General features: G+C 52.0%; 20 protein-coding genes and 1 non-coding gene across 39 annotated transcripts; 15 read left to right on the top strand and 6 right to left on the bottom strand.

The window, feature by feature from the left end:
- Positions 1–5,174: 5,174 nt before the first annotated feature.
- Positions 5,175–83,145, bottom strand: RGS3 (regulator of G protein signaling 3). Of its 4 annotated transcripts, XM_064727417.1 has the most exons (23): positions 82,981–83,145; positions 78,923–78,973; positions 77,548–77,606; positions 76,854–76,948; positions 75,991–76,059; positions 75,312–75,372; positions 73,793–73,883; positions 73,170–73,237; positions 67,844–67,925; positions 67,008–67,113; positions 66,009–66,342; positions 65,073–65,112; positions 61,073–61,260; positions 59,214–59,297; positions 51,488–51,599; positions 45,132–45,172; positions 31,902–32,024; positions 16,016–16,660; positions 11,930–12,003; positions 8,195–8,296; positions 7,287–7,348; positions 6,490–6,656; positions 5,175–6,400 (listed from the first exon to the last, which is right to left on the bottom strand). In XM_064727417.1, exons 1-23 carry the CDS (start codon positions 83,066–83,068, stop codon positions 6,215–6,217), a joined length of 2,928 nt encoding a protein of 975 aa, XP_064583487.1. In that variant the 5' UTR covers positions 83,069–83,145; the 3' UTR covers positions 5,175–6,214. The 4 variants fall into 4 exon arrangements, with proteins under 4 accessions (XP_064583487.1, XP_064583489.1, XP_064583490.1 ...); XM_064727419.1 differs by lacking the exons at positions 73,170–73,237; positions 73,793–73,883; positions 75,312–75,372; ... (3 more) ...; positions 78,923–78,973; positions 82,981–83,145 and adding an exon at positions 71,146–71,234; XM_064727420.1 differs by lacking the exons at positions 11,930–12,003; positions 16,016–16,660; positions 31,902–32,024; ... (14 more) ...; positions 78,923–78,973; positions 82,981–83,145 and adding an exon at positions 10,796–11,054.
- Positions 83,146–103,309: 20,164 nt separating this feature from the next.
- On the top strand, positions 103,310–107,142 carry POLE3 (DNA polymerase epsilon 3, accessory subunit). The gene is made up of 5 exons (XM_064727929.1): positions 103,310–103,414; positions 103,573–103,648; positions 104,212–104,297; positions 104,981–105,099; positions 105,570–107,142. Exons 2-5 carry the CDS (start codon positions 103,583–103,585, stop codon positions 105,728–105,730), a joined length of 432 nt encoding a protein of 143 aa, XP_064583999.1. The 5' UTR covers positions 103,310–103,414; positions 103,573–103,582; the 3' UTR covers positions 105,731–107,142.
- A 993-nt stretch (positions 107,143–108,135) lies between these two features.
- ALAD (aminolevulinate dehydratase) lies at positions 108,136–115,850 on the top strand. Of its 2 annotated transcripts, none has more exons than XM_064727699.1 (12): positions 108,136–108,236; positions 111,368–111,507; positions 111,670–111,720; positions 112,407–112,503; positions 112,823–112,958; positions 113,380–113,463; positions 113,615–113,703; positions 113,991–114,046; positions 114,686–114,773; positions 115,293–115,379; positions 115,505–115,634; positions 115,714–115,850. In XM_064727699.1, the coding sequence occupies exons 1-12, from the start codon at positions 108,168–108,170 to the stop codon at positions 115,785–115,787; spliced, it is 1,101 nt and encodes a 366-aa protein (XP_064583769.1). In that variant the 5' UTR covers positions 108,136–108,167; the 3' UTR covers positions 115,788–115,850. The 2 variants fall into 2 exon arrangements, with proteins under 2 accessions (XP_064583769.1, XP_064583771.1); XM_064727701.1 differs by lacking the exon at positions 108,136–108,236 and adding an exon at positions 108,271–108,429.
- A 508-nt stretch (positions 115,851–116,358) lies between these two features.
- On the top strand, positions 116,359–117,649 carry HDHD3 (haloacid dehalogenase like hydrolase domain containing 3). The gene has a single exon (XM_064727703.1). The coding sequence runs from the start codon at positions 116,369–116,371 to the stop codon at positions 117,083–117,085; it is 717 nt and encodes a 238-aa protein (XP_064583773.1). The 5' UTR covers positions 116,359–116,368; the 3' UTR covers positions 117,086–117,649.
- An 860-nt stretch (positions 117,650–118,509) lies between these two features.
- Positions 118,510–127,658, bottom strand: BSPRY (B-box and SPRY domain containing). The gene is made up of 6 exons (XM_064727702.1): positions 127,601–127,658; positions 126,734–126,832; positions 125,617–125,847; positions 124,012–124,037; positions 122,837–122,961; positions 118,510–119,123 (listed from the first exon to the last, which is right to left on the bottom strand). Exons 1-6 carry the CDS (start codon positions 127,622–127,624, stop codon positions 118,591–118,593), a joined length of 1,038 nt encoding a protein of 345 aa, XP_064583772.1. The 5' UTR covers positions 127,625–127,658; the 3' UTR covers positions 118,510–118,590.
- Positions 127,659–127,717: 59 nt separating this feature from the next.
- WDR31 (WD repeat domain 31) lies at positions 127,718–138,278 on the top strand. The gene is made up of 11 exons (XM_064727740.1): positions 127,718–127,765; positions 128,584–128,682; positions 129,956–130,050; positions 130,732–130,861; positions 131,250–131,324; positions 132,187–132,331; positions 132,414–132,514; positions 133,426–133,493; positions 133,852–133,993; positions 134,967–135,129; positions 136,404–138,278. The coding sequence occupies exons 3-11, from the start codon at positions 130,004–130,006 to the stop codon at positions 136,562–136,564; spliced, it is 1,032 nt and encodes a 343-aa protein (XP_064583810.1). The 5' UTR covers positions 127,718–127,765; positions 128,584–128,682; positions 129,956–130,003; the 3' UTR covers positions 136,565–138,278.
- PRPF4 (pre-mRNA splicing tri-snRNP complex factor PRPF4) lies at positions 137,544–148,442 on the bottom strand. Its single transcript, XM_064727738.1, has 14 exons — positions 148,121–148,442; positions 147,237–147,414; positions 146,116–146,302; positions 145,241–145,328; positions 144,441–144,520; positions 144,061–144,154; positions 143,149–143,243; positions 142,897–142,955; positions 142,223–142,346; positions 140,629–140,718; positions 139,547–139,669; positions 138,863–138,970; positions 138,660–138,778; positions 137,544–138,539 (listed from the first exon to the last, which is right to left on the bottom strand). Exons 1-14 carry the CDS (start codon positions 148,337–148,339, stop codon positions 138,346–138,348), a joined length of 1,758 nt encoding a protein of 585 aa, XP_064583808.1. The 5' UTR covers positions 148,340–148,442; the 3' UTR covers positions 137,544–138,345.
- Positions 148,443–148,496: 54 nt separating this feature from the next.
- Positions 148,497–149,100, top strand: CDC26 (cell division cycle 26). Its single transcript, XM_064727741.1, has 2 exons — positions 148,497–148,666; positions 148,734–149,100. Exons 1-2 carry the CDS (start codon positions 148,586–148,588, stop codon positions 148,911–148,913), a joined length of 261 nt encoding a protein of 86 aa, XP_064583811.1. The 5' UTR covers positions 148,497–148,585; the 3' UTR covers positions 148,914–149,100.
- A 4,889-nt stretch (positions 149,101–153,989) lies between these two features.
- Positions 153,990–179,821, bottom strand: SLC31A1 (solute carrier family 31 member 1). 5 transcript variants are annotated; one of them, XM_064727816.1, is made up of 5 exons: positions 179,780–179,821; positions 158,353–158,505; positions 156,083–156,155; positions 155,537–155,705; positions 153,990–154,957 (listed from the first exon to the last, which is right to left on the bottom strand). In XM_064727816.1, the coding sequence occupies exons 2-5, from the start codon at positions 158,458–158,460 to the stop codon at positions 154,756–154,758; spliced, it is 552 nt and encodes a 183-aa protein (XP_064583886.1). In that variant the 5' UTR covers positions 158,461–158,505; positions 179,780–179,821; the 3' UTR covers positions 153,990–154,755. The 5 variants fall into 5 exon arrangements, with proteins under 5 accessions (XP_064583886.1, XP_064583885.1, XP_064583884.1 ...); XM_064727815.1 differs by lacking the exon at positions 179,780–179,821 and adding an exon at positions 176,068–176,087; XM_064727814.1 differs by lacking the exon at positions 179,780–179,821 and adding an exon at positions 174,246–174,525.
- A 180-nt stretch (positions 179,822–180,001) lies between these two features.
- FKBP15 (FKBP prolyl isomerase family member 15) lies at positions 180,002–205,458 on the top strand. 3 transcript variants are annotated; one of them, XM_064727640.1, is made up of 31 exons: positions 180,002–180,153; positions 181,341–181,450; positions 181,721–181,796; positions 182,315–182,384; positions 183,817–183,891; positions 184,955–185,053; positions 185,438–185,587; positions 186,286–186,354; positions 187,259–187,402; positions 187,824–187,969; positions 188,958–189,006; positions 189,668–189,787; positions 190,004–190,097; positions 190,772–190,875; positions 191,506–191,599; positions 192,266–192,375; positions 193,141–193,251; positions 193,856–193,950; positions 194,523–194,625; positions 196,333–196,365; positions 197,855–198,026; positions 198,811–198,947; positions 199,521–199,676; positions 200,067–200,219; positions 200,501–200,593; positions 200,988–201,098; positions 201,895–202,002; positions 202,187–202,890; positions 203,296–203,392; positions 204,044–204,140; positions 204,298–205,458. In XM_064727640.1, the coding sequence occupies exons 1-31, from the start codon at positions 180,101–180,103 to the stop codon at positions 204,306–204,308; spliced, it is 3,744 nt and encodes a 1,247-aa protein (XP_064583710.1). In that variant the 5' UTR covers positions 180,002–180,100; the 3' UTR covers positions 204,309–205,458. The 3 variants fall into 3 exon arrangements, with proteins under 3 accessions (XP_064583710.1, XP_064583708.1, XP_064583709.1); XM_064727638.1 differs by having other exon boundaries at positions 204,044–205,458; XM_064727639.1 differs by lacking the exon at positions 196,333–196,365 and having other exon boundaries at positions 204,044–205,458.
- A 3,278-nt stretch (positions 205,459–208,736) lies between these two features.
- LRSAM1 (leucine rich repeat and sterile alpha motif containing 1) lies at positions 208,737–234,160 on the bottom strand. 3 transcript variants are annotated; one of them, XM_064727643.1, is made up of 25 exons: positions 234,090–234,160; positions 230,754–230,924; positions 229,029–229,085; positions 227,602–227,646; positions 227,062–227,139; positions 226,414–226,482; positions 225,762–225,846; positions 224,533–224,654; positions 222,804–222,894; positions 221,816–221,946; positions 221,210–221,239; positions 220,511–220,633; positions 220,286–220,425; positions 219,720–219,764; positions 218,682–218,752; positions 217,838–217,937; positions 217,090–217,177; positions 216,399–216,473; positions 214,791–214,871; positions 212,613–212,708; positions 212,024–212,122; positions 210,904–211,035; positions 210,441–210,522; positions 210,139–210,278; positions 208,737–209,624 (listed from the first exon to the last, which is right to left on the bottom strand). In XM_064727643.1, the coding sequence occupies exons 2-25, from the start codon at positions 230,823–230,825 to the stop codon at positions 209,499–209,501; spliced, it is 2,178 nt and encodes a 725-aa protein (XP_064583713.1). In that variant the 5' UTR covers positions 230,826–230,924; positions 234,090–234,160; the 3' UTR covers positions 208,737–209,498. The 3 variants fall into 3 exon arrangements, with proteins under 3 accessions (XP_064583713.1, XP_064583711.1, XP_064583712.1); XM_064727641.1 differs by lacking the exon at positions 234,090–234,160 and adding an exon at positions 233,762–233,960; XM_064727642.1 differs by lacking the exons at positions 214,791–214,871; positions 234,090–234,160 and adding an exon at positions 233,762–233,961.
- A 544-nt stretch (positions 234,161–234,704) lies between these two features.
- RPL12 (ribosomal protein L12) lies at positions 234,705–237,676 on the top strand. The gene is made up of 7 exons (XM_064727645.1): positions 234,705–234,846; positions 234,932–235,005; positions 235,333–235,431; positions 236,072–236,153; positions 236,731–236,817; positions 237,376–237,488; positions 237,577–237,676. Exons 1-7 carry the CDS (start codon positions 234,810–234,812, stop codon positions 237,580–237,582), a joined length of 498 nt encoding a protein of 165 aa, XP_064583715.1. The 5' UTR covers positions 234,705–234,809; the 3' UTR covers positions 237,583–237,676.
- LOC135455178 (small nucleolar RNA SNORA65) lies at positions 235,807–235,934 on the top strand. The gene has a single exon (XR_010442273.1). It is a non-coding gene; the product is annotated as a small nucleolar RNA SNORA65 (small nucleolar RNA).
- A 2,798-nt stretch (positions 237,677–240,474) lies between the features above and the next one.
- On the top strand, positions 240,475–251,444 carry ZMYND19 (zinc finger MYND-type containing 19). The gene is made up of 6 exons (XM_064727630.1): positions 240,475–240,603; positions 240,792–240,851; positions 242,191–242,297; positions 246,945–247,085; positions 248,517–248,697; positions 250,727–251,444. The coding sequence occupies exons 1-6, from the start codon at positions 240,553–240,555 to the stop codon at positions 250,868–250,870; spliced, it is 684 nt and encodes a 227-aa protein (XP_064583700.1). The 5' UTR covers positions 240,475–240,552; the 3' UTR covers positions 250,871–251,444.
- Positions 251,445–255,430: 3,986 nt separating this feature from the next.
- Positions 255,431–265,067, top strand: DPH7 (diphthamide biosynthesis 7). 2 transcript variants are annotated; one of them, XM_064728111.1, is made up of 9 exons: positions 255,431–255,643; positions 256,081–256,217; positions 256,646–256,733; positions 257,409–257,503; positions 259,068–259,234; positions 260,014–260,086; positions 260,876–260,941; positions 261,097–261,269; positions 265,026–265,067. In XM_064728111.1, exons 1-9 carry the CDS (start codon positions 255,506–255,508, stop codon positions 265,031–265,033), a joined length of 945 nt encoding a protein of 314 aa, XP_064584181.1. In that variant the 5' UTR covers positions 255,431–255,505; the 3' UTR covers positions 265,034–265,067. The 2 variants fall into 2 exon arrangements, with proteins under 2 accessions (XP_064584181.1, XP_064584180.1); XM_064728110.1 differs by lacking the exon at positions 265,026–265,067 and adding an exon at positions 262,282–264,191 and having other exon boundaries at positions 255,432–255,643.
- Positions 264,984–265,899, bottom strand: MRPL41 (mitochondrial ribosomal protein L41). The gene has a single exon (XM_064728112.1). The coding sequence runs from the start codon at positions 265,591–265,593 to the stop codon at positions 265,186–265,188; it is 408 nt and encodes a 135-aa protein (XP_064584182.1). The 5' UTR covers positions 265,594–265,899; the 3' UTR covers positions 264,984–265,185.
- Positions 265,900–266,036: 137 nt separating this feature from the next.
- On the top strand, positions 266,037–403,250 carry PNPLA7 (patatin like phospholipase domain containing 7). Of its 2 annotated transcripts, none has more exons than XM_064728109.1 (36): positions 266,037–266,179; positions 266,876–266,910; positions 269,748–269,813; positions 270,037–270,124; positions 270,676–270,758; positions 272,850–272,938; positions 273,280–273,420; positions 274,928–275,087; positions 276,684–276,764; positions 284,404–284,532; positions 285,818–285,898; positions 286,653–286,788; positions 287,704–287,796; positions 292,155–292,255; positions 295,317–295,463; positions 300,241–300,318; positions 301,129–301,334; positions 308,123–308,254; positions 311,453–311,576; positions 325,003–325,116; positions 337,865–337,925; positions 340,839–340,988; positions 351,780–351,843; positions 352,282–352,450; positions 353,524–353,706; positions 355,293–355,411; positions 372,877–373,033; positions 379,686–379,802; positions 383,679–383,748; positions 385,633–385,749; positions 387,684–387,832; positions 390,090–390,242; positions 392,696–392,803; positions 396,737–396,824; positions 401,419–401,522; positions 402,485–403,250. In XM_064728109.1, exons 1-36 carry the CDS (start codon positions 266,161–266,163, stop codon positions 402,560–402,562), a joined length of 3,990 nt encoding a protein of 1,329 aa, XP_064584179.1. In that variant the 5' UTR covers positions 266,037–266,160; the 3' UTR covers positions 402,563–403,250. The 2 variants fall into 2 exon arrangements, with proteins under 2 accessions (XP_064584179.1, XP_064584177.1); XM_064728107.1 differs by having other exon boundaries at positions 286,650–286,788.
- A 21,118-nt stretch (positions 403,251–424,368) lies between these two features.
- Positions 424,369–471,358, top strand: NSMF (NMDA receptor synaptonuclear signaling and neuronal migration factor). Of its 4 annotated transcripts, XM_064728138.1 has the most exons (16): positions 424,369–424,590; positions 432,747–432,808; positions 444,488–444,964; positions 449,936–450,011; positions 451,722–451,727; positions 452,782–452,850; positions 456,743–456,795; positions 458,681–458,770; positions 460,383–460,504; positions 461,976–462,059; positions 463,036–463,069; positions 463,611–463,681; positions 464,674–464,753; positions 466,291–466,393; positions 466,732–466,807; positions 468,678–471,358. In XM_064728138.1, the coding sequence occupies exons 1-16, from the start codon at positions 424,484–424,486 to the stop codon at positions 468,773–468,775; spliced, it is 1,608 nt and encodes a 535-aa protein (XP_064584208.1). In that variant the 5' UTR covers positions 424,369–424,483; the 3' UTR covers positions 468,776–471,358. The 4 variants fall into 4 exon arrangements, with proteins under 4 accessions (XP_064584208.1, XP_064584209.1, XP_064584205.1 ...); XM_064728139.1 differs by lacking the exon at positions 458,681–458,770; XM_064728135.1 differs by lacking the exons at positions 451,722–451,727; positions 452,782–452,850.
- Positions 471,359–480,339: 8,981 nt separating this feature from the next.
- Positions 480,340–498,501, top strand: TPRN (taperin). 2 transcript variants are annotated; one of them, XM_064727923.1, is made up of 4 exons: positions 480,340–482,540; positions 496,109–496,286; positions 496,489–496,613; positions 497,429–498,501. In XM_064727923.1, exons 1-4 carry the CDS (start codon positions 480,342–480,344, stop codon positions 497,489–497,491), a joined length of 2,565 nt encoding a protein of 854 aa, XP_064583993.1. In that variant the 5' UTR covers positions 480,340–480,341; the 3' UTR covers positions 497,492–498,501. The 2 variants fall into 2 exon arrangements, with proteins under 2 accessions (XP_064583993.1, XP_064583992.1); XM_064727922.1 differs by having other exon boundaries at positions 496,486–496,613.
- Positions 498,502–502,039: 3,538 nt separating this feature from the next.
- On the top strand, positions 502,040–513,604 carry ANAPC2 (anaphase promoting complex subunit 2). The gene is made up of 13 exons (XM_064727921.1): positions 502,040–502,581; positions 503,309–503,931; positions 505,028–505,160; positions 508,094–508,268; positions 508,383–508,502; positions 508,974–509,091; positions 509,172–509,353; positions 509,478–509,619; positions 510,500–510,575; positions 511,426–511,629; positions 511,774–511,903; positions 512,183–512,418; positions 513,123–513,604. The coding sequence occupies exons 1-13, from the start codon at positions 502,072–502,074 to the stop codon at positions 513,333–513,335; spliced, it is 2,862 nt and encodes a 953-aa protein (XP_064583991.1). The 5' UTR covers positions 502,040–502,071; the 3' UTR covers positions 513,336–513,604.
- Positions 513,605–521,013: 7,409 nt separating this feature from the next.
- On the top strand, positions 521,014–529,465 carry TOR4A (torsin family 4 member A). Its single transcript, XM_064727993.1, has 2 exons — positions 521,014–521,178; positions 526,170–529,465. The coding sequence occupies exon 2, from the start codon at positions 526,209–526,211 to the stop codon at positions 528,333–528,335; it is 2,127 nt and encodes a 708-aa protein (XP_064584063.1). The 5' UTR covers positions 521,014–521,178; positions 526,170–526,208; the 3' UTR covers positions 528,336–529,465.
- The last annotated feature ends 24,254 nt before the right edge of the window (positions 529,466–553,719 follow it).

Genomic DNA, 553,719 nt, shown 5'->3' with positions numbered 1-553,719 from the left:
TCCTTCTCTTGGGGTTTTTCCTGCTGAGCCATGAGGGCACTGTCCTGCTGTCCGAGGATGAGGGAAGAGACTCCGTGTTTCAGAAGGCTGATTTATCATTTTATGATATATATTACATTGAAACTATACTAAAAGAATAGAAGAAAAGGTTTCATCAGAAGACTAGCTAAGCTAAGAATAGAATCAGAAAGAATGATAATAAAGGCTCTGTCTCAGACTCTCTGTCCGAGCCAGCTGACTGTGATTGGCCATTAATTAGAAACAACCACATGAGACCAATCACAGATGCACCTGTTGCATTCCACAGCAGCAGATAATCATTGTTTACATTTTGGTCCTGAGGCCTCTCAGCTTCTCAGGAGGAAAAATCCTGAGGAAAGGATTTTCCATAAAAGATGCCTGTGACAGTCCCCAGCTCTGTGAGCTGTCACACGCTGTGCTGCTGTCCCTTATTGTGTCACCTGGTGCTACCCTGAGAACTTTGGCACTGAACCTTTCCTGCTGTCCTTCCCAAAGCTGTGGATGCTGCTACATCCCACCCTCTCCTCCCTGCACCCCAGCAGCCTCTGCAGGATCCCCCTGGTTTCTCTCACCCCTCCTGAGCTGGCTGGAGGGCACAGAACCCACAGTCAGAGGGACACATCCAAAAGCTCCATGCCAAGCCCAGCAGCTCCATCCCAGAGCTTGTTTGGCCCTGGGATCAGCTTTCAGCCCCTTCTGCCCTGGGAGCTTTGTTTGGTGCTCTCTGACCCATCCCAGCTGTCCCCAGGAGCAGGAGCAGGAGTTTCACCTGCTTGTCTTTGTCTAGAAAATCACGTCAGGGCCAGCAGGGCTGCTCCCCTGAGGAGATGACGCAAGGCCAGTGTGGAACTTTCCATGAGAAACACGTGTGGCCCCAAGTAATTGTCCCATTAGTTCAGGAAGGGACAAGAAATTACTTGCAAATGGCTCCTGTGCAAACACTGCATCCACAGCCCCCTCCTGCTCCTGCTTGGCTCTTCTTCCTCCCTGCCAAGGGAGGGGGGCAGGGAAATGGGGGATCCCAGATTTCCCCAAGGTGGGAATCCCAAAATCAGCTTCATCCTTGCCTGTGGAAGATGGAGATTTTGGGATTTTCACCTTGCTGATTTTGGGATTCTCACCACACAAAGAGGTTGCAGGTGCTGGCAGGGGTCACCCTGAGGATCAGGTGCCCCTTGTCCCCTCCCTGTGTCCCAGCCCTGCTCAGTCACAAATAAAAGCATTTTCCACCATCCTTTGCTCCATCCTCCCCAGGCTCAGGGCTGGCTGCACTCAGCATTGTCTGCTTTCCTCCCCAGCTCCAGGACATGTGTGAGCTGCATGGGCTGAGTAAAAATGACCTCATGCAGGGAAGAATCAGAAAATGAGCCATGAGAGGGCCACAACAATGCCTCCCCACTGAGCTGGAGGCACCCAGGGGACTCCAGCACCGCTGCATTTCCTGCCCTGGCCCCGGCCCAGCCAAGCTGGGTTTGTATCCTGGACAGAAACCTCTGACTCTGGTGTTATTTTTACCTCAGAAGCCTTTTACTTTCTCTGTATTTGCTCCCTTGCATTGTTTGGGGGTGACATCGTTGATGCCACCTGCAGGGGTTGGTGGCACTGATCCTGCCAGCCCCAGTGCAGGGATGCTCTGGAAGGGCACCTGTGGCATCTGGGCAGGACAATGAGCTGAGCACCCCCTCCCCAGCCCAGCCCAGCCCCAGCAGGAAGGACAAACAGACTCTGCACCCTTATCACACCCAGGGCATGCCAAAGGCCCCAGACAAAGCCAGAGCAGGGCTGACCTCCATCCCCACCCTGCAGACAGCTGGGGGCTCCTGTGGTGGGGCTGCAGACAGATCCTGGGCACCTCAGCACCCAAATTAGAGCTCAGGCTGCTCCTGATAAGCCCGAAGGGACTGTCACAGCAGCTCAGCTGTTTACTCCAGGCAGGGAATTCTTGTGTCAGTGGTTTCAGTATCAAACTGCTGAGCTGTGTTTAGTCTGTGGCTGGAAAGCAGCCTTGCTTCTATTCTGAGAACATTTGTCTAATCAGGGGTCCGAGGAATGATTTTGCTCAGTAGAAAGTTCTGTTTATTTGGGTAGGTTTGTCCTCCAGGATGGTGCCCTGGAAAAGTAAAGGCTGGGCAGTGCTGGGGTGTCTTGGGGCACAGGACATGCCTGCAAAAAAAGGCAAAGTTCTGTTTCTGTAGAAATAAGAGAAAAGCTTTGTGCTCCTGGCTCAGCCAGCTCTGCAATGAGGCTCCTTGCAGCCCAGGTGCTCACCTGCATGGCCACATTCCCTTCTCTCCCTCCTCATTCCCTTCTCCCAATAAATCTTCATGCCAGAGGTGCTCAGCAGCTTGAGCTGCATTTGCAGCTGCCACATTCAGAGCTTCCTTTGCTTCTGTGACTCACAGGGGCTGCCAGCCTCGTCAGACAGCTGATGCAGCACTGACCTGAGGGACACCTGCAGGGTCAAGGCCATCACCTGGGACAGGTGACACATTTTCCCACCTCTCCAAGTGCTTTTTGTTCATCCCAACCTCCTCATCCCTGAAGTTGAGGGAACCATGATGTTAAACCCAGGACCTTAGGACATTTTACCTCTTTCAGAAATGTCAGTTTTTGAAGCTTTCAGCTCTGTCTGGTGATAATTGCCATTTTCCCACATAAATTCCTTCCCTGAGAGCTTTGCCTTCAGCTGGGTGAGCTTTGTGCCATGGATGAACAAGGAGCACCTGGCTGGACTTTGCCCTGTTTGCACACAACAAACACGGCTGAGCTGCTGCTATTTGCAACTCAGCAACCACTAATTTTTAGCCCAGAGATAAATCCTCGTTATCTGCTGAGATAAGATGCTCCCTGTTTTGGAAGGCACCAGTTTCCACACTGGGAAATTCCCTTTGGCTACAGCACCAGTGGTGTCCACAGGCAGCTCTTCCCCACATCCCTGATCCTCGGGATGAGCCCAGGACAGGCAGCAGCTCTTGTGTCACCATTCTTGGGTGGCTTCAGTGCAGGAAATGTCCCCTCTCCTCTCCCAGGGCCATCCCAGCCAGGTGACCCCCTGATCCCAGCATTGCTGCCTACCCTGCAGCAGGGTCAGTTGGGTTGTGGCTCAAATTAGGAATTAGGGATATACCTAATTCCCATTCCCTTCATGCAGGCTTGTGGCATTGATGAGTCAGGAATTTCTTCTCTTGGCATGACTGGATTTTGTCCTGGATATTTGATTTTGTGCTTCAGAAGGACATTTCTCTTCCCCTTCTGTGCTGTAGGCTCAGTGTCCCTGAAAGAGCTCCTGTGTCCCCTCAGGGCAGTGGGGCTGGATCTCCTTCCCAGCACAAACCTGGGCTGGATCTCCATCCCAGCCAATGTCCCAGAACAAATCTGGGCTCAATCTCCACCCCAACCAATGTCCCCAGCACAATCCCCCTCCCTGGGCTCACTTCCCTCAGCTGTTCCCATGCAGATGCTCCAAGCTCCTCACACCTTCTGCTCTGCAGCACAAAGTCTTGGAGAAGCTGTCACAGCCCCTCTCCCACAGCACAGAGAGGACAAAGCTGTGGCTTCAGTGTCACCACAGAATCCAAGAGGAGACCTGGGTTCATGTTGAGACCTGTCCTGTGCAGGGGGCACTAGCCATCCCAGGAAAACAAGGGAAAAGCACGTGGCCCTCCCAGCTTTGCCCCAGCCTGTCCTTCCAGGGAATTGTGTCCGCAGGCACGTGGGGATGGCGTGTGCCAAGTGACTCAGGCCAGCCTGGAACCAGCAATAAATTCTCTTACAGCAATAACCCAGCTCCTGCCACTCACCCAGGGCTATTTCATCTTTCCAGGGAGTCAGCCCAGGTCCTCATTCCCCGACCCCACGGGGCCTTTGTCCCCACAGGGATCAAAGCCAAACACCAAATTCCCACCCCACACACCCCACGGCAGCCCCAGCCCTCCCTGCCTCTCTGGGCTGGGATAATTCCTGGAGGGAAGGAGGTTTTAGGCTCAAAATCCGGCATTGTTATGGGGTGGGGATGCTCCTGGGCATCAGCAGCACCACGGGATGCACCAGGGCTGCTGGGGCTGTGCTCAGGGCTGGGAGAAGGGGACAGCAGGGACTGAGCTGCCCAGTGCCCACAGAGCCCCCGAGCCCAGAGCCTCTGGGGGTGTCCCAGTGAGCCTGGGGACATGGAAAAATGGGACAATGAAGGGAGCCTGCTGTGAGTTTCCAACACTGACAGTTTGGGATGGAGTGAGGAGCTCAGAAGGGTGCAGATGGAGAGAGGGGCAGGTGCAAGAAAGTCTGTGTTGAGTCCAGACACAGAGGGAAACCCTCCCAGCTGGGAAGGAGAGGAGATGAAAGCTCTGGGCAGTGCCAGGAGAAAGAGGAGGGGCTGGCCTGGAGGAGCAGCTGGGAGGGTGCCAGCAGCTCCTGGGGCACCACTGGGACCCCATCCATGGACCCTGTGCTGCCAACAGCATCTCCAGGAGAGGCACCAGGAGAGCAACCAGGACGGCCACATCACCAACCCTGCTGGCCCAGCCAAGCCCTGAGCAGAGCCCTCAGCTCTGCCTCACCTGGCAGCACCTGCTGGTGGTTTGGAGAGGGAAAACAGGCAGCTCCCCAGGGCTGGTACCTGCTGGGGACAGCTGTGCTCAGGTGGGGCAGCCACACAGCCCTGGGACACCACTGTCACACCCCTGAGCCATCCAAGGCCCACCACAACCAGGTGGCACTTCAGGTACCACACACACCCTGAACAGCCTTTACAAAATGTTTGCATCCCACACCAGAGCACTGCCCTTGCTGGGGAGGAGCAGCCCTGCCAAGCTGTGCACAGACCTGGAACAGCTTTATGTTGCTGCTTTTGGTGTGTGCCCAGAGGGACCTGGTGCTGCAGGAGATCACTGGTGTGTTTGGGCATTTCCCTGCTTTGTGCCCTGCTGTGTTTAACAGCAACCACTGGCCTTGGGAACGGTCTCACTTTGGGCAGAACTCTGCTCCTACACCCAGACCTGGCCTCAGGAGCATCTGGCAGCTCCTCCATCATAAAAAACAGCTCAGAAATTCATGGAATCAGATTTTCCCTTCTTTAGGCACACAGCAACAGGATTTTACACTCCTCAGCACTGGCTCCACCGGTGCTGACAAACACGGCACGAACAAAAGCCAGCTACAAGAAATGATATTCTCCTTTTATTTACCTATGACCATGACAATGTAGGTTTGTTTCTAGCTGCAGAGATGCTTTGCACTGTAAACTGGGAGGCAGGCAGTGCACCCTGCCCTGCCAGGGCCAGCAGGAACCCCTGCTTCCCAACACAGCATTGTTATCCAGAGTCAGGAGAGCGGCTGCTGCTCAGAGTTGCTTTTCTGCTTTTCTCCACCACCAAACCCTCCGTCGTCAGGGCATCAGTAATTGATATTTACACCAGGCTCCCCCAGCGGCCCGCTGCCAGGGAATGGGTCTGGCACACAAAACCTGCTACCTTACAAAATCTACACACCTGCAAAAAGAAAAAGGCATCCACTCCGCCGGAGACTCGGCCGCGACACACACAAATATTGCACTTGTAACTTGGGGACGGGGAGGACACGGGGCTTTCCTAGCACACAGCAACGTGTCCAGCTACAGGAGGGCAATAAATAAACCAGGGGTGAGGGCAGGAGGGGGTGCTTGGCACCCTCCAGCACGGGGCAAGGGCCCGGCTCTCGCTGCTCCAGGGGGACCCACCACGAGCCAAGGAAGCGCCGGGCTCCTGCCAGAGGCCCCAGGAGGGAAGGAGGAGGCCCACAGGGAAGCACAGCAGCATCCTGGGGCTGCTCCAGTTCACCAGGCTTTAATCCAGGACCACATCTGTGTCGGTGCTGCTGTCCCCTTGCCAGAGCCCTGCACGAGATCCCCTCCTTGCCGAGCTGGGCTCACTCTCCACCTTCCAGCAACGCTCCTGGCTGGGGCAGGTGCTTCACAGTATCTTGTGGGAGCTTCCCTCCAGGCTAAATCCACGCCGGGGCCACCCCGAAGGCGTCGTACCAGCGATGGTGGGGCTGCAGCAGTGCCAGCCTGCCCGGCTCAGTTCCTTCAGCTGCCCCCTGTCCGTACGGCCTGGGGCACGAGCAGCACAGCGAGCTCCCACCAGCTCCTGGGAAGGCCTCCACTGCCCAATTCCATGTAAACACACAGCTCCCAGCCTGCCCCAGACAGTCCTTGGGCCTACAGCGGGGAGCTGCCCTTCTTCTGGTTGATTATGTCCAAGTAGAGGTCAGAGCGGAGGAAGCGGGGGTACGAGTCCTTCTCCATGAGCCCGTAAATCCTCTTCTGTGCCAGGTCGAAGCAGCTGCGGGTGATGTTCTGCAGGTTCTCCTTGGTGTGCTCCCGTGTGTAGGAGTCCAGGTTGACCTGTGGGCAGAGGAACCAGGGTTGGTGAGCAGCTCCCCAGGCAGGCACCGTGCCAGGAGCCGCACACCAGCGTGGGAGCCAGCCCTCACCTCCTTGCAGGACTGGATGGCAATGTACTCAGCAAAGATCTTCTTGGCCTTGGACACCATCTTGGACTGGGATTTGATCTTCTTGAACTCCTCACAGGCCAGCCAGAACTCCAGGTTCTCCTCGCTGAACTCGGTGCGCAGGAAGGCCCTGAAGGCAGCGAGCCCGTCTGTGGGAGAAGGGACACGGTTCTATCCCTGCTCACAGCCAGGGAGCAGCCCCACAGGAGCCTCAGCCCCACAGGAGCCTCAGCTCTGGCACAGCTGCAGCCCAAACCCCCTCCCTGCACTGCCCAAAAAGCCCCTTGTGCAAACAGGCAGCGATGGCACTGCCAGGGCAGCACAGCCCATCCAGGAGCTGGATCCACATCTCCAGCCTGGCTGCAGCACCCAGAGCAGAAGGGAGGCTGGGCTGGCGTGGGGACAGGGCCCCCATGCCATGCCCTGGGCTGGGTGTAGGATGGGGTGCCTGAGAAGGGCTGTCCTCCCATGCTCAGATGTTCTAAAGCTGCTCCACGGTCCCTCAGCACAGCCCCAAACTGGGCACAGCCATGGATCCCTGCCCCCTCCTCCCCAAGCTGGGGCTGCACCCCGACCTGAAGCTCTCCCTGGCCCTGTCCCCAGGATCCCCCCTGGGCCAGGCAGGAGCAGGAGGGGGGCACACCAGGGAGAGGCTAATTTGGCTTTGTGCATCCCCAAACACCGGAAGGGATTAAAGAGGAAATCCCAGCTTTATCCAGGCACGTGTCTGGATATTCCCCTGGCAGCAAACACAAGGGAAGGGATGGACACACACTCACATTTGTGCAGCAGCAGCTTCTCCAGGGAATCCCCCCATTTGAGGGCTTCCTCGGGAGTGGGCCTGTGGAGAGAGGACAGAGGTTGGCAAAGCTCAGCAGCAAAAGCTGCTTGTGCTGCCTGCTAAACATTTCCAGTGGATTAAAAGCCAGGCTGTGAGCCCAGCACAGCTGCTCCCAGCTCCCAGATCAGCTCCTGCTAAATGTTTCCAGAGGATAAAGCCACGCTGTGTGCCCGAGGGGCTGGCCCTGGCTCCCACCTTGGTACTGGACTGGCAGAGCAGCTGAAGGCAGAGCCAGGCTCTGCACAGGCAGCACCACCCAAAGGAAACCGCTGCCTTTAGGCTGGCAGGAAGAAAATCCACCCCCAGAGGGTCTGTGCCACCAGCTGTGGCACTTGGGGTGTCTGAGGAAGAATTGAAGAAGACCTGGCTGATGCAGAGCTGTGGAAAAGTGGGATTTCAGCTGCCCCATTCAGGCAGCCAGAGAAGCTGCCAGGAGCAAGAGCAGGGACGGCTTGTCTCCAGCTGCTGGAGCATCTCCAGAGCAAAGTGGTTTTTCAAACCATCCACTGGCCAGTTAAAGTTCCATAGGCAGGCACTGGGAGAACGCTGCTGTCAGGTAAATTTCCAGCCCGAGCTGCTGCGGTGCCACTGTGCAGGCAGCGCCTCTCACCCTCCAACAGGAGATTTTCATCCAAAAAAATATTTCAAATGTTCCTCCAGACACAAAAACTTTGTGCACAGCTTCCCCAAACGGGGTGAACGCAGCTTCCCTGGAGGTGAGGAGCTCCAGACCACAGCTTGTCCGCAAGTCTGCAAGGTCCCCAAACCCCAATGGTCCCCATCCCCACGGTCCCCATCCCCATCCCCGCGCTCCCCGAGCCCGCACCGCCGGCTCGCAGCACCTACTTGAGCGATTTGAGCACTTTGTCCAGCTTGCCGGAGGGGTTGGCTCCGGGGGACTCGTTCCGCCGCCGAAAAATCCCCAGGCGGTTCTTCATGTCCTTGGCTCTAGGGAGAAGAGCGAGTGTGAGCGGAACGGGCGAGGGGACCCGCGGCTCCCTGCGGCCCCTCGCCCACCAGCACCTACTCCTTCATGGTGTGCCGGCGCTGCAGGCTGCCCGTGTGCGGCCGCTGCACCGCCAGCAGCATCTCGGCGTGGAACTCCAGCGGCTGCGGCTTGGACAGGTCGCGAAAGAAGGGCATGGCCGCGGGGATGGCAGCGGGGATGGCAGCGGGGACGGCAGCGGGGACGGCAGCGGGGACGGCAGCGGGGACGCTGTGCCGGCCCGAGCCGCGCTCCTGCCGCGCTCCAGCGCGAACGGGAAGTGGGAGGGCGCAGCTCGGGGAGCTTTAAATGCGCCGTGGGGCGGCCCGGGAGTGCGAGTGAGTGAGTGAGTAAAGGCTGTGTCAGCCCCGCCGCTGGCTGGGACGGCTCTGCCGTTGCTGGGGAAACTTGAGGAAAGGTGGAAAAATCAGCGCCGAGGCGGATAGTGGGGCCTTTCAAGAGACGGCGGGGAAAAATAATCACGGCGAGGATTTACGAGGGTTATTTATAGAGCGCGGGGAAGGCAGCGGGGCCGGCGGCGGGGCGGAGCGGGCTGAGAGCACTGGGGACCTCGCTGCCCCGTGTGCCCCTGCGTGGGCACCCACACACGCACACCCCACGGTGTTCACACCGTGCGGTGCCAGCCCGTGCGGGACACGGCCTGGGGACATTTCCCTAAGGGGTGGCCGGGATTGGCAGCGCAGGGCATTGGGGCAAAGACACCCCGCTCTGTCACCCGCGCAGCTCCGGCATCCCTGGACAGACAGACTGAGGGACACAGGGCCGCGGGGTCGCGGTTGCCCCCGGGAGCTGCGGGCACACAAAGCTGTGCGGATTTCGGATTTTTGGGAAGCGCCGTGGGAAAAGGAGCCCCCCCCCAATTCAGGAGCAGGGATGGGACGGGCGGTGCTGCCCCCGCGTGGCATCGCGCGGTCACTGCACCCGGACACCGCGGGGACCAAACACCCCCAAACACCCCCAAAACCCCAAAAATGCAGCAAGGACAATTCTAGCGCTTGGGCCTCGCTTCTCACTCCCTTTTCTGGCAGTCTTCTCCCAATGGCACTGATCTGTCACTCGTAAAAAAACAAGTATATTGCTATCTTAATTACATGTGGCTGGAACGCTTATAACTAGAAAGAATTATAGCTTCCATCTGTGTTTTTAATTTCTTCCATTTAAAATACCTCTCCTCGATCTCATCATAAAGTGCTCATAGACAGTGTTTCACTGCTTGTGGGTATAATGTATTTATCAAAACTTAAGAGCATCAGTCTTTTCTCAACACACATGGACTCTGCCCCCTAAATCTGAAGCTCCTTATCTGACAACATCTCATCAGGCAAGCAGCTTCAGTTTTCACTTCTTGCTCTTTCTGATTCTGCAAATTTAACGTTACAGGATCTGCCACAGGTGGCACAGCAAGGATGCTCAGAGAAGCCACCTCTACCTGGCCAAGCCATGCCCAGGGACACGAGGGGGACAGGAGGGATTCAGGGCACGGATGCACCACCCCAGGTGATGTTCTCCAGACCCACAGCTCTCCCCAGTCCCAGGAGAGTAAAATAAAAGGTGCAACAACCCCAGGGCTCAGTCCAATGAGCCACAGAATGATTGTAGAGGGCAATCACTCCCCCCAGTCCCTGGTGGCGTCCATACCCTCAAGGACCCAGTTTCACTGCCTTCACACCCCCTGGGCTGTGATCCCAGCAGGACGCACGTCAGGCACCCGCTAATGTGGGAAAAGCAGATCCAAACACGGAGCCTCACGCTCCAAACCCCATCTGCCTCCCATCCCTGCGCCGCCAGCGCCGCCGGCAGCCGGGAAGCCGCCAGGACACGGGACCAGCCATCCACAGCCCCGAGCAGCGATCCCAGCTGTGCTCCCAGTTCAGCGGGGCAGCAGCTCCCAGTTGTTCCCAGCAGTGCTCCCAGTTTAGCAGGGCAGCAGTGGGCACCTGGCAGGGCTGGCAGAGCACTGAACACCCCTTGTGTGACACCCCCACAACACAACCCTCGGCACTGGGCCAGCTGGCACACACCAGGCAGGTGATTCTGGCCCCTGGGTGGATTTCCCAGCTGGAACACACCAGGCAGGTGATCCTGGCCCCTGGGTGGATTTCCCAGCTGGAACACACCAGGCAAACACCTCCCAAAGAAGCTCCCCAACTTCCACATGCTGCTCCTCTTGCACACCCTTGCACAGAAGGGGTGGCACTGACCCAGGCTGTGACAGCCACGGGCAGCACAGCCCCCAGCTGCGGCCACACTGCACAATAAATGCCCCAGCAAAAGTAATTCCACAAAATAATTGCTGATTTCACCACGGAGTTGCCTCTATAAATCGATCTGCCCCAGCACCCCAGCATGACCACGAGGCCCAGCACCATCACCCCGCGCTGCTTCCAAACCATCCCCGGGGCAGCACACCCCCGTTCCTCGCAGGACGCTGGCTGTCCTACCTTTCCAGGTATTTTTCCGAGAAGTCCACCATGGCGTGGCACATGGAGGCCGGCAGCGAGTGCCGGGAGAGGAGCAGTGCGGACCGCGGCCCCCGCCCCATAAATAGTCCCGGGGCCGGCGGGGACGGGCGGCGCAGCCAATGGCGCTGCCAGCGCTCCCCGGAGCATCCCCCGAGCATCCCCCGCCGCTCAAGGTGAGCGGAGCCCTCTCCTGACCAGGGGGGCCCAGCCTCCCCCCGCGGCCGCGGGGACGTCCCTGCTCCAAGGGCTTTGCTTTCATTTCCAGTGCTGGGAGGGGGGGAAATAATAAAAAGAGCTAAAAATAGGCGGCAGCGCTGCGGCAGCGCGGGCCCACAGTGCCGCTCGCTGGCACAGCGGCGTGCGCAGCCCCCTCGCAGCCCGGGCCGCTCCGAGCACGTGTGGCTGCTCCGTTTGCCCGGCACAGGGCGCGGGGTGATTGAGCAGGGAGCAGGGCAGCGGGCACACGTGGCACGGGGCAGCCCCGGCACCGGGAGTTCCCTCCCGCACATCCTCACCCGGATTCGCTCCCGCACATCCTCACCCGTGCCTCTGCCCCCCGCAGCTGCAGCTGCGTTTGAGGGCAGCAAAGGCCACGGCTGCCTTGTCCTTGCTCGCACCCACATTTTGGCACCCCGAAGCCTTACCGGGGGCAGCAGAGAGCTGCCGGTGTCCCTGGGGGTCCCCGCGGTCCCCGCTCCCACCGCGCTGCCGCGGATGTGCGGCGAGGGCTGAGCCTGACCCTCCCCATCCCACCTCCCCATTCCCCTCCCGGCATGGGGCCAGCGGGAAGGAGGCCCCCAGCTCAGATTTCAGCGTTTCCATGTCCTCTCCCTGAACCCGGGCACGCTGCTTTTCCCCAGAGCCGGTGTCCTCGCCCTGCCTGGGCTCGGTGGGATTTGGGCTCCCGGCTGGGCTGGGCAGTGCCCCCAGCACACCCCGCACCCTCCCTGGAAACAATTCCATCTGAAGTGGGACCCCAGTGTGTGGCTTTGCTGCTGGAAAAAGTCAGGGGGGAGACAGGGATCCTGAGGGCTCCAGCAGGGCGAGGCTGAGGTGTCTGACCCCACAAACAGCCCTGGCACCCCCTGGTGCCACCCCCAGTGTGACACTTACAGGCTCTTGCTGCGTTTCTTGCGGGAGGTCTCGTCCCCTTCGTCACAGCTGCACTCGGGGTCTGCTCCACTCAGCTGGGGGAACAGAAGAACAGTGTCTGTCATCACACCAGGACGTGCCCACAGTGTCACTCTGTGTCACCAGCCAGCAGGGCCAGCATGCCCACAGCACCCACCCAGACCCACAGCACTCACAGGGCCCCTTCCCCAGGATGGCAGTGACACAGGACAAGCTCCTGACACAGGAACCTCCCTGCCCTTGCTCATCCTCTGCCATCTTCAGCTCATGATGCTCCTGGAGCATCCAAGGAGACCCCAGGGCCACAGCCCAGGTACCCTCCAGGTTCAAGGTGCTGACACTGGAACCTCCTACAGGGAGGACATTCAATCCCCACTCCTGATGCTCCTACTCCTGAGTGGGCACAGGGATTCTGCCACTGCCCACAGAGCCCCCCAGAACCAGGCTGGGCACCCAAAATCAATCAGGAGTTTCCAGCAGTCCCCAGGCAGGACAAATTAGAGCAGTTCACTTATAATTGAATCATACCATTGCAGTTTACAAGTCTGCTCTCTGACGGCTGCTCCAGGGCAGCCTGGACAAACCAGGGGGATCTGGGATGTGCCATGAGCTCAGGGCAGCACCAGCAGAGCCACAAAGGCTGGCACCAGGCGGGGAGACCCCCGGGATCACCATGGCCTGGGGGCTTCAGCATTCCATCCATCCCTGCACGCTGCAGACGCTCACAGCCAGCCCCAAATCCCGACCCTGCTTCCCTACCCCCGGGGGGAACCATGTTGGGGCAACTGGGATGTACTGGGAATGAGTGAGGTCCTCCTGAGGACAACTGGGATATACTGGGAATGAGTGAGGTCCTCCTGAGGGCAACTGTAACCATACTGGGGAAACTGGGGTGACTGGGAATGAGCATGCTGGGGGCAACTGGGATGTACTGGGAGTGTCTGTAACCAAACAGGAGGGGACAACACTTGGAACAGCTGGGACCATATTGGGGGCAACTTGGAGCAACTGGGAGTGACTGTGTCTATACTGGGAGCCACTGAGATCATACTGGCATTGAGTGGGACTGTACTAGTGGTAGTGACTGGGTGCAACTGGGATGACACTGAGGGGGACTGGGATCGTACAGGGAGTGACCAGGAACATGCTGAGGGCAGTTTGGACCATTTTGGGGAAAACTGGGATATACTGGGAGCAACTGGAACTGCACTGATGGTGACTCTGAGTAGCTGTGGGCAACTGGAATCATGCTGGAAGCAACTGGGAGGAAGTGGGAGTGACTGGGAGCATGCTGGGGGCAACTGGGATATACTGAGTGAGACTGGGGGTCACTGGGATCATACTGGGAGTGACTGGAAGCAGGGCAATGGCCTGGGCTGGGTGATGCGGGGCCTCAGGGAGCGCAGGGAGCACTGTGACACTGCAGGGCCCGATGGAACCAAGGGGACATGGTGGCACTCGGGGCCCGCCCTGGCCGTGGGGTGTTTCAGAGCCCCGGGGGCTGTGTGTCCCTGCCGGGCACTTTCCAGGCTCATCCCCCGCGGCCGGGCCGTGGGAACCCAGCGCTCAGCCCCGCAGCCCCGGGCCCGGGGTTCCGGACATTTCCTTCCATTCTGGCCCCGCTTTCCGGAGTTTATCGGCCCGAACAATGCGGCCCCGGCCGCTGCGGCCCCGGCAGACGGGCTGGCCGCGCCTTCCTGCCATTGTCCGCACAGGCTCCGGCCTCGGGGACAAAAGGCAGCGGCAGAGCTCTCCCGAGGAGCCCCAGGCTCCCCACCGTGCCCATAAAACATCCAGCTCCAAACCCCACCGCGGGAAGGGGGGACGGGGAGGCACAGCGGGCACGATGGGGTTAAAAGAGGCTGTGGGATGAGCCCCTCTGACACACTTCCAGATGGGAAAATAACCAAGGCTGATGGAGGTGATGGCCCTGCAGCAAGGCCCTGCAGCTGGGTGCAGGTGTTGCCAGTGTTTGATAGCTTGGTGGGGAATTCCCTGTGGGAATTGTGCATCAGTGTCCTGCTCCAAAAAGCTGGGAGGTTTCATTGAACTAATCAAGGGCACAGAGCAATGGAAGTGTTCCCAAAGTGTAGGCAGGGGCTGCAATCCCACAGTGGCTCAGCCCCGTGTCTGCCTTCCCTGACTGCTGCACTCCCTCCACTGGCAGCTGGAGAGGCAGAGCAAGGGGAACAGTGGGAGCACGGCGGGAATGGGGCAGTGGGAATAGGGCAATGGGAACAGGAATAGGGCAATGGGAACAGGGCAGTGAGAATGGGGCAGTGGGAATGGGGTGGTGGAAGCAGAGCAGTGGGAATGGGGTAGTGGGAACAGGGGAATGGGAGCAGGACAGTGGGAATGGGGCAGGGGGAATAGGGCAATGGGAATGGGGTGGTGGAAGCAGAGCAGTGGGAATAAGACAATGAGAGCAGGGCAGTGGGATCAGAGCAGTGAGAACAGAGCAGTGGGAATGGGGGAGTGTGAGCAGGGTGATGTGAGCAGGGAGCAGGGCAGCAGGAACAGGCAGGGATGCCTAGAAGAACACATGGGCAGGGATTTAGGCTCCAGGCAGCCAGAGCTCCTGCAAGGAGGTGCAGCCACCACACTGCCCTCTCCGCCAGCACAGGCTGCCATTCCCTGCCCCAAAAATCCCAGTCTAATGTGCACCTTCAGAACAGTTTAACGCAGGAGGAGCTCTGTTCACCTCTCGGGAAAACATCTCCCCAGGTGAGAGCAGGAAGAAGAGAGGGCGCTCCCCGGGGCAGGGACACACAGCCCACCCGGCTCGGGCAGTGCTGCAGGGATGCAGGATTGCAGGGATGCAGGGATGCAGGGTTTCAGGGCTGCAGGCTCGGGGCTGCACACACAGCGGCACTGTGAGCTCTCCTTCAGGGCACCGCTCACGGGACGCTCCCAGCCGGCGCTGGCGCTGTCGCTGTCGCTGTCACCGCCTCCCTCGCACGTGTGACAGGCAGCGACCGCGTCCCTGACACAAGGGTGGCTTTTCTTTATCGGGGATAGGGCGGGTCTGAACCCTCCATCTCCTCCGGCACACAATTAATTGTTGGCCTCAGTCTCCAGGAAAATTTGGACTCCCCTGCAGGCAGCAGTCCCATCCCTGCAGTCTGTAGCCCTGGGAAGGGCTCTCACCAGCTGAGCCCAAAAATTCCTCCAGGAAACAGCATCAGGGTGGCTTTTCAAGCAGCGTGGCAGGAAAAGGGTTAACCCAGCCTGGGTTTAACCCCAGGATCTGTAGCAGCCTCTCCTGCCAAGGAGCCATTGCTCTGGAGCAGAATGTGCCTCTGCAAGGTGCTCCCAAGCAGCAGGGATGGTCCTGAGCTGTAAACGAGGTCCTGAGCTGGGAGCACACCCTGAGCACTGCACTGCAGCCTGTGCTGAGCACCAGAGCCCCGAGCAGCACCCAGAGCTGGGGATGGGGCACAGCAGGGTTTGGGGCCACTCCCAGAACCCTGCCAGTGCCACCTGGGGAGGATGGGGACAGCAGCACTGCCATGAATGGTCTCTGCACTGGCAGCTCATTCCTGCACCATGCAGCCAGGGCCAGCTCTGCTCTGGGGGCTCAGGAGCACCCCAGACCCTGGGACTGCACAGGCCAGTCCTGGGCAGAGCTGCCTCAGCACGGCCTCTGCTGCCCCTCCTGCAGCACAGGGGGTCACACATCCCTGCTGAGCACAGCTGCTCCACGAGATGGACCCACAGTGGCCAAAGCCCTGCAGAAGGCTGCTGGGGCAGAGGGTCCCACTGCTCCTGCACCCCCTGCACACTGGGGACTGTCACCAGGGACTCTCCCAGTGCATTCCCAGATCCCCAGGGACACTCAGCCACCAGCATCCCAGCAGACAGCGCTGCCCAGGCCATGGGTGCAGCAGTGGCAGTGCCACCCACGGCCCCAGCACGCTGCTGTGTGTGCCATGCCTGGGTGCTGGCACCTCCAGAGCTGCTGCCAGGGGCAGGGACCCTCAGAAGGGGGCTTTGCCATGGCCATGGAGACAGGGCCCATATGGCAGGACACCTCCAGCCCAGGAGCTGTCCCTGCACCACGTCTCGTACCTTCCTGTGGCCCGAGAAGAGCATGGTCAGCTGGTGGATGGAGCCGCCGTTCTTGACCAGCTCCTTCTTGAGGGTCCTGGGGGAGGGCAGGGCCCAGCGTGCGGCGGTGCCCTGGCTGTCGGGGCAGTGCAGGGTGGTGTCGGAGGTGAAGCAGTGGCCCTTGCTCTCCTGCAGGAGGCTGCCCTCGCTGTGCGTGCGGCGCCGCAGCGAGCCCTGCACGCTCAGGGTGTAGCCGGCCTGCCCGCCCGTCTCGATCATGCTGCTGCGCTTCAGCTCGTTCCTCTCCAGGTACTGCTCGTCGCTGTCCTCCTCCTCCTCCTCGTCCTCCTCGTCCTCATCTTCCTCCTCATCCTCCTCCTCGTCCTCGCCGTCCGTGGCGCCGCCCGTGCCCGCGGCGCTCTGGCTGAAGGTGCTGTCCAGCCGCAGCTCGGGGATCACAAAGGCGGGCAGGGGGCCGGGCTGCTCCTCTCCCTTTGCCGTGGCCACCGGCTGCTTCTCCGCCGGGAGAGGAGCCTGGGTGGCCCCCAGAGCGTCCCAGGGCTCGGCCAGAGCCACCGCCTTGGCAGCCAGAGGGGCATCACCCACTGCTGCCTTCCCATCCTCCGAGGGCATCTGCCCCGGCTTCTCGGCGTCCGTCTCCAGCATCTGCCAGAGGAGAAGATAGAGAAGGATGAAACCAGAAGCACCCCAAATCCCCAGATCTCTCTGGCACCTTCCTGAGGAGCCTTTCACCTCCTCACACCCCACCTACAAGGCTGGCACCGATTTGTACAACGCTAGCAGTGCTCTGGTGGGGTGGGATGGCATCGTCCCCAGGTGGTGCCAAGTCACCCATTGCTGTCAGCAGCCAGCCCTGCTCCCGAGCCCTGGAACACCAGGTCCCCCGGCTGGCAGGAGCGGGATGGTGGCACTCAGCTCCCACTGAGGGGGATTCTGAGGAATCCCAGGGCACCAGCTGGGCTCCAGCCACAGAGGCAGAGCCGTGGCAGCATCCTCACCCCGATGTTTGCTGGAGCTGCTGCCCTGCCGGGATCCCCCAGGGCTGCAGAGAAACCCAGCAGCTCCTCGGCAGCTCTGGCCCCTCCTGCACCGCGTTATCATCAAAGGCCGAGGGGAAGCGCCGGGCTCTGCCCATCCCTGCCTTGCCCCAGCTCAGCCCGAGCTCTGGGCTACAAAACCACAGCCGCTCCTGCCAGCCCCTGCCGGGGTTTGTGCCTTTGGGGATGGTTTTTCCAGGTCTCTTTGCCTTTTGGAGAAGGCCTGAGCAAGCTCTGTCCTTTCAAAGGGAAAAGCCCAAGGGAAAGAAGCTCCAAGGTTGTTTTTGTGAGCAGGGGGAGCCTCTGATGAGCCCTCCCTTGCCAGAGCAGGGTCCTGTGTGATTTTTGTGTCTAAGCCAAAGGGGCAAAACCAGCCCAGCAAGGGAAAAAAGACCAAAGGAGAGAAAATCCTCTCTTTAAGAAGCAATTCCCTCCTTCACAGGTCCTGGGGCAGGGACTGTTCCACAGGACCACCCCCAGCTAACAAATCACCCAGAAAAGAAGTCGTATCCCAGCTGAGATCCACGCATTTTCACAAACCCAGTGACACCAGCAAGTTGGAGCTAACAAAGACAGCCCTGACTTCAGCTTCAAAAGGAGCAGCAGCCCAGGAGTCAGCTCATCCAGCCACACATCCCTTTGGGAAGAGGCACACACAGAATGGACAGAGGTTCCATCCCCGTGGAGGTCCCAGCCTGTGACAGCAACCCAGGGACAGCCACCCTGCAGGGGACACCCCTCATCCCCCAGAGCACAGAGGGGATATCCAGGACATCCCCAGCAGCTGTGTGCAGATGTTGGGCTGCAGAACTGCTGTCACCTCCAGGAAACACCGGGGGTGGGGGGTGTGAGCCCCCTGTGCACAGAGGGGACAGCACAGACACCCCCCAGCCTGAGCTCAGGGGGCAAAGAGCTGGGCAGGTTTCCAGGAAGATGCTGGAGCTCAGTGCCACAGCCCACACGTGTCCAGCTGTGCCCTGTCCTGGTCTATCACACCCAAAGGGTCCCTGTGGCACCTGTAGCACAGAGAGCAGCAGCTCTGTCCCACCCAGCCTGGCTCACCCAGCAGTGATTCAGCATCACCTGAACTCCCCCAGAGAGTCAGAACGCAAATTCAGAGACCACGTTGTGCTTGGTTCCTTCATGGCATCACTCTACAGCTGGATTTGGTGTCAGGCACAAAGCAAATGCTCCCTCACCCACCCTTGGGGTGAAATTACACATTAATTCCCTGTAAGAAGGGAATGTTCCAGCCCTGCCCTGCCAGGCTGCCCATTTGCACCAGAGCTGCCTCAATGATGCTGCTGATGTTTTATTTGTCTTGCAATCACTGTCATCATTATCTCATGAAATAATTAGAGGAAAAACCCACACAGCCCTGGAGTCAGTGCCCACAAAGCCCTCCCCCAACACTGCCTCCCTGCCCAGTCCTGTTCACAGTGCTGGGTGCCTGCATCTGATAAGGTCCTAGAAGGAAATGAACAGGCTCCTTTAAAATGAGAGACATTTGGGGATTAAATTAAATCCTTGCACTAATTCAATCAGAGCCTCTGCTGCTCTTCTCTGGCATGGAGGGGATGAGCAGCAGCCTCACCATGAGCCAGGGCCGGTTCCATCTCGGGCTGAGAGCATCACCAGGGCTGTGAAATGCTGTCTGCACAGGGCTGAGCTCTGCTCAGCATCACCTGGGCTGGGGAGAGGCAGCAATGCCATCACTGCCAGCCCACGGAGCTGCTCCTGGCTGGGACTGCATCAGCACCAGGGATTTCATCAGCTCTTCATCAGCCAAGGCCACCTTGCTGCCCAAAGCTGATTGAGACCTCAGGAATGGGGATGTGACCAGGTTACACAAGCTCACCAGGATGGTTTGGGTTGAAAGGGACCTAAAACCCATCTTAGCCCAGCCCCTTCCATGGGGTTCACTGTCCCAGGCTGCTCCAAGCCACAGCCAACCTGGCCTTGGGCACTGCCAGGGATCCAGGGGCAGCCACAGCTGCTCTGGGTACCCTGTGCCAGGAATTCCTCCCAAGTGTCCCATCCATCCCTGCCTTCTGGCAGTGGAAGCCATTCCCTGTGTCCTGGCACTCCAGCCCCTTGCCCAAATTCCCTCCCCAGCTCTCCTGGAGCCCTTTTAGGCCCTGGAGCCACTGAGCAGCTTCTCCAGTACCTGAGGGGGGCTGGCACCTTCTCACCCCTTCACATGGCCCAGGGGCTGCTGGAGGAGCAGCAGTGGAGGCAGAGCTGGTGCTGTCTGAGGGAGCTGCTGTCCTTCCACTCTCCCCAAACATCCCCTGCTCTCACTGCAGCAGCTCAGGAGCCAGCAGCCAACATCTGGATTTCTCCATTCCCAACGCCTTGGTCTCACTGCTCTCAGCATCTGGCTGTCCCTGAGGTCCATGTGCAAATTTCCCTTTTTTCACCACCTGAATCCTCCCCTGCACCCAACAAAGTGGTTTTGCCATTCCCAGCCTCTGGGTTTCCCTGTCTGCATCAGGGCAGGGCTGAGGGGATTTACTCCATCCTCCCTGGAGCATCTCACACTTCACTCCTCCAGTTTCTGTCTCAGACTCAGAGGCCAAGGCAGCATTTCCTGAGAAGGGGAAGAGAAAGCAGAAGCAAGAGCTGCCTCCAAAGCCCAGGATGGCTCTCTGAGGTCATTTTAGGGAAGGAGGATGAGAGGACTGAGACCAGAGAAACAGCAAGAGAGTTCCTGAGAATTATCTCCTCATTGAGCAAATATCAACACACTCCAAAAAAAAGGCAACACTGCCCTGCCTGCTCCAACATCCTCAAACCTTGCACCTGTTACCCACTCCCTGGGTTCTCTTTGCCATCAAGGATCACTCACTATCTCAAAAATTAGGTTTTTTTCAAGTTTTTAAAGTTTTCTTGAAACCAAGGCAGGGCAGAAGAACTGCAAACCCTCTGCTCCTTGGTCTGTACTTCAAACTCAGGTTTTTCTGAGCTGCTGCTCACATCCAGGACTGTTCCAGCTCACCAGCAGAGAAAATTTCAATAAGTGCCATCACAACCTTGACTTCTCCAGCATTTCTTTTAATATGTGGCCTTGCTGCTGGCCCACAGCTGGGGCTTCCAGCTGGGGAAACCCCAACCACAGAGACAGCACACTGAGAGCTGGAGCCTGCCCTGCCCTTGCCCTGGTGCTGCTGCCAGCTCTCCCACTGCCAGAAGTGCTGGCACAGGTGGCATTACCTGGAATCCCCAGCAAGGGGAGGTCAGGGATTTTTGGGTTTTGAGGCTTTCAGCTTCTCATTTCAAAGTCTCTGCTCCTCTCAGTTATGAAGCCACTGTGGCTCAAGGAATGCCTGGCCACAGGGATATTTAATTGAGCCTTTCCTGGCTCCTGATGGGGATGCTCAGGTTTTCTCTTTCTTTTGTGGAGGCAAAACCCAGCTCAGAGAGCTGCTCTGCACCCAGGTACCTCCTCAGCCAAAAGCAGGGATTGGGAAAAGCAGGGAAGTCCCTGCAGCTGTTGGACATGGATGTAGCAGGAGAGCAAGGGATGTGCTGCTCCAGCTGTGCTCTCACCAGGAGGGTGGATGGACCTCCTGGGACTCTGCAGGAGGAGCCAATCTTGTGGCTGTCCCCAACCATGGCAGCTCCATCCTCCCTGTGTCCCTCTCTGGCTCCTGCTGCCCTTCAAGGACCTTTGCTCTGAGATGCCTCACCTGTCCCCAGAAGCTTTAACTCCATGGGAATGAGACCAAGGTTATTTTGGGAGAGATGCAGACAGCAGTGGGTTCCCTGTGCTGGAACTCCACACCAGCTGGATTGCAGCTGATGCAAAAAAGAGCACCCACATCATCCAGGAAAACCAATCTTTCCAAAGTAGATCTTTCCTAAAGCAGAAGGAAAATATTTTTCAATTTGGGTTCTTAACATGGGACAAACTGTGCCCCATGATCCACCAGATTGGAAACTTCTGTGAAAGGCCGTTGAGCAGCTCAGGATTTAAAAGTGACTTCTAAGAACCAAGGAAGCTCCCAGCTACAGGGAGCAGCATCTGAAGCACACACGGGGCTGAGGGGAAGAAAGCAAAGCCAGAAATGCAAAGCAGAACTACCAAAACTTGAGAAAGTCTTCGTGGCAGTCATTGTGAAAGTGCTCACAAGGAACATTCCCCGAGCTGTGCTCCTCACCCAGCGAGGCCGGCCAGAGCCCAGGGCTCACTGCTCAGCCGGGTTTTCTACCCTCGCCCGGCTTCATTACTGCACAATGAATAATTGATCCCGGGCAATTAGCGGAACAGCAAAAGGGCGCGGGTGTCTGAGCCCGAGCAGCAATGCCTGCGGCAGGGCAGGGAGGGTGGAGGCGCAGATGGGAGATGGGGGGGGATGTTTGTACCGCGAAGCCTGGCAGGAGAAGCCCTCGGGGGGAAGCACGGGGGGATCCCTGCCTGTAGGAGCGTCGGGACAGGCAGAGACGAGAGATCTCTGGAGCCAGGTCTGGAACTTGGGGTTTATTGCAAAGGTGCAGGGCCCTGCTGGGAGCTGCCAAACACAGCTCAGAGCAGGAATGAGAGAAGAGAGGGGGAGAGAGGATGAGAGGGTGAGAGAGTGAGAGGGCAAGAGAGCAAAAGCGTAATAGAGCAAGTTTCCTGTTACAATACAATAAATCTTCTTCTGTGTTGAATATTCTCATTCTCACTAACCAATCTAGTACAAGATACAAATCCTATAGCATTTACACACAGCCTATAAGAATCATTACATTACCATACTCTGTTACATTTTAAACCCTAAAAACTCCTCTTTGGCCCCTTCTGCCAAGCTGTAGGGTCTGCTCTGAGCCTTGGGCCTGTCTGCAAGCAGAGGGTGTTGTTCCATCAAAAGGGGATCACCTTCAGCTGGCCACACCATTGTTTTCCAGTTGTTCAGTATTAAGGTATCTCAAAGCTTGCTGTCAGTTCATAGTTTTGCTTATAGTTTCCATATTCTCAAAATATTTTGCCAGACAATCATATTAGAAGACTTTCCTGTTTCATCTTCCCCAACACCTGCCCAAATCCCGATCCCCATCCCTGCATTCCCGGGGGTCTCTGCTCACAGGGCTCTGCCCAGCCCCAGCCCTGCGGCCCCGGAGCGCAGCGGGAAGCGGAGCCCACCCGAGGGCAACAGCTCCGTGCCCGGGGAGAGGAGCTCGGCTGCAGGCTCGGCTCGCACCCCGCATCTCGGTGTCAGCACCTGCTCACGGTGCCAGCCCCAACTCGAGACCGACCCTCCCCACGCCGCCACCAGGGGCTCGGCACCGCCCCGAGCTGCCAGCCCCGACCCGCAGCTGCCCCGCAGCCCCAGCTCCGCATCCCAGCCCATCCATCCCCAGCGAGACTCCGAGCATGCCACGGCTGCAATTCCAGCCTGAACCTGCTGGTTGGTCCCCAGTGCCAGTCCAGAGACGGTATCTAAAGGCTGCAAAAGTCCCGGAGCAGAAAATCCACATTGTGGGCACATTGCAATGCTGATCCCACAGTAAGAGCCAGCTGGTGCCGACGGCACAGGCGAGCACAGCCCAAATTTTAGGGGAAACCTCAAAACATCCCCGCAGTACAAATGCCCGTTCGCTCTCCCTGGATGCCCCTTACCAACCCTCAAGCCCAGCCTGGTGGCAGATGAGCCGTGCAGGAGCCACAGTTCCCCAGGAGAGAGCGGGGCAGGGAGCGGAGCTTGGATCCCCAAGGACACCAGCGCTCCTGGCACCCCGTGCGGCTCCCTCAGCCTGAGCCGGGTCCTGCCCAGCCCCGGGTCCGGCCCTCAGCTGCATCCTTGGCTTATAGCACCTACCAACCGCGGCCCCTGAGCTGCATCCTTGGCTTATAGCACCTACCAACCGCGGCCCCCGAGCTGCATCCCCCGGGCCGGGCGAGCGGCTCCTCCGCCGGCTGCAGCCCCCATGTGCCCGCGGCGGCGCTCGGCTGCTGCTGCTGGCTCCGGCTCTGCCCCGCTGTTATTAATGGCCGTGTCAAGCGGCGGCTGAAACCGCCCCAGCCTCCCCCAGACGCGGCTCACTCGTGCCCCCCGTGCTATTTCTGGCTCTGCCGGCTGTCCCCGGAGGTGCTGGTACCTGCTGACAGCAGCGCACGGCCGCTGTGCCCTGAGGAAGGGCCATGCATCACCCTCTGCTCCTCCTGCCCTGTCCTGCCCCCGGCGACACCGAGCAGAGATCCCGGTGCTTCCTGCTTAAGGAAATTCTGCTGCAAGTTCGCTGATCGTGGGGTTTTTTTCCCAGACTGTTTCTGTGGCAAAGTGACGGCTCGGGAGTGGGGGATGCTCTGCAATGGGGAGCTCTGCCCTTGGCATCTCAACCTCTGTGAGCAGCTCGATCCCAACAGGCAGGGACAGGGAGAGTAAACAGGCAGGATGGTGGATGGTGGATGGTGTCCATCCAGGGGACAGCCCACAGTGACCATCTGCCCCCCCCTCTGCTCCTGCAAGGCCAGGGCCTCTTGTGGCACCCCCAATGCACACCAGGCTGGGGACCCGATCCAAGTCTGGGCATTTCTCCTGCTGGGATTCCACTTCACTGACTGAGACAGTCAAGTGTTCTAATGGTTCCAGAGAGACAGCAGAGTGAGGGCTGTGTGCACAGCCACTCCCAGACACATGCTGGTTTTATCTGCCCCACAGCCACCCCTCACTGGCAGGTCCTCACCGCTTCCTGCCTAGGGAAATTCTGCTGCAAGTTCGCTGTTCGTGGGGGTTTTTTTCCCAGACTGTTTTCTGTGGCAAAGTGACAGCTCGGGAGTGGGGGATGCTCTGCAATGGGGAGCTCTGCCCTTGGCATCTCAACCTCTGTGAGCAGCTCGATCCACATGGGCAGGTACAGGGAGAGTAAACAGGCAGGATGGTGGATGGTGGATGGTGGATGGTGTCCATCCAGGGGACAGCCCACAGTGACCATCTGCCCCCCCCTCTGCTCCTACAAGGCCAGTCCCTCTCGTGCCACCCCCATGCACACGGGCTGGGAACCCGACCCCAGGCTGGGCATTCCACCTCACTGACAGAGACAGGCGAGTGTCCTGATGGTTCCAGTGAGAGCACAGCGAGGGCTGTGTGCACAGCCACTCCCAGACACGGGCTGGTTTTATCTGCCCCACAGCCACCCCTCACTGCTGCAGTGACAGCCTGAGCTCAGCTCTGCTCCAGCCGGACCTTGGGCACACACACGTCCCCTGCTCAGCCAGCTGCAGCCACATGAATGCTCCTGGGATGAGCAGGACTGTGCTGCCTCCTCTGCCTCACAGGCAGCCACAGCTTTGCAGTGGCACAGGAAATGTGGAAGCTCCCTGGTGTCACTGGACACAGAGCTGAGCTCAGCTACACGTGGCCACCATGGACAGCAGTGACTTGGCACAGCCACCCCCACAGCTGTGCCCAGCTCCCATCCTGCCTGCACTGCTGAAGGGAGCTGGGCCAGGGGGGGTTTGTGCCTGTTCCCTCTCTGAGGCCACCTGGCTGGCTGCAGGTGTGTGGGACACAGGATGTCACCACACTGGGGGGTCTGGATGTCCCTGAGACTTTGAGCACCCCAGTCCCCAGGGCTTCTCAGTGAGAAATGACCCAGCCACCAGCCCAGCCTGCCCACACCCACTGCTCTGTGCCCACTGTGAGGGGGAAACAGCTCCTGAGCAGGCTCCAGCTGCTGCCTGCAGCCTCATCACTGCAGGGCAGGTGCCGGGGGACCCAGAGCTGTGAGATGATGTCTGGGTCATAAATATCCCTGGCAGTAAAAATCCTGAGTGGTGGGAAAGGGGGAGGAAGGAGCAGATCCTGTCACTGCCATCAGCCCACAGAACCCTTTCCCTTCGGTGCTGCTCAGCAGGAGAATCTGCAGCTCTGTGGGCAGGGCAGAGCTCTGTCCCCTGGGCAGGATGAGGGGGAGTGACAACCAGAGCCTGGTGCATTTAGCCATAGCAGATCCACTGGGAAGGACTCACCCCAACACCACGTACACAGGACCACGAGGCTGGGGCTGGAAGCTGTTCCTGTGCTAGCAGAGACCACTGGAAGGAAACATCCACCAGGAGGAGAGGACCTGGCAGAGCCGCTCTGCTGTGACTGCCTCCAACAGGACCATGGCCAGAGCCACACACAGGAGGGAGGAATCCCAAATGGTCCCAAACCCTACACTGGTGGCTCCAAAGGCACACACAGCCCTCCTGCAATGCTGCTGGCAGGCCTTGCCCTGCTGCTGCATGGGAAGGTGCTCGTTCAGGGCAGGACACCAAGCCTGGTGGAGGGCCAGGGTGCCACAGGGACAGGATGAAGCTGTGCCTACCAGTCCCACACCACTCTGGGCATCACCACCCAAAGCCCCCTGGAATTTTGAATAAATCCTTTAACTCTGCAGAGATATCAGGGTTTGGATAACTTTTGCATGAAGTTATTTCAACTTGGCTTCAGAGGCTGCACAGTCACACACTCACAGTACTCTGCCATGCCAGGGGGGAAGAGATGGACCAGCCACCCGAGGCAGGAGGTGTTTGGGCACAGGCAGGAGGGGTTTGGGCACAGGCAGGAGGGGTTTGGGCACAGAAGAACAGGGCTCCAGCCTGGCAGGCTGCAAGAAGCACTTGCAGCACCTCCATTAAATCACAGCAGCGCTGGCTCAGAGCACTCAGCTCTGCCCACCCTTGCAGATGATCTCACCCTGCTCAGGCGCCGCTGCTGCCAGCGCTTTCCCCTTCCCAGCCCTTCTGGGGATGGCCAGGAGCAGCCCTTCAGGGTTTAACACTGCCTCTGGCCATGATGGAAGCGCTGGCAGCTGCTCCTGCCCGGCTCCCTCCAGCCTTGTGCTGCTGCTAGGGGTGAGGGGGTGAGGGCTGGCAGGGAGAGATCTGCTCCAGAAACCTCTGGGAGAGGGGACAGCTCTGCCCTGCTCATGGCTCAGGAGCACAGCCAAGCAAAGGAACGATCCCAGGGGAGCTGTGGCTCTGGGCCCCTCTGCTCCCCTCCTCCTGCCCCTGCCTTGGGCACTGGGAGTCCCTCAGTGCCACCAGAATGCCACCAGGGCTGGCAGCGAGGCCAGGGGAGCCAGGGTGCAGTGACCCAGGGCTCAGGGGAGGTGACAAACAGATCAGCACCCAGCCCAGCATCCCATCCAACCCACAGGCACAGCCCAGCTCCCTGGGGCCTTGGGACGTGTCCTTGCTATGGAGGCTGGAAGCCAACTGATGTGCAGCTGCTCAGCCTGGAGAAGAGAAGGTTCTGGGGAGAACTTAGAGCCCCTTCCTGTGTTTAAAGGGGTTCCAGGAGAGCTGGAGAGGGACTTTGGACAAGGGCCTGAAGTGACAGGACAAAGGGAATGGCCTTAAGCTGAAGGACGGCAGGGTTAGGTCAGATATTAGGAAAAAATTCTTTACTATAGAGGTGGGCAGGCCCAGCCACAGCTGTGGCTGCCCCTGGATCCCTGGCAGTGCCCAAGGCCAGGCTGGATATTGGGGCTGGGAGTAACCTGGGATAGTGGAAGGTGTCTCTGTCCCTGGCAGAGGGGTAGAACGGGACGATTTTAAAGGTTCCTTCCAACCCAAACCAGTCTGTAGCTCCATGACTGTTCAAGGAGGGACAGCTTCCTCCAGATTTTAAGTGGACAGAGCTGCACTGGAGCCTGACTCAGAGAGGAAGAGCATCTCTGGTCCCACAGCCTCACAGATCTATGGAGCCTTTGGCTGTCCTCAGCAATGAGTTTCCCCAGTCCAGGATGAGAGCTGCTGGTGGAACAGTGGAACACGACTTTGTTCTGGTTTTGTGACCTGGCTGCATGTGCTGCCATCTGATGCTTTATCCCTCACTGGGGCAGAATCACCCTCAAGGTTTCTCCCTTCTTTGAGCCTCCTGACAGCACAGTTAGGGGCTCAGAGGGTATGGCCAGGTTCAGGTTGGCCCTCCAGATGCTGCTGTGCTGTGCTCAGCCTTGGCCAGCCTCTCGTGTTGGTGTGTGGCAGGAAAGGCTCTGGTGAAGCTCCAGGCTTCCTGCACCCTTGGCCATGTCCTGCCCCACAGCAGCAGATGAGCAGAACCCTCTGGAGCAGATGGCACCCATGGGGCAGCAGGTTTCCAGCCCAAAATGGCAAGACTTTGGCCAGAAACAAAATGAGAAGGTACCAAATCCTCCCCTCCTTCCCCATCAAAGAGCTGATCACACTCTGGTTAAACTGCTCAGAGACACAGGGAGGAACGGGGCTGTCCACAGCCTTGTGCCCAAATGTTTGTCACAGCCACCCCAGAGCCTGGTGCTGGACTGTGCACTGAGGGCCAGGAGATGCCCCAGTGCAAGGAGAAGGGATTTACTGGGACAGGGGGTGCCAAGGAGCAGGGATTGTGGGGGGACAGCAAGGTGGGTGCCTGGGGTGCTCGGGATGAGGAGGAGGAGGCAGGGGGTGGGACAGGAGAGGGATGACCCCCACTGAAGCAGCTGCAGGTGCCCTCCCAGCCCTGGTTTCAATCAGCCCTCCATCACACACTGTTTGCTTTTGCCGACAGCTCATTTACTCGCACTTGTCAAGCACGTTGTAAATAAGTGAGAGAAACAGCCCTGCCCTTCCTGAGCAAGGCACGGCCAGGAAGGGGCCGGTCCCCCCGCCGCTCATTCCCAGCACCGGAGCCAGCGCTGCCAGAAGGGGCCGGGTCATCCACGCTGCTCCCAGCAGGGCTGGGAAAGCGCTGAGCATCCACCACCGCCCTCGGGAAACAAGGGGAGCACCCGTCCTGGACTCCCAAAGTCCACGCCACCGAGTGTCCGTAATTATTTAGCTTAAGGATAATCTGCATCTCTCAGATACAGCCAGCCATCATCTCCGAGGTAATCTCAGGTCACGGAGCCAGAAGGGAAGAGTAATCAGCCGTTCTGAGTGTGGAAGACACAAAGAAACAAGCAGTGAGAATCAGACGGTGGCAGCAGGTCTGTCACACACAGGGGTTGTGCCGTGTGTGGAGCTTTACTATCACACACAGGGGCTTGGTGTGTGTGGAGCTTTTCCATCACACACAGAGGGGGTTGTGCTGTGTGTGGAGCTTTTCCCTGGCAGCCACAGCAGCTGGAGCAGTCCCAGCCCAGTGCCTGCCCTGTCCCTGCTCTCTGCATTTGCCCTCTCTCCCTTCAGCCAGGCTGAATTTGCCCCGCTGGTGCAGCAATGTGAGGGGAGCCCAGCACTGATGGTCAGCACCGGAGCCGGGGTTGGCTCAGTCAAAGCACAAAGCTGCTCCTCTCTAATCACATTGCCGAGGCTGTGGTTCCTGGCAGCCCCAGCCAGCCTCCAGGCTCCTCACAGCCCCAGAGGGGAAGGTTTGCTCCAAGATGGGGATGTGTTTTAGAGGGACTTGCTCAGCACAGTCACAGGGCAGGGGCAGCATCCCAGAGCAGACCTGGGCACAAGGATGAGAGGGGGAAGGCTCTGCAGGTGCAGAAAATACCCACAGGGTAATTCCTGAGCTGCTGCAGGTGCCTGGGTGGGTTTGCAGCTCAGCGGAGTTCAGCCAAGTCTTACAGTGGCAGCAGAGCCCCATTTGCAGCACATCCCTGACACTGACATCTGACACTGGGGACAGACAGCTGGACCACAACAACAGCCTCGCTGTCCCCAGAGCTCCTCCCGCCCTGACTCTGGCAGGAAAAGCCCACTGGGAGCAGGGCTGGGCTATCACAGCTGCATCCCTCATGGATGTCTCTTCCTCCATCTCCAGAAGAAGATGCTGCATTTGCTCAAGTCCCCCAGCAGAATCCAACAGCTTTGCTCCAAAAGCAGCTCAGAGAGCAGCAGTGCCAACACAGCCCCTGCAGGGCTCATCCTCCTGGCCTGACACCATCCTCCCTGGGGACACTGCCAGGGGCACTGCCAGAGGCACTGACAGCTCTGCAGAGCCTGGCCCTGAGCCACCTTCCCGCCCTTAGTGCTGCCCTGCCCAGGAGAGCTCAGGGGGGCCTTGAAAAACAGGAGGCACCACCCAAAGCCCCAAATCTGTCTGATATCTGCACAGCTTGAAGGTTGTAGCCATGGAGGCTCCTGAGGAGCTGCTCTGTGCTCGGACAGTGTCCCTTTTCCTGGCTCCAGCACACGGCTGGCACATGGCACAGCTCTGCTGGCACCAAGGCTGTTCTGGCCCTTCATCCCCACCCCACAGCAAAGCCCACATCCCCTTGGCCAGACTGTGGCCACAGCAAAACGAGCTGCCTCTTGCTGAGCTGCAGCAGTTTTGAAGGCTTTGCAAATCAGATTCATGGCCAGGCTGATATTTCCAGCTTAATTTGTCTGTTCACAGAGCACAGACACTGAGTTTTTTCCCTAAATAGCCCTAGTATCAAATCACTGGTAAGCCAAGCTAATGGATCAGTTCTCCCTTGCAAGAAGCAGCTGATTTTCCCAGCTCCTGCCTCACACTGCTCTGGCATCCCCAGAGAGGTCTGGACACAGCCCCAGCTGCAGCTCTCCCAGGTCAGGCTCCTGCCCAGCCCCGTGTGCCCACCCTGCCCCAAGCACCCTCCCTGTCCCCTCAGGATCTCCTTCCTGCATTTCACTGCTCCTTCTTTCATTTTACACCAGGTTTGCTTTAAAATTGCATCCTGGGCTCTTTACACCTTGCTGGGACGGAAATGATGCTATAAACTCAGTTTACAGTGCCTGGTAGTTGCTGTCACACTCCTTTTCTCCCTCCTGGCCCCACACCCCAGCAGTGGGATTTCCATCAGTTTTGGCAAGCCAAGACAAACCCCCCTTTGTCACGACTTTGGAGAGCCCGTGATGGCTCTCCACAGCACCCAAAGTACACCCTCTTGGCTACTGAGGCACAGAAAAGCTTTTGAAAGAGATGCGATGTCCTCTGGAGCACTTTTTCACCTGTCCTGTGGCCAGGCTCCTTCTAGAGCTGAGAGCAGAGGCTGCAGCCCCACGCCTGTCATGGGCTGGGGAGGACAAACAGCCCCATGCCCTGAAAGCCCCAGAGCCCAGAACTCCTGCCATGACAGAGTCCCATCGAGATGTCCCTTTGAGACACTCCGATTGGAAATGTCCCTGAGCAGCTCCACCCTGGATGGTCCCCAGCCCATGGCAGGATCACAGCCAGCCCAGCACAGAGCTGCAATCAGTGGGTTCCAGCAGGGCTCCGTGCCCGGGTAGTGCCAGCCGGGTGCCCAGGGCCAGCAGAGGTGGCCGAGCTGTCACATGTGTGCATCAGTGGCCCGGGGCCGCCCGCAGAACGGGAGCTTGGGTTGGTAACGAGGTTCTCAGGCTTTGTACGCTGCTGTTGCTATTTTAGTCCGCCTGAAACGTGCAGCAAAAGGAATCCGGAGGCTGTGTCTCCTGCGGAGCTGTTTGTGCTGACCCACTTTGGGAGCCTGCGGAGCCGCAGCCACAGCGCCGGGAGCGGGGCCGGGCAGCGCAGGCCGGGCTGGGCCGGGCCGCAGCTGCGGGAGGAGCCACCGGCCTGGGCCTGAGGGGACAGGGACCCACACGGGGACAGAGACCCGCCCTGGGCCTGCAGGGGACAGACACCAACACGGGGAGGGGACAGGCACCCACCCACACGGGGACAGCCACCCGCCCTGGGCCGGCAGGGGACAGGCACCCACACGGGGACAGCCACCCGCCCCCCCGGCAGGGGACGGCCACCAACACGGTGATACCCACACGGGGACAGCCTCCACACGGTGACAGGGCCCACACGGGGACAGCCACCAACACAAGGACAGGCACCCGCCCTGGGCCAGCAGGGGACAGGCATCCACTCGGGGACAGCCACCCACCCACACAGAGACAGGGCCCACAAGGGAACTGCCACCCACATGGGGACAGGGACCCCCACAGGGACAGCCACCCACACAGGGACAGGCACACACATGGGGACAGGGCCCACAAGGGGACAGGCACCCACCCACATGGGGACTGGCACCCACATGGGGCAGGAACATGGGCCAGAAGCTGCTCCACCACCCTGCCCAAGCCAAGGGAGGGATCCGGGCGTTTTACCCCCAAAATCCCCATCTGCAGCACTTAAAGCTCCTCAAACACCCCACACAGGGGTTTCTCCTCTCTCAGGGCAGTGTCACCCTCCAGGGGTTTCTCCTCTCCCACAGCAGTGCCACTCTCCAGCAATCCAAACCCAGCCCCCAGGACACAACAGGACCCAGCAGAGAGTGCCACTGTCCCACACAGCTCCGTGGGGCAGCCCCAGAGGAAGTGGTTTAGGGTGTTCACTGCACCCACAGAGGGCAGGCAGAGCCTCAGAGCCCTGCTCACACACATTTCTGCGCCAGAGCTGCTGAGACAGCGCTCCCGGGCCAGGCTGGAGCTCCTCAGTGTGGGGAAAGTGCTGGGGCTGCCTTGCTGGGCATGAAAAACAGCACTGCCCAAACAAGCCCTCTGTGCTTTGAGCACATCTGTGGGGTCAGAATCAAACACCTGAGCCCACCCAAGGGCACAGAAGGGACAAATCTCTGCCCCACTACTCCCATCATCACCTCAGCCTTTTAATCAGCACCCAGAGATCCTAGCTTGAACCTCTCCCTCTGCTCTCCATCCTGCCCCAGAGGCAGGCTCTCAGAGCAGGCTGGCCACGGGGTTGTGGAGCCTCAGCTGTCCAAATATCCAAATGCAGATGCTGGGAGGTGTCAGTCCAGCCTGCCTCAGCTCCAGCCAGCAGATGCAAATGCAGCCACTGCTCCCCAGGCAGGGCAGGAAGCTGCAGACACAGCAGTGCCTGAACACAAACTCCCTGCTCACCTGGCAAACAAAGAGCCTCCTGCACACCCTCCTGGCAGGAGCATCCCTGACAAAGCCCCCCAGAGGCAGAGCCCGCCGTGCTCCAGGCAGGAATCCCCAGCTCCCGTGGCTCTCTTACCTTGCTCTCCGTAGGAGCCGCTGCCGGATGTTGCTGCTTGGTGATGTTCTCAGCCAGACACCAGCAGATCCTCTTCTTCTGCTCCTGGGAGTAAGCCTCCAAACTTAATAAGCACTCCGACTTCTGACGTAAAGGAAACACAGGCAGGGAGAAGGTCATTAGCTGTGTGTCACAGGCCCTGCAAACTCCTCTGTCCCCACACAGCACAGCAGAGCAGGGGACAGCCCTCAGCCCTGTCCTGCACCCTGGGCACAGGAGAGGCAAAGGCACTGGAGATCAGCTCCCTCCAGGGACAAGGAGAGTGCTGCAGGGGAGCTTCCATGGGGAGGGGAGCAGCACAGGCAGAGCACAGGCAGTCCTGCACCCTGTGCCACTGCAGGGGAAACCGAGGGTGGAAATTGCTCTTTGCCATATGCAAACATTAATGAGGCACCAGAGCATGAACTGGTGAGAATGAGAGCCTTTGGGCTGGGTGGGGCTGGGAGGAAGAGCTCAGGGAAGCTCCAGAGCAGCCTCACTGTCCTGCTGCTCACTGAACACCAGGATAAATCTGGGGATAAAATTCAGAGCAGCCCCCATCCTATTCCTCGTTTAACATCTGGATGAATTTGGGGATAAACTTCACTGCATCCTCCCCATTCTGCTCCTCAGTGAACACCAGGATTAATCTGGGGATAAACTCCAGAGCAGCCTCCCCATCCTGCTCCTCACTGAACACCAGGGTGAATTTGGGGATAAACCCCAGCCTCCCTGTCCTGTTCCTCACTTAACATCGGGATGAATCTGGGGATAAACTCCACAGCAGCCTCCCCATCCTGTTCCTCAACACCAGGATGAATTTGGGGATAAACTCCAGCCTCCCTGTCCTGTTCCTCACTTTACATCAGGATGAATTTGGGGATAAACTCCAGAGCAGCTTCCCTATCCTGCTCCTCACTGAACACCAGGACCAGAATTTAGGGATAAACTTCACAGCAGCCTCCCCATCCTGCTCCTCACTGAACACCAGGATGAATCTGGGGGTAAACTCCAGCCTCCCTGTCCTGTTCCTCACCAGGATGAATGTGGGGATAAAGCTCCAGCTCTGGTCACACACTGTCTGTTAGCAACATGCAGCAAGGAACTAATTAAGAAAAATGATGAGAAGTCATCCCAGCTGAGCCCACCTCCTCTTGTGCCCTTCCCTGCACACACCTTCTGGTCCTCCTGGACAGGTTTTCTTTGGGTCAAATCTCACTCACTTAAGGAACTTTCTGACCAAGTCCCCTCAGCAGCTGTGTCCCAGCCCTTCAACTGCTTATCTCTCATGCTAAAAATTAAGCATTATAACATCTGCTGCCTGCTGGGATTTTGCACGTTTCACTTTATAAAGGGTCCAGAAATGCCCAAGGTTGGATCATCTTCTTAAGTGGCCAGAGGGGAAAAGAAAAAAAAAATCAAAGCACAACTTTAGGACAGACTGCAAATAAAGGAAAAAGAGTCGTTCACTGAGGGCCATAAAAAAGACCTTTTCTTTCCCCCAGAATTTCCTTCCAGAAGGGCAGGTCCCCAGTAGCTGGTTTTTCCCAGAAAGGTCAGAGAGAACCTGCAGCTTTGTGACTCCAGAGACATAACACAGCCAGAAGGGGAAATGCTCTTTAGTCACACCATTTAAATCAGTGTTTGCATTGGATGGGAATTCATTCATGTTCCATCCAAAATCCCCTGAAGTGGTAAATAAACCAAGCTCCCACATCACCTCCTGGGAAAGAGGGCTCTGGCTCAGTCCTTTGCCCCTGCAAGGAGACTTCCATGAAGGAGAAAGTTTGAGCTTTCTTATGCCTGGACATCCCCACACTTATTCCTACAGGTTTTAACACTGAAAATTCCTTCTCAGGCTTCCTGAGCACAATCAGAATAAGCAGAGGTTTGGGATTCAGGGACAGGAAGTGGTGGGGCTCCCCCTTGCCCCCAGATCCTGGGTGGCAGTGATGCTCAGAGCATCCCTGGAGTGTCACAGTGAGTTTTTCCCATCCTGGATGTCCCAGTCTGTCCCAGTCCCACACCAGCAGGTCACCAGGCTGCACCACTGTGACACCCACTCATCCCTAGGAATCATTCCCACTTTAGAGGGGAGGATGGCATCATTTGCTGGGATGGAATCCAGGCTGGCACTTCCCTGCCCCACACCTGTGATGAGAAGAGAACAAAGCAGGAGCTCAGCAGAGCCCCAAAGCTGCGAGGAGCTGTGAGGAGCCCACCCTGATGCTGGAATTGCTGCACACTCCCAGCCTGCCAAGCTCCCGTGGCTCCCCTGCAGCCAGGCTCAAAGCAGCTCCAAGGACATCTCTGTGCCCTGGCTGTGACAGACACAGAGCTCACCTAGCCCAGCCCTGAGCCCCTCCCTGATTCAATTACAGCCCATCTCTTTGATTGAATTTAGCACTCAGCCACGCTCAGCTCCTGCAGGCTGCTGAGAGCAAAGTGTCCCCTGCTCCTTCTGCTCCCCCTGAGCTGCTGCAGGCTCCCCAGCCTCGGCCACCCAGGAGTGGCACAGCCAGGAGAGCACAATTCCCTCTGCTCCAGAGCTCAGGGAAGGGCAGCCAGCCCAAAGTGTGTGCCAGGTATTGTGGGCAAGACTGAGGAGGGACATGAACAGCCAAAATTGCATTTATCCAACATAAATGCACCACAGTGACATTTAACCTCTCCAATGTGCATTCCCCAAGGAGAGAGCTCTGGTTTTCCCTCTCCCATTAACCTGCTCTCCCAAAAACTTTCACCTGGACTGAGGAAAGCCCAACCTGCATGGGCTGAGCACCCACAGCTGCCTCCAAACCCAGGCAAATCCCTTTGGGATGCAGCCAGGTGAAGGGTTGGGTGTTATTTGGGATAAAACTCGTGTTCCTGGAGCCTGGTCCAGGCTGGGTGCTGAGCTGCCCACCCAGGGGAGGCTGGGGAGGGCTCAGGGAGCTGTGTCTGCACACGCTGCCCTGCGAGCTGGGAACGGCCCCCCCTGATTGTTTTCCTTCAGGGAGGCTGCTGCTGGCCTGCCAATATTTACAGAGAGAAAACAGGGTTTGATCTCCAGGGCTGGGAAAGGAGGATGCAGATGGTGTGAAGGGGGCCTTTGCCACCAGATAAAGGCAGCGACTGGAGTGGCTGCCAGTGGCTTTGTGCCTGCCTTCTCACAGTGACAAACATGTTATTGCAGGTGCTGTGTGCTCAGGGCAGTCCCAGCACCCCACACTGCCCAAGGGAGAGCAGCAGAACACAGCAGGTACTGCAGAGAATGGCCCAAGCCAGCATCAGCCCCAGCCAGGCCCTGCCACAGCCAAGGATGCTCTGCAGGAAAAGTTCCTCCTGCTCCATGGGAACAGCTCCCCCCAGGCTGGGACCCAACCCCACAGCAGCCAGGGACAGGTCTGGCCATGCAGAGCTCCTGCCTTGCCCAGCAGACAGCACACAAAGAGGGGCTGTGCACTCTGCAGCCCATAAATCAAGAGAGGAGCTCTCAGAGAATGGCAGCATCACAGGAGGAGCCCCCAGACCCTACAAACTGAGCCCCTGACTGCAGACACCCCTCTGTGCAGGCCCAGCACACACTGGGGCTCTGTGTGGCACTGCAAAGCTGAGACAGCACAGGAATGAGGAGCCAGACTCAGTCTGACACCTCTGGTGCCCTGAGCTCAGTGCCCAGCAGAGCCCAGGGCTGTTCTCTCACCACTGTCTGTCCTGGCTGAGTGAGTGACACATTCCCAGGCTGGGAGGGAGGGGACATGTCACACATTCACAGATTGATTTGAGGTGCAAGGGGCCCTAAAGCCCATCCAGTGCCGCCCCTGTGCCATGGCAGGGACACCTCCCACTGTCCCAGGCTGCTCCCAGCCCTGCCCAGCCTGGCCTTGGGCACTGCCAGGGATCCAGGGGCAGCCACAGCTGCTCTGGACAATTCCTCCCACAGATGCAGGGATGCTCTGGTGCTCCTTCCCCAGGCTCTGTCCCCAGGCTGGTGGCAGGGTGCTTTGGGGACAGGCTCCCAGCCCAGCCCTGCCCTCCAAGGCTCAGGGTTGGGTCCTGGCCAAGGGCAGCAGAGATCCCAGAGGGGAAGTACCTCGGAAACTGCTCCAGACTACAATGGCTTCAAATCACAGAGCAAACCTTCCCAGGGAGAAACAGCCAGCCCTGGGAATATCCTGTGCACAAAACAGGGCACTGCTGCCTGCTGACTTCATGCTCCACCAACCAAGGGCTGCTGAGAAAGTTCTGTTTGCTCCCTGCTGGGGGAGTGGGGGGGACCAGGGCTCTTCCTGTGCGTTTTGGACTGCTAGGCACACTGGTGAGGCCCAAAAAACAAACCCTGGCACTAACAGCAGGGGCCCTGCTAGAGCTGGGATGCCCAAAAGGTGCCAGGGGTGCTGCAGGAGAGGATGTGCATGGAGATAACACTGGCAGGACACAGCAGTCCCTGCAGTCTCAGCAGCCTCCCCATGCATCTCATGCTCTGGGTCTTGTTTTTGGGAGCACAGATGGTGGCATGGCCTGGGGGATGCCCAGAGGGTGTAGATGCCACATCCCTGGAAGTGTCCAAGGCCAGGCTGGACAGGACCCCAAACAACCTGACCCAGGGAGAGGCATCCTGGCCATGGCATGGCTGGAACAAGATGAGCTTTAAGGTCCAACTCAAACCATTCTGCTATTCTGTGGTTCTCTGTTAAACCTCCAGGAGGAAAATCAACCTGGAAAACCTTTTCCACCCCCTGTGGAGCAGCCAGTGAGGACACAGGGCTGTTTTCCAGGCCTGGCAATTGTCTTTACCTGGCTCATGAAGTAAAAGCCTTCCCAGGAACCCCTGAGAGGAGCCAGGCACGGAGCTCCCACTGCAAACACAGCAGAGAGCAGGGCCAGCACCTTCCTGCTCTGCAGACATCCTTTCCTCTCAGAGCTGAGTGGCCCCAGCAGCACCAAGCTCACCCACCCAGGGCCAGCACAGCCCCAGAGCTTCCCCAGAGCTTTCCCTGCCTCTTCCCTGGCACAGCCCCATGGGCAGAGAGCTCCAGCCTCAGTGAAAACAGCCCAGGGCCCTCTGGAATCCACACCCCGTGCTGTCTGGGCCTTTTTAAAATCTCTCTGCCACTGTAAATGCACCATATCTACTCTACTTTTTGCCAACACCTGGGAAATGACCCCAAAATTAAAGTGGGGGGAGAAAACGAATGATTTTTGGTTATCTCAACACTCAGGGTCAGGCTGAGCTGTGTGAAGATGCACAAAACCAGGAGAGCAGAGTGTCCCTGTTTATGTGCTCCTCCAGCTGGGACAGGAGCACTCCCTGCTCTGCTGAAGAGCCCTGAGCTGGGAGCTGGCAGTGCCCAGGAGCTGGCAGTGCCCAGCCTCTGGGTTGTGCCAGCCTGGGGTTTCTGCCACTGGTGTCACCCAACATCTGACCCAGGGAAAGCCCCCAGGCCAAGAGGTGAAGCCCAGGGTCTGTCTGCACAGAGCAGCAGCCTGGGCCCAGCTCCAGAGCCACTGCCTTGGGTGTCCCAGCTCCAGAGCCACTGCCATGGTGTCCCAGCTCCAGAGCCACTGCTATGGTGTCCCAGCTCCACAGTCACTGCCTTGGTGTCCCAGCTCCAGGGACATCCCAGGAGACAGCAGGGCCAGGGGGACATTGCACTGGGGCTGCCATGGGATGCTGGGTTGGGCACTTCTGGAACACCTCAGCATCTGGGGCCATCTGCACATGGGCTCATGTCACAGCATCCCCCAGACGGGCTTCTCCACAGGCTGGCATTGCTCTGACTTTGCCTCCCTGCAGCTGCAGCTGGGACTGCTCAGCACCACCCAGACAAATGCAGGGGCTGGGACCTGAGGGCCTTTGGAGGGGGAAATGGAAAGCTCAGTTCAGGAATGAGTTAAGCTGCTGCTGTGGGTGTGGCATGGCACAGGGACTCAGTGTCCAGCTCTCAGGGGTGACTCAAGGCTTGGGGAATCTCTCCAGCATCCCAGAAAGGAGCCATGGAGAAAACAAAGGCAGTGCCAGAGGGCAGGAAAGGATTTTTCATTGGGTAACATCTCCTGGCCACCAGCAGCAGAATGGAGCAAAGGGAGTCCCCCTTTCCCTGAACAGGATGGGAACAGAGGTGCCCAGTTCTGTTCTCTCACAATATTCATGTCACAAAAGGGGTGAGAGCCAGGAGTCTCCAGGCTGCCTCTGCCCTGGGACTGATCCCAGCCCTGCCTGCAGTGCCTCCCCCACAGCCCAGGGGATCCTTCCCCTGTGCAGGACAAACCCATCACACAAATTACAGCCACAAACCTGACAAGCACCTTCTCCTGTCCTCTTGAGAATGAGAGGAAACTGAGATACAATTCCAGCAGAGCACACAGCCCATTTCCCACACAAAGGCTCATCTCCACTCCCTTCTCACTGAACAAATTCCCCTCAGCTGTTCACTTGGGCACATAGCTTTGATGTCTCCCCCAGCCCTGCCCTTTTGCCCTCTCCCTATCACCAAACCATCTGCCCAAGTGCTCTCTAGGTCTGCCCAGACAGTGCCCAAAATGCTCCTTGCAAACTCTGCTGATGATATGTCCAGAACAGCCAGCTCCAAATTACCCAGGTGTTTAAAATCTGCCAGAGTGTCCCTGAGACTCGTCCTTGGTGCCATCAGTAAATTGCTTTTCCCAGCATTCAGATTTGCTGTTTGGGGACAGAACCTGGGCTCTCCCTGGCTCCTCCCTTTGGGCCAATGCCACATCCCAAAGGGCACCCAGTGAGCAGGGAACACCTTGGGACAGGAATGCTGCTGTGTAATGAGCTGGGCCATGGGTGGAGAGAGGCACAGTACACAGGCTACAGCATTCTGTGATCCATTTGTCCAAAGCATCCCCTGGGCACAGCTGAGGGGGGGAACAGGAGCAGGGATGTGCCCACACAGAGCCAGGCTGCCAGAGCAGCTGCCCCTGGATCCCTGGCAGTGTCCAAGCCTGTCCAGCGAGTGCCATCCCTGGCCATGGCAGGGCTGGGACAAAATGATCTTTAAAGTCCCTCCCAAGCCAAACCAGTGTGGGATTCTCTGATGGCCAAGGTGAGGGACAGTGGCATTTCAGAGGCTCTCCCATGCAGGATGGGCATGTCCAAGGCAAAGCCAGCCCAGGCACAGTCACAGCATCAATTTGCTCAGCTCTGAACGAGTGCTCACCACAGCAGCACAAGGATTTGCTGCTGGAAGGATTTTCTGTTTCCCAAGACAAACTCCTGTGTCTGCAGATGAAAACTTCTAGAGGAAAAAGAAAAGATCAAACTTGGCAGTGCTTTTCAAAGGAAAAACTTACTGAGCTGTTTGGTTTTAAGTCGATTTGGTCTGAATGTGTTGGGCTGGAATCAAACACTTGTAACAATGCATTAAACCCCTGACCTGCAGTTTCCTCTCAGCAGGATATTTCCGGAGCAGGGAAGGGTGTGAATGCAGCCCTGGAGCACACTCACAGCTCCACACAGCTCCCTCTGAGGCTGCCCATTCCCAGCAGGCAGCAAACATTCCCTGCTGACAGCTTGTACACATCCCATGAGGTGTGTGTGTCCTGCAGGGAGTGGGGAATGGGGAAAATGCAGACAAACTCCCACACCCCAAATCTTGTGGGGTGCAGAAATGTGGGTCCACACTGAATCACAGAATCACAGAAATTCTAGGTTGGAAGAGACCTTTAAGATCATCGAGTCCAACCCATGTTCTAACACCTCAACTAGATCATGGCACCAAGTGCCACATCCAGTCCCAGAAACCCAGACTGGTTTGGGTTGGAAAGGACCTTAAAGCTCATCCCATCCCACCCCCTGCCATGGCAGGGACACCTCCCACTGTCCCAGGTTGTTCCAAGCCCTGTCCAACACTTGGGCACTGCCAGGGATGCAGGGGCAGCCACAGCTGCTCTGGGCACCCTGTGCCAGCTCCACCTATTGCAATGCTCAAATCAGGATTTAAAATCCCAAAAGGAAAGATGGCCCAGGCAGGGTCTCAGTGCACTGCCAGGAGTTTTTAACATATCAGCTGGCAAACATAAAAAACAGAGGAGCTGTAATGGCCATAAACTGAAACACCAGGAGTTCCACCCAACATGAGGAAGAACATTTCTCCACGAGGGTGGCAGAGCCCTGGAACAGCTGCCCAGGGAGGGTGTGGGGTGTCCCTCTTTGGAGACACCTGGACACCTTCCTGTGCCACCTGCTCCAGGTGACCCTGCCTTGGCTCTTCTGGGACTCTGTGATCCCAGGTACACACTCAGGCATTCCTGAGATGTAAAGGTGCCACCTTCACCTCCAAAATCCTGGCTCATGTCTGTGCTGGGGCTATCACAGCCACCAGAAGGAACAAAACCCCCACAGGGGACAATCCCATTTTACAATTCATTCTAATGCCATTCTACATTCAGCCTTTCCAGGATGCCAAGTGCCCCTCTAGAACCGGGTCCATGTTCACTCAGGATCTCCAAACCCTACAGTTCTCACCTTGCAGAGGCTGAAAAACAAACACCCTTCTGCTGGAACCCACAGCAGGCTCTGCAGCTCCTGCTTAGCTCTGCCTGCAAACAGCCACACTGCCCAGGGTTCCAACTCTGTGCAGTGATTTATTACACACAATTAGACAGGATGAACAGCAGTATCTTTTTTTGTGACACTTCCTGAAGGTTGGAATTTTCTCTCTTGTTTATAATAAATTAAGGAACTCACAGGTATAAGAACATACTTTCGTTTTGTAATGTGTCAGATCCAAATGCAAATCTGTGACCTTATGGGTCAGAACATTACTCAGAAACCTTCAAGATGAGCAATAGCAGGAGGCTGCAGCTCAAGGCTTCAGCAGAGAGCTCTTCCTGCAGCAAAGGCAGTGGCAGCCTGGCCCCGTGGGCTCCTCTCAGCTCTCAGCAGCACTAAACACATTAGTGCTCATTGCAGATGATTTGTGGGCAACAAACAGCAGCTCAAGAGCTTCCTCCGACCTCCCAGCCCATCACAGCAGCACAATGGATGTGTCTGCCCAGCCCAGGGCGACAGGAGCCCAGCTGAGAGTGGCCACAAACCCCCCTGGGCCACCAGCAGCAGGGACAGAGCCAGGAGAGGCTCAGGGCACACAGAGCCAGGGATGGAGCAGGTCACGATGGGGAGAGACCCCTGAGGGTGACACGGGGCCAAAATGCCATGAGAGCTCACACATCCTGCCCCTATCCATCCTCATCCCTTCCAGCTGCCACGGGCTGGGCAGCCAGGCAGTCCTGACCCCCCTCAGGAACCTGAACATGTCCCCAGGGCACAGCCAGCCCCTCTGCAGGGCAATCCCTGTCCCCAGGGCACAGCCAGCCCCTCTGCAGGGCAATCCCTGTCCCCAGGGCACAGCCAGACCCTCCCAAAGGGCAATCCCTGTCCCCAGGGCACAGCCAGCCCCTCTCCAGAGGAATCCCTGTCCCCAGAGCACAACCAGACCCTCTCAAAGGGCAATCCCTGTCCCCAGGGCACAGCCAGCCCCTCTCCAGAGGGATTTCTGTCCCCAGGGCACAGCCAGCCCCTCTCCAGAGGAATCCCTGTCCCCAGGGCACAGCCAGCCCCTCAGGGCAATCCCTGTCCCCAGGGCACAGCCAGCCCCTCTCCAGGGCAATCCCTGTCCCCAGGGCACAGCCAGCCCCTCTCCAGAGGGATTTCTGTCCCCAGGGCACAGCCAGCCCCTCTCCAGGGCAATCCCTGTCCCCAGGGCACAGCCAGCCCCTCTCCAGAGGGATTTCTGTCCCCAGGGCACAGACTGCCCCTCAGGGCAATCCCTGTCCCCAGGGCAGAGCCAGACCCTCAGGGCAATCCCTGTCCCCAGGGCACAGCCAGCCCCTCTCCAGAGGGATTTCTGTCCCCAGGGCACAGCCAGCCCCTCTCCAGGGTAATCTCTGTCCCCATGGCACAGCCAGCCCCTCAGGGCTATCCCTGTCCCCAGGGCACAGCCAGCCCCTCTCAAAGGGCAATCCCTGCCCTCATGGCACAGCCAGCCCCTCTGCAAGGGAATCCCTGTCCCCAGGGCACAGCCAGCCCCTCTCCAGGGCAATCCCTGTCCCCAGGGCACAGCCAGCCCCTCTCCAGGGCAATCCCTGTCCCCAGGGCACAGCCAGCCCCTCAGGGGAGCCCATCCTTGCAGAGCCCATCCTTGCAGAGGCTGTTCCCACAGCCAGGAAGGAGGCTGAGCTTTTCAGCAGGGCAGAAGAAGGTGCCACAAGCAGAGTGTGGCACCCACTGGACACCAGAGCTGCCAGGTGCTGGGGAGAGCTGCACTGAGATGACCCAACGACTGCTGCAAGTGCCACTTCCCAGTGCCCAGCCCCAGCCCTCATCTGAGAGCAGGCCCACTGCAAAAATCACCTTATCACACAAACCCAGCCTCCCACCAGGCCAGAGAGGGACCCACAGCCTCCCCAGTGACCCCTGCAGTGTTTCTGTGAGAGCCAGCCTGCAGGGACACCTCTGAGGGGACTGTCCCCTCCCAGCCTCCTGGTGACACCCCACAGGCCTGTAAGCAAAGATCTGCTCCCAAAATGTGAATGCCAAAAAGAAAAGAGAGATAACCTGAAGGAGATGTTCCTGTTGTCTTCCCTGCAGGAATCAGATGTTGGAATGCTCCCAGGCTGGCTCCCAGAACATCCCATCCCTTCTGAAGAGCCCATCTCTCCACATGGGACCAAGGGCACAGCCCCTGCACTGCACATCTGGGGGGTTCCTGCTCTCCTGCCCCATCCCCAGCCCTGCAGCCCTGTCCCCCCTCCCTGTGGCTCCTGGGGAGGTGACCTGCAGGTCACAGGTCACTGCTTCCCAGAAGAGACGTCTGAGAGAAGTGTGCTGGGAGAGCCCCATGCTGCCCTGGCTCACTGCTGACTCACAGGCACATCCCCACCTTGTTCCCCTTTCAAACCCCAATTTCCCACTGCTGGGTACCCACAGCTGGCAGGTTCCTGTCCCCTCCACCTTGGAGCCAGCTGAGGACAGAGCAGCAGCCTTGTGTTGGGAAGGATGAAAGTTTGACAATAAGGTCTCACAGATGCTTAGCAGAAAGATTTTTAAATGTAGAATCTGAAGAAGGAATAGAGATGGAAGCAAGTTTTGATACAGAAGAAAAGAATTGCTGAGCCAGTCTTACTGGATAACCAAGGAGGCGTTAGGTGTGTTAACAAAGTGTGTTAACACAACCTAACAAAGGTGTGTGTTAGTTAGAAGGGGTTTTTATGGCTTAGAGCAAAGGATAAACCCATCCCAAACAAGAAGATGTTTTTACCAAGCAGAAAGAGAGCTCAGGCAAACAAGGCAGCAAAGTTGCAAGTAGAAAAAAAGTCTCAGAATTTTTCACTGCAAAAAAACTGAAAAACAACTTCTAGCTTAAACTGCAATGTACTAACTTTTAGTGATTGGAGAACAGTGACATGAATATGGTAATTACAGTAGTTATGATAGGCTATAGATAATAGTTAAGGTATAGATTGGTTCTACTGTATTCAGGTGCTCAGCAAAGAAAAGTCTATAATGCATTGTAACCAAAACCAAAGGGTCTCCAGGCCTGCCTGCAGCTGGAGCTGACAGCTGTGGCACAGCTCTGTCACCCACCCTGGACTGCTGTAACCTCTTGGATACAATAAACTGCATTTTGTATACAATAAATTGCATTTTGGATACAATAAACTGCATTTTGGAGAGCTCCTGGAGTTCCACATCTCTCATTTCAGCTCTTACAGCCATGGGGATGGGAGGGAAGGGTGGCACAGGGCACACCCTGCTTGGCCAGGTCTGTCCCCAAGCCAGGGCTGCCCAGTGTCACCTCAGAGCTGGGCTGGCAGTGCAGGGGGGATCACCCAGCCCTGGGGTCCAGCACGTGGCAGAGCTGCTGGGAAGCTCCACTGCCCTTGTGAGTGCCCCAAAGCAGCCCAGGAGGAGCAGCCAGGGTTTGCAGAGTCCCACAGCGTGGCCAGTCCAGAACTGTTGAAATCCATGGGGGAACAGGAGGTGGGAAAGCAAAAATCTCACATTTTCTATCCAAGTGCTCCACTCCAGCTACAGCAATGCCAGGGATCTCCATCAGCAGAGCTCTCACAGCCAATTAGGCCCCTCAGAAGAAAGCCCAGCCCTTCATTACAGCCTGACAAAGACACTCTTCACATCTCAGGATCTCATGAAACACAGCCAGCTCTGTTTTGGTCACTTCTACTTAGGGGCACTGAGCTTCCAAACCAAACATCAGACTCTGAGTGCATTTTTCCAAGTGCCTGAGAAATGCTGGAGAGGCTCATCCAAGCACCCAGCCCAGCCTGGCTGAGTCACAGCGCAGCTGTCCCCAGCCCAGGGTGACATTGCCTGGGACACACAGTGAGCAAAGCCAGGGGAGGCTCAGCCCCTGCCACAGAGCACACAGCAGACAAGGAAGGAAGGAACAGGAGAGGAGTGCAGGATTCTGCAGTGAGTCGTGCCCTGGCCCAGCTCCAGCCTCTCAAGGTGAACAACTTCCACCCTGAGCATTAGCACCCAGCCCTCACAATGGCTCATTATTGCACAGGGCTGCTCAGCAGTGTTTGCCTTTCTCCTCTGTGCCCTGGGGAGCTTTCCCAGACCCACCTTCCCACCTCAGAGAGTGCAAGGCCTTGAAAGCAGGAACACAGCAAAGTCACTGCGAAAGCAAAAAAACCCCAAGGCCTTCAATGGTTAGGGAGGTGCAGTGAGAACCAACTCTGCAGAGTCCTTGACTTGACAAAAGGGACTGTGCCACAGTCTGGGTGACTCCAAAGCTGCTTAGAGCACTCAGCCACATGTGGGTTTACAGCTGTGATTTTGCTTTCACACTGGGCTTCCTTATTTTATTTGAGGGCTCCAAACCTGGATGTTTGAATACAAGAAAAGCAAGGTGCCTAAAAATAATGACAAAACACTTGGCAAAGAAATCTGCCCCCAGGGGTAAGAATCCTAAGAGAAAACAAAAGTGAGATGTCTCAAGGAAGATCCACAGGGAGAAGGGGAAAAGAAACCTGTCCTAGTGCTACCCAAGCTCCTTTTAGCAGCTTCTTATTCACAGATTCTACAGCCATTGCATTTCTTTTCCAGGCTTCTGGCAAATTCATTTAAAGAGAAGTTCAAATTAATTTTTTCAGTGCTCCTTGCCCCAGAAAAAGGATCAGAGCTGTCAGGACCTGCCCAGCTCTCACTGGAAGGTTAAAGTGGAAATCAGCAGCACTCACCTCCGCCAGGTAAAGGATGCAGAACTTGCGATCTTCTGAACCTGCAGGGAAGAGAAACCGGGGTCAGGGTGAAGCTGCAGCTGCATTTCTGCAAGAGGAGCCACTGGCAGAGGAACTGGCTGAGAGACAGCCCTGAATGAGTGTTTGTTGTTGTCCCCAGTACCAGGCTGTGAGCTGGGTGATGTATGTGGCATCTGCCAGGGCCGGGCACGGCGGGGCCCTGCAGGGACTCAGTGCCCTGGCAGGGATCCTCCCGAGGTTCCTCCTTTGGAAAGGGTTTGCTGCATTCAGAGGCACTGCAGGCCCTGCTGCCCAGCCTGCCCTGGCACCTGCAGCCTGTGGGAGAGTCCCAGGGGCTGCACAGGACCTGCAGCACCCACAGAGCCATCCTGGGAATCAGGGATGGGTGTCTCCATCCTATCCCTGGGGGCACTTTGCTCCCAGGAGGACTCACAGAGAAACTCCTGGTCCTGCATCTCATTCCCAGCTTCTTGCCCCAAGTCCTGGCTGCTCCTGGTGGTCCTGGTGGTCCTGCTGTCTGTCCCAGCCTCCCCCAGTGCCAGCAGCTGGGGCCCTGCCTCTGCAAAGGGATGGAGCCAAATCCCAGAGCAATGGGAAGCAGCAGGATGGGGCAGGGGCAGGAGCTCATCCTGCTCCTTTGGGCTGAGGACAAACTGCCCAGCATGGGGACACCAAGGAGACCCAGCCAGGGAACTTCCACAGCTTTGTGCAAGGAGATGGTGCTGGGGACAACACAATCACCAACTCTGCCATCCAGCTCCTGCTGAATGATGGAGCAGCCCAGAGCAGCTCCTCAGCTGCTGCCAGACACCCCAGGAGATGTGTCTGACCCCAGCTGTGTGCCAGGCTGGTCCCTGCAGGCCCAGACTTCCCTGCACCCAACCAAAAGGCATTCCTGAGGATCTGCCCTGGCCCTGGTGTCTCCCCAGCCTCGAGGGAAGCCAGCTCCAGGCATACACCAACCCACAGGAGGACATGGAACTGCCCCAGGACAGGGTCACCTCAGCTCTGGAGCAGGACAGCACAGCTCTGGAGCAGGACATCCCATTTCCAGAACAGGACATCCCATCTCTAGGACAGGACATCCCATCTCCAGAGCAGGACGTCCCATCTCCAGGGCAGAACATCCCATCTCCAGGGCAGAACATCCCATCTCCAGAGCAAACATCCATCTCCAGAGCAGGACGTCCCATCTCCAGGGCAGAACATCCCATCTCCAGGGCAGAACATCCCATCTCCAGAGCAGAACATCCCATCTCCAGAGCAGAACATCCCATCTCCAGAGCAGAACATCCCTTCTCCAGGAGCTGGCTGGCCCCTTCACAGCCCCTTGGCAGCACTGTGGGGCTGCTGCTTCCCTGACCCTCCTAATGCCATTATCTGTGCCAGGAGCCCAGGGCTGCAGCCTGGCCATGGATGCAGATCCCACTGCCAGTGGTGTCAGCACAAGCTCTGCTTCATTTCAGCAGCCTGAGCTGCTGGATGGGAACAGGCTCTGCACAGGGCTGGAAACACCCTGTTCCCTGGAGGAAAACAATTCTCCTGCTGCAGGCAGCAGCCCAAATGTCCAGATAAGAGCTGTGACCCACCGAGGGACTCGGGTGCCTCTTGAGTCACTCCCTGGGCCACGTGAAACCAGGAAGAACTGGCCTGGAGCCCTTTGCTGGGTGTCTATTCCAGCTGTCCTTTGTGGGGTCACAGCTCTGCCTCCACTGCCAGCTTCAGTCTTAATGCATTTTGCAGGATTTGGGCTGGAAAATCCCTGCAGGGACACCAGGACACTGTGTGACAGTGGCTGCTGGAGCCCAGCACCACTGGGACTGCTGCTGTGGCCCTCTCAGGTGTTCCCAAAATCTTCCCTGTGCTCCCCCAGGGCTGCCCCTCCACATCCTCATTCCCAGGAGGGGAGGGAGCTGGATCCTGGCAGCAGGAGGAGCTGGGCCTGGCTGGGAGCCCATCCCTCACCTCAGCACACAGAGAAACACCCACTGCCCCCATGGCAGTGCCTGAGTGCTCCCAGCCCTCTCCCATCACTCCCAGCAGGACCACCAGCAGCATTTCCCTGTGGAGCCCATTGGACCCCCTCACCCCGTGCTTTTCCCCTCAGAAAAGGCTGGCACACCACGAGTCCTGCTGCTCCTGAGCTGGGCCCTGCTCTGCCCTGCCCCAGGACCCCTCCAGGCTGACTGGCACAGCAGGTCACAGCACATCCCAGCTGGGTTTCCTTAGGAGCTTTAACCAGGTTTTCCCTGATGATGTTGTTATAGATACATATTATAATATTGGCTTTTCACAAATATAAAAATGGATTTTATATGAGTAGTGTAAAAGTAACTTTGTTACAAATATATATTTTTTATTTCTTTTGTTAATTAAGCTTAGACATACTAGTGAAATAGCTATACTTGCATTAAACTGCCTTCTTAGATGAGATAACATTCAATAAACATATGAAGAAGACACCTACTACAGATGTGCCAACTATCAGCACTCACCATGGAGTGTCACAGTGTGGACCAAGGCCCAAAAACTAGAAATAATAAAAATAGACTAAAACCACGACCAAAAATACACATACTCTAAAAAAACAGATTCAAGGAGCAGATATGCTAAACAATTCTTAGAATATGTAAACTAATTTAAGGAAAAGTTTACTATGCAAAAGGGTCTGTGAATGTGCAATAGGCTGATGTAATTAAAAGGTATTTAAAGGGTATCCCCAAAGATAACACTTAGGTGCCAAGATGCACCCAGCCCTAATAACCTTTGCCCCATGGTCCTTGTCTCCTATTGTTCTTTATTAAACTTTTTACATTTTCACAGAAGAGTGAACGTGCTTTTCATAGTGTGAGGATCCTCATAAAGAAAGGTCCTGTTGGAGTGTGCCAGCCCAGGGAATGACCCTGCTCCCCTTGGGCCTCTGTGGATTCCTTCTGCAGTAACAGCTGATCCTGACAAGGTGCAAACCCACCAGAATTAAGTTCCCTTTCAAATTCCTCTCCCCTGAGCTGTGAATCCTGGCACCAGCAGCCTCCAGAGCCAGCAGCTGCTGTTCCTGTCCCTCCAGGACTCACTGCCACTCACGGCCCAGCAGGACACACAAAGCAGGGGGCCAGTCTGGGCTAAGGAATGGCTTAAATCCCATTTTCTACCAGCCTTTAGGGAGAACTTCAGTAATGCACTGGCTGCCCATCCCAGCAGCTGGGCTGAGGCAGGGCTGATCCCTGGCAGGGCACAGGGGGAGGCTGGAGGGCAATGGCAGAGCCAGGCAGGGCTGACCTGGGTGCAGATTTCACCACAAACCAGGTTTGCTAGGATTCCTTCCATGTCTTCAGGGTGGAGCAGCAGAGCCTGATGTGCCCAGAGCCCAGAAATACACAGGAGAGGCACAGGCTGGCACTGAAGAGGTGGCAGATCCCAGGATGATCCCCAGCTCTGCTCCCCACAGCTCTCGTGACAGCAGCACAGCACATTCCCTCAACCAAAGTCAGGGAAATGCTAAGAAGAAATAAGCAGGAGGAAAAAGCTCACTTGGAGGTATTTCCTTCTCTTCCTGATGTGCTGAGCTGGGGCTGGTTTGCCTTCCAGAGTGACGTGAGCTGAGCCTGTGCCAGGCTGGGCACGAGGCTCAGTGGGAGCTCTGCAGGGACACGTCCCCTGTTCAGCAAAGCCCTGTCCTGCACACCCACACTGCCTGAGCCAGCACAGCAGCTCCTCTCTGCCTCTGCCACTTCCCTGTGCAGCCATGGACAGCACCTGCTGCTCTCAGGATCTGGGGGTGCATGGCTGGTGTTGGGTCAGAAAGATGGGCAAAGAGGGCAGCTGGTGCTGCGGCTGTGGCAGTGCCCTGCTGAGGGCAGGCACCCCGAGGCCAAACCCTCAGCTCTGCTCAGCCAGGCTGGGACTGCACCCAGCAGCCAGGACAAGGTGCTGCCAGGCCCTGGTGCGTGGGATATGCTGCTGGGCACATCCAAACCCAGCTGCAGGAGGGGACAAGCTCATCCCACTGGGGGAGTGTGGCAGGGCAAACCCTGGGTGCTCCTCAGCACTCCAAGGAAGCACAGAAGGCTCATAAACCCCACTGCTGCCCCTTGAGCATCTTGGGGCTGCACAACACAGCAGGATGGGATGTGGAGAAGCCCCTGTTTGCAGGATCCCAGCTGGGGATGGGCTCCCAGAGTGGGGATTAAGGAAAGCTCCTCTCTGTCCCAAAGCTGAGCACACCCATGGGGGGGAACCAGGATCCCGTGTGTGGAAATTCCCACAGTGGCTGCTGAGGAAGCCAGCCCTGTGTCACTGCAGCCAGCTCATCAGCCCGTGCTGGGCTGTAAAGCAGGAAGAGGCAGCATTGTGAGGCAGATCAGACTGATTTGCTTTCGCACAGAGCAGCGAGCGCAGGAACAGGAAACAGCACAATGGCCCTGAGCGCACCGGAGATGTCTCAATTGTTGGAGGCAGCCACACGCCTGTTCCTATTCATGGGCCTCTCAGTCATTCAGGAGAGCAGCAGCAAACCCCTGCCAAGAGGGACAGACAGCTCCCAGCTCCCTCCAGCCGCCTTTGAAGCAGCCCTGCCCCAAGCAGGAGGGTCTGAGCTGCCTGAACAGCAGCTGGGCTGGATTCCCAGTGCACGGGGGATGGCTCAGTGCTGCAGGGACCACATCTCCTTTGGAGAGCCTTGGGAAGCTATTCCAGACAGGATCCAGCCGAGTTATTATTGCAACAAGGAAAGAAGTGGCAGAAAACTGCCCATGAATCCCCCATGCCCGAGGTGAGGAGGCACAGTCCTGTGCAGAGCCAGGAGCAGCAGCAGGGATGCTGATTTCTCCAAGCAGAGCTATTCCTCAGTCTTTGGGAGCAGCCAGGAGCAGCACACACACAGCCCAGGAGCTGACCAAAAGCACTTTAACGAGGAACAATTTCTTTTGTCCCTTTCTTAGAAATAAGCAGTGCTGAGAACACACTCAACAAAGCCCAGGGAGGCTTCAATGGCTTTTCTCAGTGGCTCGTGGCCGTGGTGCCCCATCTCCCTCCCCCGTGCTTCTGCTCCCACCAAATAGGTCAGGGAATTCATCTGGAAACAGAAACGTTGCTGGAAATGGGAAATAACAAGTGACAGGCAGCCTGTGGTGTCCAGCACTGAGCTCAGAACAACGTGATGCATGTGGAGAGACACAGCTCATCCATAGGGCTCGTGGCTCAGCTGGGGAAAGTCATGAGAAGCAGCAAAATTCACCCAGAAAAGGATCCCTTTGGAGAAGCAGCCCAGATCTGGATTCATTCCTTTTGGTCAGGGCCATAGGACTGCATAAAGACATTGCTCATCACTTCCAGAGTAATTTGGGGTGGAAGGGGCCTCTCTGGTGGGCTCTGGAGTCCAATCCCTGACCAAGCACCCAGAGCAGGGCACTCAGGAGTCCTGAATGCCTCCAGGACTGGAGATCCCACAGCCTCTCTGGGTCACTCAATATCTGACCAACCTCATGACAGGAAAGTTTCTCCTTCAATTTCATCCTGATTTCCCCTGTCCCAGGGGTCCCAGGGCAGCTGCCTGGGCTGCAGGAGGAGCTGTGGCACACTCAGGTAACTGTACATAAAACAAGCCCATACCCAAAAGCAACCACAGCACACAAGGAACAAGGTGAAACTGGGCCCAGGGCCAACAAGTGGCTCCACCATAGCAAATAGGATGTGGTAGAGAAATTCCCTTATTCCTCTTTAGACCACGAGGAGCTAAAGGCAGTCTTTTGTACAGCCTGAATTAACCCATTTCCAGTCATCCCAGCCCTCTCTGAGCCCTCAGCTGGACACAAAAGGTGTCAGCCAAAGTGCAGGGTGAGGGCAAGGTCCCCAGGCCTGCTCTGAGGGTTTGCTCTTTCCTCCCCAGAGGCGTGAGCGGGGGATGGATGTGAGCAACAGGGAAACCGTGGGCAGCTCAAGAGAGAAGTAGCAAAGTCAAGGTCATCAGAGCTTGGCCAGCCATGCTTGGAGCCAATCTCTGAACTCCCTCGAGGCACCATGGGGGAAACCTCAAGGCTTCAGTTCCCTTTCCCAGCCTTGGCCAGTCCCTGCTGTCACAGTGTGACACCACTTGGGCAATGCCAGCCCAGATCCTGAGCCATGCACCCAGAAAGGCTGGAAAGGGCCTGGGTGCTCCTGAGGTGTGCCAGGAGATGGAGCTCCCAGGTAAATGCAGCGACAGCAGGGGTGGTGCTGGCACCCAGCAAGGATGACCTGGAAGCACCAGGAGAGCAGGGTGCTGCTGGCCAGAAACATCTGCAGCCAGCAGCCAGAAAACCCCCAAAATGCCTCCAGCTGCTGCTGCAAACACTCACCCTCCTGGAGCTTGACACTGTGCAGGTACAGAGGGTTCCTCAGCACGTTGCAGCGCCCGGGCTCGTCCTCCTTGGTGAAGAGCAGCAGGTCGGAGTAGACAAAGAGAGTCACCTGGAAGCACAGGAGCAGCACAGGAGGAGCTATAGGGAGCTCATCTCTTGGCACTGAGTGTCCTGGAAATGTCCCCTGCCCTGGGGAGAGGCACCAGGGAGCCCGGAGAGCCCTTCCCAAGGGGCTGCTGCACCCAGCGAGCTTTGGATGAGGCTCCCCTCACTTGGCAGCCGCTTCCTGAGGCTGGTGAGTCCTGTGACAGGAGGGATAAACCTGCCTGGCAGTTCCACACCACACAAACACACCCTCTGCTCCCTCCTGTCACTTCCCACTTACACCAGTCACAAATCACAGCAGGAGGAGGGAAGAAGTTGCCGACTAATCCCAGCACTCTGCAGAAGTTGCAGCCTGAAAGCAAATCTGATCCCTCTGATCGCCCTCGCTGCTCTCAGTGAGAAAGTAAAGTTTGGTTTTTACAAGAGCAGGACCACAGAGAGCAGCTGCAGGGGACAAACCTGACACCTCAAACCACTGTGGGGGTGGACAGGAAACACCACCCAAGAGTCTCCCAGAGCTGTGCTCCAGCAGAGCCTCGGGTGTCCCAGGGGCTGGGGGCTCCTCCAGGCCAGGGACAGTAAATGCTGTCCCTGCATTTACTTGCCTGAGGTCCTCAGTCCAATCAGTTCAGATTAATGGGACCTTGAAAATAAGAATGGGTTTCTCCAGTGCCCTGGAGATCCTGGACCCAGAAGCCCCCCAGGGATGAGAGGCTTGGTGTGAGCCTGTCTGGGCTCCAGGAGCTGGGGCACACAGAGAGCCTCAAAGATCACAGAGCCATGGGATCACAGAATGTCCTGAGCTGGAGGGACCCACCAGGATCCCCCAGCCCAGCCCCTGTCCCTGCCCAGCCCCCCCAGCAGCCCCACCCTGGGCACCCCTGGCAGCGCTGCCCAAAGGCTCCTGGAGCTCTGGCAGCCTCGGGGCTGTGCCCATTCCCTGGGCAGCCTGGGCAGTGCCAGCACCCTCTGGGGGCAGAGCCTTGCCCTGAGCTCCAGCCTGAGCTGCCCTGGCCCAGCCCCAGCTGTGCCCTGGTCACCAGAGATGCCAGGCAGCAGCTGCAAGGTGGCACTGGCACAGTGGCACAGTGGGTGCCAGACCTGCTCAGGGTGAGGCACTTGCAGTGCCCCCCAAAACCTCCCACAACAAAGGGAAAGTTTTGCAACACTGAGCCACAGCAAGGAAAGGTTTGTGGTCTTTTAGCAAAAGGAGACAACACCCAGAATCCCAGAGAGGTGGGAGGGGGCACAGACAGGTGACTCTGCTCAGCTGACAGCACAGTTTGTGTCTGTGGCTCATGGACACATCCTGAGGAGGACAAGCAGGGTAACAGTTGTCACATGCTGGGCAGTCTCACATCAGGGAACAGCATCTGGCTCCAAATCCAAAACCAAGCCCTTGCCACAAGATTTCTCCTTGCAGTGCAAGTTCATTTTTGTGGGATTCTCAGTAAGTACAAAGCTGCTGGTGGAGCTTTAATTGACAGTGAAACCAGGGAGGGGATGTTCTTGTCTGTGTTATTTGGAAAATCCCTTCCTCTGCTCTCAACACTCTGCTGGCCTTGTGCCCACATCCACCCTCTTCATTCCTTCTTGCTGGTAACACAAGGAATAACCAGGCAGAAACTGCACTACAACCCTCATCCCATGCCCACCTTGTGCCAAAGGTGTGCCATTTTCTGGGACCTGTCTGGTGCCATCTCAGGCCCCTCAACCCCAAAGAACAGATGCTGAAGGGATTTTGGGAACAGCAACCCAAAGTGAAGGAGATAAAAACATGATCAGCTAACAGTCACACAGAAAAGGAGGAAAGAAACTGAAAACCTACTGCCTCTGGAAGTTTAAAGGGTAGAAAAAAGAGTGGGAGCAGCAGGAAAATCACTTCAAAGCCAAGCAAGTTTCAATAGGGATTCTTGGAAATGGAATTACATGGCTAAGAATTTACAGGTATTGAACTTTTACAGGAAAATTGGACGGATTGTATTCAGGATGTAGAAGGTAAAAGCACAAAAGTGCGGGTTCTATAGGAGCATCTCTGTCAGATGCTGCTTCCAGGAAGACAATTGATCTGAGAGCAGTTGATAGAGGTGCCTCTGCTCCTCCAGGCTGTTGGGAGGAAAACCAGAAGTGCCCCTTCCACCCACAGAGGCAGAGACAGGGGCAGGGACAGGGGCACAGGCAGGGGCAGCTCAGCACTGTGGGCCTGGGGCTCTGGCAGACCCAGAGATTAGACCTGGACACCTGAGAGCCGAGGAGGGGCCTCAGGGATCACCCCAGGGCAGCAGGGACAAGGGGAGACTGGAGGAGTAACGTGGAGCTCTGCCCTGGGCTGCCATCCCACACTCACAGGCCGTGACCTGTCTGTAACAGCCCTTGGCAAACAGATCTACCCTGAGAAACCACAGGGCTCCTAAAAGTCAAGAGCAAACAAACAACAAACACAACGTCTGGGCTCACCCAGGCAAGTCACAGAATTCACCAGAGTTGACCCCTGGAGGGTGAAAGTAGCTTTGCTATTTAACAGAAATAATTTCGTAGCCCACAGTCAGAAATCCAGGAGCTGCCAGGACAGAAGGACTCTCTGAAGACAGGGATGGGCACCCTGGGTCATTGCTGCAGTGACTGAGGCCAATGGCCATTGTCACATGGACTTTTTAGGAGTCTGAACAGATTTTACAGGGGGGAAAGGTTGTTCATAGAGCTGAGCCTGATGTCTCCACACTGCTCATCCGGGTGTGCTCTGTACCACAAACAGCAAAGCTCTTCTGCTGAGAGACCTGAGCAGCTACAGGACATGACTGGCAAAGCACTGGCACAGGAGACAGGGACACATTGAAAGAGGGAAATGAGGAGAAACTGAAAGCCAAGAGGGAAGGCAGGAGCAATGGGCCAGTGTCCCCAAGGGGGGATAACCCTGGGACTGCCACTGAGCCCTGCCCGGGGCATGAGGGAGCCAATGTCACACCTTGGGAAGAAATATGTGGCAACAAAATCACTGTGAAAAGGTGCCCAGAAATGCAGCCTTGAAGAGAGAAAGAGGAGAAAGAGGAGAAAGAGGAGAAAGAGGAGAAAGAGGAGAAAGAGGAGAAAGAGGAGAAAGAGGAGAAAGAGGAGAAAGAGGAGAAAGAGGAGAAAGAGGAGAAAGAGGAGAAAGAGGAGAAAGCCTCCTGCTCTAGAGAGGAGCATAAACCCAGCCAAGCCCATCCATGAGGCTGCAGGACTCAGAAGGAAAGGCTTCTAGACAGTTAATCCATCCATCCTGACCTGCAGACCCTGCCAGAGTGGCAGAAAGGAGGGATGAGGAGGCAGGAGCATGGCCCACACTGAGCAGACACCTCAGGGCTTTGGGAGAACTCCAGGTCCACTGGAGATGGATGGACAAGGCCAGAGGCCACCTTGGACACCCCGTGGGCCATCGCCCGCTGGCTCCTCTGGCACTCCAGGGGCTGGAGGGATTTCAGGAGGCCAGAAAATGGGAATTGCAGCAAAGTCTAGACAGGATGTGATTAAGGCCTGAATAAGGATTGCCCCAGAGGTAAGGTCAGGGAAAGGACAGACCCTGGCTAGCCTCCAGTGAGATAGGTTGACTCCTTCAGGAGATGGGAGAGAGTTTGCTCAGGGACAAGGATGCAGTGCCTGATGTGGAAACTGCCACAGGGAAAAGATTCTGGGGGTTTGGGAAAGAAAGAAAGAGAAGAGAGAAGAGAAAGAAAAGAAGAAAGAGAGAGAAGAGAAAGAAAAGAAAGAGAAAAGAAAGAAAGAAAAGAAAAGAAAGAAAAGAAAGAAAGAGAAGAGAGAGAAGAAAAGAAAGAAAGGAAAGAAGAGAAAAGAAAGAGAAGAAGAAGAGAAGAAAGAAAGAAAGAAAAGAAAGAAAAGAGAGAAAGAGAGAGAGAAAGAAAGAAAGAAAAGAAAGAAGAGAAAGAAAAGAAAAAAAAGAGAGAAAGAAAGAGAAAAGAGAGAAAAGAGAAAGAGAGAGAAGAGAAAGAGAGAGAAAGAGAGAAAAGAAAGAAAAGAGAGAAGAAAAGAAAAGAAAGAAAGAAAGAAAGAAAGAAAAGAAGAGAGAGAAAAGAAGAGAGAAAGAAGAGAAGAAAAGAGAAAAGAAAAAGAGAAGAAGAAAAGAAAAAGAAGAAAGAGAGAAAAGAGAGAAAGAGAGAAAGAGAAAAGAAGAAAGAAAGAAAGAGAAAGAGAAGAAAGAAAAGAGAAGAAGAAGAAAAGAAGAGAAAGAGAGAAAAGAAAAGAAAGAAAGAAGAAAGAGAGAAAGAGAGAAAGAAGAAAGAAAAGAGAAGAAAGAAGAAAGAAGAGAAAGAAAAGAAAGAGAGAAAAGAAAGAGAGAAAAGAAAGAAAAGAGAAGAAAAGAAAGAGAAAGAGAGAAAGAAAGAAAAGAAGAAAGAAGAAAGAAAGAAAGAAAGAAAGAAAGAAAGAAAGAAGAAGAAAAGAAAGAAGAAGGAAAGAAGAAAGAAAAGAAAGAAAGAAAGAAAGAAGAAAGAAAGGAGCAGGAGTTGCAGCTCCAGCCCCTGTACCCAGGCCCTCCTCTCTTGAGCCTCTCAGGCAAAGCAGATGAATAACACACAGAGAACAATCCTGCAAACCACAAGAGTCCAGCTGTGTGGGAAGAGCAGTGGGAAAACAGAAAGCCTCATGGAGCAAGGAAGGAAGGACTGGTTGGACACAAGACAGCCTCTGCCCAGGCATCAGAGGAGGCAGAGAGGGAGAGAATTCAAGTCCAGCAAAGAGAGGAGGCAGAGCCCTCCTGCACCTGTGGTGTCCAGGCTGTTTTAGGCCTTGCTGGCTGCAGAGGTTCAGGTTCTCTCCCCTCACAGCCCAGCAGGACCAAAGCAGAGCCTGGCACTCCAGAGAGACCTGCACAAACTCCACAAAGCCTTCCATGGCTGTGCCACACACGCAGACAGGACAGAGCCCTTCCCAAGGGCCACAGGTGACATCCCAGCCTTGCTCTCTCCACTGTCCCTGCCAGCCTGGGCTCGGCACCATGGGCTGTTCCCTTCAGCACTGCTCATTCCTCACCCCACTGACTCAGCCCTGCTGCCCTGCCCCTGTGCCAGCTCACCCAGACAGCACAGCCCCAGGGCAGCAGCATTCCCAAACACTGCCTCACACCCCTGGCCTGCACCCTGCCCTTCCCTGGCACCAGCTCCAGCTGGGAAATCCTCTCCTGTAGGAACTCAGTGCATCCCTCTGGGTGTCCAGAGTTACTGAGGACCCCGTCAGGGGGCTCAGAGACTGCCCAGAGCACCTGGGGATTTGATTTTGACCCTTGGAGCAAGTTACCAGCTTTGTACGAGGACCTGAAAGTCACACAAGTTTGAATGGTGTAATAACAAAATGATCACAGGGTGAAAATGTCGATTTTAGGATTTTTGGTATGGGGGTTATGGGGACAAGATGGAGGAATCTGGGTGTGTCCAGCCTTCTTTCTTCTCCTTCTTGTTGTCCATTTTCTGCAGTGATCCTGGCACTTTGGGATTGGTTTAGAGTAGAAGTGCACTGTCTAACATAGGTGATAGGTATTGGGAATTAAGTGTAAATATGTTATAGGTAGTTTGTAGTATAAAAGGACAACACAGAGTGCCTGTGGCTGCCCTGCTGAGCAGATCTCGGCTGGGCAGAAAGAAAATTTTATAGATAAGAATTAATAAACAACCTCAAGACCGAAAAGTGAAGAGTCCAGACTCGTTCTTCAGCTGCGTGGGCTGAAGCAGAGACACCCTGCACATCTGGGGCAGCAATTATCAACAGCAACCTGAGACTCTCCCAGCTCCAGCTCATCCCAAGAGCATCATAAGCACAGTCCTTTCCCTGAGACATTTTCCTCCTCACCCTGCCCACAGTGGGGTCTCTGCTCCTCCAAACACACCTGCCCTGGGGTTCTTCATCACCCCCACATGCACAAATACCCCACCCAGACTGCAAACAGCATTAATTATCCATAAATATTCCAGATGTGGCTGCTGCTCCAAATAGCTGAGTCTGGCCTGAAGGAAGGTCAACCAACCCAGCCAGGAGGAGCTCCCTGCCTTCAGCTGCACCCCCAAGCCACCCAGCACAGCTGTGCCACACAACCAGCAGTTCACCTGGGTTTCAGTCCTGCAGGTGCCCACAAGACCCTGAGCAGCACAGGGCAGAGAGGGAAAGGGGTTTAGTTAAAAGTTAGTGCCACGTTTTCTAATCAATCATGGAATTTTTCGTGTACTTTGATGTATTTTCATGTACTTTTTGGCAGAAAAAAAAGGAAAAGTGATTCAAGTCAAAGCAAGGGATGAATTACACAATGAAAACCAGAAAGAGAGAGGAGTCACTTAGCACAACCCTCTGCTGGTTTGTACTGGCCAGTGGTGGGACTTGGCTCAGGCCTTCTGCTGTTGGTCACCCAGAAACTAAAACCAGTGAAGCAGAACCTTCTCTAAGATCTGTGGAGATGACACATTGTTCACTCCTACTGAATTCAACCCCAAATTACTCTGTGAGAGCCTCTGAAATTACCCCAGAATAAATGTTTCTGGTTAGCAGTGCACAAATGGGCTCTGCCTCCCTCCCACATTCCAAGGCTTTGCAGACTTTGCAGTTGGATGCAAGTGAAGCCAGCAGCAAATGTGATCAACACATCCAAACCCTGCCAGTTTGGTAAGAGTTGTCTCATCCCCCGGGTGCCAAAGTCCTGTTGTGCCCCCAGAGTTCCACCAGCTCTCCAACAACATGGCGGGAAAGTTGAAGTAAGAAGAACGAGAGGAATTTGGGCAGGACATGTGAGCTGTTTCAGGAACTGAAATTCTGAGAACATCAGCAGCAAGTTCTCTGTCTGCTTCTAGTTCTAGTGGATTCTCCTTCCCTAGAGATGCTGCAAAGCCATGTGGACACAACCCTGAGTGACTTCAGGGGATCCCTGAACAAGGGGATGGGGCTGGATGACCTCCAGTGGTGCCTTTCAGCCTGAACCACTCTGTGCTCCTCTAACCTGGCACAAAACATCCTCAAACCCCCTCCTCCTGAGCCTCAGGGCTGTCACTGATGTGCATTTGCCACCCACAGTTTCCTCTCTCTGAGCCCAAAAGCAACAGGAACAACAGTTGATTTCTAGCACAAAAGAGTTTTGATATTTAGTTTTTCCCACAATAAACTGTCCAGAATTCTTTCCAAATATCATATCAATACAATCACTGCACAATGAAACATTTCCCTTCTCCATGTAATGAGGAATCCCTTCCAGTCCCTTCAGTGCCTAAAGGGGCTCCAGGAGAGCTGGAGAGGGACTGGGGACAGGGGATGGAGGGACAGGACACAGGGAATGGCTCCCACTGCCAGAGGGCAGGGCTGGATGGGATATTGGGAATTGGGAATTGTTCCCTGTGAGGGTGGGCAGGCCCTGGCACAGGGTGCCCAGAGCAGCTGGGGCTGCCCCTGGATCCCTGGCAGTGCCCAAGGCCAGGCTGGACAGGGCTGGGAGCACCTGGGACAGTGGGAGGTGTCCCTGCCCAAGGAATGGGACAGGATGAGCTTAAGGTCCCTTCCAGCCCAAAGCAGGTGATTCTACAATTCAATCCTCTATATAAGACAGCAGAGCAGAAGGTTTGGAGAGCCCAGACAAAGTGGAGAGTTTTACCTGTGTGGTTCTGTTCCTGCTCTCGAGAAGGAGCAGCTCCTCCGACAGCAGCAGAGTCCGGGCTGGGTTGCAAAGATCCAGGGGCTACATTTGGATGGGAAAATAAAAATTCAAAAAAAAAGGAAACAAAAGAAACAGTCACACCTTCCAGTAGCAGTGTGGTTAGTGAGATACACTTTCCACCCACCAAACCCTCTTTTTTGAGCTGTAACTCACACGGGGAGACGCCACCCCTCACTGTGCTCAGAAGGACACAGAGTCTGCAATCCAGTGAGGGGAGAAAACAGAGCTTTACACTCACACCTCCAGCAGCCCAGCTGTGAAAGAGCAGCAGCTGACAGGGGCTGCTCTCAGGGGGGTGATGGGTGTTTGTCAGCAGGAAGCACAACCACAGGGCTGGCAGGGCAGGTTCCCACGTCCCTCAGGCACCAGCGCTGTACCTGATGGTGTGCATCACTCCTAAAGCAACTCTTAGGAATTCCTGTCCCTTTCTGTGCCACACCCAGCTCAGTGCTGGAGAATGGGACAGGTTCAGGTGTCCTGAGTGCACAACAAACCCTGCAGCAGCAGCAGAGTGGGAACAGGAGGGATCTGCACAGGACCCTGCAGGGTGACAGTGCCCGGGGGAAAATCAGCTCCTGCAGCAGCAGCACAGTGGGAACAGGAGGGATCTCTACACTCTGAAGAGGGAAAAAGCAGCTCCTGAAGGGGCAGCACAGTGGGAACAGGAGGGATCTGCACAGGGCCCTGCAGAGGGAAAAAGCAGCTCCTGAAGGGGCAGATTCCCAGGCACAACCCAGGTTGAGCTTTGGGACTAAGGAGGCAGAAAGTTCCAGTTGTGTTCCTGCCAACACAAGCTGAGGGCTCAGCCAGGGGCCATAGGAAGCAGGGGGTGATCAAACACCAGCCCCAGCTCCAGCCCAGCCCAGGGCTCAGGCAGGAGAGACAGGGAATGGGGACCATGGCTTCAGGCTGGGCTGAGGTGGCAGTGACACTGCCACAGGCACAGGAGGACAAAGGGCTCCCCACAGGCTCAGGAAGGAAGGGATTCATCAGCAATGTGCTAAAATACATGGAGCAGATGAGATTTTTGGGGTTCTGGCCACATGAAAGACAAAGTGAAGGACACAGAGGGAGTTAGAGCTACCACCACCAAATTCAGGGTTGTTCTTTTAAAACAGCTCATGGACCTGCAGAGGCAGAACATCCCCTGTGGAGCCATTACTGCTCTGAATCCTTGTCCTCTGCTCTGAGCCAGGCTGGGAGAGCTGGGGGTACTCACCTGGAGAGGAGAAGCTCCAGGGAGAGCTCAGAGCCCCTGCCAGGGCCTGAAGGGGCTCCAGGAGAGCTGGAGAGGGACTGGGGACAGGGGATGGAGGGACAGGACACAGGGAATGGCTCCCACTGCCAGAGGGCAGGGATGGATGGGATATTGGGGAGAAACCCTTCCCTGTGAGGATGGTGAGGCCCTGGCTGCCCAAAATTTAGTGTGACCACAGCTAAATTAAAACCCCTTTGCACACACTGACAGCACAAGAACCATCAAGAAGAACCACACTGATCTGCAATTCCAAAGTCATCTCTGAAACCCAAAAGCTGGGACACCTCCTCTTGACCCAAACAATTACCAAGGGCCACATTTGAAAGCTGAAAAGGAGAAAAAAAAAATCCAACAGAGAATTGCTTGGGCAGGACACAATTCCCTTTGAGACAGCCCCAGCACTGTGCCAAGTGCAGCCAGCTCCAGAGGAGAGCTGAGCATGGCAGGGATCCTGCTGGGAGGGAGATCCTGGCATGGATGGGCACTCCCTGGAGCTGGGATTGGGCACTGAGCACATCCACCCTGTGACTGCACTGACCTGCACAAAGATGGGGAACACCAGCACTTTGGGGGCCAGGGTCACGTAGGTGCCATAGGAATGGGGGATGTGAGGCCTCACAATGGTGCAGTTCTGGTAGTTCCCATAGCTCTTCATGCTCTGCACAGTCTTCATCAGCCTGGATTTCCTCCCAGAGCCCGTGTGGGATTTCCCTTTGGAGCCATTCCCTGGATGGACACAGGAGGCAGAAGGAAACGCAGGATGAGGAGGGAGCTCCAGCTCTGTCACTCCAGCTCAGTCCTGCTCTCCCAGGCTGGAGCAGGGCTTGGGAACCCTGGGGAGCTGCTGGGGCCAGGAGCTGCAGGGACAGGCAGCACTCAGCTACCCAGGAGTCCCAGGGATTCAAGGAATAACAGCACTGATCCATTGTTTCTAATGGCAAACTGTCGCAGACAACTTTTATAAAAAATCCTTTCCTTAAGATTTTTCCTCCTGAGAAGCTGAGAGGCCTCAGGGACAAAATGTAAACAATTATTATCTGCTGCTGTGGAATGCAACAGGTGCATCTGGGATTGGTCTCATGTGCTGGCTTGTAATTAATGGCCAATCACAGTCAGCTGGCTTGGACACAGAGCCCGAGCCACAAACCTTTGTTATCATTCTTTTCTACTCTTAGCCAGCCTTCTGATGAAATCCCTTCTTCTATTCTTTTAGTATAGTTTTAAGGTAATATATATCATAAAATAATAAATCAGCCTCCTGAATCATGGAGTCAGATCCTCATCTCTTCCCTCATCCCACAACCCCTGTGAACACAGTCACATCAAACAAGAGGCCCCTGGGTGGGTTTGCTCCAGGGCTGTTTGCTTGGTGGCTTGAGGACTCCAGTGGGTGCCACCAGCAGCACAGACACGGCTGGGAAGGTACAAACAGGACCCCAGGGAGGGCACAGCAAGCTCTGCTTCAGGCCAGCACATCCCACCAGTGCCCTGCCCTCTGAGTCTGCCCCTGCAGGGCTCTGTCCCACCCTGGGGTCCCAGCACAGGAGGGACCTGGAGCTGCTGGATGAGTCCAGAGGAGACACCAGAGATGCTCCCAGGGCTGCAGCCAGGCTGGGAGAGCTGGGGGTGCTCACCTGGAGAGGAGAAGCTCCAGGGAGAGCTCAGAGCCCCTGCCAGGGCCTGAAGGGACTCCAAGAGAGGAACTTCAACATTTTTATCCACACAAGTCCTGCCTGCTCTGGATTCTGGGCATGGAATTAGCAAAGTGCAGGAATGCCATGCCATGGGCAGTGGGTTAATGACAGCTCTCAGGAGATGCTGGGATTGGAGGTGTCAGAGAAGCAGGCAGGAGCCACAAACACTCATGGCTGGATCAATCCCTGCTGCTGCCAGCAGTGGTTCCTCAGACATTGGGTGTATTTATAAAGGATGAGCTCACTGTTCATGAGGCTGGCATCACATCATCCTCTGTTTGTCAGCATTACACTCTGGGCTGGAAAAGGCCCAAGCAGCCTGACTGGCTTTCAGTCTGACCCTCTCCCTGAGGAGAGTTATCCTCACTCCAAGGAGGGATTACAGGAGCCTTCCTCCTGCACCCTCCCACCCCAGACCACGTCCTGCTGGAACTCAGCAACCTAAAACTGCCCTAAATCTCACAGGCAACAGATCCAACATGACTGCATGGCTGTCTAATCAAAATTCACACCTTCAGGAGAAGCCCCACTGAAAAATCAACATATTCCCTTCCTCTCCTCCTGTAGCTGATGAACTGAGCCAGCCTGGGGCTGCAGGCAGAGCTCTCCCCTGGGATTGAACACATCCAGGTGAGGAGCTGGAGCATTCTCCTTCAACCCCACAGGGATGTCCCAGGAACAGGAACGAGCATCCCTCCTGCAGCTTCCTGGGGACCCCCAGCATCTCCCCTTCCCTCCTGCAGCCACCCCAGAGCTCCTGCTCCCACCACAGAGCTTCTGGAGCTCCTGCTCCCACCACAGAGCCTTTGGAGCTCCTGCTCCCACCCCAGAGCTCCTGCTCCCACCACAGAGATTTTGGAGCTCCTGCTCCCACCCAGAGCTTTTTGGAACTGTTGCTCCCACCCAGAGCTTTTTGGAGCTCCTGCTCCCACCACAGAGCTTCTGGAGCTCCTGCTCCCACCACAGAGCTCCTGCTCCCACCACAGAGCTTCTGGAGCTCCTGCTCCCACCACAGAGCTCCTGCTCCCACCACAGAGCTTCTGGAGCTCCTGCTCCCACCACAGAGCTTCTGGAGCTCCCGCTCCCACCACAGAGCTTCTGGAGCTCCCGCTCCCACCACAGATCCTTTGGAGCTCCTGCTCCCACCACAGAGCTTCTGGAGCTCCTGCTCCCACCACAGAGCCTTTACCCTGGCACTGTGAGGGATGCCCAGCACCTTCCCAGGCAGAAATGAGCCAAAACACTCCTGACCGTGGCCCAGGGCAGATAAGGTCTGGTCCAAAGCAAACACACAGAGCTGCCCAGCATTACATATTCCATTAAGCATTAGGAAATAGCACATTTACTCCCAGATAAAGGCAGCACAGCAGCCAGCCTGGGCTGGGAAGCCAGCTTGGCTGTTTACTGCTGGCTGGAGCAGCTGCCTCTGCTGGGGGCACCCTCATGACCTCAGAGCTTGTTTCCACCTCTAAGTGCATTAATCCTGACATTTTCCCTTTTCCCTTTTTCCTGGTTGCACTGGCAGATAACATCAAAGCTCAAGAGACAGCTCAGCACAGGCCAGATAAGATCTGTCTGGGCTGTTCAGGATTTGCTTTTGCTCTTATCCCTAAATCACCTCGTTGTATCAGAGGAAACAATCACCTGCACAGGTCCTGGCACAGAAACACACCCAAATGTCAGCTCTGTGCTGCCACACTTCATCCCTGCTCAGGCTAACTGATACCTCCCTCCCTCTAAACATTAAATAATTAAAAACAAATCCATAAAAATCCAAAATTTGCTACAGGAAGAAGCCCAAGCCTTTCAAATCCCACCCCACTGTAAGAACAAGTCCCCCTGGTCCAGCTCATCTTTTCACAGGACCCACAAACAGCAGGAAAGAGCTGCAATTATCCACAGAACAAAACATCCCCTGCAGCTGAGAGTGGAAAATTCTCCTGGTGCAGAGCTCCAGGGCTGGGAGCTCCCAAGGCAGGGGGGCCTGGCCCTCAGTGCTCCCTCCTGCCCCCCAGCACTGTCCCATGGCTTGCCAGCCCACTCTGGGCTGTCTCTGGACACAGCCCCACCTCAGAGCCAGCACCAAGTTTGCCAGACAGGGAATGCTGAGGGGTTCACATCCTCTGGGAGCTCAGCTCATCCTCAGGGCATCCAGCCAGGCCAGGGCAAGCACAGCCTCCCAAAGCTCCCAAATCCATCAGCAGACAGGAGGGATTTCCACATGGACCTGGATTCCTGCAGGGCCCAGCCCTGCCACCACCTCAGCCCACTCTTCCCACAGTCCAGCCATCCCCAGGGAGCTCCAGGCACCCCACACACACCTCTCACAGCTGTGGTTTGTGTTATGAGCTTATGTTTCAAAGGTTTTTTGAGGAGAGCTGGCCCAGAGACTTTGCAGCAGCCCAGGTCTTGAATATTCCCCAAGTGTGGCACAGCTGCTGGCACTGATGTGAGGCACAGCCAGCCTCACTCTTGGGGCAGTGCAGGAGCCTCAGAGCAGGGAGCAGCTCCCCAGCAAGGCCTCGTGGGTGAGGAGAACAGAGAGTTCTCCTCTGAGAAAATGGATGGGCCCAGGGACAGTGGGAAGCAGGATGCTCAGAGCTCTCACCCTGCCCTGGGAGCTCCCCACCATCAGAGCCCTCTCAGAGCTCCCCAGACTCCTCATGTGAGGCTCACCCTGTTCCCAGCTCCCCTCTGCCTTTGGGTTCAATGATCCCAAAGCCCCTGGGCTGTTCCTGCCCTCAAACCCAGCTGTGCAGGGCTGGCACAGGGAGCTGGTGGTGCCAGGAGGCCCAGACTGGATCTGGGTGCCCTGAGCAGCTGCCCCAGCCCAGGCACACTCACCCACAGCGGTGCTGTCCTCCTGGTACACGGGCCTCAGCAGCTGTGGGGACAGAGACAGCGACACAGTCAGGCCCCAGGGACAGTGAAACAACAACTACAGAGGGTAACGTGCCAAACCCAGCCAGCCAAAGCACTTCAGAAAGGGGAAAAAATCATTTTTGCAGCAGAAAATGAGAGCAATGACCGACAGTGTGGTCTTGTGCAGTGGGGACACAGTCACCTGCAGCAGGCCCAGGGACAGTGACACAGCTACTGAGGGTAAATGCCAAACCCAGCCAAGCCAAAGCAATTCAGAGAAGGGAAAAAGCACATTTTTGCAGCAGAAAATGAGAGCAATGACCAACAGTGTGGTCTTGTGCAGTGGGGACACGGTCACCTGCAGCAGGCCTCAGGGACAGTGACACAGCTACAGAGGGTAACATGCCAAACTCAGCCAAGCCAAAGCACTTCAGAGAGGGGAAAAACACATTTTTGCAGCAGAAAATGAGAGCAGTGACCGACAGCATGGTCTTATACAGTGGGAGCACGGTCACCTGCAGCAGGCCTCAGGGACAGTGACACAACCAGAACAGAAGGTAAAGGCCAAACCCAGCCAAGCCAAAGCACTTCAGAGAGGGGAAAAAAACCCACATTTTTGCAGCAGAAAATGAGAGCAGTGACCAACAGTGTGGTTTGTGAAGTGGGAACAAGGCTGTGACTGTGACCCCCACGGGTAATGGGTGGAAGGGGTGCTAAAGGCAGTGCCAGCTGGAGCCGAAGCTCTCTGGAGCGCTCCCCACACCCCTGGGTGAGCCCTGAGGGGAGGCAGCAGGGAAATGCTTTAGGAAAACAGTGAAAGGGGACAGAGGTGTGGCTTGTAAAACGGGCAAATATTTAGAGCTGATGCTGGATAAGGCTGAAGCAGGGCCGGGAGAGGGAGAGCAGGCCCAGCCGTACCTGGCTGCCGGGGTTCAGCGGCGCCAGGATGATGTAGTTCTGGTCGGCAGCCGAGGGCACCCGGGACAGGGCGGGCAGGGTGTTCGGGCCCCGCTTGCCCAGCTCCGTGTACCGGTCCCAGGAGTGCAGCCCCAGCCCCTCGGTGCCGTCGTACAGGATGTGGCAGCTGCGGCGCTGCTCGGCCTGCGCGGGGCCGCTCTTCTCCCGCTTCTGCGGCGGGGACTGCAGGTCGTAGGTGGATTTGCAGGAGGACCGGCGGGGCATGGCCTCGTGGGCCGGCTTCACCTGCGGCACCAGCCGCCACACCAGCAGGATGATCTCCGAGGGACAGTTCCTGGCACACATGGGTGGGGAAATCAGGGCTGGAGCTCCGTGTGCTGCACCCAGCCCTGCAGCTTCCTCCCTCCCAAGCCTCTGCCCCTCTCCCGTGCTCTCCAGCCCCTCCATCCTTCCTTCCCCTCCAGGGAATCCTTTACTGCATCCTTCCTTCCTTCTCCAGGGAATCCTTTCCTGCATCCTTCCTTCTCCAGGGAATCCTTTCCTGCATCCTTCCTTCTCCAGGGAATCCTTTCCTGCATCCTTCCTTTCCCAGGGAATCCTGTCCTGCATCCTTCCTTCTCCAGGGAATCCTTTCCTGCATCCTTCCTTCCCCAGGGAATCTTTCCTGCATCCTTCCTTCCCCAGGGAATCCTTTCCTGCATCCTTCCCTCTCCAGGGAATCCTTTCCTGCATCCTTCCTTTCCAAGGAATCCTTTCCTGCATCCTTCCTTCTCCAGGGAATCCTTTCCTGCATCCTTCCTTCTCCAGGGAATCCTTTCCTGCATCCTTCCTTCTCCAGGGAATCCTTTCCTGCATCCTTCCCCTCCAGGGAATCCTGTCCCAGTGTCCTGCACCCCTCAGAGCTTTCCCCTTCCCAGTCCCTCAGTGCTCTCCCTGCCCTGGGGTTTGGGCTCCCCCAGACCATCTCTCTCTGCCCTGGGGTTTTTAGGGAGCACTCACCGGATTTCGTGGGCCAGCTCCACACATTTCCAGTGCTCCACAGGCTGCTCATTCAGCTGCAGCACCGTGTCCAGCTGCTGCAGCCCTGCCTTCTCTGCTGGGCCACCTGAGGGGGACAAATTCATCACCTGCCAGGCAGGAGGGTGATGGGAGGGGAAGGAGAAGCCCTGGAGACCCCCAGAGAGCTCCTCCCTCCCCCAAACCCCATCTGACACCCACACCCAAAAATGAAATGGGGTCAGCCAGCCTGGAGCTTCACCTTGCAGCACACCCACACACACAGAGCACCAGGACAGAGCCAGCAGTGCTCCCTCAGAGCTACTGCATGCAATCCCCATGTTTCCTGAGGTGCAGTGGGAGCAGCAGGGCACACTGGAGACACCAGTCCATCCCACAGGTCCACAGCAAGAGGTTCTACTCAGGGAACTGAGGATTTCCACAATCCTGCTCCCCTCTGACCTGTTTTCCCTCCAAATGATTTCTGAAGGTCACCCAACCAGACAGTTCTCAGGTTGGAGAGGGAAGGGAACAAAATCTCTGCAAATTACTGTAAAACACTGCCACAACAGTGACAGTGCTAACCCGGGGGCTCTGGCCTCATTAGAGGCAACAGAGAATTCATCTAATGAACTTTCTTGGAGGTACCCAGAGTCCTGCGAGGCGTGGGAGCTCCAGAATCACACCCAGCTCTGGGAAGCAAAAAATGAGCAAGAATTGATTCAAATCTAGAGGGATGGAAAGGATCCCGTCTCTTACCAGAGTCCACAGCCTGGGAAGCAAAAAAGGAGCAAGAATTCATTCAAATCAAGAGGGATGGAAAGGATCCAGTCTCTTACCAGAGTCCACAGCCTGCACACGGACTGGGGCATCGCAGCAGATGGTGAAGCCAAAGCCGTCAGTGCCCCGAGGGATGGTGATCTGCAGGGAGACACCTGTCAGGTGGGAGAGCAGCCACTGGGTGTGATCATCCCCCCTCACTGCCCCACAGCCCTGGCAGTGCTGGCACATGGCATTGGAGACGGGGAAGGGCTGTCCCTGACACCCCCACAGGTGGAATGGGGGCTAAAGGCAGTGCCAGGTGGAGCCAAGGCTCTCTGGAACACCACAGGAGTGTTGGTTTAGCACACACTCTGCTCCCAGCCCTCCCAAGTGTAAGGAAAGGTCTGAGAAGCCATTGGAAAGGAAAACCTGGCAGTCTGGCCCTGACACTGACTTCTCTAAGCAAATCACTTAAACATTTCATTTCCTGTTGGAGAATACAGAAATAGCAGCACTCCCCTGCTCCGGAGGGAGCTCAGCACGCTCCTGTCCTCCAGACATCTGTGTGCATCACCCCCTTCCCTGGGCTGAGAGTCTTTTCCCTCACTGAGTTTGGAGAGGATGGATGCTGGGTTGATTTAGGCTCATTTCTCCTCCTGATTCGAGGAGCATTGAGCTTATTAACAAAATTATCCTTATTTTTTGATGTTGGCTTCCAGCAGCAGCTCAGCGTGACAGATCCTGTAAATACCTGATTAGCCCCCAAGACATCAGTCAAGATGCTTGTTTTACTGACAGAGCAAAGAAAATTACAAATCCTACATCTGACCTGTATTATTTTGAGAACAAACAGGCAGAAGGAAGATGAGGAATTCAGCAGAAGTTGCCAAGGAGGTGATATGGTTCCTCACTCCTTTCATTTCCCTGCACCTTGTCCCTGTGTGATTGCTCAGCATAAAATCAGGCTTCAAAAGAGAAACTGGCTTGCTCTGGCAGACTCAAACACAGATCCAGTCCCAATGCACTATTTTTCTCTCTGGAGTTTGCTGGTTCCTCAAAGAGGTGACTCTGCACCTTTGAATGAACCAGGATTCCATGGTCCCTGTGAGTCCCTTCCAGCTTAGGATATTCCAGATCCTACAACTTCATCTCCAACACCAAGCACTGGCACCAGGAGCCAGCCCAGCATCTCTCCCACCATGGAGACTCCACAGCATTTCCCAAGGTTTCCCTGTGTCAGATCTCCCACTCCTCCCTGAGGTGGCTGACCTTGCCCCACACCTGCCCTGTGCCAATGAAGAGCAGCTTCTCCCTGCTGATGCTCCTCACCTCCCACCACCATGGCTATCACAAGCAGTCATTGCCCATTTTTTGCCCATTTTTGTTGCCACGCACAGAGTTAAAGAACCATGAACATCAGCCGTGAGCTGGGAGGTGGGTGGGGAGGCTTGATGTACCCAAACTTTACCAGAAAACACAAAGGAAATTTTCAAAATAAAGACTTGAGGAGCTCTAAGAGACAAAGCAGAGTCAGTTATTATCCAGCCAAGGCAGAGCAGCTTTCCTGCATGAGATGGTCACCACAGCCCTGGCAAGGAGGGGGCAGTTGGGTTTGGAATTCTGCAGCTTTTGTAATTCCCAGTGTTTGCTGTCCCCCACGGCAGCTTTGGAATAACCTGAACCGTGAGCTCAGGAGCACAGGGAGAAGATGACCCTGAGCTGGGAGTCTCAGTCCAGACCACAAAGAGAATATTTATTTGAAATGCAGGAGAATGGGACCTGCACATGGAAAAGCAGCAGCTGGCATTGTGCACTGGGAGAACTGGAACCAGTGAGCTACTCACAGGAAACAAGTGCTGGTGGCTCCCAAAAACACTAAAATAATTTTAAAAGAGCTTCTGCTTCTTCTCTAATAAGGGGGAAATTAAGACAACACCTTGCAGCTTAACACTGTTACCATCAGCATGCTACCTGCAAGTTGTACAGTAAATATATTTTTTATATTTGCATATATTTTTATATATTAATAATATATATATATTTAGAAAACACCCCTCTCTGCCCATTTCTCCACTGCAGCAACAAGCAGAGACCAGCCACAGGCACCCATGTGAAGATGCTTTGCTTTTACCCTTATTGTTATTTACAAATTGTAACAATATCAAGTCAATGCCTTGCAAACAGCACCCACAGAGTCCATTTGTTGGGTTATGTCCTTTTCTGGCTCAGAGATGGGGCAACTGAGAGGCCTTTTAAAAACTTTTACTCCATTTTCAGTCTCATGTGAATGGTGAGACAATATAGATGTTATAATGCACACCATCACAATCAGAAGCTAATTATTTCCTAATTACAATACATTATAAGTGTTTCTTGGCCTATCAACTTTTTGCCACACTATGCTGTAAATGCCTTAAAGTCAATTATCTAAAATTACCCCTCATGGGTCCCACTACAATGCATCTTTCATAGTTTTATTTCTCCAAAGTATCCAGTCTTATTTACAAGGCCATGCTTTGAAACTTATTTCTAGCTCCATTCCTCTCACAACAATGTCTGTCCTATTCGATGACATTTCTACACCAGCATTTCTTATCTCAAAATTTATATTCTATGTGAGCTTTCTGTCAAGCTTTAAGAATCCTCTACAAATCCATTCCCCACATCCAGCCCTACGAATCCATTCCACACATCCAGCTCTACAAATACACTCCCCACATCCAGCCATAGAAATCCATTCCCCATATCCAGCCCTACAAATCCATTCCCCATATCCAGCCCTACAAATCCATTCCCCACATCCAGCCCTACAAATCCATTCCCCACATCCAGCCCTACAAATCCATTCCTCACATCCAGCCCTACAAATCCATTCCCCACATCCAGCCATAGAAATCCATTCCCTATATCCAGCCCTACAAATGCATTCACCACATCCAGCCCTACAAATCCATTCCCCATATCCAGCCCTACAAATCCATTCCCCACATCCAGCCATAGAAATGCATTCCCCACATCCAGCCCTACAAAACCATTCCCCACATCCAGTCCTACAAATCCATTCTTCACATGCAGCCCTACAGATCCATTCACCACATCCAGCCCAACAAATCCATTCCTTATATCCAATCCTACAAATCCATTCCCCACATCCAGCCCTACAAATCCATTCCCCACATCCAGCCTTACAAATCCATTGCCCGCATTCAGCCATGGCAAGAGAGCTGCCAGGCTCTCAGGGATCTCCCAGGCTCTCAGGAATCTCCCAGGCTCTCAGGAATCTGTCAGGCTCTCATGGATCTCTCAGGGATCTCCCAGGCACTCAGGGACCTGCCAGGCTCTCAGGGATGTGCCCCAGGGTCGGTGCAGGGATACAGACCTGCCGGTACCGCGGCTCCGAGCACACCTTGCAGAGCCCATGGAAGCGGTTCATGGCTGTGCCCCCCGAGCCCATGAAAACCCCGCAGCTCCCGCGGCTCTCCCGGACTGCTGGCTCTGGAAGGAGCCCCAGTCACGCTGGCATGACCGCCCATGGGAACCCAGCTCCCGAGAAGAATGGCAGGAAGCCACCTTTCACCTCCCCGGCCCCTGCGAGCGCTGTATGCCGCTCCACGATAAGCCAGAGGCTTCCTGAAAGCCCTCACTGACGAGGAAGGGAGAGAGTTTTATATTAAAATTCCTGTCAACTCTTTAGTATTCCCCAGTCCCAGCTCTGTTGATGTGGCTTTTGTTCCCGTGGCATTCTTGGGGCGCACGGAGCGCTTTGTTATTGCGACGTTCTCACAAACACTTGGAGGATGTTTGAGCGGCGTTTCACAGGACTGGCTGTGAGAGCCTCGCTCCGTGAGGGACATGACTCCACACTCATAAAAAAATCAGAGGTTTGGGTTTGTAGAAGCAAAAATAAAAACAAGAAAAAGTTTGTTTTTGAAAGCACAGACCCAGAGGATATGCACGTCCCCGTGCTTTGTGCTCATAAAGTCACCGAGGGGGAAGCACCGAGGTCAGCTGAGCTGCATCCATGGTGGAATTTGGGAATTAAAGGCCAAGAGGAGCTCTGAGCACAGGCAGCAGCAGGGCTCAGCTGCCCCTCTGCCAGAGTTGGGAGATGGGGTTCCAACAGGAGAGAACACCTTCCACACTCCTACAGGGGGATGATAAAGAGGGAAGGCTGGAGGGAACCCAGGCTCCAGGTTCTCCTGCACAGTAACCAGGGTGGCAGGGCCAGGGAGGCCAGGCAGGGAGCTGAGGAGCCTCAGCACTGCCAGGGCAGCTGTGGTGGCAGAGCCATCAGAGCATTGTCAGGGCAGCCACGCTGCCAGGCTGGGGCTGGGGCTGGAGGAGGAGCAGCTTTCCTTCCCAGCCAGCTCTGCTCAAGCCAGTGGCGACTGCCGGAGAGGAAGGGAGGAGAGGGGCGCTGGCTTTGTTTGTCTTGCTCAGCCCTGTGCTGTAAAACAAATAACTGCAAATGCAGCTGAGGGAAGCGCGGGGAAGGGCGGAATTCGGCACAGATAAATCACGGGGCCGCCCGAGCCCCGTTTCCGATGCAAACCATGTGTTTGTGTTCCCATTTCCCATCCTTGCCTCTCCTATAAATCACCCAGGCTCCACCGTGGGCCTTTCCCTTCCCAGAGCACACGGTCCTGGAAGGAGGAGAGGAGCAGACGTGTCCAAGGAGCCACAGAACCGGGCAGGGCCCGTGGGGTGGGGCAGGAGCCTGCCAGCCCAGCCCTGCCAGCCCAGGCACTGCTGGGGCTTTGGCTGGAGTGGGAATACTCTGGAAAACAGGAGATCCCTGGGGCAATGGGGGTCAGCACCCAAATCACCAGCTGGGGCCTGGCTGGGGTAACAAAGTGCCTGTGACAGCCATGATGTGACAGGGAGGTGACAGAGCTCCATCACCCCAGCATCACTCCCTCTAAAACACTGTCTCTTGGTGTAGCCATGATGTTTTCTGAAAAACCCTTTCCTTAGGATTTTTTCTCCTGAGAAGCTGGGAGGCTTCAGGAACAAAATGTAAACAATGGTTTACATTGCTGCTGTGGAATGCAACAGGTGCATCTGGGATTGGTCTCATGTGCTGGTTTGTAATTAATGGCCAATCACAGTCCTGCTGTCCGGACTGTCTTGGTCAGTCACAAGCCTTTGTTATCCTTCCTATTCTATCCTTAGCTAGCCTTCTGATGAAATCCTTTCTTCTATTCTTTTAGTATAGCTTTAATATAATATATATCATAAAATAATAAATCAAGCCTTCTGAAACATGAAGTCAACATTCTCATCTCTTCCCTCATCCAAGAACCCCTGTGAACACCACCACACCCTGGCTCTCTGGAAACCCCTCAGGCAGGCACTGACCCCACATGTTCCCCGTGCTGTGGGTCACAGCCCTGTCACACCCACCTTCAGCTGCTGCAGGCTCACAGCATCCTGGCTCTCCTGGGCTGCACCTTGACTTCCTGGCTTGACTTCTGAAATGATTTTTAAAACATTTTTTAAAAAGGAAAAGTCCCCATGAGTGTGACAGCACATCTGACAAGCCCACACTGCACATGGACCTTTACATGGCATGGGCACATCCCCCCAGGCACACCTGGGACAGGCACTGCTGCCCCACCCTGACCTGTGCCAGCCTCTGCTCCTCCTCTCCCTGCAGCACTGTGAGACCCAGGCAGCAGAAAAAGCCCCCAAACATCCAGCCCAGACCCCAGGGACAAAGAGAGAGCGGCCACAGCAATGAGCCCCAAGTCTGAGAGACGGGAGGCAGCGTGAGGACAAACCAAGCAAGAGGGGTCCCCAAAGAGCCCAGAATTGAGGCTGAAGGGGAGAGCAGGGACTTCTGAACCAGCCAAAATCCCCAACCCACAAGATTTTGGGATGCCAGAGCCCACTGAGCACCACAGGGCCCAGCAGTGCCCACAGGGTGAATGGGGCTGGGGCTGCTCCACCCACGGGCTCAGACACAGCAGTGACTGCTCCTGCCAGCCTTGCCAACACCCCTGGGACATTCCCATGCTGGGACACACCTGAGCTCTGCTTCAGCCTCCTCATGGCCACCTTCAGGTGCTTGGTCCTGCCCAGGTCCTCCCCGAGGAGATAATACCAGCCACTGATCTCCTGTGGGGAGGGAAGCAGCTGTGCATCAGGGCAGATGTGCATCAGGGCAGATGTGCATGCAGGGCAGCTGCTCAGCCCCCTGCACCCATCCAGGGCAGGAGCTGCCCCAGCTACAGCCCCAGAAGTGCCCAGACCTGCTCACACACACACACACACACAGAGCCCACAGTCCTGCTCTCAGTAACAGTTAAAATTCCATCCTCTCTGCAAGGGGGAATGAGCAACACTGAAGCACCAAGATTCCAGGTTTTTAGAGGGATATCCAGCAGATTCCAGGTTTTTAGAGGGATATCCAGCAGGATCATGCAGCAGCCAGGGGATAGGACCTCATCTCAGCGTTGCTGAGGTCCTGTGAGCACCAAACTGTTTAAAAAAGCTGCACCTCACTTGTTCAAATTTCAGAGGAGGCCATGCTTCACCCATCTCTCAGGCCACCACCACCAACAGCTCCTTTTTATCTCCTGCTATGCTGAAAACATCCACACCTCAGCTGTGAAACTTTAAAAAATCAAGGAGCTTTTGGACAACGCTCTCAGGCACTGGGTGGGATTGTCTGTGCAGGAGTTGGACTTAATGCTCCCTGTGGAGATAATCTGTGAGTCTGTGAGCTCAGGGGATGTATTAACACTTCCATGAAACCTCTCCAGCCTGCTGAGACATTCTGCTGTCCAGGGACAGAACCCCTTCCCTCTGGGCACTGGGATGAAGCATTCCCTTGGGATGGAGCATTTCCTTGGGATGAAGAGCTCCCATAGGATGAAGAGTTCCCCTGGGATGGAGCATTCCCATGGGATGAAGGGTTCCCCTGGGATGGAGCACTCCCATGGGATGAAGAGTTCCCTTAAGATGGAGCATTCCCCCGGGATGGAGCGTTCCCAGGCTTTGGTGCTCGCTGTGAGCCCTGCCCGGGAAGCAGAGCCGGCTGTACTGACCAGCAGCAGCCAGGCTGGGGCAGCAGCACTGTGACCAAACCCTCGGCAGCGGGGACAGGGATTCTGGCACAGAACTCCTGCAGGAACAGCCAAAAAAACCTCTGTGGCTGCCCTGTGCCCATCAGCACACTGCTGGGAATCGGGCAGACTCCTGAATGTGTCCCACGTGTCAGATGTGACCCGTGCCAGCCTGGCCCCATGTCCTGTGTCCCCCCCTGCAAACTGGGGGGGAGGGACAGCTCTGTGCACCCCCAATCGCTGCCACTCTGTGCCCCTGCCAAAGGGAGTGACACCCCCTGTGCCAGGATCCCTGCTTGAACAGCCTCCCCATCACCTCCAGCACCCACACCAGCCCCAGCCTCTCACTGCCCACCCACACTGGGAATGGAAGCAGGGAAAAAAACCTGTTTTCATCCACCCAGAGAGCCCAGAGAGCCCTGCCCCAGCCCCACAGCCCTGCCCCAGCCCCACAGCCTGCACTGGGACACGGAGGTACCTTGTCCAGGGACAGGAGGGACTTCACACCAAAGCTCATGCAGCCAATGAGTTCACTCTGCCTGCAGGACAAACCAGAGTTCAGGCACTGTCAGCACCAGATCCCCCCTGGCACCCCATTTCACCCCAACCATCCCTGCCCATGCTGGGTGCCAGGCAGTGCCCAGGACGTGCCCCTGGTGTGAGCACACCTGCAGGGCAAGGAGGAGCTGGGCTGGAGCCCCCTGGTCACCTCCAGCCCACCTGGTGCTGGCAGGAGCTTGGCCAAGGTGGCATTGCTGGGCTGGCAGCACAGCCTGCAAGGTGCCAGCCCCCTGTGCCCTCCCTGCACTGTCCCCACAGGGAGGGCAGGTCCCAGCCCACCCCAGCCCCACCTGCCTTTGGCCAACAGTGCAGGCACGAGTGGCCACAGGGGTTTAAATGCTGGAGGCCACCAGGCAGGACCAGCAGAGTGCCAAGGGCAGGGTTTGCTGCCCATGGTACTCCCCAGCACTGGCTGCCCACGAGTGTGACCCAGCTGGGACATCCCTGGCCCAAGGCCTTGAGCAGAGCAGCCCTGAGGTCAGGGCCAGCCCTCAGGCCCTGGAAGAGCTCACACGGGGTGACCAGAGCAGGGGACAGGGTCTCTGCCACAGCAGCCCCACCTGAAAAGGATCCTCTGACAGCTGGCAGCCCCTTACCTGGAATTCCTCTCTCTGTTCCAGACTGTGACCAGGAGCCGCTTCTGCTCATCCTCCTCCTTCACGGGGCTGTAACAGGGGGGAACAGCCCATCAGCCCCCCAGGAGCACCCAGCAAGGGCTGCCCTCACAGCCACAGCCTCCTCAGCCTCCTCAGAGCCAGCTGTTCTCCCCCAGTCCCTGCACAGAGCCCTGCAGCACCTCCCCAAGGAGCAAACTGCTCACCCTGACCGCTGCAAGGGGATGGGACCCCTCCTGGCCAGGTCTGGGGACACCACTCATGTGGCTTCAGGGGGAAATAATCTTGAAGGAAGACACATCCAGCACCAAAGGGTAAATAAATGCAAGGAACAAGCCCCAGTTCATGCTCTGAAAGCAGCACCCTGTGCCAAACCCAGCCCTGCATGGGTCAGAGGGCTGGCACAGCCCCTGCCACCAGCAGGGACAAGCTCTATACTCAAACACTAAGCCATGCAGCTCCTTCCCCATGTAGGAAACCCCTTTACCTTCCTCAGTCACACCACTGCAGGTGCCAGGTGTAGGAAATGCAGTGTGTTTGTCCAACTCCTGCCCAGCAAGAAGGTCTGAGCATGCAGGAGCAGCAGTGCCATGCTGGGTGTGCTGAGAGCTCTGCCCAAAAGTTCAAGGCACTCCAGCCACAAAAAGCAGCAGAATAATGTCTGTCACTCCTCATCTCAGCAGCAGAGCTGCTCAGGCGTGCTCAGTGTTTATTAGAGATCACAAAGCAAAAGCAAACACAGGGCTGTGGTGTGGGGAGGGAGCCCTGGGACAGTGGCACAGGGTCCCCAGGGCTCTGTGTGACACGGGGATGGCCCAGAGCTGCCCCTGCCCTGCCATACTCACAACACAAAGTGCTCATGGAACACAGGGTTTTTGCTGTCTGGCACTGTCTTCGTCTTCTGCCTGCACTTGCAGCCAGCATCTGGCACAATGGACATCTTTGGGAGGAAAACAAGCAGTGTGTTAACATTCCCAGAGCACATCCCAGCTGCCCTGGCAGGACACTGGCACAGGCACTGGTACGGATGGCTGAGCTCAGAGATCCTGCTGAGCCCATGCTAAGGCTGGCTGGGATCACCCCACCCTTCTCCTGCCAGGTAATTGCATTTCAAACCCCTCGGGGCAGGGGAGGGAGGGAACAGAGCAGAAAAATCAGGAGTGATGCACACGAGTGTGGCTGGCTGGGTCTGACCCACAGCCCTCTCAGGGGAGCTGCCTCCTGCACTGTGCCCATCCCAGCAGTGCCCACCCTGTGCCAGCAAACACCCCCAGCAGGCCTGGGGCACCCTCTGGGGGGTTCTTGCAAGGAATGGTTGGCACAGCCCTCAGCAGGGTCCTGCCCTCCCCTTTTCTGCTTCACCCAGACACTGCCAACAAAACCCATCAGCTGTCCCTGCATTCTGGGGATGCTCTTCCAGAGCAGGATGGAGAAGGGAGGGGAAGGGAAAAACAGTGAAGAGCAAACTTGAAGTAGCCAACCCCAAAATTGTCCCCAAAAAACAGAAAGGTCCCTGAGCAAAGCCCCAGGAGCACCCACCTTCACATAGGAGTTGCACACACGGCACTCTGCTCCCATCAGAGCTTTGGCTTCCATGACTGGAAAGGAAATGAAATTATCACATCCCAGAGCAGCAGGGGAGGCATCTCCCTACCCCACAGCCCTCTGCTCCCCAGGCTGATCCCTCACACAGGGGCAGGGGTTGATGGTTTCCCTTTAACACACCGTGCTATAAATGCACCTGGACTGAGCTGGGCCAGAGCAGTTCAGCATCCGGGTGGCACAAACTGCAATTCCCTGTGCCCGACCTCCCCAGCCCTGCCCTCCCTCCCCTGCAGCTAAACACCAATGGCCCTTCCTGGCACTGCCCTGGCACTGCTGTGACACTGACACTGCCCTGGCACTGCTGTGACACTGACACTGCCCTGGCACTGCCCCACGCTGCTTGGCCCTGCTGCCTCAGCCCCACTCCCAGGACCCTGAGGCTGCCTGGGGCAAGGGGTGTGCCAGGGATGTGCCAGGATGTGCCAGGAGTGTGTTAGGGCTGTGCCAGGGATGTACCAGGGATGTGCCAGGATATGCTAGGGATGTTTCAGGATGTGCCAACTGTGTGCCATGGATGTGCCAGGATGGACCAGGATGTGCCAAGGGCATGCCAGGGATGTGTTAGGGCTGTGCCAGGGATGTGCCAGAGATTTGTCAGGATATGGCAGGGATGTGTTGGGATGTGCCAGACATGTGCCAGGATGGGCCAGAGATGTGCCAGGAATGTTGCCAGGGATGTGCCAGGCAGGGGCATGCCCAGGATGTGTCAGGGATACACCAGGGATGTGCCAGGATATGCCAGGGATGTGCAAGGGATGTACCAGGGGTATGCCAGGGATGTGTCAGGATGTGCCAGGACAAGACCCCACCACTCACACCCAGCTCACGCTGGGGCTGCTCCAGATGGAGGGATTTGGGGTAAAGCCAGTGCCAGCCCCTCAGACAGGTTTCCCAAAAAAAAAAAAGAGAGATAATTCTGACACTCCCATTGGCCTCTCTGACAATCACCATCAAAACACCTTCATTGAAGAAATACTGCTGGTGTTAAAAATGCAGCATTTGGAGGTAACAGAACAGTTTGGAAATCCTGGCAAATATGGCAAAAGGGTTTTGGCAGAGATAAAGCATTCCAGACTTTCCAAATTGTATTTGCCTTTTTTCTCTTCACGTGGAATAAAAGTAATTTATACACATGGGTGCAAACACATGAAGGCCTCTGGAAATTTCACTTTGGTCTCTTAACCAAAGAGCTCCCAATTGTGCCAATGCACCACAGGGCTGCTCCCAACAGGACCAAGAGGGAGGAGCATGCAGTGCTGTCCCACCCCAGCCCAGGGTGGCTCATTGGGGATGCCCAGGGCACACTCACCGTGCAGCGCCAGCGTCCGGCCCCGCGCCTCGATGGACAGCTTCAGCTGGCCTGGGGACACAGGGGACACAGGGGACAGGGTGAGGGATGGACAGCTTCAGCTGGCCTGGGGACACAGGGGACACAGGGGACAGGCTGAGGGATGGACAGCTTCAGCTGGCCTGGGGACACAGGGGACAGGCTGAGGGATGGACAGCTTCAGCTGGCCTGGGGACACAGGGGACACAGGGGACACAGGGGACAGGCTGAGGGATGGACAGCTTCAGCTGGCCTGGGGACACAGGGGACACAGGGGACAGGCTGAGGGACAGGGTGAGGGATGGACAGCTTCAGCTGGCCTGGGGACACAGGGGATACAGGGGACACAGGGGACAGGCTGAGGGATGGACAGCTTCAGCTGGCCTGGGGACACAGGGGACACAGGGGACAGGCTGAGGGACCCAGCCACCCCTCAGCTGCAGGGCTCACACAGGGCCAGGCACATCCTGCCCTCCCCCAGCTCACAGAAGCTCAGGCTGGAGATCAGCACTGCCAGCACTGCCAGCCCTGGTGCCAGCCCCGGGCAGGAGAGCAGAGTGTGCCCTGCTGGGTGAGGGCACAGCATCCCGGGCAGCAGCACTGCTCTGCCAGCCTGCTCACGCCCATCCCCTCGCTTTTGCAAGCACTGGCAGCTCTGCATCAGCCCAGAAATCCCCCCAAAGGCCCAGACTGACAGAGGGCTCAGCCCAGGGTGATTTCAGTGTCGGGGTGTGATGGTTATGGGGTGCAGGGTGAGCTGCCTCCCCTCTGGGTGTGATGGTTACGGGGTGTGATGGTTATGGGGTGTGATGGTTATGGGGCGCAGGATAAGCTGCTTCCCCTCTGGGTGTCCTCCCTAAAGGTTCCCCAGGAGCTGGGCCTGCCAGCCTCAATAGGATGTGCAGATTTTAATGGCAGTGAAGGGTCTCTAATCATGTAACTGTTCTGGATCGACCCAAAATTAAACATTTCCCAACACCCCTGGAGAATCCAAGGACTGAAACCATCACTGCCACAATGTTTCCCTTAGTCCAAAGCAAAGATTCCCTTTTCGTCTCTCCCCCAGTTTACAAAACACAGCAAACAAATGAGTAAACATTATTTACAGGTGAGTAAACATAATGTACAGACACATAAACACCTTGCAAGTTAAAACCCAACATTTCATTTTGCCAAAGACACACCCAAGGGCTTGGACTTGCTTGGGAGGGGATATCTGATGGGATTGTTTAACCTGAAACAATTCAGAGAACACATTTTTCACTCAAAATAAAAAAAAAGGTCCAAGCTCTGAGCAGCTCACGTGTGCATGGACACGTGGAAATGGTGTCTGTGCATTTGCACAAGGGAAAGGTGAGGGAGCAAAGGCAGGAGTGGAACCCCTCTGCCACCTGCACGTCTCTGGGGCTGTGGGAACCCTCTGGGGACAGCTCTGTGCACCCCCAGTCGCTGCCACTCTGTGTCCCTACCAAAGGCAGTGACATTCCCTGTGCCAGGATCCCTCCTGTGACAGCCTCCCCAGCACCCACACCAGCCCAGCCTCACACTGCCCATGCACACTGGGAATGGGAGCAGGGAACTCCCCAGGCACCTTCTCCCACCATGGGAAAAGCCTTTTCATCCACCCAGAGAGCCCAGAGAGCCCAGAGAGCCCAGAGAGCCCTGCCCCAGCCCCACAGCCCTCCTGCTCTGCTGTCAGCACACCACAGATGTCACAGCACAAAGGAAACTGCCCCAGTGTGGGCCAGCATGAGGAGGAGTCAGGGAGATGAAGGGAAAGGGGAAGAAGGGAAGTTTTTGTGCTGGGTGATTTGGGGGGTGCCAGTCTGGGGACTGTCCTGCCTTGGGGCTGCTCCTGGGGAGCTCAGGGCCAAGGGTTTGCACAGTGAGGGATGGGGCCACCCCTGCCCCGTGTGTGTCACTGCTGCCCCAGCACCAAGGACAGGAGAGCAGGGAGAAGAGGGGCAGCTCTTTTTGGGGAGAAACACAAATTGGCCATAGTAGGGTTTGGGATTTTAGGTGCTCCCCCCACTATGAGGAGCAGAGGATGTTTCTCTCTTAATGCATTTGTTCCTGAGTGTCTCCCAAGCACATGAAGGGACAAATCAGAGCCCCCAGCACACCCCAGCCCCTGCCTGACCCCAGGCACTCAGGACCAGAGAGGGAAGCTGCTCTGGGAGCAATGATCCAGCCAAAGCTGGTGTCAGGGATGTGCTGTGCCAGGGCCTGTGCTCAGACAGAGCTGGGCACTCTGCCAGAGGAGCAGAGCAGGGACCTGGTGCCACACCTGGGTGGGCAGGAGCACAAACCCTGCCAAGGCAGGTCCATGGGCTGCATTCCCACCTCAATACAATGCAGAGGGTCAGAGAAACCTTTCCCCCTGATTTATCTCCTGATACATCCTCAACAAGAACTGAGGGAAACAAGCCCCAGCAGAGAGGCCCTGACACAGCTTGCCCAGGCCCTCTCTGTGAAAAAAAAGGTTAAATAAATTAAAATAAGTGCAGAAGAAGGACAGAGGGAGAAGCCACATGCAGGCCCTGGGTGAGCATCCCATCACAGAGCTCAGCCAGGCTTGCAGAGCACAGAGAGCTCCCAGCCCCATCCACCTGCACCCACAGGGCCAGGAGAGGCAATGCCTGCCAAGGAACAAAGCTGGCACAAGGAGAACAGCGCAAAATGGGCATGAACAAGCACAAGATGGTAATCAAACAGGTTCCCACCCAGGAGAGAAGTTTGCCAGGCTAAGGGAGGGGACAGGGCAACCTTCTATGGGAGCAGAAAAGCAGGGAAACCTGTTCCTTACTGATGGTCTCTGACAAATGGAAAATTTGGGGTTCTTCTTAAATGCTTTTCTGCTTTACTGTGGGAAAAGCACAGTGTTGGGCCTGGCTGGGACAGCCAAGAACATCTATCAAATGGCAGTGGGGATCCTGCCTGGGTGGGAGGTCCCCATGGGCACAAGGCACCCCAAAATCACCATCTGCAGTCTCTGCCCTGCCACCAGCCCTTTGGGAGACTCTCTCCTGGTCACCCTCAGTGAGAGGGCAGTGCTGGCCCTGCCCTGCCAGGCTCTGCAGCTCAGAACGGAGCTCCACATCTCACCAGTGATGCTCAGCCCATGAGGGGAGCTGTGGCTGCAGACATGATGTTTGGCCTGCACTTGGTGCCAGAGCCAGGAGGCACCACAGAACCCACATTATTTGGCCTTTATCCTACAGACAGAGACAGGAGGATTTCAGCTTCCAGGCTGTCCTGGGCACTTTGGCACTCAGAAGGCCTAAAGGGGAAGGAGCAGCATCCCTGGGAATGGGCAACATCCCTAGGAAGGAGCTCAGTGCGTGGTCACCTCACGAGAGCAGGAGAAGCTTTGAAAGAAAACAAATCTGCTGCATTGAAAGGGGCACCCAGAAGGGGCACCCAGCTCCCTGTGTGTGACACTGCTGCCAGGACAGTCCTGACACAGAGTGACCGTGTTCACAGGGGTCTGAGGATGAGGGAAGAGACGAGGATCTGACTCCATGTTTCAGAAGGCTTGATTTATTATTTTATGATATATATTATATTAAAACTATACTCAAAGAATAGAAGAAAGGATTTCATCAGAAGGCTAGCTAAGAATAGAAAAAGAAAGAATGATAACAAAGGTTTGTGGCTCAGACAAGGAGTCCAAGCCAGCTGACTGTGATTGGCCATTAATTAGCAGCAACCACATGAGACCAATCACAGATGCACCTGTTGCATTCCACAGCAGATAACCATTGTTTACATTTTGTTCCTGAGGCCTCTCAGCTTCTCAGGAGAAAAAATCCTATGGAAAGGATTCTATTCTTAGCCAGCCTTCTGATGAAACCTTTTCTTCTATTCTTTGAGTATAGTTTTAATGTAATATATATCATTAAATAATAAATCAAGCCTTCTGAAACATGGAACCAACATTCTCGTCTCTTCCCTCATCCAAGAACCCCTGTGAACACGATCACAAGCAGCTCCCGCTCCCCGGCCCGGATGGCATCCCCGGGTCGGGGCTCCGCGCTTACCGAACGTGCTGAGGCAGAAGGACGAGCCCGGGACGGGACCGGCCCGGCGGGAGCAGAGCGAGACCCTGCGCTCACCGCTGGTATCCATGGCATGGAATGGCCCGGCACGGCCCGGCAGCGCTAATCGGGAGCCGCGGTGATTGGAGCCGGGCCCGCCGAGCCGGGCTTGCCGCGGGACACGGAACAACCGCCGCGGTTTGAACGGAGCGGCTCCCATCGGCCCCGGGAACGGGAGCGCACCTGGGACACTGCCAGGGCGGGGACAGTGCCAGGGACGGGGCGGGACAGTGCCGGGATCGGGACAGTGCCCTTCCCCACCTGTGGCAGCGTGGGGACAGTGCCAGGGAGGGCACAGTGCCGGGCTGGGGACAGTGCCTGGATCGGGACAGTGCCAGGGAGGGCACAGTGCCAGAGTGGGACAGTGCCTGGAAGGGGATAGTGCTACGGTGGGGACAGTGCCAGTGCCAAGGCGGGGACAGTGCCGGGATCGGGACAGTGCCAGGACAGGGACAGTGCCCTGCCCCACCTGTGGCAGCACGGCAACAGTGCCAGGAAGAGGAGGGTGCCAGGGAGGGAACAGTGCCGGGGGGGACAGTGCCTGGATGGGGACAGTGCCAGGTTGGGGACAGTCCTGGGTGGGGACAGTGCTACGGTGGGGACAGTGCCAGGGCAGGTTCAGTGCCGGGGGGACAGTGCCCTTCCCCACCTGTGGCAGCATGGGGGCAGTGCCACGGTGGGGACAATGCCAGGGTGGGGAGACAGTGCCAGGATGGGGACAGTGCCTGGATGGGGATGGTGCCACAGTGGGGACAGTGCCAGGGTGGAGACAATGCCACGATGGGGACAGCGCCAAAGTGGGGACTGTGCCCTTCCCCACCTGTGGCAGTGCAGGGACAGTGCCAGGACAGGGACAGTGCCAGGACTGGGACAGTGCCAGGACTGGGACAGTGCCAGGACAGGGACAGTGCCACAATGGGGACAACGCCATAGTGGGTTCAGTGCCCTGCCTGCCCCCGCAGACCCCGGAGCCACCCTGCCAATGGTGCCCCAGGAATGAGCTGCAGTGCAAAGAGAAGACCCTCGCTGGTGTCAGCAGCCCCTGGGCCTGCCTGTGCTGGCACATCTCAGCTGCTCAGCATGGGCAGGAGCAGGCACAGCGCCCTGGGGACATTGCTGCAGCAGAACTGCTCTGGGAGGGTGAGCCAGAGCAGGGGATGGCAGGGCATGGGTGACGTGCTTGGCTCTCATGTGGCAGGGAAAGAGCCCCACAGCCCCCCCAGGCTTATGGGGTCACCCTGCAAGAGCCCAGAGCAGCCCACCCCATCACCCAGGAGCTGAGTGCACCCACTGGCTCTGGGTGCTGCAGCACAGCTCACCGGGGGCACCAGGGCTGAGCTCCAGCTCCAGAGGGTGTGGAGGAATGGTGGAGATGGTTCCTGGGGGAAAAACCCTCCCTAAGGGCTGGGCTGTGCCAGATCTCTCTGGGATGGAAAAGAACAAGATCTCTGTGCAGCCCAGGCTGCTGAGCACACACACACCCACCCTGCCCATGGTGACCCCTCAGCCCAGGGCTGAGCCCAGAGCCCCCCTGCAGGAGTGACAGGGGTTAGGACAGTTGGGATGGATGGAGATGAGAGATTTCTGAAGTCTGGGTTTGGAACTGTGGTTTATTGCAAAGGGCCTGGGTGCAGGGCCCTGCTGGGAGCTGCCAAACACAGCTCAGAGCAGGCCCCAGAGAGGGAGAGAGGGGTAAAGAGAGTGGGAAAGAGAAAGAAGGCAAGAGTGTGGTAAAGAGGATGAGAGAGAGTGAGGTTCCCATTACAATACCATAAATCTTCTTCTGTGCTGAATATTCTGATTCTCACTAACCAATCTAGTACAAGATACAAATCCTATAGCATTTACATATAGCCTATAAGAATCATTACATTACCATTTGTGTTACATGTTAAACCCTAAAAACTCCTCTTTGGGCCCCTTCTGCCAAGCTGTAGGGTCTGCTCTGACCCTTGGGCCTGTCTGCAGGCAGAGGGTGTTGTTCCATCAAAAGGAGATCACCTTCAGCTGGCCACACCATTGTTTTCCAGTTGTTCAGTAACTGAGGTATCTTAAAGCTGCTTTCATTCCAATCTCACTTATAGTTTCCATATTCTCAAAATCTTTTGCCAGACAATCACATTTATAAGGTTTTCCTGTTTTATCTTCCCCAACACCCCCCACCCCTCTCTCACCTTTCCCTCTCACTCGGGCACGGCTGATCCTCCTCCTGCTCCCCGGGGCTCCGGGCAGCCCGGCCCGCTGTGGCCCCCTGGGCGATGGGAGCGGCTCCAGCACCGCGGGGCTCTGCCTTGAACCTGCCGGGGAGAGAGGAGATGAGAGCAGGACCGGGACAGGGACAGCAGGGACCTGTACCCTCAGTTTTATCTGCCCCAGGGGTTTGTGCCCGCCTTGGCCCAGCCTTCCCCATGAGCACAGAGGAGAGGAACGATGGCAATGCACTCGATGCAGTGGCACAGAGGGGACAGAGCCACCTTCAGAGGGACTCACCCCGGCAGGAGCCCCAGCTGCAGCCTTGGCCATGGCCCTTCCCATCCCACACTCCAAGTGCATCCCAAGGCTCTGCTCAGCACAGTTTCATTTTATTTAGAACAGATGACCAGCCCTGTCAGGGCTTTGTTAATGTGTAAGGAGCTGTCCAGGACACTGGAGATGCTGCCCTGAACTGAGTGTTCAGGACAGGCTGAGAATCACAGAATGGCCTGGGATGGAAGAGACCTTAAAGACCATCCAGTTCCATGCCTGCTTCAACTGTCCCAGGCTGCTCCCAGCCCTGTCCAGCCTGGCCTTGGGCACTGCCAGGGATCCAGGGGCAGCCACAGCTGCTCTGGGCACCCTGTGCCAGGGCCTGCCCATCCTCACAGGGAACAATTCCCAATTTCCAATCTCCCATCCATCCCTGCCCTCTGGCAGTGGGAGCCATTCCCTGGGTCCTGTCCCTCCATCCCTTGTCCCCAGTCCCTCTGCAGCTCTCCTGGAGCCCCTCCAGGCCCTGGCAGGGGCTCTGAGCTCTCCCTGGAGCTTCTCCTCTCCAAGTGAGCACCCCCAGCTCTCCCAGCCTGGCTGCAGCCCTGGAGCATCTCCATGGCCTCCTCTGGACTCATCCAGCAGCTCCAGGTCCTGCTGTGGGTGGCCCCAGAGTTGGACACTCCTGCAGGACTCTGGCTCAGAGCCACCTCCAGCCCGGCCCTGCTGATGTGCTGGGGCTCAGAGGAGGCTCCACAAGGAGGAATTGGATGCTTTCCTCATGTCAAGCACCCTGACAAAGCCTCAGCAGCCCCAGCCTGGCCCTCCTCACTCACAGCCATCCCAACCTGCCACAGGATCTGATGCTGAGACAGACAAAAGTGCTCAGACCCAGAACTGGGGGCCTTGGAGGAGAGATCTCCCAGCCCAGCACAGCCCAGGAACCCTGCAGGACCAGGAACATCTGCCCAGGCTTGTCCACAGGGATGAGCAGGGTGGCACTGGTGAGGCTGAGCTGTTTTACACTGCCCTTAGCACAGGGCAGCTGTGGAGCCCCACATGGGGGTCCCCAGTTCTGAACCCCAGAACTCCCTGGCAGGGCAGCGGGGCAGAGCAGTCCCTCAGCCCTGATGGAGCCACTCTCACAGCAGCTGTAAAGGCAAAAGAGCCTCAGCTGGGATTTTGGTGTCCCTCAGCCCCGTGCCAGTGTGCACCAGGATGGACAGATGGACAGCACCCACCACACCCTGCCCAGTGCCTCAGGTACCACAAAATATCTCCAGCTCCATCTCCACAGCCCCTGGGCAGAGGCAGCAGCTTGGAGAGGCTCTTTGCTCACTGGAAAAGCTGTTTTTTTCCCCCAAAGGCTGTCAGGGGCACTGCTTTGATTCAGCTGAACTTTCACCAGCAAAACTGCCTGAAACTGAAGGAAAAGCAACAGGAGGGAGACACAGAGCAAACAAGGGAGGGAAGGAGGGAGGAATGCTCTGCACAGCCCAATGCATCACTGCCACGGACACCTATTGTACCACTGCCATAAATCCAGGCCCCTTTGGGCACTGCTGGGGACAAAAACCACCCCAAAGCCTGGACAAAGAGCAGAGCTCTGCTGGGGCTGCCTGTGCCCGCAGTGCCAGCCTGGCCCTGGCCCCTGCAGGAGCTCCCAGAGCCAGCACTGCCCAGGGCTGGGGGTGCTCACAGCTGGGAGGGCCTGGCAGGGATTCTGCTGCACCTCCCACACCGAGCTCCTGCTTTCCTGGAGCCTCCTCTTCCCTCCTTCCCACAGCACAGCAATGAGGCACCAGCCAGGATGGGAGCAGGGCAGTGTGCAGGGACCAGTGGGGTGGGAAAGGCCCAGAGCTGGGTCCCCTTGGGCTGTGAGAGTCCCTCTGCAGCCCTGGGAAGCACCCAGAACTGCTGGGGAAGGTGAAACAGGAAAGCTTTATCAATATGATTGCCTGGCAAAAGATTTTGAGAATATAGAAACTATAAGTGAGATTGAAATGAAAGCAAGCTTTGAGATCCCTCAGTTACTGAACAACTGGAAAACAATGGCATGGCCAGCTGAAGGTGATCCCCTTTTGATGGAACAACACCCTCTGCTTGCAGACAGGCCCAAGGGTCAGAGCAGACCCTACAGCTTGGCAGAAGGGGCCCAAAGAGGAGTTTTTAGGGTTTAAAATGTAACACAGTATGGTAATGTAATGATTCTTATAGGCTGTATGTAAATGCTGTAGGATTTATATCTTGTACTAGATTGGTTAGTGAGAATCAGAATACTCAACACAGAAGAAGATTTATTGTATTGTAACGGGAACCTCACTCTCTTGCCTCTTAGCTCTTATGCCTTGTACTCTCTCGCCCTCTCATCCTCTCTCCCCCTCTCTTCTCTCATTCCTGCTCTGAGCTGTGCCTGGCAGCTCCCAGCAGGGCCCTTTGCAATAAACCCCAAGTTCCAGACCTGGCTCCAGAGATCTCTCGTTTCCATCCATCCCAACCATCCTACCCCCGACACTCCTACACAGAACCATGGCCATGGATGCTGTGCTGTCCCCTGCACACACAGCCCAAGGGCAGAGCACATCTGGGGGCACAGCTGGGCTGCTCAGCACTCCTCAGCTCCCCATCCCCTCCTGTGCCTCCAGCCTCGGGATCCAGGGCTCAGGGAGGGCTGAGGAACAGAAATGTGATTTATTCTGTAATTGCTGATTTATAAATGTGATTTATTCTGTAATTGCTGAGTGTCTGTGCAGCACAGCAGGGCCTTTGCTGCCCTCATCACAGTGCAGGAGGTGCACAGGCAGGGCAGAGAGCAGGAGCAGCTGTGAGGCAGCACCAGGAGCTCCTCAGCAGCCCCAGCACATCTGGCTGCCCTCACAGCACATCTGGCTGCCCTCACAGCACATCTGGCTGGAGCAAGCTGGATCCCCTTTCCCAGCTGGCAGTGTCAGAGGTGTGGGAGGTGAGCAGATCCCTGGTCACACTGATCCCTGCAAGCCTGAGCCTCCACCTACATTCTCCTGTCTGCCTGGCATCCCCAAAGCCCCCAGAGGTGCCCTGCAGCCTCTGGAACCCTTCAGGAGCCAGGAACCCCCGGGGCAGCCACAGCTGCTGCCTCCCCACCAGCAAGCCCAGGGTGAGCTCTGGTGGAATGAGGGGACACAGGAGGGGAGAGGCTGCTCCAGCTGCTCTGCCCAGAACAAAACCTGCTCCCCACATCTGGCACAGCTGCTTTGCAGGTCCTTGAGGAAAGGATTCATGCAGTCATCTGTGGGAACTCAGTGCATCCCTCCGGGTGTCCAGAGTTGCTGAGGACCCCGTTGGGGGGCTCAGAGACCCTGGCATGCTGCTCAGAACACCTGGGGATTTGATTTTGATCCCTCTAACGAATTGCCAGCTTGGCATGGGGATGTGAAAGCCACACAGGGTTGAATGGTGTTGTAATAAAGTATTCACAGGGTGAAAATGTAAATTTTAGGATTTTTGGTATGGGGGTTATGGGGACAAGATGGAGGAATCAAGGTGTGTCTAGTCCTTCTTTTTTCTTCTTCTTGTTCTCCATTTTCTGCAGTGATGTTGGCACTTTGGGATTGGTTTAGAGTAGAAGTGCACTGTCTAACATAGGTGATAGGTATTAGGAATTCTATGTAAATATGTTATATGTAGTTTGTTATATAAAAGGACAACACAGAGTGCCTGTGGCTGCCCTGCTGAGCAGATCTTGGCTGGGCAGAAAGAAAATTTTATAGATAAGAATTAATAAACAACCTCAAGACCGAAAAGTGAAGAGTCCAGACTCGTTCTTAAAAGCACGGGCTGCCGCAGAACCACCATCCCACGCATCTTAGGACAGAGAACAGACAGCCAACCCAAGAGTCATCAAAACCCAGAAGCACAAGGAGGGGAGCACAGAGAGGGAGGAGTCCTTTTCCAGCGGGCAGGAGCAATCCCTGCATCCCAGGCAGCTCTGCAGCCAGGAGCCAGCCTGGCCAGGCACACAGCCAGTGCCACAGCATCCCCAGGGATGTCCCAGCTGCCCAGGTTGATATTTGCACCCTGGCATTCCCAAACACATCCCATGGCTGCTCCAGGCTCTCCCTGCAGATGGGCACAGCCAAGGGAACAGCTCTGGCTCTCCCAGGAGCAAACCCAGAGCTCCAGCACAGCTCCAACATCAGAGCTGCTCCCAAATATGACACTGGAGGTGTCACATCCTCTGCACATCTTGCTGAAAAGCAAGAGAGCCCAGGATACAGAGCTGGGGTGGGGATAATTCCACCTTTAATCCCACCTTCCTTTTCATCCCATCCTCAACAGGCGAGGGAGAGGAACTGAAGTGTGTTTTTGTTACAGAATATTCCAAGAGCTCTCCTGTCCTGCCCACAGGGAGGGTCTGGGGACCCCTCATCATCCCAGCCCTGGGGTCTGCACAGAAACCCCACAAAGGCTCCAAGTCCCTCTCTCATGGGTGTGTTTGTAATGCAGAGGAGAGGCCCTGGGGTCACAGTCAGTGCTGCTGTCACCTCCTGCACAGGAGGGCTGAAGGACAGCCCTGCCACTGTCCCCTCTGTCCCCTCCATGTGCCCCAGGAGCTCTGCTGATGCCAGAGCCCCAGACACAGACAAATGGCACCAAAGCTCTGTCCTGGACAGGCAGGAGCCAGCACACAGCTGGGGTGGCTCTGCTCAGGGATCCAGGCCATTCCTAAGGCACTTCTGAGTGTTCTTCCTTTCAGGATTATCAAAACTCTACATTTGTTCAGCTGAATCCATTTGCTGACATTCCCAGTGATCTCCATCTGCCACCCAGCAAAATTAAAGCTTTTTCCCAGCAAATTTATTTGCACCTGGGAAATACCAAACCAGTCTGGGATTGCACCTGGGAGAAACCAAACCAAACCAAACCAAACCAAACCAATCTGGGATTGCACTTGGGAGAAAGCAAACCAAACTGATGGAAGTGAAGGGAGACGAGCACATCCTGTTGATGATCATTGGTCTCAAATTTATTGATCCAGCTTACATACTTTTATAGTGGTGTTAATTAAGCTCATACATATTGCAAAAGCTAAGCTCATCATTGGCTACAGATTAAATTTCAACTCCTCCTTTGTGGCTACATTCTCAAAATACTTGTGATTTTCTTGTTGAGGCTAATACTTGTTTTTACATCCTGCTGTTGACTACAGTTATCCATTCAAGGGCACCATGTTGTTTTCTTGTTATTTGCTCAAGGATGCAGTGTTGTTGTTTTCTCATAAGGAAAAGGCTGAGAACTTACTGCTTACAGCTGCTTTTTACTGCTTAACCAGCTGTATGTGATCATGGCCTTTTTCCTCAAGCCACGTCTGCACAAAACTCTCCACACCAAACCAATCTGGGATTGCACCTGGGAAAAACCAAACCAAACCAAACCAAACCAATCTGGGATTGCACCTGGGAAAAACCAAACCAAACCAAACCAAACCAAACCAAACCAAACCAAACCAAACCAAACCAATCTGGGATTGCACCTGGGAAAAACCAAACCAAACCAAACCAATCTGGGGTTGCACCTGGAAAAAACCAAACCAAACCAATGTGGGACTGCACCTGGGAAAAGCCAAACCAATACGGATTTTTCACTGCACAGTTCAGCCCACGGGACAGCCAACACCAAGCAGCTTCCTGAGCGAGCATCAAACAATTCCCTCCACAATCCCAGGCATCCTGAACCTCTGGATGGGGCAGGGTTTGTACCTGCCCAGCCCCAGCACCGTGGTTTGTGTGGCTCCTCTCAGCAGCTCTCCCAGCACTCAGAGCTGTTTATTTACCCTCCCTCTGTCTCCCAGGAGCTCCCCAGGCTCACACAAACCTCCTCTCTCTCACTCTCATTGCAAAAAGCTTTTAAGAGGCAAACAGGGCAGTAATAAATGCTGTCTGTCCAGCTAAAGCACAGCTTGGGGGGAAAGAGTCCCAGGGGACAGGGCTTTCAAACTAATAATAAATAAATTATAGTAAAGGGTCTCTGTGGGGCTCCCAGGCCCAGAGCTCTCCCTGCCCTGCTCCCAGAGGGTTTGAGGCTCTCTGGCTGCAGGAATCACTCCTAACACACAAATCCAGGAGATTCAAATCCCCTCTGTCCTGCAGCACAGAGAGCCCTGAGATCAAACACGATCCCACGGAGAGCTGGGCATCTCCAGCCCCCCACAGCAGGAACAGGGGAGACACAGACCCTCATCTCCTCCAGGCTCCAGATCTGGCTGCCATGAGCAGCCACCACAGAGCCACCACCCACCTGTGACAGCGCTCACAGGGGTCTGAGGATGAGGGAAGAGATGAGGATCTGACTCCATGCTTCAGAAGGCTGATTTATTACTTTATGATATATATTACATTAAAACTATACTAAAAGAATAGAAGAAAGGATTTCATCAGAAGGCTGGCTAAGAATAGAAAAAGAAGGAAATGATAACAAAGGTTTGTGTCTCAGACTCTCTGTCCAAGCCAGCTGACTGTGATTGGCCATTAATTACAAACACCCAACATGGGGCAATCACAGATGCACCTGTTACATTCCACAGCAGCAGATAACCATTGCTTACATTTTGTTCCTGAGGCCTCCCAGCTTCTCAGAAGGAAAACTCCTAAAGAAAGGATTTTCCATAAAAGATGTCTGCAGACCCATCCATCCCCATCCTCCCCAGGGAATGAGCAGTGCTCAAAGGCAGAGGAACCCCCAGCACTCACAGGTGAGCCCCAGCTGCTCCATGGCTCCCTCGCAGGTCAGATCCTCTCCAGGGGAGATTCAGCTCCCAGAGCCTCTGCTCGTGGTACCACTGCAAGGGAAGGGGCAAATCCCAATCCAAACCAGTATAAAAATGTCCCAAGGGAGCAGAGATCCAGCTGGGGAGGTACAAATTAAACTGTGAGCTGGGGGAGATGGTGGTCCTGCAACAGCTCTGTTCTCTCCTGGCTCCCAACAGCAAAAATCAACTCCTCCTGACTTCCCCCCTCACATTCCAGCCTGGGACTGACCTTAACCTGCAGTTCTCTTGGAGTCTCCAGCAAACTGCCCATTCAGCTGGTTGGCCTGGGAGTTAATGACTTTCTTTTAAAATTTAACACCGTTCTCCATCACAGATTCCAGCCTGCCAGCACCAGGGTCTGCCTTTGGCTGGATATTCAAATCCAAACACGTGCTCAGACAGTTATTCCAGGCAAAAGGGCAACATATGCACACAGAAAACCCACAGGGTTGGGGCTGACTTTGGAACTAGAGAAACTAAATCAGGCTGGGAAAAATTATCTGGCTGCCCAGATGCTAAGAGGATTGCAGGAAGGAGGGTTTGGGCTATTTCAGGGCAATCCTGAGGGCAGATTTCTGGGATTAGCACAGCCTGGCATTTAGGGCAGGCACAGAAACCATTCCAGCAGTGGGAACAGTGCAGCCCCTCTTCCCCAGGGCCCAGCTGAGGTGCTGCTGTCCCTGGCACCACCTCTGCAGCAGGCACAGCTCAGCTTCTCCCTGGAAAACTCCAGTTAGGAGCCCAACAAAGAGGCAGACTGGCACATTGCAAATCCTTTTGCAATCTGAGGCCCAAAAATGGTTTCTTCTCCTTCCAGGGTATTTTAGGTACACCACCCCTTCTCTGCCCACATCCCAGGGTGTGAGCATCCTGTTGGAGCCCAGACCTGAGCCAGAGCAGCAGAACCATCCCCAGCAAGGTCTCTGCTGCTGCCTTTGCCACCCTGCAGCTCCCTTGTCTCCTCCTTTCCAGGCTGATGCACTCAGGATCCACACTCCTGGAAAATGGAGCTGGGAGAGGACAGAGGCCCTGGGTGCCAAACCAGCACTGCCCCGAACTCATGGGCTGATCCCACACTGCACAAAACCATCCTTCCCCTTCCACAGGGTCCCCACAGCCAGCGCAGGATCCCAGCACAGCACTCAGCTCAGCTGCTGCAAAATATCAGAGTTTTGGCAACATCCAGAGTCTGCCACAAACTGTGTCTCTGCCTCTCCACAGGACTTCATGTGCTTGGCCTTTTGCACCCATCATTTGGGGTAACAAATTTATGCTTTGGCTGATCTCTTTTCTAAACCTCCCTCTGTGCCCCTTCCCCACGAAATGCAGACTCTGAACCTGCAAAGGGAGCAGCCACAGCCCTGCCTGGGCCCTGAGGGGGGGCTGCAAGAGCTCAGGATGGGAGCACAGAGCATTTCTAGGGCAGAGAGGCTCTGTGACAAACCCCACGTGAGCAGGAGCTGGCGCAGCCCCTGGTGCCTCACCAGGGATGCAGAGCACAGAACAGTCTCCGTGCACAACCACTTGTGCTGTGCCCATCCTCCAGCAGGGCCAGGCTTGCTGGAAACAGTTCATCTTGTCCTTTGGGATTGCCAAACTGGCTGAAACCAAGGCAGCTGTGAGCACAGCATGGTTTGTGTAAGAGCTGCTCCATAAACCAGCTCCTGTCCAGGAGGAGAGCAGCAGGGAAAAGATGGGAGAGCAAGAAGCTCTTGTTTTATTTCAGTTCAGATTTTCACCCATCTGAACACTGTAAACCTGCAGAAACTGCCTGGCTGCTTCCCCTGCTGCCCTGGGGCTGGGCAGGGAGACAGCCAGGGTGAATTCAGGAGAGGAATCCCTTTGAACACGGGGATGGCCCCTGATCCCTCCAGAAATATCCTGTACAGAGCAACTCCTCTGGGCTGGAGGAGCCTCCACAGGGAGGAGCAGCAATCAGAGAGAGCAGCAGCCACCAGAGCACCACGGGCTGCCTGTGTGGGGTGGATTCCCCATCCCAGGCCAGGCTGGGCAGGGCTGGGAGCCCCTGGGACAGTGGGAGGTGTCCCTGCCATGGCAGGGGTGGCACTGGATGGGATTTAGGGTCCCTTCCACCCCAAACCAGGCTGGGGTTCCATGATTCTCTCCCCATTAAAGGCACACAGCTCAGTCTGATTGCAGGCTGAGAGGATGCTGACCCCAAAGCACTAATGGGGCATAATAAACTATTTTTTCTTCCATTTTTTTCATCCTTTTTCCCTTTTGCCATGCCTAGCCTGCAGGATAACAGTGGGTTGGGCCCACAGCTGACAATTTTCCCAGCTCAAGGCTTTGTCCTTGCATTTGCATTTCCCTGGGGCAGTGGGAATTTCTCATGCCAGGTGTTTAACACACACCTGTCTTACACCTTAACCTGATTAAAAACCCAGTGAATTACAGCAGCACATCAGCTCACAGCACCATTCTCCTGCACTCTGAACCCTCAGTGACACACAAGAGCAGCACCATGAGGCATTCCAGGTCTCCTAGAGGATGTCTGATCTGAGCATCCAGTCCTGCTGCAGCATTTTGACAAATGCTGAGTATTAATCCATTGTTGATTTATTTTAATGCAATAAAAACAATGTAATAACCAAGCTGGGTCTTTAGTGACCCTTCTCATAAAAGAGATCAGTTTCAATATAGCAAAAGGTCTCTTGGGAATTATGCTTTTGGCCTTAGAATGGTCAAATGGATCAAAGTAATGAAGTTAAAACAGCTTAGGAAGTTATTGCCTGTCACCTGAGCTGAACTGCAGTCTGGAGCTGCAGGAAATAGCTGAGCTCTCCTCTCAGGTACCTCTGCTCCCCAGCTCTGACACTGCTCTGCCTCCCAGTGAGCCAGGTTAGCTCACTGATTTCACAGAAAATAAAATATTTCTGGCATTTGGCACCCAAACAGATTTGATCAGGGCATGTGATGGGGGAGACAGATCAAATGCCAGAAATCTTAGACTGGTTTGGGACGGAAGGGACCTTAAATCCCACCCAGTGCCACCCCTGCCATGGCAGGGACACCTCCCACTGTCCCAGGTGCTCCCAGCCCTGCCCAGCCTGGCCTTGGGCACTGCCAGGGATCCAGGGGCAGCCACAGCTGCTCTGGGCACCCTGTGCCAGGGCCTGCCCACCCTCACAGGGAACAATTCCCAATTCCCAATATCTAACTAAGTGTATCCTCCTGCAGTTTAAAGCCATTGTCCTTAGTCCTGGGGCACAACAGAAGGGGAAAGTTGCCCTTTCTCCTGACAGAGATCTCCTTTGTCATCTGGATCATCTTTGTCATCCCCATTGCCAGGCTGGACAGAGTAAACCAAGGTTCTCTGACATTTTTATGTTCAGTTAAGCTGGTGTTAGAGTGAAGCTGCTGCTCCAAGGGCAGCTGCCTCATTTCTTCCCCAGAACTCTGATCCTGACTCCCCCCTTCAGCCCGGGCATGGGAACAGGCACACAGAGTCTCTCCAGCTGCAAGGCACCAGAGGGATCATAAGCCCCACTCCCCTGCAGGACTAGAATGAAATCCTGTCACTGATCACATCCTCCAGATGTCCCAGGAGCTCTGGCAGCCTTGGTGCCACGACCACTTCCCCAGGGAGCTTGTGCCAGTGACCCCCACCCTCTCAGTGAGGAGTCTTTACAGAATATTTAAGGAGAAAGCATATTTAAGAATATTGAAGAAAATAAAAGCAGGGTCAGACAAAGCTCCTGTTTCATGTCAGAAGGTGATGACCAGGGGAGAACACAATAGAGCAAGCACAAGACATTTTCTAAAATAGCTGCCCAGCCCCAAACCACTTTCAATTCAAGGACCTTCCACTCCTGTAGGGTCAACTTCAATGTACATTTGGCAGACATAGGAGAAGCTGGATCCCATTTTGTAGTGGCACACTACACCATCAGCCCACCTTACTGGGGCACCTTTAAGCCACTCTGTGGATTAATTGTTATGCTGGATCAATTAGCTGAGCACAGCCTGATTATTACCCATATTGTTTTAGCATGATCCCATTACCCATAATCAGGAAGGCATTCCCTTCCCTGGTCTCAGGTTTTTGGTTGATAATTGCTGCCCCAGATGTGCAGGGTGTCTCTGCTTCAGCCCACACAACTGAAGAACGAGTCCGGACTCTTCACTTTTCACTCTTGACGTTGTTTATTAATTCTTATCTATAAAATTTTCTTTCTGCCCAGCTGAGATCTGCTCAGCAGGGCAGCCACAGGCACTCTGTGTTGTCCTTTTATACTACAAACTGCATATAACATATTTACACTTAATTCCCAATACCTATCACCTGTGTTAGACAGTGCACTTCTACTCTAAACCAATCCCAAAGTGCCAACATCACTGCAGAAAATGGAGAACAAGGAGAAGGAGAAGGAGAAGGAGAAGGAGAAGGAGAAGGAGAAGGAGAAGGAGAAGGAGAAGAAGAGGAAGAAGAAGAAGAAGAAGAAGAAGAAGAAGAAGAAGAAGAAGAAGAAGAAGAAGAAGAAGAAGAAGAGGAAGAAGAAAGGCTGGACATGCCCAAGTTCCTCCATCTTGTCCCCATAACCCCCATACCAAAAATCCTAAAATCTACATTTTCACCCTGTGATCATTTTGTTATTACACCATTCAAACTTGTGTGACTTTCATGTCCTCATACAAAGCTGGTAACTTGCTCCAAGGGTCAAAATCAAATCCCCAGGTGCTCTGGGCTGTGTGCCAGGGTCTCTGAGCCCCCAGCAGGTTCCTCAGTAACTCTGGACACCCAGAGGGATGCACTGAGCTCTGACACCCTGGGAGCTGGGCACTCACTGTCCCCGTGTTACTGCAGAGCACCAGGAGGATCTGTGCAGGTGAGAGATGTCTGACCCTGCTGCAGAGCCCTGGCTGGAGCAGGGCACAAACAGAGCAAGATTCATGGCGCCACAAACCCGAGTGAACACCACCAGAGGTGACACAGAGGTCACCCTACAGCTTCCCTTCCCAAAGCACTTTCCAAAGGGAGTAACAAAGTTACAGTTAATGCAATAGTCCATCCACGCAGCTGAAAATAGCTCCTGACCTGGAACACAGGATTTGTCCAAGTCTCTGGCTTAGGTCACATAGGAAGGCCCACTCAATCAGCAGAATTTCAGGCTGGCGCTTTTTTGACAGTTGAAACTGCTGAATTAGTTTATGGCTAAAAAAAGGATGCCAGGAAGATATTTTGAAAAGTGCTGCCCTCAGAGGCCTTCATCAGAGGTGAGCTAAACTTAGAGGGGCTGAGGTAGGAAGAGAAGGGTGTGAGTGACACCTCTGAGGGACAGCTCCATCCTCTGGGGACCGCGCTCCTGCCTGCAGTGCCTGGCCTGTCCTGAGGGGAAGGAAAAATGGAATCATTCCAGGCACCAGCTCTGTTAGAGCCCTGATGCCCTTAAACATTTAGAGATTATAATGACCAAGCAAAATCTTGTTTCCTTTTAAAAAGGATACTGCCAAGTGTTTCACATTCATTCTTCTTCCACAGCCAAAAGGAAAATGAATTTTAAAAACGGAGCAGTTGTAGACAGTCTCCCAAGGAAATTTAAATTGGGAAGTGCAAATCATCCAACACCAGTTTGGGATGTGTCCCTGTGTCCCTGTGTCATCCAACACCAGTTTGGGATGTGTCCCTGTGTCCCTGCATCATCCAACACCAGTTTGGGATGTGTCCCTGTGTCCCTGGGTTATCCAACACCAGTCTAGGATGAGTCCCTGTGTCTCCTCCTTCATCCAACACCAGTTTGGGATGAATCCCTGTGTCCCTGAGTTATCCAACACCAGTTTGGGATGTGTCCCTGTGTCCCTGCATCATCCAACACCAATTTGAGATCCAACACCAGTTTGGGATCTGTCCCTGTGTCCCTGCATCATCCAACACCAGTTTGGGATGAATCCCTGTGTCCCTGAATCATCCAACATCAGTTTAGGATGTGTCCCTGCGTTATCCAACACCAGTTTGGGATGAGTCCCTGTTCTCCTCCTTCATCCAACACCAGTTTGGGATGTGTCCCTGTGTCCCTGGGTTATCCAACACCATTTTGGGACATGTCCCTGTGTCCCTGCCCTCATCCAACACCAGTTTGGGATCCAACACCAGTTTGGGATGTGTCCCTGTGTCCCTGTGTTATCCAACACCATTTTGGGATGTGTCCCTGTGTCCCTGCATCATCCAACACCAGTTTGGGATCAACACGAGTTTGGATCTGCCCCTGTGGTCCCTGCATCATCCAACACCAGTCTGGGATGAGTCCCTGCCTTCATCCAACACCAGTCTGGGATGAGTCCCTGCCTTCATCCAACACCAGTTTGGGATGTGTCCCTGTGTCCCTGCATCATCCAACACCAGTCTGGGATGTGTCCCCGTGTCCCTGCCGTGTGTCCCCTGTGTCCCCTGCTGTTTGCTGTGCCTCCTGGGCGCTGTCCTGTCCCCCTGAGTCACCCGAGCCCCGGCTCCGCTCAGCGCTAACGAGGGCAGAGGTGTGAAGTGACTCAGGGCACAGGAACGCTCTGAACGCTTCTCAAGCCCTCACAGTGAATCCTGCAGCCCCAAAACATTCTGAGCAGAGCAGGGAGAGCCCAGAGGGAGGGATTTGCAGTTCAGAACTCTTCTGGGCACCATGTCCTGGCACACCTCATCCCTGATTCTACAAGAGGAAGAGTTATCTGTTACTGCATCAACAGCCTCTTATTTACAGGGCTTGGATGGCACCCATCCAAACAGGGCTTCAGGAGTGCTGGAAACAATTCAGCTGCTCCACAATGACTGTTCTACATTGGAATAATCCGTATTTTTGTAGTAATATTTTTTCTTTGGCCAAGATGATACTGAAGTGTCATTTTCACAGAAGTCAAGTGAGATTCGAGCCCCTCTGTGCTAACAGTGGGTTCTGAGGAGTTACAAACACTGCTGGGTCAGTTCTGTGCCTGCAGCTAAACCATAAATGTCACATTTTGGTGCAATTTTGTGAAAAACAAGCAGGATGAAGGAGTGCCCACCCTCACTGCAGGCTTAAAACTCACAGAGTTCATCTCCTGACATCAGTGCAGAGGCATTGAACAGAATCACAGAACATGGAAGGGACCTTAAAGATCCTCTCATCCCACCCCTGCCATGGCAGGGACACCTCCCACTGTCCCAGGCTGCTCCCAGCCCTGCCCAGCCTGGCCTTGGGCACTGCCAGGGATCCAGGGGCAGCCACAGCTGCTCTGGGCACCCTGTGCCAGGGCCTGCCCACCCTCACAGGGTGTTTTCTTAATATCTAACTCAAAGCATTTAAATCTAAATCTGTTATAGCCTTTCCCTGAGGTACAGAAGGACAATATTGATTGTCCCGTGGTTTTGCTTTCCCTCTCAGGCTGAGCTGAGCTGCTGCTCCTCTGTCACTGTATTTATACCTGTGCTACATGCAACAACATTTTTGTTCCAGTGTAAAATGTGACTCACAGCAGTAAACTGAGCATTGCCTGCTCAACATCTTCTGTGTTTTACACATGGCAGTGAAACAAGACTGGAAAGCTGATTTAATATAAAGGCTCTGGACCTACAGGATATAAGGCCAGGATGGATGGCTGCCCCTGGATCCCTGGAAATGTCCCAGGCCAGGCTGGACAGGGCTGGGAGCAGCCTGGGACAGTGGGAGGTGTCCCTGCCATGGAATGGGCTTCAATGTCCCTTCCTGGGACTCAATGTACCAACCTGCAGACATTGTCATTAAAAACAAACAGAGACTCACACCAGGGGCCAGGGAGGAGAGCCTGCTGTGTCCAGAGGACACACAGAGCTGGATGGTCCCAGCCCAGGCTTTGCTGGTGTGTGGGGCAGCTTTGGGCTGAATCCCTGGATTTGAGCAGCCCCCATTCCTGGCTCTGCTCCATCCCACACCACCACCTCACTTTGTTCTCAGTTCATGGACAAAAACACCTCATGCTCTAAATAACAGAAACCAAAATGAGCAGCAGTGGCTCCCAAGGGCTCCAACAGCTCTGAGCCACCCCCCTGTGTGGCGTTCACAGTCTCTGGAAAAATCCCTTCATCCAGGATTTTTCTCCTGGAAAGCTGAGGAGTCTCAGAGAAAAGGAAAACAATTCTTATCCCATTTGCTTCTCCTGTGTTGTGCTCATGTGGAATGTGTTTGGAGATTGTTTACCCACAGGTGATTGTTCCATTGCATTCTGCTGGGAGTTGTTTTCACTCTTTGGCCAATCAGGGCCAAGCTGTGTCAGGGCTCTGGAAAGAGTCAGGAGTTTTCATTATTATCTTCTTAGCATTCTGTAAGAATCCTTTCTGTATTCTTTGGTATAGTATTCTTTAATAGAATATAGTATATTCTTTAATAGAATATAGTATTATAGATTGTATAATTAATATAAAAGTATATTAATATATTATATTAAATATATTAAATATATCCTTTAATATATATTATATTATATAACTATATAAATACTTAGATATAAGTATAATTAGCATCATTCTGCCTCATTGGGATTCCAACAAATACAATTCCTGCCAGGATCAATCTGCATGGGCACTGTCACAGCAGCTCAAAGTGCCACAGTCACTGTCACAACAGGACACAAAATGAACACTCACATGCTGAGATGTCCAAGGCAAAAAAAGTGCATTTATTTCTGGACCTCGATATTTCTAGAATTCCAAAAGTGACCATGGATTGGAGGATGAGATTGCCACCTCTCCAACCATACTGGTCAAACCAACAGTGCAATTCTCTCCTCCTCCAGAAAGGAATGCAAAACAATCATTATTTACATGAAAAGTGAGTGAGAAACTCCACTACAAAATGTAAACATCAGAAGGCTTAGAAGAACTTTAGAAGAACAGGGCGACAGTGACTGTCACAGCAGCTCAGTGTGCCATGGTCACAGCTTCAGTGTGCCACTGTCACAGCAGCTCAGTGTGCCCCCTGTGAATGTCCCTCCCCAGTGCCAGCACTGCCACACCAAACAGGTGGGGAACAACAGAGCACATGGAAAGGAGCTAAAACCAAAATTTACACACCATTTGTACAGCAGGGATAGAGTTTATTAATCCGGTTGAACTGGAATAGTTATGCTCGGTGTGTGCTTCCCTCAGCACAGTGTTGTGTCCATCACTGTTGCCTTCACCTGGGCTCACAAGCTTCTGTCAGCTCTCCCTGCAACAGAAACACTGCCCTTGATAACAGGAATTTCCCATTCCCCATGGAAAAGAGCTCTGCTGTCAATCACTGCTCACAATTTCAAGTATCACCCCAACACAGCACCTAATTAATCTGCTTTCTTGCACTCTGAGCTTATTTAATTACCTGGTCAGGTTATCAACAGGGATAAAGTCTCGTGGAATTACAGGGTTTAGGCCAGGTTTGGGGTCAGTGGGGCAGGGATGGAGGAGCTCACAGCCCTGTGCCCTCACACAGCAACAAGGGGAGAGGCCAGACACCAGTGTGGGGTAAAACAGCTGCTATTTCCCATTGGAAATGATGCAACTTTCCTAATTGTTTTAATTAATTTCAACCAGCGCTCACTTTCAGCTAGCACTATTTAAGTTTCTTCACAGGCTCTTACAATTTCTTTGATCACTAAATAACCAAAACCTCAAGTTTGCTAAAAGTAACCCTGCCAAGCTTCAATAAACAAATCCAAAGGGAGTTGGAGATTGGACATCTGGGATCTTAAATTTATGACCCTTTAAGGGTGTTGAAGCAAGCAGAAAATGCAGAGGAGATTAAGGCCTGGAAAGCTGGAGATTCCCTGACTGAGAAAAAGATTATAAAAGTAATAAAGTATGTGGACCAGATTAGCGTGAAGTGTGAGAAATTAACAACCAAGAGTAGACAGAACGGTAAGTAATGAAGAGAATTATGTAACCTAGAGCCAATGAACATGGATTTGTTTGCCAAAAATGTATCAATAAGTGAAAAACATTTGTATCAGTGTTGGTGCAGAGGCTGGAGCTTCGTCAGCCGCACACAAGGATACAGTCATGCCTTCCTAACAGTGTCACACAGCCTTGGAGTGAGCCTTACTGATCCCGGAGACTTTGGGGGACCTTGGGAACAATCCCAGAGGCACCAGCTCTGCCCCAGCTCTGCCCAGGGCTGCCCCAGCTCCGCCCCAGCTCTGCCCAGGGCTGCCCCAGCTCTGCCCCAGGGCTGCCCCAGCTCTGCCCCAGCTCTGCCCAGCTCTGCCCCAGCTCTGCCCAGGGCTGCACCAGCTCTGCCCCAGCTCTGCCCCAGCTCTGCCCAGGGCTGCACCAGGCTGCACCAGCTCTGCCCCAGCTCCGCCCCAGGCTGCCCCAGCTCTGCCCCAGGGCTGCACCAGCTCTGCCCCAGCTCTGCCCAGCTCTGCCCCAGCTCTGCCCCAGGGCTGCACCAGCTCTGCCCCAGCGCTGCCCCAGGGCTGCCCCAGCTCTGCCCAGCTCTGCCCCAGCTCTGCCCCAGGGCTGCCCCAGCTCTGCCCCAGCTCTGCCCCAGCTCTGCCCAGCTCTGCCCCAGGGCTGCCCCAGCTCTGCCCAGGGCTGCCCCAGCTCTGCCCAGGGCTGCCCCAGCTCTGCCCCAGGGCTGCCCCAGCTCTGCCCAGGGCTGCCCCAGCTCTGCCCCAGGGCTGCCCCAGCTCTGCCCCAGCTCTGCCCCAGGGCTGCACCAGCTCCCCCTCCCCAGGCTGTGCCTGTGCCTGGCCCTGTTCCCAGCCCTGACAGCCCCTCAGTGACAGCAGTGTGACCACCTGAACCTGTCCCTGCACCTGGACTTGTCCCTACACCTATAGCTGAACCTGTCCCTGCACCTGAGCCTGTCCCTGTCCCTTCACCTATAGCTGAACCTGCCCCTACACCTGAACTTGTCCCTGCACCTGTCCCTGTCCCCTCACCATCACCTGGCCTTACACCTACACTTGTACCTACACCTATAGCTATGCCTGTCCCTATCCCTGCCCTTATCCTGTTCCTATTCCTGCTTCTCCTCCTTGTCCTGCTCCCTCTCTTTCTTTCCCTCTCCTTTCCCGTCCCGCTGCCCGTCCCTCAGGCGCCGCCGCCGCCATTTCCCGCCGTGTGGGCAGGGCCGTGGTGCGCGCCGGGAGCGGGCGGGGCGGCGGCGGAGCGCGGGCTGGGTACGGCCGGGCCGGGAGCGCCGAGTCCTGAGGGGATCCCCCTGTCCTGAGGGGATCCCGCCTGTCCCACCGCCATCCCCCTGTTCTGAGGGGATCCCGCCGTGTCCCGCCGGGATCCCGCCCATCCCCGCGCCCCTGACGCCGCGTTTGCCTTGCAGGAGGCCCAGGATGGCGGAGAGACCGGAGGACCTGAACCTGCCCAACGCCGTCATCACCCGCATCATCAAGGAGGCGGTGGGTGCCGGGCCCCGCGGCCCAGCGGAGCCCCGGGAGATCCCGGCCCTGGAGGCCCCGGCCCGTGCTGTGTCCCCGCCCGCGGGGCTCTGCCCTGGGCTGTCCCCCTGGGGTACCGGGGCTGCGGCCCCCTCACTGCAGCTGTACCCGTGCAGCTCCCGCAGTGGCACTGTGCGAACCAGGCCCCCTAAAACTTCAGCACACAAGTCCATGTCTATATAAAAACCCAGTGGTTAATTTAGTTCGTTTGGTCTGGAGCTGTGAGGTGTTGCTGGGTGGGTCTGGGCCTGGCAGGTACGTCAGGAGCTGGGCAGTCACAGGATGAGTTACCTGCAGACAGTGGCCAGACCCCAAATTCCAGTCACTGGGCTTCTGCTCAGCTCTGTGCCTTTGGGGGACACATTTCTACTGCCCTGGGCTTCCACTGGGAGCAGAGCTCTTGTGATAGCACTCCAGAGCAGTTCCCAGTTCTTCTGAGCCCTCTGAGTGCCTTAACACACTGGCACTTCAGTTTTGGAGTTTGTTTTTAGCAGCTGCTGATAAAAGTTGTATTTGTTTTTCAGCTTCCTGATGGAGTCAATATTTCCAAAGAAGCCCGGAGCGCGATCTCCCGAGCAGCGAGTGTGTTTGTGCTGTATGCAACATCATGGTAAGGACATATGCAACTACCTGGTAAAGTGCAGCAGTCACTGGGGCACTTGATTGATAATTCATCTCTGCTGCCCTGGGGACTTTCCCAGTGTTGGTTTTCTGTATTTTCTGTTTATATAAGTAAACCAGTCTGCCAGGCTGCAGCAAGTGGGTTTGGACTCTCCAAAGCAGCCCATGGGAAGGTAGCTCGGCTCTGGACACAGCTGTGTCCCAAAAAGAGGAGTCCCAAACTGCCATTAGCCTTAGAACGTGGCTGCACAGCCTTCCTGGCAAAGGCAGGGGCACTTCACTCACTGTCAGGCTCTTCATCATGAAGCTGTGTTAGGGCAAGAGCTGCCACAGAGGGCACAGTCACATTTTGGGTTGGTTTGGCATAATCTCTGCAGGCAGTCACTTCTCTCGTGTCAGGTGCATCTAGGGCTATGTGGAACTGTTACAGCCAAGGTTCAGGCTTTCACCTTCTCCTGCTCATAGAAAAGGTCTGTGCAAGCAGGAACTAACGCTGTGGGAAAGCACAGACAGCCAGTGTAAACAAAAATGTCTCAAACCTCCTTTAGTAAATGATAAAAAAACCCTAAATGTTTTGGGGATGGCTTTTTTAAGTTGCTTATGACTTGATTATTAAAGTCAAGACGGAATTGCTAACAGTTCCCAATTACCTCTCTTTTTGGTTCTGCCTAGTGCAAATAACTTTGCCATGAAGGGGAAGAGGAAAACCCTGAATGCTGGGGACGTGCTCTCTGCCATGGAGGAGATGGAGTTCCAGAGATTCGTGGCCCCTCTGAAGGAATCCCTGGAAGGTACCGTGCTCCATGGGTGCCCAGGGACTCTGAGGCACTGAGTCCTGTTTTCTTCCAACGCTGGACAAGCAACACTTATTGCCTGTCTTGTTTCTCTTCTCTTTGCCCAGCATCCTACACTGCAGTTTGCCTGGGGAGTAACTAATGTGCACCTTAACGGGACTGGGATAACATTATTGCACAACTGATGAGGATTGAGAAAGTCTCATCTGCTCTCACTCCCCTATTATGTTATCTAAGGAAAGCCGTAGGTGCTGCCTGTAAATGTGACCTCCTGCATCCTTTTCAGCATTTTTCTGCTGAAATTTAACCTGATTTCCTATGGAGCTGCTCAGCACAGCTCAGCTCGTAGGGTGAGTTGTGCTCTGAGTTCCCTGCTCCCCTCCAAAGCCAGGAGAGCAAGTGGATGTTGGACCTCAGCCACTGACCTGTCTGTGCTGTGCCAAGCCCTCACTGTTCCCTCTCCTCAGTTTACAGGCGGGAGCAGAAAGGAAAGAAAGAGGCCAGGAAAGATAAAGACAAGAAGGCAGACTCGGAGGAGCAAGATAAGAGCCGAGAGGAGGACAATGATGACGATGATGAAAGGATGGAGGAGGAAGAACCAAACGATGAGGAAGAGGTGGACAACTGAGCTGGCTCGTGGGCAGGGGCTGGGGTGTGCTCAGAGGGATGTAAAGGCTGTAAACCGACCTTGCTGCATCCCCTGGAGTGTCCTTTAGAGCTTTGTGCTGCCCCTCTGTGGCCTGTCCCTTTTGGCTGGAATTTGTACATAAAGGACTGTGCTGAAGCTTTCCCATGGCAGGGGGGCTCCTCCCTGTGCCTGGGGGGCTTTGGCCCTCCCCAGGCTCTGGGCAGGCACTTCCTGGGCTTTTGATGCTGGGCTGGCTCTGAAAGAGAGGAAAAAAGCACTGGTGGGTGCTCAGTGCAGAAACTGGCCAGGAGAACATGAGAGTCTTGAAGATGAGGGGCTGAATCCATTCACAGATCACTTCTGGGGTGTAGAATGTAGGTGATGATGTCCAGAGGCTTGGGAGCTGCACATTGAAGCTTTTGATCCAGTTGAGTTGTTTTTTCCCCTTTGTTTCCTTGCATCCTGGCTGTGCCTTCTCTGCCTGCTGTGCTGTGACAGTGACACTGTGTCCTCCAGCCTCAGCAGCAGCACAGGGACCACGAGTTCACTCACTGACTCACCCAAACTAACCCAAATCTGAAAAACACGGGGTAAACTGTACACTGACAGTGCATTGAGAGACAAAGAGGAGATGATTCAAAATCTGGAGCACAAGGAGGGCTAAAATGAGGAGCAGGGCTGAAAACAGGTGGCTTTGTGCCATGCTGGGGGTGTGGCAGCTCAGTGTCACACTGAGGTCTGGTGGTCTCACCTGCAGCCAGCTGAGATGTGCTAGAGCAGAGTGGGGAATTGTGGTTGTCTTTTCCCCTTTTCCCAGTTGGGATGGGCCAATTCCATCCCAGGGGTGCCTCAGGGAGGGCAGCAGGGCAGGGTGTGCCCACCCAGGGGCCCTTGTGGTTTCACAAAAGGCCCCTGCAGGAAGGAAGGGTTGAGAGAAGCTCTTGGTATCCCTTGTGCTGCTGTAGGTTTGTGCTTTTCCATTTCCACTCTTAGTTCTGATGCCTTTCTCCCTCAGGAAGTTTTAGATACATTTAAAACCCCCAGGTTTTGATGATGTGCAGTTTTAAAATAGCACTTGTGAGGAATCCTGGATCCTTTCCACCAAAAAATGGTGGCAGCTGCCCACAAGAACCACCCTGCCCTCCTGCTCTTCTGGCTCGCTGGATTTTCACACGCACACAAGCCCAGCTTCTGAAAAGAACTGAACCAACACAGATTTTCTGCTGTCTAGTTTCTGCTGGCATTCAGTCAGGCTGTGCAAAGCCTGAGCTGATGATGTGTTCCCACATTTCTGATAAACACCCACCTTCCAGCTCTTTTCCTCTCTTTTTTTTTTCTCTTCAGCACATATCTGGGGTGCATATTCTGGAAGGGAATGAGATCTAAATAAAACCAGCTTTTTTTTACAGAAATGGGTGTCGTAGTTTGGTCAGTTATAAAATGAGCAGGTTGTGGTTGCATAAGTGGGATGGGAGCAGGAAATGCTGTGGTTTCTGGAGCAGCTGACATGGAGGAGGATGAGGGGAGGATGAAGGCTGCTGCAGCCTGGCCTGTGTGAGAGGAGGGGGGACTGTGGAAAGGAGGAGGGGATTTCCAGGTCACTGATGTTTGCTGGGGGAAGGAGCTGTCAGCTCCAGGGAGAGGCTCCAGCCTGGGGGGAAGATCCAGGATCTGTCCAGGGCTTCTGCACTGGAGCGAGCCAGGGAATGCTGCTTTGGTGGGGGAGCTGCAGAATTCCTGCACTAAACCTGATCCTGGCATCTCCCCTGCTCTGAGGGACCAAGGCAGGGCTCTGGGCTTCCCCCAGCACCCCAAACCCTGCTCCAGGTGCTTCTGCTGTACCCCAAACCCTGCTCCAACCACCACAGCCTCTCAGCCATGTTCCTTAAACCAAACCGTGACAGCAGCCCAATGCCCTGCACCAGCCACTCCAGAATCCTAAAACCTGGCTCCTGGTTCTCCCACAGCACCCTAGAATTGGACTGCATAGCCCTCCAGCACCCCAAAACCCTGCTCCATGTCCCCCTCAGCACTCAAAACCTGGCTCTGAGTCCTGCAGCACCCCAGAGCTTTGCTACAGCCCCCATGAACCCCCAAAACCTGCCTTCATCCCCCCCATCATCCCAAAAGCCCTGTTCTGTGTCCTCCAGAACCCCAAAACCTGGCTGTGAGTCCCCCTGCAGCACCCCCAAACCTGGCTCCAGGTGCCCCTATAGCGCCCCGTAACTGGATTGCTTGTCCCCAGCAACCAGAGCTGCCCCCGCAGCACCCCGAGGCCGTGCCCCGTGCCCCCCCTCCGGTCCCATCCCTGCCCCAGACCCCAAATCCCGGCCGCAGACCCCAAATCCCGGCTCCGCCGCCGCCCCCGTCCCCCCGCACCGCCTTTCCCGCGCTCCGCCGCGAGACTTCCCGCCAGCCCCTCCGCGGGGGCGGGGCTATGCTGATTGTGGGCGTGGTTATGCAAATCACGGACACTGTCGCACGGCCGGAACGGACGCGTTCATCGGTGAGTGCCGGGACCGGGACCGGGAACCGGACCGGGAGCGGGGCTGGGAGCGGGCACCGGAGCTGGGGCCGCGGCGTCCGCGTCTCCTTCACTCCCTGACCTCGGCCCCTTGCAGGGCTGCCGGAAAATGACTGCTGGGACGGGGCCCGGCCGCGCTTGGGTGCAGGCAGGAAGAGCAGCCCCGGGTAACGCAGTAAGGACAGCCCAGGTTTTGCTCAGTTTTGCTCGGTTTTTGCTCCGTTTTTGCTCCGTAACCGTGGCAACGGCGGCGGACGCACCGAGCAGCGTGTGATGCTGCGAGCTGGCGTCGGTCCTGAGCTCCCGTTTGTCCTGGGGTGTGATTCCAGACCCCTGAGTATCCCCGTTCCCATCCTGGAGCGAGAAACCTGCCCTAACACCTTGACCTTCGTAGGTAGCTCTTAATTAACCCTGTAATAGCTTGGCCTTCATTAGTGGCTGTTAATTAACCCACAGCTCCGTTGTCTGCCTGGGGAGCTCCACTTTCCTAGAACACCCTGGTCCGTCCCCAGCTGGGATTTTGGGATCCTGCATGTCCCTGGGATTTAGCTAAATTATTGTGCTCACGTCTGAGGCCACGTGTGCTTGTGTGTCCTGAAATGCTGGGACACCTCTCGCTGCCAGGATGAGGCGAGACGAGGGAGCGAACCCTGCCAGCTCCTGGGAGCCGGAGCAGCGCCGGGTCTGCCTCCAGCCCGTCCCGAGCATTGTCCGGCCGGTGCCGGTGCTGAGGGCCGGCGTGTGCCGGGTTCTCCCGCTGGGAAGGCGCTTCCCGTCCCTGGAGAGCAGCGAGGCACCGGGGCAGTGCCGCGGGCACGGGCTGGGCACAGCTGCGGGTTCGGCTGCTGCGGCTTTGGACCGGCCCCAGTGGAAGGAGCAAAGGTGAAGCCGCTCTGCTGCCGACCTGTCCCTGAACTCCTCCGGTGTGCACGGAGCAAAGAGCTTTAGAAAGTCCGGTTTGAGGCCTGGATGTTGGGGAAAGGTTAATTTGCTCTGCCGGGATCTCGGGAGGAGCAGCCCCAGCCCAGGGCGGCGCAATGTCGCCATGGCCGTGCCCTCCTTCCCCGCCGTCCCCGGCTGTGCCACCCCGATGCCCCGGTCCTGCCGGGTGCCCTGGGTGGGCAGCAGCTCGTCCTGGACGTGGGGCTGGGACGGAGACCCACCCGTGCCGCTCTTATCTCGGCCCTGCAATCCCGGCCGGCGCCGTCTCCTCCTCCTCCCGAGCGCGGTTTCGGGAGCTGTGGCCTCTATCTGTCCCATGCAGTCAGGTGCCGCTGGTCCCACCCGGCCCCCTCCCCTCCCTCGGGTGGGATTAACGGTTTAAAGCATTTTTTGGATTCTCGAGGTGGGTTTTGTTCACTGAGCCCTTTGTTTGCCATTGCCGGGAGCCCTGCCTGGAGCCAGGCGCCTGCTGGAGCTGCCAGCTCCGGTTCACTCGAGGGCTGTCCCCTTCCCTGGAGCAAGCAGCGTTCCAAGGGCTAAAAATGGCTTGCCAAGGGATGCCATGACGCTGCCAGGTTCCTGTCAGCTGCTCTGCATCCCCCACGAGCACCACCTGATGTTTTTATTGGGGTTTTTATATGTGTAAGCCTCTAACCAAGAGGGGCCTTTCCTCATCCCCAAGCAGAAGCGATTCCCTGGGGTATGAGAGGCTCGATTCCAGCCCTGGACTGAACACAATTCCCCTTTGTTCAAAGTGTCCTGTGCACTGGGCTGCTCTGACAGAGTTTGGCTCCGTATTAGAACATCTTAAGGGTCTTGAATATGTAAAATAGGTGAAACACTTCATACTAAAGGTTTTCCAGAACTGAGCCATCTCCCAGCTCTGTTACTGGCTGGTGTTGTAAGTGCTGGTGTAAAACTTTGTGTCGTGGATTCTGTGCTGGGAGCTGGAGCTGTGCCTCCAGGGACACTCTGATCCCACTCTGTTCTCCAGGGAGAGTTTGGACACAGGCTGAGGGTCAGAGAGGTTTACTGACCCCTCCTGGGATGGACCAAGGCTGCTCCATCTCCCTAGGGAAGCCCTGCCCTGCCCAGGACCCTCACAGGAATCCACCTGCTCTTTCAGAATCCCATCTCAGCTCCCTCAGGCTCAGCTCCCAAAACCCCAAAACCTCTCCAGCAGGCACTTTGCTTTGTCTCCCAGGGCACCCCAGCTCCTCTGCACAGGGCATTCAGGGGATGTGGCCCTGTGTGAGCAGCCAGCAGTCCCTGGAGCTGCTCTGCACAAACAATCCCTTGTTGGGGTCGTGCAGCTGCTGCTCTGCACTGCAGCCAAACACCTCGTCCCAGGAGAGCTCCCTTCCCACGGCCCTTCCATCACATCCACCAGCAGCAGGGTGGGGGGAATTGAGCCCTCATGGAAATGTAATCCTTAATGGGCTGATCACAGAGTTATTACTAGATCTGCTGGAGAGTAAAACATTGCTACAGAAGACGCTTCAGCCATGGGATAGCAAATGATTGATTTATGTGTGAGTTTTGTTATCTCTGAAATGAGTTTTGCCCAACTCCAGCAGTAAGTGGCCACTGGAGTTGTTTAACTGTGAGAGTTGTGTGAGAGCTTTAGAGCCCTGGATGGTCCCGTGCCTCCAGTGCCCCTACTCTTCTGTAGCTGCACCTTCACACTGCAGCCATAAATACGTGGTGCTGCACAGAATCATGGAATGGTTTGGGTTGGAAGAGACCTTAAAGATCACACAGAGCAGCTCTGTATCCTCTCCATACAAAACCACAATTTCTCAGCACTAAGGAAAAGTGAAATGAATGAAGAATGACCCTCTTGGGGCTCAGGGAGAGGAACCTGCAGAGGGTGAAGGTGGTTCTGCTAGGGGGGTTGTCAGTGGCTGGAAATGGGGGTTTCACACACAGAACTGGGGGGTTTGTGGGGAGGAGTCACTGACAGCCCTGTTAATGGGAAGGGCTGTGACTGCTGAAGGGGGTCCTGCAGCACCCAGGGTGCCTGGGGTAGGTGGGGTGGAGCTGCCTGGGCTGCAGCTCACGGCCTGGCATGGGACAGGGTCAGTCCTGCAGGGCTGCCTGGATCCAGCCCCTCCTCATGTGTGCCAAGAGCAGCAGCTCACCAGGGCCTCTCTGTTTGTTTGGTGTTTCAGTCTCCCTCCCTGACAGCAGAGCCCACCATGCAGGCAGACTCTGTTCTCCACAGTGGTTACTTCCACCCCGTGCTGCGCTCCTGGCAGTGCACGGCCACCACCTTCGATGCCTCCAACCTCATCTACCCCATCTTTGTCACGTGAGTGAGCCCCAGCTCTGGGGCAGGGATGGACCTGGTTCAGGGGGTCTGGCTGGGCCCATCCCTGCACCCTCTGAGCTCCTAAATAGGTGCAGAGCTCCTGTGGACAAGTCTGGGGGAGAGGCTTCCTTCTCACATCTCTGTCCCATCCACCTCTCACAGTGACAGCCCTGATGCCGTGGAGCAAATTCCCAGCCTTCCTGGACAAGCCAGGTATGAATCCAGCCCCCCAGTCACTGCTGTGTCTGGGGAGGGTTCATTTATACCATGAGCATGAGCCAGGGGGAGGCTCCCAACCCTCTGGTTCCTGCTTTGGAGATCCCCACATCAGGCAAGGTGGGAATGTTCATCCACTGAGGGAGTGGAGGGAATCATGCAGGGAATGCTGGCAAAGTGTCAGTGCTGCGAGGGACAGCACCAGGGGCTGGCTGTGTCCCAGAGCACTCCCAGGCTGTGTGGGCTGGGCGCACAGGGAGGCTGGAAGGGTTTCCAGCAGCAGCCAGAAAACCTCTGCAAGGATGTGGGGTCTGGGCCTGCACTGGATCCCGCTGGACTGGCAGCTCCCTCTGCATCTGCTGCACGTTAGCAGGGCTTTGGGCAGGGGAGCTGGGATGGGAAAGGGGCCTGGAGCTGCACCAGGGCCACCAAGATAAGGGATCCAAGGGCAGGGTATGCCCATCCCTCCAGAGCAGTGTCCCTGCCGGGCTGATAGCGCTCCTGGAGCCCCAGATAAGGGCTCAGATTGTTCCTCCCAGTGTTCAGGCAATACCTCCCCTGTAGCTGCAGGCACTGCCTGGTGACACTGGATGGCTCCCAGGGCAGCAGCATCCCAGTGCCAGGGCAGCTGTCCCCACGGGGCAGCTCTGGGTGCCTGGCAGCTGCTGCCCTCTGCCCTGCAGGTATGGGGTGAACAAGCTGGAGGCGATGCTGCGGCCGCTGGTCGAAGACGGCCTCAAGTGTGTGCTCATCTTTGGGGTGCCCAGCAAGGTGCACAAGGTCAGTGCATGGTGTGGGGGTGCTGGGGGAGCCACAGAGCAATGGGGGCTGGGTGGGGAGGGTCTCCTGATCAAACAGGAGCAGTTCAGGGTCTCTGGCTGTGATAGGACATTGCAGTGACACCCAGAGTCCCCAGAGCTCTGCAGACAGCCCCAAAAGCTGCCCTAGCTGCCCATCACCCTTTTCCCTCAGTGGAGTCCCACCATCCAGCCTTACAGGGTCCCACAGTTCAGGAAATGCTTCCTGGGCAGAGCTGCTGCCTCAGAGGAGCCGGTGGGAAGTGTCAGCTGTGCATGCTGAGGTGTTTGTGTCCTCACAGGATGAGAGAGGCTCTGCTGCTGATGCCGAGGGCACTCCTGCCATCCAGGCCATCAGGAAGATCCACTCCACCTTCCCAGAGCTGCTGATTGCCTGTGATGTCTGCCTGTGCCCTTACACCTCACATGGGCACTGTGGTGAGCAGGGGCTCCAGACTGGGCTGTGCTCTGGGCCTTCTCCTGCCTCTGGGAGCCTCTGGGATTTGCCATTTTCTGCTGAGGGTCTGGCCAGCTCCTGCTCCAAGACTTGGCTTCCCCGTACTGCTGTAGTTGAGTCTGGGTGACCTCTCCTGGGTTTTGACCACAGCATGGGTGGTTCAGACCCTCCCTCAGGTCCCTGAGTCTGAGCATCTCTCCGTGCTCCCCATCTCTGCCTTCCCTTCCCTGGAGCACCCACATGCTGTGTCCAGTCCCAGCAGGCTCCTGGTCCTTATCCACCTCCCTGAACACACCAGGTTCCCCACTGCTGCTCTGAGCACCTCCTCAGCTTGTCCCCAGAGCCACACTGCCCTGGGGACTGAGCTGTCCCTGCACTGTGTAACCCAGGCTTGTCTCCCAGGCATCCTGCGTGAGGATGGCACCATCCAGAACGAGCTCAGCTGCCAGCGCCTGGCCGAGGTGGCGCTGGCTTATGCCAAAGCAGGTGGGGAGCCCTGGCAGTGACACCCCAGACTGGCTCTCAGAGCTGCCCCTCTCCGCTTTGGGCAGACCTAAAAGCAGCCTGGGCCTGGCTCCAGCTGGGGGTGGAGGCAGCACCTGAGCCTCCAACAGCCCTGTGCTGTCTGTCCCTGCAGGCTGCCACATCGTGGCCCCCTCGGACATGATGGACGGGCGCATTGCAGCCATAAAGCAGGCACTGATCTCCAACGACCTGGGCAACAAGGTGAGCCAGGGCCTGTGTGTGCCACAGGCACAAACCTCCCCCATGGAGGCTGCAGCACAGCGGGACAGGGCAAGGGGCAGGAGGAGCAAACCCCCCTTGGTGCCACGGGCACTGCCCTGGCACACACAGGAGGGGAATGTCCTTGGCTGAGGGAATATGCCCAGGCGTGCTGAGGTGCCAGACGTGTGGCAGGGGGAGGGTGAAGCTGTGGGAGGGAATCTCTCCTGTCCCAGCACTGGGATGTGGCCCTGAGCTCCCAGCCCTCACAGCCGCTCTCTGCCCTGCAGGTCTCGGTGATGAGCTACAGTGCCAAGTTTGCTTCGTGCTTCTACGGCCCCTTCAGGTGGGTCTGTCCCCCAGCCAGGTGTGCCCAGGCTGGCTGGGAGAGCATTCCCAGGCAGTTATTTGGGAAAGGGCTTGCCCAGAGCCTGGGCTGTACTTGGGGCACACTGGTCACTTTGCTGCACCCTACTCCTACTTCTCCATGCAAAAAGGACTTGCCCAGAAGAGGCTGGCTGGCAGCAAGGTCACTGAAGGGTGATCTTCCATCCCAATGCTTCACCTGCTCAGGTGCTGGTGGCAAGGCAGGCACAGGGAGCTGCCTGCAGCTTCCAGGAGCAGTCAGCAGTCAGTGCTGCCCCACAGGGTGACTTCAGGGACAAGCCTCAGCTGAGTCAGCTGTTAGACCTTGTCCCAAGAACAGCCTGACCCTGGCCGGGTATCCCAAGGATTCTACCTTGGAAAAGAGCCTGGCATAATTTTACCCAGACTCTGGGCATGAGGGGGGCAGTGGGTGTTGAAACAGCTCCCAGGGCCAGCCTGGGCCTGCAGGACCTCCCAGAGCAATCCCTGGGTGCTGAGCTGCGTTGGGAGTGCCCCTTGCTCTGGCTCAGTGGCTCACAGCTTGTCCTGGCCTGTCCTCGTGGTTCTGGAGCTGCAGGCGGTGGGAGCCAGGGGTTCCTCACCCTCTGTCCCTCTGCAGGGACGCGGCGCTGTCCAAACCGGCCTTTGGGGACCGGCGCTGTTACCAACTGCCCCCGGGCGCCCGCGGGCTGGCCCTGCGCGCTGTGGTGAGTGTGGGGTGAGACACCTTCAGTGGGGTGAGTGTGGGGTTATGGCTGTGGGGTGGGACCCTCAGTGGGGTGACTGTGGGCTGTGGGGTGGGACCCTCAGTGGGGTGACTGTGGGCTGTGGGGTTATGCCTGTGGGGTGGGATACCCTCACATAGGGCCTGGGTGATCGCACCCCACACAGCTTGGGGCGAGCAAGAGGTTGGGAGGCAAATGGTCAATGGTGTTCCCCTTCCATAAGCCAGAGAAACATGAGGCCCACCAGCCTGGCAGAGCTGGTCCCACTGTGTGCCCAAGGGCTGAGTTGCTGTCCCCATACCCTGCTTGGCTGGGGCTGTCAGGTGCAGGGACACAAAGCCACCAGCTCTCCCCAGGCACCACGGGTGTGGTGAGGGGAGCACCAGCCACCTTGGCCATGAGGGGCTCACAGCCTCCTGTGATCCCTCCTGGGAAAAGCCACCACGGCTCCAAACTCCTGGGCAAAACCAAGCTGTTCTTGTCCCCACGCCGCCGTGGCAGGACCGGGACGTGCGGGAGGGCGCGGACACGCTGATGGTGAAGCCGGGGATGCCCTACCTGGACCTCGTGAGGGACGTCAAGGCTCGGGTGAGGCCCTGCGGGCAGGGAGGGCTCTGGCTGGGGCTGTGGGTTCTGTGTGGGGACGGGCGCTGGAGCACCGGGGTGTGCGGAGGGCAGTTCGGGCTGTCCCCGGCACTGACCCGCTCCCGCAGCACCCCACGCACCCGCTGGCCGTGTACCACGTCTCGGGGGAGTTCGCCATGCTGTGGCACGGGGCGCAGGCGGGCGCCTTCAGCCTGGAGGCGGCGGTGCAGGAGGCGATCACGGCCTTCAGGCGCGCAGGTGAGGCTGCGACCCCCGTGTCCCCCTCTCTAACCCCTGTGTGCCCCCGGGCTGGCTCCAGCGTCTCGTCTCTCCGCAGGGGCCGACATCATCATCACCTACTTCACACCGCAGCTGCTGCGCTGGCTGCGGGAGGCGGCGGGCCGGCACTGAGCGCGGCCATTGCGGCTGGGGCGGGAATTCCGGTAGGGGCGGGTTATCCGGGATGGGAGGGAATTCCGGTAGGGGCCGGTTCCCCGCTAGGGGCGGCCCTTCCGGGCAGCGGCGCAGGTGGGTCCCGGCACTGCGCGCACCCCCAGCCCGCAGCCCCCGCGCACCGGGAGCTCGGCCCCGCCCCGCACCTCCGGGACCCGCGGGGACACCGCGATCCTGCACCGGCGTTCCAGCGGTGCTCCCGCCCCCGACTCCCCGACTGTGCCCCGCACACCCTCCCTAGACAGCCCGGCCGTGCCCCTGACCCCCAGCCCCGGTCCAGCCCCAGTGCCCCAGCTCGCCCCGTCTGCGGCACCCACGTGGCGAGTGTCGCTGTCCCGGCCTGGCAGGCTTTGCCCCTGGCACTCGGAGCAGGGTTTGCCCTCCCTGCCGTGTCTCCGTGCTGACCCCAGACTGCCCCTGAGCCCCGCCGGAGGGACACCGACGCTCGTCCTGGGGCGGACAGAAGGCCGGGGTGCCCGCAGCCCTCGGATGTGAGTGGCACCGCGGGCTCGGCGGTGTCGCCGGGCGCTGCTGAGGCCATGCTCAGGCTCCGCCTGCTGACCTGGGACGTGAAGGACACGCTGCTGCGGCTGCGGCAGCCCGTGGGCCAGAGCTACGCGGCCGAGGCCCGGGCCCAGGGGCTGCAGGTGCAGCCCGAGGCTCTGGGGCGCTCCTTCCGCGAGGTGTACGGAGCCCAGAGCCGGCGCTTCCCCAACTACGGCCACGGCCAGGGGCTCAGCTCCCGGCAGTGGTGGCTGGACGTTGTCAAACAGAGCTTCAGGCTCTCGGGCGTGCAGGACGAGGCAGCCCTGACGAAGCTGGCAGAGAAGCTCTACCGCGACTACTGCAGCTCCAACAACTGGGAGCTGCTGCCGGGAGCCGCCGAGACCCTGAGCCGGTGCCGCCAGCTCGGCTTCCGCATGGGAGTGGTGTCCAACTTCGACGGGCGGCTGGAAGCCATCCTCTCGAACTGCAACCTGCGGCACCACTTCGAGTTCGTGCTCACCTCCGAGGCCGCGGGCTTCGCCAAGCCCGACGGGAGGATCTTCGAGCAGGCGCTGCGGCTCGGCGGGGCGCGGCCCGAGCAGGCGGCTCACATCGGCGATGACTACAGCCGGGATTACCGGGCGGCCCGGGCCGCGGGCATGCACAGCTTCCTGCTGCGGGCGGCCGGGCACGCCGAGGGGCCCGAGGTGCCCCCCGAGCACGTCCTGCCCACGCTCAGCCACCTCCTGGCTCGCATCGAGAAGGAGTAGCTGCGGTTCGGAGGGGGCCGGTGCTGCTGCCAGTGCTGAACTGTCCTGACAGGAGATTTCTTGCTACCAGGTGGGCAGGGAAGAGCAGCAAGTCTGAGCTGCCTATGGAGCAGGAGGAGTGTCCATGCAATAAAACATTTCTGATCCCCAGCAGCAGAGCAGATGTGTTTCATGGCTCTAACAACACCACAGGTCAGCTGTGGTGTCTTCCCCTAACAGGTTGGGACTGGGTCACTGCAGAGGTTCATTCTGGCAGATACTGAGGTTTATCAGGGACAGGCCTAAACATCCCCCAGTGCAAGTGGTGGCCCTGTCCCAGGGAAGCTTTGCCCACACAGAGCACCCAGGACACCCCTGCCCAGGCCCTGCACCCTCAGTGTACCCCAGCTTTGCCACCTCACCAACATCCTCCCCTTCCCAACAACGGTGGGCAGGCAGGAGGTGCCTGCAGCTCTCCTGCTATGGGCAAAACAGCCAGGAGCTGGGCAATTTCACTTAATGAATTGCTAATTAACAAACTTTACTGATTCAGGTAATGAAATAAAGATGACCCTTTAAAGATGATTTTAAACCCCTTTCTCTGACTCAGCTCCAGACTTACATCTCTCCTTCCTCCCTGCCTGCTGCCATCAGCTCCCCATGTTTGCACCATGTTACACTCAAACCCCACTGCCTTGGGACACTCAGTTTTGGTTTCTTTCTGCTGGTCTTTGCTCGTTCCTCTGCCTGGACAGGGCCACAGCCCCTGAGCAATGGCCCTGTCCCAGACTGGTCCCCCCCTCAGGGGGAGCCCCTGTGCTGTCCCTGCTCTGCAGTGGGGTAGCTCCTCCCAAAAGCGTCTCCAGCTGTGTCCCAGTCAGGGAATCACAGAATCATTTAGGCTGGAAAAGACTTTGAGGATTGAGTCCAGTTGTTCCCCCATCACTGCCAAGGCCACCATTAAACCATGTCCTCAAGTGTCACATCTGCAACACCTTTTAAACTCCTCCAGGGTTGGTGACTCCATCACTGCCTTGGGCAGCCTGTGCCAGGGCCTGACCACCCTTCCAGAGAAGGAATTTTCTCCACGATCCAACCTAAACCCTCTCCTGGCACAACTTGAAGTTGTTTCCTCTTGTCCTTTCGCCGTTGCTTGGGAGCAGAGCTTGACCCTCCCTTGCCCCACCCTCCTGCCAAGGAGTTGTAGAGCACACTATGTCCCTTTCCATGGGCCTCCTCCCTGCCACTTCTCCACACATATCTCTCACTATTTCTCCTCTTTTTTCCAGCCCACCAGTAGACTGGAAAGCTCCCTTTGGTGGGGTAGAAACCACACAATTCACCTGGGAGCAGCTGGCCAGGCAGGCATTGCCAGACCCCTCACCCCAGCACAGGGTGTAGGCTGTGGGACGAGAGGAAAGCTGCAGAGAACACAGGAGGACGGGTGTAGTGTGAAGGCAGGTGTTGTCTGAAGGGCCCTGGCCACAGCCCCCAGCCCTGCCCGGGCTCCCTTCCCCCACACACAGTCACACACGGGGGCCCAGCGAGATGCTCTGGTGTGCCACGGCAAAGACAGGGAACACGGGCTCCAGGAAGGGCTGCCGGTGGGAGAAGAGGATGGCGCAGGAATCGGGGTCGTAGAAGAGCAGCTCCCCCCCTGCAAAGTCCAGCAGGACCCCGATCTCTGTGGGGGCCTTGATCAGCTCCACGGGCTGGGGCTGCCCCGCGTGCAGGAACCGGAATTCTTTGTCGTAGCGCGAGAACACCCAGGAGGCGGCGTTGAAGCCCAGGCGGCCTTCGTTGGCAGAGCCCTTCCTGGGCACGGAGCTGTAGCACACCCCCAGCTTGTAGGCACAGCTCTGCTCCACTCTGACCTTCCAGGCACACACCCCCGAGTGGAAAGGGGCAGTGGCCAAAGCGTTGGGCCAGTGGTCAAACCGCTCGGGGCAGCCCGAGTCCACCTTTGCTTTCTTGGGGCTGAAGGTCAGGGTTCTCTTGTCTTCTGACAGGCTGAGGTGGGGGCTCAGGGTTTTCTCATCGATGTGAATCTCCTGTGAGTCTGCAAGAAAAGCCATGTGATGAGCTCAGATGCAGTGGCCACCACCTGAATCACCTGAGGTGGTCATGGCTGTGAGAAACACAAGCACAAGCACCCTCTCGTCACACACCACTCCTGGGGCCCCTCTGCTCCCCAGGGTGACAGTGCTGGGCTCAGGCTGGGTGCCACAGCTTCTCCTCTCAGCCAGGGCCAGAACAAGGCAGGGACTCACCAAAGCCCAGACTCACCAGACACCTCTCCAGCTTGCTCATCTTCCTCTGACCCTGGCCTGACTCCCACAGAACAGAACTTAGCAGCTTTGGCTCACCCCACTTTTGGGAGAGATCCAAACCTAGCTCCTGTCCTTTCCCACCCCCACAGTGGGTGAGCAGGACCTGGCTGCTCCTCCCCCAGCCAGGAAAGCTGAGAGCCTGGCAAGCCTGGGAGGGCTGTGTGCAGAAAACCTGCAAAGCTGGAAAAACAGGACTGGAGAGGGCCGGCAGGGAAATCTCTTTCCTGCTACAAAGCCCCAGGTGTTGATCAACCCGCCCTGAGGTGCAGGGAGCTGGCACCAGGCTTAGAGCTGAGCATGGCTGTGACTGGGTCTGGCTTAGCTGTGAAAGAAGAGGGTGCCCAGCTGCACAAACCCAGCCAGAAGCAGCACAGGCTGGCTGCACCACTTCAAAGTCATGGAATCACAGGACTGTCAAGGTTGGAAAAGATCTCTAAGGTCATGGTGTCCTGCCCTGGCTGCAAGCTTCCCCCTGAGACCCCTCTGTGGGTGTGCAGCTGTGGAACTGCAGAATTGTGTCCCTCAGTCCCTAAAGTGGTGAAGCAGGGGTGAGGCTGATGCCCAGCAGACTCACCTGCTCCTGAGGAAACCCAGTTCCTGCCAGCAGGTGCCCTTCCTTGCCCTGCCTTCTCCCACCTCACTTTATTCATTTTAGGTCTTAAACCACCATGGGAAGAGGGCTGGAGGGGTGACTCAGTGGCTCTGCCATCCCTGCCAGCAGCTCTACCCCATCCTGCCAGTGCCAGCCATTGCCCAACACCCTCTGCTCAGCATCCAGAGCACAGCACGATGAGAACCTTAAAGAACCAAAGGATGAGCTCAACAGGGTCATCCCAGAGCCCAGCCTGCTCCAGGAGCCAGGTCAGCATCCCTCTAGCAGCAAACAGCACCAGCAATGCTCCAGGGTTTCCTCAGGCTGCACCTGCCCAGGTGCTCCCTGGCAGATGAACAGAGGCTGAATAATCCCTTTGCAAATCAGTGCCATGCACCTGTGCACGTTGGGTAGGAGTTATTGCAAGCAAGAGTGAGCCCAAAGAGGAGCTGAAGCCAGCACTTCCTTCAGCAGGAGCTGCCAGCCTCATTCATCTGATGATTTATTTCCCCACACAGCAGCCAAAGCTGAGCTCTCCACAGGGCTCTGGGCTGCCCACGCTGCTGCTGCTGTGCAGGGCAGCTTTCCAGGAAGCCAGAGCTGCTCTGAATTCATAGAAAACACAGCAGCACCAGACTTTGTGTTCCTGTGGCAGAAGGAGGGCACTAAACCTGCTGTGGTGCCACACACAGCTGACCTGGGGCTGCATCCTGGTGGTCCATGTGGGGAAACACCACCCCAGTGACACCCACCCTGCTCTGCTGTGGAAATGCAGTTCCAGGGCAGCATCTCAGGGAGGGGATGTGCTGGCAAAGTAACAGCACAGGAATTCAGATCAGCAAATTTTGCCCCTCACACAAGTCTTCTGTCATGATTAAATCTGGATTTTCACATATAATTCTGATGAATGATTCCACTGGGAATTTATCTCGCCCCCAAGTCTATTTTGTCTGTGTCCTGTATCCATCAGGACATGAGGAACACTGGGACAATAAATTCCCATGGTTAGCAGCTCTGGGAAGCACATTTGTGTGAGCTGCAGCACATCTGGCTGCTGTTAAAAATCCAACTTCCCATGAACTGAGATCCCTCCCAAAACAGTGCCAGGAGATTTACATCACCCTGTGGTGCAAGGAGGAAGCTGCCAACCCCAAACAGAAGTGATGCAGAAGGCTGGATGCCAGGTGAAGGCATCAAAGGAATGATGTTTATTTTTGAGAGTGACATAGAGGCCCTTTTGCAGCTGCTTTCCAAGTATTTTAGAGGTTATGGAGTGAGCCATCAAGGCCTGGAATTTTCTGTTTTCAAGCAAATAAACAAGACAGCCACCTGCTCACCTGCTTTTGGGAGAAGGCACAGAGTGACACTTCACATTACTGTGTCTAAAGGCAAGCTCAGACCACTGCTGTTAATATTAAATCTCTAAAACTTGGTCCAGGGTGGCCTGGGGACTGATGAGATCCACAAGGATACACCAGGCATCCTCAGCATGCAGTAATGACATGTGAAATGTAACCACACAATCAAAAACCCCCAAAGAGAATGAAATTCCTGTGTAATAAGTGCATCAGCACACCCACCACAAGAATCAAATGCCCTAAAGTCATTACATTTCACAAGGATTGGGAGAGGAATCCTGACAAAAATTCTGTACCAGCAAAGGAAATTAGGGAAAGGCTTCCTGTTTGAAGAGTGATTTTGGCTGGAAGGGACCCTAAAGATCACCGAGTCCCAACCCTCTGCAGGGACACTTTCCTCAACTGCCAGAACTCACAGATCCCAAAGAGGGAAATTATTCACAAAGGGAGAACACCAGAGTTTGGAGCAGATAAACAAGATGATGGTAGTGCTTGATAGGCACAGGCTCTCAAGCTAATACTTAAAACCACAAGAGCAATAAAAGCCTGAAGTGCAAACTTTGGAGATGGGCCTGGAAACAGGGAAACTGAAAACAGCTCATCAGAATCACAGCAAGATGAGCAGAAATCAGAAGTTTTACAGCAGCTTTGGAAAAACTCACTAGGGATTGTTCACAAGGCAAATTATGAAGGATATTGCCATCTCTGAGAAACAAAAAATGCATTGGAAATACTGTAACAGACTGAAACCAGAGTAAAAGCAAACATTTCACAACCAGCCATTCAAGCACATCACAGCCAGAGGAAAAATGTCTTTCCCTGCTTACCACAGCCAGCACCAACCAGGTAAACCAGCCCCAGAGCCTGTCAGTGGCCTGGCCAATGCCTCCAGTGCAGCCTCAGCTGCACACAGGGGCTGAGCCAGAGCACAAACACCTCCAGAACCAGCAGCTCGTGCACAGCCACAACCTCAGCCTGTGATCAGAACACTGCTCCATCTGCTCACTGCCCCTGCCCTGGGCAGCATCACAGACACCCCCCAGATGAAATCACCCTCTCCAAGTCCCCAGCAGCCCAGTGTTAAACGTTGTGAACAGAGATTTCTGTGCCACAGATTCCCACAGCAGCATCAGCTTCACTGCTGTCACCCAGAGACTCAGGAAACAGCAAAAGAAACCACACAATGTTAAAGCCACAGAGCTGATAGTACACACAATCTTTTCAAACTCCAGTTCTTCCCTGAGCCACAAGTGCTTGGAGCCACCCCCTACATCTCCCACAGCTGCTGCTGCCTCCCTGAATGGGCTCCAAGAAACAAGGGCTGGGAGAGCAGAGGGGCAGGACACAGTGTGAGGAAGTTTGGACACAGGGTGAGCAAGTTTGGACACAGGGTGAGGAAGTTTGGACACAGCACCAGGGAGTTTCTCTGGGCACAACACAAGAGAGGGTGCAGGAATCCCTGGAGCATGAGAGATCTGAGCAAGGCACTGACCTGTGAGGCAGCAGAGCACAGCACAGGCCCACAGTCGATGCAGCAGTGGACTCTGAACACAGCTCTGATTAAAGTTTAACTTCAGGGACTCCTGGGGCTCCAAGATTCCCTCTGCCACCTCCGTCCTAGCAAAGGAAAAGAGGAGCTGTTTCAAAATACAATGATTTATTGTGCTGGGAGGTGTGTAAAAGATTACAAGGAGGTATGGCAGAGGTGAAAGAGGAGCTCTGGCTGCAGAGACCACAGCAGGGGTGTCTGGGCCAGCTCTCACCCCCAGTGATACTTTGGGTTGGCTCTGCCCACAGTTCCTGGTGAAAGGGCTGCAGTATTGTAAAACACATCCCAGCAGCCCGAGCCAACAGCTCCTCACTCAGCAGACACAGGGTAAATAAATGTGTCTGAGAGCAGCCATCAGGGTACAGGGGAGCACAATGAACAGGCAGAGAATCAGATTTCCCTCCATTGCCACAGCCCCACAGTCTGGGCACAGAGCAAGCCAGGACAGCAGGTTTCACCCAGCACAGAGCCAGGGCTTTGCTGGCTCCTGTGGCCTGCAGAACTCCTGGTTGTGAGGACACAGCTGCTGGGGATGTGCTGGGGCACATTCCATATTCTCCACAGGCACAAATACCCCCAGCAGGTCCTCTGGGCAGTACACTCACAGCAGCCACAGAAATAAATGGCTCAAATAAAATGAAATAGATTAAATAAAAACACAGCCACCAAGGTGCTTCCTAAGGGCAGCCCAGTGTCACTGATAGGGCTGTTGGGGACACTGGGACCTGCAGCTGGCTCTCCCTGCCCATGCAGAGCTGGGCAGATGCTGTGCCAGCCACCCCCTACATGGAGCACAGACCATCCCAGCTGCTGCCAACAGCCTGGCACAGCCCTGCTCCATCCCCCAGCAAGCCCTGGGGTTTTCTGAGGAGCTGCAGAAGTTCTCCCATAAGCAAGGGCTGCTGCAAGCACATGGAGCATCCCCAGGTGCAGCACAGCACAAGGAGCAGAGACAAGAGGCCACGCTGACATCTCTGTGCTTTTATCCACAACAAAAGCAGCACAGGGACAAAGGAGGTGCCATGGGGTGCCTGAGTCAGGGCACACAGCACAGGAGCTGTGGGGATGCAGGTGTGGAGCAGGAGCAGGGAAAGGAGCAGGAGCAGCCAGGTACTGACCTCTCGAAGATCTCTTGTTCTGCACGCTGGGGACAAGGAGAGAAAGAGTCATCAGAGCTTAAACCCCCACAGAAGACACCCCAAACACAGCAAATCCATGACCTGGGGAGCAGTGTTCCCCTTCCTGACCCAGAGAAGCCACCCCTCACCCCAACCCCAGCCCTGGGCAGCAGCAGGAGCATCCAACATCCATTTTCTTCACCTGCAGCATTCTCAACTCTGAAAATGAGTGGGAATGGCTGAAGGCAACACATTGCACGTGTGGCTGGGACACTGCCTGCTGTTCCCTCTCTGTCCCCACCCCACCAGGGCAGGCTGCAGGAACAGCCTGTGCTCCCAGCAAACAACCCCAGGGCTTCCAGCAAAGGAGGGAGGCTGCAGAGGGACTAAGCCAAGAGCCAGGTGACCTCATGGTCAGTCCCACTTGTTTCTGTACCTGCTGGGCATGAGGCACTCTCAAGGTACAGCAAAGTGATAAGGAAATACCTGATCCCTGCTCAAACCCAAGCAGTGCACTCTGCATGCCTTCAGCTCTCCTGTGGCATGCCATGTGTTGGTTCCAGATAGGCACAAGTACCAACACTGACAGCCCAGGGTGGAGAACACATGAACCCCTAATTCCCTTCCAAAGGAGAAACTGAGGGTGTGGCTGCTCTCTGCCACAGGCAGTGATGGATCCAGGTCTGCAACCTCTGCACTTTATGGTGCAGCTACAAGATAGGAACTGCCTTTCCCACCAAAGGAGCATCTGCCCTCTTTCCATGGGATTGGCTCTGTTTTCCAAGCCAAACTGCTGCTCCTCTCCTGACAAATTTACATGTGGGAAGCAGAGGCTGAGCATGGTGGTGGCAAGGCAGAGGGTCCTGCTCACATCTAAAATGAGAGGAATCACTTGGGTGAACCCAGATGATTCAATAACCAGAGAAGGAACTGAGCAAGGGGAAGCACAGGCTGCTTTGCACAGCAAATATCCCTAACAGGGCTAAGCCAGGCAACACAGGGGACTTTCCAGAAGAGCTGCAGGTGCTCCCAAGGGTCAGTTTTGATTAAACCAGACACTAGAAAACTGATGGCACAACTGTTGTAAGAGCAGCTCAGAACCCAGAGCTGTCCTGGCTGTCCAGCCTAAGGGCAACTACAAGCCCAGAATTTGGAGACCTGAACATGGGTGGTTCTGGACCTCACTGCAAGCAAGAGCAGAATCAGGCAGAGCAGATGCTCTAGGAACCACCAGAAACCACAGGGGCTTATCAGGATCAGGTCAAGGAGGTTTCATGAGCCAGACCTGAAAAATGTCTGCAAATTGCCTGCCTGGGGACGTGGTGGAGTCACCATCCCTGGATGTGTTTAACAAAGCCTGGATGTGGCACTGGGTGCCAGGGTTTAGTTGAGGTGTTAGGGCATGGGTTGGACTCAATGATCTTTAAGGTCTCTTCCAACCCAGTGATTCTTTGTGTGATCCTTCACCTGTGAATTCTGTGAATTCTTGATGTCCTGCCCACCTCTGCCTCCCTGCTGGCAGCACAGCAGCTGCTGAACTCTGCATTCAAGTCCCAGAACAAGATGTGCAGGTCAGCTCTGGGCTGCCTGACTCACAGCACTCACCAGCAGGCCCTGGTCATCCAGGCTGGTGATCATGTCCACCAGGTAGGTGCGGAGGGCACCCAGCTTGTGCAGAGCCTCTGTCCAGTGCACCTGCTGGGTGAGGATGCTCTGGTGCGCCCTCTCCTCCTCAGCGTGCACCCTCTCCAGCAGCCGCTGCTCCTCGTTCTCGCAGGCCTTGCCCACCAGGAGCAGCCTCTGCACCACCAGCTCCCGCGCCGCGCTGGCCGCGCTCTGCCGGGCAAGGACACGGCGGGACATCAGCCCTGCCCCAGCCCCGGGGGCATCAGCCCTGCCCCAGCCCCGAGAGCAGCCCCAGCAGCTCTGCCCGTGCCCCTGAGGCTCAGCCATTGGTGCTACCCTGAAAACTGAGCCCATGGCACCATATCAGCCCAAACCTGCCCACTGCCTCCTCAGCCAGCCCCGGTACCCAAGTGACAACAGGCACAGAGTTCTGTCCTCAGCAAATCTCCAGAGATTCACTCTGGGTGAGAAACAGAACAGGCTGAGACAGCTGAGGTGCTCAGACACCAGGGAGAACTTACAGCCCCTTCCAGTGCCTAAAGGGGCTCCAGGACAGCTGGAGAGGGACTCGGGACAAGAGCCTGGAGCGGTAGGACAAGAGGGATTGGCTTCCCACAGCCAGAGGATATTGGGAAGCAATTTTCCTTGCAAGGGTGGTGAGGTGCACATGGTGCCCAGAGAAGCTGTGGCTGCCCCTGCAACTGTCCAAAGCCAGGCTGGATGGAACTTGGAGCAACCTGGCATAGTGGGATGTGTCCCTGCCTATAGTAGAGGGTTGAAACAGAGTAGTTTTTAAGGTTTCTTCCAACCCAAACCAGTCCGGGATTCTATGATTCTATAACTGTCCTTTGTCCTCATCCTCAATGACAACAAGGAACAAATAAAATAAACCTAGGAATTCTAAGGCACTGATCCTAGTAGGATGTTTGATTGTTGTACCCTCACACCATTGTCTGTGCACATTTTCTAGGCAAATGAAGCAGGAATTCCAGGCACACCCTGGCATTCCATTTCCACAGCCGCATTCCCTCGGGAGCTGAGCATCCCTTCCGGGAATGGCGAGCAGGGAGCAGGCAGGGCCAGCCCCGGGACTCACCTGGACGTCCTGGTCTTTGGCGGGCAGCACCTCGTCCACGTGCCGGGCGATGGCCGCGCTCTGCAGCTGGATCCGCTCGCAGCGCTCCACGAGCTTGTTCTGGGGCGCGGAGCAGCGCGGGGATGGCTGCGGGGCCGGACGGGGCCCCGAGCCCACACCCACACCCGCCCGGTGCCCTGCACCGCCCCACAGAGAGCCCCCATCGCCACGGGGGACCCCCAACAGCCCCACACCCGCCAGGGCCACACAGCTCCCACACTGCCGGGAGCCCCTCGCAGAGCGCCCGTTCCCATCCCTGGGTGGTTCCACACCCGCCAGGGGCTCCTTCAGAGCACCCAGATCCCCGTGGGAACCACCGGCATGATCCCACACCCGGCCAGGGACCCCACACCCTGCCAGGGACCCCCGCGGCCCCACACACCCCCAGAGACCCCACACAGCCCCAGGGACCCCACACCCTGCCAGGGACCCCCGCGGCCTCACACCACCCCAGGGACCTCACATCCTGCCAGGGACCCCACACGCCCCGAGGGACCCCACACCCGGTCTGGGACCTCCACGCCCTGCCAGGGAGCCCCGCGGCCCCACACACCCTCAGGGAGCCCACATCCCGTCCGGCACCTCCCACCCCGTCAGGGATCCCTGTGGCCCCATACCCCCAGTGGGACCCCCCCACACACCCAGTGAGCCCCATATCCCCCCAGGGAGCCCCATATTCCCCCAGGAACGCTCGTACCCACCCAGGAGCCCTTACACTCCCCGCAGCCCTCCCGGACCCCCCGTCCCGCCGGAACTCCCCAGCCCCGCCCAGCCCAGCCCCGCGCTCCCCTCAGCCGGCCCGGCCCGGCCCGGGGTCCCGGCGCTCACCCGCAGCCGCTCGGCCCGGGCCATGCTGTGCCCGCACCTGCCGCGGGGGCGGCGGCCCCGCCCGGCCGCGCTCGGCGCTCCCGGCTCGGCTCCGCCCCGGCCCGGCCCCGCCGGGAGCTGGCAGCGGGCGGCGGCACGGGCGGGACGGCGCCGGGGCTGCGGAGGGTGAGTGAGGGTGAGGGTGAGTGCGCGGCGGGGCCGGGCCGGGCCGGGCCGGGCCGCGGGGCTGCCCCAGCGCAGGGACGCGGCTCTTCACAAACCTTTCCTCACAAACCTTTCCCGAGGGCTGCCCCGCCTCGCCCCTGCCAGCGGCACATGGCACTTGAGGGGCTCCCTCGGGATGCTCCCATCGAACCCCACAGGGACACCCCCATCCCAAGGGACCCAGGATGCTCCCACTGTCCCTCAAAAGGCCACCCTCATCCATAAAAACCCAGAATGCTCCTATTTAATCCCACAGGGTCACCCCCATCCACAGAGACCTGCCAGCACTACTGTGGGTCACACCCAGCTCCAGGAACCCAGGATGTGCCCCATTCTCCCCAGAGCCAAACCCCTCCTCGAAGGGATGCTTATTCCCCCATGAGGATGGGGCAGCTTCTCTGGGGTCCCTGTGCTGCTGCTGTGGTTGTTGACGTTCCTTATCCCAGGGCACAGGTTTCACTGCAGAGCCTGGACAGGTGGAGGCAGCAGCATGGCTTATTTTTCTAAAGCAATTCAGTAAAAAATGCGTTTGATTTCTGTCAAGTGATGGATTTGGGGGGAAGGGAGTATAAGGGCATCCTCCAGCATGAAACTCAGGCTGCTGGAGGTGAAGCTTGGTGTGGATCAGTTGTTGTAGGATCCCCGAGTTTTTAGAGCTTTGTGGTGGAGCAGCTGATGGATAAACACGTGTGGGGATACAGACAGCAAAACCTTGAATTAACATCCTGCCTGAGCTCTGTTCTCATCCTGGATGCAGAAAAATCTGCTCTTTCTTGCAGTGAGGAAGAGGCAGGAGAAGAGTGAGACACAGGACAAAGCTCCCACCTTCCCTGCAGCCTCCCCTGGCCTCGGGCAGCTCCCTGTGAGCAGATGTGCAGGTAGGGATGAACATGAACTAGCTGCTGGTTGGAAACAGTAACCATCATTAAAAACTCAGAATTTCCCCTCAGCTTTTGCTAGAGTCTTGTTTTGCAACTTCCAGAGTTCTCCCACTGTCAGAGAAAAATCACATTCCTGGTGGACTGAAATGATTGGGGCACTCAGTCTGATTGAAAGAATAAATTGCCAAATTAGCACAGCCCCTCAGCTGTGAGATTGATCATTCCTCACATCTTTGGAACATGCAAACTCATGGATAGAACAGCAGGAGATTAACTGGGTATTACTAATTGCTAATCACAAAGGATGTCAGGGTAAAATTAGAAAGGGAATTTTGTAGAAACCTTTTGCTCAGTGCTTCCAGGATTTGGTTTTCACTTTTTTTTTGTTGTTGTGGGCAGAACCTTCAAGCAGTTTTTTTTTGCTGAAAAAGCAGATTGGGATTTTTTTCCCCTGATTTTGATTAGCAAAATGCTGCAGCGTGGAAGATGGGCATGCCAGCAGACTAAATCCAATTAGTGTGCCTTGAGCTAAGCTGCAGGCAGTTATTGTCTGTGACAATTCACTGTCACTGAGACTGCTTTCTGCTGGCTCTGTGGGGACCTGGGGGAGGAGCTGCTCCTCACCTGGCTGGGTCTGCAGGCTCTGCCTGTGCTGTCCCCTCTGGCAGGGACCAGCCTGGCCCCAGCCTGGCCAGCAGCTGTTTCTGAATGCACCTGGGTTATCCACATGCTCTTGCTCTGCCTGGAACTGGTGTATGGACATGGAAGCTCTTCCCAAAGTGTTCCCCAGCTCATGGAAGGATCACTTCAAGCATTGCCAGGCTGCCTCACTTGAGCTGGGGCTGCCTGTGCCTGCACTTGGTCCCACCAGTTGCTGCACAGCTTCAGTCTGAAGGTGTTTGCCTTCACCAAGCCAAACACTGGGATCTCCAGGATGTGTGGAAGTCCAGACCAGATCCAGGAGCAACAGTCAGTGTAAAGAGTGCCAGGCAGCAGCTCCAGCTCTGTTGTGGCCTCACCAAGCTTGGGCATTTTTAAGCTCAGTGTGAGGTCCCAGTGAGCTCACCCTGCTGCTGGCTCTGCTCTAAGCTAAAGGTTCCACTCAGGACCTCCAGATGTCCCCTCCTCTGAGGTTTTCTCCTTACTCTGAATGGAGTTAGGATGTAGATAATACATTACCAGCACCTTATCCTGTGTGTGTGACAAACAGAAACCCCTCTGGATCCCTGGTGGTGCCGTGTCCCCTCACCCACAGGTCCTGTCCCCACAGCAGGTGCCCGAGGTGCTGATGTGACACCCACCACTGGTGGCCAGGACCATGGGGAAACTGCAGAGTAAAATCAGCTTCCACACCACCAAATACAGGTAAAGCAATGCTGGGAGATCAGGTCTTGTTAATAAACCAGGGTTGAGAGGGAAGAGAGCACAAAGTTTTATTATTGGATGTTTGAACCAGATTTTCATTTCTAACCCTCACTTTTAAAGTCTGTTCAGCTTCTTTTTGGGGGGCTGAAATCCCAAGTGTGACTCCCAGGAATGGCCAAGCACAAAACCATGGCAGTGGTTGTGCTCTGTGATGGCTGAGGCAGAGCTCTGAAGGGGAACTCTCCAGGAGTGGCTCTGTGGCCCAAATACCCAAACTGATTTATGTCCTCAGAGCCTGTCACCAACCTTCATGGCCAAGATGAAATAATTCAGTCCCTGACAGCAGGGAGAGGGTTCTGTGCCTGGAGAGCAGCACGGGGTGGCAGAGGGGGGACTCGTGGCCAGGGAGGTGTCACAGCAAAGAGCAGCAGAGCCTGACCCATGTGAGGACATTGGAGGCCGGTGAGGTCAAAATCTCTTTTCTTCTTTGCTCCAGCACAGAGTGAGGGACAATTCAGCAGCTCTGGAGCTGGGATAGGTCTGCTCCATCTCACTCACAGCCTCTCTCTGGCTTTCCAAGACAGATGTTGTCATGTCAGAAGATGCCAGAGGTGCCAGGGGATGGCACCTGGCCTCTCCTCCAGCCCCTGCACTCCCACTGCTGTCCCTGTTCCTCTGCAGGGCCGAGGGCTCCGTGGGACAGACGGGACCTGCTGGTGCCTCCTGGCAGCACAGCCCTGCTCACACTGATGCTGTCACCTCTGTGGCTGCCCTCAAACCAGACCTGTGTGTGTCAGGAGGAAGGGATAAGGTGAGGTATCCCCTGGGACAGGATAATACATCAACAGCTTCACAAGTAAGGTTGGAATGTGAGCTTTGAACATTTCTGTGGATGGTGGCTGTGTCAGGGCCTGGATTTAGAAAGGAAAAATGAGCTTAGGGTGAGGGCACACCCTGAAGCACATGGAATCAAATTCTGTAACCTCTCCAGAGCTCGTATCACATCAAATGCTCCCACCCAGGCTTGGGATCACCAGCTGACTCTGACATCACCTGTCTTTAAGGACAGCTGTACATGCTGTAGGAGCTGAAAACCAGAGGAACCTGTTCCCTGTGCTGGGGACTGTGCACAAGCCTTGGTGTGACACCCTCCCTGCCCTGCTCTGTGCTGACCCCTGCCCCTGTCCCTGTCCCTGCAGAGCGTGGCTGTGTCCAGCTGGAGCTCTGGGGCTGCCCTGCGCCGCTTCACCGGCCACGAGCGCGAGGTCACCAAGGTGAGAGCTGGGCAGCCAGGGGTGATGGAGCCCTGGTTTGTGCTCCACAAGAAGGGTGGGATCAGGGTGTTCCTGACATCCAGCTGGGGATGGTTGGGCTGGATGACCTTAAGGGTCTTTTCCAAACTTAATAATTCATGATTCTGTGATCAGAACACATTAGGTTTTTCCCAAGGTCCCAACAGATACTTTTAGAAGCAGCATGGAGTGTTGCATTCAGACTAAACAGGGCTGCAGGAGGTCTGGATGTGAGCTTGTCTTCCCCTCCAAGAGACTGTATAGCAGAAGCTCAGGATGAATTATGAGGTCAAGCTTTTGATGCAGAGATGCCATCCACTTTTCTTCAAGCCTCATTCTGCTAGACCTGACATTATTCCACAAATCAGCCATGCCTGGCTGAGACATTCTGGGAATACCCATGCCATGTGCCATAGCTGGAATATTCTGGGAATAGCAGGGCTTTAATTTCCTTTCTGGAATTGGGATGATAAAGCCAAGCAGGTTTCTGGAGAGGAGAGGAGCTGTAGCTGTGTGTGGTGTGGCCAGTGCACCTCCACAGGGGACAGCCCCAGTGGGTACTGCAAAGACAAAGGGGGCTTTTTGTTCACCTCAGTGCTCAAAACAGCTGTGCACTGGGCTCATTTGGGTTTGTAAGGATGTCTTTCCTATAAAAGGAATGGTTCCTAAGAACAAGACCTGAGAGCACCCATGCACCATCCCTGGCTCTGAGGGGATACGGGACAGAGCTGGGAGGCCAGACTTTGGGAGTCATGTTCCTGCATGTGGCAGGACAGCAGCAGAGCTGTGCTCTCCCTGTGAGCTGGGTGTGAGGATGAGCAGCTTCTCCTTCTGTCCTTGGCAGGTCACCTCAGCCCTCGACTCCAGCAGAGTCTTCAGCGCGTCCCGGGACAAGACAGTGATGATGTGGGAGCTTCAGGGGGCTGCGGGGCCAAGGCAGCACTTCCCAGGACATGACCTGGTTGTTACTGGGCTGGCTGTGAGCCCAGGTGAGGGACAGTACACCCCCAGTCCCCAGGGACTGACTGACAGTGTTTCCTGCCCTGTTTTTGATGTTAATTGTGGTTGCAGACGCCTCCCAGCTGTGCACGGGCTCCAGGGACAACACCGTGTGCAAGTGGGACACTGAGACTGGGGAGTGTCTGGGCAGAGCTGCCATCTCCAGGAACCTGGTAGGATCTGCTGGTTCCTCCAATCCCATCCCATCATCCATCTCCCTGCCTACATTGTTATTTCACACATGGGGCTGTGCAGAGAGGATTTTCTGGGAGCTTGGTGCCAAAGGGAGCCCTTGGGACACTGTGCAGGCTCAGCTTGAGGCTGGTTATTCTTCTCCAGGTAACAACAAACCCAGGAGCACAAAGGTACCATGGGACTCATGGCAATTTATCAATGCTCTAACTCAGAGCTGTTTGGATGCACAGAGTCATGGAATCACTGAGGTTGGAAAAGACCTCTAAGACAGAGTCCAGCCATTCCCCCAGCACTGCCACAGCCACCACTAACTCAGGCCCCCAAGTGCCACATTTATATGGCTTTTCAATCCCTCCAGGGATGGTCACTCCACCACTGCTCTGGGCAGCCTGTGCCAATTCCTGACCACCCTTTCAGCAAAGAAATTTTCTCCAGTATCCAACCTAAACCTCCCTTGGCACAACTTGAGGCAATTTCTTGTAATTGCTTGTTCCCTGAGAGCAGAACCTGACCCCCACCTTCTGCACCCCCTGTCAGGGAGTTGTGGAGAGCCAGAAGATCCCCCTGGGTCTCCTTTTCTCCTGGCTGAACAAGGCCTGTGCAGTGGGGCTGCATTCCCTCCTGTCCCAGCCCAGAGCTGGGGAGGGTGCCAGCCCTGGTGCCTGTGCTGTCCCTGCTCCCATGGCTCTGTGTCCTGCTGCTGCCACCTCCCAGCCTCCATCACCACTGGGACTAGACCTGGCAGAGGAGCAGAAAATATCTTCAACATTTCCAGCTCCCAACCCAGCAGGAGGAGGGACAGGATGGGAGCTCAGTGGTTCCATCCTCAGGCAGGCACAGCCTGGGCTGCACACAGAGGTGGCTCCTGCTCATCCTTCCCTTTCCACAGGTCACACACCTGTGCTGGGTTCCTGGGGAGCCTTATGTCATCCAGACCTCCGAGGATAAAACCACCAGGTAAATTGAAAACCACCAGGTAAATTCTCCCTGTGGCCAGAGAGCAGGGAGGCTCAGCCCGAGGCTGTTGTGGGGTTGGTTGTCATGACCCCTGCTGGTGTGGCTAAAAGTCACCTGCCAGCTCACCTGGGCCTGGGAGTGTGACCTGCAGCCAGGGACAGGGGCTGGGAGCAGCACTGGGTGGTGGCTGCAGGTGAAAAGGAGAATCTGTGAGAAAGAGAGCTGGAGAGTGATCCAGCACAGATAAATGCAGGGAGAGCTTGGGAGCAGCTGCGGGCACGGCCAGGGTGTGCAGGAGGGCTCAGAGGGAAGCCGCGGTGGTGATGATGCCTCAGGGTCCCTCTGCTGTTCCCTGCAGGGTGTGGGACAGCCGGGAGCTGCAGGTGGCCCACACGTTCCCAGCCAAGCAGCACATCCAGACGTGCTGTGACGTGAGCCAGGACGGGCGGTACTGCCTCAGCAGCAGCAGCGGCTCCGGCGGCCACGGCGCCGAGGCCACCGTGAGTGCCCCGGGCAGCCCTGGGCTCCTCCTCCATCCCCTCCCACCCCATGGCACACATGGGGAGAGCAGCACAGCGCTGCTCTAGGGAACCAGCCCTGGGCTCCTCCTCCATCCCCTCCCACCCCATGGCACACATGGGGAGAGCAGCACAGCGCTGCTCTAGGGAACCAGCCCTGGGCTCTGCTCCCTCCCAGACAGGGAGAGCAGCACAGCACTCTCTAGCCAGCCAGCCCTGGGCTCTGCTCTCTCCCAGACAGGGAGAGCAGCACAGCCCTGCTCGAGGCTCTGAGTGCTCCCACTGCCATGGCCTTGGTGTCCTCCTGCCTGTCCCTTTGGGAAGTTTTGCTCAGGGAATAGCAGCAGTTGTTCCTCCTGATTAAACCACTGGGATTTGCCCCATCCCTGGAAGTGTCCAAGGCCAGGTTGGATGGGGCTTGGAGCATCCTGATCTAGTGAGTGGCATCTGTGAGTTGAAACTCTTTAAGCTTCTTTAAGGTTCCTTCCACCACAAATCAGTCTGGAATTTCATTTCAGTAAAAAACACAGGGAAAAAAACAATGGATGCCATTGAGGAGCACAAGGTTCTTGCAGAAATCTTGTAAGGGATCCTTTGCTCCAGGGGTTTCCAAACCAGGAATTCAATCCTGTAGGTTTTCATCCCTGTGTGTGAGGGATCAAGAGGATGAAACTATCCCATCCCAGGGTGGGCAGGGCTGAGGATGGGAGCAGGCTGGACACTTCTTATCTGCCTGCACAGTCTTAGCTTGTTGGCTCTAATGGGTGTGGCCATGTCCTCAGTCACCTGTTGGAAATCCTTTGGGCTTTGATGTTGTCCAGACTGTGAGCACGAGCAGGGACAAGGGCAGTAGCCATGGCACTCTGAGGAGTGGTGAGGAGTTCTTTTATCCCAACCCACCTTCCTGTCTCGGTAAAACAACTCCCTGGGGCTCTACCACTGCCTGTTTCTGCAGCTCTGGGACCTGAGGCAGACCAGGGGCCGGGTGTGTGAGTACAGAGGGCATTTCCAGACCACCACCTCGTGTGTGTTCCTGCCCCGGGGCCCCACGCTCGCCCCCAGCATTGCCACATCCTCCAGCGACAGCACAGTGAAGCTCTGGGACCAAGGCACTGCAGGTAGGGGAGGCTCCTGCCCACTCTGCTCCTTTCTCCTGGATAACAAACCCACTTCCCCCAGTTGTGTCTCCTCGTGGTGCTGGGCAGGGTGACTCTGCAATCTCTGGAGTTCACTCCGAGCCTGCAGGGCAGGGTGGAGAAATGCCCGGAGCAAACCCAGGGCTCAACAAACACGAAGGAGCTGCATGTCTCAGATTACAGGGATCTTCTCTCGTCTAAAAGAATTACCAGGGAACTTTTAAAGGTACATCAGAGTTAAGCCATGAAAGGACAAATTATAAAAAGAAAAAAAGAGCAGGGGAACACCAGAGATTTCTGCAGGTACAAGTAGAAAGTTGTAAGGAACAGAATTTGTACTGGCTGGTCAGCCAACACCCTCATTTTGGCTGTCCTCCTGAAGGGGAATCGTGGGCATTTTGGGGTTAAACCTGGTGGTGAGGGTGAGTCCCTCCCGAGTTGGACACAAAGGGGTTTGTTTGCCTGCCAAGCCCTGCCATGGCAGCAGGTTCTCAGTAACCCTTGTGCTGCAGGCAGAGACCTTTGGGAGCTGTTCAGCTTCACAGCATTAGACACTCCCCAGGGCTAAGCCCCTCTCCAAGGGAACTCATTTAAGATGGGATGAAAATAGAAACCTGAGGCTTTCCTGCAGAGAAGGACCTTCTGTTCTCTTACCTGTTCCTTTCCTGTGCACCCAGGGTGGCTGTGGGGTGGCAGCAGCTTTGATCCTCTTGCCTGCCCAGCTGGGTGAGCCATGATCCAGCTGCTCTGGAAGGGTGCAGGTCACAGGAGAGGCTCCAGGCCGAGGGCAGCTCTGTTTGCAGCTCAGCCTGGCCCTGGGGTCTCTGCACAAACTCTCTCAGGGGGTTTGATAACAAACAGAAAGGCTCCTGTGTAAATCTTATTTCTCTTTCCCTCTTGGAGATTCATCAAAACTGTGTGGCGAGTGTAGCACAGTCCTTAGGAAAACTGTCAGAAATTTGGGAGAAAAAGGGGTGTTGGAAATGGCTCCAGGCACAACCTGCAGCTCTGCCCAGTGGGGGCTGTAGGTCCATCCAGCCCTGCTTCCCCTCCCAGGCAGGGGCAGAGCCTGAGCCCAGTGTGGATCCCTGTCAGCCTGGGCAGAGCACAGGGGTGATTCTCTGTACCAGGGGCACACCCCAGGGTGTTCAGGTGTGGATCCAGGCAGCACTCACCCACCTGAGGCGAGCAGAGCCTGGAGCTGGGAGGTTGGTGGGGCCCTGCCCCAGCCTCCCTGCCTTGTCCCTCCCTTGCAGCCTGCCTGGCCACGCTGTGCCTCGAGGGCTCGGGCCCGCTGGCCTCGCTGGCCGCCTGCGACAGCAGCACCCTGCTCTGCGCCAGCTCCAACTCCGGCATCCACGTGCTGCGGGTGAGGGGCGGAGCGGAGCTGGCCCTGGAGGAGGTGGCGGCGTTCTGAGCACAGAAACCCCGTCAGACACTGTCCCTGGAGGAGATGGTGGCGTTCTGAGCACCGGGACCCCGTCAGACACCGTCCCTGGAGGAATGGCGGCGTTCTGAGCACTGAAACCCCGTCAGACACCGTCCCTGGAGGAATGGCGGCGTTCTGAGCACCGGAAGCCCCCAGGATTGTCACAGATTGTCCCAGGAGGGGATGTGACCCCCAAGAGCTGCCCTGACGGTGGGCAGCAGGGACTCTGTGCCTGTGGGGCACGGCAGCAGGGCTGGGGAGTTGCTGGTTGGTTTGTGGGTGCCAGGGAGGCATCAGAGCTGTCCAGGAGAAAAGCCAAACCCTGGCAGCCCTCAGGCCAAGGCCTTGCTCCTGACTGAGCCTCCCTGCAGCCAGAGAGGCACAGGCTGGGCAGAGGGAGGAGATGAAACACCAGGACCAAGGGACAGATAACTGGAGCACCAGGCTGAGCACACACAGCTGGACCTGGGCTTGGACCAGAGGAGACTGCAATGAAATAATTCTGTGTTAGTTGCTGGCCTCTCATTCCATTGTATTTTCCCTGGAAGGAACTGCTCACATTCCCAAGGAACAGACAGCTGCTCTCCAGCTGACAGCAGGGAGGTGAATCTGTCTTCTCTTTACTCCTGAAGGTTTCCATCCAAATCACAGAACCTCCTGAGCTGGGAGGGACCCACCAGGATCCCCCAGCCCAGCCCCCCCACCCTGGGCACCCCTGGCAGCGCTGCCCAAAGGCTCCTGGAGCTCTGGCAGCCTCGGGGCCGTGCCCATTCCCTGGGCAGCCTGGGCAGTGCCAGCACCCTCTGGGGGCAGAGCCTTGCCCTGAGCTCCAGCCATGCCCTGGCTCCTGTCCCAGGGATCAGAGCTGTCCCTCAGAGGAAGCTGCAGACCCTGAGCCTCCCCTGCTCCAGACTGAACAAACCCAATACCCTCACCCCTCCTTCTTACACCATCAGAAATCAAACTGTGCATTGTGAAATTCCTGTAATTTCTCCATTCCTTGTGAGACCCAGAGCCCAGGATAAACATTCAAAACCCGTTTAGATCTTCCAGGGCACATTATTTGCAAAAAACTCAATTTAAACAACAAACAAGTATGAAAGGTCTCCCCAGGGCAGGGCAGAACAAGACAATCCTACACTGAGTGACCTCACACAGCAAACCCCAAACAGGAGATGCTGAAATGGATTTGCAACACCCAGTCCATGGGACAACTCATGGAGGAGGACACAAGGTGGTACCTGGAAGAGATTCCCTTGGACATCTACTGTAAGTGAATCCAGGGGGATGCAGATCTCCATCCAGTGTGGAGGCAGGGGAAGGAGGGCACCCACTCCTCTCCCTCTGGGCTCTTTCTCTAAATGCAAATCAAATCTGAAGTCACACTCCTACCAAAAAGGAAGGTGAGAAGGGCAGTAACAGAAGCTGAACCACACCCCAAACCTGAGATGCTCTGTGGTTACTGCAAATGTTTGGAGGACACCTGGGAGATGAACTTGGAAGGGAGGGTAGAAGCACATGGATCAAAAATACAGCAGAAAGTGGTACCTGCAGTATAAAACCAGTCCAAAATGTGGGAAAACTCCCAAGACTTGACAACAACCAAGCCTGGGCCAACAGTGGTGCTTCAAACACACCCAAACTCCAGAGCAGCCATGACTACAGCTGCTGTAACACACTGGATTCCTGTTTTTTTTTTTTTTTTAATATAAAAAAGCAGTCTAAAGTCATGAATGTCCCTGTCCCAGTCCATAACCTGTCCCTCTGAGCTACTCAGCTGTCCAGAGCTTGAAGGTTCTGTCGTAGGAGCAGGTGGCAATGAGCTGCCCATCCAGGGAGATGTCCAGGCCCATCACCTTCCCCTCGTGCCCTGCCAGTGTCTTCAGGGGGGACCAGCCGGGGTGGGTCCAGATCTTGGCCGTGTTGTCGTAGGCGCCCGTGAGCAGGAAATTCCCGTGGTTGGCTGCACGGGAGGAGAAAGGGGAGAAGTGAGGCTTGCAAGGAAAACAGGACATCCCTGCTCACAAACAGGCCTTGCATGGGAGCAGCCAGAGGGGAGGCACAGGGAGCAGCAGGGACTCACGTTCAAACCTGACGCCGGTGACCAGGTTCTGGTGGGCAGGGATGGTGTAGATGCATTTCCTCTGCCGCAGGTCCCACACCTTGCAGGTGTTGTCCCCACTGCCCGTGGCCACGTGGTACCTGCCAAGGAGGGGAGGCAGAGCAGTGTTCAGGGAGTGCAGTTTACACTCAGAGCTCCCCCATCAGTGCCAGCTCCCTCCTTACCCGTTTGGGGAGAAGTTGATGCCATAGATCTCCTTCAGGTGCCCTTCCAGGAACATGATACAGCGGCCCGTGCGCAGGTCCCACACCCGGCCAAAGGCATCCAGGCCTCTGCAAGCACAGCATTGTTGTGTTCATATTTCTCAAGTCCCCTCCTGTACCAAGCTGTTCTTCTCTGCAGCACAGTTCTTCATGTGTCTTCTCAGGGGCTCCTCCTCGGCTCTCGACCCACCTTTATTTGTTCCAGTTACCTTCACAAGTTACAGCTGCTGCCCAACACAGGACTTCACAGCTGTGCCTCGTTTGGAGTAACCAGGACCCACAGAGATCTTACAGGGACTCTCTCCATAAGGACCCACTTATTTAATACATAGATCTTAACAGGGACTCTCTCCATAACAATACATATATTCAGGCCCCCACACAGCATCACACACTGGGCTGGGCTGGGAGGGACCCTACAGATCACCCTGGCCATGGCAGGGACACCTCCCACTGTCCCAGGCTGCTCCCAGCCCTGCCCAGCCTGGCCTTGGGCACTGCCAGGGATCCAGGGGCAGCCACAGCTGCTCTGGGCCTCCCCTCCTCCCAGGGAACAATTCCTAATTCCCAATATCCCATCCAGCCCTGCCCTCTGGCAGTGGGAGCCCCTCCCCAGCAGGGGTCCCTGGTGCAGGGGGCACTCACCCGGTGCCAGCCAGGGAGCCGTCGGTGTGGAAGGCGATGTCGTAGACGCCCTTGCTGTGCCCCTCCTGGTGCAGGATCTCCTCCTGCGCCTCCAGGTCCCACAGGCGCCACGAGTGGTCGTAGCTGAGGAACAAACTCTCCTCAGTCACAGTCACTGAGGCTGGAAAAGCCCTCCAGGCCCATGGAGTCCAGCTGTTAACCCAGCACCACCACATTCACCACTAACCCACGTCCCCAGGTGCCACCTCTGGGTGTTTTGTGAACACTTCCAGCATGGTGACTCCACCCCTGGGCAGCCTGTGCCAGTGCCTGGCCACCCTTTCTGTGAGGATGTTTTTTCCCCAATATCCAACCTAAACCTTCCCTGGTGTAACTTGAGGCCGTTTCTCCTGGTCCCCATGTAACTCCAGGGAGAATAACAGGATATTTCACCAACCCTGGGAGCATTTTATTCCCAGGGTCTCACACAGGGGCAGGGAAAGGAATCCCAACGACCTGCTGTCCCTGACACTGCAGGTCAGCTGTGCTCACAGTGGCCAAGCCCTGCCCTGCTGTGCACAAGCCCTGACACCACAGGGCCACCAGCTGGGCAGCCCATGGTCACTTCTGGAAGCCATGGTCACCAGCCCATGGTCACTTCTGGAAGCCATGGTCACTGGAAGCCATGGTCACCAGCCCATGGTCACTTCTGGAAGCCATGGTCACCTCTGGAAGCCATGGTCACCAGCCCATGGTCACCTCTGGAAGCCATGGCCACCAGCCCATGGTCATTTCTGGAAGCCATGGTCACTGGAAGCCATGGTCACCAGCCCATGGTCATTTCTGGAAGCCAGGGTCACTGGAAGCCATGGTCACCAGCCCATGGTCATTTCTGGAAGCCAGGGTCACCTCTGGAAGCCATGGTCACCAGCCCATGGTCACTTCTGGAAGCCATGGTCACCTCTGGAAGCCATGGTCACCAGCCCATGGTCACCTCTGGAAGCCATGGTCACCTCTGGAAGCCATGGTCACCAGCCCATGGTCACCTCTGGAAGCCATGGTCACAGGCCCATGGTCACCTCTGGATGCCCAGGTGTCCGTACCAGGTGGTGCCCAGGAACCTCCCTGAGGGGTGCCACATCACTCGGGCCACTCTCATGCTGTGTCCCTCGATGTCAGCCACGGGCTCATCACTGAAACACAGAACAAACACAGAACAAACCATTGGCCACTGGGGTCAGGCTCGAGCCAGGCCTTGCTCACACACTGTGATGGCAGCAAAGCTCTGCTGAGGAAATCAAACCAGGCAGGAACAGCAGAGCTGTAGCCAATGACTCTGAACTCTGCCACATTCCCAGCTCTGAGTGAAACCCTTTCTCCACACCTCCTGTGGGCTGTAAAGCTCTCCTGGGATGATGATGATGATTAATGAAATAGCACTTCTGGAATTACAGAAGTACAGAAACAAACCATGACCTACCTGAACTGCAGGGAGTTCTGAGAACACAACATCCTGAACTGCAGCAGCTCCTGCTGTTCTGCAGGATGCAGGGGACATTTATTCTCCCAGAATGACAGGCAGCAGGTCAGGAGCACTCCCACAGCCACTGAACAGCACTTTCTTTCCAACAGATTAATTAAGAGCTGTGTCACATGAGCCTAACAAGCCCCCTGTCCCTTTGCACAGGGGCACTTTTGCTGTCACAAACTGTGATTTCAGCTGAGAATAAAGAGCTGTGCCTCTGGAGCTGCCTGCCCTTCCCAGGAGCCCTGAGGCTCCAGTTCTCAAGCAGGGATGCTGAGGCTCAGTACCTGAACCCTTCTCCTCTCCCAGGCCTGAGGGAGGTGCTGCCCAACTGCCAGAGCTCCTCTGTGCACTGACAGCCACTTGTTTGCAGCACAGGCAGAACATTTGTGCCTGGTTGTGTCGCAGACATTTTTTCATAGAAATCTTTTCTTTGAGATTTGTCCATCTTCTGGGAAGCAGAGCCCCAGAAGAAGAATGTAAACAATTGTTATCAGCTGCTGTGAAATGTAGCAGGTGTCCCTGTGATTGGCTCATCTTCTACGTGTACTATTAAAGGCCAATCACAAGAGCAGCTCAGGGACAGATTCCCTGGACACAGAACTTTGTTATTCATTCCTTCTATTCTATTCTTAGCTTAGCAGCTCTCTGCAACTTCTCTTCTTATTCTTTTTAGTATAGTTATAATGTATTATATATCATATATGAATAAATCAAGCCTTCTGATCAAGAAACAAGATTCTCGTCCTTCTCTCACCACAGTGACCGTCTACAGTCACTGTAATATGGTTGTGCATTTGGTCAATCCCTCTCCAAATCCTGGTGCTTTCCAACCACTCAAAAATTCATTTCTTAATATCCAAGAGGGGCAATTTTCTCCTAAGTGAGCTGTTAGAATGAAACAGTCCCCAGACCTTCCATCCATCACCCCCAGCAGTTGAGCAATGCCCAGCAGCAATTCTGCCTCAGTCCCTTTCAGACCATCTCCCTCACCTGGGCTCCCTAATCAGGGTGAGATCTCTTCCTGCTGAACAGGGTGGCACATACTGAGGCCAGGGAGAGCACTGGGGCAGCTACAAGAAAAGGTCACATTGGCAGGAATGTCTGCAGGAACATGGAATGAACCCCAGCACAGCAGTGCTGCAGCTGTGCACATCTGGAACAGTTCTGACCTTTCCAGGTTCCAGAGTTTGACAGAGCCATCAGCTGCACACGAGGCCAGGCTCACGTCCTTCTTCTCCAGGGACACCGTGGCCTTGGGGTGGAACACGATGGCCCCCACGTTGGTGCTGTGTCCTGAAGGGAAAGAAAAGCAAAATTCAGAATCTGCCACAAGATCTTGGCCAGTTCTTCAGAAAAGCAGCATTTCCTTGGCACTGGGGAGGGAGGTGGCATTGCCCTGTCACCCCCAGCCAAACTGCACTTCCAGGAGCACCCAAGGCAGAGCATCCAAAATGAAGGTTTGGAACCCTCAAAAATTCAATATATGAATCAAAGGATTTGTCCTCATATCTGTATTTAGTCCAAGTTGTGACCACTACTCGAAGAACCTCACTGTTGTCAAGTGCCCAAAACTGCAGCTGTTTGTAACTCAAACCAGGTTTGGAAACCAAACCAAACTGTTCAAAAACAGAAACAGCAAATTTGGAGCTGAGGTTTGAGCTGAAGGCCAGGTCTCCCTTTTCATTATATGACACATTCCCATGCTCCCAAGCCAAGGGATGCTCTCAGTAAGACAGAAATCTGCCTGAACACCACATTTTAAACCACAAAGTAATTCAGATGTGGGAGCTCAGCAGAGAAAGGAACTAAAGAAGCAGAAGCCTCAGTGAGAGCCCCTGAGTACCTCGTAAGGTGTGAACCAGGTTGCAGTCGGGCACAGACCAGAGCTTGCACAGCCCACTCCTGTGAACACAAGGAATGGATGTCAGTGGAGAAGGACAGCAAGGAACACATCAATGTTCTTGATCAATCAATCTCTGCTCAGCTCTAAATGAGGTGATGAGAGCTCAGAGCAGCCTCTCACAACTCCCAAGGCTCCAAAACCATTCCTTTGCTCCCCCAGCCCCCAGGGCAGGTGCTGCCAAGGCAGGCTCACCAGCAGGCTGTGGCCAGCAGTTTGGAGTTGGGGCTGAAGTGGCAGTAGGACAGCGGGCGATCGTCCCCAATCTGGCTGCAGAAGTTATTCAAGGACTGTAAGAAATACAAAGAAAATCATCAATAAATGACTGAAATACAACCAGCCCAGAGCTATCCCCTGCCAAAGCTTGAGGTGAGGGAGGCAAACGTGCACAGGAGGAGGCAGAGGCCCTTGGGAAGTCACTTTCAAGGGGAGATGGTGCCTCAGAGCCACTGCAGCTGCAGGCAGGAGGGCCAGGGCAAGCCTGGCCCAGCACAGCCCCCCAGGAACACCCCTGGTATGTGCCCCAGCCCCAGAGCTCTGCAGCTGCAGCTCTGACACAGAGCTGGCTGGAGTTTGGCATCTGCCCACAGATCATCCAAAGAATCCAACCAGACAGACAGGGCAGAGGGGAGAACAAATCCTCTGGAGTAAACAGGATTAGGGGGGCAGCACACTCTGCCTGAGCCTCTCTGGTTGGTTAAGCTGGGAATCTGGCTTAGCACGCTCACAAAGGGCATCTCAGAGTCATCCCAACCATGCTCAGCACCCAGAGTTGGTATTGCCCTGGCATTCCTGGGCTCCCCAGCCAGAGGCAGGAATGCATTCCTTTAGCCTCACAGGTGAGTGGCAAGGCAGGACAGGGACATCTCTGCACCCTCTGCCATGCCCAGGGACAAATTACATCTCCTCCTTCCTTCTCTGAAAGGGTCAGAATGTTCTTGATCAATCAGAGACACAGGGAAAGAGGAAAAGCAGAACTTCCCAAGACTGCACAGACTGATGTGCATGTGGACAGCACCTCAGGCAGCTCAATTCCTGCTGGGCTCTCGGAGGATCAGCCAAACCTTGTGAGCACAGCAGTGGAGCAGCTGCCAAAGCCAAACCTACCCTCAGGGATTTGTGCAGCTCCTGCCTCTGGGATGTCCTGGTGGCCTCGGGGATCTCCTTGAGCAGCCGAGCCTCCTCCAGCCTCTTTGCTGCCCTGGGGAGAGCAAAGGTGGGGTGGGAGCCCTCAGAACTGCCCCTTCCCTGGCCTGGAAATGCCCAAACTTCCACTCCTGCCCCTGGAAATGCCTTTTCTCTGCTCTTCCCCCAAACTTCCCTCCTGCCCCTGGAAATGCCTTTTCCCTGCCATTCCCAGGATCAGTTCCTGAGAGCTCCAGCTCTGGGCTCACTGGACCTGCCCCCCACTCCCTGCATTTCCAGTGCTCCCCCCAGCAGGATCTGCCCCTGTATTTATTTGACAAATGTTTTGTGTTTTCTCTCACCTGGGCAGGGAGTAGTTGGCCAGCCACAGCCTGGCTGTTTTCAGACTGCGTGGGCCCTCGTGGTACCAGGTTTGCTGATACTGTAAAAAAGGAATAAAAGTGATGGAAAAGCCCTGGTGCTGCTGCCCCTGTGTTCATTCCCCTCAGCTCCTCCCAGCAGCACCTGCCCCCAAACCCTGCTGTGCTCTGGCCTCTTTTTAAGGGCTTTCTGCACAATTAAGCCCCAGGAAAAGGGATTTGGAGAGATAAATCAAATTCTCTGCCCTACAGATCCAATCCTGACATGCTGCCACTTCACTCAACACTCCAGCTGAACCCTGGCTCATCTGCATTTACTGACATGTAACTCCCTCCTTGTTTACACATCACCCAGTAAAGAAAAAGTCCAATTCTTTCCTACAGTACAGCTCAAAAATAATAAGGCAGAAGAGACTCAGAAGAGAGACAGAAGCAGAAAGAGTAATCAAAGGCACAGACAGATGCAGCAGCAGGAACATATTTTTTTTCTTCCCAAGTGTGAAGGAAAGTAAGGGACTTGCTGCAGTAGGTAAGAGCCCACACAGCTGCTCTCCTGTCTGCACACTGAGTGCAGCACAGAGCAGGGTCTGTGAGTAAAACCCACACTTGGTGCTCCTCACTGTGACCAAACATTGCCACGGATTTGCTGAAATGGGCAACACAGAAAAAGCCTGAAAGGATGGCATGAGAATGCAGAGGCTGGCCAAAGGCAGAGTCCTGGATATAGCACAGCTGGATACACCATCCCTCCCTCAGCACTGAGGGACAGGAGACACCCTCACCTCTTCTTTGGACTTTTTGGACCTGTCATCATCTTTCCTGGTCTTCTTTAATGCATCTGTGCCGACCACTGAGAGGATGTTCCTTAACCTGGGAGGGAAATCATGAAGCTCCATTTAGTCAGGAAATTCTCAGCTGTCCTAACAAATATCACTGTGAGATTCCTTCTGCCTTGGGGTCCTTAGAACAGAAATCCCAGACTGGTTTGGAGTGGAAGGGACCTTAAAGCCATCCAGTGCCACCCCTGCCATGGCAGGGACACCTCCCACTGTCCCAGGCTGCTCCCAGCCCTGTCCAACTTGGCCTTGGGCACTGCCAGGGATGGAGCAGCCACTGGACACTGAGGTTTTTGCCTGAAGGCCAAAGCACAAAAGTAAAATGCCACATTAAATTCCTGCAATCAGGCAATGTTGGGTCCCTTTTATTTATATATAAATTTTATATAAATAATAATTAATAATAAATAAATATATTTACTTAATTAATTAATTAAATTATTAGTAAATAAATAATTAATTAAATATATATATTTATATTTTAAAAAAGCTTTAGAACACAGAGCTTTTCCTGGGCACTGCCAGGGATCCAGGGTGGGCACCCTGTGCCAGGGCCTGCCCACCCTCACAGGGAACAATTCCCAATTCCCAATATCCCATCCAGCCCTGCCCTCTGGCAGTGGGAGCCATTCCCTGGGTCCTGTCCCTCCATCCCTTCAGGCCCTGGCAAGGGCTCTGAGCTCTCTCTGGAGCTTCCCCTTCCCCAGACTGAGCCCCCCCAGCTCTCACAGCTGCCCTGTGGCACAGGGCTCTGTGCAGCCCAGCTGCCAGCAGGAGCTCTGTGCTTTTCCAGCTGTCCCCTCCCCGTGCAGGCCCAGCACCTCTCCCTGCGCTCCGCAGGGCCCTCTCCGAAGAGCGTGATGGGCTCCCCCAGGGCCCTCAGGCACGCCTTGACCTCGCAGTCGTCCGTGGACACGTTGATCTGCCGCGCGCGCTTGCGCCGCTCGAACTCCGCCAGCACCTCGGCCTGCCGCTCGCTCATGTGGTCCTCGAGGTCAAACACCTCCCCTGGGCACACACAGAGCCTCAGCACACACAGCCAGCACGGCCCAGGGCACACCTGGGGCTGCCAGGGCCTCTGCAGGGCACCCAGAGCGTCCCCTGCCCTGGCAGGGCCACCCCCAGCGGGGACACGGGAGGGTTTGGGATGTGTGCAGAGAGGGACACGGCACACCTGCCTCAGCTCTCCCAGAGCCCTGGATCCCTCCCAGAGCCCTGGATCCCTCCTTCAGCTCTCCCAGAGCCCTGGATCCCTCCTTCAGCTCTCCCAGAGCTCCTCAGCCCCTGGACCCCTCCCTCAGGTCTCCCAAAGCCCCTCTGCCCTTGGATCCCTCCCTCAGCTCTCCCAGAGTCCCTGGACCCTTCCCTCAGCTGTCCCTCAGCCCCTGGATGCCTCTCTCAGCTGTCCCAGAGCCCTGGACCCCAGAGCCTCCCTCAGCTCTCCCAGTGTCCCTGGATCCCTCCCTCAGCTCTCCCAGAGTCCCTGGATCCCTCCCTCAGCTCTCCCAGAGCTCCTCAACCCCTGGATCCCTCCCTCAGTGGTCCCAGAGCCCCTCTGCCCTTGGATCCCTCACTCAACTGTCCCAGAGCCCCTGGACCCCTCCCTCAGCTCTCCCAAAGCCCCTCTGCCCCTGAATCCCTCCCTCAGCTCTCCCAGAGCCTGTCAGCAGCTGGATCCCTCCCCCAGAGCCCTTGGATCCCTCTCCCTCAGTTCCTGGATCTCTCCCTCAGCTCTCTCAAAGCCCCTCTGCCCATGGATCCCTCCCTCAGCCCTCCCAGAGCCCCTGGATCCCTCTCTCAGCTGTCCCAGATCCCCCTGCCCTGGATCCCTCTGGAATAGGAAGATCCAAGCACGGAGCTGCCCACCCCTGAGTGCTCTGAGGTGATGTCCACAGAGACATTTGGAAGGGAGGGATAACAAAGGGTGTTTGCACGTGCTCACCAGTGCTGATGTTGATGTTGCCAGCCTCCATGGCTGCCTTCATGCCCTCCTTGCCCAGCAGCCCGGCCTCGCCCTTGGCCAGGCGCTCGCGCTCCTTCTCCTCCAGGCTCCCGTAGAAAATGGGCGCCCGCTTGGCCGGGGGAGCCTCGGCCTCCTCGGCTGCCTTGGCCTTGGGGGGCTGAGGGGAGAAACAGGGGCACAGAGTGAGGGACAGAGTGCACAGGGTGTGGGGGGACAGACACACAGCAAACAGCCTGCCTGTGCCAGGAGAATGGGGCTGGACACTGCAAAGACCTCTCAGAATCCCAGCCTGGTTTGGGTTGAAGGGCACTGAAGCCCATCCAGTGCCACCCCTGCCATGGCAGGGACACCTCCCACTGTCCCAGGCTGCTCCCAGTCCTGTCCAGCCTGGCCTTGGGCACTGCCAGGGATGGAGCAGCCACTGGACATTGAGGTTTTTGCCTGAAGGCCAAAGCACAAATGTAAAACCCAAAATTAAATCCCTGAAATCAGGCAATGTTGGGCCCCTTTTATTTATTATCTGCAGAGGTATTTTTTGAGCAAGCTTTAGAACACGGAGCTTTTCCTCCTCCTGCACCTGCACAGCCAGGAGCGATGCCATGCCCCAGCTAGAGCTCCCTCCCCGGAATGCTGAGGAGTGAGCGGTGCCCGGCTCCGTCCCCCCGGAGAGGCCTCACACGAACCGCCCGGGAGAGCAACCAGCACTGGGTACGAGTGCAGGGAAACACAGGAGTGCGCGGGCTCCTTTAGAGCTCCGCTGTCACCGGGGCACCGTAAACCCCGCACAGCCACAACAGCCGCGACCGCCGCGGCCTCTCCCGCTCCTGCGGGCCCGGAGCCGCCCCCATCTCCCGGACACTCACCTCAGGGGGCCGGGCCCCGCCACGAGCCGCCGGTGCCCGCGCGGTGGCCATGGCGGGAACGGGACCGGGAAGCGACAAGAAGACGGCAAGGGGAGCGGGAACGGGAACCAGAGAGCGGGAACGGGAATCAGTGAGTGGGAACGGGCCGGACTCGCCGCGCTCAGGCTCCGGCGCCTCACGGCCACTTCCGGGTCGCGCAGGGTAGGCCGGGAACTGCATCGCCCTTTAAGGGAGGACCACGCGGGGCACGCCGGGAGTTGTAGTACCCGCTGAGGGCGGGACGCGCGGGGCGCGCCGGGAGATGCAGTGCCCGCTGAGGGCAGGACGCGCGGGGCGCGCCGGGAGATGTAGTGCCCGCTGAGGGCGGTTCGCGCGGGGCACGCTGGGAGTTGTGGCGGGCCGGGCGGGGCCCGCTGAGGGCGGGAGCGCTCGGTCGTGCCGCGGGTGGCGGTGCCGCTGGTCGCGATGCTTCGTCGGAAGCCGACGCGGCTGGAGCTGAAGCTGGACGACATCGAGGAGTTCGAGAGCGTCCGGAAGGAGCTGGAGGTGCGCGCGGGGCCGGGCGCGGGGGGCTCGGCCCGCCCCCGGCCCTGACCGGCCCGTTCGCCCGCAGAGCCGCAGGAAGCAGCGCGACGAGGCGGAGGCGGCGGCGGGCGGAGAGGAGGCGGCGGCGATCGGAGCGCTGGGCACGGAGCACAAGAGCCGCGAGCAGCTCATCCATGAACGCATCGGGTACAAACCGCAGCCCAAGGCCGGCGGCCGCACCGCGCACTTCGGCACCTTCGAGTTCTGAGCGGGCCGCCCCGGGAACCGCCGGCAGCCCCGGCCCCCTCAGCCGGGCGGGCCTCGCTATCTCCTCTCCGAGCTGTTACATTTTTGTTTTTTAAGTTTGGTTAACACGGCCGTGAACGCCCCTTTGCCGAGTGTTTTGTTTTAAATAAACACTTATTTTTTATAATAAAGTGATGATAATCCCATGAGCTGCTGTAAACGGCTGCAGTGACCGGTGGGGGTGGAACACCCGGACCACCCATTCCCTGCTGTGAGCAAGGAGATAAAACACCGCGGGAGGATCCTCAGGGAAAGTGATCTGGTGATCTTAAACCAGACTGAAGTGGCCACCTGAACCTCCTGAGAGCATCAATCTTAAAATTATTTAATGTTAGATCTAGGCAAATCTGCAGGTTTCTCTTGCTTTTCTTTCTCCCCCTCCATTTTTCTAGTAATTTGTATTTCACAGAGCTCACCTATAGCTGGTTCATAGAATTGTTTGCAACAGCATTTGGTGTTAAAATCAGAAATGTCGGAAAGGAGATCTCGATTTTAGAACTCATTTCTTCTCCTTTTCCTTTCCTTTTGTTCTTTCCTCTCTGTTCTGTTAAATGCATCAGAAAAATGTAAAGAACTCTTGAAAACACAAATCTTTAAATGATAACAAACACCAGTTTTTCACGTTGCTTTCAGTTTCATCAACATGTCTGCTCACATTAGGCTCATGTGGATAGCACACACATACACATAATCCCCCTTAATAGCACACACATACACATAATCCCCCTTAATAGCACACACATACACATAATCCCCCTTAATAATTATTAATCTTTTGAATCATCTCTGCATCTTATCATTTTGGGAAGTTTGTCAAATCTGTTTTGGCTCAAAGGTGCTTGTATTTACATGGCAATCTAGCTGTTGCAATTTGTATTTTTTTTACTATTTTTGGGGAAAATCCTTTTGCTGTAACATCAAAAGTACTGGGGTGTGACAGTGTTCACAGGGGTCCAAGGATGAGGGAAGAGATGAGGATCTGACTCCATGGTTCAGAAGGCTGATTCATTATTTTATGATATATATTACATTAAAACTCTACTAAAAGAATAGAAGAAAGGATTTCATCAGAAGAATAGAAAAAGAAGGAATGATAACAAAGGCTTGTGGCTCTGACAGAGAGTCCCAGCCAGTGATTGGCCATTAATTAGAAACAACCACATGAGACCAATCCCAGATGCACCTGTTGCATTCCACAGCAGCAGATAACCATTGTTTACATTTTGTTCCTGAGGCCTCCCAGCTTCTCAGGAGGACAAATCCTAAGGAAAGGATTTTTCAGAAAATATCATGGCTACACTGGGGTTGAAATAGTTATTGGTCCATAACCAGCAAGCTTTATTTCAGTCAAATCCTAAGGGAAATAGACACAACAGCCACCCTACCCTGGTGGCCCCAGTGAGGAGAAGGTGCTGAAGTGTCTGCTGAGTGTTTTGGGATAAAGGTGCCACAGCTCTGGGTGCCAGACCCCAAATACATCCCAGAGCTGCTTCATTCAGTCAGTGTCCCCTGGGCCCTGGGCAGGGAGTGCCTGCAGGCCTGGATCGTGGCCTGGCCTCATGGATGGGGAGGGATAGCCCATTCTCTGAGCAGCTTTTCCTTTACACTTCCCTGCTCCACCTCCATCCAGCTCTGCCCAGTGTCCCCCAGCTGCCCTGGTTTGTCACCCCTGGATTGGAGCTCAGAGCTCTTTGCTGCTTGGAGCAAAGGCCACCAAACAGTTCCTTGTGGCTGGTGGCACCTGGAAACACCAAGGGCACGTGGATTTCTTCAGCTGGTGCCTGGATTTACCCTCCTCAGGTGCTGGGCAGTGTGAGGTCAGATTTGATTTAGGTTTTGATTTGATTTAGGTGAGGTTTGGGGCAGAGCCCACACAGGTGGGGTTTGGCACACACTGGGGTGAGCTGAAGGAAGCAATTTAAAATCCTGAGCAGTTTCTTGGTGCTCAGGAAATTCTGCTCCCTGCAGCCTGGGCCAGGAGCAGGGCAGGCTGCCACAGCCCTGGGCCTGAATTCAGGAGCTGGAGGCTCCCCTGCTCCTGGCCAGGGCTGTTTCCAACCATCACAATGACCAGGGCTGGTTTTTCAGCATTCCTCCAAAGCAGACTTCAGTTAAATTCAGGCTTCCTGTGTTGTAGGTGCATCAAATTCCAGGTCAGGCTGGGGAAATGTACAGAACTTCAAACTTTTCCAACTGGAAGGAGCCCCAGGCTGGCCTAGCAAAGAGCTGCATTTCTGTCCAACATCACATACACTGATCAGGGGCTGCCATGCCAGCTCTGAGAGGACACCTCAGAGGTTGTTACAGCTCCATACAACCCCTCTCCAGGGCAGGCAGATCTGGGAGGCACCAATTCCTCTTCCCATCCTTCCCCACAAAGTGTGACTGAGCTGGAACAAAGAGATTTCTCAGTGAATCCCCATTGCAGCAGCTCCAGGGAGCCCAGGGGATGCTGCTCCTCACCCACCCCCAGCACCTGAACAGGAATTCTGGACCCTGCTGCTCCCTCCCAGGGTTGCACCAAGGACTGTTCCCAAAACACAGCCCCACCAGAGTAAAATGCAATCTATTTTATTGGTTAATTATGTACAGGAGATTCTTGATATTCACAGTAACATCAGACAAGTTACCGCCACAAAGAGCAAGAATAAAAACAAAACTGACAGTCCACTGTAAACAAAACTAGAAATCCTGCTGGATTGGGTGGGACTGGCTCCAGACAAACTCAAAAGGCACTCAAAGAAAAGCAACAAAAGCCCTCTGAGGGACAGGCGCGGCTGCTCTGAGCTCCCTCCTCGGTGACAGTGCGGAGGCACAGCGTGTGCAGGGCACAGAGACGGGCACAGGGTGTCACCCCCGAGCAGGACGCGTGTGCCACCCTCGGAGCCCTCCCCGTGCTGCCAGGACCAACCTGGACTCGGCAGAGGGGCTGGGGCTGCCCCAGAGCTGCCGATCCCGCCAGAGGGAGCTCAGGCTTTGCTCAGGCTGTGCCGCAGCACGCAGCGGCCCGGCTGAGGACACACCGCGCTGCCATGGCGGCAGGGGAGGCCGATGGCTGCTCTGGATTGTCACACTGAACTGGGAGAGCACAGCCACGGCAGGAGGAGCAGCCCTTCCCCAGCTGAGCCCCAGGAGCTGAGAGCAGAGGGGACACAGCACAGGGGACACAGCCTCACCTGCCCTCCTCAGCCACCTCCCCTCTCACCTTCCCAAACCTCCCCCCGTGCCGGCTGTGGGAGCAGCTGGGGCACCTGAGAGCCTCGTGTCCCCTCCCTGTGCCTGCTGCAGAAAGCTCTGTGCCCTCTCTGGGGACAGCACGGGCACAGAGAAGCTCATTCTGGGGGAAACAATTCCAGGGCACAGGTGGTACAAACAGAAAAGCTTAACAAGAACCAGACTGACACTGATGAGCCACAGCCTGATCTCCAAATCATCCCTCAGAGAATTCAAGTCTGGCCACTTGGATGCACAGAAAAGTGGCTAAAAGGTGACAGCAAGATCAGGCCAAGCAGCTTCTGTTCCAAAGAAAGACACAGCAAGAGGTATATGAGGTGACCAGTGCCACCACACAGCCACTCCTCACTCCAGCCTGTCATTGTGATGGCAACAATTGCAGCCCCTTCCAGCAAAAACAATGGCAACCCTGAGCTCCTCCAGGGGTGCAAACCTCCCCCATCAACCACCACCTCCAGCTTTTAACAGCTCCAGTTCTCTCTGACCAACACTCAGGTTTCCTCTCAGCTCCAGCAGCAGTGGGAAGGGATTGTCCATTTTCTCTGTCCAACACTAACGTTCCTCCCAGCTCTCCAGGGATGGGGAGGGTGAGGTTTCCCCTCCCATGATTACCTGGAGGGCACAGCAAAGTTTCACCTTTGTGACAGGTGCAGAGAGGGCACAGGAGGCTCTGTCACAGACAGAACTCCCTTCAAAGATCAGACTGGGGAAGGAAGCACTTTAGCACTTTTCCTGTCTCTCAGCAGGAGGTGGCTAGAACTTTTCCATGAAAAGAACTTTGCCTCTCTCACCCAGATGTGAATTTGCTACAGAAAGCAGCTACATAGGAACCTAAGCCTGCTTTTAACTCAGTTCCTTTTATTCTCTAGTTGCACTGTCCAGAGAAAACAAGATGTCCAAACAAACACTTGGCATCAGCCCAGGAGGGCTCTCGGGAGGTGCAGGTCAAGCCCTGGCAGCAGCAGTTGGGATTTCCTTACAGAGGGTGGGCTCTGGGCAGGGACAGCAGCACCAGCACCACGGAGCACCAGGTACTCAGGGATGGCCTCACCCCCTTCCAAAGATCAGCTTTCCTCACCCAGCTGCTGCCTCAAGTCACCAGCAGCATCTTCAGGGGAAAAAACCCTTCCTGTGTGTGCCCAGAGGCTTTATCCAGCAGGATTCCCTGTTCTCATGGCCTGTCCCAGACACCAGCCCCAGCCTGAAAGTGCTGTCTGTTCTCAGTGCCCTTCCCAAATTCCCACTCTTCCCTTCCAGCCAGTTCCAGGCACAAACTGGGCAATCTGGGCAGAGGGAAGACTCCAGCTTTGCACCACCTTTGCAGCACCACCTCCAGCTCTGCACAAGCTTTTTAACATCCAGGTGCTAAACCAGGGCTGCTCCCCAAGCCTGGCCTGGCAGGAGGGTGGTTCTGCCCCCTCACAGCCTGGGCACTGGGCACAGCACTGAGTTCCCTCAGTGCACTGAGATCCTGCACCTCCAGCATGGGCACACTGTGATTGTCCAGACCAAGAGGAGCCATCTGGGTCAGGAATAGTTTTTGATTAGCCCATGCTGCTCCAAATTTCACCTGAGAAGACACTGAAGGCTGCTCTAGTCCTGTATTTTCCTTCTCCTCTTCCCCAAATCTCTCCTTTACAGGAATGTGGTTGTTTTCCCTCTTCACCTCCAGCCAGGAATACCCTCCAGCCATTTTCACTTTAGTGTCATGAAATCATTATTTAGCTCTTGCCCCATTTACAGAACCAGTTCTAGTAACCCAAAGCTTAGCTCTAGTTGCATCCAGGTGCAGCTCCACATGAAGTACCTGTGGGATCAATGGTTTATTGGGAATCTTTCTGCCCTGTAAATACAGAACCATTATCTGCTCCATAATTGGCAAGGGAAAGCAGCCCAACTCAAGTGTTCTCCCTGGGGGCTGAGTAAAGCTGCTGGATACATCAGACTGACAACACTCATCATCTCTGGGGGGCTTGGAGGGCAATTTCATCCAGTCCCTGAAGCACACAGCTCACATCCTTGGGTCAAAGTCCTCCCTTGCCAGGACACACCTGAGCGTGTCTGATGTGCAGCACCAAATCTTCCTCTGAGGCTGAGTCCTACAGCAAAAGGTGTCATTGGCCCCAAAAGCCACAATGCCAGGGCAATCTCCTCCCCTGGCATTATGTACACATGGAAAAAAAAAAATTAAAACAGCCATTCACACATTATTGGCAACTGATCTTTTCCTACTGTTCATTAAACCCTCACTGATGAGCATTTACAATTTAAAAATAAAATGGTTTTGTTTTCCTTTTAAAATAATTTCTACAGTTCTGTCAGCCAACTAATTTCAATCACAGCATAATCTAAGAATAAAGCAAATCCTGGCCAGGAATGGCTGCCATGGACTCTCAGGAGTCAAGGGGAGCAGCGTGTCCCAGCTCCTCACATCCCTGCACCCCTCCAGGAACCTGTAGTGAACTCCAGTTGATTTTCTTTATCATGATTCTCTTGGCAGCTTAGGAATGCTCCAGTCCTCGTGTGGCTGCGCTGGCAGGGAGCAGAGGGGTGGAGAGGCACCCCCAGTGCTAGTGGCAGTGCTCTGTGATGTCCACCACCACTGCCTTCTTCCAGCTGAAGAAGAAGTACCCGGTGCCCGCTCCGGCGGCCACGGCGATGCACAGGTACCCGTTGTAGGTCATGAAGATGAGCATGAGGAAGTAGCTGACCACCACCTGGATGATGTGCAGCACAGTCTGCAGCAGGTGGGGCAAGCTCAGCATCTGCTGCCTGGGAACACAAACCCAAACAAGTCAGCTAAAGGAAAAGGTGGGAAATGCTCATCCCCAAAGAGAAAGCGGCCAGGGCAGCAAGGTGGGTATGGGGCGGCACAGAAGGTGACACCAGCCTGGGCAGGGACTCCTGGCACCTGGAGCTGTGGTTTTGCATGCAGCTTGCTGGGAGGACACAACTTTTAGCTGAGAAACACACTTTGCCAAGCTTCTTTTACCCCACCCCCCATTCAAAAGCTGACTGGCTCCTGTGCTGCACACAGGCCTTGACTACCTGTCCACAAAAAGACTCTGAGTGTTTTCTGTCAGGGTCACTGGATGTAACATCCAAGCTCTGTTCCTCAGAACTCCCCCAGATGTGTTCATTACAAAAACCCCAAGCCCATCTGGCTCCTTGCTGCTTTCCTCCTTTTTCCCCCATCCCTGAGGGTGCCCTGGTGTCCCCCATCCTCCAGAGCCACGCAGCCCCCTAGTCTGGAGCCAGGACGCTCTCCAGAGATCAAAACTGGCTGCACAAAGTTCCTTCTGTGCCAGTTCCAGCTGCAGAGCTCTGCTTTAGGATGAAGGGAGTCCTTACCCCACAGTTTTGTGTGTCTCCATCAGGATGGTGCCGTTGGGGCCGGGCACTGGCATGGAGTTGTAGCGGATGCTGACTTGGGATTTCCGGAGCAGACACTCCCGGGCGATCTTCAGCCCTTCATAGAACATGGCCAGGAAGAAGACAGCCACAAAAGCACCAGCCATCTCTGACAAGAGAGGAAACACCATTGTCTCTGGGCAGGAGAATGCCAGCAGAGCCACTGTGTGATTGAACTGGGCTGCACAGGCCACAGCCAGGCTCCGTGTGCAGGCACAGATGGGTGGGAAATGGGAATTTCATCCACACTCTCACTGCAATTCCACCCATAAAGCAAAAGCAGCAATCATTTTTGCTAATAAAACCAAATTCTTGAACTCTAAAAATATCTCAATTTTTCCTTCACCCCACAGATGCCATTTAAACCAGACTCAACACAGCATATCCACAGATTTTTAGCATAAGTAACAAAGTAATTCCTGAAACATTGATCCTGAAATACCAACTGCAAACCTTTTGTTGGCTGCACAAGACAGTGTTACTAACCTCCAGGAGAATTGATTGTAAGTCCAGAGAACAGCAATGGCACATTCTCACAGCTGAAGTGGAAAGTCATGGCCTGCCCAAAACACAAAGAACACCAAGATGAGCGTGAAGAGCTCATCCCAAGGAGCTCAAGCAAGGTGTGACAGTGGGGTTTGTATCAGAACAAGAACTCAGATTTGTTTGGTCAGCACCTAAACTCCAAGGAACTCTGCAGCAGATCTGGTGTGACACACACCAGTGAGGCAGGCATGAGATGCTCCAGGCTCCAGTTCCAGCTCCTCAGGCAGCCCTGGGCAGGGGGCCCTGTCCTTCACAGGACTCCAGGGCAGAGCCTTCTCCTTGCCTTTGCAGCTCCTTTTCCCCAGCATCAGCAGTGCTCAGGGACTGGGGATGTCTCCATGGAGCTCCTCCTTGGCTCCCCATCCCCTCAGGAATTGGGCACAGGGCACTTTTCCCTCCCCACTTGGACTTTGTCTGCATGACACAGGTAAGGGTTGCACAGGTGAGTCCTCTGGTCCCCTCCTGCACTGTGCCAGCTGTTGTCTCCCTATGGAATTCCCAATATCCTGAGGCAAACAGAGGCCTAAGCAGCTACACAAGGAGCTAAAGCCACTTCACAGCTGCCCCTGGGTGAAAACAAGGGCTCCTGAGCTGCACAGTGAATGCTGTGGGAAGGGGAAACAGCAAAAATGCCCAGAGCAGCTGGAGGTGATACAAACTAGGTAAAAACAGCTTGGCATTTCTTGGGCACAGCTGCACACAGGGTTTTCACATGGGAAGTCCTGACCAAGCAAGAGGAACTTCTCTTTGAACTTCCCTCATTGCTTAATTAAGGTTATTTGCTGAAGCTCAGAATTATGATTCATTTCAGCATCTGTAAGAATCAGCTCATTTTCCCCAGAGCAGAATTTACTGTAAAACACCTTTTAGAGAGTACTTTCATCTCTTCAATGAATTGAACATATTTACATTTAAAACAAAACCCACATAAAGCAAAGAACTTCAGGTGAACCTGAGCCTGTTACTTGGTACCAGTGAGGATTGGGAAAACACACATTAAATGTGCTCAGTCTGTTATCTAAGATGCTCCACCTATGCACTGCCTTCCCTGACAGATTTATTTGCAATATGAATGCAAAATCTGGTGCAATTACTCACAGTTTTCAGCTGCAGGGCAGGGCAGGGGCCTGCAACTATCCAGTGAACACTTGACATTTGTAAAGAAATGACATTTACATGGAAAGTAATGGCCCAGGGATGCCAAAACTGAGCTGAGATGATGGGAAGAGCTCACAAGGAGAGCAGTGGCAGTGCTGGACTGAGAGCCCCACGTGGGCCATGCCCACCAAGGCTGTTCTGGTGCTCTGACACTGGTTGCAATAGAAATAGAAGCAGAGATTCTTGGTTCTCTCCTCAGGCACAGAGCTGGCAAACAAACTCCAACTGATGGTTTGCAAAATCCACTCCTGAGAACACTCACATGAAATAGAAATGTGTCCTCTCTCCCCTCCTTTTGAAATTTCATCATAAACAGGCATGTTTTAATAATCTGAAACTCACTCCAAATGTATTTAGGAAAAGGAGAAAAAGCTGAAAAAGCTCCTAGAACTGGCTACACACAAACACTGACCCTCCAGCCACCTCCATGGAAACTCTGCCAGAATGCACAAGTCTGAACCTGCTGCAATCAAAGTCAGCTGGAGCAGCAGGAGTCAGACCAATGCAGCCTTAATGCCAGCATGGCCAATGCCCTGGCACTGCTGTGCTCCCAGCAGAGGGTGCTCTGAGGGTTCAGGAGGGAAGGGGGCTCAGCACAGCCCCTCACACTGCTGGGCAACCCCTCAGGGCAGCCTGGGGCTCCCCCTGCCAGCCTGGAGAAATCCATCCATCCATCATCCCTCATCCATCCACATCCACCATCTCCATCACATCATCCATCTCCATCCTCGCTCCTGGGAAAATCTTGCTTTGCACTTCTGCCCTTAGCTGGCTGCAGAGCAGACACCAGGCTGGCTGCTGGAAAGGTTTTTTTCAAGAAAAGATAATTTTGCCAAAGGATCTCCAGCTGTGAAATCCATTCCTGCTCTGTATCCTTCATCCAGAAGACCCACAATGGCATCTGGGGTTGAGCTGGATGAATTCCTGCCTTCCAAAGCTCAGCTTCATTTCCAGCTCAGCTTCATTTCCAGCTCTCCAGAGCACAGTGTTTAAGAGGACAGGTCACTCTGCACACAGACAAGGAGAAGCTCCCTGGTGAATTCCCCACTCACCATCATCATCATGTCGTGGCCCCCATGGCCTGAGGCTGTGCTGGTGGGGTGCTGGTGCTCAGGGGGATGTGAGGTTGGCAGTGTGGAGCTGTTCATGTGGTGAGACATCTTGAGCACAGAGAGATTCACAAAGGCACATAGAAAAGTGGGACCCTGAAAAACAAACAAACAATGAAGCCTTTTTCTAAACAGAATGTGGTTTCTCTACTGCTGCTGCATGAGAAAATATTGCAAGGCACTGAGAGCTGCTGCCTCTGGACAACTCCTGGAGCTCCCTCAGGGTCCTGCTCTGGCTACAGAGAGCACACAGCAGGACACTTCAGAGGAGGTTTGTCCCTCTGCAGCCTCATTTGATTGAGATCAGCATAAAGGAACATTTCTTATCTACACGAGGAAAAAACCAGAGCCCCTTCCCAAGTGCAGTCTTGCAAGAGGCAAAAACATCACAAGCACCACTTTAAATTGCATATACTAAAGGATCAGATTACAGGATTTCTCTTAATTGACAGTTAAGCATTTTATTGGGAACATGTTTAACACAGAAATTGTGTTAGTTGGAACAAGAGCTACTGTCAGGCAAAGGTCTGCAACAGCTACAGGCAATCCAATTTCATTTCCATGAGCTTCACATTGCCACATCTCCCCTGTAATCACATTACCCACAGTGAGAGAAACACTCAAGAGGCTGCCAGTCCCAATCCTTAATCTGGTTACCACAAATCAGGGATGTCTGGACACACTAAAAATAAATAAATAAAAATACCCTCTCTGGTCACCTGTGGGCATGGCTGCTGCAGCCTGGCCCAGCACTGCCTGGGCTGGCAATTGCTGTGGGAAATGAAAATCATCAGGTTCAAACAGCAACAGGAGAGAAAATAACCTGGGAATACCAGTCAGTCCTGAAAGCACAGCATCTGTCCTACTGGAGTAAAACCAAGGGAAATAAAAAGCAAAGCTTGGACACTTTATCAAATTAAAGTTTAAAAAGAAATGAGATACAGACTTCTTTCCACATAAATCATCAGGAGAGTTTATAAGTGTGGTTTTTCAGTTTTTAAGCTAAAATGAGCACTGTGTTTGAACAGGTAGGCATGGCTATATTTAGACTGAAGAGAGGAAATGAGACTCTAGAAGAGCTTTCTGAACTGGAAATAAATAAAGCCCTGAAAGGCACCTGGTGGTGGAGCTGGCTCAGTGTGTGACAGTGACACTGTGCAGGAGCCACTGGTGGCCCAGAACAGCAGGGCCAGGGCAGCCCCATGACAGGGACAACCAAGGGCTTTGGGGTTCAACTAGAGTGAGCAATGAGAGAAATTAAAGATTTGGGGAAGGTAAGGAAACTAAGTCAGCAGTGCTGGGGGTGAAGTTAAGAAAGACAGAGGTAATACCCTGCAAAGACAAATTAAATCATGCAGGGAAGCACCAAGAAGGGACACCAGGTACCCACAGCTCAGGTATGTTCTCCATCTCTGTGCATTAGTTTGTAGCCCATCTCTTATTTCATCAAACAACCTCACAATACTCCCCTGGATGGTAACTTGGAATCATGGAATCCAATGGCACTGGCTAAAGCAGAATGAATTCCCTGTCCAGAGTTCTGCTAATATTTGTTAGCTCACTTTGTCCCTGATTTGTGCTTAAATATTGAGACCAGAAAAAAGTTCACTGGGAGATAAATAGGAGAGAGAATAATGCAAGCAGGAGCTCAGCTGCCACAGAAAAACTTCACCCATGGAATGGAATGCCCATGGAACACCAGTGCAGAATGCCCAGTGTGATTTCCACATGGCACAGCTTGGAAGATTAGCCTGAAATGTTCAGGCTCTAGAACTGCAGTCCCAAAACACTTGGGGAAAAGAATCCTCTGCCAAAACACACAAACTTCAAATTGTCTGTTGCATCAGGGAAGGAAGAAGAATGGCCCAAGTGCTTTACCCACAGGATCAAAGGTAAATGTGCTGGGAGAGGAAAGACGTAACACAAGAACTTCCCCTCTCCTGCAGCCAAAATCTCCTGGAATCACAGAGCCATGGAATGTCCTGAGCTGGGATGGACCCACAGGATCCCCCAGCCCAGCCCCTGTCCCTGCCCAGCCCCCCCAGCAGCCCCAGCCTGGGCACCCCTGGCAGCGCTGCCCAAAGGCTCCTGGAGCTCTGGCAGCCTCGGGGCCGTGCCCATTCCCTGGGCAGCCTGGGCAGTGCCAGCACCCTCTGGGGGCAGAGCCTTGCCCTGAGCTCCAGCCTGAGCTGCCCTGGCCCAGCCCCAGCCGTGCCCTGGCTCCTGTCCCTGGCCCAGAGCAGAGATGGAGCTGTTCCTGTCTCCTCCCTCTTCTCTCAGTTGACTGATCCATTGCTTTTCCTTTGAATACAACATCCTCACCAGCTTCTGTCCAATGATTATTTATTCCTTTTAGGATTTCACACTCCTGCCAAGCTCAGCAGGTTCCAAAATGCTCCACAGAAGCCCTGGCTGGTTACCAGGTAAAACTGCCTTTGTGGCTGGGCTGTGTCCAGCTTTCCACTCCTTTCCTTCTCACTAATCATCATTTGTCTGCAGAAAGGGAGAAACAGTGGATGTGTTTCAGGATATTTACTCTGTAGGAACAAAGAACATGCTCAGGTGTTCAGGAGTGGCTGCCTGTGCCTTGGTACAGGTTACAAAGGGCAAACCTGACCCTAACCCAGGTATCTCCTTCCCACTCTGCCATCCCAGTGCTCCAACACCAAATCCAAGCCCTTGCTGCAGACACCCAACACTGAAGGACACTTTATGAGATCCTGAAAGGATGGGGTATTAAGTAGCTCAAGAGGAAATAACCTCACCTGAGCCACTGCAGCTGTGTTTTGTGTCACTGAAGGTAACAGTGGATAAATTTCTGTTTAAAAATAAATCAGTTCCAGTGGACAATCAGACTCTCATTTACAACTTGAGAGATCCCTACCTAAGTCTCAAGGTAAAAAACAATGTATAGGGCAGCAGCAGCAGCAGGTTAATGGGTGTGTAATATTCCAAGCTGCAAATCCCTGGTTGGTTTGCACAGCTCTGAGGAACAAGCTGACAGATGTGGGGCTCTGTGTGTCACAAGAAGGTGGTGCTTTAACAAGGCTGACTCCATACCTGAGGGAAAAAAAATCCACCCCCCAGAAGTTTCTATTATTGTAAATTCTTTAAATAGGCTTAGCCTTGGACAAGGCAGCCTTTCAGCAGGTATTTCTGTCTGAATGGGTGACTGATCTCTGGCTGCTGCCTGCTCCATATGTGTGCCCTGAGAGGGAGAGGCACTGGAGCAGATTCCTGAGCACGGAGCCCTGGAGAGGGACCAGCCCTGGCTGCAGCAGGCTCAGGTACCCTGAACACCTGAAGGGGACAGACCCCAGGGTGTGCCTACCACGAGGGACACACACACACAGTGATTTCTGTGCTCTGCAGTAACCTCCTGCCTAAGAAAACAAACAGGGTGGAACAGGAATGAGGAAATTCTCCTCCAGGGCTTCTTTCTTTCCCTCTCAGTGCTGTTACCCCAGGTGAGAGAAGCCACAGCCTCCATTTCACAACCCCTCAGATTCTGAGGGAAAACTGCAGGACTCAGAGCTACTCACAGGACACTTCTCTTTCTTTAAGCAGGAGCTCAGGCAGGCTCTGCTCACCCTGAGGTTTCTGTGCCAGCCCTGCCACCGTGGCAGCTCCGCACACCAGGCTGGCTCAGCACAGGTGCAGCAGGACCTGACAGCAGCAAAATGGCAGCACCAGGACTCACCCTCACCCTCACCCTCACCCCAGCCAACACCAAAGCAGGGCTGCCTCACCTCACCCACACAGGAGCCACAGAGAAGGGGAGGACAGGCAGGAGGTGCCAGGGCACACCGAGTGCAGGTGAAGGTGCTGGATCAGATGAGATGCCAAAGCCAGAGCAGTCCTTCAAGCAGGTCTCAGCCAAAGATCACTGCCATTACACATAACCCCCTCCACAGCTGCCCAATCTACTCCTTCTGCTGTGTTCATCCAGAGTCCCACAAAATTCACAGCAAATCACAGTTTTTCCTGTGCAAACCCCAAGGAAAATACACTTTCCAATGCAGAAACAGGACACACTATAGGAAGGATCCAGTAAGCTCCTAGGAAGTACTTTACAATCAGCTCAGTGTCAAACAGATCTCCCTTATAGTCCCAAAAGGAATGAAGCCCCTTCCCAAATCAGAAATCCAACAGGATTAACACTGGAGCCCTAAATCAATGCCCATTACAGCATCAACTCTTCCCTTCTGAACACTGCCTCACATTTCCCAAACCAGATCAGAAAACCCAAGGAATAAAATCCCACTGGCTCTGCCCAAAAGGACCAGAGCCTTAAAAACTCCCTCTGCAGTCTCCTTTGGAGCAGTTATTGTCCCACAGAGAGGGTGGGACAATGTAACATATATTATAAAATGTTTAATGTAACATATATTATAAAATAATAAATCAGCCTTCTGAAACACGGAGTCAGACCCTCATTTGCAGTGGCCAGCACAGGATGGCTCCTGCTCAGAACCCTCCTGACTCCTCTCAGAACAGCTGGAGTGATTCATACCCAAAGTCTCTCCACCAACACTTCTGATAGCAAGAACAGGTCAGGAGCTCCCTCTCTCCTGAACAAGTGAGAAACACTTGGCAATATTTACTAAGAATTAAAATCAAAGTTCCTGAGAGAAAGCCAAGGGAAAAATATTAAAAATAGCAAGCTGGAAAAGCAAAGACTTGTTGCTTACAGTATCCCATATGGCTCAGTGCTGCATGACACAAAGGAATGCTACAGAAAAAGCCCAGAAGGAATGGAAAAGGCACCCAGGAGTTGCTCTACTTACAGCAGTGCTGCTGGCAGCCCCAGCTCCTCTGGCTCGTGGTCCCCTGCCCAATCCCTTTTTTGTTCAGCAGTGCTGTCAATGGAGTGGGAGGGAAGCAGCAGCCTGCAGACACTGCAGCTCTGTTCACTGCTCTGGGCTCCACTGAGCTCCTCATCAGGAGACCTGAGCACTGCTTTGAGTTTATTCAATTTCCTGGCCAACTTTTCCACTTTAACTGCTTCCTTTCCAAATGGGTGGACTTGTGATTCTTCCAGGATGCCAGGCAGAGCTGCAGGGCTGCTTAAAGGCACAGCTGAGGGACACAGCAATGCCACCTGCTCATGCTGTGGCAGCAGGCTGTAAAGACACACTTGAAAGACCCAGGGAACAAACACCACATTCCTCAGTAATGCAGCACAACACGTGTTACAGATACACTTTGCTGTTTCCCAGTGGGAAAATTCTCCTTGGAACCCTCCCAGGCAGCTCCAGCAACCCCAGGCTGGCACTGGGACACAGGGAGGGACTGTGCTGGGCCCAGCACATTTAATTGCACACCTCTGCTTTTCCCTTGCACAATTCCTGAAGAAGGAGCTCTTAGAGCTATTTTAAGAACTCAAGGAATGTTTGTGAGCTCACAGCAGAACTGTGGCTTGCCCTGGTACTGCCTCACCACCTTGGAGTCTCATCCTAAAGCTTCTTCCAGAAGTTTCAGGCTTCACAAAAGCTCAACACACCAGAAGGGGTTTATATAATAAATAGAATAAATCAATAGAATAATATAATATATTATATATATACATAATAAATATAATATAATATAATATAATATAATATAATATAATATAATATATCTATACATATAATATAATATATAATAAATATAATAAAATAAATAATGTATAATGTAATGTATAATATAATGTACAATATAAGTAATATAACGTGTAATATAACTTGTAATATAACGTGTAATATAATGTGTGTGTAATATAATGTGTAATATAATATATAGAATAAATAATTTTTATTCTCTTTATAGAATAAAGGGAAAGAGAAGGGCACAGCTCCAGAGCTCCCATACACACTGAGGGTGAGGCTGTACAAATCTGGATTTCCTGGGGTTTGTCCCTGATCATGGAAGGTTGCTGGATGCAAACTGGATCAGCAGAGCCCAGCAGGAACCCACAGTGTGACACAGTGTGATTCTCCCTGTCTACCTGAGAGCAGGCTGAGCCATTCCCACCCACAGGTTTCAGAAGTTCTGAAGGATGACAGGCACTCTGGAGAATGTCCAGCCAGAGATGCCACAGGCTGCAGTGCAGGGAGTGGAGAATAATGGGCAAAGAAAGAGCTGAGCAGGGCTGCAGACAACATCTTGTGTTCAGGTTCAAAAGGAGACAATGGCTGGGCAGCCTCTGAGGAAGGAATGCCAGGATGGAAGCAGTGAGCAGGGACAGGCAGCCAAGCTGGGAGCAGCCAGAGCACAGCTCTGCCAGCACAGGCAAAGAACGGGCTTTGAAATGATGTGCAGGGCTTCCATGTTCTGTGAGGGAAGAAACCCTCCCAGATCCTTCACCTCCACTGAGGATCCCAGCTGGAACCATTCCAGCACTGTTGTGGATGCTGGAGATAAGGACAAAGTTTTGGCACCTCAAAACCACTCTGCAGTCCATGAGCCATGCCCACAGCTGATGGGATTTGCCCAGGCTGAGACACACCCTTATTAAGGAGATCCTGACAAACCCCACAGGCAGGATGTGGGAGGAGAATGAAGCAAACCCACATCAGGCACCCAGGGAGGTTTGGGGGTGATGCTTTATTTAAGGCAGAGTTGAGCTCAGGTTCTCTGCAGCACAGGCAGATCTCAGGGCTGGGGCCACCAATCACTCCCTGCAGTTCCTCCAAACACCCATCCCCAGGACTCCTGCTGCCGTCATTTGCTTCTTTTATTATTACCAAATCCTTGTGTTTCTTGTACCAATGTGTTTGTCCCTCTCTTTACCAGGTTGCTGTGTCCCCAAGGCTCAGGCTGCCCCTTCCATATGGAGCCATCACACTGTCACAGACATCTTTTTATGAAAAATCCTTTCCTTAGGATTTTTCCTCCTGAGAAGCTGAGAGGCCTCAGGAACAAAATGTAAACAATGATTATCTGCTGCTGTGGAATGCAACAGGTGCATCTGGGATTGGTCTCATGTGCTTGTTTCTAATTAATGGCCAATCACAGTCAGCTGGCTCAGACAGAGAGACTGAGACAGAGCCTTTGTTATCATTCTTTCCTTTTCCATTCTTAGCCAGCCTTCTGATAAAACCTTTTCTTCTATTCTTTTAGTATGGTTTTAAAGTAACATATATCATAAAATAATAAATCAGCCTTCTGAAACACGGAGTCAGATCCTCATCTCTCCCTTCAGCCTGAGACCCCTGTGAGCTGTCACATCACACAGCACCCACAGACATGGCAAACACCCCAAACAGTGCCCCAGCTCCACACCATGGATTCCAGCTGGGATGATGGCTCACACAAACTTCCTGACTCTGCACCACATCATTTGGCAGCTTGATGCAGTTCTATGCATTAATAAATGTTTAATTAAAGTGAAGATTAAAACAAGATGATGAAGTAGCAGCATATGTTCAATGCTTAAAGTCCTGTCCTCTGCTTTGAATCAAAGCATTCCTCAGCTGTACAACTCCAGCAAAGCTGGTCACAGGCACTCAGCACAGCCCCCATTACTTGAGGAGGGGCCAGAGCTTTTCCTCTCAGCATGGCTACAATAATGGCCCTTTGATGGAGTTTGTTTTCATAGCAAACCTGTCTGATCACCCTCTGTTAGAGGCTTTGCTAGAAGGGGATGGTCATTCCTAATCTCCCAGCTTCTGCAGACGCCTCAGGAAATCTGTAATCTTTGAACAAGAAGTAAAAATAACCCAGGACAGATTGTTCTTTACAGGACAATATACTGAACTTCATTAAGTGAAGCACGCACCATGTCGTTAACCACAGGCCCAGTGGAGTGAAAGGCAGCTGAAAACAACCCTGCAGAGCACAAAACCTCAGACTCTAAGCCTGGTAACATCACAGGAAAGGCTGAGAAATGCTGGCAAGAGCTGTGTAAAGGTGACAAAATAATGGGGAGTCAGGCTGAGCCTCTCCTGTGGTCAAGCCCTCTCCTCAGCCATGCTGAAACTGCAGGAGACAGCAGAGCAGTCAAAGGATCCTTTGCATCCTTGTGAGAAGCAAAAGTGAGGAGTCCTTGCCAACCCCTCCTGGCTGTGGACTCATTTCTGCAGAGAAGTCTGACCCAGCCCAGGAACAAACACCTGGAGTGCACACAGAGCCCTGCACGGAGATCCAACAGTGATCCTCTGCTGCCTCCATCGAGCTGAGACCAGGCAGCTACACCAGATGAACACTGAAGGTACCTTCCAGCTCAGCATTCCTATCCTATTCCTACTCTACCCTCCAACACCCCTCTGCTTGTGCTGGCCACCTCTCAAGCCCTGCCCTGGCACCACAGCTAAGATTCCTTCCACAAGGGATCTTTAGCAAGAGGTGACAGAACCAGCACTGTCACACCTCAGTCTGTCCCTCACAAACCCAGCAATGCAGGGGGTAGGAACTCCCCTCATCTGCACAGGAATCCCACACACATCCCCACACACCCCAGTGAATGTTTTCCTTTGAAAGAAGCACTGCAATCTCAAACTGATCCGTGCCTCCCACTGTTGGGCAAAATCTTGGGATCCCCATGTGCAGGTGCTCCCCAGGGCACCCCACTCTTGGCAGGACATGGGACAGCAGCCAGCAGCACAGCTCCCTGCCCTCTGCTGTGGGGACAGTGCTTTGGGGCTCAGAGTCCAGCACTGGGTACATGTGACTGCATCATTCCCATGCCTCTGCAAATGCAGCACACTCCTTGCCCTGCCCAGTGCACAGCAGAAGGAAGGACATGACACCAGGAATTCCACTGGGATTGGGTCTGGCAGCTGCTGTGGATGCCATGGGGTGCAGGATTACAGAACTGTCTGCTTGGCAGATGTTGCTCAGGGCACATCTGTCACACAGGCCTGGCTCAAGCTCACAGAGGGAGCTCTGGGTGCCAGACAGATGCTGGGGGCTGTCACAGGGCTGAGGACACTTATCCACAAAGGGACACTTATCCACACAAGGGACTCTCATCCACACAAGGGACTCTCATCCACACAAGGGACAACCAGGCAGGGCACAGCAAAATCATTTTGGAGAAGTTGACATCAAGAATGCCCTGACCTGAAGTTTTCAGCAAAAACCTGCTCCCATTCTGATAAAACACATTTGTGTTTCAACCTGCATGAGCCCAAATTAACCTCAAGTCCCCAGTGGGACACTTTCCAAGGATCAGAGCACATTCCAGCCTTGGCTGTGTTAAGAACCCCAGCCATGGACTGTAACAAACCAAGCAAACCCAAAGTGGAGCTCAGGGAAGAAAGCAGAGCTCAGGGAAGAAAGCCTGGAGTCACCTGTGCACTGACCAGGAACAGACATGTCAACCACAAGTTGTTTTTATTGCCAATAAATGCCAATCAGGATTGTATTCATAAAGGGAACTGCTGTATCAGCAGGCACTGAAGAGGAATAGAGACAAGGTGCCAATTAAAAGGTGATTGGATCTCTTACACACTCCAGTTTCCCTGTTCATCTGCCACAAAACTTCCCCCTTTTCCATGTTACTGCTCCAAGAGAACAGCCCCAGCCAGCTCTGCCCTCTGGGCAAAACCAGCAAGGACACCAATGTCCAGTGGGATGCCAAAGCCAGAGCACATCCATTCTGCCTTGTCCTGCTCAAGCCCACCAAGAGCACAATGTCCTCCATTCTGGACATGGACAGTGGTTTTCCACCCCATTTTCATTTCCTCCACCACCAGCCTTTTGGATCCTTATTTGCCCCACGCTGTCCTTTGTTCCCCTTTCTGTCTGGGTGGATGAGGCAGCTGTCCCCATTTCTGGCACACCAGAGCTCAGACATTTCTGGAAAGTGGCAGAATTGAGGCACTTCAGGACATGCAAAAGCTGAGGAGTGGCTGCCATTCCCACAGCTGCCAAAGCAGAGATGCTGTACCACAGTGATTCTGTGCACAGCACAGCACCAGAGACACCAAAACTGGCACAGGATGCCACACTGTGGTGTTACATTTTAGCCCAAACAAACTGCTCCACCACATTACAATTTCTTTATGAAACATCCGGGATAGAAGGCATGGCAAACATCAAAATTCCTTACAGCATGGATTCAGAGCTAGGACTGACAAGTTTCCATCAAAGGGAATCCCCAGGAGCATCTACAGGAGCACTTCAGAGCCTTCAGAAGCTGCCAGCCCAGGTCTGCAGAGCAGCAGGGCACACCAGCAGAGCTTCACCTCCCTTCCTCACATCATCAGGGGCACAGCAACACAAATGCAGGTCACAAATGCCCAGGATTCAGCACCCAGGGAGCAGAAATCCGGCAGGAAGGGAGGGAGTTCAGGCAGAGATAAGGCAGAACGGCTCAAAGGCCAGGGCAGTGAGAGCTGTGCTGAGGTGGAGGAGCAGGAGGGTGGGTGAGGCTCAGTCAGGAGCCACCTGGGAACCTCCTGCTGAAAACTCTGCACTCACTCCTCAGCTGAGGACAACCGAGGATCCTGAGCAGGGAGGAGACACAGGACAGCAGCAGGAAGTGGAGACAGAAAAGCAGGGCCATGTGACCCATATTTTCCAAGATTACATAATTCCTGAATAAATAGATACTCCCTTATCCTCAGTGGTGGTTTTTGCTCAGATGTTACACAACCAAACACAGGAATGGTGACCAGAGAGATGTGATCCATATGGCCAGAGAGCAGGAACCACCCTGCTGAGAACAAATGGGACAGTCCTGAGCCTTGTAACACTCTTCAAAAACTCTTTAATATAAAAATATATTAATACTTGGAACCCCATCTTGCAAGATGTGTGTTCTGTAAGATTAGACAACTTCTGCTTCCTTAGAAAAACCAAGCCTAGCAGAGAATTTCACTTCCTATTTCATATGCCCTAATCAAGAACAGCTTCTAGCTTGTATTCCTCTACCTCTAACAGGCAGAGGTAACAATCCTCTCCCTTTTTAAATTAAGGGAGAAGTTTCTTCTCCAAATGAAAAACAAAAACAAAAACAAAACCCCTCACCATTTGCATTTACAAGGTTCTTTATCATGCCCACTAATTCAATATCCAGATTCCTGCACATTCAACACCTCCTGCACCATTTGTACCCATGGAAAGGAACCTGTCTCCCACAAAAATGTGTCTGTCCACAGGATGAAGACACAAATTGTTGTTTGTGGCTCTTCAGGCTCTTCACTCCATCTCCAAGGAATGACAGATATGTCAGGATGCAAGACAGAGAATTACTTGCAAGTTGATCCTGACAAACCATTGCACCATGGTTGGCTGGAGTGGGAAGGACACACCAGGTTACAGAGCATGAACAGCTCTGGCCAGATTGATTTCATGATGTCTTTGAGCCTTAAACCCTGTGAAACTGTAAAATAACCTCAGGAGATACAAAATGAAATCAGAGTCAAAAAGTGCATTCCCAAGAAAGGAAGCACAAGTTTCCTCAGAGCCAAAATAATTCAATGTGTCCTAGAAGTGCATTAGTGGGCCTTTAATACAGGGGAAGGATCACACACAGAAATCACACACAGAAATCACACACAGAATCACTGGGTTGGGAGAGACCTTCAAGATCATCGAGTCCAATCCAGCCCCAACCCCTCAGCTCAACCCTGGCACCCAGTGCCACATCCAGGCTTTGTTAAACACACCCAGGGATGGGGACTCCACCACCTCCCTGGGCAGCCATTCCACAACTTTATCACCCTTTCTGTAAAACACTTTTTCCTGATATCCAACCTGTATTTCCCTTGAGGCTGTGTGCTCTGGCTGTGTCAGTGCTGCTGCAGACAGAGCCCAGCCCCAGCTGAGCACAGGCCCCTTTCAGGAGCTGTGCAGTGATGGGGGCAGCCCTGAGTCTCCTTTTCTCCAGGCTGAGCACCCCCAGCTCCCTCAGGGGTTCCTCACAGGGTTTGTGTTCCCAGCCCCTCTCCAGCCTCGTTGTCCCCTCTGGATGCTCTCATCTCAATGCCCTTCCCAAGCTGAGGGGCCAGGGCTGGGCACAGCACTCAGGGTGTGTCACGGGGCTTCCAAGGGTTTTTCAGGGTGAAGAGAGAGGTGAGAATGTTGACTTCATGTTTAGAAGGCTTGATTTATTATTTTATGCTATATATTACATTATTACTATGCTACTAGGAATAGAGAGAAAAGTTCTTAGAAGCTTACTAAGCTAAGAATAGAAAAGGAATGAATTACAAAGTTCTGCACATTCAACACCTCCTGCACCATTTGTACCCATGGAAAGGAACCTGTCTCCCACAAAAATGTCTGTCCACAGGGGAAGGACACAGATTATTGTTTGTGGCTGTTCAGTGGCCACATGCAGAAATACTCCATCTCCAAGGAATGACAGATATGTCAGGATGCAAGACAGAGAATTACTTGCAAGTTAATCCTGACAAACCATTGCACCATGGTTGGCTGGAGTGGGAAGGACACACCATCTTGCTTTCTGTCACAAGGCCAAGGCTCTCCCAAAGATAAGTTCCTTTCCAGAGAATTGAGTTGATTGCTCTTTTCCTCTTCTTGATACTGGAGATCTACCTTGTTGAGATTGGATTTTCAGTGACTCAGTAATTTCAATAAAGCTTCCAATAGTTCAGTTGCATTTTCAAAGGGAGAATGCTCTGTTCTATGGATTGGGGATTGCTTTCCAGGCAGAAAGCAAGAACAGCTCTGCTGTGAGTGGTCAGAAAATTTAAACATTCACTCAAGAGCAATCACAGATCTACCTGTTGCATTCTACTGCAGCAGATAATACTTGTTGCTGAAGCTACAGCTTCTCAGAAAGGAAAAATCCTAAAGAAAGGATTTTTATGAAAAGCTGTCTGTGACAAGGGTGTGCCCAGCACAGGGGCACAGTGACCTCCCTGCTCCTGCTGGCCACCCCATCCCTGACCCAGGCCAGGAGCCATTGGCCTCCTTGGCCCCAGGGCACTCTGCTGGCTCATGGTCAGTCACTGCTGACCAGCAGCCCCAGCTCAGTTAATTACAGATGTTATCTGTTATTGCCTCTTTACAGATGTTATCTTGCAACAGCATAAATACCTTTGTCCCATGCAGGTAAAATAAACCTGAGGGTGATAAATGGACAGCAGTGGTTTATTAGAGGCCTCATAAAAGGGAGTCCAGCACAGGTGATTCACTGGAGATTCCCAGATCTTACCCTACTTGCCCATTTTCACACAGTTAATTTGCCCTCTCTGGCTGCTTTTCAACATTATAATCAAACTTAGCCCACAAAAGACAACACTTGTACAAGTTCTGAACTGACTTTCAGGTGTTTTGAGAATCTGAATAACAAGAAAACCACACTCCAGAACTCCTGGTTAATTTTTAGGAGGCCATTCCACACATATGACATGACACATACTGGTTTAAGCAATTCACACACGTTTCTCCATGTCCAGTCCAGCCACACACATGGGAAAGTGTCCTTGCAGAATAATCCCTTTCTTTTCATACTGAAGCAGTTGTTGGTCTGTAATTACCCTCAGAAGCATGTCCATGTGCACACACAGCATTTGAAGGTGGCCACTCAACCATTCCCTTCCCTGGAGCTGCCACGTTCCAGCCAAACCTTTCCCCAACAGCCACTGTTGATGTCAGCTCCTCCTGGGACACCCTGGGATTTCCAGCTCCTGTCAGGGTCACCTCTGAAATGCAGCCTTTGACTAAAGACCTAAGAGCTCTCAAGACTGACTTTTAGAAAAATACCTTTTCTTGCAGAGGAAAAATGGATGTGTGTTCATTGCAGCACCATCCATGAGTGTCCCCAACACAAGAACCTGTTCTACCACAGCCAAGAATCAAATTCTCTGTGCCTCCAACAGTTGTTTTGAGAAGCCTCAAGCTGTTCCTGGGCAAAATGCAAGGTAGAACTCAGGTCACAAGCAGCAAAATCCATTCCAGTGGGTTTTTAATTAAGCTCAGGAAGTCAACCTCTGTTTAAGGCCAAATATCCATCACCAGAGGCACCTTCCTACTCTTGATCCATGGTCTTGGCAAACAGCAAGTGGATGGCACAGTGATACATAAACAGCTTCCAGGCAGTAATGCAAATACTTGTAAGGGTTCAGAGAAAACATTCATAGCCCCAATCCATAGAACAGAGCATTCTCCCTTTGAAAATGCAACTGAACTATTGGAAGCTTTATTGAAATTACTGAGTCACTGAAAATCCAATCTCAGCAAGGTAGATCTCCAGTATCAAGAAGAGGAAAAGAGCAATCAACTCAATTCTCTGGAAAGGAACTTATCTTTGGGAGAGCCTTGGCCTTGTGACACTCTTCTGACAGGAAGAGCCATGACTGTAGGGCATGGAAAGCCAGAACAAAAGCCATCAGCAATTTTTCTATGAGTGACAAAACACTCTGGGAAAGGGCTTTGAATGCTGGTTTTTTCATTATTTTCAAACCCCTGGACAGCCACAAAGCTGCTAATCCAAAGCAGAAATGATTCAGAGCTAAAAAATGCTGAGTACTTACTCTTCCAGAGACAGGTTTTCCATCTACCAACTCCAGCAGAGCTTTTTTCTCCAGAGAGGCAACAAGTCTGACAGTGATCAAAGTTTCTCAACCCTCACATAATGCTGACCAGCACATCATTATCTCTATCAAAGGCTAATCATTAACTACTGCTCACATTAGCTTAGCACCAGAGCAAGCACTGGGATGCTCACACAGAGATCCACAGAGCAGCAGAAGCAGCTCCTGAGTCTCCCTCACGAGATCTTTGTACAAATGCAAAGAGATTTTAGAACTCTCTGATTAAGTGCATTGCAGAGATCACTTTCCAACACATTAATCAAAACACATTTCAAACATTCAAGTCTTTATCAGATAAATTAGTGGTTTGCTTCCTTCTGGATATTGCAACAAAGCAAGCTTAGTTTATTTTAGTATTTAAGTACTTTAGTACTCAAACTGAGAGAGAGCAGGTTTAGATAAGATATTAGGAAGAAATTATTTCCTGTGAGGGTGGGCAGGCCCTGGCACAGGGTGCCCAGAGCAGCTGGGGCTGCCCCTGGATCCCTGGCAGTGCCCAAGGCCAGGCTGGGCAGGGCTGGGAGCAGCCTGGGACAGTGGGAGGTGTCCCTGCCATGGCAGGGGTGGAACAAGATGAGCTTTAAATATGATGTTTTCAAAGCTATCAGACAGTTTTTAGGAGCATTGGGAAATGAGAAAAGAAAAAAGAAAGCAACAAGGCAAATAAATAATCAATTGTGCAGAAATTCTTCAACACTGTTTGTGCAGGACAAACCTTGTCAGGGTCCTGGCTCTGGGACCCCTCTGCTTGCAAAGCTGGAGCCAACAACTGCTATGGAAAATAAAAAGGGCAAAGCAGAAAAAGTGCAAGAGCAGCTGAGCTGTGGGCTGCAACACAAGGGGCCTCGTGGTGGGGGCTGTGGTTTCAAGCAAGAGTTACACAAAATGGGATCAACTGACAAGCAGTGCACATGATCCTGCTGTGATGTCCTGGAGGGTTTTGCTTGAGGAATTCAGAAAATTAAGGAAAGTCAGGCTGCTGCCAAAAGGTTTTTTAAGCTAGAAGCAAAATAATCAGAATTAAGTATATTAGCTTTACCACCCCTACAGAAGGATATCCCACATACTGCTCTGTGCCTTTTATGAAAAGAGCACAAAAATGGCTTTACAAGGATAACCAAACCTATAACAGGAAGATGAGGGCAGCTGTGAAACTCCCAACTGACTCTGTTTGCAGCTGTTCAGGTTTCAGCCTGACAGGATCTGTAACCTGCTCCTCCAGCACACTTCAGCCTCACGTGACACCACCTGAAACACTAAAGTTCAGTATCCTCTTGAGATAATGTCTTATCCCAAGTTAATGAAGGGCACCAAAGGCAGTGGTAATTTGATTTGTATAAACCTCACCTGGCAGTGAACCCAGAAACCATGACTCAGTCTCTTGTCAAATCCATTAGTCCAGGAGCTCAGACAAACACAGGATCCAAGAAAACCAGACTGCAACACTGCCTGCATTTCACCTGCACTGCACCCCGAGGCTGGGTGTGCTCCTCTGCAGCTTGTGCTCCCCCTTCCCTTATCACTGATGTCCAAGGGTTGATTTAGCCACTGGAAATGCCCTCCCATGGAGCCACACTGATGGCAGCACGGCAGTGACTTCCCCAGGCTGCAGGAGAGCGAGCTGGGATGGCTCCAATGGGAGCTTTGACTCCACCTTTGTGTTTCTCCTTCCCAAGTAAAAGATGCAAGCTTGAAAATGCAGTGCAGCTGTGCCAGTGAGCTGCCTGAGCCTCTTTAGTGAAGGCTTTTGGAGCAGTAAATGAGCCTTGCTTGGTCGTATCCTATGCAAGCTGTTACAGCTCCAGAGCTCAGTCCCCAAGGGCACTGGGTGCCAGAAGCCAGCTCGCTCTCAGACCAAGGCCGCGGGTCAGCCCCTAGCAAGCAGGGAATATTCAGCTCTTAGTGATCAGGCAGCTCTTGTGATTTCAGCTTTGCTTGCTAGGTAGCTTTTCCCTTGGCCTAAGGCTCCAGCAGACGGTAGAGAGAGGAGAAGCAGAAGACACTGGCTGTTCCACGAGTATGGCTTTATTGTAGGGTCCCTGAAGGGTCTCAGCTCTTCTTCTTCCGAGTTAGTAGGGGTACAGTATGCTACTTTTATACCCTTGGCCTGGATCCAATCCTGACCAATGGCAAAGGTGTTAGAGTGACCATAAGTGACCAATAGTAGGGTTTAACACAATATTGCCTTACATGGCTATAGGGATAAGGTACAAGGCGGATGTCCCTGGAGACAGGAAACTTCTTTGCCGCTGTGTCAGCATTCTATTCTCCAAGGGGCCCTGGCTAAACCTGAGGGGTTTACTACAGAGCAGGGAAGGGTCATGGGGAAGCCTGTGAGTGATGGGATCCCTGCTCCCAGCCCAGGGTGACAGAGCTGCTGTCACTGTCCCAGCACAGAGCAGCTGGGTCCCAGGGTTGTGCCTCTCCCTGAGGAGGCTGCAGCTGTTTCCCTCTCCAGGAGCTCTTTTCCCAGCTCTCTGCAGCAGGCCAGCCAGTCTGCTCACACCATTAGCTCAGGATGAGCACTGCACCTCACAGGTGGCCTCAAAGCACTTCTTAATCCTACAGAGCCAGGGCCAATTACATTCTCTCTAATGTGAAACAAGTCTGAAAGTGCATTTGCCAGGCACTCCTTCCCCCAACAGATGCAGTGTTTAGGCAAAAAAACCAGCCAAGACTGCCAGGGCTCCCCTTATCCTGGTTAGCCAGAAGATCAGCTAAATATATCACAAAGCTCATATTCCAAACTCTTCTACCTTCATCAGAGAATGAGATCTGAACCCATGATAACTAATGAGCAAGTGTGGGAAAGAGGCTTTATGGGAGTGAAGTGGCTCTTCCAGAGTCTCAGGAGAGCTTGGGGCACTCACTGTGAGCTCCATGCCTGAACTCCTCCACTCTGATCCCGGTTTTCTCCCAGTTTTCTGAGAGAGATGTTTGTGAATCTCTCTCAGGATTCACAGCAGGACATGCTGAGCAAGCAGTGAGAACAGAAGAGCCCCAACCACTCAGAGCATTTGGCCTGTGCTCTAGAGCTACCATGGACTGCTTTACTCACTTAGATAAAAATTACAACTTTTGTAATCTTGTACAACTTTTTTAGCAGATGATAAATGCTGTTTACATCTGTGATACAGCAAATGTGAGATTTTTCTAAGGTTATACCCACAGAGAGGAAAAGAGCAGGAAGCAAAGCCATTGTTCTGGCTGCAGTCACAGCTGCTGAAGTGCCACTGGAAATCAGCTGGAGACCTTTGTAGATATGAACTGATAGCACAGGGAAGAAAAGAGAATGGGAAATGACATTAAAAACTGTAGAAATAAAAAAGGAAAACTAAAAAGGAGCTATTTCATCACAACCTCCCACTTCTAGATTGGCTTCTAAACCAGGAAAATCTAATTCCAGGACCAACAAATGAAAGGCTTTAGAAAGCACAGCAAAATAGGAGTTTAATTTGTTTACAATAACTAGTCCCATTATTCTCTGCATTAGCAGATTCCAGCTTTCAGATGAAAAAAAGGTTAATGAAAAAACCACTGCCATCATGTTCTCCAGGACCTGATTGGGAACATTTCCAGAAAATTAGATTGAAACAAAAGGCAATGGAGTAGATTAACTAAGATTGGATTTCCCAGAGAAAAAAACAAGATAAACTAGACTGAGTCTTTTTCATCCTTCCCTAAGGCAAAATTGCCAAGACTCCCAGTGATTTCCTGGCAGACCTGTGGAGAAAGAAGTTCATGCTGGCAATGTGCTCCAGCCCAACCTCCCAAAGTTCTGCTGCAGGCTCCTGCTAACTTTCAGGTGACCTTCAGGCCAGAGCAGGGAAGGAAAGCCATGGAGCTTTCTCTTGGGTAGAGGGGTCTTCACAGCAAACAGAGGAACCAAGGAGGAAAGCAGAAAAGAGTTCATTTACTTCAAAGAATAAAAAGTTCTCTCTTCTCTTGGACCTAATGCCTGACTGGAAAAGAAGCCAGCTGAAAGGAGACTCCTCATGGCCCTGCTCAAAACTCACCCTGTGAACATGGCAGGTTTTGTCATTTATTTGTAATGTAAAACTGGCAAAGATTATTCTCAATGCCCTCCCTTCTCAGGCATTAAGCTTTGGTTCAGGGATACAGGGTCTCACTAATCCAGATCTTGAAGTTACACTGGGAAGGGAAAAGTGAAGTGAAAAATCCCCCCAGACCTCTTTCCAAAACAAAAAACCCCACAAACCTTGTTCTTGTACCACTGCAAGTCAGAGTCAGTGTCAGGCATGATAGCTTTAAAATAAAAAAGCAAACATGCAAAAGTGCCTGGAGAGGTGATTTAACTCCTCCTCTCTACTGGCAGAAATTATCCTAATTCTCAGCTTGGTTACCAACCTGGCCTAGATGAGAAATCTGATATGAAAAACAGCCAAATCTGAGTAGGAAGTGGTTGTAAAAAATTCCTCCATTCTCAACCCAAAGTTGTGTGGGAGCCTGCAACTCCTGCCAATTCTTATATTTTCAGTACCTTGTTTTGGGGGGGAGGAGAACAAAAGAAGCAAAATCCTGCTTATTGCAATAATTTTTGTGTTTGTAGCAAAAAGCATCACTTTAATTTTGTAATGTACAGCAGAGCAGTCACCAATAAATCCTGAGGTACAAAACCAATCTTCATTTAAACAGCAACATTCACACATTATTCCCAGTGCCCCCTTTTTAATGAAGGATGGGAAAAATTAATGCAGAGTCCAAAGGCTGGTGAAAGCCTCAGGAAACATTACATCATAAATGCCAGGATTTGGGATTATTAATCTGAATGCTAACTTACCCTGTAAGATCCCATATTGTTACTCATGAAAAATCCTGCAAAAGCTTTGCTGACCTCAGGCTCAAGCAGAGGCAAGTTAAGATCAAACAGACTGAAAAATCAACTTAATAAACACTTGTGAGGAGTGTTTCATCCACCTGGGCACAAAAAGCAGGACTAGTGAGCATTGTGGAGCTTGGAGCTCGAGCACTAACAGGAAGAATTGGCCTCTGCCTGGGAACTGTGTGGAACCACAAGCCCACTGCACACTCAAATACAAATGAGGACTATAAACAAAGCATACATTAAAAAAAGGGCAAGTGGCGGAGATGTGATGCTTGCTGAGTGTTGCAGGTTGTGCTGCTACAGCCTCTTCCCCACAATGGCATTAAAACTGGCCAGTGCTGAATCCTAGTAGGAAAAAAATGGAAATATCCACAGGTATAACACTGGGCTAGGAAGGTGAAGATTCTGAAAAGGCCACACCAGGAGCAGCTGAGGGCACTGGGATTGTTCATCCTGAAGGGGAAACCGAGGGCAGAACTCAGCAGGGGTTGCAGCTCCTGCTCAGGGGCAGCTCCAGGCTCTGCTCTGTCCTGAGGGAACGGCCTCAGGTCAACCCAGGGCAGCTCAGGCTGGAGCTCAGGGCAAGGCTCTGCCCCCAGAGGGTGCTGGCACTGCCCAGGCTGCCCAGGGAATGGGCACGGCCCCGAGGCTGCCAGAGCTCCAGGAGCCTTTGGGCAGCACTGCCAGGGGTGCCCAGGCTGGGGCTGCTGGGCAGGGACAGGAATGGGATTTGATGATCCTGGTGGGTCCCTCCAGCTCAGGATATTCTGTGATTCCTGTACCTAAAAAATGTAACTTGAAGTACCACACCAGGACTGAGCCACATGGGTTTTCACCACTTAAAAAACAAAACTACATTAACAACCAGCCAGATAGAAATACAGGAGCCAAAGCAACAAACTCTCTTCATCCAAGGGAGCACATTTCCCATTGGAAGGAAATTCATGCCCACCTGCCTGAGAACAATCTACTCCCACTGGGAATTTACACCAAATTATTGTGGGTTTGGCTTTTGGTTTTCTTTAATAGAAATAAGATTCTGACCCTTTTCAGGTTTCCTTCTAAATTCATCACACATTCTGCAATATAAAAGGAGATAACAATACCCTGCTTAACAATATCCTTTATCTTCTTCCTTTAGAAGTGGAATCATTGATATCTCAATCATTGCAATAAACTCCTGAATTAGTGCAAACTCAGCTCCACAACAGACCTGGCAACTTCCTGCTCAAACATCCAGTCAGTAATTGACAGTGCAAACTTCCAACCAGTGCCAGCAAACACCCAAAGCCAGGAAATATCAGCCCTTATTGCCATTCTGACCTCCCGCACATTGTTCTTCTGTATTTCAACATCACTTGTGTCTAAGGTGAAATTAAAGCCAGCCGGTCTCACAAAGCACATAGAGATATCAGCTCTCCAAGAGGGGGAAAACCACACAGGAAAACCACAACAGACTACAGAAAATTCATTAAGCAAACCAACAATAAGATGTATTTTTCAAGGTACGAGGCGAACGTGGGAAACTGCTTCAGAGGGGCGGCTCAGAGGCAAGGAACTATTGGGATGTAAAGAAGGCAGCGCATGGCTGGTGCCCTTGGGTACCCAGAGACAGAACCAGAGCACAGCAGCGCCCGGCTGTCCCCGGCCCTCCCGCCCGAGCCCCGCGGAGCCCCAGGGCCCTCAGCGGAGCCGTGCGGGCCCTGCGGCTCAGCCCGGAGCCCGGCGGGTCACGGCTCCCTCACGGCAAGGGCAGCCCGGGCCCGCTGTCACCTTGGGAACCGCAGGGCCGGCCTGAGCGCCTCCCCCGGAGCGCGGGGAGCGCTGCCGGCACCCACACCGAGCTCACCCCGCACCTCCACCCTCACGTCCCAGGGCTGCCCATCCCCTCGGACCCCCGGCGGCCCCGGCCCGAGCTCCCCGGTCCCGTCCTGAGGGGAAGGGAGGGGGGGCGGCCATGGGGCCCCTCAGGCAGGATGGGGGGGGGGAAAGGCGCGGGGGGCACGAGACGTCCCCGAGCCCGCCCGTCACTCACCGCGCGAGCGCCACGAGCCGCGGCCTTGCCCCGCCCCCGCCGCTAAACCCCGCCCCCTCCGCGGACCCATAAACCCCCCCAAGTTCCCGCCCTCGGCCGTGCCCACTGAACACCGCCCCTTTCCGAGTGTCCATCAAAACTCCGCCGATTACGTGTAGAAGCCACGCCCCTCGCTGCGGTTAAGCCACGCCTCCACACGCTGTGTCACTGAGGCCCCGCCCCCTGTGACGTCCCGCCCAGGCCCCGCCCCGCCCGTGCCGGTGCCGCCGGCCGTAAAGCGCCGCCGCCGCCCGCCCGTCCCCGCCCTGGCGCTCGCTGGCCATGTTCGCGGCGGCCGAGGAGGACGACGCCGATTTCCTGTCCCCGGCCAGCGGGTGAGCGCCGGGGGCGCGGCGGGACCCCATCCCCGCCAGCGGGGGGGCGCGGTGGCCCGGGCAGGCCGCGGGGCCGTGGCCCCGGTGAAGGCCCGCGGCCGTGAGGGCGGGCAGGCCGCCCTCTGTGCAGCCGGGCCGGGGCTGCCCTCCTGTCACCGGGGGAGCCGCCGGCGCTGTGTCCCGCTGCGGGAGCGCCGTACGGGCAGCCCGGGACGGCTCCGGCTGCCGGCGGGGCTCGGAGCGCTCCCCGGTGTGCCCTGGGCGGGCTCTGGGGGCTGAGACCCCGCTGGGCTCGGGGACCCTCCCGCAGGGGGAGGCGGAGCCGCTCCGGGGTCCCGGGGCAGAGCGCTCGGTGTTCGCAGTTTAACGAGGAGCGGTGGGCAGTGCTGGCGGTGCCGCTCCGGGGCCGTGCCCGGCGCTGGCTCCTCCCAGGCCGCTCCCGGGATGCCCCCGGGCCGGGGCTGCGTGCGGCACATCCCGGGTTTGTGTCGCTGACTTGTTCCCGCTCCAAGAGCTCCAGTTCCTCTCCCCGCCCCCTTCCAGGAGCTTCTCTTACAAACTAATCCTCTCTATAGGAAGTTTAGTTATTTTTTTTGTAAGGCATTCACTGGTAGTGGTCTCATTTTTTGGTTTTTTATTCCCTTGCCCCGTGATATCAGCAATAGATTGACCGGAACTGGCCTTGAAGCAGTGAAATTGCAAACAACGTGTCCTGACGGAACCTCCAGCATTAAACCCTCTGCCCTTCGCTGGGAGAGCTTCTGCCATTTTAAAACTTAATGGGAGAATCTGTTTCCTGGACATTTAAAGACAAAAAACTCCAGGAGCTGAATGGTGATTTCTCTGTCACTTATTGTTTTAGCCATTGTAAGAATCAGCTATTTTATGTCAAGCTAGTTCTAGTCATTGCTTCAAGTAACTTCTTTTTTTTTTTTAGTATACTTTCAGTTCTTACACCTTCAGTTGATTTTTGAGGAAATGAAACACAATTTTACCACTTTCCCAGCCTCTTCATATACAAGTTCTACCTATTCAAAATTAAATGGTTAATTAGCATAAAGCATCTTAACCTGCAGCCCCAAAGTGATGGTAAACACTTTGTATCTGATCAAACTTCTAGTTAAGGGTGTGCATTATGTATAATGCCCATGTTAAATAAGGTTAAATGGTTCTATTTCCCTTTCTAGAGCCAGATTAGCCTCTCTCTTTGGCCTGGATCAAACAGTCTCAAGCCAGGGAAATGATTTCTTCCAGTTCACTGCACCAAAGCAGCCCAAGAAGGGTCAGACAGCAGCTGGTGAGTAACTGGGCATGAGCATGGGGAACACACTCAGCAGCACGTGTGTGTGTGTGTGGGGGGAGAACCCTTGTGAGGAGCAGCAGAGCAAACAATTCCCTGAGCTTTCCTTGGGGTGCTTTCCTCCTGCACCTGGGTGATTTGGAACTCAGGTCTTGGTTTCTCTGCAATTCCCACTGGGGTTGTTTCTCCTGGTGGGCAGGAGCGTGCTGTGCTGCTGTCCCCAGCCCGTGCTGTGCTCTGAGAGCTGTCCCTGCTCTGTCCCCACAGGGCAGCCCCAGAAGGCCCCGGCAGCCTCGGGAGCCCCCTCGGTGCTGGCGGCCACGGCCGTGCTCGCCTATCGATAGTAAGTGACTGCTGCTGCAGCCTGTGCCTGATCCCAGAGGGGAGTAATCCTGCAGAAATGGGAGGAGACACAGGTTTCCAGCCCTATCTGCATGGTGGGAATGCTGCAAGGCGCTGAAGTTGCTGCTCAAGAGCAGTTTCAGTTCTGTGCTGCAGCTCTGGTGGGGCAGTTCTGAGGTAAAGAGCAAGCTCTGGGTCTGGCTGTGCCTGGGAGCTGTGTCCTGGCTGCTGGGCTGGGATCCTGCTCTGTCAGATGCCTGTGGTTCATGCACTTGAGAATTGAGGCATGAGCAGAGTGAGAGCACTAAAACTGTTTGATGGGGAAACGTTTCTGCCCTGGATCTGTGAGAGGAGTTTTCAGCTCACTCCATGATGTGTGCTCTTGCCTGTGGGCAAACAGGAATGGCTCTAAGCTAAGCAAGGCTGCCTGACATTTTATACCTGGGAAAAGGGATCTGAACTCTAAAGAATTCTGAGTTAGGGGCAGTTGTGCAGCTGAATGTCTCCCTTATCTTCCAGTACAAATGGGCAGTACTTGAAGCAAGGCAAGTATGGAGCAGCTGTAGTGGGGAACCACACCACCAAAGAGGTGAGAGACACTTCCTTCCCTAGCCCTGCCCTGCTGAGGGCTCACTGCTGTCAGATGGTGTTTTGGTGAGCTCTCCAGGTGTTCTGCTTTTGGTGTTGTTCTCCTGCTGCCTTTCTGCTTCCTGGGATTTCCTGGGGCTCAGCCATCCACCATGGTGACATCTTTTCTGCAGTCTGAGAGTTTGTAAGATCTCTTACAACTTGTGCCTGAAATAGTTTGCAGTGTTTCTGGAAGTCATTTTGGTATTTATTCAGAATGTCTTTTACAACTGGATCACATATTTGTGCACATGGAAATAGGAATAAGGGAAAATTCTGTCCAGCAGTACAGAGATGCTTTGCTTGAGTTTTGTTCATTTGGTATCAAAAGCATCTTTCCTTCCCAAGTGTTCCTTGAAGAACACAGAACTGAGGTGCCCAGTAACTTGGTGTGTTTGAAACCTACTTTGCAAACTCTCACCCCTCCCTGGTGTTGGTATTTGGGATGTTTCATATCCCCCAAGTCCTCATTCATGTCTCACTAAGTTGCTTCTTCGGCAAGAACAAAATGAATCTTAGTTTGGTAACTGAATTCCCGAGTCAGTGATGTGGGCAGTGCTGAGCTGTTGTTCTGGGGGAGCTGGGGAGCACAGGCAGTGCAGGAGGAAGCTGAAGCAGCTTTCCTCAGGCTGCCTGTGTGATCCCACATCCAGCTGGGAGCAGTCACTGGGTCACTCCCACTTCACCCCTGAGCTGTGTCCAATGCAGGTGCACAAAGGAAAACACATTTCCACAATAATTATGTTTAGTAGAGCCAAATATGTCAATAAATCTCGTATCTGTGTTGTTTAGTACTTGGAAAAACTCCTTCCAACTCAGTGTGTTGTGTCAATAGGTTGATGCAAAGATAAAAGATTTCACAAACAAACCTTTTGAAGGAAAATGCCTTTCCCAAAAGGGTGTTCAGGGCCTGGCACAGCTGCCCAGGGCAGTGGTGGGGTCCCCATCCCTGGAGGGGTTTAAAAGCCCTGTGGCTGTGGCACTGGGGACATGGGTCAGTGGTGACCTTGGCAGGGCTGGGGGGTGATCTTGGATCATTCAGTCTCTTCCAGCCTAAATAACTCTGTGATGGTTTGATGCCATGTGTGGTGAGTTCTGTCTCTGGAAGGGTTAGTGCACCCTCTTTTTCCACTGTAACTGTGAAAAATGTGGAATTAGTTAAAGCATGTTGTTTATTGTAAAACAATGAGTTTCACTTGCTTGGTTGCTGCAGCTAAATAAAACCCTTGAGAATAAATCAGTTTTAATAAGTGGCACAAAACTGTGTGAAGTATTTTTGCTGTGATATACTTGACAAATAACTACTGAGCCTTAGGCTCTGTGTGTGACAAAGCACCTTAGAATTGAAGAGGTTTTGAGCTCCTGTTTTTGTTCTTTTTCCTTGTGGAATCCAGTACAGGATCCTCCTTTACATCAGCCAGCAGCAGCAGATCACCTCTGCAAGGATCCACCCAGGCTTTGTGCTCACGGTGAGACTCTGCCTTGGAAAAGCCTTTTTTTGATCACAAAACCCACAAGGTTGGCTCTAAAATTCTTCCTTAAGCCTTGGCTTGTGACCTTTGGGATCAAACATGTGAGTGACAGGGCAGGAGGTGGCCCAGTGTGACTGTTCCCCTCAGGTATTGCACAAGAGGCTGTGACAGCTCCCTTTGGCTGCCACCTCCTCAGGAGATTTCCAAACCAAGGCTCCTGTAGGAGGTAAATTATTACCTGTGCTCACAGAGATGTTTGGGGTTTGCAGCCCTGGATAAAACCAGCAAAATTCCTTTTGCTGAGAATTTGGAGTTAAGTGTCTGAGAGAGTACAAGTGAGTAAGCAGAAGGAAATGACAGCAAGGAAATGTTTTCTCTCAGAAAATTTACACTCAGCATTTTCCTGCTGTTGAGAACAATCTGGAGATTGTGAGCTCTAAAATGGAATCTCTCAGGAAGTTGGTTTCTGCCAGTTTGACAGAAAATTGATGTGATGGTTTGCTGTTCTTAGCTTGTAATCAGAGGGCACCAAATTTCTTCATATGAGAGATAGAAATTTCACTCTAAAACAATGCAATTTCTGTCCCAGCTTAGACCTTGCTCTCTAGTTTTTTATAAGCACATCCTTGAAAAATTAATGGGTTTTATAGTCAGTCCTGATGACATGGGTTTAGAAGTGAGGAGGAAGTGATTTCTCCAACTGATTCTGAAAGCCTAAATATAATAAACTATGACATGTAAATTACTCTCACTTAAAAATTCTCAATATATATCAAAGAACCAGGCTTCAAGGGAGATTCTGAAATCTTTCACCTTCCTGTGTGAACTGCAGCATGTAGGAAACACTTAATATTTGCTCACATACTTGAGTTATAATAATTCTTCCATGAAAATGAGCACTTAAATAAAGGCTAATTTTGAACTTGGGCAGTAAACAACAGGGTTCTTCCTGCCTTATTTTAAGTAAGTATTTTAAGTAGCTCTTATTTTTAAGCTTGTTTTGGATGTGGGTTTTGAGTTCATTTAATGTCTAAGATAGAACTGATTTGCTCTCCCCCAGGTTCAGCCCAACAATTACAGCACGTTCTATGATGATCAGAGGCAGAACTGGTCCATCATGTTTGAGTCAGAAAAGGCAGCAGTGGATTTCAGTAAGCAGGTAACTGCTCCCCTCTGGGCCAGCCACTGCTGATGGTGCTTTACAGCAGGGGCAAATCAAGCTTTGTTTTCACTGGAGTTCAGCTCTGAGTGCATAACTGTGATGGAGACAGATCTGAGAGCAGCCTGCCCTGAGTTTTGCTCATTAAAACAAATCTCTTTGAGGCTGGGAGCCTGTTGCTTCTCAGGATTCCCAAGTGCTGCATATCAATGGTTCTGTAGAGCAGAGGGTGTTCAACCAGCAGCACTCAGCACAAGGAGATTTGTGTGATTCTGGGAGTGCATTTCTAATGTGGGCTGGATCAGCACAGCAAGGAATGCATCAGATTGATGAGTGGGACTTGTCATGAAAGGCCAGAGACACTGCCAGGCTTTCCCTCTGCAGGTGTGCATTGCCAAGTGCAACAGCTCTGCAGCCCTGGACTCAGTCCTCTGCCAGGATCTCGTCCTGGGAGAAGGGCAGGGGGTGGAAGGAGGAGACTCCCTGGAGGTTGCCTATACAGGATGGCTGTTCCAGAACAACGGCCTTGGGCAGGTAAGGACACCCCTGCCACCTCCCCCTGCTGGGGGGAACAGTCCTGGCAGGAGCCTGCTCATCCACCATAGTACTGGGGTTGATGTTGAAGTGTACTCTGGGCATTTGGGGCACTGTAAGTGGACTTGTCTCTATTGCCTATAGAATATCAAGGGATTCTGGCATATTACAAAAAATATTCCTCACTTGAAAGTGTGAAAGTGTTGTTGAGCACTGGCACAGGCTGCCCAGGGCAGCAGTGGAGTCACATCCCTGGAAATGTTCAAAATCCATCTGCATGTGGTGCTTGAGACATGGTGTGGTGGTGAACAGGGCAGTGCTGGGGGAATGGTTGGCCTTGGTAATCTTAGAGGGCTTTTCCAACCTTAATGTTTCTTTTATTCTGTTATGTTCAGATTTAAATGCTTTAAAACTTCTGTGGACACTCTCACACATGAATATTTAATGCTGTGCTTTGCTTGACCCAGCCCTGTCCTAAAGCAAGTCTGAGTCTCCAGTTATCATTCACTTCATGAAATTGTACTTCAGGAAATGGACTAAAGCTCTCTCTTATGGCTGGGAATTAATTTTGGTAGCAGTGGGATGGGAAATAGCATTTAGCCAGAGATTCTAGGAGTTTATGGAATGTGTAAAGCAGCATTCAGAACCTTGAAGCAGTTGGGAAATCCATGTGTTTTGTGTTCTTGTTCAACTCTCAGGTGTTTGACTCTAATGTTAACAAAGACAAGCTGCTGCGGCTGAAGCTGGGCTCTGGAAAGGTCATCAAGGTACAACTTCTGGCACTTTCATCACAATAATTCAAGTCTCAGAGCTTTGAATTACTGCAGATCTTGTTCAGGATTCATACTTGCTGTTTCTGCTTCATTTATTGGCAAACACTCTGTGACAGTGACTCACTCAAGCTTTGCACAATAGAGCCCAGTCTCCTTTTCAACAGTGTTAGACAGGAGTTGTTCTCTTTAGTGAAAAGGAAACTTCTGTTTTCAGGAGTTGGAGTTTTATTGTCTTTGTTTTTCCTGGAAGTCACTTCATCCATTCCCTTGTTCTTGGGGAACCCTATTTCTAAAGGAAATAATTTTTCTTCCAGGTGTTGTGATACTCCCTTATGTTATCCCATAAAATCAGGGTTTGAGTCAGAGATGCTTTTGTTCAGGTCACTTCCATGACCTGAGTAATTCATGTATGACCTGTATAATCCTGTATAATTCAAGTATGACCTGTTACAAGTTAGCTTTTATTGAAGGTGTGCTATTTGTCTACTTTGTTTTATCCTGTTCTTACTAATTTTGCCTGGCTGTTAAAACCATCCCATTCAGTGCTGGCATCCCTTGGGCAGCTTGCATTGCTCTGACCTCATGTCCCTCATTACAGCTGTATTCTTTGGTTGCCTTGTAAATCTAACCAGAGCAATTCAGATCTCTTTGGAGTCCAATTCTTCCCCAGAATTCTGAGTGAGTTTGCCACTGTGTGGTGGAGCTGCATCTTTATTCTTAAGTTAACACTGGGATTTACAGCTGGCTCTCAGGATTTGTGGCAAGACAAAGGTTTAGTGCTGCCCATTGAAAATAAACAGGATTTTGCAAGAATCTCTATATATTTTGGAACCTGTGGGGTAAATAATGTCACTGATTTAAATGTTGCTCTCTCTTCTGTTGCCTGTGCCCACCAAAGGGCTGGGAAGAAGGAATGCTGGGCATGAAGAAAGGAGGGCGAAGGTTCCTCATCATTCCTCCAGCCTGGGCCTACGGGGCTCAGGGCGTGGCTGCTCGAGTGCCCCCAGACTCCACTCTGGTGTTTGAGGTGGAGCTCAGGAGGGTGAGTGTCCCCTGCCACATGTTTGGTTTCCATCTGGTTTGTGTCTGCAAGGGGCAACCTGCTGGTGGTGTGAGAACTCCAGCTCAGAAGCTGTTAGAAACCTCAGCAAGATGTGTATCTTTAATTCAAACAAACCAACCCAAAAGAGAGCCCTAAACCCAGAAAATCCCTCAAGGCTGTTTGTCTGTTGTAACTGTCTTGGGATCTTTTAGCTGTCTTATTTGTGAGTCACTTGGGAAAACAGAATATTGTGGGAGGAATGAGAGGATGTAAAGACTCAGCTTCTCCAGCTCTGAATCAATTGGCTGCTTTTCCTTGAAGTGCAGGAGCTCCACAGGCAGTGGCATCACAAATAAATTGATGGCAATTCTTACAGGAACCCAGAAAAAAAAAATCTTTTTTTTCCTTCATGCTTTTTAAGGTGAAGCTGGCAAAGGAGGGCTCTGGTTCAGATGGGCTGAGTGTCAGTTCCAGGGATTCCCCTGCACCTTCTCCAGTTCCCAGCTCAGATGGCTTCTCCTCAGACTCTGCTTTAGTGCCTCCCTCCACCATCCCTCCAAAGCCTGGGTAAGAGGCAGCACGGCCTGAACAGCTTTCTGTGTTAATGCTGGTGATGCCCCCCAGCACTGATAGATCATTTGGCAAATGTGGGGTCCCTGTGCCAGCTCAGTGCCCTCCATGTGGCACAGCAGTGCTTGCTAACAGGACTTGCTGGAATTTTCTCCCTGAGTGCTGACTTCCAGATTAAAGCAGTTGGAATGGGCTGCAGTGAGGGAAATCATTCCAGCATTCCTGAGATCCAGTGGGATTGAGCTGTGTGGGTGCTGCTCTAGCAGCTGTCTCACCTCAGCTGGCATCCTTGGCATCAGTTTGGACCTTCTCAGTCTCCACAACTCCCTGAGAAGAGGGTGTAGCCAGGTGGGGTTGGGTTCTTTTCCCAGGTAATTTACTGGGGAGAGGAAATCACCTCTTAAGTTACTCCAGGAGAGGTTTATGGTGGATATTAGGAAAACCTCCACTGGTAGAATGGTCAGGCATTGGCACAGGTTGCCCAGGGTGGAGTTACCATCCCTGGAGGTGTTCAAAGAATGCAAATGTGGCACTTGGGGATGGGCTTTAGTGCTGAACATGCTGGGGCTGGGTTAGTGGTTGGTGACTCAACCTTAGATGTATTTTCCAACCTTAATAATTCTATGTTCTGTTCCTGAAATTAAAGGGGTCAGTCACCCTTTTTAGGGAGCCCAAGTAAGTGCTGCTCTTGTTGCCAGAAGTAGTTTATTGGACTTGGTTAAAATTATTTATACCAGAACATGGTTGTTAAAGCAATCAACAAAATTATCTTTCTATAATCAGCTGTTCCAATGGGCCACAGTGGTGTCCTGAGCTTATCTACAGATAACACTGCCAAGAGTGTTCCAGAAGTGTGGGCTAAAGGAAATGCTCATGATGGGAGAAAGCAGCTTTCCTAGGGAGAGGTGTATTTAACAGTGTTTATAAATGCAGAGTGTTGGCTCCTGAGTTGCTCCTGGCTGACTCCACTCTGTTGGCTTTGCAGGGAGCCAGCTGTCCGGGCCAAGTCCAACTCCATCAGTGAGCAGCTTGCAGTAAGTGCTGCCTCCTCCTTGACTTGAAGCCTGAGTAGAGAAGTTCATTTTCACTTTAAGCATTGGGTACTGCTGAAGATAAAGTGAGCATCATGCAAGACACTGGAATGTTCTCCTTACAGCAGCTTAGGGCCTTGATTTTGTAGGAATTAATGGTTGGACTCCATGACCTTAAATGTCTTTTCCAGCCTTTCTGATTCTGTGATTACCAGGACCTGAGGAACCCCAACCCCAATTCCTACTCTTAAATGAAAGTGACTTTGACCATGTGGATGCTCACAAGGCTGGTTGTCTTTGAGATAAAGGGATAAATTTAAAATAGGTAACAAAGGAATTGGGACATTCAGGATAAGTTTATAGAGCTGCATGAGAGGACTTGGTGCCTCCAGACAGAAAAAGCTGCTGAGCAGCTTCCTGAGCTCCCACATTTTCTTGTTGGTGCTTTGTGCAGGGATAGATTTTCCTCTGTAGTGCCAGCACTGTCATCCCAGAAAGAGGATGTATAAAACAAGCCAGATTAACAATCCTGGTGCTTGAAGGGTAGATTTTCACAGAGTCATTGAAAAATTGAGTCAAAATTCAGTCTGAGATTTGGAAGTGTTTGTAATACCCCAAAAGCCTGGGCTGAGACAAAGGGAGAGTAACAAAATGTTTCTTGTAGAACCCAGATGTGGCAAAGGCAAAGCTGATTTCTCGGATGGCCAAAATGGGACAGCCCATGCTGCCTTTCCTTGCTGGGACAGCAGGGAGCCAGCTGGACTCCAGTGACTCAGAAATAGAGGTACCAGCCACAGCAGGGTGACTTTTTCACTGCTTTTCCTACACTGGGGGTTGCTTAAAGTGGGATCTGTAGCAGTGGCTCTGCCCTTGTCCAGGGAAATGTGCTCTGGTTCTGGGACAGAAAGGTTACACTTCAGTTCCTGGGGTAGCACCTTGTCTCAAGTGACCTTGGGCCTTGTTCTTTGGTGTTTCTTGTAACGTGCAGAAATGTTTTTAGGATCCCAATACTCTGAGAGGGACAACACAGCCAGTGGCTTCAACCAGAGCCTCCCAGCCAGCTCAGGCAGTGCTGCCCACAGTGTCCACACAAGGTAACGTGCTGGGGAGCTGCTGCACTCCCCTTCCACCCCAGGGGGGCTGGGGGAACAGAGGATTCCTTCCAGGAGCTGAAATATCAGCTGGAAGCTTCTGATAAGGCTGATCCATGAGCCACTAATCCATGGAGCATAAAACAGCCCTTGGAGTGTTTCTTCATTGTGGTCCTGTGCTTGAGGAAGAGCCTGGGCTGTCCTGTCACTGGGCACTGAGATTGGCCATGGGATTGTAAATGGAGTGTTAGAAATCCTCTCCCAGTGAAGAGTCCTTCTGGGAATGATGGAAATCCAAGTGAAGGAAGGGCAGCATGGGGCTGGGTGTGCCTTCCCATGATGGAATGGACACATCAGCTGCTGGTCAGCTGAGCAGCCCTCAGTCAGTCTGGGTCCCACCTCGTGTCAGTGAACTTCAGAGCTATCTCTGTCTGAATGAAAAGAGGTTGTTTAAGTGGAGCCAGAAGTGGGATTTCTGTGAAAGTTACTCTTTCCTTGACCCATTATCATTTGCTTGACTGGATTTAATTTTCACAAGGTTGCAGACAGGCTTTTGTTAAACTTTTGTCTATTCAGTGGTTTGGTTGTTTGGTGGGTTTTTTTGCCATTTCACACTGTGTGAATTCAATTATTCTGAGCTGCTTTGTAGCATGCTAACTTTATTTCTTCCCTTTCAGTACCTCAAGCATCTGGTGCTGCACCTTCAGTATCTTCTGCTGCTTTAATTCCTGCAACGATCCAGCCCCATTCAGCTCTGCCTGCAGGAGCACAAGGCTTTCAGGTACTAAAAATGAAATCAAGGAGAATACTGGCACTCCTGTCCTTTCTCCTGAGTCTGCTCCATTTCTGGGAGCAAGGACTTTAAAATAAGGGTGAGAATTCCAGGCTGTTTCCTGTGACTCTTTGGCTTTCTCAGGTTTTCATCATATGCCTCTTAAAATTTATTCCAAAAGGGCTAATTTTCTGATTATGATGAGTTCTTAAACTGAGCATGAACCAGGCTTTGTTAATACCTGGTTTTGTAGTGAATACAAATAAAACTTTCAAGTTCCTCAGCAATGAGCAGTAAAGTTGCACTCAAGTTGTGCTGTGCTTTTTGAGCCCTTTCCAGGAAATAACCTTGTGTTCAAATTAACATCAGAGGGAGCTGTTCACATGCTGGTCTGACTCTCACAAATGTAGGATGACAGTTTTGCTGAAATTTGAGTGAAGGTGGGAGCTAACTAACCCTGAAAAGAAGTGTTATTTTCCTTTCACAATGACTCTTGTGTATTTTGACTTTCACACTCCTTAATTCTTGGATTTTTTTCTTTCCAAACATCATCCTTGCTCTTGGGCTTCAAAAAATATGAAAGTGTGAGGGCATGAGGAAACAGCAAAACATTCTAACCTATTGAACTTGTCCTGCCAGGCATATCCAGGAGTGGCATTTGCTTACCCCCAAACTGCTGCATCTGCCTCTCAACTGCAGCCTGTGGGTCAGATGTATCCTGCTCCTTACCAAGGTATGTTTTAAAGGGCTTCTCAGAGGGTTGCAGCTCCTGCATAAACAGCTGGTGATGATGATTTATGGCTCTGGTACCACTGTGCTGTTTCACAAATAGTTATTTTTTAATATCAAATAGGAGCAAGCACTTCCCAGTAAACACTCATCTCTTTCTTACCTTGAAGAGCTTTGTGCAGTGTGAAAGGGGCTGGAATTTGTGTCTTCCTCAGGCTGGGTATTACTAAAGGAATTTGGTAGATGGTGCTTCCAGTTATAATTAAAACTACCAGCCAGGGAGAGAATTGAACTGGAAAAGGCAAAACCTAGGAAGGACCAAATGCATTTAAAGAACCATTATGTCATCCCAGCTGGTGAAGTCTTGAGTGAACTGAGCCTTTCTTGGAGCCTGTTTTTGCAGAAGCTGCCCTTCACTGCTGGGTTTTGATTGTCCCTCTGCTGCTCTGGGGGCTTTGCTGTTGAGCTGAGCTGTCATGTGGCTCAAGAATTTCCTGTACTCAAACCTGCCTGAGTTTATTTGGGAAATACCTACATTATTCATTTTCCAGATACCATGTCCTTTTCATTTCTGGGCTTTGCTGGTGGCAGGCTTCATGCTACCCAGCTTTTGCTGTGTCCCTGCAGGTATTTCCCCTTGTCACTATAAATTCTCTCCTTTCCTTTCAAGCCCCTGGAGATGTCACTTCCTTTTTGATGACAGAAGCTCGGCAGCACAACACTGAAATCCGACTGGCTGTGAGCAAAGTCGTGGATAAAATGGATCACCTGGCTGCCCAGGTATGGGTAAAAGGGATCAGATGGATAAAATGGATCACCTGGCTGCCCAGGTATGGGTAAAATGGATCAGATGGATAAAATGGATCAGATGGATAAAATGGATCACCTGGCTGCCCAGGATGGGTAAAATGGATCACCTGGCTGCCCAGGTATGGGTAAAATGGATCAGATGGATAAAATGGATCAGATGGATAAAATGGATCAGATGGGTGCCCAGGGATGGGTAAAATGGATCAGATGTGTAAAATGGATCACCTGGCTGCCCAGGGATAGATAAAATGGATCAGATGGATAAAATGGATGACCTGGCTGCCCAGGGATGGATAAAATGGATCAGATTGGTAAAATGGATGACCTGGCTGCCCAGGGATGGGTAAAATGGATCAGATGGATAAAATGGATCACCTGGCTGCCCAGGACATTTCTGCTCTCCAGGTGTGCTGAGAGCAGTTGACCCTATTTAAATGCCTGCATACAGTAAAGGAGTAAAATTCCAATATTATCACACCTTCAAGTGGCAGCAGTTCAGCTGCTGTGTAAAAACAAAGCTTAGGCTTGGGGAAAAGTGTTGTCTTAATGTCTTGAACATCATGTGGTGCATAGCCTGGGGGATTCCCTGCCCTCTGGGAGGTGTCACACTTGATTCAGTGCCTGTTCCCTACAGCTGAGCAGCAGGAACAGTGAAATGCCTCTTTGCACGTGTCTGACTCTCACCTGCACCCATAAATTCATTTCAAATGGTTTAAGAATGGTTTCTCCCTGCAGGTGGAGGAGCTGAAGAAGCAAAGCAGTGCCAACAGCTCCCTGCTGCCTGGCATCTCCTCTGTCACCATGGAGGCCTCCATGATCATGAGCAACATCCAGCGCATCATCCAGGTGGGCATGGGCAGCTGCTGTCACTGCCATCAGCACCTGGGGCTCTCACTGTCCCTAAGGAGAGCAAATGTCCAGCCTCCCATGGCTTCTGCTGTTGTGTGGTCAGAATGAGGATGAGACTTAGAATGATTTCCATCCCTCTTTCCCCCTCCAAAAAGCTCCTCTCAGCATTTTGGGGTTTGGGTGTTTTCTGAGTCAGAGTTGTGGGTATTTAATGGGCTTTGATTTGTTCATGTGGGACAAGTTCAGCTTCTCAAACCATTATGGATTTAGCCCCCAGCCTTCAGCTGAAGTTCACATTGTAGAAACCACCTGCTTCTGCTATTCACCATTTAATTTTATGCTTTGAAGCCTTTCTAAGCAGCAGCCTTAAAAACTTGGGGTTTGTGGGTAAAGAAGTCAACCAGACACAAGATTTTCTAGAATGTGATTTGGCAGCCCCTGTGCTGTGCCAGGATTCTGCTGACTGTGGCAGGTGCCTCCCTGGGCTGCTCCCACAGAAGGGATGAGCCTCACCACTGTCCTGCCTGTGCAAAACAAAGGGTTAGGAACTGCTGCAAGGAAATCTGAGTGAGCTGAATATTGATGCTGAGCTGTGCTTTAGGAGAATGAGAGGCTGAAGCAGGAGATATTTGAGAAGAGCAGTCGGATTGAGGAGCAGAATGAGAAGATCAGTGAGTTGATTGAACGCAACCAGAGGTAAGGGCTGGGAGCCTCCTTGCATTCCAGACTCTCCATACTCTTGGGCATAACTGAGGGGTGTTTGTTTGGAGTCAGCCATATTCTGATATTTTGAATTTTTTTTGTAATGTATTTAAAGTGTGGGATTCCTCTCACCTTCTCTCCAGGGCTTATCCCCAAAACTCTGATTTGCATACAGTAATGTGTAAATGGGGAACAAAATCCTCATGCTGTTTTTGAGCACGCTTGCCCTGTTCCTGGGAGTTACTTTATTTTTGCTGGCATTTTAGTGAGGTGAAGAAATTGTAGGGGTTGTGGTGCCCTTTGTGAAGTTCAGGTGCTACCAAGTTACCAAAACTCTTGGAACATGAAACATTTTCAGAGAGGCAAAGCACTTACCCCAGCTGATAAAAGCTCTGCTGTGCCAGGCACAGCCCTCCCACCCCTCTGGGATCAGCACATCAGATTGTCTGGGACTTGTCATGAGTTCAGCACAGACCTCCTGTGCTTTGGGATGTCTCCTTTTCTGTGGGAGCCCTTGGCTCCTGGCCCTGGGGTTGCAGCAATCCCACAGAGTCTCCTGTTCACAGGTATGTGGAGCAGAGTAACCTGCTGATGGAGCAGAGGAACCACTCCCTGCAGACCACAAACGAGAGCACGCAGGCAAGAGTGTTGCATGCAGAGCAGGAGAAGGTAACAGTGCCATGAACAAAGCCAGGGTTCTGCATTAAAACAAGCTGAGGCCTTGTTAGTCAAGGCAGTTTTCTTAGAAGGCAGCTGCAGTTCTGAACTTTGTTTTGAGAAAAAAAAAAATTGATGTTTTGATGGCTTTCATGACCAAAGCATCACAGAGATGTAACCATTTTATGCTGTCGTAACTTTAATGTTGTTACTTTGTAGGAGAGTGTCTGATTTATTGTTAACTGTGTAGACATGTGGCCAGTGTGTTGTGGAATTTTGTATCACAGGGCTTTTGAGTTGGAAATACTTCAGTTATTTAGTTGCACTGATAGTTGCAGAAGGGTTTTATTCCTTTTATATAACACATAGAGTGAATATGGATACAAGAAAAAAATGTATTTCCTGCTGGAGTTTCGTCACTGCATTTTTGTGATTTTTTTTTTTTTATTAATGCTAATCAGAAGCCGTTTGTTTCTCCCAGTAACACTCTGTGCTTTTATGACAGGAGCTGTTGGGAAATAGCTTTTAAAGCAGTGAAATGCATTTCTGCATGGCTGCATACCCTGAACCGTCCCTGCAGGCCAGCCTAGCCCAGGAGTGCTGCTCTGGCCCTGCCATTGCATGGTGCCTGCTCTGCTTTCTCAAGCACTGCCTTCTTAAATTGCACCAAGTCCAGTCTTGCTCTGTGCTCTGCTGCTGAGCTGGCTCTCTCCAGCTCAAATGTGAGGTGACAAATCCTGAAATGTGAGGTGACAAATGCTTCCTCTGTGTGAGAACCACAGCTTGGTGCACCTAAAGCTGAGCAGAACTGCAGCTTTCCAAAGGATGGTGAAGAGCAGGGAAGGGCTGATAGTGCTGAGAGCAGGCAGGGAAGGGGCTGCTTTTCCACCCCAGACCCACAATATGTAGGGGTGTCAGAGATTCTAACCTGAAATAAATCAGACTGAAATAATAAATTGAATTCCCTCCTCAGTGAGGACAGCATCCTGCTGGTACAATGAAACTTGGGGAGGAGTCATCTTTTGGAAGTACAAGATCCTCAGGAGTCTTTTGGGCCTCATCTTCAGCAGGACCCCCCTGGCTGAGCAGTCAGTGCCCAGGGATGGTGTTCCATGGACAGGCTTCAGGCCAGGAAAGCCCTGCCTTGCACTGGGAGATTCCCTCTTGTTCTGTGGGAGTACTGACTGTAAATATGAAGGCTGGTATTCCTTCCTTTCCCTTTGTCTAACCCAGCTTGCCCTGGGCCTGCAGTCCCTGAATCCCCAGTTAAGAGGATTGGTTGGAAGCTGTTTGCCCATTGTTTACACACAGGTTTACTCACCATTTATTTGGTTGTACCCATTGTCACTGAGGTGTTGGTTGCTCACTGCTTTAGGTTGTGGATCTTTGGCCCTGGCAGAGCAAGTCACAGCTTTAGGTGAGGGTTTGTGACCCATAAGTAATTCCCCACCTCTGCAGTGCAGGTCACAGCCAGGACTGCTCCCAGCTCTGCAGTGTGACATACCCTAAGGATACCTTTAGTGTCTCTCTTTTTACATCAGGCTTCACTCCCTTTTCCTGTCTAAGCTTTTACAGTCCTTGGAGTAATTTAAAGGCTTCTCTGGCATGCCTTAGGCTCCTGTTATATGAAGCATTTTGCTTTTCTGCTGATGAATGCCTCTGCCTTTCCAGCTGTGTTCTTAACCCTTCCTGTTTCCTGTTGCTGCTTTCTCTTCCCAGCACATGCTGCCAGTGGATCGGGGCTGGGACCAGGTGAGGCAGAGTCTGCTGACTGTGTAGCTGCTACATGGGTGTGCCCTGGGCAGTGCCAGCCCAGCTTCCTCTTGAGCTGGAAACTGATTGGCATGGAAAGAATTGTCTCAGAGCTTGAATGATCCCTCACTGGAAAGGGGCTTTAGAGCTGGCAGGGTCTCCCCACTGGCCCCCTCTTTCTTGGGGAGCCCTTTGCAAGAGTTCTCTCACATTGCTGCTTGTTCCCTCCCCATGGAGAGCAGGATCACTGGCAGACAGGCACAGGCCACCCAGGACTCCTGAAAGCTGGAGCTGAGCTGTGGACATGAAGCATCCTCTGTAGAAACTTCTGTCTAGTAACACTTGCTGCCACAGGATCTCCTCATTTTGTTTTCTTTATTTGCGTTAAAGACAGAGGCCAGGGTTAAAATAACCTTCAGGTGTCCTGAGCTGTGCCAGGGGTTTGGTTTTAGCCAGGAGTCAGTGTAGCAGGGGGACATTTATGGAAGCACAGGAGGAAAGCAGATCTGGTTTTGGCCACTCTCTGAAATGCTGCCTCCTCTGTAAAATGAGTGCTGTGGTATCCCAGCCCTCCAGGTCAGCACATCCTCATCATCACCATTGCTGGAACAATTTGCTCACAGTTCTTCTGTGCCAGAAGGTGTTGGTCCTCATGTGGAGGGAATTCTCTGAGGGGAATAAAGCAGAGAGAAAATCCAGTTCTCCTGACCTTACCTGTTTCAAGAATATGAAAAATCTGTTGGGAATCTCAAAATAGGCAGAGGTGTGGAAGCTGTTTAGGGATCCCCTGTGCAAATTCTGTCTTTGCAGAGCATCCTCTGAGGTTTGTGTGTCACTCAGCAGGATTGGGAATGGGACTTTGTGTCTGTCTCGATGCCTTGAGCCCCTGCTAACATTGTTTACAAGTTGTCTAACAAGCTGTGCTGGTGCCTGCTTTTGGGTGAATCACTGACTCTCAGCAATCCTAAACCTAAACATGTCCCCAAATGACTGAGAGCTGTGCTGGGAAATGCCAGCCTTGCCCATGGGCAGCCAGGGTGACCTCGTGCTGTGTGCTCTGGGGACAGGCTGCTCTCCTGGCTGGCACCAGCCTGTGTTTAAGTGGCTCTTCAGTGATTTGTAAGCTTATGGAAGACAATTAGATGTTGGAACCCAAGCTTTTTACTCAAATAGATGTTTTCATAGCCTGAAAACAGAGCAGAGCCACCAGGCACTGGTACCAGGCTTAAACCTATTTAACCTTTTTAGAAAAACTCACTGGGTTTAGCTGATGCGGTGGTGAGGTTGTTGGTGGCCTTGTGCAGCTTTCTAGTCAGTCTGGACAAAACTGGCAGAAGAGTCAGTGTTGCCTCCTCACTCTGGAGATGTGTCCTTGATAAGGCATCCAACCCTTTCCCAGCTCTTCCTGAGAGAACAATTCTGCTGCTTCTTCACACACCTCTTTTCTTTCCCCCTTCCATTTTCCAAAATGCTCCATTTTGTGCTCCAGGCCAAAGTTGCAGAGGAGCTGGCAGCTGCCACAGCCCAGGTTTCCCAGCTGCAGCTGGAGCTCACTGCCCACCAGAAGAAGGAGATGGACCTGAGGAAGCAGCTCTCCTGTGCTCTGCAGGATGCAGAGAGACAGGAGGCACAGCTCAACAAGCTGCAGGCACAGGTGGCAGGTGAGAGCTCCTTCATGGCTCTTTTCTTTGATAAGTTGGTTTTTTTCCTGTCTTCTGGGGTATATTCCTGCTTTCCCTGGGATCAGGCACAGGGGATGGAAGAAGGATATGGATGCACTGAAATATCTGAGGGGTTTGCATCCTTGTCACCACTGAAGGCAAAGTGGGATGACTCAACAAACAAAATCATCCTGTTCTAGGGATGCCTTTTGTAGAACAACCTCTTGGCTTTTCTGTCCAACATCCTGTAGAGCAGCCAGAGATGCTCCAGTGGATGGAAAGCCGAGATAAACCTGAGGTGTTCATTCATTCCTCTGTGCTGGGCACTGCTGTGGCCCCACCCTGATCCCTGGGGTCACTTCTGGACCCCACATGATGAGAAGGACCTTGAGGGGCTGGAGCCCCAGGAGAGGCTGGGAAGGGGCTCAGGCTGGAGCAGAGGAGGCTCAGGGGGCCCTTGTGGCTCTGCACAGCTCCTGACAGGAGGGCACAGCTGGGAGGGTCAGGTTCTGCTCCCAGGGAACAGGGACAGGAGCAGAGGGAACAGCTCAGGCTGGGCCAGTGGGAATTTAGGTTGGATCTTGGGAAAATGTCTTCACAGAAATGGTTGCAAAGCACTGGAACAGGCTGCTCTTGATAAATCCCAGTCCCCACTGCAGGCACAAGTGGGGTTGTTGACTGCACTGTGCTGGAGTCTCTGTTCCTCCCCATCAGCCCCCAAAATGTGCTCCCCTGCAGTGGGGTTTGCACCCAAGCTCACAGGGAAATGGGGCTTTGTTTGCAGAGCTGCAGGAAGCCTCCCAGGACACTCAGAGCAGGTTCAAGGCTGAGAAGCAGAGCCGCAAACAGCTGGATATGAAAATTGCAGCACTGGAGGAAGAGCTGACAGACCTGAGGGTGGAAAAGGAGACTCTGGAAAGGGTATGTCCAGTGCCAGCAACACAGTTTCAGTTTTACTGAAGGTTAACCCAAAACCCAAAGCTTCTTGCTTTTAAATATGGAAATTAAGTAAATCTTAACTCATCTGCAGGCTGGTAGAGCCTTTGTGCTTATGTTAATTCATTTTTTAAAAATTATTTTTATTGATTACTATTTTATTAGTAATTATTATTTATTTAAACTGAATAATTTACTTATTATTTACTTATTGATTATTGTTTTGCTATTTTTATTATTACTTTTTGATTTGTTATTTACTTATTGTTTATTATTATTTACTTATTGCTTATTGTTTATTAGTCTTATTTTATTAGTTAGTATTTTATTTATTAGTATTATTTTATTATTTATTTAATTTTTTATTTACTTTTTTAATTTTATTATTTATTTATTTAATGTCTTACCCACTAATGTGTCAACCTTCCTTACCTCTGAGATAGCCTCAGCTTGATTTCAAGAGATGAAGTTCCCTGTCCAAAGAACCTCCTTCTGCCTGAGGGAGACAAGCTGCTTTGGTGCAGTCTGGCCTATTGTGTGTCATGTTCTGTGCTGCAGAATCTTGCAGAGAGGAAGAAGAAATCTCTGTCAGAGCGAGCTCAGGCAGAGGAGGAGATGGAGGAGATTCGCAGGTCGTACCAGCAGGAGCTGGACAAGCTCAGGCAGCTCCTGAAAAAGGCCCGGACCTCGACTGACCAGGCAGCAGCAGAGCAGGTGGGGACCCAGGGAGCTGCTCCAGGTCTGGAGGCCTTGGGGGAGCCCCCAGCAGGCAATAATGTGAAAGTGCTCAGCTGGGGGAAGAATGAAAGCATTACCTGCTTGAATTCTTGGGTTAGTGTCAAATGGAGGAGAGGCACCAAATTGAGATTGTAGTAGAGAGAAGAATATGGGACTTGTGAGGAGTGAAAGGTTGTTTAGAATTGTGCCAAGAGGTCTGAGATCTGAGCCAGCCTGGGGGGTTGTGGCTGGAGCTGAAGTGGGAGGTGTGGGTGTGAGCTGGTGGCTGCACTGTCTGTGGGTGTCCAGCCCTGGCTCTCACCTCCTGTGCAAACACAGATCTGTGTGTGTGTGTGTGTTCCTGATGGTCTCTTGTGCCTTGGGCAGCTGTCAGTGATCCAGGCAGAGCTGGAGTCCCAGTGTGAGGCCAAGTGGGAGCGTGCCCTGGCCTCAGCCAAGGAGCAGCACGCCCGGCAGTGCCAGGAGCTGTGTGAGCAGAGGGACTCCCTGCAGCACCAGCTGGCCCAGCTGGAAGAGAAGGTAAAGAGCTGTAATGGGCACTAAACACCAGCAGCTGGAACCAGCAGTCTTCTCCCACCTAACTGGGGCTTGGATTTAACTCCCTGCCTGTTGTGGGACCTTGATCTTGGCCATGTGCAGGTGTTGGGTTGGGTTTATTATGGAGGAGGGAGAGCCAAGGTGCTGATAGTGCTGAACTGCAGCAACAGCTACAACTTCCACTTCCTTGCACTGTCCTGAGTGGCTGCTTGGAGTGGGTGACACTGCCAGGGGCTGGACCTGCTCTGCTTCTTGTGTTTCAGCTCACAGCTCTCAAACACTCAAAAAAAGCAGAGGAGCAAAAATTGTCTGAGGCTCAGCAACGTTTGGAGGAGCTGGAGCCTATCCAAGAGAAGGTAAAGGAATAACACTGCAGCTGGATGGGAACTGGAGTGTGGGGAACACCAACCTCAGGCTAGTCCAGAATAATGAGGATGGGAGTTCCAGAATTTTGTGGGGAAGGAATAATTTTGAATAAGAACAGGCCCAGCCTTTATCTCACTGAGATCTCAGTGATGCTGCACCCACCTATTCTTGGTGGCATTTGAGGAGCTGATGACACAACTGTGACTCTCCAGGGCTGGCTTGGCTGTCCTTATTTTGGTGCTGTTGCTTTCAGCCAAATCTTTTGTGCCATGCTTAAAACCCCTCTCAGAGTCAGTGCCCCACTGCAGCCCTTGCAGGTGAGCCTGGGTGGGGCTGTGCTGTGGGGGCAGCTCTGAGGGGGCCTCTCTCCCTCTCCCCTGGCAGTTCTCAGCCCTGCAGGCAGACATGGGGGCACTGAGGGCTCGCTACGAGGAACGGCTCCGAGAGCTGCACCAGCATCAGGATGGATCTTCCCCTGCAGACTACACTGAGCAAGTGAGCTGGACCCTCCAGACTTCTCCTTCCTCAGCAAATGCATTTACCTTGCATTATTTCTCTTTGAACTGACATAAGAAGGAAAAAGTTCATTTTCTCCATAGAGCACTGTGCTTGTAGTAACAGTCCACAGAGGAAGAAGGGATGGGATCTTATCCTCGAGTCATGGGCACACAGAATGGTTTGGGTTGGAAGAGACCTTAATGCTCATCAATTCCATCCCCTGCCATGGCAGGGACACCTCCCACTGTCCCAATTCCTCCCAGCCCTGCCCAGCCTGGCCTTGGGCACTGCCAGGGATCCAGGGGCAGCCACAGCTGCTCTGGGCACCCTGTGCCAGGGCCTGCCCACCCTCACAGGGAACAATTCCCAATTCCCAATATCCCATCCAGCCCTGCCCTCTGGCAGTGGGAGCCATTCCCTGAGTCCTGTCCCTCCATCCCTTGTAAACAGCCTTACTCCATCTTCCTGCAGCCCACTTTGTTGCCTAGCTTATATTTCTTATTAAAACTCTACATTTGAGGTTTAGATTTAAAAACTAAAATAAGAAAGAAGTGCCAGTCTGCCTTGGCTTTGTGCAGCCTGCCTCAGTTTGGGGGGATAACTTTGGGTCACATAGAGTGGTCTGAGTTAAGGTGGCCTGATGTGGTGAGGAACTCTGGTTTGGAAAGTTGATTATTTGAAAAATTACCTGTGTGTTTGGGTTTATTGTTCCTTCCCTTGGAGAAGTGCCTGGTGTTGAGTGCTTCACATGCTAATGAATTGTATCTCTGTTTCCTGACATGCTGTTTTGCAGGTAAAGAAGATCATGAATGGTGTATTTCAGTCTCTTCGGGGAGAATTTGAGCTGGATGAGATGTACAGTGGCAGGACAGTCCTGGGGGTGGTCATGAACACTATCAAGGTATGGCAGTGGTGGGAGGAGAGAGAGCCTTGGGCTGAAACCTCCAACCTGTGCTGTGAGACTGAAATAAGTGAAGGAGGATTTGTTGTGGGTGGCAGAGCAGCCTGGTAGGAGTTGGTGATTCAGGGATCTGGGATGGTTTGTATTTAGGGTGTAATTGTGTTCTCTCTACTCCCTTTTCCAGACTGTGACACTGCAGCTGCTCAGCAGGCAGCAGGAGAAAGCAGAGCATGGCAGCGAAAATGAGGAACGTGGCACAGGAGCAGGGAGACAGGAGGGATCCCCTGGAGCAAGGACTGAGCACAGAGAGGCCCTGCAGCACAGCCCAGCCCTGAGCCCTGCAGCCCCAGCTGACCCTGGGGGAGTGACCAGAGGCTCCCTGCAGCCAGGCCAGGCTGCTCCTCACCCTGCTGGGCCCAGAGCTCCTGAGGAGACACTCAGCAGTGGGGTGACAGAGGAAGAGGAGGTTCAGGAGCATCTGCCTCCCACAGCTGGTTCCAGCCTGGATGCTGAGAAGGAGCCTGTGCTTGCAGGACAGCCTGTTCCTGGGCTGGAGCAGGGGCTGGACAGTGTTCCCATCAGGAGGGCTGGCCCAGAACAGGATCCCTCTGCTGTGCCTTCTGTTGCAGGAGCCAAGCCAGGAGAGGGGGATGAGGCAGCACCTCCAGCATCTCCAGCTGTGGAGCAGAAGGCAGAGGAGGCTGGGGGAGGTTTAGAACCTCCTCCCTTTAATGGGGAGGAGGAGAATGGCACAGACCCATGGGATGGAGCTGACTCTGAGCTGGAACCTGCCTCAGTGTCCAGCAGAGCAGAGCCAGGCTCAGCTGTGCTGGGAAAAGCTGCAGGATCTCAGGAACTGGGCTCCAATCCCAGGCACACAAATTCCAGGTGAGGGGGGTGCTGGGTGCCAGGGTCAGCTGGGGCTGGGACAGCAGCTGGCCCAGGTGTGTCCCTGCTGCAGGACAGCACAGGCTGGGGCTGCAGCCCCCTCATGGGGCTGGCACTGGGTGGCACCAGCCAGGAGCTGGCACAGACCAGGCTGCCCTGGGCACATTGCACTGGGAGCAGCCCCAGAGCAGCCTCCTGTCTGCTGGAGGCAGTGGAGAACATTGCCAGGGGGGTGTGCAGTGACCCTGGTGCCTGCCAGGGCCCAGAGTTGCCCTGCACTGCTGAGCAGTACCTGCCACAAAGGCTTCCCTCAGTGCCAAAGCTTTGCCATCTCTCAGCAGCAGAACTTGTACAAGCAAATGCCATCCTCTGACAGCCAGCTGCTCATTCTTTATCTCCTTGCAGCCTCTTTGAGGATGACAACTTTGAAACAGCATCTCCTGAACCACTGGAGCGTGAGGTTGCCGAGGAGGAGGAAGAGGAGGATATTGATATGGTGGTGGTATGTGTTTGGGTGTTTGCTCTGATCTGTAACATCCTCCCTGTGGCAGTGGGGGCCTGGCTGAGCCCAGGGCTCCCCATCCATTCCCTGTGTAAATCAGGAGTATCTGGGGGAATCAGTAAATCAGGAGTATCTGGGGTGGGTGACTGAGCTGGGAGGGGCTGGCTTGGCTGAGGCAGTGGTGACAGACTCTGCTGGCATGAAATCAGTGAGACTTGCCAGGTTAATTGAAGGCTTTTAGTGTTTGGCCCCTCTCCAGTCCTTTTTAGCCTGGAATCATTGAACCACAGAATCCTCAAGGTTGCAAAAGACCTTTAAGATCATCAAGTCCAGCCATCCATGTAGCACCATTCACCATTGAACCATGTCCTCGAGTGCCACATCAACCCACTTTTTGAGCACTGCCAGGGCTGGTGACTCCACACTGCCCTGAGCAGCCTGTGCCAATGCTTTACATTCCTTCCCATCAAGAATTTTTTCCTGCTATCTAATCTAAACCTAATCTGAACAGCAAACCATCACATGAGAAATAAAAACTTGGGTAATGAGGCTCCTTAGAGCTGGCAGAGATTGCAGAGCAGTTTGTGTGGTGATAAGGAAATGCCAGGCAGCTGCTGGGGCTGAGCAGTTTCCCTCTGGTGTGCCTTGCAGAGCATGAAGGGGCGTCCCCCTCCCCTGCCGCTCTTCGGTGATGATGATGAAGATGACCTGGCAGCAGGGGGCTCCTCTGCCACTCGTGGCTGTGCAGGTGACCTGGCAGCAGGGGGCTCTTCCTCCACCAGTGCGTGCTCAGACGTGTCACGCTGAGCTGCCCAACACTCTGGGCTTGGGCTGAGTGCAGGAGCCACCCCCTGTCCCCCTCCCCTGAGCCCTGGATTCATTACTCTCAAACCTTTTGCAAATAGGAACTTGGTGAAGAGCTTCAGCAGAGCGACTCTGGCAGGAGCCTGCAGTGGCAACACCCTGTTAAAAAATCAGACTAAAATCTCCTTCCCCAGTGATGAAGTCTTTGGATGTTTCTCAGTCCCCAGGTGGCTCCCAGGGACTCTGCACCCTCTCCCCACTGTGTCTGAGCCATGTGCCACTGGAGGTTCCCCCAGGAATCCCAGTCAGGTGTTTCTGTGAGCCCCTGGGGGCTGAGGTGGTTCAGGGGGCTGTGGCACAGGAGCTGTGATGGTACAAGGAGCCCAGTCCTGCTGTGTGTCAGACACAGCTCAGCTCCTCCTTTTGCTGGCTGTGTTTCCCTGTGGGAGCAGCCCCCAGCTCTGGGCTGTGCTGTGTGGTTGTGCTTGGGAAGTCCTTCCCCACAGCCCAGCCCCTCTCCCGTGCCTTTGGCTGTGCTGCTGTTCAAGTGTGGCCCTCCCAGCACCAGTGACACTGTACAGAGGGGCTGGGCTGGCCAGGCTGGGGTCTCCCTGCACTCTGAGGGGACCAGGAGGGGAAAGGAGTGAGGACAGAGCTGGGCAAACAGCCTGGGGCTCTCACAGCACTTTGATTCTCCATTCATGGGCACTAACACAACTTCATCCCAGAAGTCTTTAAAATAAACCCCTGCATAAAATCAAAGGACTTAAACTAATTCTACTAATTCTATGGTTTTGTTTCTACACCTGCCTTTACAGTCTCTGACTGGAATCAGATCTCTGTCCCCCTAAAGGTGATTTCTTGGGAGGAAAACACCCAAAAGAACACTGGCTGTTGCTGTTGGGGTGTGGCAGGTCCCTGTGCCCCATCCTCAGTACCACAAATTGCCAAATGCAGCTGAAATTGGGGCAGAGACCAAAGCCTGTGACAGCCACCCTGCTGCCATGCAGGGTGACCTGAGCTGGGCCTTCCTGGGCATCACTCAGTGCTCGATGTGAGGGTGTTTGGAACTGGATTTTGGGGGTGCTTGTGCTGCTCTGAGTGTCAGTGCCCCTCGTGTGGCCTCTGGGCCCATCCATGCAGGGTCCCAGGGCTGATCATTGCTCATAAAAACAACTTCCACTTCTCATTCCCCATTACAGATAGACACCCTGAGGGATTTGCATTTCACTTCTTGGAAAATAAAGTGCAATTAAACCTGATTTTTTTGCTTGCAGTGGCTTTACTTTAGTCTGGCTTCATCTATCACCTGAAAACTGACTTTGCTCTGACTTAAATTTGGAGTAATTTTATTTAGAAGCTGTTCTTCTCTATTCTTGTTGTTGAAGCCCTCTCCTGGGAAAGGAGAGAAGGTCCCTTTGTGTTGTGGCTCCTTGGGCTCTCACACTGGATTGGGTTGGGGTGAGAAGCTGGAGCACAAAGAACTTTGATGGTCACAGAGGGCATTTGCATGGTTCTCCTCACATTTTAGGGGAGGGGATCTTGGGCATCTCCAGGGCTTTGCAGAGCCCAGTCCCTGCTGAGCTGCTCTGGGGCTGCAGAAGGGTTCAGCTCCACTGTGCCTGGGAGCTCTGAGCAGGGATTGGGGTGCGAGAGTTGGCATTGAAACTTGTTCCCCTCACACCCCATTAGGGCCCAGCAGGTACCACACCCCCTTCCCCACCCCGGCCTGGACTCGGGATCGAAATTAACCCTGTTAATGCCTGCGTGAGCACCTGCCTGGGGTGCAGGGAAGTGCAGGGGGCAGCTCTGGGTTCCCAGGGGCAGAGCAGCCCCGGGCAGAGAGGGACGTACCAGGGCCCAGGAGGACGATGCTGCCTCAGGGGCTGTGCTGGGGCTGACCCTGATCCCGGGGGCTGAGTTCCGGCCAGAGGTGGCTGAACCGCGGAGAACTTTGCTGAGGACGTGCCCAGAACTTTGCTAGGGGCCGGGAAGGAGAGGAACCCCTGCTCCATCCTGGTGCTCAGCCCCTGCCCTGCCTGCCGAGGCTCAAGGACTCACAGAGAAGCTGCGGACGCGGCGCTGGACCGATGGCTGGCTTTAATGTCTGGTGTGTCTGAGGGGCCGAGCCCGTCCCCGGCTGCCTCCTCGCTCTGCGGGCACCGCTCCGGGCTCTCTCCTGCCGGCAAAGGCCCTGGAGGGGCCTTGGAACAGCTTCGGCCCCGGGCAGCGCTGCGGGACCCTCCCGCCCCTCAGCCCGCCGGGCCCCGCGGCCCCACACGCCGCCTCCCGCCGAGCGGGCCCGGGGCCTTCGGGACGGAGCGAGAGCACGGCCGGGCCCCGGGGCAGGAAAGCGCTGTAATAAGTTAATTTTTAAAGAGTCTGATGGCCGGGGGCTCTCGTGCGGGGCAGCCGAGCGTCCTGCGGGCCCCAGGGCTGGATCCAGGCGGGTGCTGAGTCCGGGCTGTGACCGCGGCCCGAGCAGTCCCTGACCCATCACCGGCTCCATCCACCGGGCTGGGAGCCCCGCTCCGCCGTGCGGACCTACTTGAGGAAGACGAGCAGGAAGAAGGTGGAGACGATGAGCACGAGGATGCCGGCGGCGAAGCCGAGGCGCAGGTTCTCCATGGAGGCCAGCGGGGGCTGCGTGTCCAGCAGCAGCCCCCGGCCCAGCAGCCCCAGCACGAAGGCGTGAGGGGCCTCGGAGCCGCGGCGGAGGCCGCAGGGGGACACCGAGCTGCTCACGGCGAACACGGGGGCGTGGGACGAGCACAGCGCGGCCACCGAGAGCGACGAGCCCTGGCCGGGCTCCAGGGGGGCACCGCCGCTCTCCGGCTGCCGCTCTCCCGGCTCCGCTGTGGCGGCCGGGGCCGGCTCGGGCAGCAGCGTCACCATCCTGCAGAAGGGGCAGCTGACGAAGGCCACGCTGGCGGCGCGGCACACGAGCCTGCGGAGGCAGCGCTGGCACAGCGAGTGGCGGCACGGCAGCTGCTGCGGGCCCCCCCCGGCACCCCAGTACGCCTCGTAGCAGATGCCGCACTCCCGGCCGGGCTCGGGCCCCGCTGCCATCGCGCTCCGCGGGCCCGGCCCGGCCCCGCCGCTTTTGAAGGCGGGGGGCGGCGATGGCCGAGCCCGGGGAGGGCTGAGGGGCCGGGGCCACTGCCCCCCACTGAACTTCAGCCTGGCCCCAGGGTGCTCGGCGGGCGCTGGAGCGGCACCGGGAGCTGGGAACGCTCCTCCTCCACCGCAGAGCTGCTGCCCCTAAACACCTGCTGCTCTTTCCCTTTTCCCGTTCCAAATCCATTATGTTATTACCACCTCCCAAGCACGGATGCTATCGCTGTTAATGAACTTCAGGACCAGCTGAGCCCTGGGTGCAGCAGCTCTAGCACCCATTCCCCACCGGCCCTGGGGTCTGTTTGTCACCCGGTGCAGGAGGCGGCCCCGGCCACCGGCACCGCCACCTCGGGCCTACAGGAATGGACGGGGCTGCAACCCCCGACTGCCCGGCACTGCTGGGGCTGGCTGGGGCCGAAGGGAGCTTTTTAAATTATTATTTTACTTTTCCCCGCAGTCTCAGAAAGAGCCCGGAGTGCTGGGTATTGCTCCAGCTGTTCTGTCTGCCCCGTGGCTGAGCGGGGCTGTCCCTGCATTGGCCCTCGGGAAGCGCTGGCTCCTCTTCATTGTCCCCGAGCGGACCTTGAGCTCCTGTCACCCCCCGCCACCCCCGGCACGGCCCGGCGGCCACCGGGAGGGATGGAGGGAGCAGAGGGGACTGAGGGGGCGGCGGGATGGAGGGGGTGCTGCAGCCTCGCTGCTGCCGGCCGGCTGTCGGGGCAGCCCTCGGCACTCTCCTCCCTCTCCGGCCGGACCCGTGGGGTCCCCGTGTGGTCGCCGAGTGCCCCTGGGGAGAGGGCGCAGGGGGGGCTCCTTGCGGGGTTGGATCCTCTCTCCCTGCCCCTCCCTCAGGCCAGGGCTTGTGTCTCCCTCCTCCTCCCCGACCCCAGGGAATGCCGAGGGAGGGGGAGCCTGGAGGGGCGAGGGTGCTCCATGACCCTCCCTGCCCTCATTGGGCACCTCCTCCATCCCAGCCCCAGCCGCTCCTGGTGCAGCCCCTTGTCCTTCCCCAAGGACCTGCCTGCTCTGATGGGCAGCGGCAGCAAAACGTGCAAACAGAGGCTGGAAAAACAGCCCCAGGGTGTTCCCAAGGCACCAGCCCTGGTGCTGTGGCACGTCCCCAGGACACTGGTGGCACTGGGCACCTCCACGAGGCTACACACGTGTCCCACAGGGATGTTCTGCATGGGCAGCTCATGTGAGGCAAGCCAAGCGCAGGGTCCAAGGTCTCCCCTGTCTGGACATCCCTGGGGCAGCTCCACGATGAGCAACCCCCTGGGAGGAGGCCCAGAGGCTCAAATTCTTCTCTGACAAGAAGACGAGAAGGAGGAGGTGACACTGGGACAGCCGGGCATGGGGTGGTGGCCCTGTCCCTGCTCCAGCCACCCCCCCTGCAGAAGGAAAGAGTGAGCAAACACCCCCAGCAGAAACCAGCTGCGTTTAATGGCTGCTCCTGGGGAAGGCTGTGGTGGGACAAGGCTCGTGGCAGCATTTTTATATTTCAGGGTCAAGAGCCGAGGGCAGACAGGAATTGTTACTGATCACTGGCAATGGAGCAGTGCCCACCCCCCAATGCAGAGGCACCGTGGTCCTGAGCTGGGCACAGCCCCAGCCCTGGCCAGTGGCAGCAGCACTTTCTGCCCACCTGGTTTGTGGATGAGGGCCCCCCACGGGCTCCCTTGGCCAGGGCAGGTCCCTCCAGTCCCGGGGGTGTTGCAGGAACTCCTGGCTCTGCCTGCCTGAGGCTGCAGACCCAGACAGCTCCCGTGGGGCTCCAGAGCCGAAGCCCCAGACCTTTGGCATGACAGAGGTGCACGGCAGTGTGAGCACACCAGGAACAGCATGTCCTGACCGAATGATCCCACGGGAAACCCCCCCCCCCCTCCGTGCAGCACTGCTGGAAGCACTCCCCGTGTCCCTGCGAGCCCCCGGGGCCTTTCTGACAGCAAACGCCTCTGCCAGAGAGGAGGAGCCGCAGCTGCGCCCGGTTTGTCACCCAGGCACGGGGACGCGGGGCGGGCAGCAGGAAGGGATTCCCTGCAGGAGCCCCGGGGAGCTGCGAGGGGGATGCGGGGGCTCCCAGCGTGGGGAGGGCTCGGGCGGGGCAGTGCCGGCCGTGGGCTGTTCCAGGGACAGGAGCGGCAGCGGGAACAGCCCGGAGCGGGGCCGGGGCCCCCGGGCCGGCCTAGGCGCTGTGGAAGATGCGGACGCGCTGCGCGATGTCCTGGCGGCACAGCGGGCACGAGAGCAGCCGCTCGCAGCAGCCCTGGCAGCAGCAGACGTGGCCACAGGGCAGGAAAATCATCTGGGGCTGGGGGAGAGACACAGAGGGGACACGGAGAGTGCTGCTGGCCCTGAGCACCGCTCCCGGCACGGGGGGCAGAGCCCCACACCCCGATCTCCGTCCCCCCTGGGTGTGCGGGGCAGGGCTGCGCCCAGCAGGACACGATGGGACACGGGGCAGGACGCGATGGGACACGGGGAAGGACACCATAGGACACAGGGTAGGATGCAATGGGACACGGGGCAGGACACAGTGGGATACGGGGCGGGACACGGCGGGGCTGAGCAGAGCAGAGCAGCCCCGTGAGCGCTGCCCAGGCCCGGCGGGGGAGCTCAGCGAGCTCCTGCCCAAGCCCGCACGGAGCCCTGCCCTGTCCGTCCCTGCCCGTCTCTCCCCCATCCCCGCTGCGACGCCCAGCGCGGCCGTGCCCGGATCTGGCGGGATGAGCCCCGGGCATGCCAGGGCCGGGCAGAGCTGGGGCAGCGCTGGATCCCGCCCTCCCTCCGCGCCCCGCTCCATCCCGGGCGGTGCCGGCTCTCACCTCCCGCTCCATGCACACAACGCACTCCGACTGCCGCTCGTCCCCCGGCAGCGCTGGGGCCGTGGGGGCCGGGGGCTCCTCCAGGGGAGCGCTGGGCTCGGGGCCCGCCGGGGCCTCGCTCTCCTCTGCCCTCCGCAGCTCTGCAAGCACAGCCAGCTCAGTGCCCTGAGCGCTGCCATCGGCCCCGCAGCTCTCCTGCCCTCCTCACACACCCACAGCGGTGTCCGACCCACAGAGCTCCCTGCTCCGGGCTCAGGGACCTGCTGGGAGGGTAAAATGTGGCAAAAAACAACTGGGGGTACCTGGGATGGTCGTGGCCACAGCCAGGATCTCCCGAGCCCGCCTGAGGATGGCATGCTGCAGCCCAGCCTCTGTCACACCGAGCTGTGGGGAGAGAGGAGGGTGATGGCCCCAAAGGGACAGACAGCAGGCTGATGTCCCCAAGGGAACACTGAAAACTCCTGGGCATTGCTGGCAAGACATGGCCATGCCAAGGAAAGCCCCCTCTGCCAGGCACCAGGAATTCCCTGGTGCTATTTCTACTACAGAGCACCCGGAGGATGGTGGAAGAGGCAGCCAGGCTGCAGCTCACCCTGCAGGTCTCTGGGAGAGCCACTGCCCACAGGGACAGGCAGAGCAGCACAGGCACCTGTCCCTGTGGGGAGGTGACACAGCAGAGCAGCAGCCAGGCACAGCTGGACTCTGAGCAGGGGCAGGGACAATGCCAGCTGCTGCTGTCCCACACTGTGGCTCTCTGTCTCGTACCTTCTCCAGGTCACTGGCACTCATGGTGCCCAGCGTGTCCAGGGATATTCGGTGGTGAGCGAAGATGGGCACGTACTGCTCAGCAGAGAGCTCCAGCAGCAGGGCCACCAGCTGCTGCTCCAAACCCTTCTCCTGCAAAACAAGGAATGAGCTCCCAGATGTGCCCCTGGGGCCAGGCAGCAGCAGGGCTGGGGCTGTGCTCATCCCTGGCCTGCCCTGCTCCAGCTCTGCTGCATCCCAAACACAGCAAAGCCTGGAAGCCCAACAGTTGGAGCAGCTCTGACCCCAGGTGTTTTATGGGCACAGCTCAAACTGTTGAGGTCTGGGAATCACAGAATATCCTGAGCTGGAGGGACCCACCAGGATCATCAAATCCCCCTCCTGTCCCTGCCCAGCCCCCCTGGCAGCGCTGCCCAAAGGCTCCTGGAGCTCTGGCAGCCTCGGGGCCGTGCCCATTCCCTGGGCAGCCTGGGCAGTGCCAGCACCCTCTGGGGGCAGAGCCTTGCCCTGAGCTCCAGCCTGAGCTGCCCTGGCCCAGCCCCAGCCGTGCCCTGGCTCCTGTCCCTGGCCCAGAGCAGAGGTGGGAGCTCTGCCCTCACACATGGAACACCACCCTTGGCAATCCATGTCTGCAGCAGCCCCTGCTTTCCCAGCTCAGGCCAATCTGCAGCACAGGCTGAGCTCAGATCAGCTCCTTGTGCCCACCCTGAGGGGACCTGACCTGCACAAAGCCCTGGCTCAGGCCATGAGGGGCAGGAATGGGCAGGAGTTGCTGCACTCAGTCGTGTTTGAAGGGGAATTTGGGGAGCCAAGCAGAGCCCTTTGGGTGCTCAGCTGGAACAAGAAGCCCTGCCTGGAAGGTACTCAAGAGTTTTCTGTTCCTGACCAGCAGTCTGGGGCTGGGACAGCAGCTCCTGCTGGGAACAGCTGAGGTGTTGGCACCACAGGGACCTGGGCAGCTCCATCCCCTCCCCAGGCAGGAATGAGGGAGCTCAGAGCACCATGGGCAGCACTGGATCTGTGTGGGGGTCTGTGACCTGCTCCCAGCCTCAGCTCAGGGGCTCCTTGCTCCCCCCAGAGCAAAGCAGAGCCACAGTGGCAGCAGGAACAGCAGCAGCACCTGGAGCTTCAGGGACAGGGGCTTCTGGTTCAGCAGGCGCTGGTACTGGATCAGCCAATAGTTCTCCTGCTTGGTTTCACTCTTTGCTTCCATTTCCAGCTGAAAAACAAACTCAATTCATTCAGCACCCAAGGGAACACGGCCAGGGGGGTGCAGGGATGGGTGTGAGGAGGGAAGCCCAGCCTGGGCACTGCAGGGCCCAGCCAGAGCCCTGTGATGGGGTCAGACAGGATTTCTGCCTCCTGCAGGCTGGCCCCACTTGGACCCCACACGGGGCTGTGCATCTCCCTGCCCCCAGCCCTGTGGCCTGAGCTCCTGAGGCTCAGACCACAACTCCCATCCCTTGTGCTCATCCTGCTGCCCCCTCCCTTCCCAGCAGGGTCCCTGGGGGTGATGATGGTGCCCACGCTGCCCCAGGCAGTGCTGCTGTGCCCCAGGTTCATGTTACAACTCCCTGGGTTAAACTGGCTTCTGGACACGGACACAGCCCTGCTCTGCTCCCCTTCACTCCCACACTGAGCCATGGGCTCTCCCTGCAGCCAACCCAAATCCTTCCTCACCCACAGCTCTGCATGAGGGCCTTCATTACCAGGATTTGCTGCAGTTCCTCCTCCCTTTGCTTCTTCTCCTTGAGCAGCTGCTGCAGGAGGGAGCCGAGTGCCCGGCGCTGCTCCGTGACCGCCTCCTGCAAGGGGAGAGCTCTGGCAGCCCCAGCCCCACATTGCAGCCCCAGCCCCACACTGCAGCCCCAGCCCCACACTGCAGCCCCACACTGCTGTCCCACACTGCAGCCCCAGCCCCACATTGCAGCCCCAGCCCCACACTGCAGCCCCAGCCCCAGCCCCACACTGCAGCCCCAGCCCCACACTGCAGCCCCACACTGCAGCCCCAGCCCCACATTGCAGCCCCAGCCCCACACTGCTGTCCCCACTGCTCCCAGCAAAGCCCCTGCCAGCCCCACAGCAGCCCCTGTGGCTGTGCAATCCCTGTGCCCCACAGCTCAGATCCTCTCCAGCTGAAGCTGCTCCCTCAGCCCTGCACTGCTCTGTCAGCCCCAGCCCACCCTGGCTGCAGCTGCTCCTTCTTGCTCCATCAGGAGCTCAGCCAAAGGTATCCATGGTACCCCTCCTTAGAATCATGGAATCCCAGCCTGGTTTGGGTTGGAAGGGACCTTAAAGCCCATCCAGTGGCACCCCTGCCATGGCAGGGACACCTCCCACTGTCCCAGGCTGCTCCAAGCCCTGTCCAGCTGAGAAAAGACCACCTGAAAGCAGGTCTGGAGTCCTGCAGGTAACCAGGACAGTGAGGCCCCCTTGCCTTTGGGATGCTTCCTTCCCCTGGGGTCTCACCCCAAGCACACCAGGGCAAGGCCAGGCACCCCTGCAGCCACTCCCTGGCAGTGGAGAGGTAAGTGGCTCAGGAATGTCCCATCATGGCCCCTGTGCAGCTTCAGTCCCACCTCACCCATCTCTGAGCAGTGGCCATCAGCCACAAGGACAGAGGGACAAGGATTCTGTTACACCCTGAACTTTGGGGAAACCTTCATTGATCACAGAATCCCAAACTAGTTTGGTTGGAAGGGACCTTAAAATCCAGCTCACCCCATCCCCTACCACTGTCCCAGGGGGCTGCAAGGCCTGTCCAGCCTGGGATCAGCACAGGAACAAGGCTCCTGGATAACACAGGAGCAGCTGCCCCTCCCAGGCCAGCCCCACCTCCAGGGAGGGACAGGGACAAGAGATGACAGGAGGAGCTGCTCCAGCCCAGCAGGGACCCTGTGGGGGGCACAGCACCAAGGGCAGGGGGATCAGGCAGACCCAGGTGTTCAGGGCTCGTTGCTCAGCTCCTGGTGCAGAGCTCTGCTCCCTGCACTGCCCTGCAGCTCCTGTGCTCACACCTGGGCTGCCCTGCAGGAACTCTGGGTGGTGCCTCCAACAGCACAGAGGGACACAGAGGAGCTGAGTGAGTCCAGGCAGCACAACCCAAACCTGGCACCTGAAGGATCCAGGACAGGCACTGCTGCCTGGAGCCAGCACTTCCCACTGCTCTGTCACTGCCCTGGCTGTTTGTCACTAACTGTGACCTGACCTGGCTCATGCACGAAGAAAGACTGATGCAATCATCACAACAAATTTAAGCCAAGTGCTGAAGCTAAACTGCAACCTCATGTGTGACGCTGATGATGCCAAACCAAAAACAACACACAGAACTGCAATGCACAGCAGGCAGGTGGTTTTGGGATAGCCAACAACTGGATTGCAAAATCCTTCCCCAACCCACACACTGGAAGCTGCGATCCTATCAAGCTCCACTGGGTCGCTGCTGAGAAGCCGGGGTGTTTGGGATCCCACAATGATTCCACCCCCCAGCACACACTGGGAATGCCCACACTGCCAGGGACACACAGGGTCTGGTCCCCTAGGACATCTTGGGGTGTTTGGGACACACTGGATGGTCCCACACTGCCAGGACACACAGGGGTTGGTGTCACACATCCCCAGGACACACAGGGGTTGGTGTCCCACACCCCCAGGACACACAGGGGCTGGTGTCCCACACTGCCAGGACACACAGGGGTTGGTGTCCCACACCCCAGGACACACAGGGGTTGGTGTCCCACACCCCAGGACACACAGGGGTTGGTGTCCTGTGCAGAAGAACCTCCTGACTGAGCATAAACCCATCTGGAAAGTGCCAGGAGCAAGGGAAGCAGGTGGAGCAATCCCAGAGCAGGGAGGGTGGGGGGCAGCCCCAGAGCCCCACGTACCTGCAGTGTCTCTGTGTCCAGTTCTTGCCTCTTTACCTCCAGCTGTGTCAGCTGCAATAACTCTGTTTCTATTAATTTAATCTAAACAGAAGATGAAACATTTTTTACTGACATTTAAAATGACTTTGATTTCTGCTCTTTTTAAGTGAGGTCTGACTGGCAAGGGCAGCACTGCAGAGCACCCAGAGGTGCTGCTTGTGCCCTTTGGTGATGTGTGTGCTGAGGGTGCCTCTTCTTTTACCTGAGGAGCTGTGTCCCCCCACTCCAGCTGTCTCTCTACTCTGAACACTTCTGCTCAGGTCTGGAGCTCACACTGCAATCAGTTTGTGCAGCCAAACCTTTGGCAGCCACCCTGGAATGCAGAGCCAAGGCCCTCCCAGCTCAGACTCCTGGGACAGTTCTCTGCTTTCCAGGTGCTCCAGCAATCCCAGAACAACAGCTGCTCTTTCAGGTGGGACAACTGAGACACAGAGAGGTGAAGGTCCAGGGTCCCACAGCAAAGCCAAGATGAGAGCCCAGCTCACCCCTCTGCCAGGCCACCAACTGTCCCCAGGCCTGCTGCTCCTGCTGACCCCAGGGCTCTGCCCCTGCAGCACAGGGTGGGAGGGGTCCCAAGGGTGAAAGGTCCAGCCTTGGCATCAAGGAACAAACCCCCTTTGTCCACAGAGCAAGAGGGAGCAAAATGCAGGGCCCTTATGGTGAAGGCAGGCAATGATGGGAGCTGTCAGACAGGGCACAGGCTTCCAGCAGAGTTTGGTCACTGGGGCACTCAAAATATCCAAGCCCTCAAGTTTATCCACCAAATCCTGAACTGAGACTTTTCTTCTGTGCCAAATCAGGAGAGGGAAGATTCTGGAGCACTGTGTCAGAAACCAGCAACCCTCCTTCCTGCATCCACCACTGCTGCCTTCCCACCTTCCTGCATCATCCCCTGCCACTTTTCCATCATCCTGCATCATCCCCTGCCACTTTTCCACCATCCTGCATCATCCCCTGCCACTTTTCCATCATCCTGCATCATCCCCTGCCACTTTTCCACCATCCTGCATCATCCCCTGCCACTTTTCCACCATCCTGCATCATCCCCTGCCACTTTTCCACCATCCTGCATCATCCCCTGCCACTTTTCCATCATCCTGCATCATCCACCCCTACTTTCTCCACCAGCTCTTGCTCTTCCCCCCACCAACATCACTGCACCTCCTGTGGAATGGAGTGCAGAAAGGCATGGAGCTGAGAATGGGAAAGAAAAGGTGAACTGATGGCTCATGGTGCAGCTCTGATGTGCTGGATGGAGATGCAGTGGGCTCATGTGGAAGCAGCAGCCCTGCCAAGAACACAGCCTGAAGGAAATCTGAGGTGCAACTGCAGGTCACCCCCAGAGCAGTGCAGGTGACTGAAGGAGTGGCAATGCCACCACCTCCAGAATCCAAAACCTGCTTTGACACTGCCTCCCTCAGAGCTGGAGTGCAACCATCACTGTCCAGAGCTCTCCATGTCCTCAGACCCTGCTCTGTGCTCACAGCACTTTGTGCTTCCTCCCAGGCTCTCAGCAAACAGCAGCATGAGCTGAGGGGCTGATTGCTCTTTCCTCTGCTGCTGACTCACCTGGTTCCTGATCTGCCTGTGCATAAGATCCTTCTTCACCTGGAGAGCTTCAAAGGCAGTTTTCTGCATCTCAACCTGAGGGACAGGCAAAACCCTGCTTAGTGAGGTGGCTGGTGCAGCTGCTGATGGGCTCAGAAGCTGCTGCCTGGCAGAGACTCAGGTACAAGTCCCTGAGTGCTGCTTGCTCTGAGCAACAATGTCCTGAAACACAGCTGAGAGCCCAACAGGTGAAGCCCACCCTGGAGACACACAGAGAAATATTAATGTCATTCAAACATTCATGTGGAATGCTCTGTGTGAGCCCAGCTCTCCTTTTCAGCAGCACTGAGCAGCCAGGCTGTGCTGCAGGGCACAGCTGCCCAGCACTTCTCAGAACAAACTTTGAAAATGCTTGTCCCAAGTCCCACAGGAAACCTGCCAAAAGACAGGACTTCTGTCTCAAAATCCCCTCTTAATCACCGTGTCAGTTGTGCTTCTGTCCTTTCTGCAAATTTGCTGGCTAGACAAAAAATAATTTTTATTTCAACCACCCAAGTTAGTTTGTCAGAATAGCAGATATTTTCAAAGTTTAGCATGTAGTGTTAAATAAAATCACTTCTGCATGCAGCCCAGCCCAGCCCCTGCTGCTCCTGTGACCCACTCTGGATCCTGCTCTCCTCCATCCCCATGAGCAGTTTGCTCCTTTGCCTACCTGCTGCAAGATCTCACTGACAGCTTTGCTCTGATCCAGCTGCTGCCAAGCCAGGATCTGCTGGAACTTCTGATCCATCTCAGCCAGGCTGCAAAGAGATGGATGTGCCATGGGGCTAAAGCTGGGGCTGGGACTCAGAGGAAAAGCAGGAGGAGGAATTTCTTACTGAACAGGGGAAGTGGCACTGCACAGCTGAAGGCCACAAATTTAACACCTCCTTCCCTACACCCAAACCAAACCTGCACCACAGGCTCCTGTGGCCCTGCTGAGCAGGTCACAGGCTCACAAGGCTGGTTTTGGTCAGTGCCAGATGTTGCCAGATTAAAATTTCTCATCTTGTTGTAAACAGTGAGCCAGGATGCTCAGCAACACTCACAACACTGATGTACTGCTTATGCTCACACAGCACCCCTGAGGCAGCCTGGGAGGTGAGGGGAGCAGCTCTGGGCCACAATTTGGCACTGAAGTACCTCAGAAAACAGGAATACAACTGGTCTAACTCCATCTTCCATATTTAGCAGAATGCATAAGGCAAAATAAACAGTGCAAAAAAGTGACAGTTCCCCCAAAGTGTGATTAACATGCAAATTGTGGTGGTTAGAAGGTGGTTCATTTAAGGCAGTCTGATGGTTTAATTTGCACTGTCCTGGGCTGTTACAGCTGTCCTGCTGCATTCCAGGAGTTCCTGGTGTACTTATGGGAATGACATTGCTGAAAGAAAGGGATTTCACACAGACACCCCCTGCACCTGGAGCAGGCCTGGCTGACGAGGTCCTGCCGGCGAGACTCGGAGGTCGTTTGGAGGAGTTTGTTCTTGTAGGTCTCAGCCAGCATCTGCTGCATGGCAGCTGGGGACAGAGGGGACAGAGGGGCTGTCAGGGCCTGCCTGGCCTGGGTGTGCAGGGCAGGACTCACCCTCACTGCTGCTGCACTCACTGCAACCAACAGTGGCTCCTTTCTCACTGCTCTTCCCACCTCTCTGATCCCAGAGCACACCCACCCACCTGTGGCTCTTTATTGGGAAAAGAGCTGAGCAAACTCCACTCTGCCAGTGCCTGCACCTGTGCAGTGCTAAGAGAAGCCCAGTCCCTGCTGACCACCCCTGAGATCACAGAATCTGCTGGGAAGTAGGAAGGGACCCACAGGATCCCCCAGCCCAGCACCCCCAGCAGCCCCAGCCTGGGCACCCCTGGCAGCGCTGCCCAAAGGCTCCTGGAGCTCTGGCAGCCTCGGGGCCGTGCCCATTCCCTGGGCAGCCTGGGCAGTGCCAGCACCCTCTGGGGGCAGAGCCTTGCCCTGAGCTCCAGCCTGAGCTGCCCTGGCCCAGCCCCAGCCGTGCCCTGGCTCCTGTCCCTGGCCCAGAGCAGAGAGGGGTTGGGCTCTGCCAGTCCTGGGGGCACTTGAGGCTGTTTCCTCTTCTCTTGCCCCTCGTTCCCCAGGAGCAGAGCCTGACCCCCATTTGGATACACCCTTGTTTCATTCAGGGAGTTGTAGAGAATGAGAAAGTTCCCCCAGAGCCTCCTCCAGGCTGAGCCCCCTCAGCTGCTCCTGGTGCCCCAGCCCCCCTCTCCCAAAGCCCTGGCTGGACTCACAGGCCACTTCCCTCCTGCGCAGCTGCTCTGTCTCCTCCTGGGTTATTGCCATCAGCTGTTCCATCCTGATTCTGCCAACAAACAAAATTCAGCCACTCCTGCAAAAGATCCCTTTTCCTTTACCCACCCAGCTCAGAGCCTCAAGGCTGGGCAGGTTCACCCTGCTCAGGAAAGTTGGGCTTATCAGAGACACCAAAGCTTGGTGATTTTTTGGTGAAGAAAATCTAAGTTTTATGGGAGACAATATTTGCTCAAAACCACAGGGACAGTGGCTTTAGACAGGGAAATTGATTTTTCTGAGAGACAGAACATCAACACAACATGCACATGCTCTCCCCAAACAGTGCCAGGCCCTTCCCTGGCTCTCCTTTCTGCTGAGCTGGATGAGCCCAGAGCCCAAGGGAGCAGTGCCACTGCAGGCAGCAGCCTGGCCTCCCTCCCCAGCACCCCTGCCCTTGTTCCAGCACATTCCCCCCACCACTGACCAGGTCAGGAGCTGGTGTGGCTGGGGAACAGCCTGACAAACAACTGCATGATGTTCACCCAGTTTACTGGGCCACAGCACAGCTGGCTGAGGGGAGGGGGCAGCTCACAGGCAGGGCAGAGCTGGGGACAGTCACTTTTGGTGCAGAGTTAGCTCACAGTGTTGGCTCAATGGCAGATTTGCTTCCCACCTGCTCCTCCCAGCCTGAATACATTACTGGAACATCCTTATAAATGCCTTGCTTGCCAGCAGATGGAGGATCTCTGCTAGTCCTTGATATTGGAATAGAGTTTTGTTCCCAAACTCATTATTTAGGCCCATTCAGAGATGAAAAAGAGGTAAAATCACCCTGTGACTGGGTGTGCCAGACTGGGTAGGACCAGGCACTCTGAGTCCAGTGTTCCTGTCTCCAACAGTGACCAGAGCCAGCTGCAGGTATGAGAGGAACCTCACCTGGCCTAGGGTGGATCCAGACTGTGACTCTGACAGGAAGCTCCCAGCTCTCTTCCCAGCTTCTAACCCCTTTTCCAGACAAGTTTGTTTCAGAGACTCACCTCTCATTCTCCAAGGACTTCAAAATATCTGAACTTCGTTTTTGCCTTAAGGAAAAAAATAAAATATCTTCATCAAGCTGAGTAGAACATCCTGGTCCCCCAGAGGGCAGAATCACAGAGTCACAGAATCCTGACTCGGAAGGGACCCACAAGTACCATCCAACTCCAGGCCCTGCACAGGACAACCCCAACAATCCCCCCACGTGCCTGAGAGAAAACAACTTTGCTGTCATGCACAGCAGAGCAGCTTTCAGCAGGCTGGGCACCTCCCATCAGCACCAGCTCACATGGACACCCAGCAGACACAGACAGGGGCAACAACACTTCAAATCTGCACTTTCCATGAGGAATTCAAATTTCTTCCATAGCACTGCAAAATCCCAACATCACACATCTGTGAAACAGTTTTTATAAGCTGCAGATTCCATGTGCTTGAAATGGGTCTTTGGCAGTGCAGGAGCTCAGGCAGCTCCTCCAGACATCGATCCTGACCAGGTCCAAACCACTCAGAGATGAACTGAACTGCCCAAAACAACATGACAAAACAAAATCAGAGTAAGACCCACCTCTGGTTGTCCTCCAGCAGCTTCTGGATGCGGCTGGCAATGCCCTGCTCTGTGTCCTTCAGCTGCTGCAGCAGCTTCAGCCTCTCCTCCTCCAAACAGCGCTGGTGCCTCGACAGCCCCTGCTCCAGCCTCTGCTGCTCCTGCCCAGAGCAGGGAAACCAGGAGCAGGTGCTGGGCTTGGGGAAGGCACTGGGTGCCCTGGAAGGGCCTGCCCAGCACACCCACCTCTCTCACTGTCTGCAGGATCTCATCCTTGTGGCTGTTGAGCTGCTGCACCAGCAGGGCCTGCTCTCGCTGCCCCACGTTCAGGCGCCGCTCAAATTCCAGCTTCTCCTGAGTTTTTCTTTCCTGAGAGGAATCAGAAGAAAGATGAAGGACAGGAATCTCCTTCCCCAGCAAGAACATATCCTGGCAAAAAGGTAGAGCAAGGGACAGGAGTCCTTTGCAGAGAAGGGAAGCTAAATGGCAAACAGGAGGCTTGTCTAGGGGAGGGGAATGTTCTCTCCTCAAGAACCCAAAAAGTGGGAAGCAGAAGCTGCTGCTCCCTTCATAACAATCTCCAAACTCTTCCCTGTCATGGAGCTGAATTCCCTGGGCATTGACTGATACCGAACCAGGCAATATAAACACGGGCAGGGAAGCCCAAAATGCAGGCTGGGTTCAGCTCCCCATGGCACAGGACCCCCCAGTCTGAAGGAAGCAGCCAGCTCTGAGCAACTCGAGCAAAAATCACTGGGGAACAGCAAGGCAGGAGCTTCTGGCTGTTTCAAAGTGAGCCATGCACAGGGGAAGAGACAGAGACCAGGCAAACAAAAAGAACAAACTAAAAGTGCAGCCAGGTGAGGGGAATGAGAAGCAAAATAAAAAGATGGAAAACAAAAACCAGATGCTGCAGAAAAAGCAGTTATAGGAGTTGATCCTTACCTTCCTCTTCTCATAATCCAAGAATTTGTTCTGAAAAATAAGCAATATCAGCAGACATTTATTCCCAGAAGTACTTTTGTGTAGATATTATTATTCCACAGTACAGTCTCCCCATACTGAGTGAAGGTATCAACCAAAGGCACAGCAACACAAGCCCCAAGTCCAGTCCCTCAGGCTTCTCCAGGGGCACAGGCAGTGACTCTGCACTTGCCAAAGAGCACAGGAATCACCACAATTATTGGCCCAGCCTCCCCTTTCCCAGGCAGGGCTGAACATGTCTAGCACTTGGCTGGGAAGCACAAGGTTCTGCAGTTTGCTGTCCCCCCAAAAACACACTGCACACTCCATGTCCCCCTGTCACCCCTGTCCCTTGGCTCCATCACTGCTTTCTGGGATGGGGACAGCTCTTTGGGATGTGTCCTCAGGAGGAAGTGTGGTGACACCAGCCCAGCTGAGGAAGGATGAGCCACCCTTGCTACTCCCTCAATCCCAAAAGACACAGCTCATGGAGGGCAAGGTGATGAGGGATGATGAGCCAAGTGCTGTGAGATGCTTTGAGGGAGCACACAGACAAATCCCAAACTCTCTGGTGCAGGGGAGCCTCACCTGCCACTCACTCTCCTCCTCCAGGTACTTCTGCACTGTCCTGTCCACCCCATCCACGGAAGTTCCTCCTCCATCGCTCTCCGGCGTGGGGAGCAGGTGCTGGGAGGGAGGGGAGTATGCAATTCCACACTCTGCAAGGCACCAGACACAAAATAACAACATCTGAGGTTCAAAGACCTCCTTGGCACCGTGGCTGTGAGCTGGCTGCTGTGTGGGGCTGCTTCCAGCTGTGCCCACACACCAGGGAGTGCCTGGCAGGGCTCCTCCAGCTGGGGCTCATTTTGCATTTAATGATGGCAAAAGGATGATGGAGCTCTGGGGGGAGGTGGGGCCACTCCATCCCCACAAGCACAAGGATCTGCTCAGACACAAACACACCCTGCACACAGGTGCAGCTTGGTGACTTCTGCAGGGCTGCAGATGTTGCCCAGACCAAAATAAGTTCTGACTGTCTTGTTTTTTCAGGGAATATCTCAATGGCTGGCAAGGCATTTCCCCTGCATAAAACCTCCACCAAAACTCCCTGTCTGTATTAAACACAGTGGCTGCAAACTCCCAGAATATTATCTGTGAGTTTGAGTTCTCCATCTGTTTTCACCATTCTCCAAACAACCTGCAGGGCCCAGATCCTTCCTCAGAGAAAATGAGGGCACCTTGAGTGACTCCTGAGTGTCTCTCCTTGTCCCAAGACAGTGACAGCTGACAATGGCTAATCCTCCCACAGGAGAAAACCCAAATAACCACGGGAGGTGCACTGACCTCTTATGGCCACTGGGACAGCCTGACCCAGCCACTGTGATTGTTATCAAACCACTCTGCATGCCAGGGCTCAGGGAAGGACTCAGGGCAGGACTCCTGTGGTGCTGTTTGCCAACACAGGCAGTACCCAGGTGTGCAGGGCATCACCAACCACCCCAAGCAGAGCCCACACCATGTCTGTCCTCCAGAAATGCCATCTCTGGGCACAGCCCAGCTGCTCCTGCCTTACCTGTGCACAGGAACTGCTGGATGGCCTCTGTGCCTGCACTGCAGATCTCAGGGGGTGGGTAGGTCATGGCAGAGGCATCCAGGGTCAGAGTCTCCAAAACAGAACACACAGAGCTCCAGGTTATTCTGAGTCCAGCTGCAGTTTTCCTTGCAGCTCCCCAAAATCTTACTTCATGTTACCCTAAATCCTAACATAAATGTGGGGCTGTATTGAATCCTGTGGCAGTACCAGTCTCTGGTTTTTCTGGGTCTGGATTGAAGGCACTTGAGACAGGAGTTCATGTTGGGACTCAGGTGTTTATTATTTCTTACCAGCAAAACAGTCTCACTGCTGTGAGTTGGGCAGCTTTTCATTAGAAGGCACAAAATGGCCAACAATCTCTTGTTCCAAGGTCTTTTAAGACTAAACTATGCAATTAAGAACTGACACCTGGATTATTTCCCCTTTTAACCCAATCACTGATCCCACAGAGCCCACAATGCAGACTTTTCTGCCCAATTACAAAATGCCACCCAAACCCATGGAGAAGGAGGAATAAGAAGTAAGAAGGAGAAACCCAGGATGACACCCTGTGCCCTCCATCTTGCTCCCATCCACAACATACTAAAAATAAAAAAATCCAAATTTCTCACCAAGTGATACACCTACACTGCTCTCTATAATCTATTCACACTTTTGTGGATTCCAGTCTATCTTGAAGCCCAGGAAACTTTCTTTTGAATGAGAGTCAAGGTCAGTGCTCCCCTGGGGGTCAGGGCACCCCAGAGCAGACAGAGGAATATTCCCAGTGCCCTGGGTTTGCACAGAATCCCTGCTGGGTGTCTGGCACCTTTCAGAGGTGACTCCACTGCCCCTTATTTGGAAGTTTCTGAGCTGGCCATCCACTGAACATTCCCCTCATTCAAGCACTGGCATTTCATTTAGGTACCAGAGGTCAGAGCACTTCTCAGCTCAGACATTCCCTATCCATGTCAGGAGCTCAGCATGGAAATGTGGTGATACCAGGGCATGGAGAGGAATCCCATAAAGAAAGGGGAAGAGCCATTTGTTTTGTCCTAGTGTGGCCACCAAAGGACCCAATGCTGCCTTGTGCAGGGAAGGGCACAGCAGGAAGGCCTAGAAAGGAACCACCTTATCAAGCACAGGGGGCAAAGCTGTACAGATGCCTCAACTCAGGCTGTGCTCATGAGAACTGAAGCAAAATGTTGTGTGAGACAGGAGAGCATTTATTCACACCTTCCTGCTGGTGTCTGAGGCAGCCCTGCTGCCTCACACTTGCACCATTGAGTACTGACAGGTTTGGCAGCCAAAAGGCAACAGATCCATAAAAATCTTGCTGCTTTTCCCATTCTGAATGTGCACTTCAGAGAGCCATAAACACATGAAAGCTGATAACAAGTTGGAGATCTGCCAGGGTGACAGAAGCATGATTTGTGCTTTTAAAGACAGCCCTGGCAAGTAAAATCCAGGGGTTCACTCTCTGGGGATCGCTTTTGTCATGATTAAGTGACAAAATTATCAGAACTAAATGACAAAATTATCAGATTAAATAGTAAAAATGATCAGAAAAGACCAGAGCAGGTACATGGAAGTCATTGTGGACAGTGTGAACAGCCTGTTACAACTCCCTGCAATGCATGCTGCCCCGACCCTAAACATTCCCCTCGTGGCCTGGATTTACTCGCAGCTGAGGGAGGCAGGCAGGGAAGGGCCGGCCCCAGGGCGGTACCTGCAGGCTGCGGGCGTGGGCCAGCCCCCGGGGCAGCTCCTGCAGCTCGTTCCCGCTGACATCCAGAGCCCGCAGGCTCCGCAGGCCGCTCACGCTCCCGGGCAGCGCCCTCAGCTGGTTCCCTGCAGGGACAGACAGGCAGATAAACCATGGAACCACAGGATTCACAGAATCACTGGGTTGGAAGAGACCTTCAAGATCATCCAGTCCAACCCAGCCTCAACCCCTCAACTCAACCCTGGCACCCAGTGCCACATCCAGGCTTTGTTAAACACACCCAGGGATGGGGACTCCACCACCTCCCTGGGCAGCCATTCCACAACTTTATCACCCTCTCTGTAAAACACTTTTTCCTGATATCCAACCTGTATTTCCCTTGAGGCTGTGTGCTCTGGCTGTGTCAGTGCTGCTGCAGACAGAGCCCAGCCCCAGCTGAGCACAGGCCCCTTTCAGGAGCTGTGCAGTGATGGGGGCAGCCCTGAGTCTCCTTTTCCAGCCTTCCCAAACCAGAGGCCAAGCTCATCTGTTCCAGCACCAATCCATAACCACACACATGGGGCTGTGCCAGGTCACACAGGGACTCAAAGGATGGCACTGCCCACCAAGGGCAATTTGGGCTCCAGATCTCCTCCTCAGCTGAGCTCACTGCTGCAGGCTGCATCTGTGCTCTTTATCAGGTGAATATTTGTAACATGGGATGTTCTTCCCTTGTGAGATTGCACACCCCAGGTGCTGCAGACAGACAGACACACAGACAGACAGACAGGCAATGATCTGAGCTGCCCTTCCAAGCTCCTCACCCTCCACTGCCTTCCCTGTTTCAACAACAGCTCCACATAACTAAATCTCCTTTTTCTCTCAGATTTATGGCACTGCATATCTGGAGAATGTCCAGCAGTCTGGAAAAGAGGTGTGACCTTTGTGCTTGTGCAAACCTGTGGGGACACACAGGAGCCAGCTCTGGGGCTTGGGGGACCCAAATGTAATTCAGTTTATCAGGCTGAGTGCTCTGCTTGCTTTACTGGAGTGCTTGAGGCTGACACATTTTCTGCTTAGATCATTTCTCCTGCCTTGCCAACTATTTGAATTCAAACCTTCCTTGTGCTTCTTCTCAGCCCTCTGAGTGTAAACCATCTGGTGTTTGTCTTGATTGAAAGGAATAATTGCTAATGCAGCTCACCATGACCAGATAATAAATGTCCTTTGTCCAGAGCAATCCCATTCCATACCTTTCACATTGAGGACCTGGAGCTGTGCAAGGTCTCCTATAGATTGTGGAAGGCTTTTTAAAAGATTCCTTTCAAGGTTTAGGACCTAAGGTATTAACAGAAAAAATAATAAAAATATTCATCCAAGTCTCATGTCTTCTACACATCTGTGCTGCTGGGACTTTCAGACAACTTGAAATTGGTTGTAGATAGCACTTTCAGGGTTAAAAAAATGTATTTTCCATATAAATAAATATGGATATCCCATGGATAAGTGTGGATATCCCATGGATAAAGGGCATGCCAAGCTACCAGGGGCAGTGAGAAACTGCTCACCACCAACATCTGGTGCTGGATGCAGATGCAGGAACTGGGAATTGGAGTGTCCAGGGCAGCCCTCCCCAACTCCAGCTCTCAGCTAAAGCTGCCCCTGAGCAGAGAGACCCTGAGTGTGCCCTCAGACACTGCTCTGGGTTCTCAACATAACCACCCCAGGGAGAACAGCAAAACCTGAATGTCTGGGGAGATCAGCAGGACTCTGCTTGCTCAGAGCATCTGCCTGGCCATGGGAGCCACCTGGGCTGCACCAAGCTGGAGAACACAACCAAGCCTGGCTTCTCCTGCTCTTCTCTCCTTTTTTCCATGCCCTGTACAGACACCTCAAATCTTTTACCTGAAGAGCTGTCAGCTGACCAATATCAGCAGGAAGTGATGCCAGCTGGTTGTCATGCAGATCCAGAACCTGGAAAAGCAGATGATGTCACCAAACAGGGTTGGGAACAAAAGTCATGAATTATCTCACAATGAAAATTACTTTGCTTCCAATGAGGACTTTGAAAAGCAGCTCCAGTTTTGCAGGGGACATGGACACTTAATTCTTGGAGGTTTTTGGAAATTCAGGCATCAGTAACAAACAAGGGACAAGGGAGAGCAGTGACACTGAGGGAGCTGTTCCACAGAACTGGAGGAGCCAACTGGATAAATCATCCCCTTGGAACCAAGCTGGCAGCAGGAATTTCTGCAGGATCAATGAGCTGAACTGCTCCCACAGCAGTGCAGGGGGAGGGTGGGACAAGACCTGGAGCCCTCCCTCCCTCCTGAGGGGGAAACTGTGGGATTCTGAAGGGATAAATGAGGTGTGGGACTGATGGTGATGTGCCACAAAGCCCTCAGTGAGTGCTGTCTGCCAGCCTGGAGCTGAACCCAGAAAAGGCAGGAGTCAGCCTGGTACTGATCCCTGAGCCAGCCAGAGGGATTTACTTGGGCTGCTGTGCTTTAGTGCAGCTCAAATGAAGGAAAATAGGAAAAGAATCACAATTACCTTCACAGTTATGAGACTCAGGAGGCTGCAGGACTTTGGAACTAAGGATGTCAGATTATTGGTATGAATAATCAGCACCTGGGGAGGAAAAACCTCCTTGTCACATAAACATGGGACACCAGAAGAAGCAATTTTGTGGGGATTGAACTGGGGAGGCTGCACAAGAACTCAATATCTTATTCAGAATCATATAAAACACTGCAGTAGGAAATGGATTGTCAGAGAAGTCAAACATTTCACATGAGATCTAAACCAGAGCCCAGTTCCTCACATGAGAAATACCCTTAGATGGGCTAAGACAGGAACAACCACCTGCTCTTTCCTGGCAGAAATTAACTGTAAAAAACACAAACAGGATTGATCTGACTCAAAATGCTCTCTATTGTAGTATCACACAGGTGGACAAATCCCTGACAAGAAAATTCCTTCTGGACCACCCTAAAACAACCACACACAGTCATATCAAACATGACAACAACAGTTAAGCATATTAATAGAATTATTTAATCATTATTTAATAATTTCTGATTTAAACATTACCTTTTTTTGCAAGACCTTGCAAGTTGCAAAGGCCCCATAAGGAACCTAAAAAAAATAAACAAATAGTCATGTCAGACTTCTCTTTTAAGCAGTTCTACATTGTCCACCTGTAAGGTGTGAACAGTTTGACTGGAAATAAAAGTGATGCTTAAAATCATTGCCCTGTGATTTGGGCCCAGTATTTCCCAGGGAGTTTCCATTTAAGCAGCTCCCAGTGGCTCTCCAAGACACAACAGTGGCACAGAACAGGCTCAGGCAGGAGTTCAAGCCTTGTGTGATTTCATATTCATTGTGTAGATGAGTCAGGCAAAGGTTCAGCTTTCTCATCACAGAAATGCATTCTGTGCTTTGGCAGCCTCACAACCAGCCTGCAGTGTGCTGAGAGAGAGAGGGGAGCACCTGGCAGGACAGGGTGACCCTGGTGTGCCAGGAGAGGGACAGCAGACCAAGGAGGTGCCAGCTCAGCCCTGCCAGGCACAGCTGGGCACTGGGACCTTCCCTGCAGCACAGAAGCAGCAGCAGCCAGACCCCTGTCCATGGTTAATTGTAAAACCAAAGTGATGTCTCACTCTGTTTATTGAAACAACAATGAAAATGAGCAGCAAGACAGTTTTACCAGCTTAGCTGTGGCCCTGAGTGGGGCTGGCTGGGTGGATCCTCTGTCTGCCACACCCAGGCTGTCCCACACAGAGCTGCTGGTGGCTCCTGAGCTTGGAACAAAACACCCCAAAGTCTCAGCAAAGCCAGTTCACACTGCACAGCAGGCAGCTCTCCTCTCCAGGATGGTGTCACATCTCCACACTTTGCTTGGCAAGGGCATCCTGTATTCAGGATCAACATTTTGTAAAAAGTGAGATAGAAATGAGTTTCTGCCTGAGGAAAAGCTGTGTCTGGGTGCCTGGCACTCTGTCACTGCCTGCCCACACACCAGAAGATTGTTTCTCATTTAGTTGATTGCCATAAGAAGCCAAGCTGGGGTGAGACTTCCATCCTTAAATCCTTACCCAGCAGCTTGGAAGCAGGACTGGGATTCTCACTTACACAGGAAAACAACCATGGCTGGCAGACTGTGTAGCTCTAAGATTAGAAATACTCAACCTCTGGCAAACCAATTCCCTCAGGAGCAGCAAATTTAAGCCATGAGGTCCCAAACTGGGGTCAAACAAGGTGGAGGGTATGAGACCACTCTGCCCTTCTAAAGGATTCCCAGGAAATGGTGTTCAACCATGAGACAGGACAGGCAAACTCCCAGCAACCCAAAAAACAGGGAAGAAGCCCCCCAGAACTCAGGAGATAAAGGAAAAGGTGGACCAGCCACAATTTCTGTCTCAAGGCTCACAGGCATGACAGTAAGTCTGACAGCTGTTTCCAAGAAGCAGACAGAGAATCAGAGCTGTGAGTGAAGGCTGGAAGTGTAGAGGACAAACCTCTGAGAGCTCACATCTGGATATGTCAAGGGTGTCATCAGCACCAGCTTCTTTTGCCTGGAGAGGGAACAAACACATCCAGAGAGTCAGACCATGCACAAATCCAGCACCTCTTGCTGCACCTTGCCCAGAGTTTGTGGCTCCCATCCCTGGCAGTGCCCAAGGCCAGGCTGGGCAGGGCTGGGAGCAGCCTGGGACAGTGGGAGGTGTCCCTGCCATGGCAGGGGTGACACTGGATGGGCTTTAAGGTCCAATCCAAACCAGTCTGGGATTCTGTGGTTCTGTTCCAAAGTATTTTCCATGTTCAAATCAAGAACATCCAATGCAGCTGCTAACAGCAATGCACCTGGGCAGACACCACTCACCCATGTCCCCAAAGCCACATCTACACATCCCTGGGTCACTGCCAGGGATGGTGACACCACCACTGTCCTGGGCAGTCTGTTGCAATGTCTGAAAATGCTTTATTCAGGAAAAAAATGTCCCAATATCCACCCAGAGCCTCCCCTGGCCCAGCCTGAGCTGTTCCCTCTGCTCCTGTCCCTGTTCCCTGGAGCACAGCCCAACCCCTGGGTGTCCCCTCCTGTCAGGAGCTGTGCAGAGCCACAAGGGCCCCCTGAGCGTCCTCTGCTCCAACCTGAGCCCCTTCCCAGCTCCCTCAGCCCCTCCTCATCCCTTCCCCAGGAGATTCCCTGGGCCAGAGCACCCTGGTGAAATCCTACTCCAGGAAAACAAACAGCAATGTCTAATGAGTTAATCCTCAGAGTGACAGAAGATCAGAATAATGGGAAGCAAAAGAGAGGCACAAGGCAAGGCAGATGTGATGGGAAGTCACAGGTTCCCTTTAATGAAAAGCAAACTGGGAGATCTGTGAGGGCAAAGGGGCATGGAGGAGAAAGGGGAGCTGGGGTCCCACCTGCAGGCTGGCAGGAGGTGGGGTGGGGTGGGGGATACCCCATGGAACCACACAGAGAGGGGTGGAAGGGGCACCAAGGGGATGTGAGGGCGGGAGGGCAAAGGCAGAAATTCCCTGAGGTGAATTAGGAAGAAAACCTGCTACCTTAGTGGGATCAGGAACACAATTACTGCTCATGGAACGTGGTTACTGATCATGCAGGGATGCACCAAATCACACAGAGCCAGGATCAGGCAGGGAGAACAGAAATGACCCTGGCAGGCACATCTGGTACCCAAGCACCAGGCACAGAGGACAGAAATGACCCTTGTCACAGACATCTTTTATGAAATATCCTTTCCTTAGGATTTTTCCTCCTGAGAAGCTGGGAGACCTCAGGAACAAAATGTAAACAATGATTATCTGCTGCTGTGGAATGCAACAGGTGCATCTGGGATTGGTCTCATGTGGTTGTTTCTAATTAATGGCCAATCACAGTCAGCTGGCTCAGACAGAAAGTCCAAGACAGCTGCCTTTGTTACCATTCCTTCCTATTCTATCTTTAGCCAGCCTTCTGATGAAATCCTTTATTTTATTCTTTTAGTATAGTTTTAATATAATATATATAATAAAATAATAAATCAAGCCTTCTGAAACATGGAGTCAGATCCTCATCTCTTCCCTCATCCTCAGACCCCTGTGAACACTGTCACAGACCCTGGCAGTGCTGAGCAGGCACAGGGGACAGAAATGACCCTGGCAGGGCTTACCAGGTACATCTGGTACCCAAGGCCCAGGCTCAGGACAGAAATGACCCTGGCAGGGCTTACCAGGCACATTTGGTACTCGAGGCGTTTCCGAGCATCTTCGCTGGGTTTCTTCTTCCTGGAGAACAGAGGCATCTTCAGCCCTGCCCAGGGGCACAGGTGGTCACTGCAGAGAAAGGCTGAGGGATCCTGGGCTCTCTGCTTGCTGGGGAGCCTGGGCTGCACAACTGGGACCTAATGAGTTGGGGGGAAAATAAAAAGAAAATAATTGTGTCAGTGAAGGTCTTTGTTTAGTTGGACAGGCAGTTCCAGCCCAGGGAAGTACAAACGTGAGGGACTCAATCCCTGCTGTGGTCTGAGAGGGGTTGGTTGTCTGGGTCAGCCCTGGGATAGGCACAGAAAGGTTGCTGAGGGATCAGAGAAATGCAGGGTCTACTCCAGGAATTAAAAATTTAAAAAGCTGTATCAAGAAATCAAGTACCAAGGATAAAACCCAAATTATTTAAACACGAAGTCAATTCTGGCACAATAACAAAGAACTGAGAGCAAGGATTCCAGGGAGGAGAAGTTGAGAGAGGAAAGGGGCAGGAAGATGCCAAAAGGGGGAATCAGGAGCGCAGGTGGCTGAGGGAACAGACACCAGGCAGCTCTGGGACAGGCTCTGACCCAGCAGTGGGGTAAAGGAGCTGCTGGCAGAGTTTGAGGGAAAGGCAGAAAGCTGTGGCTGGACAGGGAATGGGCAGAGCAGCTGGGAAGGAGGTGGCACCAGTGGGGATGCTGGAAAAGAGTTGGGGCAATGAAATCAAGGAGAAAAAGGGTTTTATTTTCTATTTATTGTGGCTGCACAGGACCAGGGGGCACAAATGGGCAAAGCACAAAGAGCCTGAGCTGGGGCTGCAGCTGAAAGGGGCTCCCAGAGGGACCTGGCTGGGAGCGAGCCCTGAACAGGGAGAAACACTTTAAACACTTTCAGTGACTTTTTAAACACTTAAAATCCCTAAGCAACTAAAACCCAGCACAGAAGAGGCACTGCTTCACCAGTGGGGCACAGCTCAGGGCTCAGTGGAGTCAGTGCTGCACACAAAGTGCTGCTGCTCTGCCAGCTGTGGCTCTGCCAGCTGCCCCCAAAGGCTCCTGGGGAGCAGCTCCTCACAGCACCCAGCCAGGGAGGTGCCCTGAGCAGGGAGAGCTCTGCCAAAACCTCTGTAAAACCTTTACAGAGAGAGATCCTCGCTGAAAAAGTAAAATAATTCAGTGTAATTTATCCCTCTTCCTTTCCCTGCAGGAACAAGGAGACAGAGACACCCTGAGTCACTGTCCTGCTGTCCCAGCCCTCACTGGCACAGCCATGGGCCACAGCAAACCCATCTCCAGCACTTCTGTGGCTCCTTCCCTTCCATCCCAATTTCTGCCTCTCTAACCAGCTCAGATGACTGAAATGCTGCTCAGAGCCAGCTCCCAGGAGAACTCAGAGCACTGAGCAGGAAGGGAAGCTGGCTGGCAGGGAAATGCAGGGCAGAGCCAAGGGCAACACACCAGAGGCACCAACAAAATTATTCCAAGATGAAAAAGCAGAAGGCAAAGGTGCCTGCAAAAGAATATCCTTGAATTGGTGACCATGTTCAACCCTGCTGAGCATTTCTGCATGTCCCTGTCCCACCTCACCCTTCCCCATTCCAGCCAGACCTCACTGGTCATGAAGACAGTGGGAAATCTTCAGTTTTCACCCAAGAAAATGGATAAAGACATGAGAGGCAGACAAGGAACAGGAAAAGAATCATACTGGGGTCACAAGATGAAGGATCAGAGATTGTTACATGGATTGACCAGCTCTCAAAAGTGGAAATTTGCTTTAGTGAAGACACATCAAACTCAGCAGCCAGGAGTGAAAAAAGCCCTGGGCATGTGATTTTTAATAATAATGTGATTTTTATTTATTAAATTACTGAAAGAACTGCCTGGAAGTGCCCAGGCCAGCACCCAACCTGCAGGCAGTGAGCACCCACAAACACCAAACCCTGATCCCTGCAGGCAGTGAGCACCCATAAACACCAAATCCTGATCCCTGTAAGCAGTGAGCACCCAGGAACACCAAATCCTGATCCCTGTAAGCAGTGAGCACCCACAGACACCAAACCCTGATCCCTGCAGGCAGTGAGCACCCAGGGACACCAAACCCTGATCCCTGCAGGCAGTGAGCACCCACGGACACCAAACCCTGATCCCTGTAAGCAGTGAGCACCCACAAACACCAAATCCTGATCCCTGCAGGCAGTGAGCACCCACAGACACCAAACCCTGATCCCTGCAGGCAGTGAGCACCCAGGAACACCAAACCCTGATCCCACTGCTCTGCCTGAGGAGCAGCCACACGCTCAGGAAGGACACAGAATGTTTTCTGGGTGTTTCCCAGTCTGCAGCTGTTGGGGTGATGACAGCAAAATAAAACCAAACGTTTCATTTTACTAACAAATGTAATTCAAACACAGCAACACAGCTCTGGAAGAAACCCCAATTTTCAAAAACTTCTGGACTCCATAAACCCATCTGGGCACTGTAGTGAGACAAGGTGAGGGTGTGGAAAGAAGAGATGTTTTATTTGGTTTGGGAAAACACACTCAGGAGCACAGTGAGGCAGCAGTGAGCCAGTGTATGGGTCTGGGTGGCTCCTGGAGATGCTGCTGGTCCTGGGGGACAGAGGTGTCACCAGGCAGGCACAGGGACAGCGGTGTCACCAGCAGGCACAGGCTGCTCTGGCTGTCTCAGGGTGTCACCAGGCAGGCACAGGGACAGCGGTGTCACCAGGCAGGCACAGGCTGCTCTGGCTGTGTGACAGAGGTGTCACCAGGCAGGCACAGGCTGCTCTGGCTGTCTCAGGGTGTCACCAGGCAGCCCTGGAACAGACCCAGAGGAGGCAGCAGCCGAGCTGCAGCTCTGGAGCTCGCTGTCCTGCATCGTTTGCTCTCTGTGCTGGAGCTGCCAGCCCTGCCGCAGCCTGAGCCTGCCCTGGAACAAATCTCCACTCGTTTTCACCAGCCCAGCTCTGTCTCTCAGCCCTTCCTTTCCCTCACCATCACTATTCTTCTCTTCTCTCTCTGCGGCTCCCCCTCCCAGGCTCACACATCTTCCAAGCTCCTCGTCTTCTTTACCCTTCCCTCATCCAGAACAGCGCCGTTCCGTGCCCGAGGGCTCAGAGCCTCGGAAGGATGAAGGACTGAGCCGGGATTGTGGCTCGCAGCCCTCGGGCACCGACACCTGAGGAGAGCAGGGCAGTGAGCGCGGGCAGCGCCTGTTCCAGAGCCTTCCGAGGGGCACTCCCGAGGCGCGGTGCCCGGCGCCGGCCGGCGCAGCCCCAGTGTCCCACAGCAGGTCCCCCCGGCCCGGCCCAGCCCCGCTCACCGCTCGGTGCCGCCATCGCCGCCTCAGCGCCGGCTCAGGTGATCAGCGGCACCGCCCATAGCGCTCCGTCCCTCCCAGAGCGCCCCGCCCCGCCCTCAGGCCCTGCCCAGAGCGCCCTGCCCGCAGCGCCCGTGCGCCCCCTGGCGGCCGGAGGACCGCCCCGCCCGGCCGCGGGATCCCGGAGTTGTCCGGGATGGGAACGATCCCCGGGATCACCGAGTGCAGCCCGGGACTGATCCGCGCCTCGTCCCCAGCGCAGAGCGTTCCACGGCCAGGTCTTCCTTGGACACTTGGACACCCCCAGGGCGGGGACTCCACTGGTGCCCTGGGCAGCCCCTGCCAGTGCCTCACCACCCTTCCACACAATCCACGTTTTGCAACACAGCGATATCTATCTATCTATCTATCTATCTATCTATCTATCTATCTATCTATCTATCTATATCTATATCTATATCTATCTATCTATCTCTATACTTGTATGTATGTCTTATATAGAAATACAAATATACATCTATAGGATCCCGCCACGGTCCGATCTTCGCCTCTCGCGAGAGCTCGACTGCTATTTATAAGTTCCCTGTCATCTCGCGAGATCTCGGGGGTATATCTTAGGCCTGCACCGCCCCCGCTGTCTTTTCGCTGCCACCGGAAGGCCTTCGCTAGCGCTCCGGTTCCATCCGCCTCCATCCACCTCCATCCCGGCCATCCGCCGCCGCGATGCCGCCCAAGTTCGATCCCAACGAGATTAAAGTCGGTACGTGGCGGGCAGCGGGGCGGGAGGAGGCGGGCGGGGGCCGCGGGGCCCGGCGGGCGCGGTTAACGCGGCGCTGTCCCCGCAGTTTACCTGCGCTGCACCGGCGGCGAGGTCGGAGCCACGTCCGCGCTGGCCCCCAAGATCGGACCCCTGGGGCTGGTACGTACCGGGGGAGCGGGGCAGGGGGGCTGGGAGGGGAGGGAGGGGTGAGACACGTGCCGGGCGCTGCGGGAATCGTGTCCTGCTGGGGAACGAGAGAGTCCTGGGGGGAATTTAAAGGGGTGAGGGAGGGATAAAAATTTCAATTCCATTCAAATTTAAGCGGGAGGGATCCAGCGCGTTCCGCAGGCGCTGGGGAGCCGCTGGCGGTGCTGCTCCGTCCCGGAGCGCTGCGCGCAGCAGGGCCGCACTCGGAGCAGCAGCCGGGGCCCTCAGGGGCTCTCGGCTCTGACCCGAGCCCGTGTGACCTCCACGTTCGTCCCTCAGTCCCCCAAGAAGGTGGGCGATGACATCGCCAAGGCCACGGGCGACTGGAAGGGGCTGCGGATCACGGTGAAGCTGACGATCCAGAACAGGCAAGCGCAGGTACCGCACGCCGCAGGGACCGGCCCGTGCTGCAGGCGTGGAGCCCAAGCGGGCTCCGCCTGCTCCAGGCACCGGCCCGGATCCCGGCAGGGTCCACTCAGCCCTTCATCCTTCCGAGGTGGATAAAATGAGTGCCACACAGGGGGTGTGTGGGGGTCTTCTGGCAAGACCTTAAAACGTGGGTGGGGGGATGTGGTGGAGCCTGGGACCTGCCAGGCTGGAGGATCCCAAGGAGACATCCTCATCTGCCAAGATGCAACTTTCATCCTGCTGCAGATAAATTGTTCTTTCTACAGAACTTGGAACCGGCAAAAAAGCCTTACTTAAAGCTGCATAGAAATAAATAATTTCAAATCTTGCTAACTCCTGTAGCCACCTGCCACCGTACCTGTTCTGCTGTCCGTGGCTGGTACATTCCAGTGGTGAGCTGAGAGGAAGCCCCAGGCAGGAAGCAGTCCTCTCCTGCTGGTGGGGAGGCCTGTGCCGAAAACCTGGGAACAGATCCCTGCAGCACAAAAAACCTGGAGCGTGAGGGAGCTGATCAATCCCATGCTGCTCTGGCAATTACTTTTGCTGAAATAATTAATAGGTTAATTGAGTATCTTCGAATGGGGAGGGAAATTAATTTCTTTGTATTTAGATAGAGGTTGTTCCTTCTGCCTCTGCTCTGATTATCAAAGCTCTGAAGGAGCCACCTCGTGACAGGAAGAAGCAGAAGAACAGTAAGTGTTCCCTTGGATTTGGTTCTCGATATTTTGGGGCTAAAAGAGGGGAAGTACCAGTACCTTTCTCTGGGATTATTCAGAACACACTGGTATATGGGAGACAAGGCTGTTTTGGGCATCCCTGCAGTGCCAGGGATGCACATCAGCAGAGCTCTGTGTTTGAGATTATGGGAGATGATGGAGTCATGGGCTGGTTTGGGTTGGGAGGGACTTAAAAATCCATCAGTGCCACCCCTGCCATGACAGGGACACCTCCCACTGTCCCAGGCTGCTCCCAGCCCTGTCCAGCCTGGCCTTGGGCACTGCCAGGGATCCAGGGGCAGCCCCAGCTGCTCTGGGCAAAGCTGGGCTAGGACAGACCCCTGCCCTGTATCACACTGTTGGCACAGGGCCTGGCACAGCCAGGGGAGCTGGCACAAATGCCAGCTTGGAAAGAGGAGTTGGGGATAATCTGGGAGCAGCAGCCCTGCTGGAGCTGCAAACCCCCAGCTCTCTGTGGCCTGGGAATGGCCCTCCCAGAGGGAGCAGGGGCTGGCAGTGCCCAGGTGCCCTCAGTGCTGCTGTTCCCTCCCAGTTAAGCACAGCGGCAGCGTCACCTTCGACGAGATCGTCAACATCGCGCGGCAGATGCGGCACCGCTCGCTGGCCCGGGAGCTCTCGGGTCAGTCTGGGGCACAGGGGATGTTCCATGGCCTGGGGGGCACAGGGGATGCTCCATGGCCTGGGGGGGCACAGGGAATGCTCTATGGCCTGGGGTGCGTGCAGGGAGTGTTCCATGGCCTGGGCTGTGCAGAGAATGCTCTGTGGCCTGTGCAAGGAATGCCCCATGGCCTGGGGGGCACAGGGAATGCCCCATGGCCTGGCAGAGAGGGCTCCCAGCTGAGTTATGCTGCCTGCAAACAGGCAGCCCCAACACCCGGGAAGGGAGGGGCACAGGGAGTTTGCAGTGTGTTCCTGGGGGAGTTCAGGCTGTGAGATCTGGGTAAGAGAATTAAAGATCCCTGGTGAGCCCTGAGGCTCGGCCTGCAAACCTCTGAGGGAACAGGGACAGATGAGAGCTGTGAGGAGCTCTGTCAGAATCCACGTTAGGGTTGGAAGGGACCTTAAAGCTCATTGAGTTCCACCCTTGCCGTGGGCAGGGACACCTTCCCCTAGCCCAGGCTGCCCCAGGTAAGCTCCTCAGATGTAAAGCACTGACAGGCTGTGTCTGCTGCTGCAGGGACCATCAAGGAGATCCTTGGCACTGCCCAGTCCGTGGGCTGCAGCATTGATGGGAGACACCCCCACGACATCATCGATGACATCAACAGTGGTGCCATCGAGTGCCCGGCTGTGAGTACCCAGCTCTGACTGAAATTGATGTACAGCATCTAATTACTGAAAAACTCCACTAATGAGCTGTGTTTGCTTCTCCCAACAGAGCTAAGACTGCAGAAAAGGAAGTTGCCACATGAAGGCTCCTTCAGTTTTTTGTAGCACTTTAAATACTAAAATAAAGACCCAGTTGTCTGCAAACATTACCTGGTGTGATTTGTCCCTGTCCCATGCTGGGAATTTTCCTTTGGGGAAACTCCGAAATAGAGCACCTTTGGTGGGATGTGTCCATGCCCATTCTGGATGGATTGGGGCAGGGATAGAAGTGTGGCTGTTTAAAAATGGGGTGAGGAATGAGAGCAGAAGGTTTAGCCTTGCTTATTGAAAACAAGATCCCATTTGTGTCCTTTGTCTGATGATATTTGGGTTACTGCCCTGGTGACTTAAAGGCCACAGACCCTGGAGTGGGGCTGTGGTGACAGAGGGAAAGGCATGATCAAAAAAACCCATTTTTATCAAATAAGGAGCCCTGGCAGACACCAGTGATCCAGGATATGCCACTGTCAGTGTGGAGGGGAGCTGCACCCTCCTCACTCCTAAAGCAAAGCTGAGCAAAGCCTGACCTGGGCATTCCCAGCCTTGGGAAAATCCCAGGAGCTTGGGGATCTCTCTGTCCGTGCCTGGTGTGGCTGTGCCTTGGGCAGCTCTGCCTGAGCTCCAGGCCTGTGCTGGCTCCTCTCCCTGTCCCCAGCTCCACGTGCAGCTGATGGAGTGAAAACCAGCAGTTTGTGGTTCTGCACTTTTATTTCTTTTCCCCCAGCTGATTGTAGGGCCTTGTTCTGAGGCAGCCAGGAAGAAAAATACAGCTGAAATTCCACTGAGTTGCGATGCTGAGGGAATGGCTGGAGCTCAGGGCAAGGCTCTGCCCCCAGAGGGTGCTGGCACTGCCCAGGCTGCCCAGGGAATGGGCACGGCCCCGAGGCTGCCAGAGCTCCAGGAGCCTTTGGGCAGCGCTGCCAGGGGTGCCCAGGCTGGGGCTGCTGGGGGGGCTGGGCAGGGACAGGGGCTGGGCTGGGGGATCCTGGTGGGTCCCTCCAGATCAGGGGATTCTGTGATTCTATCTGGTTTCCTTTGTTGGATTGACCATGTTACCACGTTTCAAACAGGGAATAATTTGGATGCTCTGAATAGGTCAGGTGTGGCTCCTGGTGCTCTGTAAGCAGTCCAATGTCTCCAAGGGTTTGTGTGGCACAAATTGTGATAAGGAACAGGGGGAGAAAATCTTTGTGTGGAGTGGCCACAGGCTGAGGGGGCTGCAGAGGTTGGGGGATCCCATCCTCACCCAGCCCAGCCTGGCTGTGATGCCAGGGCAGGGTTGGGTCCCTTCCTTGCAGGGGTTCCCCAAAAATCCTCACAAACACCTGGGGTGCCTGAGCAGGGCAGGCAAAGGCTGCAGCCCCTTCAGCAGCAGCTCTGCCTTAAACTCTGTTAAATCTTTGTGCCCCTGGTGTTGCAAACCCGCTCTGGAGTGAGCCCTGAGAGCCTCAGGAGCTGTTCAGCCTCCTGTCAGGGTGTCCTGTGTGGGGTTCCCTCCACTGGCAGTGCTGCAAACAGTTGGAAAATGATTCCTTTTCCTTCAGGGAGTTCTCCTGGGACAGGACCTATAACTTTTCCTTTCCCTTGCTGCCTGAGGGCACGTGCTCTGGTAGGAGCAAAGCAGTGCTTGGAAGGAGGGTTTGCCCTGCCAATAATTGATTTCTTCCAAATTATGTTCTTCAAAAGGAGGCAGAGGGTTCCAAAGATAACAACCTACATTAACTTCACATTTAAACCCTAATTAATTATTTAATTTAGTATCTTTATTAATGACATAGATGAAGGGATCAAGTGCAACCTCAGCAGGCTGGCAGGTGACACCAAGCTGAGGGTGAAGTGACAAATCTGAGGGATGTGATGCCATCCAGAAGGACTTGGAAAAACTCAAGCAAGCTCGACAACCTCATGAGGTTTAACCAGGCCGAGTGCTGGAGCTGCAACTCTGGGATCAATCCAGGCTGGGGATAAGCAGATGCAGCAGCCCTGGGAGAAGGATTCCACAAATCTTGCGGGTGTTTTGAAGAAATGAAGATGTGGAGGATACTTTGGGCTGAAATCTGAACCAAAAAATTGCTGTGACACCCTCAGAGGTGCTGAGGTAACCCCCAGTGCTGGAATGGCTGGAAGCTCTGGCAGTGACTGCCCTGGTGGGGAGGCTCTTGGGGCGACCCACACAACTCTGGGGTGGCTCTGTGCTGTCCCCAAGCAGGGCACCGCCCCGCAGTGGTGCCGCTGTCCCCAGGCAGGGCACGGCCTCACAGCCGGGGTCTCACAGCGAAGCGCATCGCGGCTCTCGTGGCGGCACCGGGAGCTTAGGAATGCCGGGCTGTCCTGGGCAGGGCCGGGAGCTGCACCCCGTGATCCCGGTGGGCGTCCCCAGCTCCGGACCCCCTGATCCCTGCCTGATCCCCCCTTCAGGGCCCGCCGGGGCAGCGCGGGGTGTCCGGGCAAGGCAGAGCCGGCGCAGCCACGCGGCGGGGCCGCCGCCGCCATGTGCCACCGGCACGCCAGCCGGGGCTCCTCGGCCCTGGGGGGGTCCCTGTTCCCTCCCTGGGGTCCCCGGGGGTGTCCCCGGCCCCGTCCCCGTTCCCGCTGTCCCCGTTCGGCCCCGGGGGGGGGCGCGGTCCCTTTAAGCGCGGCCGCGCCCCCGCCGGGCCGGCACGGAGCTTCCCGCGAACGTGACGTCACCGCCGGCGCCTCCCGCGCCCGCGCCGCCCGCGCTCGCGCGCGGGGCCCCGTCCCACGTGACCCGGGCCTCGGCGCGCCGCGCGCACATTGGCCGCGGCGGCGGCGTTCGCGGGAGTGACGCGAGGGCGGTGCGGGCTCCCATTGGTCCGCCGGGCGCGGGTGGGCGGTGGCGCGGGCGGCCATTGGCCGAGGGGCGGCGGGGGGGCGGTGGCGCGGCGGCCCCGCCCCCCGGGTGTGCGCGAGGCGGCGGCGCGTGGCAGCGGCGCGGGGCGAGCGGCGGCCCCGGCCCGGCCCCGCCATGACCGACTTCAAACTGGGCATCGTCCGGCTGGGCCGCGTGGCCGGCAAGGTGAGCGCGGGCACGGCGGGACGGGCCGGGGGGCGGCGGGGCCGGGCCGGGCCGGGCTGTGCATTGCCGGGGCCACGCTGGGGCCATGGCGGGGCCGTGCGGAGCCGCGGCCGCACCGTGCACTCCCGGGCCTTGCCCAGCGGTACCGCGGCCGCGCTGACGGCGCTCGCTGTCTCGGTGTGTTGCAGACCAAGTACACGCTGATCGACGAGCAGGACATCCCGCTGGTGGAGAGCTACTCCTTCGAGGTGAGCCCGCCGCTGCCCGCCTTCCCTCCCGGTGCCGGCCCGGGTTCCGTGAGTCCCTCCCCGCCCGGGGCTGCCCCGGCCCCGCCGGAGCTCCGGCTCTGCCCTCTCCTCGTGCTCTGCTCCAGCCGGGCCGCCCTGGAGGAGCCGTGCCTGCAACTCCCCCGATCGGCGGAAAAAAAATCACTTTGAACTTATTCAAGTCCCAACGTGGGAGATTCCAAGCAGGAAAAGTTCTGGGGTTTCCTTTTTTTTCCCAGTTAGACAAACCTTATTTTAAAACATCTATTTACTAATCTGCTTTCTAGTTTGTTTTTTTTCAATATTATCTGTATGCTTTTGGAGAACTGATAATTGGCAATGGTTTGGCAAACATTAAAAATGTTCACTCTGCACTTAGTCTTGGATGAGGAAAACTTGTATTCATGTACCTGATTATGGGACCAGAAAAAAGTGTGTCCTCCTCACATCCACTGCTAAATGAGTTCTACCGAGGCTTTGAAAGTGGAAGACAATGATTACAAAATCTTCAACAAATAAGGGTTTTTTTGGAGGAGAGACCATCATCTGCTGAATTTCTGCAGTGCAGTGGATGCTTCGGGGCTGCTCTTGGGGATTTTAGGAGTTGAGTGGGTGCTGCTGCCAGAACTCTCCCTGTTTGCCCATTCCTCCCCTCTGGCAGCCACTGTGAGTGTCTGTCCCTGTGGTGGTAACACACCCTGACTTCCCAAATGCAGCAGGTTCTTGCTGTGCTTTGTGAGCTTTGAACAGCATTGTGGAGGGCAGGAAAATATGGAAATGCAGGGAAAATGGCAGGAAAATGCAGGATAAATGGCAGACCCTTGTTCTCCCAGTGAGGTGGGTGATGGGGCAGTGCTGGAGCAAAGCCCCAGGGGCAGAGTGAGGATCCTGCCATGAATCCCAGCCCCACAGCTGCATTCCTGCTGTTCCTTATCCAGGCAGCCCCAGCTCCCTCTGCCCTTCCTGGGCTCCACAGGCTCCATCCCACCCCACAGCCCCCAGGGACCCCATTCTGGGGGGGATGGGGGTGCCCTTTGGCTTCAGCACCCAGAGGTGCCAACAGCTGGCCCAGGGAGCACAACAGGGCTGGGGGTGTCCCCAGAGTGCTGGGGGTGCCCCCCAGGCTGGGCTGGCTGGGTCCTCCTGGGGCTTTGGCACAGCCCAGAGCCCACTGAGCTCAAGGGCCCTGCAGGGACAAGTGTGAAATGAGGGGTGCATGCCCCAAAGGAGGGCTCCATCCCCCAAATGAGGGCTCCATCCCCCAAATGAGGGGTGCTGGGTGCCCCGTGTGCTGCTCTCACAGCCTTTCCCTCCCCTCTAGGCTCGCATGGAGGTGGATGCTGATGGGAACGGTGCTAAAATCTTCGCCTACGCCTTCGACAAGAACCGGGGCCGGGGCTCGGGGCGCCTCCTGCACGAGCTGCTCTGGTGGGTACTGCAGGCAGCACAAACCCGGGCTGGGAGGGATGATCCCTGTGCCCAAATGCCCTCAGGAGAGGGGCAAACCCAGCTCGGGGTGCCCACAGGGTTTGGGGTGCAGGATATGCTTACATGGTACAGCCATGGAACGTTCCAGACAGGGAGAGCAGAGCCAGGGCCGTGGACACCCTGTTCACACCTGGGAATGCTGCCCAGACTTCAGCTGGGGGATGAACAGGACCTGTCCCATTTGATAGAGGAAGACAAACCTTTGAAGTTTTTTGTCTTCTCAGAATTATCAGAGCACTGGAGAGAGGGACCTCCCGATAACTTCAAAGTTTGATGTGTTTTTATGGCAAAACTGCCTGAGGTGATGCTGCTGATGGTTCATTTCCATACTCTTATTTTCCATACTCTACAAATCCTTGAAATCCTTCACAGTTTCATTAAGTTTCAGGGGCCAGTTTCCTCATTTGAGAGCAGCTCATCTGTTGCTCCTTCTAGATGTTGATGGGTTTGTACAAAAGGTGGGATCTGCTGAAGAAATCTTATTTTAAAAGCCTCTTTGGAAAAATTAAGCATATTTTCTACTCACTTCCACATCTTTGGAAGCCACAGTGCCCAGGATGCCCTTCATCATTCCAGGTTACCTTTTATCCCCTAGAACCAGGCTTTGCATAGGAGGAAGGAGACAGGAGGAATATCAGATTAATATTTGCAGTCTGCTTATTAAATATGGATTTTAACCTGCATCTGTTAATATTTAATCTTATTGCACATAGAACTTTGTTGAAATTATGAAATTGGCTGCAGTATGTGGAGCAAATCCCTGACAGCTGCTGCTAACTGTGAACCTCAGACAGTCATAATTATTATCTGTAAGGAGCATTAAACAGCACCTGAAAATTATTCAGGTCAGTTCTTGAGGGCTGTGCAAATGATGACATCCCAGCTATTTGTTTATGACACAGCCCAGCCATTGCCTCTCCTGGCTTGTTTCACTCAAATTAGGAAGTCATTTGAGCATATTCAGTTAGGAAATTCAAATTGTGTCACTCGAGCATGGGCTGTGGTTAAAAATAAGAGATTGTGTGTAATGGGGATTTTGGAGAGGCACAGAGGGGGGTGGCAGATGCCAGGCAAGCAGAGCTGCACTTCTGAATTTGCAGTCAGGTTTTTGAAATAGAAGATATAAAATATCTGTGCTGTTCTGTGAGTTCACCCTGGTCCTGAAGGTGGTGGTGGTGCTGATGTTCAGCTGCAGGTCAGAGGCTGAGTCTCTGCAGGGCTGTGAAGTTTCTGCCCCTCCTAAACAGCAGTTTTGGGCTGCTGTGAGCACAGAGCAGGGCTGGGAGCAGTGTCAGGGCCTTCCCTTGTGAGCAGGGGCAGTGCTGGAGGTTTGGAGCCAGGAGAGCTGGGCAGAGCCAGGCACTGATTGCACTTCCCAGTGCCTGCCTGACTCCTTGGGTGAATGAAAACCAAAGATCATGGATTGCTGCAGGTGTAGGTGTGTAATTCAGTTGTTCTCTGCACATGACCCCCCAAAAACATCAAAAACCAACCCAGTTGTGTGCCTCTGGATTTAAATACAGTGAGTAGCATGTGGTAGATGCAAGTAAAACAGATTTTTTGAATTTTTTTTCTATTCTAGTTCAGCAGGTATTGTTGCTCATGTCATGAGGCCCTTGGGATGGAAACCCTGGCTCTGCTGGAGCTGCAGCAGTGACAGGAACCTTCTCCCAGAGCCCAGTGCAGAGGCACTGTGGGATCCAGGAGCTGGAAATTCCCCTCATGAGCTGCAAAAATTCTTACAGGGAGAACTTCCTGCTGGTTCTCAGCCTCTCATGTGCTTGCTGTGATTTCCACACGGAGCCCTGGCTCCCCCAAGCAGGGTTTGGGGTCTCTGCAGGAGCCTTGGCCCTGCTCAGCTCCCTGTGGAGCCATCCCAGCTCTGCTCTGCTGGTGTGGGGATGTTCCCTGGGGAACAGCAGCAGCAGCAGAAGGGGATTAGTCATAAGTAGCACCAACTGCATGTTCAAAAAGACATCCAGGACCTGATTTCTGGGGGGTTTTAAGGATGTTTTTTAAGAGCACTTGCCATCTTGCTGCCTATAACAGGCTCAGCTCTGGTTCCTGGTGCTTGGAATTGCTGTGTCTGCACTTGTGTTCCAGCCCTGGGCTCTGAGCTGCTGAAATACCCAAAGAACAGAACCCAGATGATCCCTGGGGAAGGTTTTGCCTGGCATCTTGCAGGAGCTCAGGCGTGCAGGGGGATCAGGAGCTCCAGCCCTGCAGTTCTGGCTGCATCCTGAGGCTGTTCCCAAGGCAGGGTCTGTCTGTCTGTCCTTGCTGCTCACTTTGGATGAGCTGGGATGGTCACAGAGGCCTGGGGAGGGAGGGGAATGCTCCTGTGTTCAGAGCTTGGGGAGAAGGGTCCACCCTGAATTTGGCATTACCAGATGTGGCACCTCAGGGCAGTGGGGTTTAACCCTGGCTGCTCACCAGCAAGGCACAGCTTCCAGCTTTGCTTGGGCTTCTGTCACTTGAGGGCACAGAAGAGCTGGCAGTGATGTAGATAAATGTGGTTTTATACAAGGAGGTAAAGACTGGCTCAGTGTGGGAGGGGATTTGGTCAGAATTTGCTTTTTGGGGTGCTGGGTGCAGATGTGGGCTGTGCAGGGGTAGCTGTGTGCCACTCTGCTGTGCCACCCCAGTGCCAGGGACAATCCTCATCATCCTCTCTCCTTCCCCAGCTCCAGCAGTTCTAAACTCATCTAATAAAATCCAAAATATTTCTGAACTTAGCCTTGGAATCCCCTTCCCTTTCCCCCCTGCACAGTCTGTTCTTGCTCTGAGCCTCTGTCTCCTCCCAGATTCCTGTCCCTATCTGTCCCATCTCTGCAGCTGGCACTTGGTCCCAGCTCATTCTAAGAACCTTCACTCCTTCCCTGTCCCAGTGTCTGTCTGATGCTCCCCTCCAGCACTTCTGCACTTCTTGGGACTCCTGATTCCCTTTGCCAGCCCCTCTGCTGGCCCTCAGCAGCTCAGAAGGGCATTTCAGCTGTTGCTGGAATGGCTCCCAGTGCCAGGGCAGGGAGGGATGGGATGTTGGGAATTAGGAATTGTTCCCTGGCAGGGTGGGGAACCCCTGGAAGTGTCCAGGGCCAGCCTGGATGGGGCTTGGAGCACCCTGCAATAGTGGAGTTTTAAATTCCCTGAATTTTAAATTCCCTTCCAACCCAATCAAGCTGGGATTCCTCCTTTAGGGCACTTCAGCTGACTCTCTGCCATAGTTTGTTTGCTTTAATGTGTCTGGTTTGGTTTCTTTTTCCCCAAAAGAAGGATTTTATTGGTTTTACCCTCAAAGGGAAGAACTTTTCCCTGTTCCATGGAGGGCCAGCAGATTCCCTGGCAGGGGGCTGCAGGCTCTGTTCCCTTCAGGGAATTCTCTCAGGAATTACCTGGTGGGAGCTGCAGCACAGTCTGTGTGAGGTGCTGCTTGCAGCCCCTCCAGGGGGATTCTCCTCATTAAATTCTACAAAGTTTTGGGGCATATGTGAAGTTAAAGAGTTTTTCTTACCCCCAGGGTACATAACTTAGACATATCTAGATGGATTTAGACCAAGAATACAAAATCCTGTATATTTCATTGTAAGGTACATTAAAATGAGTTTCCTGTTCTGCTGAGCTTTATAAAGGTTAAAAAAGGCATGATTTTTTAAACTCAGACAAATTTCTCTTCAAAATTAAAACAATTATTTGAGCTGCCATGTTCAGTGAAGGCTGAGCAGGGCTCAGGGTCCAGGCTGGGCTTGGGGGGAGCTGCTGGGAGGTGTCCATGGGGAGGTGCTGGGTTCCCCTCAGTGAGTGCTCTCAGCTCTGCTTGGTCCTTGTTCTCCCCATGGCAGAGCAGTCACAGGGACACAGCCCTCTGTCCAAGCCTTGCATTTCAGCTGGGATGGGGATTCCTGCAAGAAGTGACACCAAAAACTTGTCTAGGCTTGAGGGTGTTTGACAGTGAACTGGATAAAACAGAGAGAGGAGAGGTGAAAAGAAGGGGGAAAGGCCAATGGAAACTCCTGGAAGGCAGTAGGGAACATTTCTCCCTGCAGCCATCCTGGCTTAGCTTAGCCCTGCTTTGGGTTTTGGGCAAGTTTCAGGTGTCTCTTGGTCAATTGTGGGGTAATTTCAGACTTTCAGTGTGTGACACACAATTACAGTCTGAAGAGATTTGCATACTTGGTGAAACCTCTGTCCTGCTGCTGTTCATTATTTATGTTTCTTCATAAATAATAAGCACAGCAGTGCCAGACTTGCACAAATGTGTCTGATAGAATTTCCTATGGGAATAAAAATCCAGTATTGGCACCTTCCAAGGAGCACTGTAATTGCATGGATCTTCAGCAGTAACTGGAGGAGTAGACTCTGGAACTAAGCAACATGCTTAAAATTACTCTATATTTGATTCAACTAATTTATAATTGAAGCCACCTGCTGGAAGAAGGCACTTTCTCCTGGGAGTAGCCCCTGGAGTCTGTTTGCAGCCCAGTGCCAGCAGCTCCCAGCTCACTCTGCCTCTGGAATTGCTGTGATCCTTTGGTTTGTATCGCTGTTCCTGTGCAGCACTGACCCTCAGGTTGGTTTTGTGTCCTGCAGGGAGAGGCACAGGGGAGGGATTGCTCCTGGCTTCCAGGTGGTGCACCTGAACTCGGTGACCGTGGACAACCGCCTGGACAACCTGCGCCTCGTGCCCTGGGGCTGGAAGCCCAAGGCTGAGGACATCTCCAGCAAACAAAGGTATGGAGCACCTGCAGGGGGATGGACATCTGTCCAAATGTCTCCATTCTTCAGTGATTTTTGCCTTGGCAGAGCCTTTTTGATGAAGCTTTGGGTGCTTCGCACATCACTCAGCTGGGGCTCGGTCTGTGCTCGTGTCCTGCTGTGCAGGGACCACCCCACCCATCTCACCCTCAGGGCTGTGCCAGGTGCAGCAGGAACCTCTGTGCCCTCCCAGCTGGGCAGAGGCTCAGGGAAATTGCACATCTCACTGCCTTCTGTCCCTCAGAAACCCCAGTGGGAGCTGCAGGATGGATGCTCCTGATGGGATCTGCAGGGTGGATGCTCCTGGTGGGATCTGTAGGATGTTCCTGGTGGGAGCTGTAGGATGGATGCTCCTGGTGGAGCTGCAGGATAGATGCTCCTGGTGGAGCTGCAGGATGCTCCTGGTGGGAGCTGCAGGATGGATGCTCCTGGTGGGAGCTGCAGGATGGATGCTCCTGGTGGGATCTGCAGGATGGATGCTCCTGGTGGGAGCTGCAGGATGGATGCTCCTGGTGGAGCTGCAGGATGGATGCTCCTGGTGGAGCTGCAGGATGCTCCTGGTGGGAGCTGCAGGATGTTCCTGGTGGGAGCTGCAGGATGTTCCTGGTGGAGCTGCAGGATGCTCCTGATGGGAGCTGCAGGATGGATGCTCCTGGTGGGAGCTGCAGGATGGATGCTCCTGTGTTGGAGATGCTCTGGGGGATGAGATGCTCCTGGTGGAGCTGCAGGATGGATGCTCCTGGTGGGATCTGCAGGATGGATGTCCTGGTGGGAGATCTTGCAGGATGGATGCTCCTGGTGGAGCTGCAGGATGTTCCTGGTGGGAGCTGCAGGATGGATGCTCCTGGTGGGAGGATGCTGAGGGATGGATGTTCCTGGTGGGAGCTGCAGGATGTTCCTGATGGGAGCTGCAGGATGGATGCTCCTGGTGGGATCTGCAGGATGGATGCTCCTGGTGGAGCTGCAGGATGGATGCTCCTGATGGGATCTGCAGGATGGATGCTCCTGGTGGAGCTGCAGGATGGATGCTCCTGGTGGAGCTGCAGGATGGATGCTCCTGGTGGGAGCTGCAGAAATTAATTTTGACTCGGTGTGAATAGTTTTGCACAGAATTAACTTTGCTCGATGTAAATGTTTCTTTATTGATACCTTTAAACTTTTGGGGTTTGCACTTAGGCTAAAATAGCCTTAAAAATGCCCAATATATGAGCAGTATATGCTCATATATTTAAATTTTTGGGGTTTGCACTTAGGCTAAAATAGCCTTAAAAACACCCAATATATGACCAGGATGTGCTTTGAGGCTAAATACAATGTTAACCTGATTTATTAATAAATTTGGAATCGATGTCTCTGTATGATTATTATAAATTGATGTACCAAACTTGGACTTGTTTTTTTTTCCAGGGAACAAAGTCTGTACTGGCTGGCAATCCAACAACTTCCTACAGACCCCATAGAGGAGCAGTTTCCTGTCCTGAATGTAACCAGATATTACAATGCTAATGGGGATGTTGTGGAGGAGGAAGAGAACTCCTGCACTTACTATGAATGTCACTACCCTCCCTGCACAATGATTGAAAAACAGGTGGGTTCAGAGAGCTGGGAGTGAGCAGGGAATCCTTGGCATAGTGGTGTGTCTGGGGGTTTATTTGTTATTTAAAATGTAGAGCTTTACATGAGCCATTCAGTGGCTAAAAGCAATGATTTTCTGCCACTCAGGTTTTCTTTGGCTGAACCTCCAGAGCCTGTGATAGTTTTTAGTTTTCTCACAGGAGGGAATGTGGGTTTGAGCTGGAGCAGTGGATGTTGGGGGCTGCTGGGGATTTCTGCAGAGTGCACAGAAAGCCAGGTGGGAGCTTTGCTGCAGGAGCAGAGCTGGGATGAGTGAGCAGCTGTGTGAGGCAGCAGGGAGCATTCTAGGAGGGCTTGGATGGTCATGGAATCAAAAAATAACCTGGTTGCCATTTCCTGAGGTGAAGGTGAATTGCAATTCATCCAGGGGAGGGCTGGGAGGGAAAGTTCTGCTGGAGGAAGATAAAGCAACATCAGGAGAGGGAGAATGAGCTGTGCAAGGGCTGTGCCTCTGCCACACAGATGCCTTATCTAGAAACAAGGGCTTTTCTTGTGATAGCAGATGCTGACTAGGCTAAACCCATTGTGTTCCACTTTCTGCTGTGGGCAAGGGAACATTTGCAAAAATGATCTTAAATTCCCTGTATTTGAAACAGAGGCAGCTCTGCCTTTTATTTGGGTCTGTGCCCAAAAGCTCCCTGGATAACATTAATTTGGCAATGGCTGAGCTTGTGCAGCCCTCCTGATAATTTCTGAATTTCAGGTGTTTGTAGTTGAAAACAGAACTTAAGTTGATAAAAGAGGAGCATTGTAACAACAAATGTGTAATGCTCCAATATTTTGTCTATAAATTAAGCCCATTTTAGAAGAATGAGGAGGATTGCTTCAAACCCTTCTGGTTCTCTGAAACGCATGGTGGGGTGTTTGTGTTTCACAGAATCCCAGACTGGTTTGGGCTGGGGCTTTACAATTCATCTCATTCCATGGCAGGGACACCTCCCACTGTCCCAGGCTGCTCCCAGCCCTGTCCAGCCTGGCCTTGGGCACTGCCAGGGATCCAGGGGCAGCCACAGCTGTGCCAGGGCCTGCCAGGAAGGATTTCCTCCCAATATTCCTCTCACCCTGCTCTGTGAGGCTGTTCAGCCTTGTCCTGTCAGCTGTTGGTGACAGGCATGGACAGAGGCACAGGGGGGATTGCTCCTGGCTCTCAGGGCTGCACCTGAACTCTGTGACCATGGACAAGCACCTGATCATGCAGCTCCTTGGGAATGCTGCTGGTTCCTCCTGGGAAAGCTGCTGGGGTGTGTGATGGTGTTAACAGGGGTTCTTGGATGAGGGAAGAGACGAGGATCTGACTCCATGTTTCAGAAGGCTGATTTATTATTTTATGATATATATTACATTAAAACTATACTAAAAGAATAGAAGAAAGGATTTCATCAGAAGGCTAGCTAAGAATAGAATAGGAAAGAGTGATAACAAAGGTTTGTGGCTTGGTTCTCTGTCCAAGCCAGCTGACTGTGATTGGCCATTAATTAGAAACAACCACATGAGACCAATCCCAGATGCACCTGTTGCATTCCACAGCAGCAGTATCATGTTCCATTTTGTTCCTGAGGCCTCTCAGCTTCTCAGGAGGAAAAATCCTAAAGAAAGGATTTTCCATAGAGGATGTCTGTGACACTGGTGTCCCTGGGGGTGCTGTGCTCTCCTGGCACTGAGCAGGGAGGATTTTCCATAGAAGATGTCTGTCACAGGGGTGTCCCTGGGGGTGCTGAGGCTCCCCTGGCACTGAGCAGGGAGGATTTTCCATAGAGGATGTCTGTCACAGGGGTGTCCCTGGGTGGTGCTGAGGCTCCCCTGGCACTGAGCAGGGAGGATTTTCCATAAAAGATGTCTGTGACATGGGGGGATGCTGAGGCTCTCCTGGCACTGAGCAGGAAGGATTTTCCATAGAAGATGTCTGTCACAGGGGTGTCCCTGGGGGTGCTGAGGCTCCCCTGGCACTGGGCAGCCCCTCTAACCCCACCTTTTGTTCGCAGCTGCGCGAGTTCAACATCTGTGGGCGCTGCCAGGTGGCGCGGTACTGCGGCTCGCAGTGCCAGCAGAAGGACTGGCCTGCCCACAAGAAGCACTGTCGGGAGAAGAAGAGAACCTTCCAGCAGGAGCTCGGCCCCGAGCGGTGACCGGGCAGCAGAGGCCTCTCAGCAGCAGGATTCCTTCCCAAAGGCATTGGACTCTTGCTTTTGCACAGTATGACAGACTGCTTATCAAAGCCAGAGGCACTGAAGAAAAACCCTGTGATGCTTGAGCAGAATGGCTGACTGGACTAAGCCAGCTCTGACTGGTGCTGTGGAAAGGGATCGGGTCTGCCCTTCCAGTATTATATTCTCAAGCAAAAAGACTACTGTGGAGCTCCAGGCAGGAAGCTTCTCATTATTTATATGTTAATACGTTTGTAAACTCATGTACAGTTTTTGTTAGGAATTCTTGATAGCACTCATTAACTGTAATGTTCAGATGAGAACATGTTGTTGGCCTAAAAGTTAAAAAAAGAAAGAAAAGAAAAAAAAAAAAGAAAAAAAGTCATGTAGCAAAAGCTTTTCCTCCCATGTGGCAGAAGTGTCTGTGGCAGTGCCAAGGCCGGCGGGGCAGGCTCTGGCATCAGCACTTACTCTGGAGAACTCTGCATGGAAGCTCTATTTCAAAAAAAATACAAACAAAAAAAGAGCAAACCAAGTAAAGGTTGGAATGAATCCATGTCTGCTCTCTGGCTTTTTCCCCTTCCCTTCCAGCTGCCTTCAGGGCTCAGCCACCCTGGCTGCTGGCAGTCCCTGCAGGCAGGAGCAGGGCCCAGGAGCTGCGTGGGGCAGAGGGACCCTCTGGGATCTGGTCCAGGACTGCAGCTGGGGCTGCTGGAGATGGGCCTTGGAGCAGCCAGGATTCCCAGGGAGCTGGGTCAGCTCTCTGCTCACAGCCTGGCACAGAGGGCAGTGCCAGGGGAGCTCAGGGAGCAGCTGTGTGGGGATGTGGTCGCCCTCGTGGCTTCCCCGTAGCATAGGAAACACTCCAGTCGTGTGCAGAGATGTTTAAATATTTAATATTGGGTGATTTGAATTATTTATTCACTTTTTTAAGAGTTGTCATCAATCCAAGAATCACTTTTTGATTTTTTTTAATGTAGTAATGAGTAACAGTAGTATGGGAGGAGGATTTCCCTTGCAGAGCACATGCCTATTTTTCTTTTCATGAATAACCATTTTCTATTCCATTTTTGCCTTAGAAGTGAAAGGAACATCAGCTGAGTTTCCTGAAGAGCTAAATGGATAATTTAGTGCCAGGTGTTAGTCTTGCTTCACAGTAGAAGAATGTGAGCTGCTGAGTGCTTAATGCAGAGCCTTTCTTGGAGTGCTTAGTGAAAATTTTTTTGTAAAAGCCGTTTAGAATTTTGATTTTTTTCAATCAGGATTCACTTTGCCACTTCATGTTGCAATGTTGGTCTTGCTTGTATTCAATTTGTTAGAAAATTGATCTGCTGTGGACTTCCAATATTATATTCTGTTTCTAATATCTGCACAGGAAGTTCTGAATTATTAACACTTGGGTGGGTTTTCATCCTTTGGCTTTAAGCATTGTGGGAAATAGTAAAAAACTTCTGAAACTTCCTGCTGGAAGTTCACTTGAAGGCACTTGGTCGAGTTGCCACTCTGAAACCACATTTGTACTGTAACTTTTCTGTTCAGGCAGCCCAAAATGCCCTTTAGGATGACAAAACCAAGCAGGACCCAGTCAAATTTTCCTGCAATGAGTAATCTTTTTTTTAAAGGAAACATTAATTCTTTCCTTGAAGTGAAATGCAGTTTTTGATTAATATAAAATGGAACATAAGGGATATTTTGTTTATTGAGGTAATCCACTGAATAAGGCAGAAGTATTGGGGTTTTTTTCCCTTGCCTGTTTAAATGGCTGCTATTTGTCCTGCCAGTTTTCCATTTTATTACCAGCAATCATGTTTATCAAAGCAAAGCTCAGTCTTAGAGCCCTTAAACACTTGAGCAGCACCAAGCAGGGAGAATTTGGTGCAGGTGTTTCAATGCTGCTGCTGTGAGCACAAGGACAGGCTGCGCCCAGGGCTGGTGGGGCAATGGGGAAATTCCTCTGAGGGAATCAGGGATGGGTGGGATAAAGCCAGGATGGAGGTGCTTGGGGGATTTCTGATCCCAGGGAATGTGGGAGGGTGGGGTACAGCAGGAGGGGAGATGCCCACAGGGTTAAAGGGAAACCCAAGTGGAAAGAAACTGCCCAGACATCCTGCAGAGGCTCAGGGAGATAAGAGGGAGATAACAACACCTGGGTGTGCGATCTGTGCCCCCAGACTGTCCCTGTGCCACAGCAGAGAAGTGGCTGTGGGGGTTTTGACTCTTGGAAGGTCTTGGGGACAGCAGTGAGCACATCCCTGCCTGCTGGATCAGTGATCAGTGATTCTGGCAGCTCTTGGCATGCACAAACATCTTCCCTCTCCCTCATGAGGAGGGTCAGAAAGGGGCTTGAAGGTGGCAGCTCCCCAAGGCAGCCCAGAGCATGGAGCTCTTGTAAAGACCTTCCTTACCCACAGAGAACCCTGCTGGCAGGGATAGCTCTATATTTAAAACCCCAGGATTGGAGTCATTTATCTGGGAGCACACCTGGACAGTTCTGATCAAGAACTGATTTTCCAAGGGCTTCCCCCTGATGGAGATGTTCTTCATCCAGGTTGTTTCCTGCAGGGAAATGTGGTAAATCCAGCTCAGGGCAGGAGGCTGCAGTGCTCCTGGTGCTGGCTGTAATAACAGAGGGCTGCACACCCCCTGTAAACACTGAAATGTTGGTACAGCACCTTCCAGTGCTCCTCCCTATCCAAGCAGGACGGTGTCACCAATCCCTACACGCAGAAAACACAACTGGAAATCCTGGCTGGCTTAAGGAACACCAAATCTGAAATACAGTGGATTGCAGGGCTTGGTGTTCTGATTCTTGCACCTTTTAAACACCATCAGATTATAGTCTTAGTTTTCCTTTGTGACTTAATTTTAAATGAAACTCCTGGTAAAAGGAGCAGCTGAAAGACTGAAAATGTTTATGGGAGGCATGGAGATGGTGTAAGAGACCACATGGGCCAGGAGCAAAGCTTCACCACCCAGCAAAATAACACCAAGGGCAAAAGGAGGCTGGTGTGATTAAACAGGAGCATGTGGGATACTCAGAGTAAGAAGAAATCCTTGGTAAATTGAACATGTATCCAAATGTAAGAGATGGAAAGAATAACATTTGGCAGGTGAAACGTAGAACAAGCAAAGAAACAAACCAACCCAGCAAAGTAATGCAAAGAAAAACAAAATATGAGGAATAAAACTTACATGAGTAGTTTTGAAAAAATCAGAAGCAGGGGGATTCAGCAGAGAGGGATGCACAGCAAAGGGAAGGGCTGACCTGAAGATGAAAGCCTCAGCAGAAGAAAATCCAGTGACTTGTTTGCATATGTGTTCCCTGTGAAAGAGCTGGTGGGGTTCACACAGGAACACTCCATATGGAGAGCTCCACGGGGAATCTGCTCAGAGCAGAAGTGCTTTCAGGAGAGATGAAAGTTCAGCTGAAATGAGCAACAACAAGTTGCCAGGAGCAGACGGTGCCACCTACGGCTCCGAGGGAGCTCAGGGACGAACAAGCCGAGCTCCCAGCTGGGATGGCGACCTCTCCCTCGGTACAATGGCACAGCAGCTTCTAGAAGGAATTTCAAACTACAGCCACCTGCACTTGGTGAATTCATGGATGCTGTGATGCAGCACCAGTGGCTGAATACTGAGGAGGAGTCACTGTGGGTTCTGTACAGGGAAATCAGCTCCAAAACTTTACTGGAATTGCTTCAATTCCAGGCATCAACAAGCAGGGAAAAGGGGATTTGGTTGGGACAGTTTGAACTGCACTTAATGATGACTTTGCTCAAGGCACTTAAGGAAGAGAAGCTGCTGGTCAAAAAGGGAAATGTCACATAGACAACTGTTTAAAAGACAGGAAAGGAGGAGTAGAAGGGAGGGTTTTTATGGTGGTGGGAAGTAAACAGCTGGATGTCCAGTATATAAAAAAATAGAAAAAAAGTAACGTATAATGAAACTGACAAATCCACTGATAGTATTATTCAGTGTAATGATAATAAAGGCTGAGTGAACTGCAGAAGGATGTGGAGACAGTGGGAGATGAAATTCAGTGTCAATAAATGTAGGGTTGGTTATGGGAAAACCAAAGGGCCCGGCCTTGGCTGATTTCACTCAGGAACGAGACCTTTGGGTCTGCAGGGCTTCCGCCAGGGAGCAGCGGCAGTGCAGGGAGCGGCACCGCGGTGGGAACGGCTGCGGGCGCATCCCGAGGTGCGGGACGGGGAAAGGACCGAGGGGACAGGGAAAGGCTCAGGGCAGCGCCCAGGAGCGCTCCGAGCCCCGGAACAGCGGCACCAGCCCGGGTGTGCTCGGGAAGGGCCGGGCTGGGGGCATGGCGAGGAAAGGCTGATAGCGGCTTTCCCTCGTGAGCGGCTGCCGGCTCAGGGCAGGGATCCCTCCCGGGGGAGCTCTGGAGCCGCAGCCCCTTCCCTCGGCAAGGACGCATCGGGCGGGAGCTCGGGCAGGCAAGAAGAACCCCCCGTGCGCGAACAGCCCGGCCGGCGGAAGAGGCGGCTCCAGGGGGCAGCTCCGCCCCGGGCCCGCCCTGACCGGGAAGCAGACGGGGCCGGCCCCGCCTCCCGGAGCCTCCCGGGAGCCGCCCCGGCGGCGCAGCAGGGCCCGGCCGCGATGGCCGCGCCGTGCAGGACGCGCACGCTGCAGGTGGTGGACACGGAGTTCAGCGCGGACGCCGTGGAGTGGTGCCCGGTGGAGGGCTGGCACAGCATCCTGGCCTGCGGCACCTACCACCTGCGCCCGCCCGAGCAGGTGAGCCCGGCCCCGGCCCCGCTCCGGGGCGAGCCCGCGTCCCCATCCCCGCCCGGTACCGTTCCAGGGCGAACTCCCATCCCCGTCTCTGCCCGGTACCGCTCTGGGGCGAGCCCCGGTTCCATCACTGGCCGACACCGCAGCAGGGCGAACCCAGGTCCCCGCCTGGCCCCGCTCCGGGCGAGCCGCATCCCCGTCCCCGGTTCTGCCCTTCCCGCCGCGGGGCCGTGCCTTGTCCCGGCTGGGACGGTTCGAGGAGGGCAGAGAGGCCCCTCCGGTGAGCGTGGCTGGCTCCCTTCATCCCTTCTCTCCTTTCATGCCTCAAGGCTGGGGCTGCACAAGTGGCAGCCTCAGCCCTGCCCTCCGAGCAGGATCTCCAGGAAGGAAGCAGAAGCGCGGCTGAGCTTGCCCCGTTCTTTCCCGTGTTTTTGCCACAGAGCGATTCCCGGGGGAGCAGCGGGGCCTGTGACCGGACGGGGCGGCTCTACCTGTACCACTACAACGAGGAGCAGCCCTACATCCCTCTGACCGAGATCCAGCGCATCGACACGGCCGCCATCCTGGACATCAAATGGTAACTCCGGCCCTCCAGGCTCGGTGCCACAGCAGCACGCTCTGCTCCTCCCGGGATCCTTTTTTGGCATGGCAGCAACAGCAATAGTTACTAATGGAACAGTTCCTGACTTCTTGAAGGGAAATACTTTCCAGTTTGTTCCAATGAGCAAGGACTGCCTTGTTTCTGTTTCATACTTTCTGCTCTCTGGGCTGGTCATGACTTTGTACCTCATTTATTTATATAATAACATATAGTAGATCTCCCTTGTACAGAATCCCCTCCTTGCAGGTGTGTGGGAGCTTGAGGAGCCTTAGATTTTCTTAATGTAAGATTTTTTTAGTTACGTACCTTCTTCTTGTGCATGTTGGAATGAAAGTTATGGCTTTGCTCTATTCCTAAATACAAGAAAGATGGACATTGGAGACTTGTTTAACTTGATCTTTTAGGTGCCACATTCCTGTTGCAGAACATCCCATGGTTGGCATTGCAAACTCCACAGGTGCTGTGGAATTTTTCCACCTGACTGGAAGTGAGGTGGGTGGATGCAGTGCCTGCTGCTGAAGCTGTTTTAAGCCATGTTTGCTACCTCTCTGCATTTACTGGTGGTGTGTATAGGCTTGCAGGAAAGCTGGTTTCCATGGCTTCCTCAGCATGCTTAGCTTTTTAAATACTTCTTTTGTCCTCTGATAAGGTTTGTTATAAATTCTATGAGTTTCTTCATGGTGCCAGAGAGTTGGGCTGGGCTCTACCCATCTGCAGAGTCAGGGAGGGGAGGGAGGAGGAGGGAAGGAGCAGACCCTGGATACAAGTATGGCCTGACTGGGAAACATCAGAAAGTGCAAAGCTGGTAAAAGCAGGGAGGAGTTTTGGAGTGGGGTGAGAGAAGAGGGTGATCAGAGCCACTCTCACAGAGTGTAAGGGAATTCAGCAGTCAGGTCATTACTGCTGCTGCACTTCATTGCTCCCTGAGAAGCAGCAGAGTTTAAGGGAGGTTTGATGGGAGATGAGCAGCAGAAGGGTGGGATCCTGTGTGTGCACGTTTGCCCCTCAGCCAGCACTGGATGATTGTACAGTGCTGTGGCACATTTCATTGCTTCTTTACTGTGGGACCCTCATTTGCTCATCAGTCTGTGGAAAACCTTCTCTGGGAAGCAGTGCACTTGTCATTATGTGCCTGCTGTCTTAATGGAGTTCTTTTGTTTCCAGTAGAAGAACAGCTGCATGTTGGAGCCACGCTTCAGGGTGGATCTCGGGGCACAGCGCCTGGCCCTGTCCCTGGACTGGTCCACTGGACGAGAGCAGTGGTGAGGATGGCAGAGGGAGGCTGGAGCTGGAGCCAGGGTGTGGGGGACAACTTCAGGAGAAGTTGAGGGCTTGGATGAAGCAGTCTTTAGTGGTTTTGACTTTCTTGATCCAGCTGGCTCCCTGGCCCTGCTCTAGAAGTAGCTCTTTCCAGAGTAAGGGTAACAGGAACACAAACAGTGTGGCCACTGGAACAGGAGCAGAGACTAATCCAACAACAAATGGGAGGTTGTGCTTTGGGGAATGGCAGCAGGTGAGCCAGGGATGTGTCCTCTGCTGCCTTTGTTAAAAGGAAGGACCAGAATGGGATGCAAATGGAGCTGCTGCTACCAACTCTGCTGTAAGAACAGCTGAAATTTTAGTGTGGAGTTCTCCTTAAGAACTGCTAATAATAGCACATGTAGGAAGTTTAATCATGGGTTAGTGAGAAACAGGAGAGAATTGGTGTGGAAGTGGCTCCTTCTTCTCTCAACTGCTCATACATGAGATTTCAGAAATGGCATTGCTGTGTGAAATAAACTGAATTAACTGTACCTTGAAGGGGAGGGAGGTTAATGTGTTCTGTAGGTGCAGATGAAGAGTGGTGCCTTTGGTGTGAGGCTGGAAACCCGGGGGATCAGGCAGTCATTGCTTAATGCTGTAGGGCACATTTGCTAATTAAAGCCATTTCTGTGTGTGCTAATGTGTTAATGAGTAAGTAGAATTGCCAGTTAGACTTGCTTCTTACATTCCTCCTTATTTTTTGTTTCTGTCCTTCATGATAAATGATTGTTGCCATGATGAAATGCCCCTTTAAACCTGTCATTGTTGTCACTTGAGAGACCAGTAACTTCTCCTAGAAGCCAAATGTACATTGTTCATATCTCTGCAGGAAGGGGGTGGCCCTGTATCTCTTATTTGGGAGATTCAAATTTTGGGAGTGTGATTGCATAATTTGATACAGAACTGGAAAGACGCCCCAGGCCACCAAAGCAGCGCCTGCAGTTGCAGGTAACCAAACAGAAGGGACCTAGCTCATGTCAGGGAAGGCCAGAAAAATCTGTGCTCTGGGAATTGCAAAACATTTGCCAGTGCTCCAAGGTCATTGTGTCTAGAAACTGTAACTGTACTGTGGCACAGGAAGAGAGCAGGAAAGGTCAGGATCAGCCAGTGCTTTGGGTTTCAGTGATAGCGAGGAAATAAAACATCTCTTTGTACTCCAGAAGAGGGAAGAGGCTCTGAAAGGGCATTGTCAGTCTGACTTGGAGAAAAAAAAAAAAAAAGAACCCTCTTCACATGGAATTTGTTTATTGATGTACTGTGAACCATGTAAGAAGTCAAGTTCTGCATCTCTGAGAAAGAGGAGAGCCAGTAGTGGTTCTTTCCCTGACCTGGGTGTGAGTGGTTGCTCCCTCTGAGAGCAGGGAGTGGCAGTTACTGGGGCAGGTGATTTTAAGATGAAGCTGAAAAGAATTGTATGAATGTGTCATTGCTGGCACCATGCTGCCAGTCTCTGCCAGTGTTTATTTGAATTGAAATATTTGATTGTCACAGTAATTCCCAATGTTTTTGTGTACCCTGCTGTAGTGGATGTCCTTTAAGAGTGATCAGCAGTGATTCAGAGGGGAAGCTGAATCTTTTCTCCATAGATGAATCTGCTCCTTCTGTGCATGTCCTGAACCAGTGGGAAGCTCACAAATTTGAGGCCTGGATTGCTGCTTTTAATTACTGGGACATTGATATTGTGTATTCAGGTCTGTATGGGCTGGGGATCCCCTTGGGGGCTGTTGGGGAGGGGCCCCTTGTTTGGGGATGTGTTCCTTGGGGTTTTACTTGCCAGGGTTGGGTGAGCTGCTTGCATCACCTCTTGGCAGAGCTGGGTCCTCTGATGAGGGGTGAAAGGCTTCATTCCTTCATGGTGGAAAGGGGTTGGAAGCTGTACCCTGAAAACTGTATTTTGAGTGACTATTGGCAAAAAAGATTATATCCTCCTGCAGTCTCTCAAGAGCCAGAGAGCTCTTTGAGTCCAGCCTTTATGACTTCTATTATTTTTCTTACCAAAGAAGAGGGTAGCACCATATTGCCACCACTTGTGTTTTCTGTGGTGATGAGTATTGGGAGCCTAATGTGATTTTTGGTGTGTCTGTTAAATTCTGTGAGATCCCAGGGCTGGGAAGCATCAGCTCTGTGTCACAGACTGCCCTGAGCAGGAAGGGACACCGGGATCATCAATCCAACCCAGCCCCCCCAGCAGCCCCAGCCTGGGCACCCCTGGCAGCGCTGCCCAAAGGCTCCTGGAGCTCTGGCAGCCTCGGGGCCGTGCCCATTCCCTGGGCAGCCTGGGCAGTGCCAGCACCCTCTGGGGGCAGAGCCTTGCCCTGAGCTCCAGCCTGAGCTGCCCTGGCCCAGCCCCAGCCGTGCCCTGGCTCCTGTCCCTGTCCCAGAGCAGAGGTGGGAGCTGCAGACCCCTGGCACTGCTTTGCCCCGTGCTCAGGGCTGGTGCTGAGGGTGACAGTGTTTTGTCCCTGGGCAGGAGGGGATGACAGCCTGCTCAAGGGCTGGGACACCAGGTGCAGTCCAGAGGCTCCAGTCTTCACCAGCAGGAGGTGAGTGAGACCTGTCCATGCCCAGCCCTCCAGCAGTGGGGTGGGAACCCTCCCTGCTGCCCTGCCCCCGGCCAAGCCACTGAATTCGGACACGTGCAGTGATAGTGGGTCCGTGTTCTGCCTCCCTTGGGAAGCCTATTAGGTTTTTTTTCATCAGAACAACTTCAGGTTGAAACTTTCTTCTCTGTTTCCTTTAACACAATAAACCAAGTGCTGACTTCCACATGTGAAGAAGGTGGTAGTTTCTTTCTAAAAAAGGATGATCCTGATTTACGCTTTTATTTTGGCAATTTCTGTGTGTGTTAAATTTGGATATATTATTATGGAATGGTTTGTAGAAAATATTTTTTTCTCTACTGTTTAGTTGTTTGAAGTGATCTCTTTTCTATCTTATTTAAAAAAATGGTTAAAACAATATACACAGCTCTCCAGTGGAATTCTGTATGTAAACTTAAATTACACTGGGGATTATGGCTATGGAAATACTAATTTTGGGAGTAAAGTTTCCTGGGAATGGAGTTGTTCTGCTGGAATTCTTAGGGCCTTTGAGCAGCAGTTTATGGGGTAAATATTACTAGAAAATTTTTGTGCTGAGAGATGGTGTGAATAGGAGTTTTGTCCCTGGGAGGGCTGATGGACTCTGTAGATGAAACTCTGCTTGGGTGTGTCACTGGACTGAAATTTAGAGCTGACTTCTCCTGAGACACCTTGATGAAATAATGTGGACTGAAAAATCCTTTAAATTCAAGGAAGAAGCCCTTCTCAAATTGCTGTCTCTTCCCCCTGCAGACATTCCATGGGTGTGTGCAGCATTCAGTGCAGTCCCCACCGGGAGAATCTCCTGGCCACAGGCAGGTGAGTCCCTTCCAGCTCTCCCCTGGTGTGCCAGCCCTGGTTGTGCTGCTGCCTCTGCAGAAGCTCCATGTGGTGCAGAGCATGTGGCCTTTCCTCCCTTTGTTCTGTGCCCTGACCTGGCTGTGCTTTTGTGCCTGTTGGTGTTGTGTCCCCAGCTACGACGAGCACGTGCTGCTGTGGGACACCAGGAACATGAGGCAGCCTCTGGCTGACACCCACGTGGAAGGGGGGGTGTGGAGGCTGAAGTGGCACCCCACGCGTGACTTCGTGCTCCTGGCAGCCTGCATGCAGAGCGGCTTCAAGATCCTGGACTGCCGTGGGAGCCTGGGTGAGTGTCTGGGGACAGAGGTGCCCCAGGGCTGCTCTGGGGAGCAGAGGTGCTGCTGTGCCCCTCTGCTGCCCCCAGGGTCATGGGGAGCTCCAGCTCCTGCTGGAATGTCTGAGATGGTGTTAACAGCCATAGGTTCTGTTCCACTTTGAGGGAACTTCCAGCTTTTCCACATCTGGGCACTCTCTTGGCCTGCTTGGTTGTGCCAAGGCCCTGTCACTGTCTGTGTGTAAATCTCTCAAAGCGTTTTATCATGGAGGAAAGCCTTTGTGTTTGGTGTGAGGGCACAACCACTCTGGTTTGTGTGCATTGTGCTGGTTCAGAGAGGTGCATCTGAATGTCAGGTGGTGCTTTCCTGTTAGCAGGAGTCACTGACCCGCTGGGGAGTCAGTTATTGCCTCAGGAAGGAAGTGCTCTGCAGCCTGGTAAATCCAGAATAACATGAATAAACTCAATGTAATCACAAGGTACTTCCATGGTGGAAAAGCTGTTTGCATTCACATCACAAATGCAGTCTGACAGAGGATGGTTGGGTTCCTGGGATCTCCAGACCTTGGGCAGATGAACAGCTTAGGAAAAGAGGATGGCATTTCTCCTGTGTGGGGAAGGAAGGAACTCACTGTGAGGGTCAGGTGTTGAAAGCTGACAGGAAGAACATCTGCAGTGTGTTAATAACCAGCAGCTGGCAGTCCCCCAGGTGTGTTCATGGCTCAGTGGAGGCTGTGGTGTGACCAGTCTGGTCTGTCTTGAGCCGTTGTAGGCACTTTGAATAGTGATGCTCTTTTATCTCATGCATGTTAAACCCTCTTCTCCTCTGCTACTGACCCAGGAGGAATCATTAAGAGATGGCTGAAAAATGTTCAGAACCTCATTCCTCCTGCTTCACTCAGTGGTGAAGAAGGGAATAACCAGAGAACTCTTCCCATGAGACACAACCAGTGCTGGAATGGCTGCTGAGCACTGTGCCACAACTTGATTTCTAAGTAATTTCATTTATCTTTTTTTCTTCAAGCTGAAAACACAGAGGAGTGTATCATCCTGTCATCCTATGTCCTGCACAATTCCTTGGCCTATGGGGCTGACTGGTCAAGGCTGTGTCCAAGGGATGCCCTGCCTGCCAGCCAGGACCTTGCTGCGTGCCAGCCTCAGGAGGAGCTCGTGGCAGCAGCAGGGCAAGGAGATGAGAGGCTCAATTTGCAGGTGCAGAACCTGAAGATAATTTATGAGTCTCCTACAGCTACTTTTGATGTAATCCTGGATGAGGAGAGTGAAAGCCCTGCTGTGGCACCCACAGGGGCAGGGCCAAAGCTGGCTGGGGATGCTGGACTGCTCAGGGGCTCTGGTTTAAAGGGAGGTTTAGATTTGGCTGCCCAAGGGGCAGATCCTGGGTCAGCCAGTGGCTCTGACTCAGGAGCCAAGAGAGCCAATGGAATGGGCCTGGACAGAGGCTGTGACCCAGCCAGGTCCCCAGACAGCCCCAAAGAAATGAGCATTGTGGCCACTTGTTCCTTCTATGACAACATCCTCCATGTCTGGAAGTGGGAGATGAGCCTGGTGACCCCTCCAGATGTGCCAAGTCCCAGATCTCCATCCAAAGGAACAGCTGGAAGTGTCCATTGACCAGTCCCAATGGAAGAGGGGGAAAACTGAACTGAGAGTGAGAGCTGAACTTCTGCTGGGCTTTCCCATCTCACTGCTGAGCCTGGGAGTCCTTCAGGGCCATCACTGCTGGGATTCCTGATGTTTTATTTTCAGCACAGAGGAAAGCCCTTGCTCACAGGCCTGTGGTCATGGCCAGACAGGTTTATTTAGTTTTTCCTTTCATGTCCCAGTTCCTCTCACAGGCTGCTGCTTTGTACCTCAGATCTGACCCTTCCAGGGCTGGTTTGCATTTCACAATGGATCTGTCAGGCCCCTTCTCCTCCTCCCTCACAAACCAGACTTGTTTGTGCTGCTGTGCAGACCCCTGCAGTGATCAGCAGGGTTCCTGAATGGCTCAGAAAAGCCCCTGGGCAGAGGCTGGGCTGTGTGATGGAGGAGAGCTCAGGCAGGCCAGATGCAGGGCAGTGTGCTCACAGTGATGTTTAACAGAGACAAGCTGTGGTTCAGAAGGAAGTGCAGGCTGGCTGTGTGATGGGAGGTGCTGGGGGATCCTCCTTGGGAGGGTCCTGGTGCTTCTCCATCATTTTCCATCACTCATCACCTGCCTGCAGATTCCTTCATCATTCCCTGAGCACACCCTGGCTCAGGTAAATCCTGTAGTGACCCCACCATGTTTTAGTGCCACTCACCCACCCCATGGCCTCTCCATATTCAGCTCATTCTTTCTGCTCTCCACAGAGCCACCTTTAGGTCCAAAGTCAAGCTCAGTTTATAAAAGGTGAACAGCTTTAAGATCAAAACCTCCAAAAAGTATAAGTAGTGTTTCTTGATATCTTTTTAAATTTAAAGTAAGTACAGAAACCAAAATCTTAACAGCATTGCCCTAACTACCTCCAGGAATGGCTGCAGGATTTCTCATGGTTGCTCCATCAGCTCTCTTTTTTTCACTGTGAAACATCAGCAAAACCCTTTCTGGAACATTTCTCTACTCCTAGAAACAAAAAACCAGCTTAAACTAGATCAGTAACCTTTAGCATGCACGGTTTGTCTTTGAGGGTCCTAAAGAATGAATTGTGTGGAGGGAAAGAAACACCAGCAACAGGTCTCTGTGTAACAGTGCTGCAGCTAAATGAGGTGCAGCAGATGAGAACTTTGCTGCTTTGTAACCCCCTTCTCAAGGGTGAATGTGTATTTTAGCAAACATTCTGGAGCACTGTTACATGAAGATTCATATTAGTAATGAAAACAAGAGCTTTTGCTAAAGAAAAAACAAACATGCTATTTTTGGATGTTTCTAAAATAAAGCCGATATAAGCAATTTATTTTTTTTGGTTGAGTTTTAAAAATCAAGTTACTTGACAGTCCTTGTGAGGACCTCCTGCCCTGGCCTGGGACACCTGGGGCTCCAAGGGGTGAATATTCTATGGGAGGCAGAGTGGATGAGCCAGTTTCCTGGGAAAGCCGAGGGTGTGTCCCTGTGTCTGTTTGAAAGGTTGTAATGGCTTTTATTGCCCTGTCAGAGCAGGGAACAGCCCCAGGGCAGCGAGGCTGGAGGGTGACACCCACTGGGCCAGCCCGGTTTGGGCTTTGGGCCAGGCCTGGCTTTGCTCAGAGCAATGAGGAGCCAGCTGTGATCTCCTTCCATGGGGTGTGAGGGGAATGATGGGGTGAAGAGCACGCTGGAAATGGCAGCAAAGGGCAGAGGATTTCCTGCTCTCCAGCCCTGCATCCCCCTGCCAAGTGCCCTGGATGGGCAGCAAGGCTCCCAAAGCTGAGGGGCCACGGCTGCCAACAGCAGCGAGGCAGTAACAGCCACTTGTGTGTGACTGGTTCTGATCAGCTCCACAGGAGGGGAAAAAGGCAGAGCTCAGTTAGAAAAGCTGTTAGAAAGCCTTCTTCATCCCCAGCCAGCCCACTGTGGCTCATCCTTGTGTCACTGGGGCTGCAGCACCCCCACTCCATCACAGCCCTGCCCAGCCCCAAAATGTGGGGGTTTGAACCCCCCACACCACTGTAAGGACTCATCTGTCAGCCCATATTACAGCCCTCACAGACCATCCACTGATCTTCCTTCCTTTCTCCCAGAGTGAACGTTTCAGTCTTAATTTAATTTTTAAAGTTTAATTCTTAAACTTTGCAGTACTTTTTATTTAGAAACATGATGGACTCCTCATCCTCAGAACCGCAGAGAGGGCTCTGCTCACCAGGCACAGCTGTCTCAGTCACACCGCAGATTTCCAAGGCAGAAGGATTTGCTTTGCTGTCCAGTGACGGAGCCTGTCCCGCGTTGCCCAGCGGTCTCACCGCCCGCTCCCTACCGCACGTAGTTCTTGGGGAAGAGCTGGAAGAGCTTGCCCTCCTGCGTGGGCTCGAAGCCGTACTTCTGCAGGTTGTTGGGGTCGAACGTGCCGTCCTTCACGTCCTTCTCGATGCGCGGAGCCACCAGCTGGTCGAAGAGCTGCTTGGCCGTCATGGGCGGCTCGGAGCCCTCGGGGGCGCGGTACGACACGTAGGGCCGCAGCTTGAAGCCCGTCAGGTCGGGCACGACGAACTCGGGCACCATCTCCTTGACGAGGAGGAACTTCTTGTTGCGGGTGAGCACGCCCAGCTTCTTGGCACCGCGGCCCTTGTTGTGGCTCCGCGGGCCGCGCTTGCTGGTGAACGGCGACAGGCGGTCGGCGCCGCGCACCAGCCCGCGGACCAGCTGGGTCAGCAGCCCCATGCCGGGTACCGAGGGCTCAGCGGGGCTGGAACCGGGCCCTGAGGGCACCGGGGGCTCAGCGGGGCTGGAACCGGGCACTGAGGGCACCGGGGGCTCAGCGAGCCGGGCCGGTCCCTGAGGGCAGCCGGCAGCTCAGAGAGACCGGAGCGGTCCCTGCGGAATTAGCGAGTCCCGGAGAGCACCCGGGCAGCCCAGCGGAGGCGGAGCCGGTCCCTGCGAGCACCGGGAGCTCCCCGAACGGTGCCGGGGCCGAGTTCCCCTCACGGCCCAGAGCGGCCCCGCGGCGCTCCCGCCTCCGCACACCGCAACACCGCCCGCTCCCATTGGCCGGGCCGCGCCAGCCAATGAGCAGCGCCGGTGCTGCCCGCGCGCCGAACGGCTCCAGGGGGGTTTTTCTCGCCAATCAGCAGCCAGCGGCCCGAGGGTGGGCGGGGCCTGGCGCGGCCGCCCCCCCTGGTGGCAGCGGGCGGGGTCTGCGCTCGGCGCCCTTCGCCCCCGGCCCGGGGACCGGGAACGGCGGCGACAGAGACCGGGGTTGGCACCGGCACTGCGACCGGCACCGGGGTGATGGCGGGGGAAGGAGCAGGTGAGAGGGTGCCGGGGATCGCCGGAACGCGGCGGCGGGACGCGGGCCTGGCGGGCTGGTGCAGCCGCGCGGTGCCCCCGGCGGTGCCGGTGCCCCAGGCCCGGCGGGAGGAGTTGCTGTTGTTGTTGTCTTGTTCGGAGCCCGTGTCCCGAACTCCGGCCTGGCGGAACCGGGACGGGACAGCACCCGGGGCTGGCCGGGAGAGTGACCCGGGGCTGGTCGGGGGAGCGAGCTGGGTCCAGGTGGGAGAGTGACCCTGGTCCGGCCGGAGGGTGACCCGCGGTCGGTGCCGGTCCCTGCCCGGGCAGGGTCGGTGCTGTCCCCGAGCTGTCCCCTGAGCTGTCCCCGAGCTGTCCCGGTCTGTCCCGTCCCGCGGGGCCGCTCCGGTGTTCGCTCTCCGTAGGGACCGGCGCTGGCTCCGGCTGTGCCGCCGGGCGCGGGGCTCTCCCGCAGCTCTCTCGGTGTGGAGCGGCTCCCGGGGCGCTCCTGCCGGGATTCCCGGGCTGTGAAGGTTCTTCGGGAGAGTCCCGGCCCCCAGCGCTTCACCGCTGGGTTTTATTGCTCAGCACACAGGGAGGATAAAGTTAAAAAGTTATTGTTCCCCTTGTATTGTTCGAGAGTTTGCATCGGAAGCTGTGATCATCTCTTAACTCAGTCTTGTCTTTGCTTTTGTCTTTGCTCCTGCCGCTCCTCCAGACATGGATGAAGGGGACAATAACACCAGCCTTCAGGTACAATATGCTTTGCTCTTATTTTTGGACTTATTTATTTCCCTGTGAGTGTTTCCAGAAGCTGAAAGCAGCTGTACCTAATTGATAGCATTGGGACAAGGCCTTTAGATGCTTTTACTTTGAAAGAGCCTTTCCTGCTGGGAGTTTTATCCTTTCAAACTTTGAGGATTGGTCCCATTTTATTGTGTGTGTGTGTTTTATTTCTTGCAGACCATTTATGCTCTGCTTCATATTCTAAACTGTTTTAATAATACTATGATCTAAATACTTCATTAATATATATTTCTTCATTTATATACAATAAAGTATTGTATATAGTATTGTATACATTAGTATACAATACTTCATTTAAATACATTTTTATCCCGAGGAAGGAGAAGTTGCAGAATTCTGGCAGACTGCACTTCTTACATTTGTTTTTAATCACACATGTGAAACTCACACACCAAAAAGGCACATGATGCTTTCCCTAGTTGTGAAAAACAAACCCCATGAGAGGAAATAGTTCTCAAACTGGAAAACACACACAATGTACTTGTACACAGCTAACAATGTTTTGTGAAAATCCAGGTTCTGTAGTCAAAACAAGGCCCGGGTGCCTCTGAGCTGTGAGGAAGCCTTGTGTTTGGGCTAATCCCAATTTTCAGTCCTTGTTTTCAGGGTTGATAAGCCTTTCCCACCCCTGTCTGCCTGGGGAATGTGTCAGTGTTTGCCTTGGACTGCAGTGAGGAGTGGCTGGACTCAGCAGTGCTGGGTGCTGGACCCTGGATGGGTGTGAGCTGCACTTGTGGGGCTGCTGCATGTTTGTGCTGGTTGCTGCTCAGCCTCGGGTTCCTCAGGAAACCTGGACATCAGGGAGCAGAGGGACAGGACAAGGGGGAATGGCCCCCTTGTCTTTCTGTGCTCAGCTGGGAATGGTGAAGGAATCTGCAGGCAGGTGATGAGTGATGGAAAATGAAGCACCAGGACCCTCCCAAGGAGGATCCCCCAGCACCTCCCATCACACAGCCAGCCTGCACTTCCTTCTGAACCACAGCTTGTCTCTGTTAAACATCACTGTGAGCACACTGCCCTGCATCTGGCCTGCCTGAGCTCTCCTCCATCACACAGCCCAGCCTCTGCCCAGGGGCTTTTCTGAGCCATTCAGGAACCCTGCTGATCACTGCAGGGGTCTGCACAGCAGCACAAGCAAGTCTGGTTTGTGAGGGAGGAGGAGAAGGGGCCTGACAGATCCGTTGTGAAATGCAAACCAGCCTTGGAAGGGTCAGATCTGAGGTACAAACCAGCAAAGCTCTTTGTGCCAGTCCATGCTCTGGGCTCATGTTCACATGCAGGGAGGCCTTGCAGGGTGGTCCCACAGGTGTTGCCTTCAATGAGAGGAAATTTTGAGGGTTTCCTGGCTTGGGGTGCTGGGCACAGCCCTCCTCAGAGAGGAGCTGCCCTGGTGACTCGGCTGTGACCTCATTGCTGCCCCAGGAGCTGTCACTGCCCTCAGTGACACAGCTCAGGTGCCTGCTCAGCTCAGCCTGGCTGCTTTGCTTCCTCTGCTTGTCCACAAGGATTGTCCAGGCTGGGAAAGATCCCCCTGGTCTGAGCAGGGCAATATCACACTGCCACTCGTGAAAACTTTGCAAGAACCTCTCAGGGGTTCTTGGAGCTCTGAATTTCATCTTTCCCTACTTCTTTTCTGCACTGAAGCCCCAGCCTGGGCATGTTTGTGTTTTATTCTTTTCCCCGTGGATTTGTTTCTCCCCTTGCAGCAGCAATGTGAGTGTCAGTTGGCAATTACTATTTTTGGTGTTATTTGAGATCATACAGGCCTGGGGAGCAGCAGAACTGTCCCTGTCCCAGTGTCCCTGACACTGTCAAGGGGAAATAAATGCATTAAGTGACCAGAGCAGACTTCACCAGGAACTCTGTGTCACCAGGTGTTCTACCTGTTGCTGACACATCTTCAGCTTTTATTTTTTTTCAAAATCTTGTGACTTTTCACTGCAATCCCATGAGTAATGGTCTGATAACAATAGTGACAGAGTTAGTTTGACTCATATTGGGAAGATAAACACTAAAGTGCTGAAGTGACCTGAGAAGGCAAAGTGAGCACAGGGATCTGTGTGAGGATGACTGGTCTGGCAGGAGTTTCCTTTGTGCTGTAAAACTGGAATTAATTCCATTACAGAGACCAGTTTGGTGACTTGGTGTGCTCTTCATTTTTCTCTTGGTGGCACAGCTGAGTTCAGCTGTGATCCAGGTCTGGAACCAGGGGCAGGAATGAGACCTGAGCTGTGGGTGGTGCTTCATTCAAGTGCTTTTAAGGTTCCAAACTTAGAGGGGGGTGTATTTGTCCTTGTACTCAGGTTGTTTTCACTTGTTCCTAAGAATTGCTTTACCTTAAGTTTTGGGTTGGCATTAGTGAGACAGTTTTAGGTGCCAGGTTTTATCCTGAGTGACAATGATGGGCACAGGGCCCAGGACAGCACAGCTGAGCTCTCATGTGCATCATCTGCTTTTTATGTGACTTTTATATGCTGGTTTGTGACTTGTTCTTTTCAGTCTCATAAAGTCCTTTGCATTCCATTCTCATCCTTGTTGTTCTGAATAACACAGAATGATTAAATAAAGTGTTCATCTCTGTTTGACCCTGGTTTAGGGCTGTTTAGGAATGCACTGAACTGACAGCAACACAAAACTCCCCTACTGATCCCTTTCCACTGAATGTTTCTGTTTGCAAAGTGGATTAAAAGTCAAAGCAAAACACAATCAAGTTGGTTGAGATGTTTCATAGGGACTTTTTTCCAGCTGTGGGAAACTAATTTCACCTTCCTTTGTCTTGCCAGGCTGTGGTGACAGGAGCTGGGACCCCCATCCTGCAGTTTGTGGAGGACAGGATCCAGACCACCATGGTAAAGTGGAGCTGCATATTTTCCATCTGATCATAGGACTTGTCATGGGTGCAGTTTAAACTTCTTGCATATGAGATGTTTGAATTAAAAATTCAGTATTTATGAACGTGCTTGGCTTTTAGACATCTCACTGAGCTGAGTGTTCTTCAGCCCTTCAAAAAGTATGTAGTAACTTCTGAAGTTGAAAATCATTAACTTCTTTCTCTTTAAATTTCCCTCCCAGCTGACTGGAATTGCAATTGGAGCTGCAGTTGCACTGTTGCTTATAGCAGTTGTTGTGTTTGTGGTGTACAGAAGAGTGAGACAGTCCAGTAAGTACTTGATAACCATGTAAGTTTTAAACTCAATTTTTCCATCAATCTTGAGTCTTTTTGTGATTTTCTGTGGTAGCTGCTTGCTGCAGAGGTGTGGTTCTTGCAGGACAGCAGCTTTAAAGGATGGAGAACTTGTGTGGGTTCCCTTCCCCAGGTGTGAGCCCAGAGCTGTCACAGGCAGCACCTGCAGGTTTTATTTCTTTGGGGTGTGAGCAGTTGTGAATTCTGCAGAGGAATTCAACCCTGCTGTGATTTCACTGTCACAGATGGAGAAATGATTGAATCAGAGGTTTCCTTGAGCAGATTCAAACTGCCCAAGCCTTCAGTGTGTTTAGGGAGCCCTTGATCCCCTCTGGGGCTGAGGTGGCGCCTCAGGGCAGCCCTGCCTGGGCCTGGCTTGGCCAGGGCTGGGCAATGAGGGATCCCAGGGTGGTTCAATCCCAAACCCTGCCCACAGGAGCTGTTCTGGAGGCAGCAAAGTGCCCAGGCTGTGCCCAGGTGTTCTCCCAGCTGTGCAGGGGGTTCCTGATGTGCTGCTTCTGTTGCAGAACAACTCCAGCCCCACGTGCCTCAGTACAGGTTCCGCAAGAGGGACAAAGTGATGTTCTACGGGAGGAAGATCATGAGGAAGGTGAGGGCACCTGCTGAAATCCAGAGTAAAGCTGAGAGGTGCAAAGTTTGCAGCACTTCACTGGCTGGGCCTGGCCCAGGGCCTCAGCCTATAAATGTCTCTGGGATGTTGTGGCTGTTCCAGCTCTCCTGCAGCACTGACTGCATTGCTGGTGCAGCAGCAGCTTCTCTTTCTGGCCAGAATTTTCCTCTTTCAAAAATATTTGCAGTCAATGAGGGTAGCAACGCATCAATGAGTATCTAACTCCTGTAGGGAGTTAATGATTTAAATATCCCAGAATCCCAGACTGGTTTGGGTTGGAAAGAACCTTAAAGCTCATCCAATTCCACCCCTGCCATAGCAGGGACAGCTCCCACTGTCCCAGGCTGCTCCCAGCCCTGTCCTGGGCACTGCCAGGGATCCAGGGGCAGCCCCAGCTGCTCTGGGCACCCTGTGCCAGGGCCTGCCCACCCTTACAGGGTCCTGGCTGTTCCCTGTGCTGCCAAGTCCAGGTGTGCACTCCCTGCAAACCAACATCTGCAGAAAAATAAGGTACAGGGAAGTAACCATCCTTAGTCACCCTGTGTGGAGGAACACTTCCTCCTGTGGGCTGCCCCAGCCTCTGCCTCCCACACTTCATTGAGGTGAATTCAAACACTTTGACTTAATTAGACACTGGTGGGTTTACTGTTCAGTTCTGGAGCTGTTTCATTGTGGAGGAGGTGGATGCTCCCTGAATCTTGCATGGCAGGTCAGCCTTTAAGTAGAACTTGGCCAAAAAAGCCTTCAATGAGAGGAAATTTTGTGTGTGCAACTTCATAATTTTAATATCCTTGATGATTTTCATGTGCAACTTCATAATTTGAATAATTTTTAACCAAGCTGTTTATATGTAAATCACATAAGTAAAGAATGCTTAGAATTCCATATGGGAAAATAATTTCAGGTGGTTTTTTATTTGAGTTTTAGACCTTACTTTTTGCCTTTCCTGAGTAAGGCAGAGAACATTACACCCAAACTGCTGTGGGTTGCACTTCCTGTGTTTTTTTATAACATACCAAGATTTTATTTAAAAGAAAAACAAAATCCCTCCAAACTAATTAAAGATTCCTTTTGGGAGAGAAACTTTTTACGGAGATTGAACTCTTTGGGTAACGTTTTGAAAATACTTGATGAGGGCTTGCTTGGTGTAGCAGTTGTGGTGTTTCTCCAGAGGGTGGCACCTGGGAACTAGGAAATGCAAGGAAAAGCCTTGGTTTGTCAGCATCACAGCCACATAGAATCCTGGAATATCCTCAGTGGGAAGGGACCCATCAGGATCATCAAATCCAGCCCCTGTCCCTGCCCAGCCCTACCCTGGGCACCCCTGGCAGCGCTGCCCAAAGGCTCCTGGAGCTCTGGCAGCCTCGGGGCCGTGCCCATTCCCTGGGCAGCCTGGGCAGTGCCAGCACCCTCTGGGGGCAGAGCCTTGCCCTGAGCTCACAGAATTCACAGAATCACAGGGTTGGGAGAGACCTTCAGGATCATCGAGTCCAAGCCAGCCCCAACCCCTCAACTCAACCCTGGCACCCAGTGCCACATCCAGGCTTTGTTAAACACACCCAGGGATGGGGACTCCACCACCTCCCTGGGCAGCCACTCCAGAACTTTATCAATCTTTCCATGAAAAACATTTTCCTGATATCCAGCCTGAATTTCCCTTGCAGCTTGAGACTGTGTCCTCTGATTCTCCAGTCTGACCTGCCCTGGCCCAGCTCCAGCCATTCCCTGGCTCCTGTCCCTGCCCCAGAGCAGAGATCAGTGCCTTACTCCTCTTCCTGATGCAGAGTGTTCCTGAATGAGAACCACAGCTAGGAATTCTTCCCCTCTACCATCCATTAGCACTGTAGCAGTTGATTGGTAAAATCAAAATATACTCTACTTGCTGTATAGAAAGAAAGTGATCCTGTAGTAGATATTCCAATCCTCCAAGGTCTTACCCAAGCTCTTCACTCTGCTCACACTCTAATGGCTGGTAAATGTGTTGGTGCCTCAGCAGGGTTGGAATTAGCAGGTTGAATTTTTTGGTTTTGGGGTTTTGTGACTGCTTTTGTGTCCATTATTCCCCCCTAGGTTACAACTCTTCCCAACTCCCTGGTTGGGAACACCGTCCCTCGCCAACGCATGCGGAAACGGGCAAAGGTTTTATCTCTGGCCAAAAGGTACCTGGGACTTTGGGGAGGGGAGCATTCACATCATGGGGGCTGGTTTGGGGTTTCTGTTTGTGATGTGGAACCCACCCCTTGCAGAGCCCTTTTCTGTAGCTGTTGGTTTTTCCCAGTTCTGTCAGCTGTGGATCAGCTGGGAGATTTGCTGGACTGGGATGGTTTTGGTGAGGAAAGGCACCAAAATTAGCAATTTTAGCTAATTGATATTGTGTAACTTGGGATGATGAATTTTAATACTTACTATATGCTTATTTAACATTTTCTATTAGTAAGAATTTAACATTTCCTATTAGTACAAAAGAGGAAATATCCTGAACTTCCTTTTTCCTTTGTAGGATTCTGCGTATTAAGAAGGAATGTCCAACTCTGCAGAGGAAAGAACCTCCTCCTTCTTTGCTAGAGGCAGATCTGACTGAATTTGATGTCAAGAATTCCCACTTGCCATCAGAAGTCTTGTACATGCTTAAAAATGTCAGGTAATGTTAAATGGAGAGAGAAATATACAGTTTGGTTTTGATGGATGTTCAAGTGATGTAAATATTTGACAGTTTGTGTCAAATCTCAGATTTTACAACTGCGTGGTCAGAGTCTTGAGGGAGTTGACTGAAATTCATCTGGGCATAAGGACAAAATGAATGACTTTTCTAGAAACATTAAGAAAATAGCTGATTTTGTTTTAAAAATTAAAAAAGATGGGGAGAAAAAGGAAGTAGTTTAGTTGTCTCAGCTTGGGAATAGTGCTAATGAATGTGTTCTAACATGAACAGATTTAGTGCATCTTAAAACTTCTGTTTAGGCTGTATCAGGCATTTTTTTTTTGTACAGAAAAGCATCATAATTGGTAAATGTTAATTGGATACCATATTGACAGCTCCCTGGGCTGCAGGATCTTTTACCTCTCTGCCTGAAAAGGTTGCAAATAAATCAAAGTCAACTTAATCCCCACAGCTCTTTGGCAGACTAAGAAGAAGGGATGGTCTTTGTGCCCCTTCAGCAAGGGGTTAAATTGCTGACACAGCAAAGAGGAGATCTTCCAATCTGTAATTTTGATTTTGCTTGTGGATGTTCATTTTTCCTCCCAGTTGTGATAGAATATAGTCCTGAAGGTCAGTCATTCTCAAATAAAAATGCTATTTCAGTCATCTGAACTTGCTGCTGTGAAATTATGGTCTCCCATGACTAATTGATGTTCCAGTAGGATTTGATGGATTGATCCTGATAAATGGGAGCTGTTGGAGCTCTGTACAGAGTGATCAGGTGTGAAACCCATATTTCTCTCTGCCTGGCAGTGACTGACTGGAGTCCAGGTGCATGTTACCAGCAGGAGATGGAATATTCCAAACTTGCAATTCCATGCAGATGACAGGAGCTTTTCCCTCTTTTCTTTATTTCTCCTGTGTCCTGCTTCCATGGGCAGAGCAGCTGCACTAAAAGGGGAAGATCCTGGGGTAACTTTTCTCACAGAGTGTGTGTATCAGGGAGATTTTTATTTTTATTTTTATTTTTATTTTTATTTTTATTTTTATTTTTATTTTTATTTTTATTTTTATTTTTATTTTTATTTTTATTTTTATTTTTATTTTTATTTTTATTTTTATTTTTATTTTTATTTTTATTTTTTATTCCTTTCTACAAGCCATGCTGACCTGCCATGCAAGATTCAGGGAGCATCCACCTCCTCCACAATGAAACAGCTGCAGAACTGAATAGTAAACCCACCAGTTTTTTGCTGGAGGAAGTTTGGCTGTCCTTCCTTCTGAGCCTGCATTCCTTGCAGGGCTCCTCCAAAGGAGCCCCAGCATTTCCAGCTCTCTTTCCTGCTGCTCCTCCACCTTATTTTGGGCAGCTCTTTGGGGCTCCTTCCCTGCAGCTGCTCCCATGAGATTCTCCTGCTCCTCGTGGCTGGAGCTTTGCTAATTTAGGAAGGATTTTCCAAAGGCTGTGGTGATTTCAGGTTTTCCCTTTGCATTTTCTGTGCTGCAGGGTCCTTGGGCACTTTGAGAAGCCCCTGTTCCTGGAGCTGTGCAAGCACATGTTCTTTGTGCAGCTGCACGAGGGCGAGTACATCTTCCGTCCCGGGCAGCTGGACGACAGCATCTACGTGGTGCAGGATGGAAAGCTGGAAGTTTGCATCCAAGAAAGTGTAAGAACCTGTTCAGACTCAGATGTTTGTTAGTTCTTAGCTGTGTTGCAGTCTCACAAGCTGTGTGTTCTGCAGTAATTTACTCTAACAAGGGAAAAATTGAGATGTAGCTCTCTCTCTACAAGGTCTTTTAAAGATAAACTGTCCAATTAAGAAATGACACCTAAATTATTTTTATTTTTAACCCAATAACCAACCACCCATGCCCTGCAATGTGGACTTTTTTATCTAATTACACAAAACCACCCAAACCCATGAAGAAGAAGGTGAAGAAGAAGAACCAGCCCCTGCCCCAAAACCTCCATCTTGCCTTACTATATTCTGAGGGGTTGGACTCAATGATCTTGCAAGTCTCTTCCAACTCAGTGATTCTCTGAATTCTGTGAGTTAAAGGATTCTCTGAAGTGTTCTTTGCCACTTCCAAAATATTGCTATATTCTTATATTACTATATTCTAAAACCTTAAACTCTAAGTTTTCCACCACGTTGATATTACACACTTCTGTCAAACTCCACACTCATAATCCCAGTTCTGTCATTCAGTTTTGAAAGCCTTCTCCATGGCTTTAGACCAATTGCAGTATTCTCCTGGGGGTCAGTGTCTGTCAGCACAGAAAGTCTGAAATTCTCAGCATCCAGAGTTCCAACAAGAACCCACTGCTCTGCACTTCCTGAGAGAAATCTGTTGGCACAGCAGATAGGCTGGCATGAATCATTAAGCATTGATTAAACTTAGACATGTGAATCACAGTGCTTTAGGAGGGATTAATCCCAGCTCTTTGGGGCTGTGGTATTTGTAAAGATCAAGGTTTGCAGCAGTCCCTTGTGTCTCAGATGAGAGAGCAGAACACAAAGCTGATGAGGCAGCTGGAATTCTCCTCACACAGGAGATGCAGAAGTTACTGAGGGAAGACAGGGTGCGAGATGGGCTTGGAAACATTCACCTTTTAAAGGTCATTACAGAAAGGATTTGGGCACAGAGAGCAGGAGAGACCAAGCTCACCTCAGAATGGTCCAGCAGGAGTCAGTGGGTTTGTCTGGGAGGTGGAAGAGTCAGATTCACTTTTGGGTAGATGGGAAAAAAGATGATGGTTTGTTTTCCATGTGAGTCTCAAAATGTTGAGCACCAGTCCATGTCATCCCTTCTGCCAAGTTAAATTTTTAATTTTTACCTTCTTCCTGACTGAGCTTTGAGTTTAACTTTTGGATATGAGCAGTTTTCCAGTGCCTGAAAGTTTAGTGTGCTTGTGTTTGGAGTTTATATCAAATTTGCTGATTTCTGTCTATTTTTACATTTTGCTTCTCCTGTTTTTTACAACCTCTTGACAGGTAACTCCTCAGTAAAGGGAGCTCATTGTGCCTCTGTGTTTTCTTGGTGTTACATAGCAAAGACAAGCAGATTACAACATCCCTGGAAAAAAGCTCATAGTTTCTTTTAATTTATCACTTTTAGAAAGCGGATTTAAAACTCCATGTTTGGAATTATCACATTTCCATCAGAGCAGAGAAAAAAGAAGCACCTGAGCTTTCTGAAATGCTGCTGGTTTGCCCAAATGCAGCTGTGGGGCTGCAGTAATGCTGTGTGTGTGCTTGCAGGATGGAGCAGACGTGGTGGTGAAGGAGGTGCTGGCAGGGGACAGCGTGCACAGCCTGCTGAGCATCCTGGATGTCATCACGGTGAGCCTGCCAGGGACATCCCTGCTGTCCCACTCAGCCTGCCTGGGGAGTGGCCATTCCTAGGGAAGAATCAGGATGTAAAATGGTTTTTGGATAATTCTCCTCCTCCCAGGCCTTCACAGGTGTAAGCTGAGCTTGGTGGTGTGGAGGGTGCTGGTGAAATGTGTGCTTGACTGGCTGCTTCTGGTTTGCAGGAGGATCTGAGTGATCCCTTTGTGCCTGGAAAACTGAGATTACAGTTAGATTTGCTCAAATCACAGCTCAGGCATGTCAGGAAAATGAATCCACAAACACCAGAGGTTTAAGTTCAAAAAGGAGACAGAGGAGTCCTTTTACTTTATTCCAATAAAGGGAGAGGCCATGGGGCATTCCCCTGGGGTCTCTCCAGTTTTTGGAGGTCGCAGCCTCCTTTTTATCCCAATTTCCCGGCCACATTTCCCTTCTCTCTTTCCCCATTGGCTCAGGTACTTGAGAGGTTCAGACTTTGCAGAGCATCTGATACCAGAGATTCCCCTCTAATGTATAACCCTCCCTTTTCATTTTTAATTCTTATGGAATTCAGGGGGTTTTCCCCATTGGCTGAGGTACTTGAGAGGTTCAGAATTCCCAAAACACCTGATATCAAAGATTCCCCTCTAATGTATAACCCTCCCTTTTCATTTTTAATTATTACAGAATTTGGGGGTTTTTCTTCCCCATTGTTTCTTTCATCTCTCAATGTCTAATTTCATTTACCAGCAAACCTAAAGTTTATTTGTAAAAGCCAATATCTTTTTCCATTTATCAATCAGTGGAATCCTTCCCATTGTTTCTTTTATCTCCCAGTGCTATTTATCTACCAGCAGACCCACAGCTTGTTTGGAAAGACAAATCTGCTGTTCCTCTCAGGCAGGAGCAGGACCAGGTTGGGGCCCAGCAGTCCAGGCTTTTCCATGTTTGATGAGTTGCTTAATGAATTTAGTTTTATTTAGTCTAATGAAAATAAATCTGACAGTTGTTAGTACTGTAATTATACTGTGAAACCAGTTGATGGATTTATTTTGTTTTTGTAACATCAGTGGTGCTGGTGGCCAGCTGAGGGCTGTGCTCTTTGGCAGGGGCCAGGATGAGCTGAGTGCTGATCCTGCTCAGGGCAAAATTGGTGGATTTTGTTTCACTTGGAATTAAACTGATAGTTTTGCTGAAATCACTTTAGGAATGCCTAAATGGAAAGTGTTGAATTCAACATCTTTGATAATACCCAAACCCTGAAGGTGTTTTCCTGAAGGATTTTGGTAGGATGGGATTTCAGAGGATGAAGATAAATCCAGTCACTAAGTTGTTCACTGTGACCCTGTTCACAGGGGTTCTTGGATGAGGGAAGAGATGAGGATCTGACTCCATGTTTCAGAAGGCTTGATTTATTATTTTATGATATATATTACATTAAAACTACACTAAAAGAATAGAAGAAAAGGTTCTCATCAGAAGGCTGGCTAAGAATAGAAAAGAAGGAATGATAACAAAGGCTCTGTCTTGGACAGAGAGTCCGAGCCAGCTGACTGTGATTGGCCATTAATTAGAAACAACCACATGAGACCAATCCCAGATGCACCTGTTGCATTCCACAGCAGCAGATAATCAATGTTTACATTTTGTTCCTGAGGCCTTTCAGCTTCTCAGGAGGAAAAATCCTAAGGAAAGGATTTTTCATGAAAAGATGTCTGTGACAGTTCACGTTTACCTTTTGTGCCATGTTTCTGCATGCTTGGGTGCTGCTGTTCATCAAGAGGTGCCATTGCTGTGTGTGAGGAGCTGCATGGCCAGCCCAGAGAGTGGTGGGGAATGGTGCTGCATCCAGCTGGCAGCCAGTCACCAGTGCTGTCCCCAGGGCTCTGTGCTGGGGCCAGCTCTTACATGGATGAGGGGATTGAGCCTTTCATTAGTAAATTTGCAGATGACACCAAGCTGGGAGCTGTGCCCATCTGTGGGAAGGTAGGAGGGCTCTGCAGCTCTGCAGGGAGACCCAGAATGGTTGGAGAGATGGGCAGAGTCCAGTAAGGAGAAGTTTAATAAGTCCAAGTACCCAGTTCTGCATTTTGGCCACGATAATCCCCTACAATGCTCTGGGCTGGGGATGGTGAGGCTGGACAGTGCCCAGGCTCAAAGGCACCTGGGGCTGCTGGTCAGCAGTGACTGACCATGAGCCAGCAGAGTGCCCTGGGGCCAAGGAGGCCAATGGCTGCTGGCCTGGGTCAGGGATGGGGTGGCCAGCAGGAGCAGGGAGGTCACTGTGCCCCTGTGCTGGGCACGCCCTTGTCACAGACAGCTTTTCATAAAAATCCTTTCTTTAGGATTTTTCCTTTCTGAGAAGCTGTAGCTTCAGCAACAAGTATTATCTGCTGCAGTAGAATGCAACAGGTAGATCTGTGATTGGTCTTGAGTGAATGTTTAAATTTACTGACCACTCACAGCAGAGCTGTTCTTGCTTTCTGCCTGGAAAGCAATCCCCAATCCATAGAACAGAGCATTCTCCCTTTGAAAATGCAACTGAACTATTGGAAGCTTTATTGAAATTACTGAGTCACTGAAAATCCAATCTCAGCAAGGTAGATCTCCAGTATCAAGAAGAGGAAAAGAGCAATCAACTCAATTCTCTGGAAAGGAACTTATCTTTGGAAGAGCCTTGGCCTTGTGACAGAAAGCAAGATGGTGTGTCCTTCCCACTCCAGCCAACCATGGTGCAATGGTTTGTCAGGATTAACTTGCAAGTAATTCTCTGTCTTGCATCCTGACATATCTGTCATTCCTTGGAGATGGAGTATTTCTGCATGTGGCCACTGAACAGCCACAAACAATAATCTGTGTCCTTCCCCTGTGGAAAGACATTTTTGTGGGAGACAGGTTCCTTTCCATGGCTACAAATGGTGCAGGAGGTGTTGAATGTGCAGAACTTTGTAATTCATTCCTTTTCTATTCTTAGCTTAGTAAGCTTCTAAGAACTTTTCTCTCTATTCCTATTAGCATAGTAATAATGTAATATATAGCATAAAATAATAAATCAAGCCTTCTAAACATGAAATCAACATTCTCACCTCTCTCTTCACCCTGAAAAACCCTTGGAAGCCCTGTGGCACACCCTGAGTGCTGTGCCCAGCCCTGGCCCCTCAGCTTGGGAAGGACATTGAGTGAGAGCATCCAGAGGGGACAACGAGGCTGGAGAGGGGCTGGGAACACAAACCCTGTGAGGAACCCCTGAGGGAGCTGGGGGTGCTCAGCCTGGAGAAAAGGAGACTCAGGGCTGCCCCCATCACTGCACAGCTCCTGAAAGGGGCCTGTGCTCAGCTGGGGCTGGGCTCTGTCTGCAGCACCACTGACACAGCCAGAGCACACAGCCTCAAGGGAAATTCAGGTTGGGTATCAGGAAAAAGTGTTTTACAGAAAGGGGTGATAAAGTTGTGGAATGGCTGCCCAGGGAGGTGGTGGAGTCCCCATCCCTGGGTGTGTTTAACAAAGCCTGGATGTGGCACTGGGTGCCAGGGCTGAGCTGAGGGGTTGGGGCTGGGTTGGACTTGATGGTCTTGAAGATCTCTCCCAACCCAGTGATTCTGTGAATTCTCTGAGTTAAAGAATTCTCTGAAGTGTTCTTTGTCATTTCCAAAAGCAGTCACACATTATCCACATTATCTGTACATCTATATTATGTATATCTGCAGTTCCCATAAAACCTGTCAGCAGTGGTAACGTTTTTTAAGCTTGGTCACAGTTTTCTCTGTAGAAAGGGAATAATTTGGACTGCAACAAGTCTAGTTCTCGCTGTCAAATTAATAATATCTTTGTAAATCCATATTAGTTACTTCTACCACTAAATTTTCTTCATGACAATATTCTAAATAACAGGGCCATCATAAAGGAACATGAATACCAGTCATGTTCTTGCTTGTTTAACATGAAAACAAGAAAAAAAATCCTTGTGTAGCAGTGCTTTATGGCTTTGTTTTCTAAAAAGTGGTTGCCATTCATTTTTTATCCTGTTGGGTTTTTTTCATTTTTAATTCTCATTCTGTCATTTTTTTCTCTTTCTCATTATTTATACCAGTGGTAAGTAAAAAAAAATAGAAATGATTGAAAGTGTGCTGAACAGAGTTAGCAGTCTGCAGAAGAATCTGTAATGAAAAAAACTTGAAACATTTTTTGCTAAACTTGTTCTCATTTATTTTTACAACTCTTTTGTTCCTCACTTCCCAGCTTCGTGAGCTGCTTGTTTCATTGCTGTTTTTCCTCTTCCTTATGTTCCTTGCAGACTTTAGGTAGAGGAGTAGCATGAAAATAGGCAAGGAGAGAGGAAGTAGCACTGGATCAAAATAGAGGAGACCCCTCAGTGTCATCCCAAAACAGTGAGTGAGTCTTAGAACATCCTGCAGATCCCAGAGCCTGAATTAGATTTCAGTGCACCACCAAGCACATGGCTGTGCTGTGAAGAAAGGGGGCATTCAGAGAGGATTTCAGTTGTCTGAGCTGGGTTTGTGATTTTTTGGCTGATTTTGCAGCACCTGATATCAGGCTGGTCCCTCACTTAGTTGAGAGTTGTGTAAGAAGGTTGAGGGTGCTGCAAGAAGTGGCAGGATCTGGCTGGTGGACCTAAAAGAAAGGTCACACCAGAGGAACTTTTCTAATTGAATCTTTCAGCTTTTAAACTGAAAAGTCCCTTCAGTTCTGCTGAGTACAAAGTTAGCAGCTGTGACATGAGCCTCCCCTTATTCTGAGAAGAGATTGATGCTGCTTTCTCCAAACTCTGAGGAGAATCTGGAATCCAAGTAGCTGCAGCCCCTTTCCTGGTATTCTGGAACATTTCTGAGGTGCAGTTAATGACTTTGACTTGATACTGCCTCAAATACCAAAGGAATGTCTGAGCTGAGCCTTGTTGATGTCTCTGTTTTCAGCAACCCTTGCTGAGAGCCTGTGTGTGAGCCAGAGCTTTTCCCAGAACAGTCAATGTTCATCCAGAGTGAACTCCAGCAGAGATGTGGTGCTGATTTGGGGTTCACTCTGCTCTTGTCCTCCATGTGGAGATGCTCTTAGGAAAACAGGGGCCTGCTGGCATAGCTGGAATAAGAAAGTTGGAGAAAGAAGAGGCTGTGAGGGATATTGATCAAATGGCAGTGATTGAGGGGGGAAAAAATGAAAGTCAGGATTAAAAGAAGCTGGAAAAACACTTGGATAAAGGTGAGCCTGCAGGGCTGACAAGATGGATGAGGTTATAAAGAAGTGATTGATGGCTGCAAGAGCTTTGGGTGCAGCAGTGTTGATGTAGAGGATGTCAGGAAGGAGTGAAGGAAGACAAAATCCAGCCATGGAAATGGGGAGAACATCTCAGATTTTTGGGTCCAAAAAGGAGCTACCACTGCAGGTGGGAGAATGTGAAACATCCAAATCTCTTGCAGCAGATTTTTTGACCAAACTTGGTTGGATTTGGCCATAAGCTGTCACCTGTGTTCAGCTGCTGCTTGGAGGTGATGCCTCAGCTCTTGGAACGAGACAGAAGTAAATAATTACCTGCCCTGAGAACAAAAAGTTCTCTGTTGAAAAAAACCCTGTTTCATAACTGATTATAACTTAACTGTTCTTGTCATCTCAGTGTGTGATTGCAAAATAGTATAATTTGAACGTGGTATTCTCCCTGTGCTGCTGATAACATTAGAGCTGAGAGAAGTGACAATTATGGAAGATTTGCTCCTCACACTCCCCTGACAGCTCTTGCATGTCCCAGCCCCATTAGCCATGGTGTTGGCCCTTTCAGAAGAGCTGCTCTCATGCAGGGATTTCAGAGAGGCAAAATTATATGCTGAAAACTCAGAGGAATGGGCTGTTCTTTGGAGAAAAAGGCTTCTGCATTGTTATCTGTTATTATCCCAAAGCTGTTTTTCTGAGCTTGTCAGCACTGAACACTTCCAGAAAAAACCCAAATACTTTACTGGGTAGAATGGGGACCAGAGTTCTGGGATACCCAGGGCTCCGTTTTCTCCTTGGAATAACTCATGAAACACTATTAAACTTGAAACTTATCATTGTCCAGCAACTAAAATTTTCATTTACTTGGTTTTCTACTATATTTTTGCTGTAGAGATTGGTAGAAAATACAGTTGGTGGCAAATGCAGTGCTTAAAAGCAGACTGTATACATTTTCTTTTACATGTAAGTATGGGTAGTCCAAATTAATTCTTCATATAAAGCCAGACCTCAAACTGGCCTGTAAAAGAGAATTGCTGCATTTATTTTTGATTGCAGCCCAAGCACAGAAATGTTATTTGTTAATTTCTTTACTTAATTAAAAGAAACTTGGGAAAACTGAGGACACTGGGAGTTTTGCACTGTAGGTCAAAGAGATGTTTAAAATTTCAGATCCCTCAGGAACTTGAAAATCAAGGCTATTATTATCATCCCCAGATTTTATAAAAAGGTCAGCTGAAGTTGGTGTAATTAAGAAATTGGTTCCAATTAATTTAATTTAATTTTAGAATCTGCTTCACAGAGCCTTCCAGACCAGCAGGCAGACAGAGCTGCAGCTTTATTTTCCAGAGTGATTAGAGAAAGTCTCTTGTTTGGTTCTGCTGGGCTCTTTAGGCAGGAATTCCTTCAGAGTGCTTGTGTTGAGTTGTGTGATGCTCTGCAAGTCTTGCAGGCAGTTTGGTTTGTAATCAGCATTTAACATTTGGGTGTCAGTGTTGGGGAAAAGGTGCCTTGTGTTGCTCTGGAGGGGAAAAGCTGCTGGAGCTGTGAGGTGCTGTTAAAATAGAAACTTCATTTCTTCTCCTGCTCTGTGCTGCACAAAGGCTCATTTTATCTTATCAATACTGTGTAAATCAATATTTGATGGATTGGTAAATTAATTTATGAATTAGAGATGTTGTTTCCAGCATTTATTGAGTGGGTGAAAGGGGTACTGTCTGTCTTTTTATCCAAATGTTTGGCAATAGGTTTTTGTTAAAATCTATTCTCATTTAAGAGGGAAGATCCAAACCCAGAGGCTTGCCTTCCACTGTGAAAAAAATCTCTGTATTCTACCCACTTTTCATTTGTTTGTTAGTTCCCATCTGTTCTTTGAGCAGGATGGTCTAGACCCACTTTGTCTCCAGTAAAGAGAAGCTGTTTGGCTTTGTCACATGGAATATTTCAAGTGTGTATATATATATGAAAAAATGTATATATACATCTTGAAACACAAGAAATCTGCCTGCCTTTGTCTTCCTCCATTATGTCTGTAATTGCTGTACAATTTTGTTGTGTTTTTCACTGGTTGTGTGAATCTGGGGTTGTTTATGCAGCAAATAACTTGGTTGTCAGCACAGATAATAAAGTCAACAAACCCTCTTTTCTCTGCAGCCTTGACTAGCTGGGATTTCAGGGGCTGGCTGTGTAATTCAGCTGTGTCACAGATCCTGGCACTTTTCTCACCCTGATCCCTGGAGCTCTCATTTCCCTGCCCTGTCTCTGGTGCAGGTGTGAATTCACCCTCATTGCACCCCGTGGTCCTGGAGCACCTGCTCAAGGCTCTTTGTGGTCAGAGGTGTCTGTCAGACACAGCAATAAAGCAGGAATTTGGGAGAATTGGATTGGATCATTGATGGATTAACTCCCTGTTTCTGGAACTTTCTCTTAGGGTCACCCTGCTCCCTATAAAACCGTCTCGGCCCGAGCAGCCTCTCCATCCACAATTCTGAGGCTCCCAGCCAGTGCCTTCCAGGATGTGTTCCAGAAATACCCTGAAACCCTTGTCAGGGTGGTGCAGGTGGGTAGGGCTGAGGGGGAAGGGGAACCACTCTCATTTCCAGGTCACAGCAGGGTGTTCAGAGGCTCAGCAAGCTCATCATCCATCCTTTGCTAGATACAGAACTGCTCAGCACATCTTATCAAGATTTGGATTGTTCTGCTGTTCTCTTGGCTGTTGAGCCCTAGACTTAATAATCCAGTATTATCCCAAACAGGAAAACATAATTTATGTATCTGTATATCTCCATTGATTGAGTTTCTGCCTGTGGTACCCTCATCAATCAGCCAGACCTGCAGTGTGAGTCTCTTGGTCCCTGGGGAGTAGAAAGGTGCTGGTGTGGGCTCTGCAGCTTGGGTGCTCCAGAATGGCTGAGAGTCATGGACAGACTGCCACATGTCCTGAAACAGGACTGCTGGACCCTCAGGAGCTGTTTGGTGAGGGCTGATGCTTTGGAAGAGCCACGAAATTCAGACTGACGTGTGAATTTTCACTTTAGAAGCCTCTGTCAGCACCTGAGGGAAGAGCTGTGCTTTGTGTCAGTTGTGTTTACCTTTGCAGGGGCTCAGACAGCTCTCCAGGGAGCATCTCCTGCAGGTGGGAGGTGTGCAGGGATCAGGTTCAGGATTTCCAGGGCTGGTGCCTTGTCCCACAGGTGTAGCAGCCACAGGGTGACCCCATGAGTCAATCTGGGCTGTCCTTTTGCTTTGCCATCACTTCTGAATCTGTTTGTCCTTGCAAACTGTTCTGGTCTCTGGGTGATTTATGAGCAACACTTGAACCTCCTCATACTGCTGGTTGAAGGAGAACAGATCATTAACAGCAAATTAATTTGCTGTGTGAGAGCTGATAAAAGAGGAGATGGCTCAGGAGTGGGAATTAGCTGGCAGGGCAGAGGAAGGTGCCACTGATCCCAGTGTTAGCTTTGAGTGCTTGTGGGGCAGTGGGACAGCTTCTCTATGGGGAGAGCTGGAATAATTTTTTTAATGAAAAGGAAAATTGGACACAAATACTTCTATTTCAAGGCACTTTTACTATTGATGTTTATAGGAAACGCAAAGCATTTGGTGTTTGGGAGTAAGACTTTGGATTCTCGTGCATCAAATGATTGTGAAGTCATTGGTAAATCATTTGAATCTGTCTCTGTCTCAGTTTATCAGCTGCTAAAAAGGAATTTCAGCTTAGGGTACAGTCTGTATTTTATAGAATGCTTTGAGGTACCCTGGTGCATGATTGTGTCTAAATGCCAGAACGAGTGTGGGAGAATGCTAAACCCATTGCTGCTGCCTTTGTTCCCTGCTTGCAGATCATCATGGTGAGGCTGCAGAGGGTGACATTCCTGGCCCTGCACAACTACCTGGGGCTGACCACGGAGCTCTTCAGCTGTGTGAGTTTGGAGCCAGGCCCTCTGCTCTCCTGGCAGGGCACACAGAGCTTTTCCTTCTTCCAGAAGGTCATAAAGCAAATGCTACATACTAATTTCATAATGACAGTGCTTGAGGGCTGAGGCACTTGTATAACCAGCCCATAAAACCCAGCCTACACTGGTGCCTGGGGAATTGGTGGGGAGGCTTCAGCTTCCCAAGTGCATCATTCCATGCTGATGAGTGTGCTCTGCTGGTGCTTCAGCACTTCTGGTGTTTGCTGGTGATGTCACCTCTGCCTGAGCAGTGGGGAAAATGCTGCCCCCGTGGTGGCAGAGGGACAGGGAATGCTCAGAGTGTCAAGCTGGGAGTCCCCAGGCCCTGCTGGGATGCCCTGAGGGAGCTGCAGTGTGGGGGGATAGAATGTGAGAAAATAAAGAGTGGTAATCTCACCTTGAGGAGTGCGAGCTGCACTGATTATCAAAGATTAGGAACAGGCCTGCCCTTAAGAGGCCAGAGCTGTGTCTAATAAGGATGAGTGCTATACAAGAGTGGGTTAGCTGGGTGAGGAGAGAGCCCATGAGAAATCACCAAGAAGGTGTGGAACTTTTGCAATAAGATGACAACACTGCAGATCCCAGGGCAAGCCCCCCTTGGGGATCTGGGGCTGATGAGCACAAGCTGAGCAGTTCCTGGGGGTCTGTGCAGGCTCCAGGCTGTGGAACACGTGTCAGGGAGGGGTGGTTGATGTTTGCTTGTCCCTCTTGCTCCCAGCAGGGCCAGGGCACCCCTGTGATCTCCGTGAGCAGCGTCAGCCCTGGAGGCAGCAAGGCAGGGAAGAGACAAACACCCAGTGCCTTGGAGGAGGAGCGTGGAGAGAAGCTTGAGAAGTCTGGGGAAGCCCTGGAAATGGGTAATGCTTCTGGAAACATGGAGGAGCTGTCCTCTGGCAGCTTTAATTTTTGTACTACTCACAGAATCCCAGCCTGTGCTGTCCCCTGGGGCCTGCTCACACCCTGGTCATGCCCTGCCAGTCCTGGCATGGATCCCCACACTGGCTTGGGTTGGAAAGCACCTTAAATCCCACCCAGTGCCACCCCTGCCATGGCAGGGACACCTCCCACTGTCCCAGGTGCTCCCAGCCCTGCCCAGCCTGGCCTTGGGCACTGCCAGGGATCCAGGGGCAGCCCCAGCTGCTCTGGGCACCCTGTGCCAGGGCCTCACTCCCTTAACAGTAAATAATTTCCTCCCCAAATCCAGTCTGACCCTGCCCTCCTTCAGCTTGAAGCCAATCTCCTGTGTCCTTTCACTACATTTGATCCACTGTTGAGTCACTGCTGTTGATCAGAGGATTTTTATTTTATCAGAGTAGTTAAGGATTGTCTTAGATTCATTTCAGGTTTGAAGCCTTTGGATAGTCCTTGGCTTCAATGGGGAAATATTACTGTATTCTCAATGATATTGAGGGATGAAGGAAGGGGGAAAAATAAGTGACTCCTCATTTTGAATGCAGAGAGGGTGTTGGGAAAATTCAGCTCTCTAGACACCAGTAGAAGAATTGCTGGATTTGTGTCTTTGCAGCCTAAAGACTCGGTACTGAAGGTATAGCAAGGAAAATAGATGGAGTTGAATTTTGCCTCTGCAGATGGAAAAAAATTCATTAAATCAAAACCAGGAAAAAGGTTTAATTTAATATTAAATTTAATGTCCAGGTTTCAGAATCTTTAAGTCAGCCTTTAATAGTGGGTAGTTAAAGGTTCTTATTGTTAGTGAAACTTGCTTTATTAGGGGATACCTTGTGGTTATAACATTTGCTTTTAAATTTCAGACATGTTGAGGATTTCTGGTGCAGAAAACTCTGAGCATGTTTTCAGAAGAAGCCTTTCATCCCCTCCCTATGCAGGCTCTACAGAGGCTTCTAGTAAGTAGTGCTTGGCAAAATTGTGGGGAATATGTAATTTATCTAATCATGGGGGAAGCCACATGATCTCTGGAGTGCTGGGTTAGATAATGTTCCTGTTTATGGTGGATAATCATCTTTCAGCCCTGTTCATGGTACATAATCATCTTGCAGTGGTGCTGCTTCCTAACTCATTGGTCAAAAAATTATTTAGTAACAAATGGACTATTATCCCAGAGAGCATTCCCTTGCTGTCATTATCAGCAATGGGGAACATCATTTGGCTACCAAGACCTGCAAATGAGGAGCTTTATTAATTGATATTACTGAAACAAACTGAATTATGATGATAGGCCATCATCTTTCACATAAAAGATGACACACGTTTCTTGCTTGGCTGATTGTCCCAAAAAGCACATTACATTGCTTTGCTGCTTTTAGAGGAATGTTCTTCAGAGAGGATAATAAAGGTGATGGATCATGGGATGCTCTGAGGAGACGTTTATGAGGCTGAGCTGCTTTGATGCTGCAGTGTCATTTTGGGGAACTTCAGTTACTCCACTGTAGGCATTTTCCTCTGGGCCTGGTGTTTAGGGCAGCTTTGTGCTTCAAGGTGGAAAAACTGGAGTTCTTGTGGGAGTCACAGAGCACAGGCATCTGTCTCTGTTAGTTGAGTAACAAATTAACCTCTGTCAGGGAATCCAAGCTCATGCTCAGGTACTGCTAATAGAGAAATGTTTAATCAGTGGAGTAAAGGTGCCCTACTTTAGAAGATGCTTTTATTGCTCACCTTGGCTATTGAGTGACTTAGGAGAAAGGGACATACTGTGAGGGTTGAAGGGTTTGGAGACAAGGAGGAAGGAGGGAGCCCTGAGCCCTGAGAGCTTTCCCCAGGGTGAGGTTTGTGTCACTTGTTGCTGCCACACGAAGCTGCTGCTGTGCACAGAGGAGAGCAATGGGGAGTTCCTGCAGTTTTGACACTGGAGGGCTCATTTGTTTCCTCTGCAGTTCCTCTGGGCAAGTGTAAAGGGTCCCAATTAGATATTTTCATTGTTTCTGTTTTACTGTTCAGAGGGATGGATGTGATGCAGAAATAGGATTTTGGCTGGGGTGAGTAGATCATCTTTCTAAACCAGGGAGACAAATTAAGAGAAAATACTGACTGACCCACACAAGGCTTGGCTTGATCTTCACATGTGTGAGGTTGTTTTACACTGGGAATTACAAAATGCACCAGCAGCCTTGATTCAGTGGTAAATTAATTAATCCTTGCCCTGAACACAGGCCCTTCCCCAGGTAAATGAGGCAGTTCAGTGAGCTCTGCCTGTGCAGCCCTGAGACATTTCAGGGACAGTCCCTGTGTGTTCTTAGGAGCTTTAATATGGAAGGATCCCTGCAAACCTCTCAGTGGCTATGTCCATTTGTCCTTCCTTTCTCCTTTAATGTGTCATAAAAGTTATGCCAAGGTACACAGAGCTTAGCAGATAGAGAGAACTAATTTTTACTGACAGAAGGAGCATATCTAATTGGGTAATTATGATTTGCCTCAGTTAACAGAGCTGATTTTTTTCTCACTGTTTAGCTTGCACAGAAAGTGTCTTGATGTCTGCAATGAAAAGATCAAGATAGTGCTTCAGATTCTATTCCACTGCTTACTGTGTGTTCAGACTCCATGGAATATTGATCATGTTTATTATTAATTCAGAGAGGAGAAAATTGTTAGAGTCATAGAAGTGCTGTTATCTCAACATCTCCTTGATTTGCTTGTTGTTAGAATTAATAAACACTGCTAAAAATTGCTTTGGGAGAAAACACTTCTGCCTCAGTTGCTCCTGGGGCTGGCTGTAATCTGTTTGGTTTTTTTGTAGTTATCTAGCTTGAAGCATAGCAGATGAGGCAATGGGATTCTGCCAGCTCAGGCTATTCTGCTTTATAAGTGTAGTAACTTTGGGAGAAAGAGAGAATTAATTCATGGAGGCATCTGGGCTGGGGGACTGAGGAATTAGAAAGCAGAAATAAAACAGCAGGACCTTTGGGATGTAACAACCTCCCCCCTTCATTGTTCCTGGAAGCAAGTCTTCCTGACTCTACTTTTAAGTTAAACAGCAGTTGTTTTTTATTGTTCTGGTGTTTTTTCCCAAAGAGTTGGAGCTGTTCCCCCAGAGCCCTGACGTGTGGCACCTTCTCTGCACCACCCAACCTGGCCCTGAATGTTTTTGTGTCATTGTTTTTTAACTTATGCGTGTTTCAATAGATGCTATGGCTGTCAAGTCATTTTATTGCACATCTTGAGATTTAAGATCTTGAAGTCCAACTGCCAGGCCAGCACCACCCTGTGTTCACCACTAAACCCTGTCCCCAGGTGTCACACCCTCGTGTCCTTTGAACACTGCAGGGCTGGTGGCTCCACCCCTGCCCTGGGCAGCCTGTGCCAGTGTTTTACAGCCCTTTCCATGAAAAGATTTGTCTAATATCTATTCTAAACCTGGCAGAACTCAAGGCCATTTCCTCAAGATGACATGGAAAGGGTGCTCTGAGTTAGATCTGAATATTTGTGGCAGTGAGCTTCTTCCCTTGGCCTGGCTGGGGTGGGAGATAGGAGTCAAACCCTTCAGAAATAAAAACTGTGGGTTTGAAATTCAGTTCATGGAATTCAGCCCTTCATGGTAGGGTGGTATTGTCACATGGTCACAGCTCACAATGGTAAATTCTGGTTCCAAAAGCCAACTTCCCAAAGCTTGGGGCAATCCTGGGCAAAATCAAGTGTTTGTCTCTTGGGAGGGACAGGTGGGGAAAGAATTCAGAATTAAAATTTTTAATTTTTTAGATGACTGAATTTACCACTCAGGAGAGACAAATGCTTTTCCAAAGGGCCCAGCTTATTCCTGAGCAGCAATTTGTACTTAAAAAAGCAAAAGTGTAAGAACAATCTAGTGACTGAAGGTAAAAGGTGTAAGGAAGAAAATGTAAACTTTTCTGAACAGTCTACTTTGGAGATATATTAGGTATAAAAATAAGAATTATAGAAATGATTATAGAAATGATTATATATATAGAAATGATTATAGATTTATTTGTTAAAGGAAACTGCAATTTCTGCATGATTCTTAAACTCATCTGTAAATCTTCAGGCAGTGGGAATCCTGTTCAAGGTTTTCAAATAGGAGGAGTTTCCCAGTTATGTTTTCATTATTGATTAACTCAGAGAAGTTCCTGGAAGGTGCATGGGACAGCCAAGGACCTAATGTAATTAAGATGTATTAAAATTGGGAAGTAAGGAATGAAAGTAGCATTGACTTCAAATTCATTAATTAAATAAGTGAGAACTGTAAGGGAATTTCTTATGTAACTTTCAGCACCACAATTTGCACAAGTTGTAGAAAAGATTTGAAATTTTTAGGGGCAAAATGCTTTGTGAGGAGAGACTTTTAGAAGTTGCTGATCATAATTTTCTCCCTATGAAATGGCAATTTATTGGGTGCAAAAAAATTCTTTAGTTTGGTGAAGAAGATATTACTAAGAATAATTTCCTGAAAACAGTGAGAAAAATTTAGTGGATTTGGTGTTATTATTATTATTGTTGTTATTGTTATTATTATTTGGTGCATTTACTGCTGCTGTTATTATTGTTGTTGTTGTGGTTATTGTTGCTGTTGTTTTAATAGCTGTCTTATATTCTTCCTGTGTCCCTCCCCTTGAGCAGGGCCTGGTTTTAGGGCATAAAAGGTGACCTGGATTGATAAAGGAAGGACAGCTACATCCTGGCACTGTGACTTCCAAGGATGTGGAACTGAGTAGAAAATATGTTTAATTTTTCCAGAAAGGTTTTTAAAATAAATAAGATTTTTTCAGCAGATCCCACCTTTTGTACAAACCCATCAACATCTAGATGGGCAACAGATGAGCTCAGAGGGTGAGCTGCTCTCACAAATGAAGAAATTGGCCCCTGAAACTTAAGGTTTACCCTATGAAGGATTTCAAGGATTTGTAAGAGTATGGAAAATAAGATGCAGCAGCTGAAATGAACCATCAGCAGCAGCACCTCAGGCAGTTTTGCAGAAAGGCATAAAAAACACCTCAAAGTTTGAAGTTTTCAGGAGTTCCCTCTCTCCAGTGTTCTCAGGAGACAAAAAGCCCCACACCAAACCTCCAAATAATACAAAGTATTATTAAATGTACAAAGTGGGTGTGGGAGTTGTGGCATGTGTTGCACACCTGAGTTCCATGGGAAGATTTCCAATTCCAGGTCAGAAGGAGCTGGGAAATACCAGGAGCATGGAGGTGCCAGCTTGCTCCCTTGGTGTGCTAGCTGCTGTTTGTGAGGAGCTGCCGTGCAGGAGGTGCTCACAGCAGCATTTCTGTGTTGCTTTGTGTTGCAGACAATTCCAGCGGTGCCAAGTCCGACATGGACATGGCCTACGAGCGGGCCCGGGTGCAGCTGGCCCCCGAGGACGCCGCCGGCAGCCCCGGCGTGGCCAAGGTGGGTCTGCCCCTCCCAGGGCCCAGCCTGATTGCTGGGGCAGCATCTGCTTTGTGGGATTGGTCAAAAAACTTCTAAAGTGAGTTGGTGTTCTGGTTCCTCTGAGTGCCGCTGAGGGAACCCGGGCCTGCCCTCACGTGGTGAACAGTGGGGACGGGGCACTCTCCTGTGCCCTGGGGCACCAAAGGCAGCCAGGCTGATCCCCATCCCTGGGGTACCAAAGGCAGCCAGGCTGATCCCCATCCCTGGGGTACCAAAGGCAGCCAGGCTGATCCCTGGGGTACCAAAGGCAGCCAGGCTGATCCCTGGGGTACCAAAGGCAGCCAGGCTGATCCCCATCCCTGGGGTACCAAAGGCAGCCAGGCTGATCCCCATCCCTGGGGTACCAAAGGCAGCCAGGCTGATCCCTGAGGGCACCAAAGGCAGCCAGGCTGATCCCTGGGGGCACCAAAGGCAGCCAGGCTGATCCCTGGGGTACCAAAGGCAGCCAGGCTGATCCCCATCCCTGAGGGCACCAAAGGCAGCCAGGCTGATCCCTGGGGGCACCAAAGGCAGCCAGGCTGATCCCCATCCCTGAGGGCACCAAAGGCAGCCAGGCTGATCCCCATCCCTGAGGGCACCAAAGGCAGCCAGGCTGATCCCTGAGGGCACCAAAGGCAGCCAGGCTGATCCCCATCCCTGGGGTACCAAAGGTGGCCAGGCTGATCCCTGGGGGCACCAAAGGCAGCCAGGCTGATCCCATGGGGTACCAAAGGCAGCCAGGCTGATCCCATCTGAGGGCACCAAAGGCAGCCAGGCTGATCCCATCCTGGGGTACCAAAGGCAGCCAGGCTGATCCCTGGGGGTACCAAAGGCAGGCAGGCTGATCTGGGGGTACCAAGGGAGCCAGGCTGATCCCTGGGGGCACCAAAGGCAGCCAGGCTGATCCCCATCCCTGGGGGTACCAAAGGCAGCCAGGCTGATCCCAGGGGTACTGAAGGACAGAAGGCAGCCAGGCTGATCCCTGGGGATGTGACAGAGTTCACAGGGACCTTAGGATGAGGGAAGAGATGAGGATCTGACTCCATGTTTCAGAAGGCTTAATTTATTATTTTATTATATATATTATATTAAAACTGTACTAAAGGAATAGAAGAAAAGGTTTCATCAGAAGGCTGGCTAAGAATAGAAAAGCAAGAATGATAACAAAAGCTTGTGTCTTGGACAGAGAGTCCAAGCCAGCTGTGACTGGCCATTAATTAGAAACAACTCTATGAGACCAATCCCAGATGCACCTGTTGCATTCCACGGCAGCAGATAACCATTGTTTGCATTTTGTTCCTGAGGCCTTTCAGCTTCTCAGGAGGAAAAATCCTAAGAAAAGGATTTTTCAGAAAATATCATGGCTACACTGGGGTTACAGAGGGCAGCCAGGCTGATCCCCAGGGGTACAGAGGGACAGAGGGCTGCCAGGCTGATCACCTGCAGCAGAGGAGATGCTGGAACAAGGGTGGAAGATGAAGGGATGGACTCTTAGCAGGGGTTAATCCAAGGTTTATTTCAGGAGTTCCAGGGAGCCTCTACAACCTCAGGGGGCTCCTGCTGAGAGTCCTGGGAGAGGTGCCAAGGTTACATTTAAAGGGAGGTGGAAACCTAAAGTAGATAAGATTTTACTAACCAATAACAAAAATTAAGGGATGGATACGGGGGAATGGACATTTAGGAGAAGGTAAGGAAAACATTTGGAGGGTTGACTCCTGGCCTCTGGCTGATCACTCCATGTCCTGGATTGAAAGTTCTAAATGGAGGGGATGGGATGCTCAATGATTGACAGAGAGCCAGGGTGGGGGTTTGGGGGTGATCTCAGCAAAGGAAAGGGATTACACAGGTAGAGGGAGGGGACACAATTTGGGGAAAATAAGGAGATCCAAAGACAAAACCATTATAAAACATAAAAACACACTACAACAAGTTGTAACATTGAGTTCTTGGTCTGTTGCCTGGGATGTGAGCTGCTGGCATCTTCCCATTGTCATAACCATGTAATGAGAGTGGTGCTGGAAAATCAAACAGCTCAAGGCACGTTCCCCAGCAGTCCTGTCCTGCTGGTGATTTGAACATAACCCCCAGCTGGTGATACTTCCTGCCCTTCCTGCCCTCCCTCACCTCATTCTGCCTGCAGTCATCTAAGGGTTTTCTTCCTGCCTGTAAAACACTGCCCTTGTGGCTCTCTGTGAGTTGGGATATTTGGATTTACAGAATGGTTTGGGTTGGAAGGCACCTCTGAAGCCCAGCTGGTCCAGTCCTCCTACCATGGCCAGGGACACCTTCTCTGCACCACCCAACCTGGCCTTGAATGGTTTTGTGTCATTGTTTTTTAACTGATGGGTGTTTCAGTAGATGCTAGTGACCATCAAGTCATTTTATTGCACAGCTTAAAATTCTGTGGAGATTCCCTTGGTGAGCAATGGGAAATCACTGCTGCAGTGTTTTATGTATTTTCTTCTCCTGACTCATGAAATGGATTATTTGGATTTGTCAGACCATGCTCTATTAGTGAGAGGTCCTTTACAGCAAGGGATTAAAAACTTGTATCAGCTGTAGGTTTCCAGTCATTTTTTATGAATCTGTTTTTATTTTTGTGGTCTGCTTTTTACAAATACTGACCTGGAAGTCAAGAGCACAAAACCCCTCTTGATTTATAAACCTGCACCTTAAAATGTGGAATGAAAGTGTTGCTCACTGTGACCTTGACAGGCATTTTATCTTTTCCTCCATCTTTGTGTAGAGGGTTGGTAAAGTTTTAATTCCATCAAGCTGGCAGCAGCCCAGTTTGTGAAGTCTCTCATTCCTTCCCTTCCACAAGCTGTGATGAGTAACTTTGTTTGATTCAAGTGTCAGGCTGTGCAGAAAAATGCAGGGATAATGAAGTTAGGAAGCTTTTCTTTTTTGGAAACCTAGATTTCTTTTCTTTCAGACCACCAGTTGTGGTGGGTAGAGAATGCAGAGGATAAAGGCCAATTTTGGTAGGTGCCAATTTTGATGTTTAACCTGATCCTTGATGTGTTCCTTCTCTTTGCAGTCGATATTGAAGAAGACAGTGACAGTGACAGAAACTCCTTCAGCAGTTTTCCATTACAGTGCTGTGCAGGACTCCTGTAACAGCAAACACATTGATGCCATCGTGGAAACAGCAAAGAGAGACCTCTCAGCCCTGATGAAACTTGATGTGAGTTATTGCAAGGGGAACTGCCTTTGCTTTGCTTTTCATTTCGTTCTGCCAGGAACTGAAAAGTGGATTTGTCTCCTCAGTGTGCTGGAGATGGGCTGGATGTTTTACTCAACAGCCTGTTTAGGTCATTAGAGTGGTTGAAATAAATTTGAATTATTCTGCCATTTCAAGAGACCAGGCTGCAATGCAGAGAATGAATCTCCTCTCTCTGTGTGCAGTTAGCCCTGCAAGCAGCCCATGTGCAATTCCTGCCCCCTCATGAGTGTGGGAACTTATCTAAAGGTCCAGGTGATGGCTGAACCCATGAATCCTGGTGGCTGCATCCCAGGGAGGTGTTTGGGTTTGGAATTGTCCCTGTGCTTTCCTGGGGGCACTGGCAGCACCTCCCAGCTGGGTCCTGTGCCCATGGCAGGGGCAGTGCCTGGTCCCTGCTGAGCTCAGCCCCTTGGTTGTCAGGAGCCAGCACATCCCTCTGTCTGTCCTGAGCAGCCCAGACCCTGCCAGGGGGCTCAGAGACCCTGGCACAGAGCCCAAAATGCCCCTGTGTGGTTTTGGTTATGACCTGTGGAGCAAATTACCAACCTTAGATGAAGATCTGCAAGCCATGACAAATAGGGCAGAATGATAGTGAATTTATCACAAGGTGAAAAAGATTTTGGGGTTTTTAAAATGGGGATTCAGGGGGCAAGATGGAGGGAACTGGGTGTGTCCAGCCTTTCTGCTTCTTCTTCTTGGCCTCCATCTTCTGCTGTGATGTTGGCACTTTCAGATTGGTTTAGAGTAGAAGCTCACTGTCCAACATAGGTGATGGGTATTGGGAAGTAATTGTAAATATTGTACATGTAGTTTTTAGTATAAAAAGATAACACTGCCCTGAGGGCAGGCAGAGTGCCTGGACTGTCCTGCTGGATGGATCTGGGCAGGACAGGAGAAAGAATTTTATAGATAAGGAACAGTAAACAACAGTGAGAGTGAGAAATGAAGAGCTCTGACTGCTTCTTTAAGTGCCAGGCTAAAAAGAGACTTTCCAGCTCTTCTTGGGGTCACTGTGACAAGCTAGAGGCCCAGACACTTGGTGGTGTAAGGAGGATTGAAAATTGTTTTCATCATTCCAGCTGCATTTCATTACAGAGGTGTGTCTGTTCATGTGGATGATCAGACAGTTTGGGAAAGCTCAGCATCTGTCTCAGACAGCCCTGGTTTGTTCCAGCCTGTTCTGCAATAATTCCAATCTGCTGCTGCTGCCAGGGGCTGGGCACAGCTGCTGCACCTCCTCCTGCCTTCAGAGCTGTCAGCAAACAGCACCAGCTAGAATTTAAAAGATTTTACTTCTGGATTTTAGCATTCCTTCCTGAATTCCAAAATTATTCCCCATGCAGCTTCAAAATCCCTGTCAGGGTCTTGCAGCTCCCAGTTGTGAGGCTGGAGGTGCCTGTTCCCCATCTCACTGATCTGAGGTCTCTCAGGCTGCAGGAGCCTTACCTGCCTCATTATGTTCATTTTCAGGGTTTTTCAGGCATTTATATCCTCATGAAAGGCTGCAGATTATTTTAGAATAAATTATTGTAGCAGAAGGAGTAAGACTTCATCTGTTCTGTTCTTGATCCAACTATCAGATCATAAGCAAAAATGCCAAGATTACTGAAGCTCCTGATTACAGCACTTTTCTTTTAGTCTAGAATAAATTTCTCAGTAATTACCAAGTAGCAGTTCAGAGATAACGTTGATTTCAACAGTGTCCTTAAAATGCAGCTCCTAATAGGCAGAATTTATAACATAAAGATCTAAATACTGGTGAAATAAAGTAGGATTTTCAAGCACCTTAGTTTTTCACAAGCAAATGAAATTCTGTTGGGATGTGGCCAAATGTCAAAAATTGAAATCTCAATTTTTTTCCCATGTAGTAATACAAAAGTTGATTCTTCTACAGGCAATGCAAGAATAATCTCACTGTGTACAAAATATTTGTGTTCAAAGCTGCTCTGCTTTAAAGAAAATGAATTCTTGTAAGGTCTTCTCTTAAGATGGAAGCATTTTAAATTGTCATTTTTCAGAGCAGCCAATCAGAGTGAATAAAATTGAGATGTTTTGATGACAGATGGTAGCTTTGGGGTTTTTTTGATTGTTTAGTTGAGGTTTTTTTATGTGACAGAGAGAGAGGATAAATGTCTCTAGAAAGAGAGGCATTATTTCAAATAGCCTTTAGGTATCTGACTTCAGAATTAAAATTTTCTTTTTTTTTCTTTTGTTTTAAGTAACTTGAATTCCTTGGATCTCTGTCATGAATGGTTTTCAATCTCCCACAGTTTTTGTGTGTTTTCAGCTTTATCTATGATGGGGAGGGTTAAGCAGTGTTGCAGGGCATCTCTTCTTAGTGAGTTACAAGGGAATTTCCTTTGACAAAAATATTATTTGTCCCAGTTAATTATTGCTGTATTTAACTTGTTTATCACTGGTTTGTGTTTTCACTTCCTACCATAAACCCCTGCTAATTTGTTACCCAGAAATAACCTTTGTTGCTTTAAATTTGCTATTGTAACCAACTTTGTTGAGTTTCCTGCTGCAATCATGTATCACAGTCCTACAAAGAAACTTGCTGGGAAATGAAGCTTTTTGGGGTCATTATTTTGTTATTTTCCCTCCCTGGGTGGCTCAGTGCAGGTTTTTACCCTAAACCCTGTAGCTGTGCAGTGCTGAATTTGGGTTTGCTGGTCTCACCCATGTGAGAGAGACAGGATGGATTTCATTTGTTATTTCTTTTCTTGCTTCATGGGGCAGAGATTGCCCAGCAAAGGAGGAGTCCAAGCTCTGCCTGAGGTCACTCAGCCCCTGCCGTGCCTGAGGCACAATCAGACACTGCCAAGTCATTTCTGGCAGGTTTTTGGCTGAGCTGCTCTCAAAGATCTCCAGTGCTGAGGCTCTCACAGCCCTGAGTACAATCTATCCCAGTACTTAAGTAGTCTTAGACATGAAGAAAATCTTGGCAGCAATTTTTTATTTTTTGAGCTGATGCAGCCTGAAAATGCTCTTGATCAGCAGAGCTCATGGGGGAGCCTGAATTCCCCTGCTGAGAGGCACTTTGAGTTACAACTTGGGCTTTGAGAATAGATAATACTATACAACCATAAATGTCTAAATATAGAAAAAACATTATAGAAATTAGTTGAGTTGCTGTTGCTGAACTGAAATATTTTGACAGGTGCTTGTCAGGTTCTCTGCATTGGATATGTTCCCATGAAACAGATTGGCTTCAATAAAACTATTTTTGATGAAAATATGTTCTTTTTATCAGCAGTAGGTGTAAAGAATAATTGTGATTATTTCACTTGCACTATTTCTTTTCACCCCAAAATAGAACAATTCCAGCCTGGCAGAACAATTACACTGGTGGAGTGTTTACATCTCTGCTGAGCTGCTTTCCTGCTGGAATGGACTTGATGGCTGGGGTCACATTGTGCTCTGCTCTTGTGCTCAATTGGTTCTCCTGTGAGTGCAGCTTTAGTGCTTCTGCCTCTGAGGCACAGCCAAGCACCCAGGGAGGCTGTGAGAGCCAGGACTGCTTCAGCCTGACCTGTGCACTCATAACTGAGCCTTGCTTTGTGCCCCAGCCCCTTCAGGGGCTGATAAAATGCTGAATTTCTGAAGGTTTGTAAGAAGGCTGGACAGGGACTGTGGGCATGGAGTGACAGGACGAGGAGGAATGGCTTTAAGCTGAAGGAGGGCAGGCTGACATTGAATATTAGGAAGAAATTCTTTATTTGAAGCATGGTGAGACCCTGGCACAGGGTGCCCAGAGCAGCTGGGGCTGCCCCTGGATCCCTGGCAGTGCCCAAGGCCAGGCTGGGCAGGGCTGGGAGCAGCCTGGGACAGTGGGAGGTGTCCCTGGCTGGACTGGATGAGCTTTAAGGTCCCTTTGAAACCAAACCAGTCAGAGACTCTGTGATTTGCTGGTTTGAATGAAAGTTATGCCAAAGCAAAGGTGGCCTGAAGCATTAGGGTTTGATCTGACTGCACACAGGACCCCAAATTGTGTGGGCAGTTGTTTGAGATGGAAAGAAAAGTCTCTCTGTGCCTGTTTGGGTGTCTGTTATGCACTCAGGGTTGTGGTGATAAAAGCAATGTTTGGATCAAAGGAAATTTTAGGCTCAGCCAGCTCATCTCCTTGGCATTGCAAGGGATTGGGGTCCAAACTCAGGATGGCTTTTGGGAAGATCTTTCCTCCCACGTGCTTTTCAGTTGGGAGTGAAATTCCCACTGTTGTGTGCCTGAGCACAGGAGCTGATGAGCTTGGGGAAGCTTTGTTGGACAGTGTGTGTGAGAATGTGCTCTGAGCTGTGTGCCCAGGGCTGGCCTGGGACACAGCCAGTGCTGCATTGTCCTGTCCTGGTGCTCCCTGATACAGAGCATCTCCTCTAGTTTCACCTTCCTTTGCAAGTAACTTGATGTTTGATGGTTTTCATGCCAGCTGATACAGATCTCTTCATTAAAGACCCTTTATGAGTCTGGGGAGGGGAATTGATGGATAGAAAATCCTTAAGTATCCAAATGTGATCAATTCAAATGAATCAATTAAATCACACCTTTTTTTCTCTTCTGGAAGAAATATTGGGTGGGTAGAGAATTATAAAAATATGTTCCATATTTTAAAGAGATCCAAGTACTTGTAATGTAGTCTTAACTGTTGTTCTTACTTTATTTGGGTGGTTCCTCACATTCTGGCACCTTTACCTGTGCACAGAGCAGTAAATTGTATCTCCACCTCTTTCTTTTCCAGAATCCTGCCCTGCTGAATGGCAAAGTGACACTGCACCAGGTCACTGCTGGCACTGTGCTGTCCAGGCAGGGAGATCAGGTGAGTCTGCTCAGCCTGTGCCCCTCCACGAGGTGTTTATACAAATTAATGGAAATAAAACATTCCCACCTGTCCCCTCCCAAGCCACCCCTTCTGGAGGTGAAGCCCCCCAGCTCTGGGCCTTCCTGCTCAAGGACTGGGCTGCAGCACAGCCAGGGTGGGGCTCTGGATGTTGTCAGCTCTGATGGACCTCCTGGGAAGGTGTGGGGTCATCCTTCATCTTCCTCAGGAGCTCTGGGGACTGGCAAGCTTCTCTCAGCCCTGCACTTTGGGTTTTATGATACCACTCAGTGGCAGTAAAGCCCTCATAGAAAACCAATCCAGCATTATTTGTTGAACAAAGTGTGTTTAGGATATAACAAGCTTCATTTATAATAATCCTGTGTAAATAGAGGAGTTAAGCAAAGCAGATGATGGGCAGCTGCAGTTGCACTGCTGGGCTCTGCCCTGCTGCCCTGCCATGCCCCTCATCCTGCAGCTGTGATTCCCCATTATCTCCTCCTCTCCCAGTTCTGTTGTTATTCCTTGATATCTCAAGATGCAGCCTTCATTTTTCACAACTACCCAAAGAGAAATGCATTTTTCAATATTGTGCCTGCTTAGTTTTAAATATTCATACCCTGCTTTTAATAATTCACTATTGTATCTTATTTTACCACCTAATTGTTCAAAAGCTATAGGGGAGCTTTCTGGGAAACAGATTGGTCATGATAGCTCTGTCACTGGGATAATTGCTTTTAAAATCTGGGGGGGGGATTTTAATTGAGCTCTTTTTTATTTTGTTTTATTTTTCCGTCCCATTTGCTCCAGGATGTCAATGTCTGCTTTGTGGTGTCTGGGATGCTCCATGTGTACCAGAGGAAGATTGACTCTGAGGAGGACACCTGCCTCTTCATCACCCACCCTGGGGAGCTGGTGGGGCAGCTGGCTGTGCTCACTGGGGAGCCCCTCATCTTCACCATCAAGGCCAACAGAGACTGCAGCTTCCTCTCCATCTCCAAATCCCATTTCTATGAGTGAGTTCTGCCATTCAAACATACGTGGATCTGGGTTTTTTTAAGTATTTTTGACAATTTTTATTAAAGGAGCAGGGGAGTGACTGTCCCCCTGTGCTGGGTGTGATGAGGGGCCACTCATCAAATCCTGGGGTTAATTTTGGGCCACTCAGTGCAAGAAGGACATGGAGGGTCTGGAACATCAGGAGAGGCTGAGGGAGCTGGGAAGGGGCTCAGCCTGGAGCAAAGGAGGCTCAGGGGGCCCCTGTGGCTCTGCACAGCTCCTGACAGGAGGGCACAGCCAGGGGGGTCAGGCTCTGCTCCCAGGGACAGGGACACAAGGAGAGGGAATGGCCAAGGGAGGTTCAAGTTGGATTTTTGAAATAATTTCTTCACTGGAAGAGTGGTTGGACATCTCAAGAGGCTGCTCTGGCAGTGTGGAATCACTGTCCCTGAAGGTGCTCTAAAAAATATGTGAACACCCAAGATGTGGCACTTTGTGATAAGGTTTAGTGGGCCTGGAGGTATTCAGGTAAAGCTTGGACCTGATGGCCTTGGAAGTCTTTTCCAACTCTAATGATGCCATGGATTTAATCCCAGTGTTGGATGTTTGTGCTGCTGCAGGTGCATCCCACAGCAAACCATGTTTCTGTGGGGTGGATTCAGGTGTGTGGGTGAGCTGTGGTCCCTCTCTCAGGTGGTTTAACTCCAGCAAGGAGCAATTCAGGGAACATGACAATATTAAATGGCTTAGAGAAAAATCTTTGTTCAAGAGCACTTAACCCAGTAGGGTGGGAATTATGGCCCAAGTTTCATATACTTCATAATTCAAATGAAAAAATCTGCCCAGAGCCTGCACTTTGCTTGGTTAATTGCTGCTTTGGCCAAGCCCTTTGTCTTGGATTAATTACTCCTTTTTGCTGGAAAACCTCCCCAGTTCTGTTCCCAGACAGAGCCAGGGAGTTGAGTGTGTTATGAGTGATTGTTGTGGGTGTAACTGTGGGGTTTTAATGCTCACTAATAGAACAGGTTAAAGAATAATTCCCCTACAAGACAGGTTCCTTCCTGGACCTTGGAAGTAGCACCTGATTTGGGATTTAATGCTTAAAGGGGAATACAGGTAATTAAAAATGCAGTATGATGGCTGTGGTTAGCCTTGTTGCCAATAATAATGATTAATGCCCTTGATTTATTCTGTGATCTTGTCATTTAGAGTTAGAATTAGTTCACAGACATCATTTGTGTCTAATGCACAATTTCCTTTTCCAGCTTCTGGAATGTTCCATGAGTCCTGAGTTACACAGAGCACTTCTGGGGGTTTGTTGTGTTTGTTGGCCCCTGTGATGTCCATCTCTGCACAAGCTCCTCCTTTCCAAACAGCTGTTGTTGTTTGTGTTCCTGCCCAGCTCTGTCCCAGCATCCTCCCTGTGGGGTTTTGGTTTTCCCACCCCAGGCAGAGGCTGTGGAGCTGAACCTGCTGTGCTCAGCAGGTGCTGCTTGATGAGCTGTGTTTTTCCCAGGCTCTGAGGTGCTTGTCAATTCTTTGGCCTAATTTCTGAGAGATGCTTCCCACTTGTGCCATTCCATGTGGTTCCAGGCTATTTCTCCTAAACAGCCACTTTTTCTCTCTGTCTTTTCCTGCTGTTGTTTTCCTGCTTGTTTTTGGCTTCAAATTTCATTTTGTTGTCTCAGCCAGCCTGGCTGATTCCACCTATTCCTCTTTTTTTTTTTTTTCCCTTGTTTTTTTGCTACTCAGGACTGGATTCTCTCTCATTTACTGAATTCTCCTGAGATTTCTCTTCTCTCTCAAGAACTGAATTACCTCCTGTTAATTCCAGATTACCTTTCTGCTCCCATTAACCCCTTACCAGTCAGACATCAAGACCCATCAATCTATCACCTCATCATTATTTTTGGGTCCTTTCCAAATCTTTCTTTTTCTCCTTTAACGTCTATTATCTGTTCTCTCCATTTTACAAGCTCTGTGATATTCCAGCATTTCATCTTCACAATTTGTCCTGAAGCCCAGGCTTTATGGCACTTCTGGGCCCATATTTAAAAGTGACATTGGAGAAGGGCTTTGAAAAGCATCAGGTTTCTTCTACTGGTTCGATTTTGCTTTGAATTCTGTGAGAAAGAAAAACTTGTTAATAAAATAGGATGTAGTTCTTTTTGCCATTTTAATGTAAATTCTGTGTTCGTAGTTCCACAATGTTCAGCTTTCTCCTTTGCCTGGAATCTCAGAGGAATTATTTTTATCTTAGTTTGTTAATTTTTTCTCTTAGCTTACAGACTAGGTGAAATTTGACAAGAACTCTGTTATTCTCCAAAATTTCATTCTTCTTTTCCTGTCACATGCATTTCCTCTTTTCCTCTCTGCTGCCCTGTGGAACACTCTTTGTTTTTCTCAGTAATTAATGAGAGGGTGAAGCAGAAAGGGCTCAGTGGTTGTCATGAGGCAAAGAGCACAGCAATGGAAGGAGCTTGGGGTGGAGAATTGAGTGTTGGATTAAATCCTTCCCATGAAACTCCAGGGCAGTGGAATTTGTCCTTTTTTGTGCTGCTGCCATGAATAAATGGCTGGTGTAGAAGCAAAGTGCAGGTCCAGGGGTGGCACAAACTGGTGATGCTGAATCCAGGGCTGATTCCATGGAATGTGCCTGCAGTGCTCTCAGTGTGCAGCTCCTGGAATCAGGAATCAAGTTGTCACCAGGATCTCCTGGGGGAATAAATTCAGGATCTGTGCTACCAGTGGCTCTCCCACATTTTCTGCCTCTGTAAATTTCACACTTGGGAGGTTTGATCAGATGCACTTGCCAGAGAAGCAGGAAAGCTTTGATTTTTATTTGGTCTTGCCAGCTAAGCTGAAAATCCCATTGCAGCCACATCCCCAAGAATATCTGCAGAAGCTCCAGACTTTCACAGAAACTGCTTAGCCCTTATTGTTACACTTGGTGAGCTTTCTAGTAAAGAATCCTCAAAGGCCCTTCAGAAACCTCTGTGGGGCAGAGCCTTGGATTTTGATTTTCCCAGTACCTGTGCCAAAGAGAAGATCAGGGATGTAAATGCCCACATGAGAAGAAGGAAACTGGGCTGATAATGGGGGAAAAAACCTCTTTTGTCATCTCCTCCATAAGGGTGGGTCTCACCTTCTGTGTTAATTCTCTTGTGGAAGCTGCATGGAGCTGAGGGACATGAGGGAACTCCAGGTGGAAATAAAAAAACCTGTTTGTATTTTGGATGCATTAAGTATTAAGAGATATATTATGAGGGAGGAAAAGAGTAAATGGCTTTTATTGATGACAGCAGACAGCCTGTGTGGGAAGAGACTTTGAGGGCTAAATAAGTTTGTGGAGTAAAACCAATGAGCTGAACCATCCAGGAGTTTTTAGGGGCTTTATTTAACTTTTGAATCTGCTGAGAAGGATAGGGCTGGGTTTTCCATGTGTCTGTTGGTATCTTGGTTGGGATGGCATAGAAAAATCAGGGCCAGAGAAGAGGGTCAGGAGAGAAAAGCTGTCCTGCTTTTTGGTAATGATGTTTGCTGCTGGATCTTTAAGTGTTGTAAATGCAAGAGCAAGTGTTCAGTTTAATTTACCATGGAGACATTCAAGTGCAGGTGTGTGAGTGGGGTAAATTCAACATTAAATAGGAATATGTGCCTGTGGATCCCGGCTCTTTCAGTTCCAGGGCTTTTGACTGAAATTTTAGGCTCCATTATTGCAGAAGTATTAATTGGAGCTCTGGGTGAGGAGAGCATTGCTGTGCCACAGTCCCTGCAGCTCTGGGGCTCTGGCTGCAGCAGTGGCACCAATGAGGAAGAGCTGTGGTGTTGGAGAGACTCCAGGGCAGGTTCTGTGCCCCATCCAGGCAGGGCAGAGCTCCTGGGGAGCCTGCTTGTGTTGTCAGTCTTGCATTGTGGATCTCTGCTTGGGCTTTCTGTGAGTCTGCAGGGTTGCAGTGTCCATAAGAGCTGTAATCCAGTCAGGGAACAAGGAGTGGCAGTGCTCCTTCCACACCTTTCTCTCTTCCTCAGCTATTTAGGGGTGAGGTTTGATACACAGCTGATGTGATTTGTGCTCAGGGATAGCACAAAAAGGAGATTTTCTTACCTTCCTTGTGAAGGGAACATGGATGCAGAAAACTCAACAAGGAACCTCAGGAGGTTTCAGGTGAAGGGTGAAGTAATCTACAGTCTAAAAAGAAGGAGAAATTGGACATTCCTGACATTCCTGCAGCTGGAGCAGCCCTGGAGAGGGAGCTGGGGGTGAGAGCTGGAGCTGCCCCAGCCCTGAGCCCCTGCCCTGGGCTGGGCCCAGCGTGGGCAGCAGGGCAGGGGGGATTGTGCCCCTGTGCCTGTGCCCAGGTGAGACCCCACCTGCAGAGCTGCCCCAGCCCTGCCCAGCACAGGGAGGAGCTGGAGCTGCTGCAGAGATCCAGGGGAGGCTCCAGGGGGATCAGAGGATGGAGCAGCTCTGCTGGGAGGAGAGGCTGGGACAGCTGGGATTGTGCACCTGGGGAGGAGAAGCTTTGGGGGGACCTCAGGGTGGCCTTGCCAGGGCCTGGAGGGGCTGGCAAGAGACATGGAGAGAATTTACAAAGGTCTGGAGTGCCAGGACACAGGGAATGGCTCCCACTGCCAGAGGGCAGGGCTGGATGGGATATTGGGAATTGGGAATTGTTCCCTGTGAGGGTGGGCAGGCCCTGGCACAGGGTGCCCAGAGCAGCTGTGGCTGCCCCTGGATCCCTGGCAGTGCCCAAGGCCAGGCTGGACACTGGGGCTGGGAGGACAATGCTTGTCCATGAGCAGGTTTCATGCAGCTCCCTCACCTTTCTGTGAGCACTTCTCATGCTGGGGCTGCAGACACAAATTGAGTTCTTTGTGAGATGTTATTTCTTTTTTGTGAAATAATATTTTTTAGTAGTCTGCCCTTGATGCTGCACAGGGAAGACAAGCTGCCCTAACAGGCAGAACAGCCTGACATGTGTGTGATCCATTCACCCCTGGGAGTGCTTCAGGAGGTATTTGAGTGCTCACTCCCACAGTGACAGGGTGAAGCAAGCTTCAGTCTAAAAAGAAGGAGAAATTAGACATTCCTGAGCAATTCCCAGGTGTCTGTGAGATTTTTGCTAGGCCTCACAGTCGCTGTGGAGTTTGAGGTTGTCCTGGCACAACCTTCTCAGTTTTTCAGTTTGAGGAACATACTGAATTATATGGTGTCTTTATTATTAGAGACTTTTAAGCATGACTAAAAACATTCAGTGTGAAGATGGGGAGCTTTAATAGAAGATATTTCAGCTCTTTGTGGTCTTTGCAAGAGGGAAAAGGGAATATTTGAAATGCAGAGCAGGTGTTTTATTTTTAAGCACCTCAGACTTTACATATAAAAAGATTCTGATGTGATATGTGGGGGAAACTGAGCACGAGCAAAGGACTGAGATGGGCAGAGCAGCAGGGAGGGAAGATGCAGAGGACAGGATGAACATTTTCCTGAGTCAGGAGGGACCTGTGCGAGGGGAAATGAGGAGAGCGGCTCGTACACAAGAGTGTCACAGACATCTTTTATGAAAAATCCTTTCCTTAGGATTTTTCCTCCTGAGAAGCTGAGAGGCCTCAGGAACAAAATGTAAACAATGGTTATCTGCTGCTGTGGAATGCAACAGGTGCATCTGGGATTGGTCTCATGTGGTTGTTTCTAATTAATGGCCAATCACAGTCAGCTGGCTCAGACAGAGAGTCCAAGCCACAAACCTTTGTTATTCATTCATTCTTTTTCTGTCTTAGCCAGCCTTCTGATGAAATCTTTTCTTCTATTCTTTTAGTATAGTTTTAATGTAATATATATCATAAAATAATAAATCAAGCCTTCTGAAACATGGAGTCAGATCCTCATCTCTTCCCTCATCCTCAGACCCCTGTGAGCACAAGTCACACAGGAGCTCACATGGCTCTGTCCATCCTGCTGCACTGGGAGAGGGAATTGGGGCAGACAGCAGGACTGGCATCCTGCTCTAGGACAGTGCCAGCTCTCAGTGCCATTTGTTTGGGCTGGGTTGAAGCTGGGCAGCCCCTGTTTGGTCAGAGTGCCTGGTGAGAGTGGTGCTGGCGGGGCTGGGAATTCCTGCCCAGCTGCTCTGGGATGTGGTGCCCGTGGGTCTCAGGTTTTTGGTTGATAATTGCTGCCCCAGATGTGCAGGGTGTCTCTGCTTCAGCCCATGCAGCTGAAGAACGAGTCTGGACTCTTCACTTTTTGGTCTTGAGGTTGTTTATTAATTCTTATCTATAAAATTTTCTTTCTGCCCAGCCAAGATCTGCTCAGCAGGGCAGCCACAGGCACTCTGTGTTGTCCTTTTATACTACAAACTACATATAACATATTTACACTTAATTCCCAATACCTATCACCTGTGTTAGACAGTGCACTTCTACTCTAAACCAATCCCAAAGTGCCAACATCACTGCAGAAAATGGAGAACAAGAAGAAAGAAAGGCTGGACACGCCCAGATTCCTCCATTTTGTCCCCATAACCCCCATACCAAAAATCCTAAAATCTACATTGTCACCCTGTGATCGTTTTGTTATTACACCATTCAAACCTGTGTGAATTTCATGTCCTCATACAAAGCTGGTAACTTGTTCCAGGGGTCAGAATCAAATCCCCAGGTGCTCTGGGCTGTGTGCCAGGGTCTCTGAGCCCCTGACAGGGTCCTCAGCAACTCTGGCCATCCAGAGGGATGCACTGAGCTCTGACATGTGGGCAGCTGTTCCTGTTGGGGGAGGCTCAGTAACTCTTTGTTTTTTCCTCAGGATCATGAGGGAGCAGCCCAGTGTGGTGCTGGGGGTGGCCCACAGTGTTGTGAAGAGAATGTCCCCCTTTGTCAGGCAGATTGACTTCGCCCTGGACTGGATGGAGGTGGAGGCTGGACGAGCTGTTTACAGGTGAGATGTGGACAAAATTGTGTGTTTGTTGAAATTTTCCTGCTTCATGAGCTGTGCTCCCTTGGGGATGTGTAAATTGAGAACCTCAGGCTGTATTTATCAACCATTCCATTTGTTTTATTTGTTTGCCTATTTTGAGATTATTTTCTTTCTGCAGTACCTTCAACATTGCTTCAATCTCTTGTCTCTACGTGTTGCTAAATTACTTTATACTATTCCTCATGTTTTCTGTTGTTTTAGCAAGCTTTTAAAGTGATATAATTGATTAAGACACAGTTCCATGTTCTGGTGGTGGTTTCTGCATTGTTGAGGGCACAAAGATCTATTGCTCAGAGGTTTTCAGCCTTTCTGAAACAAACAGCAAAACTCAAAGGTAATTCAATTAGGCTTATTCAGCAGTAAATTGAAAATAGGAATTTTGTGTTTAAGGGGCAAAAGTTACCTTGGGAAAACTTATTTTTATGGATATGTACTAGGATGCAATTGAGCTGTTATGTGGTTGCTGCAGTGGTGGGAGAGTAACAGTTTAATTAGAACATGATCTGTATAATTGTAATTTTCAAAACCATACCTGCAGCACCTATGCCAATGGAAGTTTTGGATTACTCTGTACATCAAAACACTCCTAGCTGTCAATATCTTGTTAAAATCTTCTGGAATTCCTTGCACTTGTTTAACTCCACCACCAGAAGTGTGACATTCCCAGCAACACTCCTAATTGTGCCAGCAAAAAAGTTCTTGGTAGAGAAAGGTGTGTGCACCAAATCTGGAGCCACTTGGGGCTCTTTGAGCTGCAGAATTTCCTCTGCTCATCCACGTTGAGCTTGCAGTGGGAATGAGCTCCTGAGTAGCAGCAATGAGCCCGTGCTGTCCCCTGGGGCCTGCTCACACCCTGGTCATGCCCTGCCAGTCCTGGCATGGAAACCCACACTGCCCTGGGTTGGAAAGGACCTTAAAGCCCATCCAGGGACACCTCCCACTGTCCCAGGCTGCTCCCAGCCCTGCCCAGCCTGGCCTTGGGCACTGCCAGGGATCCAGGGGCAGCCACAGCTGCTCTGGGCACCCTGTGCCAGGGCCTGCCCACCCTCACAGGGAACAATTCCCAATTCCCAATATCCCATCCAGCCCTGCCCTCTGGCAGTGTGAAACCATTCCCCCTCATCCTGTCACTCCTTATCTCAGCTCCCTGTGCACAGCCTGTGCATTTACACATTAAACCCATTTCCAGTCACCTTTTAACAAGTTCTTGCTTCGTTTCTCATTTGCTCATTAAATATCAATTAAACACTTCCCTGCATCTTCCACGCCAGGCAAAGAAAAACCACCAACTTATCCAAAACCTCCACATGTATTTGCTGAGCAGGGACTCTTCCTTTATCAAACAGGATGATCCCTGTGAAGGGAGAAATGATGCATCTGATTCCATCTTATCAGAAGGCTAACTAATTCCTTTATTATACCATATTATTCTATATTGTATTACACTATATTACATTACATCTAAACTGAATCTGCCAAGCACTCCAGTGCACACCATTGCACAGAGTCCTGTGACTGGCAGCCAACAGTCCCAACACACACACACACAGACTTGGCCCTTGTCTTGGTTTAGGGCAAATTTGGGAGGAAACCTCCAAAGGGGCCCCTCCAGAAAGCAAACCCACACAGCCCCTCCCCACAACTGGATCGGGAAGGATTCCTTGGAGAGAAGTGGAAAGAACCTGTTTATTGAACAGGCACAGCACCCCCCAGCACACAGAATGAACAATACCAGGTGACACCACTCTGTCACTGCTCTGAAAAAGATGACAAATTCAGAAAGTCTCTCTGGGGGTGGTCGCTCTGTTCTCAGTCCCTCCTGTGCTGGGGCAGCTGCTGCAGCCACAAGGTGCAAACTCTCGGTGTTCCCAGGTCCCAGCCTGGAGCAGGCTCGAGTAGGTCCAAAAAAGGGAAAGGAGAAACAGTCCAGGAAGAAATTTGGACTGTTTAGCTAAACTAACTAATGAGCAGAAGCAAGAGCAGAGCAAAAAGCAAAGCAAAAAGCAAAAGCAGCACCATGCACTGCCCTGTGTGTGTCCCACCAGCCGTGGGGGAGCAGCTGATAACAAAACCAAAACAAAACTTTCACTCTTCAGAGCCAGTCTTGAAGGCACAGAACAGATATCCAGCATAAACAGAACACATGGATGGGGATACAAACATCACAATGTCACCCTAGGACAGCCGTGATTGGCCAAGGAAACAAAACACCATCACTTTGGGTAAACAATCTCCACATTGCGTTCTGCTTTGGCACAACACAGGCACAGCAAATGAGATAAGAATTGTTTTCCATTTCTCTGAAGTTCAGAGAATGTGAAACCCAGAAATATTCTTGGGAAGAATTGTGGTTTTCTTTGTGAAGAGAAATGTGACGCCATTCCTTGATGCTGGTGGTTGTTGTTCTCCCTGCAGGCAGGGGACAAGTGTGACTGTGCCATTCCTTGATGCTGGTTGTCCCTGCAGGCAGGGAGATGTTGGGGAAGATGAAACAGGAAAGCCATATAAATATGATTGCCTGGCAAAAGATTTTGAGAATATGGAAACTATAAGCGAGATTGAAATGAGAGCAGCTTTAAGATACCTTAATTACTGAACAAATGGAAAACAATGGCATGGCCAGCTGAAGGTGATCTCCTTTTGATGGAACAACACCCTCTGCTTGCAGACAGGCCCAAGGGTCAGAGCAGACCCTACAGCTTGGCAGAAGGGGCCCAAAGAGGAGTTTGTAGGGTTTAAAATGTAACACAGTATGGTAATGTAATGATTCTTATAGGCTGTATGTAAATGCTGTAGGATTTATGTCTTGTACCGGATTGGTTAGTGAGAATCAGAATATTCAACACAGAAGAAGATTTATTGTATTGTAATGGGAATCTCGCTGTCTTATGCTTTTGCTCTCTCATCCTCTCTGCCCCTCTCTTCTCTCGGGCCTGCTCTGAGCTGTGTTTGGCAGCTCCCAGCAGGGCCCTGCACCCAGGCCCTTTGCAATGAACCCCAAGTTCCAGACCTGGCTGCAGAGATCTCTCGTCTCCATCCATCCCCACCATCCTACCCCCTCACGCTCCTACAGGGAGACAATTCAGACTGTGCCATCCCTTGATGCTGGTTGTTGTTCAGCCTGTGCCATTCCCTGATGCTGTTGCTGTTCTCCTGCAGGCAGGGGGACAAGTCAGACTGCACGTACATCGTGCTGAACGGCCGCCTGCGCTCCGTGCTGCGCATGGACGACGGCAAGAAGCACCTGACCGGGGAGTACGGCCGGGGGGACCTCATCGGAGTGGTGAGAGGGGCCTGGCCCTGGGAAATGGGGTTTGCTCCCTGCCAGACACACTCAGTGCTGCTCCCATCCCTCAGGCAGCTCTAGGGCTTCCAAAGTTGAAAATATGGGAGGCTTCTTTCAGACGGGGAAGTTTTTATAGCGGTTGGCGAATGGGGTTGAAAAGAAAGATAAACCCAAAAAAGGTTGTGTTCTGCTCCTCTGTGCCATGGGTTACCTTCCTCCCTTTCCTATTCCAGCCTGTTAAATTAGGGCTGGAATAATTGCAGGAATGTGCACTAACTGGGGATTTGAATAAATTCAGTGCCACAGGAGGAGCCAGTTTGGATGAGCCCCACCCTGGAAGTGTCTGGTCCAACCTCTCAGTTAGCAGAGTTGACTTCGAAGCTTTGTCAGGTTTTTCAGGGAGTGTGTAATTATTATAGCTATTAAAGCAACTGTTCATTTCAAAATTGTAGTATTTATCCATATTTAATTTCTCTCTTATGTTCGTTTTTTGTTTCTCAGACCTAGTTTTGTTTCTCAGACCTAACAGCAGAAATAGGAGTCATAAATATGCGTGGCTTGTTTGATTTTTATATTTAAAATCAGAGGATTTCTGAAGTTCTGAGCTTGTTGTTCAGGCCCTTTTCTGCTTTCTGAGCTGAAAACTAAGCCCTGAAAATGTATCTGTTTATAGGCGAATTAGCATAGCTCTGAAGCCATGTGAATTGGGATTAGTTCTATGGGAAGAAATTCATTTTTATGGGAATGAAGGGGAAGGATCCTGAGGCTTCCCTTAGAGAGCTGATCCAAAATTTTGTCTGTGGGGTCCATGAGGCAGTTCTGGTGCTGCTCCCAGCAGAGACAGGGCTGGGCTGCTGCTTGCCCCATATTTGATATTTCCACAGGATTTAGGGATCTGTTCCCACACTCAGTGGGATTGTGTTGGCTTGGGATTGTGTTTGGAGAAGCAGGTCACTGCTGGAATGTGCTTCTAACACAATTTTTATTTGTTTTTTTCCTTTCTTTGGGATACTTCATTAAAGGTAAAATGACATGGTTTGACAGGAACTAAAGCTGACATCTATTTGTGACTAATCACAATGGTGTGAAGCCTTTTGGGGTGTGAAGAAGGGACTGTCAGTGTCACATCCAGGCATTTTCCTGCTTTCCTCTGCCTGTGGTGTTCTGCAGCTTTTCACTGTCAAGCTCCTGGAGTTTTGCAGAGTTCCCAGGTTAAAAACAGACCTGTTCTACTTTCTGAGAGCAGTTTTGAGTGGCAGGGCAGCAGATGGTGCTCAGAGGGTGGGCAGGCCCTGGCACAGGGTGCCCAGAGCAGCTGTGGCTGCCCCTGGATCCCTGGAAGATGCCAAGGCCAGGCTGGATGGAGCAGCCTGGGACAGTGGGATGAGATGGGCTTTCAGGTCCTTTCCCACCCAAGCTTTTTTACAATTCAGTGTTTCTAGGAAATGGCCTAAACTCCACCTCTCTGTGCAGGTTTTTCCAGGCTGGCCCAGCTGTTTCTCTGGGCAGGAAGGAGGAGGTGGGTTGGTGCAAGGGCTGGGCTGTGTTTGCTGTAGCAGGGCCTTGTTTGCTGTGAGTGCCCAGGCAGGGATACAGAAATACCCCTGCAGTTTGTGCCTAAAGCACAAGTCCCTGTTTTGGATCCACGTTGTGACATGAATCACGTTGGAGACTTCAGTGGCTCTGTGGACGTTGTCATCTCCTTCCTGCCCACAGCTCCCAGCCCCACTGACTCACTCTGCCATTTGTTGGAAGTGTCTCCATGCTCTGGCTGCCTTTTGCAAACATGGGGGAGGATCTGTGAAGAATGCCAGCATTATTTCAGAGGGCATTAGCAAAGCGATATTTTTGCTTTTTAAAAGTTTTGTTTATCCCCTTCTGCAGAATCTGTTATAAACCTTTAAAAACCTGCTGAAGGGTTGGGTTTTTTTTCCCCTGACATTAACATAATTGGGGTTTTGGGTGCTTGCAGGGAATGAAAGCAGCAGTTGGTGTTGGTAATTGGTTTTTTGGTGAACTGGTGGCTTTGATCCTCCCTGAACCTCCCGTGTCACCCCTAATTGTGAGCACCAAGCAAACAGAGAGCCTTGTAGTCAATGGCTTTTTGTTTAGTGTCTCTGTGTCAGAACTTTAAAATGCCATGTGTCATTTGCATAGGAGATGAGGCTGTGCCATTGCTGCTTGCAGGAGCACAGCAGTGCAGGATGAAGCCTTCCAGACAGGATGTTCATTTCCAAGCGTGTGCCTGCGCTCCCGGGGCTCAACTCGTGGCTCAAAATGTTTTGTTCCCTGCACTGACTCAATGGCATCTGTTCCTGAGGTCTGTCAGTGCAGGGGGAAGAGCAGACCAGAAACTGAAGTTTCCTTCCCTGTGGAGTTCCTTGAGGAGCTGACAAGGGCAGTTCTGTCAGGGGAGACATTGTGGAGAGACACTGGCTGCTGCTGGCCCTATTGATGGGCAGCTCCAATCACTTATCTGGTCACAACTCACTTTAGAAACTTCCAAGGAATATTTAAAGGACAATGATGAATCTGTTAAATAATTCCCTCCCTGCTGAAATACAGTTGACATAAGTCTTGCTTTCAAGAGACTAAGATTTGACTCATTTAGGAGAAATCTTTTCATTTGGTGGTCCGTTGCTATAGATGCACTTATGGAAAATTGTTGAAATGTGAATTTTATCTACCAGCTAAAGGGTCACATTTCTTATATTATTATCATTTCTGCCATGCCCTGGGTGATCCCAGAGGAGATCAGAGGAGACATCTGTGTGTTGGTGGAGTGGAAGGGCTTCTCTTCACCAGCTACTTGTTTAAAATGCTTATCTTAGTCTCTCCTGATGTTACTGCTTTGGTTTTGATCTTGATTAACCGCTGGAAATTGTAGTTTTTACTCTTGTTTTCTTGATCTCATTAGCACTTTGTTGTGTGTGAGAGAGGATTCCTTTTAAATTGGTTTTTGTGCCTGTCAATGGCAGGTGCTGGCCCAGGCTCTGAGGTTCTGTTGTTCCTGGCAGTGCTGCTGAGGCTGGGGCAGTTCTCCCCTGGTTTGTTCCAAACTGCAGGGCAGGATCTCAGAGCACAGGGTCACAACTCCAGGCCTGTGCTGAGGTGGCTGTTCTTTGCTTTTTGCACTCTTGGGAGGACAGCAGTGGGTGAGGAGAAGGCAGCAAACCCATCAGAGCCATTCCTCAGAGTAATCTGCTGCTGGATTGTTTGTGCCCTGCCTGCACCCTTCAAACTGCTGCAGGGGATGGAACCTTCAGTGCAATGCGGTTTTTATGCAAGGCCACCTTTGTCTTCATTGAGTTCTGAAGGATGATTGTGGTGCTGGGGAGATGCCTGAATGTCAGACAGATCTCAGAGTTAACTCCAGATATTTTCCAGAGCTGGGTTTTTAGGTGGTATAAGCTGGATTTACTGGTGATCCCTCCCAGGACATGTTGTGGGCAGGGTCTGACCCAAACCAGTCAGCTTTCCAAAATACCTGCTGAGGGGGGAAGCTGCAGCCATGCTTTGATTAATTCAGCACCTTTTCTGCTTCTCTTCAGCAACCAGCAAGTTCCTCGTATCAGGAGGGCTGCACACCATGACTTCTGAGTGCAGAAAGTGCTGAACAAGTGCAGAAAGGCATTTATGTGCACTGACTCTTGGAACACAGGGAGAAACTGCAGAAAAGAACCCTCAGCTGCCAGTGCTGCAGCACACACTGATCCTGCTGGGCAGGAAATCATCTTTTACATTCTTAGAAATAAGACATTTTAAATATTTTCAGATGTTAAGCTGTTTATCTAATTAAGACAGCTAAATGGCCATGGATTTTTTTCTCTCTAAAAAGTTGAAACCCAGGAAGAATCTGTAAATGGCTTTTGATTTCCTCAGGGGATTGGAGCATTGTGCTTTGGAAATGTAACACTGTTAGAAATCTTTAATTGCTGTGTAATCCTCAAAGGAATCACACAAAGGGAACTATCAGGATTACACTTGTCAGACTTTTGTTCTTTATCAGTATTAATGTTATCAGGCAGCTCCGAAGCCAGCTGAATGTCGCTGCACCCTCCACATTAAGGCTGCTTTGCTCTGACTTTTTAAACATGTGGATTTTTTGCCAATTCCTTGTGTTTTTGTGGTTTTGTCAAACCATGACTATTGCATTTGCTGAAGCTGTAAGATACTACAAAGTTATTTCAGGTAAATTCAGATTATTGGCACCTCAGGCACACTGTGCACAGGCTGCAGTTGAGGGAATTGGTGGTGGGTGAGGTTCAGGAACAGAGCTGGAAGAATGATTCTGGAAGGGATTGTTCTCTTTTCATCTTTTCCTCTCTCTCTCTTGGTAATACATTACTAAAAATGATTATTTTCCTAGCAGCATCTTAGGTGTGAACTCATATTTAAAGCAACCAACAAAAGCAAAGCCAAAAAAATCCAAACCATCCATTGAAACCCACAAACAGCAAACCCCCCCCAGTATTTGCCAGCCCCAAAGGGAGGCAGAGGGAGCTTGAGGAATGAGTTCACATTTGCACCACTGAATTAGTGTCAGAATGAAAGGAGAAGCTGTGCCCTGATTTCCAAGCCCATCTTGAGAGTGTTTTTGTTAAACCCAAATGGCACAGGGCTTTATGTGCTTGATGTGCTGGACCACGTTATTTTTTGAGAGTATGGGGAGCTCTGGTGAGAGACAGTGATGGAAATTGTGACCTGCTGGGTTCCAGACAGGTGATTTCATGCATTGGGCTGTCATTCCTTAGGATATTGGGTGTCTCCTGCTTCCAGCTGAAGTCTCATGATAATTCCAGCTATCAGCTCACTCTTGATACCCACCCTGATCCCCTGCAGGACAGCTTTTTATACCCCTTGCCTCCCTCTCCTTTCTCCCTTCCATTTTGAGAGATGCCACATGGAACTGGGCTGGCTGGGAACAGCAAAGGCTAAAATTGCACCCATCCCCTTGAACCCTGGGAAATGCACAAGGCCACTGAAAATTTTTGTTTTCCTTGATAGAACATTCTTTTTTTTTGGCAAGCATCATTAAATAAAAACCACTGAGACAGAGAGACAGAGATAAAAGGGATCCTGGTCATCACCACCAGAATGCTTGGATGGCTCTGAGTGATGGGAGCAGAGTGCAGTGAGGTGGCAGGAAGGATTTTTGGGGGAAGAGTCAGCAGTGGAGGGTGGGGAAAGGTCCCTGATAAAGTTCCAGCCAGCTTTGGGACTCTGTGTGAAGCTGAGTTGAAAGGAGTTGGATCTCCCCCTTCTAGGAGGTACCCGAGCAGCTCATCATGGGTTGTTCTCTCTTTTTCTGTTCTGGAAGTTCAGGAATCATTCACCCAAAGAGGAGCAGCCTGCCCAGGGCACTGCCCTTGCAGATCCTCTTCCAACAGCCTGGTGAATGTGATGGTTTTGTTGGGTGTTTGGTGTGGGTGTCTCAGGTGGCTTCTGACAGGGTTTTTGGTGGTGTTTGGACTGTAATGTTGGGTTTAGAGCAGCACAACATGCATGGAACTTCAAATCTCTCCTACAGCCACACATGTACAAGGAGTAAAACTGAAATACAGGAGGCTGAACTTTTACCAATTCCTTTCCTAGCTTTAATCTTCCTTTTTTTGTCCCTTAATGGTGTTCACAGCTGCAACAGGACTGTCATTGCACTGCTACAAAGTGCAGGCTCAGTCCTTTGGGGAGAACCTGTGGGATGACTCCATCTGCCCTAATTACAAAGCACAGCAAGCTCAGCCTTGTTTCATTTTCACCTGTATTTTAGATCTGCTCTTGCACATAGGCATGTACAGATACACAAGACTTCCATGCACGAGTGTGTGTAAGCCTTTCATGGCTTTTTAATACATTTATCTATTAAAAATTGAGGGAGGGAGGTTTGGATTCCTCTTTGCACACAGCAGAAGGGCTGGCTGTCCTCAGTCACGGGGTGAGCTTGGCACACAGGAGATGCAGAAGGTGGTTGTTAGAACAACTTTGGAGAGTACATGGTGTTCTGAGTTCATCCACTGGCACTGCTCCCACAAATAGCATCGATTTGCAGTTTGTCTGGTTGCTCTTCCCACTCATTCACTGCTTCCAGCAGTGTCTCCTCCTTTGTCCTTTTCTGATACAAACAAGTTGATATTTCAGGTCTTTCTGAGCTGGGGCTGGAGCAAACACTGTTGGGATGAGCATCCTCTGGTGCTCCAGGTGCAAATGAGCTGGAGAAGGGTGTGAGGGCAGCGTGTTCAAGCCAAAAAAATCACTGTTCCATGTGGTGTTGGGTTGGCCTCTGTAACATTGGTGGTGTTGCCTCACTGGATTCAGTTGCAGCAGCTCCTGCCCTGTCTGGACAAAGGCACTGCTGTGACAATGCACGGGTGGCTCTTCCCATGCTGGTGTTGGCAGTGACACACAGATGTGCTACCTGTCAGCTGCCTCTGTCCCTGCTCCAGAGCCCCCTGAACTGGCAGCAGATGTCAGTGTTGGAGTTTCTCCTCCATATCCCTCCCTGGGTGTGTGCCCTTCCATCCCTGTCCTCTGTGTCCCCCCTGTGCTGGCCCTGCCCCAGCTGAGCTGGCGGCTCTGTGGGGAGCCTGGGCTGGGCTGTGGATGGGTGGGGTGGGTGTTTCAGGATGGAGGGAGCAGCTCTGGTCTCTCCAGAGGGGGTGGGTGTCTGTGCACCCCCAGTGTCACCCAGTTGTGTCCCTGTGAGGGCAGACCCTGCCTGTCCTTGGTGCTCCCGGTGGGAGCCAAGCCTGTGCTGGAGAGAAGACAATACAAGTGTCAGGCTAATTACCAGACACTGATTGTGGCTGTCTTGGAGGAGAATTTGGAAAATGAAGTTGCACAGAATTCACAGAATCACTGGGTTGGAAGAGACCTTCAAGATCATCGAGTCCAACCCAGCCCCAACCCCTCAACTCAACCCTGGCACCCAGTGCCACATCCAGGCTGTGTTAAACACACCCAGGGATGGGGACTCCACCACCTCCCTGGGCAGCCATTCCACAGCTTTATCACTCTTTCTGTAAAAAACTTTCTCCAGTATCCAGCCTGTATTTCCCTTGAGGCTGTGTGCTCTGGCTGTGTCGTGCTGCTGCAGACAGAGCCCAGCCCCAGCTGAGCACAGGCACCTTTCAGGAGCTGTGCAGTGATGGGGGCAGCCCTGAGTCCCCTTTTCTCCAGGCTGAGCACCCCCAGCTCCCTCAGGGGTTCCTCACAGGGTTTGTGTTCCCAGCCCCTCTCCAGCCTTGTTGTCCCCTCTGGATGCTCTCATCTCAATGTCCTTCCCAAACTGAGCTGGACACAGTTTAAGCTGCATAATTTAATAATCCTTGGGGTCCTGACCTGCTTTCCCAGGGTCTCCTTGTACCTGGTGCTCTCCCTTGTGTGCTCTTACACAAGGGCCTGAAGGAGGCTTCCCTTGGTGAGGAGAGATTGCTGCTTTGTGTGAGCTGGCAGCAAGGAAAAATCAATGGGAGAGGAAGAAATATGATGTGTGAGAGAATGACAGATTCTTGGTTGGAGTGGTGGCCATAATGAAGAGGAACTGAAGAAGTGCATTACAAAAAGGATGGGAAGGAAGAGCCAGGGGTGTAAATGTGCTCCTGGCTGCAGGCTGGGGAGAACAGGCCTGTGGCTCTGAACATTTGCACTGGACATGTCTCCTCATGCACTGGATCTGCTTGAAATCTCACTTGAAAAGAAATAATATCCACAAGAAACTACTTGGAAATAATCTGCATTTTTAGTGGCTGCTGACTGTGAGAAAAGTCACCCAACACTTTGTTAAATTCTGGAGAAGCAACATTTTCCTGCCAGCAAATCACCTGCCCTACAGCAGCCCCAGTTTGCTCCAGGAAGTCTCAGAGATGCTGAAGCCTGAGCAGCAGAACTGTGCTCATCACACACCAAAAATTAAGCAAATAAAGTGATTTCTTGAATGCAGCTCAGAAAGGAATTTGTACTTAGAGCAACTGGCAGAAGATGCCACTTGCTGGTTTTCACTTCCCAACTGTGTCATTTGGAAAGCTGTAAAGAACTGTTAGGAATGACTGTTGGAAATGAAGTCAAAAGAGGTCATGAGAGTATAAATTGCTTTTCCCCTCCCTGTAAAAGATTTACAGCAACACTTTTTCTTCAGGAAGAACTTGTAAGGCAGGGTTGTGAATCATGTGCATCATATGGGATGGAGGCAGCAAAACCTGGTTTTGTCACTGTTTGATACTGAGCTAAGAGAAGGTGTGGGAATCATGGTATTCCAGACTGGTTTGGCTTTAAAAGGATCTTAAAACTCATCCAGTTCCATCCTTCTGCCCCTTCCACCTGATTGCTCAAAACCCCTCCCTGTCAGAATTCACTGGAGCAGCACAAAGAGCTCAGGTCTATTTTGGGGGTTTTCTGGGGGGCTGGGATGTTTTTATTTGTTTTGTTATAGGAACAACAGAACCACAGCAATGCAGGAGGGCTCTCACCCATGGCCATATCATGATCAGTTATCAAGAACCACAGGGTTCTTGATGAAAATGGTTCTGTGCTCTGTCATTTGAATTATTCCAGCATTTGAGACGCTGTTCCTGTGCAATTCCCCCAAAACAGAGGCAGTGCAAGTGAAGGCAGTGATGGATAGCAGATTTCTGAGGGTGGGCTGGAGATGCAGAGGGATTTTGAGGATGGGGAGCCAAGGGTTGACCTTGGAGACAGGGGAGTGGTGAAGGGAACATTGAGCATTTTTGTAGGGCTGCTCCAACAAAGCACAGCAGGATTTCAGAGAGATGGAGTTCCAAGTGAAATTAGCACTGCAGTGTGGGCCTGATGAGTTTATTGCATGAGAGAAAACCAAACAACACCAGATAATGAGGAGGCAAAGAGAAGAGCAGAGATGGGCTCAGCAGTGAGGAGCTCCAGGAAAAGCAGAGAATCCTTGGAGGGAGAGAGGAACAACAACAACAATGGCAAATGCAGGAAACTCTCTGAGAGAGAAGCCCAGAAATGGGCAGTGAGGTGGAGCTTCCTTAGAGGCTTGTGAGGAAGGAGGAGGAGGAGTGGATGTGACATGAGGAGAACAGAGAGGGACAATTGCCTCGAGCAAGAGAAGGACTGTGCTGGCCTGAGTTGAAGTGGGAAAGATTCCACTGGTTCTCTCTGCACTGGAGCAAAAGCTGTGCTCGTGCTGGTGAGGATGAGTGATGCTAATGGAAGTCTGGGAAGGAGCTCAAGAGAGAACCTTGGGTAATTATGAAACCAAATATGTAAATAAACATTCTCTCCAGTCAGGTTCAATAAGATCTGAAAGATAATAATGGTATTTCTTGAAACATTTGGTTATTAATGATACTGTGGAGGTGGTTTTGTGTTGTTTGCTGCAGCTGTGGTGGGTGATCAGAATGTTAAATTTCCCTTTTTGTGACCAAGGAAATAATGCTACAGTCTCCTGATCACAAGTGGATTTTGTTCATTTTGAGGTTCAGGCTGGATCTCTGAGTCTTGTACTTTTACAAACTTGGAAAAACAAGAAAACCTGTTTCAAAGGTTCACTGGGCAGAAGACTTGAATGTGGTTTAAGATTGAAATTATTTTAAATACTGATATGGCATGAGACTTCTGGTTTTTCCTAAGCAAGAAGAATAATATACTAATCTCAAATATTAATTAAAATTAATAGTTTAATATATTTAAACTATTATTTCTAATATATTTTAATATACTAGATTAAAATTATTATAAAATATATTAATATTTTAATAAAATATATTTTAAATATATTTTAATATATTTAAAATTAATATGTTAAAAATAATATATTAAAATTAATTAGTTGAAATATCAAATATTAATTAAAATACAAAATATTAAAATTTTAAAAAACAAAACAAAAAAAAATACAAAGTAAAAAGGTGTTATTTTCAAGGGAGAGCTGCAATTCAATGTTAGAATGTTTTTGATCTCCAAAGGAGATGGGAATGGCCAAAACCAAATGGGTCTGGCAGATTTCCATGTGCAGGAAATGTAGAACCAGTGCAAAAAAGGCACTAAAACCACAGGGTGTGAAGAGGGCAGAGTGTGGTGAAAGTTGAGAATCATCCTGCAGATGATCCAAATGAGAGCCCTCACACTTCAGTGAAGAGGAAATATTTCATTAATTATTGAATGCCAGAATTATTTGGGTGGGAAGGGACCTTAAAGCCCACCCAGTGCCAGCCCTGCCATGGCAGGGACACCTCCCACTGTCCCAGGCTGCTCCCAGCCCTGCCCAGCCTGGCCTTGGGCACTGCCAGGGATCCAGGGGCAGCCACAGCTGCTCTGGGATAATTAATAAGTGAATAATGGGGTCTATTAATAAATACAGAGATTGGGAACGCAATGATTATACCCAAGGGGAGAGCACAGTGGGAATTTCCTTGTGTGCAGTGTCTGGGACCCAGATATTTTCCGTGCTGGAATACTGGGGTGTATTTAAATGAAAATATCAAAGGTTTCCATAGTACCTGTATGTAAGAGCAGTCCAAGGTGCAGTTTCTGTAATCACTTGGGAATTGCAGTCAGCACTTGCAGGGGTCTCTGGGACTGGTGGTGGTGCAAATTTGGATATTTGAATGGCTCCTTGGGAAGGAGGTTTGGAAAAGGTCTCCCTGTGCCCTCTGCTCTGTCAAAAAGACAAAGTTCCACTTGGGAGCTCCAAAACCCTCCCTGTGGCTGTGTTTAAAGTTAAAATTTAATTGCCTTTTCTACAAATTTACAAATTTCATCTTTTCTGAAAGGCTCAGGAGCCCCTTGGAGCACAGTTGGTTTTATGCTCTCATATATCACAGAAATTGTGGCAAAGGATCTCGGACAGTTTGAGCGTTTTTCTTCTTGATACAAATTAAACTCAGTCAGGAGCTGAGAGGAAAGGTTTGATTTTAACAGCTGAAACTCTTAACCTGCTTTCAGGAGGAGGAAGGTAAATTACAGAGCCAAGAACCTGTGATAAAAAGCAGGTAATAGGGGAGGGAGATAAACCAGAACATCTTATACAGCCCTTTGGGGAGCCTTTAGAAGGTTTGTTTCTCCATAAATGTATGTACAAAGATGATTTTTTTTTTACCCTTCTATATAATTAGTTCAAAATGTGATGACAGAGCAAAACATCCCTGGAACCTGAGCAAAAAACAAAAGCTGGGGTTTGCAAAATGAAGGTGCTTTAAATTTCCCTGTGCAGTTTTGCATGCAGAGCAGTTGGTGCTGGTGAAATCCAAGTTAATATTGGCAAGTTGATCTCAGTTTTCTGCACTAATGGCAAGTTTTTGAGCTCAGGATATTCTGCTTGGCTGGATTATCCATTTTGTGAGCATGGAGCCTTCCAGGGAGGGATCTTGGTGGAATTGGGATCACTGAGCTGTGTGTTTTGCACAAGGCATATAATAGTAATAATAGTAGTAATAATAATAATATTTTCATATCTGGTACTTATTTTGTGTGTCTGAGCCCATAGTAGTGTGAGGAATTAAATGCTTCTGTTGGAGTTTGCTGTCAATATAAGCTTTGAAAAAAATCCTGAAAGAAAGCCCTAAAAATCAATCAAACAAATAAAACCATCAACCCCCCAACCTCTAAACAACTCAAAGAGCTCTAAGCTGATATATTATTTATTTCTTTTTCTAGTGGAAAATTAATAATGCAAAGTCATGTTCACTTGGATTTGAAATGTGAGTAAATTGCAGTTAGGGAGGGATTTTTCTGTTTGTGTTGTAACCTCAGTAATTTCAGCTGCTACAGCAACAACCATTCTTTTGGAAATGGCAGATCTATGGATTTTAAGCCCAATAAAAGTGGTCTGCTGCTGGAATTCCCAGGATGGAGCACCAGGCTGTTGCTGCTGGCTCTGGGGATGCTGCAGGATAAGGCACTGGCCATGAGAAGAGACATGAGCAGGAAATTCTGCATTTCCACACAGCACAAGAGGCAGTGGCAGCTCTGGGGCCGGTGGGGATTGGGGCAGCAGCTGCATTTTGGGTTTTTTACCCCAGGTTGTTTTATATGGTGGCAGAATCTCCCTAAAGGAGCAAATCTTTGTATAACTCTCTTTGTCTTCTTCTTTATACTTCTGCTGTCAATAAAATAGATGTTTCTAGGTGGAATAATTTGCCACTGGTCAGGGAGGTGTGTTCTGGTTTGGGTTTTTCTTGTCTGGACACAGCCCTGAGTGACTGCTTGAGCAGGGAGGTAGGACTGGATCAGCCTGAACCATTCAGACATTCCTCTTTACACAGCACAGGCAAACATAAATCTGCAAAAAAAAAAAAAAGGAAAATAATGGAAAAGCAATGCTCATTTTTGGCCCAAATGTGCTGATTGGCCCCTAGAATCCCAGGGTAGTTTGGGTTAGAAGGGACCTGCAAGCTCATCTTGTTGCCACCCCCTGTCATGGGCAGGGACAATTTTCACCACCCCAGGTGCTCAAAGCCCACCCAGCCTGCTCTGACCCCTTTTTTTTTTTTTTTTAGTTTTTAGGACGTCTCAATTATTTCAAGGTCATTGGTATTCAGCTTCTAGAATGAAATGGAAGTGCTTCAGGGTGGCATTGAGGAAAGAGGGAGCAGTAGAGAAACAGTGTTTTCCTGGCTCTTGGATGGCTTTGTCCCCATTAGCACCGAGGGGTGGAAAGCTCTCAGGGCTGCTGTGGTGCTGAGTCCACTCTGGGGGCTCCCTGGGGCTGTGGGTTCTGTTTCTGTGAGGAACTGCAGCTGCCCCATGGCACAGGGGTTTGGTTGTGGCAGCTGTGGTGCCCTGGGTGACGCCTCTGGGACAAGCAGGGCTCTGCTCCAGCTGTGAGGGAGCAGCACAGGGGTCCTTGGGAAGGGTTCAGCCCCTTGGTGCTGCTGTTTGGTGTTTGGTACAGGCTGGGAACTGTCCCTGTGCTCTGTCCTTCATGCTGTCCCTGGTGTTGTCCCTCACGCTCTGTCCCTGGTGCTCTCTCTGTCCCTGAAGCTCTGTCCCTGATGTTCTGTCCCTGATGCTGTCCCTGTGCTCTTTCCCTCATGCTGTCCCAGGTACTCTTTCTGTCCCTGGTGCTCTCTCTCCCCCTGATGCTCTGTCCCTCATTCTGTCCCTGGTGTTGTCCCTCATGCTCTGTCCCTGGTACTCTCTCTGTCCCTGAAGCTCTGTCCTTGGTGCTCTGGTGCTCTGTCCCTGTTCTCTGTCCCTGTGCTCTGTCCCTGATGCTCTGTCCCTGTCCCTCATGTTGTCCCTGGTGCTCTCTCTGTCCCTCATGCTCTGTCCCTGGTGCTGTCTCTGACCCTGAAGCTGTCCCTGAAGCTCTGTCCCTGTGCTCTGTCCCTGATGCTTTGTCCCTGAAACTGTCCCTGATGCTCTCTGTGTCCCTGAAACTGTCCCTGATGCTCTCTGTGTCCCTGATTGTGTCCCTGTCCCTGACTGTGTCGCTGTGTTGCAGGTGGAGGCCCTGACCCACCAGCCCAGAGCCACCACGGTGCACGCCGTGCGGGACTCGGAGCTGGCCAAGCTCCCGGAGGGGGCCCTGATCTCCATCAAACGCAAATTCCCCCAGGTAAGGCAATTAAAAGCATTTTCCTGGCTCTCTCCAAGGATGTCTGGGAGGCTCAGGCTGCCTGTTAGCACCACATCCTCTGGGTTTGCTGAGTGATTGATGAATTCTGAGGAAACACTGCGTGCTCCTTGTCTGCCTGAGCGGATCCATCCCAGACTTCCAGCAGCTTTCCTTGCTCTGTCCTCTCATCAGCTGTAGCAGGTTTTTATTGCAGGGCTGCTTTGTGGATCTGGGAGGAGTTCTGCTTAAATGCAGGATGTTAGCAAATGGAAATCACTTAGTGCTACTGATGGGAAGTGGAAGTTTGGCTTCTAAAATCCCTTAAAAATGTTATTCATTCCTCCTGGGGCTCAGAGGAAGGGAAGTTATCTCCATCACAGTTATCCCCATCCCAGTTATCCCTCTCACAGTTATCTCCAACTCAGTTATCTCCATCCCAGTTATCATCTCCATCCCAGTTATCTCCAAGGCTCCACCCTTGGTTCTCTGTACCTTTATTTCCACAGCTTTGATATTTGGGAGGTGGTTTCCCTCTTCCTGCCATTTTAGGTTGTCAATCCTCTTCCTGCAGCTGCCAAATCTGTCTGTGTCCCGAAGACTCTGATTGCTCCCTTTGAATCCATCAGCTCATCCATCTTCTTTAATTCACTTGACATTATATCTCTCTCCTGCAAATTTGGAGACTGACGGACTTGAAATTTAATTCTTCTGTCCCTAAGTGCATCAGGGACATTATACTAAGCACTAAATCATTGCATTGGCCTCACAGGCAATTCTTTAATGCTGTTACTTCACGTTATTTCTGATTTGTCATTTTGCTGTCTTGAAATCCTAGGCTTTTTTAAAAATCAGATTTCTTTTAAAAAATCCTGCAAAAATAATAAACCTGATTTAAATACTTTATTTTCTTGCTTTCCTAGCACCTATAATATATATTTTTTTAAACTGTACAATATAAAGCCTCAATTCAGGCATTTTCATAGTACCAAAATGGTGGAGTTTTATCTGTGTTATTGCCAGGAGAATTTAATTATGACAATAAGTGTTCAGAAGTTATGTCAGTGACAAATAATCTTTCTGGTTTCCCTGTAAGGATTATTTTTGCTCAAGTATTTCTGAATTTTTGTTGGGGCTTATTAAGGCACTTGTGGTCCCTGGAGCTCACTTGAACAGACCTGTGAGTTTATTCCTCTCTATTTGATGTGATTCTCTGCCCAGGTTCATGAACTGGGAGCTCAGTACAGAGCTCCCCACAAACTGGGGACATCCCAAACATGTGCCATCCACTCTGGAGCTGCTGTCACCCATTCCTGTCCTTGGGACTGACCCAGGAGGGAGGGAATGACCCAGGGAGGATTCAAACCCACCTTTCTACTTGTGTAGAACTGCTAAACATACAGACTGTGAATTTCCAGTGTCACAGATTGGTTTGGGTTGGAAGGGACCTTAAAATTTATCCTGTTCCCTGCTGTGGTTGCTCCAAGCCCATCCAGCCTGGCCTGAGCACTGAGCAATGCCTTGAGCACTGCTCTGCACTAAGGCTGGGTTCTAATTCTGCCTCTTTATCTGGGGCAGGAATTTATTTCAGTGTCTCTCTTCCCTTTCTGCCAGCTGGCAGAGCTGTTTTCCCCTGAACAGTGATCTCTGTGGAGCTGTGAATCTCTTTGCTTTGCAGTTAAAATTGAGCTTGAGTGTTACATTTATAGCACAATTCAAAACATTTATTTGTAATAGAATTCAAATGTGTTCCCATGTATAAAGAGTAAAGCCCATCAGCCTCAAATTCCTGACCTTTTTCAGTATGGAATCAGTTTTCTCTAGACTTGCCTGTGGTCTGGCTAATTAGTTGCAATGAAACAAAATGCTAAAATAGATATTTTAAGGAAATGTGTTGCAACACAGGTTGTTAGAAAGACACATTCGTGCTGCTGTTTGAGGTCTCGAAATTCTAAGTAGATGTTAAGCTGGTAGAAAATGTGAGAACTTGCATTTTTTTCTATGGATTGTTTTAGAACCCCACTAAAATAGAAAGAGGAACATAAGATTGACTTTCTGTAGGTGATTTATGCAGTTAATGCCTTCAGACTCTTAAAAATTTAAGGTAAAATAATATGATTTCATAATCCTTGTGTGTTTTCTTTTTTGTCTGTTAAGTTATCAGGAAATGTTTTGACTTGGAAGGGACCTTAAATCCCACCCAATGCCACCCCTGCCATGGCAGGGACACCTCCCACTGTCCCAGGTGCTCCCAGCCCTGCCCAGCCTGGCCTTGGGCACTGCCAGGGATCCAGGGGCAGCCACAGCTGCTCTGGGCACCCTGTGCCAGGGCCTGCCCACCCTGCCAGGGAACAATTCCCAATTCCCAATATCCCATCCAGCCCTGCCCTCTGGCAGTGGGAGCCATTCCCTGGGTCCTGTCCCTCCATCCCCTGTCCCCAGTCCCTCTCCAGCTCTCCTGGAGCCCCTCCAGGCCCTGCAAGGCCACCCTGAGGTCCCCCCAAAGCTTCTCCTCTCCAGGTGCACAATCCCAGCTGTCCCAGCCTCTCCTCCCAGCAGAGCTGCTCCATCCTCTGATCCCCCTGGAGCCTCCTCTGGATCTCTGCAGCAGCTCCAGCTCCTCCCTGTGCTGGGCAGGGCTGGGGCAGCTCTGCAGGTGGGGTCTCACCTGGGCACAGGCACAGGGGCACAATCCCCCCTGCCCTGCTGCCCACGCTGCTTTGGATGCAGGTAAGAGAGGAAGGACAGAAGTGAGAGAGAATTGAAGTGATGGAGCAAAACTATAGGGTTGAAATTTCGGAGACAACCAGAACAGCCAAAGTAAACTTGAAAGGATTTTACTGGAGAGAAATGCTTGAGCTGGAAACTGATAAATGTTGTGCAGAGGACAGGGGCTGGTTCATTTTATTAAAAAAAGAATCCAGGCATGAGAGGATCAAAAGCTGCCCATGCCTGGACAGTGTCACAGAGTTGCAAAAACGCCATAACTATGCTAGCAGAATGCTTTTTGGAGTGAAGAAATCCTGATATTTCCTTGATGCTGGAAAAGCTTCAGCACCAGCCTTTGGCAGCACATCTGAAGGCAGAGGCAGACCAAAGGAGGAGAGTCTGGAGCACAAGGAGGCAGCTGAGTGCTGGTTAGAAATACTGACCTATAAAGACAAAAAGCCCATAGAAGGTTAAGGGAAGACATGGTAGCTATTTTCAGATGTATAAAATTATCTTGTGCTGGAAAGGGCAGATGCTGCTCACCATACTGGAACAGAGCAACTGGGACTGAGCTGAAATGGCAGCAGTTGCAGTGAGAAAAAGCTCATTCTACTCTCCAGAAAGACTAAAAGATTGTTACTTGTTTTTATAACCTCTTCTAAAACGATCAGTGGAGTAATGCTTAGTGCTGAGCAGAGGGATGGACCAAATGAATTCTGTCCCATTTCCTTGGCTGTTATTCTAGGAGAGTGATTTATACACAGGCTTTATGATGTTGTTTTCCCCATTCAAGCAGAAGTAATAAAGTAATGAAGGGATAGCAGGTGCAATAGCTCTGAAATAATCGACTGGGTAGCAAGAGCTGGCTGGTGATTCAGCAGTGGTGGAGGATTTCCCTCTGCAAAGCAGAAAAACACAGGGCAGGAAACAGCTCTGCCTCTGTCAGCTCCATGCTCCTGCCCTGCCTGCTGAGGGTGAGTTGGTATGAGTCTCACTTGGTGAATAATGATCAGTGAGGTGCTGGTCCCCAAGTCAGGTGAAATCCTCTCTTAATTCAAGGGAGAACTGGGTTTTTTGGTGTGCCTCTTGGCAACTTCTGCAGAGCCTGAATGGTGTGTTTGTGTGTGTGTGTTAACAGCCAAAAACTGGGCAGCTCCTGAGCTTGGTTTTCCCTCTGTTTGTTACCCTTGAGCTTTACAGAACCAAGGAACCACAGAATATCCTGAGCTGGAGGGACCCACCAGGATCATCAAATCCAGCCCCTGTCCCTGCCCAGCCCCAGCCTGGGCACCCCTGGCAGCGCTGCCCAAAGGCTCCTGGAGCTCTGGCAGCCTCGGGGCCGTGCCCATTCCCTGGGCAGCCTGGGCAGTGCCAGCACCCTCTGGGGGCAGAGCCTTGCCCTGAGCTCCAGCCTGAGCTGCCCTGGCCCAGCCCCAGCCCTTCCCTCAGATCCTGTCCCTGTCACAGGGAGCACAGATGGGAGCTGCCCCCTCATCAGGCTCCAGACAGTTCCTATGAAGGCTGAAAACCCCTTTATTTTAGGAATTAGTGGGAGGACTCCATCCTGCAGACTCTTCCTCAGCCATGCAGTGTTTGTAGGTGATGCAGGAAGGGTTCCAACTCTGGAATGCATTGTAAGAAAACATTACCTGGTGCGTAAGAAAATTGTAGGACGTGGGTGGTGCTTGCCAGAGAGAACTGTGTGAAATGAGGGAAATCGTGCTGTGTTAGTCCAGGCAGTCATTCCAGTTCCTTGAGCTGAGATCTACAATCTGGAGAAGTGGAATGGCTGATCCTTGGGGGAGTTCCATGTGACTGCCTTCTGTTTTGTCTCCTGAGAGCTGCTTTGGTCCTGGGAGGGACAGGAGCTGATCTGCTGGGATCTTCCAAGTGACCCACCATAGCTCAGGTTATTCTGAGGGCTGAAACAGATGGGTGAATGTGGGGAGCCTGACCTCAGTTAAAAATAGCAGCCAAAACTCCAGATTACATGCCCAGAAACGACAGATGTTGATTTCTAGATCCTGCTCAGTCTGCAGAAGTCAAACTTACATTGTGTGGCTTCTCAGGAAAGCGTCTCAACCTTGATTCATTCTGGATATGGCATCCTAGACATTCCCAATGGAAAGTGGTCTGTGGTGCCAAACTTAATGCTTCTGTGCACTGTGGTGCCCCCACTCTCCAGCACAGCCCTCAGGGTTCTCTGCCAGCCAGAGCATTTGCTCCCTGACAGCCTCTGTGCTCATTTCTGGTGCTGTTCAAAGCTCTCCAGCCTTGCAGGAGTGGAAAGGAATTGATTCTTTCTATTTTCATCCCTGCCTTCAGTTCTGGAAAGTAGGACAGGGAACCAGCTCACGATTCCTGGCACCACAAAGCAGCGTCGAGGCAGCAGCGAGAGCACAAAAATCTGTGAGCAGATCACAGAGATGTTCCAGCACTGCTGCAGAGCTGGGATCACATTTCCTAGATTAGCTTTGACTCTTTTGAGCTGAGTTAGTTTTTAGAATTCTAACTTGGAATTTAGACCTGCTGGTTGCTGAGAATCTGCTTGGGAGCTGTGGGGGCTGAACTGTGAGACAACCTTTGGCGTGCTGGAAACGCGTGCTGAGAAATAGAAAGAGTTTTTCTGCATCTTTCTTTTAATTCTCTGAGTCTGCCCTTGGGCTTTAAATAAATTCAGAACCTGTCATCCATCTCCAAGTGGAGTTCTGCTATCTTCATAGGAGTATTTGTGCCAGAGCCTCTGTGAAGTGGCTGGAGCCTTCCCCAGGGTTATCTGCCTTACAAAGTGAGGTCTGTAATGTGGCCTCCTTTCAAAGTGCTGCCCACAAGAACTGGGCACATTCTGCATCATGGCTTGGGCTTGATGTGGCACTGGGGATAGGTCAGGAGAGGCTGTGCTGCTGCATTTTTCTGTATTTGTTGTCCTGGTCCATTCCAGTAAGTGTTCCTTGATTGTAAGAGGAGTGGATGTGAAAAGGAGAGAAGGAATTCAGTGGGAGCACTGTGGTCATTGAGTGAGGCTGGCAGGAGGGGGGATTTAATCAGCACCAGTGCCAGAATGACATTTTTCTTCAAGACACGATTGATCCCAAGCATTAGAAGCTCAAACAACCCCAGGATAAAGCTTCAGTTCCTCTGTGGGCTTCAGCAGCATTTGAAAAGGTGCCAGGAATTGTTGTGAGGGAGCATTGAGGATTTGCTTTGTCACAGGCTGATCAAACGTCAAAGTTTCAATCAGAGACCCCTTGCTAAGCTCCCTGATTCCAGGACAAGCCAGTGTCTGTCTGATCTGGGGCCATGTGAAACTTCAATAACACCCTGGTTTTATTCAAGCTGAGGATCTAATTTACCTCTCCTCCTCCCTTGTCCCTTAAAAAAGGCCCTTAAGAAAGCTGGTCAAGGATAATCTCAGCTCCTGGAAAGAGCTTCCCAGAAGCTGTTCTGTGGATTTGTGTGGGTAAAAATGGCTGTTTGCACTATTTGACTCCAACTGTTCTTATTTGTAGAACAGCAAACCCTTGGCAGGCCTGTTTTTCATGGCAGCTCATCCATAGAGCCTCTGTGTGGCACAAAACCCTTTAACAGATTTTTTAACTAAATCACACCTGAACGTGAAGCTCTGCTGTGGAGGCACCAGTAGATTGTTATTTGACATATTTAATTTCTCTCTGGTGACCAGTGACCTGTTCAGGGGAAGTTTGGGTTAAAATGAGGAAAATGTTCTTCCCAGAGGGTGCTGGCACTGCCCAGGGAATGGGCACGGCCCCGAGGCTGCCAGAGCTCCAGGAGCTGCCAGGGATGCCCAGGCTGGGATTGTTGGGGTGTCTGGGCAGGGCCAGAGATGGGGCTTGGATGATCCTGGTGGGTCCTTCCTACTCAGGAGGTTCTCAGAGTATTCTGTGATTGCAGTTTGGGGGTGACTGAAGTTTTAAAAGCTGAACTAGGAAGCATCTTATTGTTAGACTTGAAAGACATTGGAGAGTCCACAGCTCGCCTCCAAGGCTCCTGTTCCCTGCAGCATCCTGCTCCGTTGGGTCTGGATGGTGGTGGAGGATCCAGAGAGGGAAACCCCATTCAGTTGGTAGGGCTGCACACCCCCCTTGGCTGTGCAGGGCTGACACAGCCATGGCAGGTTCATTCCTCCAGCCAAGGCTGCTGTCCTGGCCCAGGAACCTGCAGGAGACATTGAGAGGATCCTGCCAGGGCTGGGGAGGCTTCCTGGGCCTGGCCCTTGGCTTCCTTGCACAGGAGCTTTGATTTAAAATCACAGACAGTGAAAGCTGAACCCTGGGGCAGGCCTGGGCTGAGGTGATGAATGGTTTGGGGTTTGTATGTTTTCTTCTTACATATACTTTTATGTATTTCTTCTGTTGTAACTAAAAGGGATTTGTAGTACACAAGACCTCACATCAGTTAGTTGTGGCTGTGAATTTGGATATTGGTGTTGGTTTTGTGAAATTTTCCCCTGATTTAGAATCCCAGAATGGTTTGGGGTGGAAGGTACCTTGAAGCCCATCCAGTGCCAGCCCTGCCATGGCAGGGACACCTCCCACTGTCCCAGGCTGCTCCCAGCCCTGCCCAGCCTGGCCTTGGGCACTGCCAGGGATCCAGGGGCAGCCACAGCTGCTCTGGGCACCCTGTGCCAGGGCCTGCCCACCCTCACAGGGAACAATTCCCAATATCCCATCCATCCCTGCCCTCTGGCAGTGGGAGCCATTCCCTGTGCCCTGTCCCTCCAGGCCCTTATAAATAATCTTTCTCCACCTTTCTTCTAGACCCCCTTCATCTATAGTTTTCTCTGAATCAAGAGTTACCTATGATGGAGGAAGCTTTGTTTGGATTAGTTGTTGTCTATCAGCAGATAATTCAATTTACCAGGCCATCCCATAGTATTCACATCCCATAATATTCACAGATTGAAATATATGTCCACAGGAAAATATTTTCTGACTGAATTCTCATGAAAATCACTTTCAAAAGAGCTTTTTGTAAATCAACTCTTGAGTTTCACAGTTGAAAAGGAACAAAAGCTTTAACCAGAGCCCAGCCTTGGAAGATTAGCAGGGGTAGGTAGTAGTTGGAAATATTTAAAGGGATTTTAGGAAATACAGCACTGCAGAGTGACTGGAACCTGTTGGTGTGGGAATTGCAGTGCCTGTGGAGCAAGTGGTGCTCTGGTAACACCTCAGCCCCAGGATGGATGGATGGAGCACTCAGCTCTGTGCTGCACCAGCAAGAGCAGAGCTGAGATCCTGCCTGGCCACATCCTGCTCTTGAAACAGGAATTAATCTTCCTAAAGAAAGGAAATGCAGCCCCTTGGGATGTGGTGTTTGGGCCTTGCCCTGCCACGAATGCAGAGGCTGCAGGTCTGTGGAGTAATTGAACATTAATTAAGCACAGGGAACATTAATGGTTTCCCAGAAGCTTCTCTAGCAGGTGGAGGAACAGACTGTCACAGCAGACAGGAGAGGTTTGGGGTGCTGGGAGAGCCTCAGTGGGTCTCACTGGGATGGAGTTGGTCCAGAAGCAGCCAGGAAGGTGAGATGTTTGTAGGTAGGTGAGGTGGTGAGTGCTGAGCTGGGTGGGAGAGGTGGAATTGTGCTGGGGGAAGTGCTCTCCAACACCACTGGAGAAACAGAAACTCTTTGTCCTGTTTTGCCCTGCACAAAAATGTCTTGGGAGTTCATCTGGAAAGGGGAGTGGGTGGCAGGAGGAGGAGGAGAAATGGCCATTTCCCTTGGAAAGTGTCTCACCTGCACATGCTGCCCTGGGCCAGGGGGATGAGGTGACAGCTGCAGTGGTGTCTGTGGGAGCTGGAGGGGTTTGGGGCTTCTGGAGAGCAGCACTGATGCACCTGCAGCCCCAAGCAGCTTTTGAAATGGAGATTTACTCAGTTTTTTAGACCTTTAAGGTCAGATTTTGTCCTTCTGGCCTGAAAACTCTTGCATAAGCTCAGGAGAGTGGGGTTTTGTGTGCTTTGGGGATATTTTTGATGGTGAACTCAGTCACCTCCCTGACCTGGGCAGACCCCACAGCTCCAGACTCACTCCATGAGCCCCTGTAGGGCCTCTTTATGTGCTCTGTGACCTTCCTGAGTCACCTCCCAGCCTGGGCAGGGAGCAGGGGTGGGAAGCTGTGTTCCCTGGCAGTTTGGGGAGCTCTGAGCAGACCTGTCCTGGCAGCCAAGTGTCCAATCCACAGCTCTGCTGCTCGTTACTGTGATTAACTGTGATTAACTGTGATTAACTGAGCTGGCTGCACTCACTGCTACTGCTGTTCCTAATCATGAGCAAGGATTAATTCCCCTTCCACAGCAACTGAACCAAGCTCAGCTCCATCCCCAGCATGAGGGGTCCAAAAGCTGCGTTTGCTTTACCACAGGCAATTAACGATCCTCGCCTCATTTCGGAGCCTGCTGGTGGTGTTTGATCTGTCTGGGCTCTGACTCGCTGCCTCCTTGCAGATTTTTCTTCAAGCCTTAAATTGAAGCTGCCTGATGCTGTGCCAGCAGGAGGGGTGTTTGCAGGGCTGGGTGCTGGAGAGGCTGTAAAATCCAGGATGTGCTGTGGGGTGAGCACAGCAGACGCTTCCGACCAGGAAGGCTGTCTAGCCCTGGGTGATGGTGAAAATGAGAGAATTCTGCTTGTGCAGATGTCTGGGAAGTGTTCTGGGCTCTTCTGGCACTGGGATTGAGAAAGGCTGGCTGGGGAAGGGGGCAGAAGGCTCTGGGAGGAGCAGTGCCCAGGCTGTCCCTGGCTCAGGAGTGTGGGGCAGAGCTGGGGCTGCACCCCCAGAGCAGGGAAACTCACTGAGTTCTCCAGGTCACTCCAGTTCCTGCCCTACCCCACTGCCAGTTCCCAGAGCTTTCCTTGAATTGTTAAGGTTGGAAGAGTCCCCAAGATCATCAAGTCCAACCATTCCTCCAGTGCCACCATGATCACCACTAACCCATGTCCCCACGTGCCACATCCACACTTCAGGGGTGGTCACTCCACCACTGCCCTGGGCAGCCTGTGCCAGTGCTTGACCTCCCTTGCAGTGAAGGTTTTCCCAATATCCACCTAAACTTCCCCTGGCATAGCTTGAGGCTGTTCCCTCATGTCCTGTCACTTCTTACCTGGGAGGAGAGACCCAGCCTCACCTTGAATTTCTACAAAGTGCAGCTGAACAGGAGGGATTTGGGACTGCTGAGTCACAGCCCAGATTCTGCACCGAGGTACCACCCTGTACCTGCCCTTTGCCTCCATCTCCTCCAGACAATTACTTGGAGTAATTGTTTCCCTTTAATCTCTGTCGTTCTGCTCCCAGCCCAAGGGCTGATTCCTGCTTGTCCCTGCCCAAGCCATCCCTGTCCCCTCCCAGATCCTTTGGCTTCCTTGTTGTTTCTTGGGCTGCACTGAGCTGTGCTGCTCCTTCATGCCCTGCTGCTGCGTGGGAGTGAGAATAAAGGGGCTTGGAAACCTGAAGGATGAATTTTTCCTGCTGCTTTTCAGCTCTCCCCTGCTGCCCTGAATTTGGGAGAGCTGCTCCTGCTGCCCTGCACACTGAGGGCTGTGGGTCGATCAGGTCAGGTCTACTGTTGATGGAAGGATGTGATTTGTATTGACTTCTTCCTCAGAAGGATGGACAAGTCCCTTTTAGAGGAAAACATTGCCTTTTTGTGAGAGGATATCTGGTGTATGTAATATAAAACTCTGTGGAAATTTCAGTTCTGAGCTCGGATCCCAAATTGATGTTCCTTGGACGTTGCCATGACTGCGACAGAGTGACTCATCCCGTTCTGGGGAGCAGCTTTGCTTGTTGTACAAAGTCACCAGGGAAATAATTTTCCCTATCTATACATACCAAGGCTGTAAGGTTTGCTCCAGCAAACAAGACAAATAATATTTCCCAGTAATAGGAGCAGCCAAGTGGAAAATGAGACCAATGGGTTCTATTCTTAGTTCCATCATTAACCTTGGACATATTTTGTTACTTAGCTGGAGCTCTCCTTAGCTGCCTGTAAAGCAGAAAAAGTTATAAATACAGGAGATGGTTTTAGTAAGTAATTAAAATTCTGATGCTTAAGTGCTTCAGAAGTGTAAGATGTTCATGGCACCTCCCAAAACTGCTGAAGGAGAGTCCTGCTGTGCTGCTGCAGGTTTAGGTGAAGCCTGTGAGCTGGGTATAGCAAATGTGCTCTGGGGGCAGATTATCTCCTTTAGCAAGGGCCATCAGTCTATTTTTGTGAAGAATTCCCTGTTTCCCTGAACTCTCCCCATGGATGGGTTAGTTTTCTGTAGCCTTTGGGGAATCCCAGAGCCTCAGAGCATGGTGGTGTTGAGTTGTGTGGTTGGGTGACCACGAGATTCTGTTGTGTTTTGAACAAGGGGAAGCATTTTAGGTGCTGTCTGAGATTGCAGGACAAGGCAGGATGCTGGAGCTTTCCTGCTGTCCTCCCCACGTGGGTGGCAGTGGGCATGGGCACTGTGCCTGCTCCTGGGGCAAGGAGGAGGCACTTCCAAGGCCTTTGTCCTGGTCACTGAGGAGATGTTCACGTGGCATCTCCACCAACTTGTAGTCATGGCTATGGGGCAGAAGTGGCACAGGGTGCCCAGAGCAGCTGTGGCTGCCCCTGGATCCCTGGCAGTGCCCAAGGCCAGGCTGGGCAGGGCTGGGAGCAGCCTGGGACAGTGGGAGGTGTCCCTGCCATGGCAGGGGTGGCACTGGATGGGCTTTAAAGGCTTTTTCCACCCCAAGCCGTGCCATGAAATCCCTGAAATAACCTTGGTAACTCTTTTTCTGTGCTCCACTGCAAGCCACCCTTGTGCTGGGAGCCTCTGTTTGCTCTTCCCTCATTTCCCATAGAGAACTTAAAATACATCGGTGTTTTATCCACAGCATTTCACAGTGCAGGGGAGTTTGATACATTAGATTTAGTTTGTAAGGCAGGATGTGGAAATGACTCAGGTGGGCATCTTGACCTGTCTTGATGCCTACCTGGCCCTTGATGTGAAAGCTGCATCCCAAAGTGCCTGTTCTGTGGGAGCAGGGTGTGTTCATCCAGGATCCCAGCTAACCTGGCTGCTGCTTGTTTGGCTTGTTGACCTTGGAGAACTTCTGTTGTGGCAGTTGTTTGGGGTTTTTTTCATGTCCTCCTGAGCTATTTTGACCTAGAGTTATTTGTCTAGGGGGTATATTTAATGATTGCTCTATTAATCCTTAATGCATTTAAATAAGTCTTTTCCTTATTTGGTAAAACATCTGTGTAGAGCTTTCAGAATAAATGCTGCATTTTCTGTGTCTGTCACTTCTTGATATTGCAAGGATTAGTCTTCTGCTATCCCACTTGTCAGGAATTATTGATTGGTCATGTTGGAGAGAGCCTTGTCAGTTTGGAGATACATTTGACTATTGGAATATTAGTTTATATTTATGTGAGTCCTGCTGGAAAAACAGCTGGGGCCACATCTGTGTCTTCAAACATGAATTACCAGGCAAACATGATTTGAGGGGGAAGGCAATTTGTTAGGGAGTTTGTTTTGATTCTGCAGGTGTTTAGGGGGTATATTTATTCCCCTTTTTTTCCCCCAAATATTTTATATTTGCTGTTGTAAACCATTCACCAGGATTGGGGAAGGGTCTGGAACTTTTTGAGCCTTTAGCACCTACAAAAGGGCAGCACCCCCTGAGCACTGAGGGTACTTAGTGGGGCAGGTGCACTGCAGAGAGAAATGAGGAGAGCTGGAAATGCAATTTGACATGTTTCCCCAAATCATCTTTTTTTTTTTCCCCAAAGCAAGTTAAATCCTGCCTGTTCCGGGGTTGTTTTGTTTTCTTGTTTTTCCAAATTAAAGTAAAACAAGGTAGGAGAAACCAAGACAAATGACCAATCACCACACATTACAGCCAGGAAAGAAGCTGCAGCTGCAAACCCTTGACTCTGTGTGCCTCAACTCGAGGGAACATTTTAAAAAAGTTTGGAAGTCTCCATGTGGATGCTCTACTTTCAGTACATTCTGCCTGAATATTTCTCTTTTTTTTCCTTTTCTCTCCCAGGTTGTGACCAGACTTATTCACTTGCTGGGTGAGAAGATCCTTGGCAGTCTGCAGCAGGGAGGTGAGACTCATTCCTGGACTATTCCCATTGATGCTGGGGCTTCCTTGGAGCCACACTTGCATCCTTAAATTTGGAAACAGGCAGTGCATGCTTGGAAAGGAAATGCATTGCTAAATTTCAGCCTGGAGAGGAGAAGCTCCAGGGAGAGCTCAGAGCCCCTGCCAGGGCCTGAAGGGGCTCCAGGAGAGCTGGAGAGGGACTGGGGACAAGGGATGGAGGGACAGGACACAGGGAATGGCTCCCACTGCCAGAGGGCAGGGCTGGATGGGATATTGGGAATTGTTCCCTGTGAGGGTGGGCAGGCCCTGGCACAGGTGCCCACCCTGGATCCCTGGCAGTGCCCAAGGCCAGGCTGGGCAGGGCTGGGAGCAGCCTGGGACAGTGGGAGGTGTCCCTGGCATGGCAGGGGTGGCACTGGGTGGGATTTAAGGTCCCTTCCAGCCCAGACCAGTCTGTGATTCTGTGGTCTGTTACAGCTGCAGGTGCACGTGGATGGTGATTTCATTGTATCTGTGTACATATGATGGTTTTGGCAGAGCATGGCTAACTGGGTGTGGGAATGAAATAATTTGCAATTGAGATCCAGAAGTGTTGCTGCCTGTGTGCAGTGAAATTTCCCTGGAATTTCTTGCAAGAGCAGTGTGAAGGGAGCATTGGCAACAGCAGCTGTATAATGGGCTGGAATCAGAGCACTGTGCTGAGCAGCAGCAGCACAGACTGATTTCAAAGCCTGGATTTGCAGTATTTTAATGAATTGTCTGGGAGGAAATGGCCTGCCATGGGTTGCTTCTGCAGCTCTGTGTTTGTGGCAGCACCAACACAAAGTCTCTTTACTGACTGAAGGGAGTAGGAGGGAATTCTCCCAATTTCCTTGAGCAGCATTTGAAAGCAAACAGATGCCTGTTAACTGCTGGGGGTGTTGTGGGGCTCTCTGATGCTGAGGATTGTTTGGGTTTTGTTTGGTTGGAGGGTTTTAATTCCTTCAGTTGCTGGTTTTGCCAGATTCCAAGGAGACTGGAAATGAAGGTCACCCACTTTGCTGTTTCAGAGCAGTGTGGGGAAGGGAATCTGCTCTTTCTTCACCTGCTCAGCTCTCTGGGCACAACCCCTTGTGCACAAATGCCTGGTGGTAATTGTACTTAAACTTCTGTGCCTGCTGAAATGCCTCTGTGGCCCAGGGCAGAGGCTGCACTGCCTGGGAAACTGGGCAAAATGGGGGAAACATAAAATGGGAGGAAAATTAGTGAGAAAAACAGGAGTTCAATCAGAGAATCACCATTGAAGTTCTGAGGAGGGAAGGGCCTGTGAAGATGAAGGGCTTGAGCTGTGATGTGGAACCTGTTTAAACCTACAGATATCTTCTTGAAGATCACCAGAAGGTGGGGGAAAATTATTTAATGTTCTGTGCAGAACTGTTTTAAAAGATTTGAAATGAATAACTCAATTGCTGAATATATTTTTTTTTTTAGAAAAAGTTTATCTGATATTTCTTTGTGTCCTGCAGTGGTCTGTCACTGTGGCATTGAGCCTTTGAACGGGTTTGCACAGGGGATATCAAGTATTTCCACATGCTCAGCTTAAGAATTCACCTTGATGGTACACCTTAGGCCTTTGCTGGGTGAAATGAGATAAGCAGGATGTGAAATCCCAACTTGAATTCAAAATGTTTTTGTGTTCTCAAGGCTGAGTTGACAGGCATTAGCAGCAGAGTGGGATTTTCTGAGAAGGCTCAGCTAAAGAGAAAAAAGAGTATCAGAACAAGAACAGTTTGTAGAACATTGACCTTCACCAGCTTAAGCTGTCTGGGAAGATCTTGATCTTCCTCACATGCACTGCAGATTTCTCTCAAAAACTGCTTTTCCTCTACCCTTACTCACCAAATTATATTAAAGATAGTTCCCAGGTACTTTGCAGCTACTTCAGAGGTTCCATATTTTAATACTCCTAAGCCCATATCTGTAAAACTGCATTTTGCAGAGAAGGGAACACAGGTAGAGATGCACATTTTCTATAGGAGCTGTGTTGAAAACAGCTATTTCCTTCCTTGCTTAGGAACACGATAAGAAAAGGATTGTTAAGTTTTGGAAAATTTTGGAATATTTTAATACTGCACCACAGGTTTGGAGGTTTGGTTAGTTAAGCTAATTCCTCTTGTGGAATTGTCACAGACATTGTTTATGAAAAATCCTTTCCTTAGGATTTTTCCTCCTGAGAAGCTGAAAGGCCTCAGGAACAAAATGTAAACAATGATTATCTGCTGCTGTGGAATGCAACAGGTGCATCTGTGATTGGTCTCATGTGCTGGTTTCTAATTAATGGCCAATCACAGCTGGCTTGGACTCTCTGTCCGAGACACAAGCCTTTGTTATCATTCCTTCCTTTTCTATTCTTAGCTAACTTTCTGATGAAATCCCTTCTTCTATTCTTTGAGTATAGTTTTAATGTAATATATATCATAAAATAATAAATCAAGCCTTCTGAAACATGGAGTCAGATCCTTATCTCTTCCCTCATCCTTGGATCCCTGTGAACACTGTCACATGGAATCAGTTCCAAAGTTTTACTCAGTCCCCAAGTAAAGGGATTTTTAAGTGCTTTTTTTGTCTTCCTGGGTCAGGTAGATCCATGCTTCATTTAACATATTCCAGGCATATTTTTAAATTGCCTGACTTCAACCCACACATGCTGTACCAGCAACCAAAAATGATGGAAACTGATCTTCATCCTCTTAAAATGAAATATGTGGGAACTCTGCTCTCACATGCTGTGGAGGTTTGTGTTCCATTTCTGTGACACTGAGCAGCTCGGTGACACAGTGACACTTTCCCTCCTGCCTGCATGGGGTTAGGAAAAATTACAATTCCACGTTTTGCAGCCTGGCTGACTGATGGCAGGTGTTTTCTCTGTGAACAGGTCATCCTCTGGGACTGCACAGCTCCAGCAGCAAGTGGGATGCAGGGAATCCTGCCAGCAACCTGTCCACGGTGGCGATCATGCCGGTGTCCGAGGAGGTGCCGCTCACAGCCTTCACCCTGGAGCTCAAGCACGCCCTCAGTGCTGTGGGTGAGTGTTCATGGTGCCATCACAGCAAACAAACCCTGCTGGCCACTTCAGAGTGCCATGAGGGGTCACAGTGGCAGAGGAAGCCAGTGGTGCATGAGCTCTTTAACCTTCTGAAGTCTGGATTTATGTGCAATTTATGGTGGAGGCTTGTGACAGTGAGAACTGCTGGCACCTGTCACAGGGGTGTCCGTGCTGTGCTAGGGAGTAGCAGCACCTGGGGATGGTCACAGGGCTGGGGAGGAGGTTCTGGAGAGAATCCTGTGGCCTTATAAAAAGGAGGGAGAGGGAAGTTTTATATGGCTGAGGTCCCCACAGGATGGTGGGGAATGGTTATAAACTCGGGGCAGGATTAGGTCGGATGTAGCCATGATATTTTCTGAAAAATCCTTTCCTTAGGATTTTTTCTCCTGAGAAGCTGAGAGGCCTCAGGAACAAAATGTAAACAATGATTATCTGCTGCTGTGGAATGCAACAGGTGCATCTGGGATTGGTCTCATGTGGTTGTTTCTAATTAATGGCCAATCACAGTCAGCTGGCTCGGACTCTTTGTCCGAGACACAAACCTTTGTTATTAATTCTTTTTCTATTCTTAGCCAGCCTTCTGATGAAATCCTTTCTTCTATTCTTTTAGTATAGTTTTAATGTAATATATATCATAAAATAATAAATCAAGCCTTCTGAACCATGGAGTCAGATCCTCATCTCTTCCCTCATCCTGGGACCCCTGTGAGCACAGACACAGTCAGATTAGGGAGAAATTCTTGTGAGGGTGGGGAGGCCCTGGCACAGGTTACCCAGAGAAGCTGGTACTGCCCCTGGATCCCTGGAAGTGTCCAAGGCCAGGCCAGAACAACCTGGGACAGTGCAAGGTGTCTTTAAAGGTAATCTTTAAAGTCATTTCCAGCCCAAACCATTCTGTGATTCTGCAGCAGGGATCAGGATCAGCCTTTTCCATGCTTTTTGCTTCTCTATTCCCATCCTTAACGTGCATTTAATTATAGTGGAAAACTTCTTTGTCTTAATGACTTGGAAATACTCACCAGCCTCTCTGCCCTTGTCTTGGCTGCCCTCAGCTGCCCACAGTCACTCCAGGAGACACATCCCACACCAGGGCACTGTTCCCATGGCACCTGAGGGTCTGGTTCTGTCCAGCTCATGGGTGAGAGTGTTCCAGGCTCCTCAGCTGAAAAACTTCATCCAGCAAAGAGTTTCTTAAGCAGTATTCTTGCATTGTGGTTGTACATCAGTGGTAAGGATAAGATTTGGTGGAAGAGGCTCATGAGGGAGATCCAGATTGGCACTGGAAATCTGTAGTCTGAAATCATTGTCCCATTTGTTGCCAGCTTGTTTGTCTGTCTCATGCCCACAAAACCATGTGTTCAGCTCATGGCTGAGTCATTAATTGCTTTATCCATGGGTGAAGTTGCTTATGCACATTCCAGTTCCTCACAAAACTCATGCCTTTAATTCAGAATTCATTTTGTGTTCATTAGTGGTGTTTGACATTTCCTGAACATCCTCTTTTCATCCTCAAATGCTGTTACAGATCTCTTGAGTGAATCTCCTGTAGTCCTTTGAGAAATTATTAGTCTGCTCTCTCATGGCTTATTTAAAAGTACAGGTTATGTGGTGCTTGAGGTGGAACCACTTACATTTATTGGTAATTTTCTTTCTGACTTTTAGTGTCTGGAGCTGACACTCCTGTTGGTGCTTAAAAATCTTCTGGGTGAACAGGCAGAGGAAGAAGCCAGTGGTGCATGAGCTCTTTAACCTCTTAAGTCTGAATTTATGTGCAACTTATGGTGGAGCCTTGTTACAGTGAGAACTAATTTGTGGGTGTTTGAAGATTCCTCTTATTTTGGAGATGGCAGAAAAATGTTAAATCCATAATGGAGCTGTATTGCTAATGGGGACTCCTTAGGGATCACTGCCAGCTTGTTTTGATGTGTGACAACACTAAGAGCCTGTAAATAAAACAAACAGAAACTTAAGTAGGTAGATGGACTGTTCAGAATAAAAACACCCATTTGGGCAGAAAGCAGCAGGCAGTGCCCACAGGGGGTTTGGGGGGGTCACTTGGCCTTTCCTCCTTCACCCTTTTAAATTCCTCCCCTTGCTGACGCCTGTGCCGTGCTTGGCAGCTCGAGATGGTTCTGTACACCCTTGGCACCTGAAGTTGTTGCCAAAAGGGAGCAGACGGCTGCAGTGGGAAGAGGAAAGTGTTGTGGGCAAACACAGGAGCCATCTGGTCCCAAACACCGCTGGCACAGGAGCGCCCGGGCCCCGCACCAGGCCCCGCACCAGGCCCGAGCCCCCTCAGGCTCTGCAGGCCTGGCCTGGCCTGGGGGCAGCCTGCAGGTTTTCCTTCTTTATTTAGCAGAAGCAATGTTTTCTTTTTTCCTACTTTTTTTTTTCTTTTTTAAACGTGTGTTTCCATGTATGTATTAACTTTGTATTTCCTTCTCTGCCCTCTGGCTGGGGTTGTTTGGGTGTTCCTCACAAAGTGCTGGGAGCCACATGCAGGTGCTGCTTGGCTTTCAAGGAATGATTTTTTTTTTCCCCTTCTGACTTCCTGCAACAGAAAATGAACTGAGTAGTGGAGTGAAATTTTGATTTGTTTTCATGTTCTTTTCCTATTCACCTGCATATTTGGCATGAGGGAGCTGTTGCCCAGAGCTGTGGCTGCCCCTGGATCCCTGGCAGTGTCCAAGGCCAGGCTGGAGAGGGCTTGGAGCAGCCTGGGATGGTGGAAGGTGTCCCTCCCCATGGAAAGGATGGGATGAGATGAGTTTTAAGGTCCTTTCCAGCCCAAACCATTCCATGATTGCATGTGGAAAGGTTTGCACTGGGGCCTTGCTGAGCAGCTGCTGCCACCTGAGCCCTTCCCTGGGCCCTTCCCTGAGCTCCCAGCTGGGCTCTCCTGGGGTTTGAGTGTGAGCTGGGATCAGACCTGCCCTGGCTTTATGGAAATGAGAGATGTTAATGTGCTTGACAAAGGTTAATTGAAAATCTTCTCTGAAAGGAACTCTCAGTTTGGAAAATTGCTTTGAACATTTGCTGCTATTCACGGTTTTTTTGGGGGTTTGTTTTTTTGGTTTTTTTTTTTTTTTTCCTTGAACCAACCTTTTTTCTAATTGTAAGTTAAATGGCAGCATCTGATTACAATACTTGACTTAACATTTAATCCATACTTAACATTTGATCTGTATAATTTCATTGCTCTGGGCTTCAAATCTGTTCCAGAGCACTGGAGAGCAGCCTTAATATGTGGGGAGAACAGCTGGTTTTAGCTTTCTTTTGCAAATTAATATATTGATTACAGAAAATTTCTTCCCCTTCCTGTTAATATGAATTTAGCAGGATATTTTAGTGATGCCTTGAATTCCCCTGATGCAGGTTGGAGAGGATGATAGAAGGAATGAGGAGGATGCAGGGAAGGAACACTGAGACCATGGCAAGAATCATGAACTGCAGGAGCCTGACCCCAATCCTGGTGGGAATGCAGGCTGGGTTGTAACACAATATAACACTTAAAAAGTGGTTTTCCTTTTCCTGGAATTGTCATGAGAAGGCTGTGGGCAGTGCTTGGAGTTGGAGCTGGTTGCAGGTGAATCTATTCAACAAGATTTTGGAGTTTGTCTTGATAATTTTTAGCTACTTCTTTAATAATAAAGGGATATAAAAGTAATGACAACTAGAAAATCTCAGTTTGATAGTGAATATTTACTGTACACAAAAACTGAAAATGTACTCAGAATCTTTCTTCCTCCAGAAAAAAAAATCTATTTTTGCCTGTAATGAGACAGGACTAAGTGGTTTCATTGCTTAATTCCTTTTTTGGGTTTAATTTTTTTTTTCAAATTTCTTTTTTTTAAATTATTTGATTTGTAATGAGAGCAGCTCAGGTGAGCAGCCTGCTCTCCCTCAGGGGTGCATTCTGCACACAGGGAGCACCAGCGTGTGGGACCACCTACAGCTTTCCCCAGACCATTTGTGCTGGTTCCTTTGACATTTGGTGTTTCTGTGATTTATGATAATTCACATATTGTTTCCAGACAGTGGGATTGTGTCCCAGTTAAATGCTAAGGGATGTTTGTGCTTACATGGAGCTTCCAATCACAGAATGGTCCAAGTTGGAAGGGACCTTAAATCCCATCCAGTGCCACCCCTGCCATGGCAGGGACACCTCCCACTGTCCCAGGCTGCTCCCAGCCCTGCCCAGCCTGGCCTTGGGCACTGCCAGGGATCCAGGGGCAGCCCCAGCTGCTCTGGGCACCCTGTGCCAGGGCCTGCCCACCCTCACAGGGAACAATTCCCAATTCCCAATATCCCATCCAGCCTGCCCTCTGGCAGTGGGAGCCATTCCCTGTGTCCTGTCCCTCCATCCCCTGGCCAGTCCCTCTCCAGCTCTCCTGGAGCCCCTTCAGGCCCTGCAAGGCCACCCTGAGGTCCCCCCAAAGCTTCTCCTCTCCAGGTGCACAATCCCAGCTGTCCCAGCCTCTCCTCCCAGCAGAGCTGCTCCATCCTCTGATCCCCCTGGAGCCTCCTCTGGATCTCTGCAGCAGCTCCAGCTCCTCCCTGTGCTGGGCAGGGCTGGGGCAGCTCTGCTGCTGGCACAAGCTGGGGGATATAAAGGTTTATTTAGGACCTGGCAGTGACAGCTGGACCTGCCTTCACCTTGAGACAGAGATAGAAAGAAAAATGCTCTGGGTTCTGTGGGCAGAGCAAAAGGTCCTGCAGGGCACAGAGTCCTCCAGGTCCTGCAGGGCACAGAGTCCTCCAGGTCCTGCAGGGCACAGAGACCCCCAGGTCCTGCAGGGCACAGAGACCCCCAGGGTCCTGCAGGGCACAGAGACCCCCAGGTCCTGCAGGGCACAGAGACCCCAAGGTCCTGCAGGGCACAGAGACCCCAAGGTCCTGCAGGGCACAGTGACCCCCAGGGTCCTGCAGGGCACAGTGACCACAAAGTCCTGCCTGGCACAGAGACCCCAAAGTCCTGCAGGGCACAGAGACCCCAAGGTCCTGCAGGGCACAGTGACCCCAAGGTCCTGCAGGGCACAGAGACCCCAAGGTCCTGCAGGGCACAGAGACCCCAAGGTCCTGCAGGGCAGAGTCCTCCAGGTCCTGCAGGGCACAGAGACCCCAAAGTCCTGCAGGGCACAGATACCTCGAGGTCGTGCAGGCCTCAGAGACCCCAAAGTCCTGCAGGGCACAGAGACCCCAAAGTCCTGCAGGGCACAGAGACCCCAAGGTCCTGCAGGGCTCAGAGACCCCAAGGTCCTGCAGGGCACAGAGACCCCAAGGTCCTGCAGGGCACAGAGACCCCAAAGTCCTGCAGGGCACAGTGACCCCCAGGTCCTGCAGGGCACAGAGACCCCAGGGCTGCAGCCCTGCTGTCCCCTGGCTCCAGTGTGCCAGCCCATCTGGGGCTCTGGGGCTCCAAGAAAGCAGGCTGTGCAATATCCAACTTGCAGAAAGCAGCAGCAGAATTTTCCAGCTCTGAACTGGAGTGCCAGGAAGGGGGGAAGGTTTTGCTGCTGTGCAATTCATCATGCTGATGAATTCTGGTCAGTGTTCATGATGTCTATTTTTATTATTTTCCTCTTCATCTGGGTAGAGCTGAGAGCATCTTTTGATAAGAAGTTCTTCTGCAGTATTCAGATTTTTCAAAAGTATTTGCCTGACTATTTTTTTGTTCCTTTCCTGAGACCAGCTAAAAGACACCACATGGCTGTGCAAATTCTGGTTCTATGTGGGAGCCCTCTGATCTCATAGAATTTCAAACTAAAGCAGGGAGGGATTCAAATCCAACATATGTGTCTCTCTCATTCCTTTCTGCCCTTTAAATTTTCCTTCTTTTCAGTTCTAAAAATGTATAATGTATTGGACAGCTCACTGAAAAATCTTTGCTAATAATTTATTGGAGTTTTTAATTACAGTTCTGCCTGTCTTTACACACAGATTAGATTTAAATGTGAAATGTTCACTGTGGTGCCTGAACCCTGGCACCACTTAGTATTTTTTTGCTGGACAAGATCCTCTGACATCCAACTCATTTATCAGTTATGTGACTTTGCCACACAATTTTGTAGACTTTTATTAGGCCAAAAGTAAATTTTCTTTTAATGGAGTCCAAGCAAGTAAATTTGCTCTGCTGAAATTTTTCCACAGTGTGTATTGTACTGGTCTTGTCTTTTGATGTGGGTGTGTTTTTCTGGTGAGATGGATTTGAAACCATTTCTGAGCCTCAGAAATCACTCTCTGCCCTCTGGGCCACTCATTTCTCCAGGCCACTCTTGGACCATGTTTTATTAGACTTAGAGCTAGGACACCTGTACTCCTGCTTCTGCATACCTTGGTGTTTTATGGAAAAAATGACCAAAGTGAGTCTCTTGCTCACTGGCAAGAAAGGGAGGTTTTATGTCTTTTGTGATGGTTTTTTTCCCCTTTCTCTGGGGCAGGAGGTTGGAAGCTTTGTTGCAGTCCTGCTGTTCATGCCCTTGTTTGTTAGCAGATAAAATGAACCAGACCTCTGGCATCTGCCAGCTTTTCCTTCCCTTCCCTCCTGTTTCATGGAATTCTTAGTTTTGTACTGAAAAACAGATGGCCCTGGAGTACAGCTTCAGATGCTCCAGGAAGTTTTCCCAGAAAACCACAATCCCTGGGCCTGGGGTGAGGCAGTTCTCTCACCTGAAGCACAGAAAACCTGGGCTCCAGGATCCCTGTGAGCTCTTGGCTGACTGAAAAATCCCCCAGGCTACTGAAAGTCACCACCTCAGGCTTGAGAAATTCAAAAGGCTGAGAAAGCTGTGGATAGCTGGAGGCTCAGGGAATGGCTCAGCTTTTCCTGCTCTGATTCTCCTCCCCAGCAATCTGCTGCTGGCTGCTGTCAGAGACACACACAGGGCTTGCAGGAATATTTCATGTTACCTCACATCACCTCTCCTGTTCTTCACTTTGAGCTGTTCTGATCCCATTAATAGAACACTGAGGAGTGCAGGGATGTGTCCCTGATGCCAGCTCCAGCTGGAAGCTGCCCATGAGGCTGGTGCCAGATTTGGAGAGGGGGTGCTTAGAGGTGTGTGACTCTGACAGAGCCCTTTAAGGATGCACTGACACGTTGGGCTGGTCACTCCTGCCTGCAGGTGTGGCTGTTCAAGGGCTGTGGATTTGAATCATCACAGAATCATGGAATGGTTTATGTTGGAAGGGACCTAAAGCCCATCTCACCCACTGCCATGGGCACCTTCCACTATCCCAGCTTGTTCCAAGCCCTGTCCAACCTGGCCCTGAACCTCCAGGATGGGACTGGTATTTTTTCATTCCTTGGTTGCTTGCAGCAGTTTAGTTGAGATAATACTTTTGTTGATTCTGTTTTCTGAGCTCACATATGTTGGTGTTCTTGGTCTCATTAATGGAGGGGTTTTAATGGCTGATTAATTGGGAGCCTGCTAGAAACTGGGAGTGCAGAGCAGATGGTTGGTATTTCTGAGACAAAACAAGTTGGTTCTGTTGGAAGCATCACCGTGTTCCGTGCTGGGGATGAGTGAAGGTCTGGGAATCTCTGTCCCGTGTCCCTGGCACGTGGAGGGATGGGGTGCTGGGCAGGCTCCTCCTGAGCTGGCACAGCCAGGCTCTGTCTGGGCACCCTTGTTTGTGTCCTGTTCTGTGAACTGCTGCTTTCCCACATCACAAGTGAGGTCTGGATATGATTTTTAAGTCTCTCTAATGTTGTCCACAGCCAAGGTGCCTCTGGCTGAAGGAGCACAAAGATCCAGCCCAGCCCTACAAACTCTGCCTCTCCCCTTGGATGAGAGCTGTTCTGGATGCAGTCTCTGGCTTTGATGGTGTTCCCCTGGAGCCTGGGCCCCAGAGCATCACCAGGGACTGGTGCTGCTGGATCTCAGTGCCCAGGGCAGGGGGTAACAGCAGAGGTGCCCACGCTGTTCCCTTGGTGTTGGCTCTCTTACTTGGCATTTTTATTGCATTCCTCAGCTCACTTGGCATCCCAGGCTGTTTGTCTTTGCCTGCTAATCTTCCACCACTGCCAGAAAGCTTTGTAAGCCACATATCCTGGAATACAATTTTAATCCACCTGTCTTTTCCATTTAACTGAGAACTCTGACATGTTAATGAACATTGATGATCACTGTGCTGCTGAATGCTTGCAAATTGCCCTGCACTCTGTCCCTTGCAGTTCTATCCTGTGCAGGGCCATCAATATTCCCTCTGGGACACCTCTCTTATCCCCTTGTGCCATTTCAGAGCCATACCAAGGCTGAACCAGGTGAACAGTGAGTTAGATAAAAGGATCTGCCAGTGTTAAAGATGTGGTGACAACCCCCTACACCCAGCACTGGGGCTGTTCCGTGCTGTGGGATGGCTCAAGGAGCTGCACAGGGAGGAGGGAAGGGCAGGCTAAACCCAGATCTGCTCATTCCCTCTCCTTGGGATTTCTTTCTTTTACAGGAACCAACTTCCAGAACTTTCATGGGAGGATGGGGAAGTCAAATTCCATTTTGAATCATCCTCCTCTCTCTCTGCTTTCTCACCAGCTTTATCTTTTGGTCTCTGCTTATGGGATATTTTTGTCCATTTTTGTTTGCTCTTCTTTGATAATCAGTGTAGCAAAGAGCAAATGTTATTTGGGTATTGGAAAGTACAAGATGGAAAATGGCACCTGGGAACTTCTTCAACTCTAAGAGTAAAGTCAATTAAAGCAGTGTGAAGCCTTTGCAGAAGGATTTGAGGACTGAGGGGGATATCTTGGTTTGAACAGACAGGTGTCTACTAAGAAAGGCAGGAGCCTCCCCTGAAATGGAAAATGTAAACCCCCTCCCTCTGAATTGTTATAATTTTGAAATTAAGGAGCTCTCAGACAAAGATATGGGAGTAGGAATAACAGTTCTTTACTAGGGAAATTAAAACAAAAATGCAGTAATACAAACAAAACAAAACATTGACAAAGTCAGAGCAGTCCCTGCCCCCTGTGTGTCAGGGAGGTGTCCCAGCCCCATCCATGGGGGCTCAGCCCTCCTGCAGTGCCAGCTGTGGCTCTGCTGCAGCAGGGATCCTGCACAAGGGGGGAGTTTTCCTCTGCAGCTCCAGGGCTGCTGCAGATGGGCCTGGGCTCCCTCTGGCCATGCAGGGCAGCAGAAAGCTGCTCCTCTGGCAATGCAGGGGGCAAAGGCTGCTGTGCTGTGCCAGGCTCAGATTGGATCCAGGTAGGAATGCTTGGCTCCTGCCCTGGGCGCAGCATCTCCCCATGGGATGCTGGAATGGGATCAGCCCTGCAGGGACACTCAGTGGCCATGGACAGCAGAGATCTCCTGGAGGGAGGGTTGGTGTGGGAGAGATAAAGAAACAACTGCCCATGGACAGCAGAGAACTGCCCAGCTCTGACAGATGGGGATAGAACACACAGCTCCAGCCACATCTTACATTTGTAACCTAGGACAGGGGAGATGAGTTGGCCCTGAAGGTCAGGACACCCAGTTCCAGATCTGTACCTGGGGGTTTTGCTTTTTGAACACAGAGATGTGAATTTGTGACCTTCTCCCATGTTGGTTGTTCACAGTTCCTTGATTTTTACTGAACACATTATAACCTTGCCTTGAGACTCCTCACATAATGAAGTGTTTTGTTATTTAGTACATAAATTTCAGTTCTGTTGTTAATGAAACAGTGAGGGATTGCACAATGAAAACATGAATAAAAAGCAACTGCTCTGTCATGTTTTGTAAATGTGAATTTCTCTCTCAGCAAGAGACAGGTAATATTTTCTCTAGGTGTGCAGTTATTCCCTGAAGTTTTCTTTTCTTTGCATTTTTTTAAATTTAGCTGCAGTCACTCTGCAACTTCTACCACATATGGCACGAATTGCTGCTGCATTAGAATTGCTAATAAGAAAATTAAATTAAAGTGCCTGCAAGAAGCTTTATGTACACCAAATCCATCTCAGATCTAAGGCTGTTGCCAGATGTGCCTGTGTCTGTAGTGGAGTCTGACTGTGCCCTTCAGATCTGGAAATGTTTTTGGGGTTCCTGTTGGCATGTTGGATAAGGAGTAGTAATGCTGCAGAGAGCTTGGGGATTCACCTGGGGAGGTGGTTCAATGCAGGATGAACAGGTTATGTATTTTGAAAGGTGGAGGAACAGCTTTTTTCTTTGGAAGCAGGATCCTGGCCTTCCTGTGGCTGGAAAGGTCTGTGCTGTTCTGAATGCTGAGCTGGTGAAGATGCAGCTGCAGTAGGAGCTGTCACCAGAACCAGGTTGGACAGGGCTTGGAGCAGCCTGGGCCTCTGGAAGGTGTCCTGCCCATGGAATGGGATGAACTTTAAGGTCCTTTCCAACTCAAACCATGCCATGGTTCTGTGATCCTACGTGACCCTGAGGAATGGGATAGCAGAGCTTGCAGGTTGTGACTAATGCAGTAACAGAGCTCTGGGAATAGGGAGAATTGGAAGATGTATTCCTAGAAAAGTGTGAGAATTTTTGTGAAGACTTTGTGCCAGCTCTGATCAATGCACTGATCCATCACTACCTTCAAAGCAAACTTTTGGAATCGAGTTCTTGGAATCAGAGAATGGTTTGGGTTGGAAGGGACCTTAAAATCCATCCCATTCCACCCCCTGCCATGGCCAGGGACACCTTCCACTATGCCAGGTTGCTCCAAGCCTGTCCAGCCTGGCCTTGGACACTTCCAGGGATGGGGCAGCCACAGCTGCTCTGGGCAGTTTTCTCCAGGAGCTCACATTGAGGTGTTTACAAGTGAATTTCCTTGTTCCCCCAGGTCCTGCCCTGCTGCTCACCAGTGACAACATCAAACAGCGCCTGGGCTCTGCTGCTCTCGACAGGTACCTGCCCTCAGCACTGCTCAGGGAAATGCAGAGACACTGGGCTTTTCTTATAAATACACAGAGCTTGGGAGCAAAATCCTGTCTTCTAACATACCCTGGGCCTTCTGCTTTGGGTTTTGGAGACAATAATGTTTCAGGAGTATTTCTGCAGGTGTGGGTGGGTTTTTCCCACAGTTACTTTCTCGCTTGTGAAATTGGAAAAGCTGAATTTCTCTGAGTGTGTTCATGCTTAGGGATGCTGTGGAAGTGAGGCATCACTGTATCCTCCTGCCTTGGTGTTTGTCTAATGGTGTAAATCCAGGACAAACAGAGGCAGCAGGCGCTGGGAGCAGATCCTGGCTGAGCAGGAAATGCCACTCTCTCCCTGTGTAAGATTCCCTCTCTTCTCATGGGAGCTGTGCTATTGAATTCTGTGTTTTCCTTGTGTGTCCCCAGCATCCACGAGTACAGACTGACCAGCTGGCTGGGCCAGCAGGAGGACATCCACAGGATTGTGCTGTACCAGGCTGACAGCACCCTGACCCCCTGGACCCAGCGCTGCATCCGCCAGGCCGACTGCATCCTCATCGTGGGGCTGGGGGACCAGGAGCCCACTGTGGGAGAGGTTGGGAGCTGCTCCTTCCCCTCCTGGCACTGGGAGCAGCCCAGCTCAAAGCAGCTTGATTCACAATCATCTATCTTCCTGGGTTTAACACCCAGTGAGGCATAAATAATGAAATATTCCTGAGACATGCCTGTTAGGAATAGCAAAAGAATTGCATGAGAATCCTCTGAGATGGCACGTTTTATGTAGGAGTACTTCCAGCAAAGTTCTTTTCCTCAAAAGAGTCATTTTGGCCAATGGTAAATCAAAAATTGCATTGAAGCTTTGTGTTTCTGCCCAGAATTTCTTTGGGCTTCCACACAGAGGGAGAAATTTTTTTCTGCCTGGATAAAATTCATGGTGTGTGCTTAGGAAAAAGTAGATCTAAATTGCAGTGCATGAATTATTTATTATATTTTATTACAGATCTTAAGCTGTAATTTTTTTCCCCTTACTATCTATTTTTATGATTTTATATTTTCTTACCAAAGTCTTCTGACCAGACAAAAATTCTTCAAGAAATTTTAAAAAGGAATCACAGGTGGGGTTTTTTAGGATGATGAAGTACTGAGTCTGACCTGCAGAGAGCCTGGGCTGGTCCCACGTGCAGCTTTCGTGTGTGTCCTGTTGTGTGGGCTCTTTCTGCATGGATGTGGGAGGCAGGAAGCACAGACAGAACAAGCTGCCAGCAGTTGCCTAAAACAACAGCAACAAAAAAATCAAAATCAGAAATGCAAAGAGGAACAAAAGTGGACTGATGGGAAAGGAAAGAAAAAAACACCGAATATTTGTGGGCTCGAGTCTGACTCGGGCAGCATCTCCCATTGCAGGAGCAGCTCCTGCCTGTGCTGTGCTTTTAATGGCCTGGTTTAAATCAAAAACATTCAGGTTTGAATCCTTGGCAGATTTTTGGCCTCTGTGTGCTGTGTAAGCCCAGAGTTAACAGCGTTGTTGTGTAAATCAGTCATGTCTGGGGGCTGTGACTGCAGAGCGGGATTCAGGTGGGAACAGGGGTGTGGGGTGTGTGTGGATGAATTTCACCCTGAGGCTGGAGCAGCCAGGACTCACTGTCCTTCCCCTGGGTGTCCCTGTAGCTGGAGAGGATGCTGGAGAACACGGCAGTGAGGGCCCAGAAGCAGCTGGTGCTGCTGCACAAGGAGGACGGGCCCCTCCCGTCCCGCACCGTCGAGTGGCTCAACATGAGGAGCTGGTGCTCTGCCCACCTGCACATCCACTGCCCACGCAGAGTCTTCTCCAAAAGGAGCCTGCCCAAGCTGGTAAGACATTCCTGCTTTGGTGCCTGCTCCCTGGCTGTCTTCTCATCTGTGTCTCAAAGGGGATCTGGGCTAATCATAGTCCACCATATTCTTACACATACAAATTTAACATTCTGCAAATCCTCTGAATTTTGCAAAGCCCAATCAGGATAATCTTTTTTTCAAAGGTAAATAGATAATTTCAAAGTCTTGGCCTGCCATAGTTAGCAATCTCAGTATAATTTGAGCTATCATCTCCATAATTGTAAAAACTGATTTTGGAGACCTGTAAGGAAGAAAAACCCATTCTGTTATTAACAAACCCATTCTATTATTAACAAAGGATCTTTCTCTGAGTCCCACTGAAATATGAGACCACACTCTTCAAATCTCTTTGGCCTCAGTTGGATTTAGGGAACAGAGATAAGGGGGCCAGGTTTTCTTGTGGATGCAGACTTGGCTTTTTGATATTCTGAAAGAGTAATCACTGTTTCAGAGTCCCAAGGAAAGTTGTGTACAGGCCATAGGAGAGTCCTTCTTGTTGGGAGCATCCCTGTGCTTCCCAAAGCTGTGCTAAACATGAGGCAGAGGCAGTCTGGGATGCTACCCAAGAACTTTAAATCCTTGTCAAGGAAGAGAAGAAGTGTGATGGTGTTTGCAGGACCAGGGAAGAGATGAGAATGTGACTCCATGTTTCAGAAGGCTGATTTATTATTTTATGATATATATATTATATTAAAAATAAATGATATATTAAAACTATAGTAAAAGAGTAGAAGAAAGGATTTTATCAGAAGGCTAGCAAAGAAGAACAAGAAGAATGGAATGATAACAAAATCCTGTTACTGACCAGTGAGTCTGAAACAGCCAAACTGTGATTGGCCATTAATTAGAAACAACCACATGAGACCAATCCCAGATGCACCTGTTGCATTCCACAGCAGCAGATAATCATTGTTTGCATTTTGTTCCTGAGGCCTCCCAGCTTCTCAGGAGGAAAAATCCTAAGGAAAGGATTTTTCATAAAACATGTCTGTGAGAAAGAAGTTCTAAAGGAAATTCTGTAGTACCCCCAGCAACTACAAAAGACTCAGAGAGGCCATTGGCCACTAGAACTGTTTGGGTGGTTCACAACCCTCTGTTCCTTTGAAGAAGAGCTGTAACAGAATCACTGACAGCTTCAGGCTGGAAAGGACCACTGGGAGCTCCTCCAGTCCCACCTCCCTGCTCAGCTGCAGCAGTCACTGGGATGGTGTCCAGACAGACCTGGAGAATCTCCAGTGAGGGAGATCTCAGAGCCTCTCTGGTCTCTGTCCAGTGCTCAGTGACTGCACAGGAAAGAAATTCTTCTTCCTGTCCGGGTGGAACTCCTGGGCATCACCTCCTGCCTGTTCCTCTGGTGCCATTGCTGGGCCTGGTCCCTGAACACAGGGACACACAGGGCTGAGGTCCCCTCTCAGCATTGTCTTCTCCATGCTGAGCAGCCCCAGCCCCACCAGCATTCCCTCACAAGAGAGAAGCTCCAATTTCATCTTTGCAGCATCTTTTAGCAGGCTGCTGCTGGCTGCCCTGCCCATGCAGTGACCGTGCCTGGCTCTCCTCTGCAGGTGGAGATGTATGAACGTGTGTTCCAGAAGGTTCCAGACCGTCACTCCGACTTCTCGCGCCTGGCCCGGGTCCTGACGGGCAACGCCATCGCGCTGGTGCTGGGCGGCGGAGGGGCCAGGTAGGGCATTGTCCTGGCCATTGTCCTGGGGCTCTGGGCATCCTGCAGGGCATCCTGGCTGGGCTGCAGGGCTCTGGGCATCCTGGCAGGGATTCAGGGGGCTCTGGGCATCCTGCAGGGCATCCTGGCAGGGCTGCACAGGGCTCTGGGCATGCTGGTTGGGCTCCACAAGCTCTGGGCATCCTGACAGGGCTCTGGGCATCCTGGCAGGGCTGCAGGAGCTCTGGGCACTCTGACAGGGCTCTGGGCATCCTGGGCTGGGCAAGGAGCCCCTGCCCATGGCATGATGTGGGACAGGAGGGGCTCTAAGGTCCCTCCCAACCCAAACCCCTCTAGGATTCTGTGCTGTGCATCCTCCAGATCTGAGAGCTGTCCCTGGGCTGGGGCAGATCCCTCAGGGTAACAGATCCTGGGACACCAGCACTGCTCTGCAGGCAGCATTTGGGGGAGGAGACACTGAGGAATGACACAAACTTAGCCTGCTGTGGGGGTTTGTGCAGAACTTCTGCAGAAGGAACATGAGTGTGACCTCTTGAGGCCTCTCATAATGGTTTAATACCGGGAGGTGACCAGGGCACCAAAGATGACGTTTCTTTCTCTTGGCCTACACTTTGGATTTTTTTCCCTTATGGATTCTTGTATTAGGAAATGGCTCACAGTATTTCAAAGCTCTTCAAAGTTTGAACAGTAAGAAGAATTATGTCCTCTAATGGAGAATGTTCTCATCTTTATAATCCTCCAAACCCCCAGGTACCCATACACTTTGACAGCCTTACCTTACAGGAAGGGTGTGTTTTTGCAGACACAAGGACAGGGTGTGTGCTGAGCACTCTGTTAGAATTCCATCTGAAACCCCAGTGAGCTTCAGAAATAAATTACTGCTGGCATTTTCTTTGGAATCCTTTTTTACTTGGAGAGTTTTTTGTTGAGACAGAATTGAGTCGCCCTTTGTCTCAAGCGAGCGCCGCCTTCGTTGTCTCCATCCCTGTGTTCTTGAAGCCCTGCTTTAAAGGAGTGCTTTGAAATAGAGCTCTCAGAAAAATAAACCCCCTAATTTGCACGCAGTCTGTCTGTTGAAGTGCACAGAAATATCACATTTCTGTCGTTGGGCCAGCGCGTGCTTCAGGGGAGCCTTGGCTGCAGGGAAGGCTGGAGCTCCTTTGTGCCAGCTCCTCCTGAGCAGTCACTGGGGCTGACACAGCCAGGGCTGCTTCCTCCAGTGCCTCACAGGTGCCTTCATCCTGCTCCCTTTCACAGCCCCTCACCTGGGCTGCTCTCAGGATTTCATTTCTGAGACAAGATCTGTCCTGTGGAGACACAAAGCAGAACAGCAGAGGGGAGCTTCTGTTTTATCTCAGTATCTCAGGAGGCTTCTCATCCACTGATAGCGTTTGTGCTTTGTTATTTGTTCCCAGCTGATATCTCTGCCTCTACCAGAGCCTGTGTCATGCTAAATATGTGCACTCCTGTACTGCTGGCAGCACATTTTGCTCCTTCCCTTCCTTCCTTCTCTAACATTGCTGTAATTTTTGCCAAACTATTTTTTTTGTTTCTTTTTTTATTCTACTACTTAATTTGCAAGCTCCCACCTGCAGGGGTGCAGGATCCCAGGTAAGGAGGAGCAGGGTCACTGTGTTGGTCCTGTGCTGTCCCTCTCTGCAAAGCTGCTCTGCTGCTGTGTTGGCTTTGGGGTCTCTGGATGCTCATCACCCATTCAGCAAGGAGCCATGGGCCATTAGCCATCACTCTGCTCATTTCTGCATCCTGAATGGGGAGGACTTGAAGAGGATTGAGGGCAGAGTGGATAAAAGGGATATTTAAATAAATGGGATGTTTCTTCCTTCTCTGAAACACTTTCTATGCCACAGACTGAGATGCTTGTTCAGGGGTTCCAGGCTGGCACAGGGATGGTGTGAGCGCTGTGTTTTCCCTGGGAAGGTACAGAATGCTGTTCTAGTCATTAAATAATCATCTAAATTGTGGTTAGATAAAGATTTTTCGAAGTGAGAATATAATTAAGACTGGGAAAAAGACAAAATTGCTCTTAACCATGTAAAGATTCAGAATTACTCTGAACCTCTGCCTTTGGAAGGGCAAAATAAATTCTTAGATTGCCCATTTCTACTAACAAGGGAATTTCAAGAGATTAGATTAGGTACTTAAAATCATCCTGTGGTTAAAGCACAGTCAGACTGAGAATGTCTTTGTGGGTCTGTGCACAGACTGTTGATGGCCTTTGGATAATAATTACATGAATATCCTCCCACCTTGCTCTCAGAGCAGGAACCATGCAGGTCACACAGGCAGGGAGAGGTGACAGTGACAGGGGCTGGCTGCTGGGTATTTGTTCAAGGCATTGTGTTCTGTGACTCCAGTAATATCAATTATTTAGTTGTTATTTTGGGAATGTTTGTCTGGCTTCCCAGTGACAGGTTTTAGCAAGAGCAGCTTCCCAGTAATTATCGTTGTGGTTTGTCATGACAAAAGGCTCATAGGAACTAAAGGTTTTCTTTCTCCTACCAGCATAAAAATAAAACAACTTGAAGTGATATGGTTCTAAAATTACAGTGCTTTGCTTTTGTTAAATGCTAACTTAATTTTAGATAGAAACCTTGTGGAGTTTGAGGGAAGGAAAGGGGATTTGGGCTTAGGAAATTAATACCTCTGAGGTGGAGTTGCAAGAATAATGACACAATGAGCCCTGCAACAAAGGCATAAACCTTCCATAAATAATTGTCCTGACCTTTAGCCCTCCCACATACAGCCCACCCCTTCTCTGGTTTGCTGTGGTTGTCTCAGCAAAGATGTTTGAAAACTAAAATTTCTAGGGAGTAAATAATTATTACAGAACTATCTGGGAATCCTTAAGGCTTTGGGAGAAGAATGTGTTGAGCTGTTCAGAATCACGGGGTATCCTGGGCTGGAAGGGACCCACAAGGATTTTTTACTGCTGTCCCTGCACATCCCACCCTGAGCATTTCAACCTCTCCTGAGGAGCTGCTGTCAAAGCATATTTATAGATATTTCACCAGGGCATCTTGTAATTTCTCTTCTTTCTGTTTAGTTTTCTCCTCAAACTTATTATCTCACCTCAGCACTTGATGTGTCAAGTAGCTGGGGTTTTTTTGCACACAGTTTTTTCTTGCTGACTCTACAGATGTGGCTCAGACCATTTCATTTTGGGCAGCTGGCTTATTTCAGCAACTTGTCCTTTCTGCCTTTCCTTTGTTTCCAGCTCTGGCCCTCTGGAAAGGGAAGATAAAAGCAGCAGTGTAGGAGAAGCAAATTCTGCCCTTTTTGTTATGGGATCTCTGTGTCTGATGAACATTCCTGTTGTCTCCTGTGTCTGTCTGTGCTGCTCAGCCTGTGCCACGTGCAGGGTGCTCACACTCCAGGCTCTGAGAGAGGGAAAAACAGGCAGCTGGTCACTCATGGGCTGCTGAGGAGCTCCTTAAAGCCTGGCTTTATCTTGCTATTCAGTGCCTTTACCCAGGGGTGAAGAGGCTGGGGGAGTCCCTGAGAGGCAGATCTCCATTGTTCTGCTCTCAGGAGATCACATTTGCCCTCTGCACGCTGGGTTTGACTCTGGGGTTGCAGGGAGAATAAACCACGGAGGATTTGCTGTGGCTGTGAGGTTTGGCTGCAGCTCCAGCTCACTCAGGCAACTTTGAGTAAAAACTTGTCAATCCTTCCTCCTGTCTCTGCCACAGACACTGATCTGCTCTGCAGGAAGGCACAAGGAATTTGTTTGTCCTGCCAAAGCCCTGGCACAGGCAGGATGGCAGAGCTGCATGCAGTGCCTGGAAGGGATGTACAGGTACAGGGGGGCAAGCAAGGAGCAGGTGGGATGTGGTGGATGCTCACATGCATCTCCAGGAGCTTCTGTGTGCAGGCTGAGCTCAGTGTGGCAGCATTACTTGGGAGGGTTTTGCCCCTTTGTGTTCTGAGCAATCAGGGCAGAAAAGAAATGATGCAAAGCTCCCAACACACCATAAGGAAAAACTTGCAACAGATTTTGAGAACTTGAGAAGATCATGTTCCTTTTCTGCCTGTTGGTGCTTTTAGCCTGGAAGTGTGGCTGGGAGGTGAGGAGCTCTTGCCTGGGAACAAACCCTGTGCTGCTTCCCCCGCTCCAGCCTGCTAAAAGAGGAATCAACTTTGGGATTGATGGCCTGATGTACCCATGTAAAACACTTTGAGGCAAGTTAGAGCTGTGCTGTGAGATGTGATATTCCTGCCCAGGTTGTCTGGGGAGCTCTGGGTGCCTTCAGCAGGCCCAGGGACTGGTGCTGCTGCTCCATGGCTGGTGACACAGCAGTTTAATTCCACAGCCAGCAGTGAAGTGCTGGCCGAGCTGGCAGGGTGCAGAAGCTGAATCTGCAGTATGCTCATGTGTGGAGTCAGAAATGATTAATGAAAACACCAGCAGGTTTTGGGGGTTGATTTGTTTTTCTGTTTGGTTTGTTATTCTAACATGGAGAGGAGCCTTAAAGCAAAACCCTTGTCATCCCATCTTGGTTGAGGGCAGCTGCTTCTTAATTCTGTCCTTTTCTTATACTAATTGGTAACAGGCAGGGTTTGGTGCTTAGCCTGTTACTTAGATGCTCAATGCCTCCTCCTTAATTGGATTTTGCCTTCTTAGCTCTGAGAAACTTTCACTTCTGCACTGCATGGTGCAGGTGTGGTGCTTGGCAAGAAGGTCACTGCAGGTAAAAGAAATTTCTTTCTTGTCTCCTGTGAAATTCTCATCAACTTTTTTTCCTGAGAAGAGTCATGAAGCCACTGTTCTTTCCCTTGCTTGAATTTGTTAAGGAAAAATTGACAAGCTGACAGAATTAATGAGCATTTAAATTCTCATCAGTGTAATGTGGTAATGTAACAGTGGTAATGACTGAGGAATGTGCTGCAAGGAAAGGAGGGTGGAAATAGCACCTCTGCCTTTTGGGGCTGTGTTTAGTTCTCCCAAGGTCAAGTGGCAGCATGGGAATGTTTTGCAGCATGGGTTTCTGTTTTCAGCCCTGCTGCTGTGGAGAAGAGCTGAGATCCCTTGTGCAATGTCATCTTCTGCTCCATGGTCCACAAAGGCAGAGAGAAACACAGGAGAGAAAACAGGGAAGGCTGCACAGAAAATATCAGAGCTTAGTGAGGGTTTTAGGGCCTAATAAAGGTGATGGCCCCTGGGTCAGGACCAAGGTTTGGCTCCAAGGGGTGGAGGGGGCTGCCTGGTGGGGCAGTGGTAGAACTGACACCTCATAGCCCAACTTCCAGTGAGATGCAACATCTGAGGAATAAAAAGCTGAAATTTGAGGTGGAAATGCTGCTCCAATGACAAAGTTCTGTCCTTGACATGGACAATTTGCTCCCATGGTGCTGACAGCTCCCTTCCCAGGCTGCAGCTCCTTTTCCTGCATCATGGTTATGAAACCCTGGGGTTCAGTCTTGGGCAGTAACAGAACCTCCTGGGGACTCTCTGAGGTTTTATGGTGCAGATGCTTTGGAATCAGTTCCAGCAGTTAAGGAAGATTAATTCTTATTCCTCAGCTAAGACAGGCAACTGATGATAGGAGGCTTTTTACCCCTATCAGGAGGAGAAGTGTGTGCATGGATGTTGTTTAAAAGTGTCACTGCAGAGCTGCAGAACTTGGGATGGAGCTGGTGGGCTCCGAGGATTGATCACTGACTCTCAACTACAGAGAGGGAACTGGAAACATGGGGAGAGTTATTTTCTTAAAGTATTAAACCTGACCAGAGGCACCCAGACAGTGTGAACTGAGGGTGTGAGGGAGGAATTTGCTGCCTGAAGGAGGCAGCTCCAGAGGGGAACACTTGGAAAACACTGCCAGAAACACAGAGCAGTGCTTTCCCCTGTGGGATCCTAAAGACACTCAATATAGAGATTAGAGAAGGGATGAAAGAAAATCCCATGGGAGTTTCCTGGGCTCCTGATGTTCCTCACATAAATTGGGACACAGTAAATGTTTTTCAGCTCCTTTGCTGGGTTCAGGACTTAACATGGACTGAGTCTGGTGAGGGGCACCAGGAGGGATCAGGGGTCTCTGGAGCCCAAGTGCTGTCATGATCAGTTCCTTGTGTTGGAGCATAAAAGTAATATCTTGAGAGCTTCTCCACTCTTCCATTTCTATCTAGATAATACACAACATATTTTCCCTTTTTTTTTCCCCACCTGGCTGTGTCTGCCAGTCTGCAAGTCTCTTTTCCCTTTCTAACACATCCAATCCTTGAGATTTCTCAGTTTCTTTGCACTGTTTTTACTCCACACTCATTCCTTCTTGTCTTCTTTACATTTGCCATTTAGTTCCTTTCTCAGTCTTTGCTTTCAAGTCCTCTCACAAATGGTGAGATTTTCACCTATTGTGAAAAATGGCAATTTTTTGCCATCCTGGTGTGTCCCTGTGTGTTTACAGAAACACACTTGGCTTTGAAATCATTCCAGATCATGCAGTGAGCTTCAGGGCTGCACCAGCTTTGCAAATAGGTTATTCATGGCAATGTTTAATGTTGTTTCCAGTGGTTTATAATGGGGCACAGGTATCCCCTTCATTTGGAGTGTCTGCCTCACAATGCTTAAAATTCATAGGACACGGAGCTGGCAGCTTGAAATGTAGAAAAATTGGATGCGGGGTTGTGTTTTTTCCTGAAGTGCTCAGAAAACAGCCTGAGAAAATGCTTGTTCTGAGGTAAATTATGGAACAAAACTGTTGCTAAAGCCATTGTTCATTGTGCCCTTGGCTAGGAGAGGTTTGGAAGGGCAGCTCCAGCCTCTCCAGGGTGCTCCTGGCAGCTCTGGAGGGTTCAGTCCCTGGGGAGAAGGGACAGGCCGGGAATTGATGGGGCTGAGGGGTTGAGGGAATGGCTGGAAGCCTCAGAGCACAGTGTGGGCATGGGCAGGTCACCCTCTGGAGCTCTGAAGTGCCTCTGGGGTGCTTAGGGGGAAGAGAAGCACAAACCATCACCAGCAGGAGTTGTTTGGGGTTTCAGCAGGATGTTATCTCAGAATGGAAATGGATTTTTGCTGCTGCCTCCTGGGCTGGATGTGTGTGGGGAATTTGCTTGAAACCCTCCTGGCATCCAGTTACTCTGATGGGGTTGAGTCTTCACTCCAGCAGGCAGAGGGTGCCCAGGTGAGCCCCTGGGCTGGCTGGGTGCAGTGCCATGACATGGTCAGTGTTTATGGAGGGGCTGCTGAGGGTTTGTGTGGAGGTTTGGGGGTGTCTTTGCCTCCCCTGGCAGGAGGGATCTGGGTGCTGGGCTCTGCTGGGGGCTGGCCAAGATCCCTGTCTCCATCCAGCCTGGAGTCTGGCAGCCCTGGATGGAGCTGTCTGGCACAGGCTGGGCCCTTCTGCACGGGGTTCTCACCATTTCCTCATTGCCACTCACACGAGACAAGAACAAGGAGGTTTTTTCTCTCTTTTCTTTCTCTCCCCCTGATGCAGTCAGGCAGCATCCCTGAAATTCCTGCTCCATTTCCAAGTGCTTGCTGGAGGTACTGGGCTGGCACATCAAGGCTGTGCTTTCCTCTCCTCTAGCAAGACAGGTCCTGCAGAATATGTGCTGCTAAAAGGATCCCATCCCTCATCCTGATCTTGCTCTGAAGTTCCAGCAAATTAAGCTGAGATATGAAAGGAACTTGAAAAATGCTGCTTCTCTGGGTTTAAATGGAAGAATCCGGCTTGCTGTGCAGCATCTGCAGTCTGTCAGTGCCCAGTAACAGCTGAGGAAGCAGGATTTCTGCAGCAGGGAAATATCAAAATGATACAAAAGGGGCTCAATCTGCTGTGTGTCATGGAAAGAAAAACAACACTGCAACCTCTGAATATTTGAAATATCTTTCCTCCAGTTCCTGCTCTTCAAAGTAATCCCTTTGTACACCAGGCCAGTCTGTCCTTTGACTCTGGAAAGGCAGAAAGTTGGCAGCTCTGAGGTTAATCCTTGTGGCCTTTGTAGTTTTCCACATCATGGCCAGCCTGGACTGGCTGGGGGCATTCTGGAGGAGGGGAGGCTGTTTGGTGACCTGTGTTATGGCTTTTGTGTGTGCAGATAAATGTCTGTACCTCAGTGCACAGTGAGGTGCAATTTCTCTGTGTGATACCCCTTTTTGAAGGGTTTCAGAGCTTGGGATTGCTCCTGTAGGTACTCAGGGAAGTGTCCTGTGCTGGGTGTCTGTGCATGAGTGGAGCATCCATTGCCATGTGCAGACAAACCAGAGAGAAACCTGAGTTCCAGAGTCAGGCTTCTGGATTCCCAGCATCTTTCAAAACCTGGATTTGCTTCCAGGGCAATATTCAGGTGTGAGAACCCCAAAAATTCCTCTAGCTGCCCTAGAAAGCTCAAGACCCAACCCAAAGAGCTCAGAGACCTTAACACAAAGCCCAAGACCCCTGTGCCTTTGATTTAGCCATTGAAAAAACCAATTACCAACCTTTATATGAAAAATTACAAGCCACAACAATTTAAGTAGAATGATAGTGAATTTATCACAAAGTGAAAAAGTAAATTTTAAAGTTTTTAGAATAGAAGTTCAAAAAACAAAATAGAAGAATCTGAGCGTGTCCAGCCTTTCTCCTTCTTCTTCTTAGCCTCCATTTTCTGCTGTGATGTTGGCACTTTTAGATTAGAGTAGAAGCTCACTGTCTAACATGAGTGATGAGTATTAAAAGTAATTGTAAACATTGTATATTGTGGCTTTTAGTATAAATGCATAACACCAGCCTGAAAGCAAGCAAAGTGCCTTAAACTGTCTTGCTGAGCAAACCTCAGCTAGACAAGAAGAAGTATTTTATAGATAAGATACAATAAACAACCTTAAAACTGAGAACTGAAGAGCTTTGACTCCTTCTTCAAGCACCAAGCTGAGAAAAGAGACTTGTACATATCTCAAAGTCACTCTAACCAGCAGAAATTCTGAAATTCAGGAGGTGAAATAACAGAGAAGCAGCAAAACTCTTTATCCTTAAAGGTAAACTGCACCTTTGACTTGGTGTTTTCCTTGTGCTGCTCCTTTGGAAAGGCCAGAGGAGTAAGGTAAGGAAGGTGGGCTCCTGCCTGGGAAAGATGATGATAATTCACGTTTGGGTATCTAATTTGAGTCTTATCCAGGTCAGCCCTAGTTAGGTTGTTTGAACAAACAGAAAACAACCCCTAAAAATAAATCAGTGAGTTTATTTGCTGTTGTAGAGCAAACCTCCTGGGACAAGGCTGGAGCTCCTGTGGGGCCTGGGGCTGTGTGTTTGCAGATGCTTGGGGAGAGCTGCAGCCTCACTGCTCTGGGAGGCTCTGCTGGGGTTTCTGCAGGGAGGGACCATCCTGGGTGTGCTCATCGGGGTTAAATCGTGTTTGTGCAGGGTGCAGAGCTCTGCCTCTGTCAGCTGGGGAAAGGCACAGCCTGGGGCTGCTCCCAGAGTCCCAGACCTGAATGCCAATTGCTCACAGAGCTGGGGAGCAGTTGGGCCATCACGTGCCCACAAAATCACATGGATTGGCACCCACGCAATGCTTAATGATCTGATTTTTCCTTTTCCCATCTGCAGCACCTCTGTAATTGCTCATTTGCTCCCATCTGCCAGGAGGTTGAAGGTTATAACAGCTTCTATAAACTCTCCAAGCAGCAGGAGCTTGGGAGTAATCAACTTCAAAGGTATTGCTTAAAAAACCCCTAAAATTAATTGTGGGTGGTTTAGTTGGACTCTCCTGTCCTGATCTCCAGTCTTTCCCACCAAACTCATTTATTCACAGCAGTGCCTTGATAAATAGGTGAAATTAAGCAAGAAGGTGGTTGAGTTGTGGGTCAGCTCTTGTTGCTGGTTTTCCACCTTTTTGATGTGGTGTAAAATCATGGGCTGTGTTCACTTCCCATGGAGCAGCTGTGAAGCTCTCCAGGCTCTCCCTGTGCTTGCAGGAGTATGGTTCTTGCATTGATGTGATTTTGGGGAATCTCTGTCCAGCCCTACCTGGGCAGTGAGCTTTCCTGTTAAGAAAAAGTAAATTCTCAATTCTATTCCCTGAATGCTTTGGTCATATTTCTGCAGCTTCCAGATGTTGTGCTCAGAATGGGTTCTTGCAAGGCTTTAATAAATAAGTCTCAGAGGGGTGGGGAAGAAGAATATATTTGTTTTCCAAAGAAATTATCTTTCTTTGCAGATGAGAACTGAATTGTTCCTTGGCTCAGAGCAGGGGACAGGATTTTGTGACATCCCCAAGTGGGTGCAGTTTGTCATTCAGCCACTTCCCTGCTCCTGTGCCCCTCTCCAAGCCAGCTGGGATCAGAAAACAAAAACCTTGGTGCATTTTATAATTTACTTGGACTATTTTGTGCTTTTCCTCCTCTCCAATTCCTTCCTCCTGTATCCCTTCACACCCCAGGGCTGGGGAGCCCTGACAGCTCTCCTGGAAGGGCTGAACACATTTTGCTCATTTATTTCTGTGTCAGGCACAAATCTCTTTGTTTAAAGCTTGTTGTAAAGTTAGTGTATAAAGCAGAAACAAGATCAGGGCTATAAAAGGACATTGTGTTTGGATTTTCTTGGAGGAAGGGGATTTCACTGGGCTTGTGATGAGTAGGAGATGCTTTTCCTGCCATTTGTGCCTGCCTGGCACAGGGTGTGATCTCTGCAGCATGGCAAGGCCACAGGGAAATGGCTCCTGAGCTCTGGCTTGAGGAGCTGGTGGGGATCTGAGGGCAAAGCTAAGCGGGGAATGGAATGAGGTTGTTGTTAATGGAGGGGAAGACAAGAAAAATTCAGGTCTCTGGATCAATATGTGTGGGCTGTGGAAGGGAAAAAGCTTCCTCCAGGGCAGCTGCTGGGAGAGATCCTGCTGGTTGTTGGATGTTAGCATGAGAACCCAGCAATGTGGGGTTATTATCTCTATTTAGCTTAGAAATGGTGCTTAGTTGATTAACAGTTCATTAATGTTGTCAGGATTGCAAAGTTCCTTGTAAGGGCTCACGTAGAACTGCAGAAATGCAGGGATCAGGGTGCTGTGCTCCTTTGGAGCTGGCAGAAAATCACTGCAATAATTCTGGCTGATTTATGATGCTGGGAAGTTTTATGGTCAGGAAGTCTGGGAAATAATGTTATTGGAAAGATATAACTGGAATTAGATTTCAAAGCAATGTTTGGGTATATTGCTGCTGCTGCAAGAGCTCGAAGGTGCCAGTTGGAGATAGTCCAGTTGCAACTTGTAGCAGACTTGTTCCAGTTCTGAGCCAGTGACTGAACCACTCAATGCCAGGATCAGGCACAGAAGACATCAAAAAAAAAAATGCTGCTGTTTGTGTAAAGAAGAGGCTTTTCCTTATGTCACCTTTCCTCCATGTAGCTCTTCATAAACATAAACAACATCCAATGTCCACTCACCCCAGTACAAGGAACAGCTCCACAATGACTCCAAGAAGGATCTAGAACCATCACCACCCCTCAGGTAATGGTTCTGTGGTGCTCTGAGAGCTGCAGGCTCAGTCACCAGCCTGTTTTGGGATCCCTGAGGTGCCAGGGTTCCCTGTGTGCTGCACATGGTGGGTTTCAGGGTGTGCTGTCCTGTCCTGTGGGTTGGAAGCTCAGGCACCTTCAGTTTGTTTTGTGCTCAGAGCAGGGCTGGGAGTGCTTGCCCAAGGCACCACATCTCCAAAATGGACACAGTAAATACAAAATCATAGAATTGCAGAGTGGTTAAGGTTGGAAAAGACCTTTAAGATCATTGAGCCCAACCATTCCCCCAGCACTGCCCAGGCCAGCAGTGACCCCTGTCCCCAAGTGCCACATCCATGTGGCTTTCCATGCCCTCTGGAACCATTCCCCACAGCACTGCCCTGAGCAGCCTGTGAAGCCTGGACAACCCTTCCAGGGAAAAGCTGGTTTTATGGCTTTGCTGCTTCAGGGGTTTTAAGGTTCTGAGGGTCTCTTAATTCAGGTTTGTTGGGCTTTAATGGAGCTTAATAAACTCCCCTTGACAATTTCTCTATTTTCCTGCCTCCTTTGCCTGGTAACTCCATCAGGAAGGAGGGCTGGAAGCTGTGTCCCACTCTGGGGAGGCTTTGGTGGGAGACACAGCAGAACTGTGCAGCAGCCATGGCCTTAATCCTTCTTTAGCCCAAGGAAACAGCATCTCTTCAGAGCATTCAGGGAGATCTCCTCCACCCTGCTGAGTCAGTTAGGAGGAGAGATGGGCTGCTCAGGCTGGATTCCTCTTTGAGCCCAGCTTCTTTTTTGGAGCTGACATGGGCTTTGGAGGTGGTTGAGCTGCAGCCTTGCCTGGCTGTCCCCTTAGTGTCCCCTCTGGCTGCTCCCAGCTTGGGGTGTTCTTTCAGACACAGGCAGCATCCTGCTGGTGTGGCTAATGGGGGAAATAGTGGTGCACAAAATACAGGTTTTGTATTGACTGTGTTTCCTTCAGCCCTGAGCAGGAGGGCAGCCTGCCTTCCTGCTGGCACTCAGATCTGGGATGTCCTGCTGCACTGGCTGCCTTCTCCTGAGGCAGATCCATCCCAGCTCTGGCAGCACGTGCAGGGCTGGCACATGCACAGCTCACAGGGGAATTTTCCTTTTATCAGTTCTGCTCTGGCCTTCATGCATGCAGTCACATGCCAGCAGCACTTCCCCAGGGGATGAAAGCAAGGGCTCATTTCAGCAGCAGGAATTTTCCTGTAAGACCTTCTGGCAGAAAGGCTGAGCTCTCAGTGTATGCTGTGCTGAGGTATTTAGGGAAGCAGGTCTCCAACCTTCTCTCACTGCTTTGTGGTCATTTCTTTCCCAGAATCACAGAAATCCTGAGCTGGAAGGGACCCCAAAGATCATCAAATCCCCCTCCTGTCCCAGCCCCCCTGGCAGCGCTGCCCAAAGGCTCCTGGAGCTCTGGCAGCCTCGGGGCCGTGCCCATTCCCTGGGCAGCCTGGGCAGTGCCAGCACCCTCTGGGGGCAGAGCCTTGCCCTGAGCTCCAGCCTGAGCTGCCCTGGCCCAGCCCCAGCCGTGCCCTGGCTCCTGTCCCTGGCCCAGAGCAGAGATCAGAGCTGTCCCTGCTCTTCCCCTCACAAGGAGCCTGGAACTGCAGTGAGGTCTCCCCTCAGTCTCCTCCTGTCCAGCTGACCAGACCAAGTGACCTCCTTGTGGCCATGAGTAGTAAAGAAGGAATGGTGTTGGGGTTTAGCCAGCACAGCTAAGGAGGCTCATTCAGCAAGGGGATCATGATTTGGTGAGTGCAGACAGCAGCACCTGGGGCAGCTGATGGCCAGAGCAGCCCCTGCTTTGCATTGCTCAGGCCAGGCTGAGGCAGGGGCAGGGCTGGGAACAGAGCCTGTCCTCAGCCCCTCCTCGAGCTGGGTGATGCTGGCTCAGCTCTCTCTGCAAAGGGCATTTGTTGGGGAAGATGAAACAGGAAAGCCTTATAAATATGATTGCCTGGCAAAAGATTTTGAGAATATGGAAACTATAAGTGAGATTGAAATGAAAGCAAGCTTTGAGATCCCTCAGTTACTGAACAACTGGAAAACAATGGTGTGGCCAGCTGAAGGTGATCCCCTTTTGATGGAACAACCCTCTGCCTGCAGACAGGCCCAAGGGTCAGAGCAGACCCTACAGCTTGGCAGAAGGGGCCCAAAGAGGAGTTTTTAGGGTTTAAAATGTAACACAGTATGGTAATGTAATGATTCTTATAGGCTGTATGTAAATGCTATAGGATTTGTATCTTGTACTAGATTGGTTAGTGAGAATCAGAATATTCAACACAGAAGAAGATTTATGGTATTGTAATGGGAACTTTGCCTCTCTTACTCTCTTAGCTTTTTTACTCTCTTTGCTCTTGCCCTTCTTGCCCCTCTTGCTTTTACTCTCTCACCCTCTCATCCTCTCTCCCCCTCTCTTCTCTCATTCCTGCTCTGAGCTGTGTTTGGCAGCTCCCAGCAGGGCCCTGCACCCAGGCCCTTTGCAATAAACCCCAAATTCCATGACCTAACTGCAGAGATCTCTGGTGTCTGTCTGTCCCAGCCATGCTGACCCCCCGTCACTCCTACAGGCATTAATGAACCAGACCTGTCCTAGGCACTGAGTACAATGGAAAGAGTTTCTGTTCAGATCCTGATTGCACCTCCTGGGCAAATCTTTGGGTTCTGATAGAAATTATTTGAAAGTCATCTTGTAGATCATTGTTCCTAAGCCCCTGGTCACTGTCCTGGGGCAGTGCTGGTCCTGGCAGGGGAGGTGCCTCCATCCAGCTGCTCCTTCAGGAGCTCTAGGGTGAGGGGAGCTGCATGTGCAGCTCCAGGGACACTCTGGGTGTCCCTCCCCTCTCTGGGTGCTCCTTCCTCCCATGTGAGAGCACTCCCCTGTGCCTTTGCCCTGCAGTGAGTGGCACTCAGCTCTGTGTCACCAGGAGGTTTCCCTGTCCCACGTTGTCACTGCTGTGCAGGTACAGCCCTGGCAGGAGTTCTCCATCTCCCTTTGTTCTCCTCCTGCCCAACACTTGTAATTCCACATTTCCCTAAACCAGGACACGTCCCCTGTGAAATTGGGCCTGGTATTACAAGGAGTGCACAATCCCTGGGGTTTTTCTGCACTAGTCCTCTGGCTGTGAACATGGATCTTGCTCCTGGCTCAATTCCTTTCCCTGTTCAGTTTGCAGCTGCCCAGTGCAGCCCTGTGGGAGCCCAGGGATGCTGGCAGAGGGGATCAGTGCCTGGCAGGTGCTGGCACACGCTTCCCCTGGCAGCCTGCCCGTGTTTGTGGAGCTGGGAAGTGCCCAGGACAGAACCAACTGCAAGGAGTTGTTGAGAAGTCCCATGTGGTAACATTGCTGGGGCTGTGATGGCCTAAAGCTGTAGGGAGAAGGGAGAAAAATCCCCATTTCTGTCTTTCAGGAGGTCAGGACCACCTGGAGAAAAGGGGGGGCTCAGGCACATTTGACTTTTTTCAGGATTTAATTTGCAAATTCCAGCAATGTTCCTGCTCAGGGTGTTGGAGCTGGAAGAATCAGCCCTGTGGTTGTGTATAAATGAAACAATTTAGTCAGGCAGCTTATGGGAGGTTCTTTTACAAGGAAGAAAAGGACTTTGATTCCCATCTTGCTTTGTGATCAGTGAATCTGTTGGAGATCTGTGGCTGTCACATTAGTGTGGTATTGGCAGGGACTCTGTGGATGCACCAGGAGGGGATGACTTGCCAATAAAAGTAATAATGATCTTTTGTTATTCATGCAAAGGCATCATGCAGCAAAATAGGAAGAAATCCAGAGTGCTCACATCAAATCCTTTATATTTATGGATGTCTGAATTGGGAAAAACAGCTAAAGGGAGAGAATCCAGTCTGGAGCTACTCATGGCCTGTTTAAAATTGTCCTCCAAGTAGGAAATACTTTAAGGTACTTTAAGGTGCCCTAAGAAAGGCACCTGATGTGGGCTGTCTGCAGAGGGCAGGAGGTGCAGGGATAGCTCTGCTCCTTGTGGAATATCAGGGCTGAGACAGTGGGAAGTGCCAGGCACAAGCAGCAGAGTGCCAAAATAGCTGCACTCCAAAAACCTAAAAACAATGGGCAGGAAAAAAGTGTAATTCCTTTAACTCAGGACATCTTGAGGGAAGAAGCAGTAGGAGAAGAGGGGAATTTGGAGAGGAAAGGGAAATGAACCATTTTCTGCTCTTGAATTGCAGCAGCACAGATCTGTCATTGAAGTCATTTACACCCAGGATAACCACAAACCTGTCCCAAAGCATTTCAGCAGCTGGAGGGGATTTATTTGGATGGAAAGAATGTGCTCAGCATAGCTTGGCCAAGTGACACCTACGGTGGACTTGGCAGCTGTTAGCAAGTATTTATAGGATGTAAACAGCAAGGGGAAGGAGGATGGAAATAGAGCAAACCGTGGGGGACAGAAAATGGGATGGAAATGGGAAAAGGAAGTTTATTTTACTGCTTTGTGGCCTAGATTGCAAAGCATTCATCCAGCTGGGATGAACTAATCAAAAATGCTTCTTATTCACTGGACAGAGCATTGGAAAGCAGAGGCTGGAGCTTTGGGCTGCTTGGAAGGACAATTTGCCTCCAGTGCAGTGTTCTGTGTGGGATAGGCAGGGATCCCTCTCCCACTAGGGGATAAAAGATCAGATATGATCAGATGTTCATAGGAGCAGATCAAGGGTTCCACCTCTGCTCTCTCATTTCTGATGGTGGGGAGCAGCAATTAGCAGCTCCTGAGCCTCCTGAGCACCAGCTTGCACCTCCCATTTGTCATGTTTAGTAGCCACTGACTGCCTGGTACCTTTGATTCATCCTTTCCACATTTAAATCCATTTGTGATTTGACCTCTCCAGCATGTGGTAACAGTGGCTTCCCCAGTTTGTGCTCTGTGTACACCTGTCTGCAAATTCTTTCCTTTCCATTAAAATCTCTGCATGGTGATATCATTGCTGACCCTGCATGTTTCCCATCAGTCAGGATCTCCCCCAGTGATTCCAGTTTACTTTCTCCTCCTGTGAAGTCCATCTCATATTCTGGTCACCTTTTATGCTTTTCTCTGTCATTTTTTTAGTTCTGCTTTTTCTTTGGGTGAGAGGTGTGAGCTTGCTTGTGGTTTTCCAAATACTGGTCCATCCTGGATGTGTGCTCTTATGTTTTCTGTTTTATTCTGTTTTCTTTGATTTGCCACTTGACCTTACACTGCACAGTAGGTTAATATTTTTCAGGGAATATCCCCAGGGGTTCCCAAATCCATGTGAGCAGAGCTGGATAAGAGCTGGTTGCTGCAGGGGCGTTGCTGCTTCTGTTTTCCTCTTGTCCCATCAGCACTGAGGTTCATCTCTTGTTTATCACCTGTCTCCATTGTTGCTCAGAATTCCTTCTGCACTTGAAATCAAGGAATAAGTTTATTTTCCTGAAGGAATTTGTCTTATCCTCAAAAGTTGCCTCCTCATCTGTCCCTCTCCTGGGCTTGTGTACAGACTCAACCTCTGCCCTCTCATCACTGTTTGTCTCTGCTTGCTTTTGTTTCCACCTCCAAATTTCATTATTAATCCATGTGGTGCCCCTTCCCAGTACCCCAGGCTGGCTCAGTTTCTGTGGAGAACCACCAGGAAAGGACCTGGTGTGAAGGGCTCTGAACCCCAGCCTTTCCTGGGTGCTTTGGGGGGACCCCAGCAGACTCTGCTCCCTCAGACCCACGCTGACGTTCCCCTCGCCCTTCCACCAGCTCAGCTCTTGGCTGCTGTCATCTCCCTGCCTTCCCCAGTGCTCCAGGCTGCGTGGTCGTGTTCCCTCAGCTCCTCTGGGAGTCTCTGGGAGGATTCCTGCATTCATAATGTTTGTTCCTGGCACCGGGGCTTGTTCAGCAAGAGATTGGCAGCTCAGCTGGCGCGGGCTCGGCTTCCTTAGAAGGCGCCATTCATCAGCAGCCCTTGCACTCCTCAATGACGGCCTGGCTGACAGTGGCTCTTCTCTCCCTTCCCTCCCTCCCTCCCTGGCACAGGGGCTGCTCCCAGGTGGGCGTGATCCGGGCGCTGATCGAGGCTGGCATTCCCGTGGACATGATCGGGGGCACGTCCATCGGCGCCTTCATGAGCGCGCTGTACGCCGAGGAGCGCAGCTACAACCAGATGAGGATCAAAGCTCGCCAGTGGGCCATGGTAAGCACTGGCATGGGAATTCCTGCACTGGAATGTGAATTCCCTCCACTGGGAATGTTCCCTCACCTGGGTATGTGAATTCCCTCCACTGGGAATGCTGAATTCCTTCCACTGGGAATGTTCCTTCTGCTGGGAGCACTGAATTCCCTCCCCTGGGAATGTTCCCTCACCTGGGAATGCTGAATTCCCTCCACTGGAAATGTGAATTCCCTCACCTGGGAATGTTCCCTCACCTGGGAATGCTGAATTCCCTCCACTGGGAATGTTCCCCCCACTGGAAATGTGGATTCCCTCACCTGGGAGTGCTGAATTCCCTCCACTAGGAATGTTCCTTCCACTGGGAATGCTGAATTTCCTCCACTGGGAATGCTGAATTCCTTCCCATGGGAACACTGAATTCCCTCCGCTGGGAATGTGAATTCCCTCCACTGGGAATGTTCCCTCCACTGGAAATGCTAAATTCCCTCCACTAGGAATGTTCCTTCCACTGGGAATGCTGAATTCCCTCCACTGGAAACGCTCCCTCCCATGGGAATGCTGAATTTCCTCCACTGGGAATGTTTCCTCCCATGGGAACACTGAATTTCCTCCCATGGGAATGCAGAATTCCATCCCATGGGAGTGCTGAATTCCCTCCACTGGGAATGTTCCCTCCCATGGGAGTGCTGAATTCCCTCCCATGGCAATGCTGAATTCCCTCCACTTGAAAAGTTAATTCCCTTCCATGGGAATACTGAATTCGCTCCACTGGGAATGCTGAATTCCCTCCCATGGGAATGTTCCCTCACTGGGAATATTCCCTCCCGTGGGAGTGCTGAATTCCCTCCCCTGGAAGTATTCCCTCCACTGGGAATGCTGAATTCCTTCCCCTGGGATGCTGAATTCCCTCCACTGGGAATGCTCCCTCCCATGGGAGCACTGAATTCCCTCCACTGGGAATGCTGTGCTTCCTTCCCCCAGTGGAGCCAGACCCAGGCACAGCAGGGCATGAGCAGCACCCCAGGAAGGTGCAGCCTCCTGAAATTCAGTGTGTGTGCCACAGAACAAGCCCTGCCTGGCAGTGATGGATCACCTGGAAAAGCTGCTCCATGTGCAAGGAGTCAGGAGGCAGCTGCCTGGCTTAGCTCTGCACCCATCCTGGTCACACTGCCAAGGCACAGAGATGTGGTTTCAGTGTGCTCACCTGGTTATCTTTGTTTTATCTTCTCTTTTGTGTGCTGGGGCCTGTTTCCTTTCCAGCTCTCAACAAATGTGTTTCTGTTTTGTGTAATTCTCTCTCTTTCTCACATGCTGTCATGTGTCAGTGGATCTGAGTGACAGAGGTAATCCTTCTCTAAATAACTCCCAAATGTGTCACTCCTGGTCCTGCCTGTGCACTCCACAGCACTGGGACTCTGGGTCAGGAGAAGGTCCTAACTTTCAATATTTAGTACAAACAAAAACTCATTTTCAAAGTTAACCCAAGTTTTGGTAAGGTTGTTTTAAATAGTGACTTCATTAGGTGAGTTTATTTATCATGGAATCAAAGATTGGTTTGGGTTGGAAGGGACCTTAGAGATCATTTCATTCCACCCCTGCCATGGGCAGGGACACTTTCCAAGTGCTCCAAGGCCCATCCAGCCTGGCCTTGGTTTTATTTATTGATCCAATGTTGGATGAAAACTGTCCCAGGTGACCCTGGTTCAGCCTGACTGAAGGTGAGGTTCCTTATGAAGTTTGCTAGTTGGTTGAAGGTTTGTATTCTTCACATCAACCCCACATTTTCCTGTACATTTTCTCCCTGAAAATGAAACAACATATAGAGGATTTTATAAATGCAATTAAGAGTCTTAGTTCTTGGGTTTCAGGGGGAAACAGGACCCTGTCCTTGGCATGTGGGCACTGTTTATGTCTCCCAAGGATCCTCTAATCTGCCATGGCTTTGCAACAAAAGCTGTCTCTGGGAGGATGGATTGTGTGAGGGACTGGAATGCACATTGAGGCCCTGGGATGTTTGTGCTGTCCTGGTGGGCAGAGACTGTGGGACTGATTCACCTCCCCATCACTGCTTGCCAGAAGAATATGGATTTTATGCTTTTTATTTAAGAACTGCCTGTGCCTGGCTGGCTTGGGAAGCACCCAAAACATAAACTGTTTATGATCCAGAGCAGTTTGCTGGAATCGCAAACCTTGGGGGAGCTTCAAGATTAAAGACATAAAGCCAAATGCACTGAATTGTGTCAGACATCCCTTAACCTTGCTCCCTCTCTCCCACCTTGTGTTTCCAAGGCAGCATCTGAATGGGTGCTGATTCCTCCCAGCTTTGCCATCCCCCAGCACTCTGGGGCTCTCTGCCCTCTCTCCAGCTCTTGGCTAAGCTACAGCCATGGAATTCTCTTTTGTGCATTTCTCCAGAGGATTCTCTTCCTGTTTGTCAGGTGTGCAGGGCATGAGGCAGAGCTGGAGATGTTTCCTGGGCTTCTCTAGACTGTGTTCCCACTCTGGAGCTGGAATCACAGTCACTTTTATCAGGAATACTTAGAGATGAAATGAAGGCATTTAATCTATTTATTAACTTTTGAGCACAAATTGCAAAAGCTCAGAGAACTTTTCACAAGGTAAAAGGCAATTTTTGGCCTGGGGCTGTTTCAGGTGGTGGTGCCTTGAAACCTGCAAATAAGTAGTGGGAGAAGAGATTGACCTCTGTTAGAGCAAACATTTCATCTGATTTATGAACAATAGATTTTCATGAGGACTTCCATGAGTGTTCTTGCAGGTCCATGTCCGGCCCAGAAATTGTCTGAGGGTTTGAGGAGGACAAAAGGACAAAAACAAAGCTTGATCTGTTTGAGGCCTTTCCCAGTGGTGCCAGCAGTGTCCAGCAGAATGGCTGCAAACTGAAGAGAGCCATGAAATCCCCTCTCCAAGATCACAATGTGCAGAGTTTGGGGCATTAGAAATCTTTTATCAGTGGCTGTTCTGAGGTGTTGACTCTTGTATGGTGTTAATGCTGAGCAGGGAGAGGGGAAAGGAGCCCCAGTGTGTGGGAAACAGCCTTAGGAGATTCTTGGAAGATCCACTTGAAGGGACTGAGGGTGAGAGAGCTGAAATATCCCCCAGATAACGCCCAAATTGCCATTTCCCAAATGGGACCTTCCCTGCTGTCCCAGGAGATGCCCCAGGAGCAGCCAGGCAGAAGGGCTGGATGGAGCATTCCCTGCTCCAGGACCTGCTGCTCCTGCTCCTCTGCAGCTCTGAGCCTGTGCTGGGGAAGGTTATTGCTGGGAAATGTCTTCACTGGCATGGATTACTTAGCTCTGAGTTTTTCTTATCTCTCTGTTTAATCCATCAGGCTGAATGCTGTTTGTCCTGCATTTACTTCTCTTTTTGGTATTTTTAGCAATTGGCATCTCTCTAGCTGTACACTTGGTGCTGGGAGAAGGGATATTTTTAATGGGATGTGTTTTCTGCACCTAATGAAGCAGTGAAGAAATAAATTACTCTTGTCAAAATACAGGGGGAAATATGAAAATTCCCAGTCAGATTAGTTACTGTTTATTGTCTCTGTGTCTTCTGCACCTCTATTTTACCAGCAATGTGAACAAGCCAAAGCTTTAGTGTTTGCAGACTGTTGTTTTATTTAATTGGAGGATTAATATCTCAAAGTAGAAATATTTCACAAGGATGGAATATTCTTAGAAAGAAATACAGTTATAGATGTGTGTGGGGCTAAAACACTGCTCCTAATGGGGATGGGGCTGGCTGGGTGGGACCCTGCCACCATTTGCTGCCTGTCACTGTCTGCTGGCACTGACAGCTCCAGTAAATGTGGGGGTTCTGCTCTGACCCTGCTCCATTTGTGCATTGGGAGATCCTGTGCTCTAATGGGCAGATCTGGCCAGAAATCAGTCCTTGGCTTTTCCCTGTCATGCCAATTCTCATCCATCCCTGAGTTATGTTTTTATTGTATTGATTTAACATTTTTTTTCTGTGGGAATTCCTTTCCTTGTTTTATTGAAACTTTTTAGGTGATTGCTGAGAAGGCACTACATGATCTTTTGAGTAGTTTAAAAAATACTGGATCTGTTTGAAATTTCTGTTGTTTCATAAGTTTTTCTATAACCTTGGGGGTTTTTTATAGTCAGGAACATTGAAAAATCCTGGGATTATACTGACTTTTCACACCAGTTTGCCACAATGCTGCATCAAAGAACAAAAGAGCCAGAGATGACAATTCCTCTTGTCCATCATCATGTGCCTTTGCTCTTGTCCTGCTCTGTGAGCAAAACCTGAACTTTTCTATACCCTGGGGTCACTTAAAAAAGATATTAGGATTGAAGGTCTTTTTAAAAAAGAAATCTTATCTTGTAGCAGAGCTGTAGTAATGGAAGTTCATGAGAAGTCTTTATATATTGAAAGGAGGATTATAAAGAAGATGGTGGGAGAATTTTTATCAGGGCCAGGATAAGAGGCAAAGGAATAGATTTAGACTGTGTGATGGGACAAAAATTTGTATGATGAGGGTGGGCAGGCCCTGGCACAGGGTGCCCAGAGCAGCTGTGGCTGCCCCTGGATCCCTGGCAGTGCCCAAGGCCAGGCTGGGCAGGGCTGGGAGCACCTGGGACAGTGGGAGGTGTCCCTGCCATGGCAGGGGTGGAATGAGATGAGTTTTAGTGTCCCTTCCAACCCAAAAAATTCCATGATTCCATGTCCTCCAAGCCCTGAGAGCACTGGCAGAGCTGGCTCAGGGCTGGGCTTTCCATCCTGGTGGTGCTGGGATGAAACTCTTGGAGCTGCTGGAGCTGCTCCCAGAGCTCCTGTAGGAAATGGAGCAGGAGGCAGGAGGCTCTGTCTGCCTCCCCAGAGGGTGATCTTTAACTGAATTTATCTGGGGAACAGGAGGTGCTTGCAGCTATTCCTGGAAGGCTGAGGGAGGCTGTTGGCCATCAGCTTCAGCTAAAGGGCATCTTCCAGCTTTGAGAAATGAGAATATTAAGAAATAAGTGTTAATTGGAAGTATTTTGTCCATGGACGAGATCACTGAGAAATGTGGAGGCTCAGCACCATAAATACAATTTGCAACAAGGGAAGCCCAATGGCTGCTGCTGAGTGGGTGAGGTTTTTCTTCAGTATTAAATAAAGGGCTCTTTGTAGATGTCTCTTCCCCTGATTTAATCATTCTGAAGAGACCTGATCCCTATTTTAGGTGCTGCACTAATTCCATCTCCCTCTGAAGCTGTGGGTAGCAGTCTATAGTTAGGTTGGCACACTGTCCTCAGCACATCAAACCCAGAGTGAGGATGTGAATGAAGCTTCATCCTTGGGTTTGTGCTCAGCCTTTTGCATTCTCCCACACTTCCTGTTCCCATCCTTCTTCTTAATGATCATTTTTTTATCCTTGCCCTCGTTTTCTCTGGGCAGATCCCTGACAGAAATTTGAAAGCAGCTGGACATGGCAATTCAGGCTGATCCTGCAGAGTAAAGCCAAGCCAGATGTTGCTCACAGCTGCTCTAACAGCTGGCAGGTTTGAGGCTGTTCTGTGTGTCTGCCTGGGAAGGATGCCCTGATCTCTGAGAAGCTGTTAAATTACAGAGAACATGTAGAGAGAGAAAATATTTCATCTCATGGAAATACTTCATCCAGTGATTTAATTTGAAAGGAATTAATTGGGTTTTGTGGTCGTCTTTTACTTTTTGACTATGGTGTAATGTATTAAACATTGAATTTTGTTAAGATTTATTAGGATGGCCTAGTTATGGGCAAATACTATGGCCATAATGCCATAAAGTTTAGGGATTTTCATAATTTTCTCTTGTAGGTCAGTACATAGGTATAATAATGCTGTTGAAATGGAGAAAAAAGGAATCTGTGAAAGCTTAATTCCAGATCTCTGTGTTGGAAGGGTTGGTGTGCAGGGACCTGCAGTGCTTTAGGGAACCTGATGTGGTTTGGTTTCCCTTGCTGAGTTTGCAGCAGTTAAATGCTGGGTCCATAACACATCCCAATAACTGACTTTGGGAATGACAAATAATGGAGCCTGCTCCATAGAAAGGGTTTAAAGCTCTATGAGATTGTTTGACTGAACCTTGTTGGAGTCCCAGAGAACCCCAGACATGATTCTCTAAATGCTTGCATTGAGGCACAGAAAAGCTTTGAGCTCTGGGAGAAAAATTGGGTGTGATCCCCAAATGAGAGGAGATGGATGAAGCAACTCCTGCCATGGATTTATGGGCTCCTTCCCACACCACTGAACCACACAGGTGCTGTGGGAAGGATAATGGGGAAGAAGACAACTCAGAGCATTTTTTTTAATAGAGAAAATGTACAGGCTGGAGCTGCAGCACCCGTGGCCTCGTGCCCAGGCTGAGAGCTGTGCTGGGCACGCTGCTCTGGGGCTGCTGTGGGGCACAGGGGGCAATTCTCCTTCTGGCTGAGCTTTATTGCAGGCCTTGCTCTGCTTTGGGGCTTGCTAAATGTAAATTTACCACACAGGGAGCTCCTGCTTGTAGATTTTGTAGTTGTATTTCTGTCCCCTCAACACTTTCTGCACTTGTGATGCTTCCAGCATGAGGGCTCTGAACTCTGGAATTTGATGTCTCTGGAATTGCAGCCTCAATGCACACATTCCTATGGATTCTGACCTTTGAAATGCCTTTTTTTTTTCCTTTTTAGGTTATGAACTCAGTGTTTAAGACTATTCTAGACTTGACATACCCAATAACCTCTATGTTTTCTGGAGCAGCTTTTAACAAGAGCATCAACAACATCTTCAAAGATAAGCAGATAGAGGTAGGTTCTTTGTTCACCTTATGGACAGGAAATTATGTCCCCGTGCTCTGTTGGAGCAGAAATAGCTTTTATTAATGCTTATATGGAAATCTGGAGCTGTTGGGTGACTGAAAATATGATGAAACTGTGAATGTGGTGGTCCATGGCTGCAGGATGGAGCCTGTTCTTTTTGGTGGATTTAAAAAACACAAACTGTAGATTATTTGTAGCTATTTCAGTTTGACAATGGGATCTCATTGAGAGAAGAAGTGAAAATTGTGACACTGAAGAAGAACAGCTGAGACTGCTTCATCATTATTTTCCTGCAAATCAGGTCTCAGAGACCTTCAGGGCACACCAGAGAGAGGGGCTTGAATTGGGCTGTGATGGCTTTGGCTTTTTTGAATTTTAGTTTTGAAGCTGGAGTGAGTTTTTCTGAGCAGCCTACTGAAAGCTGTAACAATGGCAGAGTCCTTTGTGTCCTGGTTTGCACCTTTTTGTAGTTGCTGTGTTCACCTGAGCCAAGAGCCACCTTTAGAATGCACCTCTCCCCCTTCCCTCATCAGCAGCAGATTGTAAAGCACATTATCATTGTTTATCTTCCTACATTACCCAGCTCAGAGAGTGTTTGGGTAGCTTGGAATTTCACCTGATTTGCAATTTTCACCAAATTATTCCTGTGTTTGCATCCTTGTGATGAAAGATCATGTAGCAAATTAACACTGTATATACTTTAAATATATTTGGTAAAAATAATCCAAAACATTCCCTACCTAAATGCAAATATGAAAGTAAGTGATTAATCATCATGTGGCTTAAAATAGCAGTTTGCTGTGCAGAGGGGATGGTGCTGGAGACAAGCAGGTTTTAGAGACTCCTGGAATCATCAAGGTTGGAAAAGGCCTCAGATCCCTGAGTCCAACAATTCCCCCAGCCCTGCCAAGGCCACCACTGACCCCGTCCCCAGGTGCCACATCCACGTGGCTTTTGGGCATTTCCAGGGATGGTGACCCCACCACTGCCCTGGACAGCTGTTCAATGCCTGCTCACCCTTTCCATGATGAAATTTTTCCTGCTGTCCAACCTAAACCTCCCCTGGTGCAACTTGAGGCCGTTTTTATCTATCCCTGCTTTGGATTCCAGCAGTCAGTTCATTGTACTTCCTTTTTAAGATGCAGCAGATTCCTTCCTTAGGAATTTCAACAGCTGTAGTTGCATATTCTGCTCTTCTCTGGCAGCCACAGGAAGGTTTTGTGTGAGAGAGATCCAGTCCTGAGGCATCCAGCAGCATCATCTCTGTGCTGAACTCAGTCCATGGCCAGGGTTTCCTCTTGTGGGAAGAATCCCTCAGATAAATAAGGAAAAATGTTGTGTAGCCTAGCAGGAAAGGGGGAGTTTCTCCTTCACTGCAATTCCCACTCTCAGTGTGGGGTAACCAGTCCTGGAACTGGGAGCTGCCCCAGGGTACAGGGAGACTGAGAAAGGAACAGGAGCTGAGTCAGGAACCTTGAAAAAGTATTTTATCAATGAATTTAAAGGATCCAAACTACAAACATCCATCTTTTCTCCCTAGCTGGTTGGGTAGCAATGATTTCTACCTGGAAATTCCTATCAGTAAAAATCCATTACAGCCTTACAAGCAGAGGTTGTGTTTGGGTGCTTGGCCACAGCTGCTCCTTCCTGGGAGGATCTGCAATGATCCCAGGCAAATCTGGGAACTTCCTACCAAGGGCCTGACCCTTGCTGCTCTAGAAAAGTTTAAAATTTAGAAGTTCTGGGCCAGATCCTCCTCTCTGCTGCTGTGGCTGTGAGGTGACACCCCTGTGCTTCCCACGGAGCCCTCACCCCTCTCCCCCACAGGAGCAGGAGTGCTGACGTTGAGCTGTTATTTCTGACACTGGAAGGGAGGTTTCCATTTTCTCTGAAATTTGCTCTCTGCCAACCCTTGTAATGTGGGTGTCTCCTGATTCCCAGCAGTGCTGCTCGTGTGGGGGCCCTGGTGACAAAATCCCCATCACTGCTTCCAGCCCAGAAACTCCCCAAGCTGGGATCATCCACGTGAGACCCTCACAGGGCACACCCAAACCCAGGATGGGGCTCTTGGACACAAACCCAGGCCAGGGTGCTTGGAGGAAATTTCTCAAGAGATAGAGCTATTTTCCTCTTTAATTACCCTTCCTTCTGTGAGAGCATCAGCCTCTGGAATTTTTCTTTGGATGAGAATTGGAGAATTCTTATCCCCATGCCAAAATGCCCTTGTAAATCGTCTCAGCTGGGGGCTCAGGTGTGAGGAATCAGACAAGACTTTTATTAAGTCCTGTTTCAGACTTGAATGATGCTCAGTTCCAAAATCAGTGGAACAATCCCTGAGCAGTGAAGCTTTATTGCTGCGTGGGAGAGCTTGGGTTGGTTTGCTTTGTGAAGGTGTTTGCAGGAGCATGAAAGGAGGTGTCAGAGTGGCTTCTTCTCCCATTCCCCTATTTCTGCTTAATATGTGCTTGATGCACTGAGAAGTGCAATCCCCAGAATATCTGCAGCATGGAGAGGCACCCTAATTCTCTTGTAATCACTCTTTATTCATCCACTTTGCTCTGGCATTTACACTGGGGTTGTGATCCTGGTGCAGTGCCTGTGAGCCCTCCCCAGTCCCACCAGCTTTGCAGAGCTGCTGAGGAGATTAAACTCAGCAGAAAAACCTCTGCTGCTTGGCAGTGCAGAATTTCAGGCTGAACAGCACAGAAATCCCACCAGGAGCTGCAGCCTGGCCAGGGAGGGAGAGCTTCCAGCTCCAGTGGTCCTGGAGCCCAAAGCTGTGTTTGGTTTGGGTTTAAGGCCCATTAAAGCTGTGCTGGAGAAGGCCCAGGCACCGTGTCCAGTGAACAAAGGCTGCCTGGGAGGGCAGGTTTTCCTCTTCAGCCTTGATTCAAGTTTTCTGATTGACAGAGCAGCATCAGCTGTTCCTGGGAACAGGACACAAGCTCAGTTTACTCAGACAAGTCCTCCTGCTTCCCTTTGGCAGCTACCATTTCAGCAGGCACTATGGAAACTTTCCAAAACTGTCCTCTCTCCAGCAGAGCCCTGCACACTTGGGAGGTCACCTTCCCTTTGCTTTTTCCAGCAGGTGGGAGGTGAGGCACAGCTGAAACCAGAGGGAGAACTTCCCCTGCCAGGAGCAGGGCTGGCCCCATTGAATAAACTCCCAAAGCTCTTGGCTCAGCCATTCTTTTTGTGTCTCACCCTCCTTCTGTTCCACATCCCCACTGTTGTGTTACCCTGCAGGATCTCAGGCAACCTCTTGAAGCTTCCTGGAGGTTAACCTTGCAGGATCCTTTGTTCCTGTAGCCAGTGCTCCAGAGTTTGGTGTTCTCTTTGATTCCAGTACATGTTGGGTCTGCATTTCTTGCTGAAGTGATGACCCCTGGCTCCATCACCAGGAGGTACAGATTGGCCATTGCTCAGTCAGGAAGCCTTGGATGATCATGTTCTTCGTGTCCTCCAGCACTAAACAGCCTCAGGATCCCTTGGCATGGGAGTGACCATCAGACCCCACCCTTCACCTGAAATTAAAACAAAACCCCCCTGTAGAAGGTGGCTCTGTTTGTGTGAGGAGCTCTCTGTGCTGTCTCTGCACACTCTGCTGGAACCAGGGGCTCTTGCTACTGCAGAAAGGACATGAGGATTTTTGTGTGCCCTGGTTCTGAATGAATTGTTTGCATGAGAGACAAATTTATTAATTTAAACACAGGACTGAGGGGGGATTTCCTCCATCCATGCAGGTGTATGTCTGTAGCTCTGTCTGGTAATGTCCAGAGGTTGCTGCTCTGCTGTGTGTCAGGCACAGGCTGTGGTCAAGGGCGAGGGGACAGATTTAGTCAATTTGGGACTCCTCTGTTGCAGGATCTGTGGATTCCTTACTTCACCATCACCACTGACATCACTGCCTCGGCCATGAGGGTGCACAGGGATGGTGAGTGTGGCCTCTCCAGGCCTTCAGTCATCATGGGAGCTTCAGGGTCACCCCTTCTTCCTGGAGCTTGTCTCCCCTTTGAAATTTGTCTGTCCTTTTGTTTCTCCCCTCTGTGTTACCTGCTGAGCACCAAGCTGTGGCTGTACACAGGTGACAAGGGACAGGGCTGCTGGGAGGGAATTAAATGAGATGCTGCATTGACTATTTGGGGAGAAAATGGCTCCATTGGCACCTTTCTGTATATTTAAAGCATCCTTAAAGTGAAGTGCAGGTATTCTAGCCATAAATCAGACTTAAAGCACCCAAAGCCTTTGACAATTCAAATTCCCCTAAATGAAGCAGTGTTCCCCCAGAACAGGCTCTGCCTGAAGCAGGGGCTGAGTTGGGCTCTCATTTGTGGTCAGTCCTTTCTGTTTCTCACTGAGTGAAGAGGGGAGGAGGATCTGAGGTGCCTGGGATGTGTCCCTGCCTTTGCCTTTTGTCAGTCAGTGACTCAGCCTGCAGGGGAGGCCTCCAGGTGCCCCAGATATTCCTGGGGGAGGCTGCAGCCTTTGCTGCCACATCTGATGTTTGTCCCTGGGGCTGGCACAGGTCACACTGCCCATTCCTGCCGTGCCAGGGGGGTTGTGGAGCTGCTGAAGGACTCTGGGCTTTGATCAGGGCAGCTAAAACAAGCAGAAAAAGGATTAACCCTTCTCAGAGGTTTTGTATTCCCATTCCACAGCAGGTTAAGCCAGTTGAGGTCAGGAAACTCACTCCAGCCAGCTGCTTGTCCCTGTGGAAGTTTAATGGAAGGAAAGGAATCAGCTGGAGAATGGTTACGGTTGTCTCCACTGAATGGAGATAAATTAAGTTCCCAGCTGCTGCCATTTCCCATCTTGGTTTGGTCTGTGAGGTGTAACACACGTCAGCAGTTTCCTTGGGTGGAAGTTCCACTAAAACTATTAATAATAACCCCCAAATGTGCCAGCATTAACCTGTGCTAACAGCAGGAGTGCTGGGGTTGGAATTAAAAACAGAGCTGTTATCTGTTTTAAAAAGAAAACACCAAAAGAAAATCAATTCCCAGGGAATTTGCTGGGAAGAGTTGCTGTTGGAAGCACCAAGCAGTTAATTACTGAGCAGTGATTTAGCACTACAAGGCTCACTTATCTTGGTATTTTAAAGATTCACTTCTCAGACAAGCCTCTTGGCCTGTGGAAATGCACTGTCTTCCCAATTTGGTTGATGCAAATGTTAAGAGAAAAATCAGTGTATAAGAGCCTTAAAGCAGAATGTTTTACAGGAAACACGGCCAATCAATTTCTACTTGACTAAACTTTGTTTCTAGCAGCTTAAAGGATTATTACTGTTCCTTACAGCACCAATTGAAATGGCCCAAGAGAAGATAATGATCCCCAGCAGGCATTTGCAGTGGTTTCACAAGACAAATCTTTTGCTTGTTGCAGAGGAGGGAAAAGAGAATTTTTGGGGGTACTACAGCTTGTATTTTCCAGGTTCAGGTCCTGCTAAAAGTCAGGGGTTTGTGGATCTCTGTAGAACACAGTGACTGCAGCTGCACCTTTTCCTTCCCCCTCAGCCCCAGCTCCACAAACCCTGGTGCTCCCTGCAGTAGGAGTATGCTGAGATCCCACAGGAGGCAGTAAATGTGAGGAATGGGCTTAAAACTGTGGATTCTGGGGCTTTGCCTGATGTCTGCCTAGTCTGTGTTTTATCCTGGCCAGTAGTATGATACAGAAAATAACAAACTGTTTTAATAACTTCCTCACAGTGTTCTGAGGAAAGCCTCTATCTCTTGATTATCTTAATGAGTGCAGCAGCCTCCCCCCTGCGTGGCAGTAATTAATGCTGGCTGATTAATTAATGCTGCTGCCCTCCCTGCAGGCTCCCTGTGGAGGTACGTCCGGGCCAGCATGTCCCTGTCGGGGTACATGCCACCCCTGTGTGACCCCAAGGATGGCCATCTCCTCATGGATGGGGGCTACATCAACAACCTGCCAGGTAGGAGCACAGCTCATGGGGGAGAAATTCCCAGTCCTGCCCATCAAACAGCCTGCAAGCCTTGGGGCTCTTGTTTTTTCCCCAAAACACAGAGAAATCTCACAGACACCTTTAGCCTCATGCTGGTTACCTGGAGTCCTTGCTCTCACTTTCCTGGGTGTTCCCTTTATCTTGGCTTTATTAACACTTTTTTTTAATGAAGTATTTCCTGATAGCCAAATTCTGAACATACAACTCCCTAAGTTCTGTTCAGCTAAGTATGTATGTTCTATTCAGCTAAGTCTAATTTAGTGCTTGCTGAAGGGGAGAGAAGAGGAATCAAACCACAGACACGTAATCTACCTTGGAGTTTCTCTTCAATCAGTTAATTAGGAAATAATTCTGAGAGAGCAGCAGCATTTGCTGCTCAGGCTGGTGTCACCTGGAGCATGTGGCAGTGGGGGAATCATGGGGCCATGCAAGGAGGGATGTGGGGTGTGGGATGAGGTGTGAACCCCCAGCAGGGCCCAGGGGTGTGAGCTGGCCGTGTTTGGGATGTGTTTTGTGTCAGGTTTCACTGCAGTCACGAGGGTGGGGGGCTCAGAGGCAGCAGAGCCCTGCAGGGTCACTGCAGTCTGGGACTCAGGTAAAAGGGAGGAACCTCAGGCAGAAACTCCCACCTGAACAACCTGAGTCATTGACATCTTCCTGTCACACCCTGACTTTATTTTTCCATCAGGGCTGTATTTACCTAAAACCCAGGAACTGAAATAGCACGAAACAGATCCCTCAAATCAGCATCTCCATTCTCTGTGCTTGTAAGCAAGAATTGTGGACTGCAAACCAAAGCAGCTCTTGCATCTCCACAGCTGGAGAGGGCAAAGAGCAGGCGCAGGTGACACTGGGTGGGAAACAATAGCCTGAACAAGCCCAGGAATATAAATCCAAGTCACAGAACAGATCTGATCTAAAGAAGTGTCTAAATTAAGCCTCTAAATTGGCTCTTCAGGAGCTGTGGTTTTCCTACGCAAAACTATTCTGGAAACTGCAACTATCTTGGACTCTGGGGGTGTGAAAGAAATAGAAATCCATTCTGTGAGGTTCATGTCCTTCTCTTCCCTCCCCTGGCGCTTCCCTAAATCCTCACCCGTATCCAAAGACTGCAGCTCGTCCTTTTACTGACCTTGAAGTGGGAAGTGTTGCCTCATTTCTCTTCCCACTTTCAGCTGTGAATCCTTCTCTTGGATCCCAGAGCTGTTCTCAGGCTGCCATCCAGCCCCTCCTCGCTGGCAGGTCCCTGTCCTGCTCCTCCCATTGTCACCTTCTCCCTGCAGCGTTGGCACTGCTCTCTCTAAGGCACTGCCACTTGTTCTCTCTGCAGGTCCCCCAGGTCTTTTTTTGGAATTAATGTGGGTTTGATGTGCTCCATCCCATTATACCCAATGTGGTGTCACTGCCCTGGTGCTGTGTGCCCTGTCCCCTGCTGCTTCACAGGGCTTCTGGTGACCTCAGGGGGGGTCAGGTCATGCCACTGATCTGGGGCACAGCATCCCCTGTCAGTGATGTCCCCCAGCAGTGCAGCTGTGGGGACTCACCCTGGGGTCACTCAGGGCTTGGTTGGGGCAGGATTTGGGATCCCTCCCTCCCCACAGAGCCTCCCTGAGCAGGAATGGTCTGGGCAGAGCTGCTGCAGAGTTCATGTGGAATCACAGAGTTGTTTAGGCTGCAGATCCCTCTAAGGCTGAGCCCAGTCACTCCCCAGCACTAACCCGTGTCCCCAAGTGCCACATGCACCTTTGGATCCCTGCAGGGATGGGCACCCATGGGCACTTCTGTCCTGCTGCTCGCTCGCGGGGGGTGCGCCCTCAGGTGCCACCCCTGAGCCCTGCAGGTCTGTACCTGCACCTGGGGCAGCAGGGAGGTGACACAGGGGCTCTGACACCTGCTGTCCCCAGCTGACGTGGCCAGGTCCATGGGGGCCAAGGTGGTGATCGCCATCGACGTGGGCAGCCGCGACGAGACCGACCTGACCAACTACGGCGACTGCCTGAGCGGCTGGTGGCTGCTCTGGAAGAGGTGGAACCCCCTGGCTGAGAAAGTCAAGGTACTGGGGCTGGGCTGGAATGGTTTTCCAGGCAGTGGGAGAAGTGGGAAGATTCCCTCTGTTATTCAGGGAGCAGGTCTGGGCCAGATTTGTTGTTTTGCTGGATTTCACAGAACGACCAGGTTGGAAGAGACCTTCAATATCATTGAGTCCAACCCAGCCCCAACCCCTCAACTCAGCCCTGGCACCCAGTGCCACATCCAGGCTTTCTTAAACACACCCAGGGATGGGGACTCCACCACCTCCCTGGGCAGCCATTCCAGAACTTTATCACCCTTTCTGTAAAAAACTTTTTCCTGATATCCAACCTGAATTTCCCTTGGCACAGCTCGAGGCTGTGTGCTCTGGCTGTGTCAGTGCTGCTGCAGACAGAGCCCAGCCCCAGCTGAGCACAGGCACCTTTCAGGAGCTGTGCAGTGATGGGGGCAGCCCTGAGTCTCCTTTTCTCCTGAAATTTGAATTCTTGTTCAAAGAACTAGGCAGTGCCTTGACACCACAGGGAAGGCAGTGATGTGGGAAGGGGCTGGCAGAATTCTTAGAGCAAAGAAATCTTTTCTTGGATCTGCATACGTTCTGATAAAGTCAGAATTTATTAATTTTACCCATAAAAGCAATAAATCTGTCCAGCTCATTTTCTATCCTGTATGTCTCTGAACTGCTGATTTAGGGAGATTTTAGCACTTGGCAATAATTAAGTGCAACTGATAAACATGGGTCTGCAGAGCATGATTTTATTATTTTCCTTTTGTTGCATGTGCTCAGGCCAACTCTCTTCCTTATTCTGCATTTCTTAAATTACCTGGCTCTGCTACTGTCCCCCAAGTGAATATTGATTTTAATTCTTTCCTCCCAATTGCATTCTCCAATTGGAATTGGTCTCAGTAGTACCCAGTGAAATATTCCAACTGCCAGTAGGCAACCATGGAAACATGGAATTCCTTCTGAACACCAAAAAACACTTTTTATTTATTGGTTGTGGTGAAACACTGGCCAAACAGAAGGCTGGTAGTTTCCATCTGTGGAAATGGTCAAAACTCAGCTGGACATGGTCTTGGACAAGCTGCCCCAGCTGGCCCTGCCTGGGCAGGAGGGATGGAATGGATGATCTCAAGGGGTCCCTGTCCACCTCAGCCATTCTGCAAAGTCTCTGCCCTGGCACTGGACAGATCAGAGAACCATGGAATTACAGACTGGCTCATTCAGTTCCTGCCCAAGGCTCCAAGCCCTGTCCAGCCTGACCTTGAACACTGGCAGGGATGGGGCATCACTGATTTCTGCCTTGGAGGATCACTGTGCCCCTCACCTCAGCACAGATCTCTAAGTTCTATATATAATTTCACTGTATCCGGGAATGAAAGTCTTGGTTCAAGCTTGTTGGAAGGCAATTCCCATCCTGGTGCTGGCCATGGACACTCTCCCTGCCTGCCCATGCTGGGGCCCAGCTGGAGGTGCTGCTGTGCCAGGGCATCACCAGGTACAGCTCTCTTGGTTTGAACACACAGGTGTCTGCTAAGGAAGGCAGGAGGCTCCCCTAAAATGGAAAATGCAAACCCCCTCCCTCCAAATTATTATAATTTTGAAATTAAGGGGCTCTCAGGCAAAGATATGGGAGCAGGAATAACAGTTCTTTATTAGGAAAATTTAAATAAAAATGCAATACTACAAAACAACAAAAAAGACCCACTGCCAGAGTGAGAGCAGTCCCTGCCCCCTGTGTGTCAGGGCGGTGTCCCAGCCCCATCCATGGGGGCTCAGCCCTCCTGCAGTGCCAGCTGTGGCTCTGCTGCAGCACGGATCCTGCACAAGGGGGGAGTTTTCCTCTGCAGCTCCAGGGCTGCTGCAGATGGGCCTGGGCTCCCTCTGGCCATGCAGGGCAGCAGAAAGCTGCTCCTCTGGCAATGCAGGGGGCAAAGGCTGCTGTGCTGTGCCAGGCTCAGATTGGATCCAGGTAGGAATGCTTGGCTCCTGCCCTGGGCGCAGCATCTCCCCATGGGATGCTGGAATGGGATCAGCCCTGCAGGGACACTCAGTGGCCATGGACAGCAGAGATCTCCTGGAGGGAGGGTTGGCTGTGGGAGAGAGAAAGAAAAAACTGCCCAAAGGACAGCAGAGAACTGCCCCAGCTCTGACAGATGGCAATAGAGTACACAGCCCCATTTCCAACCTGACAAAGCAGTTCCCTTCTTTGTGCTGAGCGCACCGAGCACGTTCTGAAACCCACCTGGGGGAGCTGAATTTGTGAATTTGTGCTGAGCAGGTGCTGAACATGGCTGAGATCCAGACACGTCTGGCCTACGTGTGCTGCGTGCGGCAGCTGGAGATGGTGAAGAACAGCGACTACTGCGAGTACATCCGGCCCCCCATCGACCGCTACGGCACCCTGGACTTCGGCAAGTTCGACGAGATCTGTGTGAGTGCCCCTGGCAACCCAGGGCAAAGCTCTGCTCCTCACGGGCCTGCCCCTCACAGCTCTGTCCCTCACGGCCCTGCCCAGTGAGACTGCCCTCAATGTCCTGCCCCTCACGGCTGTTTTCCTCACCACCCTTCTCCTCACAGCCCCTCACAGCTCTGTCCCTCATGGCTCTGCCCCTCACAGCCCTGCTCATCACTGCCCTGCTCATCACTGCCCTGCCCCTCTCTGCTCTTCTCCTCACACTCCTGCTCCTCACACTCTTGCCCCTCACAGCCCTGCCCCTCACTGCTCTGTCCCTCATCACCCTGCCCTTTACTGCCCTGCCCCTCACTGCTCTGCCCTCACAGCCCTGCCCAGTGAGACTGCCCCTCACTGCCCTGCTCCTCACTGCCCTGCTCCTCACTGCCCTGCTCCTCACAGCCCTGCTCCTCCACTTCTCTGACCCTCACTGCCCCTCACAGCCCTGCCCCTCACAGCCCTGCTGCTGCTAATTAGTGCTGCAGCCAGTGCAGAGCACAAGGAGTGCATTGGCAGAGTGAATAATTGACACTCATTAATGCTGTGGAATGATATCCCGGCTGGGAGATTGGATTAGCAGCAGAAATTGAGTTTGTAATCTTGATTCTGTCATGGCCTGTGAAGGGATGGGTTGCCTTGCGCTGTGGTGAGGCAGTTCGGGCTCAGCTGCTTGGTGAGAGTTGCTCTGGGCAGTTTTGGGGTTTGGCATTTCTGTGGGCTGGGGTTTGTCCTCACTTTCCCCTCCTTCTAGACCTTGCTGTAGCATGAAAGGTTTGCAGAAATCTGTCAAGGAGGCCTTGAATCCTGGAAATGGAGTGTAGTGAACCTGGTTCTGTGAACATTTGAACAGTTCTGTGAATAAAACATCATCCACAATTCCTCGGCACCCCTTAGAGGGTCAGGAAGTGGCACCAGTGTCAGGGTGTTGAAGTGATGCTGCCAGTTCTCACATCACTGGCATGGATTGTGTTTGTTTGTGTCAGAGCCTAGCAGGGGCAGAGCTGGCTCCAGGTGTGCAGGGAATTGTCCTGCTGACATGATCCAGTGTTCGCAGCAGAAATGTCCCTGCTCAGGCAGGATAGCAAAAGCCATTCTGGCTCAGTGTCTCCTGTCAAGAAAATGATTTTACTGCGTCCTTCCATTCTTTGCCTGTTTTAGCCCTGCAGGCATCTTCCATGTCCGGATATTCCCTCAGAGCTTTGCTCCTATCCCAGGCTGGAGAAGCACCACTCCTCCTTGAAGTCAATCTCCATTACACTTCAGTGAGAAGCTGTGGTGCTCCTTAGCTGCAGACTGCTCTCTCTGGTCCTGGCTTAGCAAACACTGACCAACCCAGGAGCACAGCTTAGCCCTGCAGGTTCCCATCTGAGAGACTCCTTAGGACTCACAGCAGCTACTCCAAACCTCCAGCTGATTTCCCCAGTGTAAATCTTTTCTCTGGGATATTTGGTGCCTCTTGGCTCCTGGGCAAACACTGCTGTCTGTTTGTGGATCTAGGACTTTGCTGATAAATAATCCTTTGTTCTTTGCCAGCTGGAGAGCCCTGGCTGGTGTGAAAACCTTGACAGACAGGTGTGGTAGTTCATCACAGGAGCAGATCGTGAGCTGTCACATCCCTGCTCTGTTCTAATGTGCTGCTGTTAAAGAGATGTAAAAGCACCAGGCAAATTTTGTCAGAGCAATAAAACCTGAGAGAAGGGCAGTTCCTCACGAGTGTCACTGTCTGTGAGCAGGTTCTTGGCACCAGACACTGCAGGATGGAGGGGCAGCACCTCCTGGGCCCTCATTCCCTGCAGCACAGCTCAGAAACCTCTGTCCACAAGGGAGCTTTAAACTGTGCTGTCCTAAGGGAAGGACAGTCCAGGCATTCCTTTATCCTTAGGGGCTGGGAAGTACTGAGGGGTTTATTTCAGCTCTATGCCTGGATTTTACAGGAGATAGAAATGGGCACCAGCATTTTCCAAGGAGTTGAAATCTCCTCATGTCAAGCCCCTCGTGTTCAGCCCCAAGCAGGGGTGGCTGTGGGTCAGTTCCTGCAGCTCAGCTTCCCCTGGTTGTTTTGGGTCAGCCTGAGCTGCCATGGCAGAGCTGTCAGCTCCTTTTTCTCCCCTTATCACCCCCACCCTGGGCTGGGATAGATGGTGGGAAGTGAATTCCAGTCCCAAGGAAGGCTCTGAACCCTCGTCCAAAAACTGGAGGAGAGACAGCACCAGAGGTTTAGTGCTGCTGCCAGAACCAGGGCTGGACATGGGATCCAGGGCTCCCCAAACCTGTTGCTCTGTCCTTCCCATTTGATTTTTCAACATAATTTCTACTGTGTTCTGAGAAAAAGAGTAAAACTTGTAGCAATGGGTCTGGTTTTTCCAGTTGTTTCCATGCTCATGGCAGTTATTAATTACTTTTTTTTTCCTCCTGATTATTTTTTTTTCCAGGAAGTGGGATACCAGCATGGGAAAACTGTATTTAATGTGTGGTGCAGGAGTGGAGTCCTTGACAAGATGCTGAAGGACAGGCAAGAGACCTGCAAATCCAAAACTGATGTAAGTGCTCAGGGAAATGCTCTGGCTGGGACAGGGGACAGTGACTGCCCTGAGGCTGGGTCACAGCTCAGAGCTCTGCATTTCCCAGCAGAGAAGTTCCAGTCGGTTTTAAGAAACATTTATCACCTTTTTGAGGAATTTGGATAATATATGATAATATAAGGGCTCACTGTCCTTCCTCTCCTTTGAATCCCTCTGATTTGAAACCCAAGTGCTACAAAGGCTTCATGTTTTACCCAGTAATTCTTTTTGATCATCTTTTAGAGAGGGAAATGAGCAGTAATTTTTTAAGGGATGGCCAGAATGAATCATAGCTGCCATGATCCTCTCAGAGGGAAGTCAAGTGAGGTGAGAGATGACACTGAGGATTTGCAGCTCTCCAGAGGTGGGTGGCAGAGCACTTTGGCTCGGAGATAGGGAGAGGATGGATGGCAGGATGGACACTGGGCCAGGGATGAGGGTGGGTGATCCCACATGCAGGTGTCCTCAGTGTCAGCAGAGGCTGTGAGTCACTGAGGGGTGGAAATGGCTCTGCTGGGAGCAGGTGAATGTCACCCTCAGCTCCAGGGGCACTTCCCAGCATCAGATGGATCTGCCCACACTGCGTGGCAGGGCCAGAGTGGCTCTTGGAAGGAGCACACAGGGACTGAGCCCTGGAGGAAACCACTGGAGATCCATGAGGTCCGTGGGATCTCAGCCTGGGATTCCTCCCTGGGAGCACACCTGGATGAGGAGGTGCTTCAGTGTGGCTGCACAGGATGGGCCCCCTGTGCACCTCTGGCACCTCCTGATCAGCCACGAGGGGCTGGGGTTCAGGCTTTGTGTTAAAGTCACCAGGAGAAGTCAAGGCAGGCAGAGTTGTGTGTCTCAGAGTTGGCTGTGTCCTACTTCAGCCTTGCTTTTATCACCAGCCAGTAAAAAGCCTCAAACATTTTCAGTGCTGTGACAGACACTTCTTTTAAAGAAAACTGCTTTTTAAACTGCCCTTTTTACAGGATGCAGTAATGGAGGGGAATATTTCACTTAAATCATGCTATCACAGCAGCATGATGGACATTTATCACACCTACCCTGGCTTCTGTGGCACCTCAGTGCCCTGGAGAGCAAATCTGTCACCTCCTCATTGCAGACACAGCCTGACCCTGCACTCACTTGATAATGAGGCACCAAGTGCTGATTGCTGAGGTGCCACAGCACGGAAATAACAGGGCTGGGAGAGTGACTCACCCACCCTGCCAGGTTATGGAGCAGGAACCAGGGGCTCTGTGCATCCCAAGGACCTGTGGCATCATCTGCTCACTCTCCTAAAACTCCAGAGCCCTCTGAAACCAAGATTTTTGCATCTGACTTGTGTTGCAGGAGATTTATTTCTATGAAGTTACAACTGTTGCAGCTCCCACTGGGGTATTTTTCGTGCTTTTCTTAGTCCATTAGAGTCACTTAAGTCCTTTAGCTGTGTTATCTTCCAGGCAGAGCAGCTGATATTTTTAACTTGCCTTTCATTAGCAAAGGTTTTGATGCTTTATGTGTTTTAGTTCTTCATCTATTTCTGGAGTGTTCAACATCTGAGAGCTGAGTGCCATTTCTTATTGTCTCATTTCCATGTCATGAGCATTGCAATTTTATTTAAAAATCCAGATATTTAATCATTTAGATGCTTCTCCTTTGCTTTGATCATTTAGTCCCTGTTTATCCTGTCTCCAAAATGCAAATACTGAAGACACAAACAACAGGAACCTTACATAAACTTTACTTTGAGCAGCCCTTACTCCTCCCCAGTATTGAATGCTGCAGCATCATTAATTGGGTCTGCTTGGAGAAGTTCTGTCTACTGAGCTGTTATTCATATTCAAAGCTAAATATAAACCAGTGGACTACAATAGTAACTGTCTTTCTCCTCTAATTTATTTCATAAAGATTGTGCCAAAGAGAAAACTTTCCTCCTTGGCAAAAAAAATACCAGAGAAGTCTGAGAGTGGGTTTCAGGTGGACGTGAGACATGAGACACTTCTTTGCTTTGTGTTATCTGATGGGAGGGTGATTTTGTCCTCAAAAGTAGTGAGAGGAAGCACTGAAACACTAAACTCCTGTTTGTGAAGCACCAAATGAGTGTGGGAGGACACCTGGTTTCCCACAAGTGGTTTCCATTCCTGGTGCTGAGGCTTGGGGTGCAGCTGCCTGCCCAGTGCCCTCAAACAGGCTGACCTGGGGACAGCTGGGGACAGATGCTTCTGAGGCTGCACTCCACTCCATTCCCATCCATCCTCACCTCAGGAGCTGCTGATGGTTTTCCTGGGGCACACTCAGGTGCTGGGCCCTGCAGGATTTTGTTCAGCTGTTCATGCAGAGCCCTTCCATTCCATCCACAGCCTGTCCCTGGCGCTTTCTGCCCAAGTGCTCTGTGCAGCCATCTCATCCTCCTGGGTTCTGGGGTGCAGGGACAGCCTCAGACCTGGCTGTGTCCCTGTGCTGTCCCTCACTGAGCTGTGTGGCACAGGCTGGAGCTCTCAAGGAGCTTTTCTTCCCTGTCCTGGGAAGGAGCTTTCTGCAAAATCTGCACTGGGAATGTTCAGGTTGGATGTTCAAAGTGAGCCTGGGCTGACTCATCCTTTCCAGCAGTTCCTTAACAGTCACAATGAGCTTCCCAACTTCTTTATGCTTTAAGGTGTGTGTCCTGAGCTGCTGCTGTTCATTTCACACAGGTACCTTTTCATTCCCTCCAGGCTGTCTCTGCCCCCGTTGCTTGTCCTGGATCTGCTCTGTGCTGTGGTTGTTCTAAATTACATCAAAATCAGCTCCAGATGAAAGGTCAACTGAGAGCACTTTGCTGCAGCAGCAATGGGCTGCTGCTGTGCCCCCACAGGGGCTGTGTGATTCACAGCTTGGTGTTCCTGGCAGAGGAGCAGAGGATTGTTCAGAAAACCCCGTGTTAGGAAGCTGCCCTGGCTGGGAGCACATGGGCAGGTCTGGGTGTTTGGGCACAGCAATTCCTGGCAGCCCAGTTCCCTCTGCCTGCTCTCCTCCATGCCCTTCCTCTGGGCTGGGGTTGTTTCTGTGTCCATTAAACTCCCTGGGTTTAAAAAAGGATGAGAGGTGTTCAGGTGTCCACCTGGTTTAAAAAAGGATGAGAGGTGTTCAGATGTTCACCTGGTTACCTTGTGCCCAGCCCCAGAGAGGGGGAGCTGCAGGAAGCCTGGGAGGGCTCCTAAATGCCAAAGTTGAGTTTTCTTAGAGGAGAGACTGGAGCAAGAACTTCTCAAAATAGAGAACACTCAGCCCACTGCTTGGATGAGACAGAGTGAAAATAGCCAGGGTTTACTGGAGAGAGGAATTGCAGTGGGAGATGTCTCCGCAGGCTCTGGCTCTCTGCAGCACCTCCAGCTCTGGGGCTTTTAGGGGTTCCTGGGGGTCCTGCTCACCCCAGTGCCCTGCTGTCCCTGCAGCCTCTGTGGCATCACTCCAGCTGAGGGATGGCCACTGTGTGTCCCCCTGGTCACCTTCTCCCAAAGGCAGAAGCTCCCTGGGGGCTGCACCTGGCCCAGCCAGGCCCTCACAAAGGGACCCTGATGGAGAAAAACACATGGAGGGCTCTGTCCATGCCAGGGCCCAGCCCCTCCTGTGCCTGTCTCTGGGGTCTTTTTAATAAGGCTCCTTGTTGTGTGGGTGGAATAAGAGCCTTTAAAAGCAAGTCCCACTGTTGGGAATCCCATCTCTGCCACCAGACCTGCCTCAGGAGAGCTGTTTGCAGGATTTCTCACTGATGAGTAATGAGGGGGCAGCTGTGCAGAATTTGTGCGTCTGGAGCTTTGTCTGTTCAATGTCATTTTTATACAGTCTCGACTTGTTTGGATTTTCTTGTACATTTCTGTGTATATTTCTCTGTGCATTTCTGTGTACATTTGCTGACAATCCTTCACCTTCTCTGTGTTGCAGAACGTGACCTGTCCCACCACGTCCTTCACAGACCTGGCTGAGATCGTGTCCCGCATCGAGCCCGTCAAGGCTCCTCCTCTGGCCGACGGTGAGGGGCAGGAGGGGACAAGGGACAGCTCCTGCCTGCCTGCCCTGCCCCCCCTGTGCTCACTGAGGGCACTGCCAGCCACTCCCTGCTCCCTCAGGGCCCTGGCCCTCCGTGTCCCCCTCCTGCCACCTCCTCTGGGACAGTGGGACCGGTCAGAATGTCCTCACCATCTGCTGCCAGCCTCTTCCTGGGCAGCTCCCAGGGGGGGATAATCCCTGCTGGAGTCTCAGATCAGGGAATAACACAAGGGGCAACTCAGCTTCCATCCCCTCAGGCTGTCCTGTGCCCTTCTGCTGGCTCCATCCTCAGCCCTGTTGGGCAGGGAGGAGGCTGAGTTAAAGCCCTGCCCCAAGGATGTTGGGCAGGAGGAGGCTGAGTTAAAGCCCTGCCCCAAGGATGTTGGATTGGGGCAGGCTGAGTTAAAGCCCTGCCCCAAGGATATTTTCCCCTGTTGGGCAGGAGGAGGCTGAGTTAAAGCCCTGCCCCAAGGATGTTTGCCTGCGTTGGGATGGGGGCAGGCTGAGTTAAAGCCCTGCCCCAAGGATGTTTGCCTGTGTTGGGATGGGGCAGGCTGAGTTAAAGCCCTGCCCCAAGGATGTTTGCCTGTGTTGGGATGGGGGCAGGCTGAGTTAAAGCCCTGCCCCAAGGATGTTTTCCCTGCTGTCATGAGTAGGATCAGGAGTGACTCACTGGCTCCAGTGCTTTTTGTGTGCTCCTGGTGTGGGAGCAGCAGTGAACTGGGGAGGAGCAGCAGGTAGCAGCTCCTGCATGGTGACACTGAGGGGCTCTGTGCCCCGTGCTGGCCCTGCCCTGCAGAGCAGCTCCCTGGTTATGGAGCTCCCAGATCCAAAAGGATCAGAGCCTTGCAGGCCTGAAACTCCTGAGTGTGTCACCAGGGCTGGAGCTCTTTCTAAACAGTCTTTTCCCCTCCTCCTGATTCTTGTTCCTGCAGAGGGAAAGCTAAAGTTAGCAGTGCTCCCATCTGTGACTGTTTGCAGAGATGTCCCTGTGGTAATTTGAAATGCTAATTACAATCATATGCCTTATGAAGAAAATATTAATCAAATGTGGTTGAAGCAGCCATTGTGAATAAGAGTGAAGAGTTCATGGTATGTGGTTATTTAAGGCTCAGGCACTGAGACTTGCTGAGATTTCACCAGAGCACTGGGACAGATCCTCCTCCTCTTGAGCTCCTGATGATTCCCTGTCAGGCTCATTCCTGCTTTCTGCTGGGCAGGGCTGTGGAGGGAGTGTGGCAAATAGAGCTGGCACCCTCTGGGCTGAGGAGGGGCAGTGCAGGGGCTGCTGGGTATGGATGGCATGGGATGGGATGGGATGGGATGGGATGGGATGGGATGGGATGGGATGGGGCCCTGTGCTCCTCATGGGTGCTGAAATCTCTTGGCTGCAGAGTCTGAGGAGGGGGTGGCAGCAGAGCCCTGCACGTGCTGGGCAGGATCCTTTGGGTTCTGCCATGTGGCTGAAGGGACCCTGGCCATGCCTGGGTGGCAGTGACAGCAGTGACATTCCTCGGTGTCCTCTGTGCATGAGACACTTGTGAAGAGCCTGGGGGAAGGTGTGTGGTGAGCTCAGGGGGAGGTGGCACCTCCCTGCAGTGGCCTCATGCCTGTCAGGTGGCTCCTCTGGCATTGCTCTGCTCTGGGGGTGAGGGGGCTCTGAGGCTGCTGACCTGGGCAGGGGACAGGACAGGGAGCTGCCTGGTGGCCTGGCTGTGACCCTGCACTGTCACCTTTGTTCTCCCTGGAAATCCCTTCCTGAGGGAGGCCTTGGATTGCAGAGGCTGAGAAAGGCACAGAGGCTGACAGCACCCTGCAGGTCTGGGCTGGCTGGGGAAATCCTGGCAGTAATCTTGTTCTAAATCAAGCAAAGGGAAAGGCTCAAATTCTGATGGATGGGGAAGGGTCAGCACAGAGGGTGAGAAGCCTGGATGGGACAGGAGCTGTGTGGGCTTTGTGGGGAAAGGGCAGGGAATTCCTTCTCCTCTTGAGCACACTGAGAGCAGTGACCAAAACCATTAAAAAGTTTTTCAGAAGGGATCCTGTGCCTCAGGCAGGGCTGAGCAGAGGAATCTCAGTGCCAGAGCTCTGGGGCACAGGTGTCTCATTTCACAGCAGTGTTGGTGGCCCTGCTCCCACTCTCCATCCCCACGTTCCCTCAGCCAGGATCACCCCTCTGCCCAGCTGGGGTTTGGGCACACAGAGCTGTGGCTGTGGCCAGGGGAGCTCAGGTGCCACTCTGGGGGTGGCTCTGTCACATCCCTGCTCAGGCTCCCCCTGGGAGGGATGGCTGAGCCCAGGAGATGAGCACTTGTAGCAGTGGTCATTTGGATAAAGGCATTTGTGGAGGAGAAATGTTCCTGGTGGTGTCAAATGCCTGGGTTTGCCATCCAGCTGGGGCAGGAGACATCCCAGCACCTCTCCAGGGACACAATTAGCAGGCACCTCTGCATTTCTGCTGCTTGAAAAAGAACTTTTCTGGAGCAGCTGAGGCTGTGCTGAGCTTCCAGGTGCTGCCTGACCCCTCCAGCCACAGCACAGCTGTCCCCAGCTGGGCTTCCCTGCAGGAATCAGCCACAAAGCAAAGAATCAGCCCAGCTGCAGGAGCACAAGGCAGTCTCTGGGTGGGAAATGCCCTTCCTGCAGGGAATGTGCTCACCCTGCTCAGGCCAGGCCTGGGGACCTTCCCAGGGTGGGATCTCCTCCTGGCTGAGCTGAACAGAGCAGCAAGGCCCTGGTCCTGCTTGGCGCTCCTGGGAGGTTTTGCAGTGCCCAGAGCTCAGCCTTGGTGCAAGGTGATGCTTTGGGACAGCAGGGCCACCTCCTGCTCTCCTTTCCCCCCTCAGCACCCAGAGCTGTGCTGTGAGGGATGTGGGAAGGGTGGCTCTTGGTTCTGTGTCTGTAGAATGCTGAATAGTGCTGGGAGAACCAAAGAATTTGGTCTTGATGGCAGCTGGTTTTATTGCAGGTATAAACTCCAAACTCTTGTTTGTGGTGTCTGTTACTGTTCAGATGAGTTTCCAGTTTCTCTGGTGTATTTTATCAAAGATTATCATTAGTGTTTTAGTAAAAACAATCATTCTCTAATTCTCAGTAAAAACAAAACAACCAAACCTAAAAATAATAAAAGAAAATAAAAAAGACCTAATGTCTTTCATTCCAATGTTCTAGCAGTTGGTTGTAGTTATGTGCTAGAAAAGGCTGTGGAACAGACTGTGCTGTTGTCTTCAGCATGGAGCAGATGCTATTGATGGCTCCCAGGAGAAATCCTTAATCAAGGGTCTGGTTTAAATAGGAGCCCCTCTCCTCACCAGTGGGCTGCATCCAGCTATTGCCTCAGAGCACACTGGAATTAACTCAGGAGAGGGGGAGAAGAGCTGGTGTCACACAAAGGTGATTTTAATGGTGACCAAAAAATGTCATTTTCATGCCTTCAGCTGCATCCTGAAGCTCTGGGTGCCAGCAGAGGAAGGTGCTGCCCGCCAGGGGCTGGGGGGAGCTGGGACCAGCAATGGCTCCCCCAGCCCAGCACATCCTGGAGTTGCTGTGGGGAGCAGCCCTGGTGCAGGTGGAGTCATAAAAGGGAGGAATCTTAAATCTCACCCAGTGTCACCCCTGCCATGGCAGGGACACCTCCCACTGTCCCAGGTGCTCCCAGCCCTGTCCAGCCTGGCCTTGGGCACTGCCAGGGATCCAGGGGCAGCCCCAGCTGCTCTGGGCACCCTGTGCCAGGGCCTGCCCACCCTCACAGGGAACAATTCCCAATATCCCATCCAGCCCTGTCTTCCTTAAAGCCATTCCCCCTTGTTCTGGTCCTCCAGGCCCTTGGCAGGTCCTGCTGCTGCTGCCTGCTTTGCAGATCCTTCAGAGGATTTCCAGATGCTGGCAGAGGTGTTGGCTCTGCCCTGATGAGTCCTCATTCCATGGGAACAGGCTGGGGCTGTTCCTTGCACATCCTGCTGCTGTGCACAGCTCTTGGGACTCCCTAAATTATGTTAATCTGCTGGATTACTGGAGAAAGCAAGTGATTGTCCTCTGCAGAGAGGAAGGGAATGTGAATCTCTCTGTCCCTGTGGAGCAGAGATTGTGAGGCACTGAGTTATCAGCTCCACAGCAGGCAGAGCTCACCCTAAGCCTGGGATCCCTGCTCCAGAGCCTGTGAGCACTGGGAGTTTGCCTTGGCAGCTCAGAGGCTTCTCAAGGTGTCCCACAGGTCTGGTTGGGGTGGGACACAGGAGCTGTGCTGTGAAGGGCATTCCCCAGGGAGCATCCCCCAAACCTGTGTCCCTCTGGGGATGGCACCCACCACAGTGACCCAAACAGTGGGACAGGGCTGCTGTGCTGTGCGTCCTTGGATTCTGGAGGGCTCCAGGACACCAGCTGAAAGAGGACATGGTTTGTTTTTCTGTGCTGGGGAGCTGAGATCTGTGTGTGAGCAGTCCCAGTTCACTGAGCTGCAGAGAGCTGCTGGCACTGTCCTGCCTGTGCTCAGTGACTGTGGCACTCACTCCTCTCCCAGCTTCCTCTGCCTCTCTGCTTGCCAGTTAAACCCTGTGCTTTGTGTCTTCTCTCCTCAGATGAGTCAGACTACCAGACTGAGTATGAGGAAGAAGTTCTGGACAGCCAGAAGGATGATTACCTGGATTTCATAAGCAACCAGGCTGAGGAAGACTCTGACTCGGTATGAACCCCCTGAACAGGCAGTGCTGGTCATTGCTGGGTCCTGGCTGAATGGTGTGAGGTGGATTTGTTGGGAGAGATGCTGAGAGGAGCATCTGGGAGGGGCTGCCTGAGGAGGACTGTGCAGAATTGCTTTTTGTTACTACACACACCAAATGGCACCTGCTCACCCTCCTCAGGCCAGTCCCTGCCACGGGTGGCAAAACCTGGCCACAGCCAAATCCTGGTCCTGCAGCTCTGGGTTTGCTCATGAGGTGGATCAGGGCTGGAGAGGCTGAGGGAGCTGCTGCCTCCAGCCTGGGGAGAGGAGCTGAAGGGAGGATCTGCCAGCAGGGTGGGGAGGGAGAAGGGGGTCGTGGAGGAGAAGGGGGTCATGGAGGAGATGCCCATAAAAAGCCAGGAGGGGACTGGCACAGTTTGTGCTGAAGGAAACCCTCCCTGGGGCCACTGGGAAGTGCTGCCCTGTTCACACACCTGAACCCACCCTGGGCTGTGTGGAGAGGTGCAAACTCCACCCTTGTAGGTATTTGAAAAGCAAAGCCCTGAGAAGCAGCTCCAGCACTTGAGCCAGCCCTGCTTAGAGCAGATGACTGGATTTATCCTCCAGAGGTCCCTTCCAAGCACAGGGTTTGATTCTGTGGGACAGCAGGCCCACCCTGAGGTAACTGTGAGACCAGGTGTGCTGAGCAGCTCAGCTCAGACAGTCACATCCCTGCTGCTCTGACTGCAGCAGGGTTTGGAAGGTGCTGCTGTGTCAGTCATGGGCAGTTCCTCAGAGGGAGCACAGGGTGGGTGGGGAAGGGCCCATGGCAGGGTGTCCCATGGTGTCAGGGTTTTCAGAGAGTGATGTGGGTGCTGTTTGCTGGGCTTACCCGAGCTGTGAGTGAGAAGGTGAAGAGGACAGGTTTTATCCAGCTCAGAGAGGATGCTGAGGTTTCATTTGTGCTTCCTTTCCTCCTGCAGGATGAGGAGATGCAGCTGAGGAAGCGCAGGAACGTGCCCGGCGGGGACGGCCAGAGCAGCACCGGGGAGCCGGGCTAGGGCTGGGAGAGGCCGAGCTGCCAGCTGGGAGCCACAGCCCCAGCTGCTGACAGAGCAGCCCTATTTATTTATTTAATGCTTCACCAAACCAAAACAACGCCCAGATGAATGAAGGCAGAGTTCATCCTTCTCCAGCCAGGGCTGGGCACTCAGCACCACCTGCACCGAGTCCTTTGGAGCTGCCATGGGCTCTGCTCCTTCCTGCAGGTGCCAGGAGCAGCAGTTACTGATCACAGACTGGCAGAGGGGAAATGGGCAGCTCAAAGCTGCCTGGATTCTTGCTGCTGTGTTTTTAGGCACTGTTTTTACTGCCAAGGCCCAAAGAACACTGGGGACCTCCCCCTGCAGGGTGCTGGGAGGGCTCCAGAGCAGCACTGGAGAGAGGGAGGGGTTTGTGGGATGCAGCCTTGCTTTCTTTCACACGAATCAGGTAACTGTAATTAACTCCTCAGTGACTTCCAACCATGTACCGGTGAGCAATGCTCTGACAGGAGCAAATCTGAATGTATTTCACTTGAAATCTGAACCTAAGAAATCATTGTGAAGGGTGGCCATAGAGCCTGGATCCTCAAGTCAGCAGCAGGACATTCACTGACAGATCATGGAGCTGACACTTGCTGGGCAACTCTGGAATCACCACTTGGCTGGACTTGCCCTGTTGAAATAAAGTTATTTTGCTGGATTGAAATGTCTCTGTTTCTTTGTATCAGGTCCTACAAAGAGAAAAGTTGTCAACAACCGAGAGCCCAGCTTGCCTCTGCTTATCTCAGACTTGCAAAGGAGCACACAGAGTTTCCAGCTGCTCAGCCCAGCAGGAGTCACTCCAGGTATTGTCAGGCACTGGGAAGAATCTCCAGTGCTCTGTCCCCAGGGCTGGAGCTGTTGGATCCTGTCCAGGCACCTCCTGGTGCTGGCTCAGCTCATGTCACATCTGTCATTGCCAATGGCTGCATAACCAAGCTGATTTTGGCTTTATGGCAGCCCCAGCTCAGCCCCAGCTGTGGGTGCTGTTGCCTTGAGGGGATTTCTCATCAACCAGAGCACCAAGGTCACCCCCAGAGCTGCCTCCTTCCCTCAGATCTCCAGGCATCCCCAGAGCTGGGCAGCCCCCTAGGGCCAGAAACGTGCTTGGTGAGAAATGGGGTTTGTAAAAGCTGGGAATTGTGAGCTCTTCTCTGCATTTAACCTCCTTTCCTCTCTTCTACCTGTGCTTTCCTCTGTCACAGAATCCCAGGTTTGGATGGAAGGGACCTTAAATCCCATCCCATCCCACCCCTGCCATGGCAGGGACACCTCCCACTGTCCCAGGCTGCTCCCAGCCCTGCCCAGCCTGGCCTGGGACACGGCCAGGGATCCAGGGGCACATCCATGGATGTGCAGCCTGTGCTCAGAGAGGCTGCTCCTCTTACACAAAATGTTATTTTCAAGTGTCAGAGCCCCAGGTCAGTGTTTTGCTCCCAGACCCAGCCTGTTTGCATCTCCATGTGGCCCATGGCCCATCCAGAAGCAGTGGAAGCAGTTGGAAGCCTTCCCTGCAAGGATCATGCAGACCTTTGGTGCAGATTTTGGTTGATGCACTTGCACAGAATGTGTTGCAGTCGCTGGAGGCCTTTCCCTGCTATTGCAAAGAATTCATTCTTACAAAGAAAAGTTGAAAATGGCTTTAGAAGTGAAGGTAGAACAGCTGGGGGCTTCTGTGCAGGCACAGGCTGCCTGTGGAGCTGGAGAGATTGGATTCCTGTTGGGGCTGGTTGCAGGAGGGTGGTGCTGGGTATGGGAAAGGCTCTGAGCTGGGACCAAGCCTGGGAGTGAGCACAGCTGAGCACAGCTGAGAGCAGGTGAGAGCAGCTGAGCACAGGTGAGTGCAGGTGAGTGCCCACCTTCCAGCTCTGGGCAAACATCTCGTGCTGCAGCAGCAGCACAATTCAGATATTTGTTTATTTGGTGATGGATTGGCAAACCAGGTGTGAGGCCCTTCAGTCTCTGGGTGTTTATGGGTGGTCACACTCCAGGAACCTCTCCCTGGAAAACGGGGATCAGAACTGGAGCACAAACTGCAGAGATGACCAAGGTCCTCTGGCTGCCCTTCCCAAGCCCCTCCTGGGCCATCTGCCTGCAAAGGATAAAGCCAAACCCAAAAGTGCCTTCAGCAGAGGCTGGATCCAACCTGCTGGCCATGGACAGGCTGTGCTGGTCACAGCCCTGTGCTCTGGAGCAGGAGCTGCCTCCACGTGTTCCTCTGCCCAGCTGGGGCAGAACAGGCACCACAGGTTATTGTGCACAAGAATGAAAGCTCTGTCAGCCTGAACCCAGCTGCTCCTGTGCCAGGAGAGCTCTTCCCCTCTGTTCAAACAGGTAATTCATTTCCAAGCTCTGTGTGCTCCCTACAAACACCCTGACGTGCTCCTGGAGCCCGGCTGGGAACTGCTGGCCTCATTGAGGGACTCACAGAAAACAGACAAACATTGGGCTGCTGAGTGTGCTCATTAGAGCCTCTCTATTTGCTTTGTGCCCTGTAATGTGGGAAAACAGCACTTAGTTCAGATGTATGAATCCAGGAGATGAACCTCTGATGTGAGACTGAAAGTGTCTCCTAAATAATTGATCACGTTTTCCCTCCCTGCTGCATCTTTTGTAGCTGAGCTACGAAACGTCCAGCTGAGCTAGCTGGACATTAAACCAATCTGTTCTTCCATGCTGAGGAATGTAAACCCATAATGGGACAAATCTAAAAGCAAAGTTGTTTTTTTCCATCCTGCTTTGCTGCTGCCGACATCCCAGAGGTGCCCATGTGTGCAATTCCATCTCAGGAGGTTTTAATCAATCCCTGCCCACATGGACAGCAGTCCTGCCCCAAGGAGCCCGTGCTGTGTCACCCCCTTGTCCCCAGGCTCTGCTGTGCTGGAAATGCAGTGGGAGGAGGTGGCTGGAAGAGCCTGAGGCTCCTGGCCCCTCTCTCCTGGTCCAGGCTTTACCTGGAACCACCCTGCAGTTTCTTTATGGGTGTGTGACATCCCCATAAATGTGAAATCTGACCAGAAGTTGGATGAATTTCTCTTTGCTGGAAGAGCTGCAGCAGTTGCTGAGGTTTCATCGTGGGTGAGGAGGACACAGAGCTCCTTCCCACAGCAAATCTGGTGCCAGCCCTGGGGCAGCAGGGCCAGAGCAAGGTCCTGAGGAGCCACGGCCATGAGCAGGACCTGCAGGGGGAATGTTCCCCTCAAAACCTTTTGGTGACACATGTGGGGGAGGAAAGCCTTGACTGAGCTTTCAGAAATGTGTCCCACTGATGGATTCACAGCAGATCAAGTCCCCATCCTGAGCCCTCTGCAGGCAGCTGGAGAGGGGGAGCACCCCCAGGCTCTGCAGTGAGCAGGGCTACGGCACAAAGGGAATCAAGGCAGGGGTTTGGGAACCAGGTTCTGTCTGGGTTTGGAAAGCCAGGTGTCTGCTAAAGAAGGCAGGAGCTTCCCTTGAAATGGAAAATGTAAAGCCCTTCCCTCTGAATTATTATAATTTTGAAATTAAGGGGCTCTCAGGCAAAGATATGGGAATAGGAATAACAGTTCTTTACTAGGAAAATTAAAAATACAAATGTAATAGTGCAAATAAAGAAAACAAACCACTGCCAGAGTGAGAGCAGTCCCTGCCCCCTGTGTGTCAGGGCGGTGTCCCAGCCCCATCCATGGGGGCTCAGCCCTCCTGCAGTGCCAGCTGTGGCTCTGCTGCAGCAGGGATCCTGCACAAGGGGGGAGTTTTCCTCTGCAGCTCCAGGGCTGCTGCAGATGGGCCTGGGCTCCCTCTGGCCATGCAGGGCAGCAGAAAGCTGCTCCTCTGGCAATGCAGGGGGCAAAGGCTGCTGTGCTGTGCCAGGCTCAGATTGGATCCAGGTAGGAATGCTTGGCTCCTGCCCTGGGCGCAGCATCTCCCCATGGGATGCTGGAATGGGATCAGCCCTGCAGGGACACTCAGTGGCCATGGACAGCAGAGATCTCCTGGAGGGAGGGTTGGTGTGGGAGAGAGAAAGAAACAACTGCCCATGGACAGCAGAGAACTGCCCAGCTCTGACAGATGGGGACAGAACACACACCCCCAAGGGCATCTTGCATTTCCAACCTAGGACAGGTTCCCTCTGGAGGGGGGATGCCGTGGAGTTTGGGCTTGTCCCCACCAAGAGCTGGTGGCAGTGGCACTCCTGTCCCCAGGGCAGCACGCTGGGGCTTGGTGCAAGCAACAAACTCAGCTGCTTCCTCAAAGCAGCCACAGGAGCTCCCAGAGAATCCCCAGAGGGGTTTAGAAACAAGGAACTCGTGGCAGCTGAAGCACCTGTCCCAACCCTCCAGGAAGCCCTGCCCGGGCTGGGGACAGCTTTGACCTGAGCAGAGGGGCCCTGGCTCCTGCCCAGCTGGTTGTGACAGCTCCTGCTGTGGCCTCTCATGTTTCTGTCCCTGTGTGGGGCCCATGTGTCCATGCAGCCTCTCCAGGCTCTGCTCCCCAGGCAGGGACAGCCGGGCTGTGGCTCCTTCCCTGGCACACGTCACCCTGCCTGCGTGCTGTTCCCAAATTAATCTCCTCCTATTCCCTCGTGCTCCCTGACCTCCCCCAGCGTGTGATTTTCCCTGCCTGCTGCCCCGGGGCTGTGTTTGAGCTGTCGGGATGCGGGGGCTTGGCTGCGCCGCTGGGTTTCACTCGCTGTCGCTGCGAGAGCTGTGAGAAAATCAGCAAACAAGAAATAGATGGGAAATGTTTTCCTCTCCCTCCAGGGCTCCACGTGGCAGGACTGGCACCTGCCAGGGCCACTATCCCAAGAACCCCACCAAACATGGCTGTGGGGTGCCAGCTTTCAGCATGGGACAGTGGTGACCCAGGGCAGGAGGCACTGGCACTGCTAAGGTGGCATTTGAGGAACAGAATTTTGGGGTGTTTTGCTGGCACCAAAGTGCTGATTCCCATAAATATCCCTTCCCAGCTGATGGCTGCTTCTGCTCCCACTAGGACTGGTGGGGTTTGTGTTTGTGCTCTTTGTCCCTGTCCCCTCCTCAGGTCATGGAGTGTTGGGAGTTTGGCTGGCTAAAGACTGGAAAAGTACAAAACCGTGGCTAATTCCAACTCCTGCACCTGCAAAGATAGTGTGTCCTTGGGCCTGGCTGTAGTAGGATAACAAATAGTGAAAGACACATGAGAAAAGAGAGATGTAACCCCTAAGGAATGAGGAAGAGTTCATGGTATAGTTTAACCAATAGATTGCTTGGCTTATAGAATATTCATAAGCTTATTATTTGCTGTATAAGTGTTTGATACTTTCTTCAATAAACTGGACCTGTGATGAACAAGCTGGTGTCCTGGTCCCCTTCCTACGGCAATGGAGGGTGTGACTCTTTTTCCCAGTGGCCTTAATTTGGGTTTTAGAGGAGAATACACCATAAATACCCATATGTGTGTGCCAGGATGGTGTCTGGAGGTTCCTTGCAGGCAGCAGGAGCAGCATTCCAAATGCTGGGAAGGCACCTGTGGCCCGAGTGTCACTTAGCTCAGACATGGCATTTGCACATGGCAGAGCCACAGTCACAACTCACCACTGCCACCAACATCAGCAGGGACAGCTTTTAATTAAGCCTAATGCACTCAGGGGTTATGGACAGGAATGAGCTTCCCATCAGGAGGCAGCTGGGCCCCCAGCCCTGGAGAGGCCGGGGTTTATCCCTAAGGAGAGACATTTGTGTCCATCGTGCCCTGCAGACAGAGCTGTGCTGAGCCCTGGATGGCACAGAGCCCTGGCACCAGGCAGGAGCCAGTGCTGGTGAGGTACAAGTGCTGGCAGTGCTGCTGGAAATCCTGTTTGTTGGGAATTTGTCCCTGGCAGGGAGGGAGGCTCCGAGCGCCGCTGTCCTGGCGGGGCTGAGCACAGCTCCTGCTGCAGGGGATAATTTGGGATCAGCCAGAACACCAAATGTGCATCAATTTTAAATGTACCATAAATGACACATTTTTTCCTTGGATGAGGCACATTGGATGTGATGCACAGAGCCAGGGGAATGTGTTGAGTAAGGCTGGTGCAGCTCAGGCAGCCCTGTCCTGGGTGAGCTCCGTGCTGTGCCCATGCTTGAGCACGTTGCTGCTGCTTGGGTCCCTTTGGGGGTCACAGGTGACCCCAAATGCCCTGTTTGCCCTTGGCATGGCCTGCCAGGGTGCTCTGCTGGGCGCAGGGAGGCACAGTGAGGTGCTCTGTGGCACTGGCTGTGCCTGCAGCTGTGTTTGATCCAGTGGGAGGTTTTGCCCCACCTGGCACGTGAGCGTCCAGCCCTGCATGGGCTGAGCTGCCAAACCCTCCTTGCAGGATGGCTGCCCCAAGGCACAGGCTCTGGGGGAAGGCTCCAGGTGATCCCTGCCACTGCCAGAGGCTGTTTCTGCCTTTGGAATGAGAGTTTGCCCAGCCTGTGAGGGGTGTTGGCCCTTGCATGGTTGGAGGAATCAGGAAAAGATGTGTCAGCTCTATTGTCCTTGGTGTCATTGTCCCCTGTCCTGTCTAGGTGCTTTCCCCTCTCCCAGTGCTGCGGGTCTGCTCCCCCAGTGTGTGACCAGGCTGTTGCTGCTGCTCCTCTCCCCAGTTAGGTGCTGGAGTAGCTGAAAGTGGTGGGTGGGTGACTTCTCTGCCTCTCTCTTCTCTTCTCACCCTGAACCAAGTGCCCCATGGCTCATCTCCAGCACTGTCGCCTCGTGGCTGTAAAATCCACCCCCTTCACTTGCATCCTTGCTGGAAATAGAAAGCTTTTAACACAGCAAAGTTCAGAAAAGCTTCTAGAGCTGGGCTGGCACAGCAATGGACCCCTGGGATTTCGGGGGTAATGAGGCAGGAAAGAGCTGGCACGGAGGAGCTGTGCCAACCTCGTGGGTCGGTGCTGCAGCCACGGGCGCTGCCACGGGTGCTCAGCCCAGGCAGGCACAGCCACCCCTGAGATCCTGCTGGGACTCGTTCCTGGGGCTGGGGAGAGCAGAGGGGAGAGCTGAGCTTTGCCGGGGTTGTTGTGGCCGTGTTCCCAGGGGTCTGAGGATGAGGGAAGAGATGAGGATCTGACTCCATGTTTCAGAAGGCTGATTTATTATTTTATGATATATATTACATTAAAACTATACTAAAAGAATAGAAGAAAGGATTTCATCAGCTAAGAATAGAAAAAGAAGGAATGATAACAAAGCCTTGTGGCTCGGGCAGAGAGCCCAAGCCAGCTGACTGTGATTGGCCATTAATTAGAAACAACCACATGAGACCAATCCCAGATGCACCTGTTGCATTCCACAGCAGCAGATAACCATTGTTTACATTTTGTTGAGGCCTTTCAGCTTCTCAGGAGGAAAAATCCTAAGGAAAGGATTTTTCATGAAATGTGTCTGTGACAGGTTGTTGGGGTGGGTGTGTCTCTTTCTGGAGCTCTTCTGCAAGCGGTGAACTTTGTCATGAGCTCCAAGTGTCAGGAAAGAGGTTTCCCAAGAGGGAAGGTCAGGACAGATCCATCAGCTGCCCAGTGACACTGGGAATGAGCCTGGTCCCTGATGGAGCTGTGGGCAGGGACCACCAGAGCCTGGGCATGAACCACACATCCCTTCAGCTCCACTCTGCATCCCTGGAAGTGTCCAAGGCCAGGCTGGACGGGGCTTGAGGCAGCCTGGTCTAATAGGAGATGTCCCTGCCCAGGACAATGAGATGCTTTAAGGCACCTCTCAACTCAGACTGTGATTTTATGATCGCCAGAGTCAATCTGGGGGCTCCATAAGGCCCAGCTGGTTACACAGTTTGCCCCACTGGAAAGCTGAGCTGTTGAGGATAACTCCCTTGGGCACCCAAATCCAGGCTGTGCCAGTGTGGAGCTGCTGATTTTATCTGAGGCAAGGGAAATGTGGAAATGCAGAGCCCAACCAGAAGGCTGTTGAGTCCCTGCAGAGCAGCACCCACTGGGATCCCTGCACATGTCCTTGCTGCAGAGAGCCCTGGCTCCCACGGGACCCTCATCCTCCTCCCCAAAATCTGCCCCTGGGTTCTGTGCAGACCCTGGGGAGCCAAACACCACGTGTGCCAAGCACAGGGTGCCCTGGGGGCTGTTCCTGGGCTGGCAGCATCTGCCCAGCACGTGGGGAAGCAGCGGGGTGAGAGCTCTGCCTGCCCAAGGAGGTCACACCGTGAATTTGAGCGATGTTGATGTCATGGGCTCTTGTGTTGCTGTTGATATTTGCTGCCCCAGATGTGCAGGGTGTCTCTGTTTTGGCCCACATGGCTGAAGAACAAGACTGGACCCTTCACTTTTCAGTCTTGAGGTTGTTTATTAATTCTTATCTATACCATTTTCTTTCTGCCCAGCCAAGATCTGCTCAGCAGGGCAGCCACAGGCACTCTGTGTTGTCCTTTTATACTACAAACTACATATAACATATTTACACTTAATTCCCAATACCTGTCACCTGTGTTAGACAGTGCACTTCTACTCTAAACCAATCCCAAAGTGCCAACATCACTGCAGAAAATGGAGAATAAGAAGAAAGAAAGGCTGGACACGCCCAAGTTCCTCCATCTTGTCCCCATAACCCCCATACCAAAAATCCTAAAATCGACATTTTCACCCTGTGATCATTTTGTTATTACACCATTCAAACCTGTGTGACTTTCATGTCCTCATACAAAGCTGGTAACTTGCTCCAAGGGTCAAAATCAAATCCCCAGGTGTTCTGGGCTGTGTGCCAGGGTCTCTGAGCCCCCTGATGGGGTCCTTGGTAACTCTGGACACCCGGAGGGATGCACTGAGCTCTGACAGTGGGCAGAGCTGAAAACAGCGGCGGGGCCATCCCTGCCCGGGGCTGCTGGGGCCAGGCTGGGTGAGGAGCTGGAGGGAAAAACCCTCTGGGGCTGCAGGTGCAGCATCCACGGGAGAAAATGTCTCTCTGCTGATGGTGTACAAATCACTGTGTTAGGAAAATTAATCCACAAACACCAGAGTTTTATGTCCAAAAAGGAGACAGAGGAGTCCTTTTACTTTATTCCAATAAAGGGAGAGGCCATGGGACATTCCCCTGGGATCTCTCAGATTTTTGGAGGACACAGCCTCCTTTTTATCCCAATTTCCCGGCCACATTTCCCTTCTCTCTTTCTCCATTGGCTGAGGTACTTTAGAGGTACAGACTTCCCAGAACACCTGATAGCAAAGATTTCCCTCCAATGTATAACCCTCCCTTTTAATTTTTAATTCTTATGGAATTTAGGGGTTTTTCCCCATTGGCTGAGGTACTTGAGTGGTAGAGACTTCCCAGAGTGCCTGACACCAAAGACTCCCCTCTAATGTATAACCCTCCCTTTTAATTTTTAATTATTACAGAACTTGGGGTTTTTTCTTCCCCATTGTTTCTTTTATCTTTCAATGTCTAATTTCATTTCTCATCAAACCTAAAATTTCTTTGTAAAAGTTAAGTATCTTTTTCCATTCATCAGTCACTGGAATCCTTCCCATTGTTTCTTTTATCTCCCAGTGCTGGTTTTATCTACCAGCAGACCCCCAGCTTGTTTGTAAAGACAAATCCACCATTCCTCTCAATTGCAAGTCACCTGGCAGGAGGGCCCCTGCTCCTTGCACAGACCCTCTGCCAGCCTGGGATGTCTCATTTCAGCCTCCTCACCTGCCCTCAGCAAAGCCCCTCAGCTTCCCTTCATTCCATGTTAACAATTACTGGCAGAAAGTGATGTTGGGGAGAGAAATGTGACCCCAGCCTGATGCAAGAGCTCAGCAAAGCAATTCTTTTTCTCCTGGGAGAGTGAGTGTTTCTCTTTCAGTGTCATGGCTTGTGGAGGGCACTGAGAGGATGAGGAGGACAAGTGATGCTGCAGGACATGCATGGAAGGGTCCCTGTGCTGCTGAAGGTGGAGGTGTCAGCAGCTTTGAGCTGGGGTCTGTCCCCTTGACTTGCACTCCACGGGGTGTTTGCAGCTCAGGGCTTTGTCCAGTCCTCTCTGGGGCCTTGTCTGACTCCTTTGCCACTTCAGTGCCCCTGGAGACGCCTCTGGTGTCCTCTGGCCACCATTCCCTGCACTGCAGGACTGTCCTGCTCTCCCCATCCTCTGCTCCACTCTGCACCTGGGCCCAGCACTGTGGCTGCTGGAGTGATGCAGAACCAGCTGCTCTGAGTTACTTTCCCCTGATGATGCATAGATTTTTTGTATCCCATCTTTTTTTGCTGAAACCTTTCCTCCCATCCTTTTTTTGGATGAAATGTTTCCTCCCAACTCTTTTGGATGAAACCTTTCCTCCATTCCTGTTTGAAAGCTGGCCTATTTTAACACTGCCAAGTGAAAATGGGTTGTGCACAGAAAAGATCCCGGTTGCTCTGTAGAACTTCTCTGTCATAATTATTCACTGCCAGTCCTTCTGCTCCCAGCAGCTGTATAATTTATCAGCTGTGTTTTGTGCTCATTTCTCAATCAATGATGAAAACATTGATTAGTGTCAGGCTGGGACTGACTCCTGCAGAATCCCTCTAAATCATCTCTGTTCACTGACGAGTCCTTGTTTTGGAGCTGGATTTGCAGCTCTCCATCCATTTAATGTGGGCTTTATTGGGATTGTATAGCGCTAAATTTGTAATTAGGGTGTCAGAGGATATTAACTCAAACACGTTGCCAAAAGCTAAGCAAATAATGGCTACATGGTAACCTTTATCTACAAACTTGTAATTTTCTCAAAGGATGAACTGAGACTCATTTGACAAGACACTTTCCATTGCACCACGCTGAGGGGTGTATTTTTAATCCCTGAATTCTTTATTAATTGAATCCTCTGCGTCCTCTCCATTTTTCAGTCTGGACTGAGCAGCTGTGAACCAGGGCAGCCGAGCACCCCATCAGCATCCTGCCAAACCTGGCAGCTCCCAGGCTCCCACACCCTCAGCAGCAGGAGGAGGTGGTTTAGCTCAGGTCAGCCCAGCCCAGCCCAGCCCAGCCCAGCTCAGCCCAGCCTGGTTCAGTCCAGCTCTGCTGTTCAGAAACCCCACAGATGGCACCCGAGATGCTCTGGGTTGGTATTAGACCACAGACAATTTCATCACCCTCATGTCTGACGTTCCCATCATTTCCAAATGCAGAAGGGCCTTGTCACTTAGAAACTTCCTCATCTAGGGATGCTGGAGCCTCTCCATGCTTGGAGATCTTCAAAATTCACCTGAGCAATCCCTGAGCAAGGCAGTGTCACTTGGACATCAGTCCTGCTCCAAGCAGGATGTCACACTGGAGACACCTGAGGCTGCTCCTGACCAAAATCCTTTTATGCTTTCTCTAAGTCTATCTAATGAGTCTATAACACCATTAATGTTTCTTTTGTTTCTAATGTATTTAGTAAACAACTCTTTACTGGCTGTGGCTTTGCCAGACATGGATTTTTCTCTGTCCATTTACCCTCATCTATCAATAGCTCTGCTCCATAGCTTGATATGGTTGCTGCATATTGATCAGTATCTATTCCTTTCTTCCTCATCATATTTAGTGTCATTTTTCTTCCAATGACTGTTTTCAGGATTACCAATTTACAGGACGGGCTTTCAGCCAAACTTACATTTTCTTGACTCTGCAATATCAGCTTTTCTGCCCTGTCACAAGCTCCACTCAAAGAACTGCTGCTTTCCCACACTGCAGAAGGTTTTTTTCCCCACAGTTTCTCAGAGTTGCCACCATCTCCATGAGGTTTGTGAAGCTGCTGGCTCCATAAGTGATGGAGAGCCCAGCAAGCCGTGTCAGGCCATGGAGGGTTAGGTGACTCTGTGGCATGTCCCAGGCAGGAGCAGAGAGCTGAGCCCATCCAATCTGACCCGGTGCCCAAGGGAGGCTCTGCCCCACCTGCTCACACCTGGAACTCTGTTCCACTGCTTCACAGTCCTTACACAGTTTTTCTTCAGGTGGAACCTAAATTTCCCCACCACAGTACAGCCCTGCTGTTCCTTGCCCTGTCCTGCTTTCAGCCTTGTACTAAACCAGAGTGTGTTGCTTCAGTTTCCTGGGCTGCCTCAGTCCCTTTTTCGGCCTTTGCACTCTTGCACGGTCTGACCCCTCCTGGTTAACCCTGAGACCAAATCTCCCCTGAATCTCACTGGGGCTGTCCCAGCCCTGCCCAGCCCACACAGGGCCCTGGCACTGTTATTTCTCATGCCATGGCATTCACCTGTTCTGCACAATCACAGCATTTCTGACTCTGGTTCCACTGAAGACTTGCAGCAGCATCCTTTCCTGCAGAATGGGTGATGGATTGAGCTGCTGCCCATCCCCAGCTCTCTGCCAAATCCCACTCAGCACTGCTTTGAATCACTTCAAACCTTTCAGGGCTGTTCTGCTCTTCCTCCTCTCCACAGGATGACTTGGAATTAGGGCAGGAGCAGGGGCAGCAGAACCTGAATGCTCGCTGTGGCCACTCCTCTTTTGTGCCTTGAGCTATTTTATAGCAATTGTGGAATTTGTTCTCTTTGCCAACAGGGTCTAAGCTAGAGGCTCTTTGCTGCCTGTGCCTTTGTGTGATGCTCCAGCTGAAGCAGATGGCACCTATTTTGTTACACCCTCGCCATGGCCAGGAGCTGCTGATGGCCCTGAATGTGTGTGCATCCCTCCTCATCCTCCAGCTGAGCTTTCTGACTCATCCTCCCCAAATGTTTCTCCCTGCTCCTTGCTCTGGACAGGATCAGTCCCCACATGCCCTTGTTCAGCCTCGTGGCAGGCGGAAGCACCACTTGTCCCTTGTCGCAGACATTTCTTTATGAAAATCCTTTCTTAGGATTTTTTCTTCCTGAGAAGCTGAGAGGCTCCAGGAACAAAATGTAAACAATGGTTATCTGCTGCTGTGGGATGCAACAGGTGCATCTGTGATTGGTCTCGTGTGGATGTTTGGATTTAGTGACCACTCACGGCAGAGCTGGCTCTCTCTCTCTGTCCGAGCCAGCTGCCTTTGTTATCATTCTTTTCCTTTCTATTCTTACCTAAGCTAGCCTTCTGAGATGAAACCTTTCCTTCTATTCTTTTTACTATAGTTACAATGTAATATATATATCATAAAATAATAAATCAAGCCTTCTGAAATATGGAGTCAGCTCTATGTCTCTTCCCTCATCCTGAAAACCCCTGGGAACACTGTCACAGTCCCTGATCTCCATCTGGACATTGAGCCACTGATGGTCACATCCACTCTCTGGTTGCAACCATCCAACCAATTCCTCATGCACTGAGCAGTCCCTCCATCCATCCACATCTCTCCAATTAGGACAGAAGGATATTGTGGGGGACTGTCTCAAAGGTTTTACACAAGCCCAGACAGATACCATTTCCTGTAGTCCCCTTGTCCATTGCTACAGGTGATCTGAGCCCTTCTACCAGCAGAGGTTTCATTTCAGTGGTTTAATTTCTGCACTTTTAGATACAGCAAGGGTTGGACATGATGCAGAGTAGGGTTGGAGCAGAGTTTTGGGAGTGAGGTGCTTCCAGGGACACAATCATACAAATTTTCCCATAATCATAACATTTTTTCTTCCATCTTAGATATGACACAGTCACTTCAAACTTCAGCCCTTCTTGTGCTGCATGGTGCCAATGTCAGGACAAAGTCAGGCTGATATTTTGCCAAACAATGAAATACTGAGATGTGGATGGAGCGAAAACTGAGTAATCACTGAATCATTGAGCAATCAATTAGCACTGATCTGTTCCTGGAGCTGCTTCTGGAATCCCGACCTTGAGGAACTTCCATTGTAGAGGCCAACTCCTGCACCTCCACACTGCTGAGCAGTCCCTGGATCCCTGGGAGTAGGTAGAAAATGAGTTTCCCTTCACCAGGAAGGTGGTCAGGTGTGGGAGCAGGTCACTCTGGGAGGGATCAACATCCAGCAAGTGCCTGAGTGTGGCCAAAAGATGTTATTGTGCCAGATTTCCAGCAAAGACCCCCAGAGAGCCTCCACACAGGGCTTCCAAAATTCTGTGGAGGAGTTAAGGAGTCTTCTTCCTATATGGCACATCCCTATTGTTGTTTCCTTTGTTATAGCAATTGGATTTATTATTTATTGTAGTTTATTCTGAGGGATTGGCTTGTGTCAATTTGATGTGGCTAACAGGAACGAAATGACATTACCACCCTGCTCAAATCCTCCTTCCTGCTACAGATGATGCTCCTTGCTTCTGTTTCTCTCCAGCTGCTGGATCATTTCAAGGGAAAAGAGGTATCTAATATTGTGCTGCTCTTGAAATGCTCACTCTCCTGTCAGCTCTCCTAGCCCAGAACCATGGTCTCACTCAGAGTATTCCCCTCCTGGCAGAGGGAGTTCCCTGGCAGGGATTGAGGATCATGTTTTTGAAAAGGTCCCACTCAAGATATGGACACTGACCCCAGCAATCACCCATGCTGAGGCTGTGTCTTTTCTTTGATGAATTGGGGTGTGTCCAGTGCAGTGGTGGAGCCACCACCCCGGAGAGGATTTGAAAGCTGTGTAGATGTGGCACCTGGGGAGATGGCACCTGGGTTTGGTGGTGGTGGCCTTGGCAGTGCTGGGGGAATGGTTGGACTTCATGATCTGAGAGGCCTTTGCCAGCTTCAGTGATTCTATGATGCTGATAGTTCATGTTTCAAGCCCTCAGTCCTGTCAAGGCTTCCATTTGAGATACAAATCTAATAAATAACTGGCATGGCTGAGTGCTGAGACATCCTTGGGGCTTGCCTGGGACCTGGTGTCACCTGGCTCTTGTCAGGCCAGCGAGACCCAGATGGAGCAGCCCTGTCAGGAAGGCAGCTCAAGATTTCAGCCAGCAGAGTAATAACTAATTGAGTGTATTTCAATCATGAGATCCACAGAAGGAGAGCAAACTCCACAGAGTAGAAGGAAATTGCATCTTAGAGTAATCTGAATGTGGGTAGATAATTAGGCCTATATTTCATGGGAACATTTGCTGGGCAACATAATGAAAAGGCCAGCAACATAATTTTCTTTAAGTAGTGTGATGCCTCCCACTGGGGTGGTGCCGTGCCAGCGCTGGTGCTGCAGTGCAGGAGCAGGAGAGGCTGTGCCTGAAGCTGTGGCACAGGGGTGCCAAGCTGGAGCCTGGCCTCCCCCTCTCTAATGTCTGCTCAGAGAAAGCCGCTGAGGCTCCTGCCCTGCAAAGCTGTGGCAGCCCCACAGCCTCAACACTTTTCCACCTTTCCAAACAACACACCGAGTCTGCTCAGGCTGTGCTTGCAGAGCCAGTGCTGCCCTGGGAGTCCCCCAGTGGAAAGCCAGGCTGCTGCTGCTGACCGAGTCTGGAGCTGCTCATGCCCTGAGTCCTTGCTGAGCCAGCCTGCGAGGTCAGTGCAGGTGAGGAGGCAGCTCTGGGCGGGGATTTGAGGAACACACAGGTGTGTGTGCCTGGGAAAGGCCCTCATGCCCAGCAGGAGTGCACTGTGCCCCCCCAGCCAGACAGGCTGCTGCTCTCACCCCAGGACAGTGCACCCGCCCTCAAATCCCCCCAGGCTACCACTGTGCATGGGAAGTAAGCCCCCAAGACCTTTTTCAAGGTTTTTTCCCAAATTTGGGATAAAAATCTCTGCTTTTCCCTATCCTCCTCCCACAGCTGAGCACAGAGCCTCCCTTCCAAATCTCCAGTTTGGGAGGGCTGCTCTGGCTTGCTCTGCCAGGACCTTGCTGCCTTGTGCAGGAGAAGACAGATAATGTTAAACAGTATCTGACCTCTTCTTAATTCTGGCAAAATTAGAGAACTTGGGAAAATGCTGAGGAGGAAAGAGGAGAGGGTTTAATGTTTGAGCACAGCTCACCCTGTGCTCAGGGTCCCAGAGGGCTGAGTTGCCCTCCCAGCTGGGACATGTCACGTACAGAAGGCAGGGCTGAAAGGCTGTACCCAGCCCTGGCAATCACTGATTAGGTGTTTCACTAAAAATAGCTGGGGGTGAGCTGGCCAGCAGGGGGTCTGAGTGCCCTGCATCCCAGCTGGTTCAGAGCTGTTCACCCAGGGATTGGAACTACCTTGGGTTTGAACAAGATTTGCTGATGCCAAATCAGCCATGTAAGAACAGCTCTATGCAAATGAATCCACTCAAAGGAAAACCGTAATTCTTGACAAACTCCAACTTGTTAGCTATTGATTTTGCTTCAGTGATATATGGCCTCATTTTAATTATACTAGTGTTGGGTAAGTTATTTTCTTACAGCTCCTCATTCGAGTGAAGTTCAGACTTGATGAATTTAACAGCAGCATCTTGAGGGGACTAAAGTGGCCAAGCAGGAGGGTGGAGAGGTGATATTTGAGTGACCTTCTGGCACCCAGGAGACCTTGAGCTTCCCAGGCACTTGGCCATAACCACTGTCCTCAAACTCTTTTGCAGTGCTGTGTGAATAAACGCCATCAGCCTCTCCAGCTGCCTCAGTGTTGTAGGTTTATCACCAGCTCTCTGGGCTGATGTGCCTTGTCAAAAGAGCTTAACTGGAGCAATGTTTAAGGACAGTGGGCACACCAGTTTGTCTTCTCTTTTCAGTCTTGCGCTTTGCCCCTTCAGTAGGAACACACTCAGGCCAGTTTTTTGGTGCAGAGAAATGGGAGCAGAAGGCAAGAGGCTGCAAAACATCCCTGCCCTGTCCTGTCTGTGCCAGTTCTGTGGCCTGAGCACATCATGTTCCTGGGGAAGCACCTGCAGCTTGGTTTAAGCTGTGGTGATGTGAGTGAGCCCTGGGAAGTGTTGTGGGGAGGGGTCCCACAGCTCCCTGGGCACTGCTGACCCTGGTGCTCTGCCCTTCCCTGGGTGACTGACTGTGCTCTCTGCAGGGACCACAAACAGTCCTGGGCTCAATTTGGAGCACAGGAACTGCAATCATCTCACATGGGCCATTAAACACCCCCTTTGTCCTGGTTTTATGCTTACCATGCTGCTGAGTCCCTTCCCTTCTCCTGGGTTTATAGTCCCACCAAAGCCAGCACGAGGCACAAATGGATCTGGGCTGGGCAGGATGATATTCAACTGAACCTGGAAGAAAAATAGGTTATTTCTGAGGATAAAGATCAGTGCACAGTCCAGTGCTGGAGGAGTTGGGATTGTTTTCATGCTGTCTTTATCTTTGTAATTATCTCCTCTGGATGTCCTGGACCCATTGCTTAGTTATTCTCTATCACGAGGTCTTTGTATAATTCTTCAGTGTCTCATGTATTTATGACCCTGAATGCCTTAACATCAGCTACAAGCTTTGTCACTCCGTTTTTTTTTTCTAATTAATTTTTCAAGATTATTTCTGGAAAAGCTGAAGTGAGCAGAGCCCTGCCCAGGTCCCTGTGGGGCTTCTGTTCAGTCCTCCCTCCATTCAGGAGCTTGCTTATTGAGAGCTGCTCTTTGGGAATCTTTTAAACAGGTATTTATTTATTTCAAGTATTTTCTGTTAATCCCATGGTAGCTGCATTCCTGTAAGAAACTCGTGTGACAGACCTTTTGGAAACCCAAGCAGACTACACCTCACACTTATCTACCCCTCTAAAGAACTGTAATACCTTTATCAAACATTCATTTTTTTTCCAGGAAAATCAACTTTCTTTTCTTCCCAGTATTTCAAATGCATCCAACTCTGCACTAATGAGATTCTTAGTGACAGTTTCGCTTTGCCCAGGAGGGAACCTCAGACTTCAGGGTGCATCTTAACCCCAAACCCTTCGCATTTGTCACCTTGAAGCTCTCAGACAGTGAGGCTGTTACACACAGCGACTACATGCTACAGCTAAGTAATTAAACTGTTTCACCTCTGAGCTCTCACTGGGCACTTAGGTGAACCATCTCAGCCTGGTGCATTTGCACTCTCTAGTTTGGCTATTTATTCCTCAACTTCTTCTGCTGACACTTGAACACAAGCCAAATCCAATGTCACGTCCATATAAAGATGACTTTTGGCACAGGAAAGTCTCCAAGCTTTTCCTCACTGACTACAGATGCAAAATATTCATTGTTTTTCTGTTCTGACCTTATCTCCTACGAATGCTTCTCTTGCACCATAGCCAACTTCTGACTCTCCAGCTTGACGTGCTTGAAGAAGTATTTATTATTGTTTCCCTTTTGCAGGTTGCTGCTGTGACTGGTTTTGGCTTGCCTTATTTCTCCTTTTTTTGCATTTAAATTGTCAGGATACACAGTTTTTGCTCGTTTAGACAAAAATTACATTTATAAATATAAAAAGAATGGTTCCTTAAAGTCTGAGTGTCAGAATCTGATCTGAGACCTAGACCGAATAGGTTTGAGGTTCTGGGTTTTTTACTGGACAGAGATGTGCTGTTTGGTTTGCCAGGATGCAGAGACACCAGATTTTCAAGTGTGATGCCTTTCTCTGGACAAAACCCATAACTGGTTGGGATGGACATTGCCTGGCTTGGACATCAGGGCATTGCACCTTCCCTGGTGGAAGGAGGGAACATCCTCTGGCCAGCTGTGGTCATTGTGGAAGGTGTTTTGGGGTGAGATCCCACAAGAGCTCTGTGAATGGGGGCTTGGGGCTGGGGTGGAGGGCTGTGAGGCTCCCAGCCCCCTCGGCCCGTTTGCTGTGTGCATGTCTGGAGGCCCTGTTGCCATGGAGAAGCCGTGGGAGCTGTGTCTGCCTGCCTTGCCTGACTTGTTCCCAGCACCAAGCAAAGGCATCTCTCCCTGGCTGCCTCCTCTTCTGGGGTAACCCAGACCCCTAAACACAGGGATAAACCCAGGAGCAGGCAGCAAACCCTAGAGGAAGGCAGGGAAGAAGCCAAACCAAGAGGGGAATCTGCAGGGATGGTTCCTGGGATGCTGTGGAGTCATGGGCTGGCTGCTTCTCCAGGGCACAGAGTCCAACATGGAAAATTCCCAGTGGATCTATGGGAATCTTTCCCTGTGGGAGTGGTGCAGCCCTGGGACAGGGACCAGAGCAGGGTTTGCATCTCCATCCTTGGAGGGGCTCAAAACCCACTGGGCCAAGCTCAGAGTGAGCCCTGCTCTGGGCTGGAGCCTCCCCAGCCCCGGAGAGGGAGACCTTGCTGGGGAACGGACAAGGCAGAGCAGTCTGACCATGGGATGAAGATGGAGACATCCATGTGGATGCTTTTTAATTCTGGGAATTGATAGCACTGGGCATGGCTTCATGGAGACTGGGATTGCTTGCATGGCTCCAGTTCTCTGCAAGTGGTTTTATTTCAGTTGCTCATTCAAAACAGATGGATTTTTTTTTCTCCTTTTCTGTTGTAGGAACTCTTTCGTGACATGACTGTACAACAAAAAACAGGGTGGGGGGAAGTCATGAGTAGAAATTTAATTGGAGTCATATTCTGGGGGAAAAAAATCCAATTTATTGAGGTTGGGTTTTGTTTTGTACATGAAAAATGTCACTGTGAGCAACTTTGGGGCGCTTCCAGGTAGATCTGGTGGGAATTGTGTCATGGATAGAGCAGACCTGCCTGTTAGTTTGGAGAGTGAGTTATATTTTTAAGGAACAGCATTTGCCTCAACTGGCAAAATATTTAAACATAGAAATAAAGACCATTTCCCCCATCTAGTTTACATAAAGGGGAAAAAGGGGTTGGGAAACACAGATTGACCTTATTGGTTAAGTATTTCCATGTCTTTACTGTGGACATGTCACTTTTTCTGCTTACAGTTTGGGTCTCAGCAAAGATACAGCTCTGAAAATGTGTTATTCATAGTGAATTGTTCAGATTGTGATAAAATTCTGCTTGGTGAGGTATTTGTATCCTGCTCCTTGTGTCCACAGAAACCAGGGGAATTGGGTACCTTCTTCATCTTTTTTCCTCTCTATAGAAATTATTTTTCAATGGGTAGGTTAATAGACCAAACAGACTTAATTTGTTCAAATCCTATTATATTTTCTTGCAGGTTTTGTGTTGGAGTCCATGGAGAGAGAGGATTGAAGCTTTTCCCCAGCTTTTGGTTTCTTGATGCAGGGTCTCTGAAGGACAGTGAAACATGAGCTTATGCTACAGCCCTTCCTCAGGTACACACAGGTCAAGGTGTGCCTGTCACTCCCTCCTTCAGCTGCCTCTTTTCACAAAACCTGTAGGAATTTTAATTATCTATAAAACTTCTACCCTCTGTCCAATATTATTGAATGAGTAGCTATGAGTTCCTGGGGTTCCTACACTTGCCTGCAGAGTCAGGGGGACAATCCAAGTGCTTTTTCTGTATGTATTTTGAATAATATGCAAGAATTTGCTGCCCCAGTCACTCAGGTATCCTGAAAGTAGATTTATAAAATACTTTCCCACGGAAAAACATTTTTCTAAACCCCCCTAGGGATCAAAACCTACACCCCTGAAATTGATCTGGAGGCTGGAAGCCCTCTGCTGTGAAGAAAGGCTGGAGGAGCTGGGAATGTTCAGATTCAGAAGGCTCTGGGGAGACCTTCTTGCAGCCTTTATACATTGAAAGGAGGATTATAAGGAAGATGGTGGGTGAATTTTTATCAGGGCCAGGATAAGAGGCAAAGGAATAGATTTAGACTGTGTGATAGGAAGAAAAATTTTATGATGAGGGTGGGCAGGCCCTGGCACAGGGTGCCCAGAGCAGCTGTGGCTGCCCCTGGATCCCTGGCAGTGCCCAAGGCCAGGCTGGACAGGGCTGGGAGCAGCCTGGGACAGTGGGAGGTGTCCCTGCCATGGCAGGGATGGAGCAAGTGATCTATGAAGGTTCCTTCCAACCTAAACAGTTCTGCAACTGTGTGAAGTGAAAATCCTCTAAGACTCGGCTGACTGACAAACCCTTTTGTTGGGTTTGTTTTCAAGCACTCGATGATCTCAAGGCAGGTGTTTGCTCTGGCAGGTGACACTGGACATGAGGGCGTTTCTGAGCACCCATCTCCCCCTCATGGCTCTGCTGCCTCCAGTCACTCTGGCAATGGCTGCGCTGCTGCTCTGGGACAACAGCGGGGAGCAGCGACCTGCTCAGGGGACAAGGCCAGCGGTGTTTGTGTCAATCCTTCAGAGCTGTCGTGTCCAAAACCCAATAGTCTGACCTTCGTGACCGTGTCCACCCCATGAGCAGAGGGATGCAGCTGCCCTGCTGTGGAAAATAAACCATGTGTGAAATCTTTCAGCCGATCTGTCAAAGGCAGGCTGCAGTTTTGTGTCAAAATGACTGATTTTTTTTGCAGATTGCACGTCCACTTCCTGACAGGAGCCTGGAAAGAGATACCCCCGGGCCTCCCCTTGCAGCCGTGTCTGACGGCCGCTGGCTGGATATTCCCCTCAGGCAGAACCAGGGAATCACAGAGCATCCCGAGCTGGAAGGGACCCGCAGGGATCACCCAGCCCTGCACAGAAACCTCAACAACCCCAGCCTGGGCACCCCTGGCAGCGCTGCCCAAAGGCTCCTGGAGCTCTGGCAGCCTCGGGGCCGTGCCCATTCCCTGGGCAGCCTGGGCAGTGCCAGCACCCTCTGGGGGCAGAGCCTTGCCCTGAGCTCCAGCCTGAGCTGCCCTGGCCCAGCCCCAGCCGTGCCCTGGCTCCTGTCCCTGTCCCAGAGCAGAGATGGGAGCTGTCCCTTATGAGGAGCTGCAGATCCCTGAGGTGTCACTGGGCCTCTCCCTGCTCCCGCTGCAGCCCCACACTCCCCATGCGGGGGTCCCGCGGCCCCTGAGGCGGGGCCGGCGCCCCCTCCCCGGCCATGATGTCAGGCGGGCGGAGGAGGTGCCGCTGGCCAAATATAGCGGCGCTTCCTGGGCGGCGGGGCGGGCTTGTCCCTCCTTCTCTCCCTCCCTCCCTCCCTGCCTCCTGCCGCAGTCAATGGGGCGGCAGCGGCCGCGGCGGAGCGCAGCGCGGGCCGGGGCCGCGGGCCGGGGGCCGGCATGGCGGGGCTCTGAGGCGGCGCGGCGGCGAGGGGCGGCGGCGCGCCCCGGCATGGGCAGCCGCGGGGCCCGGCGATGAGCGCTCCCCCGGCCGCGACCCCCCGCGCGAATATGGGCACAGCCGTGTCCAAAAGGAAGACGCTCAGGAACGAGGCCATGTCGTCCGTGGCGGCCAAAGTGAGGTGGGTGCCCGGGGCGCGGCGGGCGGTGCCTCGGGGGGCCCCGCGGTGCCGGCACCCTGCTCGCCCCCGGCCGCCTCGGGGGTCGTGCCGGGCTGGAGGGAGCCCCGAGACCCTCGGGACGAGCCCAGGTACCGGTGCGGGCACGACCCGGGGCTTGTGCCCCAGGGCCGTCCCGGGGCTGGGAGTGGCAGCTGCCGGCGGGTCCCTGTCGCTGGCTGCCCCGATCGATGCCCCCAAAGCAGCCGCACACTCGCGGGTGGCAGCGGGCGGCCGTGCCACCCTTGCACCCCGCCGACCCTCAGCCTTGGAGGGGTGACTGTGTCCAGAGGCGTCCCCGCCATCGGCCCGGCCGCTGCACCTGCAGGGCTTTATTTGCTGGGTCGGCAAAGAGCGTGTCAGAAGTGGATTTGTCAGGGATGGATCGTTTTAATCTTCGGGAATTCGGAAGCGCGGTCAGCGTGCCCGGTGGTTTCTCCTCTGCTGAAATGCCGTGCGCGTGTCCGAGGGCAAAGTCAGCAGCCTCCTTCAAGGGGTTCCGCTCCTTTGAATGGAAAAACTGCTCTGTGAAAATCTGCACCCACCACGTCTGCCCTCCCCGGCAGCGTCCCAAACCACTACATGGACCAGTTAGGTGATTTGGGTTCTATATTGTGCCTGTTCTGGTTTTGTATTGCTTGTCCTACGGTGTAGTATTTCACTCACTGCCTGATCCCAGTGCTTTTCAGTATCAAGCATGGGAGATCCGAGAAAATATTTGCTGCTTAGTGGTACTTAGGTTTAAAAAGCTGTCAAAGACGAGCTTTGCCTTGGTGCCCTTTCCCAGGTGAAAGACCCTTCTCCCACGCTGCAGTGCAAGTGTCACAGCAGTCATCCGGTGACTATTTGGGGGCATTGGCGCAGCTTTTTAGCTGCTCCTTCAGCACAGCTGTGCCAGGGAGTAGGTCTGTTACTGTCTCTGCTTCAGCTAGACTGGCTCTTTGCTGCTGGGGAAAAATTGGGAGAAATTAAACTTTTCAGCTGCATTATGTAACACCTTCTTTGTGTTGTTAGACAAAATTGCGTTAGAATAACCTGGAGTCGTGTGTAGAACTCAATCCGTGTTGCTGAAAGATCTCAGTCACCTCTCTCTGCTCTCTGTAACTCAACATTACTGCATCTCTGCTGTGCTCAGAGGAAAGAGAAGTCTTAAGGCTTGAAGTGAAGAGATGAAAAGCTTGTACCTTGCCATCTGTTTGAGTTGTAAAGAAATCCATCCTTCAAACTCTGGAGTATCTTGAGGGAAAGCTCTCCAGGCAGAGCCTGCAACTTCTCCCCACATTTTGTTGCACCCTGTCCATAACCAGTAATGAAAACATGAATGCTTTCCATGGCATTCAGAGATTTGGAAGTGGCATTCTTTGTGGTGATGTCAGCCAGGTGCGTATACAGAAATGACACGCAAAGCACCATAAGTGCTGTGGTGGGGTTCTGGGAGTGGGATTAGGCAGTCACACAAACAACACAGTCAGTAATTGGGAGGATTTCAAATGGTGGTGTGGGTGTTTGGGAGCGACTAATGTGTTTTGAACATAATGACTTGTTAGCCTACACCAGGGTGGGCAGATGCTGCTCAGGTTCTGTCAGCTGTGTGGAGTCCAGGAGGTGCCTCGGGGGTTCTGCTTTGCTCCATACCTGCTGACGGCTGCAGGTACAGGTTTGTGGGAGCTCTGAGGTGTCTCTGTGCAGTAAGGTGGTTTGACCAGAAAAGTTATGAGTGGGTTTGGGCTGGGGGACATAATGCCCTTGAGGAGTGTCTGGTCACGTAGACCACAGCACAGGACAGGTGTTCTTATGTGTCTCCCTGCTGGTGGCCATGCTGGAAATTCCTGATCCAGAAATCATTGGAGGAGGTCAGTGAACTTGCCAAGGGGCTCCCTGCAGAGCCTCTTTGCGTGGAGAAGGTGCTGGTGGTGACAGGTGCCGTCCATGTGCCTCCATCCTGCTGCTCCAGGCACGGCTCAGTCCCTATTCCCATGGGCTCAGAATTCCTACAGCGGCAACGACCCACCTGCTGAAAAACCTGAAAGGTTTCCTGGAGCACATCACACACAGCTGCTCTGCTCTGCCCTGGGTTCTGCTCCATGTATCTCCTGCATCCTCATCTACAGCAAGGACTCTGTAGGACACTGGGTAAGGCTACAGAGAGCCTGTTCTGTCCATCCCACGAGGGTTGGGCGCTTGGGTCACCTGTGTGGGTAGCACTGCTGCAATGGTCATGTGCCCTGTGGGTGTAGGCAGCTGGGGGATCCTGGGATTGCTTCTCTGCATCTTTTGGGCTCTGCCCTGTTCATATTTGTCTTGACTTCTCTTTAGAGAAAAATCATCTCCTGGAATTCTGCTGCAAGTCCAAGTGACCATGGTGTGTATTTCTTACGTGTGGCTGGAGTGTGTGTGCACACTTGACTGTTTCACTGAGCAAGGAGCAGGGCTTGTTTGCTGGTGTGAGTAATGGGATCCAGGGTGCAGGCTCCCTAGATTGTTCAATTAAAATCTCTGCAGAGCCACTCAGGGGAGTTTTATGTCCCAGGAGCATTAATTAAGCTCCGTGGAGCTTGTTGTGTGCTGGGTGTTTTTAAGTAGCTCCTTACAAACTAAGGGCACAATTGCTCTGTGCCAGTGCTGTGCAGAGCACCCACGGTGCTGACTTTGGTCTCTGTGGTGTCTCCTCCTGGGGGAATTGCAGCGCCCTGCACGCCCAGGAAGGGCTGTGCTTGGTGCTGCTGCTGCTGTGGTCTCCTGTGAGGGGTTTGGATGTGGGATCCCCCTGCCAGGAGGGATTGTTCCCTCCCTGTGTGTGCTTTTATTGCCCTGCAGCTCCTGGCCCCCAGTGCCGAAGGCTGGGCTGACGCAGTTGTCCTTGAGCGGTGACCTTGGTGCTGCCCCTCTGCTGACAGCCCCTCCAGGGCCCGCTGTGCCTGTCTGACCTGTGCTCCTTGGCTTCCTCAGAACTTTTCCAAGGGTGCAGATGAACCAGAGCCCTTCAGAAATGGGCTCTCCTTGCCCTTGGTCCCTTGACACCTGCAGGAAAACACTGGCACCCCAAATGAGGCAGTAAAGCAGATGTTTTCCTGCAGCTCTGCTTTGTATTGTGCCGGCCTACAGCTGTTGTTTGGGAGAGCGTGATGGTGAGAGCAAACAGACATGAGGCTTTTGCTGGGTGTTCCAGAACCATCTCTTCTTGCAGTCATTAGCACAGGAAATACTTGAATTGGGAGTGTGGTTTGTCTTGCCCAGTTACATGACCTTGGCATCTCGTCCAGGATAGCTCACAGAGGGGTAAGAATTTGGTCTCACTCCTGCTCTTCCTGCCTAGAGAGGGATGAAGAGTGGCTTTGAGCACAGCATTAGTGAAAGGGTGGATTTTTCATTGATGAAATGCAGAGGTAAGTGACCATGTACCTTATCCCAGGCTTCTTGCATGAGTGATTTTTGGCTTAGCTTGGGGTTCCTCATGGAGTCTAGATTCTTCTTTTCTGCTTGTGAATTACCTGAGGAGTGGTATGAACTGTCTCTTTGATTGCCTTTCTTTTAATTTCTGCTGCTGTTCCTCTCTTCTCCTGTCCAAACTTCATGATCATAAATTACTCCAATACTGTGGAGCCTCTAAGACCCATTGCTGACATCCAGTCTCCCCTTATTGAGTGTGAGAATTTTGAAATGAAAATTTTCCAGCTACCATTTCTCTACATAGATATTTTAGAAAACTAATTTTTGTCAGGGTATTGTTACTATTAGGCTTAAATAACGTAGGTGTCACCAGTCTTTAGTGACTGAGCTGTTAACTGTGGCTGTGCTGGAGGTGTTCCCTTCTCTGCTTGGTGACAAGAGCAGGATTGCTGCTGTAGGAGGATGTAGGTCCTGATGATGCAGGTCTCTTCTCTCCTGTATGCCTGAGATGCAGCACTGTCAGATGCTGTCACAACAGATTCCTGCTGCAACTTCTCTGGGCATTACTTCTGAAGGAGCATGAGAAGGTGGTGGGTGTTCTTTATTTTTCCATGTAATACTCCTGAATAGTCCAGGTTTTGCTTAGCTTGCTGCTAAATGGAGTTATCTGAGGTCTTTCCTGTATCTCTGAGTGTTTCAATCTGCATTTTTTCACTCTGTAAGTGTCAGTTTGGTGGATAAATTTATGTGCATCAGTTTCTCATAGCTGCTCGTGTGCATCAAGGCCCCTTTTATCCTGTTGATGTGATTATTTCGGAGACATGAAGGCCATTCTGTGCTTATTACATTGTAATTGAGATCTTTGTTATTTGGAGGCTTTGCTCCTTCGAGCAAATCTCTGTCTAGACTGTCTGTGCCTCTTCACAGTTCTCTTCCAGACCTGATCCCAGCTCTGACATCTGAGGCACAGTGAGTACTGGAAAATGCCCCAGAAGGGCAGCTGCCTTTGCTGCCTGTGTTGTGCTGTCCCATCCCTCCTTCCCTCCCTGGAGCCTTTCTGATGGAATTCTGGAGGAAATGCTGCTGTTTTCTGAGGCTTGTCTGTGCTGGTTATGCTTAGCAGCACAGTGTGCTGGAGCCCTGGTCCCTGCTTGATGTCCTTTTGTTAAATCTAGCTGTGCTGACTGTGTGACATGCAGGTCTGCTCTGCCACTAGAATGAAAACCTCTCTCCAGATGAGTCAGGGCTAAACTTGTCCTGCCATCAGCTGATCACCTCTCAGTGCTACCTGCTCATTGGTATGCAGCTTTTGCAGTGTCATACACTCAGGGTTATAGCTCACGGGCCCATGGAGCTGTAAGGCACCTTGTATTCATCTCATTTATGTGAAACAAGCTTTCTTTTCCATCTCTTGCTCTTAAATTATCCTGAGGTGTCTCTGCTCAGAGCCCAGTTGAAGGCGTTTATGTCCAGTGCTGTCCAGTGGTGTGAGGGGGCTTGAACTCCATTGGCAGTGATAGTGGAGGCAGAGCTGAGCTGAGGGAAAGTCTGATTGTGTGACTTGTGGTAATAGATAAAAGAGAGAAAAAAGAACAGGATGAATAGAACAGCTGCCATCTGTTTGAATTGTGCTCTGGCTTTACTGCGATCGCGCCGATGGGTAGCGAGGAGAGCGGAGCAATGGCACAGTGACAATGGCACAGTAACAACGGCACAGTGACAATCCAGGTGAGTGCTGGTGAGCTGAGGGGACTCTGAGGGCAGGGGAGGAGCACTGAAGGCTTGGCAAGGGCAGTGGCCATTAGGAGCAGGTGTGGCCATCAGAGTCCCCTTGGCAAAGGGCAGTGCAGGCATCTGCGGGAGCTCCGCTGAGGCACGGCCAAGGAGGAGCCGATGGGAAGCAGGAGTGCAGGAGGGACCCACTGAGATAATAGGCACAATAATTAGTGAGAAATTTCGGGTGTAATTGGCTGGAAACCCCCTGGTGCAGGCTGTGCTGTGTTCACCAGGGCTGGGGAGCTGTGTCCGTGTTTGTTTGCTCTGGGTTGGCCTGAAGGCTCTGGGAGCCGTGGGGTGGAACAGGCAGGACAGAGCTGCAGGGAGCAATGCTTTTGAGCAATGCCCAGCTGTGCTTCTGACCTGCACAAGAGCGCTGGGTATGGCCTGATCTCTGGCTGTGACCTGTTCTCTAGGAGCTCTGGCACCTGGGGTTGTACCCTCCTCTGCCTGGGGGAACGAGAGTGAGGTCAGAGACACTGCAGCACCTTCCAGCTTGAGCTCTCACTGAGTGACAGTTTTCACCATGGAGCACGGTGGGCTGGGGGGCAGCAGTGCTTCTCTGGCTCTGTCTTAGTTATCAGTTTTGGTCTTAGGAAATGCTTTGTACTGTTTTTTTTGAGTCCATGGTTTGCAAGCTAAAGGTGAAGCATTGGTTCAGATTTTCAGACAGACAAAACAGCTTCGGGCACTGGCAAAGAGATGAATGGAGGCAATGACAGATGAATGTGGAGCTCGTGGAGCTTTTGAACTAGTTACAGATTCATCATCATATTTCAGCATTTTTTGTGTAAATCACCATGTTCTCTCACTGATAATTTACCTGAGAACTTGCTTGCTATTATTTTTTTCTACATGGAATGACTGCTGGTGCAAAAGAGAAGCTTCAGAGTTTTTCCCAATGGCCTAAGTGCGTGCCCATTTGTGAATGGTGTTGGTGATGCCTTGCAAAGACAGACATTTCCATGGGAAGCCCTGGAGTCCCAGAAGTTTTGGTGGAAGAGATCTCAGAATCTCATGTCCAACCATCTTATTAAAGCCATGGTGGTGTGCAGGATCAGCTGTAGCTTTGGCTGAGCTTGAACCAGCTCTGAGATGGAGTACAGGAGCAGCCTAATGTTAAAATCATAGAATTGTTAAGGTTAGAAAAGACCTCCAAGGTCAATGAGTCCAACTACAAACCAAACCCTGCCACATCCATCACTAAACCATGTCCCCAAGTGCCACATCCCCACTTCCAGGGATTTTGACTCAACCACTTCCATGGAGCAGCCACACTCCAGTTCCCAATTTTGCATTTATGTGTTGCTCCAGGGTCAAGTCTTGCTCTTTGCCTGGAGCTGGACATGTAAGAATCCAAAAACAGGGAAAACCTCAGCATTATCTGTTAGTATGAAAAGATAGAAAAGCTTAAACCTTTCTTCTTGCACAGCTCCAGCTGTGCTGCTCTAAAGCATTTTGCATTTGACTGTGCTGAAATTTAGTCCTGGAGAGATTAAATTACTCTTTCTTCATTGTTCATATTGATCCTGTGTTGCTGGCTGTGGAAGACAAATGGACTTCCCACTCCTTCCAGCCCAAGTCACTCTGGGAAGTGCTTTGGAGCCTTGTTAACCTTTTCTCCTCTGGGGGATGGTGCATAAAAGCAGTGGGGAAGATCCTGCCTACACAAGCTGGGACATGCAAAGCAGAAGGTGGTTTTGGAGGTCAGAGCTATTTTTCACTTAAATGTTTAATGGCCATTATGAGCCTTTTGCAGCAGCTTGAGCTGGAGAGGATGTTCTGAGGCCCCTCTGAAGGAGGAGGACAGTGGATGTGATGCCTTGGGGTGGAGAGTCTTCTCTGTTGCAGCAAATCTTGTCCTTCCCCAGGAGATGCTGCTGTGCTTGAGGGCTGAGGGTGCTCAGCTCTGGTTTCTTGGCTTGGCTTGCCAAGGAGGTGTGTGGCTGTTTCACCTCCCTCTTTGCCACTCTCCACCCTGGCTGCCCAGTGGCAGCTCAGCTGCAGACCTTGGAGAGATTGTTCTACAAACCTGGGGAAAAACCTGGCTCTAGTATTGGCTCTCTTGGGTCCCAGGTCTGTTAGACACAGGAGAGCAATCAGAGCCCCAGGACATTACAAATGCCCTGGCAATTGGAGTCTGGAGGTTGCTGTATTCCATGCCTTGACCAAGGGTTCCTTTCCTGTGTGAGTTGCAAGCAGAAAGCTCTTCCCTGGTTGGAATATTCATAGGTTTGCTCTCTTACGTGGGCCTGGATGTGTGATAAGGGTTGAGCTTGCCCTGCTTGCTTGGTTCTTAATATATTCCAGTAAAACCTCAGTCATCCACAGGACTGGAATCCATCAGAGAAGCAGGAACTGCTTTTGTGGGAGGTTGTGGGTGACTCTCAAATAAGCTTGTCCAGTAATCCAAATACTGACATAGCTGGGGCTTGAGAATTTAGGGTTCAGGTAGGTAAATGGGCATTAGCATCCACATCTGAGCTCTCAGCTGGGAGCTTTCAGGACCTGTGGGAACCTAAATGATGATTTTCTCTGGGGTGGAGATGCCTCCTTCCTGGGCTGCCAGGAGGGGCTTAACTCAGGGGGCTGGAGACAGTGAGTCAGTTCCTGTGTGCATCACAGGATGCAGGTGCATTTCAATTCTGTTTTTTCATTCTTATAACAGAGAAGCTAAAGCCTAAACTAGTCCTGGATTCCTAGTCCAGCTCTGTTTCCCAGTTTGGCCAGGGAAACACTGATGTTCCACCAGAACCACTGGAATCCTGGTGTGTAATGAGGAAACCTCTCTGCTCTGGCAGTGAATTTCCATGGGTGTCACTTGAGACTGAGGGATGGCAGCTGCAGGGGCACAGCAGTGTGTTGGTATTGAACTGTTCCTTCTTTCCTTGGCATTTAAGCATCTCAAATCTCTCTCTTTCTCTCCTTGGCTGCCTCCTGATGCTGGGACACAGAGCGGCGAGGGCTTTTGGAGAATACCTTTCACAAAACCATCCTGAAGGCAGAAATGGCTCAGGTAAGAGAACTGATGTGCCTTGGTTATACCCATGTGTGCCTGCACCTATGGTTAATTGCCTTAGAATGAAAATATATTTATTTATCTGTCATGAACAGTGAGATCTCAGCAGCAGAGGCAGGAGGAGCTGCCCTCAAGGAGAAAAGGCAGTTTGGTGACCCAAGGCTTGGATGGGCTGTGGGAATGAGTTCATTTAGGGGACAAGTGCCCTGTCATAAATTCACCCCTGCAGCTTAGGAGAAGTTGCAGCTGGGAAATGACTGCACTGCACAAGGCTTCTGCACTGCTTTGTGACTCCTAGGTTTTGCTTTCACTGGGGTATAAAAAGCAGGTGAGTTATATTCTGTTCACTGGTGTAAATCCTTACTGGCAAAGGTGACATCTGGATTTATTCCAGGGGTTTGCTTCAACAGGGGTTAAACTGAGATTTGCCTAGATGAGGGCACTACATGTGCTGGCTAATGTGTCAGTATTTTCCATGTAGATATTATCCCCATCAGCTTATCATGAGTTCTGCTTGATGGGCAGGAGAGTGCAGGATAAACTCACCAGACTTCTAACGGGGCTGTGTCTTCTCTGTGATGAAAGAAAATATTATGCAGGCAGTTGCAAAACCTACAGAAAATCCTGTGTAATCCACAGAAAATCTGTGTGAAAAAGCAACAAACTGTTCAGTGCTGTTGAGCTGCTGTGCAGGGGATAAAGTTATTAAATAGAATGTAATGTAGAGTGATGTTATCATTTTAGGTAAGCTGTGTGTGTTTAAGCCTGTCCAGGAGATGCCTCTTGCTCTAAGAGCAGTCACACAGTCTTTGCAGCCAGCTGAGCCCTTTCCTTTTCTCTGGGATCTCTTCTAATGACCTTCAAGTTGTCCTTGGCTGAATTGTGCTCATGTTGGGAATGGAAAGGCTCTAAGACAATGTACCGAGGTTTGCTTGGATTCTTTTCGTGAAGAACTCCAGGGACACTTTATTTACAATATTTGGTCTAAGAACAGCATGTGGAGGTAGGAAGGGAAGGGGAGAGAAAGGCTGGGGTTTGGTGCAAACCTTTTTTTTTTTGTTGTTCCTTCCATCGTGACCATTTCTGCAGCTGTTCCTGTCTCCTGGAGTCTCTGCCAGTGCTTTTTGCAGCCCCCCACCCCAGTTTCCAACAGGAAGAAGTGTTGGCTCCTGCTTGTTTTGTAGTGCCCTTGTAGTACCTGTGGGGTCATGCTGGGGCCAGGCAGAGAATCTCTGATGGAGACAAGAGGAAATTGCAGATGTGTTCAGTTGCCCAAGGCCTGGGCAGCCCTGGGCAGATCCAGGGAGTGGGAGCCTCTCTGATGTTCATTTAAAAAGCTGCTGTTTAACTCATCCTTGGGGTGCTCCTGGATTCTCTGACTGTGGGTTAGGAGAGCATGGAAATGGAGCTGATGTGACTCCTGGATCCTGTGTCACAGCCAGGCTCCCCAGACAGCATTTCAGCCCTGTCTCTGCTTGTGACATCCACGAGCTCTCCAGGGAAGCCTTTTCACCCACTGCTCCTTGGTGTATCAGCCTTGAGATTGTTTTTGAATCCAGGAGAATTTAGTTGCCACAGGCAAGAATGAAGTAGTGAGAAACACATTTGAAAATACCACAATACTTCTGGGATCCTTAAGTATTCACTTGGAAAGGAATAAAATTCCCTAGAAATTACTCTGAATTCTAAGGGAGAGGGGAGGGAAAAAAAGGAATCGTCATTTTTAAGTCATCTTCTGAAATTCTGCAATGTATAACTTAACACAGTCTGTAACACTTCTTTATAAATAACCCCAGTAGGAAGGTTGCTATCCAATAAAAAACACTGCAAGTAGAAAATGTGGCTTCTTTTAGTTCATCCCAGCAGCCTGATCACAGGGAAGTCACATCTTTCCTTCCTGCAGAAATTCCACCTCAGGATCACTGGTGCAAGTTCTGGAGGCTTCACCTTTGGCTGGGCAGGTGCTGGAGCTGCCACCCAGTGACTCCAGGGAGGCAAAGGAAGGGCTCTGCTGCAGAGGTTGAAGGTGTAGCACAGATCCAGAGGGACCTGAATGAGCTCCAGCTCCTCAGAGAGCAGGCAGAGGCAATGTGAGCAGGGAGAAGCTGTGCAAAGCCCAGCTTTGTGCAGCCCAGCAAAGCCCTGTGATGCTGTGGTGTTGAATTCCCCCTTGCATGTGTTGGTGCCTTACATCCTGAAAGCTCAGTGCTGCAAAGAATCAAGTCCTCAGTGCCTGGGTGTGTCTGTCAGCTCTGAGCTGTCACCTGAGTGTTGTACCTGGTGGGACAGGCCTGTGTCTGCTGCCATAACTCCAGCTGTGCACCCAGGTGCTGCCTGCACTGACAGCACACTGAGCTGGGATGAAGGCTCTGGCCTAAACATGACCGGAAGGAGGCAAGACTTGATTCAGTCCAGGAAAAAATGGTTTAAGAAATGTTTCAAGTCACTGATGAATGCAGTGAGGGAAAAGAGGTGAGGATTTTGAGGTCCAGGAAGGTGGCAGAGCCAGCAGTGGGACAGTGAGGGCATAAATGGAGGAGGGAAGGGCAGGATCCTCCTTTTCTGGACCCAAGAACTAGAACCCTTCTCTCCCCCTGTGCAGGGCAGTCCTCATGCAGAAAATGAGGTGGATGTGAATCTTTGGGATGTCAGTTCTTTGCTGCTTTAGCTGCTGGTTCAGCTCCTCAGCAGAGGGGTGAAGTTCTGACAGCCCAGGAGATCCATGGAGATGCAGACACTGCCCCAGCTTGCTCCACTTCTGCTGCACTTTCTTCTCTGAGGATTGTCCATTTCAGTTTGCCTTTTTTATCTTTTTAGTCCCTTGACTCCAAGGAGAGGAAAAGATATAATGGCTTTTGTATCCCTCATAACTTCACATTCCACAGCTGATCAAAGAGCTGCTCTTTCTGTCATAACTTCTGTTTGTGGTGGCTCCTCTGGAGAGCTTGTGTGTGTGGCAGAATGTCTTGGAGAAACTGGGGAGTGGTAATGCAGAGCTGCAGAGGGGTTGTAGATCAGCAGGACAGCCCAGCTGCCTCGTCCAAGGCTGAGTTATGTGCAGGGCTGTGTTTGCCTTGTTTTCAATGAAAGGGCAGTGTGCATGCTCTGCCTGCTTTGCTGGGGCAGGGTGTGGAGCTGCAGAGCTGCACGAGGCACAGGGGCTTGCAGGTGTTGCAGGGTGTGGCTGGGGGAAGAAAGGTGAGGGGGAGCCTTTGTTGGTGACAGATTCTGATTCTGCTGATGTGAGGCCCAAGAACTTCATGGCTCAGAAATGTTGTGTGACTATTCCTATACAACTCTCCTGTCTTATCCTGGAAGAGATTTTTTCCAGGTGACTGCAGAGGTGCATTTACCTCTCCTCTTTCTCAAGAGGTTTTATCAGCGATGATGACCATACAGAATTTTCTTCCCTTTGTTTCCTTCTTGAAGCAGGGCAGTTTCCTGGTGGTGGGGTATGAATGCAGAGGATGGAGGGATTGTCCCTTTGGGATCACTCAGATTTTTTCTCCCCTGATCTTTAAAATATTTTCAGGAATTAGAAAGAAAGGGAGGGTTGGACTCTGCTGCAGGTGACAGGATATGGATGTGTTGAGGGAGCTGCTGCCAGGGTGCTGATGCATCTCCTGCTCTCTTCCTGCCTCTGTTAATTGCTGGATTATTTATGCAGGCTGGAGGTCTGGGAGGGTTCCCATGAAGAGCACTCTGCCTTGTTCAGCATTCATTCTGCCTCCAAGGCTGTGGCCAGAGTCTTTGCTGACTGTTGGAGCTTTCTGTACCTTTTAATGTAGAAGTGAGCATCCCTTGGGACAGACTTAGAAGAAAGATACAGAAGGGGATTAAAATGTGAAAGGGAAGTGTAAAAAGGCTGCAGAGAATAAAGCATGGAATAAGTAATCACTCAGTCTTACAGAGCTCGTGGAATTTTGGACATTCTCCAGCTTGGGTGTCAGAGGCCCCACACTGAGATAATGCACATTAGATTTTATCTCCATGTTCTGGAACTGTGAGAAGAAAAGGTCCCAGGGCATGGGGCAGTGACATTGGGAAGGACAGCAAGCAGAGCCTTTGAGAAATTCCCCAGACAGCAGGGATCCATCCTGGTGAGCTGGGATTCAGACACAAGGATAGGGAGGGAGCTGTGGGAGGTTTTTCTTGTTACTGTTTTAATCTTGTTACTGTTTTAATCTGTTCTGCTCAGTGGGGTTATTGGGAGGGCACTGCTGCTGCTGCTGGAGTGGGGGGCTGTAGGATGCAGCATGGGCTGCCTGCTGGACCAGCTGCTCTGGCCAAGCTGTGTGGGAAAGGCTTTGGAAGTGAGAGAGGGAGAGATCCAATATAAAGTGTCCTTGGTGCTGCAGGGGTGATGGGCACTGGGCAGGAGCTGTGAGCCAAATTCTCCATGGCTCCTGCTAAGCCAGCATGGCTACTGGTTTGGAGCAGGACAAACCAAAGGAAGCAGTTACCTGGAACTGGAAAAGCTTCTTTTTAAGCTCAAAAAAAAAGTAATCTTTGTGTCTTTCCTTTGTTTTTTGCATGATGCATGATTTTTCAGTTATCAGTGTGAGTATGTGAGAAGAGGGCTTTGTGAGCTTCCCCAAGCCAAGTGGCAGTGGGGAGGGGTGGCAGGAGCAAAACCAAGTTTGTGCTTGTGCTGGGTGTGGAGCCACCACTGGATCAGTCACTGATCTTTGAGTGTGTGTGTGGAGGGAGCAGCCAGGCACTGAGGAGCTTCCTGGTGCTGCCAGAAACTGGCATGGGGTTAGAGAGACCCCAGGTGAGGCTTCCTAGGTGCTTCAGGCTGAGTGACCTGTGAGCTGAGCTTCCTGTGGCACCAGCAGGTAAAGCTGCAGCTGTGCATGCTCTGAGAGGGACATTCCATCTCCGGGGTTTGCACTGAGGAGCTGCCAGCCCAGCCTGGTTCAGAGCAAGCACCAGGCTGGCCTTTTTCTCTAGAGATGTTTGTCCTGTCCCCAGGACAGACCCAGCAGTGCAGCTGGCCCTGCTCTCAGTGTATCCCTGTGCTGATGAGGTGGTGGTGCCTTTTTGGGAAAAGCTGTGCTCTGGAGGGAGTTTTAGGTGGCCTGAGCTCAGGACAGAGCAGGGATGTGAATTCCCATCTCTGAGGGCTTCAGGCCTCTTCTAGCCTGAGCCAGTGCAAGGATGGTGTGGGTGTCTCTGGAACTTGCTGTGGAATGTGTTGTTGGCTTGCAGAGGGAACAAAGACGTAGGTCAGGGTGTTACCATGGAGATGCTGGGCCGTGATGGAGCTGCCACTTGCTCCTTTGGGTCGTGTCTCACAGTAGCAATTTCATCTGTTCACATTAATGTTACAGGCCAGACTAAAAGGTTACTCACCTATGAGATGCCAGGTCAATGCTATCTTGAGTTTGTTTGTTTTTGAAGCCCATTTGAGCAGGGGAGACTAATTGGAACCATTTTGTCATAGTTAAGTGACCTTCTGGTTTCTCAGAGCAGCTCCCTTCCAGAAGCAGCCTTTGCCTGTTCCCTGTGCAGGTCCTTGTGCACAGCTCAAGAAGGACAAGGAGCTGCTGGGGAGGCTCCAAAGGTGATGAGGGGTCTGGAGCATCTCTCATGTGAGGACAGACTGCAGGAGCTGGGTGTGGTTAGTCTGGAGCAGGGTGGTCTCAGAGGGCTCTGATGAGTGCACATAAACATCCCCAGGGCTGTCAGAGGATGGTGCCAGACTCTGTTCAGCAGTGCCAGTGACAGGACAGGGAGCAATGGCCATAAACTAAAACACAAGGAGTTCCACCCCAACATGAGGAAGGGAAAAGAGCTCTGGATCAGGTGCCCAGGGAGGGTGTGGAGTCTCCCTCTCTGGAGACATTCCAAACCCACCTGGACATGTTCCTGTGTCACCTGGTCCAGGTGACCCTGCCTTGGCAGGGGCTTGGACTGCATGATCTTCAGAGATCCCTTCCAACCCTAGCTATTCTGTGATTCCATCTACTCATTTGGCTTTGAAGCTGCTGCATGGCTGAAATGCCACTGTGATTTTTTTTTCTTGTTGTATTTTCTGTTTTGATACCCCTGCCTCATGCTTCAATAACTTGAACGAAATTCCCATTTTTCCCATGACTATTTCTTGATCCCATTTCAGCCCTGAGCCCAGCAGGGTGGGCTGCCTGTCCTGTGCCAGGGGTCACATTGTTGGGAGAGCAGAGCTGGCATGGGGAAAAGCTCTGCATTACATCTCTGAGAGGGAGCAGAGGAGAGCAGGACCTGCCAGCACACCTGAGGGGCACTGACAGGCATGTGGGAGGTCTTGGAGTTGTGATTGCAAGAGAAACTTCTCAGCTGTGCCATTTGAATGGTTGGCATGGGTTTTGCAGCTCTGGCCAGTGCTCCCCTCACTGGGGGAATCAGCTGGATTCCTCCTGGTGCAAGGTAAAAACATCATTAACTTCATTCTTACTTCTTTGAGCAAGGCCCTGTATGTACACCCAAAAACTTTCTATTCATCTTCAGTGACTGTGGCAGTTCTTTGATTTAAAGTTGGAACTTACTTGTCATAAATATCAGGTCCAGAGAGTTCCAGCTGAGGAGAAACAGGGAAGAAAGAACTGTCTCTCTGAAATTTTTTTTTGCTGAGATGACAGATGTTCTTTTAATAGGGTTTATCTGGATTCCCCTTTGCCACTTTGCCTCTGATGCTGGAGCGGAGCCTTTAAATCTAAGGTGCTTTAATCATCAGTTTAGCTGCTAAACACAGGAATAAATTTGGAGCTTCTGTCTGTGCCTTGTGGCTATATGCTGCCTGGATTTATAAACTTCTCATCCCAGGGGGTCACAAGGCAGTCTGCAGCAGACAGGAGTTGGCTCCACAGCTGTGGATGGGCATCAGTCAGTGGGGGCTGATCCCAGCGTGTTCCCTGCTCTGGAGAAATGTGGTGGCACTGAAAGGAAAATGAGCCAGCCCTTTCTCAGTTCCCTAAGTCAGAGTGAGTGCTCAAGCTAGGGTTACTCAATGAGAAAGGATGTATTGTAAGTATCTAACACAAATAAATGCCTGTAGGGGGATACAATATAAGAAAATAAAGGTAGTATAGAATCTTATATATATAAATATATATATATAAATATATATAAAAAAAAAAATATATATATATATATATATAAATCTTACCCCCTAAAGAGTTGCAGCTGAGTCAGTTATTAAGGATTAGGAGCAGGCCTGATGTTAACAGGCTGCAGCTGTAGCCAGTAAGAAGAGTGTTATAAAAGAGTGGATTGGTGGCAAATGGAGTCAGTTTGCTACTGCAAGGACAAGGAGGAGTCAGTGCCTAGAGGAGCTGCCTACTAGAAACATCAAGCAGGTATGGAACTCCAGCAATATGGAACCCTTGCAATGTCATGACAATGGAACTCCTGCTCTATAATGACAACAAATGCCTAGTTATCAGGAGCTACATGTACTGAGAATGTGAGTTATTTTTTCCCCAAGACACTGCCAGTTTCCCAGCACAGATGTCACTGCTGTCAGTCTTTGGTCATGCATGTGGCCTGTGCTGGGCTGGAAGGTGAAGGAAGAAGTGTCAGATAGGAGCAAGTGAAGCCAAAAAGACAAGGAGATGTGTGTTCAAGGATATAATGAGGGGAGTGAGAAGTGGTTTGGCCCTCAGGACTGGATGTCAAGGGCTTCTGGGCTTGGCCCAGGTGGGCAGGGAAGTGATGGAAATACCACCTGCATGTTTCTGGTACCAATGGACACACGATCTACAGATCAAGCATGCTGGTCTTCTTCCTTTTGTCTTGGTGCTCAGTGCCTCATGCACAATAAATCCATGTAGAGCAAGAATCAAGGTGAAAAGAGAACCTGAGGAACCTGGTTTATCTGTTCCTAAGTGATTTTGCAGCAGAGTGAGACACAGGTGTTGCTGCTGAAGGAGCAAGTGGGGGAGCAGTGTCATTCCCAGGGCAGCTCTGGCATGGTGAGGGGAGGGAGCTGTGCCAGGCTGCCCAGTCACACTGGCCAGGGCTGCCATGGCAGGTGGGGGGAGCAGCTGGGAGTGGGAGAGGTGGCAAGAGCCATGTGAAAATGCAAACAGGGAGCAGCAGCTCGAGGCGAGGGTGTTAACAGCAGCCTGCTGCAGCTCCAGTCACTGCTGAGCTCCTGGGGGTGCCCCTTGGTTCTCCTCACCCCACATCCCTGTGGCTCAGCTCTAATCCAGCACTGATTTCTGGACCAGCCTGACTTCCTTCCTAGCAGAAGTAACCTGATAGCCTCAAATGCCTTTGTGGCAGCAAGTGCAGTGTTTTGGCACCTGAATCCTGTTCACAGCAAGCACAGACAAGGGTAACTGGTAACATCTTGGTGTGTGTGACTCATGTATGTGAATGCACAGACTCCTGAAATGGTGTGGATTCTGTTCTACAGGCCAATAATTCATTATGATGGATGTTTGAATCTCTTTTCCTTCCACACTATTTTTCTGTAGATAATTCTTTATTAACAACTACTCTTGAATAAAGCTTCGTATTCCCGAGGCATATGAAGTAGCTTCTCCAGTGTGTAATTACTGAAGGTGCTAAATTGAATGAAAATGAAGAATTATCCAATTGTTTTACAAAAAGAAAGCACATTGGTGTGCTGGCAGCCCTTTGTAGTGTAGCTCATGAAAACTCTTACATAAGTACAAGTGAAAACACTTTGAGGAGGGGACAAGTAAGGTAGGAAGAAAGATTTATCCTCACATTTTGCATGCTAGATCAGGTAGGTAGTTTATGTCATATATATCTGGTCAATCCTGCCAGGATTTCAGTAAAAAATTTACTCTTACTTGAAACCAGTCATGGGCCCCTGAAATGTCTGTAAATTTTATAGAGCTGAACAGACCTCACTGCTTATAAAACAGAGATTGGAATTGGTCTCTTTGCTCTTGTGATCATCAGCATTTTCAGGCCTATTGTGCTTTGGGGACTTCATTTTTCCATTGAGCCGCAGATCCCAGGGCTCAGGAATTCCTGGATGTCTGAATTCCAGAGCTGTCAGTGTGTGAGTGAAGGTGACACTCCTGTGTGTTCCCTCTGAGGAGGCTGTGCATCTCCCATGCAAGTATCACTTTCAGGAGGAGCAGGGGCAGCTGTCAGCCACGATTTTGTGGTGCCTTAAGAAATCTGTAGCGTCACTGTGCCCACACAGATTAGTAAATTTGACAAGTTGAGAAGAGTACTTAGAGCTGGCCTTTGTTTTTAATTTTAAAAATGGTTTGTTTGGCACTATTAGCGAGCACAGATCTTGGCAGAGCTCAGGGAGTCTTTGGTGGTGTTTTCCCAAGACGTGCCCACTCTAGAGCACGGTTAATCCTGGAGCTGGGGAGGATCTGAGCTGCTGGAGAGCAGATAAAGGGGACCTGCTGCCTCTTGAGGGGGGACACGTGGTTTGAGAGACTCTGGGGCCTGTGGGTACTCTCTGCACTGTTCTCTGACATTGTGCCCTGCGGGTGGGTACAGGCTCTGGGCTGTGAGCATGCTCTGCACTGTTCTCTGACCCTGTACCCTGCAGGCTCTGGGATAACAGCCTGTGGAACACCTTATTCCACTGGAATCACCCTTATTTTCCATCAGGCTCCTCCTGGAGCAGGTGCAGATGTCCACTCTGACCATGGGGCACAGTAGAGCCCTGCCAGCCTTTCACACTCTCTGGGGAGTATCTGAGGGGCACTACTCCTCACCACACCTGGACATGGATTTTTGACTTCATGTGAAGCCTGGACAGAGCATCAGCTGCAGGTTCAAAAGGCTCAGCTCTTTCTTCAGGACTCCTACAGTGTCTCCTCCTGGCCAGCTCCAGTATGCAGAGACTCTGAGGAGACAAGTGAAAGGAAACCTGACTTGTGTCAGCCTGAACAGCCCTGACAGTCACTTCTTGAGCAGAGTGGCCAGAGACTGATTTATGTCCTAGTGGTGCTGGAGGAAGTTGTATCTCAAGCAGAAAAATGAGACAAGGGTGACACCCTGTACCAGTACTAACTCGGTTCTGGTTGCAAGCAGAGCAGGGGGAGAGGCTCTGGACAATGTGAGCATGTTCCAGGATGGATTTCAGATTCAAAAGCTGACTGTGTATGGCCTCAGCTTGGGAGGGCTGCTCTCAGAGGGGCACAGGAGCACTTCATGGGCAGCAGTGAAAGGTCCATGTTACACACATACACCACCACTCATGTCCAGAGGTCATTCTCCTCTTCCTCCTTCACTTCATGACCACTTGCAAGATAGCCAAGCCTTCAAATTGTGGATGAATTCTTCTAGGTCATGGCTCAGTAGCCAAAGAAGTTATGTTCTGTAAATATTTACTGAAGTAAAGGCTTGGGTTTGCTTTCTGCCTCTGTTTTAAGTGCTTCTGTCTGTGCTGGACACTAATGATTTCATTTTTTGGGTAGCAGTCACATAAATAATGCCTTCCCTGCTGAGCCTTTTTGCCAGTCCCTGAGCTGCTTCCCATCTGAAGGGAAGTGTAAGAGGTAATTAACAGCCACTTGAAAAAGGATTAGCAGGTGGGTGGGAGCTACTGTTGGGTTCATGCATGGAATTGCCATGGAAATGCTGAGATTTCCTGGCACTTCATCCAGTGTGTGGGCTCCAAAGATAGTTGCACTCATGGGCCTGTCTCCCTTGGATCTTCCTACCCTGCACAGGGAGCGGCTGTGTTTTCTTCCAGGACAGCTCCAAGCTGTGGCCATCTGTGAGACCAGGGCGGGTGCTGGGCTGCAGCTGCCAGCTGAAGCCTTGCTGCATCTCTTTCATGTCAAACCACCTGGCAGAAAATCAGGAGGGGAAAAAAACAAACAAACCTTGTTGGTTTGCCCCTTTGCCAGTGTTCTGAAAGAGCTTAATGCACCAAACACTCGGAGTTTGGCACTTGGAGAAGGTGGTGCTGGTCCTTGTCCTGCAGACTGTCACCAGCTCCGTAGCCCTCGTGTGGCTGAGCAGGGCTGCAGCTGGACCAGGGCTGTCTTGCATGGCAGCATTTTCAGGCTGTGCACTGAAACCTGTATTTGCTGCTAGAGCTTTTGGGTGGCCACACATGTGTAAAATATTGGGGTTCTCTGTGAGAAGAGGTTTATCTCTGTCGTGGTTTATCTGTCATTTCAATGCCTGCTGTCAGAGACATATTTTCATTAAAAATCCTTTCTTAGGATTTTTTTTCCTGAGAAGCTGAGAGGCTTCAGGAACAAAATGTAAACAATGGTTATCTGCTGCTATGGAATGCAACAGGTGCATCTGGGATTGGCCCATGTTGGATGTTTACAATTAATGGCCAATCCCAGCCCAGTTAGCTTGGACTGTCTGTCTGAGACACAAACCTTTATTATTCATTCCTTTCTATTCTTAGCTTAGCTAGCCTTCTGAGATGAAACATTTTCTTCTGTTCTTTTTAGTATAGTTATAATGTATATATATATCATAAAATAAAAAATCAAGCCTTCTGAACGTGGAGTCAACATTCTCATCTCTTCCCTCACCTGAAAACCCCTGTGAACACCGTCACAGCCTGCCTAGAGGTTTAGAAGGTGGTGATGGGCACACGTTCATCTCAAATGGTTCCTGCAGGGACCTCCTGTGTCTGTCTCCCCTACACAGCAGTAGCAAAGAGCCTCCTGAATTTGCCACTGTCTGTGTGGCTTTGCTTTAAGGAAAACGTGCCTTTTGTTTCAGATCACCTGCTAGCAGACTCCTACATCGGGCAGGAGGACTCCCCTGAGCTGCAGCAGGTGGCCCAGAACAAGCGCAGGCTCTCGGTCATCTCGGACGGCAAATTCGAGAGGAGCTTCACCGAGGAGCAGGCGGAGAAGCTGCCGAGCGAGGGCCCCAAGCCACGGGTGTACACCATCTCTGGGGAGAGGCCCATGCTGTCGGAGCACGAGAACGACAGCATGGAGCTGGTGGTGATGAAGGGAGCTGCCCACGAGGAGTGTCACCACGGGCACCACGCGCACGGCGCCGCCGGCTCGCACGGCGTCCGCCACTGCAAGGCCTGGCCCGGCGGCCGCCAGGGCTCCAAGGAGTGCCCCAACTGCTCCAGGCTGGCTGCCCCTTCCCAGCAGTCCATCGAGCTGGAGCAGCACCCACCTGGCGAGGCTGGGTGGCACAGGAAAAGGCTGGAGAGGATGTACAGTGTGGATCGAGTGTCTGGTAAGTGACTGCTGGGTTGTTGTTGTAGTGAGGATGGGTGAATAAAGTGATCTATAGACTCTAAGGTCTCAGAAGGTAAAATGCAAAGTTTATTAGAAACTACACTTTTTTTTATAGACTGTCCTGGTTTAGGACAAATTAGGGAGAAAACCTCCAAAGGGGGTCCCCTCCAGAAAGCAAACCCACACAGCTCCTCCCCCCAACCAGGTTGGGAAGGATTCCTTGGAGAGAAGTGGAAAGAACCTGTTTATTGAACAGGCACAGCACCCCCAGCACACAGAACCTGTTTATTGAACAGGCACAGCACCCCCCAGAACACAGAATGAACAATACCAGGTGACACCACTCTGTCACTGCTCTGAAAAAGATGACAAATTCAGAAAGTCTCTCTTGGGGGTGGTCGCTCTGTTCTCAGTCCCTCCTGTGCTGGGGCAGCTGCTGCAGCCACAAGGTGCAAACTCTCGGTGTTCCCAGGTCCCAGTCTGGAGCAGGCTCGAGTAGGTCCAAAAAAGGGAAAGGAGAAACAGTCCAGGAAGAAATTTGGACTGTTTAACTAAACTAGCAAATGAGCAGAAGCAAGAGCGAGGGCAAAAGCAAAAAGCAAAAGCAGCACCATGCACTGCCCTGTGTGTGTGTCCCACCAGCCGTGGGGGAGCAACTGAGAGCAAAACCAAAACAAAACTTTGCTCTCCAGAGCCACTCTTGAAGGCACAGAACAGATATCCAGCATAAACAGAACACATGGATGGGGATACAAACATCATAACATCACCCTTGGATATTGACAGTTATGATAAAGGTGGACTTGATTTGTTTTTAATTAATACTCCTCACAGCATTGGTTAATTAGGAACAGCACCCTGCTTGTAAACACTTTACAATTAACAACACATTTTACAATCAAAACACCAGCTGCAGGATTGTTTTAATTCTTTCTCTGAGCTTTCTCAAAATTTCCCTGAGAAATGTTTGGGAAAATTTATCTGACTGTCCCTCTGACCAGGCTGTCAGTCCCCACTGGGTGACACGAAAGGTGACACCCATCTCATCCCAGCACAGGGATTTTGATCCTGGGCCCTTCTGGTACTGTGGGGCAGCATTCCTGGAAAGGGATTGTCAAAGGAGGAGTTTGCAATAAGCTGAGCTCAGTTGGGGGCCAGCTCATCCTAGCTCCTGGTCATCAGAGGTGCTCTGGGTGGTTTTCATGACTTCATGCAGCTCAGTGGGCTCCTCTTCTGTGGAGGAAGAGCAAGAGGAAGGACTCTGTCAAAACCCTGCATCCATGCTCATCCCAGATGCAGTTCAGAGCAGGATCCTCTCTCTGCCTCTTGCTGGGCAGGGGAAATCTTTCTGAACTGCTTTGTGGGAGCCTCAAGTTATGGTATTATGCACTTTGGTGTGTTCCCAAAATTCTTGTTTGCAGAGCTGGATGCCACTCATGTAGTGCCACCTCATGGGCTTCCTACAAATATTGGCAAATAACATAGTGTTGGACTTTTTCCCTCCTTTCTTCCTTGCTTAATGCTCTCTCAATTACAAGAGTGCTTGTAATTATTCCATTCCATTAAAAAAAAGGTCTTTAAAAACTGAACCATTAATCAAATATATGTCACAGTCTGTGTGCTTTGAATTATAAACTGATGTGCAGTCCATCTTTGCCTGTATGTGGCTGGCAAAGAGTCTGGCCCAATTTGTCTGAGTTTTTCTGTAAACACACATCAAGGCACTTAGAGCAGAGAGTCTGGCCAGGAAAGGTCAGGGGTTTGTCCTTGAAAAGAAATTCTGTGTAAGGACTGTGCAGATCAAACTGTCCAGCTTCCCTGGGGTCAGAGTTTTCTGATAAATACTGCAGTGATGTTTACTACAGGTAAAATCACCAAAGGTTTGGGTCCTGGACCATGTTTTCATGCCTAGATACCTGAAATTATGCAGCTACATGAATATATGGATTAAAGTGAAGAATAGTAATGAAAATAGCTGATTATGAAATGTGTGGAAAAGCCCCTGAAATCCTATGCATGATTTTTAAGCATTGTTCCTCTGTTCCCTGAGACTTTCTGGGATTCACATCAGACACTGCATGTGCCCCATGTGAGCTCCTGTGAAGAAAATGAGCTTTATCCCAGCCAAACCAGCACACCTCGACAAATCAGAATTGCACTGTGGGACTGGAAGGATTACTTGATACAGAAGCAAGGCAAATCTCCACAGCATTAATGGAGGGGTTTAGCTCCTCATAGCTGGAGCTGTGTTTGCTGGGAAACCTGTGCAGGTGATTCCTGCAGGGAGATGCTGTTACTGGGCCTTGGAATGCAGTGTTTGTTTTCAGCCAGGCAGCCATTGTCATTGGGGCCAGTCATCAGTGTGGGGTGGAGATTGGTCTGTCTGAAAATGTGTCAGAGTAGTCACCTAAATGGGAAGAAAGTGGCCAGTGCAGGATCTGTGGATGCCCCCATGGGCATTCCATGTTTCAGCAGCTCCCCTGGGTGCTCATCTCAATCCTCTGGGTCCTGACATGTGTGGCTGCACAGGCAGGGCTGTGTCCCCAAGCCCAATTTCCATCCCAGGACTGGCACCATGGAGGGAGAGTTCCCTCAGCTTGGTGTTATTTGCACTCTCTATCCAAGTGCTGCCACTCAGAGATAACCCCAGAACTGAACAGCAAAGTGCCACAGCTTGCAGGAATTCCCTGGCATGTCCTTCCTGCCTGGCTAGCAGGGAAGGGGAGCACTGGAGGCAGGAGAAGCTGATTTCCCCAGGGCTCACCTGACAGTGCTGCTTCTGTTTGCATCCACATGACAAGTGGCTGCTGCAAACCAGCCCTTATGGCAGCCTGGCCCCGTTGGCATCACTGAATGTGGGTTTTGATGCTGAGTTTCTGATGCCTGACACCATTCCAGGGGAGCACGAGCTGTCATCTCCTGGCTGCTCCCAGCATCTGATACACACACACACTATGGACAGAGGATTTGGGTGCAGTGGGAAGCAGCTGGAGATGCTGGATGTGGTGGTGGTGTCCCTCCAGTCTTACCAGGCTCCTGGCTCCTCCACTGTTTCCTCACAGTTGATGGTGAAAGGAAAGGAGACCAAGCTGCTCTGCCTGGCCAGAAAGGATGTGCTGCCTGCTCCTGGCAGCAGCAGCCATGCCCATGATCTGATTTTTAATGTGGTGAGTGAGCTCTGGAGCTGAGCTGTGCTGCCCAGTCCCCACCTGTGAGCTCCTCTGCTGATGTCCTACCCTCTGAAGGGCTCCAAATCCTTTATTCCTCATTGAGTGCCCCTCATTAGGGGTATTTTCCCAAGTGAACTCCAGTCTATGAGAAAAGGAGAGAAAGCTCCCAATGATGGGGCAGGCAGAGCCTCCTAAGGATGCTAAGCTAAGGATATATTAGCTGTTGTTCATAAGCTCTGCTTTGAACCAAACCCTGTGGCTTAAGAGCTGTAAAGCACAGGAGGAGACTCAGTCCTTTGAGATGAGCAGTCCCTTAGAAGACTTTATAGACTTGTTGGCTAAAAAGGAATTTGTGCAACTTCTCCTTTGCCATTTCTGTGGGTTGGAGGCTTCAAACAAGCAGCTCATTTACAGTCTGAGTTGTTCTACTTTGCTTTTGTCTCTGTGTTTTGGAGGAGAGCAGACTTTGGGACTGCAGCAGGAAGCTTTAGCACACTGGAATGCAGTTTCATTTAACATCTATATTTCCTTGGAGTGCCTTTAAACAAGACTTGACGTAAACTGTGAGCTGAGAAGGAGTGTCTGCTACAGCTTTCTATAGATTTCTTGGAAGCTGCACTTCAAAGGAAGGCTCCCCAGCTGCAGTTAGCATTTTTTGCATCTCTAATTGCAGCCACTTTCTGTACTTTCAGGGAATAATCTGTAGGATATGATGATCTGAACAAATTGGTAAGATAGCTGGTCTGTAGTAATTATGCCTGCAGTGGGCATGTGGAGTTTGACTGGGCTGGAGCCAGTGAAAGTGAAGTAAAAAATACCTTGACAATGCCAGAATATGAAATATATTCAGATCTCAAGACTTGAATGACTGAGGCCAGACACAATGAGCAACATGGGGCAAGGCATTAGGGAAGGGAGTCACAAATCCGGTGTGAACAGGAATTCCAGCCCCAGGAATGCAGTCCACTGAGCTCTCACAAGTGTTGTGGCAGTGGATTTCAGTACCCCTCTGATTCCCTGCCTGCCTGACTCCAGCCTGAGAGTTCTCAGCAGCAGCTGCTGCTTGGGCAGGTTCCTCCTCCTGGTCACCACACACATAATTGGTGACTTATTTTGCTTTCAGTGAAGGTGATGCAGTGTTCTGATGCCCTGGAAATAGGGAAAAAACACCCCACAATTGGTTTGGGCAGGGCAGTTTACAAAGAGAAGTGACTAAATCAGCTCAGTTACCTGCAGGTTGTGGAGCTGATGGGTGCTTTGACTTCCAAACCAGGGGAACCCCTGAAGGCCGAGTCACCAGGAGCAGGTGTGAGAGGGGTTTATTGAAACTTCAGTGGCAGAAAAAGAGATGATATTTCAGGGTTACTGTTCTGAGTGGAAGGTAAATGCTTTTCATCTTCTACAGTGCTGTATCAGAACTGGAGGAATGGGACAGTTTAAATCAATGATATAAGGGAAAAGGCAGAGACAGGAAAATGCCTTTAATGAAAAATGTTTCTTTTCCCTGTTTTTTTTTTTCCTAGTTCAAATGTCAGTTCTGTAATTCCTGGATTATTCTAATCTCCAATGCTTAAGATAGAGCTTTTATTCTTCACTTAGTAGCCTGATAGACAGGCTTAGCAGGAATTTACAGAACACTCAGAGGCAGTGTGCAATTACATGAGGAGGATGAGACTTGAACTGTTCAGCCAGGGCAGGATGCTGAAGGAAAGCCCTGAGAGAAGGAGCTTGGGGAGGAAATGTGGCTGTCTGAGGGGTGTCTGTGCCTGCTGGCTGCTCAGGCTCTCTCTCTCTTGCAGATGATGTCCCCATACGAACCTGGTTCCCAAAGGAGAACCTCTTCAGTTTTCACACTGCTACCACAACTATGCAAGCGTAAGTGCAACCTCTGCTGTGCCTTTTGTTCTGTGTCTCAGGGTCTAGACATGCTCAAAACTCAGAGCCTGGAGCAGGAGTTGTATGTTTGGCATCACTGTTCAGGGATAAGAGAGAAACTTGTCTCTTGTTAATTTTCTTTCCTACTTACTATTCTTCTCTACTGCTCTCATTTGGTTTTACCTTCTTTACCTCCTCGGGTACCCTGCTCTCCTCTGTTCCCTGATTTTGTCTGTGACACTGTGCCTGGCTGCCTCTCAGAGCAAGGCTCCTGTGGCTCACCCCCTGAGACCCTCCACCAGCTGCTGCTGCACTCACTCCCCAAGGGAAGGGTGTTCCAGGCTTGCCCTGCATCCCTCACTCCCCAGAAGTGCCTTCCTCTGGGGTAAGGAAGCCCTGCAGCTCTGTGTGTGTGAAAAAGTGTCAGTAAAATGCCTGCAAAGTGTGCAGGGGTGTGAGTTAGGAGGAGCCTCTCCCTCCACACTCCATGCAGCTCATGGGTGCTGAGTTTGGGAGGAGGCAGCTCTCAAAGGGCTCAGGAGAGTGAGGGAAGCCTCCTCCCCAGGTTGTGCCAGCTTGCCAGGGACTGCTGCCTCCCTGCTTTCGAGTATTTCCCACCTGACTGGAAAACCAGGGTGAGCAGAGAGGAAAACAAGATGCTCTTCTGCCTTCCAAGGCTCTTCCCTAGCCTTGTCACCTTTTCCTGTGTGTTTCTTCCAATGTCTGGGACACCCTCAGCCCTCTGGCTCTGTTTCTTCTTGTCTAATCTTGTGTCCTTTTTGTACTCTTGTTTCTCTGACATTTCTTTCCTTTCTCTCCCCAAATCCTGAAAAGAGGCTGGTTATTTCTCTTGGGATAACCCAGACTGGACCAGAGCTGGAAGGATGCATGCAGGGAGGGCTGGATCTGGAGTTCAGGAGTGGGGTAGCTGCATCCCCCAGAAAAAAACATTTAAAAGATATTGTCTGATAACAATCAATGGTATATCACAGTTCTGATCTTACCCACAAACCATCAGCAAAATCAGCACATTTGGACACAGCCTTTGCTGTCTGAATTTGTATTTTCTGGGCAGATTTGTTGCAGGATGATGGGCCATGGCTGGGCTTGCAAGGCTTGGAGGCCATCGTGGGGTTGGTTTGGGGAATGGTGCCCTGAGGGAACCATGGAGGAGCACAAGTCCCTTGATAGATGTGGCTCCTTGGTTAACATTTCTGGGCTTCTGTGCTGCCTCTGGAAGTGACACAGAAAATCCTCCAGAAGTCCCCAAAGTGCTGGGGTGGCTCTCCAGGTGCCCTTGGCCTCTGTTCCATTGTTTTCAACCCGCTGTTCTCTCTCCCTTCATGGAGCAGCAGCACGAGCCAGCTTCAGCAGTGTTTGCCATGGTGGGAGCAGCTCTCCCTGCTCCAGGAGCTCGTGGTTCTGCAGCCTGACAGGCCACACTCAGCTCTTGTACATCTGCACATCCTCTGGGTCTGTGTGGAGCTCACTTTGCATCCAAGCCACATGTCAGCCCTGCCCCAGGGAGGATTAAGCTCAGTCAAGGAGGAGTCTCACCACTGAGAAATGTTTAATTTAAAAAGCAATTTCCTTCCACCTAACAAGATATATTCCTTCTGGAGTGAGAATTCCCTTAGAACGCTGGCTGGGGCTGAGCACTAATAAATTCCTCTTTTCTCTCTTTTTCTCTGCATCTCCTGGAATCTCTAGCATCTCGTAAGTATAATCTTATTTTATTTTATTTCCTTGTCTGTTGGTGTCCTAGCTAAACTCTCCTCTCCTGTCCATCATATTCACTCGTGCTTTCCCTGTGCTAGGGGCTCTGTCAGCTGGCTGGAGGTTAGGTGGCTACACCTGGTGGGCCTACATGGATCCCACCAAACCATCCTCATCCTCTGAGTGCAGCCCTTGGGCACTGGCACACTTGGAAGTGGAGAGGAGTTCCTCTCAATGCTGGTGTGCAGAGAGGGTGTGGCTGCAGCTCCCAGGTCCTTTCTGCAGAGCAGGGCTGGTGGGTGTTCCTTTGGGCCATGTTTGAGGAGCAGCCCAGGGATAGTGGGTGCTCTTTTGGGCCACGTTCTGATGTTTGAGGAGCAGCCCAGGGATGGTGGTTGCTCCCTTGGGCCATATTTGAGGGGCACCCCAGGGATGGTGGTTCCTCCTTTGGGTTCTGATGTTTGAGGAGCAGCCCAGAGATGGTGGTTCCTCCTTTGGGCCACGTTCTGATTGAGGTGCAGCCCAAGGATGGTGGGTGCTCCTTTGGGCCATGTTTGAGGAGCAGCCCAGGGATGGTGGTTCCTCCTTTGGGCCACCTTCTCCTGTTTGAGGAGCAGCCCAGGGATGGTGGTTGCTTCTTTGGGCCATGCTTGAGGGGCACCCCTGGGATGATGGTTCCTCCTTTGGGCCACGTTCTGATTGAGGAGCAGCCCAGGGATGGTGGGTGCTCCTTTGGGCCATGTTTGAGGAGCAGCCCAGGGATGGTGGTTCCTCCTTTGGGTTCTGATGTTTGAGGAGCAGCCAGAGATGGTGGTTCCTCCTTTGGGCCACGTTCTGATTGAGGAGCAGCCCAGGGATGGTGGGTGCTCCTTTGGGCCACGTTTGAGGAGCAGCCCAGGTGGGTGAGGAGCTGTGTTCTGAGTGCCCTGACCCACACGTGGTGCTGCCCAGCCCCCTGGGCAGCTCAGCCTCTGTTGTCTGCCCAGAGCTCCCTCTGTGTGTCCCTTGTCCCCTCCCAGCTGGACCTGGTTAATGGCTTGCCGTGGTTCCCCAGGGCGTTCAGGGGCTACGCAGAGAGGAAGAGACGGAAACGAGAGAATGATTCTGCAGCTCTTATCCAGAGGTAGGGCCCGTCCCCACAGCTGTGACCTGCTGTTGCATGGGCCCTTGGGGTCACTGCTGAGCCCTGGTGCCATTGACTGTGGCTGTCCCTGTCTCTGTGCTGTCCTGGGGACACTGGCAGTGCCTCTGCTGGAGCTGTGCAGGTGAATGATGCTCAGGGATAGCTGATCTCCCTCTTCTTAAAGAACACTGTCAAGTTGCTTTTAGCATTCCACATGATCTGTGCCTCAGGCAGAAAAATACATACTTAAAAAATTAAAGATGCAATTTCCCCATGCCAACTTGGAATTTTGTATCATCACAGAATGGTTTGGATTGGAAGAAACCTAAATTATGATCTAGTTCCAGCTCCCTTGCCACAGGCAGGAATTTGTTTGAGGTTAGATGAATACTGTATGTGCTGTTACTGCATGTACAAATGCACCTCAAAAATCTGAGACCTAGGCAAAACTGACATCTCTAGTGACCAGAAGTCTATTTTTAAGTCTTTTTTTTTTCTATAATAGAAAGGAAATAAAAGTGGATGGGGACTGATTCCTTGTCCAGGTATTACAGAAAGGCCTGGTTTCCTTCTGCAGACTTCCTATGGCACATCATTTACTCACAGTAGGAATCAGAACTGGTTTGGTTTTTTAAATGTGCCCAGAGTTGTGGCAGCCTACTATAAAGGATAACACAGTATCTGTGTAATTGGTTTAAAACTACCATGATCACTTCAGCACTGTTCAAAACCAAGTGGGAGAAAAACATCAGATTTTCTTAAATGAGAAATTGCCAGGCAATATTTTTTATAGCAACTTCAGAGTGGTGAGGTTGTTTTCATCAATAACAAAGAGAAATAAAAATCCAAACTAAAGACACTCGAAACAGACAGTGTATCTTTAAAAAGAGAGATTTCTCAGAGTTTGTTAGGCAGAGGTAAGTCTTGGTTGGGAAATGGTTTGTGAGTAGAGGAGCAGCTGTGAGCCTTGGTGGGGCTGTGTGGTCAGGAGGGAGGATGGACTGACCTGAGCCGTGTCCCTGCTCCTGCTGAGCACAGTGCAGGGAGCCTGGCTGTGCCTGCCTGTCCCAGAGAGGAGGTGACAGCAGAGGAGGGGCTCTGGTGCAGGGATTGCTGGCAGAGCTCAGCCCTGCCCTGCAGGGAGTGAGGAGAACCCCACTGTGGGTTTGGTGTTTGCTGTGCAGCCCTTGGTGGTGTTTCAGGGTTCAGCTGTTCTCACACAGCCCCCTCAGTGCTGGCTGGTGTCCAGGGAGGCTGGGATGTGTGGTGTGGCCACAGGGATGCTGCCTGTGGAGTGAGGGATGCCCAGAGCTGTGCCCACTGCAGGAGCAGCCTGAGAGGGGACTGAGAGGTGCTGCCAGGAGTTTGGGCAGGGAAAAGCTCCTGGGCAGAGCGGGGTGCCCCACTGCAGGCAGAGCTGCAGGGTGGAGAGGGACTGCAGTGCCTTGGAGCCCCTCTGGCTGGGATGGATGCCCTGGAGGTGCCATGGGGCCATGCAGACCGTGAGGCACACTGGAGCAGAGCTGTTCAGAAAAGGGAGTGGTAAGGAGATTTCATCACTGAAACGTGAGGGATGCTGGTTGTGTCATGATGGGTGAAGGGATCTTGCAAGGGATCAAGTGTCACAGGGTTCCTGGGCAGGTTTGGGGAGCCCCACTGCTCACAGAGCTGTTTGCAGCTTTCCCAGGGGCTCTCATGCTGACATGCAGGCACAGAGGAGCCTGAGGAGCCAGGCAGCTGCAAGAAGCCCTCAGAAAGATCTAGATGTTCCCAGCATGGCCACATTAGGAGGAAGTCCCAGACTTGCACTTCTTTTCCAAAGGGCTGTTTTTTCTAGAAGAAAATAGATGGAGCAAAAGGCCTTTGTCCCATTCTGTGAGTGTTTAGTGCAGTGGTTAACCTTGAACAGCTGGATTCTCCTTGGAGCTGCTCTCAGCAGAGTTTAGGAGATGTATTTAGGTCTGTCAAGGGAGAGCCCAAGCTGTCCAGGCAGCTGGGAGCAACCTTCTTCTATGGCAAAGGCTGCTTTACCCCTCTTCCCCCAGGGTCTGAAGAAACTCCTCTGTGGAGAGGACAGCTGAGCATTTAAAAGAAAAGTGGGTTTTACTCCAAAATGCCAAAAGCCCAAAGGATGTGACAGTGGCCTTGGGCAATTAACAGTGGTGCTCAGTGTTTGCTATGATCTCAGGCTCACAACAGACCATAAAGGTTTCCATATAACATATGTCTGAGACTTCTTTGTGTAAAGAACAGCCCTGGTTCCTTTAAAATATTGTATTTATTTGGATTTTAGTTGAATGCCCTGTAAGTGGTGGTGCACCCTAGAAGGCTTTGTACAAAGCCAGGCCAGGGATGTGCCTAAAGGGGCACTTGTCTCATCCACAGCAGTGAATCTTTATGTACCCAAGTAGAGACAAAATAAATCTTTGGGAAACATTAATAGCCCAAGTGTAGACAGAAGTTTGGCATGGAACAATGCTGCTCCCAGCTGCTGGTTTTGCTTCTTGCTGAATTTGGAGCCTGATGACAACAAGGGCTCCCAGGCCAAGGAGGGGAAGTGCAGGAGGTGACGTGGGTGCAGTGCTCTCCATGAGCACTGTGTTTGTGTGGATCTCCTGGACAGGAGCAGATGGATCCGAGTTCCTTTGAACAATTTCGTGTCAGTGCTGGAAGTGTCTTTTGTTCCAGTCAGTTTGCTAAAGCATCTGCATGGTTGTACCATGTCCTTACTCATCCCACTAACCTGTGTGTGAGCCAGACAACGTGTGACTTACCCCTTTCACCAGCTGTGGTCTCTGTTGCCTGGTGTTTGCCCTGTGTGTTGGGGGCCACAAGGAATCCAGGAAGGCTCCCCCACTGCAGGGTGCCCAGTGCATGGGGCTGCACTGTGAGGTGAAGCCACAGTCACTATAAAGGGTTCATAGAGAGGTGACACTACTCTTGATGCTGCTTCTCCCTGTCTCTTCTGGTGTCCTGTTTGTTCCTGTCCTGTTCCTGCCTCGTGAGTGATGAGAAACTGAGAGAAACTGGTCCCTTGCACTTGGAGAAGCTGGACAGAGTCCCTTGGCCATGGCCTCTGAGGAGTGGCCAGGACATTCTGTTTCACACAGAGCTGGCTCTGGGGTGTAGCTGCTCCCCAGGGCTTTCCCCTGGAGCTGTGTGCTCTGCTGGGGTGTAGCTGCTCCCCAGGGCTTTCCCCTGCAGCTGTGTGCTCTGCTGGAGTGTAGCTGCTCCCCAAGGCTTTCCCCTGCAGCTGTGTGCTCTGCAGCCCCTCTGGACCTGCCTGTGAGGCCAGGGCAGGGCAGCACATGAGGAGAACAGGCCCATGGGGACAGGCAGCATCACTGAACTCTGCTGTGCAAGGAGGGAGAACGTGCTTTGGTCCTCCCCAGCTGTGCCTGGAGAGCAGCACGAGCTGCATGGTTACCAACAGCACAGGAGGGGTTTTAGGAGCTGTGTTTGGAAATGAGCACAGCCCCCAGTGTGCCGAGCTGGGCCCCCCACATTGTGCTGGAGAGAGGGGAGCAGTTACTGCACCAGGAAAAGAGGGAGCACTGCCAGCACTGGTGTCCTCAGCAAATCCAGCACAGGTGAAGCTCAACCAGAGAAAAGGGAAAGCAGCCATGAGCAGAGGGCTGCCCTGTGGGACCCCACTTGCCCTGTACCAGCAGCCCAGGGAGCTCAGAACAGCCCCACTCAATGAACATCTCCATCCCAGCACTAAACCACTGCAGGCTGGGGACCTGGTCTCCCGCTTTGGAATGCCCAGAGGGAAATAGACCATCATCCCCATTTTATTTTCTTTTCTTCCTCCCTGTTTTCACAGTCCTGCTGGGCCCAGGTGTTGCTTCTTGTCTCCTTTCTCAAAGGTTGTGTTTGGCCTTTCTTGCAGGAATTTTCGGAAGCACCTCCGCATGGTGGGGAGCCGAAGGGTTAAAGCACAAAGTAAGTGAGCACTGGAAGTGTGGCTGTGAGGAGCTTGTGGGCTTTGTGGGAATTCTGTCACATGCAGATGTGGGTTGAAAGACCTGGCTTTGGGCTGGAGAGAGGAATTGACCTGTTGGTGCCATTTTACCCTACAAACAAGAAGGCCAGGTGGTTGTGAGTGTCCAGGACATGTGGATGCCTGCAGCAGCCTGGGGGCTGTTCCCAAGGACCCTTGCTGTGGCTGTGGGACATCTCAGGTGCAAGGCATGGAAGGAAAGCTGCAGCATCCTTGTCCCCTGTGTGGATTTTGGTGATCACTGGGGTGGAGGCCAGTGAGGAGAACCCAAGCTGGGAGTTCAGCAGAGCTGCCCGGCCTCTCTCTGCAGCTGTGACCAGCTGTGGCTCCATGTGCCACACAGACTGCTGGCTGTCCCCTCCTGCCCTGTCCCACTGTCATCTCCACAGCTGGCCCTGGGGGAGAGTTGCCTGGGGGAACTGAGATGATGGTGGAAGGAAGAAAGAAGAGGATCAGAGAAGAGATTGGAGCAAGGGGCAAATCAGGGAATGTTATGCCTCACTGAGGAAGAAATCACCTCTTAGGCCTGCAAAATTGCAGTTCCCTTTCCCTGGTGAAGGCAATAATCCTCCAGAACTTGGTTGAGCAACTCCCTTAGTGCTGTGGAAGTGGTGTAACCTGCTCCTGGGAGCTGAGGATTGCTCCAGAAGAGAAAGCATCTTGTTCTTCCCAACCTCCCTGGCCAGGCATCATGTACAGAGTCCCCACAGCAAAGCATTGCTGAGTTCAATTTGCATTCTTTCCTTTCTCATGTGCTGTGGGAAATGATCAGCAAAGAGCTTTGCCCTTTCCAGAGTCTTCACTGGCATCTGAGTTAGCACTCCCTGACGTGGACAGGGCTTACCTCTGTGAAACTCAGGCTTGGCTCTGCCTGAGGAACTCTTGGGTCATGTTTTCAAAGCTTTCTTTCTGTGCACAGTAGCTAAATGCCTGGGTTTGTCTGAAAGCTGAGGATGGGGATCACCTGAAGAGCTGAAGACATCATTTGTCTCCCCAGACACCCACCCTGGCCACACTTCAGCAGGGGACAGGCTGCTCTTGTGATGCTGATCTGCAGTGAATTCCTGTGCTGCTGTTACTCAATTCCCTGCTGCCCACTCTGTCTGCCACCAGAAATAGGTATTAGTGCCCATAAGTGGCTGTTAATCCTGGCATAATGGCTCTCACATGGGCTTGCCAAGTCAGACACGGTGGTTGCCAGTTCCCAGGAATTTGCCTGCGGTGCGGCCGTCTGAGCCAAGCTTGGTTTGTGCTTGGGAAATGCCAGTGCAAACAATACAGCACTCCCTGGGAGGAAAAAAAGCCATGAGTAGTGCTCACAAGAGTGCAGGCGAGCAAAGGCTGAAGGATTTCCTCTTTTGCAACAAAATGTAGAAAGCGTGAGCTTTCCAGAGACATCCCCTCCCTGCTGTTTGGTCCAGCTCTGACTGGGATGCCAGTAGAACATGAAGGGAGAAGTTACTGGAGCACTACAGCTGCCTTCTGGCCATGCAGGTGTTGCAGTGCATAATTCTGTGAGGCCTTGGAATCTGAGCACTTACACTGGGACACTGGACTGGCCTTGGTTAAATTGAGGTTTGAGCTGTGTGCATTTGAGGAGAGACCATCAAGTGTTGTCCTTTTTCTGTGTTCCATGTCCCATCCTGTGCACAAGTGGGCACTTGTCTCTGCTGTGTGGAAAGGACTCACGTTTGGCAAATGGAAGGAGCAGCCCAAGGGAGTCTGTGATGTGTGGCTTTGGTGGCAATCTGCTGGATGATTTGTTTGCTGGCAGCAGCAGAGGTGCTTTGGGATCTGTTAATGTCGTGCTCTGGTTTTATCCTTTAGCATTTGCCGAACGGCGTGAGAGGAGCTTCAGCAGGTCCTGGAGTGACCCGACTCCCATCAAAGCTGATTCCTTCCATGACTCTCGAGAAAGTGAGTTCTGAGTCCTTTGAGCTTCCTCCTGTGGGCAAACCCTCCAGCAGTTGTTGGCTGGAGTCCCACTGGAGTAACTCCTCTGTGCCCTCTGTCCTGTCTGTGATCCTTTTTTAGTTTCCTGAGATCGGAGCAGGTAACGCTCCAGGTGTATGTACCTGTTCATCTGTGTGTACCTGTATTTATTTGTAGAGCACCACTCATCCAACCTCAGATTATTGAGCAGTTGCCAAAGGGTACCCAGTGGTACAACTCTCTTACTCTGTTCCCATCATCCCTTATCCTCTTGGCACCAAAACAACCTCTCTGGAAACTCAGCAGTCCAAGGCTGCCTTCACCATAGTGGGGCTAACGTGGCTTCCCATGCAGGAGCCCCTTCTGAGCTCTTTCCTAGCCTGGAATAGCTCAAGAACGGAGCTGATGAGATGGAGCTTTGATTTCCTGCACAGGTGATAGCTTGGGGCAATCTGATCTTCATTTGGGCTGCCAGGAATCCCTCTGGGAATCCCCAGTAATGCTGCCATGTTCTGCTTGAGGGGACTGAGATGCTGTTGTGTTCATTTACAGGAAGGAATGCCAGCATCTGTATTCTTATAAAGGGAGTGGCTGTTTTACACAGATTTTATTGCAAGCCTGTAGGCAGGAGCTTGGTGGATATGAGTTTGCCCATGTTGAAGTGAATTTCACTAATGAAATGACCTGATCTACCAGGTAAGCACGAGATCTGGCCCTGCTAGCTGTAGAAGACCCAGGTTGCAAGGGGAGGTGTATCAAAGGCCAGGTTCACAACATGACCCTGTTGTGTGGCAGTCTGACTCCTCCCTGCTCCCTCAGCTGCCCGGAGGCAGATGGAAAAGCCATGGGAAAGCCATGGAAAGCCATGGGAAAGCCGTGGTTGACACAGGCTCCAGGCACTGCCCAGCGACACTCGGACGTCCCCAAAGGCACAAACAGCGGCGCCTCGGTTCTCTTTCCTCAGTCCAGCAACCATCTCTGTTTTTAACCTTTAATGGTCAATTATATTCCTTCCAGATGTTTTTTTCCCCAGGAGGCATTGAAGGCCAACAGGTAAGGTCGATTTGGAGAACAAGTTCAAGTCTACTGTTGCAATATGACTGTGTTTGTTGCAGCTGTCCTCACGCACGCTCTAAGACTTCTCTGCCAGGATCAGTCTGACCCACAAGTCAGATTTTCTTTATGATCCCTGAAAAGATGTAGTCAGAGCAGTAATTACTACAAGGAGACCAGCTTTGAAGTCTTTGGACTTCTGCTTATCAGCCTGGCAGTGCTGAAGTGTAGAGTCTGTCTGTGTTCTGTCTCCTTCCCCATTTCTGGAGTGACAGGGTGACTGTTGTGACTTAGCATTTGAAAACCAAGCTTGGTGACTGCGAGAGTGCTGAAGTTCTGTGACACGTGACGTGAGCTCTCTGTGCACTCTTCATTTGTTACATGTTTGTCTGTTTGAAGGCACCAGCCCCAGAGTGGTGTCTGTCACTCTGTGGTGACAAGAGAGCACGAGTGTCGTGGCACCTCTTGTGAGGAAGCTGCCAAGGCAGGATGGAGTGGGGAAGGCTGTTCTGCCCTTGTAATGCTCCCTGCTGTGTTCTGGCAGGCCATGACCTTCAGGATTCCTGCGGGACTCTGGATGGTGACTTTGACTTGAACTGGGAAGCAGAAAAGGAACTTGAAGCCATGGCATGTGACGGAGAAGACTTTATTCCACCAAAAATAATGGTGAGTGTTTCCAGCTCATGCTCTGCGTGTCCTTTCAGTGCTGCTGAGTTCAGGATCTTCATGGGAAGTCTGTTGTATAGGCACAGCCTCAGGGGTCTGTGAGGGTCACTCAGAGATGAACCAAGACTTGACACAGGCTCAGATCAGGTAGTGCATTGAAATAAAACTAGAAGGAGGGATCTGTAATCCAGCTCAGAGCAGGACTGACACCATTGTATTTGCAGGGAATGCCCCAATGAAGGCAGGAATGATGCATCTGACTCCATGTTCTCACAAGGCTAATTTATTACTTTATTATGCTATATTATATTAAAGAACACTATACTAACTATACCAAGATATACAGAAAGGATACTTACAGAATGCTAAAAAGATAACAGTGAAAACTTCTGACTCTCTCCAGAGTCCTGACACAGCTTGGCCCTGATTGGCCAAATTGTGAAAACAACTCCCAGCAGAATGCAATGGAACAATCACCTGTGGGTAAACAATCTCCAAACACATTGCACATGAGCACAACACAGGAGAAGCAAATGAGATAAGAATTGTTTTCCTTTTCTCTGAGGCTTACCAGGAGAAAAGTCCTGGGTGAAGGAATTTTTTCAGAGAATGTGAATGCCACATGACACCAACACAGAACCAAGTCAGCCTGAGGCTTGTTAACCCTGAAAACAGAGAGCTGAGCACCACTGCCAGCTCTGCTCCCACACTGGAACTGAGGGACCTGGAATCACACAGAGTTCAGGCTCTGGTGCTGCTGGTGCCAGCTGAGGCTTCAGCCAGAGTTGTCAGCACTGTCTGAAACCTGCAGCCCTGTGCCTGCTGTGCCTGGTGCAGGGCCAGATGATTATGTTATGGTATACTATATTATACTAAAACTATACTAAAGAAAGAGAAGGATACAGACAGAAGGTTTAACAAGAAAAAAATAATAAAAACTTGTGACTGACTCCTCAGAGTCCAACACAGCTGATGGTGGTTGGTCATTAAGTCACAAAAACAATTTACATGAAACCAATCAAACATGCACCTGTTGGTAAACAATGTCCAGACCACATTCCAAAGCAGCCAAACTCAGGAGAAGCAAATCGGATAATTATTATTTACATTTTTCTCTGAGGCTTCTCAGTTTCCTAGAAGAAGAAATCCTGGTGAAGGGATCTTTCAGAAAATATCACAGTGACAGGATACAGCCATCCATGGTGGTGCACAAGCTGCTCCATCCTCTGTGCACTCCGGTGTCCCCTTTCCAGCCTGTTCTGGGCCCAGTGCAGCTGAGGGCAGAGCTGTGTGCTCATGTGGACTCAGGGGGTGCTCTGGGCTGGAAACCTTCCCCTGGCATGTGGATAAACTGGGTTAGCTGCCCCTCGAGTCACACTGAGACAGCTGAGCAGGGTTTATGGCCTTTGTGCTTCTGGCCAGACTCTGCTGCCTTCTCCTCATGCTGTTGCACCTTTGTTCCCCTTTGCAGCTCATCTCTTCCAAGGTGCCCAAAGCTGAGTATGTCCCAACAATCATCCGCAGGGACGACCCCTCCATCATCCCCATCCTCTATGTGAGTAAATCCCTTCTGCTGTGATGATAGCATGAGTCATACAGACACTTTTATTTCCCTAGTTCCTGTTAGGGTGACTCCAAAATGCTGATGTGATTTGGAAAAGCTGTCAGGTGTGCTGAGCCCAGCTTTGGGGTCTGGGGGAGCTTTGTGGGGGCTCAAGGTCTAGGTGGAACAGCCAGGTGGGGTGGAAATGGCACATGTGGGCTCTGGGCTCTGCAGCCCAGCCAGGCTGTGTGGGAGGATTGCCAAGGGAAGGCAGGGCAGGCATTGCCAGGCTTAGGGCTCCTCCTTATGCTCATCCTTGGCATGAGCAGCACTCAGAGCTCAGCAGTGAAACACCAACCCCATCTCCCCATGGGCAGTGGGACATCCCTGTCAGTCATTAATTTAACTCTGGCTTTTCCCTGGGAGTCTGGCCTGAGCAGGGGTCAGATACAGCAGTGAGGAGTCATGGGTTTCTTCTTCTAATGATTTAATTTGCAAGGGAGGGTGGGAGTGGGAGCCCAGCAAGGGCACTGCCTTGTGCAGCAGGCTGTGCTGCTGGGGTTTAGCCTTGCTGCTCTTGTCTCTCTCCTTGGAGGGTTGTTCAGTGCTCCTGCTGACCCTGCTGTGGCAGGGGCAGCTGTGCTGGGAGTGCAGCTGTTTGTCAGCCAGCTTGGGCAGGGGTAGAGCCAGAGTGGCTGCAAAACACAGGCAAGCAGGCATTGCTGATGTTGACTGCATCTGAGGGACAGTCTGTGCTTTGGGTGTCTCTGCAGGCTTCAGCTGCAAGCTTTGGGTGGATTTGATCTTCATGGACTGGTCAGCTTCTGTGCTGAGATGTGGTTTGGGGTGAGGGTTACTGGTGCTGTGACCAGCAGCCATCAGTTGGTGTAAATGTGCTCTTAAAGCATCCTTGGAATGGATTGTGTGGTTGTTAGGGAGCTGGTGGAGTGACAGTGAGCCTTTACATGTCTTCTCTCTTGGTTTCCAGGACCATGAACACGCCACCTTTGATGACATCCTGGGTATGTCAGTGTTGCCTCCTTTTCTATCTCCTGCCCATTGCAAATGTAACCATCAATATTTAAGTCACTTAGCTGCCCTGTGCTTCAGCTGCCACTCAGAGAGTTGTTTTTGTCACCCCAGTGACCCCTGACAGCCAGCTGGCTGCTCTTGGATGGGCTGCAGCAATAAACATTCACTTGGACCTGTTTTGTGTGCTAAACTCATGGTCTGCAGCAGGGAAACCGAGGCACAGGGCAGCAGCTGCCTGTTCATTGTACCTGTGGTGGGGAGTGGGAGCAGTGACAGAGGCCAGGAGGGCTGGGGCTGCTCCAGAGCTGTGGTCACTGCAGAGCAGTGTCTGCTGCTGTTCCATCCTTTCTCTGTCACCTGCTGACATTCCCTGCTCCCACAGCATCCTTGGCATGTTCTGAGCACCCCCATCTCAGCTTCCTGCCCTCAGGACTAAGTGTAAAGAATTGAGATTAATTTTGACCTTTGTCCATGGTTCATCTTTTCCAACATGTTTTGTTTGGTTGGGGTTTTTTTTTTTTTTTTTTGCAGAGGAAATAGAGAAGAAGCTGAACATTTATCGGAAAGGCTGCAAAATCTGGAAGATGCTGATATTTTGCCAGGTACATGAAAGTTGTTAAGCACTTGGGTGGTTTGTTACAAATTTGTCATTTTCTGTGGGGAAAGTGACATAGAGGAACCAATATTCCAAAGTCAGCTTCCATTAAAGTCACTGCCAAGGCACAGCTTTCACTTCCCATTTCCCAGACATGGAGCAATCCCAAGTTGCTGAGACAGCAGGAAATCAAATCTGATTTAGTGAGGCCAAGTCAGGAGCTGGGCTGATTCTCTCAAGGAACCCCAAACAAACCAGCATCAGCACTGACCTAGAAAGGGTTTCAGAGAAGGAAGAAGCACTTGCAGTGTCATGGTTATGGTTTCCATCCAGTTTCAGTGTGACAGTGACAGTGGTTGTGGCTCAGCTGGGAGCCAGAGGATGCAGAAGCAGAGTCAGGCTGGAGCTGTGGCTGGGACAGGCCAGGCCCTGCTGGATTTGGGGGGTGCTGGGGATTTCCTTCCCAAGTTTGCTGTTCCTGTGTCAGCTGTGGCTTCCCCAGCAGCTGTGCCACGAGAAGTGGGAAGGGTGACCTGACTTAGCTCCCTGAGCTGCAGAGGAGCAGCTTTGCTGCACACTGACCTGAGATTGTGCCTGTTGATGTTGCTGCTGCTGTGTCAGTCTGTTCGTGCTCCTGCTGCCCCAGTGCAGCTCCTGTGCAGTGCCAGCCCTGCTGCAGCCCCTGCTGTGCTCAGCTGCTCCTCTGCCCACCCCCAGCATCCCCCAGTGACAGCGACTTTCTTGTCTTCCCTGTTACTCTCCAGCCACCCACAGTGGCGTTTTAAACCTATTTTTGTGCCTTTCTAGAGTGATGTGGGCACGGAGCAGCAAAAACCAGGGAATGCAGCCCCCAGCACACTGCCCGTGTGTGGATGTGTCTGCACTGCTGGGCTGCCCTGCTCCCTTGTGGCACTTCTGGGAATGGCTGGGCAGGACAGGAAACGCATCCAGGGTCTGTACAAAGGGGTTTCCATCTGTCTGTCTGTCTGTCTCTTGCAGGGAGGCCCCGGGCACTTATACTTGTTAAAGAACAAAGTCGCCACTTTCGCCAAAGTGGAGAAGGAGGAAGATCTGATCCTGTGAGTGGCTGTGCTGTGTTCATGGTGTTTCTCTGCTGGATTTGCTCAATGTTTGCAGCACGTGGTGGAGGAGAAGTGAAGGGAGCTGGGGTGGCTTGGTCAGGGGATGAGGAGGCTGAGGAGGCACTGAACAGCAGCTCACAGCTCATTCAGGGTGACAGCAAAGGTGGCAGAGCTGAGCTCATCCCTGGAGTGCTGCAGCCCTGTCACCAGGAGATTTATTCTTAAATGTGTTTAGTGTCTCTGTGCATAGAGACTGTCAAAAAGGAGGGATAAAAAGATATTTCTTCTACTGAAAACAGCCTTGCTGACCAGAAATCAGAACATGCACCTCGAGCCTGTGGTGCTGTGATACCATTGCTAAGCTGTGGCTGTGGCAGAAATCCAGGGTGTTCCCCCACAGCTGACTCTGGCCAGGGGGAAATGGAATTTGTCTCTGCAAAGCCTGCTCAAAGTCCAGTCTGTTACTGAGGAGGCTTTTCACTAGCATGCCAGCCTTCAGCTGGGAGTGCTGAGCAATTTTGCTGCTCCTTGCAGAGAGTAAAGCTTTGCCTGTTTTGCTGCCTACTCGCTTGTGCTGGCTCAAACTTGCTTGGCTAACAGTGCCTGGCTGTGGGGGGAGGATGTACACCAACCTGTTCCTACACAACTTTGTGTTGGCATGAGAACTGAGCATTAAAATCAACATCTGCTCAGCAATCTCGTGCCCTGGCACAAACACTGGCGGTGGAATTCTCCAGCACGTGTGCACATCCAGGATTCTGAGCACATCCCAGGCATAGCTGCTCCCAAGCTGATAAATCAGGGATCTGCAGAAAGCTGAGAACACACAGCTGAAAGTTGGGGAGCTTGGAAGTGAATGTCTCCATCCAGCCTGTGTGTTCTGGGAGGCAGTGCTGGGGGAAGCTGAGGCTGCAGTCTGGTTGGAGCACCCAGGGAGGAATTTCTGGGCTTTAGAGCCCCCAAAGTTGCTCCAGCCCTCTGCCCAGGGGAGGGGGTTGTGTTTCACATCCCTCAGGCACCAAATGTCACAGTCACTGCACTGTGAGCAGCACCAAGCACAGGCTGACATGGAGCTGCCTGGGCTGTATTGTCTCACTCAGAACAATCTCTGCAGCTGTTCCTGCTGATTTCATGGCCTGGAAATGAACCAGTGCACTGATAAGCCTCGTGTTCAGAAAGGGCAGTTGTTGATAGAAACGGGAGAGGGGAAGCTGGAGGGGATGCTTGGTGAAAGTGTCACTGCAGAGCACTCCTGGGGGACTCTGCTCCCTTCTCCTCACCTTGGAGCTCCCTTGGCTCTGTGGGCTGCTCCTCCTTCTCTGCCACATGACTTGGACCTGCTCCTCAGGCCCTGACTCTGCTCCTGTTCTTCCTTGTCTGGGCTCCAATGGCCCTTCCTGAGTAGTTTCCTGCCCAGGGTACAAACCTTGGCCCCTGCCTGAGTGCTGTTACACACATCCTTGGCATTAATCGTGCCTATGAGGAGGGATTTTTTTAAAAGTTTTTTTTTAATGATGTGTTCTGTTTTTTCCAGCTTCTGGAAGAGGTTGAGCAGGCTGATGAGTAAAGTCAATCCTGAACCAAATATCATCCACATCATGGGCTGCTATGTTCTTGGAAACCCCAATGGGGAGAAGGTAGGAGCCTGTGGGTCAGCCCTGGGATGTCACACTGGGAGCTCCAAACCTGCCTCTTGTGCTGGCTGGGAAGGTGCTGCTGGCCTGTCTGTGGGAGCTGTGAGTGGGAGAACCCTCTGGATTGTGGGGCAGGGGAGGAGGGATTAGTGATGTGCAGGACAAATAATGAAACCTTTGAGGAGAGGAGCAGTTCAAAGCACTTGGTTTGTTTATTTACTGGTGAGATAGATGTTTTAAAGGACATGGGTGGAAGGTTTTCCAGAACAAAGATGGGCAATTCTGGGTGCTCAGGATCATCACTGTTTTCAGCTCTTAACTCTGGTATGTTTTCCTTTCAGCTATTTCAGAATCTGAAAAACTTAATGAATCCTTATAGGGTTGCCTTTGAGTCTCCACTTGAACTATCAGCTCAAGGTAAATAATTTCGTGTGCAAAGACACACAGACACCCCTTGCTATCCAGTCTGCCTCCTTTGGGGGGCATCTCCATGAAAAAGCAGTTTTGACTCCCTTAAGTCCTGCCATGGTCTTTGTTTTGCTTGTAACCACCTTGTGTAGCTCAGCTGCTGCCCCTGGCTTTCCCCTTGCAGTTCCTGCATCTGTTCACATTTCAGATGCCCTGTTTGTTGTGCCTGAGGCCTCTCCCAGGGTCCTGGCAATGCAGATGAGGAGAGAGCTTTCCAGGCTGGGTGTAGGAGATCCCATCATTATTAGGGCATGAGGAGTCTGTGAGGGAAATGCACATGGAGCAGAACCTTTTCTGTAGCCAGGTGTGCTGGGGTCTCTTCTCCAGAGCTCAAACCACTGGCACCAAGGGAATTATGTCAGTAAACAATGGGGATGTGGCCCATCAGGGCCATTCTACAGCTCAGTCTGCTGGCCATTTTCCCTTTTTTTCTGTAGCTCAAGATATTTCAAGAAGCTCTACAGGATTTTTCCTGTTCAGTGTCAGTAATTCACAGAGCAGTTTCACAAGTGACAGATTCTGAATTTACCCATGTTATTTTATCTTTGCTGTAGTTCTTGGCCAATAAAACCATGCAGGATTCAGCTGTAGGCACTTCTCTGCTGCCCACAGCTCTGGTCTCAGCACTGATGGGTTTTTCTTGCCTCCCCTTCACCCTCAGGAATGTGCAGGAGTTCAGCACATTGGTGCTCAAGTGTGCAGAGCTCACAGAGTCTCAGAACTCACAGAATCACAGAATCAGTCACAGAATCAGTCACAGAGCTCCCAGAATCAGAGTCACAGACTGGTTTGGGTTGGAAGGGACCTTCAGGCTCCCCCAGTTCCAGCCCATCCATGGGCAGGGACACCTCCCTGCAGCCCAGGCTCTGTTCATGTTCAGTTCCCTGTGCGTGATCAGTTCAGCTGCACACAGGGGGTGCCTGCACAGGAGCAAACAGGCTGGGATGTGTCCAGGAGCAGCTTGCAGGGAAATTCCTGGGTTTGTGGGCAGCTCAGCAGGCCAGGCAGTGGGTTCTGTGTGCAGGCATTAGAGCAGCTCAGCTTTCAGGAGGCTGGGCTGAAGAATACGTCTGAATTTATCCCCTTGATCAGTCTGGGACATGCTAAGAGTGTACCCTTGTAATCCTTTGCAAAGTCATCTAAAACTAATCTTAATCAGGCCTCACAAGTGAAAATCCCCTCCTTGAGCCCTGTCTGAGTGCAGGGTTGTTTGCCCTTGTGTTTTCAAATGCACCTCCTGGCTGCCCTTCAATCAGAGGGGCTGGGGGGCACAGCTGGCACTGGTGTGTGCTGGGAGCTCATTGCTGGCAGCACAGACAGCAGCAGGACAGGGATGGCCTGGTTATTAAAAAAAATATGTATTTTTAAATTGGAATTTTCAGTGTTAATTATTTTTAGTGTTTCTTTACAAGAGTTAGCTCTTGTTTTACAGCCCCTGAAGTCCCTGTGCCTCATGCAGGCTGTGGCTGATCATCTCCAGCCCCCAGCTCCCCTCAGCCCTCAGAGCAGAGAGCTCAGAGTCTGGAGACAGACTTTGTGCTCAGTTCCTGCCCCCAGGGACAAACCCTGCCAGGGGATTACAGGGAGCTGTTCATGGTTGAGGAGATCTGAAAAGATCTTTGGCTCTCACGGGCCCCTCCACGTGCCCAGTGTCAGCGTTTGCCATGGATGTGTCACAAACCTGGGGGTTTGTGCTGCTGTGTGCTGCCACCTCTCCCTCGTGCCCCTTTCAGGGTGTGACCCCTCTGTGCCCCTTTCAGGGTGTGACCCCTCTGTGCCCCTTTCAGGGTGTGACCCCTCTGCCTGGTTTCACTCCTAGGTAAGCAAATGATTGAGACTTACTTTGACTTCCGCCTTTACCGCCTCTGGAAGACCCGCCAGCACTCCAAACTGTTGGATTACGATGACATTTTATGAGCTGGAGAAGCCTTTGCAAGAGGAAGCTCATCACCAGTGTCCAAGAAGTCATGCTTTATTGCAGAGAGACTTTTTTATTGGCACGGGGAGCCCTTCACAGCCCTACAGGAGGCAGCAGCGCTAAAGGGAGGGAAGGAGGAGCCCTCGGAAGCAGGAAAAGGCTCCTGGGCCAGGAGAGACTGCAGGGACGGGGGTGACAATGACGGTGACACCTCGCTGGCCTCAGTCCGAGCCCCGGGGCCTCAGGAGGAGCTGTGTGAAACGAGGACAGGATGGAGTTCCTGGCAGAACTGAGCTGTTTTGGGTCAGAATGGGCCAGATTTGATTCCAGGTCCTTTTAAAGACTTTTGAAGCTCAGGTTTTCTTACAAAAAAAAAAAAAAAACAACACAAACCCAATTAACCCATGCACTACAGTGAAGAAGTCACCAGAGCACAGAGGGAGCAGGGGGTTGTCCTGGTGGGACTTTCTGTGCTGGGAGTCCTGGAGAGCAAGGACTGCTACACCTACTCCTGCAAGCTTAGAGCAAGATGATCCCATTTCCATGTGAATATATACTGGGATATAGAATTGAAATCTTCTTTTTTGTTTGTTTTGTTTAATAGAAAATAAGTGCAATTTTTATAGCGAGGGAGGGGGTAAAATCCCTCCTGATATTTAATTAGTTAAAAATAACACACCATAACCAATAGATGAGGTATTTTTGGTCTGCTTGAAAATATATTCAGAATGGTAATATATCTTCTGTAGACATATTTAATCACCAGCAAACATGGTTTTAACATAAGTTAGCAGACCCTGCATGTCTGCTGCATTGGTTTGGTTCCTTTCAGAGTAGCTGTGCTGCACTACCTGTACGTGCTCTCACCAATGTGTAGTTCTCCTCCAGTTAGCCACAACTTCATTACTTTCTACTTTGCTGCTTGCAAAACTATGGAACTTTAGTTTTGCTGAACTACTTTAGGTTAGAAACACGGGACCTGGCTGGGAATCCTCTGTCAGGCTCGCTTTGGTATAAAAATGAATTAGAAATCAATAGCCATGGTAATGAATTGTTCATGCCAGTGTTTTGCTGTGTGTTGGGAGTGGAGCTCTCTCCTGTGTGGAGACCCCTCAGAGGGGGCTGAGCTCTGAGGCATTTGGGAGAAATGCTTCTGGAGGGACACAGCACAGGCCTGGAGCATGAGTTGGACTCTTTGTTCACTTGATTGCCACTTGTTTGTGCAGAACCCACCCCTTTTCCCTGACCTGTTTCTTGGTCTGAGCTGCTCAGCCCCTCCCTGTGGAGGACAGAGAAAACCCTGAGCTCTGTCAGGGCAGCCTGAGAGCTCAGGTCTGTACTTGGTATTTGATGGTAACTTTTGAAATCTATTTATTTTTGTTTGGTTGGGTATGGGGGTGCTTTTTTGGTTTTGGGAATGGGGCTTTTTTCACATTCTGCTGTCCTTTCAAAGGACAAATAGGACTTAGAGTCTATGTAGGTCACTGGCAATTCTGGGAGGTGACACAAGTTATTTCTTTTACAAGCAAAGGAAGGAACAGGGAAGGATTACTTTATTTTCCTGATTTCCTGCTATCTCAAATTTCTTGATTGTGAAGTGAAGGAAAATACATGTACAAATCTTCTTTTAATTACTTACAAAGAGAACTTGGTGTTCTGATCTGTAGAGTCCTCCTTCCCCCCTGTGGTTGTGATTTTGGGGAGCAGGCCCCTGGCTAGAACTGCTGAACCCTTTACATTTAGAGCAGTTTTATAGCAAAACTTTTGAAGAAATAATGTACATACAGTAAGGAGAGGAATGGGTGGAGAGAGGTATTTAAAGTCACTGAAAGCCTCACAGACAGGTGTGGGCTATTGGGAGCTTTGGTGGCCACGTCTCATCCCTGGACTCAGTCAGGTTTGCCAGACTTACAGTGAAGGGGAGAACAGGCACCAGTCTGTAGCTTTTGGAAGAAAATTGTGCCAGATATAAAAGAAAAAGAACCCCAAATTTATGTCAATTTTGTTTAATATTGGAGCTTCCACCAGCTCTGCGTGAGAGGTGGGAGCCAGAGGTGCACTGAAAGCACAAAGTCATGTTATCTGGAGAAGGAAATGGCTGTGGGAAGATTGAAATGCTGACACAAAACTCTCTCCCTTTCTGACCCTTTCACCTCCTAACTGGAGACAGGCAAACTGTTCTTCCTTTCTCAAATCGCAATTCAGTGAACTTGGTAGCATGAATGTAGCATTGTGCAACTATTGAAAATCTTATTTAACCCCCAAAGGGCCCATTTATGTATCCACTTGAGTGATTTCTCTGTAGAATTGTTGTATATCCTCACTGACCACTTGTACTACTTGGGGTGCAAAGTAGAAGGTAGATTGTACAGTAATTTCTGTGTTGGGATGGACACTATGGACTGTTCTGGTGCAGTTTATGGGATATGACAACTGGTGAATGCATTTCCCTCCAAAGATCTATATTCCTCATAGCTTGTGATGTTTATGACATGAACATATTTTTTCCTTTGTAGCATTCATATGCCTAAAGAGATGAAATTCTCTCAGAGCTGTGACTGGAATAGAGTTGTGATGTTTGATGTCCTGTGTGCAGCAGCATCCTTGGAGTTAACCACTGATGACAGAGGAAAACACCTTTATTCCCTTTTTTCACTGGTGGAGTTTTTCAGGTGGCTGCTGGGAAAGGAAGGGGTTAGCAGAGGCAAATAAAAATAGTAATTATTTTAAAATTTAGAGGTAAAAATAGAGCCTGGAAGTTCCTCAGTGAGAGCAGCCTGTAAGGGATGAGCCCAGCGTGGTCCCAGCCAGGACAGCTCCAAGGCCCCCTGTGCTCCTGCAGCATCCCCTGGAGGCTCTGGGGCTCTCCCAGTGCCCTGCCTGGGGTGCCTGTGGCTCTTGGGCACAGGGACAATCTGCAATTCCACTCCAGCTCTCACCCCTGCTCTCGGGGCGTGTCTGAAACCAGTTCTGCCCTGTGCCTCCGGCAGTTCCTGTGCCTGGGCTGAGCAAAGAGCAGCTCCATCCCCCTGCCCGTCCCAGCAGGGAACTGCTGCTGCTCTGAGCTGCTCCTCTGAGCCTGGAGCTGCCCTCAGCAGGGCAGCAGGGTGGGGACACCTGGGACACTTGAACAGAGGCAGATGGAACCCAGGTGGCTGAGCTGGGGGCCAGCCCTGGCTGCTCACCAGCCACGGTGGGGTTTGTGCTGCCCTTGCTGGAGGCAGTGCTGGATGTGACCCCCAGCCCATGCCTGGGTAAATGTGTTATATCACATTTGCCTGATCAGTGTGATAAATGTGTTACCACATTTACCTGATCAGTGTGATAAATGTGTTATCACATTTACCTGATCAATGTGATAAATGTGTTACCACATTTACCTGTTCAGTGTGATAAATGTGTTATATCACATTTACCTGATCAATGTGATATATGTGTTATCACATTTACCTGATCAGTGTGATAAATGTGCTATGGCCCGGGCTGGCAGTGTCACTCCAGGAGAGGAGGGGGCAGGAGGGGTCTCAGCTGTCCCAGCCCTGCTGCTCAGCCTGCTCAGAGCTGGGAGTGCCCCCAGGATGTTCTCTGGTGCCTGCAGGGAATGTTCACCCAGCTGGAGAGGCCTGGGGCATCACAGGCTCTGTGCATGTGGCACTTGCAGAGAGGCTTTTCTCTTTTCCTCTTGTGTGGCTGGGAAGGAAATTCAAATTACCCATGGAATATAGAAATAGCTAGAAACATAAAGCTTTTTGCACCTCTGCTCATGCTGCAGCCACCAGCTTCCCTTTGCAGCTGACCTCCAGGCCTGGGCTGGGAAACATGAATTCCCAGGTAATCCCTTCCTGTGTTAAACAAAAACAAAAGCAGAAAAATCCTTGTAGCTCCAGCAAAACATCTGACTGCAGAAGGTACCCAGGCAGCTCATCCTGCCCGTGTGAGGACTCTGCTGTGGGATCCCACCTGCTCCCAGCCCTGGAGCCAGCAGAGCCAGTGCAGGGGCTTGGCCTCTGTGCAGGAAGCTCCAGGCAGGAATTTATTCATTGCTCAGCCTGGGCTTGCTGCCTGGAGCTCAGCACAGGGTTCCTGCTCCCAGTGGTGCTCCCATGGACACCCCAGGCTCTGCCCAGGGCAGAGTGAGCTGGGATGTGGTGTCAGCCCTGCCCAGAGCACCCCACAAACAGCCCTGCTGCTGCTGCTGCTGCTGCTGCTGCCCTGTGCTGGCAGCTCCTGTTGCCAGCTCTGCACAGGGCTGCTCTGCACCCTCAGCAGCACCACTGGGGTTGGCTGAAGGAATGGAGAATGCTGGATGTAAACAGCCAGCCTGGCAGGATCTGGGAGCGTGCCCTTAATCCCAGCCCCGTTCTAATTCCCACTGGAGGTGGAATGCCAGGCTCGCTCTGCTCTCTTGGTCTAAATGTAAACATTCAGCCTCTCACAAGCTGGTTTGAGTCACACTCAGATATTATTCATAGGATGTGTTACTGTGTGAGTGAGGAAACCCTTCCAGGGCCCTTCCAGCTGGCACCTGCTGGCAGAGCCCTCCAGGGCTGTGCTGGGCTGTGCCCTCATTCCCAGGGAACTGGGAGCCAGGTGGGCTCAGGTAAAGCTCAGCTCAGGTCAAGCTGAGCTGCTCTGTGCTCTGGGTTTTGCTGTGCCAGTCCCTGGAGCTGGGGACAGCCCTTCCCGAGGATCCCAGTGTCCTCCCAGGGGATATTGAGCACTGATACCATTTTCCACATCATCTGTAAAGACTTTGTGATCCTGTATTTTGTCCCACTGACTACAGCCTACCCCTGGCTTTCTGCATCTTCATGGAAGTGTTTTCTACTCCTCATTCTGGAAACACAAGCCAAAGTCAACTGGAAACTGTTACTGGCAAGTCAGCCTGGTAATGATCTGCTCTGTGGGAGCTGAGGGTGTAAATGGGTGGGTGAAGGGCCCTGACCCTGATTGGGATCATTGTTATTCCAGGTGATCCTGCTGTGTCATGGGCACAGTTCATGGTAAGATAACCTCTGCTGGGGCAGTGCATGATCTATCAAAGAGCACCAGGAACCAGCAGCAGCTTTGGTTGAGAAATAACTTCAGCCCAATTTACTGCCAGTCAGTGTGAGAAATGTAAAGACTGAAAGGAATAAACATTGTGGACATTAAATGTAAAGAATCCATCTGAGGAGAAAGTACATTGCTTTTTTCCATAAATGTTTAGTAAATATTAAAGAACTAATGCAACCTAATAATTTTTTCACAGTATTGTATTGCTTTGAGAGTATCCATAAAAGTTACATAGGTAGGAACAGATAAGACCCATCACGGGTTGTTGCCCTGTGTTCCGAGAATTGGGGTAATTACTCAGCTCTCTGGGCATTCCAAACTTCCTTCTCCCAGCATCCCTGTGGCCTGAGGATAATCACAGCACGAGTGTCCTGAAAACCTTCAGCAGGAGGAGCCTCTCCACCTGCACTGCTGAGCTGAGAGACCCCCAAGCACCCGATGGAGCCACGCGCTGGTCCCGTGTCCCCAATGCTGGTCCCTTGTCCCCAGTGCTGGTCCCGTGTCCCGAGTGATGATCCTGTGTTTCCAGTACTGGTCCCATGTCCTGAGTGCTGGTCTCATGTCCCCAGGGGCTGCTCCCTTGTCCCCAATGCTGGTCCTGTGTCCCCAGGTGCTGCTCCCATGTCCCCAGGTACTGGTCTCATGTTCCCAGTGCTAGTCCCTTCTCCCCAGTGCTGGTCCCATGTCCCCAGTGCTGGTCCCGTGTCCCCAGTGCTGGTCCTGTGTCCCCAATGCTGCTCCCGTGTCCCCAGTGCTGGTCCCATGTCCCCAGGTGCTGCTTCCATGTCCCCAGGTGCTGGTCTCATGTCCCCAGTGCGGCTCCATGTCCCCAGGTGCTGGTCCTGGTCCTGTGTCCCCAGTGCTGGTCCTGTGTCCCCAGTGCTGGTCCCATGTCCCCAGTGCTGGTCCCATGTCCCCAGTGCTGCTCCCGTGTCCCCAGTGCTCGTCCCGTGTCCCCAATGCTGCTCCCGTGTCCCCAGTGCTGGTCCCATGTCCCCAGTGCTGGTCCCGTGTCCTGGGTGGCCCCTGCCGTGCTCTGTCCCCTCTGTCCAGCCTCCCCCTCGGGCACAGCCCCTGCCCTGCTCCCCGCTCTCCTCCCAGGGCTGCAGGGATGTGTTGGGCTCTCCCTGGGGAATGTTTCTCACTGGGTCACTGAGCTGCCGCTGAGGCTGTGGGCTGCTCACTGGGCTGCTCACTGCCACCATCCCCTGGCTCAGAACCAGCTCAGGTACACGCTGGGTGGATTCAAAAAGCTTGAGTGAAAAGTGGAGGGTTATGAGATAATTAACTTCTAATTTGTATTTTTAGTGCTAATTCCCGTTGCAGCAATACAGACCCACCTACAAGGCTGTAAAGGTGGAGCTGGTGCAGAGCTGGGAATCCAAGGACAGGGATCTTTGCCCTTACCTTTGCAATGCCCTAAAAGCCCCAGAGATAAACACAGCCCAGGGGGGCCCCCGAGCAGGGATCCTGCTCCGTGCCCTGCCCCTGTGCTCAGGCCTGGCTTTGCAGGGGTTCAGCTGGGGGAGGCTGAAGGAACCCAGCAGGTTTGGTGCTCCCCATCCCAGGGAACCAGGCTGGAGTCCTTCCCAAACGTGCTGGATGGGCTGCAGCTTTTCTGCTGTGTATTTCCTGTTGTTCTTTAATAACTCTATTCCTGGAACTGGGTGACTTCAGTTGTGATGCCAAGCAACAACACAACCTTAGCTCTCAAGGGCTGGGAGCCAGCGCCCTTTTGGGATTTTTTCCCCTTGGAGTTCAGGCTCCAGTTTTTATTTCCTGTTCCCTTTGCTTCTGCAGAGTGAGGGGACATCAGCAGTTTCTGAACAGAAAACTCGATGCCTGAGTAGCAAGGAGAAAAGGAAAGGGTGACAATGGGTCTGGTAAATGTGGACAAGGAGATGTTATATCCAGTAATGCCCCTAAACTCTGAGATGATTGAGCAAGTTTCCTTCAGCTTTCACAGAAAAAGAAGCAATGTTATCAAAATAAGAGGGGGACCCCCAGACCACTTCAGTGGAATTGATCAGCTGACAAACCTTGTGAAGATAAACCACTCTGCTGATTCTGCCCCTGCTCTCTGTGGGGTTCAGAGGAGCTGACAGAGTCCTGCTCCTTCCCAACCCCAGCTCGAGTGCAGGGCAGGGTGGCTGCAGCCACACAGACCTGCCTGGGCACCCGGAGCCCTCCCTGCTCTCCCACGCCCGCAGGAAGCTGGAGGCACAGCAGGGCCATAAGGAGCTGGAAATGCTGGGCACAAGAGAGCCCTGGGACGTGCTGGTTTGGGGCCAAAATGGTCTTGAGGCAAATGGAGAGTTTTGAAAGCAAAGACTGTGCTCTCCCAGCCTCAGTGGGCCCTGGAGCAGCAGGCTGGCTCCTTGGAAAAGCGAGAAAGGTTCCAGTGACCCCAGCACCCCAGTGTGGTTTCTGGCTGCTGCTGCTGCCCTGGGCTGGGGCCAGTCCTGCCTCACCTCAGGAGCCCTCTGCCACCTCTGCTTTCTCTGGGGCTCTGCTGCTTTGAGTGGGATAACCAGGCCTCAAGTACACAAATGTTTCTAGGGCTAAAGACACGATTTAATAAAAATAAACGTTTCTGGGAAAGCTGCTTTTTTCTCGTTTTTGTTGTTGTTATTGTCGTTCTCTGGCTGAGCTTATAAACCCAGGAAATGGCACCTGGCAGATGCTGTGTGAGGGAAATGAGGTGTGATGAACCTATGGTGCAGGTGAAGGGATTACAGGCACTGGGCACCTCTGCATGGCAGCAGCTGAACACAAGGAGCAGAGCTCATGAGGAACAAGAGGCCCAGGTGCAGCTAAAAGGGGAAGAAACAAAAAAATCCTGATAATTAAACAAGGGACCATGTGAGAGCCACAAATCCAGTCCTGGGGATAGGACAGGGATAGCTCAGAGTGATTCAGGTTCCAGCAGCATCTGCAGCTTAGTGAGCATGGGGTGCTAAGGAATTTAGAGCGCATTAGGGATTGTGCCTCTTCCTGGGAGGAAGGCTAATCCCTGAGCACCCTCCCAGACACAGGAACAGGGCCCTGGGGAAATCCAAGGGAGGTTAAAGGCCTGGTAATCCCCCTGGGGAAAACAGACTGGCTCCAAAACAGCACGAACCCAGGAGGGCAGAAGGCAATGAATGAATTCTGATAGAGCACTTTCTCTCCCCCGGGCCTGTTTGAGTGAACTGCCACTGGCTTGAACTCCCAGCTGCAATTTTCCCCTTATCTCCAATGCTGACAGTCACCTGCATGATCATCCTCTGATAGATGTGGTAACTGCAGCCCCTCAGCACAAAGAGAAACAGGCTGGACAGCTCTGTCATTTGGGCCATTTTTCTTCAGCCCTGGGATCTCAGCCTCTGTTTCTCCACCCTCCCCATTTGAGATATTCTCCATGTGCCACCACCACAGTAAGGTGGGACGTGCCATATTCACCTCAGCTGTGTGACAGATGACAGAAATCACCTTTGATCCCTTTCCACCCACTGCACAACCTTGTGGCACCACTGGTGACTGGAGGGCCTGGTGCCCAGAAAGATCATCCAGATTCTTTATCCTTTATCCTGGAACCATTCCATGTCTCCTGGTTTTAAATCAGCACCAGGAGGTACAAATTCAAATTTGCTGCAGCAGCCCAGTTACAAGGGGTTACTTTTCTCTGTTGCTTTTTGCCTCTGCCTCAGTGCTCTGTTGCACCAGTGGGTGATGGACACACACTGGAGTGGGAGCTGAGTTTAAGGTGAAATCACCCAGAGTCGTGCTGGGCCCTGCTCTCCCCCTGTCCCCCCATCCCCTGGGGGTACTTGGGGCTGTTCCTCAGCCCCAGCCCTGCCGTGCTGTCCCTGCCCCCTCCTCCTGCAGCTCCGCAGCCGCACCAGCCGTGCCCGGCTCTGTCCGTGCCCGGCTCTGTCCGTGCCCGGCTCTGTCCGTGGCACTTTGCCATCACAGCCTGCCAGTGCTGGCCCTGTCATCATCACACCTGGCTTTTGTAACCGAGCGTTCCCTCCTGTGCCAAAGCACGAGCGGGATTCCCGGGAGCAGCCCCGGGCACTGGGCCGGGGTTCCCTGGGTGCGAACACATCGGGATTAGCTCCAGGCTCTGCTCGCCGGCCAAGTCCCGCTGCCCAGCCCTTGACACGGTTCCACTGACTCAGCCGGGGCTCGGAGCACTTGACAGAAATGATGGAAGGCTCTCAAATCCTGACTGGCAGGGGAGGGGATGAATAATGGTTGGATTTATTGTTTTGTTCTAAAGGCAGGCGGGCAATGCAGTGAAACCAGCAGATGTCAGGTTCAATGTCCACAAAGGGAGGCGTTTTCTTTGCGCCAGGTGCAGCAAAACTGTGTGGGATCCATTATTTCAGGATTTACGGGCTTTACACAGGCTCAAAAGCCAACCAGACAAGACCACGAAAGAGAAATCCATTGAGATCCCCGGGCACAAAGGCACATTGTGGGCTCGGGACGTGCCTGAGCCGTGAGTCACCAGAGGCGGGGAAATGTCTCTGCCCGCTCGCTCCGCTTTATCCCAGCCCCGGGCACGCTGCGGGCCTGCTGGAGGCAGATGGAGCGTGATGGAGCCGAGCTCCAGGAGTACAGCAGGTCATGCGTGAGCCTCTCAGCACCCGGAGTTATTTGAGGTGAAAGGCTGGAGCTGCCTCCTGCCCAGAGCGCCGCTCCGCAGCCCCGCGGGCACCGGGCAGGGGAACCGCGGCAATAAAAGCTGTTCCCAGTGGTATTGTGGAAAATGCGTGTATTTTATGATTGGCTTTTCGCAAATATGCAAATGAATATTGTATGTGTTGTGTTAGAAAGTGATGCTGTATTAATTATCTTAAATACTGTGTTAAATACAGTTTTAGGTTATAACAAAATGTTAAAATAGAAATGATGCTGTGTAGGATACTTTTTTTAAAGAAAGGACTCGCAGCGAGATAGCAGCCACAGGACACCTGAATCTTTCAGAGAAAAAGAATTTATTGCTCTCTTATCAGAAGAAACAAACTTCTTCCCGCCTCGAAGGCGCTGTTAGGATTAAGAGGAAGAAGTTGACGATGACCAGACAGAATCCTGTGTTTGAATGGAATTTATGCATCATGTATGAAGTGTATGAATATGCAACAGGCTATTGCTTTTAAGGGTTAATCCTTTGTTAACGTTTGTCCTTGCCCAGAAAAAGGTACCCGGACATCCGTAACTCTTTGTATTTATTGTCTCATATTGTCCTAATTCAATTTGTCCAAATTGTTATTACTCTAATTGTATTACTATTTTTAAATAACCGTTTTATTACTATTAAACTTTTAACATTTTAGAAACAAGTGATGGGCGTTTTTCACAGGTATCATTGCCAGGTCTCGTTTGAAGAGGGAGCGATTGCTCTGTTGTGGCTCGCAGTGCAAAGGTAGCAGCGTTATCAGCAGGACACGGAGCTGCTCCCGTAAACACAGCTGCGCTTTGGGCTCCAGCGGGGGCAGTGCGGGCCGGGCGCGGCTCGGGGACCTCCCCGAGCCCTGCCCAAAGGTAATTGGATGTCACGCGTGCCGTGTCCCCCGGGTCTGCCAGGGAAGGATTCGGGAGGCGTGGGAAGCGCTGCTGCGCTGCCGAGCGATGGTTTCCTGATTGCGCACACTTCCCAAAGGCACCTGCGGGCGGCTGATAACAGGCGCTGACTGGAAATAACGCCGCGGCGGCACTTCTGTGTCCAACAAGTGGCTGCCAATGAATCACTGAATTACTGAATCACAGAATAGCTGGGGTTGGACGGGACCTCTGGAGGTCGTCCTGTGCAGCCCCCTGCCAAGACAGGGTCACTCGGAGCAGGTGACACGGGAACGCTTCCAGGTGGGTTTGGGATGTCTCCACGACCTCTCTGAGCAGCAAAGAGCAAAATAGGAAAAGTGTTTTCCCGCTCTGCTGCCATGTGCCATGGAAAACTCCACTTGTGTCCTCAGAGCTCTCCCTAAAACACTCCTCTGGCGGTCCGGGTAGCACAGACAGTGCTCCAGAGTCAGGGGCTGGTTCCCTGTTCCTGCACAGGCACCTGCTCCGCCTGCGAAGGAGGTGACCCCGAAAAGCGTTTATCGAGCCTACCCTCGGCTGGCACCAGACGGACCAGTTCGGGATGGGGGAATGGGCACATATGGGTGTTTTGTATTTTTTGGGATTCTGTGTCCATCACCATGGCTCGTGTCCCGGGCCGGGGGTCTCTTCGATGAGGGGAGGGCGATGGGGCGGCGGGGCCCGGCCGGTTCCCAGCCGGGGGATGCGGCACGACCTCAGTCACATCACCGTGCCCGGGCCCCGCCGCTGTCCGGCAGCCCCGGAGCCCTTGTCCGGGGCAGCTGGGGCGGAGCGCTCACCCCGGCGCGGAGCGGGGCGGCCCCGGCACACCTCCGGCCCCGCCCCGGCCCCGCGGGGACGGCCCTGCCCGGCCCGGGGGCGGTGCCGCGGGGCCGCCCCGGTGCGGCGGGGCCCGGCCCGCAGAGCCCCAGCGCCGCCGCCATGAGCAGCGCGGAGCCGCCGCTCGGCGCCGGGCCGCGGGCAGCGCCCGCCTGGCAGCGAGAGATCCTGGAGCGCAAGCGGGCCAAGCTGGCCGGGGCGGGCGGCGAGCCCGAGCCCCCGGCCGGGGAGCGGCTGGTGGTGGCGGAGAGCCTGGGCCCGCTCCGCGAGAACCCCTTCATGCGGCTGGAGAGCGAGCGGCGCCGGCTGCGGCAGGGGCGGCCCGGGCCCGGCGGCGCGGCGCGGCCGCTGCAGCAGCTGCTGGAGCTGTACAGCGCCGTGCCCGGCATCCGCACCATCCGCGCCGACAACATCCTCATCATCGAGTCCCGCGCCGACCCCGCCGCCTGCTTCGCCGCGGGGGATGCGCCGCCCGCCCGCCGCCGGGACCCGGCCGGCGCCGACCCGCTGCGGGAGCTGCTGGCCCGGCGCGGCGCCGCGCTCGCCGAGATCCGCGCCGACCAGGTCGTCATCTACGAGACGGCCGAGCCGCCGGAGCCGCTCGAGGCGGCCGAGCCGGGCACCGTCAGCCGCCTCCTGGAGAAGTTCGGGCAGCGGCCGCGGGGCCGCCGTCGCCGCGTTGGGGACGCGCTGCCCGGGACCGGCGGGGCCGCGGCTCCGCCGCAGGTGGGACCGGGTGCTGCCCGGGCCGTGCCGCCCGCTCCGCCCGCGGGGCCCGGCTCCCCCCGCGCCCCCACGCCCCTCCAGAAAGGGCCCGGCTTCCCCCGGGCTCCGGCGCCAAAGGCGGGACCGGCATCTCCGCCCGCCGTCCCGGCCACCCCTCCGCCGCTCCCGGCTCCCCCCCGGGCCGCCACCCCTCCAGCGGTGCCGGCGGCCCCCCAGCCCACCACAGTCCTGCCGCCGGCTTCCCCCCGGGCTGTCACCCCCCCGCCCGCGGCCCCTCCACGGGTTGTCACTCCCCCGCCCTCGGTTTCCCCTCGGGCTGTCACTCCCCAGCCCACGGCACCTCCCCGGCCTGGCACTCCCCAACCCACGGCACCCCCGCGGGCTGTCACCCCCCCGCCCGCCCCCCCGCCCCCGGTTGTCACCCCCCAGCCCGTGTCCCCCCAGCCCACACCGGCTGCCCCCCGGGCTTTCACCCCCGAGCCCGCAGCCCCCCAGCCCGCCCCGGCTCCCCCCCGGGCTGCAGCCCCCCAGGCGGCCCCAGCTGCCCCCAAGGCTGCGGCCCCTCAGGCCAACTGCTTTGTCCACAAGATCAGCTCCAACTCCTTCACGGTCACACCCCGGGGGCAGCTCCCCAGCGCCCGCGTCCCCGAGCCCGGCGCTGTCCCCGCCGGCCGCCCCGCAACGCCCAAGGGGCCACCAGTGCCATCCACCAGCCCTTCCCATGCCAGAGCCAACGCCAGGAGGCCAAAGCCGGAGGAGGCCGAGGTGGCCGTGTCGCCCCTGCCCAGTGCCAGTCCGGCCCCCAGTGCCACCGGCGCCGTTCGGCCGCTCTCCGCCTCAGCCCCCCGGGCCGGGGGCTCCTTCGAAATCCTCCCGGCCCCCAAACCCGACCTGGCGGCCATTCCAGCCCACGACCTGCAGGCACAGGCTCTGGCCAAGCTGCGCCTGAATTCGCGCAATTCCTTCGTGTTCGTGCCCCGCCGGGAGGGCAGCCCGGCTCGGCCGCCGGCGCAGATTGCCAGGCCGGGGCCGCCGCCACCGCCCGCGGAGGAGAAGGCACCCCCGGAGCCCCCGAGGGCTCCCGCCCCCGAGCAGGAAGAGCCCATCACTTCCCCAGCGGCGCCTCTGGAACCTCTGGTACCCGTGACTTACATCGATGACATTGTGGAGCCGGACAGCGGGGCTGGCCCGGCTGCGAGGACGGGGAGCTTGGCGGATCAGCCCGGAGGAGCTGGCCCCGACCTGGAGATGGAGTTTTCCTCTGTGCCCCTCTACAGACCGCACTCTGCCCCTCAGCAGAGGGGAGGCAGCACCTTCACTGTCGTGCCCAAAAGGAAGCCCGTGGCCCCGGGGCTGCAGGCTGTCCCCGATGCCAGCGGAAGGCCGCAGCGGGAGGAAGAGGAGGAGGAGGAGGAGAGCAAAGCAAGAGGCAAAGCCGTGGAGAACGCTGATGGGCCTCAAGTGGGGGTACCCCATAAAAAGCGCTACCCCACGGTGAACGAGATCGAAGTGATCGGGGGGTACCTGTCCCTGGAGAGGTCCTGCATGAGCAAGACGGGCTCACGGCGCAAGAAGGTAACCGGGCACTCTGTGCTCAGCAGCCAGGCTGTGAGTGCCAGGGCTGCTTTGGGTTTGGCTGCTCATGAGGCACTGCTGGGAACAGAGCAGTGTGTTTGCCCCTCGTGGGAGCCAGAGGCTGCCCTCAGAGCTGGCTGAAGCTGGGGGTAAAACGGACTGGAAAACAGGAGAGGGAAGGTGGAACTCCACCACACTGATGCGAAGGACATTTCAGAGTGGTGAGGAGGGAACCAGGGATTAATATTTCTCATGGTATCCAATATTAGGAGAGTTTGCAACTCTGCAAGCCCAGTGCCTTATTTGCTTTTACTGTCTCCTGGAAGTTTAAAGGGTTCCTAAAGGGGAACCACAGCTGGGAGATGGAACTTGGTGTGTTAAACAGAATTTGCCCTCAGGGAGGGGACACTGGGGACTGTCCCACAAAGCGGCTGAGGGTGGGATATGCCCTGTGACAGCTGCAGGGCCTCTCCCACCCCAGCCCTTCTTGGAGATACGATAATGGAAAGTGAAGTATTTCAGGAATTTAGGAAATCAGGGGGAGCTGCGTGCTTGGAGCAGCTGTGGGCTTGCCCTCCCGCTCTGCTCTGCTCGCTGTGTCTGAGGGGCTGGACATGTTGAGCTGCCCGTGGTCTCCCAGCAGTGTCAATGGTGTCTTCCCCTCATTAGTGATCTATTGATAGAGGCTCAAGAATTAGGTCTCAATTAGGCAGAAAGAGATCAGCGAGAACTTAACTCCCATTGATAGGATTATACCACCTGCTCCTTCTGAATGTGCAGCTACAGCTCTGACGATCCAGGAGATGCTGATTGCTCCAAATGCTTTTGGAGTCAGTGAATGCCAGATTTTCTCACGGCTTGGGGAGTAACAGAGATCGTTGTGAGCCCTAAATTGAAAATTAATCTTTGTAGAGCTTGGTGAAATGCATCTGGACGTGACAAGAGGAGTGTGGAGAGTTGTTGGGCTCTGAAGGCAGCACACTGAGGTGGCAGATCCCGACTTTTAGGGCTGTAATGTGACGTACTTTTCCATAGTGGGAATCATGGTGGGACATTTCCGTTACCCAAATCCAAGTAGATAACTGAGGGACTGAATGCACATGGGTGCCTGAGGCACTGAGCATTATAATTTGAGGCAATCCTTTGAGCAGGATGCATCTCATTTGAAGGGAGGCAGGCAGTGCTGCTTCCCTGGCTTAACGCTGTCAAATTCCTCCCTAAGCACATGCAGCCTGTGGTAATTTGATGGTGACTAATGCAGGGAGCAGGTCTGGAGCAGCTTGAGAGATAGAACAAGCAAATGAGCAGGAGTGTTGATTCTTGCTCAGTGCTCCTGAAGTTTTTCCTTGTTTTCCTACAGGGAAGTGCTTGGTCAGACTGGAGTTGTTCTGCTGCCTAAACACCTGCTGGCTTGCACTCATTGCGGCTGTTTTAGCTCTGTTCAGGTTCAATATGAGGTGTTAATTTGATTTACACCAAATCAGGTTTGTGGTAAAAGGGTGAAAATATTAATACAGCATGTTACAGTTATGAGTGCTCTTAGGATGGAGCAGAGGGCACAGAGAGAATCTTGTGGGATGGTCATATTTGGGTCAGCCCTACATCTGATGGAGCTGAGGAGCTGATTTTTCTGAGCAGGGGATGCTGTTGGGGCACAAGGAACAAAGCCTCAAGTAAAACCAGTTAAGTGGTGCCCAGTGGAAGGTATCCTTAACAGTACAAAAAGGAGGGAGGGAGATGAGCACAAATCCAGTGCAGTGACTGAATTGTTTTTGGGTTGGTCAAACCCAGAGAAGTCGTGGCATGTCCAGCCTTGGAGCTGTCTGAAACTTGCCAGGGAAAAGCTTTGAGCAACTGGCAAGTCAGTCTTGCTGAAGTCAGGAATTTGGGCTAGAGACCTCCAGAGGACCTTTCCCAGCCTAAAATATCATGTGATATTGGTTAACTACTGTTTTGTGTGTCAGTGGTGGATTTGTGTGACATTGGGCAGGTCATGGAGCTTCTCTGCCCCTGTTCTTATCAGCTTAACAGCATTATCTGCCCTGCTGTGCAGCTGAGGTGCCAAACACTGCAATGTGCACACAGAGCTGTGCCCTAAGAGCTGTGTGTGGGGTCGTGCTGCAGGAGGACTTGTGCAAACATTTGGTTTCTGAGAGGAGAGAGATTAAAAGGCAAAGGAGAAACTGCCTGTTATATTTGCAGAACTCAGGAAGCTGAGGCAAATAGGGATCCTTTGAAAAATAAGATGGAGCTGAAGGAAAGGAGTCAAGACACGAGTTTCTGGGTGAAGTTAAATGTGGTATGGGAGAAACACCCATTTTTTTTCTTTCAGTTCCTTCCTGCTCAGTCAAGCACAGGGTATGACTTTGTAGCCAGGGTCTAGAAGATGCTGATGGGAGACAAATGGAAAGATTTCTGTTTACTCTTGACCTAGAGGATGTTTGTGGCTGTACTCTGGGTAATAAGGCTGAGTGTTGATGCCTGAAAAGGAAGGAGCTCGTATTAAGATGCATTCCTTGGTTTCTTCCCAAGAGATCACTCTGTGTCTCCAAGGCAACCAGCCAAAAACAAGAGTTCTGTTTTGTAGCTGTGTCGGGGTTTTCATAAACTTGATTTTGGCCTGAACTGGGCAGAAACAGACTGTTCTTGTGAGCAGGGAGCTGCAGTTGTTTGTTAAAATCAATCTTCTTTCTTTTTTGGGGTGTCAAAACCTGATGCTGGTTTTAGTGAGCAGCTCCTGTGTCTTTTGGGGTGAACAAGCCCTTCCTGTGCGAAGCACCTTCCTTTCCAAACCTTGCTTTGAAAAGATCTTTAATTATGCTCCATATTTAAAAAAGCAGTGCTTAGTGAGACTTCAAGAACTTGGAAAAGTTTAACTGTTTGCTGATGCCCAGCAGGAATCTGGGAGATAAAAAGGTCAGCAGAGTCTGGAAATGCTGTGGATCAGTGGCTGGCTGTGCAGTCAGGGGTAATGATTTATTAGGAAGGAGGGTGTCAGCCCTGCCAGTTGCACCCCACTGTTCTCTGAGATGCAAATGGTGTTTTTCTTCAAATGTAGAAATTCAGCCTCCCTTTTCCATCCCCATGTGTGGCCTCTGGTTGCCTGACTGTGGCAGCAGTGCCGGCCAAGTGGAGCTGCTGTGGTCTGAGTCTCCTGATCCACATCCTCCGTGGCTTTTTGGGAGGGAGGCTGGGACAGGCTGGGTTCCAGCACTGCCCTGCACAGAGGGAGCTCCAGCCCCTGCTCCTGCCTGCTGGCAGTGGCTGTGGCACTTGTGACTGTGCTGTGGCCTGGGGGATGCTGCTGCTTCAAGGCCTTTCAGGATAAACAGCTTGATTGCTCCTTCCAGACCTTCAGATATGTGAAGCAGCTGTTACTCTGGGGGTTGGAGCTGGAGCTTGCTGAGGTAGAGGGGGATGATGTATTGGAAATACAAAATCTGTTCCCAGCTCTCTTGTGGGGGGACAGGGCTGTGAAGGGCAGTGTGGGATGGGACACATCAGGGTCTGCAGGTGGAGGGAGGGCAGAGCCCCAGCCCTGCTCACCCTGGGGGATGGATGAGCTGGAGCTGCTGTGCTCCTACAGCTTCAGATGCCTTCAGGGCTGTTCATGTGCTCTGGGGATGTTCTGAGATCTCTCCAGGCAGTGCCACCAGCAGTTCAGATAAAGCACTGTGGGTGGGACTCAGTCTGAGAAGTGTTTGCAGCTCCAAAGGGATGTGCCAGGAGCTGCTGGGCAGCTGCTGGAGGAGCTGGCTGAGCTCTCAGAGAGGACAGGATACATGTGCAGGGGTGGGAGGAGACCTACTGACCTTTATTCTAAACTGGGAATGGGGCAGAGGATGCAGCACACTGTTGGTGACCTCTGCTCAGGGCTTCTCTTTGTTATTGCAGAGAAGTAAAGGCATGTCAGCAGTGCCAGGAGGAAGGGAAGGCTTTGCTGCAGGATGTGGATCTTTGGGATCTCAGAGGATAAAATCTTGCTCATGTGGGCAGACAAGAGTCAGTGGTGGTTTGGTTACCTGCCAGAATAACGTCCAATACAGTTGTTGTTGAGATGGAAATCTGGGTTTCTGCAGAACATGTGGTTGGTGTGTGGAGGAGAGCTGGGCAAGGACAGAGCAGTGCAGGGCCAGCTGGGCTCCCCATGATCAGCCACTGGCTTTGGGCTCAGGCTCTCCTCTGGCTGGGGGCTGCACTCTGCCCTGGCCCTGCTCCTTTGGTGTGTCACTCCTGCAGAGCATCCCGAGCGTTTTCCTCTCCAGGATCCGGTACCTCCTGCAGATCCTGCAGGGAAGGTGAATGAATTCTGGCCAGGCCAGCCAAAGTCCTGTGAATAACAGGACCTGAGAGCCAGCAGACATCAGGTTGTTGATGGATTTAATGTTTAGTGCTTGTCACAGCTGGCAGCTTGCCGTGTGCTGGCAGGCGAGTCGCAGCCCAGCGTGAGCGGGGATTACGGGAACAAGGCTGCTGGGATCCAAACAGTTGGAGTCTAAAGCTTCTAAATTGTCTTCAAAGATGTTCAGCTGAACTTCAAAAAGTTCCATCTTGCACAAACTTTAGCATGGTCCGTGTCCTAATCTTTTGAGCTGCGTAAAGCCTGAATGTGGCTTCCAAATTGCCACTTAAAAGTCTGTTAAAAGATTAGTTTAAATACCCCTCAGTTTTGATCATGGGCAGCAGCTTTGTTGGTCTAACCTGCTGAACTTCCTGCTCTGTAGTTTTCCATCTGTTCAGTTCTGCTGGAGATGGTCTCCTGTGAGAACCAGGTGTAGCTTTGGGATGTTGGCAGGGATCAACATTTCCAGCTGCTGCCCAGACCTGTTTGCAGCAAGTCTGCACAGTGTGGAGTCTAAATGCTGCTGGCTGCCTGAAGTTTGTTTTTGCAATGTATAACACAAGTAAATTAACCATAACACAAGTAAATTCATTTAGTAGTAGAAGGAGAAATCTCTCTGCAGGAACTCCTTTGATGATGTCATCCCTGTGTTTTGGAGGGGTCAGGGCAGAGATTTGTGTTCTTTAGCTCTTGGGGAACTGCGTGTTCCTGTTCTATTTTCTGTCTCTGGCTGTGCTCTGCTGGGGCAGATTCATCTGCCACCTTTAAGGAGGGGCCATGGCAGTATCTGACATGGATGTATTGCATTTTTAGGAGATGAGGTCAGCAGAGATAAGTCATGCTCAGGAAATAAGTGTTTTGGATGATGAAGTGCAGCCCCTCCCCTGCAGAGATGATCTCCATTAGCTGTCAGATGGCAGCAGGCTCTTTCACCCAGACAGGGCCATTTTCCTGCCCTTTGCGAATTCCACTGATTATTTTTTCTGTGATGTTGATGGCTGAAGCCTGGAAATCAGCTGCAGTTACAGCTTTTAAACCACTTCACAAGCTGCCCCCGAGGCTGTCAGTGGGGCAGTGGGTGGTTTTTTGTTTCCCCACTACATGCCAGCACCTTGAAGTGCTGAGACTTTGTTGTATGAAACCCTGGCAGAGTCTGAGTCAGATTTATCTCATCTCATCTCTGTAGTGGGAAACTTTCTGTGACTGAGGCTCTGCATGGCCTCACCACTCCCATGCTTCTCATGCTGCAGTGACAGTCTGAGCTGGTCCCAATTCCCCTGGTTCTCTTGCCCCCATGTCCTGCCTGCTGCTGTCAGCACTGCAGGAATGGACAGAAGGGCTAAAATAGAAACTCTGACGCAAATCAGAGCCAAGCCTGGCTTTGAAGCTGGTTAGGACATGCCCAGGGCTCAGCCTGCCCCAAAGCTCAGGAGGAGATTTGAAGTACTTTGTGCTCTAACTCTAATCACAAGGATTACAGTTAACGTTTTCTTAATCAGTTTGCCTAATCTGTGGACCAGATTGGAGATGGTTTATAATTTCCCTCCATCTCAAGGTTTCAGTTTGTTTCAGGTTTGAGTTTTCCTTTCCACTCTGGTTTTTCCAGTACGTGGTCATGGTGTTCTGAGGAAGGACACTGGGGTGGCTGGGGCAGGAATCCTGTGTTATGTGTGGGAAACAGTAGGGAAAATGAAAATATTTAGTTTCTGGGTGCAGTGGCAGGAAAGGAAATCTGGGTAAGAGCTGCTGCAGCAGCATCCCCTTCACCTCAGGGGTTGTGCTCACACCCCTCCCAAGTGAAACCTGAATTTGAAACCTGAATTTAAAACCTATTTACAACCCAGGCTCTTCCAGTGACTGCAGCAGTCCGTGGGGCTGGGAGGATATCCCTGTTTGTGTAGGAAGAGTCACATGGAGTGTCTGTATCACACGGAGGGACTTCACAAACATCCTGGGAAAATCTGGGCCAGAGGAACTCGGGGCTGATGTTTTCTGAGAAGTGCCCTTCGGATGATCTTGGGAACCTGGCAGGATGGAGCTGCTGCTCTGTGGGCATCAGAATGCAGGAAATATCTCAGACAAAGCACTTGTGTGTGTAGGGAAATCGTGTCACTTGCAGCTGCTGAAAATGCAGCTCTGAGGGCACATCCCTGAGGCTCCTGGTGAACCTGCTGCCCTTGCTGCTCATCAAGGAAGTTCCTTTTGCATGTTAAAAGAGAGAGCAGGGGCAAGAGAGACATGAACTCTGTTGTGCAGGTGATGCTGTTCACATCATGGGAGCCTTTGGTCCTGAATGAGCTCCCTGACAGGGTGGGAAGGAATTCTGCCCCCAGCCTGTCTCTGTTTCCATGGAATGATGCTCCATGGGTCCCATTCCAGCACCAACCCAGGTATTTTTGTCAGCTGCTCTGAGCAGTCTGGGTTGCACAGAAACATTTATGGGTGGCACCTTCATCACTGCACCTCCTTGTAGCTACAAATGGGCTGCTCAGAGCTGCCTGTGAAATCCTGGGCTGCTGGGGAGCTCTGTGTGGTTTTTATAAGGACACCAAGTCTTGACACTCATTGTACCTTGCTTATTCTGCTCCCTTTGTGCATTCAGATGAGATTTGTTTCGTACAAGCAGGGAGATTTGTCCGGTTCTTAGGGGCCAAATAAGTAATTTTTGAATTGCCTGTTAAGCTGTGGAAGGCTCTGGCTCCTCTGCCTGCAGATGTGAGGAGGAATAAAGGGCTCCCAGGGTGAATGGCTGCTCTGTGCCCTGGCACACTGGGGCTCCAGCTGTGCCTGTGTGGGCACTGCAATCTCCCCTTGTCCTGCACAGTGAAGGGAAGAGTTAACCAAGCCACCTGCCCCACATGCTCTGGGGGCTGTCCCTACCCTGTCACTTCTCATCAGGAATTTGAAACTTGCCTGTGTCTTGCACAAGGAGTTTAATATTTCGAATCTCCATGCATTGCTCCTATCTGCCATGTGCTTCAGCATATTGATTACACAGAGCTGGCTTTGTGGGTTGCCTTGTAAATGGAGACTTTCTTGTTTTGCCTTGTGGCTTGGGAGCTGGGATGTGATCCTGAAGGAAATGTCTCCTTTGCCAGCCACACAGGGCTTCCCTGACATATTCCTGCTGTAAATCTTTAGTGCTGTTAGCTCTACTCAGTAACTCACTGGGCTGCAGTTAATGGCTGGGCAAAAGTCAGCGTTACTCTCAGGAAACACTTCTTGGAAAAACATGATCAAGTGATTCTGTGTCATAGTTCCAGTTCCCCAAAACTCTTCCTCTTGTACAGAAAAGTACATTTCTGAGCTGCCATCTGCAGTTTTCTGGGCACGCTTAGAGTGCTTCAGCCATAGCAGTACAGGGTTAATCCAATATAGGAACCAAGCCTCGAGTCCCTCTGTTCCTAGGGATACTTGTCAGGGAAAAACCCTTTATTCTGTGTCAGGGAAAGGCTTCAGAGGCACAAAAGCTCCTTATCTTCTGAATGATAGCAAATGCCTTGGTGATGTGCTGGTGATTCTGCAGTCCCCAGGGTACTATTTCAGGCTGCCCACACAGTCTGTGCCTGGAGTTATTCAACAATTTGGGCTGACACATGACTGTGCTTTCAGGACAAGCACAGACACAGAGACAAGCTCATTGCTAACTCCAAAAAATTGGCTCATTTTCCCAAAAAGCTTTTATCTAAAAGTTTCTTTTCATGGGAGATGTCTAGATCATTGACTGCAGGCTGCTGTGAAAAAACTGAAGGTCTCTGCAGAGGTTTGGAGTTTATGAACTGCTTTTCTGTCTCCTTTTACTAAATCTGCTGCTCTGTGGGACTGGTCAGATGGGAAGAGCTGGTTAAACCCTTTGGGGATCTTTGTCCACTATAAAATCTCTGCTTGTACCCTGTTTCCAGTCTCACAAGCAGTTATTTGTCTGTGCAGAGACCTTCCCTCTCAGTCTGTGGCAGCTGGAGGTTGTTCTGTGTCAGAACCTCCTCTTTGTACAGGTCCTGAGCCTGCACCCACCAACCCCATGGGTCTGGGGCTGGAGCAGCTTTCCTGCCCTGCCCAGGGGCTCTCTGCAGCCCTCCCTGGGATGCTCTGTGTGCACAGCCTTGCTGACACTCCCAGCTGGCTGCAGTTTCAGGTATCAGGTGGTGTCTTGTGCCTCCTTGACCCAATCTTTAGCCAACCAGTGCAGCAGCAAATGTTCCTCGATGTGAGGTGGCACAGGAGCACAAGGTCCTTCAGAGCACTTGTTTTGTCCGTGCTTGATCTCTCAGAGATGTCAACCCCTGCTTTGTGTTCATGCTGGATCATCCACCTGTCCTGCAGATAGCAGCCAAACCCTCCTGTGCTGCTGAGAGGAGGCAGCTTCCTTGTGGGGGAAGAGGAGGGACAGACACTGATCTTGTGACACAGAGACACACAGACATCTCTTGTCTGTGGTGACAGGGACAGGAGCCAGGGCACGGCTGGGGCTGGGCCAGGGCAGCTCAGGCTGGAGCTCAGGGCAAGGCTCTGCCCCCAGAGGGTGCTGGCACTGCCCAGGCTGCCCAGGGAATGGGCACGGCCCCGAGGCTGCCAGAGCTCCAGGAGCCTTTGGGCAGCGCTGCCAGGGGTGCCCAGGCTGGGGTTGTTGAGGTTTCTGTGCAGGGCAGGGGCTGGGCTGGGGGATCCTGGAGGGTCCCTCCCAGCTGAGGATGTTCTGTGATCCTGTAGTAGAGCAGGTGTGAAAAGCTGCTTTAAATCACACCCAGCAGCCCCTGCATGTCCTGGGGGGTCAGTGCAGTCCCTGGATTTGTCACTTGGGAATTATTGAGGCCAGAGGATGATTAGAGGAGAATCAGTAGTGAAGAGAGCAGGTCTGGATCCCTGGTGCTGCTCAGCTGTTTGGATCTGGGGAGGCTCTTGCTGGGTTGGGATGAGCTGGAGGTGCTGTGGGGTGGCACAGGGCAGGGATGGAGCCCAGGTTGTGCTTCAGCACTCACGATCCCATCCTGCTCCTCAAGGACAGGCAGGGATGGCAACTCCAGCAGGAACCCCGGGTTTGGGAGATGGGAACCACTCACATGGAGGGGAGAGGGGCTCAGTCCTTCCCAGCCCCCCTGTTCTGGGCTGCTGTGATGGGGAGCAAATGCTGACTCAGACTCTCCCTGCTGGAATAGAATTATAGGATGATTTTATTCATTTAATGCCTAGAACAATTACTTTTTCCTGACTGTTACAAGGTGAGGATTTGGATTGTCAAAGAGGTTTCAGTTTAAAAGGTGCAAACACCTTACTTTGGCTCATCAGCCAAGCAGCAAATGTAATAATGGGTGGAGAAGGGAAAAGCCACAGTGAGGAGATTCCTTCTGGAGCTGAGGGTGCAGAATAACCCCTGGAGACTTCTGAGAGGTCCCTGGTGTGTGAGAAGCCATTGAGTCTTTGCTCTGTCATTAATAATGCCTTGCAGAATTTCTCATCTCCTTTTGGAGGTGAGGTGGCTGCAGACTGTCATTGCTCATGTTGTAGGTTGGGTTCTATAAATTGGTTATTTTTAGAAATAAATCTCTCTATATGGGAGCTCTTTGGTGGCTGGTCTGGGTGCAGCCTGAGTCCTGCCAGCCTGACACAAGGTTGACTTCCCTTTTCTAAATGAGATCTGCATGACTACTCAGATTTATGCTTTGTTGGGCAATGTTTGCCCTGGCTTCTCTTTCCTGGATATTACTCATTACTAGTTCAAATCCTAGCAAATAAATAAATGATTTTTGCTATGGCAACAAGAACCTATTGATTGAACAGCACAATATTTCCTGAAAAGCCTGATTTACTCTTTCCAGCGTGTCTGATTGCTGGGCAGAGTATTTATACATAAATTTATAAATATATACATTTATTTATATATAAACTTATAAATATATGTATATATGGGTTTGGGTTGGACCCTGAGTTTGTGACACAGCTGTGGGTGAAGCCTCCAGCTGAGCAAAGAGTGACAAATCCCTGCAAACATCCACAGCTGAAGGGTGCAGAATTCTTCCTTGCCACAAGTGGCAGCTGCTGCTGGGGCAGGAGCAGGGGAGCAGTGCTGGGACAGGCTGAGCAGAGCCTCTGGCTGGGCTCCAGTGAGCTTGGCTCTGCTGGGACACGCTTTTCTTCTACAGAAACGTCCCCTGGTGCCTTTTGTGTTCCCATGAAAGTCCCTGTGGTCTGGCAAGGCACTGCTGGCTGTGCAAACCTGTTGTCTGTGCCGTGACTGGGCTCTTGGTTTTCCTTTCAGGCTGGTTCCTGGGGCTGAGGCTGCCTGTGTTCCTGCACACAGCACTCAGCTGGGCTCTGGAGCCACTCACAGCATTTCTCTGCCCTGTGTCCCCTGGTTTTGCCTGAATGCTTCACCCTCCCTGTTCTGCTGGCTCAAGCAGAGCTGCTTTGTGCTTCCCTGAAAGCCTTTTGTGCTTCGAGAGGGGAGCTCAGGTGCTGCCACAGCTGGGTTTGGGCTTTGGGCTCTCTCCCCATGGGCAGGGCTGGGTGCCCCAGGGTCCATCAGTGCCAGTGCCTGGCTGTGCCTCGTGTTTGCTGTGCCTGGGTGTGCCCAGGCCTTTATTGCAGCACCCTGGGGCTCTGCCTGCTGCAGGCTGTGGGAGCAGGGGCTGGCATTGCCACAGGGCAGCTCAGTGTGCTCTGGGGGAACCTGTGCCACGGTGCCCCCGTGCCACACACCAGCCTGGGTGAGCCTTGCAGGTGATCCTGGTCCCAGCTGTGCCCTGGGGCTGGCTGGTTGCTCTGTGTCAGGGGCTCCAGCATTGCCTCCTGCTTGAACTGGCTGTGGGGAGTGGGAGCTGTTGGCTTTGGGGTGTTGGTGCTGTCCCTGGGCTCGGTGTGGGGTGTGGGTGTCTCCAGGCTGTTTCTGCTCTCTGGTTTTGCTCCCTGCTGGGGATGTTTTCTCCTCCAGCACTGCACACACCTTTGGTCCAAACTGGACTCAAAGTCATTTTTCTTAGAGATTTCCTCCAGATAGCAGAAAACCAGGAACATTTAGTTCTATCTCCCAAGCTTAAATCCTAAACCCCAAGGCATATCTCTCCTGTCTGCTTTGTTTTCCATGTTTAGCCGAGTACTTCTTGCCCCTCAGTGCCATTGGCAGCACTGATTAATGGCCTCTGTGCAGCTTCTGGTTCTGGGACAGCTCCTGGGCTTCCAGGAGCCCTGGGCACCTCCACCCTGGTGGCCTTTGTCCCTGGCAGCATGGCTCATCCCCACAGGACAGACACCACATTGTGAGCACTGACAGCCTGGCTCGGATCAGGGAGCATCTAGGTCAGCAGCAGGGATGGGAAATTCAGGGAGCAGCAAGTGGGATGCTCTCAGCTTCAGCACCATTTCATTCCAGTCCCTTTTCTCTCAAACAGAATCACTCTTCTGCTCTGTGTCATTTGGGGTAGCTGGGGCAGGAATGGGGAGAGGCAGCTGCTTCCCTCCATGCAGTTTCCATCCTGCCTTCTCCTGGGGCAGGGGAAGGGGCCAGCCCGTGTCCCAGCTCCATCCTGCCCTGGGGCAGAGCAGCTCCAGCTCCAGCTGTGCTTTGCAGTGTGGGGGAGCTGCAGCTGCTCCCTCTGGTACCCAGATTCAAGCAAAGCTCCCCTGGCTGCTTTGCTGAAAAGCAGCAGTGAAATGCTCCCTGTCCTGCTCTGATCCTCCAGAGCTCCAGGGATCCTGGGCATGGGCAGCACACGTGGCACTGTGACCTGCTGGCAGCTCTGGCCCTTGGGGACATCCTGGTGTGACTTGGCAGCCCCTGGTAATGCCACTCCAGTGCTCCTACCACTGCTGTGACAGGGAATGGGTGCACCTGGGCACTGTGGTGCTTGAGGGCTGCTTAGGGCCTGGTGGCACTTCCCAGCCTCTGGGGATTTTGTGCATGACAGAACCATGGGATAAATGTGCTGCACTCACCCTTGGCCTGTCATTGCACAGCATCTGGAGAGATCAGAACCATTATTGGGCTCCTGCCACCTGTCACAAGTTGCCACGTCCTTTCCATTCTGTTCATAACCCTATTAGCTGAATTTTAATTGTATTTAGAAGTAAAGGGATCACAACACCCTTTTAGGCAGCTGCTCCTGAACCTTGATCTGTGTTGGCTAAATACTTCCCTACTTTTGGCATCAACTTATTCCTGGCAAGCTTAGCCTCCTTGTTTGTCTGATGTGTGCTGGCATCAGCAGTTCTGTGCTCCTTGGTGGTTATTTTCTGGAGTACTTACAAAGAGCTGTTTTGCTTTTTCTCCACATTTACTTTTGCTGGTGTGAAGTTTTTGCCAGTGAATCTCCTGTGCAGCTGTTGAGGTGACCTGTAAGGAGCACAGTGGTAGGGAATGATTGGGACAGGCAGGGCTGCAGGGGAGCAAACCCCTCCCTCAGCTTTCCTTTTCAGCTTGGATGAGCACATTTGCACAGGGAGGAGAGCTGGGCAGTCCCTATTTCCAGCAGAAATGCCTTCCTTCATTCCTGGTTTATTTAAGCAGCATCCTAATGTTGATTACAGTCCTGCAGCCAATCCCAAAGTTTCTTCCTCAGTTATTCAAAGGTGGTGAACTTCTCTTAGGGCAAAGGTTGCTCTTAAACCTGATTCCATTTTTAGTGTTTTTGCTCTCCAGGTTTCTTCATGGCCATAAATTCCGGTTAGCCCTTGATGAACTCCCGTGTTTGCGTCACTTTCATTTCTCAGTCTCCAGTTACGGTGGAAAGGTCATTAGTGACAATACTGGATAAAACTGGTTTCAAACCAGAACCTTTAAAGCCTCCCCCTTGCCCAGTATTTTCCCTGTCTGCTACCACCTGTTACCATCTCGCCTTTAGCTGCTTCCTTCTTCTCACTTCTGGTTTTAAGCACTGTTTAATGTAGCTTAAATAGCCATGATCTCCTAAGACTGGAGTCCTGATCCTGGTTCCTGGAGCTGGGATACACAAAGGAGTTGCCAGGAATTAGCAATGTCACCTTTCCAACGTGTGGGTGCTGGGTGTCAGTGTGAGGGGCTGTCAGAGGGCACTAAGAGCTGCTCCAGACCCCTTGGCTCTGCCTTTGGGGTTTCCCTCAGCGTGGCAAGAGATCCACCAAGGACTTGGGCAGGGATTGGGGGGTCTGCAGTGGCTGCTTTAAGCCAGGGGGCAGCCCTGGCCCATGCCAGAGCCAGCGTGGGCATCAGGCTGTTCTGTGCTTCTCCCTGATAATTCTCCTTTGCTGTTGTCAGATGAAGATCTCTTTCAACGAGACAAGTTTGCAGACGATGTTTGAGTACCCCTCAGAGAGCTCCCTGGCAGAAGAGGATGAGGAGGAGGAAGGACCCGCTTCTGAAACAGATGAAAAATCTCGGACCTTTTATATTCCACGCCCAAACAGCACTTTGCATCCCAGTACACCTAACTCAGGTGAGTGAGGCACTGTGTGGGTGGGCACTGTGGGGTTTCTGTGGTGTCTGACACTGCCCACGTTTCCCACAGCCCTTAAGGGTGGAAATGCTCCTGGAGGGAGCTGCAGATGGGCAGCTTCCAGGCTGCTCCTGCTGGGATCCTGTCCCACTTCTGTTTGGGGTGGTGAGGAATATTTACCTCATCTTTGTCCTTCCAGCAGATCTATCCAGCTACACCCCAAAGCACTCCGTGAAGTTCAGCGAGTGGCAGGAGCAGAAGTACGAGGGTCCTGCTGCAGAGGGATCCCTCCCAAAGGATGCTGATTCCCAGGGGAACCAAGTCATGGTGAGCCTATAAATAACCAACTCTTGTGCTCCCCTGTGGGTTGGGGGTTGTTCCAGGCAGTGGATGGGACAGGATGTGCCTTTCCCTGCACACCTGTGTTTGTGTTCCTGCCCAGGGAGCTGTGTCAGTGCTCCCAAAGGGACCATCACACCGCCCCACTGCCCTTCCCCGGCCATGTGAAGGAGACTCAGGCAGCTGGCACACTCTGCTCAGCACAGGAAAGACATGGATCTGCTGGAACAAGTCCAGAGGAGGCCATGGAGATGCTCCAAGGGCTGGAGCTCCTCTGCTCTGGAGCCAGGCTGGGAGAGCTGGGGCTGCTCACCTGGAGAGGAGGAGGTTCCAGGGAGAGCTCAGAGCCCCCTCTAGGGCCTAAAGAGGGCTTATAAAAAACAGGGAATATTGGGATTTTTTTTTTACATGGTCATAGGACAAGAGGGATCAGTTTTAAACTAAAAGAGAAGAGATTTAGATTAGCTATTGGGAAGAAATTGTTCCCTGTGATGGTGGTGAAGCCTTGGCTCAGAGTGGCTGTCCCTGGATCCCTGGCAGTGTCCAAGGCAAGGCTGGACAGGGCTTGGAGTGACCTGGGGTGGTGGAAGGTGTCCCTGCCATGGCAGGAGGTTGGAACAAGGTGGGTTTAAGACCCCTTCCAACCCAAACCATTGCAGGACGTTCTGACACTCCGGGGCACGTTTGGAGGGGGGCACTCACCAAACACAGCCAGTTAGCCTGGGCAGGGTGCCAAGGCACCATGCGGGGCCGAGGGGGCTCCTCTGTCCCGGTGTGACCCGGTGTCCTTGCTCTGCCCACAGCTCACCCCGGCGGAGAAGGGCGGTCTCTCGGATTTCAGCAGCGAGCCCGCGCTCTATTTCTGAGGCTGCTCCCGGTGCTGCCGGGCAGGAGGGGCAGCGCAGCCCGCTCGGCAACCGCGGCTCTCCCGATCCTGCTGCCAAGGGTGGATGGACCACGTGCTCCCGGGCATCTCCGGACAATATTTGCACTGGATTTTGGGACCGAATTACTGCTTCCGAGGCGTATGATTTATTCTGCCTGTGGCCTTGCATGTTCCTTGTTCAAGATCAGCTGCCGGTTAGGCAAGTGTGGGAAGGACATCTGTGATCCTGGGATGGATCCCAGTGCAGGGTCTGGACAGCTTTTGCAACCCTTCTCCCCAGTGGAGCACTGGGCAGTTGGGTGGGTTCACAGCCTGACTGTGATTTGACACATTGGGTGTCAGTTTGGAAAACCACTGAAGGTTCGTGGTTTGTCCTTGGCATGTTTCCAGCTCTGGTTTCACTGAAACATCATGGAATTCATGTGCCAGTTACATGCTTGTGGAATTCACTGAACACCCTGAAGGAGGGATGGGAAGAGCAATGAATGCCTTTAGGTTTAGATGTTATTTTTGCACCAATTAGTAGAGAATTGTCCAGGCTGCCTCCAGCCTCTTGAAGATTCCCAAACATTGGCCATAGCTTTGGTCTGTCCTTCCCAACTCTGGCATCCAGTCTCTGGGAGTTGCTGGTTGTGCTCCAGTTTGCCAGCTCCTCTTGTTGCTTTGTTCCAAATCTGATTGATCTCTCTTGGTTGCTTCCTTCAAGCCACACTTGCTCTGCTCTTCTAGTCAAAGCACAGGAGGGAAGTTTCACTCCATTCTTCTGCAGAACTTGAACAAGGAATGTGGGTTATTTTTTGTTTTTTCTAGGATTTTTATAGTTCTATTATAATTGTTTAATGCAGCCAATATGCAAAGGAATCTGCTAGAATCTTCCATTCAAGTTTTCTACTACTGTAAACTCAGGGTCAAAATTGCACTCTGGAACAGATGGAGCAGTGCTGCTAATGTGATTTGTACTTTGGGATTAAAAGAGATGTGGTGAGAACAGATCCGGCCTCTTTGGGCTTTATGGAATGAGTGGGGCGTGATCCAAAGGAACAGGCTGCTATCTCTGATTAAATTTGATGGTTCCTGGTTTGTCTGTTATAGATTGTGAATGCTCAAGTGACACTGCCCTGTGAACTGAAAATGCTCTGCATACCTTGCACTTGGTTTGGTGTCTGTTGGAGCAGCAAGGGAAGGTTGTTCTACTGAAAAACAGGATTAAATTTTGTTAGGACATCCCTACTTGTAGCTGTTCCCTTCTGCCCTGGGTGCCTAAATACTTTTGGAAAGATAATGAAAAAAAGAAAAATGGAAAAAAAAGAGCTACTCAGTAGTTTTAGATGTTGGCTGGGGGGCCACCACAAAGAAGTATTTTGCACCTCCTAATCCATTCCAAGCTAATTTGAGATGTGCTGCCTGTGTGATTTGCCTGGAGCAGGATGTGTCTGCAGTGCATCTGCCTGGGACATGACACAAGGACCATGGAGCTCCATGTGTTGAGGCTTCTCCCTTTAATAAAACACTTCAGGATAAGGTGCTGAGACTGGTGGGAATGAGGGAAAATGTGAGACTGCCTGTGACTGCTAGATTTAAGGGGTGAGTTTTCAGCACAGCTTTTCTAGCAAAAAAAGGTCCCAGTGAGCATCTCCCCCTGTGGAAAAGCCCAGGTCAGTTTAGGGCAGCTCTGTTTCTTGCAAAAACTGCAGGTGGTAAGGCAGAGCTGCTTTCTACTCAAATTAGGGACCAGGGGTCTGAACTAGCCCAGGCTTAGTTCTCCCATGGATCCATGAGGAATGCTAAAGCCAACAGCGCCCTGCAGCTCCAACACTGCTCTGGTTCTGTGTGTTAACCCTGTGGGCAGCACAGCTCGGGGCTGTGGGGGTGCTGCTGACTCTGCTCCTTCTGCTGGTGATGCTGCTGCACCTGGAGCTGTGGTTCTGCACTCCTGCATTCCCAGCTTCCTCTCTAACCCCTGGCCAGCTCCTCCAGCTGCCTCCAGGCAGAGCAGGGTGAGGGCAGTGCTGAGGGCAGGAGCATCACTGCTGGGTCACCTCCTGGGATGTGCCTCAGCACTGCTGGGCTCTAAATGAAGGGTATTTCTGTGTAAATGCCTACCCTGCTCTGTAGCATCTCCTTTAGTGGGTCTCTGACTAATACCAAAGCACATCTGGAAGGTAAATTCACTTCTGCAAGACAAGGGCTTTTATTAAGTGTGGCATCCTTGGAGCACAAAGCAGCTCTCTCTGGCCAACAGGACATTCCAGGCTGAAGAAGTTTAGGAGCGCTTTTGTCGACGTATTCGTTGTCCTAATGAAGTGTTTTGTGGATCAATGATTTTACCAAGATCCCTCATTTCCTTCTTCAGGACATCTAGCAATGTCTGAGAATTGTCCAGTATCTGGGAAAGAAATAAAAATAGCTTATTTTTACATAAACTGTTTCTCTTATGAATTCCCTTCCAATTCAGCTGATCTGCCTTGCAGCAAGAGGGGCTATCGAGCCCTTCAGCCTCTAATTCCTGGTGATTTATTGTCCTGTCTCATGTGGGAATATCTGTGGGAGAATTTCTCTGGTTTGTATTCATATTCTGAATATGAAAGACTTTAAGCAATTTATCTGCTTTGGAACATGAGGCAGAGAACTTCCTGAAGCAGACTGGGGGTTTTGGTTGGTTGGTTGGGTTTTTTTAAGGGAGATTTGGTACCTGAGCTTTTTAGGTCAGTATTAAATTGGGTCACTATTAAATTTTAGGTCAGTATTAAATTAAATTAAGGTCAGTTTCAACTCTTTTCCACTATTAAAACTGCACATTTTGGGTTTCTGGCTTCAAGACTAACTCAAATCTACAGTGACCTTATGCCAGACTAGATCTGTTATTAATTTTCTCCTATTTTTAGCTCACTGTGTACACAATCTAACATCCCTACTTCCTGTGCTCTAAGCTACAACATATTTACACCTTGCTGCCTGTCCACCTCACCAGTTAAAAATTTTAACACAGTGGACAGTTGTAACCAAATGTGATGGTTATAGTCCCAAAAATAATTTATGCTCCTGTGAATTTGTGGAAATCACCAAGTGATCAGAGAGGAGCTGAGGGAGGGCCCCACAGCAGGAAGGTGAAATCCTGTGGGTGCTGGCAGAAGGCAAGGAGTGACAAACAGGAAAGGAACTCTGGTACTTTCTGTCTGTAGGACACCAGCATCTCCTCCTCACCACCTCCTGATACCTCCTGTGGGTGTCAGTTCATTTCAATAAACAGGAATTCATCTGTAGGCTGGGGGTGTGACATGGATCTCAGGTAAGCTTTCTTTTTAAAGGGGCTGTTTGTGTACCTTACAACATAGTTTTTAAGCTTTTAAATTTTTATGTGGGTTTCCCCTTTCACTTCAAACCATCGGGTCTTGAAGGTCAAGGAAACATCTCCAGCTTCACCTGAAAAGTGATTTCCAGGGGAAAGCACTGACTTTGGGAGAGGAAGAGGAGCTGACACAGTAGTTGGTCACATTCAAAATGCAACTGGGAGGAGAATTTAGGCAGCAGCTAATAGGGGAAAGGTGTTTCTGACACAAACTCTGCCTGGTCACCATGAGAAGGAAGATTGTCACTTATCTTCAAAGAAGCTGGGAAGATCCTTTTTTAAAGAAAAAAAGCTGTTGGGTGTAATACAGAAGTGACTTCAGGTGTGGCCCTGTCTGTGGGGATCAAGCAGTCCCTGCCTGGCAGTAACACACACAGGGGAATGGGTAGAGCTGTCTCAGGAACCAAAATGACAGTGCTAGTCCTGGTGCTGTTTGCCTCCTTCCCACCCTTGACCACCCCAACAATTTGACTCTTTTAATGACATTGTTCCATTAAAGATGAAAGAAATACACTAAATATTGGGCTGGAAGAGTGGGAGGCCAACAGCTCCATCAGCACCGTTGTTCTCTGCCTGAATTAGGATTGTGGGTCAGTGTCATGTCTCTGGTTTCCTCCTTTCCCCCAAACCATGGATCTACGATGGTAATTTTTAGGGGTCTGTTCCAAAAGCCATTTTTAATGGATTTTGACAATAAACTTTGCCCAAGCCCAAGCAGCACCAAAACAATCCAAGCAGCACCCCTAACTCAATCCTCTCATGATGGGGTCTGTGTGCCAGAGCAGCATCCCAGGCCCGGGAAGTTTTGGCTGCAGGGCTACGACGCAGGGAGGAGTGGAGGTTCATCGAGGTGCTCCCAACCGGCCTTCAGGTAAATACAGACCGAGTTCACACATACATACATACATAAATATATACATACATACACACAGATATATATATCTGTATCCCAAACTTCCCCTGGAAGTTAGGCTGGAGCTCAGGGCAAGGCTCTGCCCCCAGAGGGTGCTGGCACTGCCCAGGCTGCCCAGGGAATGGGCACGGCCCCGAGGCTGCCAGAGCTCCAGGAGCCTTTGGGCAGCGCTGCCAGGGGTGCCCAGGCTGGGGCTGCTGGGGGGGCTGGGCAGGGACAGGAGCTGGGCTGGGGGATCCTTGTCCACCTCAGGTTGTTCTCAGTGATTCCCTCGGGCCCAGTCCCTGGTCAGAGATCAATGCCGTCCCTCCTGCTCCCCTCACGGGGCAGCGGCACAAGGCGATGTCCCTCGCTGGCAGTACCTCCCCGGAGGCCAGGTCCATCTCGGCGATGGTGCGGTCGATGTGGGCTCGGGTGGAGCGGAGCCCCGCCAGGTTCTCGCTGGTGTCGGACAAGCGCCGGGAGAGCGTCGCGATCCGCGCCTGCAGCCGGCCCCGCTCCGCCTCCTCGGCCTGGATCCGCCCGTTCAGCTCGTCCCGCCGGGCGCGGAGCTCCGACAGCCCTGCGGGGCGGCACCGTCAGAGGGGCCCGGTCCCGGCCCCTGCCCCGGCCCGGCCCCGCTCGGCCCCCGGCCCCGCTCACCCTCCTGCAGCGCCGCGTGGTGCCCCCGCAGCGCGGCTCCGGTGCCGCTCATCGCTGCGGCCGGCGCCGCTCCACCGCTCCGCCCCTTCCTGCGGCCCGAATGGAGCTCTCGGCCGCCTGGCACACGCTCAGCACCGCGCTGGTGCCGCCCGCCGCGCTGGGGCTGGTGAGCGGGGACCGCTGCGCTCCGCCGGGCCCGGGGCAGGCCCGACCCGCCGCCCCCGGGGTGCTCCGGCCTCGGCTCCTCACCGGCCGGGCCTCTCCGGCTCTGGGTCCGCGGGGCGGGGTGGGAGCTGCCGGGGCTCCCGGAGCCGGGGGGAACGGCCAGGGCTGAGGGAGGAAAGGCCGGAGTTGAGGGAGGAGCGGCCGGAGCTGACGGGGCCGGGGGAGAACGGCCGGGGATGCCGGGGGGAAACGGCCGGGCCTGAGGGAGGATAGGTGGGGGCTGGGGGAGGAACGGCCGGGGCTGCCAGGGCCGGGGGGAAACGGCCGGAGCTGCTGGGGGAGGACGGGAAGGGCTCCCGGGTGTGTGGGGACGGTGCCCGCTGGGGGCTGTCAGGGAAGGGCCGCGGGCCCAGCCGCCCTGTCTGTCACCCCAACCAGGAGCGGGACCAAAGGGCCGCAGCTTGCCCGGCCGTGCTGGGGCTCTGCTCCCGCTCCGTCTGAGGGAGCTGGGCAGCCCCAAGCGTGGCTCGCAGCATTTGCACAGCACCTGTGTCCTGCAGCAGCCATCTGCATGGACAGCAGTGATGTGTGCGGGTGTGAGCCCTGGAGGGAGCGCTGGGCATCCAGTGGTGGGCTCAGACCCGGGCAGCATCTCCCCAGTGCAGTTTGACAGCAGAGTCCCTGTGTGCTCCATCAAATGCTTAACTCATGTTCCCCCCGCTTTCCAGGCAGCCCCGAGGCCCGAAGCTGCCGTGCCGCTGCAGGATGCCGAGCTCCGGGCAGCCCTGGACGTGCTGCAGTGCTACGACTTGCACTCCATCGTGGAGGAGTGGTTCATCGAGGTGCTGCAGACTGACCTGCAGGCAAATATCGCCCCCGAGTTCTGGAACTGCATTGGCCAGTATGAGAACACGGCCGAGGAGCCCCAGTGTGCTGCGCTGCTCCTGGACGCCTTCAGTCTGCTCAAGTGCCGCCTGGAGCCCTACCTGAACAGCCTGGAGCTCCTGGAGAACTGGACCAAGGCAGGCCTGCTCCTGGGCACAGGTGCTCAGACGCTGCAGGAGAAGGTCTACACCATGTTCAAAGCTATCCTCTTCTTCTCCACGACCAAATCCTTCCAGGAGATGATCCAGCAGTTCTACAGCCGCACATTCAGGATATACATGCGGCAGTGGAAGAAAGGAGAGGATGGAACGAACGAGTGTGAGAGCAGCATGAGTGAGACCGAGCAGGAGAGTGACCCAGAGGAGGGCGGAGGAGAGGCCCAGCTCTGCGCGGGCTGCAGCAGCAAGAGGGAGCAGTGCTGGTGCCCTGAAGCCATGGAGCAGTTCCAGCAGCTCAATGACATTCTGTAGGTATCTCACGGGGTGGTGGCTGTCCCTCAGAGCAAGGAGGGGTATGGATGGGGAGAAGCAGCAGGTTTTACTGATCCCTGAGAGCAGGAGGAGCTGTGTGAGGTCAGGCTGTCATGGTGGTGGGTAGAGAACTCATCATAGACTTTTTGCTTTCAACTGGTGGTTGAACAAGAGCAGATCTTTAGACAGAAAGTTCCTCTCCCTGGATGTAAGAACATCCTCCTCTTGCTCCGAGGCCTTTGACCACAAAGAAGCAAACCTGTGCAAGGTGTCCCTGCCCATAACAGGGGCTTGGACTAGATAATCTTTAAGGTCTCTTCCAACCCAAACCATTTTCTGATTCTATGAAACTCTTCTAAATGAAAAGGCTTTTGATGGCTTTATATAATTCCTGTAAGGAAGATGGGATAGCAGTAGTGCCATGTGTTACATATGTAGTGCATCTGTGTGTGCTGTCAGAGCTGGGTCTGTGTGACAGTGTTCACAGGGGCTTTCAGGATGAGGGAAGAGAGGTAGAGCTGACTCCATATTTCAGGCGGCTTGATTTATTATTTTATGATATATATATTACATTATAACTACACTAAAAGAATAGAAGGAAAGGTTTCATCTCAGAAGGCTAGCTTAGGTAAGAATAGAATAGAATAGAATAGAATAGAATAGAATAGAATAGAATAGAATAGAATAGAATAGAATAGAATAGAATAGAATAGAATAGAATAGAATAGAATAGAATAGAATAGAATAGAATAGAATAGAATAGAATAGAAGTGATAACAAAGGCAGCTGGCTCGGACAGAGAGAGAGAGCCAGCTCTGCCGTGAGTGGTCACTAAATCCAAACATCCACATGAGACCAATCACTGATCCACCTGTTGCATCCCACAGCAGCAGATAACCATTGTTTACATTTTGTTCCTGGAGCCTCTCAGCTTCTCAGGAAGAAAAAATCCTAAGAAAGGATTTTCATAAAAAGATGCCTGCGACAGGTCTGCCTCAGTGGAATGTGAGGGTGATGCCTTCAGCTATAAGATTTTCTTGATTTGCTGGTGCCTTTGCTCCCCACGCTCCTGACGTGTCCCTGTGCCCGCAGGCGCCGGCTGAACCTGCTGGAGAGGGTGAGTGCTGAGGCTGTGACCTCCATCCTGCACAGGATGATCGAGGAGAGGATGGAGCAGCGCTGCCGGGGGGAGTACGAGCACTCCTTCCTCAACGACTTCCAGGAGGTGAGGCTGCTGTGGGGCAGTGAGGGGCCTCCTTGGGACATCACACAATTCACAGAATCACTGCCTTGGGAGAGACCTTATGTGGGTCTGTTCTTCAGCTCAGGCTACAGCCAGTGTCTGAGGTCACCATTTGGGGTATTTTTAGGGTCCCCAGGACAAAGGAGGAATTGAGAATCTGACTCCATGTTTTTAGGAGGCTAATGTATTATTTTATGTACTTATATTAAAGAATGCTATACTAAAACTATACTAAAGAATAGAGAAAGGATACAGACAGAAGGCTTAACAAGAATGATAATGAAAACTCGTGACTTTTTTCCAGAGTCCCAACACAGCTGATGGTGATTGGTCTTTAAGTCAAAACAATTCACATGAAACCAGTCAAAGAATGACCAGTTGGTAAACAATCTCCAGACTACATTCCAAAGCAACAAACACAAGAGAAGCAATCAGATGATTTTTATTTTCATTTTTCTCTGAGGCTTCTCAGTTTCCCAGGAGAAGAAATCCTGATGAAGGGATTTTTCAGAAAATATGACAGTGACAACCTTAAAGATCATCGAGTCCAACCCAGCTCCAGCACCTCAATTAAACTCTGGCACCCAGTGCCACTTCCAGGCTTTGTTAAACACACCCAGGGATGGGGACTCCACCACCTCCCTGGGCAGCCATTCCACAACTTTATCACCCTCTCTGTAAAAAACTCTCCCTAATATCCAGCCTGAATTTCCCTTGGTGCAGCTCGAGGCTGTGTGCTCTGGTTCTGTCAGTGCTGCTGCAGACAGAGCCCAGCCCCAGGTGAGCACAGGCACCTTTCAGGAGTTGTAGGGAGGGATAAAGATGTGCAGCTGTTGTTGGTTTTTAGCAGCTCAGGCTAAAAGCAGATTCCAACTTAAAACACCTGGTCCAGGGCTATGACTTCCACCATGCCTGGCAGGAGAGGTGGCTGAAATTCCCATTTTGGCTGATGCTGGAGGGGAAGGTTTGCTCTGACCTGAGCATGAAGCACTGTCACATTTCACCTCATGATGTCTGTAGTAATGAGGGAATTTCTGTGGTTCCAGTTTACAAACCACAAGATCAACAAGTGCCACCTGGCCTGCAGAGGGTCCTCCCTCTGTGTAGGTGAGCCCATAATTAGAATTTCTGTGGCTGTTTTCAGTCCTTTTTCCAATTCCCCTCTAAAACTGGAAGCAAGGATGAGAGAGGATATTCTGGTATTGATCTCACCAGTGGCCACACAGAATTAAAATCATTCTTTGCAGCTGCCCAGTTGCTTTGCTGCTATTTCAACTAAGTTTGTGTTGAGCTGCTTACCCACCATGACTTTAAAATAAAATTCTCCAGGTTATGGCTCCTCCAGGGCGCAATCCTGAGCTCAGTGCTCCTTGCCCATGACCTTGCATTTGCCTGTGGTGCAGAACCAGGCCTGCAGCCAGGTTCCCATGCAATCCAGACACCCTGGATCCCTCACTCTTTGCCATGCCAACCACTTTTGTTGCTGCAAACATCAGGGATCTTTTTGTGTTTACTTCCTTTTGGTTGTTGTGCAACACTTTCCTCACTGCACCTCGTGTGAAATGCTTTTGGATCACCTGGAGATTGTTTAAGGATATTTTCAGGGCACCACAGAAAACACAAACTGCATTCTGCTCCTCAGATGCTGCCCTTGCTTCCACCTTTTGTTTGGCCTTATTTGAGCATGTCAGGATTAGGAAGAGATAATTTTAAGGGTAAAAAAAACCAAACAAACCATAGCCTGGAAATCTAAATCTAAATTTCTAAAGGAAATTTAGGTTAAATAGAGAAGCCTGAGAAACAGCTCACTGAAAATTACTGAGGGCAAAGCCTCTTTGCCAGCACAGCAGCAGCTGCCTGGAGTGTCAGGTCACAATCAGGCTGTACCAGGAACACTCAGGGAAAATAAACCCTGGGGGAAGAATGGGTTGGTTTGATAATAATTCTTTAAAATCATGTTGCTTTGCATCAGTTATAGTCCTGTCCTCTTGTCCTTTGGGGGAATTCTTTATCAGTTTCTCCACAGTTTTGCCCAGGTGTTTGTAGTACTCAGGTTTGTCCTGGCAAAACTTGTGCATTTCTTCAGTGTTTCCTCAGTCGAGTAATTAAAATAAACATCAGCAAACCTAACCTTGACCTAGCATTTTTGTTTCAGGCTGTGAGAATGCATTAAAAAATATCTAGTAGTAGAATCTTGTAGCATATTGGTACTCAAATACTATCCCAGGAATTATCATGTATTTGCTAATTGATGAGGGGGGGAAAAGGCAGTTATTTTAAACATCTGGATATTGTAATTGGTTACATTTGAAATTTGGCAATTACATATTTCTCACTAAAGCTCAAATATAAAAAAATAATCTTTTTATGCTCTCTGTTCAGGTTTTTATTTTATTATTAAGTGATGAGGCTGGTATTTGGATTTCAGTTGCCTGAGTTGTGTTGGGTGTTCTGTGACTTCCTGGGATATCTTGTTTGCTTTTCACTGATTTCAGGAACCATAGAAATTTTGGGCCAAGAATGGTGTAATGGGCAATTTGCTCATTTTCTTATGAAAGGGACAGTTTTGCAGGTCTAGAATAGGATGGAACTCTGCAAGAATGAAATAGGCTGCAAGTTTTGGAGCAAACCCTGTTCTTTTTGGAGCCCAGTGCCTGCACACAGTCTGTGGTCACCCTTATCTTCTCACATCCAGCTGCACAGTCCATATCCTGTCTCTTCAGTTAAAGTTCCAATTCTTTCAGCTGGGCTTTCCCCAGCTGTAACCCAGGCTGGGGCACATTTGAGGAGCAGCTGGGGGTGATGCTGTCCTGTCCAGCTGCCCTTTCTGCCGGCTGTGGTGGCTCTCTGGGCTGGGTTGGGATGTGGCTGTGCATCCAGCTCTGTGCTCACATCTGTTTCTCCCTCTGGTGCAGTGGATAGAGAAGGTGATTGGGTGGCTCAGCAGGGTGTTCCTGCAGGATGGCCCCTTGGCACAGTGCTCCCCAGAAGCCAGCAGCACCCTGAAACGCTGGCGCTGCCACGTCCAGAGGTTCTTCTACCGCATCTACGCCAGCATGCGCATCGAGGAGCTCTTCAGCATCATCCGAGGTGCCTCACCCTTGGGCTGGGCTGGGGGGTGACAGAGCTCTCTGGTGTGCCACACTGCCTCCCCTGCCTCCCCCCAGAGCCTGGCACTGCTCCTGATCACTGCTTGGTTTGCAGATTTCCCAGAGTCAAAGCCTGCTGTGGAGGACCTCAAGTTCTGCCTGGAAAGGACTAACCAGAGGCAGCAGCTGCTCAGCTCCTTGAAAAGTGCTCTGGAAATAAGACTACTGCACCCTGGTGGGTTTTACATCCTTGTCTGTGTCCTGACACTGTGAGGAGCCTGGGTATGAGTGGGGATCCACTTGGAGCTGGTTTGGTTTCCTGTTTGAGGAGTGAGGGGCAGTCACCGTGCCCATCACACATTCTTTGTGTTCCAGTGGGCAGGGCAGCAGCAGCTGATGGCATCCCAATCCCCTTTGGCCTCATTTTTACACTATGGTCAGGAGCACAAAGTTTATCTTTGGTTCAGGTTGGCAAAGGCTTCTTTGCACCGTCAGGGCTCAGCTCTGAGACTCCATTTGTGCTCAAAACTGGTTTCTCAGGCAAAGGGATCTGATCTGTCCCATTGCCTTGGGCAGTAGGGCAGCAAGCCCTCCTTCTCCCACACCACAGCTAAAACAGAGGGCTCAGACCATCCCAACCCCTTCTCTCCAAGGGGATAGAAGTCAGAGCTGCAGGGCTCTGACTCCCTCTGCTCCTCTCCTGCAGGAGTCAACACCTCCGACATCATCACTCTGTATATCTCGGCCATCAAGGCCCTGCGGGAGCTGGACCCTTCCATGGTGATCCTGGAGGTTGCTTGTGAGCCCATCAGGAAGTATCTGAGGTAGGAGGTGTGTGGGGCAGTCTGGCACTTCCCCTTTCCCTCCCCTTCCCTCACTCACTGTTCCCCTTCCCGTGCTCCAGGACTCGGGAGGACACGGTGCGCCAGATCGTGGCCGGTCTCACGGGGGACGCTGAGGGCTCGGGGGACCTGGCAAATGAGCTCTCCAAAGCTGACCCAGTGACCCTGGAGAACGGCCAGGAGAGTGATGATGACATCTCAGAGCCAGGGGACTGGGTCCCTGACCCAGTGGATGCAGATCCAGGTGAGATGCCCAGCCCAGCAGTCCTGGCTGCTTTCCCTGCTGGGCTGTAGCCTTGAGCAGCTCATTTGCTGGGCTGGGACAGGTCCCTGTTAATCTCACCCTGCTGTCTGCTGGATTCCACCAGGGAAATCGAGCTCCAAGCGTCGCTCCTCAGACATCATCAGCCTCCTGGTGAGCATCTACGGCAGCAAGGACCTGTTCATCAACGAGTACCGCACGCTGCTGGCCGACCGCCTGCTGCACCAGTTCAACTACAGCGCTGAGAGGTGAGGCCCAGGGCCCAGAGCCAGGCCTCCCATGGCCAAATCACCTGAGTTTCCTTTTACCTGCTGGTCAAATACTGGAATCATCTACCCAGGGAGGTGGTGGAGTCACCATCCCTCAATGTGTTTAAAAAAGGACTGGATGTGGTACTTGGTGCCATGATCTAGTTGAGGTGTTAGAACGTGGGTTGGACTCGATGATCTTAAAGGTCTCTTCCAACCTAGAAATTCTGTGATTCTGTGAAGGGTAGAGCCTTCAGACTCAGTCCTGTCAATGGCTGTTTGTGGAGCCAGGAGTGCCTTTGGCTATTTCCTTTGCAGCTTTGAGTTTGTCTCTAGAGTTCCATGCTCAGTCCTACCCTTGGGTTGTGCTGTAGAGCAGCTTGTTGGAATTTGGAGGCACTGACACACTCTTAGCTCCATCCCACATGTTGTGATGGCCCCACCAATGGAGGATGGAAGATGTGGGTTTCTGAAACACAGAAAGTTCCACCTGAACATGAGGAAGAACTTCTTTGCTGTGAGGTGACTGAATAGTGGAACAGGAACCCAGAGAGGCTGTGGGGTCTCCTTCCCTGGAGATATTCCAAACCTGTCTGGACACAACCCTGAGTGACTGCTCCAAGGAACCCTGCTTGAGCAGGGAGGTGGGACTGGATGAGCTCCAGTGGTCCCTTCCAGCCTGAACCATTCTGTCTTCAAAAAGCTGCTGGCCTAGAGGAGATGGCTGTTCCTGTCTTGGGTGTGAGGATCCATCCTGGGCAGATACTGTGCCTTGCAAGGAAGAGCACCTTGTTTCTTTGGCTGTGTGGTGAGGGGTGGAGGCCAAGCCAGGTTTGTCCACCCAAGGCCCCTGTCCCTGACCTGCTGTGTCTCTTTCCAGGGAAATCCGTAACGTGGAGCTGCTGAAGCTGAGGTTTGGTGAAGCTCAGATGCACTACTGTGAAGTCATGTTAAAAGTAACTCCTTTTATTTTTTTAATTTAAGTGCTGGGTGTTTGAGCCCATTGGGGAAGGGGAGGGACTTGAGGAGTGACCCCAAAAAGGTCTTTTAGGAAAGTGGGGGTTCCAGAATGCCAGTGAGGGGCTGATTTGTGACAGGCAGCAGTGCATTTAAATCGATTTAATGTCTGCTTTTAAGCCCTGTGGGTTGGATTATCAGCTCTGGGGAATGCTTGCTCTGGTGCTGCTGTCTGTCCTGTCCTTCCTGCAGTATCCTGGCATTGAGGAGCTGGGCTTGGGACTTTGGAGTTTGATTCTTTTGGAGAACACAGATGTGGAGGGCCCCCAATGAAGGCAGTGTTGAGTTGTAACTCCTTCCTTCCTCTAATGTCCCACAAATCTTTCTGAGTATGTAGCAGACTTCCAAGTAGGCACATGATCATGTTTCACTGTAGGACACGAAACAACACGAGTGCACACACCGCTGCTCTTAAGGTGAAGAAAAGGGAAAGTTTATTTCTGACTCAAACACTTATAGTTTTCTAAAAGTGACAGTGGATTGGAGGGTGAAAGTGCCACCTCTCCAATGACACTGGACAAACCAACAGTCCATCAAATTTCTCTTCTTCCATAAAAGAATGCTAAACAATAAGTTATTTACAGGAAGTGTGTGAGGACGTTTGCTACAAGAATGTAAACATCAGAAGGCTTAGAAAATCTTAAAATATCAGGGTGACAGTTGTGTCCTTTCTAGTGTTTCCATCATCATTTGGACAGAACACTGTTCACCTTGTTTAAGGCTGTCCTTCCCTGCTGGTTGGCCCTGGCTCTGGAGGAAGGAGCCAGCTCAGCTCTGTGCCCGTTGCAGGACATGGCCGACTCGCGGCGCATCAACGCCAACATCCGGGATGAGGAGGAGAAGCTCCCTGAGGAGGAGAGGCCTCCCTTCAGCCTCGTGGCCATTATCCTGTCCAGTGAGTTCTGGCCACCACTCAAAGAGGAGAAGCTGGAGCTTCCAGAGCAGGTCAAGGAAGCCATGGAAGCATATTCCAAAAAGTATGAGAAATTAAAGGTGAGGCCACCTTAACCCCCCTTATGAAATCTTTATGCAGACCCCTTCAGCTGCTGGTTGGTTACAGAGGGGTTTGCAATAACACAACACTCAGTGGTTCCTGCTGGGAGATGTGTGTGAGCAGCTGCCTCCCCCTTTTCCCAGGCCATGAGGACCCTGAACTGGAAGTACCACCTGGGGCTGGTGAGCCTGGACGTGGAGCTGGCTGATCGCACGCTCTCCCTGTCCGTGTCTCCTGTGCACGCTGCCATCATCCTGCACTTCCAGACCAAGAGTGAGTGCTGTGCCACCCCTGTCTGTGCTTCCACGGGTGGGAAAGCCACGTTCCTTGGGCAGCTGGAGGACCAAGATGTGGTGCATGGGTTTGGATCTCCCACAGGGTTTCCAGCACCCACAGGGCCACAGCTCTGCACCCCTCTGCTTATTCCTGGCAGTGCCTCCCTGCCTTACCCAGCTTCCCACCAAATCCTGGCAGGCTTGGGTGTGGGAAGTGTCCTGTTCTCCATCTCCTCTCTATTCTCCATCTCCTCTCTGATCTCCATGGTCTCTGCAGGCACCTGGACACTGACAGAGCTGAGTGAAGTGCTCAAGGTGCCTGTGACTTCACTGAAGAGGAAGATGACGCTGTGGCTGCAGCAGGGAGTGCTGAGGGAAGAGCCTGAGGGCACCTTCACTGTCATCGAGGAGGAGCAGAAGGACCAGGTGGAGAAGGTTGTTCTGATTGACAGTGACGAGGAGGGGGACTCTGCCATGGCCTCACAGGCTGACCAGAAGGAGGAGGAGCTGCAGGTACCTGTCCCTGTGGTGATGCAAACATCCTGTATTGTGGGTTTGGGGAATCTGATCAAGGTGATGGATTCAGTTTGCACTGTGGATTCACATTTTCCACTGCAAGTGGCTGAGTCCAGCACAAACATTTGGGTTTTGAAGTGGGTATCTCGTGGTTAATCTCTTGGTGCTGGATCACAGCCTTCCCTCCAGACAAGTGCCCAGCTGCTGAGTCAGGGAACCTTTTGGGAATCTCCAAATTGTTTTTTTTTTTAGTTTAAAAAAAGAAAAAAGTCCGAGACATGATTTCATATTTGAAAATAGTCATAACTTGTTTGGATGCACCCAAGCAACACTTTTTTGGCACTTCTGACTGCCCAAAAGACTGACCCAGCACTAACAGCTGGATCTCTGCCTTCTCTCTGTTGTGGTTCCTGGACATTTCCAGTGCCTTTCCTGCCTGTGAGTCACACTGTGCCTGTGTGTTGTGCAGCACAGCGTTGTCATGCTGGTGTTCATCCACAGAGGGTCGTGAGTGTGCTGCACCTCAGATCCCTCTGTCTAGCTCTGTGTCCCAGCCCTTTGCTGCTGTTCCTGGATGTGCCCTGTGTAGAGACCCCATGGCTGAGAGCAGAGCTTAGTGCCAGCTGATCCCTGCCTTGTTTCTGGGTATTTGCTGTGTGCTGTGGTGTCACTCATTCACTGTGGCCTGTGTCCCTCTGCAGCTCTTCTGGACGTACATCCAGGCCATGCTGACCAACCTGGAGAGCCTGTCCCTGGAGAGGATCCACAGCATGCTCAAGATGTTTGTGATGACCGGGCCTGTGGTCACTGAGATCGATATCCAGGAGCTGCAGGGATTCCTGCAGAAGAAGGTCCGGGACCAGCAGCTCATCTACTCAGGGGGTGTCTATCGCCTGCCCAAGAACTGCAACTGATCTGGCAGTGCCCCTGCCCCCTGGGCACTCCTGCCTGTGCCTGAGCCCTGCTCCAGAGTGCCCCCAGCTCTCAGTGTCCTGCTGGGGGTTCCCTGCCCTGGGCCTTTGCTGTACTCCCTTCCCCAAGCAGGTGTCACTTTCCTCATGGAGGCAGCTCAGCAGCAGCCTGGACACCCACAATGTCTGGGTCTGCTCCCCACATTCCTTCCTCCCCTACACGAGTGCCTGGGCCCACCTCCCTGGTTAATAAATAACAGTAGGCTCCTTTTTCCAATGGTGCCAACTCTGTTCTTTCCTCTTGGCCCCTCCCCATGCTGGAAAGGCAGGCAGGAAACTCCCCAGCCTGCCAGGCTCTGTCCCCCTTTCCAGCCCCAGGAGGTTTTGGGAGGGGGCTGCTGGCTCCAGCTGCTGTCTGGGGCTCTGTGTGTGGCTAAAGCAGTGTCTTGCAGCTGGATGTGATGAGTGAGACCCTGCCCAAAACCAAGGCTTGGTGCTGTCTCTGACAGGGAGGGAACAACTCCAGGGTGCCCTTGTTTGGGACTGGTAAATTGTGTGGAATAATTTTATTGTGGGATGAAGAATGCTTGAGAGGGATGAGATGCAGCAATTCTTCAGGGCAAGCTGGAGGAGATCCAGTGGGTTATCCAGGCCCTGGTGGGATTGCTTTGCCCTGGCACAGGTCTGTGCCCCACCACCATGGGGCTGCCCTTGGGGTCAGTCCTGGAGAGCTTCAGAATTGTTGGCAGCACACAAGGAAATGGGATGGGATAATCCCAGAGCTCCTGGTTAAACACTGTGCCTCCCACCCAGCCATGGAGCAGTTTCAGGATTGCATCACATCCCCCCTCCAGGGTGTTCAGGCTCTCTCAGTCCTGTTTTCCACATGGGTTCTGCTCATCAGGAGGAATATGGTGGGAAAATCTGGCTTTTACTAAAAGCTGTTTGCTGTGAAGCACCCAATGAGTTTCCACAGCCCAAAGAGTCTTTTTCCTCCTTTGCTGAATCTTCAATCCCAGCCTGTGGGTGCTGTGGCAGCTGGAATTGAGCCTTAACAGAGCCACAGGTAGGACACAGGAGCAGCTGTGAGTGTGACCTTCTATCCAGGTGTGAGAGATACAGAAGACAGAAATCACTCCCAGTTTAACACTGACCCTTGATTTCCAGTGCCTAAAGCCCACGAGTGCCTGGGGCATCCCTCCTGCAGCTGCAGGCAGCAGGGTGCAGCAGTTCTGTCCCCTTGGGCACATTGGTGTTTCCTCTGTGGATAAAGCACAATTCCTTCTTCCCCTGGGGCACTGTGCTCCAGGCTGGCAGGGCTGTGGCTCTGGGAACCTGGTGCATCCTGTAGTGAAGGTTCCTTGTGCTGGGGAGGATCTGGTGATAACTGAATAAACCCCAGTCTGAGATTACTTCAGGTAAAGTCAAAAAACCCCAAAGGGCAGCAAATCCATGATGGCATCAGCAGGGAAAGGATGGACATCATGCCTGAGTGCCCAAGGAACTTTTCCTTCTCTGTCCTTTCTACTCTGACCTCTCTACACTTTTTTCTTTCTATTTTTTCATGAAAGAGCACTGAGCACATGGAAGGGCTGGCAGGAGGGTCAGTGGGGTCAGTGCCTGCCAGGCCAGGGTGTGCCAGCCCCACCCCACAGAGTGTCCCAGAGTGTCTGGGTGTGCTGTGGCTGTGACAGGGCAGGGAAAAGGCTCCTTTTGATGTGGGGAGATCAAAGCAGGGCTGTCCCCACTCACCCCAGGGCCACTGCTGGGACATGGCCCAGGGTGACTCAGGGCCTTGGCTGTGTCTGCTTTGCTCATGGATGCAAAAATATTGATTTATTTACGTGTTGTGCAGGTGGGTTTATTGTGCTGTGGTGGTTCCTCACCCCCAGTGCAGGGGCTGTGGGGCAGTGAGTGTGTCCTGTAGCCCATCCCAGCAGCATCCCCAGACTCTGGGATGGGATGAGGGCACTCCCTGCCCTTCCCAAAGCCATGGCTGTGCCCTGGAGGGGCAGGGGATGGGCATCACTCCCATCCTGGCTTTTCCCCGCTCCCTCATGCTGCCCCAAGGGCTGGCCCGTGGGGTGTGATGAGTTTGTCCATCCTGAGCCAGAGGATGAGCAATGCCACCACTGAGGGGACCTGGAGTTGCCTCTCTGCCCATGGGAGGTCCTGGCCTGGCAAAGCCAGAGCCACCAGCTGAGCTGTGGTGTGGTTGTTTCAAAGTGTTACAACAGGAAAAATTTGGGTTTAATGACTGCCTCAGCCTTCATGGAATATAAAAGTCTTAAAGTTAATTGAAACAAGCTGGAAATGTGATTTTTTTCAGAGTGAACAGAGGAAGCTGGAGGGGAAAAAAGAGCTTTGTGCTGTTCCTGTGCCACTTGCTGTACAGCCCTGCTGCTTCAGGCTGGAGCTGTGTCTGCTGGCCAGGACTGTCCCTGAACCAGGGCTGTCACTCCTATCTCCAGAGGAAAGAGAGAAAAGAAAAAAGATTGAGAGAGAGAGAAAGAAAGAAAGAGAAAGGGAGAGAGAGAAAGAAAGAGAAAGAGGGAGAGAGAAAAATAAGAGAGAGAAAGAAAGAAAGAGAGAGAAAAAGAGAGGGGGAGAGGGAGAAAGAGAGAGAAAAAGAGAAAGAAAGAAAGAAAAAAGGAGAGAGAGGAAGAGAGGGAGAGAAAGAAAGAGACAGAGAGAAAGAAAGAAAGACAGACACATTTATAGCTCAAAAATGCACATAAAATCCTGGAACCATGGGCTCCCAGAATGGCCTGGGTTGGAAAGGACCTTAAAGATCATCTCATTCCACCCCCTTGCATGGGCAGGGACACCTTCCACCAGCCCATGGCTGCTCCAAGCCCCATCCAGCCTGGCCTTGGACACTTCTTTCCTCCTTGGATGTTTGAGAATGGCTCCAGTTCTTTGGGGGTGTTTTACAGAGCCCTTGGTGGGTGACACAGACCCTGCTGGGGACCTTGGGAAGGGGTTACAGTGAATTTCTCCAGTCACCACTTGTGACACGAGGTGGTATCGATGGCCCTGGGGGATGCTGGTGGTGGGACACTGTTGGTGACAGGAGGAGTGCTGCAGGCACTCACTGCTCTCCATATTTTCCATATTATTTCCCAAATTTTCAATTTTTTCTCCAGATGTACCCCTTCTGTTTTCCAAAGCAGTGTGAGCCACAGCTTCCCACAGTGCAGCAGTGCTGGTCCCTGCCCTCTCCCACTGGATGATGCCTCATGGCAGGGCCATGACCTTGATCAATGCCAAACCCATTTTTCTTAGCTTTTACCTCTTTTTTACTGTTTTAGCAAGGTAGACATGTAGCTCAACTGGAGGAGAAAGAAGCAGCAGATTCAACTTGAATTTTAGGAGTGATCATCTGACCCAGCACTCCTTGAATGGCTTGAAAACAAGAAATGAGATAAAAATCCTGAGCCAGAGCACTCCCCTCATTTACCTTGGTCTATTTATAAATTGTTTGGAAGGGTCATGATAACCCAGGCAGGATGCGGCGTCCCTGCGGGGGACATTCCCCAGGCCAGGATAAACTGTTTGGGTTATTCAGGATGTGTTAGAGCTGCTCACAGAGGCTGGAAAGTTTTGCTAAGAATGAGATTTAAAAGAGTGAGGGGTCTGATTTGATGGCCCCAAGAATGTATCTAATTTACTCTGGATTTAGGAGGGGTGATGTTTCAGGGGGAGCCCCGGGATCAGCAGCAGCAATTCAGGGCAGATCAGCAAAAGGTGGGTGATGTAAAAGGGAAAAAATCCAGAGTTTCAGGGGAGAAAAAAAGGGAAAAAGCCCATAGTTTCAGGGGGAAGAAAAGGGAAAAAACCCAGAGTTTCAGGGGGAGCCCAGGGATTAGCAGCAGCAACTCAGGGCAGATCAGCACAAGGTGGGTGACGTAAAAGGGAAAAAATCCACCCACCAGCCCAATGCAGAGCTGATGTGGCCGTGGAGCTGGGGGGTCACACTGCAAAAGGGAAAATCCATGCTTGGAAAAAAGATCTTTTGGTCTGGGAATGACCCTCTAGGGCTGGATTCTGCACCCCTGCCAGGGGCTGCTGAACCGCCCTGTGGGGATCCTGCCCGCCATGGAGCAGATTATTTTACGATATTCTTTTATTCTTCCCTGTCTGGGGCTGCAGGAGGGGCTGGCTCCAAGGTCAGGGTCTATGGGGGTCCTGCTGTGTCCCAACCCCAGCCCCATTTCCCCTTCTCCACTTGCAGCCTCTCAATTTCAGTTCCAGGGCTCCCTGCCCACAGCAAGTTTTACATCCTTGGGCTACATTTCTGATCTCTACACCCATTTTCCTGCTGCCTCCAAGCCCGTGACCTCTTCTGCTGCTTTCATTTTCTTTTTTACTCATTTTCCTCTTTTTTTGCAGAGTTTCTGTGGGCAAGGCCAGTGCTGCAAGTGTGGTGCACTCCATCCTGGAGCTGCTGAGTCTCACTCTGGTCCCATTCTGAGCTCTGAAAACCTCACAGCTTCCTCAAAGGGACCCTGGGTGCTTCATTCACCTAATTCTGGTTTCCCAGGGCACACAGGGGGGATTTGGAATGCAGCTGCTGCTCCTCAGCCCTAGAAATGTTCTGGCTAAACAGGCAATGCACAAAACCTTGAAGGAAAACCCTAAAACTGTCACATAAGCTGGTGCCACCCGAGCTCTGGCAATGCCTCCTGATGGGTACCAAACCCAGAGGTGCCCAAAGCACTTTTGGTACCAGTGAGAGTCTGGCACCAAAATCTCAGCTCAGGGCACGTCCCCCTCTCCGTGGGCCATTGTGTGGCCTCTCTCCGTGAGGGAGAGGCTGTGTTTGTGCAGGATTTGCATCCGCGGCCGCAGGAGGGGCTGTGGCACCTCTCGGCCCCATCCTGGCCCCGCCGCCGCTTCCTCCCCGCGGGGCCCGGCCAGGAGGGGGGCCAAAGGCCTCGGAAACCCGCAGGGACACCGGGGACAGGGCTGGGGCCCCCAGGGGGACAGGGCAGGGGGCCCCAAGGTCCTGAGGGACAGGGCAGGGGGCCCCAGGGGACAGGGGGACAGGGCTGGTGGCTCCAAGGCCTCGGAAACCCGCAGGGACACCAGGGACAGGGCTGGGGGGCCCAAATCCCTGGGGGACAGGGCAGGGGGCCCAAATCCCTGGGGGACAGGGCTGGGGGGCCCAAATCCCTGGGGGACAGGGCAGGGGGCCCCAGGACCTGGGGGACAGGGCAGGGGGCTCCAGGGGACAGGGCTGGGGGGCCCAAGGTCCTGAGGGACAGGGCAGGGGGCCCCAGGGGACAGGGCAGGGGGACCCAAGGCCTGGGCGATTGAGCAGGGGGCCCCAAATCTCTGGAGGACAGGGCTGGTGGCTCCAAGGCTTAGGGGGACAGGGCTGGTGACCCTAAATCCCTGGAGGACAGGGCAGATGGCCTCAAGGACCTGGAGGACAGGGAAGGTGGCCCCAAGGTCCTGGGGGACAGGGCAGGGGGCCCCAAATCCCTGGGGGACAGGGCTGATGGCCTCAAGGCCCTGGGGGAGAGGGCTGGTGGCCCCAAATTGCTCCCACATGGCCCCCCATGCACTGCCCCTCACTGCACTGCCCTGATGCCCCCTGTGCCCCCCAAGGCACAGCTCCCCCAGGTATACACCCCACACACCCCTCACCTGCAGCTCCCACCCCATGGCAGTGCCCTCCATGAAAAACCCCATGAAAAACACCCCCCCAACCCCCCCGCCCCCATTACCTCTGTACCTGCATGTCCCCCCAGTGTGTCCCTTCCCCACAGGACACAGCAGCTCATCTCCTCCAATTTGGGGTGCTGGAGTTCCCCAAAGCCCCGTGGGGAGAGGGGACACAGCCCACACCAGGGCCAGGAGCAGCTCAAGGGGATGTTTGGGCTGGGAACATAAGCAGGTTTTCCATCATCCTGTCCTCCTTGTCCCCACATGGGACAGACACCTCCTGGTGCCATTGATGCTCCTGCTGTCCCCAGGTGCTCCCCAGCATTTTTTGGCAGCCACTTCAGACCCAACCTGTGATTTTGGAGTTGGCAGCAACACCAGGACAGTGTCCCCAGCCCTGCATCACCTTGTCCACTGTGTGGTCACTCCATGGCTGCAGTGGCCCCTCCAGATCCTCATCCCCACGTGCCACCCAGCCCCACCAGCACCACGGGGTCCCAGGGAGGTCAGTGCCACATCCCCACTGTCACCAGGATCTTGTCACCCTCTGTCACCAGCGCAGGAGGGGTTTAGAACTCCCCTTTCCAGGGCAGGCTGTGCATCTTCCACCCTCCCTGGGTTTCCTGCTGTGTTCTGGGGGGTTTTCTGTCCTCCCCATTACCCCCAGCAGCCCATGGAGTGCTGAAATGGCTCAAGCTCCTTCCCAGTTAGAGCAGAACAGTTTTTGTTGGGCTGTTGATGTTCACTACCAGCCCTGGAGGGGGTGGCAGCTCCTTGCTTCTCTAATGTTGAATCTTTCAGAGCTTTGGGGAGCACTGTGCTTTGGGGGTTTTTAATGGTCACCAATCACTCTGCCTGGGGGAAGCTTTTCCTTCTCAAAAACCTGAATTAGCTAGAACATCTTCCTTCATGACTGCTCCCAAACCACCTGCCAAGCCCCTCTTAATGGGATTTCTGCTTCAGGTCAGCCCTGCCTGGCTTCCTGACCCCAAGGGCAGCTCCCAGGTGCCGAGTGTCAGCTCCAGCTGGGCCCCTGTGCCTTCCTGCCACAGAAATCCCCACATTTGCAAGGATTTGTTAGGCAAATCCTGCTGGCCACAGCAGAGGTACATGCAGCTGCCTGGCATGGAGCTGGGAAGACTTGCCCAGAGAATCTCCTTCCCTGAAGTGGGGGGAATAGGGAGCATCACAGCCAGGGTGGGATCTGCACTGTGATGCACCAAAACCCCTCAGGTTTGGGGGATTTTCCCCTTATTTTTGGTCCTGTGCAGTTTGGCTTGCAGGGTGCAGGTTCCATCAAAAAACAGGTGCTTGAAATACCAGCAAGAGCTCACTTAGGGCTTCTCTGGCTTTACCAAACGGGCTTGATTTTGGGGGAAAAAGCCTTGGCCAGGTTGTGCGAGTGCAGGTGAGAGCTGGGATGTGCCAGGGTGTTCATTCACCAGGATTGAAGAAAGGGGAATGAGGTGAGGAGGAGCCCAGTGATGAACTTTTGCACTGCTGGGTGAGGAAAGAGGAAAACCCTGCTGCTTCCTGCTCTGGAGGCACGAAGTGGTTTTCCCCGGGGAGTTTTTGTGCCCACAGCAGACCCTGGTCCCACGGCTGTTCCCATGTCCCCGAGCTGCTTGGGGCCAAGGGCTGTGGCAGGGCCGGGGCAGCAGAGCCAGGACCTGCCCAGGGTCCAACCAGCCACTCTGGACTTGCTGCTTTTCCAGACTCGTTATTTTTTATGCACTCACTCCTTCCCCGTAGTCTGACTCCCGCTTTGTGCTGTCGGCCAGGGTGAGCACCCAAGCACCGCGTCATCCCCAGTTAACCGGGCTGGCAGCGTCACCGCAGTGACCTTTGGGGTGAGGGTTCCTGATGGTGACTCAGTGCAGACAGAGCCGGGGGTGGGGATGCTGTGCCGGGCTCGGGGCTGTCCGGGCGGTGAGCTCAGCCCGCTGCCCGTGCTCGCTCGCACGGTGCCGCCGTGACGGGGAGGGCCTGCCCGGGAGGGGGACACGGAACCGGCCGGCAGCGGCCATCCCATGGCAGGCGAGAAGGAAGTGCCGCCCAGGGCCACTCCTCCTCACCATTTCCTCTCCGGGCTGGTTTCTGTACGGATGAGAGCGGCCACACAGCAGCTGCCGGCCCGTCCGAGGCCGGAGGGGAGAGCCCGTGACCGACACCGCGGGTAACTGCGCTGCCATCGCTCCCTGTCCTGCCCCCAGCCCTCAGGGGCCACCGAGGCACCCCAGGGCTCCTTCCAGCTCCATCCCTGCCACCGCTTTCTGCTCGTCCCCAGTCGCTGCTTTCCACCAAAAGCCGCCTCGGTTTTCCAGGGATGGTTTGGGATGCTCCAGGCTCCTCTTCTGCGCTTGCTGTCCTTCCCTTCGCACTTGGCTTCGGGGCCTGGCAATACCTGGGGCTGGGCTGGTGGGTTTGGTGGCGCACAGGCTGTCTGGGGGGAGCTGCTGGCTGGCACCGCTGGCACCGCTGGCACCCTGTGCCTTGCTCGGGAGGGTGGCCGTGACTCGAACCGCCCTGCTTGGCTTGTTCGCAGCCGGGGCCGCTGCGGTTCGGGATGCCGGGGCCGTGCTGGCCTCTGCCGACATTCCGGGTTCCTCCTCCCAGACTCTGACCCCTCTATCTGCAGCCGCCACAGCCAGGGGCTGCTTTGTGCCACCTTTCCCACGGAGATGCTCCCTTTGGGATCGAGGGTTTGGCTCCAGCTGGGGATGGGAGATAGCAATCTTTAGAATTTCCCGGCCGTTCTCTTTCCCCAGCAGCTTTGCTGGGATATCAATCTGTAGAATTTCCCGGCCGTTCTCTTTCCCCAGCAGCTTTGCTGGGATATCGATCTTTAGAATTTCCCGGCCGGTCCCTTTCCCCAGCACCTTTGCTCATCCCCAGAGGCTGAGTTTGGTGCAGCCTGTCCAGCCGGGGGTGCTTTAACCCTGACCGCGGTTCCCCGCTGGCCTCTGCTGCCCCCAGGGCTGTGCCGGGGCTGTCCCCATCGTGCTCCCCTCTCCCAGGCTGCCTCCAGCTGCCCACACAGGCTCCTCTGTTGTGGAAACGCTGTTGTGGTGCTTGCTGCAGTGCAAACACTGCAAGAGCTACAGCAGGAAAGCTGGAGGCTTCCCAGGAGTGCTTCCAAGTGCAAGTTTTCCTGCGGTGTCCAGGCTCGGGACAGAGATCAGCAGTGTTTATATGAGCACTGGGATGCTGCAGTCTGAATTCCTGCCTTCTCTTTCCTGTTGTTTTCACCAGATATGAAATTAAGCTGTCAAATTGCACCATTGCTGGCTGGCACAGCCTCCTGCCCAGCCCTGACCTGACCCTGAATGTGCTCTTAGAAACTTCCAGTGCTGTGAAAATACCAGCAGGTATTAGGGACTGAGTCATGGCATTAACAGGGTTATTATATTCATGACTGGACAGATTCCTTGCTCAGGATGGGGTTTTGTCCTTCCACCCTGCCTTGCTCAGCTTGTCTGGAGGGTTGGGCATCCCACACTGGTGGGATGGATGTGCTGGTGGGCTTGTGGGAAGAGGATCTTGAACACTTCCCAGCTGATGAGCATTTCTCACCATTCCCCACAGGGCTTGGGGCGCTCCCCATGGGCATGGCAGTGGGAGAGCAGGCTCTGGGCTGTGAGCAGCCACATCACTCCGTGTTTCAGCTGCAGCATCACCTGGCAGTGTCCATGGGGAGTGCTTGGGGTGTCCTGTGTTTCCCTGCCATGCCTTGAAGGGACCCACAGAAAAAGAGAAAATGTTAAGCAGGTCCTGTTATGACAGGACAAGAGGTTTTAAACTAGAAGAGAGTGGCTTTAGATGAGAGATAAGGAAGTTTCTGAGAATGAGGGTGGTGAGGCCCTGGCAGGGGTGCCCAGGGTGGCTGCCCATGGGGCTTGGAGCAGCCTGGGCTGGTGGGAGGTGTCCCTGCCCGTGGCAGGGGTTTGGAATGAGATGGGCTTTGAAGGTTCCATCCAGCCATAACTATTCCATGATTCTGTGATCCTTCTGTTCTCTAAAACTTCTCCTGTAAATTTCCATAGCCTCTGCCCTGGCGTTTAACCAACTCCCTCTTCACCTGCAAGGGCTTGGGGCTGAGAAATGTCACCCTGTGCTTGTGGAGATGTTTGTCAGGGCCTGGAGGGTTTTCTGATCCCTGGCTGAGCTCTTGGTGTCCCTGATCCCTTGAGCCCAGGCTGGTCTGAGCTGCAGGGGCTGCTCCCAGTGGCTTTGGGGACAGCTGTCCCTTTGGGGACAGGCACTGTGTGAGCAAGGTGATGCAGGATGGAGAGGAGCAAGGCTGTCACTGCAGGGGGGACAGGGCAGGGGGCCCCAAGTGCCATCCTTTGGGTGGCATGGCAGTGATGGTGGCACCCAGCCCTTCTTCCTGGTGCTGCCTCCTTGCCAGATCCTGTCTGGCTGGTTTGGCTTTGCACACCAAAGCCTGCACAGGGTCAGGAACTGGGTCAGCAATTAGCACTCGGGGTTAATTGCTGCCAGCACTGGCAGCTCCAGGATGATGGCTGAGCTCACTGGCTGCCCTCACTCGGTCCTGAAATCAGCTTGTGCAGGGATGGGAGCGAAACTTTGCATTTCAGAGCAGCCAGGACGGGTGTGGGGTTTAGCAAGGGGGCAGAGGGGGCATTTCCAGGGCCCGTGGCTCCCCCACAGCCCCCGGGTGCCCTCGGGCTCGAGGTGACGGAGCCACTTTGCGCAGGGGAAGTAAAACGTGGTCCAGAGCGTGACTTTGTGCAGGTTGGTGCTTCCTGCTGAGCTGCAGGGAGTTAATAACAAACTTCCCTGCTCCCTGCTCCCTCCAGAGTCCGGTGCCTTTGGCAAGACCCGGTGTTGATGTTTTAAGGATGGCTGATGAAAGTGGCATTTCCTCACAAGGCTCCGTGCTCGGGGCTGGCAGTGCCACAGTGTTGGGGAGGATGAAACAGGAAAGCCTTAAAATATGAGTGTCTGGCAAAAGATTTTGAGAATATAGAAACTATAAGTGAGATTGAAATGAAAGCAAGCTTTGAGATCCCTCAGTTACTGAACAACTGGAAAACAATGGTGTGGCCAGCTGAAGGTGATCCCCTTTTGATGGAACAACACCCTCTGCTTGCAGACAGGCCCAAGGGTCAGAGCAGACCCTACAGCTTGACAGAAGGGGCCCAAAGAGGAGATTTACGGTTTAAAATGTAACACAGTATGGTAATGTAATGATTCTTATAGGCTGTATGTAAATGCTGTAGGATTTGTATCTTGTACTAGATTGGTTAGTGAGAATCAGAATATTCAACAGAGAAGAAGATTTATGGTATTGTAACGGGAACCTCACTCTCTTACCCTTTTATGCTCTTATCCTCTCATCCTCTCTATCATCCTCTGTACCACTCTCTTTACTAATCTTTGGGGCCTGCTCCCAGCAGGGCCCCCACCCAGGCCCTTTGCAATGAACCCCAAGTTCCAAGCCCTGGCTGCAGAGAACTCTTGTCTCTGTCTGTCCTGACTGTCCTACCCCTGACACTCCCACACAGCAGCAGCAAAGTGTCCCTTGTGTCAGCACTGTGCAGCCCAGAGGTGCCAGAAAAGTGCCCTCCCACCATGGCACAGCTTCTGCCACCTTCAGCCTGGTGCCAGGCAGGGCCAGGGCAGCACATGGGGCTGCATCCAGCCCTGCAGAGCTGTGCTCTCCCAGGGGTTCCCTGCTGGCTCTTGTGCCTCTTGTCACATCCCTCTGGCCTCTCCTTCTTGTTTGCCAGCTGAGGTTTGTCCATTCAGGTGGTTATCCCAGGATAACCATCCCTGAGCTCTCCTGGGCAGCTCCAGGGTCTCATGTGGCCGCCCCTGGGTCCCTCCTTCATGCCCAGGGGTGTGTGTGGGCACAGAGGGCATGGAGGGACCCTGGGGGTGGCAGGGCTGGGCTCCTTCTCCTTCTCCTTCTCCTTCTCCTTCTCCTTCTCCTTCTCCTTCTCCTTCTCCTTCTCCTTCTCCTTCTCCTTCTCCTTCTCCTTCTCCTTCTCCTTCTCCTTCTCCTTCTCCTTCTCCTTCTCCTCTCCTTCTCCTTCTCCTCCTTCTCCTCCTCCTCCTCCTCCTTCTCCTTCTCCTTCTCCTTCTCCTTCTCCTTCTCCTTCTCCTTTCTCTCTCCTCTCCCCACAGCCAGGTGCTGCTGGCAGCTCAGGCACTGTGCAGCCCCTCTGAGCCCTCCCATCAGGGCAGCTCTCATCTCAGCTCCCTGCCAGGCACTTCCATCAGCACAGCCAGGAAAATCCTCCCTGGGAGGTGCCCCCACAGCCACGATGGCAACCACAGCAAGTGACTCCCCCAGCCCTGGAGGTGTCTGTGGGTGGACAGTGCCCTCCCTCGGGGTGTGTACGTGCCTGGCTGCATGTGCTGGCACAGAGCTGGGGCTTTGTGTCTTCCTTGAATTTAGCAGGTGTAGGGAAAGCTGTGGGCAGCTGTGGTTCAGAGCCTGGGTCAGTCTGTCCTGCCTCCTTCTCAAAGCAGAACCTTTGGCTTTGTCCCCAGCCAGCCCTGACCTTCCCTTCTGCATCTGAGGCAGGATTGGGTTTGTGTTTTAACATCAATTTGCATTAATTGACACTGAGGAACCCCTGAGGGAGCTGGGGGTGCTCAGCCTGGAGAAAAGGAGACTCAGGGCTGCCCCCATCACTGCACAGCTCCTGAAAGGGGCCTGTGCTCAGCTGGGGCTGGGCTCTGTCTGCAGCAGCACTGACACAGCCAGAGCACACAGCCTCAAGGGAAATACAGGCTGGATATCAGGAAAAAGTTTTTAATGGAAAGATTGATAAAGTTCTGGAATGGCTGCCCAGGGAGGTGGTGGAGTCCCCATCCCTGGGTGTGTTTAACAAAGCCTGGATGTGGCACTGGGTGTCAGGGTTGAGTTGAGGGGTTGGGGCTGGCTTGGACTCGATGATCCTGAAGGTCTCTTCCAACCCAGTGATTCTGTGATTCTGTGAATTCCATCTGTAGTTTTGCACAACTGTCCCATCTTCCAGAAAGTCAGCTTAGGTCTGAAAGTCTCTTCCACTTTGCCATTGCTGATTGCTGCAGGTTTCTACCCATTAGAAAGGGGGATATCTGTCTAATTCCAATGTTTTTGGTCCCTTCCTGATATTAGGACAGTTGATTTTACAGAATTCCTTTTCTTTATAGAAAGAAGATGATGTGATTGGGCTGTAAGAACCAGAAGAGATGGAGGAAGAGCTGCCCTGCTCTGAGGTGGATGAAAAAAGTGTCCTGAGGGATCTGGGGGTGGAGATGCCCTGCATGGAGAGCAATCCCACAGGAGACACATCTGGAGCAGAGGAGGATGCAGGAGAGGTGCCCTGTGCTGAGAGCAGCACAAAAGAGGAGTCTGCAACTGACCCAGGAATTGTCTTCACTGAGGGCAGCGTGGAAGGAGAGACACAGGGCAGTGGCAGTGACAGGGAAGGGGACATTGCTGGCAATGACAGGGAAGGGGACATTCCTGGCAGTGCCAGTGACAGGGAAGGGGACATTCCTGGCAGTGCCAGTGCCAGTGACGAAGAGATTCCTGGAAGTGGCAGTAACAGGGAAGAGAAGATTCCTGGCAGTGGCAGTAACAGGGAAGGGGACATTCCTGGCAGTGGCAGGGAAGGGGAGATTGCTGGCAGTGGCAGTGACAGGGAAGGGGACATTCCTGGCAGTGGCAGGGAAGGGGACATTGCTGGCAGTGGCAGGGAAGGGGAGATTGCTGGCAGTGGCAGGGAAGGGGACATTGCTGGCAGTGGCAGTGACAGGGAAGGGGAGATTGCTGGCAGTGGCAGTGACAGGGAAGGGGACATTGCTGGCAGTGGCAGGGAAGGGGAGATTGCTGGCAGTGGCAGTGCCAGTGACGAGGAGATTCCTGGAAGTGGCAGTAACAGGGAAGGGGACATTGCTGGCAGTGGCAGTGACAGGGAAGGGGGCATTGCCGTCACCGACAGCGATGGGGAAGGGGACATTGCCGTCACTGATAGTGACAGGGAAGGGGAAATGCCCTGTGATGCAAAAGAAGAGGCCTCTTGCTCTGAGAGTGACGCAGAGGAAGTGCCAGACGCTGTGATCCCTGCTGCTCCCAAGAAAATCACTTCCATTTCCTCTCCCCTGCGCGCCTTCGTCCGCCTGCGCCGGCGCTACCAGGGCCTGAAGAAAAGCCGGCTGCACTTGGAGCTGCCTCGGGAAAAGTCTGCAGAGTTTGTCCACACCAGGCTGCTCCAGAGGCAGCTGTCCCTGAGCAGAACTTCCCTGTACAACCCTTCCATGGCCTTCTTTAATCAGTCTGGCTTTGAGAGCTCCCAGTACTTCACCTTTGACACGTCTGTGGAACATTACTCGGTGAAAAAGTGCAGGCGGAAAAAGAGCCGGAGGAAATCCAGGATGGTTCTCTACCCAGATAAAACCAAAAAATACCTCCCAGCAGAGGAGAAGAGCAAGGCAAAGCGCTGCCTCCTCTTGCTCATTGCCATTATGTTCTTCCAGATTCTCAATGCAATAGAGAACCTGGATGATAACCTCCAAAAATACGACCTGGACGGTTTGGAGAAAACCATGCACCGGGAAGTGTTTGGGCAGAAGGTCGCTGTGGAAAGTATTGTGGAATTACTGAAGGACTATCTGGCCACCCATGTCCACAACAAGCCTCTGGTGATCTCTCTGAACGGCCCCACGGGGGTTGGCAAGAGCCACGTTGGCTGGGTGCTGGCCAAGCACTTCCGCTCGGTCATGGACAATGACTTTGTGCTGCAGTACTTTGTGATGCACCACTGCCCCAGCGGGGTGGCTCCCCTCACCTGTGCAATAGATCTGTCCAAGAAGATTGCTGACATGGTTACCAGAGCTGAAATAGAGGAAAAGACCCCGCTGTTTATTCTGGATGAGGTGGAGCTCATGTCCCCCGTCCTGCTGGACACTCTCAGCCGATTCTTTGAACCCAATCAAACCAACGAGTTCCTCAATGCCATCTACATTTTAATCAGCAACCTGGGAGGTGATGAAATCACAAAGTTCATTACCCAGAATGCATCCACTGAGCTCCTGCACCAGCAAAGGGGAGCTGAAGAGCTGCTGAGCATCATCCAGCCAGTGCTGGCCAGGGTGCACCCTCTGTGGAAGGCTGCAGACATCATCCCCTTCATCCTCCTGGAGAAGGCTCACGTCATAAACTGCTTCCTGGAGCAGATGAGGAGGGAGGGGCTCTATCCCGACCAGAAACACATTGAAAATTTGGCAAATCAGCTCAGTTACTACACTACAGGGGACAAGCAGTACTCCAGCATGGGCTGCAAGCAGGTTGTGGCCAAAGTCAACCTCCTGTAGGGATTTAGTGCAGAGACCAAGCCCTGCTCTGCAGAGTTCTGTGCCCATGAGGGGTGTGTCCCACCAGGCTGGGCTCAAGGTGTCCTTTCTCAGCCCTGGTCCACGGGCAGCCTGGACAAGCTGGTCCCTGTTCTCCTCCAGAGCCTTCACTTTTTCCTGATGTTCTGTGGAAAAGGAAGGGCAAAGAAGCTGGAGCCACCTCCCAGTCAGTGCAAGACTCTTTGTTCCTCATCCTCATTTGGGATTCTTGTCATTAAGGAGTTTTGAGGTGGCATCAAAAGCTGCAGGACATAAATAGGGTGGAACAATCCCTGGGTCACTGCCCCTGCAGAATTTGTCACCTCATGTGTCTCAGTCTCTCCAGGCTCACAGCTCCTTGCTTCCCTTGCTCCTGGCTGGGGTGTGCAGGGCAGGGGCAGGGCTGGAGCCCTGGCCTGGGACAGTTTGTGGCTCCTGCCCCCAGATGTGCAGGCTGCCCTCCCCAGCTCCTACGTGACCACATCCTCAGAACACTTCTTGGACCTGTTCCTGAGCTGTTGCTCTTCTGAGCTCATCCCTGAGCTCACCTTTGGCACCTGCAGTGAGATTTCTGCCCTGCAGGTGTGTTGGGGCTCGCCTCAAAGGCTGCTCATCTGTGCCAGATGGTGCAGAAATAACTCTGGATTGTTTCAGGTCTGCTGGTGACACCTCATCCTCAGAGCTCTTCTGCTTTTTGCCTCTGGGGACACTGTGGGCAGGCATTGTCTAGAAAGCCCAAAGCAGCAATGGATGGATATTGAGCAACACACACTGGAAAAGACAGTTTGGGCTGATGGAGTGGGGATCAGGGCTTGTTCCCAGTCCTGAGAGGCCAAGAAGAGGCTTTGCCATTGAGCCCCAGGTGAGATGTGGCCTGGGAGCAGCTTGGGAAGAGCACACAGCCATGTTTTGAGCAAAACTGAGCAGGTATTTATGGCATTGTTTTCTCAGGTTGTGGTTTTGTACAAGATTTCTACAGCTTGCTGTGAATTCCCAGACAAGAACCCCTGTGGATGTTTGCACTGGGGTTTTGATTCACCTCTCTGTAATTGTTGGTCTCCAAAGACTCTGTCACATACTCCAGCTTCCAGAGCTATTGTCAGGAATAAACCCAAACTATCCTGAATAAAAGAATTGAAAATACATTTCTTTCATTTGACTGAAATTTGGATTTCCTCCAAAATTTCCCTTCTGGAGCCATGTACCCCTGGCAAACCCAATCCCAACCCCACACAGTGCAGCAGTGCCAAAGCTGGGAGCTGCATCCAAGCCACCTCCTAAATCCATGTGTCCTCAAAAACCAACGTGTGGGAGCTGGGTTCCACAGCTCAGAGAGCTTAACTTAAGCAATGAGCTGAGCTTGCTGCTGAGACATTTGGGATGCTTTTATCCTGGATGAGAAACAGCTCAGGGACCAGGATTCCCCTTCTCCTCCAGCTGGGAGAGGGGCAGATGTTGGTTCTGATTGTCTCAACAATGTTTTGTTTATAAAAGGGAGTTTGGTTGTGCCAGAAGTCCCTGGGTGCCTCCACCCCAACCATCACCCTGTGCAAAAGAGGAGGGTGACTCCAGTGAGCACCTCAGAGTTTGTTTCCACCCCTCTAAATCAGGGCTCCTGGCCTTTTCCTGAGCCTGAATTTTCCTGGGTGCCCTGAGCACCTTGAAGCCCTGCTGGAGCCTTTGTGTCTCACAGATTCCTCTCAGTGCACAGAGCTGGGGCTCAGCTTCCTGCACCCCCTCATCCCTCATCCTTCATCCCTCATCCCTCAGCTCTGCAGGCTCTGGTCAGACAGCACACGAGTCCCCAGGCTGTGGAGAGCACTTTTCCTGCCAGAAGATAAAATGCAGGACTCAAATCCCAGCTCAAATGGCTCTTTAGGTTGTCCCAAAGGCTTCCTCAGCTGGCAAAAGCTCTCCCTGAGTCAGGACACATCTGTGTGGTGCTGGAGCAGTGGTTGGGGCTGGCTGCTGCACACCCTGTGCCTGATCCCCGTTCACTGGGGTGGCTGTCACTGCTGCCTGGGACACTGCAGGTACTCTGCACCCTGCAGCTGCATCCAGAGCCACACTGGGGTTTGGCCAAGTTCCCTTTTTGCCCTGGGGAAGGTGCAGGGTGATTCCAACAGCTCTGTAGTGAGGAGGGGGCTGTCACTGCCCAGGAGAGCAGGGGATAGGAAATAATTCATGTGTTGAGAGCTCAGACTGTGACCCACTGGCCACTCTGGGCTGGAGCTTTCCTAGGGCTGGTTCAGGACAGGGGTTCTGTGGGCAGGAGCTCCAAGTGCCCTGGTGTGTGAGTTTGGGAGGGTTTGTTTTATCTCACACAGTGGTTATGGACTGCTTAAGACAGGCAGGAGCTGGGGCTGGGGTTTCCAGGACTCCCCTGGGAATGGATGTGCCCTGTGCCTCTCCATGGCCATGGCCCAGCTCCAGCACAGGAGGGTGGGTGGGTGCACGTTCTGCAGGAGCTCTGGAGAACTTCAGCTGCCTCAGGGAAAAAAAGAGCTTTGGATTGAAATATTCCTAAAAAGGACCTAATCCCCAGCAGCCTCCCTTCATCAAAGCCTGTCTGAGGCTGCCTCCAGAGCTGGGTGCTCCTGGTGGGGCCAGCCTGGCTGCCAGGCTGAGTCCTGCAGGATTTCCCTCCCCTTGGGAAGCTGTGGTGGCCCAGGAGCAGAGCTCTGTCACACAGCATCGCCCCAGCCCTGCTGGGCCTGCCTGTCCCTGAGCTCCCTGGGTGCTGCCAGGGCTGTGTGCCCACCCTGCAGGACCTTGTCCTCTCTCCTGAGGCCTCTGCCCATCCCTGAGCATCTCTGATGTTGGCCAAGGGCACCTGGGCTGTGTTTGCAGACAGAGGGGTGCAGAGGGATCCCATCTCCACGTGCAGCATGGACTTGTCCCTGTGCTAAGGGCAAGGAAAAGCTGCTGCCAGTCCCTGCAAGGGATTTGTTGCTTTTCCAACTCCCGTGGTTGTCACTTAACAGGTGAGGTGCCACCAGGAAAGCAGATTTTGGTCCCAGGGATGGCAGGGAAGATCAGGGCTGCAGCAGAGGAGACAAGAGCAAGCACAGCCCAGGCAGGTCAGGCTGCAGCTCCTGCCAGGGTGCAGAGGGAGTTTCTGCAGTGGCTTCTGAGACCTTGCAGGGCTGGAGTGAGTCCTGGAAAGGTGCAAGGAGGACAAGGACCCCCTCTTCTTGGGAAGGAGAAGGAGGGACAGGGAAATGCAGGAGTGAATGCATTACCTGTGAGCATCCTGGAGAGATGGGAGGAATTACATCCAAGGTTTGTCAGAAACAGTTGTAACCATAGAATTTAGTTTCTTCCTCTCACGGGATATTCAGAGAGTAGCTGTTAATAGTTACTGGGATGAACTGGTGAGAGTTTTCCAGAGCTGGGGAAATGAAATATTCCATAAATGGTGGGAGAGCAGAGTTAGACAGAAACAGACATGGTTTGTCTGCCCATGGAATTTGGGGGGGAAGGGGAGCTGAGAGGCACCCAAACACTGCAGGAGACAGGCCTGGGATGGAAATCATAAACTGGGGGAAAGGTCTGAAAGAAGGTGCTGCAGAGGAGGGTGTGAGTGAGCAAATGCACGTTCCAGGGTGGGGAGGGTGAAGGGCTGGAAGGAAAACAAGCCTGGGGGCATCGCAGCACTCACCCTCCACAGGAGGGATAACACCCCGGGGCCAGACAGGCAAACATCCCATTAAAATGTATAAATAGGTGTGCTGCATATGCAAGGGGTGAAGTAATGCCGGGCCATGCTGCAGCAGTGTGGCACCATATTTGGGCACCTCTGGGCAGGAGGGAGGGAGAGCTGGGTGCTGTGCCCTGGGCAGGAGGGAGAGAGGGAGAGCTGGGTGCTGTGCCCTCCCAGCATCCTGCGCCAGGAGGGAGTGTTAAGAAGCTTGCCTAGGCCAATGTTCAAGCAGCAATCAATTTATTAATTAATATGGTAAAGTATGAGCAATACAGCGCTGGGTACAGTGGGGGAAGTTTTCCCTCCAACTGCACACCCATAGTTGAGGGTTACAGGTATTTATAGGGGTACTCATCAGCTTTCTCAGCAGTTTCTATCCCAATTTTTACTCGTCAGCAGTTTCTATTTCCCAATTTTTACATCACAATTCTATACACTACTGTGATTTAGTTTTTCTCAGGATGTATCCCAAAAGGAGTATCCCCAGATGGTGGTGGTCCAGTTTCTGAAAGAAGAAAGATGAATCCCATCTGGTGGAGTCCAGCTCCCCAGATGTGGGTCCACCTTTTAATTGCAGAGACTATAAATCTCACAACAGTGATGTCCAGCTTCCCTTGGTCGAAACCATAAACCCTTGAGGTGATGTTCATCTTCCTTTCTCAAACTGTTTTTCTCTGCTTTATTAAGGCGTGAGATAAACTTTATATATATTCCAGAGCTATAGTTTCAAGGATACAAGCAATATTCTAAAATTATACTTCAAAAGTTTATTATTGCAGAACTCTTTAAGGATTAACTATAAGCAAAAAGCAACATCCTTAATGCTTTAATTCCAATGCTCCTAAATCAACTAAAGTTAATTGCAAACAAAAGATAGGTTCAAAGGCCTTCTTCCATGCTTTACTTTCCTCAGTTATTATTAGAATTTGCAACTGTCCCAGTGTTGGCCTCCGCACATACCTCAGTCACAAATACACACATTGCCTGTATGTACCTGACACGAAACACAGCTTTGTATTTCACAGGAGGGGAGCTGGGTGCTGTGGCCCCCCAGCATCCTGCCAGGACCGGAGCGCAGGACGGGCCATGAAACCCTGGGAGGAGTTCCACGTTGTTCTGGTTTAGGGCAAACTTGGGAGAAAACCTCCAAAGGGGCCCCTCCAGAAAGCAAACCCACATGGCTTCTCCCCCCAAACGGTTTGGGAAGGATTCCTTGGAGAGAAGTGGAAAGAACCTGTTTATTGAACAGGCACAGCACCCCCAGCACACAGAATGAACAATACCAGGTGACACCACTCTGTCACTGCTCTGAAAAAGATGACAAATTCAGAAAGTCTCTCTGGGGGTGGTCGCTCTGTTCTCAGTCCCTCCTGTGCTGGGGCAGCTGCTGCAGCCACAAGGTGCAAACTCTCGGTGTTCCCAGGGCCCAGTCTGGAGCAGGTTTGAGTAGGTCCAAAAAAGAGAAAGGAGAAACAGTCCAGGGAAAATTTGGACTGTTTAGCTAAACTAACTAATGAGCAGAAACAAAAAGCAGGAGCAAATCAGAAGCAAGAGCAAAGCAAAAAGCAAAAGCAGCACCATGCACTGCCCTGTCTCTGTGTCCCACCAGCCATGGGGGAGCAGCTGATAAGAAACCAAAACAAAACATTCACTCTCCAGAGCCAGTCTTGAAGGCACAGAACAAATATCCAGCATAAACAGAACACATGGATGGGGATACAAGCATCACAATGCCACCCTAGGACACAGGTGAAGCACGAGAAAAGCTTTCAAACATGCAAAACATGGACAGAAAGGAGACAGCGGTGCTCGGTTCTCCCAGCCCTCTCTGGGCAGGGTGTGGAGCTGGCCCTGGAGAGGGAGGTTTATGTAAAACTTTGGGGAAATTGCTTCAGCTGTGGAAGTGCAGCTAATTTTCCTAACACTTACAACTACCCTTTTAACCCCTTTTACAATATAATAACCAAACTAACACTACAGGCTTAATGATCTATCAACTATTTTACAACAGTTTTTAACTTATTTTTAACAGTGGGACTGAGGGTGGTTTGGGCAGAGACAGGGCTCTGCTCAGGGCTCTCAGGAGCTCCCACTTTGCCTGTTCTGTGTCTCCCCTCCAGCTGGAACTGCCCCCTGCCCAGCCCTGAGCTGCACCAGTGTTAATTAACATCATTCCTCTGTAAGAGATGTGCTCAGCTCCTAAAACATCTGCATTGGGTGCAAAGTTTCGGGCAGCTGCATCTGAGAGCTGCCAGGGTGGTGAGATCAGTGATTCCCTGCTCAGATGGGTTGGATTCCAGGTGGGATGGGTGGGAGGGAAAGCAGCCAGCACTGAAACCTGAGTGTGCAGATTCATGATGTCAGAAACTAATCTGGAAAGTCCTTTGCTTCCCCTTGACACTTTCCCCTCATCAATTCAGTTTATTGGTGTATATTAGGTGTTATTTCAGGGTCTGTATGCGGAGCTGCCTCAGGGGGTTTGGAGCCACCCTCAGATGTGCCTGCAGGAGGAGCAGCCCTGCCCAGCACAGTTGTGTTCTCCAGTTGCAGATTTGGAGCTGGAGGTCTCTCCCTGGGCAGGGTGGGATGTGACATCAGCTCTGGAGGTCACAGCAGAGCCCTCACAGCTCCCTGCAGGACACAAACAGTCCAGGATCTCCCGTGGATGCTAATTTGAGTTTTGTGCTTCCTGTGATGTCTTATCAGTTGATCCCTCAGGCTGGAATTCAGCTGCTCTAATTTTGGTAACCTGAGGAAGCCTGAGTAAGTCTGCCTGGGATTTCCCCATCCCTGCCTGCTGCAAAAAGCCTGTCCAGGAACCCAGGCCTGGGAAAAGATCACCTGGAAAACCTCCCCTGAGGTGAGTGGACATTTTTGTGGCCAGCAGGAGATATGTGAAAGAATGTAAAGCATTAATTGCAGCCAAACCTTTTGTTTTCACCTGTACCTTGCTCCTATTGAACGTTCCTCACTGTCCAAATGCTCTCACTCAAACCAGACCCATGTGGTATCTTCCCTGTTCTGAGTGAAAAAAAAAAGTTAAAAAAATTCCAAATCCTGCAAAAACACATTCCCAGAACTCATGGTTTCCAGGCTGAAACCAGGGACTCCTGTGCTGCATTCCCACCCAGCCATGCCCAGCTGCCAGGCTCTCCAAGGCTGGGGCTGCAGGAGTTTGTGCCCTCTCTGCTGGCACCACCTGGTGTTTTTATCTGTGCTTTTCCTCACTCATCAAACCAACTGCCCAGCTCTTCTTGAGATGATTTCATGTGGGATCAAGGTCCCTGAGCCTTGCTCTGCCTTCTCTGAGGGTTTAAATCTCCTGGGTGCCTTGGAAAGTCACCTCTGAGCTTCTCCTTCCAGGCTAAGCTGCTCCTTGGCTTCAAGGTTGTTGCTGCTCTGTCCAAGTGAAGAAGTGCCTTGGGTGACCTCCAGCTGTTGTGGATGATGGAATGAGCATTTCTGCCCCTCCCTGCAGATCCTGCAGCTCAGACAGCACAAACAGCTCTGCATTCCTGGGAGGCTGGAGGTCAGAACACGATGCTGAGCGCTGCAGAACTCCCTGGCCTGACGTGACCTGGTGTCCTCAGCTCCATCTGTGCATGGCCTCTGTCACTTCCAGCACTCCTTGGTGCTTCCTTCAGCCAAACACCCAGCACTCCCAGCTCTGAGTGCTGCTCCCAATGCAGCCACAGCTCTGTTTTTGTCTTTGGTGAAAAGCACTGAGGTCTCTGGGTGAGAAAGGGTGGATGAAATTCAATGCTTTGCATCCAGGTGTTTCTGTTTCTCTTCACTCAACAGGTGTTTCTGTTTCTCCTTGCTCCTGGTGGGCAGATCTGCTGCCTGCAGGGCTGATTCATCTCCTCACCTGACGAGGATGCAGTGACCTGCTTGGACAAGCTCAGCTGGGAGTTATAAATACATCCCTGTGTTGCACTGGCATGGCAGGAGTGGGTAACAGGGGGTGGAAATAGGAACAGGATTTGTCCCTGCAGGTCACCCCCCTCTTCCTGGGGCTGCCTCTGAGGCTGGGTCTGTACTTGCCTCCCTCCAGCTGGGAGTTGGGCAATGCTGGGAGATGGATTAGGGAGAGAGGGTTGGAATTTCACTGGAAACCTCTACGTGATGATCAGCAGTGATGCCACTGCTGCCAGAGCTGGAGGCACGCCCTGGTACCAAACCAAACCAAATCTGAGTGCTTCAGGAGCTGCCTGGTGACTGCACCAGGGTGACACAGCCCAGGGGATGGGACAGCTGGAACAAGCTGATTTGATCTGTCTTCCTCCTTGGATATGATCCTGATTGAAATAAAGAGAGATGAGTGTAAGAGCAAATCTTTGGGTTTCATCTATAACATCCACCCAACCCCCAGGTGATATTTGGGGCAGTGCCTGTGGCACTTTCTCCTGGCCTGAAGCCCCATGGTGGGAGGATGTGACCAATCCCCAGCCTGAGTCACTCAGTGCTGGGCCCAGGGTGGGTCTGAGGGCTCAGACACCACAGGCACAGCAGCAGCAAAGCACATGAGTTATTCCTTCATTGTGAGCTTCTTTTAAACCACTTTTAATGTGCCCTGGTGCTGCCTGACAATGCTTCACCAGTGCAGACAGGGGTGGGCAGTGCCATGGTCACTGAGAGCAGTGCTTGTCACCAGGGCTGAGGGATGGGATGAGCCATTGCCCCCCACTCCAAGCACACTGTGAGCCCTGAGGCTGCCTGGGCCAATTCTTTACATCTTAGGAGCTGCCTTGCCATGAGTGGGGGATTTTGGAAGCAGCAGTTGTTTCTCCCAGCCCTCTGGACTTTGCCTTGTAGAGGAGAGGGAGAAAAAGATTACAAAAAACCACTGGAGAGCTGTGTGTGAGCCCTGGCTGTGGCTCAGGTTTGAGCACTCACCTGGGCAGCACCAGGCAGAGCCCTGAGGAAGAATTTTACAGCAAGTGCCTTGAGGGGAGCCCCAGGCTCCAGCTCCAGGATTGGATGGGGATTGGGGGTGATGGCAAAAGCCACCAGCAGTGCTGCCACACGGAATTAATGTCCTGGGTGACACATTCCTACAAAAGGGGTCCCATGTACTGCAGTCACAGTGTCAGTTATTTTATTTTGGCCTGAGTTTCCATGAAATAAGCCTGAAGAGTGAGAGTTCTGCTGCAGGTGACACAGGGGTGATTTACAGGGAGCACAGGGGTTGTGCCTTGTGATCCAAAGCCAGCACCACTTTGGTCTTCCCAGAAGCAGAAAGCAAAAAATGTTAGGGACCCCAAAGGGCAAGAGGAGATGTGAAACAATAGTTGTTAAATTGTCAAAAGATAGTTTTAAAATTGGAATTTTTGCCCTTTGCTGCTTTGTGGTGGCTAAAGGCTGCCTAAAAGGACTTGGGAGTGATCAAGCTCTATTTATCTTGGTGGAAGGTGTGAGGTGTGACCTGGTGGAAGGTGTCTCTGCCCACAGCAGTGGGGTTGGAACCAGATCATCTTTAAGGCCCCTTCCAACCCAAACCATTCCAGGATTTTATGATTCTGTTGTTTGATTTTGCAGTAGCCATCCAGAGATGATTGCCCAAGGTCTTTTTACAGATATCCATCATTCCCTCCTCTCAAGGTGGCCCACAATGACCAGGACACAGGAGGTTTGCAGCTGAATCTTCCAAACTCATGACAAAGACCTGAGAGAGCTGTAGCCCTTTCCAGCAGGTTTGTGGGCACTCAGCCCTTTCAGGCTCTGTTTAGTCATTACAAGGCACAAAGAATCTGAACGTGAGTGCGGGTTTTTTCCTTTTCTGGGCATATCTGAGCTGGAGCTTGCCAGAGCAAGTGCTGAGGTTGCTCATTTTTCTGGGGCAGAGTGCTGAGATTGCACAGGGTCACGACAGAAGCTGCAGCCTCCCCTCTCCATCCCTCCAGCTCAAGGTCAGGGCTGCTGCTGGATGGGGTGGGAAGGCAGGGACAGCACAGCCACCCTCAGATTCTGTTCTTTACAGCAAATACATGATTTTCAATGAAGGACACACTCCCAAAAGCACTGCAATGTCTCGAGGCAAAGCCTTGTGGTAGACAGTGGTAATAGAGGAGAGCTTGTGTGGGGAGGAGAAAACTTGGATGTGGCCTCAGAGTGCTGTGAGCAGAGTGCCCCTGGGCAGAGGCTGGGCTGATAGGGGCTGCTGGGGTACACACATTCCTGAGCGATTTCCGAGCCCGCTGAGCTCCTCCCATCACACTTCACTCATCAAAGTGAGTATTTATAGCACAGGTAGAGCAGGGGAGAGTCAAACAGGAGCTCCCTAGAAAGATGCATAAATCACTCCAAGAGTTCAGCTCTGGGGCTCTGCATTTTTTGCTTTAGTGAGAGTGAATAAAAACTCTGGTGTTACTATTAATATTACTTAATATTATCTCAGCAATCTGCTTTTTGCATTTAAAAACTCTTTGAGGAATTTCCACAGAGTTCTCCCTGCTCTCAGAGCTATACCTGCAGACTGCTGAGGACATGATGCCTTACACCAGAGAAAACATTTTCTCCAGCACAGATCTGCTGAAAAACAATTCAGAAAATCTGTCTGGGCCAGTCTTTGCTGCCCAGGCTGTCAGGAGACCTTCAGGCATCTCCACAAAGCGCAGGAAAGCCAGGAAGGTGCTGTACCCAGCCCACGTGAGGAAATACTTGCCACGTGAAAAGAAAGATCCAGTCAAGCGGTGGCTGCTCTTCTGTGCTGGCATCATCCTCATCCAGGTGTTAACTGAGGTTCCTGAGCAGGAGAGGCTGCCTGGGGGGCACAGCCCTGCTGAGAAACTGCCCTGGGCAGCAGCAGCAGCATCACCTCAGAGAGCTGCTGGGCTGGCACAGAACCGCTCAGAGAGCACCCAGGTACTGCAGGAACCATCTCAGAGAGCACTGAGTTACTGCAGGAACCATCTCAGCACTCAGCTCCTGCAGGAACCATCTCAGAGAGCATTGAGCTACTACTACTGCAGGAACCATCTCAGAGAACACTCAGCTCCTGCAGGAACCATCTCAGAGAGCACTGAGCTCCTGCAGGAGCCATCTCAGCACTGAGCTACTGCAGGAACCATCTCAGAGAGCACCCAGCTCCTGCAGGAACCATCTCAGCACTGAGCTCCTGCAGGAACCACCTCAGAGAGCACCCAGGTACTGCAGGAACCATCTCAGAGAGCATCGAGCTCCTGCAGGAACCATCTCAGCACTGAGCTCCTGCAGGAACCATCTCAGAGAGCACCCAGATTCTCCAGGAACCATCTCAGAGAGCACTGAGTTACTGCAGGAGCCATCTCAGAGAGCATCGAGCTCCTGCAGGAACCATCTCAGCACTCAGCTCCTGCAGGAAGCATCTCAGAGAGCACCCAGATTCTCCAGGAACCATCTCAGAGAGCATTGAGCTCCTGCAGGAACCATCTCAGAGAGCACCCAGCTCCTGCAGGAACCATCTCAGAGAGCATTGAGCTCCTGCAGGAACCATCTCCCCTGCAGCTCCAGGGCACCAGGCACAGCTATTGTGCCACAGCAAGTCCGGAGCCATCCAAGTGCTGCCTGCAGGGCTGGCTCCTCTGGGCACAGCTCTGAGCTGCCCTGGCCCTGCACGCTGGCTGAGGGCTCCTACACATCATCTGCAGCTTCCTGCACATCATCTGTGAGCTCCTGAACATCATCTCTGGCTCCTGCACATCAGCTGTGGCTCCTGCACATCATCTCTGGGTTTCTGCAGCTCTCCCCAGGGACACTGTGACTCTGCTCAGTGCCACAGGCCAGCAGTGGCCACCACAGGTGTTGATGAAAGCCCAGCAGCAAGAGCTGGGCAGTTTTTCCTGCTGATTTGGTGGTGACTGTGATTAGAGACTGTGGCTTCCACCAGCTGCAGGAATTAGAGTTACCCTCCTGGCTGGGTTTGGGCCATGCTGACCTGCCTGTCACTGCTGCATGACCTGTATTTTCATGTTGTAATTTAGCACAGGAGTTAAAACAGAGCAGCTGAGCTCTCAAACAGAGAGCAAAGCTCCCCTGCACTGTTCTGCCTCGGTAACACTAAGAATAAACTGCTAAATTCTGATTTTCAGAGTGTTTTTTACAATGTAGATTTTAAAATTAAGATTTTCTGGCCATCCTAGGGAAATAAATCTGTCCAAGCAGGAAGGACAGTGAGGTGGGAGCCATGGCATGGCCTGGGCTGAGGCACTGGGGAGATCCATCAGCCTGGGGTGGATGATATGGCTCTAGTTGGGGAGATGGGGCAGCAGATGAACCCAACACTGGGATATCTTCTTGGGAGAAACCTGGGAGATCCCTAAAACCCTGGACATGCTGAGAAAAAGGGTTGATGGAGGGGTGGTTGAACTAGAAATGACCAGTGGTCCCTTCTCACCCAGTTCCACCATTTATTCCTGTGTTGGGCAGGGGGTTCTGGGTGGTTCTGTGCACAAAACATGGGATTGCCCCAGCTCCAGGGCAGTGCAGGTGTGGGTTTTGGGAGACAGGGATGATGTGTGGGGGCTGCACAGCAAGCACAGCTCAGGCTGGGGCAGCTGCCTCAGGAGTGAAGAAATCTGGGAAAAGAGAGGGAGCCAGGAGTGAAGCAATCTGGCTCAGGAGCTGATCCTCGGGGCTCCTTGCAGGAAATGCAGAGGGCAGGATTTCCAGGGGATGGTAATTTCAGCTGGGCTGTGTTATCAGACAGCCCCTGGGGCTGGGATTCAGCTGCCTTAATTTGGGCATCCTGAGCAAAGGCTGAGTGAGGCCTCCTGGGATTTCCCCAGCCCAGGCTCTGGGAAGAGGCTGCCTGGGGAAAGGCCCATGAATCCCCTTCTCCCAGCCATGCCACACTCATGTCTGTCATGTATCAGGGCTTCCCCCACCAAATCCATCCCCAAGACACCACATTTGTCTGGGGATGCAGCCAAGCTTTGCCCTCCAGCTCATCCACTCTGCAGAACAGCTCCAAACCTCTGCCAGGTTGCTCAGAGCTATGTCCAGCCCTGCTTTTAAAATCCCCAAGCCTGGAATCTCACCACCTCCCTGGCCAATCCGTCTCCGTCATCCATCCATCCATCCATCCATCATTCATCCATCTTCCATCCATCATCCATCAATACATCCATCCATCCATCATCCATCCATCCATCCATCATCCATCCATCCATCCATCCATCCATCCATCCATCCATCCATCCATCCATCACCCATCCATCCATCACCCATCCATCCATCATCCATCCATCATCCATCCATCATCCATCCATCCATCATCCATCCATCCATCCATCCATCCCTCCATCCATCCATCCATCCATCCATCCATCATCCATCCATCCATCACATCCATCATTCTCCATCCATCCATCCATCCATCTCATCCATCCATCCATCCAATCTGCATCATCATCATGCATCCATCCACCATCATCCATCAATCCCCATCACCATCCATCCATCCATCATTCATCCTCATCCATCCATCCATCCATCCATCCATCCATCATCATCCATCTCCATCCATCCATCCATCCATCCATCCATCCATCCATCCATCCATCCATCATCCATCCATCCATCCATCCATCATCCATCCATCATCCATCCATCCATCCATCCATCCATCCATCCATCCATCCATCCATCATCCATCCATCCATCCATCCATCCATCCATCCATCCATCCATCCATCCATCCATCCATCCTCCCTGGCCAATCCGTCTCACCACCTCCCTGGCCAACACTTGCCTGGGATTCAGTTCCAATTGATTCCACACCACATGGTGACAGAGCTGGTGGGCCTCACCCAGCTGTTCACTGAGCAGTGTCCCAGAGAGCAGGTGTTTTCTTGGGAACAAGCAGTTATTTCCTCAGGTCTGGATAAATCCAGGAGTCAAAGGTTTTGTGGTGCCCCACAGCAGGCAGGTGTGAGCCAGGGATGGAGGGAAATGGTGGCACAGGCAGTGATTGCACAGGAGGGGTGGCAAAGCTGAGTGCAGACCAAGGCAGAGGAGAGCAGGGGGCTGCTGGTGAACACAGAGACCTGATTGCCTAAAAAAAACCAAACCAAACCAAAAAACAAACAACAACAACAACCCCCCCAAAAAAGGCAAAAAACCCCAAACCCCCAAAAAACTCCAAAAAATCCCAAAACAAAACAAAACAAAACAAAACACACTAAACCCCCCACAAAAACAAAAACCCCAAACAAACAAACAACTCTGAAATCAAAAACCCAAAACCCCCAAAAATTCTACTGGGGAAAAAAAAATAAAAGCCAAGGCACTGTCTGGATTAAGCAGCAGCTGGTACACAACTTCTGCAAGTGGTGATTCAGGATGAGCCCTTCAGAGGATCTCTTTTGTGTAACGAGGGGAGAACACACAAACACAAGGAAGGATTGTGAAGTTTTGTAAAATTCAGAATATATAAATGTTGTTGGGAATAGGAAGAACTTTTAGCAATGGTGCTGGTGTTGAGATCTCAGAGTCGATGAGGGAAGGCAAGGTCCTCCCCCAAGCCCAGCACATGGAGAGGCATCACAAGAGGGCAGCAGAGACAGAGCTGAGCAGGACACGCAGGCAGTGCCTGCAGGGCTCCAGACACCCAATCTGAACTGCCACGGCTCAGGTACAAAGCATCGCTGAGGATGCTGCAGAGGAAACCAGAATCTGTCAAAATAAATGAGTGTGCTGGGGCATAACTCAGCAGAATAGACGCAGATCCCTTAAATAGAACATCCCCCATCCCTGGGTTCTATAGGTGGGAGGTTTTATTGTTCAAACACGGTGAGATGGTGAGCTGGGGTAAAGCACAGGCTGCCTTCACCAGCTGCCAGACACTGAGAGCTGAACAAAACCTCCAAAAATCCATTTCAGACCTGGGAACTGGGATGAGCTCGGTAAAAATGCTATATTTACAGTCAGTCTATTGCATGAATGGTTCTGGTGGTTCCTGTCATGGCCAGCCCTTCCTCCTGGCTGTGACACCCCTGTTTGCCACAAGATTTGCTTTTGGCAGGGTGCAGCAGGGCCAGGACAGCTCAGGTGAGGGCAGGAATGAAGAAACTGATGGGAGCTCACATCCCTGTCCACAGCTCCGTGCTGGCAGTGAGCCCATCCCATCCCATCCCATCCCATCCCATCCCATCCCATCCCATCCCATCCCATCCCATCCCATCCCATCCCATCCCATCCCATCCCATCCCATTATCCCATCCCATCCCATCCCATTATCCCATCCCATCCCATCCCGGCCCAGCCCATCCCGGCCCAGCCCAGCCCAGCCCAGCCCTGCTGCAGCATCTCCCAGGCCTCTGCATCACCCAGGCTATTCAGAGACATTTCCCAGCTCCAGCTGAGTGCACATCCCAAGCCAGGAGGCTCTGGGAGCCGTGGGATGCCCTGGAAGGATGAGGCATCTGTGCTGCACCCCAGATGGCAAAGCCCTGTATCCAAACAGGCTCTGTGGCAGGGACACGCCAGGACTCATTCCCAGCCCTGCTCAAGGCTTGTGGCTCCTGTCTCTTCTCTGTTGGGGAAGCCCCTTGTACCCCTGTGGCCTCCACTCCCACATTGGCTCAAAACTTGTTTCCCTCCTTCCTCCTTCCTCTCCAGAGCTCCCAGTTCCCTATTCTGTGCTCCAGAGCCTTTCCAACCTTTGCCATAGTCCCTTCTTTCCTCACACAACCCCTCCCTCCAACCTTTTTCCATTCCCAAGTCTCCTTAGGCCATCTCAGACCCCTCATCCTGCCACCCCAGAGCCCCCCAGCCCTGGGCACAGAGACCTTGGCTCCAGCACATGTCCCTGCTGCTAAAATCCGTTGGCCTTTAACAAACAGCATCCAGATATGTGCTGGGAGCAGCCCTGGGACATTCCCACCTGGAGCCACCCCTGGGGAGGGTGAGGGAAGCAATACCCCAAAGCCAGGCCAGGGACCTTTCTGGGAGATTGTCATTACATGTGATCGCCTTTGTGACCCAGCAGCATCCCCAGGAGTGGCTTAACTTAGTACTAAAGATGTGTCCTACACTGGAGATCCTAATATTGGCTTAGATTTGATATCAAGAAAAATTTGTTCTTCTCTGAAAGGATGGTCAGGGATTCAGACATTGCCCAGAACTGATGTCACCATCCTTGTTCAAAAAATGTGTAGGTGTGGCACTTGGGGACATAGTTTAGTGGTGAGCACAGTGGTGCTGGGTTAATGGTTGATTTTGGAGGGGTTTTCCACCCTTGATGTTTGTATGATTCTGTGCAGCAGCCCAGAGATGCTCCTAAAGGAGCACCTTGCTCCATATTTCCCTAATCCTACAGCAGGAACCCCTGACTGCCCCCATGCCCATCCAGGCTGGACCTGGAGCTGCTCAGTAGTTTTTCCCAGTGAGATATGAGAGGATTTTTCACACCCTCATTAGCAGAGGAAGCTCTGAGGCAGCTTTTTGACTCTCCATCAAAAGTAGGAGCCTTCCCCTTCCCCTCCTGCCACACAAGGGCACCACAGCTGCTCCCTGTGTGTGCCGTGGGAATTATAAACACAGCTGCTTTCTTCAGGGGTGTGTTTCACCCCCTGGCTCACTCCCAGCTGCACTGCTGATGTCTCAGGAGCATCATGGAGAATATATTAAAGTGTTTCTTCATCGCTTTGCCTCACCTAGATATTACATGCTGCTCTACTCCCTTGCACAGCTGGCTGTCTGAAAGGGGAGGCTGAAAATGTTGCTGTAAATAAGGCTTAGAGAGGAGACAACAGCCAGGGGAAATTATAAGAATGCAATAAATCAATGAGCAACCCAGTGAAGACATTGCAGGGTCTGTGCCTCTCTTTGCCTCGTAGCAACAAAGAGCCACTTGAAAACTTAAAAGCCATGACATTGAAAACTGGTTTGTGTACACTTATACAGCAAAACAGGAGTTAAAATTCTTTATGGGTGACAGAAGGTTTGGTTGTTATGACCACAAGATTACCTGAAAACCCAGGGTTTCTGCTTTCAGGAGCAAAACAATGTTCTTTAATGTTATTTGTTATCAAATAGTACCTTCAGAGGGTGTGTAGCTCCATCCAGCTGGTTGCTGGCCTAAGGTTTTGGCTCTGTTTTCACCTGGTGTACTGGAAACCTCTGAGCACACCTATTCCCAGGTAACTGGAATTTCCTTCCTTCCCTTCCTTCTGCTTGGGAGAATTTCCCTCTGCTTCTGCTCGCTTTGGTTTGTTCTTGGCCACATATCTGGACAGCTGCAGGGAAGGGCCCATCTCCCCTGGCAGCAGCACAGAAAGAGGATGGAACCCCAAAATTTAATGAGAGGCTGCTGTAATGGAGGCCCTGGGCATTGTCAGGGGCCACCATCAGCATGTGCCACTGGTGGCCACCAACACCAAGTGTCACTATGGCTTTGGTGGTGGGACTCTTGTGGATGTGGTTGACACCTGGGCTGGGTGGCAGAGACTGGGCAGCAAGAGGGATTCAGGGACAGGGCAGTGACCTGAGGTATAAGGGGAGATAGGGAAACATGGCAGGGCTGAAAAACACAGAAGATAACCTGGGAATGTGGCAGGGCCATGGAGGGGCAGAGGGGACACAGCACAGCCCTGGGGCAGGGGGTGTCACCTGGGAACATGGAGGCACACAGGGGCCACAGATCAGCCCTGAGGCACCGGGGACACAGCAGGGCCCTGAGAAACATGAGGACAAAGAGTGACAGTGAGGCACATGGGGACATGGAGGGACCCTGAGAAATGTGGGGACACAGAGTGACAGTGAGGCACACGGAGGCACACATGGAGGGGGACATGGAGGAGCCGTGAGGCACATGGAGGGGCAGTGAGGCACATGAGGGGACAGTGATGCACATGAGGGGACAGTGATGCACATGAGGGGACAGTGAGGCACATGAGGGGACAGCCATCCCACAGGGTGCACGGGGGCGTGAGTGCACAGCCGTGGTGCACTGGGCACATGGAGGGACTGCGATGCACAAGGGCCACGGATGCACAGCCCCAGTGCTCGGGGGATCTGAAAGGGCTCTGGGGCACAGGGTGCTCAGCCCTGAGGCACAGGGGACATGGAAGGACTTTGATGCATAGGGGACGTAGTGTTCAGTCCTTCAGCACAGGGCACACGTGTGGCAGTGCTGGTAGTTCACAGTCCTGGCACTCGGGGGAGATGGAAGGACTCTGATGCACAAGGGCACACACGGGTGCCCAGCCCGGCGATCAAGGCACACGCGGGTGCCCAGCCGGCGCTCGGAGCACACGGAAGGGCCCAAAGGCCCACGGCACTGGCGGCTGCCCGGCCCGGCCCCGCCGCCGCTTCCGCGCCCGCTGCCCGTTCCCGGCCGCTCCCGGCGCCCGCCGCGCGCCGCTTTAAGAGCGCGGCGCCCGCGGCGCCCGCCGCCGCCCGCCGCGGCCGGCGGCCGCCCGCTGCCCCCTGCCCAGGTAAGTGCCGGGGCCGCCCCGCCCTGCCCGGTTCCCAGCCCGGCTCCCGGCCCGGCTCCCCACGGGACCGAGCGGGGGCGGCGCGGCCGCTGCGGTCCCGCCGCGGTCGGAGCGCGGGGCCGCCCCCGGGGCGCCGCTCGCTGGAGCGCCGCGGGGCTCCCGGTGTGCCGAGGGTGCCGCGGAGCCGCTGCGGGGCTCGGTGGGTGCCGGGGCGCTGTCCCCGCTGGGCCGGGAGGGGCCGGGCCGGGCTCTCGGGGTGCCCCGGGCTGTGGGCGGCCGCGCCGGGCTCGGTCCCCGCGGAGCCCCCGAGGCTGTGGGGGCGCTGCCCGGGACCGCGCGGGGCTCGGGCGGGGATGTGCCCGGGAGCCCCGCGGAGAAAAGCGAGTGCGGGGCTTTGTTCGGCCTCTCCGCCCCGGCCGGGGGTTCCCGGCGGGGTGCGGGTCCCCCGCCCGCTCCGGCCCTTCCCGCCGGTGCTCTCGGGTCCCGCCCGGGCCGGTGCCGCTGCCCCGCCGGCGGTGCTGGGCTGTGCGCGGTGCGATGGAACCGCGGTGCGGTGCGGGCGGGTTTGCTCGGCTCGGCTCCCGCGATCCGGTTCTTCCTCGCAACTTTGAGAGTTGGGCACTCGTGCTGCCTCACGGCTCGTTGCTCCCTGTGAAAAAAAGAGCTTTCCATATTTCTATTCCTTAAGCAGACCTCTATGTAAAGACTTTGGTTTAAAAATGTTATTGTAGCCTTTGTTGGTTTATGCCACTGCTTGTTCGTTGGTGTGTTTCCCCATCCATTTTTTTTGTGCTGCTCCTTTGGCTCCTCTGCCTTCTAAATACTCTTTAATGGAGCGGTAAGATGGGGAAAAGATAAAATATGAGAATCTGGGACTGTTTTGTGTCAGCTTCTCTAATTGAAATGTTGTAAGCCAAAGGGGAAAGAAAAGAAAAAGTGATCAAGTGGAGCTCAGGGCACTTTGCTTTGTTGGAGACAGAGAGGAAAAACTTAAGAGGGAATGACTGAGATTTTGTTTCACTTTATTTCTCTTCTTTTGAGGCTGAAAGATAAACAAGCATTTTGAAATGCTTTGGTTTAAAATGCCGAGCTCTTCATTTTCTCTTCAGCTGACTCCATTAAAAAAAAAAATCTTTAAAAAAAAGTAGAAGCAGCTCTGCAGTTGTGGAGCCAGCAGCAGTGGTGTGTGTGGGCAGAGGCCTTGCTGCTCTTCCATCAGCCGTCCCTGCCTTGTTTCTGTGGACTATAAAATTAGAAAGGCTCCGATGTCCATTCAGTCTGATGTCTGGGTAATGTGGGCTGTGGAAATCAAGAGGAGCTCTCTGTGAATTAACTGCTGTGCTGCTCGTGGCTTGCTCAGCCTGTGGGTTCTGGCCTCTGGTGTATAATTAGGAAAGTAATTGTATTTTAAGAAGCCTTAAATCTATTATCCAGGTGTGTGCTGGTCCCCTGGGCAGGTATCAGGTGGTGTGAGCTTTCTTTTGCTGTGAGCAAATGATCTCTATCCTTCTGATGGTCACAAGCTGCAGTCTGACATTTGCAGTGTCTTAGAACCACTGAGTTTGAGTTGGAAAGGATCTTTGAAGCTCTTCTACTCCAACCCTCCTGCAGTGAGTAGGAATATATTCAGTTCCAGGTTGCTCCAAGCCCCGTCCAACCTGGCCTTGGGCAATTCCAGGGGTGGGGCAGCCACAGCTTCTCTGGGCACCCTGTGCCAGGGCTTCCCCACCCTCATTTCAAAAAACCTGCTTTCTCATATCTAATGTACATTAGAAGCTTTACCCCTTGTCCCACTTAACTTAAACTTTAAAACTTCGAAGAGCGGGACTTGAGGCTTCCTGTGCTTTTCCTCCCCTGGAAATGGCCCAGGTCATCTCCTCCTTCCCCAGAGCTGTCTCCTTGCCTGTCCTAGGAGCTTTTGCCTTTCCAATTCCAGTCAGTGTCCAGGAAAGCTTTTATTTGTTGCATCTTTCCTGAATTTGCTTTATGTGCACACTGAGAAGCCCGGCCATGGAGAGCACAGGTCTGTGGTGAGGGATGGAGAGCCAAGAACAACTCCAACTGGCTGTAATTGAAAACTGTCAGCTCTGCAGCGAAGGAGGATGTTCAGAGCATGTGGCTCCTCGGATAACGCCGAGTGGAGAATTGGATCTTCAGTTCTAAAGAAAGTCAGAATGCCCAAATCCTGGGGAGCTCTGTTGGGGAGCTCAAAGGTGAGATGTCATAGGGCTCTGGATGGATTTCCTTCAGAGGTGCTGCTTGGTGCTGTCCTTCTGCACCATCTGCTGTGGTTGCTGTTCTGGAGATGTCCTAAAGTGACTTAGAACATCCAAGCCCTGGTGTCTTGGAGATGTCTGCTTGTTCCAGGGGTCTTGCCCTTCCTTCCCTTCAGGCTGGCTGTTTCCTGGGGAGGTTGGGTGCAGTGGGGGTCTGTGCCCTGGAGGAGCCAACAGAAGGTTTTTGGGGTGACCCACAGAAGGTTTTTGGGGTGACAGGACAGCAGTGTCCCTGCCCAGGTGTCAGGTGCGTTGGGAAACCCCTGGCTGTGCTGAGGCAGCACAGGGCAGGTGGGACGTGGGGGAGAGGAGGAGGAGGTTGGAATTTGAGAGAGGGGCAGTTCTAACAGCTCACCATAGCAGTAAACAGCACAGAATAGCTGCTTCTGCCCAGTGTGGGTGAACTTCATGCAGTTCTTCAATAAGCTTGTGGGTGAAATTCCCTGTTTCATTCCCCAGTGTGCTGCCATCCTCCTGGGCTGTTGTATCTGCTGGTGTTTGCCAGACATTGCCTAAACTGCTCTTAAACTGCAGCTGTTTTTGCAGGTTCCCAGTTACTGCACAGTTGTTCTTACTGTGTTTATTTTAGTGGTTATAAACTGATTTTTAAAAAGGACTTGGAACTTGAGCTGGAAAGTCTCCTTTTTCTTCTTCTTTCATGATTTGGTTGAGGAGCTGCACCAGAGAAGCCAGCAGCTGAGCCCTTCAGTATTACCCCCCTCCCTTTATACTTTGAATTTTCTGAGCTGTGGTTTTCTAGGAATTGGGGGCAGTTGTCTTGTACCTTGATTTTAGTAGTGGACATCAGTTTGGGGTTGGGGTGAGGGGGGTGTCTGCTCTTAATTTGGTAAAATTAGAAATTTGGCTGGGGAGTAAAAAGCTTGAAGGAGACTTTTTTCCCCTCATAACATTTTGTTTAGCCTGAATGTTTGCAGTCAGAGCTATGCATTTCTTAAAGACACAGAAAGCACAAAGCTTTTTCAAGGCAGTTATTTCAAATTTGGAGCTAGAAGGTGCCACCATTGACCAAAAAAGTTGCAGCATCGCTGTGATCCTGCATTGTCCATGGCTAAGTGCCTCGCCCTGATTTGCACAGCAGCTTCAACAGCTATGGGCTGAGGTGTTTCTAATTCTTGTATAAAGTAAATTCTTTGCAGAAGTTACTTTATATATATAAAGTAGCTTTTGTAAGGATGCAAAGTGAGGGAGAACCCAGTGTAATTGACTTTTCTCTCTGCTCTCATGTTAATAAATGTGTTTCCTGATCTTTGTTGCCTTCTGTTTGTTTCAGAGCAGTTACTTCTGCAAGTTGAATTGAAAATGGGTGCTGGAAGTACAGAATAATCACTTCACTTGGAATAATCCACAGCTGCAAAGAGCCAGGGGCTCAGTCCTGCAGATCTCCTTTGTTAGACACAGGCTGCCTTTCCCCCCTGCCTCCTGTGTTCGTGCTGAACATTAAACAGTGATTTCTATGCAAGAATTCTAAGGAAAGTCTTTGAAAGCACTTGAATGGCCAGCGAGGGGCAGCTGGGACGGGGTTGCCTGGGAGATGCTGCTGGGAGCAGCTGAGCAGGGTGTGACAGCCTGGAAGGAAGTGAAGGAGGCAGGATGCTGCTCTGATCTTCCCTCCCTCCCTGCTGAGTGTGAGAGAATGCTGGTCCTGCTTCTGGGAGCTCAGGGGATGCAAATGTGACTGAGTGTGTGAGCACAGGGCTCACTCTGCTCACCACAGGGCCTGGAGAGCCAAACTGGGAGTGCAGCTGGGAATCTGATGCTGTGCTTTGTCCTGCACTCTGCAGTGCTGCTTCCTCAGGGCTTTCACTGGGCAGGAAAAGGTGTTTCCATCTGGGCATGTTGTAGCACAGGGAGCATGCAGGGCTCCTGCAGCATCTGCAGACACTCTGGTGAAATTCTGTTACATCACTTTGAGCAATCTCAGGACAAAGCTGGCATATTGCTTGTTCCTTACTCCTCTGCAGAGCTCACACTGTACTGGTTATTCCTGTCTTCTGGTGCATGTCTTGGGTCCCTGGGAGGACTGTGAGGAAATGCTGAAATACACATCCAGAAATTCAAAAGATATTCTGGTTTACACATTGAGATGATCACTGTTGCATGTTTAATGAATTGCTTTTCTGGATGCTGCTCAGCTTGCAGCTCTGAGTTTGTCCTTGCACTCTTTCAGTGCCTGCTTGAGATGAATTTTGCTTGAAAATGGGAGTGTTTTAATGCTGTGGACAATGCAGATAGGATGCTGCAGTTAGGTGTTGGCAAACTGTCCTGTCTGGAGTTGTGTGGGAGGAGAAATGGTTTCTTGGTTGTGTGACCCCAAAGGGGAGAAGAGCAGCTGGGGTTTAACAAAGTGGTTAAAATCATATAGGCCCCCAAATCCTCCAGAGGCTTCTCTCCTTTCCTAGAAGCTTCCTTTAACAAGCTGATTTCTCAGGCTGATTGCTTGCAGATGAGATCATGCAGTGTGTTTTGCAGGGAAAGAATCTGAACTTCGACTGGTGAGCCAGAAAGTTTTAACACGCGAGTCACATGCCCGGTGTCCTCATGGCACACACGGAGCCCCAGGGGCTGTGACAGGGCCACCTCAGGGTGGCTTTGTGCTCCAGCAGAGCTTTCTGAGCACACACAATACCCAGGGATGCTCCAAGTGCTGGGGCTTGCTGCTTGGACAGCAACGGGAGATGATGGCAAGGAAGTATTTCATCTTTCCTGAGCTCTGTTTCTCTCTTTAGTGTGTGTGGGGTTGGGATAAGCCCAAGTGAGGGAAGGCTCTCATCTGCCTTAATTCCACAGACGTTTTGCTGCTGGCTTCAGCAAAGGAATTTATGTAGAATTGATGGTGTTTTTTCTGTTAATGCATGAGAACATTCTGAACAGGGAAGACTTGATGGTGGTGTTCTGCTGCAGAGGATCCCAGCAATCCCTGCTCTCACTCTCAGAAGGGATGCTGGTTTCCGTTCCTCTTGATGGCAACTGGGCTACTCTTCCAAAATAATCACAGCCTGCATTTGAGAGTGTTGAAAATCAAGCAAAGCTGTTCTGAGGTGATGCTGGGTGGTGTTCCCAGCATAGGGAACTTTTGTTGCCAGCAGCTTTAAAGTACAACCTGTTCTCACAGGCAAGGTAGGAAGGTGCCTTTCTGATGCCAGTGCCTCTTTGTGCCTAAAATCACTTCTTGCCAATCATAAAGGCATTAATTATGCCAAAATGGATTTGGGGTGGGTGGAGTTTTTATTGGCTGCAGAAGTAGAGCCAAAGAGCCACTTGATCCCAGTCTTTCAAAAAAATTAACAATGGAGTCAGACTGGGAGGGGAAAGCTTCAAATCCCAAACTTTAAATCTATCAGCGTTTATGCAACTTAAGGACAGGAATGCATAAGGCAAGATGTGTTAAAACCTCTCACTACTCCATAGCCATGTTCTGCTTGTAGTCTCCTCTCAGTCACTCTTGTGAGCTTTCTTTTTGAAACAAATAATTGAAAGTAGAATTTACAGATCAGCACAGGCTTATTGGTGTTTTTTTTTCCCCTGTCACCTAAGCATGTTTGTCCCATGGGAGTTTATCAGGAACTTCTTCTAATATTTAATTTCACACAGGTAGAAAGTTAAGCATGTGAAAGTGGAAAACTGTATGTAGATTATCAAGCTTCACCTGGTTTCCTTGAGAGTGTGTACTAATGCACGTACTACATACACTAAATATCTGCTTTTTATGTGGTATTATTTTATTCTTTAGGTAAAATGGTTGTGAATACAGGTTGCTTTGGTTCCATGCCCTTACTGGTTTATAGTCCCTTCTTTTGCTGGAAAGGACTGGTAGAGCGTTTGTTGCTCTGATGGATGGCAGTGAGGCTGTATATTTTTTGTAGCAGCTCAACCATTTCACCCTTCACTCTGCTCCTGGATGGGTTCCTGCTGGGTCTGTCCTCCTGGAGCCTGGCTGATGGTCATCACTGGCAGGGTACATGTGGGAGGTGATGATCTGTGCTCTGAAAAGTGCTGCCTAAACCTTGTTTTGTCCATGAAGCTTTGAGTGTGGAGCTGTTAGAACCCCAGCCCACTCAGAGCTAATGCCTGCAGAATGCATGACCAAGGAATTAAACTGGGTGGAGTCATTCCAAAGTTTGGATTTGGGGCCTGTCTTCTCCTAATGCAGCAGCTTTGGGTGTTTGCTTGGATGTGCTCCCAGCATGGATGATGCTCTCCTGACCTGATGTGACTTTTCTGTCTTGATGTTTGGGTGCTGTGCCCAAAGCTGTCTGCAGAGCTCTGCAATGCAGAGCTGTGGTGAGACATGAACCTGGAACAAGTCAGCTCCTGTCAGGAGATGGCACGGGGCTGATCAGCTCCTGTGTGCCCGAGGGGAGGGAGGAGGCACAGACAAACACAGTCAACAGTTGTGTTCCTTCCCCAGGACTGTCCTGTGTCCCGAGGCTGCCAGCTGCACTTTGGAGGCCAGAGGAATAGGGCGGGGTATTTTCTTCCAACCAGATGAATTTGCGTTGTGCAAATGAGGAGTTAGTTCAGTTTCTCTGGGAATAGCATTTAAGGTGTTAAAACGTCCCACCCATCAGTAATGAAGAGCTGCTTAAGAACAAGCAAATACAGAGATGGAGCCTGCAGAGCACACTGCCTTTGCAGCTCTTATTTTCCCTTGAAGAATGGGAGTCTGGGCATGTTTTTGTTGCATTTATCATTTGGTTGTGGTGTCCCTCATTTGTGTTACCCTCCCATGGAGAGCTAAGCTAGCCAGGTGTCAGGTTTTGTTGTCCATCTCGATTACTGTTATGTTATTTCACTTGTGCTTGTTTGTTTCTGCCTGTCAAAATTAAATAATTAAATACTGTAGCAGAAATAGCTGGAGTATCAGGATTCTCCAATAGGAAGATGTCAGCCTATGATGACTCCTTCCACTGAGCTCAGCCTGTTTCTGCTGCTCCTGACAAGCTGTCATC

Source organism: Zonotrichia leucophrys, chromosome 17 (assembly GCF_028769735.1).
Source record: "Zonotrichia leucophrys gambelii isolate GWCS_2022_RI chromosome 17, RI_Zleu_2.0, whole genome shotgun sequence".
Lineage (NCBI taxonomy): Eukaryota > Metazoa > Chordata > Aves > Passeriformes > Passerellidae > Zonotrichia > Zonotrichia leucophrys.
Note: the sequence above shows the minus strand (reverse complement) of the source record. Positions and strands in the feature narration are given on the sequence as shown.

What these genes read in the sequence shown, in the direction of transcription:
- TPRN (XM_064727922.1), top strand. Translation starts at nt 480,342, where the DNA reads ATGAGCAGCGCGGAGCCGCCGCTCGGCGCCGGGCCGCGGGCAGCGCCC. An exon ending in CGGGCTCACGGCGCAAGAAG is followed by an intron (nt 482,541 to 496,108) that starts GTAACCGGGCAC and finishes TGCTGTTGTCAG; the next exon opens with ATGAAGATCTCTTTCAACGA. An exon ending in TCCCAGTACACCTAACTCAG is followed by an intron (nt 496,287 to 496,485) that starts GTGAGTGAGGCA and finishes TTGTCCTTCCAG; the next exon opens with CAGATCTATCCAGCTACACC.
- TOR4A (XM_064727993.1), top strand. Translation starts at nt 526,209, where the DNA reads ATGGAGGAAGAGCTGCCCTGCTCTGAGGTGGATGAAAAAAGTGTCCTG.
- POLE3 (XM_064727929.1), top strand. Translation starts at nt 103,583, where the DNA reads ATGGCGGAGAGACCGGAGGACCTGAACCTGCCCAACGCCGTCATCACC. An exon ending in CCCGCATCATCAAGGAGGCG is followed by an intron (nt 103,649 to 104,211) that starts GTGGGTGCCGGG and finishes TTTGTTTTTCAG; the next exon opens with CTTCCTGATGGAGTCAATAT. An exon ending in GTGCTGTATGCAACATCATG is followed by an intron (nt 104,298 to 104,980) that starts GTAAGGACATAT and finishes GGTTCTGCCTAG; the next exon opens with TGCAAATAACTTTGCCATGA.
- LRSAM1 (XM_064727641.1), bottom strand. An exon ending in ACAGGCAGATCAGGAACCAG is followed by an intron (nt 214,872 to 216,398) that starts GTGAGTCAGCAG and finishes TCTTCTGTTTAG; the next exon opens with ATTAAATTAATAGAAACAGA. An exon ending in AGGAACTGCAGCAAATCCTG is followed by an intron (nt 212,123 to 212,612) that starts GTAATGAAGGCC and finishes TTTGTTTTTCAG; the next exon opens with CTGGAAATGGAAGCAAAGAG.
- ZMYND19 (XM_064727630.1), top strand. Translation starts at nt 240,553, where the DNA reads ATGACCGACTTCAAACTGGGCATCGTCCGGCTGGGCCGCGTGGCCGGC. An exon ending in TGGGCCGCGTGGCCGGCAAG is followed by an intron (nt 240,604 to 240,791) that starts GTGAGCGCGGGC and finishes GGTGTGTTGCAG; the next exon opens with ACCAAGTACACGCTGATCGA. An exon ending in TGGAGAGCTACTCCTTCGAG is followed by an intron (nt 240,852 to 242,190) that starts GTGAGCCCGCCG and finishes CCTCCCCTCTAG; the next exon opens with GCTCGCATGGAGGTGGATGC.
- PRPF4 (XM_064727738.1), bottom strand. Translation starts at nt 148,339, where the DNA reads ATGCAGTTCCCGGCCTACCCTGCGCGACCCGGAAGTGGCCGTGAGGCG. An exon ending in AAACTCTGGAACCTGGAAAG is followed by an intron (nt 140,719 to 142,222) that starts GTCAGAACTGTT and finishes TCTGTGTTTCAG; the next exon opens with TGATGAGCCCGTGGCTGACA. An exon ending in AGGTTCCTGGGCACCACCTG is followed by an intron (nt 139,670 to 140,628) that starts GTACGGACACCT and finishes TTTGTTCCTCAG; the next exon opens with CTACGACCACTCGTGGCGCC.
- ANAPC2 (XM_064727921.1), top strand. Translation starts at nt 502,072, where the DNA reads ATGCCGTCCCTCCTGCTCCCCTCACGGGGCAGCGGCACAAGGCGATGT. An exon ending in CAGCAGCTCAATGACATTCT is followed by an intron (nt 503,932 to 505,027) that starts GTAGGTATCTCA and finishes CTGTGCCCGCAG; the next exon opens with GCGCCGGCTGAACCTGCTGG. An exon ending in TCCTCAACGACTTCCAGGAG is followed by an intron (nt 505,161 to 508,093) that starts GTGAGGCTGCTG and finishes CCTCTGGTGCAG; the next exon opens with TGGATAGAGAAGGTGATTGG.
- SLC31A1 (XM_064727814.1), bottom strand. Translation starts at nt 174,464, where the DNA reads ATGGGAGGGCATTTCCAGTGGCTAAATCAACCCTTGGACATCAGTGAT. An exon ending in GTTTCTGGGTTCACTGCCAG is followed by an intron (nt 158,506 to 174,245) that starts GTGAGGTTTATA and finishes TTTGTTTTTCAG; the next exon opens with GGTCCCACTTTTCTATGTGC. An exon ending in GAGACACACAAAACTGTGGG is followed by an intron (nt 154,958 to 155,536) that starts GTAAGGACTCCC and finishes TTGTGTTCCCAG; the next exon opens with GCAGCAGATGCTGAGCTTGC.
- DPH7 (XM_064728110.1), top strand. Translation starts at nt 255,506, where the DNA reads ATGGCCGCGCCGTGCAGGACGCGCACGCTGCAGGTGGTGGACACGGAG. An exon ending in CATTGATATTGTGTATTCAG is followed by an intron (nt 259,235 to 260,013) that starts GTCTGTATGGGC and finishes GTCCCTGGGCAG; the next exon opens with GAGGGGATGACAGCCTGCTC. An exon ending in AATCTCCTGGCCACAGGCAG is followed by an intron (nt 260,942 to 261,096) that starts GTGAGTCCCTTC and finishes TTGTGTCCCCAG; the next exon opens with CTACGACGAGCACGTGCTGC.
- ALAD (XM_064727699.1), top strand. Translation starts at nt 108,168, where the DNA reads ATGCTGATTGTGGGCGTGGTTATGCAAATCACGGACACTGTCGCACGG. An exon ending in CGGAACGGACGCGTTCATCG is followed by an intron (nt 108,237 to 111,367) that starts GTGAGTGCCGGG and finishes TTGGTGTTTCAG; the next exon opens with TCTCCCTCCCTGACAGCAGA. An exon ending in AGCCTTCCTGGACAAGCCAG is followed by an intron (nt 111,721 to 112,406) that starts GTATGAATCCAG and finishes TCTGCCCTGCAG; the next exon opens with GTATGGGGTGAACAAGCTGG.
- RGS3 (XM_064727417.1), bottom strand. Translation starts at nt 83,068, where the DNA reads ATGGATACCAGCGGTGAGCGCAGGGTCTCGCTCTGCTCCCGCCGGGCC. An exon ending in AACAGAGAGAGGAATTCCAG is followed by an intron (nt 75,373 to 75,990) that starts GTAAGGGGCTGC and finishes TTTGTCCTGCAG; the next exon opens with GCAGAGTGAACTCATTGGCT. An exon ending in TCTTCTCGGGCCACAGGAAG is followed by an intron (nt 12,004 to 16,015) that starts GTACGAGACGTG and finishes CTGTTCCCCCAG; the next exon opens with CTGAGTGGAGCAGACCCCGA.
- MRPL41 (XM_064728112.1), bottom strand. Translation starts at nt 265,593, where the DNA reads ATGGGGCTGCTGACCCAGCTGGTCCGCGGGCTGGTGCGCGGCGCCGAC.
- PNPLA7 (XM_064728107.1), top strand. An exon ending in CAGAAGAGTGAGACAGTCCA is followed by an intron (nt 270,125 to 270,675) that starts GTAAGTACTTGA and finishes CTTCTGTTGCAG; the next exon opens with AACAACTCCAGCCCCACGTG. An exon ending in CTGGGCGGCGGAGGGGCCAG is followed by an intron (nt 355,412 to 372,876) that starts GTAGGGCATTGT and finishes TCCCTGGCACAG; the next exon opens with GGGCTGCTCCCAGGTGGGCG.
- HDHD3 (XM_064727703.1), top strand. Translation starts at nt 116,369, where the DNA reads ATGCTCAGGCTCCGCCTGCTGACCTGGGACGTGAAGGACACGCTGCTG.
- WDR31 (XM_064727740.1), top strand. Translation starts at nt 130,004, where the DNA reads ATGGGGAAACTGCAGAGTAAAATCAGCTTCCACACCACCAAATACAG. An exon ending in TTCCACACCACCAAATACAG is followed by an intron (nt 130,051 to 130,731) that starts GTAAAGCAATGC and finishes GTTCCTCTGCAG; the next exon opens with GGCCGAGGGCTCCGTGGGAC. An exon ending in GCCACGGCGCCGAGGCCACC is followed by an intron (nt 133,994 to 134,966) that starts GTGAGTGCCCCG and finishes CTGTTTCTGCAG; the next exon opens with CTCTGGGACCTGAGGCAGAC.
- FKBP15 (XM_064727638.1), top strand. Translation starts at nt 180,101, where the DNA reads ATGTTCGCGGCGGCCGAGGAGGACGACGCCGATTTCCTGTCCCCGGCC. An exon ending in GAAGGGTCAGACAGCAGCTG is followed by an intron (nt 181,451 to 181,720) that starts GTGAGTAACTGG and finishes CTGTCCCCACAG; the next exon opens with GGCAGCCCCAGAAGGCCCCG. An exon ending in ACCAGGCAGCAGCAGAGCAG is followed by an intron (nt 199,677 to 200,066) that starts GTGGGGACCCAG and finishes TGCCTTGGGCAG; the next exon opens with CTGTCAGTGATCCAGGCAGA.
- BSPRY (XM_064727702.1), bottom strand. Translation starts at nt 127,624, where the DNA reads ATGGCCCGGGCCGAGCGGCTGCGG. An exon ending in CCCGGGCCGAGCGGCTGCGG is followed by an intron (nt 126,833 to 127,600) that starts GTGAGCGCCGGG and finishes TCCGCGCCCCAG; the next exon opens with AACAAGCTCGTGGAGCGCTG. An exon ending in TGGATGACCAGGGCCTGCTG is followed by an intron (nt 124,038 to 125,616) that starts GTGAGTGCTGTG and finishes CCTTGTCCCCAG; the next exon opens with CGTGCAGAACAAGAGATCTT.
- RPL12 (XM_064727645.1), top strand. Translation starts at nt 234,810, where the DNA reads ATGCCGCCCAAGTTCGATCCCAACGAGATTAAAGTCG. An exon ending in TCCCAACGAGATTAAAGTCG is followed by an intron (nt 234,847 to 234,931) that starts GTACGTGGCGGG and finishes CTGTCCCCGCAG; the next exon opens with TTTACCTGCGCTGCACCGGC. An exon ending in GCTGGCCCGGGAGCTCTCGG is followed by an intron (nt 236,818 to 237,375) that starts GTCAGTCTGGGG and finishes CTGCTGCTGCAG; the next exon opens with GGACCATCAAGGAGATCCTT.
- NSMF (XM_064728138.1), top strand. Translation starts at nt 424,484, where the DNA reads ATGAGCGCTCCCCCGGCCGCGACCCCCCGCGCGAATATGGGCACAGCC. An exon ending in TGAAGGCAGAAATGGCTCAG is followed by an intron (nt 432,809 to 444,487) that starts GTAAGAGAACTG and finishes CTTTTGTTTCAG; the next exon opens with ATCACCTGCTAGCAGACTCC. An exon ending in CCGAAGGGTTAAAGCACAAA is followed by an intron (nt 456,796 to 458,680) that starts GTAAGTGAGCAC and finishes TTTATCCTTTAG; the next exon opens with CATTTGCCGAACGGCGTGAG.
- CDC26 (XM_064727741.1), top strand. Translation starts at nt 148,586, where the DNA reads ATGCTTCGTCGGAAGCCGACGCGGCTGGAGCTGAAGCTGGACGACATC. An exon ending in GCGTCCGGAAGGAGCTGGAG is followed by an intron (nt 148,667 to 148,733) that starts GTGCGCGCGGGG and finishes GTTCGCCCGCAG; the next exon opens with AGCCGCAGGAAGCAGCGCGA.